Here is a 576,716-nt window from a genome sequence, read left to right as displayed (position 1 = left end):
AAATAATTTCCAGGTCCTTAAAATTTGACAGATTTTTGATATTAGATTTGTAGCTATTCCTTTATAGGCAACTGCTTACTGGGGCAGGGATGTTCAAAGAGAGCTGAAACAATAGAGATTATTAGGAAACACTACTTGGAGAATGACAGGCCCTGGAAAATATTTCCAAGTCCTTTAAAAATTCTGAATGATTTTCTCTATTGCGCTTTGCCAAGGGCTTAAGAACAGTGCTTTGCCCTCAGTAAACACTTAATAAATACAATTGATTGTTCTTGGAAATTGTTTCTTTTTTTCAGAGATTCTTAGGGCAGGAAGATATCTCCTGGATTAATTTGGGCCCCCCAACCCCCACTTCAGTCAGGATCATTCCTTTTTCAGGACACTGGTATGCTTCCTTTGTTAACCATCAGACACCTGATTAGAAATGGTCTTTGAGGAATTGACTAGTTAAATTACATGCGAATTCGAAGCAGGCAAACCATGCAATACAAATAGCTCAATTAGGGGCAAAGAATCCTTTGATAAAAGTCATTACAAAGGCGGCATTGAACTCATTTCACCATGCCCCCAGTAGTCTCCAGTGAATTTTTTTGAAGGTGAGATTTCTCAGGCTGCCAGGTTTCATTCCCCCACAGTTTGATCCCTTCAACTTCAAACCGTAACTTCTAATTTCCCAGTGGCTTTTGAGAGTCAAACCAGTGAGGGTGGTGATGTGGCTTTCAGGAATTTTTCCAACATGCCAGCGTTTTTTAAGAAAAATTTAAACATGCAAATAATAGTACTTACCAATTCCCAACAGGTAACAGTAATATTAATAATATAATAATGATATTTAAGCACTTACTATGTGTAAAGCACTGTACTAAATGCTAAGGTAGAGACAAGATAATCAGATCAGACACAGTCCCTGTCCCTCATGGGGCTCACAGTCCAAGTAGAGGGGAGAGGTGGTATATAATCCCCATTTTACAGATGAGGTAACTGAGGCATCAGTTACCTGAGGCCACACAGCAGGCATTTTAATGGATCTTTAGCTTCTTCCAGGTGAAGAGTTGGTTTGAGGGGAAAAATGACAAAAATGACAAAGACTCCGTTCAGGTAGCATCCCATGGTGATCAATAAATCACTTTCCCTAGTGATTAGGGAAATGGGCAGGATGACTTCCTACTAACAGCTTCCAAAAACAGAGAAAGGAAGGGAATGTGTTAAGCATAATCCCAGTGATCAGAAGAGGAGCTGTTAGGAGGTGGTAGGAAGCAGGAAAAATGGCCTCAACAGCAGAACACCTTCCCGGCTGTGGAAAGCTTGTTATATAGGTTTGGGTAGCTTCAAGGGGAAGGGAAAGAACCATAGTCTGGAAGTAAGGTTTTAAGAGTTCTTCTGAACCAATGGGCATTTCATTTAATAGACTTACTCCATTATGGAGTTTAGTAGGGTTGTAAACAAAGAATTATTATCTGTTATTTTTCTGTTAGTACCTAGTCTAAGTGAAACAAAAATCCTCACCAGAATTCTTCAGATAAAAAACCAGACATAGGGAGAGGAAAAATGGCATCATTGCTTATTATGCTTTGTATTATAAGTAATTCAATAAGCAAAATAAACTCCATGATGTCATCTTTATTGCAGAAGATCAGGTTTTTTAGCAATGCTTTTAATATGTAAATGTATCACTGTGACTATTTGGAGGAATCCTGATTGCCTTGGTTTCAGGTGATACAGCAAAAGGCTTGGGAAAGATAAGAGGTCTGATAGAGAATGGACTGTGATCTCTCTCTCTCTCTCTCTCTGATTTTCATTCAGTCGTATTTACTGAGCACTTACTGTGTGCAGAGCGCAGTACTAAGCGCTTGGGAGAGTACAAAACACCAATAAACAGACACATTCCCTGCCCACATGGATTAGGCGGTCTGTTGGCACCAGTATCTAAAGGCAGGGTAGGAATGTTCTCCTAGTTGCCTACATTGGTGGTTCTTATACATATGGGACATGGAAAAAATTTCCTAGGCTTTCAAAGATGCCACCATTTATGGCAATCTTCAAGAAGAAAGGGGTGCAAGCTCTGCCTCTAAACTGTAACTTCCTTGTGGGCAGGGATCAGTTTACTAACTTTATTGTCTAATACTTTATCTAACCGTTAGTATAGTACTATGTGCCAGATACTGGACAAAGCAGAAAATCCAAATGAAATAGAAAAGCATTCTGATCATTTGCTTTTCCCATAGTCCTAGACTGAATAAACACTACAGCACTCTACTTTTAGCTCATTCAAGCCCTGTATGGTTTGAACCGAGCCTGAACAGACACAGTCCAAATCCTAGTCAAACCTAATGGGAACTAAATGAAACATGCAAGTAGTTCATCTCCTTACTTATCTGTTCTTCTCTTTCCTCTCTATTCTCCCAGCCACTTCCCTAAGCCCTGTGGGAGCATTTTTTTGTATTTGATAGTGAAAATACAAACACTTCAGGATGGATATATATTAAGTCCCCGATTAGACTGTAAGCCCGTCAAACGGCAGGGACTGTCTCTATCTGTTGCCGACTTGTTCATCCCAAGCGCTTAGTACAGTGCTCTGCACATAGTAAGCGCTCAATAAATACTATTGAATGAATGAATGAATGAAGTCATTTGGCCTATGGCTGGTGGCGTTGTTGTGTTAGTAGTGAGCTTATAGGAGCGTGATGAGGGCTGGCAGAAGGTATTTTTTCTGGGGGAAAACTGGGGAGGAGGGGACATGATTGGTGAGAGACTGTCAGTTATTGCCACTGCTTCCTGAAGTCCTCTATTTTGAATAGTTTGAGATGATGATTCAGTATGCCCGTCTTGAAAATGCTTGCTCTGCACTCTGTGCTTCTGTAAGCCCCATTTCAGCTACCCACAAAGCAGCAAATAGGAGGTAGAGTATATTTTGCCTCCTTCTTCCAGATGCCTGGACCCATCCTTAAGCTTGGCATCAGAGAATAGGTTAAATGGGACCTAGTCTGGCTTTGCTCCATTAACGATGGGGAAAGGGTCAGGCAGGGCATCTTGATGCAGACTGAACTGGCCATACCATTATGCAGTAGTCTTATGCTCTTGGTAGCCTTCTTGGGGCAGCAAAATTAGCTAAATAACTTCCGAGAGTCTTGACTTGCCAGTGACACTGAACGCCTAAGGGCCATGACTCCAGTGATAAAGGGAAGCAGAATGACCTAATGGATGGGCCTGGAAGCCAGGAGACCTGGGTTCTAATCCCCACTCCACCACTTGTCTACTGTGTGGACCTGGGCAAATTTCTTAAACTTCTCTATGCTTCACTTTCTTCAGCTGCAAAATAGGGATTCAGTACCTGTTCTCCCTCAAACTTAGACTCTGAGTCCCATGTATCTAGGACCAGATACCACTTGTATCTATCCCAGCGCCAGAACAGTGTTTGACATGTAGTAAGTGCTTAACAAATACCATAAAAAATTTCATCAAGTTGTTCCCCACACTTTTACTTTCTCTGTCATGCAGCAAAGATACTGTCCTGTGTCTGGCTTCTAGCTGTATTGGGAGGACCAGATCCTGCAGTCTTTTGGATTAAAACCATTCATATCACCTTGATGATGGGCTGAAGAATGATGAACCCAAAACCATGTTTTCCTTTTCTTCTTTATATTCCTAACCCGTGTATTAATCATTAGTTTGTTTTTGCAATGATAACATAGCAACACACTCATTAGCAGTGGTAATAATTAGTCTAAACTTATACTCATCTTTTTTCCCCCCTCCTATCTTTATGGAATAACTCAAGAATCTCAGGATTGAAGTCCACAGTGTTATTACAGCCAACAAAAGCCCTATTACTTACCAATCTTTTATAGCATTTCTCTGACTTTTTAGAAAGAGACTTTTTCCAAGGCCACTCAGCAAACGAGAGCTGTTTTAGAGCTCAAGTTTTATAAGTCAAACCTTGGGGCTCTTTAGTGTAGTCGGTCAATCAAACAGCAATATTTAGTGAGGGCTTACTCTGGCAGAATGTGTTACTAAGCACTGGGGAAGAGTTCAATGCTGGTGAAAGCAGTGCCCACAATCTGATGGTCTTCTTGCTGCCCTATTTAGCTTTTCCAGAAAATCAAGAGGACAAAGTTCTTCCTCGTTACACATTTATATGGAATTGGGGAAGTAAAGGGGGAGCAGAGCCTGAGCAAGAGATAGGGGAGAGAGAGAGATGAGAAAGCCCCAGTGGCCTCTGGAAAATGTAGGCTCTTGCTTCCATGTAGATTTTTCTGTTTCATCCTTGCAACCTGTTTGCCAGCTTTCAACCAAACTGGTTTGCAGGGTTTGAAAGCACACTGCTCTTTCCTGAAAACCTGTCTGTGATCCAGCTGCCTAATTCTGTGCTCTCTCTCACCTCTTCTAATGGTTCCCCATGCATCCACAGCAGACCTTTTGCATCGATGATGTTTTTCTGTATTTGGGGGAAGGGCAGAGATATGATTGTGATCACTTTGATGAAGGTTTAGGAGTAATCCTGGAAGCATTTCCAGCTTTATGAGGATGTCAGGACTGCTCAAACAAGCACACCCTTCACCACATGAGTTGTTTTTGTCTTCAGTTCCCTCAGTCAAACAAATCCAGAGGTTGGGGATTTTAAGCAGATTGAGGAGAGGTTAGCTGAAAATACCTATTCCAGACCTCTGGTTTAAAGTTGATCATTAAAGTGATTGTTAATGACAAGTTCAAAGCTTTGAAACTAATCTATTAGTCTTGGGGCTTCCCTGGGAAGCTTTTTTCAGGGTTCATTCATCTTTAATTAGGGGTAGGTCCAGTAAGTGGAAATTGGCCCAATCAGCATCAGGCAGCATTTTAGGAAATTGAAATAATACAAATGTGTCTAGAAGGATGGGACTTACATGACTATACTCCACTGGACCTCTCGCCTTCCGGTGAATGCGGAGTGCCAAGGACAGGGCTCAAAGCAGCGGAGATTAAGGAAGATCTATGGGTGAATGGGAATGAAATGACACTACAGCCTGGAAGTCTGCCACAACCCATCCCTATGGTATTTCATTGCATAAGTGCCAGTGCTTTGTATGCACCCCAGCGCTAAGAACAGTGCCTGGCACATAGTAAGCACTTAACAAGTACCATTAAAAAAAAATCCATCAAGTCCAGGGAAACGGTATCCAAGAAACTCTGAATTAAGACCACATTATTCTAACCAAGCAGCAATCCAGCTACTTAGGCATTCACTGAAATGCTGTTTACTGCAACAGGGGACTATGCACTGCCAACATTTTAGCCACCTGGATGTACAGTTACAGAAATTCCACTCTCATTTGCATCATTTACCAATCTCAAACAGGGCTGTTTCGGCAGCGGATTGCACCTAATTGGTTCGTGCCTTTGCTGCTTTGGGGATGGATTACCCAAAGCCTTTTCTTCCTACTCTGTCAGGGTGTCTGCCAAACTGTCCACAGGTGGAAAAGCCCTGTTAACAGAACTTGATCTGCATATCATCCTCTTTCCATCTGCTACCCCTGGATCAGACAGCTTCGAATTGGGAGGATATTGGCTTCTCAAAATTCCCTTTTTAAGAGAAACACCAAATGCCTGCTTCTCTGTCATGAGACCATCTTTCTTCTGTTTAGGGGAGTCAGCAGGATGTAGGGAAAATCCATGAGATTGGGAATCAGAGGTTCTATTACCAGTTCTGTCAGGTGGCTGCTGTGGCCTCGAGCAAGTCACTTAACCTCTCTGGATCTCAGTTTCCTCCTCTGTAAAATGGACATGACAATACCTGATTCCCCCTACCTCATGGGAATATTGGGAGGACCAAAATGAAATAATGTGAAAGCACTCTGGAAAAATAAAAGTGCTACGTAAATGATTATTACTCCATGGGACAACCTGATTACCCTGTATCTACCCCAGCGCTTAGAACAGTGCTCTGCACATAGTAAGTGCTTAACATATACCAACATTATTAATACAGTTCTCAGCACATAAGTGCTCAATAAATACGATTGATTGACTGATTCCCTGGTAACTCAGCAGACTCCTACCGATCACTGAAACCACTGAAATTGTAAATCCCCAGACTGAGCGGTGTTTTTTTGCCAAGACTTTGATCATCCAAGTGGTGTTCAGTTAACCCAGAGGCAGCTCACGGCCCCCACAGTCATCTAGCAATGCCCCTTCCTCCATCTTGTCTCTACAGGATCCCTCATCCCCCACTACCTCAGGGATTCTCCACTGCCAATCGTCCGCCCTTGCAAACAGGAGAGGATCCGGGTCCTACAGCCAAGCTAAATGGGCAGACGGGGAGACAACAGTTAGACATAAGACAGATTGAATTGGTCCAAATAACGGAGAATGGGGTGGAAATATCCTGAGCAAGTGGCAGATTTACTGCCAAGAATTGTGATGGGGATGAAAAAAATAAAACCAATACTCGGGGCTAATACTCCAGATAAAAGGGAATAGCTCTTCTGGTTCATCTCTACAGTGCTGATTTGCATAGCAGGAAAACTAGGTTTCTGAGATTCAACCAAAGGCAAAGGCAAACACAAACACCTAAAATCTCTCAGTGGGTTGCCTTTTGTTGCTACCCTGTAAACAAAAAATTGCTTTTCTTGGAATTATCCCTCACTCTTCCCTCTCTCAACAGCTTCTTAGCTGCTAGATTGTTCCTACTGGAGATAGCAGGGAGTTGTTAAAGTTTCTCCCCACCAGAAGGCCAAAATCAATTATTTCAAATGACAGAGACCCCAGGACCCTCGTCACTCTCTCCCTCCTAAAGAATGGGAAATATGTAGTCCAAGCCCTGTTCAGTCACGGAGCCCTAGCTTTGGTCCAGGGGAAACACTACTCTGGGAATCGAGATACCGGTTTCTCATCCTGGCTCTGCTTGTGGTAATAATACACAGTAATAATAATCGTGGTAATTGTGAAGCATTCACTATGTGCCAAGAACTCTACCAAGTGCTGAGATAAATTCAAGGCAATCAAGTCAGACACAATTCCTGTCCCACATGAGGCTCACAGCAAAAGAGGGAGTCAGGTATTGAATCCTCATTTTACAGATGAGGAAACAGGCTGGGGCAGATATGGGATAATCGGATCACTGAGCCTAATAATGTTAATCGTGGTACTTGTTGAGTGCTTCCTATGTGCACTGTACTAGGTGTGGGGGTTTTCGGGCCCATGTCCCTATCCCAACCAGACTTTACATTCTAAATATGAGAGAGTAGGGACACTTCAACCCATTTTGCAGATGAGGAAACTGAAGCATAAAGATAAGTGACTTACCCAGGTTCACAAAGTAGAAACGTGGCAGAGCTGGGATTAGAATCCAGATCCTCCAACTCCCAGACCTGGGCTCTTTCCACAAGATCACACTGCTTCTCTAATGTGACCAATGACCGCACATGCATTTTACAATGTGCTGCCGCCTCCTCGCCTGCTCACTCACCGCTCTCAGTGTCCCGGTTGGCTCAGGACAAGCAAAGATAAAAATAATAATAATTATGGTTTATAAGTGCTTACTCTGTTTCAGATACCGTTCTAAGTGCTGGAGTAGATTCAAGCTCATCGTGGTGGACATGGTCCCTGTCCCACATAGGGCTCATAGTCTTACTCCCCATTTTACAGATTGGGGAACTGAGTCACTGAGAAGTTAAGTGACTAGCCCTAGGTCACCCAGCAGACAAGTGATGGAACAGGGATTAGAACCCAGGTTCTTCTGAGTCTCAGGCCCATGCTCTATCCACTAGGCCACATTGCTTCTCTGGATGAGAAGCTGCATTCTCATCCAGGGCTTAGAACAGTGCTTGGCACATAGTAAGTGCTTAAATACCACAACTATTATTATTATTTCTCTGGGTGCATTCATCTGGGTGGGATGAGAGGCCCAAGGCCTCAACCCTGAGGCTTGGATGTCATACCTGTTGGGAGATACCGACTGCTGTCCCACAGATGCGCCGAGGGATGTCAGGCAGTTCACTTAACCTCTTTGTGCTGGTTGTTTCTGTGAAGATGGATACTCTGAGTTAGGATCTGCAAAAGAAGTGAGATCTCTTTGGGACTCGTGCTAACCACAAATTCATCCATCAGTAACAACATACATTAAATGCTTATGCAGTAGGAAGCACTGGTAGAATTACCTGGACATTGATTTAGGCCCAGTCTCTGGCTCACAAGGGGCTGCCAATTAAGGCAATGGAAGCAGGGAGAAAGGGAAGTTAGCGGCTGGCATAGAGAGAGTGGGAGAAGAGAAAACACTCTAAAATGATAAGATTTCAAATGACAACAGTAAAAATAGCAATTTGGCAGTACGTGAAAGGGGTAGTCCTCCACATGTCTTAACTTTGCCAACAGCTTAGACACTGCACCGTAGCCTCTGTTCATCCTGAGCATCGGAGAGGATGGAGCTGAAAGAACTTGCTCCCCACCTAGGGTTTGCAGCCTTGGCATCAGTCCATTCCCTCCCCTTACAACTAAACAGTGTGGCCTGGGAGCCAGAGGACCTGGATTCTAATTCCAGCTCTGACACTTGCCTGCTGTGTGACCTTGGGTGAGTGACTAACCTTCTCTGTGCCCCACTTTCCTCAACAGCAAAATGGGGATTCAATACGTGTTCTCCTTCCTACTTGACTGTGAGCCCCAAGTGGTACAGGGACTGTATCTGTCCTGATTTGGGATTTTTTTTGTTCTTAAATAGTATTTTTGTTAAATGCTTACTGTGCCAGGCACTGTACTAAGCAGTGGGATAGATACGGCTGGACTCAGTCTATGTCCCACATGGGACTCTCTGCTTTAATCCCCATTTTACAGGTGAGGTAGCTGAGGCACAGAGAAACTAAGTGACTTGCCCAAGGTCACACAGCAGCGAGGAAACTGGGATTAGAACCAGGTCCTTCTAACTCCCAGGGCTGGGTGCTTTCCTTTAGGCCGCGCTGTTTCATACAATTAACTTGTATCCATCCCTGGATTTAGAACATTGCTTGACATATGGTAAAAACTTAGATACTATATTTAAAAAAAAACCAAAATATCTCTGGGAGCCCCAGGAGAGAGGAGGCCTGAGGTCCTGTTGCTCTCATTTGAGATTAAGATTTACTGACTTCTCCAATTAGAAGCTCAAATGCAGCCCCACAAGAAAGGCACCACAAGACACCAACTTCAGATTGGGCAGGGCAGGGAAGCAGCCTCCCACCTTGAGCACTAGTTCCCATTCCAAATACAGGACCTCTGACTTTCCCAGCCACTGGTTCAGGTGACCAAGCGGGAAGTGAAAGTGCATGTGGGCAACCATCCAGCTGGTTGCTCCCTGTAGATCTCCAATCTGTGTCATCCTGGACCTAAGGTCAATTTAGAGGGTGGGATGATTCTCCTGGGTTGCCCGCCTGGGGAGAATGCTGACAAATTTCCACTTTATTGTATCTGTGTGGACCTGGCAAATTATTCATATAGATTATTTATTACCTTATTTTGTTAATGAGGTGTACCTCCCCTTGGTTCTATTTATCTTGATGATGTTGTCTTGTTTTTGTTTTGTTCTGTTTTGCTTTGCCGTCTCCTCGGTTTAGACTGTGAGCTCGTCATTGGGCAGGGATTGTCTCTAATTGTTGCCCAATTGTACATTTCAAGAGCTTAGTACAGTGCTCTGCACATAGTAAGCGCTGAATAAATACTATTGAATGAATGAATGAGAGCTGTCTGCAAGGTGAGAGGAGGAGGGGAGGGAAGGGAAAGGCGCTATGGAGAGCTCATCTTGGCACCATTCAGACTTAAATAGCTGGGGTACTTGTGGAAACAAGAGCATGTATCCTCATATTTGGTCCGGTTAAGCATTTGCTTAAGTTTCTTCACCAATTTTCATCTGTTCTTTAAGATTACTTTTGACAGTAACACAAGCCTCTTTTAGTACTTGATCCCCTGGCTATTTATATGGGGCTGCAGCCTCCCGCTGGTAGACTCCCTCTCTGGCCGGGAGTCTGCCCGGATTGCTACGGAGACGGAGGCTGTGGTGGAAGTGGATTTGTTTGTAATGAAAAGATGAGACGGGATTCAGACGGAAGCTGTGGGAGAGAACACTGACTCTGGGGACTCGTGTGTGCTTTCAGAAGTTTGAGAATCCAAGAAATAGAAGGAAATGGCAATGTAAACAGAGAGTTTGTGTCAGCAGTAAGAGTCAGCTTTTGAGTCATTCAGTCAATTCTCTTCTCCCCTTATCGTCATTCCTCTGAGCCGGCTCATTTCTCTCCTCTAACTCCAACCTACTCGCTGTGTCTTTGTCCTCACCTCTCCATTAACAACCTCTTGCTCGCACCCTCCCTCCTGCCTGGAACGTATCCGACCGGTCAACACTCTCCCCGTCTTCAAAGCCCTAATTAAAACATACCTCCTCCAGGAAGCCTTCCTAGACTGTGCTTTCATCACCCCATCTTAATTTTCCTCCCTGCTGTACAGCTCATGCACTTCAGTCCATATCCTCTAAGTTACTTATCCCCATTTTCCATAGCGCTGTGGCTTCCCCTAACTGTAATTTATTTTCATGTTTGTCTCCCCTGCTGGATTTTAAGCTTTTGAGAGCAGGGATCATGTCTACTTATCTTATTGTACTCTTCAGGATTTGGTACAGTGCTCTGTACCCAGTAAGGGCTCCGTACCATTAACCGATGAATATTTATGTTATTAATGATGTGTATATAGCTATGATTCTATGTATCTATCTCGATGGTATCGACACCTGACTTCTTGTTTTGCTTTGTTGTCTGTCTCCCCCGTTTAGACTGTGAGTCAGTTGTTGGGCAGGAACTGTCTCTGTTGCCGAATTGTACATTCCAAGCCCTTAGTACAGTGTTCAGTAAACACGATTGAATGAAGGATTGAATGAATAAGTGAACCATCAGTCAGTTGTATCTACTGAGCGCTTACTGTGGGTGAGCACCGAATGCTTAGGAGAGGACAGTATGATCAAATTGGTAGACACGTTCCCTGCCCACAGCGAATTTACAGTCTAGAGGGGGAGATGGATATTAATATAAACAAACTATGGATATGTACAAAAGTGCTGTGGGACTGAGGGAGCAAATCCCCTCTGTGTCAGATATGTAGAGGGAGGGTGTTCCAGGCCAGAGGCAGGAGGTGGGCGAGAGGTCTGAGGTGAGAAAGATGAGATTGAGGTACAGGGAGTAGATTGGCATTAGGGGAGCTAAATGTGTGGGCTGGGTTGTAGTAGAAGTAGAGAAGCGGCGTGGCTCAGTGGCAAGAGCCCGGGCTTGGGAGTCAGAGGTCATGACTACGAATCCCGGCTCCGCCGCTTGCCAGCTGTGTGACTTTAGGCAAGTCGCTTAACTTCTCTGTGCCTCAGTTCCCTCATCTGTAAAATGGGGATTAAGACTGTGAGCCCCACGTGGGACGGCCTGATCACCTTGTATCCCCCAGCGCTTAGAGCCATGCTCTGCACATAGTAAGCGCTTAACCAATACCAACATTATTAGAAGAGTGAGGTAGGAGGGGGCAAGGGGAATGAGTAATTTAAAGCCGGTTCGGTGGGTGGCAGAAGAGGTAGGAAAGGACAGTTTACTTGCACCAGATGTAGAAGGGGTTGTGGACCATCAGAATGAGCTGCCGGGCTCAGGTGTTGCCGGGGGCTGCTTCAGAGTTCACGATGGTCTTCTGTATTTGCAGGTGATGTCACTGATGGTAAGGGCCAGCAGAGTTGGGAAGGGGAGGGGGGGTAGGTGGGGTGTGACTGCAAGGACCTCCGTGGGGCAGACAAAGCCACCCACCCACAAGAAATCAGAATGGGGACTTTGTCGGAAATGTGTGGGTGCCCTCTAGTGGCCCCCAAACCACTCTCCTGCTATCGACTCTTCAGTGAAAATGCTGCAAAACAGAAAGATTGAAATTGAGTGGCAAGAACTTTGCTCCAAGAGCTCCTTCTTGTCTTGTTTTTATGGGTATCTCAGTGCTTACTCTGTGCCAGGCACTATGTCAGGCACCTCCCGTGCAGGTAGTCCTTCGATACCACGGATGTGACCCACTGTGCCGGCTTTAAAGTAATAATAATGGTGGTATCTGTTAAGCGCTTACTATGTGCAGAGCACTGTTCTGAGCACTGGAGTAGATACAGGGGAATCAGGTTGTCCCACGTGAGGCTCACAGTTAATCCCCATTTTACAGATGAGGTAACTGAGGCACAGAGAAGTTAAGTGATTTGCCCACAGTCACACAGCCGACAAGTGGCAGTCGGGATTTTGCCCCCTCCCATCTCACCTCAACGTTCTCTGACCGCAGTCAGGTTGGACACAGTCCGTGTCCCACTTTGGACTCACAGCTTTAATCCCCATTTTACGGATGAGGTAACTGGGGCACAGAGAAGTTGTGACTTACCCAAGGTCCCACACAGTAGACGAGTGGCGGAGCCAGGATTAGAACACGGGTACTCTGACTCCCGGGCCTTTAAAAAAAAAACACAAGGTATTTAAGTGCTTATTATGTGCCAGGCACCGTACTAAGTGGTGGGGTAGATACAAGCTGATCAGGTTGGACACAATCCATATCCCACATGGAGCTCACAGTATTAATCCCCATTTTACAGACGAGCTAACTAAGGCGCAGGGAAGTTAAAGGAGTTGCTCAAGGTCACAATACAAACAAGTGGAGGATCAAGATCCTTCTGACTCCCAGGCCTGGGCACTTACCACTAGACCACACTGTTTCTGTCTTCAGATCAGAAAGTTCAAGCCTATAGAAGCAAGACCTCACTTAGTGACTCTGTCCTCCTCTTTCATGGTCACCTTCTTTCTACCTTTCTCCTTCTATTCAAAATGCTGCCGATACATTTTCAGTCCAGTCCAGTGAATGTGAGTACTACATGGAGAAGCCACATTGGGTCTGCTCACTTCCAAACCCTCACATGATTCACATTTCTGTCCAAATTCAATTTGGCCTTGTCACCTTGACCATCCTGGTCTCCACTCTGCTTTCCTCCTCCCCTCCTTTGGGAGAGGCAGCGCGACCAGGTGGAAAGAGCTGAGCGTCAAAGAGTCTCGAGGGTTCTAATCCTGGCTCTGCCAGTTATCTGCTGTGTGTCTTTGGACAAGTCACTTGCTTTTTCTGGTCCTCAGTTTCCTCATCTGTAAAGTGGGGATAAAATACCTGTCCTCCCTCCTACTTCGATTGAGAACCCCATGACTCACGGGGGCTGTGGCAAATCTGATTAACTTGTATCTGTCCCAGCACTTAGTACAGCGGTTGGCACATAGTATGTGCTGAAAAATATCACAATCATCACATATTGTTATTATTATCATCATCATCCCAGTAGCCATCTCAATTTGAGCCTAGCTGATCTACGATGATTTCGGATGGTGATAAATGAGATGGGGTAGGCGAGAAGGGTCCGGCAGGGCAGAGCAAGCAGTCTCCCAGTTTCTCTGAGTGTGTGGATGGGGAAAGAGAAGAATGTTTTAGAGAAGAGACAGATAAAAGCATCATAAGGTATTCTTTGGTCCTCGTCGAGATGCCCGTGGAAAAAGAAACCCCGTTTAAATCCATTCAGGTAACGCCGATTCCTCGAGAAAGGGCTGGGGAGATGGGCCGAATAGGGTGGAGAATTACCCCGGAATTTTCTGCCCTGCTAGAGACAATAATAAGGGTGGTATGTAATTACGTACTTTGTGCCACCACTCTACAAAACACGGGGATAGAGATTATTCCACAAGATGCATACCCCGACTCCCACTTGGTCCTCCCTGGGTTTAGGGCTGCCGCCTTCATAGTCCCACCGGTTCTCACCCTTCCCTCCTGAAAGCTGGGCATGGGGAGGACGGATTCCTGGGTTCTGGTGGATTGAAGAGGGGGTTGCTGTTAAAGGGAACGACGGTATGGGCAATCGAAAGGCTAAGGCATTCCCTGAGCCGAGGGATACCGTCGCAGGAGGCCAGGAAACCGTGCTGGGGTGGTAATCGTTCCAGTCAAGGCTCCTGCAGGCGGCCTGCTTTTCCTCACCCACCCGTGTCTCTTCAGTGGATGAAGCCGCAGCCCCATCTAGTGGCCCGTGGGCCCAGACCTAGGCCGCCCTGGGACTTAATAATGTCGGTATTTGTTAAGCGCTTACTATGTGCAGAGCACTGTTCTAAGCGCTGGGGTAGACACAGGGGAATCGGGTCGTCCCACGTGGGGCTCACAGTCTTAATCCCCATTTTACAGATGAGTTAACTGAGACATAGAAGTTAAGTGACTCGCCCACAGTCACACAGCTGACAAGTGGCAGAGTCGGGATTCAAACCCACGACCTCTGACTCCAAAGCCCTTGCCCTTTCCACCGAGCCACGCTGCTTCACCGTCCGGTGCGGGCGTGGGAGCGGAGGGAGTCAGACCTTCAGGACTGCCAATCCCATCCGAGCCCCTGTTCCACTGAAGGCACATTATAGACTTTTCTTATTTTGTTGTGTTTTTTTTTTTAATGTTATTTAAGCACTTACTTTGTGCCAGGCCCTGGGCACTTACCACTAGACCACACTGTTTCTGTCTTCAGGTCAGAAAGTTGGTATAGTGGTGAGCATAGCTGCCTTCCAAGCAGTTGACCAGGGTTCGATTGCCGGCCAATGCAGTGCACTAATTAGAGAAGCAGCGTGGCTCAGTGGAAAGAGCACGGACTTTGGAGTCAGAGGTCATGAGTTCGAATCCCAGCTCTGCCACTTGTCAGCTGTGTCACTGTGGGCAAGTCACTTCACTTCTCTGGGCCTCAGTTCCCTCATCTGTAAAATGGGGATTAAGACTGTGAGCCCCACGTGGGACAACCTGATGACCCTGTATCTCCCCCAGCGCTTAGAACAGTGCTCTGCACATAGTAAGCGCTTAACAAATACCAACATTATTAAAGTTCAAGCCTATAGAAGCAAGACCTCACTTAGTGACTCTGTCCTCCTCTTTCATGCTTACCTTCTTTCTCCCTTTCTCCTTCTATTCAAAATGCTGCCGATACATTTTCAGTCCAGTGAGCATGAGTACTAAATGGAGAAGGCATGTAAGATGAGCACTGAGCTAAGCACTGAGCTAAGATGAGCTATTCAGGTTCAGACACCGTCCGTGTACTCCACGGGGCTCCTAATAATAAAGTTAATAACAGTGACTGCAGTATTTGTTAAATGCTTACTGTGTGCCAGGCCCTGTACTAAGCACTGAGCTAATAATGATGATAGTGATATTTGTTAAATGCTTATTATGTGTCAGACATTGTACTAAGCACTGAGGTAGATACATGTTTATAAGGTTGGACACATTACCTGTCCCACATGGGGCTCACGGTCTCAAACCCCATTTTACAGAAGAGGTAACTGAGGCACAGAGAAGCAAAGTGACTTGACCGAGGTCACACAGCAGACAAGAGGCTGAACCGGGATTAGAACACGTGACCTTCTGACTCCCAGACCTGGGCTCTATCCGCTAAGCCATGCTGCCAGAGAATGGCTCGGGAGCTCTGGCCAAGTCCACGCTATCCACAGGCTAAGCGGAAAATTTCTGGGGGTATCCGGTCAGGAGCTGTAGTGATTCCGGTTTTCAAAGCATTGCTTTCTTGAAGTTATCAGCTCAATATTGAGGGCATTTGGAATGCATCTAGTCTTATCTTGGGCTTATGTCATTCAGAAGCTATTAAACTCTGTGTCTTCTAACCAGAGCTCCGAAATTTGGTTCTGTCCCAAATTCAGCAACACCGTTCATAACGGATTTCCCTTTATACATGCTTTAGCTTTTAGTGCTAAGACATTTTATTGGCAAATTGATTTCATTCTGCTTTGGTATTTATTTTCCCACCTATAATATTCATAATCATTTTGTACCTAATTTAGTTGGCTTAATGCAGGAACCAGAACTGACATTACCAGAGGGGAACAATGTTTTTAATTAGCTTTAAAAGAATTTAGAGTAACCAAAAGAACATTGGAATACCTAAAATGGGCTGTTGCGGGTGCTAAGTAGAATTAATAATAACTATGTTATTTTTTGCACGTCTTATGTCAAGCCCTGTTCTAAGCACTCGGGTAAATAAAAGTTAATCAGCTCCGATACAGTCCCTGTCCCTCATGGAGTTAACAGTCTAGGAGGGAGAGCAGGTGTTGAATCCCCATTTTATAGTTGAAGAAACTGAGGCACAGAAAAGTTCATTGACTTACCTTAGGTCACATAGCAGGCAAGTGGCGTAGCCAGGATTAGAACCAAGGTCCTTCCGATTCCCAGTCCCGAACTCTGTCCACTAAGCCATGCTACTTCTCATGTTTCAAAGCAAACGTACAAACATTGCCCACAAAACCCTCCTCAAGTCATTTTTCTCTGACCTGTTAACTCTCTTCTGGTGAACAAAAACCAGAGAGGACTTAGTGAAAGACTGAATGTGAGAGTTTGAAAGAGAATGAGGGGTTGAGATTGCCAAAGTTGCAGACTTCTGAGACAGGGTGGATGATGGTGTTGTCAGCTGCGCTGAGGAAGTTAAGTGGAGGAGAGGGGATTTGGGAGGGGTGATGAAGAGTTCCGTTTTCAACATGTTGAGCTTAAGTGCCAGCTGGACAATCATATGAAGATATTTTAGAGGTGAGAGAAAATACATCATTGCAGATGGAGAGTGAGAGGGAGGTCAGAGTTAGTGAGATCGATTTGGAAGCATCCTTGTAGAGATGTCATGGGGAAAGGATTTTGAAGTGGGAGAAATAGGAGAGGTGTCTAGAGTTAGGATGTGAGAGGTGGAAGAGGAGATTTACTTTGTGACTGTGAGCCCCATGTGGGACAAGTTCTGTGTCCAACTTGATTAACATGTATCTATCACAGTGCTTAGAATAGTGCTTGACACAGAGCAAGAGCTTAAGAAATACCATTGTTATTATTACTTATAATCATTACTACAATGTAGTATAATTGTATTGTATAATAATGCTTCAATAGTACATAATTAGTGCTACTAATAACGACCAGTGGGGTGACTTCAGTAGAACCAATCATATTGACATCTGTCAGTCTCTCTAAAGATTGTTCCAGGTTTTCTCCCTCAAATGCCATTATCCCATATCAATCTACTGGTACAACGTCAAAACAACAACTTTCTATGTTTAAAATATGTGGTTCACATGTTTATGCACTTGACCAAGCTGTTTCCTTTACATATTTCACTGGGCTGGCACCTTCTAGTTCCATTCCAAAGATCCCAAGCGTGTTTGTTCTATGCTAATTCTTCAGATAGAAAAATAATAAAAAGATGGGAAATCAGCAGTGGCAGCAAATACAATTTTAAACCTGCTACACAAATTAAGATGGAGCTATTATTCAGTAGTAATAATAATGGTACTTGTTAAACGCACTGTGTGTCAAGCACTATTCTAAGCCCTGGGGTAGGTACAAGTTAATCAGGTTGAACACAGTCCCTGTCTCACATGGGGCTCACACTTTTAATCCCCATTAGAACTTAGAACCCAGGATTAGAACCCAGATCCTTCTGACCCCCAGGCCCATGCTCTCTCCACTAGGCCATACTGCATCTAAGCATCGACTCAACTGTTGACTCTTGCCCCCTGTGAAGATGACGATGATAAAAAGATATTTGTTAAATATTTACAATGGACCAAGTGGTGTAGTGAGTGCTGGGGTAGATCAAAATGATCAAGGCCAACACAGTTCCTGATCTACATGGGGCTCCCAGTCTAAATAGGATGGAGGACAGATATTTACTTCCCATTTTACAGATGAGGAAACTTAAGGCACAGAGAAGTTGACTGACTTGCCCAAGGTCACACAACAGAGAAGTGACAGAGCTGGCATTCAAACCCAGATCCTTTGACTCCCAGGCCTGTGCTTTTACATTAAACCATGCTGCTTCCTATGAAGACTGAGTAAAATAATTGTACTACCTACCCCACTAGAAATTATTCAAGGAATTTGAGTAGGGGGGGGAAGCTGTCTAAAGGATTCTGCAATACTAGTTAAGAGAATCCCAACAATGGCTTTTCCTACCTAAATAGTTCACCTCCAACTGTTTCTTTTAAATTTGTTTCTAGACCTTGACAAAATCTTATTGTAAACAAAATTGAATTAAGCAATGACTACAGATAAGGCATTTAACCTGACACTATTGGTTTAATGGATTTAATGGATGCAATGGCTTTATGTAGAAAATAACCTAAGTGTTAGGTTATTGCCAATATAAATTAGGTTTTGCCCTATTGACAATAATTGCGTTTAGTTGCCTATCTTATCCTAGATCTCCAAATTAATTTGCTCCGCATCTTGCCTGCAGTGAGAAGGCCTTATGCAGTGGGGAATTAACAAAGCTGGAAGCCTCTTACAAAACCAATTTGGGGTAAAAGTTCAATCGTCCCCAATCCAGAGTGGGCAACAAATGTTCCATAAAAACTTGGTTTCTATTTAGAACATTAAAAGCCTGCTTGGGAATTTTGTGGAGGACTTGTAAACATGATGTAAACTTTTAAACTGGAAGCTCCATTCATCTGGTAGCTGGAACAGTGCTAATAAGACCCCCTTTGCCCCCCGCAGCAGGGATTGGGGCATTTAAGTCAGTAAAAAATTACTTCATCTGACATAGAGATGTTTTTCAACAAGGTAGAAACGTTGATAGACTTGAAAGGGAGCAGTGTTATGTACTTAATTTTGCTCACATGACATATGCCCATGACAATTACCTTATACATTTACATTTTGTTAGCAGCTTCTTCCCCGGGATTGGTAAATATTAGGAAAGATGAAACGTAAGGTGAGTCATTCACATTCCACTAGAAATCACAGATGGGTAGAATCAAAAGGGATAATATAAACACTATAATCATAATAAGTTACATAATCATTGTTATTATTTAGAATGGGGTGCATTGTGGCCTAATGGTAAGAGCAGGTGCCTGGGAAGCCAGAAGACCTGGGTTCTAATTCAGCTCTACCACTTACCTGCTGCGTGCTCTTGGGCAAGTCGTTTAACTTCTCTGTGCCTCAATTCCCTCCTCCGCAAAATGGGGATTCAATACCTTTTCTCCCTTCTACTTACTCTGAAGTGGGGCCTGATTACCCTGTTTCTACCCCAGTCTTAGTAGACTGCTTGATTTATAGTAAGGGCTTAACAAAATTATTAAGTTCTTACTATGTGCTAAGCCTTAGAGTAAATACCAGATAGAGAGATCATTCACAGCTCTTGTCCAGTCAGAGGGAGGGAGCACAGCCCCATTTTATCCCCATTTTACCGATGAGGAAATTGAAATACAGCCCATTGACTTGACCAAGGTCACAAATGTCAGAGCCTGGACTGGAACCCTGGTGTTCTGACATCTAGCTTCATGCTTTCCATTAGGCCATGCTGCCTCCTTTGAGAAATCCAGTTCCCACTGACTCCAGGCAAAGGACTAAGTTTATCTCAGTGCTCTCCAAGGATAGGGATACCACAACATCCTACAGTAACCCATTTCAATGGTCCAGCATCCTGTTGACCAAAGTGCTTCCTTTACTTCAAATTAACATTTCTCCTGATTTAAATCAAGCCTGTTTGTTTCTCTTGTTCAGTCCTTGGGGGACATGTAGTACCACTGGGTCATCGTCTCCCAATAAAACCCCATCATAGAGTTGAAGAAAGTAACTGTCATCCCTTATTCAGCTTTTCTTCTAGTCTAAACCATCCCAATTCCTTTAACTTCTTTTCACAAAATCCATTTGCAATCATTTGATCACTAGTCTTGTCAGTCTAGAATCCAGAGGGACTCTGCATGATGATAAATTCCATTATGTTGTTGTTTTTGAACTAACAGCAATCTGATGATTAATCTTCAGCTACCGGTTGAATATGATTCTCTGGTCTTTAACAAATCTATGCCTGGTCAAGTCTCTCCCCTTCTGCCCTGGTCCCTATCCCTAATCGTATTGTTCATTTTCATTCTGCATGACTTTCTCAAATATACAAAGCAGACTTGGAAGTCCTTGACCTCTATCGAGAAGCATTGCTCCTTTCCTATCCCAATTTCCTAATTCTCTGTTTCCAGTGCAAGTTGTTTTCAATACTGTTAACGATAAGAAGGTTGGCTCTGTTCATTTATCCCCAATCAGCAGTATTATCAATCACTATCCAAAAACTGCAAGTACTTAGGAATTTGCAGCAAATTCAACATTTTTAGAGAGAACTTCATTTACAGAAGTGGGACAGGTTCCACAGTCTGGTTATCTACTAAGATGGTCTCTCCATCACCTGGTGGCCCTTGCTCAGATTAAAGGTTCTTCACTGGAGGCAGGTGCCAGGCCAGATGGATGCAGGGACTTTTACGGGCTGCAGCCTAGGTCTTCCCTCAAAAACTAAACTTCAGGAACTGAGCTACTGCTCTTCTTCCCTGAGCCCAGAAGAAACTACTAGAGCAGCTCTAAAATATGCTGTATTCTACGTTTTAAAACTGAAGTGTAAACATGAGCAGCTTTGTGTTACTTAAAAAGCACGTTATATAGAGCATGAGTAGCCTCAATTGTGATATTTAAGAAAAAGACGTACATCAAATCAAATAGCCCCAGCACCACAGAGTGACTTGCCCACTAACCAGGACCGGAATGCACAAGATGGTCTGTAGATAGAAAGAAAACTAGAAGTCACAGTATATAAAAATAAACAAATGAAGGACAATCAAATGGGCAGTTTAACGATTTGTACTATTCACAGAGAAAAGGTGAAAAATAAGACTAGCTTGAGACATGAGAAGTAGATAGGAAAACCAAAAACAAAGGACAAACATTTCATGAATCACAATCATTTTTATTTTTTATTAAAATAAACTACATTTTTGTGCTTCTTACAGTACACTTAACAGGCATAGAAATTAGTTAATATTTTCAAACTGGTTTAGCAGACGAACACTCACACAGTGTTATTTTACAGCACACTTAGAACCGTTCTTTTTACAAAATGAATCCGTGATTTCTTTTTACAACAGGCAAATAGTTTCCAACTCTCCATCAAGTCATTTCAGAGCTCGAGATGTTCAGTCAAGTCTCTTAAATGCCATCATCAGTTCAGGTTAAACCTAGATGCCCGTCTTCAGGGGCCTAAAACAACATTTCTTACAACCCATCTTTTTCCCCAACTCAAGTCAGCAGATTTTCTTCCAAACTATTCTTGTCCTCAGACACCTACAGTTGGCTGGGCCACCCAGATCTCTCTGTCCTCTTAAGGCTCTCACTACTTATCCAGAGTGATAAAAGCTACAGTCCTGAACCCTTTGAGAAAAATGAAAAATTTTTGAGACAAACTGCCTCTAAAGGAAATCTTTCTCATCTTTGCTGCCTCATAACCCAGTAGACTCCTTGGTTCCTGAAGAAGCATGCAGGCCAAGTTCCACCAAAAACAGAAGTCTAGAGCACATCCAGACACTTTCCCTTTAGGTTACCTACACTGCATGGTCTCATTGTTGTTTCTCGGGAATACTATAAACACTCTCCTCACCCTCTCCAAAACACCTGAATCTTCATTCTCCAATCTTCAACGTACCTCCAGTTACCGCACTGATTATTTTCCTGATGGGTTTTACATAATGAACAGCTCCTCCTATACCCCATTTTTCTGGCCAATCTGAATTAGAAAGGATATAGTTATTAGAGAAGCTTTAGTTTCATATTGCTTGTTTCCTTTACATAGTCTTCCCCAAGAGAGGATGCACAGAAATGCAATACCGTAAACTGTAATCAATTATTTACAAGCACCTAGTTTGGTTAACCTTAAATGGAAGCCATCGAACCTTAACAATGCTAGGCTGAAAATGTTAACAGGGTACACTAAGACAAAATCGGATGGAGCTTGACCTGCTACTTCTGTTGTGATGATTGTAAGTGGGTATCAATAACTGAGGCATTGAAAGGATAGTGCACTTTTCCTCAAACTAATTCTCTGGTGAACCTCTCTGTATTAGCATAACTTTGGTTGAGATTTTTCTTTCTTAGAAAAGGTTTCAAAGCACCCATTGATAACAAAAAGCATGCAGACTTTTTCTCACAGTGAGCTAATAGTGCTGAGGAATCATTCGCTGTACTTTTCCAAGCAGGTAACTGGACTTGTAGAAAACTTTGATAAGAACGTAGGCTCAGGTTGTGGGCACCAGCTCGTGCTGAGTGATTGTGCCTTGACTGCCTTTGTGTCGTCGTGTTTTACATTTGCTTTTAGCCCCTGACAAAGAGGTTTGTGAATGCAGTGATTTATAGTTAGGAAGGACTTAAAAAATATTTGGGAAAGGGAAACTGTCTGTTTCTAAAGTCTTTCAAGATTATAAGATGTCAGATTCCCTCAGTAAGGCAGACCCTAAAAAAAAAGCCTAAAAAACCAAGCTTCCTTGAGAACTCAGTTACCCAAAATGTATTATTCTGGCTCCAAGCAAAACAGTTTTTCTATTTTACCAGATGACCACTCGAGATCCTTTCCAGCTCTATGATTCTAAGAACATCAAAACATCTACTAAAATACTGGCTTAACACAAACGATGTCTAGGATGAAACAACTTGAATTTCATTTTATGCAGTGATAAAAGAAAATAAGTTAAAAATGGAATACAGGTGCAATGGGGTAGTGACTTCAAGACTGTAAAATTAGGGCTAGAAGTTTCAATGAAATGCCGGTCAGTAGCATATACCCTGAAACTTTTCATTACCTGCTGTTTGAATAGTTAAAAACTAAACTTATGATATAAATTTAAGCCTAAATAACCGCATTAGAATCAAAATAAGGTCACTACTTTCATCAGGGAAAAGTCCTAATTCCATTATGCTACAGAAATAATGGGCAGCAGGCCATTAGAAAATGTGCTAATATCACATTATCACATGGGAACATCAACATTAGGGCAATGAGCTCATTATTATACTAACAAAAAAGGCACATGCCTCTTACGAGCAGACGACCATTCCATCACCTGTCCCTATATAGTTTAAAACAACCATTCGACATGCTAGATTTGGGCATGGCTTCTACTAAGGACGTTGTGGAACTATGGCTTTCTGCAAAAGCTAAATGTCTACAAATCTCTTCATAAACCATTTAACTTGTGGCTTAGCACCACAGCACCTGGGCTAAGCTCCCCATCAACCGAAGCTCCAAAAAGGCAGAAGATGGCCATGCGTGGGGTGGGAGACTTAGGGAAACAGCCCCGGATGATGTAGGAAGCAACAACAACAGCTAGGAAGGCAGTATTTCCCTGTCCCTGGCAGACGGACCCTGTGCTTCAGAGAACGTAGGGAGTACGATGCTAGAGCGACGCATCATTCACAGACATGAAACAGGAGCAGTGCCTGTGGCCGATATCCCGCTACCAGTTTTTACCCAAGTAGAGAATATCAGACAATTTGGTGACAATTTGAGTTTTAACTACATGATTTTCTTTGTGAGTGCTCTGCCCGGATCATTGTCAGACTGTTTATAGGTAGGTTTACTTCCTGACCTAAGCTTTTATTTAGTGTTTTTCTTGCAGCTGAGATCCCTGGGTAGAGTATGAGATCAGCCATGGCCCATTGCATTTTCAAAGCACTATGGGATGAAGGATTTTTTTTTTTTTACAAAATTAGATTGCTCACTACCAAAAAGACAAGTCATTGAACCAGAGGTGCAAAATAATCCATAAAAGGGAATATTAACTGGAGTCCATTTGCTGCAAGCAGCACAAAGTCTAAACATAAGCTCCAGGCTCTTGTTAATATCTATATTTTTGCATCTGTCACAGTAATTAGTCTTTAAAAGTAGTTATTTAAAATATAACCCTTTGATAAAAATTAAGAATATAATGTAATGAAATTTTTTTTAACCTGCAGATTGTTTTGCCAATAAGTCTGGAAGCCCTCCAAGTATTAGCCATTTGTTATTGTTTTGTCACAGAATTTGGATTATCACAAATTCATAGGTAAGAAGGCACTTGTCTTCCAGCGGATTAAGTCAGATAAGGCCCTAACATACAATGGCACCTTAAACGTGAGTCAGTGAAAGCCCTGAAAGTGACTGTTTTATGGTATTTGTTAAGCGCTTACTATGTGCCGGGTACTGTACTAAGCTCTGGGCACTGTACTAAGCGCTGGCTTCCACCTCACGGCCTGGGTTTTTTTCCTCTTTCACAACCAATGCAATCATCATCTACAAAACAACGAAGCTTAGAATATACTCCAGGAGTTTCTGCCTGTTGCACGGAGGTAGAAAAGTGTTGCTTAATTCCAAAATAGAAACTCTCTTTTGCTTTGTTGTCTTGAAAACCTAGAGGGGAAAAGGACATAATACATTGAGTTTAGCCTTTAACTGAATTTACAAACACATAAGGAGAGCAAAGGCAGATACATGCCAATGGCCTCTGGATTCCTTAAGGATATTTTTATTTGTCTTTTGTGACATTTATTGTCCTTTAACTCAGGCTGCTACCAGCCCCTTCCCCCTTTCCCAGAAGCACTTGATGAGGAAAAGGAAATGATATTTGACGATGCTCTTCATTTGTTTGCTGAAATGTATATTATAGTATCAACTTAAAATTGCTCTACTAAGAGAAACCATTTTAATTTCTTAAAGAGAGGCATATTTACCCCAATATCCTTAAAGATTTTCACCGCATTTTTCACAAGACAATAGGTAGCGCTCTCATCTAAGGAGGGAAATAAAACAATCTGGTTAACCGTGCAGAACTGATTATAGATTTCTACATTTTTTTTTTAAGAGTAGCAATATACTGCAACTCAAACAGCTCTTTCACAATGGCTTTCCTCCCCTTCACCTTGTATTTTCTGTGGTATCTGTTATGTGCTTATTGTGTGCCAGACACTGCACAGCTGGGTAGATACAAGCTCAGCAGGGTGGACACAGCCACTGTCCCACCTGGGCCTCACAGTCTTAATCCCCATTTTAGAGATGAGGTAACTGAGGCACAGAGTAGTTAAGTAACTTTACCAAGGTCCAACAGCAGACAAGCGGTGGAGTCAGGATTAGAACCCAGGTCCTTCTGACCCCCAGCCCTGTGCTCTATCTACTAGGCCAGGCTGCTTGGAATTATAACTCATTATCAACTTTAAGGTACTGAATCAGCTCTCTCCTTCTGTCTAACCTTGTTGTTTTCCTACCCAACCCACTCAATCCATTCCTTGATCTCATCTGTCCCACCGCAGCTTCCTTGCCCATGTCCTCCCACCCCCTTTATAGCTAACGGTCTACCATTCTCCTCCACAAGGCCTTCCTTAAGCCTTCAATTCCTCTCTTTGTCACCTATGCACTTGGCTTGGCTAGCCCAGCCCCGTGGCACTTATGTAAATATAATTATTCTCTGTTTCCCCTATCCATTATTTAACTTCTATCTCCTTGTAGACAGGGATCGCATCCACCAATTCTGTTGACTTGTACTTTCCCAAGAGCCTTGATTGCTTGATCCACCCTCCCTCAAAAGTGGTTTAGCTTACCGTACACTGCAACATTCCTTTCTGTCCTGGTTATTAAATATTTGTGTAACTTTTGTAGATACTCTGTTTCTGAGACCGGGCCAGTGAAGTTGTGAATGAAGATGGCAGTTGAGCTGTAGGCCTCCAGCAAAGGTCCCAGTAATCGCTGCAGAAAGGCGATATACTCCTGATGCTCTTTCGACTGGCTCACCTCAAAAAATACAAGGATATCAAATATTGTGAAATCTGACTACAGATGCTAAAAGGTGAACTGATACACGAACAATTTTTGAGAGGGCCATTCAAATGAGACGATATCCTAAGATACACTACTCAACTCTGATAACCAATCGAAAGAGAAGCCACATTACAATTATTTGAAAAACAACCAAAGAAACCTTTCCCTCAAGCAAGTGTTTTTAAAAACAAAAATTTTCAGGACCATCATAATAGTGGGTAAGATTTATTTTGCTGTTTTTGAATAAAAAGGCATTGAAGATGTAAAATACTTAATCCTATTTATTGAGTGCTTAGTATGTTCAGAGCCCTAGGAAGAATACAATACAATCAAATTAGCAGAAATGTTCCCTGACCATAATCGGCTTAGAATCAGGAAAATTCTCCTTCTTTCCCCCAGACCTTCGGCAGAATACATAAGCTAACTAGCTCTTTGGATTTACCGTCGGAAAACTCAAAATCCTCAAGATAGCTCACCTTCAGGTAACAATCTCTTTGTTCTTCGCCAAAATCACTGTCCTCATCTTCTTCATCACTTCTCCAAGACAAAGGCTCAGGAAGCTTCTTATCCCAGTGCTGTTCCGGAAGACCGGGGCTAATGTCTTCCTGATCATCTTGCTAAATGGGAGACCGAAAGGTCAGGACGACATGAGCAAGCTTTCCAAACAAACCAGAAGCTGTAATAGGTTGCTCCGAACTTTCGGTTCTTCCAGACTTCCCCACGCCCCAGAAAGGCTTCCCATTTGTCCAGCCACTCTGCATATCTTATTCAGAATTTCTCCTAAACGCCAATTGCTGGGGAAAGCCTACTGAGATTAGTGGGTCAAATCAGGATATTCCTTTTGGCGGTGGGCTGCAGAGAGGAGGGGAGGTGGTGTTGAGAAAATGTTCTCCACAACACCAATTGCCCTTTGTGCAGTTAAATCTTAAATTCTCCCAAAATTATTTTTCCCAAACTAAATTTTCCTTCAAAAGGCTACAAATTAAGGTGATAATGGAGAAGTTAAAATGGTAGTAACCGGACGAATACAGTGAAAAATGTTAAACTCAAGTCTTAACCTTACCTCTGCCACTACGAGAATGCCATATTGTATAAACCTTCCTACTGCTTCATGGCAAACTTGGTAAAATGTCTGACAGGGCTGAAAAGAAAAGCATTGAAGAGTAGATTTAAACACTGGCTAATTTACTTCCATGCTTCCTGTGTCTTCCTGAAAGGAAAGAACTCTACTTCTCTTGCAATCTAGGACTCCTTTCTCTCCCCATACTGCAGATATATACGTACAACGTGGAAGAAAAACGAGAGGTGGCAATCATCAACAACTGAGTGTTTACTATGTTGCCATACTTTTTCATTTATTTTATGGAGATGATTAAAAGAATAGCTTGGACGTGATGAATGTAATTATACTGCATTCTATAAAGTGAAACTACTGTGACTGAAAAATAAATTTTATTTCAGGAGCCCATTTAAATTCTACATTTATTGCAATCCAGGGAGGAACGCCAAAAATCTCAACAAATACTCTCATCTGTGTTTCCTAAAACTTAAATCAGCCCTTAGAAGCCTTAATTGTTGAAAAATATTTTAAGTGTCAAGCTAGGGCTGATCTATGCTGGCATTTTAAATGATTGGGCTGTTAATTGGAAATTGATTTCTTGAATTAGCACTGGCTTTGGTCTTATAATATTTATATATATTTTCATTTGCAGAACCTTCTTAAAATATGGAAAAGTGGACAAAAGCAGGGATGAACATTTCACTTACCAGAGAGATGGTGCCTTCATTAGAAAGCAGATAGCACAAGCCAGCAGCTTTACGGACCAGTTGTTCCTGACTAATCAGATTGGATGAAATACCATTGGCCCCATTTGGGCATCGCTTATTCAGGATGGCATAAAGGCTGCATGCTGAAGAAATAAAGAAATAATCAAGCCTACTGGCTATGATTTTTCATACTGATGACCTTAGAATAAAAATCCCTTGGGTCAGCTCCGTAAGATTAGCCAGTTGGCAATTCTACCAGTTTAGGCACACCATTTAAACCAAAACACGCACCTAAAATCAAACATCTGCAAGTGTTTGAAAGAAATAGTCTTGGCAGAATTTTCGGTGAAATTACCTGAAAATTACAAGATATGGGCACACCACGTTTCCATCAGGACTCTAAAAAGGTAGTACAGTAGAGTGCCGATTATCTGACCTTATTGGGACCAAGGCGAGTTGGTATAATTGAAGGGGCAAATTGGGTTTGGGCATTTTGAACAGTTGTGTCTGTTATGCAGACTTCATGGATTACCAAACTAGCCTTGCTTCAGATAACTGGTCAGAGTGGAAAAACCGACATTTGGATCATTAGTTTGGGCAGCCCTGGCTTGAGCGTGCATAGTTAATGGTGGCTACGAAGCTGCAACCAGGGAGCTGACAAATTCAAATAGTCTTTTCTCCACCTCATGTTACCATTTAATCTGGTTCTACATACCAATAATGGCCTCCATGATAAACACATGCAGCACCCCATTGCTGTAGAAATTGAGTTCAAAGACTGAAGGAATAGTTGTGCTCGGAGTAATAAAGAACTCATCGTTTCGGCTGGTGTTGGTGATTGTTACACAGTTTCCCAACAGGTGGATAGCGTGCATGACAACATCTTCAGAATTTCCTGAAAACCCCAAGTCAAAATCACGAGCCAGTACCTCTTCCTTCATAATGAAGAAGTCTTCCACCAATTTGGAAAGGTCAATTCCCTGAAGGCAAAGAGACCAATCTCAATCACTGGTATCTGAGTGCTTTCTGGGTGCAGAGCACTGGACTAAGTGATTGGAAGAGTACAATGCAACAGAACAAGTAGACAAGAAACCTCCATATATCCATCTGACAAAATATCAAGGAATATTTTAACTACCCAAACAAGTAACACAACTCACTTTACAGAATCCTAGAGACCACCAAATGTGCTGTTTGCTAACTGCTTCTCTTGTGTGCCCAGGTAACAAAATAATGGGCAGGGGACTCAATTCAATGAATCAATTTATTGAGCGTGTACAGCATGCAGAACGCTGTACTAAGTGCTTGGGAGAGACAATAAACACCAGAGTTGGTAAACACATTTCCTTCCCAAAAAAAGTATACAGACTAGAAAGGGGAAAACAGACATTTATATAAATAAATTATGGATATGTACATAAGTGCTGTGGGTTTGAGGATAAGGTGAATATTAAGTGCATTATGGGGAAAATACAAATCTCTCTCTCTCTCTCTCACACACACACACACAGGGTTTATATTTAGCTCTCAATCTCACTGAGGCCTTACCTGCCTATGTCTGTAGAGAAGCAGACAGGCAACAATGTGTGTTGACATCACAGCACACGACTTGTTAGCAGCTAAAAGAAAAAAGAAAGTTGGAGTAGCACTTCCTATGAAACCAAATGATTCAGAGTTCTTGAAAGCCTCATTAATTATTACGCACAGCCTCAGCACCCAAATTCCAATGATTCCCAAATGTGGCAAGTGCTTTTAGATAAAGGCAACTTTTTTGCAGAAGGTTCTGCCCTCCTTTGTGAAATCCTGCATACACTAAAACGAGAGATTTGGATTACCTACAAATTCATTTACCATGACCTTCACTCTAGAAGCAAAAGAGCTGCTCACTCTTCTCCCAAGAGTTGGCCCTTATGTCTCTAAAATAACAGTGGCAATTCTGGAAAAATGGAGCAAAAGTCATTTACAGCAACAAGTTCCTTCTGAGGATACAGGAATCTTTCTACTTAGTTCTCTTCTCCTCCTGAAGTATCGTATTTACTCACAATTGCTCCACTGCACACATAATCCATCCCCTGCACCCTAAATTGAAATGCCCAGAAGTATTGGCTAGATCCAGGTAAGGGGTGGAGAGATTCTTCTCTCAAAAGGGGATACACTGGCAGAGGAAAAGGAGAAAGGAGTGGAGGGGACCTTAATTCACTGGGGGCCTATTTTATGCAGCACTTTGGAGAGCATCAGATAAATTAGAGAGGCTGTAAGAACAGCCCCTAACTTTCTCTACCCTCTTGTCTCCTTCCTATTTTTAATTCAACAGCCCTTAATGGTAGAGCTTAATTCCCTACATTGCAGGCCCTTCCCTTTTGGGAGGCTGCAAAAATAATTCAAAAAATGAGGCATTATGTGAGGAAATATGATACAATCCAGTCTGGCCCCTAAACAAAAAGCACAGGGAAAAAACCTAAACAAGACTTTTAGCACTGATTGATGGCTCACAAGAAAATTCTGAAAAAAGAAATTTGGTCTGAAAGGTGACTGCCCGACCCCAATATTCAACAATCGATACAATTCCCATATCTCTCATCCCATTTTTGTTTGAGAACTTGACTCCACCTATTCTATGCACTGTATTTCCATTTTCTAAATCATTATGGCATGTTTGCACTCTTAGTGCAATACAAAGAGTTGCTTAGCAAAAACGTACCAAAAGATAAAAAGCAAACAAATCATTCGAAAATTGGAAACTATTGCTGGGAGGTCTGTTGTAAAATGATCAAAAATAAATGATTTCCAAGACTTAGTTACGGAATAAACAATTACAACTGTAAGCCAAGCCAAGAATACAACTGGTTTTCAAAGCACTTTTCAAAGTTTTCTGAACATATTAGCCCACCAACTTTTTCTATTAACCAATCCCAACTTTTGAATATTCCACCTAATGTATTTTGCTAAACCAAAAGCAATGAAATAAAAATATCTTCTTACACTAAGAACCTACCAAACAGCAGGCTGAATGTGGACAACTTACAGGAGCTTAGATTCTCCCTTTAAGTGGTTAACAAAGATAATACTTTAAGTCTACTGGTAGAAGAAAAAAATAAATCGGGGGGGGGGGGGAGGCGAGAAAATTGAAGTGTTTTGCATTCCCAGGAACATTATAAATAGCAAGTCAGGAACTAAATTTATCATGATATCAATTTCCACATATTACGGAAAATTACATTTCATGGTATCAGCAGCTGGAAAAGTTACAGAATAGCAAATCCATCCTCGAGCAAGCACACGATACTAGTTATAGTATGGCATGCTGGGAATTCTGTTATCATTCGTAACTTGGATTCATTTAAAAAGAAAGAGCACCTGACTAGGTGATTCAGTCCCCTGGATGGTAAACAACAAGTTGCAACATAGGTACATTCAAAAGTACAGTCCCAAATTTATCCAACTCCACCTAAAAGCATGATAAAATAGAAAGCATTAACATGTTTTGCTTATCTACTTACTGAACAGTACGTGCTCAGCAAGGTTGGCTATCAACTGCCTTCTTAGGGGCTCATCAGTCAAATTCCTGGCCTCCACGACAACACCCGCTGTACCTTCATCAGAAGCATCTTGTGGTCTGAAGAAAGGTTTTTGCAAATTATATTTAAATTTTTTTATGTTACATCCTCTCTGTCAACTAAATGGCAAAATGAGCCAAAAGGAATTTACTCTATTTTACCAAATGATCGGCAGATTACACGTAATTACGAAACTCTTTGAAATTCCCCAAAAGCCCTTATATTATGACATGGTATATCTCTCGTGGTATAGAACGCACTTTTGTAGCCAACGGTTTTGCATGCTAAATCAAGAATTTAATAAAAGGAAACATTTGACTAATAACAATTCACATTTCTCAGTCTTCAATGGCATCGAAACATCGGAATGCCGTTTAACCTACCAAACTTTAACATAACTTTAATATAACTAAGCATTTATTTATTCTATGACTCCTACCCAGAACAATTCCAACGATGCAACACTGGGTTAGCTCCTAAGCCCCCAAACAAATCAATACGAGAACAGGAGAGTGATAAAAATAAAAGGTCTAAAGTCAAGAGCGTTGTCAGAAAAATGGGAAAATTAATAACTGTATTTAAGTAATACTAATAATTGTGGTATTTAAGCATTTACTTTGTGCCAGGCACTGTACTAAGTGCTGGGTGGATAAAATCAAAATCAGGTTGGACACAGTCCCTGTCCCATGTGCCAAGCACTAAAGTAGGCACTGGGTAGACAAGATAATCAGGTTCCACATGGGGTTCATAGTCTAAGAAGGAATGAGATCAGGTATTGAATCCCCGTTTTGCAGATGAGGGAACTGGAGCACAGAGAAGTTAAGTGATGTGCCCACGGTCACATAGCAGGTACGTGGCGGAGTCGAGATTAGAAGCCAAGTCCTCTGACTTCCAGGCCCACACTCTTTCCACTAAGCCATGCTGCTTCTTTAAAATGTTGATTAAAAAAAAAAAGGAATTCTCTAAACTGATAGTTTCCTGAACAACGGAAGAAATATTAGGCATCACATTTAATCGCTTCATTAGGCATGAACCAAAGTCCTGTTTACCTTGAAGGAAGTATAGCTGGCAGCAGAGCTTGTTCCAGGGACAATGGGGCAAGCATGGGTTTTTGACTCTGACTCTCTAAATACTCCTGTAATAAAATGTTCGTGATAATTCTCATTTTCATTTTCACACCACAAAATATGATACTTCTTCAAAATCTATCCCCTTTGCAAAGCAATATTAAGCCTAATTTTCCCAGGGCCTAACATTTGAAGGACCACAAATTCTTCCAGATGCCTGGCAGATTGCTGAATGTATTGCAGCCCACATTAGACGTACGTTGCAACAGTGTGCTAAGCAGACAGAGATGAATGCTGGCTCAGATGGAGCACTGGTCTGATCCGAACTGGCGCTCTTATAACAACCAGACTGTTATTAAGTGCTTTTCATGTACCAAGCGCTGTGCTAAACATAGGGTAGGTTCAAGACAATCCGATCAAATAAAATTACTGTCCCACAAGCAGCATGGGGCTCCCTCCTCCCCGATGTCCTACGCAGGGATTCCTGCGCTACCAGGGAATCATTTAAAAATGATAGAATAAAACTGTACATTTCGATCAAGGTTTGGGACAGAAGGTTAGCCCTCCAAATCCACCCCCTACTTGAAAGAGGATGCTGTGACTTTCTACATCATCAACAATGGTATTTATTTATTTTAATGGTATTTAAGTGATACCTGTGGGCTAAGTGCTGGGATAGATACAAGCTAAACAGGTTGGACACAGTCCACTGTTCTACATGGGCTTACAATCTTACTCCTCATTTTACAGATGAGATCACTGAAGCACAGAGAAGTTACGTGACTTGCCCAAGGACACCCGGCAGACAAGTGGTGGAACCGGAATTAAAACCCAGGTCCTTCTGACTCCCAGGTCTGTGCTCTACCCACTAGGCCATGGTGCTTCTCAACTCAGTGCTCACTGTGTGCAGAGTACTGTATGAAGCACTTGGGAGTGGGCAATACCACTGATTTAGTAGTTTGGTTCCCCGCCCACAGTGAGCTTAGTGCAGAGGGGGCGACGGACATTAATATAATTTACAGATAGGTACCTAAGTGCTTTGGGGTTGAGGGTGGGGCAAATATTAGGAAGCTGTAAGAGCTTTAAATAGTTCCTGGAAATAAGTTTTTAAGAGTATAAAAAAATGTCAGTACCATTATCACTGGTCCCGTCAGGCCAGGATACTGCCTCCGGCAGGACCAATGGGATGGAGAAAGAATGGGGGCTGCCTTCTTTACTATTCTGCCCGAGGACTAGTTAGGGATTTACCATCAAGCTTTAAGCCTTTAAAGATTCTCTGGCAACTTCTATAATGAATCTAAAGGGCTGAGAGGCTTTGGAGACTTAAACAACTTTCCCCGGCCTAGTCCACGCTTCGGATGGTGGGGCTGGGATCAACCACTGCCTACCATGCTTAATGGGAAAGTAAGGGGAGCTGGGAGGAGGGGCAGGAAAGTGTAGCACCCTCTGCCTAAAACTGAACATCAAGTCCACTTGAAAGACGCTCAGGGAGCCTGAAACTCACCTTTAAGGAAAACGGTTGTGCAAAATCTACTCTGACACATCCGTAGTTTTTACGCAACATCCTGAAAACTCCTCTCGCTACACTCCAGAGGCTTTCGTTCTTCTTGGGCTTACCCTAAAATACAATGAAAAGTGACAGCGGAAAAACATTAATGGACACTCCAGATTATTTCCAACCAAAGCAGCATAAGGTTAGTTAAAAAGAAACAGAAGAAACAGCTATCCAAATACTTCACGTAAGGATCAGACAAAGAACCGACTACTATTCAGAATCGTTCCAGCTATAGGGTCCTCCTAGCAGGCGGCTTGAAGAGAATGGCCATCTTTGTAAGAAGAATGGCACACACTCAGAATTCTCAGTTTGCTCTTCAAGGGCCTACTTCAGATATTTGGCTGCCCTGATGCAAGAGTCCAACTGGCCACCCTCCACCTCAAGAGAACTGGGGAAATCACGCGGCAGGCACGTGACGTCATCACGTTGTCATCACGTCCACCTGGAAAGCAGGGAGCGGTCTCTGGAGTCTCGCGCTCTGTCCTGGGTAGCACCTGTCCACCACTGGTCCTCGAAGAACGGGTTAGGTGTCGGGGGGGCCGGAACGCTCCCTTCCCCAAACGGCACGACCCGGCCTCCCGGCTTAGTCCCCACTACGCCTGGCCAGAGGGGAGGGAGCGCTCAACCCCGGGGCTTGACGATGCCCAAACCTCCCCTTTCCCTACAGCACGGCTAAACGGCCCTGTTCGCTGGAGGCCCTTCTTGCAGCTCCCCCTGCCACCACCAAGCCAGCTGCAGGAGCTGCACGTTGGCACTGTCGTTCCCACAACACTCCTCTCCCCTCCCACCAGTCCCCACTTCATTCCAAGAAGGTGGCCGGGGAAGACGGGCTGTTCAGCGTTTGCACGGCACAGCGCTGAGACCTGCAGTGTCCTCCGGCCCCCAAGGAAGAGGTGGCCAGAGCAGGAGCTGTGGGTTCCCACGGGTGTGGCCGGGGGGCTGTCACAATAGCAAGTTCCCTCGCCTCTTGCTGCCTGCCTCATTATAAGTTCTCTTTTTTTAAAAAATGATATTTGTTAAGCAATTACTATGTGCCAGATACTATACTAAGTGCTGAGACAGATACAAGACAATCAGCTTGGACCCAATCTATGTCGCCCATGGGGCTCACAGTCTTAATCCTCATTTTACAGAGGAGGTAACTGAGGCATAGAGAAGTTAAGTGACTTGCCTAAGGTGTAGCCGGTAATAGGATCCAGTGCTTAGAACAGTGCCTGATGCCTGGTAAGTGCTTAACAAATATAATATTGGTGTTAATAACAACAACAACAAGTGTGGGATCTGAGCATCCTGGAAATGCCAAATCCCTTAGCACCACACGTGACATATAGAAAATGCTTAATAAATGCCATTACTAACTTGAGTGTTCACCCACAACATCTCTAAAATCTAGTACTGGATCTGGGGCCCCTTTACTATCAGAACAAATTATGTCTTGATTTCAGGGATATCTGCGATGCCATGGATCAGAAGACATGCCCCTGGGTTTGTGAGAGGAAGAAGCAGACAACTTAAATAACCTTTGTATGGTTATTAAGAAAGAGTAAGAATCTGTTTCTGAGCTTTCGGAAGGTTGCTTAACTCATACTGTTCCCTGTCCTTTTAGAACCTAATTCAGAGCCTTTATTTGCTCATGGTGAAAGGGAAACCATTCATAAGAAGCAAAGGGATGTGTACATGAGCTACTCACGCCACTAGCTAGCTAGGTCGCTCTCTCTCTCTCTCTCTCATTTGTTAAGCGCTTACTATGTGCCAGCATTGTACTAAAGACCTGGGTAGATACAAGCTAATCAGGTTGGACACGGGTCATGACCCACATGGGGCTCCCAGTCTTAATCCCCATTTAACACATGAGGTAACTGAGGCACAGAGAATGGAAACTGAGGCACAGCAGACGAGTGGTAAATTTGGGATTAGAACCCAAGTACTTCTGACTCCCCGGGCCTGTGCACTATAAACTAGGCCTCTAGCAGAGAAACTGCTTTTCTCTCTCATCTGTCTACATCCTCCTCAGAAAATTTCTTACCAGCTGTTCACCATTGTAGTGACCTTCAATGATGCGATCATAGGAGATTCCAACTGGTATTACCAAGACATCTGGGATGGCATTTGTGGAAAGAGTATCTACAACCACGGACAAGAGACCAGCTCGAGCACATGACGTCTTCCCACTCCGTGAGCGGGTGCCTTCCAGGAATATTTCCAAGAACTGTTTCTGTCGGAGGAGTTCCTCTATGTGCTAAGGGAATGAGGGAAAACCAAATCTTAGAGCCAGAACACATAACATCCCTAATTTACCCTGCAATTACGAAAATCAAATTAGATGAAAAAAAGAAAAGAACCTAAATTTTGTCAATATATTATCTCAGTGTAATTGAAAAACAACCTCTTTATAACTGCAAAAGCAATCCGCAGAAAAGAATGACCCCGGGCTAATGATAGCCTTCATATTACACTCAAAGAACAACACAAAGCTTAAATCAATCAGGCCCTTTATTTCCCTTCTTCTCATATGACTAACATTTTACTCTTAGAGATACATACCCCAAAGAGCAAAGCTCTGTAGAGAATATCTTTCTTTCCATCTGGCGTCTCATCCAACCTCCGACGTATGAAAAAGCCTCCAAGTTTGTGGATCAGTGTACTAAAAAATCCAAGAATGCCTATCTTATTTACACGGCTAAAATGTTAAACGGTGCCCACACAAGCCCCCAAAATTCTACTGTTTGATATTTCAGCCATTATTAGATAAGAACCATATGAAGCTTCGAAACCACTCTCCACCACTCAGGAAAATATGGAAGTATTCCAGTTTCCACATTATTGCCAAGTTTCTACAACTCATGTTACTGCTTTTCAGGCTTCTTAGGGTCAACTCACAGGATCTATTTCAATTCAAAGGGGGCTTATATGACCTCTGAAAGCTGATGGCAACAATTCTGTTTAAACAAACTTTACTACATCTCTGAATTTGAGACCATTGTTCAACTAGGCCAAATTCTGGCCCTGGGACATGGAGTTTGGAATGTTTGCCTACGGCCCAAACCAATGAAAAAATCATGAGGTTTATTGACCTTTCCAGAGAGCTAATCAGTTAATTTGCCTCAATAACATACTAATGTTAGTTTGAGAAAGTTCTCACAGTATCAGTCAATCAGTAGCATTTATGAGTGCTTAATATGCACACAGAACTGTACTAAGCACTTGGTTGAGTACAACAGAATTATTGGACATTCCCTGCCCATAATGAGCTTACAGTCTAGAGACGAGCTTACAGTGTGGAACAGTCTATGAACAACTATGTTCCTCAAATGAGCCATCCAAGTTCATGCTTCAGTATGAAAATAACAGTCCCGCTAATTTACAATAAAAGCGTAAATTCCAGATTTCACAAGCTTGCAGCTCTGCAGTTCTTATTCCTTGATATTATTTTTGAGGCATAGAAGGATTTCCTAATAAAAAAATACTCTCAACCTCACATCTTCATCTTATCCCGTTCACTCACTGTCCTTTTGTGCTAGATTTCTTCTCAATGCCCTCAAACTGATTCTATAACTGGGAGGAAAAAACTGAACTTACACAGATATCCTTATTGCTTTCGATTTTCACAATGAACTCTTCAAAACCACTTATGCTCTTGCCTTTTTCCCTATTTTTTCTCCACTCATCCTCCTTACCGAGTTTTTACACTACAAAGTTGAGCCTTAAAATCAAAGTGTAGCAAAAACCTGATAACTTGCTGTTTGACTTTTGAAGTTCCGACAAAACTAAACAAGCCGTTTAAACTTACCTGAAAATGGGGATGTTCAGGTTATTACCAGCAGCAATATACGGTGCTTTGATGTTATGACAGAAAAGAATGAATGTGAGTAATAGATAGTCGATATGGGATTTATGAACCGGAAGGAAGATAAGAGGCAAATTCATCTATTTGGGGGGAAAAAAAGAAATTTAAATGTCAATTGTGAATATAAATGGCATATTTTGAAAGAGCAGTCATTCAGTCTCCATTAAATTATTCTATAAACATTCATTAATTTGGAAATAATGTACAACATTCAAAAAACTGCTGATGGTGAATTTATAGCTAACAAGAAACTGGTTCATCAGGAGGTTGAAAGTATGCTCTCTAATGGGCAAACTACTGTAGGGACTTCAAATGGGACTAACTTCCACAACACACATATCGTTTTCAAAACTCATACTTTCTTAAAAAAGTAAAGCTAATTTAGAAAGATGGGGTACCACATTTCCCAAAATTCAGCCAAATGACCGAATTGAATGATCTTGCCTCAGCTGCTGCTTTAACCATCTCAAGTTGACCTTTGTGAATCTGAATGTTCCAAAAGAAACTGTTGAATAGTTTTAGCAGCACCCAACCAGTCAACCTGGAACAAAAGGCAGGTAGGGAGAAGAAGGAAGAAGATGAGATGAAGAACATCACTTTAATAGTACTGAGCTATGTTGATAATTATGTTACTAAAAAAGGATGGTGTTAGATAACTTTAGTTTCTATAGTCCTTTGCCCTTAAGCAAAATGCCACCCCTTCTTCCATACCTCTTATTTCTAAATAACACATATTCAGCATCCAAGAACACTATATCTGACTGCAATTCTAGGGCGCTGTTTAAGAAAATAATTTAATGCAACTAGAAGGCAGCCTGGGTTACAGCCTCCCCACAATATGCACAACCCAGGGATGAGCCCTACTCTGCTTGTTGATTTACCCCAGCGTGAGTCCCGCCTCCTGATGTCACGTTCAATCACTGTGGTTAAATCAATTTCTCTACCATCCAGTCCTCCCCTTCCCGGGCTCCTTCCTACCCTTCACCGGTTTCCAGCCCCCTTCCTACACCTTCCTCCTGTCTCCCAGATCTCACCCCAGTCCCATCTTCCATCATTTCCTTGAACTGTAAACACTGCCAGCATCATCGCACCACTCCCCCACTATCTCTTTCCCTTCCCAACTTTTAGCCCCAATTCCTTTACCTCAGTCCTGCCCAGGGAACAAGGGGTGTGGATTACAGCTGAGGCTGCCGGTATGGCCAGCAGGGTGACCCTCTCCCCTCTACCTTCCTGGTCTGTTATCGACTGCCGGGGCTGACATGAGGAGGTGGGGGCTAAAAGCCCAGGAGGAGGAAAAGCGAGGGGTGAAACGATGACTCTGGCCTATGATCAGGGACGTGGGGAAGATGGCACTGAGAAGACAGGGCAGTAGTGGCGACCAAGTTTCAGGGTCAGCAAGGGAGAAGAATCATGAGCAACAGGGGAGGAGAGGGCACAAAGGGATAGGGTGCTGGAGAGATATTCACAGTGTGATTTTAACTTACTATTAGGGTTCAGCTGGCATGTCAGGGCTAATTCTGGAACAGAATCTAACCACCTGCATGGAAGTTTGTGGATAAAACATACCCCACAATATAACCATTCACAATACAACCCGCTCTTCAAAGCCCAGCTCTATCAAGGGGAACACCTGTACTGTGAAATGATGCACCTCAGAGAAAACTAGTATCCTAATTCCTTTAGTTGATGACAAGTAAATTGTCTCCCTTTCTTTACCATGCATGATTGCAAATGTAAGTGGTCATAAAACAACTACTACTGTGCTTCAAAGCATATTAGTACCCATCAGTACTTCAATAACAAGATTAAATGTGTTTAGCCAACATTTCAAAGGATAATAAAAGAGGCTGTTAGACGCAATCCTAAACTACGGAGGCTGGACATACGGTACTCTCGGGTTCCCTGAAACTCAGCCTACCAAGCACTGAACATTTTTTCCTCTCAATTACCTGATCATTGCAGGTGAGACATTAGCAACCATTTCTTGCAGAATCCGTTTTGCTTTCTTTTTCACCTTACTGATGGCTTTTGATTCATGTGGAGGAGAAGTATCTAGGGAATTCCATTCTGAAGCTACTTCTTCAATTGCTTCCTGAACCCTGTTATGAAAAAGTCAATGTCAATCAACCAGTGCTCTTTATTGAGTGCTTACTCTGTTCAGAGCACTATACCGAGCTCTTGGGAGAGTACAATTCAATGTCGTCAGCTCACAATGATCTATGTCCCCTTTTTTTAAATGGTATTTGTTATGTGCTTACTATGTGCCAGCCACTACCCTAAGCACTGGGGTAGACACAAACTTATCAAGATGGACACAGTCCAATTCCCACATGGGGCTCATAGTCTTAATTCCCACTTTACAGGCGAAGTAACTGAGGCACAAGGAAGTGAAGTGACTTGCCCAAGGTCACACAAAAGGTGGTGGAGCAGAGATGAGAACCCAGGTGCTTCTAACTACCAGGCCTGTGGTCTAACAACTAGGCCACGCTGCTTCTCTTCTCATCTATGTTTCCTGTAGCAAAAAAGCAATCCATAAAAGTCAACAAATATACAGTATATCTTTTAATAAGTGGAGATGTCCTTTTGAAATTTAAAAGTAATGGATGAGAATGGACTTCTGGACAGAGTCCCTAGAATAGAAATCATCTCTATAAAGAAAAACTTCCAGGAAGAAAGAGATAATACTGAAAACTTGATAAGTAGCAATCATTTGGGAAGCAGTATGACCTTGTGGAAGGAGTCAGTTCTGCCAACTGTCTGCTGTATGACCCTGTGAAAGTCATTTCACTTCTGAGTGTCTCAGTTTCCTCATCTCTAAAATAGGGATAAAATACCTGCTCCTCCCTGCCTTTTAGGATGTGAGTCCTACATAGGACAGGGATCTTGTATTTACTCCAGAAATCACAGAGTGCTTAAAACACAGTAAGTACTTGATGAATACAATCACTACTGAAGGAAGGAAAGGAGAATAAAGAATATTTTGGGGGAGACTGGAGGAACTGTCACAAAGCTGTTTAGGAAATACGAGCTATTACTCCTTGGGTTTTGTGTGCTTCTCATCCATATTAATACTACACTGCACCACATCTAACTGGGAATGGCACTAACCAAGATGGCACTTAATAAGTGGCCACAATTTTAAAAGAAAAAAAAATTCCTTAAAATTGAAATTCCCATAAAGAGAATTATACAGAGGGAAATTTACCTCTTCATCCCCTCTTCCTTAATCCGGGGAATGATCTTAAAGTTCTCCTGGGTCCACTTTTGTTACTATTTGCAATTTTAAGATAAGAAATTGGAAAGCACTTAAAATTTTAAGATGACAATTTGGCAAAATTAATAGACTAATATAAACCCTGGAAGATCCAAGTTCAGGATCCTTATTTAAAATTCCTCAAGAGCACCAGACTTCAAGTACTTACAGAATGGTTAAAAATGAGAAATTCTTAAAGAAATGTGTCGGCAGAAGGAAGAATATATTAGAGTGCCTTTATTATGTAATACAAAGGTAATCTGCATAAATAAATCAACAAAATAGCATATCCCACAGTCTCCTAATTTTAAGCATTAACTGAGATATGCAATCCCTCTCTCCTCTAAAGTTTATAATAAAACCAACAAGTCTACAATGACACTCTACCGCAAAACCAGGGTGTCCCTATAGTTCACATCCCCTCTCCGCTGATCCTTCTCTCCATCTCCTAAAATTATGTACATTGAGAGTTGAGAGGCTCAACTTGATTTTCATAAGATTCCCCATCCTGCTGTCAAACTCATAATCCTCACACAAGGTGCTCGAGAGCATGTCTGTGACGCGCAGAACATCCGGAAGCAGCAGGGTGAGAGGACGAACCAATTCAACTCTCAACTCTACTGGCTGCTTAGCTCCTTGCTACTGCATCCGGACGTGAAAAAGACTGCCACTGCTCTCTGGGATTCCCATCGTCTGGGGGCCACCGTGCTCTTAGTCCCCCTGGCAAATATCCAGGAGAGGCAGCAGAAATGAGAGGCAGCATTTTCTTCAGCTCAGAGGAAGGAGTTAGGCTGCTGGCAGGGGAGGAGCAGACTTGGCTACAATCTCTCTCTAGAAGCGTGGCTTAGTCGATACAGCTCGGGCCTGGGAGTCAGGACTTAGGTTCTGATCCTGGCTCTGCCACTTGTGTGCAGTGTGTTACCTCTGGCAAGTCTCTTAACTTCTCTGTTTCAGTTACCTCATCTGTAAAATGGGGATGAAGACAGAGTCCTCTGTGGGACAGGGACTGTGTCCAACCTGATTAGCTTGTACCTACCCCTGTGCTTAGTACAGTGTCGGGCACACAGTAAGTGCTTAAATACCTTACAAAAATTACCTTCGGATGTGTGGGGGTGCTTTCATGCATGCGTACGTGAATGAGAGTGTATGTGAGAGATACCTGAATGTATGCAGTTGATGGGTTCCTCTCTCAGTCCCATCTCTGCCTCAGCCTCCACTCATCTCTGATAACCACCTTTGACTCTCTTTTCTCTCCTGTATCACTGTTCCCATTCCCAGAAAGCTCGCTAGCTTGCTAACACTTGTCAGTGCATGAGATTAAAGGGTTATTTTCATTAACCTCATTTTGTTTGATTTAATAATTATTATGTTTTAGTAGCTAATCATTTATAAATAATGTATTTGTAATTCAGTATTTGGGAGGGTTTTTAGTTGTTGTTTTTTGGTTTTTTGGTTTTTTTTAAACAGTATGACGCAGGTAGGAGTGCATGATCACAAACATTCCATCCTCAGGACAGGGTTTCATGCTGGCCGTAGCTACTCTGTAGATGGTGACATGGAAAAACAAGACAATACAAAACAAAACCCAAGAACCATAATAACTAGGATTTCTCTCTTACCTGGTACTATTGAATACATTTTCTGCCACATTACTGGCAAACATGCCTTTATGCACATCCCTTTCCTGCACAAAAAGCATGTAGCAGATCCTTCTTGCAAGCCATCCTCTGTGTCTACGACATGAATGAGATTAGGGGATTTAGCACATGCATCTCAACACTTCAAACAAACTGCTTAAGTACACTCATCCCCCTTGACCCATCACAATCAGGACTAGTTTTATTTGGGGGTTCTTCACCTTACTGCTACAGCATTTTAACAATTACCAAAGAAGTACAAAAAGCAGAATCTCTTTCCAGCGGAAGCCGGAACTTTGTAGTAGGCTGCAAATGTTTATGTTTCTGCCACCTACATTGATAATGTGCTTATTTCAGTCAGCCAAGTATTTACAGCAATCTTGTCTTCTACTTCCTTTGGAACTTCCCACGTTGTCTACTTCAGACTGCAAAATATGTTGCCGAACACCTCGCAAACATCTTGAATGGTCTTTTGGGACTCCCAGCTAAAATTCCACTTTGAAAGAATGTGCATATTTTTTTTTTCTCTAAATGCATGAAGAATCTAACTGATCTCAAATTTTCTTTGTATAACCCTACTGATGGCATTGATACAGTCACAATGCTGCACAAATGCACTACTGAGAGGGAGAACACCGGTTCCCTGCATCTCCTTCCTGTTTCTCAGATTGTGACATTCTGACAATTGATTTTCTTGGAGGATCACGGTGCTTAAGAGGTTTTAGGGCTGTATTCATATGGTCTCCTGGCCCACTAAATGAACCGGAAGGAGTCTCCAAGCCTCAGCTCAACCACCCCCAGAAGACCCTAGGAAAGCTGGACCCTTAGGGCGGCAGCTTCAGGCAGAGAGGCCAGGACCCTTCCAGGGTGGTTCAGACCCATTTCCAGTCTCCTTCAGTGTTCAAACACGGGCATCTACAGCCAGGACTGGTTTGACGGTACAGGCTTGACTTGCCCACTGTCACACGGCAGGCAAGTGGCGGAAACAGGATTAGAACTCAGATCCCCTAATTCCCAGGCCTGTGCTCTTTTCACTAAGTCACCTCGCTCCCTAAAGCACTGTTAGAAAGGGGCAGGACTGCTACAAAAATACAGGAATTACCCTGTCCCAAATCCTCCCCACTACAATTTAATGTACTTTGACACATCCTGCAGTATTTGTGTTTACAGTGAAAAGAACCAACAAAATATTCCCAATCATCCAAGTCCTCTGAGACTTAACATCTGGCAGTCTTACCATACCCCGCTCTCTCTTTTCACAGGAGGAAGAATGGGGATCACCAAGTCAAAAAGTCTAATAATATAATCATCAACTAGATTTCACCCTGAAATCTTTTTCTACCATGGAGGACTAGTTTTTAAGGCAGTTTATTCAGAGAGAGATACTTCGGCTTTTTATGACGACTTCAAAACCAGCTGGAATGACCTATCCAAGAGGATCAAAGATCATCTATGATCCTACCACAGCTTATACAACCTTAATTTTTGACTCAATTTGCAGTCTTTGCTGGAAACATGTATTAGCTTGTCTTTCCTGGACATTAATTCCTTGATATAAGGTTAACTTCTTATTTGTAGGTGACTCTACATGTACTAAAGTGCAGTGTGACCGAAAAGACCAGTGGAAGACTGGTACTCCAACAAAACCGCACTGCCCCCTCTCCAAGATTGCTATTTACACCTATTCTTCCCAGTGCAGTTTTCCTCTAAAACTCTTTAGCATCACAATCTTTCTTTTGATCCTTGAACCAAGTTGCACCAGCTAAAGCTGTTTGATCATCATCATCATCTTCGAATCGATTGCAAATCTGCTACACCATTTAAAGCTGTGCTTCAACCCCTTCAAAATCAGTTCTGTTCTCCAAGCTTTCTGCGACTCACTTCTGCTCACCATACAGCAGCTCTCATTTGGTGTTCTGCTGCAATCTATTTAAGGGTTTGCTTCACTTTGATAATTCCCTAAAGGACAAGCTGGCTTCTATGATTGGTTGTCTAGTGTTCTGTTTGTCCAGGCCCTGTGTGTCCACTGCTCTGCCTACATGGCAGAATTCTATATCAAACTCCAAATTCCAAAAGAGATCTTTCTTTGAATATGTATAGGATTCCTTAGTTTTGGCTAGCACATGTTACCCAGTTGTTTTTTGTTGTTGTTTTTTTCCCCCAGGACAATCACCAAACCACTGCAAGGTGCTGACTCTGAGAAATACTTTAAAATGATGTGCCTGTGATCTACTGCATGTGCCTCACCTACCTATAGAAACATCTGGATGACTGTCTCAAGGACCTTCGATAATGTCCATAACCTGATCAATGGAAGAGTTTCCTTAGGGGATCAGAACCATATCAAAATGTTCTGTATCAAAAACAACCTTTCCTCTACCTGCTCTCTCCCCCTCAACTCCACCTACTTCCAGCCCCCTCTTTGACTCTCCTATCCTTCCTAGGAGTATCTCAAGAGATCCTCTGCCTTCTCACAGGTGACACCACCCCCACCTAGGCTTCTAACCCCATCTATGCACCCTATCTCTCCCCTCTCCAGCCCATATTTTACTCTGCTGCCAGATCGTTTTTCTCAAAAATCATTCAATCCGTTATCTCCCACTCCTCAAAAACCTCCAGTGACTGCCCACCCAACCACCACATTAAGTACATAGTTCTCTAAATCAGCTTTAAGGCACTCAATCAGCTCTCTCCCTCTCACTGATTTCCTACTACAATCAAACTCACAATTCACTCCTCTAATGCCAACCTACTTACTGTTCCTCAGTCTCATCTATCCTACCACTGACCCCAGGCCTACATTCTCCCTAAGGCTTGGCAGCCCCTCCCTCTTCATATTCATGTCCACCACTCTCCACACCTTCAAAATTGTCTTGAAATTACCCCTACTCCAAGACGTTTTCCCAGTCTAAGCTCATTTCTCCTATTTGCCCTTTCTTCTATGTCAACTATGAACTTGGCTGGGTACTCCTTGGGCTTGAAACTCATCCCAGCCCCACAATACTTACGTAAATATTCTTGTATTCTACTCTATTTCCCCTAGCTATTATCAATTTCAATGTCTGTCTCCTCCTCTAGACTGTAAGCTCCTTGTGGGCGGGGATCACATCTACCAACTCTGTTGTACCACACTTTCCCAAGCACTTAGTACAGTGATCTCCAAACACAGTAAGCACTCAATAAATACCACTGACTGATTGATACCAGCTATTATCCAAAGACTGACTCACCCCTTCTAGACTGTAAGCTGTTGTGGGCAAGGAATGTGTCCATTTATTATTTTGTTCTCTCCAAAGCACTTAGTACAGTGCTCTGCACACAGGAAGTGCTCAATACAACTGAATGAATAAACCTACTTTTGGCGGAGTAAATTCTGCGAGAATTGGAACAGCTGTGGTCAAAAACTAAAAAAATCACTTTTAAAGAATTTACTGTATGGCTTACATTTTCCGGAACTCTCCTCTCTCTAGCTTTCAGCCTCCTCTGTTCAATTCACCTTTCATAATCATATCAAACCCTAAAAACTTCAAAATTTTTGAAGGGTTTGGGGGAGGGAGAAGAGTACTCTCCCAATCAAAATAGACTTCCTGAAAGATTTCTGGACTGCTTCTACAAAGATTGATGTCCAGGCATTCTCTGAAATTTCTAAGCAATCCCAGAGTTAGCATGCAAGAAGGCCAATCTAGATCACTGATGTGGAGACTTTATGATCTGATGGGAGATTTAACAAATTAAAAGAGCTATTTGCTATTGATAAATGCAAGATTTGGGCAGTGCATGTGAGAGGTTGCTATCCACTGGCAATTTTATACATTTCTTCATTCTTCTTGCCCATTTCTGTATTTTCTTTACAACTCATGCAGTATTTGATCACTACATAAAACTGACTTAGTATTATAGAAAATTCCTAATTACCAATCTCAGTTTTCAAAACGGGAATGGCCAACCTCTAAAGGACTTTCAAAGGACCTTTAATAAACTATCTGGATTACTATTTGGTGAGAGAACAAGGAACCAGTACCTAAAGGGCTGCAAAACATATGATTCCACCAATCGGTATTTTTTTCTTTTTCTGTATTTCAAGTTTTCCAGGTCTCTAGCCTATTAGTCCACCATCAGAATAATCCACTGTTACAATTAAAGTTGGGCCGCTGGCATTATCTGCTACTCTCTCTCTCATCCCATGGTCACCCACCCTCCCTTGTTTCTCCCACACACAATGCTCCCTTTCTTCCCTTCTGGAACTTGGACCACTTCCTGCTGCCTGCTAGCCTGTTCCCACTTGCCCTGAATCTACAAGCAATAACGCCAAGAAACATCTTATGCAAGAGATGGATTCAGTTGACAAAGGTGCACATTGGCTAACAAACAAATGAGGAAAATGCAGATAATCTACAAGTGAAAAATTTTCATCCTTGAATACAACATACTGAGACAAAGACCACGGCTCCTAACACATGTCTGAATCATATGTTGGGACAACTCATATGGGGAATTTGTTCAGATGAAACACAAATAGGATAATCATAAAGGCTCCAATAGCAACAAGCCCACTTTAGGGATTTGACAAACTATTACGGTAACAGCAGTAGGTTCTTTGGTGACTGTTATGCCTTAAAATTTCTCTTTCTGGAAACCCCCGTTCCAATACACTCAACTAAAATTACCTTTCAGTTGGGCAAAAAAATGATATATGAATTAAAAAGTTGGCAGCACGCTACCTTGTGTGTGTGTCATTAATATAGATGACGTTCCGCAGTCCCAAGGAAGGAATACTGGCATTGAACAGTTTATCCTACAACACAAAAGAGAAATCAAAAAAACGTTCAGACCACCACAATTCCGAAGCAAAAACTGTCATTTCTTCACCTCACTACTTCATCTTTTTCCCAATCAGTGTAAATACAAATTCAACGATGAGTCCAAGCTGTGAGGGGATGAAGAATACGGCTGGTAGTCTGATAAGCAGTTTCATCTTCAAAAAGCTGTGTAAGCCTAAACTAATCTTTAGTACACTTGAGAAGTTATAATGAAAACAAACAATAGCACATAGAAATCATCAAATTTGAGAAGATATACAGATCACAGCTTCTTAGCTAAACACATTCCTATATTTGGACAACCTTTAAAATGTAAGCCTAAAAAAAGATCTGCCTCTAAATCAGACTTTTCAACAAAATCCAAGTGATTTCTCTTCTGAGTGTAGGGGTGCCTGCAGATGTCCCCAGTGCTCTTCTCTGCCAATTGGGTCCAGGGAACCTGTCAAGTGAGGTGCGGTACGGGCTCGGATCGGCTCACTCACGGAGATCTCTTAGACCCATCTGGACCAAGTCAACATTGAACCCGGATCAGCTGGGTCAGGCTTGGATATAATTCTCCGTCCTCATGAATCTCCCCGTATAAAGGCCTGGTGTTGTAACACGGCAGTGAAGACACTGTCCGGGCTAGCTCGGAAATACTTCCCCAGGAATCCCCAGCTGAGAGGGGGTGGGTGCTTCGGTTGCACTGCTCTCCTTCTGGGCTTTGAGCATGTCCTGAGTTTCAACAGTGCAGCAAGGGTTAAGAAGCTTCGACCCAATACAGGTGACAGCTCACCAACATCAGCCCACCGGGGTCCCAACAGACCCAGGGCCCAGAGCGGTTATTCCGTTACCTCGAGCATGACCTGGCCTCATCTGAGGGACAACCACGTACATCTGAAAACTCCCCAGTAATGCCAGCAGCATCCCTCCAGAAGTGTCACGTGTGCCTTCTTCCTTCCCCATTTAGCCCTGGACCTGAACCCAGGGGATGCAGACCCCCAGCTTCCCTTGGCATGGAAAAAGGGTAGGGCGGGACTAACTTTCAGCCTGAGCAAAAGAGCTCTACAGTGTCTCTCAGCAGAGAACTAAAGGAAATGCCAAAGTGTTAAAAGAGAACAGGGAGAAGTAGAGAGTCCAAACATACTTTAAGTAGTATGCTGTTTCTCAGTTTCACACAAAATTTGGTTTAAGCAGTATTGCCATAAACGGGACAAAGGCTCCAGGCCGGAACATCCAATGGCTGTTCGTTCACAAGTTAAATGCAATACCCCGAACAGCAGTTTTGAAGTAAATCCAGCTAGAGAAGATTACTGTTTAAGGGCTGACAGCAAAAATCCAATACCCTCTTTGCCAGAACTGGATGTGATCCTCCCTCATTATTAGCTTAATTTTGTGCTTGCTACGATATATTTGGTATAATTTTAGCACCACAAATACATGCAAGGGTTAGTACTCTGGAGCTCCGGGCTTGCGAATGTCTTGAAAATTCCACACGCAAATTCTGACAGGAAATACCCTTAGCCTCTAGAAATGGACCTTCATTTTTTTTTCCCTTAAACATCTGCTTGGCGAGAAACAGGACACCTAATGGATGTCGTTAATAATAGAAAAAAATAATAATGATAATTATTATTATGATGGTATCTGTTAAGCACATAATAGGAGTCAACCATTGTGCTTAGCGCTGGGATAGATTCAAGTTAATCAGGTCAGACACAGTCCCTCTCCCACATGGAGCTCAGGGTTTAAGTAGGAAGGAGAACAGGTATTTAATCCCCATTTTACAGTTGCAGAAACTGAGGCACAGAGAAGCCAAGTGATTGGCCCAAGGTCACACAGCAGGCACTTGGTGGAGCAGGGATTAAATCCCAGATCCTCTGACTCCCAGGCCTATGCTCTTTCTGCTAAGCCATGCTGCTTTCCATTTATTAAATTAATGATCACGGGTCAAATGTTAACATTTTTTATATCACTATTAGCGTCTCTAAAGGCCTATCATGGGTATTATGACATCTGTGCTTTACTATTAAAAGGGGGGGGGGTCCCTCATCCTGGAGCCCAGCGAGAGCATTAGTTTACACAATCCACATCCTACTGCACTCCTCTCGGACTGCCATCATAAACCTTCTTCCAAGATGCTAAACACTGCTTTTGGCAGTTGTTCCATGCCCCTCCCTGCCTAAGGTTAAAGAGGAAATTTCATCTACAGTAATATTTTTCCCCATCCTTAATCTTCAACCTAATTAAAAAAAAACCCAACTCCCTCTTCCAATATTGATTCAGGACAGGCTAGGTTGAGGAGGCTTTACATACCACTTTTTCCCCACCCGCCTTCCCCACAGCAACCGCAACAGTTGCCACTCGGAGGCTTAGACCTCACAGGAGGCTCAACAAACTGTTACTCTACTAAGCACCTCCTACAAAAGCTCTGGAAAGTCACAATTTAGTCTGGACCTTCTGTTACCCGACAAGCAGGTGTAATTTTCTACTGCTTGCTCTCTTTACCCGTCTGACTTTCCCCTCATCAGTTAGTTAACTCACCACCTGGTTCGTTCAGCATTTGAGGGCTCAAGACTGATCACTGCCTAGAGGTTTCTTTGCACAGCCTGTTAAATTCCTTAAAAGAAAGACACGATGAATCCAAAATAAATACACTCTATTTCCAAAGGCACAATGACCATAAATGATAAAAATCGGATGTTACGAGAAGGGCCCGTCGACAACTCCGAAGATCTAAACTCTGGATTACAGACATAATTACCTGACGTCTGAAAATGAAGTGAATCCACAAAAATCCTGACATGTAAAAGGTACATTCTTTATTTCCCAAGAAACTTACCCGGCTCTGGGGAGTGCATACATAGCAACATCGTCCCACAAATGGCCTCTTCCTGCTCATGAAAGTTTCCTTCCATTTTAAAGATGCAGATCTGAAGACAGTGGGTCTAAAATCACACTCTCCCTGATATATATTAAGAGAAAACAGTGATTAGTCAGGAAAATATACAAAATATGCATAGAATGTGGGGGGTTTTTGAATTCTAATTGAGACAACACAGTCAATTGTCTTATAACACTGGTTTGCACTACTCATTTTAGAAGCTGGTTGGGGACTTACTGATCATTCTTCTCACTACTCACACCCCCCTGGATAGAAAACAACAGAATGACAGAAGTAACACTGGCATGTCTGCAAGAAGCGTTAATCAAGAGCTGCACACCACAGCATGAATTTTTCTTATCACAGGATTCACCAGGAACCTTAGCCCCCGCATTACTGGAGAACTCACTGAACAGGGAGGAAACTAACCAATAGACTCTTCTGCAACAAAAATCACATCCTATCACACAGTGCTTTTGCTTTCAATCTATGCCCAGGACCTTCCAAAATGCATTTTTGACTTGTCATTTAACACACAGTTGAGATGAGTAGATCATTCTGAAGTTGCTCAATTAATAGCAAGCAACCACTAGTAAAGATCACTGCACTTAATGAAGAATTATCACAATTTCACAGAAGGACCACACCAAATTAGTGGCAGAATTTATACTAGAATCTACAAATTCTGTCTTTCAGATCCCACCTCTTCCAGATCACCTCTCTCCCTTTCGTCTTACTTACGAATTTCTCCAAAAGTGAAATACCTATTACCATTACTTAGTTCCAAAATTTATCTTATAAAAGCTTACATTTAAGTCATTTCCTAGCATTCCCTATCAAATTCAGCATTTGCTGAGCATACAACACGGTACCTTCACTTTAGCTGCATACCATGCTTTCATCCTTCCTCCAGACACAATTAACATAGATGCTCATCAGTGGCATTTATTGAGCATCTATTGTGTGCAGAGCACTGTACTAAGCGCTTGGGAGAGTACCAAAAAAAAAAAAAAGTTCTCAGTTCACAAGGAACTCACAGTCCAGAGAGGGAGATAGACATTAAAATAAATTACAGATATGTATATAGGTGCTGTGGGGCTGAGGGAGGGTTGAATATCAAGCTTAAACTGCTTAAAAGTGCAGTTCCAATTTTAGTTTGAGTTACACTCCCCGGGCACTTAATCTGCAAAACGTCATCCTCCTGCTTTATTACTTATCCAATAATATAGTAAAAAAATCATCGCTCTTTTCTTTGGATCTTTGGATACTCTTTTGCTCAGTAGGAAAAACAATACACACTCAAGGACTTTTATTACTTTATAAACTTACCCATTCTTCATTCGAGTGCTTACATCTGCTCAAGCTGTATTCTGATGAATTTGACAAATAAGAAACATCTATCGTTCCAAGGGATAATGCAGAGTCATCCATGACACAAGGTTACAGTCATGAGCTGCAAAATAAGTTTCAGCGATACATTTTAGTGAGCCTTTTTGACAGAAGAAATGCAGTTCTCAATTAAAAGTCTGATTTCTGAACTGTTTGCTCTCTGTCAGGATGCCAGATGAACGGGGGCATCGGTGCCAGAAAGAGGTGAATATGGCAAAATGATGCCCGAAATCTGTTTTTAATCAATCCACATCCCTGACTCAGCAGAAAAAAAAATAATTTTAAATGAAGTAAGAAAAGTGCCACGTAAATCGTGAACACCAAAGCAATAACAATTTCAAACACTAGAAGCCTGTAAATCATGATTTATATCTGAAGCAGCATTCCCGAACAGGAGAATGTGGCATAATAAGAGAATTCAAGCTGATACAACGTCCAACCTTATTCGCAGGGTTACCGAACCGTCCGGTGAAAATCACACACTAAGGAACTGCTGATGTAATCCCGGCGGTCTAATTCCCCGGGTTTTAAAGTTACCCACTTGAATTGGTTTAAACCCCCATTTTTCTGTAACACATTAACTAACTAAAGAAATAGCTTTGAGTGTTTTTTGTCCTCTTGAATTTGCTCTTCCCCAAACCAAAAGAAGAGGGTCTTTAAACCCAGAGGTTTAACCTCACCTCCATCTTATTGAGAACGCGCCAATTCTATAACTACGAACGACGGTATCCGAATGCTTACTAAATGCAGGTCACCGTACTAAGCACTTGGGAGAAGAGTCGGAGACGCGTTCCCCGCACGTTCAGGCAACGGGATACGATCCCAAACGCGGTCAGGGTGCGCGAAGAGTGGGACTATCGCAAAGCTGCCCAGGCTGCCGAACCATCCTCCCTCTGGACGCTAAAAAGGCCTCGAATAACCAGCGGATCCTTGGCAGAGCTCCCCGGGACGGCTTCCACACCCCACGCCGTTCGGGCCGAGGCACCTACCTAACTGCCATCGTCGGCCCCCCGGCTCGACTACTTACAGTAGGCGCACGGAGCTCGTAGGAGAAGAGATCGAGGCCGGCGTGCATACGACGCCAGAGCCTGGCTGGAAATGAGAGCCTAGCACATGAGTATCGACGGCTGGTGCAGAATGTCCCCGAGGCTCTTTTAGGCCGGGGGTGGGTGGGGATCCCAAGGGCTCCACTGCGGGGGTGGCAAGGGGCAGGGCCGGGCAAGGAGCGAGCGCCGGGAAAAAAAAATCTTCCGCCCGGAGGAACGCGATGGGCGGCGATGGCGCGGTCACCCAAGGTCACCGGGGAAAGACACTGTGGAACAAGAGGGCGGGGACTGGGGAAAAGGGACTTTCCCATAACAGTAATAATCACGGTATCTGTCAGTGGCAAGAGCCAGGGCTTGGGAGTCAGAGGTCGTGGGTTCCAATCTCGCCTCCGCCGCCTGTCTGCTGTGTGACCCTGGGCAAGTCACTTCACTTCTCCGTGCCTCGGCTGCCTCGTCTGCAAAATGGAGACGAAGACTGGGAGCCCTAAGTGGGACAACCTGATGACCCCGTGTCTCCCCGGGCGCTCGGAACGGTGCTTGGCACACAGTAAGCGCTTAACCAACGCCATCGCCATCATCAGTCTCTGTGCCTCCGTTGTCTCATCCGTAAAATGGGGATGGAGCCCGGGAGCCTCACGTGGGGCCACCTGATTTCCCTCTATTTACCCCCGCGCTTAGGACGGCGCTTGGCAGAGAGTAAGCGCTTAACGAATGCCATCCTCATGGTCGTCAAGGGCTCCCTCTGTGCCAATCACCGTTCGAAGCGCCGTCCAGCTCCCCGCACCTCAACTTCATTCATCCCGTCGTATTTATTGAGCGCTCACGATGTGCCGAGCACCGGACTAAGCGCTTGGAGAGTGCCAATTAGCACCAGTGACCATCCCCGGGCCAGAGCGGGCTCCCGGGCGCGCAGTTCCCCGTCCAGCCCGCCCTGGGACAGGCCCGACAGCGCGCCGCCCGAATCCCCCCTCCCCCAAAGCGGCGTGGGATCGGTGGCAAGAGCCCGGGGTCGGGAGCCCGAGGTCCTGGGTTCGAATCGCGGCCCCTCCCGCGGGAGGGACGGACGCCTTAGCCGAGTGCCCGGCTTCCCTGCACCTCCGCCTGCCCATCTGTACGACGGGGGCTGAGAGAGGGCGTCGCCACGTGGGACGCGGGCTGAGTCCAACCCACCTGGAACCGAGCCCGGCGCTCAGCACAGTCCCCCGGCACGCGGTCAGCGCTCCGCCGACACCGGGGGGGGGGGGGAGGGGGCTCCCCGACCCGCCCGTGGCCACCCGCCGAGCCCTCCCGCCGTCCAGCCCCGGGGGAGAGGGGGGTTCTGACCGGGCCGGGCGGCGGGGTCCGGGTGCGGATCCGGCGCGGCGGAGGCGGCGGCGGGAGGCGGGTGGGCTGGCAGGGCGAAGGGGGCGGGGGCTGCGGCAGCGGCGCGCGACGATGGCGTAACAAGCGCGCGCCCGGCCCGGGGAAGGGGGGGGGGGCGGGCGGGCTCGGGGACGCGCGCCAGGCACGCGCGGGCGGCGGGCGAAAAAGGAGAGAGAGAGAGAGAGAGAGGGACGGAGAGGAGGGAGACAGAAAGAAGCAGGGAGAGGGAGAGGGAGAGAAGGGGAGAGAGGGAGAGAGATAGAAGGGGAGGGGACAGAGAGATAGAAGAGGAGGGAGAGAAAGGAGGAGGGGGAGGGAGAAAGAAGGGGAGAGAGGGAGAGAGATAGAAGGGGAGGGAGGGAGAGAAAGAAGAGGAGAGGGGGAGAGAGATGGAAGGGAAAGAGATAGAAGGGGAGGAGAGAGAGATAGAAGGGGAGAGAGGGAGAGAGATAGAAGAGGAGGGAGGGAGAGAGATAGAAGAGGAGGGAGGGAGAGAAAGAAGAGGAGAGGGGGAGAGAGATGGAAGGGAAAGAGATAGAAGGGGAGGGGAGAGAGAGATAGAAGAGGAGGGAGAGAAAGGGGGAGGGAGAAAGAAGGGGAGAGAGGGAGAGAGATGGAAGGGAAAGAGATAGAAGGGGAGGAGAGAGAGATAGAAGGGGAGAGAGGGAGAGAGATAGAAGGGAAAGAGATAGAAGGGGAGGAGAGAGAGATAGAAGGGGAGAGAGGGAGAGAGATAGAAGAGGAGGGAAGGAGAGAGATAGAAGAGGAGGGAGGGAGAGAAAGAAGAGGAGAGGGGGAGAGAGAAAGAAGGGGAGGGAGAGAAAGGAAGACGGGGAGGGAGAAAGAAGGGGAGAGAGGGAGAGAGATAGAAGGGGAGGGAGGGAGAGAAAGAAGGGGAGAGAGGGAGAGAAAGGAGGAGAGAGAGGAAGAGAAATAAGGGGAGAGCAGAAGGGAAAGAAGGAGAGAGGAAGAGCATGAAGGGGAGAGACGAAGGGAATGAAGGAGACAGACGAAGAGAACGAAGGAGACAGAGGGAGACAATGAAGGAGTCAGAGGAAGAGAATGAAGGAGAGACCCGCGCCCCCCCAATATTGCACCCCCGGCGCCGTAAAAACTAGCATCCGGATGAATAATAATAATAATGTTGGTATTTGTTAAGCGCTTACTAGGTGCCGAGCACTGTTCTAAGCGCTGGGGTAGACACAGGGGAATCAGGTTGTCCCACGTGCGGCTCAAAGTCTTCATCCCCATTTGACAGATGAGGGAACTGAGGCACAGAGAAGTTAAGTGACTTGCCCAAAGTCACACGGCTGACGAGTGGCCGGCCTTGATTCATTCAATCATATTTACTGAGCACTTACTGTGTGCAGAGCTCTGTACTAAGAGCTTAGGAGAGTACAATATTAAACAGACACATCCCCTGCCCACAAGAAGTTTATAGTCAGGAAAGACAAGCTTGCAGTCTTTGTGTGTATATATAAGAACGACTATGTAGATGATAATAATAACAGTGATATCTGTTAAACACTATGGACCAGGCACTATGCTCGCTGGCGTTGACCCAAGCAAATCAGGTTGGACACGATCCCTGTCCCACATGGAGCTCACAGTCTTAAACCCCATTTTACTGATGAGGGAACTGGGGCGCGGAGAAGTCAAGTGACTAGATGTCTGTGTAAAAGTGTGTTTGTGTCCAGATGGGATAAGAAGATTGTAAGCTCTTTTTTAATGCTACTTCTAAAGTGGTTACTATGTGCCAGGCCCTGTACTAAACACTGGGGTAAATGCACAACAATCAGGTTGGACCCGGCCCATGACCCACACGTGGCTCACAGTCTTAATCCCCGTTTTACAGATGGGGTAACAGGCCCGAAAAGTGACTTGCCTTAGGTCCTTATGGGCAGGGAGAATGTCTACCAACTCTGTTGTATCCTCCTGAATGTTTGGTACGCTGTTCTGCGTGCAGTAAGTGTTCAATACCATTGATTAATTCGCTGCAGGCAGGGAACATGTCTGCCAACTCTGTTACGTACCGTACCCGCCCAAGTGCTTAGTAAACACTCAGTGAATTCACTTGATTGATTGACTGGCCAAGCACCACCACACTTTTCATGTATATCTGTGTGACTAGAAAGTACTGCAACTGTCGGTCGTTTGCAAGTCAATAAATCGATTAATGGTATTCATTGGGTGCTTACTCTGGGCAGAGCATTGTGCTATTGGGAGAGTACAATAATGAGGAGACATCATCCTTACTCTCAAGGAGCTTAAAAAGTAGCAGGAGAGCTAGATACTAAATGTAATTGCCATAGGAGGGAACAGTAGAGTATTGAGATACACACAAAAATATTGGTGGGCAGGGGTAAGGAAAATACTGAAGTGGCAGTCCGGAGGGGTGGAGAGTGAGACAATGAGAGGTTAATCGGCGAAGGCCTCTTGCGGGAGATGTGATTTTAGAAGGGCCTTGAAAATGAAGAGAGTAGCAGGCTGTCAGATATAAAGCGGGAGTGAGTTCCAGAGGGAAGGGAGGGTGTGAGTAAGAGTTCAGGGTCAAGATAAGAACATGTGAAGCAGTGTAATCAGGTGGAAAGAGCAAGGGCCTGGAAGTAAGAGAACATGGATTTTAATCCCAGCTCCGCCACTTGTCTGCTCTGTGACCTGCATCTCTAAAATGGGGATTAAGACTATGAGCCCCAGATAGGTCATGGACTGTGTCCGTCCTGCTACCCCAGTGCTTAGTAAGGTGCCTTAAATACCATAAATTTCTTTGAAAAGTTAGCAACGTGGGATTGACTTGGGCATAGCGAAGCATGCAAGCTGGAGTTTAGGGGGAGAGGAGAAAATGTAAGAGGGGAAAGGGAGAGAGAGGGAGAGAGAAGGTTAAGCACACTTGTTGAACACCTTAAAGGCCAGTGATCTTCAGAAGTTTCTGCTTGAGGCAGGGATGGATGAACAACCATTGGTGACTCTTTAGGAGTACGGAGCCTGTTGCGACAGAGAAATATGAAATGGGGGAGAGGAAAGCCAAGGCAGGGAGATCTACAAGGAGGAGGTGTAGGCAGTATTTGGGTCAGGCTATAAGTGCTTGGGTTAGCGTGGAGTCAGTTGGATGATGATAATAATGATGATAACAACAATAACAATAATAGTATTTAAGCACTTCCTATGTTCCAAGCATTGTAATAAATGCTGGACTCGATACAAGATAATCAGGTCCCTCTCCCATACTGAAGAACAGGTTTTGTGCCCCCATTTTACAAATGAGAAAACTGAGGCACAAGGTCACAGCAGAATAGTGGTGGAGCCAGGATTAGAAGCCAGGTCCTCTGATTCCCAGGCCTCTGATCTTTCCACTAAACCATGGCTTTTCCTGATAGAAATGAAAAGGCAGATTCTGAAGTTGTTTTGAAGGAAGTCAGGATTTGGCAACTGACTAAATATGGAGGTTGAAAGACAGAGAGGAATCAAGAATAGTATCAAAGTTGCAGGGTTTGAAATACGGGGACGATGACGGTGCTGGCAACATAATGGGAAAGCAAGGAGGAGATTTGGAAAGAAAGATGGGGTGTAAGGAACCTGAGTGGAAAGAGCTCGGGCTTGGAAGTCAGAGGTCATGGGTTTGAATCGCTGCTATGCCACTTGGCAGCTGCGTGACTGTGGGCAAGTCACTTAACTTCTCTGTGCCTCAGTTCCCTCATCTGTAAAATGGGGATTAAGACTGTGCGCCCCACGTGGGACAACCTGATTACCTTGTATCTACCCTGGCACTTAGAACAGTGCTCTGCACATAGTAAGCGCTTAACAAATACCGACATTATTATATATCCAAAGAGAGATGCCCTGGAGGCAGAAAGGGAAGGGAAATTTCAGTGAAAGAGAGAGTCCTGTTTGGGAATAGGGGTTGTCGATATACTGGTGCTCTTGCATAAGTAAATTTGTATTTATGTCTGGCTGGGTGCATTTATATAGAGATGGGTACATACCTGTGACACCTATTTTATTATAAATCAAAGTAATATACTGAGGGTAGATGTTCGAAAGTCCTGGGTCTCCCCTTTCCAGGGCTGGCTTCAGAGGCATTTGGCTACCTTGAAACAGAAAAATTAGGCTCCCCTCCAGTACCTCACAACATTTTCCAGTTATGACATGTACAGAATCCTGTTTGAACCCCTAAACCTACAGTGATTCCCCGGGGGTGGGGGGGTGGGGTGCCCTGTCTCCCTCCTCCATGCACTAGAATCATTTTATTCCTCTCCCGTGTCTCTGTCAACACAGGCGCTGCTTCCGACCAGGCCGTGTGCTATTAAATTTGGAATCACCACTGCGCCCCGTGCCATGGGTTCTTCAGCTACTGGCATCTGTCCCCTTAACATCGCACACTCGGACGTTGCCCACCCTAGGTACCCCTTGGACCTGGCCCTGCACCTCTCTCATTCGGTCATTCACATGTACGGTATTCAGTGAAACCCTCATGTTTGCAAAACACTGCCCTAAGTCCTAGGGGAAAAAAAATACACAATTGAAAATTAGACAAGGTTTCTGGTCCCCAAAGAGCGCATAATCTAAGAATAAAGAGGGACGAGGGGGTTGGCAAAGACACGTAAGGAAAGGTGAAATCACAAGAAGCAGCTTGGCCTTCGTATAGAACACAGACCTGGAAGGCACAAGGACCTGGTTCTAATTCCACCTCTGCTGCTTTTTTGCTGTGTGAGCTAGAGCAAGTCGCTTACCTTCTCTGTACCTCAGTTCCTTAACCTGTAAAATGGGGACTGTGAGCCCCCTGTGGAACAAGAACTGTGTCCAACTTGATTACCTTACATCTACCTCAGCACTTAGTATAGTACTCTTCACACAGCAACAAATACAACTGACTGATTGTTGAAGACAAGCAGGGTAGAAAGATCCCAGGCCTGAGAGTCAGAAGATCAGGGTTCTAATCTCAGCTCCGCCACCTGTGTGACCTTGGGCAAACCACTTAGCTTCTCTGTGTCTCACTTAGCTTCCTCATCCATACAGTGGAAATTAAATAGCCATTCTCCCTCCTGTTTAGACTTTGGGACAGTGACTGCATCCAACCAGATTATCCTGTACCTATACCAGCACAAAAATACAGTGCTTGACATACAGTAATGCATAACGAAGACCACAATCATTATTATTACGAGAGCCCGGTTATAGGCTTCTTCCTGCTCAGGTAGAGCTGGTCAGAGGAACTCCCACAGTACCTTCAGTGTCCTAAAAGTGAAGGCCTCATACTCCCACCATATCCTTGGCTCTAGAATTGCCGCCCAACCCTTCCCATTCTCCCGGCCTCCCTCGACCTGGCCCATGGATCGTTTATATGTAACTGGTCAGAAGGTTTCTAACAAATAGGGATAAGCATTTAGCAGGAAAAGAGTCATTTGTTATTCACCTCACCTCTAACCCCTCAGCACTTATGTACATATCTTCATACATTATAAATTATTTATTCACTCAGATTAATGTCAGTCTCCCCCTTTCAACTGTTAGCTGATTATGGGCAGGAAACGTGTCTGCTAATACTGGTCTACTGTACTCTCCCAAGAACTTAGTACAGTGCTCTGTACATAGTAAGTGCTTATTAAATATGATTGATATATGAAAATTGATATATGACGGTAGAGACTAAAGGAGAGTACATCTTAATCTAGGAGAGTCAACTCTGGGTTTGACAATCCATTAATTGTGCTGGGAGATCCCATTTTGCAGAGTGAAAATTTAGCTAGACTTCCTGACCCACCAAAAGAGAAAGTACAGTTTAAATTTGGAGAAGCAGCGTGGCTTAGCGGAAAGAGCCTGGGCTTGGGAGTCAGACAATGTGGGTTCCAATCCCAGCTCCGCCACCTGACTTCTCTGTGCCTCAGTTACCCAATCTTTAAAATGGGGATTGAAATTGAGAGCCTTACATGGGACAACCTGATTACCCTGTATCGACTTCAGAGCTTAGAGCAGTGCTTGGCACATAGTAAGCGCTTAAATACCATAATAATAATAATAATAATAAAGGGGAGTATACTGTAAACTTTGTGGGCAGGGATTGCATCTACCAACTCTGTATTCTCCCAAGTGCTTAGTACAATGTTCTGCATACAGTAAATGCTTAATAAATACCACTGACTGGACTGTTCTATTTGATTATGCACAATTTCATCAATTTACAAGCATGACAACTTTCCCAGAAAAGAACCAGGGGTTGATTTACAGAAAAGAAAACTACAACTCTTCCATTTTCCAAGTGTCTCATGCACCTTACCTCCTCAGTGAATATACTGATTTGCGTAGTACTTGAGAAACAGCCTATATTTAGGCAGGAAATAACCCACATTCCACTTAAATTTGGAAGATAGAGGCAACAGAATTCCCCAAAATCAGAGTCAATAAAATCGGATGCTAAAATCAGGTGCCACCGTCTGAAAATAGTGTCTCGTGAGTCTCTCTTATCCCCACCCTACTTTCTTCCTGCTACCACTCCCACCCATCTATATCACCTAAACACTTTGGAGCTAAACCCCTACTGTTGTACTGACACACATATCTTTAAACTCTGTGGCTCCACTCTGTCATTTATATTAATATCTGTCTCCCTCCATTAATCTGTAAACTCCTTGAGATCAGAGACAACTTCTACTAATGTTATTGTGCTCTCCCAAGCACTTAGTACAGTGTTCTGCATGGTGTAAGCTTTAAATAGGCTTAAAGTAAAAAGTATATTAAATACTAAAATATTGAATACTCTGCTAAATACTAAAATGAATAAGCTTTAAATACTATTTATTAATTATTGGCTCACAGGTCCCTTCCAGCTATATCTGTACCACCGTGACTTTGCTGACTATGCATAATATTTTCCCCTTTCTCCCTATTTGCTTCAAATTTTGAAGGAAACTTAATTGAGGCTAAACCTTCATGGTTGAAATGTACTTACTATTTACTTTCCCTTTTTCCTTGGACTAAGTGAAGTGTTCAAAAATATCTTTCAGTGAAAAATAGTTCAGAGGACTAGAATTCACCTCAATAAATAGAGTTTCCACTGTCATACTGTAGCGAAGACGACTACTTCACATTTAAGCAAAACCATGTCTCCAACCAGGGTAAGAGTCTTAATAAACATCATTATTTAATTAAGATTTTGTAAAGTGTTTATTATGCGACCAAGCTCTCCGGGTGGCAGATAGAAGATAAGCAGATCAGACCATTCCTATCCCACATGGAATTTCATAATCTAAGAAGGAGAGAGAAGGCACATGTGAAACGGCTAACATGCATTAAAAGATGTTAACATCAATGATTTTTCTTTATCTTATCCAACTTAAGCTCTCCTTCAAGCCTCTTCCCCTCTCAATCCCTCCTTTTCAGGTCTATGCATGATGATTATTAAAAAATCTGCCAAATGAAATGAGAAGCTAATTTCAAAGTGGTGAAGTGGTATTTTGAGAATTTCAAAAAGAATTTGCTATCATAAATGGCAAAGGTGGAAGAAAAGCTTAATACAAGTTAGAGTAGCAGTAGGTAATGAAAACAAAACTGGTCAAATAAAAAGATAGACTGTACAACATTCAAGTAATCAAATGTTATTTGGGAAAATGTGAACTGGCTCCTGAATTCATATTGCAATTAGTTGTGAAAGAGTCATGGTTAATGTTATACAAGGTAGAGGATATTTCACATCACTGTATAGATTTTCAGTAAGGATTCAAAGTCAAGATTAATAGTTTGGTTCTTTCCCTTCTGAATGTCATGGATTAATAATTGTCATGACCTTAATAACAATAATAATACTAGTAATAATTGTGGTGTTTGTTAGACACTCACTATGTTCGACATGGGGTTCAGATAGTAAGCAGGAAGGAGAACAGGTATTAAATCCTCATTTTACAGATGAGGGAACTGTGGCCCAGAGAAGTGACTTGCCCTAGATAACACAGCAGGCAGGTGGCAGAGGTGAAATTAGAGCCCAGTTCCGCCTACTCACAGGCCCAGGTTCTTTGCACTAGGCCATGCTGTTTCTCGGATAAAGATGTTGGAAAACTACACTTTTCATGATGCTAAAGGGAGTTGTTTTGATAATGATTAAGATATACTCTATGAATGGTGTTGGTGGTGTCCTATGTCACAACACTCTTAAAAATGAACCTGAAAAACTTGCCACTCTCAGTTGGGGGTCATGTACTCAGCTCTAAAAAAAAAAAAAAAGAAAAGAAAGAGAGGCCTGCTTAGGTTACGTAGGTGTTCTGCAGTTTGGAATATGAATTTCCCTCGATGACTGAAGAGATAGATCCTAAATACCCCAGAAACCTGACCCCAAATCCAGAGAGGCAGAGGCCTGGGTAACCTGGAGTAGGAATCCCAGACTAATGCCTAGGCATTAAGTGAGTGTGAGAGGTCAAAACTGTAGCAGTTCCAACTGGAAACTTGAAAAACTGTTTCTCTTTGAGGGAACACGCAGAAGTCACTACTTCAAAAGAAGCAGCATGGTTTAGTGGATAGAGCATGGATCTGGGAGCTAGAAGGACCTGGGTTTTCATCCCAGCTCTGCCACTTGTCTGCTGGATGATCCTGGGTAAGTCATTTAACTTCTTTGTGCCTCAGTTACCTCATCTGTAATTGTGATTAAGATTGTGAGACTCTTGTGAGATAGAGACTGCATTCAACCTGATTAGCTTGTTTCTACCCCAGCACTTAGAACAGTGCCTAGCACGTAGTAAGTGCTTAACAAATATCATAAGCAAACAAAAAATTATTACTGGCAATAGCATCAATATTTTTCAAGTTCCCTATTACAGGGCCACTATACTTAGAGACATCAATCATTTTTTGTACCAGCAGCTATTGGGAGTTCAGCCCAGGAGGAAGTCAGTAAATCTTTCATGTTATTGATGTGGATCAAGGGCCTGAAGTCTCCAGGATGAAAATCCCATTATGCCCAGAATCCCAAAAGCTCTTTTCATCCTGGAATCGATCAAGGCTGTAAGATACCTAAGGTCAGAAAGCACAACAAGCTTGCTTTTTTCACTGCTATGCAGAGGCGCCCATTTCATTATTTGCTTTTTGATGATCAAGATGATTTACAACCCTGCAAATTCTAGTTCCATCAGTTAATGGTATTTGAGCACTTAATTTATGCGGGACACTGGACTAAGCATTGGGTGAGTACAGTACAATAAACTTGGTAGACATCATCCCTGCCCACAAGGAACTTACAGTCTACAGGGGAAGTACTGATCATGCATTGATCTTCTCAGATGTACCTGCATATATGGAGATAGTTATTCCTGTTAGAGATCAGCAGACACAAAGATCAGAGTATAAGGCTCAACTCTAAATTCAATCATAAAGTCCATCTCAATTCCCTCTTATGTATATCAAAGGTTAATTTAACAGGGCCCCTGGAAGTTTCACAGAAAGAAGCCTCGGAATCAAGACTGAAGGCTTGAGGCCCACTGTTCTTACAGTGTGATTATCTGTCCGCAGACCATGATAGGTATTCAAAGAGACAGAATTAATCTCGGATAGCAGGACACAATGTATTATCCCAAATTGCCCAGGTTTCAAGTTCTGCAAGCTTAAACATCTAAATAAAAAGCTTCCTAGTTTGATGTTTAGTCAAATAGAATATTTTTAGGAGTCAATATAAACAGTAAAGTGATTCTTCAGTCAATACCTATATCAGCAGCAATTTCTTTAAAGCAGGTGTTACCTAATGAAGAGGCAACTCTTTAGCCTAAATGATGAAATTGAAACTTCCCATGCATCAGGCATGTGAGAAGCAGCATGGCCTAGTGAATAGAGCATGGGCCTGGGAGTCAGAAGGACTTGGGTTCTAGTCCCGGCTCCACCACATGTCTGCTATGTGACTCGGGCAAGGCATTTAACTTCTCTGTGTCTCAGTTACTTCATCTGTAAAAGGGGGATTAAGACTGTGAGCCCCAGGTGGGTCATGGAGGTACAGTGAATAGGTCGGCATTGGAGGAGGAAGTGTGAGGGCTGGAAGTAGAAGGAAATCAAGAAGGTAAGATAGGAGGGGGCAAGCTGATTGAGTACTTTAAAGCCAATGGTAAGGAGATTCTGTGGATGTTGGACGGGCAACTACTGGAGGTTCTTGAGGAGTGGGGAAACATGGACTGTACATTTTTGTAGAAAAGCCATCATCTGGGCAGCTGAGTGAAGTATAGACAGCAACGGGGAGAGACAGGAGACAGGGATGTCAGCAAGGAGGCTGATGCTAGGTCAAGATGGGATAGGATGAGTGCTTGGATTAACATGGTAGTAGATTGGATGGAGAGGAAAGGGCAGTTTTTAGCAAGGATATGAAAGTTAAAGTAACAGGATTTGTTAATAGATTGAATATATGGGTTGAATGAGAGAGAAGAGTCAAGGATCATGGCAAGGTTATGGGCCTGTGAGACAGGGAGGATGGTGGTGCTGTCCGGGAATTGGGAAAGTCAAGGGAAGGATTAGTGGGGGAAGGCTTATTGGAGGAGAGAGGATTTTAAGAGGACTTTGACGTTGGGAGGACTGAAATCGGGCAGATTTAATCTCTCTAGTTTGTGCAGTCTGGGGAATCAGGTGATTGTGATCCCTGGCATTAATTTCAATGCTCATTGGGTAAATAATTTACTTATTGCTAAACCAGGATTCTTTGGAGATAAAGGTTACTATTGACCAACACTTAACAGTGACATTTAGTTAAACTGGTAATAGCTTGAATGACATTATAGGATCTTCATATGTGTAAATAAATCTACAATTTAATATTTATTATTCAACTTATATTCTTCCAAACATAAATTCAATACTAACCTAATTCCTTTGATTATCCAACCATAGCTTCAATTAACCGGAATTTAGTAAAGCTAATATTTAGAGACTCTCCCTTCTCAGACTGTGTTAGAAGTACAAGTCTTAGGATTCGGTTCCTAATTTGAAAAGGAGGCTCAGTTTTCCCTGTAACGGAAGACTCACTACTCACCCTGGCTCACAGTTGTTAATCAGTTAATTTATTGAGCCCTTACTGTGTGCAGGGTACTGTACTAAACTGGAGAGCTTCAGGGTGCTCAAGGAGAGTCTAGAAACAATTGGACCTCAGCCTAACTCAGCCAAGGAAAGGCTCTGAAGCTGAGGGACCAATGGAAGGTGACACAAAAGAAGGAGGTTATGGAGGGAGAGAACGGGAGAGCTATCGCATTTTTAAAATAATGTATTGTTAACATCAAGTATGAGTGTTCCCAGAGTTTCTGCCTTTCTCCCCAATTAGAGTGTAAGCTCCATGATAGGAGGGACGGGCTTCTACTTTCATCTTGTTTTCCCAAGTGCTCAGTATTCATTAATCAACCTAGTAAGTGCTTACTGTATGCAAAACACTGTACTAAGTGCTTGGGAAAGTACAATACAACAATAAACAGTGACATTCCCTGCCTACAATAAGCTCACAATATAGAAGGTGATCATTTCTCTGAAGTCAGTAGATAATAAATAGTATTGCTAATGACAAACTTTGGTAAAATGCTCAGTCATAGGCACGGGATAGAATTCTTATTTCTTTCCTGTTTTAGGAAATTTTTATAAGTAGCTAAAGAATATTAAATTTAACTCTTCACATGTTCTTTTCCAATTCGCGCCACTGTGTCGGAAAACTGGAAACACAAGTTACCTTACTTTCACCATTAAGAAAATTTACCAACTTGAAACTGCCAGATCCATAGAGCTCTAAGAAATTAGAAACATGATTTGGATTGAAAATATACACCCAGGCAACAGCAGAGCTCATGACGAATGAAAAGCTACTCTTCTTGTTGTGGGGGACATAACGCTATAATTTGATCAAGACTTTCTATGGAATAACACATTGATTTTACTATTTGTATCAAAACAATGGAAGCCCCTTACACTTTCTACTGTACTTGACAGAATACAAAATACAAATTGAGAAATCGATTACATTTAGCTTTAAGGACAAAGATCTTTTCTTCTCTTCAGAAGTCTGAGATGCAACTACGCAGAACAGAGGGTTCAGAGGGCACCCTTCCCAGCAACCAAAGTGGTAAGATTAAAGGAAAAACTCCTGGCAGGCTCAGTGGGAAGGAAACACAGTTTCTCTGGGACCAGTTCAGCCCCCAAATATCCAGACTTAGAAACTGCTGCTTTTTCTTCCTTCACACTCCAAATGAGCTCTGGCTGTCATATAAGAGGCTTAATCTCCTCATGTTAAAAGCAAACTGTTTTAATCTTCCTATTCTTTTACTTCATTTCTAAAGTGTGAAAGTATTGAGTCCTGCTCTCTCTGCTGGGCATCCAGATAAAGTTCCACCCCCACCATCAGATGCCCCCAGTGGAAAAGATAGAGCTGAAGAATTACCTGAAAATGTAGACGCAGTGGCCTCTGTTTCTGTTGGCAATCCGTTGGTTAGGGAACAAACCTCCTTGCACGGAAGAAAATGACAACCACTTCTTTCTCTATTTGGTGTATCTATTTGCCTATCTCAATGGACAGAGGATCATGGTCTGTCAATGATCTACGATAGCCCTGGGAAAAGTCCCTCCAGAATTTCAAGCTCACAGAGGCATAGGCACCCCAAATAACGCTAAGAAGGAAATAAATCAATCAACTGTACTTATAGAGCACTTACTGTGTTGAGAGGACTGTAGCAAGCACTTGGGAGACTACACTGTAACAGAGTTGGTAGAAACATTCCCTGCCCACAGTGCAGTGGAAGGAAGCCTCTTTTAATCAAATAGTAATCAGCCAGAGATAAGAAGTGGTAAGTCTCACTTAACTGTCCAATCACACACAGTTGTCCTAATTCTTTGTAATGGCAGCAACATATAAACTAACCAAACAAAAAAAAAAGAATGGCAGGACTTGTTATAATTTAATGATGTAGCAAGGAATGTCTTCTTTACTTTGGCCTGGCCAGGTTTTTCAACATGTCCAGGAGAAACTCCAACAGCTTACAGAACCCAAGGTTGCTCTTTGACTAAGCGCCAAGCTCCTCCCCATGTCATTACAGGTCATGTAGGTGACCAAATCTGGAAACTGAGAAAAATCCATTTTATAGAAGGAAGAGTTATAACGGTGCTTGACACATAATAATTACTTAATACCCTGAAAAAGGGTGGTGCCCAGGTCATTTCAATTCCAGACCTTAATAGCCTCATTAAAGTCAGGGCCCATGTCTTTGCTACTGTACTTGCCTAAGTGCTTAGTATAATGCTCTCCACACAGTAGGGGGTCAGTCATTGCTATTGATGAATTGATTAATGTTTCTTTGGCAACCCCCTCATCACAGTACTCTATCCAAAGTGCAGACTCAATAAATGTGATTGGTTAGTCATCAGATTTTTAAATCTGACCTTTTTTAGGTTAATTTCAGCCTTTTATTATTTCTATTTCAAATGGGTATACAAATTAAGCTGACCCGTTAGGGTAAAGAGGGACTTTAAAAGTTGGTTCTTTGAAACTCATGACCATGGGTCCGGTGTTTGTATCCAATCAGCATCCAACCGGCCAAAAAATGATCAGGGGAACCCAGAATTTGGGGTTCCCAATTCTCTTCATGATAATATCTCCCTGACTTTACTGCTTCTCCTGGGCCAGTTCACTCTGTCTAGATCTCCTGTTCCCCCTCTACTTCTTTGCCTCTCCATCTCATCTCACATGAAGCTCCTGTCATTTGACAGATCCCTTATGGTAGTAAATTCAATTCAATCACATTTATTGAGCGCTGTGTGCAGATCACTGTACTAGATGCTTAGAAAGTACAGTACAACAATAGAGAGACAATTCCTGCCCACAGTGGGCTCTGTAAAGGGTCATGAAAATTAAAGGTAATGAAGGTGCGCAAATAGTCCACATGTGCTAAAGATCAGGCTTCAGTCCCAAGACAAATAGAAATAGGACTGGGTGGCTCTAATCAAGTTGAAGGTTTCATTTTGTCCAGGAACATGAAGGTTTAGTTGTTGTGCTCTTTCCATCTACAGCCTAAATTTGGGCCATTTGTTTCCAACTTGAACTTCCAGTGAACCAGTCTTTGCTGCCTGGGGCACCCTAACCATCCAATACCTTTCTTTGAGTTTCAGAAATGGAAGCCAGTCACAGAGCAGGTAAAGGATAGGCCTGGGGGACAGTGAAGTTATTGCAGTGATTAGATCCAGGGGAGCTTTTTAATGGCCCCAAATTAGTTCATGGCTCTAAGTGAAACCCCCCTGTTTCATGTATTCTGCAGTGAGCATCTGGTATGAGGCATATAAAAGTAGAGGATCGATGCACAGACCATTGTAGAAAAAGGATAAAATAAAACAACTCGTCACTGAGGAGGGCAGACATGTTAACAACTCAGGATACTCAGCTGTTCTGTTGAAAGGGATTCATATTATTAGGAGCAAAATTCATTCAACACTTTCTCTTACTGTCTTCTGAACTCATATTGTCCACCTGCAATATGCTGTCCATATAAACCTTCACTTTTATTTGATTAAAAGTGCACCTATGCTGTCAAATATCTCCCAATAGCTGAGAATTTGCAGTATTGAGGCCTGACAAATATATGTGCTGATGAAGCTGCACAAGCTCATCATTTTTTTTACTTTCTAGTCTTATTCCATCTTCTATTCCTCTCCATTCTTTTTTCAGGAGCTTTTCTAGTAGTAGTAATAACATTTACTAAGTGCTTATTCTGCACAGAGCACTATACTAAGCACTGGGTAAGAATATGCAGGTGGGAATTTCTAACAATATCTAACTAATCATTTTTAATCTGTCCTCTTTCAGCAGCCTCCAGAGAGAGCTATTTGAGTTTGAATCATGTTTAAATGCATCTAGTTTGTACAGTTTATCTTTGGAAAACTGGTTAGCAACCTTGGAACAATGTGTTAGTTGGTTTCAGGTCCTGGGGGAGAAAACCTGGCTATTGTGACTAAGAGCAGTGACAAGAATGTGTCTTTGAGAGGATCTGTGACTTTGATAGTTCAATCAAACATCAAGGTGAAAATCTATAGAAACTTCTGTTTTCAATGGGGCCCAAAAGTGGAGAACAAAATGTAAGTCACAGAAATAAATAGGAGTACAGAATGTACTTCAGTCTTACCACAGAACCAATACCTGGCTCATTCTACTTGAAGTGGAGGAAAAACTGACCTTATGTGACCCACTGTGCTAAAAAAAAAACCAAAACCAAAAAACAGGAGCACATCCATATGGAGGACATTTTCAGCCCAGGTTTTTAATACATGACATGAAGCTACGGTTATTATTAATAAATAATAATAGTCAATCATCTATTCCAAGATTTGAATCTGATAGCTCAGGTTTCAGAGTCTGGGGAATAAAAATGTAGGTAAGACAGAAAGAAGAGAATCATGGGAACACTCAGGTGTTTCATAAACCATTTACAAAATTTAATTGCAGAGCAAGTTGGCAAGCCTATTACCGATTTACTTGTCAGTGGTCTAACTTCTTGGTTCAGACCTATCATTAGGAACTGGCCAGAGCAACTTCTCTGAATGCTCTGGTTTCTGGTTCTCCATGGTGTCCAAAGGAAGTTTCCAGGATGACTTATTTTCCACAATTATATTAGCTCTCTCTTTCTCTGTAGCTGAATTAGGGAAAGCATTAGGCATTTAGTAGCAGGTGCAAATCTTTGTTTGTGTATAGTAAGTTTTAGATGTGGATTAGTCCATAACCTAGATTTTCTTCAAAGTCATGGTTAGTCCAGATCATTGTCCTGCCCCTATGCTAATTAATAACCACCTGCATATCTCGTTTATGATCCTCAAGAGCACAGGTCATTAGCATTCATCAGTTCTTGGAAGACTGATTTAAAGGCTTCCAGTGATGATTGTAGTCTCATGAATTGGAAGGGGTTCTCAGTAGTTTGGAAGCATACTCTTCCAAGAGCATCCAGACCTTTGAAGACTTAATAAAGGTAGTGGCAAAGGGGAGCTACCAGATGGTCCTGCTTCTTCCCTGCTGATGGGGAAAGACACTAACAGAGCACCTTTGACTCTGGCTCAACTGACCATCAAAGTATAACCAGAGGATTTTGATGACTTCTTAACGCAACCAATTATGCTTAATAATTTCCAGAGCTCTGGCCTGTTGATAGAGTCAAACGATTTTGAAAGATCTATGAAAACAACATAGAGGTTTTCCTGTTTGCTCCTTGCATTTTTCTTGTATCTGTTGGACTGCAGAGACAATCTCTGCTGGACTGTACTTGGGTCTGAAATTACATGTACATATTATATATATCTATATATAGATATAGATATATATTTATATGCATGTGTGTCTGTGTGTGTGTGTGTCTGTGTGTGTGTGTAGAGAAAGGAAAAGACAGAGGGGAGAGCAATAGATATGGTATTTATTAAACACTATGTGTTAAGCACTAAGCATTCGGGTAGATACAAGATAATCACGTTGGACACAGTCCATATCTCACATTGGGAGCACAGTCTTAATACCCATTTTAATAATAATAATAACTGTGATATTTATAAAGCACTTACTATATGCCAGGCACTGTAATAAGTGTTGGAATGGATACTGGAAACAGTTTCTGTCCCTCATGGAGGTCAAAATCTTATTCCCCATTTTGCAGATGAGGCACAGAGAAGTTAAGTGACTTTCTCAAGGCCACACAGCAGACAAGTGGCAGCGTTGGGGTCAGAACCCAGGTCCTTTCAACTCCCAGATGAGGTATCCAAGCACAGGGAAGTTAAATGACTTGCCCAAGGTCCAATAGCAGAAGAGTGGTGGAGTCAGAGTTAGAACATAGGTTCCCCGCATCCCAAGCCCATGCTCTTTCCAGTAGTCCACACTGCTTCTTGACATTCAAAGAGTGTGTGGATCCTCGCTATTCTTCTGAAACCTGTCTAGAAGAATTCTGACTGAAATCTTCCGGGCACTGAGAAACAGTGAGATACCCCGGTAATTTACGGTTAGGTCACTTTTTGAGCGTCAGCTTTAACAACTTCTCTCCTTTATTTTGAACTTGGCGCAAATCAGAGAGGGGAAAAAGATGCTCATTTTCCAAATGGTTTATCAAAGGAAGACTGACTTCTTCGAACGGAGGCCAAACTGCAAAAAGAAAAGCTAGCTTATTGATTCCAATTGCTTTTTCATCCTTGCACTTTTAGAACCCTGAGTGAGTTGTGCATTTCAAACTGAAATGTTATTTTGACATCCACAGAAAAAATACTCCATGCCGATAATCAGATTGTTACGGTGTTTTATAGGAGGAACCGATTCCCCAGGGGTGAACCTGCACCGGGAGAAATAAGGTTATTGGGCATTGGTAGAGTTAGAAGTGTAAGCTAATAAGATTGCTTCTGAGCTGCCATCAATTTTCTAAAGCCAAAGATTTGAATGGGAATTTACTGTGACTTTTTAGTTGAGAATGCCTATGCCCGTCCTCCAATTAAAGTGACCAGTAAAATATACTGAAGCAGTAAAACATCAATACTCATGAACTGGAAAATAGCTGGGCAAGTTTCATAATTGCCGCAGATGAGGAGATCCTCAAGAGCCTTCTTTGTGCCAAAAAGGCTCATTGCCTGACTCTTAGGAAAACAACTGAGCTGTAGACTGTGAGATCCTTGTGGGCAGGGATCCAAACTACCAACTCTGTTGTATTGTACTCTCTTGAGCTCTCAGTACAGTGCACAGTAAGCACTTAATAAAAACCATGAATTGATTGACTGATTGCAGTGAATTTACAATGACTCTATTTCCCACTTTTACTCTTCAGAGCCACAGCCTGAAAAATTCTCCCTCCCGACCTAGTTTGCAGAAGATCCTCTTCATTGGTGAAACAGGCACAATTAAGTCCCTCATCTGTAAATTCTGGTTTAAAGCCCTCATAGTTTTGCTTTTCAAGAAAAAGAAGCGCTTTATGATCCGTAACCCAAAAACCAATTTCTCTCTGTTTTCACATACAAAGATGATTTTCCAAACCTGCACACTGTGTCGGTTAAGAGAAATAAGAACATTAAGAAACACCATTAATAATAATAATGTTGGCATTTGTTAAGCACTTACTATGTGCCGAGCACTAGTAATCAGGTTGTCCCAAGTGAGGTTTGCAGTCTTAACCCCCATTTTACAGATGAGGTAACTGAGGCACCGAGAAATTAAGCGAGTTGCCCAAAGTCAAACAGTTGACAGGTGGCAGAGCCAGGATTAGAACCCATGACCTCTGACTCCTAAGGCCGTGCTCTTTCTACTGAGCCATGCTGCTTCTCTACTCTGAGCAATGATTCCACCAGCTCAGTATTCTGCCTCTGACAGGGGTAACAAAGGCTGTTTAGAGGAATGGGATGGTCACCTTTCTTAAATCTATCTGTAATTCCTTCTTTCTTGGGAGGAAAATTCATTCTTGAACTTTCTTCATGAGTGTCATTAACTACTGAACTGGGACCAGATCCATTAAAAAATTTATTTGGAGCAAATGAATATGTCAAAAGTGGAGTTCTGAGAGGATGAAGGTACTTCAGTGAGGCATGGCATCACTTTCTTCTTGAGCCCGGATTATGGCATAATTCTGCAATCACTTGACTGATTCCAGAGGACCTGACCTGTGCCCCCTAGAAAAAGTTAATACTCCGCCCTCATAATTTACTCCACCCTTTAAGAACCTACTATTTACTTAGCAATGGTTTTCAGGATTATTCCTAAACTTCTCTAGGGCATCTGGGAGGAGTGCCTATCGTCAACGCTCAGTACAGTGCCCTGCACACAGTAAGCAGTTTAGATTGAGTGTAGGAGTGTCCTGCTTGTTTGGATTGTCTGGGGTGTGTGAATTTCAGAGCTGCATAAAGATATTAGAGTATCAGGAAGGTGTTTTCCTCCTCCTTCCCCATAACTCTAGCTTCAGCTTCTTCTCTTGCCACTGCTTTGATTGCAAGGTAGGACTGAAGGAAAGAGGTAAAACTGCAAGGGATGGAAGAATGCCCTCCTAGAAATGAGGCATTGGTGTCCTTTTCTTTTGGATCATACAGAAAAGGTCCTCAAACAATGGTAAGAAGATTCATTCATTCAATAGTATTTATTGGGCACTTACTATGTGCAGAGCACTGTACTAAGCGCTTGGAATGGACAAATCGGTAACAGATAGAAGCAGTCCCTGCCCTTTGACGGGCTGACAGTCTAATCGGGGGAGATGGAGAGACAAGAACAATAGCAGTAAATAGAATTAAGATCCTCTGCAGCCATTAAATTGTCCCACCAGACCCAGGCCCTCTAGGCACTGGAAGGCCCATCTGATCCTTAGAGGTCCTTTGTAGGACTCAGGTATTTGAGGGTTTTTTTCTGATGCCTTCCCAACCCGGAACTGACTGCAAGCGCCCCAAGTCTGACTCTCTGAGAAACCAAGGCCAATCCAGCCCCATACAAACTCTTGGGTTCATACTGATATTGGCACAATCCTGAACTCAGCTATAAGGACTGCTGTCATTAGGGGGCCCAGAACGGTCCCAGGAGAATAATAATAGTAATGATAATAATAATAGTTAAGCACTTACCACATTCCAAGCACATTGTAAACCCTGCTATAGATACAATATAATTAGGTCAGACAATTCCTGTCCCACATGGAGCTCAAAGTCAAAGTAGGAGGGAGACCGGGAAGCAGCACTGCCTGGTGGAAAGGGCTTGAGAGTCAGAAGATCTGGGTGCTAATCATAGCTATGCCACTTGCCTGCTGTTTGACCATGGGCCAGTCACTTAGGTTTTCACTGCTTCAGTTTCCTCAACTGTATAATAGGGATTCAATATCTGTTCTTCCTTCTACTTAAAAGTTGTGAGCCCCATGTGGGACAGGGATTGTGGCCAACTTGTAGCTAATGCGCTTGACACGTAGTAAACATTTAATACTATAATTAATTCATAGGTAATAATCACCATTTTATAGATAAGGAAACTGAAGTTACAGAGAAGCCGAGTGACTTGCCCAAGGCCACACAATAGGCAAGTGTTGGATCCGGGATTAAAAACACAGATCCTCTGATTTCCAGGCCTGTGCTCTTTCCACTAGATTATGTTGCTTCTCGAGGAGTCTAGGGAAACAGATCGGTTCTTAGGACCTTCTCTCCCTTTACACTCTCTGGAGGTGGTAGGCCTACTTCCTCAGAGGCCTGCAATGTCTGTCTTTGGACAGGATGGGACATCCCACCTCTGCAGAGTGATAAAACAATGATGCAATCCTGGCTCTTCGAAACCGGTCTGGTCCTGAACTGGTCTGAAGCTCGAAATCTGCCTCAGAGTCGCGACATCTCTGGGAGCCCCAGAACAACCCTGAATCAAACCTTCCTTGGAACTATGAGAGCTCAGAAGTGCTGTCTGACTCCCTGAGGTGGAGCCCGCTCTAGCCTAGCCATTCACGAAGGGTCTTTTCAGCTACAACTCCTACTCCCTTCTGTGGGCTCCATACAGAATAACCTGTGTGGCCCTTTCCCTCGTTTCACCCAAGAATACAGAGAGGATGATGCAACCTGATTCTTAGTCATTGGCTGCACCGCTCTTTCTAGGGTTCTGGTGACTTTAGACATTGACCCAAGAGGTCACTGGCACGATGCAGAGAAGAATCCAGAAGTTCTGACTTGTAGGCCATGGCTACAACCACTTAGCTTCCTCAGAAAAAAGGCAAAGGAAGTTGGTCTCCTCTACCGGGCTCGCTTCCCCGTTGATTGCTATCTAAGGTGTATGCAAACAGGAACTCCAATAGACACATCAAATTAACACTGAAATAGAATATCAATGTCTCCTGAGTTTCCCAATCTCTATCCCCGGGGCTTGCCCGACAGATACCCAGTGGCTTTTGGAATCTCAAACAGAAAAAATCAATTAGTTCCACGGCACCATCAGATAATAGATCTGATTTTTCAACCCAGCTGTCCACATGACCTCTGTAGCAGGCTCAGACTGGAAATGGGACCCACTGTTCAATTGAAACGCTCTGAAGAGCAAATAGCAGCTTCCTACTAAACTAAGGCATCATATTTGCAATTGCAGTGAGGGGGCAGGAAGAAAATACATTTCTCCTCAGCCATCTCTCTACTTCGTTCAACTGCCATCACCATGACTTGAAGGGTCCCCTCCGAGTAACAGAAGTTGCCCACAGCAACCCTCTAGTAGTTGATGATAGGAGCTCTAGAAATAGCCCTCGAACCAAAGGGACTCGGCTGCTGTCACGGAGAGAGCCAGGAGTACTTCCCAAAAATAGTGCCTGCAACTCTTGAATCTTAGGAACTGGAAACTGTAGTTTCGGTAGCATTAACAGGATCTCTGCTTCAGAAAGCTGGGATGCTCTTTCCATTCTATTTTTGAACTTGGGAGTAATAGTAACCTAGAAAGTTTGGTGCTGCAGGGAATCCTAGATTACTCAGTTCCTTTCCCCAGGTGAGTCCCCAGGTGAGTTCCTGTTATAGTCCCCACACTGACCAGGCAGTGCAGCACTGGACCTAAAGGCCACAGAGGCAGGAGGTCATAATTTATCAATTGGCCATGCAGCTCAGCGCTGCTTCGTCGGATTGTCAGAAAGCACCAGAAGTTCACTGAGTTCATAAACTTCACAGAGGTCTTTCCGGTCCTGTGTTCTGAAAGTCGTGACTCAGTTTAGATGCTAAGAAAAGGGATCCTGGGTTGATTGGCCCAAATTCTCCCCTTCTGGTTGGTCAGCTCCTTAAGGATGGGGACCATGTCTACCAACTCTACTGTACTGCACACTCCCAAGCTTTCAGTACAGTGCTCTGCACCCAGTAAGTGCTCACTAAATTCCACTGATTGACTGACTGAGGTAAGGGCTGGCGGAGGACTAGGACACATCATAAAAATTGTAGCATAGTAGACTGTAGACTCTAGACTATAAGCTTATGGGAAGGGAATGCGTCTTTTATATTGTGCTCTCCTAAGCGCTTAGTACAGTGCTCTGCACACAATAAGCACTCAATAAATATGTTTGATAATAGAATAGTTATTAGAGGCATACTATGAACCAATCATTGTATTAACCCCTGGGGTAGATGCAATACAATCAGATCAGTCATTATCCCTATTCCACATAGGGATCACAGTCCAAGAGAATATTACTACTACTAATAATAAAAATAGCAGTTAAGAGTTTACTATGTATCAAGCATTGTGTTCAGCACAGGAGTAATACAGAGTATAGGATAAACAAATAAGACATGGTCCCTTTCCCACACAGGGCTTTGAGCCAAACTAAGTGATTTGTCCAAGGTCATACAGCAAGTCTGTAGCAGAGTCGAGACTAGAACCAGATATCCCAAGTCCCCAAACCAGGGTTATTCCTACAGATATGCTGTGATTCTCCCCAACACAGATTTCTATTAGATTCCGGCCCACAATCTTGTTAGTATCGCAATCAATCAGTGAATGTATTGAATGCTTTCTCTAGGCAGAGCACTGTACTAAGCACATTGGAGAGTACAGTGAAGTAGGCACTATCTCAACCCCTAAGGAGCTCTCAGAAAAGCAGGAAAGAATGCTACAGTGCTCTGCACACAGTAAGCACTCAATAAATATGACCGATTGATTGGCATCTGCCTGGCAGTCAAAATAGCAGTATGCCAAGTGTCCCTAATTCAGCAGTCAGTTTTGTCACCGCCAGTGGCCCTAGGAATTGTCCTGATCCCATCTTTCTGCTTCAGGCTTTAGTAAAGTGTCTCAGTGCTTGAAACTTTAAAAATTAGTTTTAAGATTCAGTGATTTGTTTTTTTCAGGATAACCAGTCAGCCGGCAGTCCATCAGGAGAGAGGCAGGATATCATTTGCATATCTGCCAAAGCAATTTGCCACTAGAATCGTAGCCCAAGTAACATTCAACAAGAGAAAACAGTCCTAGTTTAAAACAAAATTGGTGCAGTAAGTACTCCTTTTTTCTTTCTTTCTCCAAAATCAGTTTCTACCAAGAAATGCTAAACCCCTTTAGCATTCTTCTGGGTATTCTTAATTCCAAAGCTATGCTTGAAAGCAAGATAAAGGGATATTTGTTACTTTCTTTGTGTCAGCTGTGGAACACAGCTCCTTGTTTCTGCAAATATGTCCATGAAAAATGGCTCTTTAATGATTTCCTTTATTTAGATAAGGGAAGCAATGGGGGAAAGGAAGACTGCCAGATTGTTTTACAGCCAGATCCCCTGCCTGGAATTTTGTCCTCTCCTATAAACACCCCACACTGCAAATGTGCTTTTTCTCATGGCAAAAAGGCACATCCACATCTTTCATTTCCCTAGATTTGCAAAATGTGAGGACATTTTTCCCAAGGCTTTTAATGTGTGAGAAGTATTCCCAGGCCCGGGAGAACAGTGATTATTAATCTGCATCGAGGCTTCTGGGACTCACACCAAATACAGTCATAAGCTCTCAGACTCTGCTCGATTCACACAAAGGCTGGAGAGAAAAAACAGTAAATTTCTCAACAGAACAGCCTTTCTCCCTCCTCCGCTCTTGCCTGCCTCTATGTTCCCGTGTGTCCTGTCTTTTCTAATCCGTAAGCACTTGATGTATTTGGATTTAATGTTAGAGTGCTTCTTACAGAAATACACAGAGGCATTTAATAAATATTTTTAGATGATGCAGCGATGAATGGTAACCAAGAGGCCTGCCAAAGATAGCCTGTCTGATTTGGATGTGAGTATCATTCTATCCTTTGAATCCAAGGCAGTTCAACCCTAAAGTTAAGCACTTTGACAGCCCTCCCAATGTTACCGTCCTCCAGAGATGATTGGGTCTGAGCGTTGTCATTTAGCAGGGGATGATCTGTTACTGTCCCAACAATGTCACTTCTCCAGTTAGGGGCAAAAACCAGGAGCATATTACCCTCAAGTAAAATTCCATAGTTTGGGAGCGGTATGAGGGCTGGGATCATAGCTGATAACTCTCTCAAATGCTCTCAAAACACTTAGTACAGTGCTCTGCACAAAAGTAGGCACCCAATAAATATTAGAGTTTGATTGATGGCTGTGTTCCAGACACAAATCCACAAGAAAATGTGCAGATGACTGAGCTGCTTCACAGAGATGTGGACTGGTGATCAAAGTGATGTGCCAATACTCTGCAATCAGTGGTATTTGTAAGTTCGCTGTAGGCAGGGAATAGGTCTGTTTATCGGTATATTGTACTCTCCCAAATGCTTAGTACAGTGCTCTGCACAGAGCAAACGCTCAGTAAATACTAATGAATGAATGAATGCTCTGCACACAGTAAGTGCAACTGACTGCTTACTGTGTGCAGAGTACTTTTTTATGGTATTTGTTAAGTGCTTACTAAGTGCCAGGTACTGTACTAAGCACTGGGGTAGATATAAGCTAATCAAGCTGGACACAGTCTCTGTCCCATTTTACAGATTTTCCCAGAAGTGATTTACCCAAGGTCACACAGCAGACAAGTGGTGATCTGGAATTAGAGCCCAGGTCTTTCAGACTCCCAGACCACTAAGCCACGCTGCTTCTCTAAGTACTGCACTAAACACTTGAGAGAGTACAGTAGAGTTGTTAAAAGTGTTCTCTGCTCTCAAAAAAATAGCCAAATGAATGATGGAAAAGTCCAACTAAATTTTTGTAGACCCATGAGTGACAGATGGTAGAATAAATGCATTTGTGTTGATGAAGCTGGCTATTGGGTTGAGCCAATGGAATGGTTCGGTTAATGTTTAATATGTACTCTTGATTGATCATTCTATAATAAAGATGGACACAAGATTTTCATTTCACCAAGGATTGCCAAATGTCTGAGAGGGTGAAGAAAGATTTTCCCAGGGATCTCTATCTTACCCTTAGTTCAATAAAGTGCTTATCCAATTTGTGGAATATCCCCCTTGTTTGTTTCTTCTTCTCCTTCCTTCTGATTGCCTTTGGCAATTTTCCTGCCCTAGACAGTACTTTTCCAGTAGGTTCACCGGGGAAGTAAAGGGGAGGAAACTCAAATCAATCCACTGAGCTCCATGTTAGATCACCAAGACAAGGTGAGAAAGGAGGTGAATCTCTTGAGTGACATGAGATTTGGAGATTCTATGAGGATTTCAGATTTCTTGCTCTACCCTCTGTTCCAGGAATACACATAATCAAGCACTGGCTAGAATTCTACCCACTTGGAGTTAGGCATTTCATGTTATTGTGAAATTATTTAACCTTTTATTTGTTTGGGAGTTTCAGAGTTCATTTAGGCATGGATGAGTGTGCAAGTGATTGAGCTCAGGGATAGCGTGGCCTAATGGCACAAACATGGATTTAGGAGTTATAGGACCTGGGTTCTAATCCCAGCTGTGCCACTTGTCTGCTGTGTGACCTTGGGCAAGTCACTTCACTTCTCTGTGCCTCAGTTACCTCATCTGTAAAATGGGGATTAAAAATAATAATGATGGTATTTGTTAAGCACTTACTGTGTGCCAAGCACTTTTCTAAGCATGGAGGGGAGATATAAGGTGATCAGATTATCCCAGGTGGGGCTCACAGTCAATTCCCATTTTTACAGATGAGGTAACTGAGGCACAGAGAAGTTAAGTAACTTGCCCAAAGTCACATAGCTGACAAGTGGTGGAGCCAGAATTAGAACCCACGACCTCTGACTCCCAACCCCATGCTCTTTCCACTAAGCCATGCTGCTTGAGGACCCCATGGGGGCAACCTGATTACCTTGTATCTACCGCAGTGCATAGAACAGTGCTTGGCACTTAGTAAGCGCTTAACAGATACCATTATTATTATTATTATTATTAGAAGGATGGGGAAAGCATGGACCATTGGACTGGGGAAGCAAAAGGGGAACCAGTTGGCTATGGTGTGATCATGGTTCTCTGCAGTTATGAGATGTTAAATGCACAGGAATTTTCATTTACTGAGTTTCTCATGCCACATGCCAACTTTACTCCAGGAACAATGTACAATTCAAAATACACTGAAAGAGCTTGGCATAAACAAATAAGAGGGGACTGTGTGATCATGCCAGTTTAAGAAAACAGCAATTCAATTCAATGAGCAAAGAATCGATTTGCACGTGATCTGAACACCTGGGACGATTAGCTGCTTTGATTACTCTTTTAGTCTAGAGAAGTTTGAAAATGACAGTAATATAGAGGGCCAGATGGAGTTTCCCGGACCAAAAAACCCCATATATTTGAGTCTATGCTTTCTGCTTTTAAAACTGAAACAATGCAGTATTAGTTCATGCCAGGCTCAATCTTGAGTTCTATCTGCCATTCTGGGCACTGAGTCTGAGGACCTGGGTTTTAATCCCAGCTCCATCACTTGTCTGCTGTGAGACTTTGGGCAAGTCACTTAGCTTCTTAGTGCCTCAGTTTCCTAATCAGCATAGGGAGATTCAATACCTGTTTTCCCACCTAAACTGTGAGTCTTATGTGGAACCTGATTATCTTGTATCTACCCCAGTGCTTAGCATTTGGTAAGCACTCAAATACCACATTATTACTATTATTTTTTATCACTACCACTATTGGAACACAGCCCCAAAGGCTGCAGTGCTCAGTGAGAAAGGGAGAGTTTCCAATCAGATGTGTCATGGTAGAGAACATATCAAGAATAGAGTTGTTGGTAAGGAGCTTGGCAAAAGAGTTTTTATTTCTCCACAAGCATTCAAGGAGGAGTTGGACACTGCACAGAATAAGAGCTTAGTAAATACTACTGATTAATTTACTTGGCCGTAACAATGATGTCTTCATCTAAATTATTACCACACCGATCCAAGCACATATCTCATCCCACCTCGAATACTGCATCAGACCCCTCACTGTCCTCCCTGCCTCCTGTCCTCACTCCAGGCCTTACTTCACTCCATTGCCTGGGTCATTTCTTTGAAAAACCATTCTGCACACGTCTCTCCACTCCTCTAAAACCTCCAGTGATTTCCCATCCATCTCCACAAAAAGCAGAAACTCCTTGCCCGTGGACTTAAGGCAATCAGCTCACCTTCTTACTTAGCTACGCTCACCCCTACTACAATCCCACCAGCGTATTTTACTCCTCTAGCACAAACCCGGGAGTCAGAGGACCTGGGTTCTAATCCCAATTTGTCTGCTGTGTGGCCTTGGTTAAGTCACTTAACTTCTCTGTGCCTCAGCTTCCTCAATTGCAAAATGGGATTCATTACCTGTTCTCCATCTTACTTGCACTTTGAGCTCCACATGGAACCAGATTATATTGTATCTAGCCCAGTGCTTAGTGCTGTGTTTCGCAAATAGTAAGTGCTTAACAGACAGCACAATTATTATTATGTATCCTTACACTCTGCTGCTTCCCCTGTGTACCTGGCACATAGTAAGTGATTAACCAATGCCATAATTGTTATTACCTCAATAATTACAGCAATTTTACCTTTCTTCTTGAAGAGGGTGATACTGTTGGCATTAGCGATCCTGTGGCATAGCCTTTTTTTTTTTTTTTGAGGTACTTTTTAAACACGTACTACATGCCAGGCACTGTTCTGAGCACTGGGGTAGACACAGCTAATCAAGTTGGACACTGTATCATATGGAGCTCACAGTCTTAATCACCATTACACAGGTGAAGTAACAGAGAAGTTAAGTAACTTGCACAGGGTCACACAGCAGGCACATGGTGGATCAAGGATTAAAACCCAGATCCTCTGACTCCCTAGTGTGCTCTCTCCACTAGGCCATCCTATTTCCCTCTCCACTGAGTACACTGAGGAAGAGTTTGTATCACTGTTCAAGCCTGTTCCTTCTATACTACTCATTTTTGCCCCCGAGCTGGATTCTGAGGTTAATATTTCTTTATGAAGCTCTGTGAGCTTAGTGAATGACCCCCTCAAGATCCACTCTCCAGTCCTGAAGATGGAGCCAGAGGGACCCTTAAAATGTGATTATTACAGCTTGTATTGCTGGATAAAATCCTGGTGTTTTCTTGGTTCTGTCAGCAGGAGATAACCTAATAACAAGCTGAACAGACTTTCACAAAGAAATTCTGTGTTTCAATTGCACTAATGGTAGAACATATCACTTCTTTATTCCATACTCCCCCAACAACTAGTACAGTGCTGTGACCCAAGTGGGTGTTTAATAAATAATTCTACTAACTCATCTGAGAGTTAACAGCTGGAGAAGGTGTAATTGTGTGTGTTATCCCAGTGCAGCATGGTAAGCCGGAAAAAGATGAGGTGGAACTGATGGAAAGAGCATTTTTAACCTGTTGAGTGTCTCGTGGTATGCACGAGTTCCTCATGAAAATCCAAACCTCTCTTCAATTCAAAGGTTTAACTTGAGCTTGGCCACCTGGCAGTTTTTTCCACTCCACTTTTCCCCAGCCCGGCCATATCATGGTAAGCTATTTTGTATTTAATGAGAACTGTAAGTCGCATGAAAGCACCCCTAGGCCAACGAAGGAGTTTACCCAGCCACCCCCTGATAAGATAGGAATAGATAAGTCCAGAAACCAGAGCTAATGCAGATGACAGCCAGTTCTGTGGGAGCAGTTATGGACAAACATTGCATCTGTTGGAGGAAAAAAGCCCCTAAGCACAGCCAGGCAAACCAACAGTGTCACCCTACATGAGCCTCCTTAGTTTACAGTCAAGGGGAACTTGCTGCCCTCAAAATACATTTCCCAAGTCAGACCCCATAGAACATTCTCGAGTTCCCCAAATAAAGGCAAATCCCTGCTCTCTCCATGTTTTCCTTTATTTCTCCATTTTGTCTCTCTACCTGCATCTAAGACTCTCTTCCTTTCCTCTCCCTATACCTTCACAATATCTTCTATCACCTAATCAGTCGATGCATTTTTTGAGTATTATATGCAGAACACCCTCCTAAGCACTTGGGAAACTACAACAGAGTTAGCAGAAAAGTTCTCTACCCACAGTGAGCTTACAGTCAAGGGTGGGAGACATACATTAATATAAATGAATAATTTGTAATGTAAAATTTAAAGATGTGTACATAAATGCTGTGGGGTTGAAATTGGGTCAAATATCAAATGCCCAAAAGTCACAGATCCGAGTGCTCAACACCTAATCCACATAGAATTTCCAGGTTTCCCCTCTTCCCCCCCATTTAAGGATGCCACTCTGGTTAGCTCAGTGAAACAGATAAAGTCTCTGGCCACTTGCTTGAAGTGATAGCTAGAGAATCCTGGCTGACTGCTTCCCTCATTTGCTGAAGTCCATGATGCTTATTTCTTTCCACAGGCACCCTTTTTTTTGAAGCTTGGATTGTTGGGTACACTCCCTAATATCCTTCCAACCACCATAATTTCTTTTCTAATCCCTATTTCCTTATCAAGAGTAGTCAGTGTTTGTTCCAGCAGCTCAATTCCTGGGAAGATAAGTCAGTACTACCCATGTTTTTATTCTAATCATACTGTTTCAAGGTCAGAACATCTTTAGCTGTGCAGCATGGCTCAGTGACAAGAGCACGGGCTTGGGAGTCCGAGGTCATGGGTTCAAATCCCAGCTCTGCCACTTGTCAGATGTGTGACTGTGGACAAGTCACTTAACTTCTCTGTGCCTCAGTTACCTCATCTGTAAAATGGGGATTATGACTGTGAGCCCTGACAAGCTGACAAGTGGCTGACATGTGGTAGGTAATTTGTACCTACCCTAGCACTTAGAACAGCGCTTGGCACATAATAAGCACTTCAAAAGAACCATTATTATTATTCCTAATTAAAAAAGATAACACTGGACTAGATTAATTGTGAGATAACATCTTGATGCTCTGAGCAATAGCCCTCAATACTAGGATAAGGACATTTCTCGAAGACAGGCAGAGAATATGGACATCTGAATTCCTTCTGAGTGGAAGTAGTTATGAATTCTCATTATACCTCAGCAACACAATGGCTATGAGTTGATTTCAGGATGGAGCTTGGCTCCTAAAACATTGGAGGCATTTTTACCTTCCCTTCTGCTCAGAGCTTTATGTACATATCTTTAAATTCTATATTATAAATTTCCTATTTATATTTAGAGAAGCAGCATGGCTTAGTGGAAAGAGCCCGGGCTTTGGAGTCAGAGGTCATGGGTTCGAATCCCTGTTCTGCCACTTGTCAGCTGTGTGACTGTGGGCAAGTCACTTCACTTCTCGGTGCCTCAGTTACCTCATCTGTATAATGGGGATTAACTGTAAGCCTCATGTAGGACAATCTGATTACCCTGTATCTACCCCAGCGCTTAGAACGGTGCTCTGCACATAGTAAGCGCTTAACAAATACCAACATCATTATTATTGTCAATCTCCCTCTCCAAACTGTAAGGTTACTGTGATGCAGGTAACATACCTGCCAACTGTATTGTACTGTACTCTTCCAAATGCTTAGTACAGTGCTCTGCACATAGAGTTTAATAAATACCATTGATTATAGTAGAACTCTGGGAATTGAGGAATACCAGGGGTCCATTTCTGAACCTGAGGGGGTGGGAAGAAGGAGAAGAGATTTGAAGGACCTTTTGAAAAAACACTATCTTTCTCAAAATAGTGAAGAGGCAATGAGTGTAGCTGAGCCCCATTTTCTGATCTATACACTCTTTGTATGTTAAGAAGCAGTGTGGCTTAGTGCATAGAGCATGGGCCTAGGAGTCAGAAGAACTTGGGTTCTAAACCCAGCTCTGCCGCTTGTCTGTTATGTGACCTTGGTCAAGTCACTTAACTTCTCTGGGCCTCAGTTATCTCATCTGTAAAATGGGGATCAAGACTATGAGTCCTGTGTGGGACAGAGACTATGTCCAAGCTGATTAAATTATGTTTACCCCAGTGCTTATCTAAGTACTTAACAAGTACCATCATTATTATTATTGCTTCTACACTTAGCTGTTTACCCACTAAACATTTTGATACTTACCCAGTCCCACAGCACTTATACATATACCCATCATTTATTTATATTAAATGTTTGTCTCCCCTTCTAGGTTGTAAACTTATTTTGGGCAGATAACACATCTACTAACAATGTTGCATTGTAGTCTCCCAAGTGTTTAGTACACTGCTCTGCACACAGTAAGCTTTCAACGAGTACAACTGATTGTCTCCTTTTGTAAACTATAAGCTCCTTGATAGCAAGCATTGTCTAACTCTTGTAATGTACCTTCCCAAGTGCTTAGTTCAATGGTCTGCACACAGTAAGCACTCAAATACCATTGATTGATTAAAGTAAGGCAAGACACTGAATATTGTAATTAGGTAGGATTGATCAGAGTATCCAGGAAATGCCTGACTAGGTCATCCATATATTTTTTTGAAATTACCTAAGATCATCCACAAAAATCTGGTATTTTTCTGGCTAAATTAGATCATATAATCAGTCTAGGACAAAGCAAAAATGGATTCAAAGGTGAAAATTTTTTAGAACTGTGGAGCAAGCCATACAGAATGTGTTACTTAGATATATTTCTCATTTGTTTTCTTGAAAGCAAAACACCTTCTAGGTAGAATCCAGTCAGGACCAGCTGAATAAACTGCCTTTGTCTACAGCTAACACATTCTGCTACATGAAATTGAATTAGAAAGATTTCATATATATAAGCTGAGAAGAACCAAGCAATTTAAAGACAGGTTTCTCTTTCCATCAGCTTTTCAAGGGAAATCAAACCCAGGATCCACCACACTAAGAAACTTAGCCAGAGTCCATAAAGAAGTCAAGCTGTTCTGCAGATGGTGTCTGTGAGCAGGACCACTTTGTTACTCACCCCAGCCCCACAGCACTTATGTAAATATGCTTCTACTCTTTCCCCCTTTCCATAAGTTATTTTAATGCCTGTCTCCCCCTGTAGACTATAAGCTCCTTGTGGGCTGGGATCACTTCTACCAACTTTATTATATTGTACTTTCCCAAGTGCTTAGTATAGAGCTCTGCACACAGTAAGCACTCAATAAATGCCATTATTAAATTAAAAAGAGTTTCATCCTCCTACCTTGCTGCTGACCTTTGAAGGAAGTGAACAGATTGGCCCACTGTGCCTGCCCCACGTATTCTTTTGAACTAAATTCCAGCTCTGCACCCTGTGAAGATAAGCTTGCTGAATTATTCCATTCTCAGTGGCAGCTGGGGGCAACTCTTGATGCTCATGGAGTCACATGATTACCAGGTGAAATGGAACTTGCAGAACCTCATCCATTATTCTGGTTATAATGTTTGTTTTTGTGGAGAGGTTTTTAATTTTTTTTTAATGTTACTTGGTAAGTGCTTATTATGTGCCAGACACTCTACTAAGCACTGGGGTAGATACAAGCAAATCAGGTAGGACACATGGGGCTCACAGTGTTAAGCTGTGAATGTTTCAGCAAAATTCTTTTGATTCTTCAGTGTTCCAAACCTCCTTTTGATGTGCAGGTGGCTCTCTGAGGGCAAAACTGTGCCTGTGCACCAAGCCGCTGCCTTGCATTCAGCTCCTATTACGTTCATCCAGTGCAGATAGTCCTAAAGGGCTGGGTAACCTTGGATACCTTCTAGCCGCCTTTCCAGGAAGCAGCTCATCCATAAGCTTCCTGATGACCCCGTTTTCCCCTTACACCTCCCTCCCCCGACCCCAACTTCAACTGCATCTCACTTCTCTTGACTACCAGTATTTCTTTCCCCCAGAAGTTGGTTATGTCTATGCTGACTTCACTCTGCTGATTTTCAGGGGTTTCAGAGTAGAATAAGTTTAATGGCATGTGTCATTACTGTCCTCTGAAATGAGGGGAAATCTACTTGCATGCAGACACACCCAAGTCTGTCAGTGCAGACCACAAAGTTTTTCTCTGAATCCCAATGGGGCTTATGCTAATAAAGAAAAGTGCAAAGGAAAGGGTACCCAAACTACTAAGTTACATCCATGTTTCTTATAAGATGCAGTGCAGAACATCAACAGATCTGGACTCTTAGCCAATTCAGCTGACTGAGTTCACTAAGATAATGTCTGTAAAAACAAGTTTTACAACAGTTCAAAGTTAGTTTAAAATGTACTTGGTCTGAGTAACACCAGATAGAATGAGACTTTTAGAAACCACCTTTTCAGTGTTGCCTTATCCCTTTAATAATTTTGGGATGGAGACCTGCAGAGAATAAAATGAAGTGTTCCTATGTGTTCTGTGTTCCCACACATAGAACTTACTGGATTAAAGAAAGAATTTTCATTTCAACAAATAAATGGCAACACATATTAATGTCCCACCACTTTCTGAAGCGAGAAAGCAAAATCCAAAGAAATTTCCAGCTTTATTTTAGGGCCTCTATCTTAATTTCCACTGTCAACCTACAATTTGGTAATTTTCCTTGGATATAGATATGAGAGAAAGGAACCTCACAGGGTTCTTAAAAATTTGGCATAAAAAAGCCAAAAGAATTATTGCCTATCTCATATCTGACAGGCATTAATTCTTTTGTTTTAAACTTCTTCTGGACTTGAGTATTAAATTTTCTTTGTGAAATTCAACTGAAATATTTGTTCAGTTTTATATTTCTCAGGCCATATTCCACCTATGGAAAAATTATCCCATTCATATCTTTAGGAGTACATGTATGATATCACTATATGAATATTTAACATAAGAAATCTCCATACCTTTAACCTTGGGGATCCAGTCAATTTCAATTAACTCATTCTTTAAGTTATCCCTAATTAGAACCTGACAAACTTCCATAAAAAAAAACTCTATTACATTTTTAACTCCAAACACAGAATTATAGGTTCCTAGAAAACAACATCTAGCTTAATCTTTGAAAAGAGACCGATTTTAAGTGGGTTACCTCTGAACTTGCTGTGAACACGCCTGTGGGTGAAGATTTGCAGGTGCAGGTAATTGCTTTCCCAGGGCAGTCTCATCTACCAAATGATTATTTCCAATCACCAATAATCTGCTTAGCCCACTGATGTCAAGACATTTCAGCTGGAATTACCTAGGACTTGACCTCACTCCCCCACTGATTCCCCCACCATGAGTTGCATCAGAAAAAGTAGAGATTTACCAGGTTTGATGTTTTCTACATTCTTTCATTAGAATGATCTCATTTTCTTAGAAAATAGTTTCAGCCATTTCCTATTTCTTTATGCTTCTTCTTATTTCTTCAGGGAGAATATTTGGAGTAGTTGAAAAGTCTTTAATTTAAACTAAATCCCAAATCGTTGCGTTGTAGAGGTTTTCTTCCCTCAGACAAAGTAGGGAAGGGATACAAGTAAAAACCATTGAAAGGAGAATTTTGACGCTCATCCCAAACCCCCTCTTTTGGTTGAATTTTATCACTAATTTTACGAGATGTTCTTCCCCTTGACGCTGTTTAGTGCCATTGTTCTTGTCTGTCCGTCTCCCCCGATTAGACTGTAAGCCCGTCAAACGGCAGGGACTGTCTCTATCTGTTGCCGACTTGTTCATCCCAAGCGCTTAGTACAGTGCTCTGCACATAGTAAGCGCTCAATAAATACTATTGAATGAATGAACTAATAATCAAAAATATTTGTTAAGAAGTTACTATGTGCAAAGCATAAAGCTGAGCACTCATAAAGATACAGGATCAGAAAGGGCTCAGTCCCTGACCACATGGGTACACAGTCATGACAGAAAATAAATATTTAATCTCCAATTTACAGATTTGGGGAAATTGAGGCAGAGAGAAGTTAGTGACTTGCCCAATTTTGCAGGCAATTAGTGGATCCAGGATTAGAACTCTGTTTTCCTGTTCCCAGTCCTCTGGTCTTCCTATGAGAAGCAGCTTGACCCAGTGGAAAGAGCATGGGCCTATGAATCAGAGGACACGGGTTCTAATTCTAGCTCCACCACCTGCCAGCTTTGTGACCTTGAGTACGTTACTTAATTGCTTTGTGCCTCAGTTTCCCCATCTGTAAAATGAAGATTAAATTCCCTTTCCCCTTCCTACTTTGACTGTGAGGCCCATGTTAGACAGGAACTTTGTCCCATATCATCTTGCCTAGCTTAGCACATAGCAAGAGACTAACCAATATCACTTGTATTACTGTTAGGACATTTATAAATTCTAGCCTTCCTGCCCTGTTTGACATGTTTCTTTATTAGACCACAGGCCTGGGAGTCAGAAGGACCTGGGTTCTAGCCCAGGTTCCGCCACTTGTCTGCTTTGTGACCTCAGACAAGTGACTTCACTTCACTGTGCCTCCGTTACCTCATCTGTAAAATGGGGATTAAAACCGTGAACCCCGGGTTTGGGAGTCAGAGGTCATGGGTTCTAATCCCGGCTCCACTGCGTGTCAGCTGTGTGACCTTGGGCAAGTCATTTCACTTCTCTGTACCTCAGTTCCCTCATCTGTAAAATGGGGAAGAAGACTGTGAGCCCTACGTGGGACAAGCTGATTACCTCGAATCTACCCCAGCGCTTAGAAAAGTGCTTGGCACATAATAAGTGCTTAACAAATACCAACCCCATGTGGGACAAGGACTGTGTCCAACCTGATTAGCTTGTCTCCACCTCAGTGCTTAGAGCAGTGCCTGGCGTATAGGAAGGGCTTAAAAAATAGCATAAAAAGAAAGGAGTGGCTGGAGTGGCAGGAAGGGCAGTAGCAGGGGGCAGGTAGTATTCCAGTGTGCATGGGGCCAGGGTCGGCGGGGGCGGGGAGGGGCTGCACAGTCCAGTCCTGCCCCAAGCCTCTGCTCTCTGCCAACAGCCGCAGTTTGACCTCTCCCATCTTGCTCCTCCCCGAGGCCCTGGGTTGCCTACCTAATGTAATAATAATAATAATAATGTTGGTATTTGTTAAGCACTTACTCAGTGCCAAACACTGTTCTAAGGTCTGGGGTAGAGACAAGGTAATCAGGTTGTCCCACATAGGGCTCACAGTCTTCATCCCCATTTTACAGAAGAGGTAATTGAGGCATAGAGAAGTTAAGTGACTTGCCCAAGGTCACATGGCTGACAAGCGGCAGAGTCAGGATTAGAACCCATGACCTCTGACTCCCAAGCCAGTGCTCTTTCCACTAAGCCTCATTGCTGCACCCTTCGGTTATAGCACAGCAACTCACCTGGTAGTTCCGTCCAAGCAAGTTGAGAAGCAGCATGGCAGAGTGGATAGAGCAAGGGCCTGGGAGTCATGAGGTTGTGGGTTCTAATCCCGGCTCCACCACTTCTCTGTTGTGTGACCTTGGTCAAGTCACTTCACCTCTCTGGGTCTCAGTGACCTCATCTGGAAAATGGGGATTGAAACTGGGACAGGGACAGTGTCCAACCCAATTTGCTTGTATCTATTCCAATGCTTACTACAGTGCCTGGCACACAGTAAGCACTTCACAAATACCATAATTATTATAATTACTGGAAGAGGACGAAGATGGAGAGGAAAGGGTGGATCCTGGTGGCAATGAGAAGCAATGTGGCTTAATGGAAAGAGCATGGGCCTAGGAGCCACAGGACCTTGGTTCTAATCCAGGACCCACCACTTGTCTGCTGTGTGACCTTGGAAAAGTCACTAAACTTCTCTGTGCTTCAGTTTCCTCATCTGTAAATTACCTGTTCTCCTTCTGCACCTACAGGTATTACTTGCCTTTTGACAATTTCACTACTCCTCAGGAGCAATTCAGTCGACACCGTTCCTCGAACGTTTTGAACTTTCTTCTCAGAGAGCTGAACCTCAGTTATGATTCCAGATGGAATACTATCATTTCTCATTTCTAATGTATTGGTCATTCTCTTATTTACATAGAATCTCCTTTGAAAGAGTGACCACAGGGCTATCTAATATCCCCTCATGAAATTCTTCAATCATGATGCTATCAGCCCACTTGAAATCATAAATTTCTGAAAAATAGAATAACAAAAGGACCATTGTTAAAGGATATTGAGGAAAGGAAGTCTAGGAATAAAGTAATAAGATTATGGAACGTGAGATAAAGAATTGTGATTGTAATCCACATAAGCTACCATATAAAGGAGAAGGTGAATGTTTACATTTTTCTAAGCAATCCTTTGATCCATAACCACTGTGGGCAATAAATGTGCTTTTTAAGGGGATGTTATGGAGGGCAGATTGAGCCTATTTACACTGAAAACCCTTTCATAAAATTGAAATAGCTGCTTAAAACTCTCCCAAGGGATGTGGTTTTACCTATAGATTAACCCTCCTTTCAAGTGAAAGACAGCCTTGTGAATTATTGTGTAGGCTCAAGAGGTTTAGAGCTGAAATAAGGCAAGCCCAAGTAGAATTATTCATTGTTGGGTTGCCAGAGTTAAACAGAGCAATTTCGTGGGAACTGATTGGGGTCTGGATGGCCTTTTAGGAAAAGGCCTCAAACAAAGTACGAATCCCCTGTCACATTTACTTGGGCAAGAGTGTATTCACTGACTAAATTTTTCAGGATGAAAGCCCACGCAGTCCAAATTCTGTGGGTGTTTGTAGGGGGTGGAGGCGGAGTTCCAAGGAAGCTATCCAGTTGCCCAGCACTGTCTCTATCACTTTTGGGGAATTTGGATTGTTAAATGTCCGCTTATAGGGCACACATCAGTGGGACCAATTCTCCAGGAATTGGCCGAGGAACCCTGGCAGCAGCATGGCATGATTTGCACACAGCCTCTTAGCCCTTTCCACCCTCCTGTGTCTAACTTCAAGGTCCAGTCAGGCCAATCAAATGGTGGGGGGGAAGTGAAGAAACTACCCCCAACCCTCAGTCATCAGCTGTCGATCAGAAGAACGGAATTCAGAAGGAGCTCTACACTCCTTCAGCCAACCTGGACACCCCACTGCATTTCAAAAAAATTCCCCAGTATTCATAGATCTCCCTTTTAAAAGGATTGCTTTACATGGTATTTGTTAAGCTCTTACTATGTGCCAGGCACTGAACCAACAGCTGGGGTAAATACAAGCAAATCAGTTGGAAGTCCATGTCCCACATGGGGCTAATGGTCTTAAGCCCAAATTTACAGATGAGGAAGCACAGAGAAGTCAAGCGACTTGCTCAAGGTCACACAGCAGATAAATGGTGGAACTGGGATTAGAGCTCTTGCTCTACCCACTAAGCCATGCTACCACTAGGTCATGACTACCCACTGTCAAGCTTATTAAGTAGCAGAAGGGCATCTTCTTAGATTTTTTTTGTTGTTTTTTTCCAACTGCCTTCAAATCAGCCTATTGTAGATATGACACGAGAGGCTCTTCCTCTAACAGCTGCCACACATCATGCCATCATACATCTGACAGCATGGCAGCCTGAATTTTAAGTAAATGCAGTTTGAGAGGGTAGTACACGAATCTTGTCAGCCACATCCGCATCCGTGAACAACAGTCACTGCCAGTCATGACATCCTTAGGCAAAGGGAGATGACAGCCAACTATTTCCTCTCTCTGCAAGGTTGCATTCAATTCTTGTGGAGATGTGCCTAAAAGAGTAAATAGGTCTTTCTTGTTAAGATAGAACGACTCCTCTGGCAGGCTTGGATAGCCTCTATTCAACTTCCCTTCAGAAATTAGAAAAGTTAGTTATAGTAAAGATTCAAAAAGAAAATGTAAATGCTCAGACAGAACTGAGAGGCCCATGTCAGACAGAATCAGATAGAACTGAGAGGTCCATGTCAGCCAGAATTCACAAGGAATCCAGAGTCGAACTGAGAGGTCGATGTCAGCCAGAATTCACAAGGAATCCAGAGCCAATTAATTTTTTTAATAGTAATGCTAAGTGCTTACTATGTGCCAGGCACTGTACTAAGCGCTGAAGTAGATACAAGTTAATCAGGTTGGACCCAATCCATGTCCCATATGGGGTTCACTGCCTTAATCACCATTTTTACAGATGAGGCAACAGAGGCACAGAGCAGTTAAGTGATTCGCCCAAAGTTTCACAGCAGACAAGTGTTGGAGTCAGAATTAGAACACAGATCTTTCTGACTCCCAGGCCCATCCACTAGGCAACACTCCTTCTTATTTTAACTGAACCTTCAGAAGTCAGTTTGCTAATGCTACCACTCAACTAAGTAAAAGAGCTTTCCCATCATCAAGGCGTGTGCCTACACATCGACGGACTGTGATGGAAAAATAAAAGAACATTTCCACAGTGATTTAGATCGCCTCATGGCAGGAGGACCAGCATCCCACATGCCGACTGCCCTGGAAGATTTCAACCCTCGAGTTGGTCGCGTTGCCCGAGCACGAGGGAGAAATCACTGGGCTGCATGGAATTGGTAAACTGCAATTGTTCACTCTTCCTCGGTGAATGTGCCATCTCATGATCACCAATCTACTTTCCACCTTTTAAAGAAAGACATCCTGGATTCAGCCACAAGCTAAACAATAAATTATATATCATAATGAAATGGAAGGACAGCAGAGGGACCTGAAGTCCCCTCTAAACTGTAAGCTCCTTTTTTTATGGTAATAATAGTGTTGGTATTTGTTAAGCACTTACTATGTGCAGAGCACTGTTCTAAGCACTGGGGTAGACACAGGGGAATCAGGCTGTCCCACGTGAGGCTCACAGTCTTAATCCCCATTTTACAGATGAGGTAACTGAGGCACAGAGAAGTTAAGTGACTTACCCACAGTCATACAGCTGACAAGTGGCAGAGCTGGGATTCAAACCCGTGACCTCTGACTCCAAAGCTCGTGCTCTTTCCATTGAGCCACGCTGCGTCTCTAAGCACATACTATGTACCAGGTACTCTACTAAGTGCTGGGGTAGACCCAGGATAATCAGGTTGAACACAGTTCTTGTCACACATGGGGCTCACAGTCTTAATCCCCTTTTTTACAGATGAGGTAACTGAGGCACAGAAATGTTAAGTGACTTTCCCAAGCTCACACAGCAGAAAGTAGCATAATCGGGATTAGAACCCAGATCCTTCTGAATCCCAGGCCCGATCTCTAGCCACTAGGCCATACTGCTTCTCCTTGTGGACAGGTAACGTCTACCAACTCTGTTGTACTATACTAAGTGCTTTGTACAGTGCTCTACACACAGTTATGTGTTCAATAAATATCACTGATTGATTGATTACCTTCTCTATTAGGCACTTGGGAAAGTATAAAGGAACATATGACATTCCCTATCCACATGAGCTTCCACTCTAATGGAAGAGACATTTATTTATTTATATTTATTGAGCTCTTCCCGTGTGCAAAGCACTGTACTAAGCACTTAGGAGAGTACAATTTCTAGACTGTGAGCTTGTTGTGGGCAGGGATCCTCTCTCTTTATTGCTGAATTTTACTTTCCAATTGCTTCAGGACAGTGCTCTGCATACAGTAAGCACTCAATAAATATGATTGAATCAATGGATATAATAATAGAGAGACATATTCCGGGCCCACAACAAGCTCACCGTCTAGAAGCCTTACAAGGTCCCCAGTCAATTAACCAGTCGTATTTATTAAGCGCTCGCTATGTGCAGATTAATTTCTGCATCTGAGTAACATACTCCAATTTCTATCATTTGAAAACTGTCAACCGAAAAGCAAAAACCTTTTAAAGATCTTTCCTTTCTTATGACTTGAGCCACGTATGCAAGGGAGGATTAGACTGTAAGCCCGTCAAACGGCAGGGACTGTATCTGTTGCCGACTTGTTCATCCCAAGCGCTTAGTACAGTGCTCTGCACATAGTAAGCGCTCAATAAATACTATTGAATGAATGAATGAGTATGAGAACCTAGTGTTTTAAGTTCCTGTACTTACATAAGTTAAGTTAAAACTTACAAGTTTTAAGTTCCTAAGTACAATAGAATCGTAGAAATCAAAATATTTTCGGTTTCCAACCAGGTGCTACTGTAAAGAAAGATAAGCGAGTCTGATGTAGGTCTTTGTTATTGACCGTGTTGCCATTTCAGTACTGGATCTATCCTGAGTAAACAGCTTAACTTAACTATGTTTTGTTTTGTGGTTAGAAATAGAAAGATATTCTGACCACTAATTAGAGAGCTAGACTGCCAGAGAGAAACATGGAATCAACAAGAGTTTCTTGAAAAAACTGATGCCTCCTGAACTCTTTTTTGCTTCAGGCAAGGAGGCAATCCTGCAAAGATGGCAATCGCACTTCATTGTTCTCTTGATAAGGACTGAAACTCTATCTTGCAGAAAGACAGGGCAGGGCTTAATTGGGAAAGTGCTTAACAAATACCATAAAAAACCAACCAAACAAACAAAGGAAACCGAACACTTGAGGAAGTCAGCAGGGCCAACAGGGCCATGAAAAATGGTAGAGCAACTAAAAGTTAGGCATAGAACCCTTTAGAACTAATAATAATAATAATGTTGGTATTTGTTAAGCGCTTACTAGGTGCCAAGCACTGTTCTAAGCGCTGGGGGAGATGCAGGGTAATCAGGTTGTCCCACGTGGGGCTCACACACTTTTAATCCTCATTTTACAGATGAGGGAACTGAGGCACAGAGAAGTTAAGTGACTTGCCCACAGTCACACAGCTGACGTGGCAGAGCCGGGAGTCGAACTCATGACCTCTGACTCCGAAGCCTGGGCTCTTTCCACTGAGCCCAGCTCCTCCAAGAGGTCACATTTCTCCAAAAGCCCGCTTTTCCCTGACTCCCTCTCCCTTCTGCATTGTCTATACACTTGAATCTGTACCCTTTGGACATCTGATATTCGCCCCACCCTCAGCTCCCCACCTCTTATGTACATATCCATAAATTGTCAATTTATATTAATATCCATTTTCCCCTTTAGACTGTAACCTCTCTGTGGAAAGGGAACGTGTCTAACGACTCTGTTGTACTGTTCTCTCCCAAGTGCTTAGTACGGGGCTCTCTACTCAGTAAGCACTCAATAAATATTATTGTTCGAATGAAGAGCTACAAGCACAGAGGAGGCAAGCTACTTAAACACTCGCACAAGCTGTTCCTCAACAAATGGACTGTCGAGGAGGGGACACCACTCCAACATCACCACCTGCAAGACAAAAGGACAAAGATTCTGGAAAGTCTCCTGGCATTTCACTGCTCTGCATTGCTAGCAAGACCCTATGCAGGATCTTTCAAAGACTGTTTCAGTTACCTATTTTCTTGTTCTTAATTGGTTCTGTCTGCTTTTATTTAAGACGCTCTTTCTATTGTCTGTTATTCATTTTCACCGTTCCCTAGATTGTAAATTCTGGTGGACGGGACCTTATCTTATTGATTTTCTTCTATCTACAGCAGCGTTTTCTATATGAGGTTTGCACATACTAGGAGCTCAACAAATATAATAAAAAAGACTAACAAGCAATCAGTCAATCAATCAATGGTATTTATTGTTATTGTGTGCAGAAAAATAGCAACGTGCATGCCACTACTCCCAGACTCATGTTTTCCCCAGCGCTGCTGCTGAGATTAATTTTAGGGCCAGAAGAGTGAGTTTGGGGGAGGCAAGAACAGAGGGACAGTTAAGGGCACTGTTGATATGACACTATCAGCCTCCCAAGACCTGTAGATCCTGGGCTGAAGCCTACTTAAAATAATTATTATTATCATTATAATATTAATAATAATTCCGAACATTTAGTATTTATTGGATCTACTGACTCTCTTGTATAGTACTCTCCCAAGCATTTAGTACAGTGCTCTGCACACAGTAAGTGCTCAGTAAATACCATCAATTGGTATTACTATGATATAAAGATTACTACGAGTCAAGCTTGGTCCTAAGCACTGGGAAAGTACAAGATGGTCGAATCACAGTCCTTGTCCCATTTTTATGAATAGGAAGAACAGCTATTAAATCTCCATTTAACAGACAACAAACTTGAAACACAAGGAATTGAAATGACTCATCCACGGTCATCCAGCAGATGAAACTAGATCCTCTGACTCCCAGGCCCAGCTCTTCCGCTAGGCCATGCTGCTTCTCAGATAATCTTAGATAATCTGGCCTTGACTCAAAGTCAAATATTCACACTGATTGTTGTCTAGATTTCTGGTGTACTCTCTCTACTTAGTACAGTGATCCAAGAATAGAAAGCGCTCAGTAGATGTCATTGACTGGCCAGTGGGAATAGATTTCAGGATCCACTGCCAGGTGTCAAATGATTTCCTTGCTTACAGATCTGAGAGATACAAAAGCTGGGTCCCGATTGCTCTTCCCACCCGTTGTTTTCCCCCAACCTCATTCCAATTGCATGTGATGCCCATCCCAGCCCAGAATCTGAAAGAGAGGGCACAAGAACGATCTGAGCCACCCCCACCACATTTTAGCCACTCTCCCTCCTCTATGCCTCTTCTCTTCATCCATGCCTCAATCTGAGAGGAATTTTTTCTCAGAATTAGAAGGAGTAGACATTCTAATGGACGTGACTTCTAACCCCTGCTCCGCTACTTGTCTGTTGTATGACCTTGGGCAAGCCAATAACTTCTCAGTGCTTCAGTTACCTCATCTGTAAAATGGGGTTAAGACTGTGAGCCCCATGAGGGACAATCTGATGACTTTGTATCTACCCCAGATCTTAGAACAGTGCCTGGCACATAGTAAGCACTTAACAAATACCATAATTATTATGTGGGAAGCAGCACGCTTAAATGGAAAGAGCACAGGTTTGGGAGTCAGAGGTTGTGGGTTCTAATTCTGACTCCACCACTGGTTTGCCATGTGACCATGGGCAAGCCAATTAAATTCTCAGTGCCTCAGTTACCTGATCTGTAAAATGGGGATTAAGACTGTGAGTCCCATGTGGGACAACCTGATTACCTCCTATAATAACAATAATAATAATAATAAATAATGGTGGTATTTGTTAAGCACTTACTATGTGCAAAACACTATTCTAAGTGCTAGAGGGATACAAGGTGATCAGGTTGTCCCATGTGGGGCTCACAGTTTTAATCCCTATTTTACAGATGAGGTAACTGAGGCACAGAGCAGTTAAGTGACTTGACCAAAGTCACCAGCGTCAGGTGGTGGAGCCAGGATTAGAACCTATGACCTCTGACTCCCAAGCCCAGACTTTTTCCACTAAGCCACACTGCTTCTCCTATCTACCTGAGCACTTACACCAGTGCTTGGCACATAGTAAGCACTTAACAAATACCATAATTATCATTATATTATTATTAAATCAGGCAGTTCTTCCAGCAACACTTTTCTATCGATTATCTTTGTACTGTGTCCTTGATGTTAGCAGATTGGGAGGTGTGGAGTCAATACCATTCCAGATCAGGAAAGGAAGAAGGGGAGATTATGCCCTTTTTGTCATTGTTTATTTATTTGGGGGGAGTTTTGATTTGGTTTTTTTTCCACACATTCATTGCCAAGATAGTAACCACAGCTCCTCTGGCATTTCAGTGCTGGATAGGTTTCCCAGGACATAGCAGCAGGCTTGGTAGTACACACAATTTTGCCCTTTTCACTCAGCCACCACAAACGTGACAGAACTAACAAGTGAAGAGAGACTGATGGAGGTTCTACAGAATAAAAAAGGGGAGAAAGCAGGACCAGACTTTCTGATCTCCCGTAGGCTCGGGAGAAAACTACTTTCATTTGACAAAATCCCTAGGGGAAGAGGCAAAATTTAAAATGAGTGTCACTTTGATCTGTGCCACTCATTTGTGACTAAATCCTACAAGTTGTAATATTAGTACTGTTATTTAATTTATTGAGCACACACTAAAGACAATACACTGTACTAAGTGCTGGAAAAAGTACTTAGCATGAGAATCTTAAAGCATATTCTCTGCCCACAAGTTGCTTACATTCTAACTGGGAAGAAAGCCATACAGATATTTACGAATAGAGAAAGCAGAATGAACGATTGACTGTATAATTGAATATTCATATATACACAAATGCTGAAGATGAGTATAAAAAAAACTAAGTGCTAGGGGTGGCATTCTGTTGATACAACTCATGAGGTTGTAAATTAATTGGGGAAGACTTGCTAGAAGAGATGGGATTTTAGGAGAGCTGTGAAAGTGCGAAGGGTTGGGATTTGGTGTGTTTGGTTGGAGGAGTTCTAGGCTAGAGGGATAACAGAAGCTAGGTGACAGAGGTGGGGGAGGTATATGAGTGTGTTTTCAATTAAGAGGTGAGTTTGGGTGCAGTGATGAGAGTGATCTGGGTGAAGAGAGCTGATATAAAAAATTGAGATTGGTGATGGAGATCCTTGAAACTAATGGTACTAAATTATTGTGATACAGGGGACGATGTGTAGCCATTGGAAGTTTGGGAGAGTCGAGAGAGGTGTGCTGAGTAAGTTTCTAAAAGGTGATCCAGGCAGTAGTATGGAGTATGGCTGGGTGGGAGAGAGGCTGGAGGGAGGTAAAGCGGTGAGGAGGCTGATAAGTTTCCCTCAGAACCAAACCTGGGTAAGAAAAAAGAAATCTAATCAGATTAGGTCAATAGCAGGTGACTTGGATTGTTACACAAATATAAAGGTATAACTATCACACTTAATCGATACAATAACAACTCCAGACTACAAATGGTTGACAGTAATAATAATAATAATAATGGTGGCACTTGTTAAGCGTTTACTATGTGCAAAGCACGGTTCTAAGCACTCAGGGGATATAAGATGATCAGGTTGTCCCACGTGGGGCTCACAGTCTTAATCTCCATTTTACAGAAGAGGTAACTCAGGCACAGTTAAGTGACTTGCCCAAAGTCACACAGCTGACAAGCAGCAGAGCCGGGATTAGAACCCATGACCTCTGATTCCCAAGCCCAGGCTCTTTCCACTGAGCCACATTGCTTCTTTTTATGGTATTTGTTAAAAGCTTACTATCTGTCAAGTAGAATAGTGCTCCGTGCTTAGAACAGTGCTTGGCACATAGTAAGCACTTAACAAATACTATAATAATTATTATTATTATTATTACTGGGGAAGGTACAAGTTAATTAGGTTGGACATAGTCCTTGTCCCTCATGGGGCTCAGAGTCCAAGTAGAACTGAGGCACAGAGAAGTTGAGTGACTTGTCTAAGGTCACACAGCAAGCAATTGGCAAAGACAGGATTAGAACCCAGGTTTTTTCAATTCCAGGCCCGAGCTCTTTCCACTAGGCCACCCTTTTTATCTTAATCATTGGTGTTTGAGCAATATTCAACTGAATGACAAAAGGGCAGAAAATTGTACTGCTGGATATTTTCAGGGTTGCAAATAAATAAAAAATCTAGTGGCAACCAAGTGTTCCGGTAGGGTGGTTGGTGGTTTTGTTGGGCAGGGTTCGCCACAGGCCAGATAGATATACCCAAGTATGCTCTGGGAGCTTTTGATAAGGAAAAGGACATTTGAGCTTTAGATGACTTATGCCTCATGACCTAAATGTAGTAAACACATAAATGGTAGTCAGAGAAAATTCAGATCCAATTTTTCAGGAGTTCCATGAAACTAAGGGCTTTCTTTCTAAGGTATCCCTCAGTCGGTAACAAATAGCCTGCGGGTGCAGCTTCACCTTGAAGTTGAGGAAATTTCTCATAACTAGCTTTCTACACGTATGTCTCCATTCCAACTCTGGCATTAAGTAGTAGACACAGTGGAAGGAGGGAAAGGGATGATGAGGCTTTTACTATATCCTAGTGGATGGGAGAGAATCAAGGGAGGGGCAGGAGAAGAATTTAGGAACAAGTCAGAAAGTGGGATCAGGAACACTTCACGTGTCCTAGGCTGTTACTGCTCAGTGATTCAACGTCCCACGAGCACCCGACTCAGATACTTTCCCTAGCCCGGATCAAATAAGAAGCAGCGTGGCCTAGCTGATTTGAGTTTTGTTTGGAACCTTTCTCTCCTGCTTCTCATCCATCTTCTGTGGGCTCCCGCTCCCAGGACTTTAAGTTCATTGTGGGCAGGGAATGCACCTACCAACTCTGTCGCACTGTATTCTCCCAAGCACTTAGTACAGTGCTCTGCACTTCATAAGCACTCAATCAATACCACTGATGAATGACAATAAAAATGCTTGTGATATTTGTTAAGGCCTTATTATGTGCCAGGCACCGGGGTGGATACAGACAAATTGGGTTGTATGCAGCCCCCTCTCCCAGTGGGATTCATAGTTTTAACCCCCATTTTACAGTTGAGGGAATTGAGGCCCAGAGAAGTGAAGTAACCTGCCCAAGGTCACACAGCAGATGAGTGACGGAGCTGGGATTAGAGTCCTTCTGAGTCCCAAGACCCAACCTCTAGGCCAATACTGCTTCAATATTAGGGGTAAGGCCAGGGAGACGCTTCCCCATAATAAGATCAAAAGGGCTGGTTGGTGGTCTTTCCTAAGAATCGGGCTAGAAGTGGCAGTAATGCCAAAAAGCCAAGAGATACCACCTCCCTCTGTCCAATGCTCATTGACAGCATGTTTCCCGGGTCCTTCCTCCTTCACTCTAAAAGTCATAGAATGCACATAATATTGTATAGGCTATGTGAAGTTTTAACATCAATTAATCCCTTCCATTTACTGAATGTTTACTCTGAGCAGAGCACCATGCTAAACACTTAGGAGACTATAGTAGAGCTAATAAATACAGTCCCTGTGCTCAAGGACCTTAGAGTCCAGCTGGATGGTAGAGGGAGTAGAAAGTCCTTAAAATAAACTACAGGGAGGGGAAAGTGACAGAACTTACTCTGTGCAGAGCAGTGTGCTAAGCGCTTGGGAGAGTACAGTAGAGTTAGTAAACATGACCCCTGCCACCGAGGGGTCTACAATCTAGTCAGAGGGTAGAGGAGGTGGAGAATCCCTATAATAAATTACAAGGAGGGAGAAGCTACAGAGCCTTTTCTCCAAAGTCATATGAATCCTTCATTTGGTCAGGTGGTCACAACTGAATTCTGTGGTGTAAACTCAGTTAAAAGCCATGGGTTTTTCTGATCATCCTGTGGTTGAGGCAGAAGAGCTAGAGAACCAGAAACAAGCTAGCTTCTCAGAGGCAAGGCCTGGAAGAGTGCCATCACCTATCTCTGTTTAGACCTTCAAAATACACAGATTGCTGAGGTTTTCCAATCAGGGTTTTAAGTGTGTTGTTTTTGGAGAAATAGGAGTTGATCTCAGTGGTGTACTTTGCTTTTTAATGAGCTTTTGTTAAAGGGAGTAATTACCAGTTGAAATCGGAACTACCACCAAGTCCTAACCTTTTATTAGAGCAGGTATCAAATACTGTTTGCCATTCCACTTATGCAAATCCCAACATCTAGAAAACAGACCGCAATGAAGTTACCTCTGCTTCGTAGGCTTCGTTCCCCTTTCATTTGAAAGGGATATCATGTACCTGATTGCCCAGTGGGACCTTCTTCCTGAAGGGAGTATAGGGGAGATCTTTCTCTTCTGTAGATTATTTAAGTGATCTGCCTTTTCCAAAAATCAAAAGTGTCTGCTATTGAGGCCTGATATGTTTTAAAGGGAGAGCTATTTCCATCTGCAGGACTGGGAAATAAGATGTTTCCTACAATTACATCCAGAAATATCCCCCACTGAACCTTGGTATCCCAACCCCAGGGGCCGAACCCAAATTATAGAATTTCTTGGCTGACTGCAATGGTCTTGGGATTCTTCTAATACCAAGGCCTTACAGAATTTCCTGCCCTCACAAAAGCATCAAAGCTTTCTCCTTGTATTTCAGTAGCCAAAAGTAATCGCACTTTTTCAATTGCATGATAAAGGGTTTAGTTCATGCTATGGGTTTCTGGTTGACTTCTTAATTTGCCCAAATCCATTTTTCTACGTTCTCTTTCTGATGAATGCTGTTCCTTTGAACTCAAGTGAAGTGATACTGAATCAAATTAAAGATATCAAATAGATCATCGTGACATACACCTAATACTGTTCTGTTTGAAGTTGAAAGTATTGAATCTCCATTCCCAATGCATCCCAGATAGAATAAAAGGTTTTTTAGGAACAGTTCTTTAGGCTTTGACCCCTTTTGTTGAAGAAGAAAGAATATAAATAAAATCACTGTCATATATTTAAAACCTCTATTGGAAAGATTTTAAGAAAATTGAAAAAATAACAGTAAGATGTTAAGCAACAGAGAAGTTAAGTAACTTGCCCAAGTTCTACTTCAAGGTAACTTCTGTGCAGCATTACGAAGTGTTTCAGAATAAATGGGACTGATTAGAAAAGGCAGAGAAAATGAACTAGATGGATCAATTAATTGACAGAACACCTTACCAAGTGGAAGTGAGCATACAGTAGAGTAGCTAACCATAGGAATTTACAATCTAGACAGAAACTAAAATAAATTACAGATAAGAGAAGAAACTTATCTGCAAACTACCTGGAAGTGTAAAGCTATGGAAGCAGCATGGCCTAGTGGAAAGATCATCAGCCTGGGAGTCAAAGGTCCTGGGTTCTAATTTTAGCTCCACCACTTGTTTGCTGTGTGACCTTGGGCAAGTTACTTAACTTCTCTGTTACTTAACATCTTACTGTGTGCAGAACACTTTGCTAAGCACTGAGGAAGGGATTAAGTCTTCCAACTGCATTGTACTCTCCCAAGTGCTTGGCATAGTATCCTGCACAAATCGAAGGCTAAATAAATAATTATTTGACTGACTGATTGATTGGGAAAAGTTGTGCAGGGGAGAGTTAGACATAGTCCTTGGCCGTTCAGGGGCTCACAATCTAAAAATAAGGTGGGGAAGGGTTTGGCAAGAGCCTCAATAAAGAAGATAAAATAATTTAAATACAGAACCACATCAAAGACAACAGAAAAGTTCAGAGTCCAATTAGTCTGGTGGTAAAGGGGACCCTTAGGAGGATCAGATACTACCACCCAGGTCATGGAGATTGCAGTTACAGTCAAAGTTTCCCAAGGTCCTAAATTCAACTTCAATAATTCAAGATGATGACAGCAACCAGAAGGCAGGGTTCATAGGAAAAGCCCACCCGATTCCAACATGGACGTCATCTCTGAGTATACAATTCTGATTAAACAGTTTCTCATCACCACTAAAATTACCCCCATTTTGAATTTTGATATCTAAGGGTCTTGGATATCTCAAGTTCACTGGTTAAGAAATTTTATCTTTTTGGGGATATATTGTGAAGAGGCAGGGCAATGGATAAGATGATATTTCAAGTTCCCTTCTAGCCCTATTATTCTACTGGCCTATAATACACTTTAAAAGCAAATAGGATCTAATGTCCAAAGCTAATTTACAGAAGTTAAAAAAAAATTAAAAAAGGCCTTGACAAAATGACAGATGTTCCTTTCTTTTGCATTTGGGGAGTTAAATGTAACCTTATCAAACTCACTAGAGCCTTTATCTAGCTGAAATTGTAGGTAGTAAACACCAAAGAGAAAAAAATACTCCATCCAATTGGTTCTGAAACATGGAGGCACAACTGTTTTGGAGGCAGATTTTTTTGCAGATATTGAATGAAAGAGGGTTTGCATTGTGAAAGAAAATCGAACAAAATCCTATCTCAAACAGTCACAGAAGACAAGAGATTGGACGGGAAGTAACTGAGCTCTCCCTTGCACTCTCCCTTACACAGCCCCCTTCTCCACATTGGTTAATGCCTGTGCTTTGTGATTTATCTGCAGGCAGGTTTCTTTCACAAAGAGGCCTATATAAAGTGGAGATAATGCTAGATAAGTTGGTTTGGGGAGAGGGCATCTTAGAAGGAGCACCACCTACCCAAGTAGAATGAATCTATGCGGAAAATGACTGACTAAATATTTATCTGACTGTCATAGGTATGAGTCCTCCAGCATCTCTTACTTTGCATAACCTGTTTAGGAGGATTCAGTCTTGTTAGAGCTGGTTAGGGGAAAGAGATGGTTGGCTCTGAAAATGTTGCTCTGGGTCTTTATTATTCAAAATCCTGCTTTCCTATTTCAAGCGAGATTGCCCATGTTCCAGGATCTAGCAGAGTTTTGAGTCTGTTTCTGTTTTCCTGCCGACAGTGTCTTTGCCCCTGAGGAGAAATGATGATAAGGGCTGTGATCTTGCTGGCCATCATTGCTGAAGTTTTTGCAGGAACATGCACACCAAATAAAGCAGGTAAATGTGGGAATTGGTTCATTTTCCTTGGGAAGAAATGCAGTCCCTTGTACTAAAGGTACACGGCTCTGCTGTTGATCTGGAATAAAACTGTAGCAAATTGGGAGATCTGTGGTCAAAGACATATGCTTTTGTGAGTTCTTGTTTAATGTTTTAAGTAGCAATTCAGGAGAGTTGGGTTTGATGTCTTATGCTTTTGTGAGTTCTCTTTCAATTTTTTAAACACAAAACAGAGTTTTTCTGTAAGATGTAAAGATATATTGAACAGAAGTCTTCTTCATTTCTTTTTTTCAGTTGGAAAAATATATTAAAAGTAGTAGGTTGTAAGCCCTTTGATTCCAGGGTACTCTCCCAAGTGTTTGGTCCAGTGCTCTGCACACAGTAGGCCTAGATCCCTTAATATACATTTTTTGATAGTACTCTTCAAGCTTTTCTCCAGTTATTGCTCAGCATCTCAATATTACATTGTAATTTACCCATGATTCCTTTATAATTCTTGATATGTTTTCATAGATTTTCATTAATCTTCTTTCATTCATCTCCTTACTCTTGTATTTGGCATTATTCTTATGCTTTTAGCTACCAAATTTTTCCTATCAACTCCATTCTTTGGTTCTTTTCTCCATTTCTCTCTTCTTCTGATCTCTTTCAAAAAGGAAAATAGCTTATGTCGTGCTTAATGCCATGCTCTGCATACAATAAGTACTCGACAAATACGACTGATTGATTATATCTCTTTGCTTAAGGACTTTTCTCCAGGGACAGTGAAAAAAAGGCTCATAGTTTCAAGGGTTTGAATGAAATATTTCCAAATAGAACTAATCCATGTGTCGGGTAATTATGAAAAAAAATCTCAGGTTTGTCTTATCCCAAGTGGTCTGTTGTGTTTTTTCCAGATGTCATTCTGGTGTTTTGCTATCCCAAGACGATTATCACCAAAATTCCAGAATGCCCCTATGGATGGGAAGTACACCAGCTGGCTCTGGGAGGAGTCTGCTATAATGGAATCCATGAGTCGGGTTACTACCAATTCATAATCCCAGATCTGTCTCCTAAAAACAAGTCCTACTGTGGAACTCAATCTGAGGTGAGCAGGTCCCACTCAAAGGAATAATTACTTTGGAACAAAAAGAGAATGGTGGAAAGCACACTTTGGCCCAAGAACCAAGGTTAAAGCTCACCTTATGCCTGCCAAGGTTGACTTCGCTGAACCCTTACCCTGGGCCCAGTGAAGTAAACTTCCCTCTAGACTGTAAGGTCCTTGTGGGCAGGGAGCGTGTCTATCAACTTTGTTACAGTGCACTTCCCCAAGGGGTTAATACAGTGCACTGCACACAATAAATTCTCAGTAACTACCATTGATTGACTGATTGACTGCTTAGGCTGGTCAAACTTTCTTTTTATTCTTGGTTCTAAGCAGGACCTTGGGATTTTCATTATCTGCATCAGAACCTAGCCAGAGCTCTGGGCCAGACTGACTCTTTCAAATCCTCATTCGTCCATTTCTCTTTCTTGGACTAGGGATTTGCTATCCGACTGTTGACTCCTGACTGAGCATCTAACCATAGTTTTTTCATCTCCCCCACTAAAAGAAGAATCAGAATGCTGTTCCTGTGCCTTCCTAAAGAACTAGCTTTTAGGTCATTATAATTTAAGCTGTCAATATCTTCACTGTGGGCAAGTCATTTAACTTCTCTGTGCCTCAGTTACCTCATGTGCAAAATGGGGTTTGAGAATATTTGCCCCACATGGGAAAGGTACTGTGTCCAACCTGATTTGCTTGTATCCACCCCAGTCCTTAGTATAGTGCCTTGCACAGAGTAAGCCCTTAACAAATACCAAAATTATTATTATTAATAATAATGGACTTTTTTGTGTTTGCTAATAGCACTTTGATTTATAAAAGTGTACCATCTGTAAATGAATCCAATATCAATGAAATGATATTAATGAAATAGTACTGATGAAACAATAATACTGTGATGAAGTTTGGCACTGCTGCGATTCTTACAAGGACCTTTCCCAATAGTTGGGAAATCAGCCGTTTGAAGACTGCTGGGTTGCTGGAAGATAGCTGGTATCTCAGGAGAAAGAATCCTACCTCCACTCCTGGAAAGATTCGTTCTGGGGACCGTTATGGGAACCGCTATAAAGTAGCTCTCCAAATCAAGGGCAGCAGCCAAACTGAATGGGTGGGTACAAGGAAAAAAGAGAGTAAAGACTGACTGTCATTTGCAATTGAGAGGGATAGTGGAACAAGAGAATGTTGGGAATATCAGCAGTTGGACACAGGTAAAGAGAAAACTTCAAGAAAATGTAAGAGAGATGTGGGAGGCTTTGTCACCCTCATCCGTATACCCAATAAGCCCTGGTTGAGGAACAAACAGGGAGCCGTTAATTTAGAACATCTAAGTTGGTAATTTCTGGGTAATGGCATGAAAGACTCTCAGGAAAACCAGAGCTCAAATTATCCAGCACTTTGTAGCTGAAAATCAATCATGAGAAACAGGGAGTCATCTTTATATTTTTTTCTGAAGCTGTTTTTTCACACTTAAGATGAAAATTTTACCAACTCCTTCTCCCCAACTCTAGTACAAGCCTCCCATCTACCACTTCTTCAGTTCCATAGTCTCCAATGACAGCACGGTGATCGTCAAGAGCCAACCTGTCAACTATTCTTTTTCCTGTACGTACCATTCCACCTACCTGGTGAACCAGGCAGCATTTGATCAGAGGTAAGTCTGCTCTGCAGGGTGGAAGTTAGGTAGCTTTTCTTGTACTTTGGAGCCACTTTCAATAATACATTTTTCAGTCCTTATGTGAAATTCTCTCCCCTTTTCAGAGTGGCCACTGTGCATGTGAAAAATGGGAGCACGGGGTCATTTGAAAGTCAGTTATCTCTGAACTTCTACACAGTGAGTGCTCTTGGTTTTCTATTTATTTTTAAATGATTATTTATTATCGCTGCTATTACTGTTATTCCCACTTCTAATTTCTAAAGCACTCTTCTTTTCCAAACAACTTCATCAACAAGTACCATGTTTGTCTGGACAATATCCCTATGAGGATGGGAGGGGTGGAAATTATTACCCCATTTTACAGATGTGGAAATTGAGATTAAGGGTCTTAAATCTGCTCTAAAACAATTTCTCCCGGTCTTTTCCATTTTCTCTTAGGCCATGCTGCATCAGCTATATTCTTGTTATTACTTACTAGTTGATTTTAAAATTCACTCCTCATCCAAACCATATTTGCCCCCACACTTCAACATTTTAGTTATTTTAACTAAAGTTTAGTAGCAAACTTCCATCCTGACTGCAAATTCCTCTTTCCACTGGTGAAAACTCTGAATTTTCAATAAGTTATATAGGTAGGTAGACAATGTTTCTGCTGGTCAGGGTATCAACACCACTTCTTTTCAGCTTGCCCCTGAGATGCCTTGAGGTGGCTTGGGCTCCAGTCTTTAATAATAATTGTGGTATTTGTTTAGTGTCTCCTAGAAGCAGCGTGGCTCAGTGGAAAGAGCCCGGGCTTGAGAGTCAGAGGTCATGGGTTCTAATCCCGGCTCCGCCATTTGTCCGCTGTGTGACCTTGGGCTTCTCTTAACTTCTCTGTGCCTCAGTGACCTCCTCTGTAAAAGTGGGGATTAAAAATGTGAGCCTCACGTGGGACAACCTGATTACCCTGTATCTACCCCAGCACTTAGAACAGTGCTCTGCACATAGTAAGCGCTTAACAAATACCATAATAATTATTATTATTATTGTGTGCCAAGCACTGTTTTAGGTGCTACGGAAGATACAAGAAAATCAAGTTGGACACAAGTCCCTGTCCCATCTGGGTCTTCCAGACTAAGTAGGAGGGAAAACAGGTATATAATCTCTATTTTATAGATGAAGAAACTGAGGTACAGAGAAGTTAAGTGACCTACCCAAAGTCACAGAATCAGGCCAGAGGCAGAGTCCAGTTTAGAACCCTCTGATTCTCAGGCCTCTGCTCATTCGGCTAGACATGCTGCTTCTCCAATAGGTGTTTGGTGAACTTAGCAAGGTGGAGCTCAGAAATGCACGCTGGGGTGGGCTGGAACTAGGGGGAGGAAGGGGAAGAGCTGATGTTTTCCTCTCCAACTCATTTCCCCTGCTACCTGGTTCCTCTTTAAATGCACATATAAACTCACCTGACTCAAAGACCGAACTGGCAGAGGACAAAATCAATGTTAGCTTGAAAAAAAAATCAAGGCATTCTTATCTGTGAAAACATTCCAACCTTGGTTTCAGTTAAGTGTTGAGGGTGTTTGGAACTGGAGAGTCGTGTAGTGATATGAATGGATCAGCTAGAAGATGTTTTGTTTGGAGTGAGAGAAACAGGCTTTTTTTTTTCCCTTGTGTGATTGGGCTCCTTCTGGCTTAGAAGTTTATCTGATCGACAGCCTCCTAGTTTTGGGGCCTGGGTGCTATTCTGATTATCCTATTACCGAATTCCACAGAATCTAGGGCTGATCCGAGGGCAGCGGCTACCATGCTGATCCAAGCACTTATCTTATCCTGCTTTGACTCCTGCATCAGCCTCCTTTCTGACCTCCTGGTCTCCTGTCTCTCCCCACTCCAGTCCTTACTTCACTCTGCTACCCAGATCAACTTCAAAAAAAAATGCTGTCATGTCTCTCCACTCCTCACAAACCTCTAACAAGTTTACAGTCTATCTTCCCCTCTAGTCTGTAAGCTCCTTGAGGGCAGGGATTGTGTCTATTATTTTGTATTTTCCCAAGCTTTTGATACAGTGCACTGCAGACAGTAAGTGCTAAATAAATACCACTGACTGATTAATTGAGGATAAGGGAAAGTCTCAAATGTATCTTTCAGTCAAATAAATAACCTGTCTCAGAGCAGGGGTGGGCTGGGTTATGAAGTGGATCAAGTGAAAGAGCACTCCACAAACATTACCTCTGTCTGCACACAATACTCCCTTCAGATGTTGTTTTCATCCTGAGGGTTAGATTGGCATGGGGCTGGTGCAGGGCAGTGATCAAGGTTAGAGAATTCTTGCTCAAATGTGTCCAGATCACTGGGAAAAACAGCCTCAGTTGTAAAAAGGAGTTTAGCTTTAGCCTTAGACCTTATCTTTCCATACCAGGTGTACAGCTGAAGAACAGCTCAGATGAGTTGTCTACACTCCACAATGCATATTCAGTAATCCTGCATCTGTCTTCTCCATTGAAGTGTAAAAATTATAAATAATAATTATGATACTTGTTAAGTGCTTACTAAGTGCCAAGCACTGGGGTGGATTCAAGATACTCAGGTTGGACACAGTCCGTGTCCCACCTGGGCTCCCAGTCTAAGTAGGAGGGAGCAGGATTTAATCCCCATTTTACACATGAAGAAACTGAGACCCGGAGAAGTAAAGTGACTCACCCGAGGTCACACGGTAGACCAGTGGCAGAGCTGGGATTAGAAGCCAGGTCCTCTCAGTCCCAGTCCCATACTCTTTCCATTAGGCTATAATTTTTGCCTTGTAAACTCCTTTTGGGCAAGGAGCATATTTTATCGTTGTTTTACTCCCAAGTGTTTAGTGTAGGACATTTCATTTAGTAGGTGGTCAAAAAATGTCATTACTATCAATCATTCAATGAGACTATGACTACTATTACTATTCCTGCTGCTATTACTACCAGATGGATTTGAAGCACCCAAAGGAAACAGAATGGAGTAACCAGGAATGGATTTGTTTCTCTACAGGCAACCCAGCTGGTATTCATCCCTAAAGTAGATTTTGGGGGGTCTAATAATCTGGTTGGGCTGTTCCATCCACATAAAGTAAATCAATCATATCCTGCCTCTAGTCTGATACGCCCTCCCTCTTCATAACCAACAGACAATTGCTCTCTGCCATTTCTAAACCTTATTGAAGGCACATCTCCTCCAAGAGGCCTTCCCTGACTAAGCCCTCTTTTCCTTTTCTTCCACTCCGGTCTGCATCCCCCTAACTTGCTCCCTTTATTCATCCCCCATCACCCCGGCCCCAAAGCCCCACAGCACTCATGTACATATTTGTAATTTTATTTATTTATATCATTGTCTGTCTTCCTTTCTAGACTGTAAACTCATTATGTGCAGGAAGCATGTCTGCTAATTGTATGCATTGTACTCTCCCAAATGCTTAATACAGTGCTCTGCACACAGTAAGCGCTCAATAAATACGAATGACTAGCTGACTAACCAGATATCACTCTGTCCTCCGCTTTACTTGGTTCTGAGAAGACCCAGCCACATAGTCTTGTTGGCACACGAAAGGCATCGGTAAATTAAAGCTAAGGTGATGTAACAATGTTGAAACAGGAGGTGGAGAGTCTCTGCAAGAGCCCAGTCTAAGGTTTCATGGATGCCCAGAGGAAAAAAGCTCCATGTAGAGATTGAACCATCCCCGCTCAGAATAATGTTGGTATTTGTTAAGTGCTTATTATGTGCAGAGCACTGTTCTAAGCGCTGGGGTAGATATAGGGTAATCAGGTTGTCCCACGTGAGGCTCACAGTTAATCTCCATTTTACAGATGAGGTCACTGAGGCACAGAGAAGTGAAGTGACTTGCCCACAGTCACACAGCTGCCAAGTGGCAGAGCCGGGAGTCGAACCCATGACCTATGACTCCGAAGCCCAGGCTCTTTCCACTGAGCCACGCTGCTTCCAGAATAGCACAGTGCATTAGATGCCAAAACTTTTTCAATAGTTACCTCAGAGTTCCTTTAAGAAGATGAAATAGGGTCAGTGTTGAGATTTTAAAGATTGTTTTTTATTGATTAGGCTTCACAATTACCCTTTGGCTGACTTGGCTTTCTCATTAAAAAAACAAAAGGCTTCTCTCTGTGCTGAACTGGCTGTCCAAGGCTCTGTTTGTGTTAATGTAATGGTTCCTTCAGTTGTCGCTGGAATTGTGACTCAGAGAGATCAGCTCCATCTTGCACAGAGGCACAAGTCTGGAAAAACTGTGTTCTGCTTCAGGCTACCTGAACATAAGGGGTCTTTCATGCCAGCAATTTGCTTTTTCGCTGCTCTGTTTCAGAGCTTGTTTAATATTCCCCGGAGAGCTTCTTCCTTTCCTTCTGGGGTTTGTTTTCCGTGTCTGACTCACACAAACACTCTCTCCCCACCCTCCCCAAGTTCTACCGCTTTCAGAACATTTTTGGGCAGCTCTGAAGCAACAACTGATCCCTGCATACATTTCCATCACATTATCCAGGAGAAAATAGTGTCCTAGATTTCTCATTGAAATTGAATGCTCTGCTAATTGCTGAGGATGAAACAAGCCTCCGAAGTTTAGGAAATGGATTTGATCAAGCCTCTCCCAAATTTCCATTGCAAGCAGAAGCATTTATACTGTCAGCAGCTAAGCATTCTGAGGGCAGCTTTGTTTGGGGGGCCTGATTTCACCGCATTTAAAATCCTGCCAAACTAGGTGGCTCTTCCACTGAGTGGCTGTTACAGAATCTGCCCTTTTCATTTAATGAAAAGTTAAAGATACCTAGGTAAAAACAAATTTTTAAAAGTCAGGAGAGCAGCTTAGCCTGATTGCAAGGGCAAGGTTGTTCAGATTTAACCCAAACATCCTAGCTAATCTTGGAGGAAAACTAGAGAGAGAGAGAATGGGGATAGGAAGGAGAAAAGAGACCTGCAAGTCATTTAGATAGTGAACACAGTGGAGGAAAAACAAAGAATTTGAAGACATAGAAAAGCTGAAAATAGGGATGTGTTGTAGAGCAAACCAAGCTGCATAAATTTGTGCAGAATGTCCCACCATCTCAGATCTTGGATCTGGGCCTGTGTTATTCCTGGGGGTAGGTGGATAAGGTTCTGATAAAAAACACCTTTGACTGGCTCAGGTGGGAGATGACACGGTCTTTAAATTATATCCTGGGGTCCAATTTCTATGTTTCAAACATGACTGCTAGTCTGTAAACTCCTCAAGGGCAAGGATTTTTTGTCTACTATTTTGCTCTCCCAAGTACGTAGTATAGTGCTCTGCACTGAGGGACTATTGGCATGTTGAAGAGTGGAAAGATATGGAAGTGCCCAGGGTTTTTCATATGACAGGATAATACCAGAAATAATGTATTTTTTGCAGGAAAAATGTCCTGCAAGTTGTTTGGGAGCAAAATCAAAATTTCACCTTTCCATTTTCACCATCTATAGGCAACTTTCTTGTATTTAAAAAAAAATTATCATTCAGTAAACAATTAAAACTACAGGAGACCCCAAATGATAGGCCTGCCCCTGTTGACTCTGCTGTGAGCCTGTGGAATGAAAAACTGAGAAATCTGGAATAGCTGTGGGAAGCACCATGGCCCAGTGGAAAAAATATGGGCCTAGAAGCCAGAGGATCTGGGTTCTAATCCTGGCTCCCACACTAGTATGCTGTGTGACCTAGGGCAAGTGAAGTAACTTCTCTGTTCCTCAGTTACCTCATCTGGAAAATGGGGATTAATACCTGTTCTCCCTTTGCTTAGACTGGGAGCCCCATGTAGGATGGGGAATTGTGATTATCTCATATCTACCCGGCACTTAGTACAGTGGCTGGTATATAAGAAGTTCTTGAAAGATACCATAAAAAACCCCACTTTCCACTGCTTTCCTGAGCCCCCGCTGGCAATGGTAGAGGATGGGTGGGAGGTCAATGCCATCTTACGCTCCCAAAAATTCAATCAATTGGTATTTATTGATCACTTAGAGTATGCAGAGCACCCTACTACACTCATGAGACACTACCACGCAACAGAGTTGGGAGACCTGTTCCCTGCTCAAAAGAAGCATATAGTCCACAGCGGACAGACACCATCCCACTTCCAGCAGCCACCGGGGGGGTGGGCGATATTGATGGCACGGGGGTCTTTTCTGCCCTTCATGATTCCCTCCCCACGGAACAACTGTGGTTTCCGGGGCAGTGAGCTCTACCGGCCACAATGTTCCCTCCCTCTAATCCTTGCGGCAGGGAGCGTTGGCTTTCTGATCAGGCAGTCGCGTTTTTAACCCTGAGTTTTCAGCTTCCCAACCCCTCTAGGGTTTCCCTGACTCCTAACGGGATGAGATACTGCCTGCATATCAGTGACTTACTTCACCATTTGGGCTGTCCTGACTGCTTCAACCAGCATGCAAACCAGACACTTTCCCAGCACGACTGTTGGCCGGGAGTCACCCTAATGGTCCTCCCTCCAACTTAGACAGTGAGCCCTATATGGGACGGGAACTGTGTCCATTCTGATTGACTTGTATCTACTCCAGTGCTTGGAACAGTGCTGGACACAGAGTAAGGGTTTACCAAATGCCATTTAAAAAAATGACCTTGTTCAGAGCTAAGATTGTGCATGCACTTGGGAAGGCAGAGATGGTACGGTTTGAGTTGGGAGTTCCTTGCTCTCCAGCTCCTCTAGCCCTCCGGTGCCTGAACCTGACTGGCTGTAGTAATGTCTTGTGTCACTCCTCTCCCCAAGAACGCCAAGTTCACCAACAAAAGAGAAGCTCCTTTCGTGGTGGAAACCTCAGAGATCGGTTCAGATTTGTTCTCTGGAGTGGAAGCAAAAGGGCTAAGTACCAGGTGGGTGAACCTCAGCCTTTCTCAACTCAGACAGACAGATGGCCAAGCAAGATCCAGGCCCAGGGCCAAGATCAGGCTCATAGAAATGGTACTTTGTTTTCCTTGTAGATTTAAAGTCGTTCTGAACAGCTGCTGGGCTACTCCATCAGCGGACTTCATGTACCCGATGCAGTGGCAGCTGATCAGTAAGGGGTAGGTACTCGGCCCCAGGGTTAAAATGGAAAATTGGTCGGGTGGTGGGTGGGGGTGGGGGTTCTCTTCCTAGAACAGGGCTCATGAGTTCGAATCCCAGCTCTGCCACTTGTCAGCTGTGTGACTGTGGGCAAGTCACTTAACTTCTCTGTGCCTCAGTTCCCTCGTCTGTAAAATGGGGATTAAGACTGTGAGCCCCACGTGGGACAACCTGATTCCCCTGTGTTTACCCCAGCGCTTAGAACAGTGCTCTGCACATAGTAAGCGCTTAACAAATACCAACATTATTATTATTATTATTATTATTAGAAATAGCCTGGAACCACTGAGGACTGGTTTGCTTTAACTCTCTGAACGATAAGAAATGCTGATTAACCAGAAAGAGGACGGGGGAGTTACTCTGATACAGAAACAGGGTGGCCTAGGGGAAAGAGCAAAGGCCTAGTAGTCAGTCATCTAATTAATCAATGGTATTTTTTGAGAGCTTACTTAGTGCAGAGCATTGGTACTAAACACTTGGGAGAGTACAATACAACAGGATTAGCAGAAACGGTCCCTGCCCATAACGGGTTTACAGCCTGAAGGGCGTCAGAGGACCTGGGTTCTAGCCAGAGTGAAAATTTGGGTCCTCCATTGCCTAGACAACTTGTAAATATATAAACACAGACTAAAATAAATCAAATATCGGAAGTACTCCTCTGTTAGGCATAGGAGTTTATTTTGAGTGCTTTCCCCCCCAGTCCTTTGGAAAGGTTACTATTTCTTCCCGAGTGCTTAACAACACCCAGTTTTTATCTGCTGCCGGACAGCGGGGACATATTACAGGAATAGTGCGAAAAGGATCACGTGACCGCGCCACACGACCTAGGGTTGTCGGGCTCTGGAGGGCTTTGTGCCATGAAATGGTGCCAAGGCCTAGGCATTCTAATTTTGCTCGTTAGGTGTTCCACTCCCTCCCTCAGTGAGGCCTGCTTACTTTATTTTCCATTAGTGGGTGCCATGGCTGGGGAAGGAACAGTCTATCTGTAACAAGCTATTTTAAGGATTCACTTCATAGGTCATGCAAGGACCTCTGGCATCCTCACCAACCCCATCCTGCTGGAGTTGAGTTTCAAAACTCTGCTAGCTCCGGCACCTAGCCCACTTGTCTAGGCTGGAAACAGAGGGATCCCCAGATCTGACTCCTTATAAGAGGCCCGGGAACCACACCGCCAAAGTTGGATCACCCCCAAAATCTGGCTTGATGGCTTGGAGAATCTCTCCGGCCCCACTTATCCACCACTTCAGCCTCGTCTGGCCCAGACACGACTTAGACATTCTACAGGAATGCCTCAACCCCATCCGAGAAGCAGCATGGCCTAGTAGCAAGAGCAGGGGCTTGGTAGTCAGGGGATGTGGGTTCTAATCCCAGCTCTGCCACTTGTCTGCTTTGTGACCTTGGGCAAATCACTTAACTTCTCTGTGCCTCCGTTACCTCATCTGAAAAATGGGGATTAAGACTGTGAACCCCCTGTGAGACAGGCCCTGTATCCAACCTTAGTACCTTGTATCTACCCCAGGGCTTAGAACAGTGTTTGGCACATAGTAAGTGCTTAACAAATATTATTATTATTATTACCTACCCTGCTTGGAGAGCCAACCCTGAGCTGGAAGAAGTAGAGGTCAGGGGAACTCAGGACCACAAGAATTGCATGTCCAGTTCCAGCCCAAAAGTGCAAGAGGGGGAAGAGGCCTGTGATAATACCTGGATAAAAATGGGGTTAATGGGAAATAGTGGTCTTTATTAACAATAATAATAACAATAATAATGTTTGTTAAGAGCTTACTAGGTGCCAACCACTGTTCTAAACAGTGGGTAAATACAAGATAATCAAGTTGGACCCAGTCCCTGTCCCATATGGGGCTCACAGTCTTCATCCCCATTTTACATTATAACTGAGGCACAGAGAAGTTAAGTGATTCGCCCAAGGTCACACAGCAGACATGTGGCAGAGCCAGGATTAAGACCCACTTCCTCTGACTCCAGGCCCGTGCTCATTCCACTACACCAAGTACTGTCCCCGAGTGAGAGTTTGGGTCCGCTTGGCTTCTATTTTGTTTTTCTCCTCACTGTGCCTTTCAGCTGCCCAACAGATGAGACGGTCATCGTGCATGAGAATGGGAAAGACCACCGGGCTACCTTCCAGTTCAATGCTTTCCGGTTCCAGAACATCCCTAAGCTGTCGAAAGTCTGGCTGCACTGCGAGACCTTCATCTGTGATAGTGAAAGATTCTCCTGCCCTGTGGTAAGACATTCTTTCCCGGAACTGTCTTTAGAGAGCACATGTCCAGGCCTGGAACTAGAATGGAAACTAGGGAGGGACCGAGGCCGGGGGGCAGAGGTGGAGCAGGGGGATAACAAAAATAACTCGAGAGCTTAATTTTAAAATAAGAGTAGAGTATGAAATGGAGATGCCGTGACTGAAGACTTTCTTGTCTAAAAAGCAGGCAATAAGTCATCCATGGATCTGTTTCCTGTATGATTTCAGTGTGCTAGTCTGTTTGCCCCATATCATAGTAGCGGTGGTAGAAGGAATAATAATGATTCAGCACTTACTGTGTGCAGAGCACTGATCCAAGCACTGGGCGAGAATTAGGGTCCCTAGCCCTCACAGGTAGTTCTCTCAATCTAAGCATTCTGGACTCTCAGCAATCGAGCAGGAGAGCAGACGGCGGCTGACACCTGGGACGGCTGCCTTGGCAGAAATGGCTGCTCAGAGGCGGCTTTGCTGCCGACTCCAGTGTGGTTGGCAGCCTCCTGCCAAGGAGCCAGGCTGTTTCTTCCTTCCCCTGAAAGCCATTCACCCAGATAACAACTGAGATGGCAGGCAGGGCTGCAGGAGGAGAGCTGGGACTATCTGAGTGGACCCTGACCCTGACCCAGGGAGAAGTCAGGTGGTCACGACCGAGTCTTTGCTCACATCGTCCCTTACACGTGAACAGCTTAACTGTCCCTGCCCGCCCTCTTTTTTTTCTCCCCTCTTCTAAATCACAACTCAAAGCCCACCTCCTCCAGGAAGCTTAGTGCAGTGTTGTGCACACAGTAAGCGCTCAATAAATACAATTGAATGAATGAGCAAAAAGCATGCCTCGCTCGGCCATCCTCTCCAACTTAAACTCCAAGAATGGCTCCTCCTACTCAACACGTGCTTTTAGTGACTTTAGAGAATCTACCTGTCTCTGTGTCTTGTCTCTCTGTTGATCCTGATGCTTTGTCCTGCATGGGGAAAAGCAGAGTGTCATAGTTCCTTGGAGATCTGGACTTATATATGGAAGATATGTGGGGACAATCCTTCCTCTTCTGCCCTTTGCACCGTGGGTGAGGATGCTGCAGGGGGGTTTGCCCTGGGGGTCCCCAGTGGCATGTAGAGTCATTTGGTTGTGCTAGTGGTCATAGGTGGAGACAGAATGGTAATACTAATAATTATGGTATTTATTAAGCGCTTACTATGTGCCAAGCACTGGGGTAGTGATTGTACTGCTCACTTAGAACACACCAACACGCTATCCTGCACATAATAATCATAATTGTGGTGTTTCTTAAGTGCTTACTGTGTGCCAGTCACTGTTCTAAGCTCTGGGTTAGAGACATGCAAATTGGGTTGGACTCAGTCCCTGTTCCACATGAAGCTCATAATCTTAATATCCATTGTCCAGATGATGAAACCGAGGCACAGAGACGTCAAGTGACTTACTGGGTCTCACAGCAGACATGTGAAAGAGTCAGGATTAGAACCCAAATCCCTCTCACTCCCAGGCCCCCACGTCTCAGGCAGATTCGGGCAACAGGTTCCCTTGCATCCAGGGCAGCTTTAAAGAGCTTCAAACCCTTGAAGAGGGTATGTGGCTTCCCCTCTCTAGGGTTCCAACTAAATTAAACTGAACATCTTCAGAAGATCCATGATAACTATGAGATGCCAAACAAATGCCAGAATTTGGAACCATTCCAACCTGGTTTGGCTCACCTCTGAGGGCCAAATTTCCCAAGGCCACCCTAACCTTTTGCTGTCAGGAAAACCTGGAGTGCACCAGCCTTACGAATGCTCAATTAGAATGACCAAAATTAGGAAAGATTTTCTTCCTTAGTTTTAGATAGGGAGGAAATTCCCTGCTGTTAAAAAGGTAATATTGTTATTACTTCTTACCAAGATTTGTACATCTGGGATATTCAGCGCTCTCTCTCTGTCTCTCTGTCTCTCTCTCCTTTTGTCAATTCCTTTCAGACGTGTGATAAAAGGAAACGTTTCCATGAACAGACTGGGGGAGTGTTAGTTGTGGAATTCTCCATCCGCAGTAAGCATTTATGTTTCCGAACAGTTTGGGTTTTTAAGTAGCTGCTCTCTTTCAGCCTCCACCAAATGATGGCCCAGTTTGCAAATGAAAGCCAAAAGTCTCTCTGCATCAGTGCATCTTCCTACATATATTGAAAAGCAAAGCACAGCAACATGTAATGGGCACCTCAGTCAACCTGGAGATTTGAAGTTGTTACTTGTTCCATTGCCCATCAAAATAGGGTGAAGAACAAATTTTGCCAAAAATTTAACAACTCTCAGAGACCTCTAGAAGAGAGACAGACCTTAGAAGAGCTGGGAAAAACATTTTTAGACTCACTGAAAAAAGTGGTGTTCCAAATTTATTGCTGGTTTTAATTGCTGTTGGGAGACTTTTTCAACACTTTCCCTTTCAATTTATCTAGGTAGGGGATATTCAAGTCACTACAGCTTCTCGGGTAAGAAAATGTTTTGAGTCTATTACCGTTTGCATGTGCTTCAGTCTCATCAACACAAATTCCCATTTAACCTTTTCCTTTGGAACCACAGGTGCTAGTTTACAAGATTTCCAACTGCACTGTCTGGGGAAAACCTCATCAGGCTGCTAAAATTGGATCAATCAGTCCATGGTGTTTATTGAGCGCTTGCCATCTGCAGACCACTGTACTAAGCTCTTGGGAGAGTATAAGACTGTGAGCCTGTTGTTGGGTAGGGATTTTCTCTATCTGTTTCCAATTTGTACTTTCCAAGCTCGTAGTACAGTGCTCTGCACACAGTAAGTGCTCAATAATTATGATTGAATGAATGAATACCAGAGTTGGTAGACATTTTTCCTGCCCACAAGGATCTTACAGTGTAGGGGGGAGACAGACATTAAAATAAACCATGGATATGTACATGAGTGGTTAGAGCGGAGTGTGGGGTGAATGTCAAGTGCTTGGAGAATGAGCATGGCCTAATGTATAGAACATGGACCTGGGATTTAGGTTATAATCCTAGCACTGCCACCTGACTGCTGTGTGACCTTGGAGAAGTCACTCAGTTTCTCTGTTCCTCAATCCCCTAATTTGCAAAATGGGGACAGAGACTGTGTCCATCCTGACCATCTTGTATCTATCTCAGCACTTAATATAGTGCACGGCACATAGTAAGCGCTTTACAAATAACATTATTATTATTAACAAACACCATAAAAAAATATGAAGGCGGAGGGAGTTACAGGCCGGAGGCAAGGTGTGGGGAAGGGGTCAGTAGTGAAATACGTGAGACTGATGAACGTGCACTAAAGGGGCGGAGTGAGGGTGCTGGGTTGTAGTAGGAAATCAGTAGTAGCAGTTTGAATGAGGGGAAAGGGCAGATGACTCCTTCCCCTTGAAAGTGCTGAAGGGTACTGCCTCCCTCACTAGATAACGTGATGTTTGTGCCTATGCTTCGTCAGTGAAAGCCAGTGTGGCCCGACAGAAACATTTAAGGTTGTGTTGGTGAAAAGGGGGTATTTATGCTGACTGACTGAGTCTTCTAATTGGGCAAGACACCAGAGATTCTAGGCCTCATCCTTCATAATAATAATTATGGTATTTGTTAAGCGCTTACTATGTGCCAAGCACTGTTCTAAGCACTGGGGGAGAGACAAGGTAATCAAGTTGTCCCACGTGGTGCTCACCGTCTTACTCTCCATTTTACAAATGAGGTAAGAGACACAGAGAAGTTAAGTGGCTTTCCCAAGGTCAAGGAGCAGACAAGTGGTGGAGCCAGGATTAGAACCCACGATCTCTGACTCCCAAGCCCATGCTCTTTCCACTAAGCCATGCTGCTTCTCTGCTTCATCTGCCTCCAGTCTGCAGTGGGGGAGCCTGTGAAGGAATTTAAAAGGGCAGAGACGGGGATGGGGAAGGAACAGAACCTGGAAAAAACTGAGACCATCCTGTCAATCATCTAGGCATGCAGAGTCAGGCTGACTTGAGAGCAGGGTTAATGACAGGTGGTGCCCGAATAGTTACTTTGATTGTGTGATCTCTGTAAGCATTAGCTCGGTGCCTGGCACCTCATATTGGCTATTGCCTTTGCATATTTTGAACCCCATACAGACTTTCGTCCTAAAAAACTCTTCAAAAAATACACTTGCCTCGTGTTGACGTGGTTGTGACTGCACTTCACTAATAAGACAGTGACAAAGCTAAGTGGCTTCATTCTATTTTTCCATTCAATTTCATAGGCATTACATGATCATTAATATCGATTAATAATAAATGTACATTTTGTCCTTCATAACAACAGTATCAGTACTAGAAGACAATTTTAAATCCAAAAGTTCAATGAAAGTCAATAGTTCTAAAAACACAACGGGAAATTAAAAGTTCCATTGCTTTTTATAGATTCTTGTAAAAATCACCTACAATACAGAACAGGCCGTCCATATCCCTTTTAAAGTAACATTTCTCATTCTCCTTTGTTTGCAGATATTTTCTACCATCTAATCTTCATGCTTGGTATCTGTGCTATGTTATAGAAGCTGACGTGGCTGCAGCAGGCCATTATCCTAAGGCATTACTTTCTGAGTTGATGGCAACTCATGTTTATTTTGCTGACAAAAACAGCTTAGGGGATGATTTTTAAGGGAAGGTAATCAAAACCTGACAAATTTGGGTTCCAGTGCTGCAATAAATGTGTTCCCTAGTTCCTGAAATTATTTCATCTTCATGACAAGGATGCTCAGATCATTGGGATCCTTCCTTTTTGCTGTGGGAGGGTTCTGGTTCCTTCCATTTTCAACAGCCGATTCCATAAATAAAGCCGAAACAAAGCCGATTCCAAAAAGAGTGAACAACCACCACCAGCTCCAATCAAGCCGATGAAACCGAAAGAGCCAAAGGAGAATGGAATGTCATAATCTTAGAGCTAGGTTGAATGCAGCATCAAGATCTCTGCTCTCGATTTGGCCCAATGTCTTTAATCAACAGGGAAAGAATCAACAGATTGTTGGGGCGCAAATTAATTACTTGCGAGGCAGCAGAGACTTGGATAGGGAGGTCTGAAAGGGAAACCCAGGATCAGAAGCAAAAACTCTATATTCAGCCCTGCCCTATCCTTAATTCTGTCACTAGGATTATCAGCGCATAACTGCATTGGCTAATTCATGAACTCTGAACCATGAGGATTTAAGTGTTGGCCAAATGTCTAAAAATCCTATCCACTCTTTCACCAACAACCAAGAATATTGAGACGTTACCACTCTTATCTCAAAGCTAAATGCCTAAAAAAAACTGTGATATTGTAATTCTCTTTGTAGTAAGACATAAAAATATTTTATTGGTTCGGATTTAAAAAAACACCTCTCCTAGTATGCTCTTAGTGAATGGCTTTTATGCATGGCTTCAAATAAATCAACACTCCCAGTAGGTTAGTATATTTTATTGAAAATCCTACAATCTTGTGAATTTAGACTCTAAATTAAGCTCTAAATCTCTAGACTGTAAAGTCCGCTCTAGTCTGTAAGCCCAACTCTGATGTATTCAAGCGCTAAGTACAGTTCTCTGCACACAATAAGTGCTAAATAAATATCTGGTGCTATAGATGAAATAAAATATCCTCAAATATTGTCCACGTAGGTCTACTGTGAGAAACTTATATCTACACTGTCACTTTCATTAACTGTTCCCATCCTGAGGAGAGAGATACATATTGGGTTGGTTAACAGGCTTTATTGACAACACACTGTATGTGGAGTCCTCAATTTGCAGAAGTACATATTTATTTGAATGGCCTATTGTAGTTGATTCCTCCATATGCCTTTGTGAACCCCAAGTCTGCTGGGACACAGATAAAGTCATGGTCTAGGTAAAAGCAGGGCAAAGCAGTACTGGGAGGAACAGGGGAGCAAGGGTTAGGAAGTTCTAATGGGGTGGTAGTGGGCTCCTGGATAATTGGGAGCAGGGTGGGGTGAGGGGGAGGTGGAGAAGGCTTCTGAAGATTCTGGTGTTGACAGAGGTAGGCTTAGCTGCCAAAATAAAGCAGCTCTGACCCCAACCTTCCCGAGTACTAAGGGAACACCGGACAACTTTTAGCTGGTTATCTCAACCTCAGGTTTCTTTCAACAAATCACGGAACCACAAAAGCATAGAACCTGATGAGATACGTGTCTTCTGTTCTTTCCCCCGACGCCCTCACGATCCAAGAAAGATAACCATTTCCATAGTGAAAATGGGCTGAAAGAATCAGGACCAAAAACTGTCTCAGGAGCTAACTGTAAATGGCAACAGTTACAGCTGCTTTTACATAGCTACGGTCCTAGCTAGCTACAGTCCTGCTTTTATGCTTTTACATGTGCCCAGTGAGAAGCAACTGTTGGTCAAACGTCCATCTTTTAGGCCACTTCCAAACACCCAGCTCAAAATTCATTAGCAGTGGGTACATCTCTGAAAATGAAATGTAAATATAGACCCAGATACATCATCAGAAGACTGGAAGGGCAGCAGATTTTGTTCCTTTGGTAGCCTAATCACATTTTGAAGTCTCTAACTATAGTACATTGCTGGACCCATGTCTTTCAGGACCTTGAGAAGCAGAAATGAGGAATGAGCAGCTAAGGAGGCCAGCTTGATTGCCATCTCTAAAGTGCACAAAATCAAAAATTCTTCCATCTTCTCTGAAATCTGGGCTTCCATCAAGTGGCTTTAGAAGCAGAGAGATGAGGCTCCTATGGTATAGATAAAGTTAGCGTTAATGCAGTCTGTGGATGAAGATTGGTATTAGTGTGGACTGTGAAGCACACCTGCGTTCTAATCCCAGCATGGCCACCTGCTTGCTGTGTGGCCAGGGGGAAGTCGCTTAAACTCTCCAGGCTCAGTTTCCTCATCTGTAAAATGGGGAAGACACCTGTTCTCCCTACTCTTAGATCATGTGTCCTGTGTGGGACAGCTCTGATTATACTGTATTTAGTCCAGTGCCTAGCATAGCATTTGCCATATAATAAGCATTTACCAAAACTGTTATTGTAATTATCAGTTGTCAGTGGTATTTAGCGAGCGTTAACTATGTGCAGAGTACTGTACTAATCACTTGGGAGAGTACAACAGAATTAGTGGACATGATCCCTGTCCATAATGACCTTACAGTCTGGAGGGAAGCATTCACTATAGCACATAAGGTATAATCACAGCATCACTCAACTAGAAGAAATCCAAAGCAAGCTGTGGGCCAATTGGGGTCACTCTGCTGCCTCTTTGAAATGAAATACCCCACCTCTTGGATGAGGTAGGGAGAGCTACTGGTTCCCAACACTCAGAAATTATACCCATCAGGAGAGTTCTTGTGGGGCAAGAGATCATGAGAGGACATCTAATCCAGTCTCTCACTTACAAACAGGAATACATCTTAATAATGTTGGTATTTATTAAGCGCTTACTATGTGCCGAGCACTGTTCTAAGCGCTGGGGTAGACACAGGGGAATCAGGTTGTCCCACGTGGGGCTCACAGTCTTAATCCCCATTTTACAGATGAGGGAACTGAGGCACCGAGAAGTTAAGTGACTTGCCCACAGTCACACAGCCGACAAGTGGCAGAGCTGGGATTCGAACTCATGAGCCCTGACTCCAAAGCCCGTGCTCTTTCCACTGAGCCACGCTGCTTCTCCATCTTCCTTGATGGCCACTCAGCATGTTCTGAAATTGCAATTTGGGCTCACTATAGTAGCATCCCTTCTCCAGTTGGTCTAGGGGCCAACACAGATCACCATTAGTCAGACTCACAGAAATTAAAAAAAAATCAATCTGGGAAGAATTCCATTAAGGCATTTAGAAAAATCTGTAATAGAGGCTAGGGTTACACCACAACTCTATCATTTATTCATTTGTTTTCCTCTGAATGATAGCCAAAAAGCAACTGATACCCCCAAAAGGAACAGACATTTAAGATCTCATTTGCTACCAATGGTTTAGTCATTTAGCTCAGAAGAAACTAAAGCCATTCTTCACTAGTTAGAACACTTCCTTTACATTGGTAGAGCACATGCGGTAGAGGTGAGATTCTGTAAAATGGCCAAGGGAGCATTTAAAAAGGAGGAAAGAGAAAATCAAAGCACCTATGCATTAAGAAGTCTATTATGAATGCTGCTAAATCAAAGAGGACAAGAAAGCCCATACTTCATTTAAGGAGAAAGGGACCAGGGTACCATCAGCCTGATCCATCTTTGTCGCTCTACCGCCTAAATAATGAGCGCTAAAAAAATTAGCTTCTTGCTTGGATTTTTAAGCACCAAGCATTAAGCTATAAATTAGTAGAACAGGGTTTCCATTCTGGAGGCCCAACCAGAGAGAGACGCAAAAAAGCAAACAGGGCTAAGCCTTATGATTTGGTGGGAAACATAACTGAGAACTTTATCCACTGATTAGTCAAGATTGTGTGTCCATAGGAACCAAAGCAGCTGGAATCTTCATTTCCTTGGGGGATGATTAACTGATAAGGGAAACAGACATAGGCTGTTTGGAGAAGCTGCCTATTGCCCACCCTAAAATGGGCTCAGAGCAAAAGGATAAGGAGAATTGGAATTCCTTCCTAGCAAGCAAACATCACAGTCTAGAGGGAGGTAGGGGGAAGAGTATAGAGATGTCAGAGGTGGAGCTGAGACTAGTCTGATTCTCTCTCAGTGCTCATGGGAAAGGTCTCTGTCATTAAGGGGCCAGTGGCAGTGTGCAGTTCAATTGACAGGTAAAGACTAACAAACAGCCCAATCTGTAAGCTACATCCCACCCCTTCTCCCCAGAGAAATACTAGTCGAATTGCACATGGCTGTGATTCTAAGCAGGGGTGGGACTGGACAGTGAAAGAGGTGAGTCCGTCTAGTGGAAAATGAAAACTCTCTCCTGTCCCATGTTTTTGGGGAACTGGGCCTGTAAAAGAGATGCACAAAGTTAAATATCTGGTGGAGATTTATCAGTGAATCAGTGGTATTTATTGAGCACTTACTCTGTGCAGAGCACTGTACTAAGGGCTTGGGAGAGTACAATAGAGTAAGTGGACATGATCTCTGCCTTCAAGAAGAATATACTCTAGAGGGAAAGACAGACATTACAATAAATAACAGGTCAGGGAAGCAACTTGGCCCAAAGTTGTGTCCTTTAAATGCTGTAGGGGTTGTCTCAAGTATATCAGTGATGCAGTATGGAGGGAAAATAAGGTGAGAAGATGAGAGGTTATTCAGGGACAGTTTCCTGTAGGACATTTAACTTCAGAAGGGTTTAGGAGATGGGGAGGCTAGTGGTCTGCTGGATGTGAAAGGGGATGGGGTTTCAGGCAGGAGAGAGGTCAGGAGCAAGGAGTTGACAGCACCGGAAACAAGAGGGAGGCACAGAGAATAGGTTGGTGTTACAGAAACCAAGTGTGGGAGCTGGGTAATAGTAGGAGAAGAGTGAGGATAAGTAATGGGGAGAAAGCAGTTTTGGCACCTGGGCACAATTGGGCCATATAGTCCTTGAAGAACTCACCTGAGCCTGCTGTTTGGAATAGTCCTCTCCCTCACTGGAGAACTCTGGAAGGGGGATGCTGAGCCCAGCTTTGCCTTTTAACCAAAATGTGGTTTGCTCTCCCTTGCCCTGTGGAGATAAAAGAAAAGAAAAGTGATTACCTCTTCTTCTGGAAGAACCCACAGAGAGCAATGAGTCTGCAGGACTTCAGAGCCCCAGTTGGTATCACCCAATCACACCAGGTCTCAGCCAAGTCTCCTGACTTGCAGCTCTGGGCTCTTTCCATTAAGCTTTGGTGATGAGTGCTCAGAACCACCTTCTGATGGGAAGCCAGTTTGTCAAATGCAGAGGCTTAAAATATGATGTAGTTCATGACAATAACAATAATAATGTTTTCTAAGTGCTTATTATGTAACAAGCACTGTACTAAGAGCTGGGGTAGATACAAGATAGTAGTATTTGTTTAGCGCTTTACTATGTGGCAAACACCGTATTAAGCTCTGGGGTAGATATATGAGAAAAAATGTGGCCTAGTGGAAGGACCACAGGCCTGGGAGTCAGAGGTCTTGGGTTCTAATCTTCACCTGCAGCATGACCATGGGCAAGTTACTTAACTTCCATGTCTCAGTTCCTCATCTGCAAAATGGGGTTTCAATACTTGTACTCCTTCCTATTTAGACTCTTAGTCCCCTATGGGAATTGATTATCTTGCCTCTACTCCAGTGCCTAGTGCAGTGCTTGGCACACAGTAAATCTTGACAAATACCATTATAATAATTATTATTAATAGTTTGAGCTTGGGTAGGGAGTGAGACATCCTTCAAGAGGCTTTTGACAGATAATTCACCTCAGTGAAACCATACATTCTTCTCTGAAGGAGTAAGCCATGCCTCCATGGGGCAGGGAGGAATTAGGTTCTTAAGGCCAATTGATATGGAATTAGAATGCCTTGGACAGTGTTTCTCATGAAGTGGATACAATCAGTACAGCTGACCAACTCACTGTGGGCTGTATTTGCCTCCTAGCTCTGATGCAGGGATCTATCCATCAGGTTTCCGACTCAATTATGGAGAGCCTACTGTGTGCAGAGCACTGTACTAAATGCTTCAGAGAGTACCACGTAACAATATAACAGACACATTCCCTGCCCACAAGCAGCCTACAGTCCAGAGGGGGAGATAGGCATTAATATAACTAAATTATATTAAATTTAATATAATTTAAATTTAATATAAATTAATATAAAATAAATTAAATATAATTAAATTATATTAAACTAAACTATAGAAGCAGTGTGGCGCAGTGGAAAGAGCATGGGCTTTGGAGTCAGGGCTCATGAGTTCGAATCCCAGTTCTGCCATTTGTCAGCTGTGTGACTGTGGGCAAGTCACTTCACTTCTCTGTGCCTCAGTTCCCTCATCTGTAAAATGGGGATTAAGACTGTGAGCCCCACGTGGGACAACCTGATTCCCCTGTGTCTACCCCAGCGAACAGTGCTCTGCACATAGTAAGCGCTTAACAAATACCAGCATTATTATTATTATTATTAAATTACGGATATATACTTAAGTACTGTGGGGCTGGGATGGAGGATGAATAAAAGGAACAAGTCAGGGTGACACAGAAGGGAGTGGAAGAAAAGGAAAACAGAGCTTATGCAGGGAAGGCCTCTTGGAGGAGATGTGTCTTTGGTAAGGCTACGAAGCTGAGGAGTGTACTGTCTGTTGGGTATCAAGATTTGCTTGTATCCACCCAGTGCATAGTACAGTGCTTGGCACATAGTGAGCTCCTAACAAATACCATCATCACTATTATTATTATTATTATTATGAAGAGGGAGAGCATTCCAGGCCAGAGGCAGGACGTGGGCAAAAGGTCAGTAGTGAGATAGATGAGATTAGAGGTAGAGCGATTAGGTTGGCATTAGAGGAGTGAAATGCAGAGCTGGGTTGTAGTAGGAGAGTAGCGTAGTGTGGTAGGAAGGGGCAAGGGGACTGAGTGCTTTAAAACACTCATAAAGCACATCATAAAGAATGCAGCTAAGTCCATCCTTCCACCTTACCTTCACGCTAATAGTTCCTCTTTCCTGTAGATTGTACCCCCCGATAGACTGCAGGGCCCTGGCAGTCGTCACTGAGACATGAATTCGGAGAGCTGGAGGAAATTGGGAACATAGTTACTGACCTGACAATTGCTTTTCTTGGAAAAAGATTTGTTAGAGAGGAGACAACCGACCCGCTTTGACTTCCAGATTTACACAGACTTTGAGAAAGAAAATCACTCTCAGTATTCCCTGTAGGATGGAATTTCAACCAGCAGTCATCTATAAAACTGACTGCCTATCTCTCGGTCACAACTCACTGAGGATAAAATCCTTACGGTCAACTTGACAATGTAAGGCAACATTCACCCCATTTACAGGTTGACTTATTGGCTAACTGGAAATTAAAACTGCCTCTTTGGATTTCAGAAGCATTAAAAATAGTAATGATTCCACTAGAGAGGCCATGTAATATTTAGAAACACTGAACATAACCAGTCTCACCTCTGAATTTTAAAGGGGGCCACACTCTGGCTTGAATAGAGTCACAATTAATTTGGCAAAATGTTTAATTCTACGCTATGGATTCTGATGAATAACTCAGCTTGCCAAAGAGATAATTGAGGCAAAAAAAGATGATTGTTTCTCTTTGATACATAAATGATTAGGGAGAATAAACAAACCAAAAAACTTCCTCAAGTTTCGAGACATACTATCTAAGCAAAACCCACCATGTAATCTCTATATTTTTTTCTCTCTATACTGTTTAGTAAAATGTATATGCATGTGTCCAAATCTCTGTGGGTCTATTTAGAACCTGGAGGGGAGAGTTTGCCTATTGAAATAGCTCAGGGCAGTGCTTCATCGGCTGTCTCAAGGCCCACATTTGATGATAGGTCCTGATCTATTAAATGACTTAAAAATCAAGATCCACAATTAGCACCATTTTATTTCAAATGACTCTTTCCACAGATGAAATTCCACTAGGTAAAATTAAACTGGTCAGTTCAAATAAGCTCCTTTGCCATTGAGTATCATGGAAAAAATCCTGCCCCATAAACTCAATTTCATCAGGAACATTTGTGCATAATTTTAATGTCAAAGTTCACTGACTTTGGGTAAACGCTACTTACGTAAACTGTTGCTTTCCATCCTTGATGCCATATTGACAGTATCTCCAAACAGGCAATACCTTGGCATTGTAATTCCTACCACACCAGCAACTACAGGTCCTGAAAAGGTAAGAACAAGAGGCTGCTCAAATCAATCAGTCAATAAGTGGCATTTTTTGAACACTTACTGTCTGCAGAGCACCGTACTCTGCCCTTGGGAGAGTTCAGTATAATGCAATAGGTAAAAATGATACCTGCCCACAAGGAATTTACAGACTAGAAAGGGAGACGGACATTAAATTAAATTACAGATGGGGGAAATGGGAGTATCAGAATATGTACAGAAGTGCTGTGAGACTGAGTGTGGGCTGAACAACAAAGTGCTTAAAGGAACAGACCCAAGCGCCTAATCAAAGGTTTAGCTGGCTTGGTTGGAACCAGACCAAGATTCTCCAACACCAGTGACGGAGGCCTTAACTTTCCATCTAAAGTGCAGAGGTGAAAATGGGGCAGGGATTTTATTGGCCGAGGTAGGGGGGTGGTGATGGTGGAGAGAGGATAGGCTTCAAAGAACTAACAGGAAGAAAGCTGACATTATGGGTCTTTCCACCCTGACTGGAAACTCCCAGAGACGAGGCATGAGGAAGTCTGGAAGCCCAGCTCAGAGAACTGTGGGAGTCATGACCTCACCCTCACCAGTACACTCACTGCTGTTAAGCTAATAATTTTGAAACATCTACAAAGCTTCCTTCAGCTGCTCCTACTGGAAGCACTCAGATGTTTTTGCCAGCAAAATATGATTTGTTGAAACGGAGACTTTTTACTAAAGGTCTATCTAGCTTTTATCCCCTCATACCTACCAATCAATAGAATTTATTGAGTGTTCTCTGTGTGCAGAACATAGTACTAAGCACTTAGGAAAGTACAATACAAGAGAATTGGTAGTAATGATCCCTGACCACAAGCAATTTAAAGTCTACAGGGAGAGACAGATATTAAAATACAGAACATATAGGGAAATGGTAGAGAATAAGGATATGTGTATGTGTTGCAGGCTCATTCCAAATGCAGAGATCCAAGCTTGTATAATTTACACCACCCATAAAGTTTATGCTCAGTCTTTAAAAACTACTTAAAATGTCCAATGTTACAATGTTTTAACTTCAGAAAAAGTAAACTTAAGCCAATCATGAGTCAGCTCCAAATACAGTAAAAAATAAATTCATAGACCTCAAGGCTTTAGGTTTTGTATTAATATGGATTTTTTTATATTGAAACCAACTCAGTTCAGCTACACCCACACAACCACACAAACATTCTCATTTTAAAAGTTCTGAAAACCCAAATGTGCCATATGGAAGCTAATGGATTAATTAGCATGCATTGCTAAAGTAATTAAGAGGACTAATGGTTTTCTTCTTGATCATTAAATTTAATCTCTCTTCAGGAATGGGAAAACACTAATTAAGACTACAGTATCTACATAATTTCTTGCAAAAATACTATGTCATACAGTCCTGGGATAGGGAAGCACATGGCATAGTGGATAGAGCACGGGCCTGGGAGTCAGAAGGTCATGGATTCTAATCCTCCATTTGTCTGCTGTGTGACCTTGAGCAAGTCACTTCCCTTCTCTGAGCTTCAGTCAATAGGGACCGAGACTGTGTCCAACCCAATTTTCTTGTAACCATCCCAGCACTTAGTACAGTGCCTGGCACATGCTAAATTCTTAACAAATGCTGTAATTATTATTATTATTATGGTCAGCAAGAATTTAAAGGGACTAGATGAAAATGCATTTTCTGAATGGTAATCACTCTTGCTTAACCGGGTGGCTAAGCTCCTTATTTTAGGAGGGATAAATTCTGAGCATGAGGAAAATGTAATGGGCCTTCTTGAACTGAGGAGCAGAAGTTACAAAACCATAAGCTTGGGAACCGCATTATAAAGACATGATCAGACCCTGCTGAAACCAGGCTGTAGAGTGACTGACTTCTGCAAAGTAAAGGAAGCTACAAATCCGTTAGTCATTAACAATCAGGGATGAGGTGACTTCTCCAGAATAATCATAATAATAGTGACATTTGTTAAGTGCTGATTGTGTGTCAGGTACTGTACTAAACGTCGGGGTGGATGCAAGCGAATCGGGTTGGACGCAGTTCCTGTCCCACTTGAGGTTTAAAGTTTCAATCCCCATTTAACAGATGAGGTCACAATCCCAGAGAAGCAAAGTGACTTGCCCAAGGTCATGCAGCAGACAAGTGGCAGAGCCAGGATTAGAACCCATTAAGGAAGTCACTGCCCACGGCTTAAAGTGAAAAGATAGAATGACCCATCAGGTAATCTGCCTTGCAAACGGAAGCCTCTGCCATTTCCCAGAAGTAAGAAGATATCATGGTTTCTACTCTGAGGGACTGTAAGCCTTTCCAACCCTCTTTGGCTCACAGGAGATGACAGCAGCTGTGAGATCAGGGGTCATACAGCTGTTCCTCAGGGATGAGACCAAAATAACCTACCACCCGACCTCCTCTAACACTTTTATACAAATCAATTTTAATACTCTTTTCTTTAATAATCACTGTGGCATTTGTTCAGCACTTTCTGTATGCTAAGCACCTCTAAGTGCTGCAGTAGATGATGGATAATCAGCTCGGACCTAGACGCTGTCCCTCGCAGTGCTCACGATCTAAGGGGGAGGAATCACAGATATCGAATTCCCATTTTACAGTTGAGGAAACTGAGGCACAGAGAAATTAAGTTACTTGCCCAAAGTGATGCAGCAGACAAGTGGAAGAGGCAGAATTAGAACCCAGGTCCTTCTGACTCCCAGGCTTGTACTCTATCCACAAGTCCACGCTGCTTTTCCCACTCCCTTCTACATCACCCTGATTTGAAACCTTCATTCATCCCTCCTTGGGGCTTTATGAACATATCCCTAATTCAGTTACAATATCTGTCTCCTTCTCTAGACTGTGAATTGGTTGTGGGCAGAGAATGTGTATACGAACTCCAAACTCCATTGCATTATACTCTCCCAAGCTTTTAGTACAGTGCTCTAGGGTGAGAGATGTGCCTGAATGATGCATCGCTCAGGAAGTCAGTCTGATGTTGGAGGCCTGGGGCTTGAATCTGAAGTCTGCATCTTCACATGCATTCTTTTTTTTGACAGGGGGTAATTTCTTCACATTTTGGCTGGTGCCAGAGATTTGTTGTGTTTCATGCACATTCTGGTCAAAAATGATTATTTACTCTGGAAAAACAATCTCCAGTTGTACTGAGTAGACTTAGTCATTTGATAAAAACATAGTTGATAGAAAAGGAAAATTTATCCTCTATTTAAATTATGTGGTTGGAAAATTTTGAACAATAATCAAATGCTTGGAATCAAGGTTCAGTCTAATCAGTGGACATATAGGGGAGCCTTAAATGTAAATGGTTATCTACAGTAAGCATTCAATAAATATGATTGATTGTGTGAATAAACGTGATTGATCGATTAATCCTTCTTCAGACCACATCACTTGAGTTGTTTACCTGTGTGAAGGCCAATCCGGAGTTTCAATTTCTCTTCTGGCATATGACCAATTTTGAAATGAATCATAGCACTGAGAAAATGCAGTGACATAGTGGCAATCTCCTCCACGTGCCTGATACCATTGCGGAGAGGGAGTCCACTGGCTACCATGTACGCATCTCCAATTGTTTCCACCTAAAGTGGGTAGAAAAAGACTCAGCAGCTAACTTTCCCAGAGTCCCACTGGGACACTCTTAAGTAATAATAATAATGTTGAGTTCCCTGTCCCACATGGGTGCTCACAGTCTCAATCTCCATTTTCCAGATGAGGTAACTGAGGCCCAGAGAAGTGAAGTGACTTGCCCAAGGTCAAACAGCAGACAAGTGACAGAACCGGGATTAGAACCCATGACCTTCTGACTCCCAGGCCGGTGCTGTATCGACTATGCCATAATAATAATAATAATGTTGGTATTTGTTAAGCGCTTACTATGTGCCGAGCACTGTTCTAAGCGCTGGGGTAGACACAGGGGAATCAGGTTATCCCACGTGGGGCTCACAGTCTTCATCCCCATTTTACATATGAGGGAACTGAGGCACAGAGAAGTTAAGTGACTTGCCCACAGTCACACAGCTGACAAGTGGCAGAGCTGGGATTCGAACTCATGACCTCTGACTCCAAAGCCCATGCTCTTTCCACTGAGCCATGCTGCTTCTCTGTTTCTATGCAGTTGCAGTTTACATGGATTGCTGTTTCTATGCAGTTGATTAGCATCTGGGCATCTACTGGTTTGTTCTATGTTTGTCCTGGGAGTTTGTCAGGGGTATTGGGTCTGGTTCTCCCCTGGGAGAGAATGCCCTGTGGGATGTGGGGTGAGGATGAGTGGGGGAGCCCACAGTGCTTGTTGTGTGTACACATGAGGTAACGCTAGGCAGCTGGGAACAGATGGAACACAACTGTTCCCTGCTAGAACTATAAAGATGAAGGTACACATCACTGACAGTACTCGCCTCTGGGCCACCCTCCAGCACAGTCAGCCTAGAAACAAACCAGAGATCACCCTACGACAGTTATAATACGGGGCCACTCTTCCCACACTCCCAGTGCCCCTTCCCTCACGACCCCTCCTACAGAGGTGGCTCATGCTGGGGAGAAGACCCATTTCTGAAGCTCCCACACTGCCATCGCTAAGTTCACTTCCGGGTCGGCCCTGCTGCCTGTAGCGCTAAGACCTGCACGAGAGAGACGGTAGTAAACTCTGCACCGACCTCTCCCACCCCAGCTCCAAAGCAAGAGTCAGGATCGGTTCCAGTTTCCCGATCAACTGGAAGTGGTAGCTGTGGATACGGTCTCACCCAGAACACCAAGCTGGTTTCCTGGACCTCAGAGTCAACTAGTCTTACGCTGTCGAGTCATTTCTGACCCCTGGCGACTCCCTGGACGCATCTCTCCCAGAACGCCCCACCTCCATCTGCAAGCGTTCTGGTAGTGTATCCGCAGTTTTCCTGGTAAAAATACGGAAGTGGTTTACCATTGTCTTCTTCCACGTAATAAACCCGAGTCTTTGCCCTCGACTCTCCCCCATGCCGCTATTGCCCAACACAGGTGAGATTGCCTTTCACTCACTAGCCATTACCCAAGCTAGGAATGGAATGGTTATGCCTCTGCTTGACTATCCCCCCCACAGCCAAGACTGGTAGAGTCACTGGAGACTCTCCAGGTGCGATCCTGAGAGGAGTCAGAGTTACCCAATCTATACAAAATACAAAGAAGTGAACTAATTGAAACCCCTCTCTGCTTGATTGAAAAGGAGGCTGACCCCATGAGGGCTGGTAAGAAACATGCGGGTGTGGAAATTTTTCTTTCAGGGAAGTGATATGGTCAAGAGGAAAGAGCATTGGCTTGGGAATCAGAGGACCTTGTTCTAATCCTGGCTCTCGCTTGCTGTGTGATTTTGCCCGAGTCACTTCTTGGTGTTTCAGTTCCTTCATCTGTAAAATGGGAATTCAATGCCTGTTCTCCATCCCACTTAGACTGTGAGTTCCATATGGGATGAGGACTGTGTCCACCCTGATTATCTTGTACTACCCCAGTGCTTAGTACAGTGCTTGGCACATAGAAAGTGCTTAACAAATACCATCATCATCATTTAATAAATGCTGGTTTGGCTCCTCATAGACTCAACCGGTTTCTTCCAGCAGATGTTGAAAACGATTTCCTCTTTTCTCTTTTCCAGCTCCTGTGAATTGAATTTTCTCTCTGTGGCATTTTCCCTGCAGCCCTAGAGGGGTGTAGAATAGTTTGTTCTTTTTTCTCATGGTGTTTGTTAAGCACTTTCTATGTGCCAGACACAGGACTAAGCACTGGGGTAGATACAAAATAATCAAATTGGACACAGTCCATGTCCCATATGAGGCTCACAGTCTCAACCCTTATTTTGCAGATGAAGGAACCAAGGAACAGAGAAGTTAAGTGACTTGCTCAAAGTCACTCAGCAGACAAGTGGCAGAGCGGTAACTAGAACCCAGGTCCTTCTGGCTGATTGTATTGTAAGGGTCACGATCCAATCCCCTCCTAGAAAAATTCATTCTTACACTCCAGAATCCAGAGTGGATTACAGTTTTGTTCTGTTTATGGCTCTCTTGAGTTGTCAGAAGGGTGATGAGAGAAAGCATAATGGTCGATGCAATTTTAAACATTTCCCCTTTTAAAGAGATAATGAGGGAAAAAACCATAGTGGTAACTTTGGTGATAAACCAAGAGGAATGAAGTAATGAGTTTAAGAATTGAGTTGAATTTCAGTTGATGGCCGGTGATGTTTTTACACTCATTCCCCCCACACCCCAAGGAAGCAATGGGAGCCCATAAGCCAGTAGTGTTCTCTTGTTCACCACCAGTTAGCAGTGGGAACCCCGAAGTTGGTGGTATTCTCTTACACTCCCTCCAGGTAGTAATGGTTCTTATTAAACACCCTGCACCGAGTACTGTACTGAGCTCTGGGAAAGAATACACAGACAGAATTAAACACGGCTCCTAGTCCTCGAAGCTGGTAGTGTTCTCTTACTCGGTCCCAGAGCTAGCAGTGGGAGCCCAAAATACAGTCGGGGACCCTTCAGAGCCGGAAGCCGGGACCCTTACCTTGTAGACGTCATATGTTTTAATGATGTTATCAAACAAGCTGTACAGGTCATTGAGAAGGTTAACGACTTGCAGCGGGGAGCTGAGGGAACACAGGTTTGTGAATCCAACGATGTCTGAGAAGAAGATAGTGACAGAATCGAAGTGCTCCGGCTCCACCGATCTTCCGGCTATCAGCTGTTCACCGATGAAACTGAAATGGAAGAAAATCAACAGAGATTTCGTAGTTTCTCTCCTGAACAACTCAATTCACTTTCAGACTCCAGCATTTTGAAGGGAGATATGATGGGAGTCAGAGGTCATGGGTTCAAATTCCGGCTCTGCCACTTGTCACCTGTGTGACTGTGGGCAAGTCACTTAACTTCTCGGTGCCTCAGTTACCTCATCTGTAAAATGGGGATTAACTGTGAGCCTCACGTGGGACATCCTGATTACCCTGTATCTACCCTAGCGCTTAGAACAGTGCTCTGCACATAGTAAGCGCTTAACAAATACCAACATTATTATTATCCAATCCCCCAAATTATAATTTTGTTTATGGGAGAGCAAAAATCCCCACTTTATTTCCCTTCCTTCCTGTTATGTCAGCCCGTCTGCAGTCAATTAATCCAAGAGTCTTATTAATTGGGCACTTACTGTATTCAGAACACTGAACTAAGCACTTGGGAGAGTACAATACAACAGAGTTGATAGATTCATTCCTTGCCCACAAGAGCTTCGGGGTTAACATTTAGGTAGCACCTACATCCTCATTGCACTTACTTGCTTATCTTTATACTCTATTGTTTCTCTCTTCCTGAATTATATTTCAGTGTCTGTCCCACCCATGCTAGACTTAAGGGCAGGGATCATGCGTACTAACTGGATTAATGTGTACAAATGGGCTTCAGAGTCGGGGGGACTGGGTTCTAATCCGGCTACTCTACTTCCCTGCACTTAACTTTTCTGTGCCTCAGTTTCCTCATCTGGGGATTCAAACCTGTTTTCCATCCTACTTAGACATGTAAGGCAGGGACTTTGCCTGACCTGATCATGGTGTATCTACCCCAGTGCTTAGCACAATGAGTAACAAATACCACAAGTCTTATTTTCCCAAGCACTTAATACAGTGCTCTGCACAGAGTAAGTGCTCAGTAAATACTGATTGAATAAAAGATTATCTCTGAGGAACTCTGCCATCGACAGGGAATCTGTACCCTCCAGGAAACCAGACTTTGGTTACAGAATTGACTAATAGGGCTTTAGCTATCAGGTGAATTCAACTTCTGTTGGTTAAAGGCATTTGTAAATAATGGCACAGTCTGTTGGAAATAAGTTAATGTGACCGAGGACTGTTTTTCACGCTGTATAAAGCTATAGAAATCCAGTCCTTCTGTTGGAAAATATAAAATAAGGTGAACAAGCCCGCATTTGTCGAGCTTTATTTTTTGAGAGGAACCTTCCATTGGAAGAGTTCACTTCTGATCTACATTTACCCCAATGAATCTAACCTTTGCCCCCAAACAAGTGTTTCCAGGATTGCAGGCAAGAGAAACACTGTTGCAGCTTCAGTCCTGCTTCACAAATCATCCTGCCTCTCAGACCACACCACTAACTTACGTAGCACGTCCGACCCATCACCAGACTGCACTGTAGGTTAAAGTCCTAGGAAATGCAGCCAAATCCAATTTGGCCAGGAAGCTCAAACCTGGGTGTTTTCTGAGGGAGAGACAGTAGCGTCTTTTAAAAGCCCCCCGATATCTGAGTGATGCTCACCCTTAACTGGCGAGGAACCAGAAAGGGTATCTGACTGTGTTTTCATGAGCACGGAGTGCAAGAGATTTCCTCTCACTGTCACTCCAACTCACTTTCACAATCTTGCCTTTGGAGAGGACATCTTTGAGTAGACAACAGCTCTACTTATCCCTCCCCCCGCCACACACACACAATAATAGTACTAGTAATAGTAATAATCGTGGTATTTTTTAAACACTTACTAAATGCCAGGCTAAGTGCTGGGGTGGATAAAAGCAAATCAGGTTGGACACAGTCCCCATCCCGAGTGGGGTTCAGTCTCAATCCCCATTTTACAGAGGAGGTAACTGAGGCATGGAGAAGTGAAGTGACTTGCCCAAGGTCATACAGCAGACAAGTGTGGAGCCATCCTGGTGGAGCCAGGATGAAAACCCAGGTCCTTCTGACTCCCAGGCCTGGGCTCTATCACTAGAACATCCTGCTTCTCACCCCACAGTCACCGGGACATAGAAATTGGCAGGTTAAGAACCTATCTGTTTTAGAAAATGAGTTCTGGCTGAAGAACGAGCCCAGTGAAACAAAATAATTTGTTTGAACTTCGCGTGAACCAGGGGGGAAAGAGTGGAGGGGGAGAAACCGAACAAGCCCTAAGTTAGATGAACATGTTTTTGCTCATAACCACTACAACAGGGGCCCATTTAAAAATAAGCTGTGAAAAGATGTAGATTTTCTATTATCAGGGAGTTTTCTTGGGGAGAAGAGACTTGGAAAGCAAACGTTTGCTGCTCAACGGGATAACTATTAAGGCAAGATTGCCACCTTGTGGTACAATCCCTGCCAGTTCATCCCACTACTACATCAGGGACCCTTTTCCATTGCTCCCTTCAAATTTTTTCATTCTAGAATTGTCTTGCCTTCTTTCTGAAGGTTCATACTTGCTTGGTTTGTACTTCCCAAGCTCTTAGAACAGGACAGAATCATCTAGTGGATCGAGCAAAGACCCGAGAGTCAGAGGACCTGGGTTCTAATCCTGTCTGCTGTGTGATCTGGGGCAAGTCACAACTTCTCTGCGCCTCAGTTTCCTCATGAATCAAATGGGGCTCAAGACTGTGAGCCCTATATGATGGGGCAGGGACTGTGTCCAACCTGATTAATCTATCCCAGCGCTTAGTAGCCTGCCTAGCACATACTGTTTAAATACTATAAAAAAAGAGCATTGAATCCAGTGGGCACTAAATAATGTTATTATTACTACAGCAAGACATAGCACTGCTCCATGGGGCTTGGTTTCAGGAAATCTATTAATGTTCTTATCTGTTTCTCTCCTAGATGAGTGAAGATACTTCTGTCATTTGTAAAAATCCTGTGGAAGGCAGCTCTTTACAGACACAGATTGGATGGATGGATGACAACATGTCATTTAATCATTTGGAAAAAAAAATGACTGGGTCTGCATAAGAAGGCGCTCACTTCCTCTAGAGCTTTTGCAAAAGTATACTTCACGTAGTCAATATCCATACACTGTGGATGGCTGTTTCTAACCAGGCTAGAGAGGATCCAGGTGACCACGAGCTGTTTATCTAGATGATTAAAAACATTTTTAATCCCATCTACCCATAAATTTTCGTGATGCATTTTTGGCAACATATGTTCAGGTAACTGAGGCCCAAGTGAATTTTAGGTCTGAATTATATGAATAATTTACTAGTGTAAGTCTGTCTAGCAAAAGTCTATCAACCAGAGAAATTTCTCATTGTCAGGACAATTACCTTCACCCAGACTAAAACAGATAAGATTGCTATGAGGGTATTTGAAAATGGATCTGAACAAGGTGGATTTCAGAGAGAGTTGTGGTGGAACTACTTAGTTTGAATCTATTCTCATGGCAGTATTTTCAATGGCAGGTACTACACAGTGGGAAAAGTCTAGGTATCCATAAGTGAGGTGAAAACTGAGTACTTGAGAATGAAGTTCGGAAAGATGATCCTAATCAATTGCATTTGGTTTCTGCTTCAGCTGTCTTGGCAGCTAACAAGAGTTACAGCTGGTCACTCTAAGAGCATGCTTTTCCCCTTTCCAGATCTGTGTGACAGTAAACTGGGAATGCCGATAATAGAAATTCCACAGTTCAAGGAAAAATGGATCTTAACAGTCCACTAGCTTTCATTTATACCAAATCACAGCCAAGGGGAAAGAACACGGGACTGTAAATCAGGAGACCTGGATTCTAGGCCTGGCTCCACCACTTCCCTGCTATATTTCCTAGGGCAAGCCATTCAATTGCTCTGTGCCTCAGTTTCCTCATCTGTAAAATGGGGATATAATGGGTATTTATTGCATGCTTACTGTGTGCAGAGCACTGTACTATGCACTTGGGAGAGTACAGTATAACAAGACACATTCTCTGCCCACAACGAGCTTAAGTCGAGGGGAGAAGTGGAAGAAGATGCTTAATCCCGGGGTGAAGGAATAAGACACTATTGCCCAGAAGTGAACTTTTATTCGCTAACCTAACCTTGAGTAGGTTATTATGATCTAAAATTAACCGACTGCAAAAATGCGTTGTCATCTCTAGCCTAAGGCAAACTGGAATGGATAAATTTTGTGGCTACCTGGGCAACATGGTGGACAAAAGCTTTTCTGTCTTTTTCTTCTCTGCCACAAGCTGAGTTGTCCGCTCTTCCACAACTTCTTCTAGGTGATTTGCATACACTTCCAGTTTGTTCACCATGTTGTCCAATATGCTCACGTGGCTTAAATGAAATCCAGACACAAAAGACATTTTCACTAAGTAACAGATTCCGGCCCACCCAGAACTAATTTTTCCTTTGGTCTTCTCATTAATGCCCAGACAGTTTTCTACTACGAAATGAAACCTGTACATGCTGCCTTCTCAGCACACTTCACAAGGATAGCCAGACACCAAGTATAATGAATAAAAAACGGGTTTTGAATGCCATTAAAGGTTGGATGTCAGGGCTAGATGAGAAACCTTCAGCTGCATAGAAAAAGGAAGTGTGTGTTTTTGTATCTGTTGTTATATTGCACTTTCCCAAGCGCTTAGTACAGTGCTTTGTACACAATAAGCGCTCAACGACTATGATTAAATGAATAAATGAAGTGCAGAGTAGAGTAAATTGGCCAATTAATGGTATTTACTGAGCGCTTGCTGTGTGTAGAGCACCATTCTAAGCATTTGGGAGAATACAACAGAGTTGATAGATACAACCCTTGCCCACAATAAGCTTACAGTATAGAGGAAGACCAGTGAATTTAGGCTAAAAATATTATTTTGAAGCAAAATAAAGTTTAGGGTCCCAGTGGCCCAGAATGACACTCCTCAGTTGCTCAAATTCTTGTTTAATTCTCCATTCACTTGGAGTTTTAGACCCAATGTCACCCTATGTTACTAAGCTAATACCATTAATATGCAATATAAAAGTGTTTCTCATTTGGGTTAACTCACCCTTCGGGGCTTGCTTCTCTTAATCTTCTCTTCACAGAGGAGAATGTCGGTCTTCTCTCTGGCAATTCGTTCCAACATGCTTTCAGCATTGTAACGATTCTTTCGCCGCATTTCTCCTCTGACAAGGAGGGTCTCAGGGGCACAAGAGCAGTGGGATCTTTGATTCTATTGATGATTTCTGTGTTGGAAAGCAATGGAGCTGGTCTGAATAGCTTTAAAAGGATGCAATATTTTTACAAAGACAATCCTCCCCTGCATTTTTTCCGGATCCATGAGCTTAGGCAGGGAGCTGGGGTTTTTTTAAGGGTATCTGTTTAGTGCTTACCATGTGCCAGGCTCTATACTAAACATTGGGGTAGGTAGAACATAATCAGGTTGGACACAGTCCATGTCCCACCATGGTGCTCACGGTATTTCCACTAGGCTACGCTGCTTCTCAAATGGGATCCATAAATGTTCCCATTCTGGTTAGCTCACCATTCACCTGCTCTATTTCTTGGTGAGTTAATGTTTTGCAAAAAGCATGAGAATTTGGCCACAAATTGCTGGCCCAATTTTATTTTTGATGATCCTATTCCCTGCACTTAAAGTTGGGTCAGAATCAGAATTTTTTTAATTAAATATATTACGATAGCAGGAATTTACATAAATATTCTTCTTTGGGGTCTGCTTTGAACAAAATCGTACTTCCACTGAGTAGCAAAATGGCCTAGTGGAAAGAGCACTGGTTTGGGAGTCAGGAGATCTGGGTTCTAATCCCAGCTCCATCACTTGCCTACTTTGTGGGCAACTTTTTTGTGCCTCAGTTTCCTCAAATATAAAATGGGGATTAAATACCTGTTCTCCCTCCTTCTCGGACTGTGAGCCCCATGTGAGACAAAGACTGTGTAAGATCTGATTATCTTGTATCTATCTCACCTTAGCACAGTGCTTGAGGTGCGGTAAACTCTTTGTTATTATTATTGCATTTATTGAACACTTACACTGTGTTAGGCACTGTTCTATGTTCTGGAGTAGATACAAATTAATCAGGCCCTTTCCCATATGGGGCTCAAAGTCTAAGGAAAAGGAAGGACACATATGACAATTATTATTCCATTGCTCCTTTAAGAAACAGACTACTTCTCACTTATTGGTATGAGATTCAAAAAGAAAAAGAACACCCTGAGATGAAAACACCAGCTACAGCAGTACCACAATTTACCTTCAGCTTCCTTATTCAGTTCTTCAAATGGGCCCTCTTCGTTACTGTAAATCAGCTCCCTCATAACGACAGCAAAACTGTAAACATCACCCTTCTGGGTGCCATGTAGCGGGTATTCCTCCAGTCGTAGCAGTTCCGGGGCGGTCCAGTAGAGTTCTGCAAGCCAAACCCAGAATAGATTTAGGAAGTGTAGATGGGATGATCTACTTTTGCAGCTTCAGAACTACTTGCCTGACCACAGGTGTTTTCATTTTTTAAGAGAATTGTTATTTGGGGAGACGAGAGGGTGCACAGCGTAAAAGAAGTCCGGTGAAGATCAATAAAAATGGGGCTGTAGGTTGGAAAAGATAAAAATGAAAAGTTTAGCCCACTTCCCACCAGTAGCGATGGCCAGGAATGGCAGGGTGGTTATGACATTGACAGGGGCTGATGGGAATTCTTGTGGACCAATGGATTTTTTTCTTTTGAAGCGATCTGCAAACAAATCTTGCCTCTGTAAGAGAGTTACTGAAGACTCACCCTGTCATTTAAAAAACCCAGTCTTGGGCTGCCAGGATGCAGGGCTATTCCTCATAGCCTGACAGAGAACTTTGTTGGTCTTTTTTCACCAAAAGGTGGGAGGTCTTTATGACTTCCTAAGCCATGAGAAGCATCTCCAGGGGCCTTCAGGCTACTGATACATTTTGAATCAGTCACTACGTAAGTGCAAGAGTAATAGAGTAACCGAAGACAAGGCTTTGATTATCATCATCATTAACCACAGCATTTATTGAATACCTACACGTACAGAGCAGTGGGCCTGGGAGTCAGAAGAATTGGGCTCAAGTCCCTGCCCTGCCACTTGTCTGCTGTGTGACCTTGGGAAAGTCACTTAGCTCTCAGTTCCTCAGTTACCTCATCTGTAAAATGGGGATTAAGACTGTGAGACCCCATGTAGCTCTATGTGGAACAGGGACTGTGCCCAAACTGATTATCTTGTATCTACTTTGTATAGTGCCTAGAACATAGTGTGTTTAACTAAAGTGCCATTAAAAAAAGGATTGTGGCACCCAAAGGAATGAAAGGAAACTGTGCTGTTAAAACTAGCAACCATACACACAGCAAGAGACAATTTTACAATCATTTGGTGAGGAAGGGATTGTCAGTCAATAGCCTTCTTATTAGGCATGTCTACATACTCCAAAAAAAAATCTCACCATCAGTAGTGTCACCTTGAAAGCCAAAGAACACTTTTATATATCCTAAATGACTGATTTCTATGAATTACTACATTGCATTATTATTTACAGTGAAGACCAGCCTGACCAATCAACTCTAGCGAAATTAAGAAAGTCGGGTGGTAAGGAAGGAGTTTATGGGTACCAGAACACGTTTTCTAAAAGAAAACCATCTCTTTAAAACTCCTCTGACATTTTGTTAACTCAGAATTCTTGGGCTGGTTACCTGAATAGTTCTTCATTTTCTTCAGACTGGCTCTGTATTTCCTTCCGTACTTGAATTCCCACAGCCCAAATCCCGACAGCTTCACTTGCATCCGACTGTCTACCAGGCAGTTTGAAGGTTTCAGGTTTCCGTGAGAGTTCAGAGGGCTGTTGTGGAGGAAGAGCATCCCCTGGAAGAACAGAACTCAGGGATGAAGTAGTGCCTCTTGGGAAAGTGACAGGAAATGTGGCAACAGAAAAAAGGACTGGCTGGGAGGACAGGGGTCTTAGGAGGTCTTAGTCCTGGCTCTGATCCTACACCTCCTCCCCTCATTTACCTTCCTCCTCAACTCACTTCTTCCATCTGGCACCAAGATTGGATGAATCTTTCACATAGGGTGGAGAAATTCACTGCTGGCCAATCTGGATGTGGATATGGGTGTGAACACTAGGACCCCAGGAGCCTCTTAAAGTTTAAATGCTACTTTCTCAAAAATGACAAACTGTGGCATAGAGTGGAGGAGAAATTCAAGATAAAATAGGTCTTGATGAGACCAATAGGACTCCAGTTTTCTTTTTTTTTAAAATGGCATTTGTTAAGCGCTTATTATGTGCCAAGCACCGTTCTAAATGCAGGGATATATACTAGATGATTAAGTTGGACACAGTCCATGTCCCACTGGGAGCTCACAGTCTTAATCCCCATTTTACAAATGAGGTAACTGAGGCACAGAGAAGTTAAACGACTCACCCAAGAACACCCAGGAGATAAGTGGCAGATCGGGCATTAGAACCCAGGTCCTTTAAACTCCCAAGCCTCTGCTCTATCCACTAGGCTATGCTGTTTTCTCCCCCCTTTAGGGTTGTACCCCAATTTTGTACAGGAAGTTAAAGCAGGGCTGCCATGCCCACAGGTCTCATCCTATTTGGTGGATCTTGGAGACACTAAACCATCCCAGGATACTTTTAGAATTTGAGCTATTTGTTAATGGTTAGATTTCTCACTATTGGCTTCAGAGCTCTCCATCACCTTGCCAACCTCCTACCCCACCTCCCTTCTCGCCTTCTACATCCCAGGCTTCATACTCCACTGCTCGAGTGCTAACCTTCTCACTGTGCCTCATTTTCACCTGTCCCACCCTCGACCCCTGGCCCAGGTCCTACCTCTGGCCCGGAATGCCCTCCCTCCTCAAATCCACCAAACTAGCACCCTTCCCCCCTTCAAAGACCTACTGAAGCTCACCTCCTCCAGAAGGCCTTCAGACTAAGCCCCCCCATTTCCTCTGCTCCCCCTCCCCATCGCCCTAACTCCCTTCTTCTACTCTATTCCTCTCTCCGCCCCATGGCACTTCTGAATATATGTACATATTTATTATTCTATTTATTTTATTAATGATGGATATACATCTATAATTCTATTTATTTATATTGATGTTACTGATGCCCATTTATTTGTTTTAATGTCTGTCTCCCCCCTTCTTGACTGTGAGACCGTTGTTGGACTGAGATTATCTCTAGTTGTTGCTGAACTGTGCTTTCCACATGTTTAGATGTTTAGTATAGTGCTGTGCCCACAGTAAACACTCAATAAATATGACTGAATGAATGAAAAGCAGCGTGGTTCAGTGGAAAAAGCACGGGCTTTGGAGTCAGAGGTCATGTGTTCGAATCCCAGCTCGGCCACTTTTCAGCTGTGTGACTGTGGGCAAGTCACTTAACTTCTCTGTGCCTCAGTTACCTCATCTGTAAAATGGGGATTCAGACTGTGAGCCCCACGTGGGGCAACCTGATTCCCCTGTGTCTATCCCAGGGCTTAGAACAGTGCTCTGCACATAGTAAGTGCTTAACAATTACCAACATTATTATTATTATTATGTTTTGTGCCCTTACCTTCTGTAAAAATGACTAAGCCTGGTGTCTCGTTCTGTGTATATGTGTGGGTGTGTGTATGTAGTTGGGAGACATGGAAGGAGTCACTTGCTCAGGCATCCTTTTCGGTCAGTGCTGGCAGTGGAAAAGTCTCCATCGCTTCCATCCCTTGTAGTCCCTGCTCCTTCATTTACCCAGGACTTTATGGAGATTTTCTGCTCCTTCCCCAAGCATACTGGGTGGAATCTGAGAAGGATTGTGTCTGGCTTATCTCGCATGTAACCCAGTGCTCAGTACAGTGCTTGGCACAAAGTAAGCACTTAACAAATACCATAATTATTGTACTCCATTCATTCATTCAGTAGTATTTACTACTGCACTGTACTAAGCACTTGGAATGTACAATTCGGCAAGAGAAAGAGACAATCCCTGCCCAATGACAGGCTTACAGTCTAATCAGGGGAGACACAGTGACAGGGAAGTCAGGGAGAGGAAAGGGCTTGGGAGGGAAGATAAGGAGCTCAGTTTTGGACATGTTGAGTTTTAGAAGAGATATTTTATCCCCAGACATGAAATTAATTAGGAGGAAGAACAGGTATTTAATCATCACAGAGACACAGAGAAGCTTAGTGGCTTTCTCCAGGAAAAGTAGCTTGGTGAAGCAGTCATCTCAGGAAAGATAAGAGTTAACAATTTGTTGTGTTTTCTGATCAAAGAAAGCGAGTGGTTTAAGTTTATAAATGTGGCTGGTGGACTGGTTAGCTTTGACTCCTTAGAATTTCCATTTCCCAAGAGTAGGGGAGTAGTATCCCGGGTGATCTATCCAGCATGTAGAGATCTCTAAGTAGAGGATAATGATAATAATAATAATAATAATAATGGCATTTGTTAAGCGCTTACTATGTGCCAAGCACTGCTCTAGGCGCTGGGGTAGATACGAGATAATCAGGTTGTCCCACGCGGGGCTCGCAGTCTTAATCCCCACTGTACAGTTAAGGTACCTGAAGCACAGAGAAGTTAAGTGACTTGCCCACAGTCACACAGCTGACAAGTGGTGGAGGTGGGATTAGAACCTACAACCTCTGACTCCCAAGCCCAGGCTCTTTCCACTAAGCCACGCTGCTTCTTTAAGATGGATATGTTATCTGATTCAGCAATGAAGCACATAGGCTTGAACGTCACGAAACCTGGTTTTTCATCCTGGTTCCATCATTTGCCTGCTGGGTGACCCTGGTCAAGTCACTTAAATTCTCTATGCCTCAGTTTCCTCACCTGTAAAATGGGGATTCAATACTGTTCTCCCTTCTTCTTAAACTGTGAGCCTCATGTGAGACTGGGACTGTGTCAGACGTGATTATCTGGTATCTACCCCAGGGCTTAGGACAGGGTTTGGAACATGGTAAGTGTTCAACCAGTGCCACAATATTCATTATTATTATTATTAATGCTATTATCAGGGCATGCAAAGAAACTGTGGGAGCTTATTAATCCTATAGTGTTAATCTTAATATTTAATAATAATGATAATAATAATCCCCCCTATTTCTTTGTGGCACACCCTTTTATTAATTCAGCTGATGTATCGTTTATGATGTTCCATTAAGGACACAGATTGCAGACCTATGACAAAACCCAAGTCTTGGGGGTGCAGAGCCTTGAGACGGAGAGTCTTACTGGGTGGGGAGGGGGGAATCCTTTTCATCGCCAATTAATGATCAAGCTCCATCCATGGGGCACATCCTATTCAGAACAAGTAGAAGACCCAGTCTTCATCTCTAGACTGGCTTCCTGCCTTTGGATAATTTCCTTCTAATCTGAGGACACCTAGGAGCCATCATTAGACTTGTTTCAGTCCTGAGAGAGGCAATTAACTTCCGCTGCTGAATAGATTAAGAACCCGGTGTCAACTAGGAGAAGCCTGCAGTGTCAATTTACCAAGAATAGCCCGGCCCCCAGCCCCCAGATGGTGAAAATGGAACTCTGTGAGCATGTTATCTGCTATCCCTGGCTCCTCTCTCTGGCTGCCCCCCCAAAAGTCTCTTTCCAACTCAGCAGCCGCTGGTGCTGCTGCCAATTCCCTCTGAAAGATTCATGCTGGGCTATCCGGTCCTCCCACCGAAAGGACAAATTCCCTTCTCATCATCCTACCTGGGTGAGGGGACACTGACTGAGAGGCTAGCCATTTGAATTACAGAGAGGAGGTAGACTGCATTTAGTGCTTATTTCCCCCTTTTTAAAATTTAAATAAATAATAATGTTGGTATTTGTTAAGCACTTACTATGTGCAGAGCACTGTTCTAAGCACTGGGGTAGATACAGGGTAATCAGGTTGTCCCACGTGAGGCTCACAGTCTTAATCCCCATTTCACAGATGAGGTAACTGCGGCACAGAGCAGTTAAATGACTTGCCCACAGTCACACAGCTGAAAAGTGGCAGAGCCGGCATTCGAACCCATGACCTCTGACTCCCAAGCCCAGGCTCTTTCCACTGAGCCACGTTGAACCCCTTGTTTATGCTTTCCTTTAACTCTGCTTTTCTATCAGTTTTACCCTACTGTTTCTACTCAAAAAGGAAGGAAATTTGAATAGTCCCAAGTCCTAGGTTCCTACCTGGAATCATTTACTTTCAAGTGCCTGTAATTTGCATTCAGTCACTAGGTGTCACCTCATACTACGTCCAGTTTTCCTTGCAACAATTCAGTTAATCTGATCTTGAACCTTGTTAAAAAGGTGCTATAGGTTCTTCCTATAAAGTTGTTCACCGAACACAGGAAGCTGTAACTAAGCCAAAAGTTTGAATCCACAGGATGAGTCTTTTAGGCACAAGACTAGTAATTGCAGTTCATTTCCTCCTCCTGATAATTTATCGTAAATGTTTGTTTCAAGTTATACTCACATTGACTATATCATATGCAAAAGAAAGCTTGAATATCCAATCCAATTCAATATCGGAATTTCTCATAACATCCTAAAAAACAGAATTTTTTAAAGTTGATTGTGGTTTAAAACTCAATTTAAAAAAAGTTGGCATTTGTTAAGGGCTTACTATGTGCCAAGCACTGTTCTAAGCACTGGGTAGACACAAGGTAATCAGGATGTCCCACTTGAGGCTCACAGTTTTAATCCCCATTTACCAGATGAGGGAACTGAGGCACAGAGAAGTGAAGTGACTTGCCCAAGGTCACAAAGCTGACAAGTGGCGGAGTTGGGATTAGAGCCCACGACCTCTGACTCCCAAGCCTGTGCTCTTTCCACTGAGCCATGCTGCTTCTCTAACTTCTCTAACTCTAAAAACTCAAAGTTTTATGAATAGGACATTTTAGAAATGATCCAACCTGCATGCATAATAATAATAACAATAACTTTTGTTACTATGTGCCAGGCACAGTTCTAAGCACAGGGGGCTGGGGAAGATACAGGATGACTAAGGCAGACATAGTCTGCCTCATGAGACTCATGAGGGAAAACATGAATTGAATCCAAATTTTCCAAAGAAGTAATCGGAGCACAGAGAAGTTAAATGACTTGTCAAAGGTCTCACAGCAAGCAAGTGGCAGAGCAGGGATCAGAACCTAGGGTTCTGGCTCTCAGGCCTAGGTTCATTCCAGTAGCACACACTGCTTATAAGGTGAAATCAGATAGCATAGCCAGAAGGATTTTAGTTATACTGTGAGGTTCAGTGACCTGGTTTGAAAGTCGGATTATCAAATTTAGTCATCCTATATTAGCTACAGGAAAGGGAAGGTAGTTGTCAATAATCCTATCAACCGACTGCCATTTTTTCCAATTAGTATATTTGGAAATGGGAGAAAGCCACGGTTCAAGTCTCAGGAATGGATGTCAGCTTCTTATGATCACAGGTACATACGGGCAGCTGTTCGAACATCTTAAAGATATGGCTTTCTCCCACTTCCAAATACAGTGATTGAAAAAAATGTGGAAGCTACAAACTTTTTTTTTTTTACTATTCATATGAGAATAACTGTATGGATGCATGTCAGCCGAGATCATCATCATCATTACGGTACTTAAGCACTTACAATGTGCCATGCACTAAACTAAGCACTCGGGGAAAAACAAGTTAAGCAGGTCAGACATAGACCCTGCCTCACATGGGGCTCACATTCTAAGTATTTAATCCCCATTTACAGATGAGGAAACAGAGGCATTGAGAAGTCAAACGACTTGCCCCTGGCCACATAGCAGGCCAATGGCAGGGCCAGAATTATAACCCGGAGCCTCTAAATCCCAGGGCTGGGTTCTTTCTATTATGCCCTACTACTTCCCATACTACTTGATGATGAAAAATAGTTTTAAAAAGGGGAACCATAATTCCCTGGCTCCCTTTGCTCACACACCAAAACAAGGCACTTGACCTGAACTCCGTTTAAGACAAGTCCTAACTTTAACTCCATATCCAAAGTCCCTAAAAAAGTCTCATAAACACCATAATTCAAAAAGAAGATTCTTAGAAGCTTTTAGTATAATGAAGACATACTGGCCACAAGATAACTAAAGCAAGAAGCCTTCCTCCAGAAAGTCCTGTCTTACATCAGCCAAGGAAAGCAATAAAAAAAAATGCACTAGACCAAAAAAAAAAAATGCCCTAAAATGACCTAGGTTAAAAATCAGAGGAGTTTCCTTGTAAACTATGCTAAATGCCTAGAGTTCATTTATTTATTTTTTAAAGTTGTTACCTTCAAACTTCCCTTCTTGCAATACTGGGTTACGATGCAGATGTTGGGTGGTTCAGTGCAAATACCAAAAAAGGGAACTAAATTTTCATGTCTTAACTCGCACATCTGCAAACCAAGAGAAATAGGTGTTAAACACATAGGATGAACATATTACATTATAAAGGGAATTAGGTACAAGAGCGAATTACTGAGAAAGGCTGTGAACTTTCCTTCACAAGGAACCTTGAATAAAGGATAGACTTTCATCTGTCTGGGATGGGGTAGGAATAGTTCTGCTCAGAGGCAGAGGGATGGGTTTGATGACCTTTAGATGCCTACCCTAGCCTCGTTAGTCCATGAAAACAACTAAAGCACTAATCGTATGCGGGCACATTTCCACATGCCTTTGATCTTTCCGAAGATCTTTGTTTTTTCCATTATGACTACAAAGAAAAAAATCCTGTGGAAAGTGGGCAGCAGCAACCAAAGCAGCATTTACTGAGAACCAACTGAGTGCAACGGCACTAAACAAGGTGTTCAGAAACATACAATAGAAGTTATCAATCAATAGCATTTGTTGAGTGTCTACTGTGTGCAGAACAATGTAAGAAGTACTTGGGAGGTTGATGGAGTCACTCCAGTAGCAACTGAGACTGAAAATCTGCATGGAGGAATTGATTGCAGTGCTAATGGCTTACTCAGGGATATCTCACACTTTCTAAACCCTGCCAGTCATGTTTCCACTGAGACAAAGAGGCAAAAAGCAGCAATAAGCAAGTAGACAGGCAGAGGTGCTGGACTCTATGAAGCAGCCTTGTGGTCTTCACCCACTTTAGCCAACTACAGGTAGAACCAGGATAAGAACCCAGGTGTCCTGATTCCCGCAGTACTCATCTTTCCACTGGATCAGTAGCAGGATTGCTTGGGAGAATACACGGTTCCTTCTGGCCTGGAATTCCCTCCCACTTTGTATACGCCAGACCATGACTCTCCCCACCTTCAAAGGCTTATTAAAGTCATATCTCCGGCAAGAGAGGTTTTCCCCAGTTCCCTCTCCCTTCCATGTCATTTTTGCACCTGGATGTACCCTTTGGACATTTGTTAATTCACCTTTCATTCAATAGTATTTATTGAGCGCTTACTATGTGCAGAGCACTGTACTAAGCGCTTGGGATGAACAAGTCGGCAACAGATAGAGACAGTCCCTGCCGTTTGACGGGCTTACAGTCTAATCGGGGGAGACGGACAGACAAGAACAATGGCACTAAACAGCGTCAAGGGGAAGAACATCTCGTAAAAACAATGGCAACTAAATAGAATCAAGGCGATGTACAATTCATTAACAAAATAAATAGGGTAACGAAAATATATACAGTTGAGCGGACGAGTACAGTGCTGTGGGGATGGGAAGGGAGAGGTGGAGGAGCAGAGGGAAAAGGGGAAAATGAGGGTTTAGCTGCGGAGAGGTAAAGGGGGGATGGCAGAGGGAGTAGAGGGAGAAGAGGAGCTCAGTCTGGGAAGGCCTCTTGGAGGAGGTGAGTTTTAAGTAGGGTTTTGAAGAGGGAAAGAGAATCAGTTTGGCGGAGGTGAGGAGGGAGGGCGTTCCAGGACCGCGGGAGGACGTGACCCAGGGGTCGACGGCGGGACGGGCGAGACCGAGGGACGGTGAGGAGGTGGGCGGCGGAGGAGCGGAGCGTGCGGGGTGGGCGGTAGAAAGAGAGAAGGGAGGAGAGGTAGGAAGGGGCAAGGTGATGGAGAGCCTCGAAGCCTAGAGTGAGGAGTTTTTGTTTGGAGCGGAGGTTGATAGGCAACCACTGGAGTTGTTTAAGAAGGGGAGTGACATGCCCAGATCGTTTCTGCGGGAAGATGAGCCGGGCAGCGGAGTGAAGAATAGACCGGAGCGGGGCGAGAGAGGAGGAAGGGAGGTCAGAGAGAAGGCTGACACAGTAGTCTAGCCGGGATATAACGAGAGCCCGTGACAGTAAGGTAGCCGTTTGGGTGGAGAGGAAAGGGCGGATCTTGGCGATATTGTAGAGGTGAAACCGGCAGGTCTTGGTAACGGATAGAATGTGTGGGGTGAACGAGAGAGACGAGTCAAGGATGACACCGAGATTGCGGGCCTGAGAGACGGGAAGGATGGTCGTGCCATCAATGGTGATAGAGAAGTCTGGGAGAGGACCGGGTTTGGGAGGGAAGATGAGGAGCTCAGTCTTGCTCATGTTGAGTTTTACCTCAGCCTCACAGCAGTTACATATATATCTATAAATTATTTATCTATATTAATGTCTAGCTCCCCCTCTAGACTGTAAGATCATTCCGGGGCAGGGAATGTGTCTACCAACTCTGTTGCATTGTACTCTCCCAAGTGCTAGTACAGTGCTCTACACAGTGTGTGCTCAATAGATAGATACCACTGATCTATCAGAAACAAAGAAAAATAAAGTAGATCGACATAATCAAGGGATAAATTAAGTGCAAAGGATAGGGGGAAGGGTGTTCCAGGTCAGAGGCAGGTCATGGGCAAAGGACAACAGTGAGATTGAGATACCGTGAGCTGTTTGACATTAAAAGAGTGAAGTATTCAGGCTGGGTTGTAGTAGGAGAGTAGCGAGATGAGGTAGAAAGGGGCAAGGTGATCGACTGCTTTAAAGAAATATGAAATATTTCATGAAATGTCACAGAGGGTGAACAAGCAGGATTTAGAGACTGCCTAAACATGGAAGACAAAAGAAAGAGAAGAGTCAAAGATGACACAAGCATCACTAGTTTCTAGGACAAAGGAGGAAGGCTAAATCGGGGAAATGATTGGGAGAGAAGATAAAGAATTTGTTTTTTTAACATCTTGAATTAAGGTGCCGGGGTATTACCCAGATGGACACTTCCTGGGAACAGGAAGAAAGATGAGATCATGAAACAGGTGTTTGTCTTTCCTGTTACAAGGTAAGTTCTTTGTAGGAAGGGAACATGTCACTGTTAGTCTGTATTTGTCCAAGTATTATTTGCATTTGTATATCTGTATTTCCCCTAGTACGGTGCACTGCACCGAGTGGGTGCTCGATAAATGCTCCCCCTGCTACTGCTGCTAATACTACTATAAGCTCCTTGAGGGAAGGAATCACATCTATCAAATCTATTATATTGTACTTTCCCAAGCACTTAATACAGACCTCTGCACACAGTAAGCACTCAGTAAATACCAATGATTGATTGATTGACTGGATGGCAAAGCGAGCCCTGTCCACACTGTCTTCATACACAGTGGCAGGAACCACATGAGAAGGGAGCTTCCACAGTAAATAAGTGGAGAGTGAGATGGGTAGATGGTCCAAAAAATTTCTCATCAGAAGCCCACAGTTCAAATTCAGCAAAATACCTGTTTTCCATTCTCAATCCAGAGTGATTATGGCAGTTTTGTTACCTACCACTTGAACTTCACGAAGTATGGATGGTCGCTTAACGCAAGCTTCCGTTTGATTATCAGTGTATCTGAGAGCAATGTGATTTCCCTAAAGTCAGGCAAAGATATAGTCATTTTAACACAGACTTATCTCAGAACTAGGTTGGGTGAAGAAGCAATAACAAATTAAGGTCTAGAATTTTACTATCAGTTTCACCAAACCAAATACCCGCAGCTATACAACTACAATTAATGGAACCCAAATCATTCCAATTACAGAACATTTCAACATTACCCGCTATACCAGTTTATTGAAGATTTGGTTCATACCCCTTCATTAATAATCATCAGACTCATGGAAACACGTTTTTCTTTGGCCTGGATTCCCTAACTGGAAATCCTTTTGGTTCCGATTCATAAAACATGTAAGAAATCTGTGCCAAGAACATTTCAATTATGTCTGAAGTGATTACAAGCCCCTGCTCCCTTCAGAAACAATTTCACCAGTTATAGTCCAATTATTAAAAGTTTGAGTGGGAGTGACATCATCAGTGTTTTTTGTAATGCCACGTCTTCTAGACTGTAAGCTAATTATGAGCAGGGAGCATGTCTGCTAATTCTATTGTATCGTTCTCTTTCAAGCGGTCTGCACATAGAACGTGCACATTAAATATCATTGATTGATTAAACTAATAATGATTAGTAGGAAGAGGCAAAAGCTGGACTGACCATGTTATGAGGATGTAAGGAATAAAACAAAGTTCATTTGATAGAGGAATATTTTTCACTTTACAAACTGCCTCGTCACAGTTCTTGACGTTTATAACAACCACTGATGAAAAGGAAATGTTACAGTTACTATGAAAGAAGAATGCTTTAGACCCAAACTCATCCATATTGGCCACTGGTGGTACCTGGTAGAGACCCACTGTAGTGTAAAAGAGTTCGTCCCCCTGCTTGTCGTTGAAACATGAGCTCAGATTCCTTGAAAAGACACTGGATCCATAGGTTTCATTTCTCTTAGACCCTGGTGTGCTGGGCTGAGACAGCTTTAAAATAAAATAATAGGTAGTTAGGTAACTTTAGAAGGGAAACAAGAGAGCTCATAATGCCCAGTACTGAGACAATAGGCCAATAAATGATTGATATTACACTGAATAACTCAAGGAGTATGAGGGAATAAAAAATGTCATACAATATTAATAGAAAAATCCCATTACCTTCCACTTCCATTGTTTGGTTGAATGATTTCAGTGAGTTATTTTTGCAGAAATGGGCCAGAGCTGATAGGTTACCTAGATATACTGAAGGTTTATACTGGGCCTTCTCCTGAACCATTAAAGTATCCTTTAAAACTAGGGAATATCATCTTAGTCCATTAACAACTACACTAATTGAATAGTCATCAATAATGAAGCATATTTATTGAATGCTTACTGTGTGCAGAACACAGTACTAAGCCCTTAGGAGAGTGCAAGTAAGCACTCAATAAATATGATTGAATAAATGAATTAACAGAGATGGCAGGCACGTTCTCACAGTCCAGAGGGAAGGTAGGCATTACTAAAATATAATTGGTATATAAGTGTATATATATTGTCTGTTAATATATATATATTGTATATATATTAACGTCTGTTTTCACACAGACATCAGACATGAGAAACAGCATGGCTTAGTGGAAAGAGCACAGGCTTGCAGGTCAGAGGTCATGGGTTCTAATCTCAGCTCCGCCACTTGTCAGCTGTGTGACTTTGGGTACTTCAGTTATCTCATCTCTAAAAAGGGGATTAAGACTGTGAGCCCCATGTGGAACAACCTATGTTGTATCTACCCCAGTGCTCAGAACAGTGCTTGGCACATACTAAGCACTTAACAAATATCATTGTTATTATTAATAATATAAACTACAGGTATATGCTGTGGGACTGAGGGAGGGAGGGTGCAAATCCAAGTGCAAGGGTGACACAGAAGGGACTGGGAGAAGAGGAAACGAGGGCTTAGTCGGGGTAGGCTTCTTGGAGGAGATGTACTTTTAATTGGGTTTTGAAGGCAGGGAGAGTGATTGTCTGTCAGATATGAAGATGAAGGATGTTCCAGGCAAGAGGCAGGACATGAACAAGATGTTGGCAGTGATATGAGAAGTAGTGTGGCTGAGTGGATGGAGCCCAGGCCAGGGAATCAGAAGGTTATGGGTTCTAATCCTGGCTCCACCATATAGCTGCTGTGTGACCTTGGGCAAGTCACTTCACTTCTCTGGGCCTCAGTTACCTCATCTGTAAAATGGCAGTTAAGACTGTGACAGGGACTGTGTCCAAACTGACCAACTTGTCAGCATTTAGAACAGTGCTTGGCACATAGTAAGTGCTTAATAGTAGCATAATTATTATTCCCCTCTAGACTGTGAGCCCACTGTGGGCAGGGATTGTCTCTCTACTATTGTATTGTACTTTCTAAGGCTTTAAGTACAGGGATGTGCACGCAGTAAGCGCTCGGTAATTTACGACTGAATGAATGATATAGATGAAATCAAGGTGAAAGAAAGCGTGATCTTTGCCTTTGAGGGTCTTACAAATCTCAAAGGAGAAGACCCACCAGACAAAAAGATACACACAGAAGATATGTGCAAAATAAGAGTGTTAACAATGCTCAGGATAGGAACACATGTAATAATAATGATGGTATTGGTTAAACGCTTACTATTTGCTAAGTACTGTTCTAAGCGCTGAGGTAGCTACAAGGTGCTCACAATTTTAATCCGCATTTTACAAATGAGGTAACTGAGACCCAGAGAAGTTATGTGACTTGCCCTTGAGACAAGATCTCATCTCAAAATATACATGACAGAAACAGGAATGCACTGCATAGTGGCTAAGGATAAAACAACAACTCCTGAAAGGCTAGAGGGTCCATGTGAATTTTTAGAAAAGGTTATCAGGACGGAAGGGGTGTGATTTAAGAAAGAAGATGGGACACTGCATTCCAAATGAAGGAAGCATCAGTGATCTACCCGAAAGCACCGACTAGTAAGTACCTTGAGGGAAGCTTTTCTCCATACAGATTTTGGCTCATGATGGAGGCCCATTATATTAAGGGTCCCTTTTACTTCCCTTTAAGGGCCAACCAGATAAACTGATGAATGAATAAATTTTTAGGACCTCTGGATAGAATTCTGGCAGTAACATAGAATGTTTTGGCCGGCTGAGTCCTTTTCCTTTGAATAATAAAAAAATTGTACTTCTTAAGCACTTACTATGTACCAAACACTATGCTGAGAACTGCAGATATGATAACTAGATCAGATCCAGTCTTGATCCCACGCAGGACTCACAGACAGAGAGGGAGGCAGAGCAGGGATCTTACTTCCATTTTACAGAAAAGGAAACAGATATGGTAGACCATTAATGGGGATAGGACTAGAACCCAGGTCTCCTAACACCCAGTCTGCGTTCTTTCCCCTTGGCCATGCTTTCTCCCATTAAATAGTGGTCCAGTAATCTTTCTAACATTACCTTATTATCTGACAGGATGACGATGTCGCTATAGTTTATTTTCCACCAGATGTCTTCAGCGGGCATTTGCAATTTCCCTTTTTGCATCTTTAGAAAAGCCATCACAGTGGCTGCCCCCAAGGCTGACACCAGAAGAATAACTATCAAAATAACAGTCATGCCTAAACATAAAAGACATCGAGATACACGTTATTCAGTGCCAAAAGATATCCATGTTCTGAGAGTGAACATGCTGCCAGTGATTACAGAAGCATATGAGGCAAGTGATGACACAGTTCTGGTTAAGTACCACTCACTGTTGTTCTCCAGGAGGAACTGGCCTCCAAGCTACCTGGAGCCCCTGGGAGAGGGAACACAGTTTTCAGAGAGGTTATAATATAGCTTGTATTGAGTTTTTCAAATTTCAGATTGTGTTCATTTCAGTTGGACAGGAAGGAAAATGTGGAAAAAGTAGATGAACTAGTAAATTAGGGGGCAATTGTCTGCCAATGTTGTCCAAACTGATATGACGACCTTCAGGTGGCTAAATAAATTCTGGTAAGCTACTGGCATATTCTGAAGTCATATGAATGAAGTTTGAGTTCATTGCCCTCACACTTGGTTTTACATACTTTATTCACCCCACCCTCAGTCCCACAGCACTTTTGCACATATCTGTATTTTATTTTCACATCTGTCTCCCCTTCTAGGTTGTAAATTCTATGTGGGAAAGGAACACATGGCTTAGTGGATAGAGCCTGGACCTGTGAGTCAGAAGATCCTGGGTTCTCATCCCAGCTCTGCCACTTGTCTGCTGTGTGACCTTGGGCAAGTCACTTCACTTCTCTGTACCTCAGCTAACTCGTCTGTAAAATGGGGATTAAGACTGTGACTCCCAAGTGGGACAGGGTCTGTGTCCGACCTAATTAGCTTGTATTTACCCCAGCACTTAGAACAGTGCCTGGCCTGTGTTAAGTGCTTAACAAATTACCATTCAAAACCAAAAATATGTCTACCAATTTTATATTGTACTCTCCCAAGTGCTTAGTATCGTATTTGGCACACAGTAAATACTCAATAAATTGATTAATTCCCTTATATAGATTCATTCAATAGTATTTATTGAGCACTTACTATGTGCAGAGCACTGTACTAAGCGCTTGGAATGTACAATTCAGCAACAGATAGAGACAATCCCTGCCCACACCGGGCTTACAGTCTAGAAGGAGGAGACAGACATCGAAACAAGTAAACAGGTATCAATTTAAATAGAATTATAGATATGTACATATACAGAAGTGCTAAGGGGTGGGGAGAGAGGGGTAGAGGAAAGAGAGCAAGTCTGGGCAATGTGGAGGGGTGGGGGAGCTGAGGAAAGTGGGGGCTTAGTCTGGGAAGGCCTCTTGGAGGAGATGAACCCTCAGTAGGGCTTTGAAGGGGGGAAGTGTGATTGTAACAATCAGCCAAGAAGCCATCCAAATTTATAAAACTCCAAAGTTTGGTTTTCTGATTCCTTTATTGCTCCTTCTCTCAAACAAAAACCAATAGCTTTATGAATAAAATATACTTACTTGTGAATGAAGTGTTACAAAGTTCATGAAAAAATCCACAGATTGGTCTGTCTGTGGGAAGAGAACCATCTGACCAACTGATGTTGAAGAAATATCTTGTGGGACTCCAGAGTGTATAGGGAATATAAAGAAAATTGTTAGCATCCAGTTTCTCTTTCAGTGTTAAGGCATAGTCTACTTTAAATGCAGCATTCTTGATCAAACACACCTGTGAGTTTCAAGTGATTTCCCAAGCTATAGGTCACTGCATCCGCTATATTCCTTAAAGTGAATATCAACTTCAGGAGCATCACATCAAGTAATTCATGCAAATATTGATTACAATCATGTCTCCAGTGAAAATTTGGTTCATTATTCTTTTTCCAGTCTCTAATTAGTTGTGGGAACAAAAGGATCTTCAAGGAAACCTGCTCTCTGAATTTGAATTGTTCTCAATCTTCCCTTCAAACTCTTATCCTGAAAGTTGAGAAGCTAATGAATCTTCCCACAAGACAGAAATGAGGACTGATGTTACCCTTCCCATAAAATATTAGTGGACTGAAAGGGGCCGGGCCCAACAAATACAATAAAATTTAGAAGCCCAGAATGGACTCAAAGCTATTTTATGACTTTTAAAAATAAAATAAAAAATGTTAGTACAAAATAAGAATTGTTTGCAAACACTAGAATGGGTGGAGTTGGTAGTGGTGGTGATGATGATGATGATGATAATAATAATGGGGGTCTCCCACTGAAAATGACTGATAAGCTGTGGACACTTCCAGTGAGTTATGAGGGTCATTATAAAAAGAGATGCAAATTAGCCAGCGGTCCTAGAACTGGTTCTTGTGTTTACGGGAATAATACAGAGAAGGAAGTTCCCAGAAAAGTGTACACTTCTTTGGCAAGGAGTGTGTCTTGGGCTCCTCTTTCACATTCTTAAGCACTGAGTACAGATAACTGTACCCTGTAGGTGCTCAATAAGTACCATTATTACTGTTACTGCCTGGTGAAAGGAAAGTCAGCTAACCTAATCATCCTGGGATTCTTTCGGTCAAGTACCTCATTATTTTCAGATGGCTGTCATAATTCAAAAGAGGAATAAAATGAGTTGAATTTCCAATATTCTGTAAAGCATAGACAGAATAATCCATTTGTCTGATTCCCAATTCATCAATATGAACCAGGCCAGTGATTCCTGAAAAGACAAATGATTGCATGAGAGGAAGAGAACAAAAAGAAACAGTTTAACTTAAAATATCCTCTCCGTGGCTCATAAGACTCCAGAGGAGAGGAGGGCTTAGTCAGGGAAGGCTTCTTGGAGGAGATGTGCCTTCGATAAGGCTTCCAAGTGGGGGAGAGCAATTATCTGTTTGATATGAGGAGGGAGGGTATACCAGGCCAGAGGTAGGATGTGGGCATGAAGTTGGCAGCGAGAAAGAGGTACAGTGAGAAGGTTAGCATCCTTATGAAGCAGCAGATTATCCTGTAAACTCCATGAGGGCAGAGGTCCTACCTGCCAACTCCATTACATCATACTCTTCCAAGAACTTGTGCAGCATATGTAGTGAGCACTCAAATTGACTGATTGATTGATGTATATTCATCTCTCCTGGCTTTGATACCTACTTAGGTAATGATTGCTCAAGCCAATGCAGTTAAAAAAGCAAAGCATCAATATTAACAGGTAGGGTGTATTCTATGGGAAAGCACTGGAAGAGTCCCCAAAGTGAGTTAGGTAGTTGCAATGGAATGTTATGCTCTGGTTCCCTAAAGGGAATCCCTCTTACCTTGGCATCTAAACAGCAGAGGGAAATTACTTAGGTACTTTTTTTTTGCTAATTGTTATCTTTGAGTAGAGAAAGAAATTTTGGAAAAAGCAGGGTGCAGATTCCACTTTGCCTGGCAATCCCCTTCATCTTTATTCCCAAGAACAAAGCAAAACTCTTCACTTCTCTAATGTATCTTGATGGATTCAAAACCATGGATATGTCAACAAAATGACAACTTTGCAGCAAAGCAGTCAGTCATGCTTCTGAGGAGAGAAGCTGGTGTTGGACAGAAACATTCTATTTTCGTTTTGTTTTTTACTTTTGGTTTTTATTTCTTTTGGTGACGCAGCATGGTCCCGTGGAAAGGTTATGGGACCGGAAGTCTGTCTGTTGTGTGATGTTGGGCATATCACCAAATTGCTCTATGCTTCAGTTTCCTTACTGGTAAAATGGGAGTAAGGTACTTGTTTTCCTTCTCTCTTGGGCCCTGCTCCACACAGGATTCCCAGTCTGCAGAACATCCAATTATCTTGGATCTACTCTAGCACTTAACACAGTGCATGTTTAATAAATAACATTATTTTTATCATTTATGGTATGTCGCAATATTTATTGTTTGTTACATGATTTACTTCAAGTGGAAGATAAAAATAAATTTCCTGGTACCTAATGCATGTTTGGTCTACAAGTTAGAACTTAAACAAAAGCAATACTATTGAATTAGTCACTTACCAAGCAGTTCTGTCTTATTATAACCTTTCAAGGTGTTGACAAGCTCCCTTCCATTATGAAAATCCTTTCCACTCTTTAACATTTCTCTCACAGCCAAAGCATAAAGTAGGACGGCATCGTGTAGATAAGCAGAGTAAGGGCTTACCTTAAGCAAGCAAGATAAGCAGAGTTTTAGAGAGAAAAGAAAAGTGCATTCCAAATGATGACTTACCCGGGTCATAATTTCACATTCGCGTTGGTATATCAAGTGACAAATCAATGAAGATAAGAGCTAAAGGTAAATTGAAATAGATCATTAAGCAATGTACATATCATGAGGAGGAGGGCTTTCATTTAATCAACCCATACGTCTAAACCGATAAAGTGCTCAGTGAATGCTGCTGAATGAATGATATGAAAAATGAAGTTCAACTGCAGACAAAAAAAAATCCTTAAAAAAAACAAACGCATCAGGCCTAGTATTAGAACAAGCGTCTGAATTCAGAATCAAGTTTGTGGTTAATAAAGAAGGGCTTAAAGTTCCATAGACCCTTGACATGTTGAATTAATGTTTGGTGGTTAGATGTGATGATGATTAAATCTATTGCCTGACTGTTGGTTATTTATAAGCCCACGCTTGGGAGTATTTATTATTTCCAGTGATCTTGCTATGTATCCCTTGTAATCTTTTCTCATCTCAGTGTCAATTTATGCATAACCTGCTTATGAGAGATTGGGGAAGAATTAGAAGGAATAACTATGTAAAAGGATAAAGCCAAACCTAAATATGCCATTTCAAAAGGGTGATAAAGAAAAAATGCATGATGGAGTTTATGAAGTGATCCTAAACATGGCAGAAACTCAGAGGGCTTAACTGGCTGCAAAATCCTTATCAGAAAGTCTGGGAAGATCAGGGGGGTGAGGGATTTTGAAGAAGATTCCTCTTCTTCTGATTCTTTATGCCACTCTCCTAATGTTAAAAAGAGCTACTTTGCCTAGATAAGGAGAGAGGTGTGCGTGGAAACCAGAAAGCCTCCATGAGTCTCAGAGCAGACGCACACCTGCCTATGTAGACACCAGTCTACTGCGCCTTTCTGGATATCTCTCTGCCTGGGAGACCTTGTAAAAGTGAAAGCATCATCCAACCTGCTCATATGAAGAAAGCAAACTGAAAAAGGGCTGATCCTTCAGTTTCTCATAGACTTGCTTCATGAATTCATAATGTCTGGAGTATTCACCATAAGAACTAAGGGCTACGAGAAATACAGATGCATAAGCTTCCAGCAGGTGGTCCTTTTGATTACTCAAAATCTCTTTCCAAAAATTGTCCTAAAAAAAAAAAAAGGAAAAGCAAGAACTGTTATGCACTACAGAACTTATTTTCAAATTAATGCCACCCTCGCCTGAGCAATTGAACTCAATTTAATACCACTATTGAGTTCTACTATTAAGGTTACCCAAGAAAACCATAAAATTCCAAAATTCTACAAGAACTGCAAAAAAGAATTTGTTTTCTATAATAAAGAGATCGCAAAGATCTTGAAACTTTATATTGCACAGATTTGAAAGACTGCCTTTTTATGTGAGAGCTGACCGATTCTTAAAAGTCTGGGGTTTCCACATTAGGAAGAATGAAATAATAATAACTGTCGTAATTGTTGAGCATTTACTGTGTGCCACTCCCTGTATCAAGGGGTAGAGACAAGATAATCGGGCCAGACGCAACAGACACAATCCCCGTCCTACATGGGGTTGAGTCTAAGGAAAAGCAAGAACCAGTTTCTAATCCTCATTTGAAAGATGAGGAAACAAGCACAGAGATGGTAAGTGATTTGCCCAAGGTCACACAGTAGGCACTCGCAGAGCCAGGATTAGAGCCCAGATCCTCTGACTTCCAGGCCTGTCTTCTTTCCACTAGACTAAGCCGCTTCACAACATGCTGGTAAAGCCATTAGGTGGCTGTCCCCAGTGTTAAATAATGACCGCACCAGAGCAACCTTGATACGCACCTCAAACTGCTGCAATATGAAGAAGACAAATTTCCCATCCGTCAGTCCTAGCTTCTCCACCGCCACCAGAATAGCCTTAGTATCGGCCGAGCTGCAGATCAAAATTATAACTGCAAGAGTAGAAGACAGAGTTAGCCACAGGACTGAAGCAACCCAGAGTTAGAGGTTTTGTGGTCTGTTTGCTTTAGCAAACGTTAAAAGCAGGGGTCCTGAAATACCCCTGATGGGCGGAATTCTTCTGCAAATCCAGCCATAATGATAATGTAATTAAGTGGTTTAGATTTTTAACAATATAATGTTCACTTTTGTGGCTTTCTTCCCCTATTGACAACAACTGGAATCAGTGACATAAGCCTCAGGAGAGAACTCAAACCCCTTTAAGTCAACTTCAGCATCTTATTCATTTGACTTGTGCCACACTTGAAACTCAGAAACCATTTGTACCTTCTGGTTTATCGTCACCTCTTTTGGAATACAGAACGTGCATCTGCATAGAAGACTCTTACCAAGCAGATATGGGGCAGGAGCAAATTCAGTTTCAGTTTCAAAAGTCATCACGCTGAAGCAGGAAAGGCTTATAAAATAGACTGAAACTGAGGCTCTTGAGCTGTTTGTAACTTCTAAAATTAAGGAGCATTTCCTCAAGAGAGACAGGTTTGCCGCTCTCAGCATTCCAGCTGATGGTTCCCATTTGAATTTTGCCCCACCTATCATCATAAATGGGTCCTGAGGTTAGGTGTGCCATCAAATTAGCATGGTTCTCACCCACCATTATAAAGTGTTACTGCATGCAAGATTCATAAGAAACGGCAGGAAGCTTTGGAGGTGGAAACCAGGAAAGGACATAAGGACATTCTCCATCGCTTGCCTTAAATTCATTGCTATAATTTGTTGTCTCCAAATTTCAGAAATTGATCTTTGGTGGCTTCCAAGGTCAGTGCTTTGGCCACCCCTTTACATGCTATTTTTCCAGACCAAGAAATTCTTCAGCAATAAGGTGAATAGAATGGGATTCTACTCTAATGTGCCTGCTTCCTGGGCACATAAGTCCTGACTGAGTTTATACTAAAATGTTCAATTGTCCCATTAGTGGGACTATTAAGATCCTCCTTTGGGCAGGGTTGAAGTAATGGGAGTTGCAACTACAGCTGCATCAGGAAGCATGATTCCTATTGTAACTAGTAGCCCAAACCAGCTGTAGCTGCAGCAGGGGAATGGAGAGTCAGGTTACAACCTTCCCACTCCTCATTCACACAAGCTGTGTTCATGAGAGCTGACCTCAACCTCCATTAAGTCCCTTAGTCTTTCCAAGTAGAGATTCCTCTGAAGAAAACTGATATTTTGTGGACAAGTGGAATATAGGGGAGGGGCTTTGTGCCTATGAGTTCCTCTCCCTCTTTCCTCCTCTCCCCTTCCCCACCTCTCTCCTCTATTTGTCTTTCCTGGCTCTAATCTCAGACATCTGGCCTCCACTCCAATGAAGCCCCTTTTTTCTCTTTGAAAATGTCACCTTTGTTCATACTTAGTAAGTAGATAGTTGATCATTTAAAATGACAATAGTAGAGCAAAATATACATGCGCTTGCATTTCCAATTGCAGTATGCATCACAAATCAACACAATCCCTGCCATATCCATGACTATCTTAACCAAAAAGGAGTCTCAGGTGGAGAAATGAAAACAGTATCAGAAGCTGTATGTAGCAAATGCTATAGGATGCCAAGTGACAGTCTGTACTTGGACACAGTAAGGATGGTATTGATGCTCACATCTTGATTCTCTCAAATACACTCACACACCATGATAAAAATGACATCACCTAAAATGTTCTCTCTATACCCCAGTGACAGCTAGTTCTACAGAAGTGTATATAGATCTATTCATTACTGAGAAATCCCTGGGCATTTTACAAGGTAAAGGTTCAGAATCTATTTTCTAGAGTGTTTTAAAGTAGGACTTCAATTATTGTGTACTTTAATCTGTTTTTATGGTGCTGACAAATAAATGGCACTCTGTGAACAGAAATGAAAGTTGGTTAGTCTGTGATATAGGTCAGTATGACTAGCTCCACTTGTCTGGCTATAAAACCACAGCACTGAGGTTAAGTAATTGACTCTTCATCACACAACAAGCCAGAGACAGGAGAACAGTTAGAACTCAGTTTGCCAAATCACAATGACTTGCTCTAAGGAAACTGAAATTAGCCTTCTAAAATATTGGGTAGCACTAAAATGAAGATGGGGAATCAACTGTTGTTACTTTAAATTGGGAGTTCACAAATATAATATAATAAGAGCATAAACTACTGGTACATAACCATAAACATAGCTGTATAATTACAAACTTAATACATTAGGGGATTTACCCATCTCTCTGGCAATGAAGAATTCCTCGTTTACTAAGTCTCCAGCATTCATATTACCAAACATTAGCAACGGATAACTCCCAAACTTACTTCTGGAAACCGATGACAAATACGTTAGCTTTTCTTGAAGGATGGCAGGATCCCTGGAAGAATATCTCACTTTAGCAGTAATGGTGAAATTGAACTTGAGCTGATTTTCAACAGCTGTCCACAGCTCGTCAGTTTGATCCCAGGAAGACCCCCTTACAGAGCTTCCAAATAACCCAATGTGTTTCCAGCCAAAATGCTGGAGGCTTTTCTGAAGCACGTGCCCTATTTTTTGAATAGGTGAAACTAGTTTTACATAAGTATCATATAAAAATGCATTATCCAGCTTTGCTGTTTGTCCCATAAATCCAAACATGGGAATGTTCCATTGAGAGGCCAACAAACCAGTAGCCTGGAAGAGGAAGGAAAGGATTGTTTTTCAGTGGAAGAATTAAGGGCGGTTTTACAAAACTGTGACTACAATAAAGACCAAAAGGGAAATGCATTGTGACTCCTCAATAACATTCAACACTGGTTTTCTAAACATCAGGTGTGCTGTGTGACTGACGCTTATAGCAGATGATTGGAGGCTGCCATTTCTCAGCCTCTCATTTCACTCTACGGTCTCTGTTTCTTTCAAATGCTAACTCTAAGCTTCTTGTGAACTTCTTGTGGATAGAGAATGTGTCTACCAACTCTGTTGTACTGTGCTCTCCTAAGCACTTAGTTCAGTGTTCTTCACACAGTGATTGTTTAAAAAATATCAATTGATTGCCAAGGAGATGAGTTCTCTGCTTCTTACGTAAGTAATATCTTTCAATATACTGCAACACCCAGATATAAGAATGACTTCCAAAGTAGGAATTCAATGCATGTTCCTAAGTTTTCCCTCTTTTAAGAGTTTTTATTGATTATATTTCAAAGATGCTGAGCAAACTATGCAGAGGGTTCAGTAGTAATAACCCACTCCTCCCTTTCCGGTGTAACATAGGAATGATAGCTGGTAGCTTATTTTCCCATCCTGTGGTGCCTAAAAAACCATAAATGATGATTATCTTAACATTAATTAGGGATTTTTTTATCATTATGAGAATAAGATGTTGAGGAGCTATGGGATTTTGGTTTGCAAGAGGTATGAGTTCTACTTTTTTGTATAGTTTCATGATAAGACTCTGAAACATCAGTAACACTGTCCGTTATCAGGACCCTCTGTTAGCATTGTGCATGAAGTTCAAAATTAGCATGTCTTGACTTTTCCACCTAAAAAATCTACAGAACTCAGTCTTCTGAGAAAGGATACAGATTGTCCCTGCTCCCCTTTGATGTCTCTTAGGTATCTACCCCATTGATTTTAGTCAGGAGGTACTGAAGGACACTAATAATAATCCCCCAAACCCTGTGAAGGTCAGAAAACTACATCCTGCTAAATTTTTTTCCAGGGGTGATTAATACATGAATAATTCTCTGCCATTTTACTAGATCATTGCAGACGCTCAAAAAATCTTGAACTAAATCATTTGAAAGCCTCCACTTGGCGTTGATATTTACGAGAAGCAGCTTGGCTTAGTGGAAAGAGCATAGGCTTGGGAGTCATAGATCATGGGTTCTAATCCCAGCTCCGCCACTTGTCAGCTGTGTGACTTCGGGCAAGTGACTTAAACTTCTCTGTGCCTCAATTACCTTTTCTGTAAAATGGGGATTAAGAGTGTGAGCCCCAAGTGGGACAAGCCTGATGACCTTGTATCTACCCCAGTGCTTAGAACAGTGCTTGGCACATAGTAAGTGCTTAACCATTACCATAATAATAATTTCCTTCACTAAAGTCTACATCTGTCTTTTTGGGAGAGTAACCTCTTCAGGACTGAGTCTAAGAGACAATATTGGCTTTTAAAAAAGGTAGGCAATGATTTACCAAATGCTTGGTCTGAGACAAATGAAAGCTTAGTCTGAGACAACCAAAATATACCAAATGCAGGGAATGCGTCTGGAGTAGTGTTGTGTTGTAATCTCCCAAGCGTTTAATACAGTGCTCTGCACACAGTAAGCATTCGATTAATTCAATGTATTGATCAATAAATGTAGAAAGAAAACTTTAAGGTTAACTGCATGGTTGTATTTCAAGGAAACCTCTTCCTTCTGTGATGTTTCTTGTCCATTCTTATCTTTAGTGATATCATTAAAACTACTCCTTCTAAAACAGAAACACACACATTGAAAATGGCAAGAAGTTGTACTTTACCTCTGCTGCTTCTGGGCATCCTGGTCCAAAGAGTGCAGCAATCTGGTGCGTCTGAACCTGGCTGATGAAACCATTAAGGGACTCCTTGGCATTGCAGCCAGAATCGGTATAAATGAAACCCATGGTGTAGTTACTCAAGTAAGACCGATCTTGGTTGACCTTATCAATGGCGATCTGCATGGCTGACCCTAATCTTTGAGCACTGAAAGGGTGAGAGAAGTTCCAGGGGGCTTGTAACCCCACCGTGAGTTTAGCAGTACCCAATCCAAACACTAATCCAGATAAATGAAATGCAAGAACAAGCCTTAGGATGCCCCCAAAATGCAGAACGTATCTACACAGGCAACTCTGGATTAAACTAAGATCCATGCCGAGTGTTAAAACTCCTACCGTCTCAGGGCTTTGAGTGATTCAGCCCCAGGATTACTTATGCCAGCTGTTTAAATGAGACTCCCAAGTCTCGGGAGACCACGGTTTGCTCTCAATTAGGCACTATTAATTAACTGAAGCCCTGACTCTCCAGGGTCCTCCCTAATTGAATTTTTTCACGAACATCTTACTTAGGGCTCAGGTTGGAAAGTTAGATTACTGCTATTAGTGTACACTCATTAAAAAACTCATTCACCCCTGCCCAGCTGCCTGGTTTGTAAGTACCCATTCGTGGGATCATTGGATCTGGCTTTTTGTGTTGTCTGTTATGATGGTGGGTGGCATCTCATTTGAAAGAAAGTCAAGATAATGGTCAGTACTGTGCTAATTCTGCCCATGAAAATTTAGTCTAGTGTTAGTGAGATGGTGACTAGAGGAGACTGCCAGCGATACGGTGGCAAATTCAAAAGGTTCAAGAAGAGGTTAAATTATGTACTGGATAGAGCACAGGTCTGGGAGTCAAAGGTCATAGATTCTAATCCCAGCTCTATCACTTCTCTGCGGGATGGCCTTGAGCAAGTCTCTTCATTTCTCTGTGCCTCTATTCCCTCATCTATAAAATAGGTATTAAGACTGTGAGCCCCATCTGGGACAGGGACTGTGTCCAACCGATTTGCTTGTATCCACCACAGTGCTTAGTACAGTGCCGGCACATAATAAGCACTTTAAAAATACTACAATCATTATTATTATAAAATTACACTCCCCTCCCCCAAGGCAATTTCAACCCATTTTCCCTTGTTGTACCTAAACAGACTGAGGAGGAAGGATGAATATTCAGTTTTTTTTCCTCCATACTTAATAAATCACCTGGTAGTGTGGGCTGAAGACGGATCAACATAGTCAAATATTTTGGGAAATGAAACAATATTGGCTTGATTCAATTTTATTGTTGCCCTAAATTTTGTTTCCATTATTCAAATCAGTCTCATCATAGGCAGGGGACGTGTCTGCTAATTCTGTTGTACTCTCCCAACTTCTTAGTACAGTGCTCTGCATATAAGTGCTCAATAAATACCACTGATTAATTAATTAGACTGCAAGGTCCTCAAAGGTAAGTGTTGGATCTTTATTGTACTTTCCCAAGTTCTTAGTCCATTGCTCTGCCCATAGTAAGTGTTCAATAAATACAACCAATTGACTGTGACTGGTCAGATTGGATAACAGTTTTGCACTTTTTAATTCTCTGGGGTTTAAAAAGGGTTAGCCAATCACCCTTTACAGTCCAACTGCTTCAATTCTTTTCCTTGGCAATGTTTAGATTGTTTCCTGTGGCTTCTCTTCAAGGGCCTATTGGTTTAGTCAGAACCAATTTGCAGGTCAGGAGCCAACTCTCTCAGAAAGCCCCAAGAGAGTCAAGTCTAAACTCATCCATCTCATCTTCTACACAGACAAAAGCATGAGAGAGGTTTTGAAATCACTCTGTCTTTATAGTGAAAAGAGCATCTAGAGGGAACAACAATAAACCATTTTGACTGATATGAATTGGTCTTCGTGAGTTCAAACAGTGCACTAGTGACAGTGAGATTTTTAATCCATGTTTGTGAAGGGACAACTCCTCTGTAATAAGCATTGTGAGACCAAATCCAGAATCCTGTGGGGAGTTTTGTCATCCTCATTGCACAACACCCTTAATATCACCCCACAAGTTGGCCCTCTCCAACATTAATGAAATCCTCCCAATTCCTCAGCCTGGCAAAAGACTCCATCTCCCACTTTTTTCTTTCTGTTTACTATTAGCACTGATATTACTTGTGACCACATGTGAATTTGCATGAGGTAAGAAAATCCATGAAATCTGAAACCAGGTCTAAACTTTGGCCTTCCTTCCAATTTCTGGGCACCTATTCCATTGTCAGCCTGAAAACATTGGTATATTGACAAAGTGCACGCCATTTATCTGTTTCTGACTCAGGAGTTGGTTTAGATTAGAGTAAAACCTTCTTTGGAGGAAAAGCCTGGTAACAACTAGTTGCTCTCTGTATGCAGTATGCACTTAATAAATACCAGTGATTGCTAATTCTGTTATATTAATCTCCCAAGCACATAATACAGTGATCTACACATAGTAAGTGTTCAATAAGTACCACTGATTGAATGCAGAAGAATCAAATATTTAAGGCTCTGAGAGTGAAAGCAAGGAGCTTACAAAACTGCAGTTCTGTTCATCTCTTCTGGGAACCCTGACTCTGTCTTATGTCCCACTCTTGTCACTGAGATTTGGCCAAGTTGTCCAGCCAATAAGGAACCCCACCCCCAAGAGAGTCCTAATTATACAACATCACCTGTAAGACAGGTAAGGGATGATTAGGGCTTGATTAGGGCTGCCTAAATTTGTTGAGTCTTGTGATTGGCTGGAAGGGGAAAGACAGGTTAAAATTTGGTAATGTGCATTTACTGAGGCAGAGGAGGTTAAGACTGGCCTTGTTCTCTTGGAAATACTTATTCCCCTCAGCTGTTCTAGGAACTAAATCTCTGCTGTTGTAAGTGGCCAGTGTTGTGCTATTGGGTGCTGTTACCTTCTCAAAAGGTGTAAACAGGAATAGAACAATACAGCTTTGTCATGGATTTAAAATCAATAAGTTGCTTAGCCACCTGGGTCTGGGATAGGATTTTGCCTTTAACAATACTTGCTCATTGTTCTTGGGGTTCCAAGATGCTTTTTTCTTGCTGCTGTTGAAGATAATAATAATAATGTGGGTATTTGTAAAGTGCTTACTATGTGCCAAGCACCGTTCTAAGCTCTGGGGTATATACAGGGTTGTCCCACGTGAGGCTCAGTCTTAATCCCCATTTTACAGATAAGGTAACTGAGGCACCGAGAAATTAAGTGACTTGCCCAAAGTCACACAGCTGACAGGTGGCGGGGCCAGGATTAGATCCCATGACCGCTAACTCCTATACCCGTGTTTTTTCCACTGAGCCACGCATTACCTCCTACCACCATGGAGGCTATCTGAGAGGAGGTCTTCCTGGACATATAGCTATTGGCTTCTTCCTTACCAGTGATGAGCCGCCTTGATCATGGTGATTAAAGGATGTGATTGAATCACAGGAACTTACAGCAACTTGTATGTATAATGGTATTGCTCATTTCTATTGGCAGAGTTTAATGGGAGCAATAGCACTGAATGGTAGACACTGAGTCTGTGATCTGATAAATATAGAAAATGAAGGAAACCTTAGTTTCACTCTCCATAGATTACTCCAATACCCCTATTGGCGTTTTGGGGGGGGGGGGGTGAATAGTAGAAATGTATACGTCTAGATAATTAAGAACAGTCACACTAGTTAAATAGACGTTTTTAAGGGTTACTGACATAGCCATAGTCTGAGAAAGCAAGTGGTGTAGCTTTGACTGGGAATAATACTTTTAAATAGGTAGTTGATTTACCAGGATTCTTAACTCAGTGATCCACACCCTTCAATAAAGTCAACATCTGCCTTATCTGATCCTTATAGTAAACGTGTATTCTTGGAATCACAGTAAGGTTCAAAGGCTGAAGGTTTTCCACAGTAAGGCCAAGGGTCCCTTGATTCATCCTATTGAAAAAGCCATTTTCCCCCCCTCAGTGAATGGGAAAGGAAAAATAATCTGTGTGCTTTGGGGTTTAGGGTGTTCCTGAAACCTGGTAACTTCACAAACTGAGACATACAATTCTACTCTATCAGTAAGGTGATGGCTCTGTTTACATATCCATCTCTCCCAAGTATAGCTGAGCTTGCAAAATTGGCTATTCAAGGAACACATGAGGGAAGGCAGAACAGCCAGGAAAGAATAAGAAGTGCCTCGTTGTTATCTGTTGGGTCTTGAGGTCACAAAGTCAGAGAGGTATAATGTAAGTAGTTTGGACTGTCATAGAGATTCAGCAATCTCTTGTGGAAAACCTGGTCCAAAGTCCATCAAGCTGGTGATGCCTAATCTCGGGAGAATTTAGATTTACATTTGGTTTTCCTATAACTTAGGGGTCGCCATGCATCTGGTAAGCACTCAGTAAATACCACTGATTGATTATTCCAGAACTCAGAGATAAGGAAAACCAGCATTGTTGAACTTACCTTATGTCTGACACGGTGACCCAATCGTTTCTTCCAAAACCATTCGCAGTGCAGTGCATACAGATTGATACACGCTGTTGGAACTGCCTTAATTCTGCCATTCTATTTTATCCTAAATATGAGCCAAACACGCTTGTTTTGGCAAAACTGAATGTGCTGCATTTACAAATGTTTATGTAGTTGCTCTCTGAATTGAACACTCCTTTTTACTTTTATGCCAAAATCACACATGTAAGAGTCTTTTCCCGAAAACCTTATTTGAGAATGGCATTTGCAAGTGTTTTGAGGTGGCTGGCCTTAGATATCACTTGTGGTCATTGTGCTTAATATTTAATAGTGGATAGCTAGTGAATGCCAAGGACACGTTCTTTAAGAAATACTGAATTTCCTGATATTTCATATCTGAGAAAATTCTCTGAATCACTTTCTAGAGAAAGATTTGATTCTATGAGCTAGAAGCTAGGGCTATTTATATTTCAGGTTTACAGACTAGATTTGGTTTGCAGGTAAACTGGGCTGAATTACTATTGGTGGAAGCTTTCTTTCCCACTGCCTGTTAAAAAAAATTTATAAACTGTTCTTTAGGATTCTATTACTACAATATTCATATTCAAAATATAGGTAAGAAGGCTGAGGAAAAGATTTGTAACCTTTAACTTTAGTCTAATCATTGTTGGTACCCAAAAAAGATATGTTCTGGTCTAAGAGAAGCAGAATACTAATTTTTACTATATTTTTTTAAAAAACTGACAACTACCCTGCAGTATATGATGAAAATAGGAGTTCGGCTATTTGTCCCATGGGTTTGTGTCATAAGGAGATCAAATCACATCCCCGAAATGGATCTGTATCTGTTACGGGGGGGTGGGGGGGGTAGGCTTAGCAGGCAAACCTAGAAAGGAAGTGATTGTCACTTGGTCATCACTAGTTGACCATCACTTCTTTCTTCACCCTCTTGTCTACTATCCTTCCTACTTAGTCAACTGGACCTGCAAGTCTGTTTACATGACCCTACCTCTAACTCTTATGCCTTCTTGGAGCTTGCTGTAGCACTCTTAGATGTTCCATGAATTCAGACTTACTTTTGGAAACATTCCAAGTGGCCTTCAAACTTTCCAGCTGATTCTGACATGAGTCAGTCTGGCCGTCTCAAAACTGCCCCTTTATCAATAAGTGACTTCAAAGTCCCCAAGATTGCCGGCTTGGCATAGTTTACAGCAGTACACCTGATGGTCTTGTCAAAATAAATGCCTTTTCTTACATCACCATGTAAGGTTTACTTCTCGACTTAGACAAGAAAATGAGGGACATGGCCAAATAAAAAGCTAAATGAGAAATAAATCACCTCTTCAGTGAAGTTGCTACTTGGACTTGCTATTCCTTTCACAGTTTATTTCTCAATCAAGTAAAGGTATTTATTGAGCACCTATGGTATGCAGAGCATTGTATTAAATTTTGGGAAAAGTACAATAAAGTTGGCAGATAAGAATCCAACCCACAAGGAGCTTACAATCCAGTGGAAAGATTCTTTTGTGTGGTGAGAAATGAAACTTTATATTTTGTTGTCATGTATCTTTAGACTATTTGAATACCCACTGTTGCCCAGGTTGGAGTTGGGTTAGGGAGAGATATGCACAAGAGAGACGATGAAGCAAGCTTTGTGGAATCTGTGTCACTTCTAAGCTTGCTAGGTCCTCTCCTCATCCCCAGTGTACCTTCTGTCAGCACATACCATGCCCCTGTGGAAGCAAAACTTCACAGACTCTGTGTTGAATTTGAGCGGATATGTCAGAGACAAGTTTATTAGTACTAGTACTAATTATTAGTACTATTTATTAGTACTCTTATTAGTTATTATTAGTAGTACTATTTATTAGTACTAGTGCTCCTTAGCATTAGTAGGGAGAAGTGGTAAATGGGCAGAGTTTCAAAGTCAATTCAACTCTGACTAATCCAGACCTTCTTACATAGACAGCAATAACTCCATGGGATAGGGTTTTCCCATCCAGCCCCTGCTTGTTCTCAAGGTGTTAAAACCCTATTCGACCCCACTAAAGGAGTAACTTCATCTTGTTTTTAGCTACTCCTTCAGAAGTCCTAGAGAACAAAGGGAAGATGTGTTGGGAAGTTGATTGCCTTTGCAACCAAGAGCACGCAGAGGCAATCAAGCAGGCCTAGAGCTGAAATGGCTCAGAGAGAAGGGGGGCAAATGCAGGACCTCGACCCTTGTGCTTCCACACCTCAACTATGAATTGTGTCCATCAATGCTTTTGCAGATGAGGAAAATAAATCAGTGGTATTTACTGAACATTTTTCTAGATGCAGAATACTGTAATAAACACTTGAAGAGTTCAGTAAAGAAAGTAATCATGTCCATTAATGATATTCAGTGAGTGCTTACTGTGTGCAGAGCAGTTATTACCTAGCGGGCAAGACAGACTTTTAAATTAATTACCAAAATTTATCTCCTCAGTTCTTTGACACCCCTGCTCTAGAGTAATCCACATGCTGGAGAAATGCAGTGAGCTAGCATGATGAGCCCATCCATCCATCCATCCATCCATCCATCCATCCATCCATCTATCCATCCATCCCTGCTGCCCGCGGAAGAGGTACATAGGACAGTCTAAAGTTTCATGGACCTGAAGTGTAGCACTGCAATTAATCTATCAATCAGTTTTATTTATTAAGCACTTTGTGCCAAGCTGTCCACTAAATGCTTGGAAAAGTTCAATAGTAGAGTTCACTACTGCAAATATTAGTATATGTTTACATCAATTAGATTACCACAGTGGCTATCTAAGGCCAATGGCCATCAGAGGATACTTTACAAGGCTAATAAAAAGGAGGAAGGTGAATGTACTTTAATACGACATAGGTAAAGAGCTACCCTTCACTTGTCACATATGCCATGTAGTAAGCTAAAGGTCAGTCAAGACAGAGCTGACTGTAGCTGAACCATTTAATATAGTCAATTAACTCATGCCAACCTGACTGGCAGCCATCTATGCTGACTACCTGAAAAAAATAAAACCTTTATTAACCTTTGATTCTTTCAGGCCTACGGTCTCTTGTCCTGGGTAGCGACAAGAATCAACCACAAGTGATTCTTAAAAGACGAGTCAATCCCTACTTCTTGAGCACAGTTCCAATCAATGCTAGCTCATTGATTGATTGCAGAACATAGTACCAAGCATCTAGGAGAGTTTAAAATAATTCTTCCCCTCGTTAAACTCATCTGAACAAATGTTTCAACTGGCCAAGGCAACACTTTCTCCCCACTGTTGTAATTTAAATCTTGGGGAGGAAAACACACCCGACCTATGTAGGATTAAATCTTCAGGTTTTTTGGAAAACAGAAATCTTATTAGAGGAAAAAATTATACTGGTTTGCTGTGAATGGAGTTAACGATAATAATAATAATACTATTTGTTAAGCACTTACAATGTGACAAGCACTGTACATTCTACACTGTACACCATACACTGGGAGAGTGGATTGCATAAATTAAACTTCTGTTCTGCTGTGGGCTACGCCATAATGAGACTAACCTTGTTTTTGCAGTGAAGCCATAATGTCTGTGATTCTTTTCAGCAGCTCTGCTGCTGCATACCAGAAGGCATTGAAGTTCTTTAAAATTTAGCTTTTAAAGACAATTCGAAGGCAAACATTAGCTTGCTCCTTGTGGCAAGGGAACATGTCTGTAGTCTTCCCACACGAAGATGCAGCAGGGATGTAGAAGCTGAGATATTCAGACTGGCAGCCCACGGGGCGGGGAGAAGGTTATCCAGAAAGCGGAAGTTCCATCTCGCTCCCTACCCATCTTCCATCTTCCCGTATATGCCGTTACTTCTGTGTTTCTCCTAGATGACTCCAGAAAGCCCCTGGTAATGCCCGCCCAAGGTCGGGGGGTAGCCCAGGGCCACTGTTCCCCTCAGAACCCAGGAATTTCAAGTATTCACTAACACAAGAAGACACACACAGGCACCACCTCTTTAAAAGCTCCCTCTAGTTGGATGCTGGCTTTAAGAGTACACTGTTCCTCTCAAGGTTGTTGCACAAGAATCTTCTGTCTAACCTTTTGCCAAATTTTTGCACTTCTAATTTGCTGAAGTTACTCTTAGTATTTGAACAGGTAACTTCTACCTTTGAACCTGTTGCAATAGGGTTCAAAGATTGCTGAGGTGCTGTTGTGTTGGCCATTATTAAGGGAGTGTAAGTTGACTTCAGGTGCAGATGTATCCCAGGAACTGATGTGAAAAGAGCTAATCTTGAATGAAGGAGAACCACATAAAGCAGGTGGGGCTTAATTTCTGGGCACAAGAAGTGTGACTCTTCCTGTAAGGTAAGTGCCAAAATATCATTTCTGGGTTTTGAAGTGTGTGTGTTTTCTATATATATATATACACATATATATATATATATATATATATATACATAAACTTCGGATTTAGTATTTCTCTTACTTCTCACGTAATTACCCTGAGTATTGATTTCCTGTAGAGTATTAAGGACAAGTTAAAAATTAGTATGTCTGAAGTGTTTAGGATTATTAGAAAAAAGGACCAGATTTGGGATTGTTACCACCCAACTTGAAAGAGCTATATAACAAGTTGTATTGTAGTCCACGTCAGGAATTAATCAACTTCTAGCTGCTCTGGAAAGGGGTGAAAGGCAAAATGTTTCAGGTCACTGCTCTTAACTACAAAAACAATTATCTGTATCAAGTACTGCAATCCACCAGCCTATTCCAATATAAACCACAGCAAATCCCCCAACTAATGCATTTTACATATAATGTAATCAGAAGTTACAAAACTAAACACCCAGGGAGGAAGGAAAAACTTTTCTAAGAGTCTAGTAGTATGCAAAATTTGCTTCAGAACTGGAAATCTGAAATCAAAGTAAATCTATGATTCGGTGAACTTGTAAATGGCTTTAGAGAATCCCTAAACATGATGTAGAGATCGGTCTAAATTTTATCTGCTCAAAGCATGTAAAGGTTCTTCCACTTCAAAGCCGGGTCAGTGGCTTACAAATGGTGAGACCAGAGTGTCACTAAGTAAAGCTAATATCTCGTTGCATCATTAATGTTTTATTTGGAAAAGGATGAATAGTGTGTTCTGTCAGGCTTCGCTCCAGGAATAGCAACTTTGCTATATCCCATAAGGTGTCTAAATACTCCAACTGCCTCTCTGGCTACTTGGCCAAGGTGAGTAGGTAACTAAGCTGAATGCTGGATACCAGAGTCCCTATGTTCTTTTTTCTTGATCTCCTAAAGCCCCTTGCCTCCTAGGGAAAGAATTATGAGGCAGGGAAGGGACTGGTTACAGACTCATAGGGCTAATTGGTCCACTCATAAGAAGAGCAGAGGTTGCTTAAAGTATCCTCAAATATTGGAGGGGATCAATGGTATTTGCAGTTTTCCACAAGTGGAAAATAAGGCAGAAATGAATGAGCTACCTCCCTGAAAAGTCTGTGACTGGGAGTCAGGAGACTTGGATTCCAATCCTATCTCTGCCACTTGCCCTTAGGTAAGGCATTTAACTGCTCTGGGTCTCAGTTTTCTCCTATGTGAAATACGGATTCAGTGCCTATTCCGGAGTACCAAGGGGGAGAGGAACTGTTTTTACCTAAGTATCTTGTCTCTAGCCCAGTGATTAGTACAGTGCTTAGTACTATTACTATTATTATTATTGTCTGTGCCTCAGTTTGCTTCTCTGTAACATGGAGGGGAAGGATTAAATACTTCTCTCTCGCCACATCCAGTGACTTCTACTCCACCCTAATTCTCCTCAACGGCTCAGCTGCCTTAGACACTGTGGACCACCTCCTTCTCCAGGAAACATTATCTAACCAAGGCTTATCTGACAAAGGCAAGGCTTATTTCCCTCAGTCTCTTTTACAGGCTCCTCTTCACCCTCTAACTGTGGGAGTCCCTCAGTGCTCAGTTCTGGGTTAATCAATCATTTGAGTGCTTACATGTGCAGAACACTGTACTAAATACGTTGAAGTACCACAGAGTTGGAAGACACCATCCCTGCCCACCATGGGCCCCGTTCTAGTCTCCATCTACACCCACTCCCTTGAACTCATTCACTCCAACTTCAACTATCATGTCTATGTAGATGATTCCCAAATCTACCACTCTCCTCTGCAGTCTCTTATTTCCTCCTGCCTTTAGGACATCTCTATTTGAATGTTCCATTGACACAAACTCAACCTGTCCAAAAAAGAACTCCTGGTTCTGCCACTTACCTGCTATGTGATTTGGGCAAGTCACTTAACTTTTGTGCCTCAGTTCTCTCACCTTCAAAATTGAGGATTAGGCACCTGTACTCTCTCTTACTTAATTCTGTGAGCCCCATGTGGGACCTGATTATCCTGTATCCATTCCAGTGCTTATGTGCTTACTTCAGGGCTTGGCATATAGTAAGCACTTAAAACCATACACACACACAAATCAACCAATTCAATAACAAACCCAAACTACATCATCCTCTCTAGTCTTTCCCATCACCGTAGGCAATACCACTACCCTCCACCTCACAAGCTCATTAGCTCTGTCATTCAACCCACATATTCAGTCTGTCACCAAATCCTGTCAGTTCGACCTTCACATCATTGCTAAAATCCACTCTTCCCTCTCCATCCACACTGCTGCTCTGCTGATCCAAGTACTTATTATATCCTGCCAAGACTACAGCATCAACCTCCTCACTGACACCCCCCGCTCCCCCCTACCCTTTTCTTGTAGTATTTTTTAAGCATTCACCATAAGCCAGGCACTGTTCTAAGCACTGGGGAAGATATAAACTAATCAGATTGGACACAGTCCACATCCCACATGGAGCTCAGAATATTAATCCTCATTTTACAGAAAAGTAAGTGACTAGCTCAAAGTCACCCAGCAGACAAGTGAGCTGGGATTAGAAGCCAGGTCCTTCTGGTTCCTGGGTCTGTGTTCTATCCACTAAACCACACTGCTTCTCTGGCCACCCTACCTCCTGTCTTTCACCACTCCAGTGCTTAATTCACTCTGCTGCTTGGATCATTATCCTTTAAAAAATTCAACTCACCTGTCCCCACTCCTCAAAAACTCCAGTGGCTCCACAGACAGAAACTTCTTACCATTAGCTATAAAGTCACTCCCTCCAATCTTGCCTTGCTGATTTACTACTATAATATAGCCCACATGCTTCACTCCTCCAATGCCAACCTATTCACTGTACCTCAATTTCATCTAACTGACGGTAGACATCTCGCCCACATACTCCCTCCCCCTTCAGATCCCACAGACCTCCACTCTCCCTACCTTCAAAGCCTTATTAAAATCACACCTCCTCCAAAAGGGCTTCACTTCCCCTACTTCTTCTCCTGAATCACCTGTGTACTTTTATCTGGTCGCTTTAAGCCTTTGATATTCAGCCTCACAACACTAAACTATATATCCATCATTTATTTTAGAGTCTGTTTCCTTCTCTGGACTGTAAGCTCCTTTGGGTGGGAAACATCTCTACCAACTCTTGCTATATTGTGCTCTGTACACAGTAAGTACTCAAATGCCGATGATTGATTTGACTGTGGGATAGAGTCTGGATCTGATCTGACTACACTACATCTATCTTGATTAATCATTTAAGTGTTTATGATGTGCTGAGCACTCTTCTAGGCACTTGAGAGAATACAACATAACAGAGTTGGTAAGTCTATTCCCTGCCCCAAATGAGCCTGTAAAAAGTTATTAGATAATTATTATTACAGACACTCTCAAAGGAAACGGAGTCTTCATTTTCATTTCCCTTCCTCTCTCTCCTCTGCTCTCCCATCCAGGTGATTTTGAGTAGCCTTCTAGATGCCCCTGGATGAATGCTAGTGATAGGACCCAGAGGTTATTCCTACAGCGTCCCACTGACTCATTGTTGAAGGCTGCATTAAAACCTGTGTATTGGTAGTTTGGGGTGAGATGGGGAGAATCTGTCAGGGGTTGTGTTTGATGATTAATCTGGCCGTTTGGAGGCTGTAGGATGTGGCTATCAAACTCCAGAGGCTGCTAGGAGTTGACGTGGTGGGAGGGGTCAATTAGCTTAAGGCTGTGAGCACTAAGTAGATGTAGTGAGGTCACTCACCTTTTGTGTGTCCCGATGCAAGCTGCTATTTGGCCCTTCAAAGCCGACCTTCTCTGCTGCATAATTACTGTTTCTCTGTAGTGGAAGGGCCTGGGAGTGTTGATCCCAAAAGGGGTTCATTCATTCGTTATTGAGCGCTTACTGTGTGCAGTACTAAGTGCTTTGGGAGAGTACAGTGCAACAATAAACCAGGGTGGTGCATTGAGGAGGGAGCCAGGAGTGGGTGAATCAGAGGCTTAGCTTAGTACTCCAGGCCCTAGCTTTTGGTTGGTGTTTTTTTCGTGGTTGTCTTTTATTTTTTAAAGAAGCCAATTTTGCTCTGACACGATTTTGCTCTTCGTTGTCAAAGTGCTTCCACTTTCATTTGTGACTGGAACCAGGAAGTGAAGTGTAAGCCCTGGAGGGGAAAGGGAAGTCGAATCAGGCCTGACCCCTGCACACCACACACGCGCTCACACACCCACACATAAGAATTCAGCTCCAGAGTAGTTGGAGGGAAGAGACTGGGGAGGTTGTGCTCGTTGAGTGGAATGGCTATTCTGAGGCTTGGTCATCACTGGTGAAAGACTGCAAGAGAAAGGCGAGTGTGGAACAGGAAGAACCACGAGGAAGGAAGCGAAAAGGCCAAGAAACAGCGCAATGTGACTCCCATAAAGGGTAAGGTTAATGACCTGGTATTCTAACTTTCAAGAGGCATTGGCAGAGTATGGGAAAGGTCAGATAGGTAATCCTGTGTTTCTTTCTCATCCTCTCCCCGGGAAGGTCCTTGATTCCCAGCCTGGTTGGGCAAACAAGATTATGCTGGAAAGGCACAGCTAGGATGTGCCCAAAGAAAGGGTTTGAGGGCTAGAAATAGACACGAGGCAAAGTCTTTGTCATCAGAATCTTTCTGTGTTGAGTAGATTTTTGTATACTAGTTTAATATTCCTGCTGAATAAGGTGCACTATTTCCACTATAAGAGACTCATTCATTCAATTGTATTTGAGTGCTTACTGTGTGCAGAGCACTGTACAAAGCACTTGGGAGAGTATAGTACAAAATAAAGACACATTCCCAGCCCACAACGAGATTACAGTTGAGAGGGGGAGACAGATGATTTTATATGTATATATAAACTACACATGTATACATAAGTACTGTGGGGCTGGGAGGGGGGAAAAAGAGGGAGCAAGTCAGGGTGATGGAGAAGAGAGTGAGAGAAGAGGAAAGGCGGGTGGGGAAGGCTTAATCAGGGAAGGCCTCCTGGAAGAGATGAACCTTCAATAAGGCCCTGAAGGGGGGGAAGAGTAACCAGTCTGTCGGATTTGAGGAGGGAGACATTCCAGGCCAGAGGAAGGACGTGGTCGAGGGGCTGGTGGTGAGATTGAGGCAGAGTGAGAAGACACGTGGGTTGCGGGAGAGGAGAGAGAAAAGGAGACATTTTCTCCAAGCACTATCTTTACCTTAACCATCTGGGGTAACTAGAGCTGAAATCTAGATTTAAACTTTGCTCTAGTGCTCACTTGATTGCCCAATATTTACTCATTTTGGACCCTCTGTGTACACTTGTTTCAGAAGTGAACTTTAGCCTTCACCAATCTGGACTAGGGTGGTAGTCATAGGAGGATGATTCATGAATGAAACCCAATTCACTTTTTGAAAGGAAGAACTCTAACTTGTGCTGAGTCGAAAGGCCAAGAATCTGAGAAGTAAGGAATCTTGAGGATACGTGTATTGAAGGCTGTGGGGCAGAGACTGAGAGGCAAGAGCTTAAAGACATTCTCAACTTTGCCTCAGCCTTCCAATCTTGTCTTTCAAACTTTTAATAATAATTGTGGATTTAAGCATTCACTATGTGCCAGGCCTGTACTAAGCGTTGGGCTGGATACAAGCAAATAAGGTTGGACACAGTACAGTCCCTATTCCAAATGGGGCTCACTGTCTCAATCCCCATTTTACAGATGAGGTAACTGAGGCACAGAGAAGTTAAGTGACTTGTCCAAGGTCATGATAGAGAAGTGACAGAGTTGAAATTAGAACCCATGACCCTTTGACTCCCGGGCCTGTGTTCTATCCACTGCCTGATGCTGCTTCTTACTGTCTTAGGAAATGGGAGGAGGGGAAAGAAAAGAACCCTGATATATGGAACTGATTCAGAAAGAACACTAAGACTAGAACATGTAGCAAATAGTCATTATCCAGTGTGAAAGAGAGGCAAAATAAAGAAAAATGCAATTTTTAAAGTTGGGGAGTCGTCCCATCAACCCTCTTTCAACAAATGGCCGAAATGACTCTCCAAAGTTGACTAATAATCTCTTGTCATGCACTTGGCCAATATTTCTTCACAGGCAATGTAGTAATATGTTTTGTCAACCACGCAGATTAATACAGCTACAAAACTGTGAGAAATCAAGTCGCAGCCTAAGGCTGCCTTTGCCCTTGAACTCCTGTTGTGAGGAAGCATTGGGAATCTCTTTACCAACGTTCTCCACTAAGTCTTAGAAGCGATTGGGCCCAGCTTTTCAGGCAGGAGAAAATTTTTCAGGCTTGAACCTTGCCCTATCTGCTGTTTAGTAGAATCTTCTCATCAGTAAACTCCTAGTTTAAACTGTGCTATCTCTCTTCTCATTGTGTGGAAATTGTACTGCTAAATAAGCAAAGAAAGGTTAGCGAGACAGTCTTGAAGGAAAGAGAGGTGGCAATAAAGCTGTTCATATGTTGTCTCTAGGCCCCTAACCTTTAACCCAAATAGAAGGGTAGCCAGAACATGGCATCAGTAATTACAAATTTCAGTGCTGAAAGACAGTCTGCAATGACACCTTAATTTCATCTGTACAAATCTTAGAAAATAGTGAATCTAAAATGAACTGGAAAGACCTTGGTGAACAAGGACTTTGGCTTAAAGTTTGGCCTTTGCACCTTGATTCTGGTGACATGATACCTGACCATTGATCAGCCTAGGTAGAATAGACTTTCCCAATCAATTGCATCATTAAGCTGTTAAAATTGGCCTGAGTAACAGCAAAGCTTAGGGTTTTGTCCAAAGTGCCTTTTTACGTGTTCCTGTATCAAATCAATGCACCTTCAGATAACAAGTGTACTTGGCTTCTGTCTGAATTCATTTTCTCAGCCACCTGGAATGAGGAAATCAGTGTGTGTGTGGAACTGAAGCAAAGATAATGTTACAATTAAACTCTAGTTTTTGTTTAAAAAAAAAAAGTGGTTTGACTGTTTTACACAGAAAATGACTTTAGAACTAGTCACTAACACTCCCACCCCAAAGAATCATTCAAGAATGTTTGCATGTGTTGGGATGTGGGTGGGGAATGGGGTAGAATGGCCTAGTGGATAAAGCATGAGCCTGGGAGTCAGAAGGTCATGGGTTCTAATCCAGGCTCTGCCACTTGACTGTTGTGACCTTCGGCTAGCCACTTCACTTCTCTGTGCCTCAGTTCCCTCATCTGTAAAATGAGGATTGAGACTGTGAGCCCCACGTGGGACAGGGGCTGTGTCCAACTCAATTTCCTTATATCCACCCCAGCGCTTAGTACAGTTAAGCACTTAACAAATATCATTTAAAAAAGGTAAAGGAGTGTTCTCTGAGAATGAGTTGAGTCTTCCAAGGACAGTTCAGAGAAAAAAGTTAAATTTGATCCCTGAGCTGGGTTGGGGAAGGGGCTTAGTGTTTTATATAAGTCGGGGAGAGAGAGTTAGTGGGTCTCTCTGCAGGTACCACCAGGCCTCCCTCTCTCTGCCTATTCTCCTTCTCCCAGCCATTTCTTCAACCTGTTGAAATTTCAGTTTGCCATTGACCCCGGCTGCAGCTGGATATAACATTCTGCATATTACCAGTTCCCCAGGTGATCATCTGGTGGGATAGTTAACAAAGGTGGGGAAATTCTCAAATTCATGTGCGATTTTATTGGGTATAAGGTTTTGAGACTTTCAGTGTGACATAGATGGTGTCTCTCTAACTGAGGCTGCTTCTTTAGACTTGAGAGAAAAAGCATGACCTAGTAGAAAATGCATGGTCTCGGAGTCAGAGGACCTGGGTTCTAATACGAGCTCTGCCACTTAATAATGATAATAATAATGTTGGTATTTGTTAAGCGCTTACTATGTGCCGAGCACTGTTCTAAGCGCTGGGGTAGACATAGGGGAATCAGGTTGTCCCACGTGGGGCTCACAGTCTTAATCCCCATTTTACAGATGAGGGAACTGAGGCACAGAGAAGTTAAGTGACTTGCCCACAGTCACACAGCCGACAAGTGGCAGAGCTGGGATTCAAACTCATGAGCCCTGTGTGACCTTGAGCAAGTCTCAACTTCTCTGGGCTTCAGTTTCCTCATCTCCAAAATAGGGATTCAATACCTGCTCTCCCTCCTACTTAGAATGTGAGCCCCATGTGGGATAGGGACTGTGATTGACCTGGCACACAGTAAGCACTTAAATACCACAATTATTATTTTGTCACCTCTCTGTAATCTTGATACCAATCTGGTTAGTGCTCTGAGCGATCTGATGTATAAAATTGTACAACTCTCCACTCCCTTTTTCAAGTTTCACTTGGGCCCATTTCCTTTGGTTAATTCAAACTCTTAGTTAAAACCATTTGCCTTCTGTTGAGTAAAATATCTGGCCTCTTCAAAGTGCTTTTTAAATTTCTGCCATTTCTGAGTTCAGCTCTGACGGCCCTCAACTTTGTGATATTTCACCAAACGTTGTGTGCATATTGGCTACCTTTTATTATTCCCCCTTTAAGTCCCTGTTCTATATAATGTTAGTAGTGCACAATCCAAGTCTGGCCCAGGTAAGTCATATTAATAGCGGTGCTTTTGGCCCTGAAAATTACTTGGGTTCAGAAGCTTGAACTTTGAAGCGGTTCTGAGCAGTTCGTCGTGCCTGGCGAATGGGAAAGTGGAATGGTATTCAAGAGTTTCCAGTGGGTAAAGAGTAGAGTGGCCTGAGAATAGGGAAGTGTTCTGTGATTGGGTTCTTAGAGCAATAATTCTTTCCCTGTGAATGGCCTTTGAAATGGTGAAGGAGAGAGAGGCCTTACAGAGCTGGGGAGGTTGAAGAGAGCTTAACAGATGGGAGAGAAGCTTAATAATAATAATAATAATAATAATTGTGGCATTTGTTAAGCTCTTACTGTGTGCCAGGCACTTTATTAAGCGCTGGGACAGATACAAGCAAATTGGGTTGGACACAGTCCCTCTCCTATGTGAGGCCAGTTTCAATCCCCATTTTACAAGGAGGTAACTGAGGCTCAGAGAATGCAGGTGACTTGCCCAAGGTCACACAACAGACAAGAGGTGGAGCTGGGAATAGAGCCCATGACTTTCTGACTCCTGAGAAAATATAACACTGGTTGGAGAAGGAACCATCCTCTCCTCTAGATAGCTACCCCTCTCTCCATCTTTACACAAAATTTTTGCAGGAACTGGAATACAAACAAAATGCAACAATAAAACTTTTTCTTCCAGATGCGAAAAAACACTTGTTAGGATCTCAGGACAGGCTACCATACAAGACAGCAACTACTTAGCTTTTTATTCCAAATACTAGATGAAATTTAACCTCACGATCTAAAACCCTTGGAGACTCCTAAGAGACTAAAAGTCCTATCGTTCAAATCCTGCTAAAGCACAGCTTGGGATGCTTTTTCTGCTGTCTCTGTCCAATTTAAGGTAGAATGCAGGGAGGAAATGGAGGTGGGAAGGAAGGAAGAAAGAATAATAATGATGGTAGTATTTAAGTACCAACCATGTGCAAACAAATGGCAAAACTGAGATTAGGACCCGTGTCCTCTGACTCCCAGAACTGTGCTGTTTCCACTATGCCCCGCTGCTTCTCTGCTGACAGATGGAGGGGAGGGAGTGAAGAGGGTCTGATAGAATGTGATTACATCCACCCTCAAGACTGCGAGCTTGTTGTGGGCAGGGAACGTGTCTGTTTATTGTCGTACTCTCCCAAGTGCTTAGTCCAGTGCTCTGCACACTGTAAGCACTCATGAATGCTGTGAGTTGAAGCTGGATCTTATGCAGGGAGAGTTTTCATTGAAGGATAATTCTTCCCACATTTGTCTATTACTCTTTCCAGAGAGCTAATTATTCTCCAGCCTAGGGCAAGCTATGTGTCAGTCTGTCTAGGCTGTCTCCGTCTGGTGGGATGTTGCTAATTGAACCATCAATTTCATTTTAATAAGAATACCTGTGGTATTAGATGCTTACTATGTGCCAAACACTGTGCTGAGAGCTGGATTAGGTACAGTACAATCCGATCGGACAGTCCCTGATCTATAAGGGGCTCATAATTGAGGGGGGGAAGGAGAACAAGTATTGAATCCCCCTTTTGCAGATGAGCAAACTGAGGCATAGAGCTGTTAAGTGACTTGTCCAAGGTCATTCAGCAGGTGAGTGGTGGAGCTGGGATTTGAACCAAAGTCTCACTTCGACTTTCCACTAGGCCTTGCTACTTCTTACTGCTTCTTACTTTGCACTCGAACACTCCTTTTTTTGTTTAGCTACAAATGCAAAATAATGGAGAGAAAATCAAATGTCAAAAAGTGTCATCCACCCACCCCTTTCCCTCCAAGCCTATATTAAGTAGCGATTATAAAAACTTCCCTACTCTCTGAAGTATTACTGAGTTTGGAAAGCCATGCAGAGGACTTTTTCTAGAAGATTTCTGTTGCTGAGGAGAACTTGTTATAGGAACTTGGTCACTCCGGTCTCCTTAATTAGCCACTGTCACCTGTGGATGAGTTTGAACTTGTAAGAAAATTGGAAAACCAATTAGACCTGAATGAGCACATAACACTTGCCAGACAACAGGGACCAAGATCTTTTGCTTTTTAAATTAAAATTCAAATCTCATTATTTTGTAGAAACTAATAAGACAGCACTGCTCAAAACAAAAATAACAATCCTGCTGTCCTTCAAAAATTGCAAACCCAGTTAAATTTTAAGGGTGACCCCTAGCTCTGTTCCTCTTCTCTCCATTCCAGGGCAAGTCTTTACCATTGTCATGGAAGCCTCCATTTAAGGAGCTCATTGCATCAACTTTCTTGTAACTTGAGTGCTTTATAATGTTGATTGTTTCCCTCCCCTCTTGATTTGCAAGTTCCTTGAGGGGCAAGTCAGTGCCAAGATTCTGTAGCCTAGTGCTGCGCACCCTGTAGGCGTTCAATGAAATATTTGTTAATGGTAAAGGTGGGCTTTTCTAAATCCGATTGACCGGGACTGTCACTTGAGTGTTGTGTGTGACACCTATGCAGAGCTTTCCATCCATCCATCCATCCATTCCATTCATAGAGAAGCAGCGTGGCTCAGTAGAAAGAGCACGGGCTTTGGAGTCAGATCATGGGTTCGAATCCTGGCTCTGCCACTTGTAAGCTGTGTGACTTTGGGCAAGTCACTTAACTTCTCTGTGCCTCAGTTCCCTCATCTGTAAAATGGGGATTAAGACTGTGAGCCCCATGTGGGACAACCTGATTCCCCTGTGTCTACCCCAGCGCTTAGAACAGTGCTCTGCACATAGTAAACACTTAACAAATGCCAACATTATTATTATTCATTCCTCCGCACTCTGCCCGTCCCCATGCTTTCCCAACAATGAATGGCAAAAGGATAGGACTGAATCTGGTGATCCTACCTCCTAGCCTCAGAACGATATCAATCAGTCATATTTATTGAGTGCTTACTGTGTGCCGAACACTGTACTAACCGCTTGGGAGATACAATACAGCAGAGTTGGAGAGCATGTTCCTTATATGCTGTCATTATTTTCCCCTCCCTTCCCCAAGGATGTATGACATTCTATGGAATTGGTTAAATCATCAAAGCATTTTAGTACTCAAGTTGGAAGCTTAACGAATAAGCACATGAAACCAATGACCAACTGTTTCCTAAGGGAAGCAGCCTGGAATAGTGGATAGAGCATGGGTCTGGGAGTCAGATGATCATGGGTTCTAATCTCAGCTCTGCCACTTGTCTGCTGTGTGATCTTGGACATGTCACTTCTCTGGGCAGCAGTTACCATATCTGTAAAATGGGGAATAAGACTATGAGCCCTATGCAGGATAAGGACTGTATCCAACCCGATTTGCTTGTAACCATCCCAGCGCTTAGTGCAGTGACCTGCACATAGTAAGCACTTAAATGCAATAATAATGATAAAGGACAGCTGGCCTTATCCTAGGAAATCAATCAAATGAGCAAACTACCTAAATTCAAACAAAAGTGCAATCTCAAATTTTGCAAGTGACTTTTGCTTCTACTTCTTCATTCAATCTCAGAGTACCTTATGATGTTGTAATGCTCATGATAACGATGCAGGAAGCTAATATTCAGCTTTTTGGCAAAAAAAAAAAAACTTTATTGGAAAGTATCCTAAAAACTAGGCCAATACCATTACTTGTTGCAAGATTATGGTGCTGTAGTAGTTTTCTCATGTAATTTAGAGTGCTGTGCATTTTACTAAACATACTCTTGTCACTTGGTTGTGAGTTTCAGTAATACATCTAATCATCCCTTGTCCTCTGTAAATGGGAAGTACCCTCTCTATCTTGGTCAGGTGACAAGTTAATGGTAAAGTCAGATCACAATTTCAGTCTTCAAACTACCTTCTGAAGAGTTCTGAAAAATTCCCCATTCTCCCCTTCTGGCTATAACTTTTCTTAGGTGGGTGAAGTACTCTTAAAGGAGAAAACTGAAAAGTACCCCAGAAGCTACTATGTATCAAAACTAAGGGACCGTGACTGTGTCCAACCCAATTTGCTTGTATCCAACTTTGCCTGGCACACAGTAAGAGATTAACAAATGTCACTATTATTATTATCGTTAATCATGAAAGTCAAATTGGTTTCCCAAAGCTTATTTCTCCAACCAAGCAGATCTTTGATATAATTCTTTCGCTCAATCATATTTATTGAGCGCTTTCTGTGTGTAGAGCACCGTACTATACTAAGTGCTTGGGAGAGTCCAATGTAACAGTAAACAGGCACATTCCCTGCCCTTCGTGAGTTCACAGTCTAGAGATTTAGCCTCCTGCTTGCCTCTAAGCTGTAGTTTAGCAAACTGCCCTCATAGGGTATATGTGACCAGTACAATGTGACCCAAAAATGGACAGCAATGTCTTATCTCTCATATGAAGTATTTGTATGTTCCCAGCAAATGCACTGCATGGAGAAAACCTTCAGTCCTTCAGCTCTGTCTCATTTTTCAATGTTGTGTGGCATGGAAGGGATTTCAAGAGGTTATCTGGACCATTATCTATTTAAAGCCTCCCTGCATTAATAGCATGTCTGGAATAGACAACCCTGCGGTGCATGAAATGCATAGGGCACTTAGCTCTTGGTAGGCAGAGTAAGCACATTCATAAACTGGGAGAAGACCCGGAAGGGCAGGTCAGTTCACTTGGCGGTACTACAAGTTTTTCATTATTCATTCATTATGTAAACCATACCATTTAAACCTGATTTCCTAACTGTCAGGTGAGCCCTCCTGCTCTTCAGTGACTTCTTTTGGCTGTGGTATATTTTAAAATCTCAGGAAGGAAGTTATGAGCCTTAAATCTGCTGTTTAATCTCCCTCCTTGCTTTCCCTCTTGCACGTGCCCTTTGCTGTTAACACCAAGTTGGTTAGCTGCTTCTAACTGGCCACTCCCCTTGAGAGCCACACAAAAGCCTTCCTCTCCAAATTGGCTGGAAAATGATTAACTTGTCTGTTTCCTTTTGATCCCTTGTGGAGATACTAGCAAGAGGTAGGAAGTGCCCTCCAACTTTTTTTTTTATAGTAAACAGTTAGGAAGAGAGTTTGGCCCCTGAACGGTCCAATCCAGAATTTTCTCTCTGCTGGAGATGTAAGGAAGCAAATGACTGTTTCCTCCAACTCTTTTCATTTCTTTGTTTAGGTCTGAATTTCCTGCTGCAGCTCCACGAAGATGATTTTTATCTTCAACTTCTTGTTTTCTCCACTTCCCACTCCGGCCCTGATTGGTCTCCTGACATTGGGAGCTACGGTTTTCCTGTGGCTGATTAACAAACCCAAAGGCGTCGTGCCTCCTGTTGACCTGAACAAGCAGTCAGTAGGAATTCAGGTAATTCTGCTGTGGCTTTTGACTAGGCCCCAGCTGGGTCTGGCAATGGAGCAGTACTAATTTGCAAAACTAAGAACTCACTTTGGGATGGCAGTTCTGAGGCCAAAGGTTATTAGCTTTTCAAAACAGCCAAATAATTGTTATCGGGAAGGGTTCAAGTTTCCTTCTAAAGGAAAGGGACACTCACAGACGGTTTGGAATGAATAACAGGGTCTAAGTGACTCTGGCATACCATAAAAGTCAGGTTGCTAGGTTAACTTAAATGTGTTCACGGGTGTCTCCAGGGGAGGGAGTTGGGAGAAGGTACTTTGAGCTCTCAAACGGAACACTTTTCCGGGGCTGCCATTTGGAATAAACTGTTCTGGGGGCTGAGGGGATGGGGAAGGGAGGAAGACAGGAAAGGGTGGCAATTTACCCAAAAGAGTTTGAAAACTATCTTGATAATTTGGTGAATCAGTCCCCTTTTGCCAGGTGGGAGGTAAACAAAGTTTCAGTAAACCTAAACCATACGATATTGAGGTTTTAAGGATGGAGAGAGGAGGCAGGGAGAGTCCGAGTAATGGTGTTTATTGAACACCAACGAGGGCTGTGTTTTTAGTGCCTGGAAGCACAACAGAAACACATGACATGTAGATTTTGCGAGTCACCCCCATAGAGATGTGAAGAGATGAGACTCCCAAAAGAATGGGTGTAGAGGGAGAAGGTCGAAGATCGAGGGACCCAGTACAGAGCCTGATGGGACACTAATGGTAAAAGGGTGATAGGTAGATTAGGAGCCAGCAAAGGAAACAGAGAAGGAGTGCTTGGAAAAGTAGGACTAGAACTAGAAAGTACCGGGCTGGCGAAACTACAATTAGAAAGTGTTCTCAGGAGAAGCTGACCAAGAGGTCAAAGAGGTGAAGACAAGAGTAGAGCCCACTTAATTTACCAGTGAAAAGGTCTGTGGGGACTTTGGAGAGTGTGGATTGGGAATGAAGAGGGTGAAACCACAGTGTAATACGTTAATAATGGTATTTAAGTGCTTACTCTGTCAGACATTGTACTAAGCGCTGGGTTAAGAGATTTGGGAAAAAGGAGTTAAGGACAGAAAATCTATACAACCATATCAAGGAGTTCAGGCAGGGAAATGAAGAGGGAGATAAGGAGGCTGAAAGATTCAGGGATTATTATTTTTTTCTTTAGTATAAGGGTAACTTGAGTGTGTGTTAAAAGCAGAGGGGAAGGAGCCATATGAGAGAGGTTGAAGACTGCTGTGGGATCAAGTGTTTTTAAAAGATGATTACGGTATTAAGCGCGTACTATGTGCCAAGTGCTGGGGTAGATACAAGGTAATCCAGTTGGATGATCTCTGTCCCACATGGGGCTCACAGTCTGAGAGGTGAGACGCAATGGGCTAAGAGGGGATAGAGTCAAAGAGCAGGCAGAAGGGCAGTGGTGGGGCACTGTGGATTTCAGGAGGAAGTTAAAGGTTCAGAATGGTGTGCTGTGGGAAGAAAGAGGGACCTGAAAAATGAATATCCATTTTTCTGTGTTTGCATAGCCTAAACTAGGTCTTTCAATCTAGGGAGGTGCCCGGAGAGGAGCCCTACAAAAAGAACCACAACTTCTCTCCTATTTCTATGACGATGCCCGAACGATATATGAGGTCTTCCAGAGAGGACTTCGTGTGTCTGGTGAGCTCCCGTTATCAACTTAATTTGTCTCTGATGCCCAAAACATGCCACTATTTTGCATGTTCTTGTACCACTTTGGCCTGTTCCTTTCTAACCCCTGCATTAACAAATCAAGAAAACTGACAGAAAAGAAGTGTTACATCTGAGGCTGTATTTACACTCTCATTTCGCAAACATCACTCAATGGGCACTTTCCCTCACTATTTCTGTCATCATTTTTCTAATTGCTCTTTCAGTGCTCGATAAATTAATCATGTGAGTGCCAGCTGTTCCCTCTACCCCTTTTTTCCCCCTCTATCCTTTTTTTCTTTTATTAGAGGTTCCCCCCCCACCCCACCCTTCCATCCATGATCTATTCTAAATATTTTACAATCAAATGACGGTATTTACTGAGAAGTGCAGAGCACTGTATCAGGCACTTGTGAGAATACAGTATAACAGACTAGACTTAATCCCTTCCCTGAAGATTCTTACAATTGAGCAAATAGCTATAATTACAGAAATGGCCCCTTCTAAGGATACCTTCAAGAATGCCTTATTGAGGAAAAAATATCTTCTCTCCTAAAATTAAATATCCCTTTTAGAATCATTCCAGTACTGAGATTAAACACATCAATAGCATTGGTATCCTCCCATCACTAAAAGCAACTCTGCTTCAAAAACAAAACAACAAACCTCAGCTTCCTACTTCTCTGATCAAAGTGGCATGTAGGACAAGATAAGTGAATATAATACTTCCTGTCCAGAAAAACTTATAAATAAACCTGATAGCTTAAATCTATATATTTTCCTCTCCTCCAGCTTTATTTCTGCCACTCATTTTCTTTTTCATGCATCTTTCTGTAGAATGTTGAGCAAGGAAGGACTGAGGCAAACATACTGTGAGATCTCCTCAGACTTTTCCCCCAGGCACCTATGCTAAAAAGATTGGTTATTCTCCTCATCCCTTCTTTCATTTAAGTATCAAAAGTTCACCTGCCAGCCTGTAACGCTTCTAGTAGTCATAGGCTGCCTTTTGATTGGCTTTCTTCCTTTCATTGCTTTCACTGTTTCTGTGAATAGTAGCTCCTGGATTTCTCTGGCTTTTTTTTTTCTGAGGTTTCTAGGCAGGTAATGAACTTCAATTTTTATGACATCTCTGCCTCAGCAATCAAACCTAGTGAGAATCAAAAGAAAGAATAGGATCACAGGAGAGATATTGACCTGTTTTTAGATAATGGTCCATCAAGGTTCATGATTCTAAATAATAGCATCAGTCTTTCTGTATCTTTTGAAATGGTGGATGAAGTAAAATCCATTCTACTAAAGCTGAAGCGAAGAGGCTTCATCCATTCTGCTCCCTCACACCCTTCTTTCCCCAAACCAAAGTCCAAGTAACTAAAACTGCTTTTTCCATTTGCTTTATTTTTAGATAATGGACCCTGCTTGGGATTCAGGAAACCCAAACAGTCATACAGATGGCTGTCTTACAAACAGGTAAACATTGTGTTATTGGATCCTGACAGGAGTTTGCTTTTCCTCTTAAAGGTATTGTTGGAGCGATGGCTTAACACATCTTTTGACTTCTCCCTTTGTAGGTAGCTGATCGAGCGGAATACTTGGGTTCATGTCTCTTGCACAAAGGCTACAAGCCGTCACCGGACCAGTTTGTTGGCATCTTTGCTCAGAACCGGCCAGAGGTAATGAGTGAGAGAGGAACAGGGAAAGTAATTTGGCATTGCTAAGTATAAATTCTACACTTGGTGTAGGTCAAAATACAAGGGTGATCTGAGATAATATCCTCAGAGAGAAACTAGTCTTGCATATAACCTTGGGACAGTAGAGAGTGTTTATGTGCTTCATGAATGATAGTCTGGACAAAGTATACAGAAAGGGAATAGCAAACTGGGTATGATTATCTGCAGGGCTTTGTTTAGGGGTCAGCATCAGTCAAAAACTGTGACTTTTATAAAACACGTAGGAAGAGAATGAAACTTCTAAGCAAAAAAACAAAACCCCAAAACTAACACCATTTTCTAGTATTTGTAGAAGGATTGCTGTGAGAATGCCTTTATCTCTGGAGAGAGGATTTTAAATTTAAAATCAAGACAGGGCCATCCAATAGCTGTCTGTAAGCAGAAGGCATTCACGGTGAGGAGAGAGAAGTCCTTCTTTCAGTATGCAGCACTCCTGAACACACTTAACCAGTCCTGACCTAGTTCTGTGCTACTCTGCTCTCTGTGGGCTGGGAACATGTCTACAGACTGTTATTTTGTACTCTCCCAAGTGCTAATACAGTGCTCTACACTTGGTAAATGCAATTGATTGATAAGCCCTCTTGTAAACTATACCCACCACTGAGAGAGGATCCAGGAGAAGCAGCGTGGACTGGTGGAAACAGCATGGGCCTGGAATACAGAGCACCTGGGTTCTAATCTCTGCTCTGCCACTTGGCTGCTGTGTGACTCTATCTCAGTTCCCTCATCTGTAAAATGGGCACTGCAAACCTGTTCTCCGTCCCGCTTAGACCGTGAGCTCCATGTGGGATGGGGACTATGTCTGACCTGTTCATCTTGTATCTACTCCAGGATTTAGTATAGTACTTGACACACAGAAAGTGCTTAAATGCAATTATTATTATTCCTCTGCTTCATTGTGTTCCGAAACTGTGGGTAAACTTCAAAGAGTTTGTCTTCCACACTGCCTTACCATGATGTTGCTTTACTTTGTGCAGTGGATCATTTCAGAGCTTGCCTGCTACACATACTCAATGGTTGCTGTTCCCCTGTATGACACGCTGGGACCTGAGGCCATCATTTACATTGTTAACAAAGGTAAAACTATCTCACAGAGCCTTGATTCTATTTAGGCAATATTGAATAGGTCCCAGACAAGAGCACAACACAAATTCATTAGCCTGTTTGTCGAAGCAGTGTGGCCTAATGGACAGAGCACGGGCCTGGGAGTCAGAAGGACCTGGGTTCTAATCCCGGCTCCTGCACTTATCTGCCATGTGACCTTGGGCTAATCACTGAAATTCTCTATGCCTCAGTTACCTCATCTGTAAAATGGGAATTAAGACTATGAGCCCCACATGGGACATGGACAGTGTCCAACCTGATTGCCTTGTATCTACCTCAGCACTGAGAATAATGCCTTGCACATAGTAAGCACTTAATAAATACTATAAAAAAAAAAAGAGAGCAACTACCTGCCTAGTATCACACTAACGTACTTACCAGGAAATCCCCAGGAGTTCAGTATTTACAGGAATGTTTGTTTCTAAGGCCTAAAATTTTAGCTATAAGACTTGTAGAGAAGGTGAATGATTAGAAAATTGTATGGAATGGGCTCAGTTCAAGAAATACTCAATTTTTCTGGAAACAGCTATGTAGCTCACTGCAAATTTTTCATCAGAAATGCTTGCATAATGGTTCTAGGCAGTTTTGTACTTAAAGCAGATCATCTACCTTATTCATAATCTTCACGAAGGAGACCCCTGCATCCCCTGAAATGAAAGGAAAAGCTGCTTACTTCAATTGGTGGTCTTATTTATGGAATCTTCCATGTCTCAGCCCGCTAATTTAGCCCTGTACTTCAGACGTGGTTTTTAGATAGATAGACTCTCCACCAATTCCCCTTCCAATTAGAGTCTTAACCTTAAGAATCTCACGAGATAGCCGCTGAAATGTGCCTTTCAGTAAAAAGTTCCGGTTCTATCCCACAGCTGATATTGCCACAGTGATCTGTGACAATTCTCAAAAGGCAACAATCCTGCTAGAGAACTTTGAGAAAGGACTGACCCCTGGACTGAAACTGATCATTCTGATGGATCCCTTTGACGAAGAACTGAAAGCAAGAGGGAAGAAGCTTGGAATTGAGCTCTTATCCCTGCCTGATGCAGAGGTAAAGTAGTCGGCGGGAAGACTTATCTATTTGCGGGAAGACTTATCTATTTGTCCGTTAAAACACAAATCCTTCTGCAATTCCGAAATTGTTGAGGGGGAAGAAAAGCATTAGGAGATAGGGCTGTAGCTACTCATTTGGATCCTTGGAACAATGTTACCTCCATCCCTGCTACCTTGTCATCTTTCTCCCCTGTTCCCTTCCTTCACCTTTACACACCATCACCATGCCACTTTGAAGGGAGGAAAGGTGGCTGCAGCTTTTCTCTGCCATAAACTTGTATTTGGGGGTGATGGTGGGTAGACGAGTAAACACATCTTAAAAGGCAAAATGGTGTTCCTCTTACCTAACAACCTTGTAATTTTTTTAAATCTTTTTTTTTTTTAACACAGCTTCTGGGCAAAGAGAACTTCAAAAAACCTGTGGTAAGTTGCTTTCTAAAACACCAATGTAATGTTCTATTCTCAAAATCCATAGCCTTCAACATTTATGTTTTTCTTTCCAGCCTCCCAAGCCTAAGGATCTTTGTCTTATCTGCTTCACCAGTGGAACGACAGGTTGGCCCAAAAGCGTTTTCAAAAATGAATATTATGCTTGAAAATAGAAGTACTTTATTTACTGACAATCTGCATCCAGCATTCTATTTGTGCTAACCAATGATGCAGTTCCGTTAGTTGGATGGAATCCTAATGTCTGAAAACTGCCATTATTGACTGTATTCACATCAATCAGTGAATGATATTTATTGGGCACTTACTGTGGACAGAGCACTGTACTAGTGCTTGAGAGAGCACAATACAATACTGTTGGTAGGAATGATTCCTTCCACAAGGAGCTTAGATTAGAGAGGGATATCATTCCACTGTGGCAATGACAAGAATACTTGGTGGGATTCTTCTGAATTTGGGGCAGGAAGAACAGCTGGGGTCTGCTGGTGCTGACATTATTTGTTTCTAGTCTTCACTGACTCTCCGTTCTTCTAGGGAACCCCAAGGGTGCCATGCTGACCCATGAAAACATCGTTGCCAATTCAGCTGCTTTTATCCACTGCGTTGAGGTCAGTGACATAGTGGTTGCATTTCCAACAGAGTCGGCGTGAACCCTGTCCCCATAGATGTGGTGATAAGGGTCTAGGCCTTCCCTCCCTACCACATCCTTCTGCTAGAATCACCCAGTGGGGAAGGGTATCACGGGGGAGGGAGAGAGTGAACCTTTAGCACAGGTACAGTGCAGGAAAGGTGAGTCTGAAGGCCGGTCAGTTATGTTCTGAACAATGAAAACACCTTCTGAGGAGCATCAGTGTAGCAACTGAGCACTGGAACAGAGTGAAATTCTTCTGCCCCTTCTCGCTGGATCCACCTGAGCACAGCAGGGCCCTTCCTTAAATGCTACTTGCTGGCAAATGAAGGCAATTTGAAGATAGTCACATTATTTAAATTACTTGTGAGAAGTGGAAATGGGAGGTGAAGTTTTTTTTTTTCCCCTTGCTTTGGCATCTAGCTAGCTAGCCTGGAGGAATTCATGTTGAATTGGGCCTAATGCAGACCCTCAGGGCCTGGAATAAATTAGTTTGTCTTAAAAAAAACGTTGTGGTCAAATAATTTTAAATAAATAGGACACATTTTAACTCATTCGTTCAATCATATTTGAGTGCTTACTGTGTGCAGAGAGCACTGTACTAAGTGCTTGGAAAGTACCTCTCACAGACTATTTCTCTAGATTACAATTCTTTGGTGCCATTGGAAGCATGATTGCTGCAGACCTGAGGGTGGAAGGAATTAGTAAACTGAAAGACAAGTAACTTTGGGTGGGAAATAGGGTAGGCAAAATTCATTGCAATTTAATCAATCAATAGCATTTGGGCACATACTATGTGCAAAGCATTTATTAAGGGCTTGGGAGAATACAATAGAATTGGTAGACAAGATACCCACCTTCTAAAGGGGAAAACTTCTAATGGGATAGATAGATGTTAGATTTAAATTACAGGTAGGAGGAAGCAATGGAGTAGAAAGATATTTATAGAAGTGCAAAATGCTTATATTTTTCTCCTTCATTTCTAGAACACATTTATACCCTCGCCTAATGATGTTTCAATTTCCTACCTTCCTCTGGCTCATATGTTTGAGAGAGTTGTGCAGGTAAGTTGGGGAGGTCCCTAGCCCATGGACCCCTGTCTATGAATCACAGTCCTAACTGCAACAGATTTGCCTTTCTTATAGGTTTAGCTGGCTGGCATCTCCCACTTCCCCGGGGACCCTGAGGAGACAAGGAGTGAAATTAGAGTAGGGAATTCACAACTGTGACTGAGAAAGGAGTAGAAAGGATTGCTGGGCCCTCGGACCCAACTATTTGAGAGAATCAAAGAGATGTTTTAGGTCGAGATGGTTTGGAGGTATGCATCTGGGCCTTGAAGGTGAGAAGCCTAAATGGTCCCGCTTTAGTTACTACTACTAAATAATCCTGGAATCCTCCTCCATATAGTATTCATTGGAGGCTTGGGATTTCACAATTAGTTTTTAGAAGAGTTAGTTATTAGGGAACAGCTCAGTGTACAGTTTTCCTAGTGGTAACCCAATGTTGTCCATCTTCTGCTAATTTCAGTCCTTGCAGTACTTATCTCTAACCTTTGAGGGAATTGGGGAAAGAAGTTACCAACCCTCAGTTCTTCCCAACTATTCAGACAGATGTTGTAAACCAGATGTGGCCTCTTATCCAGGCAAGCGTTGGGCATTCCCATCTGCTCTTCTGTCCTCTCCATTCAGAAAAATGGATGCCTTGTGGATAAGGCAGGTCCTAATTTTTTCCAAGCTCTCGTGCCACATACTTGGTGACTGTAGTCCTTTTGGCATACAGCACAGGGAGGATTAAAAGCTTGCTTCCTCTTTCTTTGTCTAGACGGTTGTATACTGCTGTGGGGCAAAGGTAGGGTTTTTCCAAGGTGATATTCGACTCCTCACAGAAGATATGAAAGCTCTGAAGCCAACAGTCTTTCCAGTGGTGCCTAGACTACTCAACAGAGTCTATGATAAGGTACAATTTCCTTCTTGAGTGAAGTCAAGGTTTCATAGCCCGAGGCGTGTCCCTTGGATAGGACAGAGTCCGTTTCTCACCCCACCCCCATTCCTTTTCCTCCACCTTCTCCCTCCTCTCTGTCCTTGAGCAAAGTTGAGTACTATAAGAAAGAAGAATGAGAGTCCCTGGACCTCTGCTAAATTCTCCTCACTTGTTGGTTATGTACTTTTTCCCCTAGTGTCTTTTGGGGTAAAGCTGATTGGCCCCTATTTAGTTCCTATCAAGCCCTGTTCCTTGGTTTTTTTTTTTTTTTGGTAACACTACTTCCCCTGGGGGTTTGGGGTTTTACCAGTTTTTCTTCGATTTATCCCAACTGGACACATTCTCCTTCAGGTTCAAAGTGAAGCAAAGACTCCCCTCAAGAAGTTCTTGTTGAACTTGGCCATTTCCAGGAAGTTTAGTGAAGTTAAACAGGGAATTCTCCGGCGTGACAGTATCTGGGACAAGCTCATCTTTAACAAAATCCAGGTATGCCTTGAACTTGTTTTTGTATCTGCCCTCGGTGGGCCTCAGATAATGCTAAGTATACAAGATTTCAGGAAGTGCCAGTTGTACTGTGAAGTCTATTCTGGCACAACCCAAAGGGACAGACACGGGGTGGGGTTAGGGATCAGGGAGAGACATAGGAGGGGGCAAGGTTATGAGTGCAAGGAACTGCAGACTTACTTGGCAGCAGTAGATAGCATTAACTAGGGTGACAAGAATGGTTAAGGGGGAATTGGTTGATGAAGAACCCTGAGGGCCGTGCAAAGAGTTTCAGGTTGATGTGTGTGGAAACAAGGTGCCATTGGAAGCTTTTGAGGAGGGAAAGAGACATGACCAGATAAACGTTAAAAGAAGATTCTTGCTGATGAATAGGAGGGGCTAAAGGCAGGATGACCAGGAGCAATTGAAATAATCTAGTCCTGTGAATATGAGAGTGAATGCAAAGGGGCATTTCTGTGAAATGTTCCTTCTTGGCACCCGTGTCAACTGCATCACATGCTTAGTTCGCTTCATTCTGGATCGACCTGCCGTGAAGTTGTGTGTGTGTGTGAGTCGTGTTTAAAGGAGATGAGGAATTGAATCCACTACTGTTTTGAGTGGCACTGTGTGCAGAGCATGCTGGGGGATACACACAGAGGCAGAAATGGGTCTCTAAGTAGTTCAGATCCCCGCCTCACTGTGAGGGAGGAATAAGGTGAAGGGAAGAGTGAGCTGCTTCCCCCTTCCCAGGACTGAGTGTTTGAGTAAGCTCTGTTCACCTGCATCTGCAAGAAAATGTCCAGGCCAGAAATAAATATCGAGTCTTGGTCCTAACCATTGTGCCCTACAGCTTTGAAATCCCCACCCAATTAGCCTGTCTTTCCCTCTCATAGGAAACCTTGGGTGGGAATGTCCGCATAATGGTAACAGGAGCCGCGCCGATATCCTCGCCTGTCTTGGTGTTCCTCAGAGCAGCATTGGGCTGCCCGGTAAGTTCACCCTACTAAAACCACTTAGCTTCCTAGATCCTCTCGCCTCCCTCAGGGGGACTGTTGAGAGAACTGTACTGGCCATTTCTTGGGGAGGAAAAATGGAAGGGATGGAGCAGCTTTCCTTCTCTCTCCCTTTCTCCAATGCGAAACATTTAAGGGGAACAGAAGATTAGCAATTAATGTTTTATCGGGGCAATGGAGGAAACCTTGGGCCTCTTGGTGGCTAACAGAAAAAATCAAATATTCAGCTTATTTATCCATGAGGAACTTCTAACGTACTCTTTTGGTTTTGAAGTGCGATGTTAGTCCTGAGAGACTTCTGCTCCTGCTCAGAATGTCATAAGATAATTTAGGAAGCCCACATTTCCTGTAAGAACCGGCTCTGGAATCTGCAAATGTGAAAGTCCTCTGTGCTTTTTCCAGGTATTTGAAGCTTATGGTCAGACTGAATGCACAGCTGGTTGCACTTTCTCATCACCTGGGGACTGGACAACAGGTATGGCCCCTCTAAATGATAATGATGGCATTTAATAAGTGCTTACTTTGTGCCGAGCACTGGGGCAGGACCAAGATAATCAGATTGGGCATAGTCCACATGGGGTTTATAGTCCAAGAAGGAGAGAGAACAGGTATCTTGTCCCCAGTTTATAGATGTGGAAACTGAAGCGCAGAGTGGTTAAGTGACTTACTCAATTCACACATTAGGTGAGTGGCAGAGCTAGGTCTGGAACTCAGGTCTCCCAACTCCCAGTGCTGTGGTCTTCTACTAGACCACACTGCCTCCCTCTTCCCTCAAGGGATGTAGGGTTCTTGGCATTATTGTTCCAGGAGGGTGCCAAACACACGATCGACCACAGCTGCTGCCAGCATTCCCACTGTCTCTTCTTTTCCACTTATTGGACAAGAAGATCGTCTGTGTGAATGGGGAGGGCCAGAATGGAGTTTTCTCAGTGTTTTCTTCTTCTCAGTCCTTCTCTGATCACTTCTGGATTTGTGTGTCTCATGAAAGAGCAGCAGGGATGAGGTGGGTTTCATCTTGGAGATTGTAAACTCCTTGAATGCAGAGACCATATCTCTTAATCTTTTTTTTTTTTAAATGGTATTTGTTAGGAGCTTACTATGTGCCAGGCACTGTTCTAAGCTCAGGGGTAGATACAAAGTAATCAGGTTGCATGCAGTCCATGTCTCCAAAAGATCTCTCTGTCTTCATTCCTATTTTACAGATGAGGTAACTGAGGCCCAGAGAAGTGAAGTGACTTACCCAAGATCACACAGTAAACAAGTGGCCCGGCCAGGATTAGAACCCAGGTCCTTCTGACTCCAGGCCTGTGCCCTGTACTCTTCTAGGCTGTAAGCTCCTTGTGGGCAGGGATCCCATCTACTAACTCTGTTGTACTATACTTTCCGAAGGACTTAGTACAGGGCCTTTCTCATGGTTAAGTGAGAAGACCACTGATTGTACTCTCCAACACCTCAGTTGGGTGTTCTGCACAGTAGTTGCTCAACTTCTTGATTGGTGTAAAGAGCAGAAGGTTGGGCCGGGAGGAGGTGGTAGACGACGTCTCCTAGCACTGAGCAACAGTAGCCATGGGATATCGATGTTCTAGTTCAGCTCGTGCCTGTCTTGCCCTTGTGGGTAACGAGCCATGGCAAGTTCCCAGGAAGGTTAAAAGTGGATCCTGGGTATTGGTCTCTTTTAAAGCAGTGCATGTGGACCCTAGTGTTCTCAAAGGACGGTTCCTTTGAGGTCACCATGCAGACAAGCCCCAGGGGAGCTTATACGGGGCAGTCTCGCAGGCCTGTAAGGAGGCACAGATGTATGGGTACCGGAGGCAGTCGGGCTGGGGATGTGCCGAATGCAGGCCTCCGTAGCCGCCGGTGTCACCACCTCTCCGCTATCTGTGTGGTGGAGGCCCAGGCTTGACCCTCTTCCTCTGGGAAGGAGTGGGTAACTGTAGTAAACCCACCCGGAACAATGTTTTCATTCTTCCATGGGTTGAATGATAGGCTATTTCTGCTTAAGAGCCCAGCCATCTGACCAGAAGATATTAACCACTGACCCAGCGGACAGCAATACACTAAGGAGGTGGGATTTGTACAGTCTTTTGCCATCAGGGCAAAGGGAGATGAATAAGAAAGACACAATCCACAGGAAATGTGCAGTTGTATTACACACTAGAGTTAGGGTTGAAGAGCTGCTTATTTCACATTGCTCCATTTATAATTTTTCCCCCTGCCCAGTTTTTTTATTTAATGGAGTTGAAGCACTTCCTATGTGTCAATCACCTTTTTAAATGCTAGGGTAGATAGAATTTAATCAGATTGGACAGTCCAACTTAGAGTTAACAGTCTAAGTAGGAGAGAGAGAGGACTGGTATTTAATTTCCAATTTACAGTTGAAGCACAGAGAAGTTAAGAGATTTGCCCGAGGTCACACAGCAGGCAGTTGGCAGAGCCAGGATTAGAACCCAGGTCCTCTGACTCCCAGGGTCTGTGCCCTTTTCACTAGTTCATGCTGCTTTTAATGGCATAGCCTGCGTTAATGATAGATCGTATCCGGACAGCCTGGTCTGCACTATGAAAGGAAGCAAATAATCTCCCAACTTCATCTCCTTCCAGATAGTGGAACAGATAATGTTTCTGGTCTATTTCAGGGCACGTTGGGGCTCCTCTTGGTTGCAATGATGTGAAGCTTGTAGACGTGGTAGACATGAACTACTTTTCAGTCAATGGTGAAGGCGAAGTAAGTTCATTCATTCAATCAATCGTATAAATCGAGCGCTTACTGTGTGTGCAGAGCACTGTACTAAGTGTCTGGGAGGGTACAATACAACAATTAATGGTCACATTACCTGCCCACAACGGGCTTACAGTCTAGAGTGGGGGAGACAAACATCAATACAAATAAATAAAATTACAGATATGTACGTAAGTATGGGGCTGGGAGTGGGGTAGAGCAAAGGGAACAAGTCAGAGCGACGCAGGAGGGAGTGGGAAATGAGGAAAAGTTGGCGATGGAGCAGGGGGGAAAAGGAAGAATAAATTGGTGGGGAATTTCTAACTTGTGTCATCTTGCATCCAGATCTGTATTAAAGGCACCAACGTCTTTAAAGGCTACCTGAAGGATCCTGAGAAGACTGCAGAAGCTCTAGATTCTGATGGCTGGCTTCACACTGGAGACATTGGGAGATGGTTGCCTGTGGGTATCTTGGGCTCCTCTTGGTTAAAGTGTCTTTTGGGGCCCAATGTGAGGGAAATTTAGTGTTTATACAGTGAAGGCAAATGTAAGAACTATTCAATCCTGACTTCTCTATACAGTCAAGAGATAAGTATTCGAGTAAGGTTGAGCAGAGTGTTCAAAGTTAAATTCAATCAGGTCCTAGAAACAGACAATTAAAGACTAGTAATACCCATGGAAAGCCATTACTGCAATGCTTCTCTCTTCCTAGTGGCTCACTCCTTCATTCGGTCATATTTATTGAGCACTTGCTGTGTGCAAAGCAATATACTAAGCGTTTGGGTGAGTATCGCTCCTAATTTCAAAGCACTAAGCAATCCCCTGAGGAGAACCAATTAGTTCGGGCAAGTACAGGCTAAAATTGACCCCTCAGTAGCAAAATTCCTGCCACAGCAAGCAAGTGCATGTCCACATCATGGTTGATTTTTTGGACTACAGAGAACAGGTGGAAAGAACCACTCAATTCTGTCCATAGTGTTAATTAGAGGGATAATTGAAGAGAGCCATCCAGAGAAACACCGGCAGTTACTTGACTTGAGCAAAGCGACTCAAACCTGATGCTCTGCCCTACTTATTTATTTGAAGAGAGCTGGAAGTGTGGCAATACCAGTTAACGAAAGTCAGGGTTGCAATGCAGTTCTTTTTTAAATGAGCCTGTCACTTGCACAATTGACTCTTTTTGTGAAACACCTTCCTCTTTTAATCTTAATGTTAAGCTTTTTCCATCATAGCTAAGATGCAGTCGATTTTTTGGCTATCCCCTCAAAAATAACAGTGCCCGTTGATCTAGCCTTCCCAGGTATCCTATGTATTTGGCGATGGTACATCCAAAGAGTGGAAAAATTCAACAAGTGAAAAGCCGTCAGTGGGGAGTGAAGACCTGTCCGTGTATGTAACTGAAAATCCTCCCACTTATATTGCTGCAGAATGGAACCCTGAAGATCATTGACCGAAAGAAGAACATTTTTAAGCTGGCTCAGGGCGAGTACATCGCCCCGGAGAAAATAGAAAATGTGTACATCAGGAGCGGTCCAGTGGCACAAGTCTTTGTACACGGGGAGAGCTTACGGGTAAGTTCTTGAGTACAGAGCGGGCTTGCTCTCATGTGCAAAGAGGTGGGGTGGCAGCAAGATTACCATGGAGCGACCAAAGAGTGAATTGAAGGGACCACAAGTGAGACGGGAGGGCCGAATTAATGATTTTAAAAACCTGATGTGGCCCAGTCTCCAACAGTGTGCTAGAGCAGTGAGCTGTTGGGTGATCAGGGCAGTAGACAGAGCAGCATGGTTTAGGGGATAGAGCACAGGCCTGGGAGTCAGAAGGTCATGGGTTCTATTCTTGCTCCGCCACATGTCTGCTTTGTGACCTTGGACAAGTTACTTCTCTGTGCCTCGGTTACCTCATCTGTAAAATGGGGATTGAGACAATGAACCCCATGGAGGACAGGAACTGTGTCCAAACCGAGAAGCAGCGTGGCTCAGTGGAAAGAGCCCGGGCTTGGGAGTCAGAGGTCATGGGTTCTAATCCTGATTCCACGCTGTGTGACTTTGGACAAGTCACTTAACTTCTCTGTGCCTCAGTTACCTCATCTGTAAAATGGGGATTAAAACTGTGAGCCCCACGTGGGACAACCCAATCACCTTGTATCCCCCCGGTGCTTAGAACAGTGCTTTGCACATAGTAAGCTCTTAACAAATACCAACATTAACTTGAATTCAGCTCACTGCTCAGTACAATGCTTGGCACGTAGAAAGCGCCTAACAAATGCCACACTTTTTATTATCAGTCTGATGGGCAGCAGTTGCTAGAGGGGTTGCTCTCCTTGAGGTAAGGTTATGTGGGGATCAGGTTGCCGAGAGGCAGGGATAAACTGACCAGCGTAGCAAGGATCTACCCTTGCGTGCAAACAGTGAGTTGCAGGCACTTATCAGTCACTTCAGACATACCCATGGAATAATAATTGGGGCATTTTTTGAAGCATTTACTATATGCAAGACATTGTTTAGCCTGTATCTCCCCCTAGGCTAATCAGTCCAGGCATCATTCCTGTCCCACCTGGGGCTCACAGACTAAGTAGGAGGGAGAGTGGATATTTTAATTCCCATTTTACAGATGAGGAAATTAAGGTACAGAGGAAGTGAAATGACTTGCCCAAGGTTATGCGACAGGCGAGTGACAGAGTCAGGATTAAAACCCAGCTCTTCTGGCTCCCAGGCCCGTGCTCTTTTCACTTTGCCATGATGCTTCTCTGCATGCATAGGTAGAATCTCAGGTGCATTAATATCATCCTTTACTCTGCGTGGTAGGGGGAAAACAAGAACTGAGCAACTAGCTGGTGGACTTACCCCATGTAGATATCCCCATAGGATAACATTCAGATGTCAGGAGAAGCAGCATGGCTTAGTGGATAGAGGACGGGCCTGGGAGTCAAGAGGACCTGGGTTCTAATTCCACCTCTGCCACATTTCTGCTGTGTTACCTTGGGTGAGATGCTTAACTTCTCTGGGACCCAGTTGCCTCATCTGTAAAATGGGGATTATGAATGTGGGCCCCATGTGGGACAGGGACCTGATTAACATGTATCTGCGCCACACTTAGACCAGTGCTTGGCACACAGTAAGCACTTAAGTGCCATAATTATTATTATTATTATGATAACATCCAAAAAAATCTACGTGGGACCAGAATGAACTAGTCAAACACAGCTTGTTACCTTTTGAAGCGGCTCTGACATTCATTATTTCTTTCCATGCAGTCAACCTTGGTGGGTGTGGTCGTGCCCGACGCAGATGTGTTCCCCGGATTTGCAGCAAAACTAGGGGTCAAAGGCTCCATGGAACAGCTCTGCCAGAATTCAGTGAGTAACAGTAATGCTTCACTGAATACTGTTCTTTCTTCAGACCTAGAGGGGAAGTTTTGGCAAGATGGTCAGCCCTTTAGAACAGTTGATGGAGTTCTAGTGGACCCTCAATTTTTTCCCCCTCTCCTCAATTCTTTATTCCCCTCTCTTCCCCAAACCAGATGGATAAGATTGAGGGAATAAACAGGCTCTTGATGTCTCTCTGCTATTTATTGTCCTGCTGCTGCAACTCAAGCCCTGTTCTGAAATAAACCTCCCTTATTTGGATTTCTTAGGTTGTGAAGAAAGCTATCTTAAATGACCTGCTGAAAGCTGGCAGAGAAGGAGGCCTGAAATCCTTTGAACAAGTAGGTACTCTCATAACTCGTGCAATGATCTAGGAGTATTCAGAAAGTGGTGGAGGTGACAGGTCCTTTTGGGGAATGAGTAGTGGGAAAACCAGCACAGGAAAGGAGCCGGATTGTGTCTTTTATTAACTTAATTGAAAATGTGTTTGTACATCCGAGACTTAATAAATAAGGGTAAATAGCCTTGCAGGGTGAGGAACCTGCTAGGTGCTATTGGATTCAGTCTGAGTATACCAATGGTCTGGCCATTCCTCTGGGAACATTTTTCCTCCATTTTCATCTTCCCTATCTCACTTTCTTAAGACATCTCTGATTTTCTGTGGAATCTGTCATCTAATAGCAGATGAGCCTGAGCAAGAGTCGACATAAGGAATTCATTTCTTCCTTCAGTTGTATTTATTGAGCTCTTACTCTGTGCAGAGCACTGTACCGAGCTCTTGGGAGAGTACAATGTAATGAAAAACAGACACATTCCCTGCCTACAGTTAGCTTACAGTCTAGTGGGGGAAAATCGATGGTAGCGCCAGCGTCGTCCACACTCGCTTGCCCCTGCTGGGTCCCGCTGCGGCGCGGAGTGTCCGAGCGAAAAGGCAAGTGGGGACGCAGCGTATTGCAAAGTGGTAACAAAGGGTTTTCTGGGCAAGATCGATTTGTGGCTTCAGAGGCCGCAGCACAGTACCGATGCTGTGCACTAGTGCCAGAACGCAGGAGGCGGTTACCTGAGTTAGCAGCTGTGGTCTTTGCCACCCATTTAGTCAGCTATATCCCAGGACTCCTGCTGAGCATCTCGAGGTACACCCTGAAGGACCCCCAAACCTCCACAGCTGATGACTCGGCTCCGGCAGGTGTTCCCCTTCCTGAGACGCTGGGATTACATTCCAGGCTTCCTGATTGCAAGAGTTTGGGCCTTCCCATTTTAGCTGGACTCAGAGATGGCCTTCCTTGTTGTTAGAGTTCAATGAATCTTGAGGGTTTTTTGTTTTTTTTGGAAAAAAATGTAGATCTATATTTAAGTGAAATGCCTTTCTCTTTTCTAACTAGGTCAAAAGCATCCATCTTCACCCAGAGGCATTTTCCATTGAAAATGGACTCTTGACACCGACGCTGAAGGCCAAGAGGACAGAACTTTCTAAATACTTTAAGAGCCAAATTGACGACCTATACTCAACGATCCCGGAGGTTTGAAGGATGAGACCATCTCTATCGGACATTCACTGGGCAGATGTGTGGGACTTAAATCTAAAAATTTTAGGTACCCTCTTTTACTTCCCCTTGTGTCAGCAAGTCACCAGTTGCAAGGGGGGAAGAAGAATCTCATACCTGGAATCTTGTCCCTAAAGCTAGTGAATTTCCCCTTTGCCTTTTTAAAAAATCCCTGGAGTAGTCATATAATGTGATTTTTTTTTTTAATTTTTTAAAGGAATATCTTTGCTCAACACCATAACGTGTTCCTTAAAGCTCAGTTTTGTGTTTAAATTCAGGCTCAGACTACCCCTGCTGTGTCATGAAAACTCTTCATTATCCACATCCAGGAGGCAGTCTGGCTAAAACAAGCTCATTTCAAGGCTTGGATCTTCCAGATGGGCAGCCGGAACCTAGCAAATTAACCAAAGTGGGAGACTGACAATTAGCTGGTTAATTAATCCTGATTAATTTTTTTTATCTCCCAGAGAAAGAATTTCCTTACGTTTTGGAGAGACAGAGGTTTTGTCCATGTCACCTCCAACAGAATCATCTTCTTGGATCTTTTTTCTTTTTCTTGGTCAATTAGAATTACCCAAAGCAAGGAAACCTAGAGATTTAACATTAGAAACTGCCTTTTTCCTGGAAGCGTTTGAGTCTTTAAACTAGGTGTGGTGATGATCAAATAAGGCCCTGTGAACTGCTGTAGTTTGAGGGTAACAAATCCCATTTCTTATTGACAGACTCTGGCAATTTAATTAAAAGGAGGCATGCTCTTGCTTATGGGTGTGCTCCATTTGTACTCAGCACCTGGACTGCATCCAACCCATTCTGAGGCCACAGGCACTTCACTTGGGATATTGATTTCCACACTAGGGCCATTCACATTTCCAAGGGTTGTTACCACCTGTCTTTCCCTCTTCTGGAAGCAAGTCTGAACCTTCTGAAGAGAAATTATACTTAGCTGCTAGCGGAGGACGACAACAACATGCTGAACTAGGGACAGATATTGCCGTGCGGAAGAAAAATGGTTCCCCGACCTGCCTCAAAGGTGTAATCTAATCTGGTTCTAGGTTGGAAGTGGTGCATCACTGAATGTCATCATCCTATCAATTAAACCCCTAGACTTGTGATTTTTTTACCATATGTTTGTAAAGGTAAAACCTTTACAATAAAATCTTGCAAATATTTAATTTGGGTATTTTAATTTGTCTCTTGGAGGGTCATGAGATTTAACCCAAGCCAACAACATCAAGAGTAAATAATGTTAGGGGGAGATAGATGGTCATATAAATAAATTATGGCTACGTATGTAAGTGCTGTGAGGTGAATATCAAGTGCCTAAAGGGTACAGATCCCAATGCATACGTGACACAGATGGGAAGAGGAGGGGGAGAAGCAGCATGGTCTAGTGGATAGAGCCTGGGCCTGGGAGTCAGAGGACCTGGGTTCCTATCCTCCCTCTGCCACTTAGTTGCTGAGAGAACTTCGGTAAGTCACTTAACTTCTCTGTAAAATGTGGATTAATACTGTGAGCCCCATGTGGGACATGGACCATGTCCAACCTGATTATCTTGAATATTTCCCAGTGCCTGGCACAAAAGAAGCGCTTAAGAAATACCATAAAAAGAAAAGAGGGCTTAATAGAGGAAGGGCTCTTTGAAGAAATGTGATTTTAACACGGCTCTGAAGGTAAGGAGAGTGGTGGAATGTCATACATGGAGAAGGAGACTATCTTGACTGAAATCATTATGGAGTTCACTGAGATGCCAGTCTGTTCTTTACAGGCTTTTCCCCAGACCTGTTATGTTATCTGCACTGGGGAAGGAAACTAGCTTTGTGTTCACCCTAAAGAGGAGAATTCCATTTTAGGATTTGCTATCTGAAGCCCTTCTACTCTTCATTCTTCCCATGGAAGCCTGATTTTCTACTTGTCAACTCTCTCACCTCAGACCAGTTCATTCCAAATGCACCATTCGCTTGTCTGACCATCATGGCCACCCTCCATGTAATCACCAGTCATGACTCGTTTCTCCTAAAGAGTCCCACTTCCTAAACCAGAATTAAGGCTTAGACTTGCTGAAGGTTTTTATTTGAAACTTCTTTCTTGTCCAAAGAATCCGGTCAATCAATGTGTTGTATTTACTGAGTGATTGATTACTGTGTACAAAGCACTGTATTAAGTGCTTGGGAGAATACAATATAAGAATATAACAGAGTTGGTAGACATGTTCCCGGCCCACAGTGTGCTTACAACCTAGAGGGAGAGGCAGAAACTGATAAAAAATAAATCGATTACGGCTATGATGTCATGTATCTTTTTCTAAGATCCTGTTGTCTGGAATCCCCTATCTTTCTGCTTTACTTGTGGACAAGATTCACACTTCCTGTCTATACCTTCTTGTACCCCTTTTTCCTACCTCCTCAGATGTTACCTGGGCCCTGGTTCCTTGATGATTTAAGCTTCATGTGTTTCCAGGAATTGGTGTTGGCTTTTTCATTTCAAATGAGGGAGGGAAAAACCATGGACTTTTAAGAGGATGAGCAAAAAAGCTGTGATTTTAGAGAGGTGGTGGGCTTCAGAGAACAAACAGGTCAAAAAGGGCCAATTTTGGATTTTGTAAGATTTGCTCTGAAGCTCTCAGATCTGATTGGAGGTGTGGGGTTAGTAGTTACCTAGTAGTAGTTACTAGTTACCTAGTATTGAAGGGTAGAATTAGGATTACTTTGGAAAAGAAAAGCAGTGTGGCCTAGTGGAAAGAGCACAGGTCTGGGAGTCAGGGGGACCTGGGTTCTAATCCCAGCTCTTCCACTGGCCTGCTGTGTGATCTTGGGCGAGTCCCTTAGCTTCTCTGTGCTTTTTTCCTCATCTGTAAAATGGGGGTAAAATACCTGTTCTCACTCTCTCAGACTGTGATTCCCATGTGGGACAGGGACTATGTTTGATCTGATTGTATTGAATCTACCCCGGTGCTTAATTCTGAGCTTGGCACATGGTCAGCACTTATTACAACTACTACTGATAAAAGTAAGTTTTAACATGACTTCAATAACTGCTCTTTAAAATTATGTAATATGCAGTATCCTGTTATCATTCAAGGGATCAGGGGAAAATAATAACCTCTGGATTTAATTTAGGAATAAGGACCATGTCAGGGATAAGTGGTTTCCTGAGATTGCTTCAGCAAACCCAGGCTGCACTGCCTTAAACAGGGTGACATTACTGAATTATAGGATTTCACTGCTGATGCTTCTGTTTGGCATTTGATGCTGAGAACAGCTTGTAAATTGGCTGATGAAACTGGAGGCACCTTAGGTCCAAGTATCTCGGTTGCATAAAAGCGACCACAACCGTAGTTTTGAAAATCTCCAATTTGGTAGGAAGTTTGGAACTCTGTTGGTAAACGCTGAATCTCCCAGACCAGTGCTTTGATTTCATGTTCTGTCTTTCCAGCATTATTGGTTGGTTGAAAACACATTGCGGTAATGCATTAAAGGATTATCTTTATCTGCACATTGTGAAATGGAATGTTGGTTGCACATTGATCTTTCAACTCCAACCACACACATGGATAAGATTACTGTCGATAATTTTATCATCAAACACAAGACAACCATATAAAGCCTTTACACATTCAGCTAAAATAGCTGATTGTAGAAGACGGCCCTCAGCAATTTTACATTTGCTGAGGCTAAACCTAAAGAACCAAACTGGAGCTACCAAATGATTTATATGGCTGTCATGTAAGGCTGTCTCGTATTTTAAGGGATTTTTTTAAAGTTTCACATACAGCTTCCAGAGAGCCCTACTCTCCCCACCGATACTGCTGTTCAGACAAAAAAGGCTGGAGTAGTGGAGCAGGAAAGTGACAAAATACTTTAGGTCGGGCATCAAAAGAAACTTGTCATAAATTAGGGAAGCAGTGTGACTTAGTGGCAAGAGTACAAGCCTAGGACCTCGGTTCAAATCCTAGCTCTGCTGCTTGTGTGTAGTGTAAAGTTGGGCAAGTCTCTTAACTTCCCTGTGACTCTCTTACCGCATCTGTAAAACGGGAATTGAGGATAAAAAATCCTATTCTGATTTAGACTGTAAGCCCCATGTGGGACAGGGACTGTATCCAAATTATCTTATACCTAGCCCAGTGCTTAGTACAGTGCCTGACACAGAGTAAGTGCTTAAGTACCACGGAAAAAAAAATATGATTCACCATTCTGTGAAGTAGTAGTGCTGGGATCCCTGCCGGTCTCTGTCCCCATCAGTCCCACCCTTCTAGCCTTCCCTTGGCTATCGTGACTGTCAAGTCTGCTAGCATTTTCGAGAAAAGGGGAAGAGACTCGGGTTTCTACAATGTAGGAAATGTTCACTCTTCAGGACTCCTTGCCCCATAGAGGGGAGAGATTCCAGAGCTACAGCTGGGGAGTTTCTATATTTGAAGGAGATGGGCAGGGGTAGTTGGTGTTCACTAGGAGCGTAACCAAAGCCCACAGAAGAGCTGTTAAAAGAAGTAGTGGGTTCAGAGTATGGGAGAGTTGTGTCCCCTAGATCCAGGAATAGCCCGTTATCCTTGATCTGGTATTTAGCCTTAAACTAGGAATAAATACCAGATCAAGGATAGCGGGCTATTCCTGGATCTATCTTAAGATTCTCTTATACTGTTATAAGTTGCTACTGTTAAAATCCTCAATTGGTTATTTATAAATGGACTGTAGCACAGTGATTTGTGTGTGGAAATTTGGAGACTCTCCCAAAAGGAGTTAGCCTCCATCCACATCTCAGCAATCAATCTTTAAGGCACAGACCTCACTAGTTAAATCCCAAACCCTTTCCGTATTCCGTAGGGGTTATCAACGCTGAGTCATAGGATAGAGCAGCAAACTATTGGGACAATCTTGGGGAGAACTAGTGCATAATCCCAGGAAAATATCTATCCTGGCTAGAAATTGCAAGGGGCACTAGGTGAAGCAGGATGGCCTCGTGGAGAGCAGCACAGGCCTGGGAGTCAAAGGACCTGGGTTCTAATCTCCGCTCTGCCACGTCTCCTGTGTAACCTTGGGGTTGTCACTTAACTTCTCTGGGCCTCAGTTACCTCATCCTTAAAATGGGGATTAAATGAGCTCCATGTGGGACATGGACTGTATCCAACCTGATGATTTTCTTTCTATCCCAGCACTCAGTACTGTGTCTGGCACTTAGTGCTTAACAAATACTATTAGAAAAAAAAACCCCAAACCAAACAAACTAGGCCGCTGCTGTTGGAAACTGGGTTACATGAAAATGTCACAGCTATGCCTGGTAGAAATGAAGTTTGCCTGCTGCTGGCAAGAGGCCAAGTTATATATGAAGATAATTCAGGTCCCTGCATTTCTCTTAGCTAAGTGAAAGAACCCCAGGGTCCAAGATATACTTGAGTGGAGTCAAATGCTGGCTGACAAAGAGAACATGCTCAAGATAAACAAAATAGGATGTATAAAGAACACTCATTGGTCTTTATTTGTGATCGACAGTTTGGATTCTTAAAAGACACAGGTAACAAAATTTAACTTGGTAAAATAACTTTCCAGGGAGGTACTTCATTAAGTAAAAAACTACAAACTAAAACGAGAACCAAATAAAGGAACGTCACATGCAGATGGCTCACCTGGGGGGAAAAAAATGCCCTCCGCAGGTAAGGTCCCTACTGTGCAATCCAATAAAAAAATTTTCTATAAGAAATGGAAAAACACTGGGTTAGAATCTTTGTTTTAGAGTGGGATGTTGAGAAAGGGAGGATTTCAAAGGCATATGTGGAATGGCTTCTCGGTTACAAAATGGTCATAAAAATATTTAAGTCATGGCACTGGGGCATTTTTGTGTGAGGAAAAAAACACAATCCATAGCAGGTCCATTGCATAATTCTGAAGTAGTATGTACAGTTTTCAAGTAAAGGGTGGTGTGGTCTTAAAGGACAACTTTTTAAATTAGAGTGGCTATCTATTTTTCTTCTCGCCCTCAATTTCTTGATCTGCTTCAACATCATACAGACACTTTTCCACACATTTTCGGGGAAACCATCCTCTCACTCTAGTGCCTGAAAAAGAAAGAGAAATACTCATAAGGCTAAACAATACAGCCAAACATTCTAGCTCGTCACCCTAAAATAAATTCACTGTTGATAAATTCCTTGCCCCTCCTTTCCCCCTTCTTCCTCACCTCCCAACACCGTAAGATAATCTTTGCTGTATTTCTCCTGAAAGGGGGATTGTTCTATATCAAGTGGATAACTTTCTGTGGAAAAAAAGGAAACTCCTTTGAAAAAAAATTACAGGAGTAAGAGCTTAAGAAAAAAAAAGTTCAAACATTTATCTGAATATTTTCCCCATTAGTGAGTCTGGGTTGACATCCTTTGGGAGACTACATAACTGGAAAAATCCTTATTTAACAGTTCAAAATTATGAACTAGCTACTTGAAGAAGAAAAGAAAAAAAAAGCAAAACACCAAAACGCAAATTTAGGGGGAAACCTATATTCCCTTTAGGATACAAGACTCCCAATTTTTCATTGTAGGTATAGCACACAAACATTTATATACCTTCTGCAGCTGAATTAAGAATTTTGTCTCCATACATCCAGTGCCTGTAATCATTAAAGTTGAAAAAGAAAATCATTTTAGAATGAATGTCATATTTCATTCTGAAAAAGTTCACTCACACTAAACTCACTTACTTTAAACCTCTGGTAACTAGTATCAGATCCCCTTTGTGAAGTTCAATTCGGGGCTCTTCAGTGCAGGGTGTGGTGAAGAAGGTTTTGATACCTTTATTCAGAGGGCAGCAGGCACCGCTATAATCTTCCATTGCTCTATACCGTACCTGTGGTTCCACAGAAGAAAAGCACATTATGGAAGATATGCTTGCCTTTAGGCTTTAGCACTTACTGCAGACTAAGGGGATTGACTTTCTGCAAATTAAGTAAATATGGCAGTTTGGAAGCTTCTAACAGTGCTTGGCACAAAGTAAGCACATAGTAAATACCACCACTATTATTAGTGTGGTTGAAATTAAATACGAAGCAGAAAGCTCAATTCCTGTGTGACAATAAAACATCCAGTCATTTTGATATGTTTCCTCATTGTAAACAGTCTAAATAGTTACTGGTTTCCTCAGGAAAAAAATGAATAGCATCAAATCCAATGCCCTCCTAAAGAAACACATTTATTAAATAAAAAAAGAATATTTTGCCACAGACTCCTTTTCCACAAGGTGTCAGTGGCAGGATTTTCCCCCATCTTTATACTAGAATGATAATCACATAATAGAGCAATCGTTAGAGCACTTACACTTCTGACTCTCTTGTCTGCTTTCTGTTTCAGTTGCTCTATCTGTTTACAAAATACAAAGATGTAAATGAGATGCATTTTCAGAGTTTTCTGGTATTTATAAAAAGTTGGGGGAGAGGGGAGGGACATGGCTTTCCACTATAAGGTGTCATAACTGAATCTTGGTTTTCCATCAGTACTAGAGTAGAGGGGAAATGGTTCTAAGTAATAGCCTTATCTTCTATTTTCAGCTTCTCAGCGAGATACTTTGAGCACGAGTCAGGGTAATGAAGATATACTTGGTAAAAGGCAAACTTTTACAACACCAATCTTTTTTGTGTGACACATCATGACTAATGTCCATGATGACCTATATTGAGTAGGCAGTATAGCCCTGTGGAAAGGGCCGGATCTGATTCATGAGTCAGGAAACCTGTGTTCTAGAGCCAAATCTACCACTGGCCTGCTGGGTGACCTTGGGCAAGTCACAACCTCTCATTATGCCTCTGTTTCCTCATCAATAAAATGAGAATAATAATAATATTTGCCTCTTCCTATTTGCCAGGGATGATATGAGGAACAAGAAATACCTGATGACAAAGAGCTATGGAAATTTTTTTTAAGTGCTCTACAAATTTGAGGTGTCATATTATTATGTATTTTTCCTACAGGATGTTTTGCGTGTATCTGAATTCTACTCTGAATGGAGTAATTTCTTACTACTTAATGGAATAACAAATTACGGGTCAGTAAGGAGCGTACTTACTGTTAAGCTGTACTGGTGACAGCCTTCCTTTATGGGCCATTCTAATCCATCTCCTTCTGGAACTCCAGACCACGTAAATACCTGCTTAAAATTCTTCCATCTACTTCCCATGTCATAGGGAAAAATAAAGACTTCACCAGTTTGATAATACTGAATTCGGTCTTTAGCCTGTGGGAAACAGAGGTACAAATGAAAGCTAGCAAAAATAGTAGTACTAAAATGAGGAGGAGGAGGAGGAGCATTTACTGAGTGCCCGCTGGGTGGAGTGCAATGTACTTAAGTGCCTGGGAAGTACCAAAAAAAACCAACTGAATCAACATGGCCTAGTGGAAACAGCCCGGGCCTGGAAGTCAGAGGACCTGAGTTTTAATCCTGGCTCTGCTACTTGCCAGCAGTGTGACCTTGGGCAAGTCGCTTCATTTCTCGGGGCCTCAGTTACCTCACCTGTAAAATGGGGATTAAATACCTGTTTCTCCACCCTCCTTTGATTGTGAGTTGCATTTAGGCCAAGGACATCCTCATCTGTCCGCATTGTTTCTACTTCAGTTTTTAGTACAGTACTTGGCACATAGTAAGCATGTAACCATTACCATTATTTTTATGATTATTATTTTTGCTATTTAGTGCCTGTTGCAATCAGGGCACTGTACTTGCTCTGAAGGGAAGAGGAGGGACTGGCACAAACCATTCACAATGCTATGGTTGCCGATAGGCTTTAGGATATACAAACATAAGCCCGAAGGCCTGTTAAGGTGGCACTTAATCTGGTAATGCCTCCTGGAGAGAGTAGGTTTTCTGGCGATCTTTGAAGATTGGGAACGGTGTGAATTGGCAGATTTAAGGGGGCAGAGTCCCACTAAGCATGAAGGGCATGAGCAAAAGGATGGAGGTGAGACATTCCAGAGAGAGGCACAGTGACCAGGTTATCTTGGGAGGAACAGAGAATGTACTGTGGGAGAAGAGTATGAAAAATAGGGGTAGGCCAGATATCACATTGACCTCATCTACCTCAAGTTTGTCCATGCATGCTTGAACTCTCTGCCCTCTCCTCTTTTTTCTCCATCTTTGTTGATTCCCATATGCCCATTTACCCTTGCCAATTGTTCCTGATATTTAACGCCCTCCTCAAACCCTCTGTTCCCCTGCCTCCCCGATCTCTTGCCCCTAATGACCTGGCCACCGACTTTATTGAGAAAATTGAAACCAATCAGGTGTGATCTCTCTAAAGTCTCCCTAATCCCTGATCCGCCACTAGTCTGCTGTGTGACCTGGGCAAGTCACTTCCCTTCTTTGTGCCTCAGTTACCTCATCTGTAAAATGGGGATTGAGACTGTGAGCCCCATTTGGGACAAGGACTGTGTCCAACCTGATTTCCTTTGTATCCAGCCCAGCACATAGTATACTGCCTGGCACGTAGTAAGCGCTTAACAAATATCATAATCAATATTATTATCTCTCCTGTTCCTCTTCAGTCCCTCCCTCCTCCTGCCCCTTCAACTCTCCCATCTTTCCCAACAGTATCTCAGGAGAACTCCTGCCTCCTCTCAAAATCTACCCCCTCCACCTGCACATCTGACTCATCCTTATCAACGGTCTTGCCCCCTCCTTTCTTCCCTCCCTGTCTGCCATCTTCAACTGTTCACTCTCCAATGGCTTCTTTCCCACTGCTTTCAAACATGCCCATGTCTCCACTATCCTAGAAAAACCCTCCCTTGACCCTGCAGCACCCTCCAGTTATGCCTCATCTCCCTCCCACCATTTGTCTCTAAACTCCTTCAGCGAGGTGTCAACATCCGCTGTCTCCAGTTCCTCTCTTCCAATTATCTCCTTGATTCCTCCAACCTGGCTTCCACCCCCTTCTACAGAAAGTGCCCAGTCAAAGGTCACAAATGATCATCTTCTTGCCAAATCCAAAGGCCTCTAATCCACCTTAATCCTCCTCGACCTCTCAGCTGCCTATGACATTGGTGACCACTCCCTTTTCCTGGAAACATTCATTCAATCGTATTTATTGGGCGCTTATTGTGTGCAGAGCACTGTACTAAGCGCTTGGAAAGTATAATTCAGCCACAAATACAGACAATCCCTGCTCACAACGGTTTCACTGACACTGTCCTCTCCTGGTTCTCCTCTTATCTCTCTGGCCACTCATTCTCAGTCTCTTTCATGGGTCTCTCCTCTGTCTCCCACCCCCTAACAGTAAGAGTCCCTCAAGGCTCAGTTCTGGGTCCCCTTCTATTCTCCATCTATACCCACTCCTGTGGAGAACTCATTCGCTCCCTTGGCTTCAACTACATCCACATCAAACAAAAACTCCTCACCATTGGCTTTAAAGCATTCCACCACCTCGCCCCCTCCTACCTCACCTCACTTCTCTCCTTCTACAACCCAGCCGCACACTTCACTCCTCTAGTGCTAACCTTCTCTCTGTGCCTCGATATCGCCTGTCTCCCCGCTAACATCTAGCCCTCGTCCTGCCTGTAGCCTGGAACGCCTTCCCTCCTCAAATGCGACAGGCAATTACTCCCCCAAGCTTCAAAGCCTTATTGAAGGCGCATTTCCTACAAGACACCTTCCCAGACTAAGCCCCACTTTTCCTCATGTCCCACTCCTTTCTGCGACAACCTGACTTGCTCCCTTTGCTCTTCCCCTCTCCCAGCCCCATTGCACTTATGTACATGTCTGTGATTTTATTTTATTTATTTGTATTGAGGTCTGTCTCCCCGCCTCTAGACTGTAAACTCGTTGTGGGCAGGGAACGTGATCATTTATTGTTGTAATGTACACTCCCAAGTGCTTAGTACAGTGAGAGCACTGAGTAAGTGCTCAATAACTAGGAAGGAATGAGTGAATGATTTCCAAATCCAGTCCTAATCTCTCTCTTTCTCTGCAGTCTCAGGTTGAGTTTCATGTCCTGCCTTCGGGACATCGCTCCTTGGATCTCCCGTCGACAACTCAAACTTAACATGACCAAAATGGGACTCCTTATCTCCCCACCCAAGCCCTGTCCTTCTCCTAACTTTTCCATCACCGCAGAAACCACCACCTTCCTTTCTGTCTCACAAACCTTGGCATTATCCTTGCCTCTTCTCTCTCCTTCCACCCACATATTCATTGTCACCAAATCCTATTGGTTCAACTTTCACAACATCACTAAAGTCTGCCCTTTCCTCTCCATCCAAACTACCATGTTAATCTGAGCACTTATCCTAGTTCACTTTTGATTAGAGTATCAGCCTCCTTGCTGACCTCCCTGCTTCCTGTCTCTCCCCACTCCAGTCCATACTTCACTCTGCTGCTTAGATCATTTTTCTTCAGAAACGTTCAGTCCACATGTCCCCACTCCTCAAGAACCGCCAGTGGTTTCCCATTCACCTCCGCACCCAACAGAAACTCCTTACCATCAACTTTAAAGTAGTCACCTTGCCACTTTCCTACTACAGCCCAGCCCACATATTTCGCTCTCTAGTGCCAACCTGCTCACTGGCCTTCGATCTCATCTATCTCACCGCTGACCTCTCGCCCACGTCCTATCTCTGGCCTGGATCGCACTCCCTCTTCATAGCTAACAATCACTCTCTGTACCTTCAAAGCCTTACTGAAAGCACATCTCTTCCAAGAGGCCTTCTCTGACTGAACCCTCATTTCCTCTTCTCCTTCTCCCTTCTGCATCACCCTTGCACTTGTATTTTCACCCTTGATTCACCCCTCCCTCAGCCCCACAGCATTTATGTACTTATATGTAATTTATTTATATTAATATCTGTCTCCCCCTCAAGACTGTAAGTTCACTGTGGGCGGGGAACACGTCTACTAACTCTGTTATACTGTAATAATGTTGGTATTTGTTGGTATTTGTTAAGCGCTTACTATGTGCCGAGCACTGTTTTAAGCGCTGGGGTAGACACAGGGGAATCAGGTTGTCCCACGTGGGGCTCACAGTCTTAATCCCCATTTTACAGACGAGGTAACTGAGGCACCGAGAAGTCAAGTGACTTGCCCAAAGTCACATAGCTGACAAGTGGCCGAGCTGGGACTGTACTGTACTCTGTACTGTACAGTACTGTACTTACTGTACAGTACTGTACTTACTGTACTCTCCCGAGCAGTTTAGAACAGTGCTCAGTATACAGTAAGTGCTTAATTAATAAGGTCGATCGACTGATTGATGGGAGTGTCTTAAAGGCAATGAACAGTAGTGTCTGTTTCATAAGGAGAATTAGGGGCAACTACCAGCAGTTTTTGAGGAGTGAATAACATTTTAGGAAAAAAGACCAAGGCAGCAGAGTTTAGTATGGACTAAAGAAGTGAGAGGTTGGTGACCGAGAGAGCAATGAGGAGGCTGATACAGTTGAAATCTAGTCAAGATATGACCAGTTCTTGGATTAAGGTGTGCTCATCTGGATGGAGTGAAAGGGGAAGATTTGGGAAATGTTTTGGAAGAACTAACACGAGGATACAGGCTTTTCTTATGGTATTTGTTAAGCGCTGTCTATGTGCCAGGCATTGTACTAAATGCTGAGATAGATACAAGGTTGGATACAGTCCATGTCCCATGCGGGGCTCACATTCTTAATTCCCATTTTATAGATGTGGTAACTGAGGCATAGAGAAGTGAAGTGACTTGTCCACGGTCATTCAGCAGACAAATGGCAGAACTCGGACTAGAACCCAGGTCCTTCTGACTCCCAGGCCTGAGAATTTTATCCTCGGTTGAAAGACGATTAAAAGTCAAGGACAATACAGGATTACAGGGTTCTGCGACAGGGAGGGGGGTGGTATTGACAGCGATGGGGAAGGTAGGTGGAGGGGTGGGTTTGGGAGGGAAGTTTCAGACATCTTGAGCTTGAGATGCCAGCAGATCACCATGCACAGATCGTCGTCATCAACAACGGTATTTATTAAGTGCTCGCTGTGTGCAGAGCACTGTTCTAAGTGCTTGGGAGAGATGGCCTGGTTGCAAGAGGAAATGTGCGAGACTGTATAGGAGTTGAGGGATTAGGGCTAGTGAGATAGATCTGGGAGTCATCTAGAAATCAATGGTACTTATTAAGCATGTATTGTTTGTAGAACACTGTGCTAAGCACTGTATAGAGATGATAGCTAAGCAACTAAGTGTATAACGAGCAGAGCAGAGAATGTGAGAAAGAGCCCCGAGGGACCCCCAGAGTTAGGAGATGAGAGGTATGGTATGAAGAACCGGTATGGTACGAAGACGAAGAACCAGTGAGAGGGACTGAGAGGAATGGTCAGAAAGGTAGGAGGAGAACCCGGAGAGAACTGTAACACCAAAATCAAGGATGAAAAATGCTTTTATGAGAAGAGAGTGGTCACTGGTGTTGAAGGGGGCTGAGTGGTCAAAAGGGGCAAGAGTAAAGCCCATGAGATTTGGCAAGGAATTGAATTTTTTCTAATTTTTACGAGGTTTAACGCAAAAATGTTTTGTTTCTTTTTCATTAAATATACATATATTCAATATATTTTATTATAATAATAGAATAGACTCTAAATTATAATTATAAATGTATATTTTATATTGTATATAATAGATTTATATGTGATATATACAATTATAAATATATTTTATATCGTATATATAATATATAGTATATGAAATATGTTATAAATTATTAAATAATATACGATAAATATATATATATTAATCACCATTAGAGCTTTGGGTAAAGCAAGAGAAAGCTGTTTAATATTTCAGGACCCCCAATTATATTCCACACTCTAAAATTGTTTATCAATAAATGAAATAAGCCACTTTTCATCCTTAGCCATTACTGACATCTAGTGGCATAAAAATGCAGTACTCCTATTATTGAAAATACAAAGAACCACCTAAAATAGGCCACCGAAATATCCAGTTCAATACGATTTAACTGCGAAAACAAGATGCTTGTGTCTTAACTGTCCTCTTTGGCATTCATCCTAATATTTAAAGGTGTTCCACTTAACATCCCCACATTCTCCTTCTACATCTCTAACCTTTCCTCGGGAAATCTACTCCACACCACTCGTCCGTGAATCGATCCAAAAATCTCTCTTAAATGCACTGGCCTTTTTGATCACATATCCTCTCATGACGACTAATCCCATATGGTTACCATTCTTTCCTTCAGTTGGTTTTGGAGTTCACTGCCTTCAAGCTTCAAAGGGTGTCCCTAATCTTCGCGGTGTGAGATTTCATGTTCTTCCTATACATGCCCTCCATGAAGTTGGTGACTTCAATCTCAGTGTGTGTCTTTTTAAACTGGACTCCTTGATTTTTCAGTCTTTTCTCCATTTCTCTTCTCTGCCCTTCCTCAGCTCTGCTACAGGTCCTTCCTCTGCTTTGGTGATTACAACGGCACCCAGTGTTCTACGTGTAGGTATATGTGGCTTTAAACGGCGACTGACAAGTGTGAGCTTTTGGTTTCGTTTTCTATGCCCTTTCTGATAGTGCCACTTGATTTTTCTAGCTGCTTTGGTACAAGATAACCAAGAAAAGAACTAGGGCTTCAAGATCTCTTACTCTGTGGTGACTGATAACTATAAGCCCACCATCATGTATCTGTACACTTGTACATTTTCTCTAAAACACACTAATGCTGAATCACCTCTGCCATTTTTCCATCACCCGCCCAGTTTTGAAGACTTTCTGGAGTTCCCAACTCTAAGAGCTTAGTGTTATCTGCAAATCTGGAGACTTCACTGCATAGTCCTACTTTTATTTCATCTACTACTCAAAATAGTTTGCATCGGGACTCTCAGTAACACTTTCTTCAGTAAAGGTCCAACTGAAGATTTTAGTGAATCTTTCACCTATCTCCTTTTCAACTCACAAAACCATTTCCCACAATCATCAAATTCCCCAGTTACTTCCTGGCCATCTTTTGCTAGCTCTACTAGAAAATCTTTTGCTATTAGCTATGGCTTCCCTTGCAAGGTTCTCTTCCAATTTTTTTTCTGTGCCTATTTTCTGCTTGCATCCAACCTGCCATTTGGAATGGACTTCCCTGTTCTCCTACCTTGGGTCAGCTTTCCACTTTTCAAAAAAATGGCTTTTTTGACCTCTTTGGTCCTGCCATTTAGCCATGGAGGATTTCTGTTCGGTTGCCTGTTCCTTATTCGGTTGCATGAGTTTTGGCTGGGGTTCTAAAAAGGTGTGTCTTAATAGCCTCCAGCCTTCTACTAAGTCACTTGGCTTTTTAGCAACTCCTCTGAACTCAGAACTCTTCTAACTTTAAGGTGGGGGAGCAGTTTGAAAATATCTCCCAATTCTATAACAATTTTTATAAAGCATTTTATCTAAAAAAAGTTCATCTTCTCAATAGACTATTCTGATAACCGCCACCCTCAGGCAAGTGACAATTTATGCCATAATATGCATGTTTAGACACCCACAGAAAAGGTAGATGGTACTTCTCATGGTTTAAAATACTGAATGCTCATAAATATAATTGGGGATATTTTTGAGTTTGTACCCCCAGAGAATAATAATGATGGTATTTGTTAAGTGCTTTCTATGTGCCAAGCACTAAGCGCTGGGGGAGATACAAGGTTGTCAGGTTGACCCAGGTGGGGCTCACAGTCTTAATCCCCATTTTACAGATGAGGTAACTGCTTAGTCCCCAAAGGTGCTACTAAATGGCACTTAGAATAGCGCTTAGCACAGTGCTTCGTACACAGTAAGCGCTTAACAAATACTACCATAATTATTATCTTGACACTGCTATATCTTTAGCCAAAACCCTACTATGGACTTGGCTGGCTGCCTCCTTCAACCTTGAGATTACAGCTGGAGGTAAGCAGGAAGGCAGCACACCACAACTAGAGACTGCCCGCATGACTCACCTGCCAACTGCAGGAAGCTGTAGCCTACAGCCCTGGGAGTCAGAAGGTCATGGGTTCTAATCCCGGCTCTGCCACTTGTCTGTTGTGCGACCTTGGGCAAGTCACTTTACTTCTATGTGCCTCAGTTACCTCATCTGTAAAATGGGGGTTGAGACTGTGAGCCCCATGTGGAACAGGGACTGTGTCCAACCCGATTTGGCTGGATCCACCCCAGTGCCTAGAACGGTGCCTGGCACATAGTAAGCGCACAACAAATATCGCAATTATTATTACTATCATTATGTGGAGCCCAAGTGAGAGGGAGGGTGGACTGCCATTCTCCAGATCCCAACCTCCTATCCTAACCCTCGAAAAATAATTTAGTGAAGGACCAAGGCTATTTATCTTTTAACCTAGAGAAGGGATGGGCTGCTTGGGTTTTTGTACACACGGTATTTAAAAGAAACCATTGAAGAAAACAAATCCCAACCCAAACAAAAGCACTGGCATTTCCTATGTGGGGCCTCGGTCGATCAAAAGCATTTATTGAGGGCCTACTGTGAGGAGAGCACCATACTAAAGACCTGGGAGAGTACAACCGAGTCAGTGGATGGGATCCTTCCAAACGGGCTACGTATTAACGGAGTCCGCCTCAACTGAGGGGGACCAAATGCACGTATCCAGTCTACGGATAGCGGGTAAGGGCCTTGACACTGCTCTGTGCATCTCTTCCTGCACGGATTATACTGCAAAGACCTGGAGTGCCGTGTGGCGCTGCGGTCTAGTGTCACACGATGGTTTAGACAGGTAACGATATTCAGTGGTTGTTTCAGAAGGGCCCTGGCTAGGATGTGTCGGTAATAACTACCTCACTTTATTAAAAAAAATGAAACAGGAACACAGAATAATTTGCACATCACCTCAGGAGGTTAGAATGGCTTTCTAAACTGACCATTCGCTTACAGAAAAAAATGGATTATCTGTTCTCTTGGATCTCATTCCGTAACAGACGCTCTTGTAGATAGTGACCCTTAAAATGGTGAGAGCTGAAATGTATCTCTAGCCTAATTTATTTTTCAAAATGAGGACAACAACTACAGAGACCAAATTAAGGTTTTAGGTTTAGATAAGCTTATGTCGTGTATACATTTTAAATTTTATTTCTCTACCGCTACTGAATGCCTATATTAAAAACCTACCTTCTCTTCAATCCATGATTCTATGGAGGTTTTGTTCCTTAGAATTACTTTCATCTAGAAATTAAATACAGAATTTAAAAAATGTGGCTAAGCCTCAAACTTATATATAATCTAACATTCCAATATAAGAACTGATTATCCTGTATCTACCCCGGCATCTAGCATAGTGCTTAGCACAAAATAAACACTTTATAACTGCTATCATCAAAATTAAAATATATGGGCAAACTTTTTTTTTTTTCAGAATTCTTAATGCTTCGACTGGAAACTGCCAATATTTTGGCAAATGATCTTGGAAATTCTTTTATTCTGACAATATCGTCAGCAGTACATGCGTAAAATTAATTATTGCTTTCTCTTCATAATTATCCTTTCAAGTTACAACAACTTCAATGTCAGGTGCTTGGTTTGGAAACGATCAAACCAAGGAACTCTTAACTACCTATCTGAACTTCTTGCCGGTGGTGTTCTGATAGATAGGTCAGTATCACCTGTTTGCATTTATATAGGCCTTCAAGCCAAGTACATTACCGGTATTCCTCACATGCCATGGTGAGAACGAAGTCAACAGAGCCATCGCTCTAAGCTCTCTCAACGAGGCAAAAATATAACCGAGAATCGTATTACCCAGTAGTAACCAAGCTCTCAAAGCATAATTGAGACATTCATATTCAATGGGGCCCTGGACTAAGCATTTTCAATGTTCTAAAGATTTTATCTATCTAAACCCCAAAAAGTTTTTCACCCCTAGTTCCTACAAACTCACCTGGATAAAAAACAACATACCAACGGCTACGGTCGTTCCTAAAGCCAATCCCAAGGCAAATAAGGAGGCAGCGAATGCAGATAATCCGAAGGGCACAACAGGTAGGGGATCTCTCCTGGCGGCGCTCATATCGATCTTTACAGTGCTCCACCCGAAGGAGATCTAGAAAGGCGAGACAGCGGTCATCTTCCCGGTTGCAGTCGTCCAACCAAAAGTCGTCCAATCTGGTCATCTTGTGTCCGACTCAGTACTTAGTACAGTCCTTGGCACTTCAATTTATAAGTACTTAATCCTACAATAAGTATCATCATCATCATCATCATAAAGGACACTCTCCACTATTAAATCAGAATTACTTTAATTTTTCCCAGTTTAGGAATTAACTTGGTTATCCGAGGCTTGGAAAAGGTAAGTAAAAATTATTTTTTCCCAACGTTGAGGCAACATGAAAGATGGACCCAGTTATCATTAATTTTGTTAACGAGATGTACATTACCTTGATTCTATTATTTTGTTAATGAGATGTACATCACCTTGATTCTATTTACTATTGTTTTAATGAGATGTTCTTCCCCTTGATTCTATTTATTGCTATTGTCTGTCTCCCCCAATTAGACTGTAAGCCCGTCAAAGGGCAGGGACTGTCTCTGTTACTGATTTGTACATTCCAAGCGCTTAGTGCAGTGCTCTGCACACAGTAAGCTTTCAATAAATACTATTGAATGAATGAATTAATTTCAATTATATCTGTTCAGCACAGTCTAAACAATTTTGCAGCAATGTTATTGCAATCACTCAATGTAGTCTCTTACCCTGTTATAAAGCTGTGTGTACATAGTCATAACAAAAATGAAAGCAGCATGAATGCATCCCAATGGGGCTAAAAGGAGAAACAGAATGAACGATGCATGATTCTGATAACCACAACAATTATTGATCCATGGGCAGTGATGATCCATCTTCATAACACATCTGCGGGGAAAAATGTACATAAAAAGAAAAATTACATTTCATAGAGAAGATAAAAATAGCTGCTTGTGCTGTCATCGACCTTGATCGGGGAAAAGGTGTAGTGAGTCATAAGCAACACATCTTACAGAACGCTGGGTGGAAAACAGTGTTCTTCTCTCTGCCCACTCACTTCTGGTTTGTACCCTCAACCCAAATGTGTTTCATTAGAGCAGAGAATTGCTCCTTGGTACTGGGGGAACCTGTGAGGCTGATGGAGATTTAGGTCTGTTTCCAAGACCACATAGTTTAGCAGAAGCTGCTGCACAACTTGCACCTCCCTCCGAACCGCCCGCCCCCCCACCTCCCGAAGAGGGATTTTATGTTCTGGGCTGAAGTCTGAGGCCTGAAGGCATCCTTGCCCCAGCCTCTGTCCTGACTGACCTGATCACCAGCAAAAACATAGGCAGCTCTGAAGTTCCTCTGATTTCCTGCCTCCCCGTATTTTGAGAGAAAAAAAATAAATACTGAAAGGAAATTGAGTACACTGAAGAAAAATCTACTACATCCATAAACTAAATTTGTGCAGAAACTATAGAAATCCTTCACTTATTTTCAAGAAATATGAATGGTGAACCTTGATGACTTCAACGCCAACCATGAAAAGCTTCAATGACAATTAAAGGAACGACGGCTGTGACACTCATGTAAAGGTTAGGAATTTCCGACTTCTTGAAGAATGCCACTGATGCTCGCTTCAGGCCCTGGACTGCGGGAAGGGACTTACTGTTCACGATCCAAGAGAGGAAGAAGAGTGACCCAAGCAGCCGCTGGGAGGGTGAAGAGAGGCTGATTGCAATGCTCTGGGATCGCTTGCCAGAGAGGGCCTTCTATCAAGCCCTGACAGGGTGGAAGACTTCCGCTGGTTCTGACTGCTTGAAATGATAGGTTGAACCAGGTGCTCTTCATTTCCATCTCGAAATTCTCAAAACATCTTTCAGATGTAGAATTTCTTAGCCAAGTATGACCACCATCAAGAGGTACAAATGACTAGAAGGATGGCTACGCTTCTGCTTCACGCCTAAGGTTGCTAGAATGAAGTTTTCCAACTCCAGAGGAAACGCTATAAGCCGGCAGGCCCAGAGGTAGATCTACACAGTAAGTACTTAACAGATGTCATCTTTGCTGACTAGCAGTGGATTGTTCCATACAAGTTTCTCTGGCATAATCAGATGAGGTTATCCTATATTACACAATTAACAATTTTCGGGCCATAACTAATGGGTCACAAACTTGCTTAAATAGCAAACTTGTTTTTAACCTCTCCACCTTTTCTGCTGTGCTGAAAAGGTTATATGGCCTGGAGATGTTCAAAAAGGCACAAAACTCAAAGTATTCTCAGAATGAAGTCAGAATGAGAAAGTTTCTAAAACAAGTAAAACAATGCTTTACTATGCTCACCATGCACACAAAGGAGGGGTGAAGGGTGGAGATGAAGGGTAGGTTTTCCACTCATGGGGAAAGTTAAGATGGAATATATACATTTCTACTTTATTCTGAAGAAAAATGTCAAAATCAACCCGCTTTATCCTGGTAATACCCTTTAATAGACTCAAAGAAAGGAAGCACCTTCTTTCTGTGGTTCTCTGATGGATCAACTTCTGATTTTACAAGGAAATGGGACATTTTAGTTTACGGATGCAGAATAATAGTTTTTAAAAGTAACAGTCTCGATTGACACTAACGGCTTGTAGCATATGGGATTCAAACTGGTATTTATGTGCTTAAGAGCCAGAAAACAGGAGCGTTAATTTTCGATGAAAAGTAAAGATCACACGCAAATCAGTACCTGTTACATTTTCGGCAGTGGTGTGAGCGAGGTGCCTTGTAAGCCTGACACACCTTACAATATTGGAGATACATGCTGTCCTGAGATTTTTCCTTAACGTATAAAAACAAACAAAAGAAAAAGCCATCAGAAATGTCTACTTACGACTACCAATGGTTAAAATTTACAGCTCACAATGCTTTTAACTCATCTGATTCTCCTTGGAGCTCGCCAAATTGAGTTTCTTCAAATCTCGATTTCATTATTTCACATATAAACAACTTTTCCAAAGAGGCTAAAATTCACCAAGTCACTCGGCTACCCTCCCCTGGATATACCAGTCCGATACCCTCCCCGCTCATCTTCTTCTTCTGCAAGGTCTATATTTTTCATCTGCATTTGTGGTTCTATTATGTAGTCGTTTCCCCGCTTTTCTCACTTCTGTATGTTTCCATGAATTTTCCTTACCCCTATATGTTGCTATCCCTTTTTTTATACCAATACGGTAAGGCAGTAAATAGAAGCAGAGTGATGGTATTTGTACATACTGTATTTGTGGTACCCTACTTTAGGGAGTTTTAAAGTCTTTAAAAAACTTTAAAATTATTCCTGGATGCATACGGTTCCACACTTTGCGCCACAATAGGGGTGATTGATGAAATAATTAAATATCAAACAATTTTAATTAATGCATGGCTCATCATTCACCCTACCACAAAATCTCTCAGATCTAGAGATCGAGCAGGTGATGAGTGACTGTAGTCACGTTCTAGTCTCTGCCAACCAGCCCCAAACCACTGTTATATTTCTGTAGGATGTGAATATTTATAACAATCAGATACAAGACTTCCATCAGGTGCCTTTTTCTTACCGGTTTCCAGTCTAAAGGTACGTATCCCGGGCCAATAAACATAGCATTGAAGTAATTGTAAAGAATCATGACAGTCCAATTTATCAACATGATAAAATTCACACTTCCTCCAGTTGTATGTAGGGGCCAATACCACAGTACGGAGTCTATCATTGCCATAGTAGAACATATTGCTATAACACCGAGGGCAATGATGGGACCCCAGTGACACAATCTCCTTAACTCATGAAGATTTTCAAACTTGATAACTGAACACAGTACACCCATCTTGGTGAAGAAGAGTTCCTCCTATTTCCAGAGATCTGTAACGGTCCTCTTTTTAATGGCGGATTTCCATTTGTCGTATATCCTGATGTCTTCATCAATGGTCATGCCTCCAAAGAGTGGGTTGTTAATTCTTCTTCAGGCATATCATTGGAAGAGTGGTTAGAATCCTTTCTCCTGACACAAAGGAACCATTTCCTGGTTTTAATCCAGCCTAAAGAAAACAAAATTTAAAGAGTCAGAAGAAAAATAAAGAACGGGCGACTGTAGCCAATACCAAGAAAAAGGCCAATGATGCCAAATGTTCACGTGCTGCCGAGAGGAACTTCAAGCCCAGGAAACAGTGTATCTGTTGCAGTCCTTCTATTGGCACTGCTCAGTACCTTCTAACTAAAGTGATCTACTTTAATAACTGATTTGGTAAAAAAAAAATCATCGTAAAAGACCTCTGTCGTCAGATTAGTCTCAAGCAAATGATAAAACTCTAAATTATGACGTATCTTGAGGACAGCTACACTTGTTTTCCAGAATGCTAACAATGCCAATATTCCAGTCTGAATGATAAGTGAACTAGATGCGGGATCTTGAAATGCAGTAGTTGATTTAACTCCTTCTTTCCTGTATAGTGCTCTGCACAAAGTAAGCACGCAATACACACCAACTGTGCTTGTTCCTGCTCTCACCAGAGCACAAAAACAGTATGCTCCACGAAGATGAGCTCCACACTGCCATGGCATCACGGGAGAGTCAAATACTTTTTAGTACTTTTATTGCCAAGGGACGTAGGGAGGGTCAGAAGGAAAGTAAGGAGCGGGAATATTCCCGAGGACAAGTCCAACTTTGGACCTATCCTTCAAAAACCCACCCTCGACCCCATGACTCCCCCCGCTTGCCACCCTATCTCTCTCCTACCATTCCTCTCCAATCTTCCGGAGCGAATTGTCTATATCTGTCGTCTCCAATTCTTCTCCCCCAATTCTCTCCTCGACCTCCCTCCAATCTGGCTCCCAACCCTTTCACCCCACAGGAACCGCCCTTTCAAAGATCCACCAGTGATCTCCTCCTGGCCAAATCCGATGGCCTCTACTCCATCCTCGTCCTCCTCGACCTCTCGGCTGCATCGGCCTCCTCGCCGACTTCCCGACCTCCTGTCTCTCCCCGCTCCAGTCCCTACTTCACTCTGCTGCCTGGATCACTTTTCGACAAAAACGTTCGGGCCACGTTTCCCCACTCCTTAAGAGACTCTCGGTGGCTGCCCTTGCATCTCCGCATCAAACAAAAACGACTCACCATTTGCTTTAGAGCAGCCCGCCACATTGCCCCCTCCTACCTCAGCTGGCTTCTCTCCTTCTCCATCCCAGCCCGCACACTTCATTCGTCTAATGCCAACCTTCACGCTGTACCTCGATCTCGCCAGCGACCCCTCTCCCACGTCCTGCCTCTGACCTGGAACACCATCCCTCCTCAACTCCCACCATGACTCTCCCCTCCATCAAAGCCTTATTGAAGGCGCATCTCCTCCAAGAGGTCTTCCCTGATTAAGCCCCCCATCCTCCCTTCTGCGTCACCCTGACTCGCTCTCTTTATTCACGCCCCACCCCAGCCCCACAGCACTTATGTACCTTTCTGTCATTTATTTATTTATATTAATGCCTTTCTCCCCCCACGCCCCCGACACCCCCTCTAGACCGTCAGCTCGTTGCGGGCTGGGACGGTGTCTGTTAACTGTTGCATCGCACTCTCCCATTCATTCAGCTATATTCGCTGAGCATCTGCTGTGTGCAGAACACTGTCCTAAGCACTTGGGAAGTCCGATTCAGCAACAGAGAAGCAGCTTAATGTGGCTTAATGGAAAAAGCCCGGGCTTGGGAGTCAGAGGTCGTGAGTTCTAAACCCGACTCCGCCACATCAGCTGTGTGTCTTTAGGTAAGTCACTTCGCTTCTCTGGGTCTCAGTTAGCGTGGCTCAGTGGAAAGAGCACGGCTTGGAAGTCAAAGGTCTTGGGTTCTAATCCCTGCTCTGCTATCAGCCGTGCGACTATGGGCAAGTCACAACTTCTCTGGGCCGCGGTTACCTCATCTGTAAAATGGGGATGAAGACTGTGAGCCCCCGTGGGACACCCTGATTACCTTGGCTCTCCCCCAGTGCTTAGAACAGTTCCCGGCACATAGTAAGCGCTTAACAAACACCATTATTATTATTATAATAAAGACAAGCCCTGCCCTCCACGGGTCACAGTCTGGAAGGGGTGGGGGAGAGAGAGAGAAGCGCTTAGGACAGGGCTCTGCACACAGTCAGCGGTCGATCGATACGACTGAATTCATTCGATCGTATTTACTGAGCGCTTAGTGTGTGCAGAGGACTGTGCTGAATGGAGGGATCAGGAAGGGCTCCATAAATACGACGGAATGAATGAATGGTCCCCACCAATCCCCACCCCGGAGGTGATGATGATGATGGCATGTGTTAAGCGCTCACTGTGTGTCAAGCACTGTTCTAAGCGCTAAAGGTGGGACTCCAGCAGGTGGACAGCTCATTCATTTATTCAATCGCATCAACTGAGCGCTTACTCTGTGCAGAGCACTGTACTAAGTGCTTGCAACGTACGACCCGGCAACAGAGAGAGACCATCCCTGCCCAACAGTGGGCTCGCAGTCTCAACTGGGGAGACAGACAGCAAAGCAAAACAGAACAAAACAAAACCAATCCGCTCAATCGTATCGACTGGGCGCTGACTCTGTGCCGAGCACTGTACTGAGCGCTTGGAACGTACGATCCGACAACAGGGAGAGACCGTCCCCGCCCAACCACGGGCTCGCAGTCGGGAGTCTGAGCTCCAGGCCGGGGCTCAGTTTCCCCAGCGGTGTCGTGACACCAGAGGACCTGGGCGATCGGGCCTCCCCCCCCTCGCACAGACAGACAGGATGGGGCCTCCCCCCTCACACAGACAGATGCCCACAGACAGACAGACACGACGGGGCCTCCCCCCTCACACAGAGAGATCCACAGACAGACAGGATGGGGCCTCCCTCCCCGCCCCAGACAGACAGACACGATGGGGACTCCCCCCTCACAAAGACAGATAGATACACACACAGACAGACTGACATATGGAGAGGATGGGGCCTCCCCCCCTCACACACATAGACGGACACGATGGGGCCTCTCCCCTCACACAGAAAGACACACAAACAGACACACGGACAGACACAATTGCCCCCCCACTACCCCAGACAGACAGACAGGATGGGGCCTCTCCCCTCACACACACACACACACACACACAACAGACAGACACACAGACAGGATGGGGCCTCCCCCCTACAGACACACAGACAGACAGGATGGGGCCTCCCCCCTCACACAGACAGACAGGATGGGGGCCTCCCCCCTCACAGAGACAGACAGACAGGATGGGGGCCTCCCCCCTCACAAAGACAGATACATAGACAGACAGACACACAGACAGGATGGGGCGTCCCCCCTCACAGAGACACACAGACACACACACGACAGACAGACAGGATGGGGCCTCCCCCCTCACACACACACACGACAGACACACAGACAGGATGGGGCCTCCCCCCCCCCCCCACACACACAGACAGATACACAGACACACACACACACACACAACAGACAGACACACAGACAGGATGGGGCCTCCCCCCTCACACTGACACAAAGACAGGGAGACACACACACAACAGACAGACACACAGATAGGATGGGGTCTCCCCCCTCACCCAGACAGACACGCACATAACAGACAGACACACAGACAGGATGGGGCCTCCCCCCTCACACAGACACAACAGACAGATACACAGACAGACAGGATGGGGCTTCCCCCCCAGACACACACAGACACAATCGCCCCCCCCCCCTCCCGACAGACAGACAGAAAGACAGACAGGCGGAGGGCCAGGCGGCCGGAGAGAGACACCCACCGTGGGGGGAGGAGGGAGGTTGGGGGCCGTCAGGGGCAAGGCTGGGGGGCGTCTCGGCCTCGAGTCCGGCCTGAGCGGGAATCCGATCCTCCGGGCCGGTTCCGCGTCCCTGCCCGAGGAACAGGGAACAGGGAGGGAAGGAGAAAGAAGGAGGAGGAGGCGGGCGGGCGTCGAGCCTCGGCCCTGGGGGCACCGGGCCCGTCCTCCGAAGCGTCCCGACGCACCCGACCCGGCCGCCCGACTCCTCCGCCGCCCTTTAAAGCCTTTAGGGCAAGGCGGCCCCGGGGTCGGGGTCGGGGCGGCGGGCGGCGGGCGGCGGGGCCGGAGAGGAGGGCGGAACGAGAGGCGCGGGGAACGGGGCGGGCGGGGCGGGCGTTTCCGGCGGGGCCGGACAGCGCCGCCGCACAACCCGGAAGGGAGCGCCGGGACCCGGTCGCTCGCCGCTTCTGCCCCCCGCCGCCGGTCCCCCGCCCCCCGCCGCCGGTCCCCCGCCCCCCGCCATGTCGTCCGACTTCGAAGGCTACGAGCAGGACTTCGCGGTGCTGACGGCCGAGATCATCGGCAAGATCGGCAGGGTCCCCAAGCTCCCGCCGGGTGAGAGGCGGGGGGGAGGGGGGATCGGGCCGGGGAAGCCCCCGACGCGACCCCGGAATCCAGGACCCCCCCCCCCATTCCCAGAAGCCCGGACCCCCCCGATTCCCAGATGCCCGGACTCCCCGGATTCCCAGATGCCCGGACCCCCCCATTCCCAGATGCCCGGACCCCCCCATTCCCAGACCCCCCGATTCCCTGATGCCCAGACCCCCCCGGTTCCCAGATGCCTGGACCCCCCCCCATTCCCAGGCCCCCCCCGGATTCCCAGATGCCCTGATCCCCTTCGTTCCCAGATGCCCGGACCCCCCCCATTCCCAGACTTCCCCGATTCCCGGATCCCCCCGATTCCCAGATGCCCTGACCCCCCCCATTCCCAGGCCCCCCACCGGATTCCCAGATGCCCTGATCCCCTTCGTTCCCAGATGCCCGGACCCCCCCCCCATTCCCAGACTTCCCCGATTCCCGGATCCCCCCGATTTCCAGATGCCCGGACCCCCCCCCGATTCCCAGATTCCCGGTCCGCTCGGCGGCGGTGGGCGGACCCCAGGGGCGGAGCCGTCCCTGGGAGCCTCCCCCAGCTGCCATCGGTGCTCCAGCGCTTAGAACAGTGCTTGGCACATAGTACGCGCCCAACAGACACCCTCATTATTAGGATCCCCCGGGGAGCGGAGGGGTGTCCGAGGCGGGACCCCTCTTCCCCCGCCCACCTTTCCCCTCCCCTCAGTACTGTGCTCATTTGGATATATTATTTATTACCCTATTCATTTTGTTAATGAGGCGCATATCTCCTTTATTCTATTTGTCTTGATGACGTTGTCTCGTTTCGTTGTGTTTTGCTCTGCTTTCCGTCTCCCCCCGTTTAGACTGCGAGCCCGTCGTAGGGCAGGGATGGTCTCTGTTGCCGAATTGTCCATTCCAAGCACTTAGTGCAGTGCTCTGCACAGAGTAAGCGCCCAGTAAATACTATTGGATGAATGAAAGTGGGATCCCCGGGCCCGGAGGGGTCTCATTCAGTCATCCAGTCGTATTTCTTGAACGCTTAGTGTGTGCAGAGCGCTAAGCGCATGGAAAGTACAATTCAGCAATAAAGAGTGAGGATCCCTGCCCACAACGGGCTCGCAGTCTAAAAAGGGGTTGGGGGGGAACATAGACATCAAAAAGTGAAGAGGCATCAATAGCATGAATATGAATAAATGCAATTAGAGATATATGTGCACTTAGGAACAAGTAAAACAGGCATTAATGTAAACAGATGGAATCATGCTGTGGGGCGGGAAGGGGGATAGAGCAGAGGGAGGGAATGGGGGCGATGGGAAAGGGGGCTTAGGCCGGGAAGGCCTCTGGACAGTTTCCCTGGGGGGGGGGATCAGTTTCCCGAGGGGGATCCTTCTGGAGAGGAAGGGTCTCGGGGGGACGGTGGGATCCCCGGGGGCAGAGGGGTCAGGCTGGGGTCAGTTGGGGTCAGGCTAAAGCGGCCCCTCTGGAGCTCAGGAGGGATCCAGTGAGGATGGAACGGAAAAGGAAATAACGATAATGCTAATAATGGTATTTGTTAAGCGCTTCCTATGTGCCAGACACTGTTCTAAGCACTGGGGAAGATACAAGCTAATCGGGTTGTACCCAGTTCCTGTTCCACATAGGGCTCACAGGCTCAAGCCTGGTTGATCCCGCCTGTCACTCTCCGGGGTCAGTCACCCCCACGACTTCGGTTGGCACAAAGTGTCTGCCGGTCCTCTTGCGTTGGACTCTCCCAAGCGCATTCTATAGTGCTCTGTGCAGAGTAGGTGCTCAATGCAACCCATCGATCGACGGACACCCTGAGACGAATGATCAGTGCTGGGGCCCTGAAAGGGAGCGGTGGCCAGCCAGGAGGACGAGGAGGGGAAAAAGACAAGACGACCGGCCTGGCTTGAGGTGGGAACACCGCAGACAAGAATGACACGGACTGTCTTGGGGTCTCGAGGAATTGAATCACGCAGACGGTTAACCGATGGATGGTGTCTATTGAGCACTTACTGTGTGTGAAGCACTCATTAAGCACTGGTGAGTACAGTGAAGTAGAGCTGGCAAATGTGCCCTGTCCACAAGGAGCTTACAAACCAGGGGGAGAGAGAGAGACATTCAAATAAAGTACAGGTAGGAGAAATGGAAGAGTATAAGGATATGAATGTAGGTCCCGCTCTGTCCTAAGCACTGGGGTGAATACAAGCAGATCAGGTTAGACCCAGCCTCTGTCCCGCAAGGGGCTCACGGTCTCAACCCCCATTTTACAGATGAGGTAACTGAGGCCCAGAGAAACGAAGTGACTGGCCCAAGGTATAGGCAGTGCAAAAGGGTGGGTGAAGAGGGGAAATGAGGGCTTAGTCAGGGAAGGCCTCTTGGAAGAGATGTGATTTTTTTTTTTTTTGGTAAGGCTTTGAAGGTGGGGAGAGTGGTGTTCTGTCAGCTGTGAAGGAGGGCGGGAGGGGTGGTTCCAAGCCAGAGGGAGGACGTGGGCGAGGGTTGGGCTGGCAAGATCGAGGCACCCTGAGAAGGTTGGCATTAGAGGAGTGAAGCGTGCATCTGGATTGTAGTAGGAGAGTAGCAGAGTAAGATAGGAGGGAGAGAGCCGCTGGAAAATCTTAAAGCCGACGGGAAGGAGTTTCAGTTTGCTGCCTTCTCGACCTGGTCTTGGTAAGGATGAGGGCTCTGTTGAAGCTTCGTAATTCATTCATCCATCAGTCAGTGGTATTTATTGAACGTGCACTGCGCTCGACTAAGTGCTTCGGTGTGAGCGTTCGATAGAATTGGTAAACACGATAGCTGCCTTTAAAGAGCTTGCCATCTAGAGGAGGGCAAGAACTTTGTCTCTCAACCTTGTTGTACTCTCTCAACGCCTACTCCATTACCCTGCTCTCAGTAGGTGCTCAATAAATTCTGAGGAGCCGTCAGCATATTTGTTCTGTAGATTATCAGAGAGCCGTAGTCCACTGATCTATCAATCCAGAGGTAGGTGCCGATACTAGTAATTTCATAATCCACAATGATTAGACACTAATGCGGGGGGAGAGAATGTCAAGAGTACTTTGGCTTATTCTTTACGCTATTTTGTTTTCTTCGCCTATTTTCTATCAGTAGGGCTATTTGCTTGAGGCCAGGTTCTTTGACCCTACTTTCCCCCCTGAAGTCCCAGTTAGTTCACATGGAGATGGCTGATACCCCGGAGGCTTATGCTTCCAAGTGAGGGAGCAAGAAGGAAGGAGGAGAGGTGGCAGGGGTTGCTAAGCAGAGGTGTTTATGGGGGAGGTGCCGGAGATCCTGAGCATTCCAAGGCAGATGAATTGTGATCCCATGGGACCAGGCCTGTTTTCTTCCATCGGCCGAGACGAGATCCCCCTCTTTTCTCTGGAATCCTCATTTTGCATCCTGGCCCAGAGTTTTCAAGATCGTGGATTTGCTCCGGTTGGATTTCGTTGAGGTCGTGCCTTTAACGTGTAAGGTTTTTGAGCGTTTGCTTGTGTTTAAGTCAAATGGCCCATTGCAAGAGGTTTGTTACAAACTAACAAGCTGTATTGATGGATTAACAAAGGCGCTGTTGTGGGTGGCTAGGTCCAGGCAGTAGACACAAGGGATAACAGAGATTTCACTTTCATCGCAACAAATGTAGTTATGCTGACAAAAATCTTCCCACTTCTATCTTGTCTAAATGTTAGAGGATATCTCTTTTCAAAAATATAGGGAGGTTTACCTCTTTTTGACATGAAAGTCTTCGAAGAATTCTTTTACTCACCTTTTTATGTTAAATTGGACAGAAATTCTGAATGTGCAAGTGTTTTGTAGTTAAAATGTGAGATATATCGACCCGTTTGAATTTAGTCCCCATGCAAAAAATCCATTCTTCACTTTTTGATACACATAAAATGCAGTTTGTTACCGGGGTAAGAATATCAGCCTTTTGGAAATACATTTAAAAAGTTAAGCAATCAATCGATAATTAGAAATAGCAGAATAATTAAAAGTGGATCTCGTGTAGCTGCCACATGTATCATTAGGGATGATGTGAAATTGAAATAGACCAAGAGGTCTTAAGCAGTGACAACATTGAAGGCTGGTATAATTAACTTGGAGGTTCTGGTTGATTTGCAAGGCTCTGAAATTGATTAGGAGATTGTTAGCCTTAGCAGTCAATTATTCCCTGCTCCTGGTGGGCTTGATATGCAGCATTTGACAGCACTGTAGAAGTGGTACTCAACACTGATGAGAAAGAAAAGCATATTAAAATTATAGATCCCTTGTTTCATGACTTTGTGGTATAGCAATCAGTCGTATTTATTGAGCACTTACTATGTGCAGAGAACTGTATTAAGTGCTTGGGAGAGTACAATATAGTTGTGTTGGTAGACACATTCCCTGCCCACAGAGACCTTTCAGTCTAGAGAGGAAGACAGACATTCCTCTGCAGGTGGAGAGGATGGAATTTGAGGGAAGGCAGGAGATTTCCTTTTGAGATCCTTCTGGGAAAGATGGGAGAGTTGAAGGAGGGACTGGAGAGGAGCAGGGGAGATTTGAGGGAGATCACACCTGACGGTTTCAACTTTCTCAGTGAAGAAATAAATCCATTAGCAAAATACAGGTAAGTGCCGGGGGTCTGAGGGAGGGGTGAATAAAGGGAGCAAATCCGGGCAGTGCGGAAAGTAGTGGGAAAAGAGGAAGAGGGCTTACTCAGGGAAGACCACCTGGAGCAGATGTGCCTTCAGTAAGGCTTTGAAGGTGGAGAGAGTAATGGTCTGTCAGATGTGAAGAGGGAGGGCCTTCCAAGCCAGAGGCAGGATGTGGGTGAGAGGTTGGCGGCGAGATAGATGAGATGGAGGTTTAGTGAGTAGGTTGGCATTAGAGGAGCGAAATGTACAGGCTGGGTTGTCAAAGGAGAGCAGTGAGGTGAAGTAGGAGAGGGTAAGGTGATTGAGTGCTTTAAAGCTGAGAGTAAGGAGTTTCTGTTTGGTGCGGAGGTGGATGGGCAACCACTGGCATTGCTTGAAGAGTGGGGAAACAGGTCCTGAATGTTTTTGTAGAAATATGATCCAGGCAGCAGAGTGAAGTGTGGACTGGAGAGGGGAGAGAAGGAGCCAGGGAGGTCAGCCAGGAAGCTGTTAGAGCAATCGAGGGGGGTAGGATAAGTGTTTGGATTAACAGTGGTAGCAGTTTGGATCGAGAGGAAGGGGTGGATTTTAGCAATGTTGTGAAGTTTGAACCGACAGGATTCGGTGACAGATTGAATGTGTGGATTGAATGAGAGAGATGAGTCCAGGTTAGCGCCAAGCTTATGGGCGTTGGAGACTGGAAGGATGGTGGTGCTATCTGAAGTGTTGGGAAAATTGGGGTGGGGGGGCAGGATTTAGGTAGGAAGATAAGGAGTTCTCTTTTGAATGTGTTAACTTGAAGTGTCTGCGGGACATCCAAGTAGATGTTTCTTGAAGGCAGGAGGAACTGTGAGACTGCAGAGAGGGAGAGAGAGAGAAAGAAGTACTGGAAATGTCGATTTGGGAATTATCTGCATGGAGGTGGTAGTTTAAAATCTTGGGAGCAAATGAGTTCTCCAAGGAAGTGAGTGTAGATGAGAATAATAATAATAATGTTGGTATTTTTTAAGCGCTTACTATGTACAGAGCACTGTTCTAAGCGCTGGGGTAGATACAGGGTAATCAGGTTGTTCCATGTGAGGTTCACAGTTAATCCCCATTTTACAGATGAGGTAACTGTGGCACAGAGCAGTTAAGTGACTTGCCCACAGTCACACAGCTGACAAGTGCCAGAGCCGGTATTCGAACCCATGACCTCTGGACTCCCAAGCCCAGGCTCTTTCCACTGAGCCACGCTCCTTTTCTAGAAGGCCACTCAGCACTGAGCCTTGAAGGACTCCCATAGTTGGGGTGGGAGACGACTAAGGAGCCTGCCAGAGAGATTGAGAATGAGCAGCCAGGGAAATAGAAGAGCCGGCCGAGGACAGTGTCAGTGAAACCAAGGTTGGATAATGTTTCCAGATGAAGGGTGTGGTCCAGAGTGTGAACGGCATTTGAGAGGCTGAGGAGGATTAGGATGGAGTAGAGACTGTTGGATTTGGCAAGGAGATCATTTTTTGACCTCTGAGAGGGCAGTTTCTCTGAAGTGCCTGGAGAGGAAGCCAGATGGATGGGGGTCAAGGTAAGAATTGGAATAGAGGACCTGGAGACAATGGGCACAGACAACTCGCTCCAGGAGTTTGGGAAAGGAATGGTAAGAGGGAGATGGGGCGATAACTGGGAAGGGAGCCATGGGGTCAGAGGAGGGTTTTTTTAGGTTAGGGAGATATAGCCATGTTTGAAAGCAGTGGGGAAGAAACCTTTAGAGAGCAAACCGCTGAAGATGGTGGTCAGGGAGGGAAGACGGAGGAGGCAAGTGCTTTAATAAGGGGCGAACAAATGGGGTTGGAGGTGCAGGGGGAGAGGATGGAGTTTGAGGGAAGGCAGGAGATCTCCTTTTGAGATCATTCTGGGAAAGATGGGAGAGTTGAAGGAGGGACTGGAGAGGAGCAGGGGAGATTTGAGGGAGATCACCCTGATGGTTTCAACTTTCTCAGTGAAGTAAGTTCACTGGGGGCAAGAGACGGGGAGGGCAAGGGGGCGGGGGGCTTGGGGATGGAGTTTAACCATTTGAAACAGCTGGCAAGGTCGATGGACATGGGTGTCAGTAAGGATGGAGAAATATTTCTGCTGGACAGAGGGGCGAGCAAGATTAAAGCATGGAAAGATAAACTTTAAGTGGACGAGGTCTGCTTGAGATCTAGAATTCCGCCAGCGGCGATCTGCGGCTCCTGCACGGGAACGAAGGAAGCGGATCTTGCATAGTTTAAACTTCAGTGAACTCACTTTTGCCTTAAATGTGTATGTATCTTAAATGGTTTGGGGGCATTTCCTGGGAGGGATGAAAGTCTTCCATTTATGTAAATACCAGTGGGACGTTATGAATGTAAACTTTGATTTAAAAAAATCTGCATCAACTTTCGGGCAGTTCATTCTCAGGAAAACAGAGGAAGAAACCTTATAATTCAGTCTACAGAAGTTTTTCCATCAGGTAAAAGAATGCAACAGGGAAAGCAGGATAAACTTTTTTTTGGAATTCCTTAAATTCAGAATTCAGGCCTTCCAAAGAGCTTTGATATCATCAAACCATGTAGAATAATTCAGGTATCATCAACCGGATTTTGGTGAAGTCTATATCAGTGAGTTTTAAGGAGTTGCTACCCTGGATCCCTTTTTGCCCCATGCTAAACTAACTCGTAAAGGAGGTATGTGCACATTTTGGATTCATTTTGAGTTGAGCTCTTGGGGAGGTGAAATCAAAGCGAAGGCCCCACTGCTTTCCTCTGAGTGGTGCTGCTTCTCCAAAGGCCTCCAAAGTATGAAATATACATATTGTATTCTGGTAACTGTCTCAACATTATTTAGCAATGGTATTTAGTGAGCCTTTACTGTGTGCTGAGACTTTACTGTTCTGAAAATTTAAAAGTATAACGCAGCAGCTTTCATAGACATGTTTTGTGCCCACAAGGAGTTTACAGTCTAAATGGGGACACAGACCATTAAATTAAAGATATGTACATAAGTCCTGTGGGGTGGATATCCAGTACTTACAGGGTACAAAGCTAATGGTTTTGATTTCTTAGGGTCTCAAGGAAGAACAGAGTTGAACCTGATTATGCTGGCCTGAAGAATAGTCTCCCTCAGGGCTTTGATATAGGCAGGATTTTATATCATAATCACACTGTAGTTTTCTAGCTACTTGGCCCATCTTTATTGATCTTCCCACTCGAAAGACCCAAAGTAATGGGGCTTGGGTAATGATGGTATTCGTTAAGCACTCTCTACGTGCCCATCAGAGCCTGGAGGAATTGCTTAAAGGAAGGAAGAGTAAGGACGAGACTTTTGAAGTTTCAAAAAAAAAAGCATCAGATCGTACCCTTCATTTGCCCAATTTAACTCCCATAATGAAAGAAGAAATAAAAGGTGCTGGATCAGTCATCTTAGGAGACTTTCCTTGATTTAAGAGAGACTGTGAGCTCCCCTAGGCTGTAAGCTTGTTGTGGGAAGGGGTGCACAATGAGCCATCCTTTCATGGTATGCACATGTAAAATTTGAGTTCCGGTTTGTGAGAGAAATTGCAGAATCTCACACTGTGACTTTTTTTTAAATGGTATTTGTTAAGCGCTTCCTATGTGCCAAGCACTGTTCTTAACACTTGGGTAGATACAAGGTTATCAGGTCAGACACAGACTATGTCCCGTTTTTACAAATGACGTAACTGAGGCCAGAGAATTGAAGTGACTTGCCCAAGGTCACACAGTAGACAGGTGGCGGAGCCAGGACTAGAACCCTGGTCATTCTGACTCCCAGGCCCGTGCTTTATCTACTAGGCCACGCTGCTTCACTGTGCTAAGTGCTGGAGTAGATACAAGATAATCCCATTGGAAACATTCCCTGTCTCACTTGGGGTTCACAATCTAAGAGGGAGGGTGAGAGAACGGATATTCAACCCCTACTTTACAGATAAGGAAATTGAAGCACAGAGACTAATAATAATAACAACAGTATTTGTTAAGTGCTTACTGTGTGCCAGGCACTGCCCCACCTGGGGCTCACAATCTCAATCCTGATTTTACAGATGAGGTATCTGAGGCTCAGAGAAGTGAAGTGACTTGGCCAAGGTCACACAGCGTGGCAGAGCTGGGATTAGGACCCATGACCTCTGACTCCCAGGCTCCATCCACCACGCCATGCTGCTTCAAGTTAAGTGACGTGATCCAAGTCACAGAGCAGGCACGTGGCTGAGCCGAGATTAGAAACCAGGTCTCCCGATCCAGTCCTGTAATCTTCCCACTAGGCCTCGCTTTATATTTATATAAATATAATATTTATATATTTACGTATGCCCAGCGTAGTGTAACTTTTGAGGGTATTGGTGCAGGGCTCTGCACAGAGAAAGTGCTCAATAAATATGGTTGCCAAATCTGGTGGTAATTCAGCGGGTGAACAGCAGAAGGCCTTGAGTGTGAGTGTGGCGATATACTGGCAGCATTAAAACACTGGAACCATCAAAGTAGGAAGAGAGAGAATGTGGTTACAGGGTTGTTGGGGGAAGACAAGATGGGAGAAGAGAAAGGAGAACGTGTGAGAGGGTGGAAACTTGTTTTTTGTCTCAATCTCATCCAGGCATCTGGCAATATGTTTCCTTTAGATAGGTTCATTCCCTAGTGAGTCTGCAGCTCTGCCATGTTACAATTCCAGCTCATAAAGCTTTGCTTCCTTAAGGTGTGAATTTTCATGTGTGGTCTTCGGTGGCTCATAGAATACTAAATGACTGGGAAAGCCGTTAAATAGATACTCCCCAAATCTAGCTTCATAAAATGTAGAGAAAATTGATTTTAAGCAAAATGTACCAAGGCCAAATTAATTACGTTTTCCTTAATATCGTTCTATATTGTTTTAGATGAGAAGAAACAAATGGTTACTAGTGTGGAAAAACAGCTAGAGGAGGCAAAGGAACTGGTAAGTGTGAATTTTACTAAAACTCGAGCAGGTCGTCAAAACTGGAGGTTTTATCACCTCATCTGCGTGTTTTATCTGCTGGCATTTTATCTAGGTAGAACATATTAAGTGGTATTTTATTCTATGTACAATAATTCCCCATTTTGGGAAGGGGAAAAAATATTTATTGTTTCATTAACCTTTTCCCTTTTGGTTATAATGAATTAACACATACCTTTGCTCTATTTTTTAATCTGCAAAGATTTTCCTATTAATTGGATTTTATTTTAATGAATTTCTTAGAGTAAGTATTGCTTTTTATTTTGGAATTTTCTTCTAGGTTTACTTTTGTATAAACACCAAGCACTCTGTTACTATTCAATTAACTGTCCGTGGGTGATTGTGATACTCATTGTAATTGTAGGAGAAACCTTTTAAAATAATGATTTGCTGTAGGAGCTAACTGTTGAATTGGTATTCTTTGTCTATGCTGAAGCTTGGAAATCAACTTAAATAGAGCACTGCTTAAAGCAGGAATGATTAAATTGTTTCTTTAATACTAAGACTTGGGCTGTAAAGCATAGACCTAAGGCACACCAATAATTACCTCAATTTTCCTGTTCCATTGTGCTATTGTTTAACACGGGACAAGTGCAATTTTTTTTTTAATTGTGAATGAGTCTGTATAATTTAGGAGAAAAATGTGCAAAGCCCTTTAAAAAGGAAATCAATGATGACCAAAATTCCTTGTGTACAATAAGTAAATTGCTTATGAGTACTAACCCTTTTATTCCCACAAATTAATGGTGAAACTCAATCGAGTCCCGATGCTTGATGACCTTCAGAAATTGCAATTGGCAGTCTTAAAGAAAATTAATTTTAATGAGATACCAAAGTCTATAAAAGAACGTATAAAAGAACATAAACGTATAAGCAGTATATAAATATAGGTTATCCGTATTTAAATTATGTGTAGTAATATGTGGTTCCATACTAATCAGTGAATCCATGACTAACATCTGTTAAGCCCTTACTCTGGGCAGAGCGATGTACTAAGCCCTCGGAATAGTACTCACCAGGGAAGGCAATTTGGAGAAGGCCTGGAAACACCTTAAAAGGCGAAGGAAAAAAACAAATCAAGATTCCAGCCATACCGACCAAAGTAAAGATTTTCATACAGCTAGATTGCATCATTGGTGATAATTACAAAATCTGACTTGTTGGCCAACTAATTTGGGGAACATAATACCAGTCCTTTTTAAAAATTGCAATTCAGACCAAAACAACTTAAAAGGGTCATTAAGGTATTACATTTATGCAGAGAAAATATTGTGCCTTGAGATTATATTCTCATCTGACTGACAAAAGGTTTGCCCCACTGGCCTCTGCCGCCCACACGTGCTGGTACCATCTTCACCTGCTGATAGCTCATCTATGCTCTAGAGACTGCCCCAGGTCCCTCTGACATTACATTAGGAAACCCTGAATGCCATCTTTTAGTCATTGGTCTTGGGGCACACCCGGCGTAGGGACTCTAGTGAAATGTGATTTCAGATACTTCATTTGTCCACCTGGTGCAGTTCCTAATTTGGGCCACGTTGAATTTTCAGTCAGAACATTTTCCTCAAGGATATGCCTGTCCCAGTTGAGATCTGTTTGTTTATTCTGGCGCTTGGCAGACTGTGATCATTGGACCCCTCTGCCCCACGCTCACAGTGATGTCTGGGAAAGCTTCATTGCTTTACCTCAGAGTGTATCTTGGTTAATGTGGAGAACAGTACCAAGAGCTCAGGTTTGTAGTTTGGACACTGAAATGCTCTCCAGTGAAAACCCTGAAAACTTTCCCTTCGAGCGAACAGCTGTAACAATTTCTTTTTAATTCTCCAATTCAAGGTAAAAGAGATTTTTACCTTGGAATGACTCTGCAGTATTCCAAAGCACTTTTAAAATCACTGTGACTTCACGTTTCTGGAGGAAAGATGCTGTTGAAATAGCACGTAGAAAATAATGAGGAAAGAGTTGAAGCCATTCCTTTTTTCTTTCTTTTTTTTTAAACTAGCTCGAACAGATGGACCTCGAAGTCCGAGAGATCCCTCCTCAAAGTCGAGGGATGTATGCCAGCAGAATGAGGAGCTACAAGCAAGAAATGACAAAGCTCGAGACAGATTTTGTGAGTCAGTTTCACCACATACTTTTTTTAGGTTTTCCATGTGACCAGATCATCGCTTCTTTTCCAGTTTTTTTCTTGACTGGAAACATGCATAGGTTTCAGTATATCCCCTACTTGCCTGAGAAGTATTCTTTTGAACTTTGAGTTGATGGTATTTCCCTTTTTATATGAAGAGCAAAGCAATTTAGCAAAAAAATCCAACCAGATTTCAACCACAATATTCAGGCCGTATGCTCCGTCTTAACCTAGTAATGTTTGAGTGCAATCTTGTTGTCACCCTTGGATCACACCAGTGAGAGACTGCTTGGTTTTTATCATTGCTTTGGTAAATATCTAGGGACTCAACCCTGAATCATCCTCCCCGTTTTTAGGGAAAAGTGTGCTTTGTGTTCAGTGTCCAAATTCAGGCATGAAATCAAACAGAGCAGGGACAAACTTCTATACAGTTTTGGAAAAGGTAAGCTTCCGGTGAGGAAAATAGTACAACACAGTTGTCGAAGTGGGAAGTTTTTGAAGAATCTGGGGACAGAAATTATACGGGGAAATACAGGGCTGGAAGAAAAATTCTTGGTTTTTAGTTTTAAAGATTTTTAGATTAGATTTAGATTAGATTTTTAGGCTGAAGCCATTTAAAAAGAATCACTGGGAAAAGCCCGATATTGTTAGTTCCTCCATTCATAGGACCCAAAGGACCAAGTTGGTTTTTCTTTCTGAGCCTGAAAAATGAACTACCATTCATTTTTGCCTTTCTGAGAGTCTTTTCTCAAATATAAGCATAGGCCATCAGTAGTTGATTAGTGGGGCCTGTTGTTTACCTCCAGAAGAGAGGAATGAGTACAAACCACTTCTTTTTTGGTGTAGTGAAGATTCCAGGTCATTCAACGTGACATGGGAGGTAACCTGGGAATGCATACTTAAGGAAGAATTTCAAAACAAAATCCTTGTTTTGTTTTCAGGAGTAATCAATCACCTTGTAAAATGGCAATTTCTCCTTGTATACCTAGTTTTTCCAGAGAGCCACAGGCACAAGCTATACTTTTCCAGCTTCCATTTTGAGAAAAAGTATGAAAGCATTGTTACTTTTTCAATATTTTAGTTGTCACAGCTGTCTTCTTTGTCAAAGATCAGTCTTTGGTAGCCACTCCAGTGGCCATAGGGCTCAGTGAGTTTGACTCCCAAGAGAAGCAATGTGTTGAGCAAGTCTTGGTGATTACCTGTACTGCTTAGAAGTTGGCCTCCCCTCCGACATTCTTTGCCATTGCACACACAGTACGATTTTCTCTTTCTTCTTCTCTTCCCTTCCCCCGTCCCCTTTCACTTCCCAATCCTGTTTAAGTCCTAATCTGCCAAGCCAAGATATTTGTTAAATGCTTAACTACGTGCCAAGCACCGTACTAAGTGCTGGGCTAGATACAGAAAAGTCAGGTCCCACATGGGGCTCATAGAGTAAGTATGAGGGAGAACTGGTTTTGAATCCTCATTTCTGCAGATGAGGGAACTGAGGCACAGAGAAGTCAAGTGGCTTGCCCAAGATCACACAACAGCCAAGTGGACTCCAGTATTAGGACTCCAGTCCTCTGACTCCCCGGCCTATGCTCTTTTCCCTAGGTCATGCTGCCTCTCTACTGGTCACATTGGTTCCCAATGGGTCACACTGATTCTCCCAGATCCCTCTGAATTTGGAATGGACAGAGGAATTCCCCAAGAAGTTTGCTCCAGCTTTGGATATGGTGCGATTAAACCGGTGCTTGGGAGACTAAGGGACTCTGTTAGCGGCTGGGCTGTCCACAGGTCTTTAGGAGGGAGAGGGTAAGTGACATGGGGAGGCTAGAGCCTGAAGCTCAGCACAAAATAAAAACCTCAGGAATAGTTATCTTCATTTTCTAGTTGAAGCGGTTGGGGTAAATAAGGGAGTAGTGTGACCTAGTGAAAAGAGCATGGGCCTGGGAGTCAGAGGTCGTGGGTTGTAATCCCAGCTCTGCCACTTACAGCTGTGTGACTTTGGGCAAATCACTTAACTTCTCAGGGCCTCAATTACCTCATCTGTAAAATGGGGATTAAGTCAGTGAGCTCCACGTGGGTTAACCTGATTACCTTGTATCTAACCCAGCACTTAGAACAGTGCTTGGCACATAGTAAGCACTTAACGAATGCTATCACTGTTGTTATTCTAGACTGTGAGCTCGTCTTGGGCAGAGAATGTGACTTATTGTTGTAATGTAGTCTCCGAGAGCTTAGTACAGTGTTCTGCACATGGTACGGGCTTAATAAATATGACTGAATAAATGAATTTTGTCATGCGATCCTTCTTTCTTAGGGCCGGGGGTGGAATTCTTATTTGAAATCAGCCGAGAGTGAGTCACTACACGAGTTTGCGTTGGGGAACCGACTGTTTCCCACAGTGTCTTAAGTATTATCATCTCTTCCTGAAACACTGAGGATTTTTGGTTGGGAAGGCGGAGGGGTCAGTACGTGTTGACTCAACTAACCGAAAGGAGGAATGAAATCTAGTGAGCAAAACCGCCGAAGCCAGGTTATTGATCTTGAGTAGAAGACTCTCAAAACATTAGCGTTATTGTCCCTTTTAAAAAGCTAGATATATTTTCACTGGACATTTAGCCTATCAAAGGTCAACGTATGCGGCCGAGCATATTTACAGTTCAGTGATTCCAAAGTTTAAGGTCCCGTGAAGTTAAAATACCTTGGTGGTGAATGGACCAGGTAATCTTATGGTTCTTTAGTACCAAGGTTTTGGCACCATCTTGTGGTCTTATGGGAAGATGCACACTCTTCCTGGACTGAAAGCGCCTTAGCCACCTTTTAAAAAGCAAGTTTTTTTCAGTTGAGATTTAATCCTACCGGATGTCTTTTTAGGGTGTTAGAAGGAGAGCGTTTTTTACTTAGAGCCTGTTTCTTTCCCCGTATTTGGCCCCTGAAAGCTATCATTTTTCTGCTCATCCTTGAAGGGATCTTGGTCTTACAGGGCAGTGTATAGTGGGTGATTCCCTAAGACTGGGAATTGGGCTTGGTTAAGTTGGATTCCGAGCTCAGAATTCAAATCATGGAAATGCTTGAAATTGGTCAGTGCTGCTTTCCGGAGCCTCTCTTCTGCCAGACGATTAGGCAGCTCGAGTGAGTCACAGGAATGAGCGTTGGCTTCTTGGGTGCCAAACATTGTGCCACACACTGGGGCAGAAAAAAGATAACCTGATCAGACATCGTTCTGTCCCCTATCGTGCCAGGGCCACAACCAACATTCTAGGGGGTCCCCACAAAGTTAACGCTCCTGAATGTTGAAAAGTAGAAAGGTGATGGCTTTTATTTTTTCCCGCAATTTCTCTGTCTTTCACTGGGCCGCTTCCTGGGATGCTAACTTAAATGCACCCTCAAATATGCAAGTAGCCATTTGGAGCAGCACCATGTAAGTGCCTTTTGACCCAAATAGCTAGTCTCAGTAGTAGCTATCCTACTGCTGTGGATCTTTTTGTGTGTGTGTGGTTGTGGTAGCAGTATGTGGTTTTATCCTTGTGGATTTTGGTGACTACAAGTAGATAAATTATTGAATGGGAACCTCTCAGTGGACAATATAATAATGTTGGTATAGGTTAAGCGCTTACTAGGTGCAAAGCATTCATTCATTCAATAGTATTTATTGAGCGCTTACTATGTGCAGAGCACTGTACTAAGCGCTTGGGATGAACAAGTCGGCAACAGATAGAGACAGTCCCTGCCGTTTGACGGGCTTACAGTCTAATCGGGGGAGAACAGTCTAATCGGGGGAGCACTGTTCTAAGCGCTGGGGTAGATACAGGGTAATCAAGTTGTCCCACGTGAGGCTCACAGTTAATCCCCATTTTACAGATGAAGTCACTGAGGCACAGAGAAGTGAAGTGACTCGCCCTCAGTCACACAGCTGACAAGTGGCAAAGCTGGGATTCGAGCCCACGACCTCTGACTCCCAAACCCTCTCCACTGAGCCACGCCGCTTCTCTGTGAACGAAAAAATACTCTCCCTGGAAACAGTTGAGGAAAAATTAATCATGAGCAAAGCTTTAGACCAGCCATCAGATTTGAAAGGACGCCGGGTGGTCTGTGGGCCAGACAGAGTCAGTGTTGCACCCGTTTCGGTGCTTCACCTTGACTTTTTTCCCCCCCAAGAATGATTCATAGGTTCATTGGGAAGATTAGTGCTCGAACTTCTTGGAAGATGCAAGCTTTATGAATACCATTTATGATGATCCTCTTTGGCAGTAATATAACAACATCATTTGGGGGTGACACACTCTTGTGAAACAGATGAATAAGGGGATTTTATTAGCTTCATCTGCCTAGGACTGGATTTTAATGGGTGCTTAGCCGGCTCCTTGACTGGTTTTCTCCTCGCTGTGTGTAAGAACCTTGTTCTGGAATGATAATTTTTAGGGGTTAAAGACTCCAGAAGTAATTCCGACTTGATTTCTTTCCGAGGTTTCCTCTGAGGTGCCTGTTGAGGTTTGGACGGATTGTGTAGATGTGTCTGCTAATGCTAGCTAAAACTGAGAACTCACTGCTACACACGTCCCCTTGTGTTTTTGATCAGCATCGAGCTGTGACTGAAACTGATCCCTCTCAACTGATTCTGATCTCAAGGTAAAAGACTGCATATGTACGGCCCATATTCCTCGGTTCTCAGCTTCGTGTCGCGGGCCCGTCTAAACCATTTTATCGGAGCGGGAGGTTCGCTAGATTTATCTATGTTGTCTTTTGTTTTCAGAGACTTCATCACTGACAGTGAATCAGTGGACTAATATGCCATTCATTCATAGCAGTTATTAGAAAATCAATGTGCGGTTGACATCCTACGGTCAAATTTTAGTTCTAGTCTTCACCTTGCATATCTCTTCCACTCACAAGACTTCCATTAACTTCAAAGGCAGGTACACAGGGAAGGAATCTGCAGGATGGGAAAGAGAATGAAAATCTATCTGCCCGGTTCCAGTTAATGCCTTCAGGGTGCTGATCTGTGCTTGTCTCTGTCGCTCTTGTCTCCTTATCCAGGATTCCGTAAAGGTGCACTGGTACTGACCCTATCTCCCCAACATGTATACTTGAATGTAACAGCAGTTTGTGTTAAATATTTCATCGTTGGCCTCACGCGCTGTGCTTGAGGTTGGCCGTAATAGATTTTCTTCACTTTGGAAGCTGTGGCGCTTGGGCCGGTGTTACTGTGTTTTCAGGATGGTGGCGCTTGGCTTGAGTTACTGCTATTACCATTTGTAAAACAGCCTCTGAAAGACACAGAAGGGTCCTTCATCTGAAAAAGTTGAAGGAGGCGAGGGGTGAATGTATCTTTTTGAATGAACTCCTTAGAACCCCACTGGGCCTTACTAAGCAGATCGATTTTTTTTGTGTGTGTGTCTCCCCCCACCCCCCAGTGCTGCCTGATTCATCAGTAAATTCTGAATTCTAATATTTGGGGAGACATTTTTGAGCAGTAGGGGGATGTATTTGCAAAGATGTTTATGTAAAAAAAATGACTGCAAAATGGAGTCTCTGGGCCTCTATGCCCATAGACTGACCGCTTTCAGAGGTGATTCATTGGTATATTTCTATTTGCTTCTGATTTGGGCCAGCTGCTTATGCTTCCTCCCCGGAAAGAGACTGGAGGATCTTTAGCTAAAGGAAAAGATAAGGACGGATCAGGTTTTGAAAGCTCGATTATGTATTTGGACTCTTCTGGGTTCTGTGATAGTCACTAGATGGCACTGTCTATTTGCAGAGTAGGATTTTTTTTCACTTTGAGAGTCTCTGAAATTACTGCCTCATGAATAAAATATTTCTGGAGGGATTTGCATTTCTATATTGGCTGAAGATACCGTGTTGAATGTTTTATTAACCAGCCCAGTGCAACTGTCAGCCTATTAAAGAGATCCAATGGACCCTGTTTAGATAAATAAACTAAATAAATCCAATTCGTCAAATTGTGTTCCTGGCTGTTTATTTTCCATTCTTTTGATGTACAGTTTATTTTAAGTTAAAGCCACATTGGTTTAAAAATTAATGGGGAAATGGAATTTGGTGTTCAGAACATGAAGAGGCTAATTGCTCTCATAAAAAAATATAGGCTTGCTTTTAAGGTTAAGTTGCTCGCTTGCAAATGGTGAACTTTTCATCAGTGAACTTTTATTCCCGTAGGTGAAAATACAGAATATAATGATCCAGCAAAAGCAGGGTTAAATAATTTTTAAATCCGATTGGTGGAATCCCTGATACAAGTCTGGTGGGAAAGTATTGCTTTAAAGATCAGTCCATTAGTATGCATTCAAATCAGATTAGGGCAACTGGAATTGTCCATGTAGTATTACTATTTTATTAGGAACAAAACTAGCTAATTCACGGTAAAATGAAACTACAGTCAGTAACTGGTGGGTTTCGGGTAAGAAAGCTGCATTCCCTCTTCCTCTCCAGCTCCTGACTGTGGGTAGGAGGTTGCTAAAATTTAGCCCCCTTCTGCCCAGAGGAAGAAAGGGGCTGCAGGGACAGAGATTCACTTTGGTCCTGATATCCTCTCAGGGTCAATCAATCAATCGATGTTATTTTCTGAGTGCTTACTGTATACAGAGTGCTGTGCTAAGCGTACTTAAAGTCGAGTTCAGGGGCACGCATTCCAGGCGTCTGTTCCTCTCACAGTCAAGATTCTGGGTGGATGGCAGGCTGGATGATATCAATCATCATTCGGCATCAGGGAGCTCATAATAAAAGTAGGGCATCAGTGGTTGGTTTCAATGTATTGTTTCAGTCCACTACTTATTTGAGTTCTAACAGGGTACTATACTCCTAACAGAATTAACATATCCTATGACACCAGATATCAGATCAGATCGATAGCGTTCAATTGTAAAAGTAGCGTTTTCCGAATACCACTGGGGCTCTGCAACCGTAATTCTCATAACATATCTGCGTATTAAGTCAAGATTGATCAGCCTAGGCTGTGAGTAACCAAAATTGTATATAAAGTGACTTACCATGAGTGATAGCAGAATTCAAAAGGCAGCACTGAGATCTTGACCCTGTGTTGTATATGATTATCACTTGATAAATTATAGAGAACATTGCAGTTCATTTTTATGACATTCTTATTATTTATTAAGCACCTACAGTATTCTAGGTATAGAACCAAACTTAAAGTAGGTTATGTATCAGATGTCTTTTGGAAGATTTCTGCTAGTTATTGTGAACATCAGTGCCAGGCTTGAGCTAAGATGACAGTTTTATAGTGTGAGCATAGCTGAAGATTTCAGGGGGTTGGGCATATTTAGGTTTTCTAGAACCAGAAGTCAAATGGTTATAAGGGGGAGGCAAAATAATTTATTTTCATTCCAGTCATTTCTAGAACTTATCTTTGAGAAGCTCCCTGTTAACTTTTTCCAGGCCCTCCAGGAAACAGAGCTTATATAGTCTCATTTATGGCTTGGTATTACAGACTCTCATTTGGGTTCATTTGTTACCATAAATGGAAATAAAGCCCTCTTCTTTTGTAACAGCAACAAGAATTGTAGTCAAATTGCTTTTTTGGCTTTCCTTTTAAGAAGTCCATCATTTAGTGGAGGGATTAAAAGCCTTTACTGGGATTGACATTGTAATGGTGTAAACTGTTGTGCATTGGAGGGATACCGAATGGTCAGTTTTTCTATTGTCTCCCAGTCTTCTTCACCTTTCCTTTGTACTGTAAAAGCTGTTTTTGTCTTTTGGAGAGAAAATATTATTTTATCTCTTGGATTCTTAAATTTTCTTACACCAGCATCATCATGGGAGATGATATACTTATAGAAATTTAGTAAGTTTCCTTCAAGCTCCTTTCTGTATTTCAAAACAGGAATTCCATTTTTGTTATTTAAACAGTTTTTGATGGTAAATTGCCACTTCCCAAATTAAAGGTTAATAACCCTTAAATTTTTGTTGTTGTTGTTCGTTATCCTGTTTCTTTCTGAGTCAGCTAGTACCAATTTATACATGGAATGGTAGGGTAGACTTCCCCATTCACATAGAGTTGTGATTTTCTTGGAGAGCCACGAATCTCAGGGTGGCTTCCATGTTTCTTAGTAGTTACGCTGATTTTTCTTTTCATTTTATTTAATTGTGAAACCTTGAAAAATCCACCTACTACTTTAGAAAAATATCAATTTCCAGGAACTTAGAATAATATAGATATTTTATTGGGCACCTGTTAGAAATGATTGATTTCCTTCTTTCCACAATAAGCAAGACTGTTTCTTCAGTAGTCGTGGACGGCTTGCCTTCTTTGAGTTTGAGTCTCACTGGCATTGCTGTGAATCTGAGCCTTGAAAATAAGGCACTAGGCAAACTATTTAGATCCGTGAGCTAAGCACATGACTGGGACGTGTCAGACCTGAGGGTTATTTTTGATTCTGCTGCTGATTACATGTATGTCTGCCTTACTTTATTTTTTAAAAAGTTGGAAAAAAACTTTTGGGCTGACCTCAGAATATCAAAGGTTATAGAGTTCTAGTGCTCTTGATTGTAATGGGAGTATGGGAGTATTTTTCCTTTTATAGGAAATTGGAAATTGTACTTTGTTGAATCTTTAAAAATATAAGGAAAGTCCCTTGTCCTTGAATAGTTGGTAATATACATATTTCACAACTTCAGCAGTCAGAGAAAGCTTAGTTTGTTCACTTTCCTTACTCTAACCTGATGGTTGGGATGGTAGGTAATTCTGCCAAAGGTTATTATTTCAGAACTACCTTATTTCAGAACCAGCTGTATAGGGAAAATTTTCATCTCTCTACTGTGAAATACACACTGAGGTATTTGGTGGTCAAACTTTATATCTGTATATTTCTTTTCTAGTTGCTTGCTCTTTGGTGATCCAAAGGAGAAAAGTGATAAACTTTTTCTCTTCTAAACTGTATTGTTATTTTTTTTCTCTTTACTTGTCAGTCAATCAATCAGTGGTATTTTTTGAGTACTTATTGTGTGTAGAATACTATCCTAACCACTTGGGAAAGTACAGTGTAATGGAGTTGGTAGATATGATCCTTTTCCCCAAGTACATTCTACATGGGGAAACAGACATTAAAATAAATTACATATAGGGGCAATAGAGCAGAAGGATATTTATGTAAGTTCTGGGGCCTAGGTGAGTATCAGTGTGCTTAAGGGGTAGACAGCCAAGTATATAGTTAACACAGAGGGGAGGGAGGATAGAAGAAATGAGAGCTAAGTCAGGGAAGACCTCTTGGAGGAGATGTTTTTTAACAGTCTCTAGAGTGTAAACTCATTTTGGGCAGGGAATGTGTATGTTATAATACAATAGTGCTCTTCCAAGTGCCAAGTGCTTAGTATAGTGCTCTGAACTCAGTATACACTCAAATATGATTGATTGAAGAGGGTTTTAGAGCAGAGAGAGTAGTGGACTTTCAGGTATTAACGGGGAGGGAGTTCCAGGCCCGAGGGAGGTTATGGGCAAGAGGTTGATAGCAAAATAGATGAGCTTGAAATACAGTAAGTAGTTCGGCGTCAGAGGATCTTAGTTTTATGGATCAGGTTATAGTAGGAGATCCACGAGTGAAGATAGGAGCTAGACAGCTGACGGAGCGCCTTAAAGCCGGTGGTAAGGAGTGCTTGTTTGTTGTGAAGGTGGATGTGTACTGAATGTTTTTTTAGAAACACGATCCGGTCAGCAAGGAGGCTGATGCCATAGTCATAGTCAAGGAGGGGTGGTAATAGGGAATGGATTGGGCAGCCACACCTGGCTCAGACCCGAACAGCCGTGTGGTCACAAAGAAGAATCAGAATCTTCACGAAGTTTTCACTGCAGCCAGATTTACTAAGCAAGGGGTCAGGTGTGTCTATCCAAGACCAGAAACTATAGCTGTTGGCTAATCTCTACAGTCATTGAAGCATTTGTTCTATTATTTTATTTAAAGAGATATAGAATAGTTTAAGAAATTTAGAAGTAGTATTATAAGTTGATAGAGTGTCACTAGTAAAACAAAATGAAAGGGGTTGCAGCTTCAAATGATTTCAAAGTTATAGAGCAAGTGTAGAGTCAGAAGATCAAAATTTAACCTATCCCTAATAGTATTTATTTAGTACTTACTTGGGGCACATCTTGGACTGGTGGAAGAACACGGGGCTGGGAGTCAGAGACTCTAATCCCGGTTCTGCCACGTGCCTGCTGTGTGACTCTGGACGAGTTACTGAACTTCTCTGTGCCTCAGTCCCCTCAACTGTAAAATGGCGATTCAATATCTGTTCTCTCTCCAACTTAAACCGTGAACCCTATGTGGGACAAGGACTGGGTCCGATGTGATTAACTTGCATCTACCCCAGCCCTCCAAACAGTGCTCGACACGTAGTAAGCACTTAACAGATACCATAATTATAACTTTCATTACTTACTGGGTGTAGAGCGCAGGAGTAAGTTCTGGGAGGAAATACATAGCTGGGGATTGGCACAGTTTCTGTCCCTCAGGAGGCTCAGGTCCTGAAGAGTTTCAGACTGGACCCACAGACTAGTCGATCATTTTTATTGATCATTTACCGCATGCAGAATGCTGTATTAAGCGCTTGGGAGCATACCCGGCCCACTGCGAGGTTGCAGTCTAGAAGAAATTCCCAGAAAGTCCCACGCCGAGATCCTCAGTTGCCCTCCAGACTCAAGACCTCATTTGAACTTTTAACTCTGGAGGAAGGTATTTCTGAAAGATCAACCTAGAAAGCTGTTCTGGGTCTTCCCAGTAGATGCTCTCCATCTGTGAACTGAGCAGCCAGCAGCAATATCTGAAGGCTTCTGCATCCCACCCACCCTTTAGAACGCTGGCTTCGACAACTAGGGCTTCTAGAGATTTCCTAGCAGAATCTGCCTGACCGCACAGGGGCTTGTCTTCCTTCTGTGACATCCTGAGGAGAAGGATTCCCTGGCTGTCCTTGATTTGGAATGGAGACTGCCAAACCAACTATAAATGCTAAGGCTCTGCTGGGCACCAGCCGGCATTGATTATTATAATTACTGTTAATAGTAATAATTTGTTTTAAGCACTTACTATGTGCCGAGTACTATATTAAGCGCTGGGGTGGGTTCAAATAATCGGACCCAGTGCCCGTCGCTCATTGAGTCCCTCATCGGTCCAAGTAGGAAAGAGAACAGGTATTTAATTCCTGTTCTACAGGTGAGGAAGCTGAGGCACAAGAGAAGCCAAGTGACCCGAACTAGGGTAACAATTGCCTTATTTTGATTGCTCAAATGTGAGAAAATTAGGGAAAACTCCCGAGAGGGAAGTTTTCATTGAAATGAGTTTATTTTCAGATATGTTTGGAGCAGCTTTATTTGGCACAGACTTTTGGAAAGCAACATTTCTTAATCAGTCCCATTGATTTTTTTTCACCATATTTGAAATTCAGTTTTGTTTCTGAACCAATTTCAAAAAGACGAGATTGCTGAAAGTACTTGGAAATATACATTCGTTTCCATTCAACATCTGGGTGCTCTTTCCTCGCGCTTAGTACTAGATAGCAGAGCAAGTATCGTTTCTCCCATTTTTACTGTTGAAACTTAGAGATGTCACACCAGAGCCCAGAATAAAACTGAGAGACTATTTTGATTGAATGAAAGGAGTATAGTCTTTATGAGATTTTTCTTCTCAGAGATGGGGTGCCTTCCTCCCTAGAAGCATACACACCAAGGCCCATAGTGCTAGTAAAAATTGCTTGTGTGTTAAATGATGAGCAAACTGCTATTTTGTGAACTCTTGCAAGGCTGTTTGTATCTTCTCGCCTTTTCTTGAACAGGAATTGTCAAGAAATCTCCAGTATAATCTCTAATAGAGGAGAGAAAAAGGCACTGCATGTGATAGATAAATGGGATTCTGTTATGGTCAACATCTTCATTGATCTCAACAGAAATTGCTCTTTGCCTCCCCTGTGTCAGTGCTTTCTCTTGGCAGTAAGCCTAGTGAATTTGGAGCAGAAAGAAAGAAAGAAAATCCACTTGGTTCCAAATGATGATAGCTGGTATTAGTGGGTGGGGTAGGGGGGAGAAAAATCTTACAACTTGATAGTAGAATTACTGAAGGATTTGTTTTTTCTGGTTTGAGAGGAAAAAAAAAATTATGGCCAAATGGAAAAACTTCTCCTCGGAGTAAGTTAAATCTTATGTACTGGTACAGTTGTCAAGTGGTCTGATTGGAAATTATTGCTTCATTATGGCCTGGAATAAAAGTCTATGAGGTTTCATTTTAAAGGCTCAAAAATTGTTGAGAATAAGTAATAAGGGCACCACCAAGGTAGAAACAAATGCAGATGGTGATATGGATAGATGTTAATCCTTTGTTTTGCAGTCAAATGCTTTTATAATAATAATGATGATGATGATGGCATTTAAGTGCTTACTATGTGTCAAACAGTGTTCTAAGCATTGGGATAGATACAAGTAAAGCAAGTTGGACACAGTCCCTTTCTTACACGGGGCTCTCGGTCTAAGTAGGTGGGAGAACAACTATTTCGACCCCATTTTACAGATGAGGCAACTGAGGCACAGAGCAGTTAAGAGACTTTCCCGAGGTTACACAGCAGTCAAGTGGTAAAGCTGGAATCAGAACTCACATCTTCTGACTCCCAGGCCCGTGCTCTTTCCCTTATGCCATGCTGCTCCTATACGGTATAAAAATTGTACACTCAGTCCTTCTATGACACAGTTGCGATCTCTCAGAACCCGGTGTTAAGGAAAACTTGTATTGTTGTGCACTCTCTCTGATACCATGGCCCCACATAACTGCTTCTTCCAACCCAGTGCCGCTCTATGTCCAGAAAGGCTTTCATTGTCAGAAGAATGGTCCCTAATTCTGCCGCCACATTTGAGCCAAAACACATAGTAAAAACAGGAATTATGGTAGATCTGAGGGTATTTTGGGATGTAGAATTCCTGTTTACGATAGTTTGCGTTAACTTTGTTCTTTAATGTTTTTAAAATGTAAGAGTTACTGTACTTTTGGGTGTATGACTACCACTTTGGGGTGAACAGTGCTCCAGCGCTTAGAACAGTGCTCGGCACATAGTAAGCGCTTAACAAATACCAACATTATTATTATTATTCATTAGAAAAATAGCCACGTGAAGAGATAAATGACCAATTCGTTGGCAGAGAAGAGCCAATAAAACATGATTTGATGTAGAATGCCAGGAAACACTTCAATAACTTTTTGACATTTTCCTGTACTCCTTATTTACCTTATCAATAGTTGTGGTGACATATGATTGTCAACTTTTTATATTAAAGCCAAACTAATAAATTAAACATGTTGTATTTATAGCTGATGAAAGCTGACGTTTTGGAAGGGTGTTAAAATATACTGACAGGTCCTGTTCATAAGCTCCTTTGGTATAAATATGTAGATGACATCTTTAGATATTATTTGTACATAGGCTGATAGGCAGGAAGCGTTGACAACGTAACAGATGCAAATGTCAACCCAACAATTTAACCTTTCTGTGTAGGAAAAGATGTTAGTTTTAAGTTACATGTATCTTTTAACTTTTATTTTCAAAGTTTTTTTGAGCCTGTTATCACCGCTGTTTCAAGTGCTGCTGAAAGCAACGCCATAATAAGAAAGATTTGCACTTAAGAGCTTTTCTCTGTAGTGTTCCTACTTAAATGATGACGGCTGAGTGTAGTTTTTTTTCTAGTTCTTTTTATTTCCTATGTTGTAGCATCCATGCACTCTTTTAGAGCTTTGCCTTCCTAGTTAACCACACAGAGTATTCAGTGCTTGGAAAGGTGTTCAAGGGCAGCGTTGCAAGATCTTGTCCTAGTGTTTGTCAGAGCAGTTTCTGGGCCCCCTTTTGCTCTTCTGCACTTATGTCTTGGCTTCCAAACAAGTATAGACGTGCTTAATGTGCCACCTATCATTGCTCAAGGTGGCCCAGTGAGGTAGAGTTAGAAGATTAGAACTCTTAACCGAGGCATTTCCAGTTTAGCGGTTTTTTAAATTTTTTAAAAAATGGTATTTGTTACATAATGCTCTTCTAAGCGCTGGGGTAGACAATTCCAGATTGCTTTAGGAAAGTTTTCAAAGTTGAAACCTGTGTATTACTATGTGGAGCAGAGATTTGAATAAGAAACCAGTAGCATTAGCACGATGTTGGTAAGAAGGCAAAGGTAAAAATATGGTATCGGGCCTCATCATGTGAAATAAACCCAACCTGGGTATTTCACTGGAATCCATTATTGTTAAGACCCAAGGAAATAGCAGGTTAGTTGTGTCCCGTAAACCTGAACTGTCTTTCCTGTGAATGTGAGAGATGCCATTCTGGGCCAGACCAGTATTCTGTTTTCAGCAGTACACTAGGGATCCTTGGAAGAACTGATAGATATTTCCCTCGACAACCGAACTTCCGGGTATGGAATTACCACCTAGCCACCTAACCTTTCCCTTTAATATTATCATTTCTCTCTGCCTCCCTTTCCTCTTTCAGCCATGAAGAATGAAGGGCATGTTCTGTTTGATCTTAATCTTGATGTCAGTCTAAACTGAGTCTCCTAACATTCATATTGTCTACCTTGATTCAATTTTAGACTTTCTCCTCCACCTTACATCGGTGGACATTGTGTTACTCAGGTAACATAATTCAGTGACAACATTCACATCCGTATTACTTGATGGAGGTTCTCGTTTGTGTTTTCGGTTTGCCAGATGCAGTCTGGTATGGAATATTGGTTGTCTTCAGCTTAATTGTCAATACATGGTTCTTTGCTGATTTCGAGAAGCAGTTCATAATCATCTGCATGTCTTCTTGTGTTTGCTTCCAGAGCAAGTCATCAGCATATAGGAGCTTCCGAATGCACATTCGAGAACTTTTGATGATGCCCTCAGCCTGTTGAGTTGGAGGAATTTGCCAGAGGATCAGAATAAGATTCCAGATTCCTGATGCATCCTTGAGCATGGCCACCTAGACTAGGTTAAATAGGGCTGGTCTTTATACACAGCCCTGCTTCACTCCTTTGGTGTTGGGGGACAGGATCTGACAGATGATCTCTAATTATGATGTGGCCAGCCGAGCTTTGCGATGTAGGATTCTGACGAACTTGGGGTAGCCAGACTTTTTCAGCACTTGCCTGAGCCAGGCCAAGTAATGATGATAAAGTCTATGAATGCTGTTTAGTGGTCTTGATGTTGGTTTCCTGCACTTCCCCTATATCTGATGTGTAATAGAGATCTTATCTGCCGAGTCCTGATGTGGTTTCAAGCAGCATCGTGATTCAGGGACTACAAGGTTTTAAATTTTCATCAGTAGTCAATCCAGGAAGACCCTTGACGAGAATCTTGCCAGCCACGGAGAAAAGTGAACGTCCACGAGTTTCCAGTCAATCCTTTCTACTTGACGAGCGTGGTATTGGTGGCGTGTTCGGAATGAATCAGGTGGCGTTTCCCCAGTGTTCCGTAGGTCGAGGAAGAGCTCATGTTTTCACCTAAGCAATACGTCACACTCCTGCCCGTAGGTCTCAGCTGGTAAAGCATTATGTCTGAGAGATTTGCCATTCTTCATGGCTCTGACTTCAGTGCAAATATCATTAAATTTGGGACCAAAAGCCATCTCATATGTTGGCAGTCCTCACGTTCTTTAAAAGCTGTCCTGCAGAGCATATCCCTAAGAGAGCCAACTGATGGTAGAGGCAGATGGCGTAGAACAGTGCTCAGTGCTTAGAACAGTGTTTGGCACATAGTAAGCACTTAACAAATACCATCATCATCATTTCTTGGCCTAATAGGGCCACTTGGATGCCATCATGTAGTTTCTCGCATAATTCTCATTATAGGCTTATCATCTTTCTTGAACTTATTGATATTTTCTGCCTGCCCAACTTGTGGTAGACAAAACTTCCATATGCTCCAGGTCCCTCGGGGGAATAATTGTTTCCTCTTGTTTATCCTCAGTCACCGGTCCAAGCCAGGATTCCCTAACGGTCCCTTACACACTCTTCCTGATTGTATAGATTTCAGTCATTTCTCTGCCAGCTTATGCTTGATCAGGTCCACATTTCACCAGTTTACCCTCCTCTGACTCTGGCTTCACTTCCCACTTGCAGATTCTCTGCTCCGTGTTTTTAGCGTCTCCCCACTCCGGTCTATACTTCGCTTTGCTGCCCGGATCATTTTTCTACAAAAGTGTTCAACACACGTCTCCCCACTCCTCAAGAATCTCCAACGGTTGCCCATCTACCTCCGCATTGAACAGAAACTCCTTACCATCAGCTTTAAAGCACTCACTCACCTCGCCATTCTCCTACTACGACCCAGCCTGCCCACTTTGCTACTCTAATGTCAACCTACTCACTGTACTTTGACTTCGTCTATCTCGCCTCTGACCTCTCGCTCACGTCTTGTCTCTGGCCTGAAACGTCCTGCCTCTTATATCTGACAGTTACTCTCCCGTCATTGGAAGCCTTACTGAAGGTACAGCTCCTCCAAGAGGCCTTCACTGACCCTTTCCCTTTTCTTCCACACCCTTCTGTGTCACCCTGACTTGCTCCCTTTATTCATCCCCCGTTCCAGCCCCAAATCACTTATGTACATATCTGTAATTCACTTATATTAATGTCTGTCTCCCTCCTCTAGACTGTAAACCCATTGTGGGCAGGGAATGTGTCTGTTAGATTGTTATATGGTACTCTCCCAAGCGCATAGTACAGTGCATAGCACACAGTAAGCACTCAATAATTATGATTGATGGATAGCTGGCATTTAGCTGAATATTGAAGAATGGAGTGTGGGCAGAGCCATATTAGTGCTAGTATTTTCATCTAAAGAAGAAGAGGAGAGTGGAGATATGAAGACCCCTTTATCTTTCTACTTTCGTGGCCCACAGTAGACACTGACCTATTCAGGAGCCCAGTGCTACCTGCAAACTGGTAAATTGCCTTTGTGATCACCCTGGTTGTCTCCAGAGTCAAAATCAACTGGATGATTATCCACCTATCAATTTCTGCCATGTACCCAAAACATTCAAAGTCTCTTGGTCATACCCTGAAATCAATCAATCAGTGGGATCTACTGAGCGCTTACTGTGTGCAGAGCACTATACCAAGCCCTGAAAATGCATTACTCTTCCTTTTTGTATCTTTTCTTCAGAACCTAGGGAAGGCATTCAGAGGAGCAGCATGGCCCAGTGGCAAGAGCAAGGGCTTGGGAGTCAGAGGTCACGGGTTCTAATTCTGACTACACCACTTGTCTGCTGCGTGACCTTGGGCAAGTCATGTAACTTCTCTGTGCCTCAGTTACCTCATATGTAAAATGGGGATTGAGACTGTGAGCTGCATGGGGGACAACCTGATTACCTTGTATTTATCCTGGGGCTTAGAACAGTGCTAGGCACATAGTAAGCACTTAAATACCATAATTATTATTATTACGGCATATGCATCAGCACTTGCTAAATTGTACTTAATATGTAATACTTGATGGAGTTCATGAGTAATAGCCTTAAATGTTTTTTGTCAAATAAGAAAGGAATAAATGTAGAAAAAGTTGTATATCGTTTTCATTGGCTTGATTGATGGGTTTATAGAATAAGAGGCTTTGATGTTAATCTTAAATATATAGGCCCTCCTTGCCCTCCTTTCAGTAAGCATGGACTTCCATGTTCAGTCTTGAGGCCCATACGTTCTGTGCATGTGATGAATGTAATTGGAAGTTCCCCGTTTAAACATTTACTCTCCGAATATGTTTTTCATCTAATTTCCTAGAGTGGCCTTCTTAGTCTTACCGTGGTTTCCTTTCCCCTAGATATCTTTTTCCTTTCTTGGTGTGCAACCAAACAGAATGTTTGTTCAACATTAGTGCAGTGCAGCTAATACAAGCTGTTCATTGGGGATATTGAAATGAAATTTTAAAGTATCATTAAGAATGCAAACAATAAATTCTTTCATTAGCTCTAGGCATCTTTAGGTTGGGATGACTAGCAAAGGTTCTGGTTAATTAGGAGTAATTTGTTAGAAACCTGAATACTCTTTTTTTCTTTCCTAGATTAAAACTCAGTTCCCAGCTGGATGCTTATAAGTGCAGGAAATGTAATTGTGAGATGATTAATTGCAAAAGAAGGATAATTGGAGTTCATATGATGTGTCAAATGTGGATAACCAAGAGGTTACCTACATCTTAAAAGAGAGTAGCTGCATTTTGGATTGTCGAGTATTGAGCAAGATGTGTGATTTCAGTCTAATACTCAGAGATCGTTGTCAGAAGAATGGGGCGATGCCTGCCTGAAACCGTACTCTTATTTTCTAGTGTCCTTAAGGGTGGTGATTCCTTCTCCTCATTGCTTGATGACATGAATTGGAAGCAGCGAGACACACACACATCCGGCCCGCCCTACTTAGGGAAATTGACTTCCTCCCCTGTGCTGAACTCTGTGGCCTCATGCGACCCAGAACCTGAATGTCTCTTGAGGCTTTGGCTCTCAGATCTCCTGCATTCTTCCAGACCCATTAGGAATCTGTAGATTCTGGCCCATAAAGTCTGTCCCCAACCCTTTTTCCCAGTGTTCATTTGTTTTTGTTTTTTAAATGACCACATCTTATTTTGTTTGATGTGCTTGTCTCTGGAGTCTTGCCATTAGTCCTTTTCATCATAACCTTTAAGTTTCAGAGATAGCACTGTTTTGTCTTTTTTTTTTAAAGTGCTGGTGGCATTTTTCTTTAATTATCAGTAGAAAATCAGTGGCAAGAGAACACAAAGAGCTTCCCCTGTTTACCTTATTATCGATTTTTAACAAGTTAGGAATAGTATATTTGTGTAACCTGGTTTTTGAAATCATAATTCGATTCCTCCAATCTTAGACTGTTTTTTACGGCTTACATTTAATAATCACAAATTGTTTTTCCTTTTCTGGGGGTTGCTTTTTTAAAAACTTCCCATCTTCAGGAAGAGTTTTCCACTCTTCGGAAATACTGTTTTACAAATTCAGCTAATGACCCCAATCTAGCTCATCTGTTGTGGAGGAGTGGTATGAAAATAACTCACTGTATGTGTATTGTCATTAATGATATGCTCATTTTGGTAATGGGGCTACAGTTTCTTAGTATATAGTCCTTGGGGAGATGCTGCATATTTTTTTTTTAACTAAGTATTGTTCTGGCTCTTTTCCTTGATTGGCCCAGAAATAGCAATCAGCTGGGGAGCAGGATGACATGCCTCTTAGCGATCCCTTTGATCTTTGAGATGAGTATCAACATTGTATGCTTCCTAATGGAAGTGTAATTTAATGAAATCTATTGGGTAAACATACTTCAGATGTTCAAAGGAGGTGACAAAATTTTTGCTGGCAGCCAGGACCTGGCTGCTTTCCAGCTTGCCTCTAGCTGCTATGCATAGAGCATTGAGAGAGGCACTTAAAATAGGAACACAAAGTATTATTTTCATTGTATTTCGCTTCCCCCTCCCCCATTTTTCCCCCCCTTAAGTTTATTTTTGTGGTATTTCTGCTTCTACCCTCTGACTTATAACCTCTTGGGGTGAAGTGGAATGTAAGATGCCATTTGTTTTTATTATTATTATTTTCTCATGTTACAGATATAGGTAATCAGGCACCCAGAGCCAAACTCAGGGGAGGTGGTGGGCGGAAGACAGGCTGAACATCACATCGCCTTTACTCTGATTCCATGTAAAGGAGAGCAGGTTTCTCTGTACACTAGTCACATTAAGCATCCTGTTTATGGAGCTGATGATAGGGTACTTCCATTTTAACAATACTTGCTGTTGCAGAACTCTTACTGCATGCTTAGCAGATGGCTGGAGTGGACGTAAGGGCTGTTAAACCTCCACCTCTTTCAACTAGAAGCAAAAACGCTAAAGAGAAGCAGTTATTTCTTTTGCCACTCTTTTCTCCTCTCTGTAGAGTCTCTCTATTATAGTGAAAAGTAGCACACAGGGTCTCATCGTCCAAATGTATGGTATGTTAAACTAAGTGGCTGATAGATTTTATTTCTCACATCATAGAGGGTGGATTCATAGAGATTGTCACTTTGATGTATTTTTAACCCCCAAAATGCAATTAGGTTCAGAATAAGGGATAACATTGACACTGGCCTACAACTACTTTACAGCTCAGAAATCGAGGCCATTTCCTTGGACAGTCAGTATTCTTTAATGATGCTATCTCAGATATTTTTCTATGAATGATCGTTGATTTTTCTTCTTATTCCAGTTTCTTTCTTGTTTGAATCTATGATTACTTACTATCTTGCTTCACTTAGCAAGACGTTTGTGGTCCAATTGTGTGAAAATAGGGTTAGCTGTAGTAGTCTCCTACTGTAGCCCAGCCCACACACTCCACTCATCTAGCTCCATCTTACTCACTGTGCCTGGATCTCATCTGTATTGCTGCTGACCCCTTTCCTTCATCCTCCCCAGGGACTGTAACTCCCTCCCCCTCCATATATACCAGACCACCACTCTCTCCACCTTCATTGTATTATTAAGGTCACATCTCCTCCAAGAGGCCTTCCCCCGTTTAAGCCCTCTATTCCCTGGCTCTCTCTCCCTTCTGCGTCGTCCACGCCCTTATATCCGTGACCTTTGGACGTTTGACATTCCGTCCACCCCAACCCCTCATATCTTTAAAATATATTATAAATTATTCATATCAATGTCTGTCTCCCTCTGTAGACTGTAAGCTTGTTATGGGCAGGGAACATGTCTGCTTACTCTGGTGTATATCTTTATATATTAGACAATGTTCATATCAGTGTCTGTCTCCCCCTCTAGACTGTGAGTTTGTTATGGGCAGGGAACACGTCTGCCAGTTCTGGTCTATTGTAGTCTCCTAGGCACTTAGTACAGTGCTCTGAACCTAGTAAGTGCTCAATAAATGCCATTGATTGGCTTGAATTCCCTCTGTGGCAATGGGTATTGTTTGAAAATGCTCTGCCTTCACCTTCTAGTCTGTGAAAAAGGATTATCGCATGAATAAAAGCACAGCCATCCCCCCATCATAACACTCTTATGTAGTGTTCTTTGGGTAACATTATTGAATTTTAGTGCCCATATTTCTTATAGTCTGCTCAGACTTTGAGATAATGCTGCAGAATTTGTTTTGACTTGAACACATCCCCCCTTTTTCAAATGGTACTTGCCAAGCATTGTACTGAGTGCTCTTTCTCCTCCTCAGCCTTTGAAGTACTTTGACCAAATAGATTAAGTGATGAAAACTCATTTCAGTTTAGCATTACAGCCCCAACTTTCCCTCTGCTCCTCTTCCCCTCCCCATTCCCCCTTCTCCCGCCCTCTACTCTTCCCCCTTCCCCTCAGCACTGTGCATATTTGTATATATTATTTATTACTCTATTTATTTTGTTAACGATGTGTATATATCTGTGATTCTATTTATCTTGATGCTATCTACGCCAGATTACTTGTTTTATTTTGTTCTGTTTTGCTTTGCTCTCTGTCTCCCCCGTTTAGACTGTGAGCCCGTTATTGGGCAGGGATGGTTTCTGTCTGTTGCCGAATTGTACATTCCAAGCTCTTAGTACAGTGCTCTGCACGTAGTAAGTGCTCAATAAATACTATTGAATGAATGGACAGATGTGTGATATTGATCGAGCTATAGCAATAGCTTAGAGCCCTGGTTGGACCAGGCACCAGCTGCAATCTGATTGTCTTGTGTCACCTCATATTAATATGCTATTATTAATATTGTGGGTAGTGACAGATCTCTAAATGGCTAGCACAAGGTGCCTATTTCCTGATGTGAAAAATAACTCTGTGAAAGATATTTATGTATATACTTGAGACCTTCTAATTTAAAATATTTTAACATATTTACATTGCTATTTGATCAGGTCAACCTATTGGATTTCATAACTGTTTTAAAATCATTTATGCTTTGGATCTTGGGAACACAACGCACAAATTATTTTGAATACTTTTTCCATTAACACTGGAGCCAATCAAAGGCGCTAACCTGGAGTTATCAGTAAAGAGCACTTAGAATAGGAGTATGATCCAGGTTCACTGCAGATGGAGTACACCACTGCAATAAAGATACAGGAAAATGTATTCTTTTTCAGAGGTGACTCAACCAGAAGGTGAAATTCTATACCTATGTTCAAGTGAGGTTGATACAATTCATTCTCGTTATTTATGGTATCGATTAAGCATTTCCCAAGGCCCATAGATATTACAATCAGGCACAGCCCTTGGGCTAAAGGGCCTCCCAATTATTTGCAGAAGTGATGCTACCGTTGGGTACCCTATCCTGGTGGATGAGGCTGTAAGATCTGATGCAGTGGTACTCTTCATTTCATGGAACTCATGTGAAAGTGGTTCATCCATTTGCTGGTGGGTGGGCTTGTCCCAAATAGAACCTATCTCAGTTTTCCAAACTGCCCTCTGGCATCCCAGTTTTTACAAAGCTCCCACTCAAGAAGAGCATTCCCTCTGGCAATTGTTGCCCACTAAGATAGTCTGCTGCAGTGGGCTACTGATGGACCACTGCTCTGTTGCACAGTTTGAGGCCACTTGACTTTTTGAAGCTTATCGATCTCTTGTTTTGCTTTCCTTGCATTTAGGCCACTAGTAAATTATCAGGATAATTCAGGCCCCAAATTACATTTTGGCCTCAATTATTCACATTCTCAGGCCAAAAATACCCCCAACCCCACCACACTTTAGCCTGAATAATTCAGATAATCAAGGCCAACCGAATCCCATCTGAGCCCAAAGCACACAGTCCTGTTCGTGATCCCAACAATTTAATGGCTGACCAAGTCTTACTCCAGGCAAATCTCATCAAAGTTACAATTGGCGTAAATCAGTAAGCTATAATAGAATTTATCCATTTACTCTACTTAATCTTTGACTAGCAGGTTTCCTACTCTTCTCTGGGATTAGATTAATGAAAGTGGACTAGCGTTCTGCTGTACAGTCACTTTTAAATAGTCACTGGCAGCAATTCAGCTAGTCCTCTTGGACGAGCCTCCAGGAACAGAACTTGAACAGATGATGGAAGAAGATATGAAAGAATTAAACAGATTGAATTGCAGACTTCCAAACTTCCAACACTAGAGTAGATTTTAGGATTTGATGGAAAATATTTTGGGACCTTGACAAAATGATTCCCAAAACTCTAAAATACTTTTGCGTCATCTTAATTAGCTGTACTTAGAATAAGCCTCCTGGGTAGGCTGATGATCTTATCCCATTTTACACAGGCTACAGAGCATATGAAACCTGCTTCAGGTCAGAGCGTGAGTTAAGAACAGGACTTCCTACTTCTCTATTTCCAATCTGTATTTTAGCCCCTGAATGAGCCTATTTTTTTCCCCTTTCCTGTAAAGGACCCATCTGTGAATAGGGCCCATCACTGTTAATAAGGCCATGTGACCAATCTCTTCAAGGAGGTGGAAAGGAAAGTATAGTCCGGTTTTCCTCCCTGGGTAAATCGCAGAAAAAACTTTAGTTGGCAGCAAAAGGCACGCCAGGATTATCTCAGGTCACTTTCCACGTAACTGAATTAGTGCGTGTGTTCGCTACTTGTATCAGCATGGAGTAGTAGAAGAGCAGCGTGGCATAGTAGCTAGAGCACGAACCTGGGATTTTGAAGGTCATGGGTTCTAATCCCGGTTCCACAATTTGTCTGCTGTGGGATCTTGGGCAAGTCACTTCACTTCTCTGGGCCTCAGTTACCTCATCTGTAAAATGAAGATCGAGACTGTGAGCCCCACTTGGGGCAGGGACTGTGTCCGACTCGATTTGCTTGTATCCATCCCAGCGCTTAGTACAGTGCCTGGCATATAGTAAGAGCTTAACAAATACCGTAATTATTATTAGCAACCACACTCTTACTCTTATAGCTAACGTGTGTTTTCAAAGTATGTCCCCTTGTTTCCCCATTAGATCGTAAGGCCCTCGAAGGCCAACTTTATGGTATGTTTCCAAGTGGCAGTACAGTGTGGAACATGCAGTAGATACCCAGTATATGTTGTTGATGATGGTGTTAGAGAACTACTTCCGATTATCTTCTATCTATGCCAGTGTTTAATTCAGTGCCTTGCATACAGTAAGCGCTTAACGCCTACCACAGTTTTTATCATTATTATTCCTTCTCAGTTATCTTATCTCAGTATGATCTAATGATGAATTGATCTTGCCAAGATTCAAGTCTTTGGTTTCAGAGAGTCAGGGGGTTCAATAAGTATTCCTTACTGTGACTAAATGACATTCTTGGCTATCATGCCTTACTATGTAAAGGCAAAACAATATAGCTGTTATTTTCAAATTATGAATATAAATTCAACAATACATTCCTAAGGCATCCAGTCACTGAAAAGGCCCAGTGCCTTTTTTAAAAGAAGATAAGTGATAATGTTGTGTTACTGAGTCTTAGCATGGAATACATTTTTTTTTAAATGAAAAGTATATCAGAACTATTGGGAAAAGTTCCAGGATCTCTTTTGGCTGGTCATTGAAATGTGGTAATTTATGATCATCATCTCAAGTTTATGTAGGTGAAATGCAAGTCAAGAAAAGACTGAGTCCACTTCCATTGCCTTAGTATTTTGTTTATGTCTCTGACCCGAGGAGGTCATTCTTTTTCTTTGAATGATTCAGAGATCAGATATAACTAAGAAATGACACTCATTTACATGCTGAGTTCTTGATTTAGATCTCCTGTTGATTTTACAAATGTTTCCCAATTTTCTCTACCTGAATGTTTCCCTTTTCCTTTTCACAAACGGATGCAAATGTTTATACTGTTGGGTTCCAAAGTAGAGAAGACAAACGCAATTAATCATGCATCTGCTAGGTGTCAGCAAAGATTCTCTCGAAAGTAAATATATAAATAAATGGAAGAGGTAAGTTTCAAAATGCACAACTCCTTGAATTTCCAAAATGCTCATCATGTTTAAAGAATGAGAAGAAACTTAGTAAGATTAGTGAGTTGGCAAGGAGTAAAACTAGGAGTTTTACTTTTTCTTATTATGCTTCTTTTTATTGGTCAACTATACCCTTATAGTGAGGCAACTCTCTTTAAAGAGGAAAAATACTGTGATGTATTTTCCCCTCCTGCAGGAAGGCACAAAACCAAGTACCTATATTGTTTGTCAGGGAGAATGAAAGTTGCATAACACTTGTTTAAGAAACAGCTAACAGTAACCCCAGCATAGCAAGTACATAGACTGAGAAAAGTTGATTAGAGAAAAAGATTTTAGAATGAGGTGCTCTTCCCTTGCCACCGTTTAAACAGCTGTTCCTTGTTCCTGAATTTTGGCCTTAGCTTCCAAAACTCATCATTTTGATAATTTTATGTTATCTCTTCCCTCCCCAACCCTGCCATGGGGTACATGCTGCTGCTGCAGACGTTCTGAGTGCCAATCCCCACTTCATCTCCCACATGGTGTAGTGGTTAGAGCACTGGCCTGGAAGTCAGGAGGCCATGAGTTCTAATCCTGGCTCTGCCACTTGTCTGCTGTGTGACCTTGGGCAAGTCACTTTACTTCTCTGTGCCTCAGTTTCTTCACCTGTAAAATGGGATTGAGGCTGTGAGCCCCACGTGGCACAGGGATTGGGTCCAACATGATTTTCTTGTTTCCACTGCAGTGCTCAGTACAGTGCCTAGCCCATAATAAGCCTTTAACAAATACCGCAATTATTGTAATTATCTCCCCTGGATCCCCAGGTGGGTAGGGAGAAATGAGGTGGGTGGACAGCTCTTCCTCCCCCCGGGGGCTTAGGGGCTGAGAGGAATCCTTCATGTTCAGGTTCAGAGCCTTTGGAGGTTCTTACTGAAAAAAGATGCTTGAGAGAGCACCATTTTGCCCATCAGATTACGTTCTCTTAAGACCTGCTGATGTCTTATGCACCATATGCAGCTTTGTCGTAAAGTCATCCAATTGGCCACTTTTTCAGTCCATTTTCCCTGATGTAGTTAGGCTGATACTAAAAATGGAGGAAATTAGTGTTTTTTCTTAATCATTCAGCACTCCATTTCTGTTCATGCTGACTGAACTGCAATTAGAATATTTGTAAGGCTGATTGGGTAACATTCTCAGTAACCGACTTAAAAAAGATTAATTTAAAGCTTCACAGAACTTATCAGTTATCAGTATCATAGAGCTATTAGTAGCCTCTGGGAGAACAAAGCCAAGATTCTAGGCGTGTTCTAGAGGGTGACACTGTTGTCACTGTTGTCATCCTTAAATTCACTTCCCATTCTGGGGAGTGTAAGATCCTTGTGGACAGAGTTCATATCTACCAACTCTATTGTACTTTCCCAAGCCCATAGAAACACAGAATACACTCATTAAATACCACTGATTGACTGACTGATGGCAGCACCAGATTAACTTCAAGAACCCCAGATCTAGGGATTTCCTCGATGTAACTGTGTATTCCCTCAATTTATTAACACTGGGAAGCTCTACTCTATATGGGTCTTTCCTTTGCAAGATGAGCTGCTATAGAATAAATCAAACACAGATGACCATTATTCAGTATCAATATGTTGACTAACTTCTGGTTCTTGTAATAATAATAATTAAGTTCTTTTGGAGGTGAAACTGCTTTGATTTGCTTTCTGTTACTACCATGAACTCATCTACTTTTTTATCAGTCTTCAATTTTCACATATTCATCCTAGAGACTGCATTATTAGATACCCAGAATATGTATTTTTTCTTGGTTTTACTAGGTTGTGCTTTTGTTTAATTTAATAAAATCTTTGTTAATAAAATACCCAATTTGTAATTGTTCATTAGTACAACTGAAGCAATAGAAAGTTTCCCGTCATAAATTATTTGCATTGAGATTAATGGAATTACAAAATGAAAACTGTGAAACTGTGTATAAATGCTGACAAAAAAACCCCTCATTTTCTCCACTCCTTTTCCCTAACAGCTGCTGAGACCCAGAGTGGGAAAGAGGGAAAAAAGCCCAGTATTTTCAAATTCCTGAGTCTTAGAAGAGACTTGACAGAAATCATCTTGTGTCAGTTAACTGCTAGGTTTGAAAAGTTTTATTGTGCAGTTATCTGAACTCAAATAGGATATTAAATTGATCATCTCCTAGGGATTTATTCACAATGAAGCAATTTCTGATTTCACCCATGCATACAAATCTGATGTCATAGATTTCCAGAAATTAGGAATGGAAAAGATCTATTAGATCATGTCTCTGCTCTCAGGGGGCACAACATGATTGCTCCCTGGGACATACCCTTCAATGCTATGTTCAATCCACTTTCAATTGATGAGTCAAATGAAGGGGCTCCAGGCTTTCCCTAGGGCAACGGCCTCACGGTCTCATCGATCTCATCGTGAAGGAATTTTTTCTTTTCTGTTGAAATTTCTCAACGCTTTAAGCCTCCTGGAAGGCCTCAGCGTGCAAGTGCTGAAAGTTGTACGCTAAAGAAAAGTCCCGATACTTCCCACTGCCCTTTGGAAATGGTGTCCGATGCCTGCCACAAATTCCAGCTTGGAAACCCGACTCAACAGAACAGCACAGTTCCAAAGCTGAAGGCGCATTTTTTTCAGACTCCACAGAGGTGCCCTTCAGACAGGGAGATCTAGGAGATTCCCCAGGGGCCAGACTCCCTCTCTGTCTATTGCACTGAAGAAACCAAAGCTTTTGCTGTTCTCCAGCGTCTTCAGCATCAGTCTTTGCTGAGTGTTTTCTGTATCAGGGAGTGGAGGCTATGGATGTTCTAAAGAGAGAACGAACTTTGACCTGGTATCCACTAGGCAAGGTATACCTATTTAAATCTGACTCCAGAGTGTGTTGATCATCCAAAATTGTGTGTTGCAGGAATGAAAGAAGTAGCCTTGGATCTGTATATAATCTGTATCTCCTTTTCCTTGTGTTTAAAACACTTCAGTGATGACCCAGATGCCAACTAAACTGTTGATTTAGAATTATTGCCGCCCCCCCCTCCCCCCAGTTTTTTGGAAAAGGAACAGAAATAGGACAGTAGTGGAAAGCTTATGAAGTTTCCAAGGTTAGTTGCAGTTTGCACAGAACTGATATAAGGCTAGAAATGCTGAGCAGTGAGAAATCTCTAATTATTTTTAGGTAGTATTTTTATGTTCCCACTGAAGTTTTTACAAAAGTGTGTTGGAGAAATTGGAATTTTATACTTCCCTTTTTAGCTGAGCAGGTAGTATACATAATAGGTAGGAAAATCTGCTGCAAAGCAAATACAATAGGTGCCTGGAACCATTTTATTAATGAATCTTGCTTGCTGTGTGGCCCGAGGCAAATCTTGAATCTGAGAGAGCCATCATCTGCATGGGCTAGCTAGTGAGACTCGGTCAAACACTTGGAAAATATGGCACCTGGGAAGTTCATGCTGAATTAAGCCTTAACACTGCTTTTGACCATCATGTTGAGGCTTAATTCAGCCATGAACTTCCCAGGTGCCACTGCTTTGACCTTCATGTTAAGAGTGCGATATATAACTTTGTATATATCCAATTGATGGTATTTATTGAGTGCTTACTGTGTGCAGAGGACTGTATTAAGTGCTTGGGAGAGCAAAAAACCACAGGGTTGGTAGACACGTTCCCTGCTCCCCAGTGTGTTTTCAGTCTGTGTATTGTTTTAATATAAATTTTGGCATTTTGCAGAGACAAAAATTTCCACTGAAAATGAAGTATAATGATCTTAATTGTAAAGGACTAGCATTATCTTACTTCTAAAAGGCTCTCAATACCAGAGTGCACCAAAATTCTCATTCTACCTGCCGTTTCGCTTTGTGGCCTAATTTAGTCCGGAAGAGGTGTTGCAACTGACATGTAATTTAGAGACTGAAACACCTCTGACCAACTTGGGGAAAGGAGGCTTTCGAGCACTGGGAGGGTAAAGAAACATTTTGAAGCCCTGGTGGTTGCATTATTTTCTTCCCTTCCTCTGACCCACCTCCCGCAGTAGTTAGTCCAAAGTGTCAACAGGGCTCTTTTCAGTGGAGGGACTCTGAACAGGTACTGGAATATAATCTCAGTACAAATTAAGGCCTGTCTAGAAGTTTGTGTTTCCTTCTTGCTCTTCCCACCCATCGCTCATTTCCTATTGCATGCTGCCTGCTAGTTTCACCCAAACTCACCCCTATTGATGAATGCCTTTTGTGACTTTGGCTATGACTTATATGCAATTGTGCTAATTAGCACTGCGAAGTTGGTGTGCTCTTCAATGTCACCGATGCTATGCAACCTACTTATTATCGCATATTAAATAGCTATGCGTCAAACTGGGGAAGACAAACTCAGAACTTAAATGGCGGTATTTTCATTATTTTATAATTAGATAAATGATGTGTTTGGTTGTGATTTTCTCTTTCACACTCCAGTTGCTTTTTTTTAATATTAATCCTTCAGTGAAGACATAATGCTGAATATACAGGCAATGACTGGGATTAAACAAAAGCAGGATTATGACTAAATATGATATCAACCGAAGGAGGGAGACTGTAGTCTGTAAGTCTGAGAGATGAAAACTGGCCTAAGGAGTAAGAATGTTTAAAGAAAATGATGGGCAGAGTAATGCTGATCTCCTCTTTCAAAGTTTGAAAGGCCCCTTGCTACCTTTTAAATGTTGAACTCTTAAGAAAATAAACCTGGTGTTTTTGCGTAATAACGACTGACGTTATCATCAGATCAAGCAGCTGAACTATTTCAAGGGCTTTCCTCAGGGTCAGGGAGATGGAATGGGTGCAGCCCCCGCCCTCCGCGGGCACCAAATATCTAAATAGCACATGATCCGAGCTCCAAAAGCAAAGTTGAGACAGTTCTATCTAGAGATGGTAGAGGTTGTCCAACCAAAATGTGCTCTCTCTGGGCAGTGACTATACGACTTCCATATTCGCTCATATTAAACACTTCACCCGCTTTCTTTCAAGTAGCCTGCAGGCCAAAGAACGCTACAGAATTAGTTCTAAGCTATTTTTTTTTCTTTCACCCTTTGCATAGGGCTCATACTCAAGATCTGTGATCTACAGTAAATCTTATTCATTTGGAATACAGTAATTTGTTCCTGTCTGCTCAGAGACTGGTTTGTTGTTTTTAAATTGCTGAGTTTTGTTTTTGTTGGCATGCTCTCCAATACAAATTGAATGGCTGACAAAAATCTATTTGTATGACAGTTCAATCTAGATAGGTGCTCTCTGTTGCCTAACGGTACAATTTGGGGTCCCTGAGATTAAAGCTGACTGAATGCCAGGATTGTAGCAGAGCTTGTTCGTGCAGATAACAGAAGTAATCCATATTTCGCAGGTCTACAAATCAAACAAACAAAGAAGAAATATGTATGCACAGCAGCCTTTTGGAGATGGCGGTCTAGTATCTTCATAATAACAAATGGGAATATCTAACCTATGAGAACAATAAGAAAGCTGATGTGAAAGATGTTTCTATTTGAAATTAAAGAGAAATGCTGTATTGACTTATAAAAGCAGAGAGAGGTGTCTTGCTTACCATTTTTCTCAGGGAATACTGGCTTTTGTTAAGTAATTTTCTTTCCATTCCATAGCTACACGGGAAAAGAATGTAGCAAGGGTAGTGTCTCTTTTCTGACTTTCAGGGTTTTTTTGAGATAAACTTTTTTTTAATGATATTTACTGAGCTCTTGCTATGTGCCCAGCACTGTACAGAGCACTGGAGTATCTATCTGCACGTTAATCAGGTCAGATATTGTCCCAGCCCCACATGGGTCTCACAGTCTAGAAAAAGGGAGAGGGGGTATTGAATCCCCATTTTACAGTGAGGAATCTGAGTCACAGAGAAGTTAAGTGACTTGCCCAAGATCCCACAGCAGGTAAGTGGTGGATCAGGAATTAGAACCCAGGTCCTTTGAATCCTCGGCCTTTACTTTTAGCAGTAGGTCATGCTGCTTCATAAACCTTTCTGTCTCAGTTTCCTCGGTTGTCTTTTGTGTAAATGAATGATATTGCATTTTTTGAGATGTTTGAATAAAAAGTGGCATATTGGGAGGAAAACATTTTAATAAGCTTTACTGTCCTGAGAGCAGAGCGAAGGGAAGCCTGGCAGTTGTGCTTCCTGTTGGCTGGGAGGAATCTACTGGTTTCTGAGACCTAGGAAGAAGAAGTCTTCATGTGGAAAATTTGTCTCTCTACCTAAGCTGTGCCTGGGGTAAAGAGGAAGCTTGAGTTGAGTTAATTTGGTCATTATTTTAATTAGGGATTATATTAGACTAAATCCTATTTCCCAGGCTTTTTCTCAGGCCTACCACATAGCTTGGCCCAGGACATTTGACTTTTTACTCCCATCTTGCCTCATTGCTCTCCTACTCCAACCCAACCCACACACTTTGCTCCTCTAATGCCAACGTACTCACCGTACCTCAATCTCGTCTGTCTTGCCGATGATCTCTCGCCCACATCGGCCTCTGGTCTAGCGCACTCTACCTTTTCACATTCAATAGTCGATCACTCACTCCATCTTCAAAGCCGTGTCGAAGGCACATCTCCTTCAAGAGGCCTTTCCTGATTAAGCCCCCGTTTCCTCTTCTCACTCCCTTCCGCACCACCCCTGCACTTGGATTTGCACCTTTTATTCACCCCGTCAACGGGCTCACAGTCTAGATATTGAACTCTCCCAAGTGCTTAGTAAGCGGTCAATAAACCTAATTGGTTGATTGCTAATTAAATCCTCAATTTAGCTCCCACAGTCTTAAACTTTATTGGCTGTAAATATTAGCTTCTACTCACTCAATCGAGTGAGTGATCCTTCCCCATTTGTTTTTCCCATTAAATGCAAATATTGAACATTATCTTGTTTGGGAGCCTCGTTCAGTCATGATCTTTGGGGCCTACTCAAAAGTCTCAGTTGGACCTTGGATGGAGTTCCTAATTCCATATCTTCCTTTAGCAGCCCTAAATGCAGTTTAACTGTTGTTGGATCTCATTTTCTGTTATACGGCAGTGCGGCCTCAATTTCTGTCTCCTGAGAAACAAGCCTCCCTGAAGTATACCCATATTATATAAAAGTATAAAAAACTATATTTTTTATAAAGTATATAAAAAGTATTTAAAAAGTACAGATGAAGTATAAAAGCAAATGGGGAACTTCAAGAGATGGAAACAGCATTTCCCATACCTTCTTATTACTGCATATGAAGCCCTTCAAAACAGAAAATCTTCCAATATGCAAAGAAACAGCGCTTGTCCCAACACAAGCCATGAAAAATGATACAACACCAAGACTTGATCTGAGGTCAGCAATCAGGGAGAAGTTATTTTGTTTACACACCAGGTTTTTCCCTACATATGGAACATTAAGGAGATGCCACAAGCTCTCAAAGATGCCACCAGATTCACTTTATTCAAGAAGAAAGGTGAAAGTATTGAAGCATCTCCTACTCAGTTACTGCCAAGATTAAAATTTGGTCACATTGGTAACCAAACACTCCCAGATTCACAAGCTGTCTTCAGATCACAGTGTGACCCATTGGGCAGAATCTTCACAGATTATGCCAGAAACAGGAAAAGAGCAGGTAGCAGCATTAAGGGCCTCTTATAAAGGGCATCTGGCACCAGCAGCAGATCTAGGCTCTGGAAATCGCTTGGGAAATTTGGCTGCTCTGAAAAGTTATTGGAGCTTTTGAAACTAGCTCATGGTGGCCATGATTATTATCTATTAGATCCATTCCCTCTTGCTCAGGGAAGCAGGGATGCCTAGTGGTCCTGGTCCAGTTCAATTGTTTCTATGCAGTCGTGTGAGAGGCTGCAACCAGAGATTTGGATGCAGGTCTCAGAGCACACTTTTACTGTCCCAGGAAACTTCCAGCTCCATAAGCTTCAAGTGTCGAAGGCCTGGAGACGGTCAAGATAGTAAAACATCATTCTAGGATTATGTTGTCTGTCAACCTGTCGTGCCACTTCACCATCACTGCTGCCTCTGCCTTCACTCCATTGCCCCGTGGCTACTTTGGTGGGGGTTCTTGCCTCTGTCTTGGGCCTAGGCAGCAGCCACAGTGATTTCCTTCTGATTTCCTTGAAGGTGGGTCTGTTGAGAGCCACCACTTTACCCGTTCCCTCTGGCTCTACAGATTCCCACTTGTGAAAGGAAATCTTCATTGGGGCTCAGAGCCCAGAGCTGTCTTGAAAGGACTGAGAAGCAGAAGTGGAGTCCAAGGGTTCTTTCAGGGCACATCTTCTTCCTGAACCTCCCTTCCACCACCCACCAGACCAGTGGGGTCCTGCACTGAGTTAGATGTTCTGGCCTTCCCACCTCTTTTGGGACAGTCCTGCAGGCCAGTTTACTTGGGGTTTAAGTGACTTAGGATGGCCCTAGCCACCATTCTTCTCTTAATACCTTTTAGGCCCGTGGCTCATTTCATTCATTCAGTCATATTTATTGAGCACTTAGAGTGTGCCGAGCACTGTACTAAGCACTTGGGAGAGTACATAATAACAATAGGCATACACACTCCCTGCCCACAACGGGCTTACACTTTCCAGCTCACTGGAAACTTCTGAATAAGGTCCTCCCCAGGATGGGACATTAAGGGATTTGAGCCTCCACCTTTTCTTTTACTTTCTCTTTTTTCTCCCTGTTGTTGAGCAGCCACCAGCTCTGATGATTATTAGATGAGGGATGATACTCTTACTGTTTGTTTGCAGCATTTAGTAGAGTGCTCTGCTCATAGAAGACACTCAATACCAATGACAAAATGAATGATTGTCACCTGCCACCTGGCTGAAATGGGTGCCTTAATGGGTCTTACCTGAAGCTATTCAAATGGTGAGGTAGGGGACCAGTCTACCAACTTCGTTGTATTGTCAAAGTGTACTCTCCCAAGTGCTTAATACAGTTCTCTGTACTCAATAAGCAGTCAATAAATATATTTGATTGAGGTGGAACCCCTAAAAGCATGGCCATCCTGCATGATATGTCTAGTTACAGTGTATGTGAGCCACCAGTGTCTTACAGGTATGCAATCATCTCTGTAGAGTTTGGCTCTTTTGGGGTGTGGTGTGTGGTTCTTTTGAAGTAATTTATTATCTTTTTTCCTTCTGATAGACATTTTGTAGATTTGAATTCAGATTAATCTAGAGTTCTTTCAGCGGCCTGGGGTTTACTATTTAAAAACCTTATTTGTGCCATAATTCAAAAATTATTTTGGGGTCGACTTTATTGCTGAAAGCACCTTAATGGGGAGAATCTCTCAAATATCAAAAATTTGAAGTCATAGAAATCCTCGTAGTATATGTCTATGTGTATGTGTGTGTTTGTGTTTGTGTGTGTGTTTCTCCTTGCTGGATCCAGAGATACTTTTATAATACTTATGTTAGTTTCAATTTAAGTGTCAGCACCACAAACACATTTGTGTTTTTAACCAGAAATGTGTTTGGAAAGAATGTGAAAATAGCACACAGTACTTCCTAAGACTTGGAAGAATAAAGAGAACCCTTGATTTCTGGCTTGGTTGAATTTTTCTTTTTAATCAGGGGTTGCTGTTCAAATTAGAAGTCTCATGAGAACAGATACAATAGCATACACTTTTCCCATTGATTATCTGTTTTTTGTTCCATAGTAAGGTAAAGTAGTAGGGTATTGATGTCAAACAATCAGTGGTATTTATTGAGTGCTTATTATATGCAAAACACTGTAGTAAGCACTTGGGAGAGTATAATACAGTAGAGTTGTGTATCAGCTATCTTAGTGACATGAACGTGGTACATTGATCAAAGGCTGAAAGAACTTGCTTTTTTATAATTAATTGCTTATTATTTAAAAACATATTATAGTATATGTAGCCTTTGGACAGTGATCTTAACCTTTCTCTCTAAATCCTCTCCCGAGGCAAAGCAAACCATATTGATGGGGTTGATTAGTTGGGAGAAGCTGTTCACTCTCATCACCTTTGCACTTGAGTCAGGACCCACTAACCAATTAGGTATTCACCCCTCAGCCCTCCAGCACTTACTTCACTCTGCTGCCCGGATCATTTTCCTGTACAGTGGTTTTAATCCATATCTCCCTATTCCTCAAAAACCTCCATTGGGTGCTTATTCACTTCCACATCAAACAGAAATTCCTTACCAGCGGCCCTAAGGCACTCAATCAGTTCTCTCCCTCCTACTTTACCTTGCTTATCTCTTACTACAACCCAGCCTTCACATATCGCTCTTCTAATGCCAACCTATTTTATGTACCTCAACCGAATCTATCCTGCCACCGGCCCTTGCCCACGTCCTCCCTCGGGCCTGTAAATGGTAGGCAAGGATCATATCTACCAATGCTAGTGTACTGTACTTTCCCAAGCACTAAGTACGGTGCTTTGCACCCAGTAAGCACTCGGTAAATACCATTGACAGATTGACTGATATATGTATGTATGTATCGTTACACTTCGTTGTTTCCCTTACCTGAAATTTGTTTAGATTTCTGCCTGCTCCTCTAGATTATGATTACCTTGAAGGCCCGTATCACGTCTTCCTACTCTCTGTTACTCTCCCAAGCGCTTAGTACAATGTACTGCACACAGTAAGCAGTCAGTAAGCCATTAGCATTTTCCAAGGAATTTTGACTGATGCCACTCTTCTTTTCAGCCAACCAAAGTTTATGGTATTTTAGAGTAAAACATCTCCTTGACTGTAATACATGCCCGTACTTAATTTGATTTATGATCATGTTTCTTGTTTATAGAGAAATAGGTATTAATAGTCTTTTGTCAAATATGGGCTATATCAAATTTTGATTTTTAAATTGGTTAAGTGATTTAATAGTTTCATGCCTATTCAGCTAAACTGAGAATTTACATAATTGGAGGGACTTCATGAAGCCTATTTACCACATTACATAACTGCCCCACATTTTTGCATAATTTTAGCAATAGGTAGGGAACTAAGTCTAGCAATTCATTCATTCATTCAGTCATACTGATTGAGTGCTTACTGTGTCCAGAGCACTGTACTAAGTGTTCGGAATGTACAATTCGGCAACACATAGACACAGTCCCTGCCCAACAACGGACTCACGGTCTAAAAGGGGGAGACAGACAGCAAAACGAAACAAGTAGTCAGGCATCAATACCATCAAAATAGAAGGGGTGCAGGGTAAAGAAAGGAGGGGGAAAAAAGGCAGAAGGAAGAGAGCACTTGAGACTGCATTTAATTTGTCACACACTCCCAAGTACTGCATGTAGTAGGGTCCCAATGTATTGAGAAGCAGTATGGCTTAGTGGAAGGAGCATAGGCTTGGGAGTCAGAGATTGTGGATTCTAATACCGGCTCTGCCACTTGTCAGATATGTGACTATGGGCAAGTCACTTAACTTCTCTGTGCCTCAGTTACCTCATCTGTAAAATGGGGACAAAGACTGTGAGCCTCATATGGGACAACCTGATTACCTTGTATCTACCCCAGAGCTTAGAACAGTGCTTGGCACATAGTGAGCACGTAACAGATACCAACATTATTATTATTATTATTGCAATAACCTTGTCCCACTTTCTCCTCTTCCTACCCTGAAGTTTCCTGATTCCCTGAACCTATATCTGGACTCTTTTCTTCCTACCCCAGAGTTTGCACATCTCTTACAGCCTGTACTGCGTATTTAGCACATTCTGACCCTTCTCTTCCTTCCATGGAGTTTGCACCGCCCCTCAAGCCTGTATTAACCACGTTCTGACTCAACTCTCCTCCTTGCCCAGCATGCACACCTAACACTGCTCACACATATTCTCTTTATTTTTCCAAAGCTGGAGTGTGTGGGTGTGGGAAATTATGCACTGGAAACATTTATGCAAGTGAAAATGCTATTTTCCCCTTTCATTATTTCTTGAAAAGATTTGCTGCTTTCATTATGGTAGATGCCCCCGTGCATATGCTTATATCACATTTTTATATTTTCAATAAAATAAGTTAATCCATTGAATGCCGAAATGCCTAGAAAGTTAGATCTGTGGATTAATCTTTTCTTTCTCTCTTTTTAAATTTTAATCAGGTTTCTTTTTGATATGTTTGAGGGCAAGCTGGGTAAAGCCAAAAAAATGCACGTTATCTTTAATGTAACTTTTGCTTCTTTAGAAAAACTTAGCAAGTGAAAGTCCACATACTTCACAAATTAGCAATAAAACATCCATCAGTGATCATTTTATGCTAATTTTAAATTCCTTATAAGCATACATTCACAGATGGTTTTGCAAACACTGGAATTCTACCTCGCTTCTCCCCAGTTTGAGCTCAAGGAGGTCATGTGAAGATAGGGCTAGAGAGAGATAAATATATAGACATACACTAATAAGAATTAATTGATCCCATTCTATTGTCAGAAGTAGATATTACTTATATTTAATTTTTAAAAATGTATGAAAGAGTCCCCTGCCCTTGTATATCTGTGACTGTACATTCAGTTCATTTATTTGGATTCCGCTCTTTGTAAATACTTTTATGTCTGCCTCCCATGGTAGAGTGGTTCTCTCCTTATGGGCAAGGAACATGTCTTATCTTCTACTGATGTACTTTACCAAACTCTTAGGGTCATACACTGCCCTCAGAGGTAGAAAAGTTTCGTTAATGTTGTTGCTTCTTAGAAACTTGGAAGCAATTGCTTGTTAAAATCACCAAACTTGGTGCATTTGAGAAAAGTCCTTCTAAGTAGTTCAGCCATCTGAGTGTACTTTTTCCAGGCAATATGAAGTTGGGAAATGAAGCTTCTGATGCAGTCCAGCTATCATGGTTGTGAAGCATTCTTCATTTATCAAAAAATTCTTATCATGACAAAAGTAGCAAAATTGATTAGCAAGAATGCTGAACTTTTTTTTTCCAGAATGCATAGTAATAGTTCACTTTGGACATTAAGTGGGAATTAGACCGAAGGGCACGGCAGGAGCAGTAGAAATCTGGGCCAGCTTCGGTCATTTGTTTTACACACTTGGAGAACTTTACCGGTCTTTTCTTCCAATAGACAAGAATGATTAGTTTTGGGGAAAGGACCTTTCTTTTGCTTGGTTATAACATGACATTTCATATCAATTACTTGGCTACTAAAAGTCAGTGGGAATGGAGGCCAATGTTAGTGTTTGTCAACATAGCCACATACCGATTTTATTTAGCCGAAATTGAATGGAAATGAACAGGAATGGCTTATATGACACAGATGTTAGACAAAGGTGTGGGGAATAAATTTCTCTATAGCTCTGATTTGTTAGGTTGAATTTTAACCATATCTTTTTGGATGCTACTTTTCCATTGCTGCTGTTCACTCGTGTGATGTAGCTGTATGGATATTAATTTAGCAAAATTTGCTGTCTTCCAGGTGTGGGAACTAGTTCGTTTTTATTATAATACCAGATCATTACTTAATTCATATGCCAATAGCCCAGCACATGGAAAGCATTATAAATCTATTTACAATGTGACTGGTCTGATGATAACATTGCATTAAATTCCCAGGTGAGGCAATTTAAGCAATTGCTCTGCCATGTGCAGGCCAGGGAAATGAACTTCTAGAATGCTTTAGTAATAAACTAACTTCATTGTTATGCTTACGTCGGATATAGTATAGTGTTCACGGTTTGGTTACCTGCTCTGTACTCCATATATAAAAACAGGCAGGGGCAGATCAGAATTCTTTATTTAAACCAGGTTAATTCATTCTGTTTTAAATTTACTGTTGTAGCCCATGAGCAAATTCTGGCATTCATGTTTTGGTTAAGTAGGCAGATTGTTTCAAGCTATCTAGATAGGCAACTGTTAGAACTTAGCTTTAAGAAAATTGATCTACCAGTGTGCAAATATCCTGTTTGTTTAGCAGGGAGAAGTTCCATGAATCAAGAATTTGTCCTTATGTGTACAAGAACCCACTGAAAAACAGCCATTGAATCTTTGGAGTCTCAATTTCTTAAAAACAAGTATTCCCTATTACAGCATCGTCACATTTCCCATTTGTGTGTATAGGCTTCAGACTTGGAGTGAATACAGATGAGTAAATTTGTAAATTTTTTTGCAGAACAGAAGCAAATGGGAAAATTCCTCTTGTACCGAAAAATCTTTGATTTGAAATATCGTCAATTAAAGCCTTCCATTCTACATTGAACAATCCAGCAATGATATTGAATTTATCTCTGAATATCTTCTTTCTCTTCTAGAGGCACGCATATAAAGCACCAGTAGACAATAGTAACTGACAACTAAGACTAAAAATGTTGACAATTTCTTGATTTGCCTGGTTAGCTTATGTATAGAAGTCATTAACTATTTATAAAATACATTATGAATTGGGTTGCTTCAAACTGTAGCTGTGTGACATTTCCAGCTCAAATTCTTCTGCTTGCATTTGGCCGAAGTGCAAATTTATATGTAGTTGATATTTTCAGTAGAAAAATGAGATTACAGTAAAAGCTTCTTGTTATTAATTATGATTTATTAAGTTGATGATACCTCAGATTACTGACTTTTTGGTAAGAAAACAAAATCAGTCGTTGAATTGGGAGAAAATATCCCAAGAAAACAAAGTGTCAAGGTTAAACAAAGGCAACTGCTTCTTTATTTTCATTTTATTTGGCAATATTGAATTTAGAAATAATACTGATTTTACACCAATAGCACACTTCAGTGTGACTCAACATTTTTATTTGGAACAAACAATTCAGCATTATGAGGGCCCGTCTTCTGACAAACAATATCTGACATTTCAAATTCATTATTTAGTTATTCAACATGAAAGAAAAAAGTTTCAGCAGCTAATCATGTGTATAATTTGCTAAATTGTACCCCAGGAAATAATCCAGTTAATGAGTTTTGTCATAAAATTGGAAGTATTGTACATTTACGGTAAATGATCAAAATTCATGAGGTTGAACTGTTGTTGAAGTTGAGCATTATAACTGTTGGTCCTTATAAGAAGGGATGTTTCCAAACCAATAAGAGATGGGTCATCTATTGGCATACATTTGGAATTTTTTAGAATCTTTTTTGGAATTCCATCAAATAAGAGAGAATAACATAATTGAATAATATATGCCAATTTTTTGGCTTTTTGGTTAAAAAAAAGAAAAAAGAAAAACAATCTCAATATGATATTCATGCATACTGAGGAATGTTTTAGTCCCCCACAGTGATGAAATGAATAATTAAAAAGTCAGCTCTGATACCAGCCTGTTTAAAGGTTCTTTTTTCTTTTAATGCTGTAGACTACTTTTGCTTGGCTAGTTTGAAACTGCTGTGGCAGAGATCTCCAAATGGGCAAAAGAAATACTTGGTACCATTTAAATTCTATAGTAGGCTTATTAAGAGGGAAAGCACAAACATGTGTTTTTTCCCCCTAGCTCACTAATGGTAATTGAATGATGCAGTACTAAAGTTTTATAAATGGAACAGAGCAAAATCATGCAGAGAATACAGAAAGAGAAGTGGGTCCGGTGTTATGTAATGATGACGTTGAAGAGATATGGTCTGTACATAAGGGAAAAAGAGATGAGCTGCTAGACACAGCTCTACTAGGGACATTGGGACCTGGGTTTACGAATTTAATTTCACTCCTCCAGTTGTTCTCTCATAAAATGGTAGCAATGTTTCTTGGTTTTATAAGATTTAGAGATTGTTACAAATCTTGCTGGGGCATGCCCATTTAAAAGTATATGCTGTAAAGACAGCATTTTCATATATGCCACAAAAGGAGTAAAATCCCTCACTGAGCACTTCCTTTAAAGCACTCAATCACCTCGCCCCCTTCTACCTTACCTCTCTGCTTTCCTACTATAGCCCAGCCCCACACTTGGCTCCTCTAGTGCCAACCTGTTCACTGGGCCTCCATCCCGTCTTTCTCGCCACCGACCTCTCACCCATGTCCTGCCTCTGGCCTGGACACCCTCCCTCTTCACATCTGACAGCTGATTGCTCTCCCCACCTTCAAAGCCTAACCGAAGGCAGTTCTCCTTCAAGAGACCTTCCCTGACTAAGCTGTCATTTCCTCTTCTCCCTCTCCCTTCTACACCACCCTTGCACCTGGATTTGCACTCTGTATTCACCCCTCCCTCAGCTCCACAGCACTTATGTACCTATCCAAAATGTATTCATTTGACTTAATGTCTGTCTTCCCCTCTAAACTGTAAGCCTGTTGTAGAATGGAACTTTTCTACCAACTCTGTTATGTTATACTCTCCAAAGCACTTAGTACAGTGCGCTAAACACAGTAAGCCCTCAATAAGTACGATTGATTGATCGATTAATGCTAGTTGAACCCAATATTTCCCATATATTTTTGAATCAGTATCATTCTGCGTGAGACAAGTCTTAAGAGTTTTTTACTTTTGTGTATCCAGTGGTTGCCCATCCATGTCTGCATCAAAACAGAACTCCTTACTGTAGACTTTAAAGCACTTAATCACTTTGCCCCCTCTTACTTTCCCTCCCTGACTTCCTACTAGAACCCAGTCTGCTCACTCTGCTCCTCTAATGCCAACCTTGATCTCCTCTTCCATGCCGCCAACCTCTCACTTTTTTTATACTGCCCTGGCCTGGAACGCCCTTCCTCTTCATTTCCGCCAGATGATTACGCTCCCCCTTCAAAGCTTTATTAAAAGCACACATCATCTAAGAGGCCTTCCTCAATCAACCCCAATCTTTCTATCTTCTCCAACTCCCTTCTGTGTTGTGCTTGTACTTGGTTTTGCACCCTTAATGCATCCCTCCATCAGCCTCCCAGCACTTATGTACTTATCCCTAATTTATTTATTTATATTACTGTCTGTATCCTCCTCTAAATTATAAGCTTATTGTGGTCAGGGAAGGAGTCTACCACCTCTTATGGTCCCCCAAGTGCTTAGTACAGTGCTCTGAACACATTAAGCTCTCAATAGATATGATTCATTGATTTGGTTTATCATTGGGAACCTGACTGAATTTGTACTCCTTTACTGACTGAATTTCAGTACTCCTGACTGAATTTGTACTCCATCTACAGGACCATTTTGACTGTGTTACCATATAGTGGAAATAGGACAGTCCATGCCCTCAAGGTGCTTAAAGTCCAGTGGGAGAGAGAAAGAATGTGCAAATGTACCCTAGATCAAAGATAATAATCATAATGATTTTGGTATACAAACACTTAGTATATACCAGGCACTGTGCTAAGCTCTGGAGTAGATTCAAGATAATCAGGTTGGACACAGTCCCTGTCCCACATAGGACTCACAATCTTAATCCCCATTTTACAGAGGAGGAAACAGAAGCCCAGAAAAGTTAAGTGACTTGCCCAAGGACACGCAGCAGATAAGCAGTCCAGGGCCTCTGACTCCCAGGCCCCTGCTCTTTCCACTAGGCCTGTAAAAACAAAATATGCCATTCAATAAACAAATATACATAACATGGCCAGGAAGGTGGCAATTAATCAGGGAATGCCCCCGGCGGGGGTCGCTCTGGAGAAGGCCTTGAGGGTGGGGAGGGACGTAATCCTGCAGATATTAGGGGAGCTCCATGCAGCAGAAAGGGGGTGAACTCATGAGAAGCAGAGTGGCCTAGTGGATAGAGCAGGGACCTGGAAGTCAGAAGGTCCTAGGAGCTAAAACTGACTCCGTCATTTGTCTTCTGTGTGACCTTGGGCAAATCACTTAACTTCTCTGTGTCTCGGTTACCCATCTGTAAAATGGGGAGTAAGACATTGAGCCCTGAGTGAGACAGGGACTGCGTCCAACCTGAGTAACTAGTATCTATCCCAGTACTTAGTACAGTGACTGGCACATAGTTAACACCTAACAAATATCATTAAAAAGAAAATAAGCTCACCAATTGAGTACCTTGGTTGATTACAGGCAGTCTTTAGTGATAGCCTGCAGGCTATCCACAGTGGTATCAGTCAGGAGCAGTGAATATCATAGAAATTATGTGAAGGAATTTCTGATATTTTAAATCATAGGCTTCTTACTCATCCACTGCTTAGTCACTTTAAATTTTGGTTACTGAGATCCAGAGGCGATTTCTTTCTTTTAAAAAAGACAGGAATTGATTGAGTCTGCTCACCTAGGGCTTTCTGTCAGGTCCCAGGTGGGCTGGTCTAGATCCGGAATGGTCCCAAAGTAAGAGTCGGAGCACAGCTGCTTGCTCAGGCTCAAAAAGTTCCATTTGGCAGGAGCGCTAAGTGGGAGTAGGAGGTGGAGAGCACAGGTCAGCCATGGAGAAGAAGCGGCACAGGCTCTTCAAAGAAGTCAGTGACCCAGTGTCACCCAGCAGTCTTCTACCTTGAAGGGTCAGTCACCAGTTATCGATCCTTGGGTCTGAAGAAGAGGTTAAACAGATGCTTTCAGTTTATCTGAAATTCATAGTGCTTACTAGCATTTCCAGATGCTCATCTATTTAAAACCAACATATTCATAAGCTCATTGTGGATGGGAATGTGTCTACCAACTTTGTTGTATTATACTCTCCCAAGCACTTCACGGGGCTCTGCACACAGTTAAGTGCTCAATAAATACCACTGATGGGAAACATTTCTGACTCTTCAAAGTTCACTGAATGCAGCCTGGGCCTTCTTGCCTTAACTTACCATGATTATTAAATTTAATTTATTTAATGTGCCTCATGAACTAAACTCTGATGACCTACTTCCATGTTCCCTAAACCCGCTCCATCCCACACTTTTATCAGTCTTTCCCCTTAGGCCACTGTAGGCAGGGGGGCTGGAGAGAGAGATGTATTATTCACTTTTCATGGCTCCATTTTAAAAGATTCTGTAAGACCTTGTTCTGAGTTGGGAAATTGAAATTTTCTCTTCTGATTAATAGTGTTGCCATTATGAAGGAAACAAAAGTGTGTTTTTCCATGGACTCCAGAGAGTAGACCATACTGTTTTAGCAGTTAGGGATCGAAAGAGCTTAGACTTGAACAGTAGAATTCCTGCCAGGATGTAAGAAAAGTCCCTCTAGAAGCCATAGCATTTAATCACGATCGGGAGGCTTTTCTAGAGGGATAGATAATACACATTCAACTTCTATTTAATGATTTCATTTGAATGACATGGTAATCAGTAATGTAACATGTATTTACAACTGGGCAGTTGTAACGAAATATGTCTCATTGACCCTAAAGCGTGTCATTTCGCTATTTCGTCCATTTGCTGTTGTCTTTTAGTGAAGCTTCGAGTTCAATAACTTTGGATAACTTGAATTTGACTTGCAGATTTCAGCAAAGAGTTTTCCATTAGGGGGCTCCCGAGATTTAGGATGATCAGTCTCAATACCGATCTGCTCCGAAGCTTTTCCTTCCTAATGTTTCTCTCTCTCTTTTTTCCAGAAAAGGTCACGGATCGCCTACAGTGACGAAGTGCGGAATGAGCTCCTGGGGGATGATGGGAATTCCTCGGAGAACCAGGTAGAATGCTAATCAAGAAACCCTAGTGGGTGGCTGGAGGGTGAAGGAGGTCACTGGCGCACTGGGCTTCTCAAGCTGCTCCCTAACAGCATTAGCGACAACTCATGTGGAAGTGATACTGTTTAATGCAAAGCTGGAGTCTTAATCAACTTCAAAATGTCTCTTGGAGATCTTACATTTAACCCTTTACCTTGTGATCGCCGTCTGCTAGCTTTAAAAAAATCTTTTCTTCTCTTTTCTGTATTATTTAGTACTTAAGGAATAACTTGAAACACACTGTTTGCAAACAAAGCCAAGGTCCTCACCTCAAACACATATAAAAGGAATTTTTAAAAAGGACATAATGCAGCTTTGATAATAATGCAGTATAATTAAATCAACAGTGGCAGGCAAAACAAATGGAAGTAAGCTTTCAGATTGCAACTGGGCCACTCAATATGTGGCTACTTAAAGAAAAATAATTACAGTGGACCAATACAGATTTATAAGAATAACACTATTTTAGAAGTTGGGATACTTACAGGTGTCTCTTTGTGAATACTTTTTGCAGGGCAAAAAAATCCCAATCTGGGATCATGTATGTACTTAACATTGCACACTAAAGATTGGAATTAATAATTATGAATATTCCACATTTTCATATTAGGGAAAAACGTCATATCTGTCAGTCTTCTCTTATGGGACTGAATTTTGTCATCAGAGAGTGTACTTTTCATCAGAAATTAAAGTGTAGTCTGTATTCAGGTAAAGAAATTTTAAACCCATTTGGATAATCTGAATTGGTATTAAGGAATTTGCTCTCTTAGCTATTTACAGAATGTCACAGTTTCAGTATATGGAGCTAATAGCCTTTCATATTTTAAAAGTAAATGAACTTCAGTTTAGATATTGAACTTGTATTCTAATGTGATTTTGGGCAACTAGATAACTGAAACTTGCACGGTGGATTTCAATGTGCCTATTGGATTAGCAAAAGTTGCAGACCATCTCCTATTACTGCATTTTAATAAGAGACCCCGTGTATTCAGTCATACAAAGTAGATAAGTAAATATACTTCTGGATATTTACATACACACACACACACACACACTCAGTGTAAAAATCTAACTATGCCAGTATTGATGTTAGAAACAGGGGTTTTGCCACAATGTGATATGACAAACTGTATGTTATTTTTTGGGGAAGGCCCTCTCTCCCTTCTTCCCCATGTTATTCAGGGGTGATCAGCCTGAGTTTAAACATGGAAACATGCTCTGTCATCACTTGATTTTCAGGCCCTTGACTGTAATGTGAGACAAGCAAAAAAATAAAAATGAGTTGGACATATCAGACAGAGTAGTTGTGACAGAATTTGTGTTCATAACAGGTTGGCTAATATATGAGGATTTGAGGATTCTTTGTATTTGAAGTATAATTCCCTGATTTGCTGCAACAGCAACATAATCATGCCTTTTAAAAGCTAAAATGATAGAGGGCTTTTATTTCCCATTCCAACTCTGTTAAAAATGAAAGATCTTTACTTGATTTGAATTGCTACATAATGTAGAGGAAATATAGAATGGGGAAATCCTGTCTTTCAGAGTTCTTGTTCATGTAACACATGTTAAAGTGCTCCTGACATTGATATCATTTTAAAATGCTCACATTTAAAGTGCCCAAAACATTTCCTGGATATGCCTTATAAATCTCATTCTTTAAAATTCCCAAAGTAAGAGAGTTTGCAAAAGTAGTGTGCAGTCATATACTCTGAATTTTTCAAATTATAATCTCTTCTGTCACTTTAAAACGATTAGGCAGAGTTTCTCTACTAGACTCAGAGACACCAAACTTAGAAACCTTGAAAGTACTTGGAGAGCCTGAAGTTTAGTTGTTAGGGGCTGTCACTTCAATAAATATAGTGTGAAAAGTTACAACTGTAACTACATGAAGCTGAAAGATTATTACAGGGTGAACTTTTCAGTCTGAAACTTGAATTAGGTGTGATATTTCAAATGGAAAACACATCCAATTTGGGAATTTTTTCATTACCATTTGAGTAATCACACGTGGAAGTTCCAAATAATGAAACATTCACTGGAACTTTACGTGTTTGGGTGCACATCTCCATCCTTGAGGTTCACAGCTGACATCTCTGATTGTAGAAGAGAAGCAACATGCTCTAGTGGATAGAGCATAGGTCTGGAAGTCAGAAGGTCATGGGTTCTAATCCCTGCTCCGCCACTTGTCTGCTGTGTGACCTTGGGCAAGTCACTTAACTTCTCTGGGCCTAAATGACCTCATCTGGAAAATGGGGATCGAGACTGTGAGCCCAACGTGGGACAGGGACTGTTTGTCCAATCTAATTTGCTTGTATTCACTCCAGCGCTTAATGCACATAGGAAGCACTTAACAAATATTATTATTATTATTATCTCATCAATTCGCAGAGGTATGGCTAACAGTCCAATGCAGGATTGACCAGCTCCTTCTGCCGTTTGTAAATGTAAAGTTCACTTCTTTCCCATATTACCTAGTGCTGAATTCTTTTCTTCTTCTTGTGTCAAAATCCTCCCAAAGCCTCTCAGGCCTGCTAGCTTTCTGTCCCATTTTCAGGAACGTATCTGCCGAGTCCGATGTATTCTCCCAAGTGCTTAATACAGTGCTCTGCTCAGTAGTAAGCACTCAATAAATACCATTGATGATGATTTCTGATTGCTCCATGCCAGGCTGACCTGTTTCCTGTGCCGGACTTCCAGGGGTCCAGTGTCGTGCCACCTAATCACTGCATAGAATTTCTTTCTTCCATTTTCCCTCCATAGTTGAACCCATCCATTTTATCACTTAGACCTAGAACTATACTTTTCGTGTGATGTGAGCATCATTCAAATCATAGAATGAGTAGAAGGACTGATTCCTGGGGCTAAGACCTCAAATTGGTTCTAACTGTGGTAAATTGTAAAGAATTAGTGAGTGGGGAAAGAAAGAACTGCTGCAATATAATTGCAAATTGGTGAAAAGGTTAACCATTTCATTGTCACAGAAATATTTAGCCCTAGAACCTGCTAAAGAACAACTCACAAATGATTTTTTCACATTTGCAATGCTTGCAATATCCCCTAGACTAGTAGTATTAGTAGCAATTAGTAGTAGTAATGGTATTTATTAAGTGCTTTTTGCATGCAAAGCATTGCTGTACGTGCTGGAAAAGAATGCACTGTGGGAATTAAACATGGTCTCTCCCTTGGGGGACTCACAGTCTAAGGTAAACCTTTAGACCATTTTGGTGGTGGGCAGGGTGAGGCAAAACTGAATAAAACAATTGGCATATTTTGACCGGTTTTTTTAATGATATTCATTAAGTGCCTTACATGTGTCCAGGCACTGTTCTAAGAGCTGGGATAGATACAAGCTAATCAGGTTGGACACAGTCCCCGTCCCATGTGGGGCTCACACTCTTAACCTCCATTTTCCAGATGAGGTAACTGAAGCACAGAGAAGTTGTGACTTACCCAAGGTCACACAGCAGACAAGTGGTGGAGCCGGAATTAGCACCCAGATCCTTCTGACTCCCAGACCTGTGCTCTATCTATGAGGCCACACTGTTTCCCAACTGCTGTAGTTGGCTGGCCCTTTAAGGTTTTGCAAACATTTGGGGCAAGGGGAAAAATATAAATTGGAAAATACTGTAATGCAACAGTTCATAAAGGGTCAAGAAAACAAAAGTGTAGCTACTACAGACCCAGACAGGGCTTTTGGCTTTGTTCTGTTTTACTGTGGGGCTCAATTTTGAAAGGGAATTCTTGGATGTGAAATCAGTGGGTATTCTTAACACCTAACACTAAATATTCTGTGTGCTAATACAGGCAACATTATGCTGTGTTATAATTAGCTAAGTCTCCTAAGTGAAAAGAGCATATTACTTTCCATTAGGTATATCTGGAATTTGCTTCCATTTTATTTATTGAGGTATAAACACATTTCATAACAATAATTTTCTAGAATACGATATCTTTGATGTCCTTCCACCATTACACTATTAAATTGGGTTCCATGCTGTTTTAATATAGTAATAGCTTTGCTTTGTTCACATTAATTCATTCCTGATTCAGATCTAGCGAGCACAATCAGATGTGACTTGTTCTGATGTACAAAGAAGGAGAAACCATCTATGTTACATGTCAGGAGAGTGTTTGGGTTATTGGTTGCCAAGGAATCTTATCTTAAACAGTACTATATCATTTCCCAATCATTTTTGTCATTCTGACTGGCAGAATGTATTAGTCCTCTAAAAGAGTTAAATATTTCAGTGAAGAAATGCTGTATTTTGAGTGCTATCTCTTTTTGCTGTTTTGGGTTAATGAGGGTTAAAGTTGGTCACAGAAAGGAATTAGATGGTTAAATCAGAATATAATGATGATTTATTTACTGCATTCCAAACTGTATTGTTTGAATCATATAATGTCTCTTCCAAAACCAAAATACGTAGATCAATAAATTTGAGTCCTTAATAGAAGGTTAAGAAAAGTTAAATGCACAATAACATATTTACTCACACACTCAGAAATATTTGTGGTAAACCATTATTTTGCAGAGATAGGATTACTTAATTTCTGACTACAAGGTTCTCTTAGGTCCTGATTTGGGCTTGCTGTGCATAAAGTGTGTCAAACTTCAGCTACAGACCAGGGGGTGAAGTCGGTCAATTTAATTCCCCAAGATCTAAAGAAGGTCGGTATCATTTCATATAGCCCTGGCAGAGCAGATCATTACCAGACACAAATCTGTTCGTTACGTGCTGAGGGTTTATAGCAAAATAAATAGACTGTCATCATAAGTTCAGAAAATTGTGTGTTCGACCCACGATAATGTGTAAAGGGCGTTTAATAGAGTTCAGCATTTATTCGTTATCTGTATGCGGACAGAGACGGCAGCCGTGTTATCAGCTTTAAAAAAAATTTGGTAGTTTGCTCCGTCACGTGATGTGCCTCATAGACCCACAGCATGCGCATGCGTGCACCTTCGCAGACACACTCTGCGGCGCGGTTTTGATTTTTTGTCACAGCAGAAGGCTTAGCCACAAGAGATTCCACTGGTTCAAACCAGCGTAAACCAGATTTTTTCAGCCTACAAAGGAACAGATTACCTCTTGTATAAAATTCTGCATTTAAAAAAAAGTAAAAAAAGAAATCTTTGTTTCAAAAAATGTTGATTATCATAATCTAAAATGGTGGCTGTGGATGCTTTAGTGCCGTTCACAAGTTAGCAAATGGTGAACTCAATAAAATGTACATTTGGTTCATTTTTGGCTGGGGGGAATCATTGTTAATTTGCAGATATACACCCATCTTTTGTTCGTTTCAATGAATAATTGTCAACCTAACTTTAAAACCAAACAAAACAAAAAAAAAACCCTCTTTTTCCTAGCTTAGCTGCAAATCCGGCGCAAGCTTAAACTCAGCCATGCAGCACAAACAAGATAGAACATTTTTTGTTTGGAACCTATTGAAAAAACAAATGTGGAGTATTTTTAAACGCTCATTGATTATGGCAGGGTGGCATGCCCAAATGGACTCTATTGCAGAAGAGTAGTTTTAAACTTTGGCCCTTTAAGCATCCTAGTCAACTGAAGAATGGTGACCCTGAAAAAACAGAGCTCTATGTGACCAACTCCCAGACCCTCTCTTTCTGAAAAAGAATTAATGTTTGCCTTTTTGAAAGCGAAAAAGAGAAACAGACACACACTCACATTTTCTATATATAGAGATACACACACCTATTAGTTTATGATAGGCTAGATAACTGTGTTTAGAGCCCGGCATAATAATTAAGGAGTAGCTTGCTTATATATTTCAGTACAGTTCTATCTTTAAATTTCTGATTTGGACAGTTTCAGCTAATTGAATTACATTTCAGCCTCCAGACTATTTTAGAGGAAGAATGGAAAGTTTCATTTTAAGCAAACGTACAATGCATCATGTGACAGAACGGTTAATGTGTTTCTTTTGGGAAGGAAACTCTTTTATAAAATCTCTCTGCCCCAAACTTGAAATTAGTCTTCTAAAATAATAAGTGAATAAGTGAAACAGAAATTGGAAGGTTTATGTGGCTTTTATCCTTTGGGGTAAAAACAATTGAGAAGCCCTTATCGCAGGAGGTCTTTAGTGGTCTTCTTTATAAGCAATTATGACAACTACAACTAGTTCCGCTTTTTTTCCAAAACAGTAAACATTTGTAGATGTTAATAGGTGAAGCCGATATAATTGTATCTTTAAAGTGGCAATTGTACAGTCCAGTTAGGAAAGGATCGAAAAATGCAAATATCAGTTAGCGCTATTGTGTCATCTGCAGTCTTGTCCAAAATCATTCTGTTTCTATTTTATTTTGGAAAATATTGTTAAAACAAGCTTATAAAAGTAGACACGTTGCATATTCTGGTAACCATTGAATAAAGTCAAGCAATTGGCCTGTTTTGTGTAAGATATTTAAATAGCAAAAGAAATCATTGGGTTTTGATATTTTGGTCTTTTGATTTCCATGCTCTTCATTCTTAAAATATAAAATATGCAGTTCCAAATTAAAAGGTGTCCTGGGATTTTTTAAAATAGTAGCCTTGTATTAAAAATACAGAAATAATCTCCAATATTCCTAATAATTTTGCAGGACATTATGCATACCTATATCTCTTTAAATGTGCCGTATCCTAAGTAAGCATTCTCCTTCATGCCTCCTTAATAATTGTCCGTGTATTAATAGCTAGTATGTAAATGTTTGAGGAATTGATTTCTAATTTAAAATAATATAAGATAATTCGTTGTGAGCTAAATAAGAAATAAGTTGTCAAGATTCAAAATTGGGATCTATCCATCAACTGGTGCATACAAAACCTCTTCAACTGTACATTCTTAGGAAAGTACAGTAAACTAGTTGTTTTTTTTCTTTATAATATAGACTTCTATGAAGTCATTCTCCTTTATTTCGTGATGGTGTCTTAGATGTGGTTTAAAAGAGAATTTCTCACTATTCTCTTTGTTTAATGTGACAGTGTGAGAAAGTGATCTTATTCGTTCAAAAAACTCTGCATGTAGTCTGTGTTTAGGTTCTTCTAATGCGTTTGTCTGTGATTTTTAAATGCTAAACATGTAAACAGATAAATTGTCAATGTTAATTCTGTATCCTGTCACACAACTGATCTTTCTTTCCTGGCATTTCTTTCCTTTTTATCTTTTTTTTTATGCGTTCATGTTGCAGTTGATAAAATTACGTGAAGAGGTGAGTGCTTTCTAGCTTTCTGTTGTCTAGCTTTCCCTTTAAAGCTGAGTTTTTAAATCTGAAGTAGATCTTTTTGTTCAGCATTACAGGGAAATCTACACAAAGCAAAAGTATTGATTATATTGCTCAAAAATGTTCTCTGCTATCTGCCTCGTCTTATAACTGCGTACATAAGAATACTGGGGGACGAGTGTTGGAGATTGTAACTATTATTTGATTGAAGAGGAGAAAGGAGATATTTTAAAGGCAAAGAAAAGGGAAGCATAGTAGTTAAAGTTTTCAGCTGTTGTCATTCAAAATTACATTTTGGTTTTGTATTGTGAAAGCAATTATTTTTATTTGTTTCTGAAAATATTCAGTGGGACAAATATTTGTATAGATTAGGATTTCTAATTTACCAAGTTCCACTTTCAACAAATTCCCCCTCTCAAAATGTGGTTGATTTTAATCTACTGAAACAATCACTTTTGGGGAAATACATTAATATTACAAATGAACTGGGAGTGAATGTTGCCCCGTAAGTGTCAATATGGTCTTATGCATTGGGCAGCGTTTTTGTTGTTGTTGAACATGGTACCTACATGATTCCTCATTTTATTAGGTTTTATAGTCTCTCCTGGTTTTACAACTGTCCACTGCTGTGCACTGTACAGTTGACCGAGTTCAGTAACCGTCTACTGCCTTGGATTTATTTGACACAGCACATATCTGCAGTTCTCTATCCTGTTTTATCCCAACATCAGTGAAAGATTTTGTGTAGTCTATATTTCCGTTAGGCTAAGTGTCTCAAGCGAGCCTTGTTGCCCTGTCAGGGGTACATGACAACAGTTATCACAATTTTGATGTAGCACGGTTGATCTTTGTTACCTTTATCTTTTTTGTTGAAACAACAGTGAATATTATTCTTTGAAAATTAAATTGCTTACAGTAACGAAAGAACATTAGAAACCATCTTGTGGACAGATTAATAGCAGTGATGGGGGGGAGGTGGTGTTTGATGGAATATTTCCTGTTTTGTAATAAGAATATTTCATTATTTGTTAAACCATGTTAAATGTTGATTTGGTGACTTTCAAAAAAACTTAACCCAATCAGGATGTATTTCTGGTACGTTTCCATTAATAAAAAAAATTTGAAACAAAATAAAATTAGCCAAAAGCTTAATGCTCCTGCCTACTTACTGCTCTAGAGCCTTTTTTTGAATCCCTACATGTGAACAGAAGAATGTGTTAGCAGAATTTGTGTAACCTGAATTCTGACAAGCTATCACTCACTGTTTTCTTTATACTTTATACTGTAATGTCAATCCACTCTTTACTCAAGGCTACAGATGTACACATATGTAAATATATTTAGTTCTAAGGGTAAGATGTGATTTGTGCTTCCTAGCCAACTACTACGGGTTATGTTTTATGAATGATGATAATTGGGATTGGAAAAGTCTGTGATAAAGAACCCGGATCAGACCGTTACCACCTGAAGTTGTTTACTGAATGTGATACATAAAATTAGATGTGGGTAATTTGCCCAAATCATTGTTTTGTGCAAAAGTTCTTTAAGCAAGGAAATAAGTGTAACATGTTTAAAAATATATTCTGTTCATCAAAAATAGTACATGCATCAAATACACATTTCTTTTAAAGATGCTTTTAATAGTGTGATTCCTTGTAATTTCTTCCTTTTGTACATGCAACACTAATTGTATAGATCAGTGATTCTCACTCTAATGTATGTTTTGAAAACTAGCATTACCATAATTGATCATGGAATTGTAATTAAAGGTAGACTTAGATCATTTAACTAATAGGATGATGTAATCTGAAATGTAATTTTAACTGCTTTTGTAGTATCATTTATGTAGTATATTTATGGAATAGATTACTCTGATGTACTCTGTGCTGTAACAAATAGTGTAAATGACCCAGGTAAGGTTCTAACACAAGTCACCTAGTGAAAACAACCTAATTTTAGCCATCTTAAGGAGACATGTCCTCTTCTTACAAGTAATTGTACTCTGCTCTATTTTGGGATAATAACATGTTCTCCTCATTATAATGCTGTATTTGTAGGAGGATATTTGTGGGAGGCTGGACCACAGTACAGATCAAGATAAACTGGCTTTAGCGTTTCTGAGCTCTCAGTTTGAGTCCTGCTCACACAGGATGACTAAATCTCCAGTGAAAGTATTCCACGCTACAAAAATTTCCTCACACAAGTTGAGCTCTGTCTGAAGCGCCTACACAGAATCACTCCCCACTTTGAAAAAGGCCATGCAGAGTGTGGGAGAATGGGTTTGGGTGGAGAGTAAGGGACAAGTTGAAAGCATCAGCTGCTTCTGTAGTCCATTTCCTTTCATTCCCCAATATTGGAGCAATGCAAAACTAAGCCAACGGAGTAAATAGAACAGCCGTTTCAAAAACTTGATTTTGTTTTGACTTAGGGAGGGAGCTTCTGAAAGACAAAGTAAGAACCAGCAGCGTGTAATATTACTGTTGAGATGACCATGCTCCTCTGTGCAAATTACTTCGGCAGAAAAATTTGCCCCAGAGTACGTTTAACTCCTTCAGATAGGTTTGTATGATAATGTGAACATATAAAATACAAATTCATGTGGCTAACCATACTGATGTAGCAGTAATGCTGTGCACAATCCGATTTTTCATAATTGCCTCAGATTAAAAAAAATAAATCCCAATTCAAATGTTCCACTCCCAGTAATGTATATGAAGAACCAGATGATTAAAATGTGCTATTTTAACATCTACAATAGGTACAGTATCTCACCTTAAATTTAGGAATTTTTCCACTTTTTGAATTCTTCTTCTGACTATTAAGTTTTGAAAGCTTAAAGAATGTGAAATGAGCATATTGGTATTAAGGTAAAAAAATACATTTTCCCAGCCAAATGGGGCCCACCAAGAGGGTTTTTTGATGGCTACTGTGTTCTTCCCACTGGAATTTAAGTAATGAATGTAGGTGAAGATGAATACAGTCCTGGATAGAGATCTTTTACGTACCTTCTTGAAAGTTTAAGTAATTTTTTGAATTGGTCATATATCCCCAGTCTCTTACAGCACCAGTTCCTTTGGTGGTTTCAATTAAGGCAGTGTATCTCTGGTTTTAAATTTCATTAAAAGTGATTTTGCTCCCTTTTTCAGGTAGCCTACCTCCAACGAATGTTAAAGACTTCTAGACTTTTTGTTTGCAATTTGCTCTTAACCTATCCACTGTGTATTAGATGACGCTATTAATTATTATAGACTGTTATTGCAGCTTTTCTGACCTTCACATTAGGTCCTATCTGTGCTGATCTAAATGCATTGTTTTAATGATTTCCTCTCTCCCCTCCCCAACACCCCCCCCCAACCAAAAAAAAATCAAGGAAAGCTTTGATGTGGCTTTAGCTGCCTCCATCGTCTGGCCGCATCTCAGATGTGTCACCTATGCCGGGAGGGAATAGGGAAATCACGTTTTGAATGGTAATGATAACATACTAATCACTTCCTTTCTTTGAAGATAGAAGCGAGATATTCTGTCAGCATCCCTGGTTGCTGGAGCTTGGAGGCACTGGTCTAGGTGTATTAGCTTAAGTGTGCATGTCAATACAGCTTCCATCTCTGAGATCCATAGGGGCTCATTAGAGCAAGGTAGATCGTTTCGCTAGACAGCCACTCAGATAATATGTATGGCAACTCCTTTTTCATTATTAGAAAGTATTTCTTCGATTTTAAATGACATCTGTCAACAAGACAAAGTTAGAGGAGGCATTTTCTGCCAGATCCCAAAACTGGTTTGGGGCACAGGGGTTTTTTGGGGGGTGGGGGGGTGAGGGGAGGTGGGAGAAAGGAGAGGCCAGAGACCCTTTATGTGCATATTAAATGTTTGCATCAGATATGATTGGTCTGTATCTCTTTTGATAGGCTGAATAAGACTAGTCCAAGATCATTATCCTTTAAAAAAGGAGAGTGAACAATTCATGTTTAGAGGAATGAAGTGATAAAAATAGCAACTTCGATTTCACTGTTTCTTTCGGGTTCAAAATGAAAGTCATTAAAATGTAGGCCATGTGGTTTTTGGAATCTGAATTTTCTTCCTGTATTTGTAAAAAAAAAAAAAAGAATTATCTATATGATTTACGGTTTTGTATATTAACATCAGTGAAGGCACGAGTGTGCCCCTTCTTTCTTGATATTTGCCTTTTATAGTTGCGTTTTAGTATTCCGTTTGGGGTTCAGAGTGTTGTTCTATGCACTCTGTCTTTCCCTACAACCAAATATAAGAGGATTCTCCTAAAAATTGTATCTTTGTTGAAAATCGCTACCCAGAGGTAATCGAGAAGGAAAATGTAATGTTAAATTGCTGGATTTTTTTCAAGCACAAAATATTGGATCAATTTTCCAGGAAAATAAAAATTGCTAGTATTGTTCATGCCTTTCCCATGCTTGAGAGTGATTGATTACTTGGGCCATTCATTGTAGTGACCTAGATCAAATATGAGTATTTTAGACAAAAATGATTGGTACACTTATATGGATTGACTGAAAATCCACTCCTTGCAATTTCAAAATGGACTGTTTTCTAAAAAATATCTGTTTATGGTTTTATATTGGAGCCTCAGAAAGCATAATTAAAAAAAGAGGGGGGGAGAAAAGGAACATTGTAGACAGCCGTCTGATTTTTTTTTTCCTTTTTCTTTTTCAGAGGGCACATCTGCTCGATAACACAGAGAGGCTGGAAAGGTCATCTCGGAGACTAGAGGCTGGATACCAAATAGCAGTGGAAACCGGTAAGAATTCTGAGAGTGAGCAAATTGTCTTGCTTATGCACAGCAGTCTTCACAACACATGACATTTCAGGAAAACTTCAAAGGAGAAGCAGAGACAGCAGCCCGAGATGTGGTTTACATATTGGGGAGACAATTGGGAGCTTATTTGCGCTTATCTTTTTTCAACTTAAAAGGCATGACATCTACTGAAAACAGTTCCTGAGGTTTAAAAGTATACGTTTGAAAAGAAATGGAATACTTTGTCTAAATTCTACATTTGTCTTAATATGCAGTTACATGTTGTCAGTTTACCCACCCACAATGATTGCAAGCACACAGCACAGTTTCCAGTTGTTTTTGCCTTTTGCTTTTATTAATATATGTAAAAATTAACATTTTAATCAATCTGATATATATGCGCCAAAGACAAGAGGTAATATACTTCCCCACTTGCTCATTTACCCTCCGGTTGAAAATGAGTCACCTAATGATTTGGCACTTTTTAAAAAGTAATGAACAGGGTGAACTATCAGAGATGGAAGAATTGAGTTAAATTAGGAGCAAGCAGTGCTAAATCTTATTAACTTAGTTGGTTCTGTCAAAATGTCTTGAGTGAATTACACCAATCGGAGACTTTTGAAAATCCAACAGTAATTAAGCTTCAAAGACTATATGCTGCTTAAATAAACTTGTGGAGAATTATGTAAAGTTACACGTCCTATAACTGTATGGTGGATTGCCAGTGATTACCCAAGAATTATTTATTTTTTTCAGAGCTTTTCTATGGGTTTTATGGTAAACTCTATTTTTGGTATCTTGTTAGAAATGTTAGATGTCATTCAGCATACTTAGGTTGCTAATGTCACTTTTCAGTTAAATTTAAAAAAATCTACTAGCCTATAACTCTTCACTGACCAGTTCCATATTGAATGATGTAATAGAGAAGAGTGTTAAAGAGGCATGCGTTGTTAGCAAAGTTGTTATTCATTGTCTGCTCTATCCCTCTTAGACTTTGACCTGGCACAGGGACTATTCCAATTTATTTTGTATCTACCACAATGCTTGGCATATAATAAACAGCACCCTCATTATTATATCCTGTATACTGTAGTAGGTGTTGATAGGTTAAGGACAAATTAACAAGAGGAGTACAGGACAATTTAATGGAGGGTTTTATTGCAAAATTGAAGTCAAGCCAGATTTTTATAATTTTTTTTTCTTGTCAGAATGGTTTCTTTTTGTCTGGTCTAATTTCTTTTGCATCCTGCTTGGACCCAGGACTAAGGTACTTGACTGACTGAAATGAACTTCTTTTAAGTGACTGTGACAACACTCATACTGTGACCTGTAATAACAACCTTCTATATGACCTTTATATTCCTGTTTTACTGGTAGTTGGGAAAGGGATTCATTCTTCACCAAGAAAGTCTACAGACATTTGTGATCCAACCTGGTTGGAGTGAGCCCGTTGTTGGGTAGAGACTGTCTCTATTTGTTGCTGAATTGTACTTTCCAAGCACTTAGTACAGTGCTCTGCACACAGTAAGTGCTCAATTAATACGATTGAACGAATGAATGCAGGGTTGGATCCTTTTTTTGTTCTTTTGACATTGTGAGTCCTCAAAAATGGACACCATGTATTGGTTTCTTAGAGGTTATCCTGCTATATTTCTCATGATATAAAAGGGAGGGTCTCGGAGAGTTGGAAGATGAAGGATAATAGTCCCCCTATAGAATAAGTGTTTCTCAAGCAAATAGTCTATTTCAGGAAAAGATTTGTCTAGTTGATTACGCATTCTTTTAACATTGCAGTGAAATCCTCTAATCACCGATCTTGATAGCAAAATCCAATATGGAAATTGACAAGGAAGAAGTGTTCTAATAGTAGCTTTAGTTGACCAACTTACATTCTTCTAAAGGGTGGAAGCACGAGAAGCAGCGTGGCTCAGTGGAAAAAGCCCGGGCTTTGGAGTCAGAGGTCATGAGTTCGAATCCCAGCTCTGCCACTTGTCAGCTGTGTGACTGTGGGCAAGTCACTTCACTTCTCGGGGCCTCAGTTACCTCATCTGTAAAATGGGGATTAAGACTGTGAGCCCCACGCGGAACATCCTGATTCCCCTGTGTCTACCCCAGCGCTTAGAACAGTGCTCGGCACATAGTAAGAGCTTAACAAATACCAACATTATTAAAGGGTTCAATCATGAAAAAAGCCATGTCTATATGAGACAAATGTGGTTTCTGTACTATTTGTGTATTTATTATGGAAACAAATTATTTTTGATTTATATTAAGTTCATAATATATGGTTATAATTTGGAGACGCAGAATTACTCAATATGTGAAAATCTACATTTCTCCCTGTTGGAACATGACTGGTGGGGAATGACAGAGTGTAAGGGGTATTGCACAAGCCAATAGCACTAATCAATCGATCAATCAATAATATTTACTGAGTGCTCACTGTGGGCAGAGCACTGTACTAAGCGTTTGGAAGAGTACAATATAAGACATGTTCCCTGCCCACAATGAGTCTGCAGTCTTGCACTATAATCGATTCCGCTTTGCGGACTGTTGGTCCTGAAGTCACGGAACTGAGATCTTTCCATATTTCTCTTTGGGAAATTCTATCACCATCATCCATCATTACCGTAAAGAATAATGAAGGGCATTTGAGAATGGGGAAAAAAAATGTGGGGTGGAAATCATTTCATAGATATAGTTTTAAGATATAGGGCAATAACACGTAGCAGAAATCTTCAAAGTTTGAGAAATTGGTAACCACTTGCAAAAACTCATAACATGCAAATACGTAATGATATGTTTAACTGCTGTAAATGGCTAGTGGTATTACACCATCTTTGATCAAAAGTAGAAAAATTCAGTCAAGTTCTTAACATACATTTTTTTAATATTTATCTGTTTGGAAACTTAACTCTCTCGTTGGTTCTTTGTGGTTGATTTTGACTTCTTTAGCTTGCTGACTTTCAGATTAATTATTAATGGTTTTTCCAATGAAAAGGAGACTCAGAATGTGGTTGGAAGCTACAGTTTGAATATTCAAAATCATATGCTTTTCTAAAAACAGTGAAGTTAAGAAAGCAGAAGAGCAAGCTACTCTGTGGTAGAATCTTTTGTGCACTGGGAGTTGTAAATTCTAATAAACTGTCCCATAGTTGGTTGGCATATTACTTCATGGTCTTCTTGATCCAATCACCAATGGACTATTACCAATTCTATTTGAATGAGTGCATTTCCTACTTAAAAGAGAGGTAGTCTATCCTAGATTTGTTTACCACCAAATTTAATAAAAAATACTTTTTTCAAGGGTTAGGTCTTTCACAAGAGGAAAGCATTTTTTTTAAAAAAATAATATTTATTTTTTAGACAGAATCTGGGCATAACAAATACAATACCTCCCTACATTAAAGGGGATTGCACTAGCGAGAGATTGAGCTGTCCATTTTGTTTTTGGACTGTGTGTCACTCACCCTGTTTCTGTGGCCACTGAGAAAACCTAAGGATCATTACCTCCACTCAACTAATGGAGTGGATATGTGAACCACCACACCTTCGGGGATGTTGTGGCACTTTGAAGTGAACAGTGTGGGGTTCGATTAGGTGGCATATAAAAATGGAATGTCCAGCCTAAATGTCCTGTACTGTACAGACAAATAGCAACATTTTTTTTTCAGTCTGATTTGGTTTATTGTGGCCAAAAGTCACTAATAACAAATGTCACACTTAAACCTGCTAACAAGTCACAGTTTGTTCTAAGGAAGATAAAACATTTAAATTTAAAAATCACCATTGGGTTTCCTCCACTCCAATAAATCGGTTGCATATTGATGATGAACTACCTTTCCAGTTGAGCTGTGCACTTGAATTTTTGCTTTTGTTAGTCTGAGTCATTTGCTTGTCAAAGGATTACATTTTAAGACTTTAAAGAGGATTTCTTTGTGCTCATGTGTTCTGAAGTTATTAATAGAGGAATTTGTCAAAAGGTAAACCCATTTTATAACTCACCTTGGCAACTATGAAAAACAAAGTATATAAAAGTCAAGGCATTTGTTTCAAAGGAAAAACAAGGCAGTTGTCTTTTAATAATATTCTGTGTAATTAGTTTTGTTTATACTTTGTCAAGTCATAAGCATTTGTTACCACTTTGTTGGCACCTGATTTATAGAAGTGACTCTTTTCCACTGAAAAATAAATTTCACTTAGGCTGAGAAAAATGCTTAGCATTTCTGAGCTAGTGAAACCTTTTGCTTCAGATCTGTCAAATGACATACACACAGGTGAATCAATCAATTGCATTTATTAACCACTTACTGTGAACAAGCGCTTGGGAGAGTACACTGTATCGAAAGTTGGTAGATATGTTCCCTGCCCACAATGACCTTACAGTCTAGAGGGGACCGTAGACATTAATATAGATACATAAATTACGGATATGTACATAAGTGCTGTCAGGCTGAGGGAGGGGCGAATAAAGGGTACAAATCCAAGAGCAAAGACAATTCAGAAGGGAGTAGGATAAGAGGAAATAAGGGGTTAGTCTAAGAAGGCCTCTTGGAGGAGATGTGCATTAATGAGGCTTCAATGGTGAGGAGAGTGATTGTGTGTCGGGTAGGAAGAGAGAGGGCAGGGGCAGGGCATGACAGAGGTCCACAGTGAGATAGATGCAATTGAGATTCAGTGAATAGGTTGGGATTAGAAGAGTGAAATGTGTAGGCTGGATCGTTGTAGGAAATCTGGATCGTTGTAGGAAATCAGGGAGGTGAGATAGGCTGAGACCAGGTAATTAAGTGGTAAGGAGTTTCTGTTTGATGCCGAGATGGTTGGGCAACTACTGGAGGTTCTCAAGGAGTGGGAAACTTGTACTGTAGAAAAATGATGCAGGTGGCAAAGTGAAATTTGGGCTAGAGTGGGAAAGATACAGGAGGCAGGGATGTCAGCAAAGGAGGCTGATACAGTAATCAAGACAAGATAGAATAAGTGCTTGGATTTACATAGTAATAGTTTGGATGGAGAGGGAAAGGTGGATTTCAGTGATGTTATGAAGGTTGAACCCAGAGGATTTGGTGACAGATTGAAAATGTGGGTTGATTGAGAGAGATGAGTTGAGGATAATGGCAAGATTACGGGTTTGGGAGCCAGGGAGGATAGTGATGCTATGTATAACGATGAGAAACTCATGGGGAGGGCAGGGTTTGGGTAGGAATATGCAGATTTCGGTTTTGTACATGTTAAATTTGAGGTGTTGGTGGGACATCCAAGTGGAGATGTCCTGAAGGCAGAAGAAAATATAAGATTTCAGAGGGCTGGAGATATAGATTTGGGAATCATCTACACAGAGATGATAGTTGAGGCCATGGGAGCGAATGAGTTCTCCAAGGGAGTGGATGTAGGCTAGAGAATAAATGGGGACCCAGAAATGAACCTTGAGATACTTCCACGGTAAGGGGGTGGGAGGCAGTGGAGGAGCCCGTGAAAGGAACTGCGAATGATCGGCCAGAGATAGAGGAGAACCAGGAGAGGACAGTGTCATTGAAGCCAATATTGGATAATGTTTCCAGGAGAAGGAGGTGGTTGACAATGTTGAAGTTAGCTGAGAGGTCGAGGAGATTTAAGATGGATGAGAGGCCTTTGGATTTGGCAAGAAAGAGATCTTTGTTGACCTTTGAGAGGGCAGTTTTAATGGAGTGAAGGTGGCGGAAGCCAGATTGCAGGGGGTCAAGGAGAGAGTTGGAGGAGAGGAAATGGAGGCAACGGATGTAGACAACTCACTTGGGGAGTTTGAGGAATAATAGGAGGGAGCTGTGGGTCAAGGGAGGCTTTTTTTAGGATAGACGACACATGAGCATGTTTGAAAGCAGTGGGGTAAGAAGCCACTGGAGAATGAACAGTTGAAGATGGCAGTCAGAGAGGGAAGAAGGAAGGGGGTAAGTGCTTTGATAAGGTATGAAGGGATGGGGCCGGGGCGCAGGTGGAGGGACAGGGAGCTTATATCTACCCTAGCACTTTGTACAATGCCTGGCACATAGTGTTTAACAAATACCCTTATTATTATTTTTATCATCATCATCATCATCATTATTATACCCAGGCATTTATACGTTGTTAATGCTTATTCAGTGAGTACTTAGGGATCACAATATTGGCCCAAGGGTAATGTGGATTGGTGAAAATGATGCCTACTGAAGTTTCAGCAGTTAGTATAGTTGCAGTTCTTTAAAGCAGGGGGAATTGAGAGATCATTGGACAGTTTTTTCCTTTCCTAATAATCTTGGATTCATTTTATTTGTGGTTTACATCTATAATAATCATGTTTATATGTGTGTTGTACAAAGAGATGATTTCCTTACATTTGGTATATTTCATTAATGGAAAAAAAATAAAAAAAATCTGATTGCTGGGTGCTTTACCCTAGAGCAGTTGTTTTCAACTACTTTTTAGAAACTAGCTTTACAATTTCATGGCTACTCCTAAAGAATTCAGCATCATGCTCTTCCCTTTTTATTCAGATCCTCTAACCATCTAGGTATTCCTCTACATACTCAACACCCTGTTGTCCCACCTCCCCCTTTCCTTACTCCATACACAGAAATACTCTGGAGCCAAGTGGAGAACAGAGCTGAAGACACAAGAAAACTCACATATCTCAATGTCTCCAGCACTTTCTTATCACCTGCACATGCAATTGGTGGTTATTCTTGCAGGACTTCCCCATCCCTCTCTGCTCACATCCCCAATTTCCGTGATCTCCCCACTGTCTCCTGTAATGGATGTACTAATAATCATTCTGTTTGTTACTATCAGTTTCTTCATTAGGAAAATACAAATATACATCTCCTCTGAGGAGATGCATAGCAATATGGCATAGTTAAGATTTCTTTTGTAAAAAGGAAATATTTTCTCTGTAAATCTCAATCAAACTGGAAAAAAATTCAGTTGTATATTTGCGTGGAAAAGGATTTCTTTTTCTTGGTTCATGTTTCATGTTTTCATTGTAGTGGAAATGACTTTCTTTTGAAATTCAGAAGGTGTTTGTAGTCATGTAATTTAAACATAAGATATAGAATAATATGTTTTATTTTAGTAGGTCTATTTTGCCAGAAAAAAAAACTCACAGGGAATTTTGGTTGTATTACCTCATCAGAATTGGCTTTCAATTAACCTCATATTATCTAGAGAAACAAGTGAAATGAGTATTCTTTTTCTTGCTAAAAATTTAATATTTTTTCAGAAAACTCCTGCTGGTAAGAGAAAGTATTATTTGTGTGAGGACTCATTAGGCATGGTTTGTTAGTTTTTTTGTGTTTTTTTAACTCAGTAAAATTGCATCTACCTGAATGCCTCAACAGAAAGTTGTATAATACCAAATCAAATTTTGAAATCAGAATTTGGGGAATTTTTCAAGTCAGTTTCTATGTGAGGGTATTATGATATTGGCAGTGTCCATAAATGTCTTCATTTACTTCTGAAGCAGCGTGGCTCAGTGGAAAGAGCATGGGCTTTGGAGTCAGGGCTCATGAGTTCGAATCCCAGCTCTGCCACTTGTCGGCTGTGTGACTGTGGGCAAGTCACTTAACTTCTCTGTGCCTCAGTTCCCTCATCTGTAAAATGGGGATTAAGACTGTGAGCCCCACGTGGGACAACCTAATTCCCCTGTGTCTACCCCAGCGCTTAGAACAGTGCTCGGCACATAGTAAGCGCTTAACAAATACCAACATTATTATTCTGATTGGTAAGTTTTGGTTGGGAAAAATATTTTTCCTGAGTCAGCCTTCTAAAGCCATCTGGAAACCTTAGAGGACACTAGCATGTAAACAACAATCACACCAAATGAAAGTAGGTGTTTCCATGTGGAGTGAAAATATTGTCTTATTTTGAATTACTGTCAAATGTATTTTGTGTACTTCATAAGAAGTTGGGGAAATTCAAAATGGAAAAATCAATCAATATTCTGAATTGGGTGTCTCAGTCCAGGGTTAACGTGGAAAGACTCAATTTAGCTAATGTCAAGTAGAAAATTTGACAGATTTATGCTTTAAAAATAGCTTGTGTTTTCTCCTGGTTTCATGAAATAAGAAAGTTAACATTGAAATACATATATTTATGTGCATATATATATATATATACACGCACACATACATGTAAATAAAATATAAGAACATATTTTCCCAAGTAAGATCAACTTCCAAGATTTGATAATAGGTCATTACTTGAGTACAACTTTGCCCTTTTGCTTCTCAAGAAATAAAACTCCAAGTCATAGGTTAACAAATATTTATTTTTAGAGAGAAACTGCTTTAGTGCCTGTGTAGATTTTTGAAGACCGCACTTCTTCAAGTGTATTTGATCAGGTTGGTTTGTAATTTAGCCTTTGCCAGTTCAGCCTTGGTAGATATTCAGTTGTTAGTAGGAGTGGCATAATTTAAAAGGGCATTTCTCTCACTGACTCTGGAAGTAATGCAGGATTCCTATATAGATTCAAGAGTACTGGTCTAGAAATGTCAGTTTCCTGCCCTGGGTTCCAGTTTTGGAATTTTCTCACTATTTAGCACTATGCTGACCTTGATTTCTCACATTTATCAGAAACAAAAACCAGTTTTTATTACATAAACCAGATATTTTTTGTCTTTCAAATTATTAAGCCTTGGATTTCTCATTGGCAAATGTATCTTAACCATGTTTCATTTACCATATACATAAATATTTGTCTATAAAGTTGAAATGTTATTTCCAATAATGATATGAGTATATTCCCAATACGAGCAGTTACCAATTAGACCAGGGAAATTTCATCATCTTACCAATAATGCAACCACATTGTCAATTAATAGAGTGATAAATCCCTGTAATTTCAAGTGGATTGGGACTAAATTGCATTTCTGAGAATCTGGACTCCTCTCCTCCCTCTTAAATTGTGAGCCCCATGTAAGGCGGCGACTGTGTCTGACCTGATTATCTTGTATCTACCCCAGTGCTTAGTAAAGTCCTTGGCACATAGTAAATGTTTAGCAAATACCACAATCATTATTATTACATTCCCAAGTGGAAGGGATACCTCTTTTGAGATACCTCATTGCCCACCTGGGAGTGATCCATCCATCTCATTCAACCGCCATGTTTGGTCTGTCACCAAAACCTGTTGGCTCTAACTTTCCATCTCCAGAAGTCAACCCTTCCTTCCCATCCAAACTGCAGCTACCTCGATCCAAGCTCTTAACATATTCCTCAACTACTGACTGTATCGTTCTCCTCGCTGACCTCTCCGTCCCCCTCTCTTCCGACTCCAGATCATTTTTCTCCAAAATCATTCAGTCCACACCTGCAGTGTAGTCCACATCTAACAGTGCTTTGCACACAGTTAGCACTCAATCAGTGTGATTGATCTGCCCACTCCTCAACAAACTCCAATGGTTGCCCATCTATCTCCGTATCGAGCAGAAACTCCTTAACATTGACTCTAAAGCACTCAGTCAGCTCTCGCCCTCCTACTATACCCAGCTAATCTGCATACTTCATTCCTCTATCTTTTCTTTATGGTGTTTGTTAAGGATTTACTATGTGCCAGGCACTGTATTAAATGCTGGGGCAGATACAAGATAATCGAGTCGGACAGAATTCCTGTTCCACATAAGGCTCACACCATTTTCTCGATGAGGCACAGAGAAATTAAGTGACTTGCCCAAGGGCACACAGGAGACAAGTGGAGGAGCCGGAATTAGAAGCCAGGTCCTCTGACTCCTAGGCCTCTGCCCTTTCCACTCGGTCATACTGCTACTCCAACATGCTCAGTGTACTTTAATCTCATCGGTCTCACCATCTACCCCTGGAGATTCCTCCCTCTTCATATCCAACAGATCACTACTCTTCTCACCTTCAACATCCTACTAAAGTCATATCTTGTCCAAGAGGCCTTCCCAGATTAAGCCCTCATTTTCTATCGTATTTGTCCTCCCTTCCATATCACCTATGCCCTTGGATGTGAACTGCTAAGCACTTTGATTCTCACTGCCGCCAGCCCACAACTTTTCTTCATTCAATCAATCGTATTCATTGAGCACTTACTCTGTGCAGAACACTGTACTAAGCGCTTGGAAAGTGCAGTTCAGCAACAAAGAGACAATCCCTGCTCAACAATGGGCTCACAGTCTAGAAGAATAATAATGATGGTATTTGTTAATCACTTACTATGTTCTAAGCACTCTTCTAAGCACTGGGGTAGATCCAAGATAATCAGATTGTCCCACATGGGGCTCACAGTCTTAATCCCCATTTTACAGATGAGGTAACTGAGGCACAGAGAAGTTAAGTGACTTGCCCAGAGTCACACAGCTGACAAGTGGCGGAGCGGGGATTAGAACCCACGACCTCTGACTCCCAAGTCTGTGCTCTTTTTACTAAGCCACACTGCTTCTCTACAATGTACATACGTATCTTTATTCTCTATTTCCCCTGTCTGAAATGTATTTTAAAGACTGTCTCCCCCTCCAGACTGTAGGCTCCCTGTGGGCAGGGATCATGTCTACCAACTCTATTGTATTGTTTACTCCCAAGTGCTTAATACAGTGTTCTCCACACAAGTTGCTCAATACATAACATTGATTGATTGGTTGATGGACTGATGTTGCAGGAGTGGGCAGGAAATGTGGTGGAAAGCACAGAGACTGTTTTACAAAGAAATTGGATTTCCTGAGAAAAGATGCTCTAGGAAAATGTGATTTAAAGTTATTTAGCTACAATGGGTTAAGGACTCTGCAGAACAGATGAAAGACATGATTGGAGCATGAGTTCTAAGGAGAAAATAACCTACAATGAAACTGGTTAGTTAGCAGATTAAGAATACTCATCTAAGAAGGTAGACTATACCATGTTTTTGTCCTTGTGGAAAGATGATTTTCCAGATGAGGTTATGTGACTTTAAATGGCAAATTTTCCTTGCTTAAGTGTTATATCCCTTCCAGCTGTGAATTTTTCTGACCATAATGCATCTTATCATTTTGTATTGCCATATGCAAGATACTGTGTTTAATTTTTCTCCTGGCTTGGACTGCCTGAAAACTGCACACCCCATATAGTTCTTTAAATTGAGCATCCTGAGAACAAGTAAGCCTTTCTGTTCTCTCCTTTGTTAACTGTAAATCTAGTGAGCAACAGTTCTATAATGCCCTTCATAAGTCACTAGACTCTGCTCACATTAAATACTGAGTTGATCAGCAGGGTAACACAGAAACGTATCTTTCTCTTCAATATTTTTCTGTAGCATTTGCCTTGATAGAGAATGCTAATGAATTTAGAGTAGCTAATTGTCATCACCACCCACCACTTGAAAACTTTGACCCAGTAGCCACCACACAGTATGGAGGGAGATACAAATGTAACCCCCCTGTGCAGTAAAGAGGGTGTGTGAGTTATATTGGGATTGTGATGTTTTCATTCAAGTGCGGAGCAGCTATACTTAACCTTACTGTCTTTGGTGCGGTTGAGGCTGCTGGATGCCTGTGGGGCTGTGAAGCAGGAGTGAACTTCTAAAATGAAATGTAATTGTCTCCGTTTATCCTTTTCCCTATCTCAGCTTATGAGCAAAGTTCCACTCCCAAATCATTTGTGTTTTCCCAGTTCTTTATTGTAATTTTATTTAACCCACAGATGTTTCTTTCCTACCCTAGTTCTCTCACATGACTGTCAATAGCACAGAGGCTATCAAGGGCCTACTATATTAAATTTGGGAAACTTGCAAAAGATAAAATGCAAGTTAAATACATTGTCCTTGCCCTGGAGGATTGTACCATCTACTGGAGGAGAGGATAGACATAATTTATTGAGCATACAATATTTTATGAGTGAGAGAATAGATATAAGTAGACATAGGTGAAAATATGTGTGTGTGTGTGTGTTCAAAGATTATTGGTAATTGAAATATAGAATTGCTGAAATAGTTGATAGAATGGCATAGCCATTGAATGAACGACTGAATGAATGGATGAATAACCCGAAACATCTCCTTTGTAAAATTGTAAGTTCCTAGAGGACAGAAGGCCATCTCCCTTGTTTTGAGTTCTCCCAAGTGTTGAGTACAATGCTTTGCACACAGTAGATGCCCAACAAATATTATGGATTGATTAACTGGATTTACAAAGTCATTTTTCAGTAAGGCTTTAAAGGAGGGAATATAGTCGGGTATTCCTAGCAAGGAGAAAGGTGGAAGCAGTGGGTTGGGATTTGGAAAATCTAATTAGGAGGAGAATTGGAGGAGGACAAAAGATAGAAGCACAAATGTATGATTCGTTTGTGGAGATATTAGGTACGTCCATGACTTTTTAAGGGAACATAATTGGAATAGTAGTCTTCTTGATCATTAGTCTTCTTGATCATTTGAGTGACCACCGTGTGCTAGTGTTACAGTTTCAAGAATACTCCAAGATGAATGACAGATTATCAAAGTTTTCATACTTGCTAATGAAATATCTGGTTACCGTAACTTCTTGCCTGCCCACTCCTTTATCCTTACCCAGGATTCCTTCTCCCTTCACACTGACCAAACCACAGCTCTCCCCATCGTAAAATCCCTCTCCGCTTAATTTCTGTTCTCCCCAAGTTATACCCCAACTACCACTTCAGTACGCAAATGCCACTTTTGTACTAGCCAACAGGTTACCTAGTACTGAAGCTCTAACTCATATGCGTTTCCACTTCTCCTTTTTCCTCTCATTATCTGCACCTCATTACTATTGACTTTCCCAAGCACTTAGTATGTGTTTTGTATGCAAACACACTTAACAGATGCTATTGATTGATTGATCTATCTAATGTTAGAACCCAAAATTAAAATAGATGAAATGGAATCAAACCCTTCTTCATGAAGCTGGTGGTAAACTACAGCTGGCTAAACTTGTTAACTGTTCAGTCTGAAAATATTGGCATTTCAACTTGATTTGGCTAAATTCAGGTGAGTAAAGCACTTTTCTAAGTGCTGGCATAGATACAGGATGATCAGATCATACCCTGTCTCTGTCTCACATGGGGCTCAAATCTTGGTGAGAGATAAGAGGTGTTTAATCCCTATTTTACAGATGAGGAAATAGGCTCAGGAAAGCTGTGACTTTGCCCAAAATCAAACAGCAGGCAAGTGGCAGAGCCATGTTTAGAATCCATGACTCTGTCTTGTGCTCTATCCACTAGGCAGCTCTGCTTCTAGAAAAGCATAAGGACATTAGATCACCCATCCATAATCAGGAGAATGGATGTCAAGAGCAGCAATTATTCCTGGTCCCTGTACACACCTTGTTTCCACCAACAGACAGGGAATACTGGCTGGATAGACAAATGGTCTGACCTAGTAACAGCAGTGAGTAATGTTTTAAGTAAACCAGTCGAATGCAAGACTTCAAGGAAATTTTAGGGTGGCAGTCAGGGAGAGAGGTGTTACCACGGGTGAGCAACTTCTTAAGATTTTTGTAATGTTGTTGAATGGATTCCATTCACTTCCAAATTACAAATTTAAATCACAGAAGTATTTTGCTAAGGCCATATGCTAGAACATCTTACCAGGGTGAGGAAAATGAGCACAAAATGTTAGATGACATTGAGGAAACTGCAGATTTAGTGTGGTTGTTATAGTGGCAAACTTCAGTTACCCTAACATAAATTCAGCAAGTGACTCATGAGGATGAGAAGTGAAACATTTAATCCTTGAACCCACATAGAAAAATAGTAATACTGATTTTAATTTTGAGGTGTAGGCAGATCTTGGTTCAGGAAGCATATATAGGAAAACCACCCTGCAATAATAAACTCTTTCCAATGAGGGAAGATCAAATGAAGGATATTCAATTGAGATAAAGGAACTTATGAAAAGTAAACCTTATTTTTTAATAAATGAGATAAGAACAAGTATCCAGCCAGCCACCTGCAGAATTTGAAAACATATTGGGTGACCTGAAAAAAAAAATATAGGGGTTTGTGTGTATATGTATTTCTATAAGAGATGCAGTATGGCATATTGGAAAGAGCACAGGTCTGGAAGTCGGAGGACCTGGACTCTAATCCTGGCTCCTAAACTTGTCTGCTGTGTGACTTTGGGCAAGTCACTTAACTTTTCTGTGCCTCCATTACCTCATCTGTAAAATGGGAATTGACTGAGAGCCCCATGTAGGCCATGGACAGTGTCCAACCTCATTATCTTGTATCTATCCCTGTGAATACTACAGTGTCTGGCACACAGTGCATGCTCAACAAATGCCATTAAAAAAATAGAACAACAAAGGCAATCTATCAGAAACTTCATATAACTGGCAAAATAAAGCAGCTCATCAGCAGAAAGGTAGCTATCTTGAAAAAATACGAGCACATGTCTGGTGCAAACAAGCAATTAGGTTTGCTTAAAAAGTATCTTGAAGGACACCCTGCAAAAGATACCAGGGTTAATAATAAAATATTCTTCGAATGTATCAAAAGCATGCAGTGTGAGGTTGGCAGACCACTTGGTGATTGTATTGTAAAAGGCTCACTCAGAGGTAGAAAAGAGATAACTTGAAAGTTCATTTAATTCTTTTAGCTCAATCTATGCTTAGAAAGATGTTGGGGAAGGTTCCGTCATTTAATTTGTTTTCGGTAGCAGAAAGGTCAGAGGAACTGGAAAGAAACATTATGGTCCCACAGAATGTTTTATAAACTAGATGTAAACAAACCATCTGAAATAACTAAGAGGGGGAAATAGTGGAAATGCTGACAGAAGTGTGTAACCTATAATGGCCACAATTCTGGAGGATTGATAGATTGCCAGTTTCACTCGCATCCATAAGAAGTGCTCCAGAGGTGACCTTGGGAAGGATAGACTGGTGAGTCTCACTTCCATTCATAGCAAACTGGTAGAATCTGTCGGATCTAGGTTCAGGAAGCATTTAAAAAAAGATCTGTTGTGGGAAAGGCAAAATGGTTTCTGTAAGGGGAAATCGTGCCTCACTAATCTGTTGGAGTTCTTTGAAAGGGTCAAGGAGCATGTGGGTAGACACAATATATTTAGATATTAAAAAGGACTTCACAGAGCTCCAAATCTGAAGCTTTTTAAAAAAGGCTAAATAACCGTGGGATTGGCAAGAATGTTCTGTCAAGGAGAGAAAACTGAAAAATAGGAAAAAAAGGGCAGGGATAAATGGCCTCATTTGGGGATGGGGAAAGGTAATGAGGTCCCATAAGGATGGTGCAGAATGGGAGGGGAGAGTGGGCAACCTGTCTCAGCGTACAGCCTTGAGTGCCCGGGCCACTAGGACCCTGGAGCCCTTGAGAGGTCTGTCTGGGGCTGAGAGCCACCGAAAATCATTGGAACTCAGAATATTGGGGAAGCTGTGGTGGTTTGAAATTATTGCCTGGCTTGTGAGGTGCCTGAGTACTGTCTCCCCGTTGCTCATTTTACTAGCTATTGTAACATCGTTATATGGTCAATTTTAATTTTAATGATTTTTTTTAATGATTCATTCTTAGTCTGCCCCTACTTGGTTTGTGAGCCTCAATATATGAATGGGGTTGCATCTCACTGATTTTTTTATGCACCCAGCTCTCTTACAATTCAGGGAATGTACTGTAGTAGAACCCCATTGGAAAATGCACAGTGGAGTTTCTTGGTCATTATCATGCACAACAGGAATGCTTACTTCAGCTTCACCATAGGCTCTATCCATCCAAACAGAAGTGCTCTATTGGGTCTCATCTTATGCTGTCAAGTCATCTCTGACCCATAGTGATGCCATGGGCACATCTCTTGCCATCTGCAATTGTTTTGGTACTGTATCCACAGAGCTTTCTTGGTAAAAATACAGAAGTGGTTTACCATTGCCTTCTTCCGTGTGGTCAACTTGAGTCTCTGCCCTTGACTCTCTCATGTGCCGCTGCTGCCCAGTACCGATGAATTTTGACTTGTTGCAAATTGCCTTCCACTTGATAGCCACTGCACAAACTAAGAATGGAATAGATATTCATTCATTCAATAGTATTTATTGAGCGCTTACTATGTGCAAAACACTGTACTAAGCACTTGGAATGTACAAATTGGCAACAGATAGAGACAGTCCCTGCCCATTGATGGGCTTACCGTCTAATCGGGGGAGACAGACAGACAAAACCATAGCAATAAATAGAATCAAGGAGATGTACATCTCATTAAAACGATAGCAATAAATAGAATCAAGGTGATGTACATCTCATTAACAAAATAAATAGGGTAATAAAAAATATATACAATTTAGCGGACGAGCACAGTGCTGAGGGGAGGGGACAGGAGAGGGGGAGGGGCAGAGGGAAAGGGGGGGAAAGGGGGCTTAGCAGAGAGGAGGTGAAAGGGGGGTAGAGGGGCAGCAGAGGGGTCAGAGGCAAAAGGGGCGTCTGTTTGACTCTCCCTCCCATAGTCGAGACTGATAGAGTACTGGAAACTCTCTAGGTGTGACCCTGAGAGGAGCTTGATTTGAAAATGGTTCCTGAATTTTGCCTTCACCTTCTATCCAAAATGTGTAATGTAATACAGATTCTGGCTTATCACACACTTAGCACAGTGCTTAAAACTGGGTAACAATGTGGATCCTGGGTTCTAATCCTGGATCCTCTACTTGTCTGCTGTGTGACCCTGGGCAAGTCACTTAACTTCTCTGTGCCTCAGTTACCTTATTTGTGAAGTGGGGATTAAGACTGTGAATCCAATGTGGGACATGGACTGTGTCCAACCTGATTGTCTTGTATCTACCCCAGTCCTGTGTGTGACATATAGTAAGTGCTTAACAAATACCATTAAAAAAAAAGCCTACGTGTTTGACAGGTACTACTGAAACCAATTAAATTTAACTGATTCATGAACAGTCTGGAAGAGTGAGTGCAGAGTGAAATCTCCAAGTCTGCAGTAATACTAAGCCGTTCCAGGTGGCGAAATGCCATTTCGATGGGGATAAACCACAGGGAAACTTCATAAAGCTGAGAGTGCCTTACACTTGTCCACCACTCTGGTTATGTACTTTCTTTGATCGGTCCCATTATATGTTTGATTGATGACTCTTCAGTTCAATAGGCCTGGCCACCCCAAGCAGAGGCATCGACCGTGTGGACGTAAGAGGAATGATTGCCCTTATGGAGTTGCTCAAAATGAAACACTGGCATCCCGTTGCCAGTGTGAAGCAATTCCTTTCTAAATGAAAAACTTGGAACTTCCCAAGAAAGTTAGTTGTATCATGATTTCACCCATAGATAGTATTCTGTATTACAGTATCATGAAGCAAAATAAAAGTTGGCTCATCAAATCAGTCCTCATCACTCCTCCCTGAATTATTGTGACTGGACTCTCATCAGTGCACATACTGACTTACTTGTCAGCAGAGCCTTACTGTAGATCTTTAAGGTTGTAGTTTTTCACCTGTTTTATAAGACTTAGAGGTATGTGAAAGCACATGTGGGATTTTTAGTTGATGGGAAAGCAAGTATTTCCTTAAAGCTCCCTTTTTAAAAATCTTGCCTGTTTTTTCTGAAATTGAAAAGCAATAGATTACCATTAGCTATGGGTTTTATATTATGTAATCTTGCTTTCGCAAAAAAATTGAATTGTAAACATATTTAAATTTGAAATTTTTATGGTGTCTTCTATTGGGTGCTAAAATCATGTAATCTTAGCTCATAGGTGTAAAAACAAGGCTTGTCTAAGTTATTAAAACTCAATTTTATCTGTATTTATAATTACCGTGAAGTGATAGAAAGAGGGCCAGAGTGCCATGTTCCAATTCTTAGATTTCTTCTTTCTCCTTTTTATTCCACCAAAATAATATTTTCCTGGTATCTCAAAAGATAAATCGTACCCATTTCAGCTATGTAATGTTTTTACATGATTAGGCAGTGGAAGGCAGCATCCAGATTTGTTGACCCTTGAGATCTAATATTGACCTCAGTGAGTATTAACTTTTCCAATCAATAAATGCTGTTATTGACCTCAAAGAAAAGTCAATACCTGCTTGTTAATTTGCATGCTATGACTGCAAGAAAATGCTGCACGTTTTGTTCTTCATTATCACCCTATTTATTTCCCTGTTTTTACCATCTGCAGTATTTCCACCTGGAGATCATCATGTCAAAACATCTTGGTCCTGTTTGTTATTAAGAGGTTTGGGAGATAAGTATTGTGGAGCAATTGATGAGTGTCTTATGTCCTAAATTCCTCATTAAGATTGTTCCAAGAAGTTATATGTTAACTATTATTTTCCTTTTTGTATGGGGAAATTCATTTGACATTACCTAAAAAAATCAAACACCCCGGAAAGCATTTAACTCACCCCCCAGAATGATTATTCATTGAGTAGTTGAGGGATAAAAGAATACCAGCAAATATGCAACCTGAAAAATTATTAATGATGGTTATTGTTCAGGAGTTAAATATCAAGACCAAACTGCACTGCTAATCATCCCTATTTGCATTACTCTGAAAGGATTTTAAGTAAAGATTTGTTATTTGATTTGAATTTAAACAAAAAATAGTTTTAGAATTTTTTGAATGACTAAGTACCAGTGGAGTCCTGTCTTTTCACATCATTGCTGTTTTGTATATGAACATCGAAATGTCAGGTTTTGCATAACTTGAAATGCCTGAAAACTGCCTATTACTGAAATTCAAATGTCAGAACAATACTTCTGCACATATATGACTTTGATATTTAAACTTTAAAATCTCATAAATGATTTAATATCACTTTGGCCTTGTTATGATCTAACTAGCAAAGGAAGCATTGAAGATGATTTTTATCTAGTCCAGAGAGCAGTGTTTTCCGTCATGCAAGACAAAGAACACAAATCTGTCAGCCTTTTATAGTCATTAATTCTGTCATCAAAATAAGTAACCAAGAACGTGGTATTTTAGGGCAATTATTTTAATGTTTAGCCATACTCAAAATAAAAACCTTTCCATTTTTTGAGTAATGGAATTGTGATGTTAAGTTTCACAATGATTCATTTGTTAACTGTTATGGAATCAGCAACCAAAAGAGAAATTAATTTGGCAAGAAGTGAGCTGTTCTCAGAATCCTCAATGGGGTACTGTGGCACTGTAATTTATGTACATATCTGTAATTTATTTATTCATATTAATGCCTTGTCTTCCCCTCTAGATTGTAAGCTCACTGTGGGCTGGGAATGTGTCAGTTTATTGTTATATTGTACTCTCCCAAGCATTTAGTACAGTGCTGTATTGCATGTTTGAATTAGCTTGGCTTTTTCTCTGCAATATTTATACTATTCATAATTTTTCCTATAGTTTCATCTTATTTCCTTAGTTCCTCCAGGATTCCCTTAAAAGTAAACTAGGATTTAATAATCTTAGCAAATATTCTTGCATCTATTTCGTCTGCATGGCAGTCGGTTGTGCTTTCTGTTTCGGGAAGCACAGTTGCAACACAAAAACGTAGCAAAGATTTCTGAGGGATAAAATTAATATATTTAAGGCTTGAGTATTCTAAAGTTAGTAATGCCATTAGGGTCATAGCTTATTGTGTGTGCCTTACCGATTTATTTTTCCTTATTAAAAGATTAGTGGAAAACAAGCTCTGTACATTAAATTTTATTGCAAAATTATCTTCAGAGCGACATCAGTGAAGATAATATTGAATTATAAAGCTAGATGGAGTTCATATAAAGTAATTATAGCATAAAATGATAATGTAAATAAAATAATCTGTAATATGGTACTTAATATAGAAATCTTATTTTGGAAATCACTTAATAAATTACCTCAGTTTAAGCATAGGATTATAAGCATTCATAGTGTATATGGTTGATTCAGAGCAACTTAATTGATCATTTTAGTGATTGCTGTGATGGAAGGTTCCATAAATGCAAGTAGTTCATTTATTTTCCCATAGGGGTGTGCTATATTCAATCATATTTATTGAGCACTTACTGTGTGCAGAGCACTGTACTAAGTGCTGTCAGCATTCTACCTTAGAGTCTTCTCTTCGAAACAGCTTTTTTCTAGATCTCTTCTAAGGTGAGATTTAAGGGAATTCTCAAAATCAGTGAGATCACAAAACAACCGGTTCCTTCACACTCACCCTAATAATGTAAATAAAAGGTGAATTCTGCTTCCTTATGGATTATAAAGCAGTTGCTGGAGCATATGTGCCTCGGGGACGTCAATCACACCTGTATTTTTTAATGCTTTTGGGTGAGGATATGCCTGCAGAGTAACTTGGAGGTTGAAACCTTTTGTTATATTTCAAATTCCAAGGATAGATTGTTTTAAAAGCCACAAACATACCTCCAAACAGAATTCTCCATTTCATCTCCTGTTCCACCATTCAAGACCATATAGACATTCAGTGATGTCCACTTTAAAAAAGCTATACATTCTTAAATTTCAAAAATCATGACACTTGGAACACTTTCAAGACATCTCTTCTCTCCACGTAGAGTGGAGTTTACAGCTTTTCACTTTATATAGTGAGGAGGGCATCCCTGAGGTAAATGTTGTTGGCAAAATAAAAAAACACCCTCAATTTCCAGTTTCAAATTCATATATCATTAATTTTCTTTTCGAAATCATCAGTGAGTTATTTGATTCATTAGAAATGTGATATCAGGTTATCCTTGTGGTCTTACTGTAAATAAATAGTCTTAGTCATGTATTCAGCTAAAGCTGCTGTGATGCCATCGTGAATGCAAAATTGAGTCCATTGGTTGTGGGTGTCCATCTTTTGAGTTGATCAAAATTGAAATAGTCCATTAGGAATTGATTTAAACCAGTTTGGATAAGCAGAGCCTTAGCCTTGGCCCTTAAGGCTTTGGCTACTAGAAGTTCCCTCAGTGCTGGGCATATACCAGCTCCACAGGCCATCAACTTTATTAGTGTGGAGATAAGCTGATTAGGTCTTGTCAATCAAAGGTGCCAATATCTCAATTGAGAGAGACTCTCAATTTTTTTTTTTTACGCATTGAAGCAGGCAACAAAGAGATAGATGTGTGGTATGCCTCCCCATGGTTGTTCCCAAGCAGGGTGCAAGGGTCCTGTGATGATGTGATGACTATATTAAAGAGTACATCAATTTGTTTTAAAGTGTTTTGATTTTTTATGGTGGCATTAAGAGAGAGAACATTGTGGTTGCAGCTTTACTAGAAAGCAAAGAATTTCTAGAAGAAAAAAAAAACGGTGTTTCTTTGAAGCCTACCAGGACTTTGAGGCTTGCTGTGCCAATGGGCGCTTAAGTGCTCCTGTAACTGGCACACTTTGTTGATCCTCCACCACCACCAGCTTAGGCACAATTCTCTTGTCAAAGTGATTCATTTGTATGATGAGAGAAGAAGGGTGCAATATTAAACTCTGCAGAAGTAATGTTTTTCTGACATCAGTATTTTAAAGACTAAAGGAACAGAGCCAAAGGGATGTGTGATGTAACAGTTGGCTTGGAAAATCCAGGATTAAAAAGAAAATAAAAATCAGCCTGAATTTTTTTTTGATCACCATTTAGCTCTCACTCTTCCAAACAACAGTTTAATAAACCCCTATGAGTGTCATATTCTATCCTTGGAGAAGCTAAACACGACAGATTAGCACCGCCTTTGCAATGTATTTTTCTACATATTTAGCCTCTGTATAGTTAATAGAGAAAATGGTCCAGGGATATTATAGAGGAAAAAAATAGTCAGGGCTTTTGTTCTTCACATCTGAAGTTTCCTCACACCAGGCCTCCTTCACACTTCAAATCAAACAACGGAAGCCCTTCCTTTTCTTCCATCACCCTCCACTCACCACCCAATGAAGGCTGGAGCTTTAGTGCTGTAGAACTACATTTCCACAGTGGATTATCTCTTTATCAGCTATTCTTCACTCCACTGTATCAATTTTCCACTCACCAATCAGGCACTCTCTTAGGAAAGTCTGTTTTACTACTGCTTCTAGATAAATATGATAAGCATATTTATAGTCACACACATTCACACGTGCAACTTCAGAAATCCCATGTCTTTGACACTTAAAGGCATGACCTAGAGTGTTATTAGGATGCCAAAATCTCTGAGTGGTTCCTTAAAGAAACAGACATCTTTTGGGGAAGGAAGCGGTCTCCATTTTATCATGGTGTGTACATTTTATGTATCAGAACAGGTGAACATATTTATTTTACTTTGAAGTTACCATTGAATGACTGGGGTAGCAGTGAGGGAGAATATGTCATAACGGTGCCAGAAGAAGGCAGTTGGAGAGAACCAGCCTGAGGAAGGGTGGTGAGAAGCAGCAGGAAGGCCCGTGAGGCCTATCCTCTCACCTCAGCTTTCCTTCCCTAGGGAGATACCGTCTCATGGCAAGCTGAGTGTCTCCTAGCCCCATTGTTGTTTCTCCAAAAGTTTCTTAGGCCTGCTCTCTTTACCTTGTGGAAGAAAGGCTTGACAGATATTGATTGGTGGGAAACTCAGCGTATTTACAGAAGTTTTTGGCAAACAACCAATGTCTTTACTGAGCTACTATAGTGCATAGCAGGCTGGGAAAGGAATATTCCCTTAAAGAAGACAGACTCAGACAATCCACTTGAGAAGGTGTTGGTAGACATTAATGTTTGAAGACCGTTATGTGTTTGTTTTCCCAGCAAAAGGTGATCCTCATTGATTCTCAAAAGTTAATCTTTGGGGTGTAGAAGAAAACTGCTAATTAAAAGATGATAATTTTCCTCAGGGTAGTTTGCATCTTCTTCTTATTGGATGCTTTTTAATAAACATTGGTAGGAAATCATAAGACCTCATATTTACTTAAAAATGTGTTTATTCTTCAGTGTCTCTGTTTCCTCTGCTAGTTTTGGCCATAATTCTATGTGATATTTTCCTTATTAGTGATCAAAATAAAGAGGGAGGAATAAGAAGTGATCATTACCTTCCTCTGAAGCCTGGTAGATGGCTTGTGTTTTCATTCTAATTTAATGTCAAGTCTTTCTTTTGCCTTCATCAAGACTCATTAAGTTTTGCACTAGGTACCACAAGGAGTAAGTGTATATTTGTCAATAATAGTATTTTATTTTGTTATGCAATATGGGGAATAAAAGTTCTGACATTTTCTGATTACCACATTACGCTTTAGTTATAATGGAATAAAAAGGTGACCTATTTGGTAATTTTAAAATATTTAACTTAAAAAAGTAAGCTGACTTCACTACTTAGAAAGTTGATGTGATTTAGCAAGTGTTATGTATTGTTTTAGAAAAATACCTGCTATTTTATTATAACTTGAGTGTTGACACTATCTCGGAACAGTACATCCCGAAAGGATGGTGACGTTCATTGAAATTGGCATTTTACAATAGCAATGTCTGGTTGCTTTGGAAGACTTGTAAATTAAGGCACTAGTTGCCCGTTGAAATTAGACATTCTTTCAGAAGTGAAGTACCCAGGAAAATGCACTTTAAAATACTTTTTGTTGGTGTGCATCAAGAAGACTTTCAGTTAAAGGAAAAATGTGTTCACTCCATAAACGTAGAATGCCTAGAAAATGCCAATGAATTTTCAGTAGAATAATTTAAAATTACCAAATACTTCTATCATCTAAAACATCTTTTTGTTGAGCTAATTTTTACAAATAGTATTGGACATTTGTATTCAATGGGAAATAGGCCTTTGTATGCCCAGTCAAATATGATTCTTTTCAATGAGTTGACCAATTCCTCTAGGAAAGTCTTTTAAGGAAACGGAGTAAAAAAAAAATACAGAGTTAAATCAAGTCCCCTCAGTTCTTTTATTTAACTGATTCTCCAAGTTGGGTTGTATTGTATTGTAGACATACTGGTCTAGGATCACAGATATTCCATGATTAAAGAAGAGGTATATCACTAGAGCTCAGGGAAAAGGGTTTTTTTAGTGAACAATTAAAACATAAAAGCAGCAGTGCTTTATTATAGATAATTGTTTATTTTTCCTTAGTGTATTAGAACATGTTCAAACATCAGAAGTCCCTAAGAATCGATTTGCACTTTTTATACCCTGCTGTTCCCATGACTAGTGCTCATTTTCTGAAGATGATCGGCAAGTGAGGACCTAGAAGTCGAGATTGAAATTAGTCAATATTTCCTCATCTTTGTCCCCAGAATCCCAGTCTTACAATTTGATAGACTGCTTTTTTAAAAGTTGAACATTTTTATCTTTTTTACCTGTTTTTTAACCACTGTAAAATTAATTATCTTGTGTCTTCTCATTCAAGGGTTGCTTGAATATGGATATTGAATATTGGATGGTTGCCATCCAATGGTTTGGGAATTTTAGGTACCCATTAACAATAACTGAAAAACGCCATCTCCTTGTACAGAAACAAGGAAAAGAAGAGAGTAATAAAGAAGAATTTTTTAAAAAAGGAAAAAAAAAATCTGTTCCTATTTCTCCCCGAGGCCGAACTGTTTATCACTCTATCCTCGTTCGATAAAAGTGAATTTTATAATAAAATTTTCCCTAATCGGACTCTGTCAGTGGAGGTGTCTTATCGTTGAGAGGAAAATGACACCGATCCTATCGAAAAACAGAAACGATGTCACCAAGTCCCCAATCACAGCTACTCAGCCTCCATATCTACCTTCTCCACAAACACCAAGCGGGGCTTTTTTATAGGAACATCAAAACCCAGCAAAGTCATTAAAATTGCACCCGCGTAGAGTTGCAGGGATCAGCCGCACTAGCGCAAAATGGGATGTGGGAAAACAGACTCTCTAAATGTGCTAATTCCATTGTCACGTGTTTACGGCTTAATTTTAATCAGTTAAAAAAGCCACACATTGCAATAAATTGGCATTATCTTCTGTGACACCAGAAGACACAGTTGGTTCAAGGATTTAGAGGGTCGCTGGCAACAGTATATAGTGTTAGAGACAAAGTATTTTTACGCTTGAACTACGGTAGCTAAGGTGCAATCCCCAGTTAAGACTGCAAACAAAGACTATAACCCACACAGTCCTAAGTTCAACATGCAGACCACCTTCAGCCTGAGACACGTTAGAATGCTAAGCCAAATATTGCTCGAGAACTTTTTTTAATTCAGTGGTTTAAGGCAATTCATTCGCCATTTAAATTTTTACGAGTAGCCATTCGGCAAAATAGTTTTCAATGCATATTTCACAATAAGAATGATAGAACTCCTCAGGAGGTCCTGTCAGTATTCAACCTCCAAAAATTAAATGGTAGAGTATATATTGAGCATTTGTCTTGAACACTTTAATTTTATATATTGCAATTGGTTTGATGAAATGCAAATATAAGGTGTCACCAAAATGTGTCAGAGCCCAGCAATGAAATATTTCTGGAGGTGGTTTTAGTTCAGCAATCTCACACTTAGACGTTGATGCTTCCGTGTAGCCGTGTAATCATAAAATCAAGAACAATGGCTGAAATTTCCCTTCCCTGGAATTTAAATATATCTGTTGCAAACTAAAGACATTTATTTCTCATATTGTTATATCATATAACAAAGCAAATATTCTAAGTTCTGATTACAAAAAAAAAAGATGTTTGGAGGACTTGATGCATTATTTGTCCAGAATTTTCAAATTTCACATTATGACTTTGTAAATTGATGATAATTTTAAAGTTATATTAAACCACAAGGACTTTCAACAAATAAACATCAAATGGACTCAAGTGCATACTAGAAGGGTGCATTTTAAATAACTCTGGCTCATAAAATAACAAGGATCTTCAAAGCCATGATAGCTTAAAAACAAATTTAAGGTCACTGTTGAAATTAGGTTGTTTTGGGTGTTGTTTTTTTTAACAAATCTGAATATAAAATTAAAAGCATTCCTCTATGGAATTAAAACAGTTTTAGAAATTGAATCATTTAATCAAGTATGGAAAGGTGACATATTGAGAGCTTGTTGGGAAGACAATTTTTGTGGTATTTAGTTCTGATTAGTTTTGTTTTATTTTACCAATAAAGTTCAGATGACAAAACAAAAATGAACCAAGTGATAGGGAAAATAGTCTTTTGAGCTACTCTACATTATGAATTTAGTTTTTGGAAGAAAAATTTGCATTGGTCATTTAAAATCTCATATTTATGAAATAAAGCAAAAAATTAAAATAAAGTTCCTCAAAGAGATTCCCTGCTTACTCTGTAGCATGGTGCAGACTATGTTTTACAAATTTTTTATATTTAAATAAACTCAAGTAAATTTATAGGGGTCATTTCTAAATAATAGAATCAACATTTGCTGCTAATTTTAAATACCATTCTCATCTGTATTGGGATTAACAGTTTTGTCTGTATGTCCCATTAAAGGACTTCACTGCATGAGTCAATTACAACTCTATTCCTTTCTTTCTTTCTTTCTCTCTCTCTCTCTCACACACCCCCCCCCCCCCATTATTTGTTTTATATATAACATGGACTTGGTTAAATACCTAAAAAAGTTTTCCTTTTTTTGGGTTCAGATTCCAGGTGTAGTAATGTGGTATTTTCAAAAATAATTTTTGCTGTGGAGAAGGGATATGAGTTAAAATTTTTTAATTTAAAATTTATTACATAGTGTACTATGAAAAACAGTTATATGTATACAGTCATTACATCGATATATGATACTTTGTGATATAAAACAAAAGTAGACTTTTGAGCTTTACTGGAAAAGCAAAATATTGTAAAAGAAACTCATTTATTAATTTTCTTGTAATGCATAGCAAAAATATTTTCTATTGTATCACCTGTTGCATAAATATTATACTTCTATTACATATAAGTAATGCACATGTAAAATAGGAACGTTGCCTATTTTTCAATTTCGTTCACAGGGAAATACCATATTTTACAGGATAAAATTGTATAACATAGTAGAAGCATGTAAACATGGAATAGAATTCATTAAAAAATATATTAACATTGTAAAACCCAAACCACCCATTCCAGTTGTTTTTGTAGCCAGAAATAAATTGTGGTTATTTGAAGGCAGTTTTATTTTTGAATGACAGGCTTTGATTATTCCTCCATTCACAACTGTACTTTTAATGTTTTCACTTCATTTTAAATAGTTCACAATAAAATTTTCATGTAACCAGAATGAGACATGTAAAGTCTTGGAAATTATTTCACTGGTCCCCTTTTTTGATATTCTGGAATTTTAATAATTCTAATTATATTTAATTTAGAAGATTGCTTGTAAAATAGGAAATTTGGTGTTATACTTTTCTACACCTAGGCTGCGCCATTGAGCCATTAGTCAAAAGTGAAATCGTTTCTCATATTTGAAAATGTGTAATGGGTGGAACAGAAGAATGCTGGTTGTCAGCATTTTTGTTACAATATTTAATTTGGAAAAATTCAATATAATTTAAGATTGAATTGTAGCTTGAAACTTTGGATTTGGGGGGTATGGTGTAGTTTTTAATGCGATACTGTAATACTCTGTTCCCCTGAATAAATAAATATGAATTGCCAATTAGATACCTTAGCTGCAAATAGTCTGGTCTTCATAAAAAAATATGAAATTATAAATACCATCTGAACCGGTGATACTTAAAATTTCTTCTGCAGAAAATTATTTAAAGTTGATCTCATTATAAAATGTACTTAGAAACTTAACTTCAAAATATCTTATAATCTTAAAATGAATGTCTTTTTAATTTTGGCATAGAATCTTATCCACAGAGTAACATAGGAGATCAACCAATTAACCTCCATATCTGTTGAAGGGATTTGTGAAGTTAAAGAGAATATTATTATTCATCTAATAAAAGATGTAAAACATTTTGCAAATCTAGGTGAACACTAGTTCTATTATGGTTTTATAATGCATATCAGTGTGATGTTTGTGCAAACACTGGGTTCATCTGATAGAGAAAGGTGTTTTTTTTTATATTGTGCTTTTTCTTTGGCTGCCGATGACAAATATTGGGAGTTTATACTTTGATTCATGTACGTATAGACTAGTGTCCATTTATACTCTGATGTGGAAAATAGAAAACTAAACAAAAATTTAAGTTGCCTAATTAATCAAAGCAGTGTGAATTTTACAGTGTTTTCAGTGTTAGAACAAAAATTGGCATTAATAGATTATCAGATGTTTAAATGCAGTTTAAATGCGTGGTATATCATTTTGTTTCTTTTTAAATTTTATAGAACCATGCATTGAGGATATGAACTTTAGGTGGAAAAATGATTGCATATACACGTTTGTTGCTTGCATTGTAAATGCTTTCTGATAAGTGAATTTACTAGTGGTTTTTTGGAGGGGAGGGGTGTGCTGGAAGAAAGGTTGGTATCAAATATTAATCCATAGATGTTTATATTTCAAATGATAGTAAATATTCTGCGTACATAGATGTTTGAGGTTGTGCGCCTACCAAAACAATTCTAAACTGAGTTTCTTATATGTGTGAAATACGTGTGTACGTGTGTGTGTATTGTGAGTGTGTGCCAATTCACAGTGTACACATCAGATATATCTACCTCACCTCTGTACTTTCAGGAAAGCCCTCGTAAAATAATGCTTATATGTCTGAGAAATCTTTCTGACTTCCTTTATTGTGGCTGACTTTTCTTTCATGTCCTTATGGTTGTGACATCCCCATTTACCAAAAAGAAAGCCTCATTTGGTGTTGATAAAAGCTGCTCTGCATGCAGTTCGTTTTTGTGAACAACTCTGTTCAGAAGTCATAATATTAATTTCAAATGTCCTAATGTAATTTACTTTTTTCAGTGCAATTCTCCAGGGTATCATTTAACATTTTTAGAATTCACATGCCTAAAAGTTGTATTTTTCATTACCCAAAGCATAGTAATAGGGCCTGAAAATGTGCTGTCACTTAAATCTGTATGTCCTTAATTTGGTTGGGAGACATGAGTCTGTGATCTCCAAGATGCATAATAGAATTGGTTATATAATTGTAAATAGAAAAGATTGAACCTAAGTGTACTTATCTTAGGTATAAAATAATTAAGGTGTAATCACAAACCATTTCTTTTTTCTTAGCTCACTGAATAATACTATGTCAAGGAAAACTATTTGGTCCTTGAGAACTTTGACCTAGAAATATAGAGTTTTTAAGGGGCTGCTGGAGTAGTGATTTTGTCAAACTTCTCTGATAATGACTGCAGATGTCACCCACTTATTATTGTTCTTACATTACTTAATCAAACAGTCAATCCATATTGTTTATTGAGTGCTTACTGTGTGCAGAATACTGTACTAAAGGCTTGAGAAGAGTACAGTGCAATGACTGTGAGGAGGTGATTATTGATTCCCTCTAGATGCCATGAGGAATGTTCTTGCCAAAGTGAATCATCGAACTGGGCACTCTATCAATCATGTAGGTTGTCTAAATCTCTAGGAGTTTTATTTTCATTGGCAATTTGGTGGCGAAGTAGGATGTGATTAGGATGTCTTCCTAAGGCCTTTATTCCCCAACAGCTAATTATCATAGGAATGAACAGAATCATTGTTATAATTGTAGTCCTAGGTGAAAAAAATGAGTACAGTCGATATTCAGTTATTTAGGGGCTGATTTTACCATTTGCAGATTATCTGGATCCTTTGTTGCTTTTCATTGATGGCGAAGGTGAAATGGGGCTTGGGCAGGTGGGACAGCACAGCTTGCTTAATGTGAAACTGATGAGGGATAGGGAACTAAGGCTATATTTATGTTAGTCAATGGTATTTATTGAGTGCTTACTGTGTGCAGAGCACTGTACTAAATGTTTGGGAGAGTACAATATAACAATAAACAGACATCCCCAGCCCACATCGAGCTTACAGTCTAGAGGGGAAGGCAGACATTAATATCTCGTTCTGACAAGAGACACCATCTCAGATTTCCAAGGTGTTCTGGAACTTTGTCTTGAAAACACTTTCTCGAATTCTGACAGGGATTGGTGGGGCCCATTTTGCCTCCAAAAAGACATTCTGGATTCTGCACCTTCTGCCACTTCCCAGAATACCTGTGTCCTAAATTCAGGCAATTTTTTCCTCATGCTATTTCCTCCCTTCTTTCTCCCTTCCAGTTCACCCTTTTTTCACTCCACATCCCCTTCTACCTGGTACACTCTCTCATAGAGAAGGGAACTTGTCTACCAACTCTATTATAGTGTACTCTCCCAAACGCTAAATACAGTGTTCTGCACACAGTTAGCACTTAAATATGATAGATTGATTGGTTCCTTCACCTCCTCCTTCCCTCTCTTTCTTTGCTTCTTTTTCTCTTCTCCATCATCTTCTCCCTTCGTTCATCTTTCCCGCCCCTCCCGTTGACCTTTTGATTCCTATTCTTAAATGTTAAGCGTTTATTATGTGCCAAACACTGAACTCTGAGGTAGTTACAAGATAATTAAGTTGGATACAGTCCCTGTCCCAAATGGAGCTCTCAGTCTAAATAAGACAGAGTTTAATCCCCATTTTACAGATGAGATAACTCAGGCATAGAGAAGTTAAGTGATTTGCCTAAGGTCACACACGGCAGTCAAGCGGCAGAGCTGGAAATAGTCACTCAATCATGTTTATTGAGCACTTAATGTGTGCAGGGCATTGTACTAAGCACTTGGAAGAGTACAGTACCACAATAAACAGACACATTCCCTGCCCACAAGGAGCTTACAGTCTAGAGAACCCAACTCATGGCTCGGCTTCCTTGCACAGAACTCCTCCAGCTCAACAATGTACTGCTCGTCTTTCTCCAGCTCCCATCATTCTGAGGGTAGTTGGGGACCTTCAGCACACTCAGGGAAGTGCAACTGGGATGAAAGACCGAGAGAAGAAGGGGAGGTGCTATGTATTGCCCACTTGGCCTTCCTTTGGGCCTGGCCCCTCAGCCTCTCTTCCCTTCCCGTAGCCATCTGCCCTCTCTCACAAGTGTGAGAGTGGGAAAGACATGTTCTCAATGTTTCTGAGACCAGAAATTCTAAGGAGCTCGTATCTACCTCCATGGGGAAACTGTTGGTGGTGTAGGAGAGTGGCTATGGCTAATCAACCAGTCATCAGTGGTACTTACTGAATGCTTACTTGGTGCAGAGCACTGTATTAGGTGCCTGGGAGTGGTCCAAAACCTTAACAAAGCTCAAAGCACACTTCTCTAGCCCAGCTTCTACTTTTGCAGCCTGTGTGTTCAACATTTTGACCATTTAGCTTTTTAGCCAATTAATTGTTTTCCACACATCGTATAGAACAGAGATAGGAAGATGAATTGAAAGTCGCATTAGTTCATTTTGCTACTTAGCAGCAGTTCTATAGAGACAGTCTTTTAAAGGAGAGAGTGTTGAATGCAGGGGTACAATTCCATCATTGGATTTTCTCATCAGTGGACCTCATTGGTCAGTGATTTCTCTGCAACCCATTACTACAGTTAATTGAGGCTTAGTCACAAGTAAAGTTTGCACATCACAAGGGGTTTTTAATTGAACTTTGTCCTCCTTTTAGCACCTTTCCTAAGAAACATAAACAGGGGCTGGAGAACGGGGTGGCGGGGAGATGGTTGGCTCCCAGCCAGAGTATCACATAACTTTGGGGAGAGTATAAAGAGAGGCAAATGGGATATCCACTGCAGGTTATAAAAAAAGTCTACATTATTATGTGATGTAAACAATGTATTTTCTTCACCCTTAGCGAATTCAAGCCTTTGTACCCTAAGGATCCCATCAGATGAAAGGGAAGATAATGTTTTCTTCTGTTTTTAAACTTTGTTCTGTAAAGAAGGGTCCTTATTGATTTTTCCAGTAACAAGTCATTTTGGTCCCAAATCATCCGGATGTGCTGCTAGTCACTGCTAGTAACATCATTTTGTTCCATTTTTGTGCTCACCAAAGAGTTGCATTCTTAAAGAATTAGCAGCGGCTAATACAAAATAAAGGTTTTTATTTTTATATAAAAAAAGTTTTTTTAGAACATTAAAGTACAAACTATAAAGTAGTAAAATGGAAACTAAGTTTCACTTCCAGCACTGTATGTAGTGAAATCTGCCCTTTCACTCTATTCTGAAACAGGACAGGGCCATTTTCAAATATAAGATAATCCTTCACAAAAATTGGAGCCAGAATGTACCTCTGGGTATTAAGCAAGCTCCAACTCGCCAACACAATTTTTTAAGTTTTGGAAAGTGATAGCTGCCTAGAGGTTGAATACTTAAGGTCAGTCAGTTTTCCTATTTCCTTCATTTTTCCCCTGTGGCAAAGAAAGAAAAATCTTCCTGTGAAAAAAGGAAACATATTATTGGCATTCCAGTCGAAAAAGAATGAAAAAAATTGAAGCTGGAAGTTTTCCTCTTTGAGGCCTTGAAGTATATCAGTTTCCAGCTATATGAATCAGGTTAAAAATACTGTCAAACCAGAAGCCTCTGGTACCATGAACAGTGTTCATGTTCATGGGAGCAGAGGCCTTAGCAACATAGGTACCTAACTTACAGGTAGGAAGAAGTACCTCCTAATGGTAATGATGGCTCTTTTAAAAGAACCTGTGCGGTTTAGTTACAACTAGAAATACATTTTCAAGTATTTTCTTCTCCTTACCCTCCTCTTTCCTCACGGCCCCCGTCACTTGGTCTCCAGACCTCGAAGCCTGCCTCCTTCTCTTCTTCCCCTGTTTTGGGCTCCCCTATTAACCAGGCAACTCCTGCCAATGGACTTCCCTTCTGTGTTTTCTGCCCTTGTATGTGTAGTCCTTGTGGGAACAGACACCCTCTGCTATTAGTGCAGTGGATTAACCTCACTGTAAATGTGTTTCTTTTAAGAAGGAGAAAGCTGTTTGACTACATTATTTCATTAACTTTCTCAGTGATTCAGTAAAGTAGATAATGAGCAAGTTTAATTATCTCTCTTTCAGATGGGGAAGTTGAGTCACAGCACAGTTAACCGACTTGCCTAAAATTACACAATTAGGCAGTAGCAGAGCCATTCAAGGAGCCCATGTCTCTTGACTCCAAATCCAGTGCTATACCAAACAAAACATGCTATCTTTGCAGGGTGAACTTTTTCTTAATCTTCATTCAATTCCATGTCTATTCCTATGCTCTGCATCTGCATCTGCACCAGATGTGTGTGTTGGGGATAGCGCAGGCTTATCAAGCCTTGGATTATATAGGAAAAAATAGGCTCATATCGTGACTGAAAGTTGCGTAGTAGGGAAATGAATAGTTAGTTGTTGACTGGCTTTGGGAGACATGTTGGTCCTTCAGCATGTCAAGTTGGAAGGAGGTGAGATTGGCCCGCCTCAGCGATGCATGTATAGATGCAATATAAAGTTCCAAAAATCTAAGTTGACCACCCAGCTAGATGCATTCAAATAATTCTGTTACCTAAGCAGCACACTGACCAATGATCCTTGACTCGTCCCTCTCGTTCACCCCACACATCCTATCCGTTACCAAGACCTGCCGGTTTCACCTCTACAATATCGCCAAGATCCGCCCTTTCCTCTCCACCCAAACGGCTACCTTACTATTACGGGCTCTCGTTATATCCCGGCTAGACTACTGTGTCAGCCTTCTCTCTGACCTCCCTTCCTCCTCTCTCGCCCCGCTCCGGTCTATTCTTCACTCCGCTGCCCGGCTCATCTTCCTGCAGAAACGATCTGGGCATGTCACTCCCCTTCTTAAACAACTCCAGTGGTTGCCTATCGACCTCCGCTCCAAACAAAAACTCCTCACTCTAGGCTTCAAGGCTCTCCATCACCTTGCCCCTTCCTACCTCTCCTCCCTTCTCTCTTTCTACCGCCCACCACGCACGCTCCGCTCCTCTGCCGCCCACCTCCTCGCCGTCCCTCGGTCTCGCCTATCCCGCCGTCGACCCCTGGGTCACGTCCTCCCGCGGTCCTGGAACGCCCTCCCTCCTCACCTCCGCCAAACTGATTCTCTTTCCCTCTTCAAAACCTTACTTAAAAATCACCTCCTCCAAGAGGCCTTCCCAGACTGAGCTCCTCTTCCCCCTCTACTCCCTCTGCCATCCCCCCTTTACCTCTCCGCAGCTAAAGCCTCATTTTCCCCTTTTCCCTCTGCTTCTCCACCTCTCCCTTCCCATCCCCACAGCACTGTACCCGTCCGCTCAACTGTATATATTTTCGTTACCCTATTTATTTTGTTAATGAATTGTACATCGCCTTGATTCTATTTAGTTGCCATTGTTTTTACGAGATGTTCTTCCCCTTGACGCTGTTTAGTGCCATTGTTCTTGTCTGTCCGTCTCCCCCGATTAGACTGTAAGCCCGTCAAACGGCAGGGACTGTCTCTATCTGTTGCCGACTTGTTCATCCCAAGCGCTTAGTACAGTGCTCTGCACATAGTAAGCGCTCAATAAATACTATTGAATGAATGAATGAAAGGAAATAGAAAAGTGAATCAAGATCGCATATCCTTTAGGACATAACAAATGATTGTGGTGGTGACCTGATATCAGGCTTAGGCCAAACTGAAACTTTATGGAGCTGCACTGCTACTTGCCTCTTTTTATGGCCATGAATGAGACCCAGATTCCCCACAGACACAGTATCCAACTCCTTGAGCAATTCCAACAACATCATGTACGGGTTGTATGCAAAATCACATGATAGAGCGGGATCACAACCAATGAGTTAGAAGAATCAAGTTAGTCTTGTAAGTGGAGTCATGCACTCACCTCATAATAGCTACCCTGGCTAGGACATTTGAGGAGAATAGACAACAGCAGGATACCTAAAGCAGCTGCTGTACTGTGACCCAGAATTGAAAAGTGGAAAGCAAGGAGAACAGAAGAAGCATTTTAAGGATATTGTAAAGCAAAGTCTCAGACAATTTTGCATCTCAGGTGAAAGCTGGGAGTCATTTGCTACTGGAAAACCAGCTTGGTGTATCACGATCTTTTCAAGCAGAAGCTTCATAAGTATTGTGAGATGAGGCAAAAAGTGAAAATAGCAGCAGGCACTGCAAGCAAAAAGCAGACAGCACAACCAAGAACATTCTACATGTGTGCACAGGGTTGTCAGGACTGAGAGTCCCACATTGGCCTCTTCAGCTCCACTACAACCCATAGGTGAATTGCACCATTGTCAGCGTCTTCTAGTATGGATGATCCATTTACTCTGTCTCAATCTCTTTTCTCTCTCTTTCCCCACTTTTCTCTACCTCCCTCTCCCCATTTTAGCTCTTTCTCTCCCTGCCTGTTACTTGTTTTATTACTGACAGTGGCTTGTTTTATTACTGATTGTACACTCTGTACATCAGAATTTTATGCTCAACACAATATACATTTTTAATGTTCCCTGTTTAGTGTCTTGCGCATCTGACTGTAGCACTCTCTATGTCCAAGACTTCATTTTAGGTTCCAAGAGTTAGTAAAATAGCCATATTCAGGTTCTGAAAAATGCAGACATAATTTTCAGATTTAAGGTGTTTCCTTTGATTCAGAAAAGCTGTAGAATTTGGACCTGGATTGCCTCAGACTGTTTTTCCTTTCTCTGTACAGCCCCACTTAAATTGAGATTGGGTGGAGCTTCTTTGCTAATGGCTACAAGATTTGTTTTTGAGATTAGGCCAGGGATGGAATATTTTCCTTGGATTCGCTGAGTTCTCCAATACTCTTCCTCTGATCTACGAACTCCAGTATAATACATGATGCATGGCAAGAAACAGATTTTTCAGTACTAGAACTAGAGGGAACTCAGTGAGTAAGATGGAATTATATGGCTACGTCTAACTTGTTTCCGTGCTTAGTGTTTTATGCTTTTATTATTCTTCCTAGAGGCTTTAGGAGATGGTTGTATTTTTACAAATCACCAAAGCAATTGATTAATATTTTATGTGTTTGTCACATCTTTCCTCTGAATGTGAGCCCTGCTTATTTGGCAGTACCCAAACGTGGATGCAATGAAATTTAGTCATTCCATTTTTTTATAGGTAAAAGGAGGAAGTGCACACACATTCTATAGCAAATTATTTGCTCCATTATGTCTAGTATCCTCCGCTCCAGACTCTCAATCCAGAGGTTGTTCTTGGCACGGCCTCTTTGGGTCAATCAATCCTTAAGTGGTATATATTGAGCACTTAATATGTGCAGAGCACCATACTAAGCAATTGGGAGAGTACAGTACTAGAGAATTAACTTCTCCAACTTCTCTAAGCTTCAGGTACCTCATCTGTGAAATGGGGATTAAAACTGTGAGCCCCACCTGGGACAACCTGATAACTTTGTATCTTCCCCAGTGCTTAGAACAGTGTTTGGCATATAGTAAGCCCTTAACAAATACCATTATTATTTTTATTTAGAAGATATGCTCCCTGCCCACAATGAGCTTACAATGGTGGGGAGGGTGGGGAGACAGGGGAAGATGGGCATTAATATAAATGAATAAGTAATTTATATTATATAAATTAAAGATATGTACATTTAAAGATAGCTGTACCAGTTAATTGAAAACATGTATCCAAAATGGAAAAAAAAGGATAATTGATTGTGCCAGATGTAAAACAAAAATAATTGTAGGAAAGACTAAAAAAAGTTTTTCATTAATGTAGATTTTTCAACATGCCTATCATTTTGGTCTATACTTTCCATACTGGAAAGTCAGTCACAAATGTGCATCCTCTGTCATATTTACGACTGCCTTTTTATACGGTTTTCAGCATTGCAGATTCTTTATTGTACACTTAATTGAGCCATCATGAGAATGGAGCAGAACAAACCTTCTCCCATTATTTATTTATGGTTTATACAAATAACACATCAGTACTTTTTTATGTCCATTTGAAATTGCATATAGTTTTTGGGCATTCCCTCAGAGAATGATCTAGTAGTTCTTTTTAAAAAAATTATAGTAGAAGTAGTAATGATCATTAAACACTTATTGTGTGCAGATCACTGTGCTAAGTGCATGCATGGGGGAATTGGATACAGACTCTGTCCCTCAAGAGGTTCACCATCTATGACTCTTAGGCACTTTAAGCCAGGTACTGTTCTAAACACTGGGGTAGATGCAAGATAACTATATCAGACACATTCCTTGTTCTAAATGAGGCTCACAATCTCAGGGTTGAGAGGACAGATATTTTATCCCCATTTAATCAAAGAGGAACCTGAGGTCCAGAGACTACAGAGTGATACAGTAGGCCAGTGGTATAGCCGAGACTAGAAACAGGTTTCCTCACTCAAACAGTCCCATAATCTTTCCATTAGAGCTTACTGTTTCCCTGAAGTCATGTGAAGATCATCAGTGTGATTTTTTGGATTGTAAGAATTAATGTGGTCAATTCTTATTTTACTAGATACCAAACTACAAACTTTCTGTTTTGAGAATGTTTTAAAAGCTGGATATTTATATCGGCATTCCTATAACACATTTTCAGATTAACACCCCAAAAAGGGTGGGGATCTATCCTCCAGTGCTAAAGAAAGAGGAGACCGAAAAAGATAATTAGGACCAGAGAGACAAGAGGGACATAGGCAAGAGTAAGAAGGAAGGAACAAAGGGAGAAAAGGAGCAACATATTAAATAATGGGAAGAGGGAAAAAAGAGTAATAATAATAATATTACAATTGTCATTCTAATGATACTGTTATTTGTTAAGCACTTACTATGTGCTCTTCTAAGCACTGGGGTAGATATAAAATATGCAGGTTGGACGCAGTCCCTTTCCCAGATGAGGCTCATAATCTAAAATAGGAAGGAGAACAGGTCTTGAATTTCCATTTTACAGATAAGGAAACTGAAGCACAGATAAAGTGTGTCTTTCTCAGAGTCATACAGCACACAGGTGGTGAATCCTGGATTAGAACCCAGGTCCTCTGACTCCTGTGCTCTTTCGAGTAGACTGCGTTGCTTCCTGGAAAAAGCATTAGAGGTGAATTGACCAGTTGTCCACTGTTGTCCTCCTCTCTTTTTACCACCTTTTTGGTGGAGGTGGAGGGCTGACATTCCTGCTACTAAAGAAGAGGAGGAAGCTTCTTAGTCTTCTCCTTCAGTCCTTCTTTGTCTTGTCACCTCCATTGCTACCGCCAGCAGCAGTGTTTTTTCCTACCACCTCTGCAGAGAACGGACTTTAATGGTGGGGGATCAGAACTCCAAAACAGATAACCATTTTGCCCAGATGGGGACCTGTTGTCACCTTATCTAAAATACTGAGGTTCATTAAATAGGTCACTGTAAATACAATTCATTTTAATTGGTTTCACCAATAATAGAAACTGCATTTGGATTTTCAAAATCACTGCTATACCTCTTGAGACATCATAGTGGGAAAACTATTTGCACTCGTTGACAGTCGAGTCCACCCCCAGACCTATGCGAGTTCGCAATTGTTTTTCCGTTTTGTTCCTGGAAATGTTCTTGATTATTAAAAGCCAATGAAGATATTTTCAGATGCTTGTGTTTTCCTCATACTCTACCTGTGGTTACTGATTAGGCCGAACTACTCTTTGCTTTGAAATCCTTTGATATCGGCTTTGTGTGAAGTTTCTGTCTTTATTAAATAAACTATGCTTTTTAATTTTCTTTTTTACATCTAATAGTCCAATCTAGTTTTTCACTGAACCAGTTTGAAAAGTGCATACTTCATTTCAGCTCTTAATCTGTGGGGCCCTTGAAAATTAATGCTGACTTTGTTTCACTGTCCAGTTGAATTCACACCAGCATGCATTTAAATGAATGTTTCATCAAGTAATTTCAATTCTAGATTACTTTTATAGTTTACTCCATTAATTAGTGTTTAGTACTCAGTTTATGGGTAGATTTCCGTTCTTTAATACCTAGACCAATTTGTTTCGGTTGAAGTGTGCAGCCATCTTCTTTAGAGCCATTGCTTTGCAACTTTTCCAGGCAGATTGTCAAGAAGACTTTTAAGTTCAAGGCATCTGATAAAATGATTATGCATTCCTTTCATATGTTTGGGCAATCCGATTGCTCAATTAAATAAACATTGTGCAATTTCCTTTGGAAGATGTCATCTTATGAAGGATAATACCTAATAATTCTTTTGAGTGATGACCGCAGGCCCATTTGATTGTACACAGAAGCTTATCATTCTTTGAATCCCTCTGGATTCAAAGGGATCCCTTTGGATCCCTCTGAATCCCAAGATTTTGTCTGCATTCTCCACTCTCTGTCCTATTTACCTGTCCTCAATTCTTTCTTCCATCCTGCATCATTTTCATATCAGTAATGCCTCCTTTTCTTCTTAAGGACCATTGACAGCGTGGCTCAGTGGAAAGAGCACAGGCTTGGGAGTCAGACGTAATGGGTTCTAATCCCGGCTCCACCACTTGTCAGCTGTGTGACTTTGGGCAAGTCACCTAACTTCTCTGTGCCTCAGTTCCCTCATCTGTAAAATGGGGATTAAGACTGTGAGCCCCACTTGGGACAACCTCATCATCTTGTATCCTCGCCCCCCAGTGCTTAGAATAGTGCTTTGCATGTAGTAAGTGCTTAACAAATTCCATCATTATTATTTTTATTAGCAAAACCCATTAAGCAATCACACCTACACACTCAAGGAATTTGCTGTATTCAGAAAAATATTGCCTATTCTCAGAATCTGATAAGATATGAAGTAGTAATTTTGGAAATCCTAAACCAGTCAATAAAATAGAAAAAAAATAGGTGTTTATAAATAATAGTAGAATTTATTAAGTACTTACTAAATGCCAAACACTGTTCTAAATGCTGGAGTAGATATAAATTAATCATGATGGACACAGTCCCTGTCCCACATGGGACTCCTGGTCTTAATGCCCATTTTACAGTATAGTCTGGTTAACCAATCAGTGGTATTTACTGAGCACCTACTTTACTCCCTCTGTCTTGGAAGCCAAGGCATTTATACTAGATCTTGGATAGAAGGCCGGAAATTTATTTTATGGTTCTCCAGGATTAGGATCTAAGACAAAACCTATAAACAGAACTTCAGGCAAAATGGTTTGGCTATGGATTGCTGGAAATCAGCAACAGCGGCAGCAGCAGCCATATCAGCTCAGTCAATGAACAGCAAGTAAGAATGGGGTGGTTGTAGAGCCAACGCTTTGGGAAGATAAAGGATTGCATAAAGCAGTGTTAATGATGTTCGCAACAGCTCGGACAAGGACGATTCTGTATACATAGTCACAGGAGAAGAGACTGGTTTGTTTTTGGTTGTTTTAATAGTATTTGTTAAGCGCTTATTATGTGCCGGGCACCGTATTAAGCGTTGGAGTAAATACAAACTCTTCAGGTTGGACACAGTCCCTGTCCCAAATGAGGCTAACCATCTTCATACCCAGTTCACAAACCATTGTTACTGAGAGAATGCTTTCTGTGTACCAAGCACTGTACTTTGTGCTTGGGAAAGTATCAGTCAATCAATCGATCAATCATTTGTATTTTTTGAACACTTACTCTGTGCAGAGCACTGCTCAAAGTGTGTGGAAGAGTACAATGCAACCGAATTAGCAGACACGTTCACTGCTCATAATGAATGTACAGTCTAGAGAGGGAAAGAGACAATCTGAGTAAATAAGTAATTTATGATAATTGGGGGTGGGGCGAATAACAAATGTCCAAAGAGTACAATACAACAGAGTTGGTAGACATGTTCCATGCCTACACTGAGTTTACAGTCTAGAGAGGGAGACAGACATTAATATAAATGCATACTTTATAATATGTAATTTATAGATATGTACATGAGTGCTGTGGGGTTGAGGGTGGAGCAAATATCAAATGCCCAAAGGTCATAGTTCCAAGTGCATAGATGACGCAGAAAGAGAGGGAGCAAGTGAAAAGAGGACTTAATTGGGGAAGGCCTCCTGGAGGAGAAGTGACCTTACTAAAGCTTTGAAAGAAGGGAAGAGTGATGGTCTGGCATATATGGAGTGGGGAGGATAGGAGGAGGAGGAGGTGGAAAAGGGGTCAACGGCAAGATGGATGAGATCAGGGCACAGTGAGTAAGCTGGTGCTAGAAGAGTGAAGTGTGTCGGCTGGGCTATAGATGATCAGTAGGGTAAGGTGGGAGGGGCAAGTTGTTTGAGTGCTTGAAAGCCATAGTAAGGAGTTTCTGTTCAATATGGAGGTTGATGGGCAACCACTGTAGGTTCTTGAGGAGTGGAGAGACATGAACTGAATTTGAAGCAAAGTGAAGTATGGACTGGAGTGGGGAGAGACAAGAGGCAGGGAATTCAACAAGGAGGCAGATGCAGTACTCAAGACAGATAGGATAAGTGCTTGGATCAGCATAGTAGCAGTTTCAATGGAGAGGAAAGGGCAAATTTTAGCGAGGTTATGAAGGTAGAACCAACAGGATTCTGTAACAGATTGAATGTGTGGACTGAATGAAAGAGATGAGTCAAGGACAATGCCAAGCTTAAGGGCTTGTGAGATAGGAAGGATAGTGGGAGGGACAGGACAAGGTTTAGGTGGGAAGATAAGTTTGAGGTGTCAGTGGGACATCCAAGTAGAGATGTCTGAAGGCATGTGGAAATGTATGACTGCAGAGAAGGAAAGAGGTCAAAGCTGGAGATGTAGATTTGAGAATCATCCACATAGAGATGGAAGTTGAAGCCATGGCAGAGAATGAGATCTCCAAGGGAGTGGGTGTATTTGAAGAATAAAAGGAGACCCAGACCTGAGCCTTGAGGGACAACCCCTGCCCGTCAGAGGGTGGGAGGCAGAGGAGGAGCTGGTACTATCCCAAACACTTAGAACAGTGCTGTGCGTACAGGAAATTTTCAATACCATTGATTGATTAATTGATGGATTCTTCTCCAGCAGTGTAAAGTGCTTAATGTCCCCCAACCTTGAATACACAAGGAGAAGCAGCGTGGCTCAATGGAAAGAGCCTGGGCTTCGGAGTCAGAGGTCATGAGTTCGACTCCCGGCTCTGCCACTTGTCAGCTGTGTGACTGTGGGCAAGTCACTTAACTTCTCTGTGCCTCAGTTCCCTCATCTGTAAAATAGGGATTAAAAGTGCGTGAGCCCCACGTGGGACAACCTGATTACCCTGTATCTCCCCCAGCACTTAGAACAGTGCTCGGCACCTAGTAAGCGCTTAACAAATACCAACATTATTACACAAGAGCCTCTAATATACAAACAAGGGCTAGGCACCTGGGATATTAGATAAGTAAAATATCTAAGTATAATAATCATCATATTTAAACCAGTATTATGCACCTCCAAAATTGCGGTATTTGTTAAGCCCTTACTATGTGCCTGAGCACTGTACTAAATGCTGATGGAGAAACAAGGTAATCAAGTCCCCATGTGGGACTCGAAGTCTAAGTAGGAGGAAGAACAGGTATCGAATCCCCATTTTGCAAATGAGAGAACTGAGACACATAGAAGTTAAGGGACTAGTCCAAGGTCACACAGCAGACAAGTGGTGGTGCCGTGGTTGGAGCGCAGGTCCTCTGACTCTCAGGCCCGTGCTCTTTCCTTTAGGCCACACCATTTCTCTAAGCACTGTACCAAGCAAGCGTTGGGCTAGATACAGGATTATCAGGTCCCACACGGGGCTCACAGAGTAAGTAGGAGGGAGAACGGATATTGCATCCCCATTTTGCAGGTGAGGGAACTGAGGCACAGAGAAAGTAAGTGACCTCACACTCCTAACGCTTCAGTTTATAGTTTCATGCTTATATTATCCTCACTGGTCTAGGATGTCGGAGTGGTCAGTCAGACTACAGTACAAACTCTTGCACGGCATTCGTGCGGAATCGCCTGTCTAGGCCGACTAGGATATTTTAATCGTGGAATAGGATCTCAATTTCCAATGGCTTATTTTACTCAATTTAAAACTATAAACTTGTTTTTTCCAAAATAGAGGATTTGGGGGGAGGGGTTTCGAATGGCTCATTTTACTCGATTTTAAACTATAATTTTGTTTTTTCCAAAATAGAGGATGGGGGGGGGGGGGTGTCTTGATTATATTTAGACACGTAATCGCTGCATGAGGAATGTAGTAGTGTTCAGTTCTGTTGCCCTAAACGCTTTTGTTCGATTCCACATTCCATGCAGTTCAGTCTTTCAGTCCCATGTATTTACTAACCATTCAAGCGCCTTGTGGTATTCACACACAGATTATGTTAAATAAAAAAATACATTATTAAGGCTGTGGAGGCTGTGAATGGATTATTACAATTTGCCTATCATGGTAATGGCACCTGTTAGAGGTGTGATACAAAAGGCAGTGACAGGCAGTGTAATTTAGTAATTGTAGCCATTGTGCTGTAGAGCTGGTCAGTTCACCAGGCAAGTACAAAGAAACCAGTGTTGAAGCAGAGCAGGGGTGGGTAAGCTTAATAGAGAGAGCTAGTTGCCTACTGAAAGAGACTTTTGGTGGAGGGATAACTCCCAGGGGGCAACTTAGAATGAGTTGAAAAGAATGAACAAAAGTACAAAAATGGTACAGGTTTTCCTCTTTCAGCTCTTAAAGTGACAGGCGAGTTCTATGGCTGCACATCGCCAGCATTTTTTCCGGTGGTTGAAATAGCATTTGAAAATAGATGGGCAGTTGTTTTTCAACCGGTTCGCATGTAGACTGCATCTCTTTCTTGTTCTATGTGGAAAACCTGCGAAGGCAAAGTTCAAATCAAACGGAAAAGGGAGAAAAATAAACAAAACTCGGAATGAGCCATTTTGACATCATTTCTTCCTTAGGCTCAAAAGTAGAAATATGTTTACAGTCAGAGAATGGTAAACAAACACAGGTTTTGGAGTGATGGAAACCTTCTCTTATTTTACTGTCTTTGTCTTGTCTCCTTTAGAATTCTTTGGATTCTGTGAATTTATGGTCCTGTCACCTCTTCATTTATTGTACAAGTGTTCTGGACACTCTAGAGGACGAAGGGTTAACGAGAGTAATGCCGTGTTTTAGCTCTTTGATGAGTAGCAGAAGTAAATGTTGAAAATTTATGAAGCTTGTCTTCACCGACCTCCCACATGGTTGCTTTATTGGCTACGGGTGGACCGTGTTCCCATCCCCCCACCCCACCCTGGCCTGACTCAGTGAGGCAGTGTGGTGCCCCGCCCTTGCCTCCTCACCCCCCACCCCCTCCCCAGAACCTTACTCAGAGAAGCAGTGTGATGCCATTGCCTAGAAATACACTTTTCCGTGCCTTCCCTGTACAACCCCACTCTTCTGCAGTGGTCCCCTCCACAAGAATTAGGTGATGGAGGGAAAACATTGAGGGATGGTACTTGATCGATTCCAAAATGTAGGATGAGTTTCAAAGGAAACCATACCACTGTTCTTCCAAGGAACCTGTTGCTACTTTCAAAGACAGCAAGGGGACAGATAGGTTTTTGGTCTATCAGCAGAGAAATGGAATTTTGTACTCCTTTATATTCCCCCTGGAAATTTAGTTTGCATCAGGTTAGGTCTCAAAATTTTGCCCCATGATGGGATTTAGAATGTCATAGGAGGTCCTCAGTGTTCCACACAGAGATCTTTTCGCTCCTAAAACTAAGGCAAAAATATTTTTATTCAAATACTAACACTCTGGTTTCCTCAGAAAATTCATTCATTCACTGTCGTATTTATTGAGCACTTACTATGTGCAGAGCACTGTACTGAGCATTTGGAAGGTACAATTCAGCAACAGATAGAGGCATTCCCTGCCCAACCGTGGACTCACGGTCTAATTGGGGTAGACATACAACAAACAAAAGAAGTAGTCAGGTGAATAATGTTGGTATTTGTTAAGCACTTACTATGTGCCAAGCACTATGCTAAGCACTGGGGTAGATACAAGGTAATCAGGTTGTCCCATGTGGGGCTCACAGTTTTCATCCCAAGTTTACAGATGAGGTCACTGAGGCACAGAGAAGTGAAGTGACTTGCCCAAGGTCACAGAGCTGACAAGTGGCAGAGCCGGGATTCAAACCCATGAACCCCACCTCCCAAGCCAGTGCTCTTTCCACTAAGCCATGCTGCTTCTCTGGTTCAGAGTCAGTCCATTGGTAGAGTTCAGGTTTGATTGCTTCCATCCACCCGCCAAGAGACTCACCAGGGCCATCTTTGGGTGGTGGAGGGTGGGGAGAGAAGTTCGCTATTACTGTCTTCCAACCCGCACTCATTGCTACCTCCACCTTTCTGCCTGCTCCATTTAAAGTAGTCTCACAAATGGCAGGAAAGAAAAGGCACGTGTTCCAAGAAGGGGGGCAAACTTTGGGTGGGGACCGCTTCCTCTCCACCACCTGGTCATGGCCTTAAGCTGGCCTTGGAGAAGCAGCGTGGCTTAGTGGAAAGAGCCCGGGCTTTGGAGTCAGAGGTCATGGGTTCGAATCCTGGCTCTGCGACTTGTCAGCTGTGTGACTGTGGGCAAGTCACTTAACTTCTCGGTGCCTCAGTTACCTCATCTGTAAAATGGGGTTTAACTGTGAGCCTCACGTGGGACAACCTGATTAGCCTGTATCTACCCCAGCGCTTAGAACAGTGCTCTGCACATAGTAAGCGCTTAACAAATACCAACATTATTATTATTAGTTGTCTTAGGAGCACAGATAACCTTCTCACTGTACCTCAGTCTTGTCTATCTCGCTGTCGACCTCTCGCCTGTGTCCTTCCTATGACATGGAATGCCCTCCCTCTTCATATCCTACAGACAATTACTCTCGTCACCTTCAATTAAAGGCACATCTCCTCCAACAGGCCTTCCACGACTAAGCCCTCCCACTCCCTTCTGAGCTGCCTTGGCATGCTTCCTTTATCTATCCCTCCTCCCAACCCCACAGAATTTATGTATGCAGGTGTAATGTTATTTATTCATATTAATGCCTGTCTCCCCCTTTAGACTTGAAGCTTGTTGTGGGCAGGGAATGTATCTGTTATATTGTTATAGTGTACTCTCCTTAGCACTTAGAGTGCTCTGAACTTATTGAGCACTCAGTAAATACGACTGACTGAGTAGCTGGCAGAAAACTCTCTTTAGGGACTGAGAAAATATTTGAAGTGTAATTGAGGAAGCCATATCTTCAGAGACTTGTGCTATGCGTAAAAGAAGATATAATGTTATTTGGGATCATGCTTGTGTGCCAAAGTAAAGCATTCCAGGTTTCCTAAGAGAGGAACAGAAATCAAGCATTGTTTTCTCTCTTCGTGGCCTCCATTCATTTCCGAAGCACGGTAGCTTTCCATTTGGCACAAGAGCCTGCTCTACCGGAAACCTTTGTCGATAGCTGCTAATGTATATATTACATCGAAATTTTTATCCAAGTTAAGGTACGTGCTAGGCCCTCTGTGGAATTCCTAAAACTGTGCACATTATCAGAGAAAAGGAGAAGAAATGGTTTAATCCCATGTGTTCTCTGATCGAGGTTAAGAAAAAAATGGGCAGTTTTATTCAGTTTTATGGTAGTCCATTTGGAGATCGGAGTCCTTAACATACCCCTAACCATGGGTTGTAGGAATGTATAATGACAGACTTTTTCTAATTAATTTCCATTTCTAATTGATCCAGAACCCCCTGTGTGTGGGCGGTTTGTGCTCATGGGTCTGGTGTGAGTGGTCTGCTTCCCAGGAGTGACTTAGTTTGTTTTGGGAGACAGACAATAAGGAATGAAGAGAAGGGAAAATGGGACAAAGAGATTCTAAGCTTCACTGGGTTTAGGAAAAAAAAAAGCAAAAAACCGCACTATATGGTAGGAGAACGTAACAATTAACAATTGTGTAAAACGTGGATGAGGAAATAACAATTTCTGCTACTGAGAAAGAAGCACAAAATATCTTGGGACACATCTATATGGACTCACACTGCCTCTAAGACTCTGGCCTGCTGTTTGCAGTGTTTGCTGGTGGCTAAAGAAGACTTTGGTCTCAATTAAATAAATAGGCATATGCAAGTGCTGCAAGTGTGTTATGCGATGACGTAGTTGTGGAAGTCGGGTTGGCCTTGGGAATGCCTCCTGGAGGAGGTGCCCTTTGGGAGAGTTTATCACGGTAGGGAAGGGCTTGTTTGTATTTGGTTGCTGTCTCTTGAGAGAACATAATAGAGCTGGAAAAGGTGCAGACAACCAACTAAGAAAGTAATAAAGAAGCTTCTGTTAGGTTAAAAGTTTTCCATCTGGAAAGTTGAAGATTGGTAAGGAATACAACTGTCGTCTACAAAATTGTGAAGGGTGTGGGTCGTTTCCATGTGACTTTGGGCAAATCACTTAACTTCTCCTTGCCTGAATTACCTCTTCTGTAAAATTCAGTCATATTTATTGACACTGCGTGGAAACCACTGTACTAAGCTCTTGGGAGAGTACAATAAAATGATGAACAGAAACATCCCCTGCCCACCAGGAGATTCAAATGGGAATTAAAGCTGCGAATCCCATGTAGGACAGAGACTGTGCCCAACCTGCTTATCTTATACCTACCCCAGTGCTTAGTACAGTGACTGGCACATACTACACACTTAAATCCCCGCCAAAAAAGTTTCACAACACCACGACGAGAAAGCATTCATTGAAGCTTGAAGGTAACAGAGTCAGAAGTGGAAAGGCTTCTTCATCCTTATAAAATGTAACTCAATGGGGGCAAGATGGTTCTCTTTTGGAAGAGAATTCTTCATCCAAATGTGCCTGGAACACATTTAATAGGAAGTATACATTTACAGCAAGAGGTATTGTAGCATGCGAGCGGATCATCATCCCATCAATTCTGCCTGCAAACCAGCCTTGGCAATTCTGCCTGCAAGGTCTACCGAGAAAATCTCGGGTTCCTCCACTCTCCACCTCAAGGCAGTCCCAAGAGCCTAAACAGTCTATAACTGATAAGAGCAATTATCCACAGCTTCTAGTACCCCGGGATACAGCTGTCAACTGGGTGGATACTGAGCCAGTTAGGAAGCAAGGATCAAGATGCAACTTAAGGATCATGCAGCTTCATGATCCCAGCCTCCCATTTTTTTGGTCTTTCCATGCTAACCTACAACAAAGTAGTGGTAAATAGTAGTCAGTTATCATTTAACTTTTAAGACACAATTCTGTGAAATTTTTTCAACCCGCTGTTAGATTTGCCATTATTAGCTCTGGGGCTACATTATCCACACAATTTTTTTTTTAATTGTAGGACCTATCTTGCCATTCTAACAGAAGTATTAAGGGCAGACAGCCCATTTAAGAACTGTAATGCAACAGAGCAGTAACCCCAGTTCAACAAAAGGCCACCCAGAAGGGAATTTATGCAACCAAATGCCGATTCACATCTGTTAACTAGTTTAAATAGTGTTGCAGACAACACTAGACATGTTATTTAAATGGGTGAGGTGTGCCATTTATCTGAATCACACAATCTGGTCCTTGGCATTCAGCCCAATTAGGTGGGTGTGCTACTTATGTAGGTGCCAAGAAAATGGGTGCAGTTGTACGTGACTTTCTACTTTGTATCTGAAATGAATGTTTCGGTCAAAGTCTCTCTCCGTAGTTTCTCCACCTGAATGTAGTTGACAAAATGATGAAAGAACACTTGATGGAATATATATCATTGTCCTTCACATTTGAAGATGACACTACCGGTATTGAAATAAATAAACCCGTGTGAGCTGGTGTGGCCGAAAAGACCAATTTGTAATCGGCAGTTCCTAATTCATCTGGCACATCCTTTTGTCCTGACGTTTTTGAGATGCCTGGCGCTGTTTTCGGTTCTGCCTCTATCTTATGATTCTCTCGACACTTCTGCTCTAAAAAAGCTTTCTAGATTGCAGCATGTCAGTCAGATCTGTTTGCCATAGTTGCTTTCCAACATTCAGTTGGTCTATGATATCATCTAATGCAAAACTGCACTGGCTTCTTAAAGAACTGCTTCTGTTTGCTGCTGCTTTCATCTGCTCCTTTTCAGCTCACCATCAACAACTATTTAAGCATCTTACTGTCATCATTCCCCACCTGTCTCACTCAGTGCCGAACTGCATATAGTTCTAATTCTTTCCGACAGACTTTGCCTGATCATTCCAGAATGGCATATTGGTTATACTGCTGGATCTGCTTAAGAAGCTTGATGTGTTGGTCCCCCGTCTCACAATCACCGGTGTCACATTCAGTTTCTTAGAACGTTGGACATCACTCCAGCTCAGCTTCTCCCACTCAAGTCTCTTGCCTCCTCCTTGCCAAGTCTAAAAGAGTGTACCCCAGCCATATCTCCCTTGACCTCTCCGCTGCTTTTAACCCTATGGACCACCCCCTTCCCATGATAACACTGCCTAACCTTGGCTTTTCTTACACTCTTGGTTTCTTCCTACCTCTCTGACTAATCCTTCTAATAGTAATAATGGTGACATTTGTTAAGTGCTTGTCGATACAGTATAAACATATCAGACAAAGTCCATGCCCCATACAGGTTTAACGGTCTAAGAGGAGAACAGGCATCTTATTCCCATTTTACAATGAGGTAGCTGAGGCACAGGGAAATTAAGTAACTTGCCCAGAGTCACATAGCAGGCAAGTGGCGGAGCCATGATTAGACCCCACGTCCTTCTGGCTCCCAGGGCCGTACTCTATCCACTAGACCACGCTGCTTCTCTTAATGCTCGGGGGAACGCAGTACAGCAGAGTTGATAGACACATTCCCAGCCCACAGTGAGTTTACAGCATAGAGGAGGGATATAGACATTAATATAAATAAATAATTTGTAATATATAGTTTATAGATACGTTACATAAACGCTGTGGGGTTGAGGGTGGGGCGAATATCAAATGCCCAAAGGTCACAGATCCCAGTGCATAGACAAATCCAGTACTTGCCTCTGTGACTTCCCTTTCATATTGAAATCCGACTTTACTCTTTCAGCAATATTAACTCCTTAACTGGCTAATTCATAGGCAACAACAACTTTCATCATCTCATAGCATGCTGTTGTCTCAGGATGTCATGGTTATTTTCTTTATATTTAATGGAGTAAATAGGTATCTTTGGCAGTATACTATTTAGTTAATTATGACTAGTCTGTAGATACAGAGTTTCTTCTTGGCCTCAAGAAAATATGCTTTAATTTGTAGAGTAAGCATTTTCTGAGTGGATGGCAATGGGTTTGATTTCCAAAATTAAATTAGAAGACAGCGCAGATGGAGAATCATTTTTAATGCATCAAGATAAATTCTTTGAGAAGAATTAGTTTGCTGAAGTATTGGGTGGAAACAAACAAAAAACCGTACATACATAGTTCCGACGTTGTACATCTTAATTTGTAATAAAACCATCCAAACGTACTTAGAGTTTGGAGGGAAAGGAAATGTCTGTAAAACCATATCTTCATCAGCCTGAACTGGAGTCAGAGTCTCTGTTTGTATACAGTGTATAAAGGGGAATAAGGCTAAACTCTGTCCTCACACACCGTGGTAATTACTTTTGCTGCTGAAAAAACCAGAACATGAACAAAAATATCACAGGGAAGCTATTTCTAACACTGCTATTGCTCTTTATGGCTAAGTGGCAACCATCATTTTTTTCCTAAATTATGTGTTCTTGTTTCAAGCATTTAGATGATGCAAAAGAGGCTTTTGTGGTGCATTATTTCTCGTGGCCAAAAAAGCATTCAAGGAAGCTCTGTACTTCTCCTAAATTGCTTTTTATTCTGCACTATTTTAGTTGTTTATCATTTCTCAGTCCCTCATTACAAAATCAAGAAAAAAGATGACTCAGGTTCTTATTAAAATTACCAACAATATCAATAAGATGTCAGATCCCTGTCAAGGGAAGTGGAAATTTTTAAATGATTTAACCTTGTTCATTAACAATTAATGGGTATCTGTAATTTATATGGATTTTTAACCTCTAGCCCCTTATCTACAAGGATGTAAAGTGTGGGTTTGTCAAGTTAAAGAAACATAATCATGGGATAATTTTTGTTTCATGTTTAAAATTTGGCTAAGAATCAGGTTTAAATTAAACACTGTATATTTTAAAAATTAAGGTTTATTTTAGCTTTGAAAGAAATGATCCCCTGTCCCAGGGATCTCTGCATTGGCGGCCCAGGGGAAGGAATATTGCAGATGCCATTTAGCCGAGGTGGGGGAAGTTCTGGTAAAATGCTTAACTAGAGGCTAGAGCTGTTTTGCCACTGGAACACTCCCTTAGACAAGCGAGGGGAGTGTGAAGACAGGTGCTGAATTTTTTGGTGCTGCTGTGGCCATCTCTTTGACTTTCCACTCCCAGGAACTCCTGTTGGCACGACCCCTGAAGGAGGAGGGACGACAGAGAGAAAGAAGAAGAAGAAAAGGATGGGCCAGGGTGCCCAGAGTGCAGGAAGGAGAAGCAGAAAAGGCGCTTTTAGAGAAGCACACTTGTCCCTGTTTAATCTGAAGTTTTAAACAATGAACCTAGGATGAAGTCAGGATAAAATCACCCCCTCTACCCTCCAGCAGATATAAGACCTATTATTTCATATAGAGAGTTTCACTGGGGTTTATTGAGTTTTCCTAGGTGAGAACAAATTTGTATTCCAATGTATTGAAGGGACATTCTTAAAATGTGCATTTTTAGAACTAATTTTGAATTAAAACTAGCATGGTAATTTAATATGTCTTATTGCTCCTGTTGCTCTTAGTCAGAAATAACTGTGGTAAACCAAGTGGGATATCAAAATACGTATTTTTATAACTGTAGTAAAAAAAACCTGAAGTAATTATAATTCTAATTTCTCTCTTCCAACATCTCAGTTGTCCTGTCCAACTTAGTTTTGGGGTAATCACTGGAATCTGGTTGCCAACTGGCTCATTTGTTTTTATCAACACTTGGTTAACACTTTCCCAGTCTTGAGACTTCTGATAATTCCATACTCATGATCATGCTTCTTTTTGCCATATAGACTTATGTCTATGCAGATATTTGTGACTCTTGGGAGAAGAGCTTTTTGGGTATTGTCAATTTGCTTCCATGACCCACTTTGTAGCTTTTACATTTTCATTATGTTTTTCACTTGTTCACATGTGCTTCGAAGATAACGGTAATGTCAACCACTTGAAATTGCGGGAATGAATTTACATGATAAAAATTATCTTGTGTCTTTTCCATTGCTAAGTACAGTACCCGGCACACAGTAAGCGCTTAATAATAATGTTGGTATTTGTTAAGCGCTTACTATGTGCGGAGCACTGTTCTAAGCACTGGGCTAGTTATAGGGTCATCAGGTTGTCCCACGTGAGGCTCACAGTTAATCCCCATTTTACAGATGAGGGAACTGAGGCACGGAGAAGTGAAGTGACTTGCCCACAGTCACACAGCTGACAAGTGGCAGAGCTGGGATTCGAACCCATGAACTCTGACTCCCAAGCCCTGGCTCTTTCCACTGAGCCACAAATACCATTTAAAAAAAATAGCTTAGAGCATAGGCCTGGAGTAAGGAGGCCTGATTCGTAATCCAGCTCCACCATTTGCCTTCTCTGGGCCTCAGTTTCCTCTTCTGAAAATTGGGAATTAAATACCTGTTCTCCCCTCTACCTGTTCCCTCTTCCTCCTTAGCCTGAGTCTCAGATGGGATAGGACTGTGTCTGACCTGATGGCTCGTGCCCAGTGCTTAGTGCAGTGCTTGGCTCATAGTAAGCACTTAAATTTTTTTAAAAAAATTGTGTTTATCTGCTGAAGTGGGGTGGGGGTTGAAATATATAATAGAGTTATGAGTAGGAAAGGGAAAGGATTACTCAGAGGTTAAAGGAGAAGATATGGCTAACCCCTTGGCAGTATAGAATTGGCCCTTTACAGTAGAAGAAAAGGAAGGGGTTAGGGACCTAAAGATATTGGGAGCAAAAAGGAAAATTTGTCTATCAGTGAAGGATTCAGCTCAACATTCGACTTGCGAATTTAGATACTAAAAGAGACCCTAGATAGGTAGAAAGGTGCTACCATTCAAGCATTTATTACAAGGAATTACATGGAATTCACCTTGACCTAATAATATATTTTGGAAGGTGCAATTGTTGGTAACCGTACCACCGCTGATTACTAAAGAACTCCAATATGCTATGTATGGAGAAAATAGTCCACCTTGTTTTTTTATGCCTTCAAGACCCTCCTCCTCACTTCAGGACCTCTGATATTTTATTTGCCCTCACATTTTTTTTTACTGCTTTTAGGCTTGCCGTGCTGTTTGTTTTTCTAAAGGAGAGTTTAAAACCCACTTCATTTCTCGTGAAGTGAAATTGTTAACCACTGCCGCTCTGGTGTCACGAATGAGAAATGAACTGGATTGGAACTGAAAAGTGTATTTAAAAACTTTGTAGAACATTTAAAGGGGCTTTACCTTTGACTTGTGTTATGTTTTCTAACTTGATCTAAGTTTGAATTGAGTGTTAAAAAGTCTCCCCATTTAGCTTTTTAAAAACATATAAACATCTAAAGCAACAGAAATACGTCTCAAGAGATATAAGAAGCTTGGAGCAAGCGCAATAAAATATACTTTAAGCTCATTCATCATCTCTAAAATGATTGTAATTTATGCATTTGCAGGCATGCTTTTCTGTTTCAAGTCACCTGCAAGTAGTGAAATTCTACATGAAGCATTATTAAATGTGTCAAATATAGAAAAGCACTCCCAGGTATTACAGTCTGAGAAAATACTACCTATGGAGTATTTTGAGTTACTCTTCATAGAGTTGAGGATATTTTAGTGAAATATTTTAAAGTAGTTTCAGAACGACTCCACCTTTTCTTCTTTGTAATTCTTGCTAGAACCCACCAAATGGAAATCTAGAAACTGAAGGAAGCATAAAATAGTTTCGCAGATCCCTCTGCCATCTCCACTTTCTCGTGATGACAGGTACCGGGAAGAGGGGAGTGGTAAATCCAAGGGAGAGAAAGATGATACCCTGTGCAGTTTTATTAGCTTTTGCATTTCTATATTCCTTCCATACACTGTCATTTTTAAAGCACGTTCAACACCTTCTCTTAGCTTACAGTATTACCTTCCAGTCACGTCAGCACTCTGCTCATTTAATCACACTGCACCTTCATTCGGTGCTTTACTTAGCTTTCTTACCTTTCATAACACCTTCAATTCCCCTACAGAACAGTTTCTGGCAATGATTAAAGAATTTAGTCCAGCCAAAAGCACCATTTCAAGCCTTCTATCAGCACTTCGCCTTCACTCCCTTGCCATCTCCTCTTCAACTTTGGGAATACTGTGGTGGAGGCCTGTAAATCATTTAAGACATAAAAAGGCAGTGACACTTTCGAATGTGGAATTTTTTTGCTTCGAAAGAACTTTATCTTGCAACAGGCGGGACCGCTCATAATTACTAACAGCTTCTTTCATGAAATAAAATTAGAGGAAGGAGCACATTTGTGGCCAGGGAATTGTCCACCAACTCTGTTATATTGTACTCTCCCAGTGCTCAGTACAGTGCTCTGAACACAGTAAGCACTCAATAAATATGACTGATTGACTGATTGATTTGTGGGCCTTCCAATTGGTCTTTGGAGTTGCCTGTATTAAGGTGTGTCTGATAGCTAATCTGCCATTACAGAAAGAAGACTAAATGGGAAAAACAACAAAAAGATAGCATAGATTGAATCTGATCGATCTACTGAAATTATTAAACTAGAAGAGGTCAGATTTGCCATTAGGAAAGTCTGAATTTTTGGTTCCACAGGAACTATCACATGTTCTTCCAAACATGATTTTTATTTTTCTTACTTTTTATAGACTTAATGTGTATAGGGATTTAAGGACAAAACCTTAATGTTAGGGTGCTATTTAAGTGAAGATTTCAAGCTTTTATGTATTTTTGTACACAGAATGTGAACTCAGGAACTGAACATAAATTAGTGTTCCACTGAGACACTTGTTCTAACACTCTATTAGCAATATCTTGATGAGCCGGTCAAGACCCGTCAAGCACAACAACTCAAGTTTAAGAACAATTCTAGGTTTATGTGGGGACCTAACAAGGAAATTCAGTCAAATATACTCAGCAAATACATAGAAAAAGGCACATGAAGATAGGCTCTTTTGGAGGAAAGTCACTGAATAGAAGCCATCTATTTTCTTGAGTCTTCTCTCATAAATTCAGGGTCAGGATTGCTCTTCAGGGCTAGTAAAACCTGAGTTCTAATCCGGTCCTCTCCCAGACTTCTCTATCACCGTGGATGGCACGACCATCCTTCCCGTCCCGCAGGCCCGCAATCTCGGTGTCATCCTTGACTCGTCCCTCTCGTTCACCCCACACATCCTATCCGTTACCGAGACCTGCCGGTTTCACCTCTACAATATCGCCAAGATCCGCCCTTTCCTCTCCACCCAAACGGCTACCTTACTGTTACGGGCTCCCATTATATCCCGGCTAGACTACTGTGTCAGCCTTCTCTCTGACCTCCCTTCCTCCTCTCTCGCCCCGCTCCGGTCTATTCTTCACTCCGCTGCCCGGCTCATCTTCCTGCAGAAACGATCTGGGCATGTCACTCCCCTTCTTAAACAACTCCAGTGGTTGCCTATCGACCTCCGCTCCAAACAAAAACTCCTCACTCTAGGCTTCAAGGCTCTCCATCACCTTGCCCCTTCCTACCTCTCCTCCCTTCTCTCTTTCTACCGCCCACCCCGCACACTTCGCTCCTCTACCGCTCACCTCCTCACCGTCCCTCGGTCTCGCCTATCCCGCCGTCGACCCCTGGGTCACGTCCTCCTGCGGTCCTGGAACACCCTCCCGCCTCACCTCCGCCAAACTGATTCTCTTTCCCTCTTCAAAACCCTACTTAAAAATCACCTCCTCCAAGAGGCCTTCCCAGACTGAGCTCCTCTTCCCCCTCTACTCCCTCTGCCATCCCCCCTTTACCTCTCCGCAGCTAAAGCCTCATTTTCCCCTTTTCCCTCTGCTCCTCCACCTCTCCCTTCCCATCCCCACAGCACTGTACTCGTCCGCTCAACTGTATATATTTTCGTTACCCTATTTATTTTGTTAATGAATTGTACATCGCCTTGATTCTATTTAGTTGCCATTGTTTTTACGAGATGTTCTTCCCCTTGACGCTGTTTAGTGCCATTGTTCTTGTCTGTCCGTCTCCCCCGATTAGACTGTAAGCCCGTCAAACGGCAGGGACTGTCTCTATCTGTTGCCGACTTGTTCATCCCAAGCGCTTAGTACAGTGCTCTGCACATAGTAAGCGCTCAATAAATACTATTGAATGAATGAACTTGTCCGCTTTGTGACCTTGGGCACGTCACGTAACTTCTCTGTGCCCTCAGTTACCTCATCTGTAAAATGGAGATTTAGACTGTGAGAGCCCCTTGTGGGGCATGGACCGTGTCCAACCTGATTAGCTTATATCTACCCCAGCTCTTAGAGTAGGGCCTAGCACATAGTGAGCACTTAATAAATGCCACTTAAAAACTGTGTTTTGTGCTGTTCACATTTTGGGTAGAATTCTAGGGAATTAAGTGTGGCCCAGTGAAAAGAGCATGGGCCTGGGAGTCAGAGGACCTGGGTTCTAATACCAGCTTTACTAGTTGCTACCTTTGTGACTTTGGGCATGTGACTTAACTTCTCTGTGCCTTGGTTTCCTCATTTGTAAAATGGGGATTCAATACCGGCTTTTTTGACTGTGAGCCCCATGTAGGACAGACACTATGTCTGACGTAATTATCTTTTACCTTCCATTATCTTGTACCTACCTTGTCACTTATTATAGTGCTTTTGCACACAATAAGCACCTAACAAATACTATGTGAAATGTGGTCTTGGAGAAGGCTTTTGAGAATACCATGGTCTGCCCGAAAGACAAACAAATGGATTTTAGAGCAAATTAAACCAAAGTGGTCTTTGGAAGACCAAATGACTCGACTTAGATTAGCATAGTTTGGACACATAGTCAGAAGGGCTAATTCTCTGGAGAAGGCACTAATGCTAGGAAAAATCCAGGGGAAACGTGGAAGAGGCCGACCGGCAGCTAGATGGATAGAGACCATAACAACGATAACAGAAGAACCATTAGAAAGGTTGCAGATTATGGCAGAGAACAGGACGCTCTGGAGAAAAAGTATATCCATAGACTCGCTCTGAATTGGAGACGACTCGACGGCACTTAATAATAATTATTATTATTTTTATCATTAATATTATCATTGTTGTTAATCATAATAATAAGCACTTAACAGATACCACAGTGTTCTTCAGACATTGGGTACCTTGCTGGATAGGACAAATGCATTTATAAGAAGAATGGTCAGTCCCATGTATGTGATGCCGATCAAGGCTCATTTATGTTGCGAGTTTTCCTTAATGCAGAGCTCATCAGGAAAGCAGTCCCCACGTCACAGGAGAACTGAGTGGACATTTAGGGGAAAAGAAAGCATTCCTCATTGTTCAGAATTGAACGTTTTGATGAAAATCCAGATGGTCAACCCTGTCTGGTTTCATTTATAATAAGCAAGTCTATATTATTGAACCAATCTGTCTGTCTCCCATCCACATCCCACCTCTTCCCATCCATCCGTCTACTTATTCTCTCATCTATCACTGTCATTCAGTTTCAACTAGCCCCACTCACCAACCCATACAGTGTTTTTTTTTTCCTTCTGTTTTCTCATTTTGCTCTTTTAGCCATTATTTCTCTCTAATTCTGTGCAGGGATATCTGTGCATGTGGGTCTACGAGTAGGCCTAAAAGCATGTCTTTGACTATGTAGGTGAGAGTACGTACGTATCCGTTTGTGTTAGAGTGTCTACTTCTGTTAGGGTGACCCCAGATCAAACTGAAAAACCAGGGCAGCCTAGCCCATGTCCCAGTTTCTTCTCTTGCATGTTCAGACGATTCTGATTTTGGTCCAGCTCTGTCCTGTAGAGCAATTACTCCACCATAAACACAGGCCTAGATTAGGAGATTAGCAAGTGATCTTCCCTCTTTGGCTCTGTGACAGCCTGGAGATCAGTCAGGTCAGGGAGGGGCCTTCACCCCTTTCCAGAGACTCCACTCTCTCCCTCTTCTCTCTCCGGGAGGGCTTATTCTTCTGGTCGGCCTGGGAACCTGCTGTAAACTCACTTCTTTGAAAGAAAGGCTATCCGCTTTCTCCCTATTGATACTCTAGAAGGTGAATTTGGATCTTTCTCTATTGCCCACTTGCAGGCAGAGGGGAGAAAGTCTCCTTCTCTCCTGAATGGACTGGTCAGCCTCTCTGTCTTTTTGCCAATGAGAGGAAGAAGGAGGAGAAATGGCACTTTGGGATTTTTCTCTCCTCCCTCTCATTAGGGGTCCTTTAATGGGAAGGAAATACTCTCATTGGTCTCTTCCCACTAAAGGTCCCCAAATTTCCTCTTCTTTCCTGAATTCTCCCTCCCCCTTACGGATGAAGTTGTGAGAAGCAGTGTGGCTTAGTAGACAAAACCTGGGTCTGGGAGTCAGAAGGATCTGGGTTCTAACCCCAACTCTGCCACATGTCTGCTGTGTGACCTTGAGCAAGTCACTTAACTTCTCTGGGCCTCAGTTACCTCATCTGGAAAATGGGGATTATGAGCCCCAGTTGGGAGAGGGATTGGGTCAAATCTGATGAATTTGTATATACCCCAGTGCTTAGAACAGTGCTTGGCACATAATAAGGACTTAACTCCCATCATCATTATTATTATTATTAAGTTTAGTTTGCCCCGATATTTCTGTGATGGATAGCTGCTAGAATAAATGGTTCAGGGGTATTCAGGTGTCTGCCAAATTACTTGACGAGGGAGCCTGGGTGCCACTGGTGAAGGGAGGAGGAAGGAGGGAGAAAGGAGAGATATATTGCAGCTTCGATTGAAATTTTGCAGAGAAGGGAGAAGGATAGTTAGATGAAAGGAGGAAGCTGTTCCCAGTATTAGGATCTGCCCAAGCTTAATTTCTGTTTTAGCCCTTTTTATAGAACTGTCTTTTCACTGTCCTGCCATCTCCCTTTTCCCTCAGCAAAGTTACAGGAAGCTATCCAGAAATTCAGGACATATATCTGCTTCTCCTCCTGTTTGCCCAAATGTGCCACCCATCCAGCCTTCTCTCCTAGATGCTGCCCAGAGATTCAGCAGAACCGACTAAGAAAGGGAAGGAAGAAGGGAATGAGCAACTGAAATGCTGAGTGTGCCTAAGGGTAGAAAGGTGCTAAAGGCAGTGGAGAATTTGAAGGACTTGTGCTGCCAACATTTCCAGAGCTAAATGGACAGTCTGAAGCTGGAACAATGGCAGGGGCCCAGACGACAAGGACTCTGTGGCTAACCATGCTGCCCATAGAAAGGAATAAACCCTGAGACACCCCCCCAACACACACACACACACCATCAGGAAGAAGAGCTGAGCAACGCAGGCCAAGGCCAGGACCTGGTGACCAGTGGATTGAACCAGGATCCGAGACCCAACACCCTAGGTTAGAGCTAGGAGACTCTTGTAAAACTTCACCCAAGAGGTCTTCCCTTTTTCCCTGCCAATTTGGTTGCTTGGTTATCCCCAAATTAGGATAGAGGGAAGGTTGGAATAGGATTGCGACCTCTTAAAGCCAAAATTTCCCTCCTTTAGTGTGATGCGTTGGCCCTCTAGGACCACCGGGGTTTATGGATGACACAGTTTACTCATACCCCTATAGCCTTGCTGGCTGCAAACTTAGTTACTTGACGTTCCAGGTTTCCCACGCCCTGACGTTTCTCTTTTACTCCCCCAGTGTGTCAGCTAGTAAGAAAAGCCTGTCATTCTGCCAGAATTGTCCAACACTGCTAAAAATTCTCCATTGGTATCATGGGTGAATGGTAATAAGACTGTTTTTGAAATAATGAATCATTTTGATTCTAAAACCCTTCTGCAATATTAGTTTTTCGAAAATGCAGAATTAAACGGAGTTTAGAGGCTTAATGTGACTCATCAGCATTGAGTCTGTGTTATCCAGTTTGAGTTTCACAAACCCTAATGTCATTCGTGTAGCAACCCAATTTGGCTCTGGGGAAGAACCAGTAATAGTAAGTATAACGTAACTTTATATGCAGATCATTTTACTATCATTCATTAAAACAGAGGTATTTCAAAGCAGCTTTGAAAATAGAAGGGCCCAACACAAATGAAACTATATGGGCCCATCCGGGCTTCATAGACTGTTGCAGAATGCAAATGGCTTGTCCACTCACTGCTGTCCACTATCGCCAAGATCATAGAATTTTTCAATCAGTCAATCAGTCCATCGTATCTGTTGAGAATTTACTACGTGCAGAGCACTTGCAATATAACAGAGTTAGCAGCCACGCTCTCTGCAGTCTAGAGGGACATGCTACTGAGGAATAGCTGGTGTGACCACCTGAATTGCAGTGTGGCTTCAGACTAATTGCAGCACATCAAGCACATAAAGGCAAAATGCTGGGAACACCACCAAGACATTTATATTGTATTCACAAAAGCCATTAATGTGCTAGCACCTTCACCAATCAATCAATTGATGGTATTTATTGAAGCCTTATTGTTCGTGGAACACTGTAGTAAGCACTTGGAGAATATAGTGCAATAGAGTAGAGAGACATGATCCTTGCCCACAGGGAGCATACAGACTGGAGAGGGAGGCAGACATTAAATTGAATTATAGATTCAAGTGCTGTGGGACTTGGGGAGGGGTGTCTATTAAAGTGCTTAAGGGGTACAGACCCAGGTGCGTAGGTGATGCAGAGGGTGGACAAATAGGGGAAATAAGGATTTAGTCAGTGAAGGTCTCTTGGAGGAGAAATTACCTCAGTAGAGTTTTGCAGAGGCAGAGAATGGTGGTCCGTTGCATATGAACAAGGAGGGAGTTCCTGAAATCCATATTTGAGACTTCAAGGCAAAACAGCTGGACAAATGACCTTAATGTTTAAATTTAATGCTTAAATTTCAGGTTCACAGAGCTTTAACCTAAAATATACACCCCTCCCCTGCAAAAAGCTCTACTGACAAGCATTTTGATGAGTGTCCTAAGCATGTACAAGCAGATTTGAGTAGCTGATTCCTCTGGGAAAAGGAATTTGCAATAATTTTGTGTTTGAGAACTTGCCTGTGGTGTTTGCATAAATTCTGTACTAATCTGATTAGTAAACAACTTCAAGTCACCATCATTTGGTGAGTTCCTTCTTCCCACTAATATCTGTTCTTCTGGCTTTAAGCTGTATGTGCTCTGATTTACTGTTTAGCTAATGCGATTAGCAAATAGTACTTCCTTCTGACAGCTTCAGCGGAGAGGTTTCTTATTCTAATACCTGAATATAAATAGCCAAGATTCACTGTGATGTTGCCTCATCACAGACAGTGCTCTGCAAACAGTAGGCACTTCATAAATACTTTTAATACTGCTATTACTAGAATTGTGATGACCCACATCAACCCAAGAGTTTTATGTGTCATGTAAAAACCCATGTAGCCACTTAGAATACTCTGGGGCTTCCTTTCTTCCTTCTTCCAGCACGGCAAGGTAAGGACATAATGGGCGCCTGGCTTCTCATCTCTAAGACTTTGGGGAGGCTGTGGTCTCTGGCTTTGGTGACTGTTGAACGATGAACAGCCCTTCCAGAATAGTGAGGAGCATTAAATAATAGTAACTGTGGTAGTCATTAAGCACTTACTTTGTACCAAGCACTGTAATAGGTGCTGGGGCAGATTCAAGATCTCAGGTTGCACCCGGTCCCGATCCGATATGGGGCTTGCGGTCTAGGTAGGTGGGAAAATAGTCCATTTTACAGATATGGAAACTGAGGCACAGAGATGTTAAGTGACTTACCTAAGATCATGCAGCAGGCAAGTGATGGACCCAGTATTGAAACACAATAATAATAATAATGATGGCATTTGTTAAGCGCTTACTATGTGCGAAGCACTGTTCTAAGTGCTGGGGGGGGGGATACAAGGTGATCAGGTTGTCCCACATGGGGCTCACAGTCTTAATCCCCATTTTACAGATGAGGTAACTGAGGCACAGAAAAGTTAAGTGATTTGCCCAAAGTCACACAGCTGACAGGCGGCAGAGCCAGAATTAGAACTCAAGTCCTCTGACTCCCAAGCTACTCTGTTTCTTTGCTCCTTTAGAAACAATGTTTTCCAGGTTTCACCATATTGATTGCTACCCTTGACTTTTTATGTCATCACATTTTTAATATTTTTGATATATGGATAACCGACCCTGCCCACCTTATTCTAAGATTGTGAGTCCCTTGGTGACGAGAGACCATGTCTAATTCTCGTCCTTGTAATGTCTCAATAAATACTATTGAATGAATTAAATGAAACATTACCATTGCATTGCTGAAGACTGCGGGTAGTTCATCCTCATCACAAATTAGAAGGGCAGCTTTAAAACACCCAATCAGCTCACCACTCTTACTTACCTCATTGATTTCCTACTACATCTCATCCCACATACTCCTCTCCTCTTCCTCAGTCTTGTCTATCTCCCCACCAAAACCGTACCCATGTCTGGCCTGGATCTCTTTCCCCTTCATAGGTGATTGACCACCACTCTATTTTTTTTCATGTTATACATTATGCACTTATTATGTGCCAGACACTGTACTAAGCACTGAGGTAGACACAAGACCATAAGGTTAGACAGAATTCACATCCCACGTAAAGCTCACAGGCTAATCAATCAGTGGCACTGATTGAGTGCTTAATGTGTGCAGAGCACTCTTGTAAGCACTTAGAGTATACTACAACAGAGTTGATAGACACATTTCCTGCTCACAAGGAGCTTTCAGTCTAGAGGAGACAGATATCTATATAAATAATTTACAGATATGTACATGCATTCTGTGGGGTTGAGAGTGGGGTGAAAATCAAGTGTTTAAATTGTACACATCTGGTCTAAATCAGAGGGAGGAGGATTTAATCCCGCCTTTAAAGATGAGGTAAGTGAGGCACAGAGAAATTAAGTGATTTATCCAGGGTCACACAGCAGACAAGAAGTGGAGTCGGACTTAGACACCAGGTCCTCCGACTCCGAGGCTGGTGCTCTTTTTCATAAGCCACACTGGTTCTCCACTCACCCCGCCTTCATAGTCTTATCAAAATCACATCCCCAAGAGGCCTTCCCTGAGTAAGGCCTCTTTTCTCTTACCCCTCTCCCTTCTGCGTTGCCTAGGCACTTGCATATGTGACTTTTTAGCACTTGATATTCACCCCATCCTCAGTACCACTGACCATATCTGTAATCCTTTTTAATGTCCTTCTCCCCACTTCTAGACATTCCTACCAACTCTGCTGTATTGTACCCCCCCTCAAGTGCTTAGTACAGTGGTTTGAGCATAGTAAGTGCTCAATAAATACCATTCATGGATTGATTATTAACATTTCAATCAACTTCTGAACCTGTCTTCTTTGGGGTCAGAGGCCCTGAAAACCACAGAAAACTGACACAATTGTGCAGACTTTGGTCTCAGCTCCAACTTTGGAGGTGGTGTCTACATTAGTCAAAATCTGGCTCCAAGGCCTCAAGATCTAATGGCTTTTATGTAGAAATCAACCTCTGACTTGCTCCTTAGCTGTTGAAGCTTTCTTCATGTACGGAACATGTGTAATGAGAGATGCTAAACGTTGGATTAGGTAACCAGGAACTTCTCTAAAAGTAGAATAGAATCTCAACTTTCCGGAATATTTTGGTGTAGTCTGACTAAATGTGGGAATAGACACAGCACCTCTGAAATTTCTCCCAAGCTTACAATTCCATGACCCGTATTTTAACATGAATATCAATGCAGTCAATGTTTTATGTGTTTTTTTGTCCTTGTGTTTTTTGAAGATCTATTAAAAGTAGATTTAAAATACTCTACTGGTCAGAATTTTTCCCCATTCTGTTTCTAGGCTGGGTTTTTGGTTTCTCTCTTTTTTATTGTCTTCTAATTCCCTTCATAATCATAAGATGTTTAGAGATTTTTTTTTTCCTGTGGGCATATATTTCTTGTATCTTCATTGAGAATTAATTTTCTTCGCTTCCAATTCATTGAATCACTTTCTTTTAATCTTTCCATGTTCCTTTCTATTCTCCTTAGCCTTTGACTGACATTTCTCAGAAGCATTTTTTGATTCAGAATTCTGTAAAAACAAACTATTGTATTATTTAAATATTTAGAGGCCTTTGTCACCTCTCAGGCTATTTTTAAAATGACCTTTAAAACTGGACAAAAGTAATGGGTGGAAAGCATAACCTTTTTATGTTCTCTTCATTAGCAACATTCCCTCCTTCATATGTATCACGTTACTTTGATATCTCATAATGTAGAGAACATCAAAGGCCTAAATAATGGAGTACAATGAAGGACTATGATTTTTAAAACTTTAAATTGTATTATTGCTGCTGCCTTGAGGTGTCAAGGATGGAAAAAAAATCTCTTTAATCCAAACAAACTAGGAGTGAAGCTGAATCTTAATTGATTTTCAAGGTATTAATACATGTCCATATCCATTCTATACAGCCCCCATTTCCCCATGTTCCAATTAGTTTTTTCTTTTCAAGGAAGCTCTTTTTAGTATTTCTGATTTTGTCTGCAGAAGACAAGAGTGTTTTGGGCATACAAATCCTCAACTCTTACATCCTCAGGTTAATGTTGGCCTCATGAAGAAAAAGGGTTTGGGGAATAACAGAGTCGGTCAGGCCAGCAGCTAATTCTTAACTTTTACTGCTTAGGGGAATATTTTTTCCTCCCTCTAAGCTTTACTTTTTCTAATACTCCATACATAGTGGAATGTACAAGAAGGATTTTTTTCCCTCTAGACTCTAACCTCTTTGTGGGCAGGGGACATGTCTATCATCTCTGTTGAATTGTACTCTCCCAAGCTCTGCACACTGTAAGCACCTAATAAGTACTATTGATTAAATAATTCAAATTCTTACATTTAGCCTCTAGCAAGAAAAAATAATGTAAAAGTATAACCTAGGTGTAAAAATAACTTTGTTTTCAAATTAGGACTCTTCCCTGGGGAGTAGGAGGAAGAGGAGACCAAGGAGGTATGACGTAAGGAGCCGAGTTTCACTTTCAGTTTTATGGGGAAAAACTTAACTGCATTTTAGGATTCCCAGAGAAAAATCATTGGTATGATGTATAACATATAATGACAGAGGTGATGTCTAAATTAAACATTCATGTTCCTTCACATGGCTATTTGCTGAAATATTAATGTTAGAATATATTTTATTCTTTTTTATGATTAAAGTTTGCACAAAGTATGCATGTTTATTTATGCCCCTGAGATTAGGGTCAGTGTTGGGATGTGAAAGGGAACAGATTTTATGTAACTTTGTTTTTTCAATTACCTAATTATTTAGTGGGTTTCTAAGAGTGTTTGAAAGTTCATTATTAAGTTTTCACTCTATAAGTTTCAAACCTCTAAATCACCAGCCTCTCTGAAGACTATGCTTGCGAATGAAGGAAAATAATACATAAGATGTGTTTGAAAGTGGATATTGCTACTCACTGGTTGAGTCTGGGTAGCGTGAATGGCCATGATTTGGGAGAAAAATCCCCATCCTCTGTTTCTTAAAGAAAATATTTGCAGCCTTTTATCAATTCATAAGAGGCCAATAATTGCCAGTAGATTTTTGTTGCAGTTTAGAGGGATTGGCTGAAAGCCATTCGTTGATGAGTGGTCACAAACCTACATATGGGGTAATTTAGGTGGTGAAATTACATGCTCAGGGAGAGCTCCTAATGGACCCTAGAGCCTGCCTGATTGACACTCCTTGTCTGTGTCTTTCAATGCTTCCCTCCTTCATTCTTTAGAAAAAAATTTGAAACGTTTGCTTTGTTCTTGAACATTCAGTTCAGTGTAGATATTTTGCTGCCCTGAGATGGGTATCCAGAGATCGCTTAAGATAAGTCTAGCTTGCATCCTACCAGCTACATGTGGCCCACTATTAAGTTGCAAGTGCGTCACAACAGAAATGCAACCCGACCCCACTGGCACCTCAGGATACCCCCACACCTCACCCTGGAGCCAGCCAGGTCAGGGCACATGGCTTCCCTTTGTTGATACCGAGGGTGCTCCCCCCATGCCTGGACTCTTCCATATCCTGGAAGAGTCCACTTCCCTGTCTCCCTAAGTGACTTCCCTCTCAGCTGCCTTTGACATTGTCAGCCACCCCTTTCTCCGGGAAACACTGTCAAAACTTGGCTTTCCTGACACTGTCCTCTCCTGGTTCTCCTGTATCTCTCTGGATGCTCATTCTCAGTCTCTTTCATGGGCTTCTCCTCTGCTTCCCTCCACCTAACTGAGGAATCCCTTAAGGTTCAGTTTGGGGTTCCCTTCTACTCTCCATCTAAACCCACAGTCCCTTGGAGAACTCATTCACTCCCCTAGCTTAAATAACCACCTCTATGCGACTGATTCCCAAATCTACATCTTCAGGCTTGATCTCTTCCCTTCTCTGCCTGTCTCATATTTTCTCCTACCTTCAGAGCATCTCAACTTGGATGTCCACCAAATTCATCATCTTCCCATCCAAACCGCGTCCTCTAGACCATAAGCCTATTGTGGGCAGGGAATGTGTCTACCCACTATGTTGTATGATACTCTCCCAATGCTTAGGACAGTGGTCTGCACATAGCAAACACTCAGTAAATATGCCTGATTGATCGACTCTGCGGAAAAGCCACTGCAGGCCTCGGGACTGGGTACCAATCACTCCCTTTTCCCTTCTTCCCTACTGGCATCCCAGTGCGAGCTGGTGTGTGAGCTTCTAACTCACCCTTTCCCACAATCATCCCCCCAGAGGCCATTACACCAATGATCTAGCCACCTTTTCTCCTGTGGATAAACCAGTAGCCCTAGGAATTCTTCCCAGAAGAGCTCTGCAAAGTAGGTCAGTTGGCAAATTCCCTTACAGCATTGTTTCAGGCTGAACAGTTTCCCCAATTAAAATGTTCATGCCGTAGCCGAGGCCCTAGATATTGTTGGGAGCCGCCCGTTGCTGTTGGTAAATATTATTTCTCTAACCCGCCACCAGCATGAAGCAGAAAGTGGATTTGCAGTGTTCTAGTTAACCCTAGCTGTAAGATGTTAATGAAGTGTATTTCCCTTTCTTCTATTCAATAATGTATTAGGTTGCTGTTGATTTTTACAGGAAATGTGTTAGTAGCTTGCAGCATCATAGGAACAGGTTTGACGTACCTCGACCAAGGTATTTAGGTAAAGCCCTGCAAACAGTACAATCCCGAACTGGCCAGAAATGTGTGGGTCTCTACCCAACCTGGCATTAGACCTCAATACCTATCATCAAACAGAATAAGTAGGGAGACTGAGCCAAACCAGGAAAAAAAAACCTCTTGGGGAAACTGCAGCACAAAGACACCTACGTTTCTGGATCCTCCTCTAGACTGTAAGCTCCTTAAGGGCAGAAATCATGACTACTAACTCTTTGGGTCAATCAATCAGTGGTATTTACTGAGCACCTAGTCTTGGCAGAACATTAAACTAAGCTATTGGGAGAGCAGCATGGCCTTAGTAGGGGCGGGGATTGTATCTACTAATTCCCTTGTACTGTCCCAAGCATTTAGTACAGTACTGGGCCACAGTAGGGGTCCAACAAATACTATTAATTGGCTAAATGATTATAGCTTTCCAGCAACCAACAGTGGCTGGCTGAACTGTGAGCCTGTTGTTGGGTAGGGATTCTGTTAGTTGCTGAATTGTACTTTCCAAGTGCTTAGTGCAGTGCTCTGCACACAGGAAGAGCTCAATAAATACGATTGAATGAATGAATCCTTGGTATCTGGCCTGCCGTTTGGCTATTCAGCCTTTTGAGGATGAACACGTTGCTGCAGCGAAGAAGAAACATGTTAGACTAAAGGCAGATTTCCAAGCTGCATAACAACCAGGGCTCAACCTTCCCGTGCGTGATCTGCAGTTGGCCACGCACCTCATATCTTGAACTTTGTGCACACCTCAAAACGCAACAGAAGTAAAGGGACCAAGCATCGTCCGATGTTTTCAGTGGGGGATTCCATTGTTGTTATTATTTGATCTTCAAATCCCTGAAACAAGCAAGTTTGGGATTGGAAAACTGGAAATCATGCAATCCCTATCCAGTTTCGCCAGCTCTGTGCCATTCCGATACTAACCTTCGACAGCCTGGAATCTGTTGGCTGAATGTCATCTGTTCTGGGCTTAATGGGTAGAGAAAAATTGGTATAATGTAGAAATTTGCATTTAAGAAAACTTCAGTTTTATGCTCAAAGTTTTTGTAGCATGCTGAATGCCAAAATGCTCACACTTTTTCCACCCTGCTAAATGTTCACACTTCATCTTCCACACCCTCAGCAGCATGGCCTAGTAGAAACAATACAGGTCTGGGAGTCGGGGGCCTGAGTTCTAATTCTGCCTCTGCCAATTGCCTGCAGTGTGACCTTGGGCAAGTCAAATAATTTATATGTACCTTAGTTTTCTCAACTGTAAAATGGGGATTCAATCCCTGTTTTCCTTCTGATTTAGACGGTGAACCCCAAGTGGGACAGGAACTGGTTCCAATCTGATTATCTTGTATGTATCCTAGTGCTTAGAATAGTGCTTAACATAGAGTAAGTGCTTAACAAATATAATGATGACAATAATAGCAGTAATCCCCAAGCAGGCAGTGACCTAGACTCTAGCAAGACACTCCCCAGATTTAGGAAAGTCTCCTGGACTCCCGGGGCCAGATCGGGCCAGTCCGATGTCCCCCCCGCCGGCCAGACTCAGGTAGGGCTGAGACAGCCTCTGACTCATAGTCTCACGTTTCAAGGTGGGGCCGTCAAGGCCCCGAGCTGTAACCCTCTTAGAAGAGAGATTCCAGGCACTAAAGATGGAGTGCTGTCATACCATTGCCTGGTACAGTGACAGCCCGGATTGGCACAAACTGGGCACCAACATTCTGACCCCGAAACACTTCAGATCCCAGGGGACAACTCTTCAAAGGCATTTCTATTATCCTCAGGGGGAAATTCTGGAAGAAGTCAGCCTGGTACTGGAGTGTAGTTTTATTCCACGTAGATTTAGCTCCTTGCCAAATAACTCTCTTGCCCCTCCAGACATAGCCAGTGGCTCCAAAATGAGATCTTACCCAAGAGGGCCCGGTTAATATTTAACTCCAGTGACAATAAATCTTGCTGTACTGAAGCAAGTCAACATATGTGAGGTTGATCACATGATTTTTGCTCACATTCAGAAAGCCAGAGGCTAGAATCTCATTCAAGTCATAAATTAATAACATATTCTTTCCTCTCTATACTTCCATTCTAAAGAAAAACTTAAAAGATTCAAAAAAAAAAAAGAGAAAACCTTAATGCCTGGCAGAAGATAAAGATTCTGATTGAACTCAACTTCAACACTTCTGTTACACTAATTTATTTAGAGCCTATACAGTGCCCCAAGCTCTTTAGACAATCTACTGTTTACCATTTGGGTAGCATTCAATCATTTTTCTTGCTTATCCCTGCCTATATGTAATACAGCTTCACTGTGCAGGATGTGCGAGAAGGAATGGTACCAGGATACCTACGAGCTGTGTAGGGGACTAAAGTGGTACTAAATTAAACTGGTAAGGAGGGCAGCCACTTTGAAGGCGTAGTGACCCACAGTCTCCAACAAGGATGTCTAACATCAGATAATCCAGTCTGGTGGATGGCAGTGGAAGTGGGAATGCCCTTCTTGAGTAGGAGAATCAGAAAGATTGAGTCAAGCAGAGCACATTAAAAAACAGTTTCAGATGCTACAGGTGAAAAGCAGCATAGCTTAGTGGATAGAGCACCGGAGAAAGAAGGATCTGGGTTCTAATCCGAGCTCCGTCGGTTGTTTGCTGTGTGACCTTGGGTAAGTCACTTTACTTCTCTGTGCCCCAGTTACCTCATCTGTAAAATGGGGATTAAGACCGTGAGCCCCGTGTGGGAGGTGGATTGTGTCTAACCTGATTAACTTGTGTCTTCCCCAGCGCTTGGTACGGTGCCCGGCAAATAATAAGCACTTAACAAATACCTTTTTTTTTAAGTGGCAAATTCATGGACTTGGTAAAGACTTTTAACTTGAAGTCAGTATGCAGTGGTGTATATGTCTGGTATAGGTCTTTTTGGTCACACCTATCTGCATGGAAATCATATCACCAGTAAGAGCATCATCTTCCAAAGGCAGTTGTGCATAGTAATAATCATAATGATGGCTTTTGTTAAGTGCTTACTATGTGCCAAACACTGTTCTAAGCATTGGGGTAGATAAAGGGTTATCAGGTGTCCCACGAGGGGCTCACCATCGTAATCCCCATTTTACAGATGAAGGAACTGAGGCACAGAGAAGTTAAGTGACTTACCCAAGGTTAAACAGCAGACAGGTGGCGGAGCTGGGATTAAAACCCATGACCTGTTACTCCCAAGCCCGTGCTCTTTCCACTAAACCACGCTGATTCTGTGCATTTTAGTGGCAAGAGCATGGTCTGGGGAGTCAGAGGTCGTGGGTTCTATTCCCGGCTCCGCCACTTGTTAGGTGTGTGACTTTGGGCAAGCCACTTCACTTCCCTGTGCCTCAGTTACCTCATCTGTAAAATGGGGATTAAGACTGTAAGCTCCACATGGGACCACCTGATGACCTTGTATCCCCCCAAGCGCTTAGAACAGTGCTTGGTACATACTAAGGGCTTAACAAATATTGAGAAGCAGCGTGGCATAGTGGGAGAAGCAACATGGCCTAGTGGCAAGAGCCTGGGCTTGGGAGTCAGAGGTTTTGGGTTCTAATCCCTGCTCCACCACTTGTCTTCTGTGTGACCTTGGGCAAGTCACTTAACTTCTCTGTGTCTCAGTTACCTCATCTGTAAATTGGGGCTTGAGATTGTGAGCCCCATGTGGGACAGGGACTGTGTCCAACTTGATTACCTTATATATATCCCAGTACTTAGAACAGTGCTTGGCACATAGTTAAGCACTTTCAAATAGCATAATTATGGTTATTATATTGTTAGGCAGGTCATTTTGCTCTGTGCTTCTAAGCATAACTGATGTGTATATTACCCTTGACCTTTGAGGAGACGAGCAAAGTAAAGTCAGTGACTCATCATTCTATTCGTTTTAATCAATGACGACAAAAACGTTCCTTCATGTGTGATGTTGTCAGTGAGGCAAAGAAGGATAATGAGGACAAAGACCGTAAATAGCCAGGCTTACTGAAAAACAATCTCTTTGTAAGGATGTTGTCCTCCAAGGAACTGCTTGGAAATTTTATGTTCTCCTGGAATGGAATTTGGAATATTTGGTTATTTTTACATTTGTGAATAGCAGATAAATGCTAGAGAGATGCATTTGGCCAAGTCCTCAAGAAAATATGTTGAGGGGTTCAGTGAACCAAAACTCTCAGGTTCTGGCATTTTTTAAAGCAGCATAAGACAAATGTATATCTTTATCTATCTATCTATCTATCTATCTATATGTCCATATATCTATTTGAAAGATATGTGGAAGCAGCATGGCCTAATGGAAAGTGCACAAGCCTGGGAGTCAGAGGAGCTAGGTTCTAATCTTGGCTCTGCTACCTTGAGCAAATCCTTTCTCTGTCCCCCAGTTTCCTCAATTGTAAAATAGAAACTCAATATCTGTTCTCCCTCCTGAGAAAACTGTCATCCCCATGTGGGGAAGGGACTGTGTCCAACCTGATTAACTTGTGTCTACCCCAGGGCTTGACACCTAGTAAGAGCTTAATAAATGTAATAAATACATTGATTATATATATTTATATAACATGTATATATGTGTGTATATATATAAGCATTCTGTTTAAATTTGTAATTCTGCTTTTTTTCTCAATCCCAGATAAGGGTTCATCCTCAAGTGCCCTAACTTTGGGGTCCACCTGACCTTCAAGTTAGCACTTTGAGCATCCAAATGTTTCCATCACCTACAGATGGCCCAGTTCCATTCTTATTCCCAGAACCGGGAATGTTCATATTCAGAACCTCTTGGACAGGGGAATCGCAGAATTGTCCTACTTTCCCAATTATCTACCAAAGAAGGAGCAGCTAAATTGATCATTAGGAGACTTCTGTGGGATAACTAAATGTCTCTTTATCAATCAATCAATTAATAGTATTTATTGAGTTCTTACTCTGTGCAGAGCACTGTACTAAGTGCTTGGGAGAGTACAATAAAGTAATTCTGACCTGATCCCTGCCTTCTAGGAGCTTAAAATCTAGTGAGAGGTTTTCCAGACTCTTCCTGAACTCTACCCGAGCCTTTGGGGTGCAGCTCAGGGGTTCATGTCAGGTTCCAGAAGATATCATTTAGTTGATGGTGACTTTGATTGACCTTTAGGAAGCAGAGATTGTATATTTCTCTGTGCAGCTAAGTGTGTTGAAAACCTTTTTCTGATCTTGATCCCTTCCTGGAAGAGAAGAGCAACAGATTCAATACCCAAGTAGAATAAACATAGAGCAAGTAATAATGCGTAGCCTTACCAAAGCTGCTTACAACTCTACTGGAGGGAATTTTCAACAAATCTGGTTAAGGAGAAGGAATCAGTGTTGATGACGGGCAGTGTCATACTTCTTTTCTGCCGATGAAGGCAAAGTCCTCTGGGATTTGCGGTCTGTGTTTTTCTGTTAACTGGTGGTGGAAATACATATCAATCAATAGAATTTATAGAGTGTCTACTGTGTGCTTAGTGGCACTTGGGAGAGGTCAGTCCAGCAGAGTTGGTAGTCACATTCCCTGTCCACAACAAGCTTATGGTCTAGAGGACTGCACACTGTCAGGTGAAAATTTTGAGAGGAATTTTCCTGTTTTCTATTGTTATATAATCCGAGGCCATTGTTGGGTTATTATCCATGAAACAGCTATATGTTTTGTAGTTACTTTGGAAGACCGCTGGCATGTTTCATAAGCTACAATACAGCAATCTATGGATTATTGAAAAAAAGTGTTTGACCTGCTGGTTTATTGGGGAAATAACTTGGAGACCCTCATCTGACAAATGAAAACTTAATTGCTTAGGAAGTGATTGAAGGTTGGGGCTGGTCCATGCTGGTTAAGGATGTAGCAAAACAATCAATCAATGTTATTTCTTGAGTACTATGTGCCAAGAAATGCAGTATATCATGACAAACTGTTCACCTTCATTAAGTGACCACAAAATCAGATAGAATGGAAAGGATGCCCATTTACTGATCTCTCTCTATCTATCTATCTCATTAATTCTCAAGAATCTTCTCCCTTAAGAGATTTGCTTTCGGGGAATTTTCTCCCTTAAGGAATTTGCATTTGGGGAATTTTCTCCAAAAAGTGGCGATGGCTCTCTGAGCAAAATCCCTGTTTAATTGACTCTGTTTTGAAAGAAAGAAAATAAAAACTTGAAAGTTATGTTGTGTTTCTTCTCCCCTAATTTAACCTCTAATTAAGGACTATAATATGCAGTCCATTTGTCCCAGCAGCGATTTTCCAGGTAGCAGTCAGATTTCTAGACTGATTTGCCCTTCTAGTTTGTAAGATCCTTATGGGCAGGGACCATGTCTACCAACTCTGCTGTATTGTACTCCCCCAAGCACTTAGTACAGTGCTCTGCACACATAAACACTCAATAAATTCCACTGATTGATTTTTTTTTAGAAAAAAAATCATTGGGTTTAATCCTTTGTAGTATTATCCAGGAACATTTGTTCTTGAAATAGTTTTCGAACCATTTGTTCATAACTTTAGCATAGGATGCATAAAATACTTATTGTCATTAGATTTTAAGCACCTCAAGGTCAGGGACTGTGTCCCTATTTTTACTGTGTGCTTCCAAACACCCAGTACAGTGCTCTGCACCCAGTAGGTACTCAATAAACACTTATGACAATAATGATAAAGTGATTTTAACTTATACTGCACCATGTCTTGAATGGATATCATATGCTTTACTGCCTGAAAAATATTTAAGACTAATAGGATCATCAGTTTATGTGACGATATGTTTTTATAAGTATGTATAACTAGTGAGAGTGCTAGAAAAGTGTGGTCCAACACAACCCTAAAGAGATCAAACTAAGTCACATCAATATTTATGTGATCTTTTAACATTACGTTTTCAAGAAGGTAATGACTCATATGTATATAAAATTGAAGCGTATTCAAAAATTATTTTAAAAATCATTCCCTCGCCTCTTTCGTTATTTCTCAAGTAATAATGTCATCAAACCACTAGTCTTACGTAAAAATGAACCTTGTGGTTGCTGTATTTTCATATTTAGCTTATATTTCTTTCCATGTTAATAGTTTATTTTTTTATTTGATTTTGAAGCCTATTAAAATAAACTGGAGACTCGTGGAAAAGGTTATCTTCAGGCCTTTACTAATTAATTATGATATATTTTGCCTTCTTGAGATTGCCATGCTAGTTCATAACTCAAACATACTAGGGGGAAAAATTACTTGTTTAAACTGATTTGGACCTTGTGGCATTTAATTGTAAACATAAGTATGATGGGCTAAAGCTAAATGAATTTGGACTTTGATTAACAAGGAGCTCCTTGACATTGTAATGAAATTAAAAGCTGGTTCCCTGATACTGCAAAAGCTTTTAATAACATTGTACCATTGAGTAGTTTTTGTCTTAAAGATTCAGACTGTTGTTCGGTATCTATGAAGATTAAGATATAGGTAAGAGGTTTTACTACTTTTTTACAAAGCGTTTTTAAAAACATGATTTTTTTTCCACTTACATTAAAAAATATATATATTTCCTGAGGGAAAAGGAGGTGAGGAGGAAGTGATTGAAAAGGAACTAGTAAGACTAGACAAAAACCAAGATCAGTGGGGTACTCTGCCTAGAGGAGCAGAGTTCCAGGCTCTTCCCAGAACCTGGAAAAGCTTTCTCTTCCCCTCCCATCATTCCCTGGTGTCTGACTTTCTGCAGGGGTCCATTTGCTTATTTGGTTGTTCTCAGAAAACGTTTTTAAGCTTTGGAGGGGCAACGCAGCCAGAGCTGTGTCCCCAGGTTGGGTGGGAAGAGGGAACACCAAGAAGATTCATTCATTCGGTCGTATTTATTGAGCACTTGCTGTGGACATAGCATTCATTCATTTATTCAATCGTATTTATTGAGCGCTTACTATGTGCAGAGGACTGTACTAAGCGCTTGGAATGTACAATTCGGCAACATATAGAGACAATCCCTGCCAACAATGGGCTCACAGTCTAAACGGGAAGTGCTTGGGAGAGTACAGTATAACAACAAACAGACACATTCCCTGCCCACATCGAGTTCAGATGGCCTGGAAGTAGGGCCCAGACTGTTTGGGGGGAAACCGGGTCCAGCACGGGGAGCTAAAGCCTAGCTAAAGATTGAGACTGGACTCAATCCATGACTTGTACAGTCACTAGGTGACCTGTCCAGGCCCTGGGCACGGGGAGGCAGGGCTCTCCATCTGGCCTGTCTGCCATTCAGAGAGGCTTCTCCCTGGCAAAGTAGTGGGGATCGGGCAGACTTCCTCGTTTGTCCAGAAATGTCTAATGGAGCCTCATGACTTCTTCCACCTCCCACCATTTATCTCTGCTGCTGGAGGCGGAGCCACTTCCAAGAGATCTGCGAAGACAATACAAGTTAGAACCCGGTGCACATGGACTCATGTTCTAAAGAACTGATCGAGGCATTTTGCAACAGTTCTTAAGTCTATGCCGTTCATCTGTTTACTGACAACAAATATCTAAAATATGTGTATATATGTGCACATATACATATACTATATTATTATTATTATTGCTCAGTCTTCATTTAAGTGCTGGAGAATCATGATTTTTAGCATAGCGTTTCCACTGATCAGTGGCAATACCAGCCCAGCTAACCTAAGGAATTTAAAGTGATTTCACTATTTTCAAACTCCTCAGAGACTGATGTGACAGAGGGAACCAAAAAAATTTTAAGTATTGCAAAGTAGACCTGAAGCCTTAGGTTGAAGACTTAAAAAATCGTAGCTGGGAACCAGAGAAGTTGATTAAATATACATATTTTTCCTTGAATGTATAAAACGAATATGGACTTAGAAAATTATATATGTATGTGCGAGAGGGGCTGTGTGTGTGAAAATAGTAGAAGCTTAAAAAATTTTCTGTGAAGTTATTCAAATCTGCTACTTTCCAAGTTGATACTTTATCTTTAATTGTGTTATTGTTGTCTAGCATGACAGCATAGATTTCTTAATGTTGATTGTTGCTAACAAACGGCAGGTCTGTGCAGATGTTTTTACCATTGAAACTCAGGATAGTTTAGAGGAGCATTAAATGAGGGTAACAGAATGTGTCAAACAATAAGACTAAGGTAAATTTAAAGAAGGGATATTATGGAGTAGATGTCAACAGTAGATTGAATGATGAGTGATTAGGTATGTCTTTTCCTACCCTCTACTGACATCAAATAACAGCATTCTGATGACACTTTTCTCCAACTCTTCTTCATGGTTAATAATTTACCTGGGAGTCAGAAAGACCTGGGTTCGAATCCTAACTCTGCCACTTGTCTGCCATGTGACCTTGGCAAGTTGCTTCATTTCTCTGTGCCTCCGTTATCTCATCTGTAAAATGGGGATTGAGACTAGAAGCCTTATGTGGGACAGGGATCAACCCTATTGTCTTGTATCTACCCCAGCGCGTAGTATAGTGCCTGGCAGATTGTAAGTGCTTACAAATACCACAGTTGTTATGATGATGATGATGATGATGATGATGATGATGATGATGATGATGATGATGATGATGAATGAATGAAATAAATAAAATGAAATATTGGCAGTAGTTGTCAGACCTTCTGAAACTTCCTTATCAAGATGGCAGACATCAGCATTCTTCTTAAACCTCCTTATGTTAAACGTTCTGAAACACAGCACTGCCTTAAGCCTAGCCATCCGTAGCAAGAAGGCCCAGTGCAGTGATATTTACAAGTCCAAATATCCGACAAGAAACAACGGGAGAAGAATGGTGCTTTGCATTGGCATCAGCTCAGCGATTCTAGGAATGGCTCACAAATAAGCTTCCTCCTTGTGTCAGACATTAGTAGATTGATATAAAATGTGTATTTGCTGAGCTTTATTGTCAACACCATTACTCTTCATTGTTTTCATTATTGTGTCATTGAGCAAGTAACTTGTTTAAGGATTAAAAGTTCCAATTGGCTGCTCATGCTTGCAGTATGTAAATGCCTTAAAAGCTTGACAGTAATTTACTCACCTGTTTTGATCATCTGTATGTGGTCTATTTGAGTATGATCTGTCTCGCATGGCTGAAGGATGAATAGCGAGGAGGTTTTCAGATGAACTTTTTTTAGCTATTTGATGATGCTCTGAAGATGATGTCATTATTAGAAAGGTATAATTTTAAAACTAGATCTCAGACATGTAGTTGATGGTTTATGACAGAGTAGAGTTACGTATACAGCAAAATATAAACATCATATGGCCATTTTTTAACCATAGGCTAAGGCCTATTACCATTAGTAGTAGTAGTATTTGTTAATAATAATAATAACAATGGTATTAGTTAAGCGCTTACTCTGTGTCAAGCACTGTTCTAAACACTGGGATAGTTGCAAACTAATCATGTTGGATACAGTTCCTGTCCCATATGGGGCTCACAGTCTTAATCTGCCTTTTTACAGATGAGGTAACAGGCCCAGGGAAGTTAAGTGACTTGCCCAAGGTCACACAGAAGAGAAGTGGTGGAGCTGGGATTAGAACCCAGGTCCTTCTGACTTTCAAGCCCATGCTCTATCCACTAGGCCATGCTGCATGCTTGTTAAACATTTAATTTGTTCCAGGCACTGTACTAAGTGGTGGGGTAGATACAAGACAGGTTGAACACAGTCACATCTCATGATACTCTGTTCCTCCTACCTGTAATTTATCATAGTATCTAACTTCCCCTCAAAATCGTCAGCTATTTGAGAGCAGTATTCAAATCTACTAATTGTTACTCTACTCCCCCGAGTGCTCTGCGGACAGTAAACATTAAAAATGCTATTTATTGATTGAATGACCATCTTTATTAAAATTTAGATTCATGTATTTTATGTGTATTTCAACTGCTAATTCAGTTTCTGAATACCTGTAAATAAAATTAAATGTCTTACAAAATACGTTCCAGCGTCGACAAAGTAGATATTTCACATGGACAGTGATGCATGGTTCCACTTTTGATATATTATTTCCAAACAATGTATCCTTTTGCCCAAATATTTCTGCCCAACACAGTCTTTTCTTGCAAGAGGGATTTACCCAGAGCTTGAAATGAGAAAAATAAGAAAGTGAGATGATACGTATGGTGTTTTAATTGGAAAAAATGAAGAGGGGTAGTATATTTCCAGCAACAGATTAAATCTCTCTTCCTCCCTTTGAACCCCTTTCCCCTTCTGACACTACCCCTCTCCACCCGGCATCCCATCTCCCCACCAGCTGTATCTCAGCCACTCGTAGGCTGCTATGCCAAGGGGTGGTACTAGGCATATGTGAAAAGATCAGGATGCTTTCAATTCCACTGCAGTGTAATGAGATGCTTTCATGCCCATCTCATTCCACTCGCCTTCAAGCGTGCATAATATCTTTATTTTTAATTATACCATTAAGAATAATTTTCCAATTTAATGCAATTGACTTTTTCTAGTAATTGGCATAACTATTTTCTTTTCTGCAGAGTAGAACAACACATATTTAGCCAGTGTATGGAAAATTAAGAATTTGACATTGAAGGAAATGTTTGGAATAAGGAAACAAATGATGAAAATGTAATACAATTTTAGAGTTTCAAAGCTATTTTTTTTTTAGCAGCCTGACATGTTGTCAATATTTTTCTTTCGAGATGCATCATCTCGTAGAGGTACAGTACTGCCCTCTTTGAAGTTGCCTAAATATGAGTTAAACATTTTTAAATAAAAAAAAGATTAATTATCTTAGGTATTTTGTGCTACTGAAATTGTGACTTCAAGTCAACCTTTTGTTCTTAACGTTATTTTTGATAGTGGAAGACTATAGAGAATAAAGAACATGTTTACAGTTTTATTTTCGTCTATTCTCTCTGCGTTGACACGATTTGAGTTCATTTGCAAATTTGTTGTGCCAGATCATGTTCTACTATCTCATTTTTTCCCCCAAAACCTCCTTCCAAACGTCTGCCACCCTTTCTTTTTGCCTTCCCTCTCTCGGAGGCTCTTCGTTGTCTAACTTTAAATTGATTAGAACGCATTAATTTTTAAATAAGTGTCACACATCCTTAACCGAGCACTAAAAGGTTGAGAAGGCTTCATGGTGTAGAGTCTGATCCAAAACTAAGTGAGAAGAATTTTAAAAACAAGGGCTGCCCTTCATTAGCCCTCTTGATATCTCCTGACAGGCAGGGTGAACTTGTGTTGCCATATGCCAGGCCAGGCCAGGACCTGCTGCCGTGCACCATTTACCCTCTGTCAGCAGCTTCAGTCAGAGCTTGGGCAACACTGTACACACGAGTCTGTCATGCGTCAGCCTCAATTAAGCTCAGTTTGCTGCGCTGGGGAAAGGCAACAGCCTCTTGTTAACCATTTTTGTTCTTTTTTTTTTTGTCATTGTACATCCAGTAATCTCTGGAAACTCTTGTTTGATTTGGTAAAAGTACACCTCCAGTTCCTTTTTTTTTTAGCTTTTTTCCAAGCGATATTATTTTGGAGAATGGTTCCGATGAATTTGACTCTCTTCATGGAAAACGGCTCGGATAATTCCCAGGTTTTGTTTAAAGGGGGAAATTGCAATCCACTTCCAATCTATGCCTTTAAGTCCCATGAGGTGTTTTTTTCTTTAGATAATGGGTCCTTTTCAAGGCCCAATTTTACTGAGCATCCAGCTAGCCCTCCTCTTCTTTCCATGCTATTGTTTACTTAAGTCCTTGTCAATTAAGTTGGTGGCGCTTTTCTTTTTTAAGACCAGGAGTAAACTTGGCTAAAGCTGAAGAAATAACATGTGTGGTCAGACTATATATTTGGCTCACCATTTTGTGGTACACCATGAGATACTGAAATGGAGGACCTCCTCCTCCCCCCGCTTCACTCCCCCACCACGGCCTTTCCCCCCAACTATGTTTTTGCCCAGTCAGGTGATATGGTGACCAAACAGGTCTCGTAGCCAAATTATCTTTGAGGAGATGGTCACTTTAAAGCAAGTTCTAAAAGAGGCCCGAGTTTGAAGGATTTTTTTGTTTGCATAAGTATAGAGCACCCATGATTTGGGGGTAACAAAATAGCTACTGTGTACTTCAATGGAAGTTTGGCATTGTCACAGCTAAGCATTTTGAGGGATTTATGGAGATTTTATGGGCCTGATGGGTTTGTAAAATCAGGATAACACAAGAGGCTGGTGTCAGATGGTGGTAACAAGACAGTATTTGAAAGAAACCAAAACAATTTAAATCCTGGGAGATCTGTGGCAGCAGGAGGAAAGCAAGGTCAACCTTCATATGAAAGAGTGAAGGAGAGAAAGTGAAAAAGTGCTTTCCTTCCCCACCGTCTCCTGCTTGGTAAGCACACCAGCAGAGGTAGGCGTGTTTGAGTAGTGTCTGTGGATCAATCCAAGGAAACAGATGGAGCATACAGATAATGCGATTTGTAGGAGCAAATAGATACTGGAATTGTTATCTGAAAAAGTTTTAAAAATCCATAATGATCCAGAATTGAAAATAGCAATAGGTTAATGATTGCCAATAGGGCTATATGGAGTTTCAGGGATATTGGTTTTCTGGAGGAAGTACTTTTGCTTTAAATATGATGTTAATGTCTTGAACGGAAAATTCTGGGTTTTGAGAATCAACCGTCATAGGGAAAAGCTTTTCCACAATGTACTGTAACTGGAGATATGTCCATTTTAAGAACAGATGGGGGAAACTGTGTGCAGTTTAAACTCACATATAAGTACTTTTTTGTGAGATCTCACCTCCTGATGGATATACAAAAGGCATGACCTACTTTTCATGGGACAAGATGGACTTTTTTGCAACTAATTCTCAATGTGGCAACAGTGGAGTTCTGTAAAACTACTGAGAAGGGTCACTTTCTGTGTAAATGTGCAACTGGACTTTATAGAGACAACCCAGCTGCTTTACAAGCAGTTCCATCAATGTCACCTGCAAAATGTACTTCACAAATCCTAACAAGAGGAGCACTGACATTGAGTTCCTGGAATGCAATTAGTGGATCATCATCAAGACAGTGTTCCCCGAAACACAGTTATATTTTGAGACACACAGAGGTGAATGGCAGTAGTGATAGGATATGCAAGCAAGGAGAGCAGATAGAAGGGGTTTTATAGTCAATGTAGCTTGACACTGGAATGTTAAAAGACAGCAACAAACAAAGCGGACTTCCTCAGCAATTAGAAAAGGTGTTTCTCTACTCCTTTAGGGAAGGGTAGAATCCCAAAAGGCAAATTAAAAAACAGGCCCTACTGATAGCAAGCATAGGTCTACAGGAGACTCTCTTTTTGGACACACAGTGTTTAATGAATTACCTTTATACTTTGGTCTTTTCACACACACATGTAGTTAGGTTCTAATCTAAGAAGTGTCATCTAATACAAAGGACTGCATTTGCTGGAAAAATATAACTTTGGTTTATAAGTGAGACGTAGCATGGTCTAATGGAAAGAGCACAGGTATGGGACTCAGAGGACCCAAGTTCTTATCCCTTGGATTAGTCACTTAACTTCTCTGTGCTTCAGTAATGGGGATTAAGACTCTAGGACCTACTTTAGACAGAGACTGTGTCCACTCGATTATGTTGTTTCTACTCCAGCACTTAGTACAATGCCTGACACGGTGCTTGACAAATACTGTTTTTAAAAAAACACAAAGTGTGGTGGAGTCTAGCCTTCACTCAATCGATCGTTTTTGTTTAGTACTTGCTGTATGCAGAGCACTGTACTCAGAGCTTGGGAGAGTACAATATAACAGATTTGGTAGGCATGTTCCCTGCCCACAAGGAGCTTAGCTGGACACCTGAATGTACAAAAGCAGACAACGTCCAAAGACATCAGAAATGGCAAAACAAGATCGCCAACAACGATGCCCTGGAATGGCATCTGCTCACCAGCAGTGAGGCACTGAACACTGCAACACGGTTTCTAAGGGTGAATCTGGGAGGGGAAAAGCAACTGTTTGGTAAGCTGCATATGCAAGCAGGGAGGGCTGAGCAAACATTTTAACATTTTAAAGATGCAGTGAAGCACAGTCCCAAGCAATGTGATACAGCAGGGAATTATTTTTGTGGTAGAGGATCCAATAGCAGGGTACATCCTCTCGGCAGATCCAGCAGCACATGGGATTAACTTGTTGTTTCTTACTGAGTACTGACCAGGCTTGAGTTTCCCTAGTTTTGAAACAAAGCTATGTTCATCGAGAGTAGGATTCAGGAAGTCCCTGAGTTCAAGAGGACAATAAAACTCTTTAGTTTTCAGATCTACAGAAACCCAAGTTCACATCTTAGTGATCGGTTCTAGTAAGATCATCATATAAGCATGGAATGTATTTATGAAAAATGTGCTCTGAACCATTTTTAAAGCAATCAGGAAATGAGAGTCCTTTCTACCGTAGCCATTTGAGTATTCAAATTAATTCGTGTTTGACTCAAGAACAAAACAAGCCATAGCTATTCTATATAGTTGTTCTGCTGACGAACTCTTGCGGCATGGCTAGAGGAAAGGGTACAGAGCTGGAAGTCAGAGAACCTGGGTTCTAATCTCAGCTCCACCACTTGCCTGCTGTATGACCTTGGGCAAGTCATTTAACTTCTCCTTGCCTCAGTTTCCTCAGGTGTAAAATGGGGATGCAGTGCTCATTCTCCCTCGTGCTTAGACTGTGGGAGTGTAAGATGGGGACTACATCTGACCTGATTTTCCAGTATTTACCCCAGCACTTCATATGGTGCTTGGCACAAAGTGAACGTGTAACATGTCACATCCAGAGGTCTAATCGGTTCTAAATCATGACCAAAGTGTGCATCCTTGTAGAAGTCATTTTCTATCCTTGGATTCTATAAATTCAATTGGAAACTGAAGTAGTAGAAACCAACCCGACTACAAACAAATACTCCCTTTTGGTTAGAAACAAATTGTGCTGCAAAAAATACTCCTTTTTGGTAAGGTAAATAAAATCACATTGATGAGCAGCATACAAAATATTTGAGAAGGAGGCGATTCCATATTTTTGAAATAGAAAATAACATTCAAGACTGTGCTAGTTTTCAATGAGTATTGAAAAAAATGTTTTGGAAGTTTTTAGTATATCATTGCCAATGGTAGAAGGGACCGAGGCATTGTTAATCGGTAATATCAAAATTGAAACTCGACATTTTGTTGACGCATAGGCTTTAATGTTGTTAGGGGCAAACATAGAAATCATGCTTGTTTCTTATTTTCAGAAAACAATTGAATTTATTCTGAGTTTTCCCCGTGTATGTCTTCCTTCCCTGATGCATGGAATTATGAGTTCATAACTAAATGTAACTGGGAGAAGAATGCCATTTGATGAGAGTTTAATTAGTTTCATTCCTATGAATAAGGTCTTGGATGAAATGTACAAGAGCCTCTCATTTCTTTTTGCCTGACAATGAAGGTGGTTTCTTTGGCAATTGAAGGAGTGATTGGGTAAAGATGGGAGGGAGAAAGAGTAGATGTTACCTAGAGGTAAAAGCTATTGAAAGGACATATTGCAAATGGAACCTGGACCAGGATTATTGAACTTTAGGTGGTTAGGGAAGGTCTTGACCCCACAGCTATATTTTGTCTTGAAAGTGGTCCAGTATAATCTTAAAAGTAATGATGCAGCCATTAAAAGACATTTTTTATTGCAGGATTGGTAGGCAATCCACAGATACTGTTGCATATGATGAGTCCGACATAAATAAAGCGCTCAGAGAACGTCTGAAAAACTGCGTGCATATTATTAGTGTCTCGCTTGCATTCTTTTTTCTTCACTACTGAACTTCAGATAGAATTTGCTTTAACCTTTTGGAGAATGGTTTTCTATTAGATTATTTTGTTTTCTGTTAAGTCAAGTACACTGCCACGTGGGCCTCCCCCTTTTGTGAATGAAAGAAGGTTCTATTGTCTACACTGCTTTAGGTAGGGCTTTTATTAGACTGCTGCTCTTAGGCAGGTTACCTCCTACCTTAAAGAGCAATTCCCAAATTCACTAGCAGGGTAATGAGGGAGAAGATATTATTAATTTAGTAGTAGGCCTAGGGTAATGTGAATATAAGCCTCAGACTGAAATTTGGAAAGCTGGTTGTGACAAACCAATGTCAGCTAAGAAACCTAGGCATCCATATATTCCTTTGCTTAGGGCAGCTTTACATTTGACTGAGATACACTATCTGATGGCCCATTCAAAACTTTCATACCTCAAAAGTTTGTGGACAAATACACAGCTATTTTGAAATGAAAGTAGAAGCTGTTTTTCAAATAAGCAGTACAAGGAAGAGTCTTTAAAAGGAAAAGTCAAAGGCTGAATATACCCTTTAGTAAGGAAGCCTCAGTAGTAATATTTGCATATCTGTAATTTATTAATTTACATTAATGTGTGTCTCCCCCTCTAAACTATACTTTTACTCATCATTGTTCTTAAGCATGCCATAAAAAAGTTCCAGATATTCTGTCCATTTGGTGGTGTGTGCAGCAAGGTGGAGAAGAAAAACGATTGGACAGGGAACACATAGCTCTTTTCATATTCTCAAAGGAAAAACAGCTTTAAAATACTAATTTAAAAATATTAAATGCAGGTTAGGAGGTTGGCAAGGAAGTTTAAGGTATGTAAATTCTAACCTATGGACTCTAAAATCCCAATTACAGTTGTTTAAGTGCATGTGGATATGCTGAGTTTGTTGTTCCTAGAGTTAATAAGCAATTTCACATTGTAATATATATCACTTTTAAAAGACATGATAAATGGCCTCTAATGGTAGTGTGTGTATAAACCGGAGCTGTTTTTGCCCTGAATGTAATTCTGGAATTGGGTGGTATACCTGCAATGGCTTGGATTTTAATGGGCTCCTTTTAGCACTTTTGCACCTCGTATGTTCTGGATTATGTATGATTGATGACCTTAAATGTCCTGGCATGAGAGATATGTAGATCTTAATGCTCTTAAACCATTTGTTTTGCCATCTCTATAAAAGAGCCCTCTGTTTGGGATAAGATTTTGCTCTTAAGTAAACAGAAATAGGTTTGGGGGATTTTGCCTTCTAACATTGTAAATCTAAAAGTAGAGAAAGAGATTTGGTGTTTTAAGAAAGGGGTGAAAACTTTGGGCCCTCATTTTAAGAAGAAGAACTTAAAAATTTTCGATTTCTTTTTCTAGGCAAGATGAAAATAAGACTTTCGCAAAAGACATCCCGACCTTTCCTCTCCTGTTTTTCCCATCCAATACCATAGACAGCACCAGCCGTCTGGCTAAGGAGAACTTTCTTTGAATCCCAGTGGCAGCTTAAATAGCTATAGGGTGGCTATTAAATGGTGTGAGGCTTGTTTTGTCCACTGGCCTTGGGAACAAGAGATCGGGCCTGGAAATCAAGGCTGGGGCCTTCAATACCGGTAGGCCTGCCCCGCAGGTGTGTTTTCTAATCCTCTCCTTAAGGATTCCTCGCACTTTGGATGAAGGCTTCGGTGCTGCAGGAATAAAGTGAGGATTCCTGGTTTCCTATTAACAATCTAGGCACTGTTAAGTCAGAAGCCGCAACTGCCGAAAGAACATATCATTTTTAAGATTTTAGAATTAAGCATAAATAGAGTTTCTAGGAAAGTGAACAATTGTCACGACCACAGCCGGGTGCGGACAGGCTCCTAATTGTGCTGCAAAAGCCTCCAATTTGTGAGCAGTTTTTGAACAGACCACCAGCGTGAGACCGATACATTTTTGCTTCAGTGTAGGGTACGATACTGGGTCTCTAGAGTAAAATACTAGTATGTTTATCCATATTTACAGTATGTTGCTAATTAGCAGCCAATGTCCTACTGATCTTCTCTATCATCCTCTGACTCGTTCCATTTTTGTTATTTCACCGCTTTCCACAATCGACCGCAATGCATATGCTGACAGTGTGGTAGCATTGATTAGTCTGAATAAAGGGATGTAATAATTATGAGAAATAAATTAACTCTTCTCTCCTTTCAGTGTTAGGGCTAAATTTTATTGAGAATTCATGTATTTGAAGAGCAGGAGTTGATTTGTGGTAATTTCATTACTTCTCATACCTCAGTGGAATATTGAGTCCATTTTCCCTTGCCCCAGTTTTCTATTTAATATTGGAATAAATGCTTGTGATTAATAGAGAAGCAGCGTGGCTCAGTGGAAAGAGCACGGGCTTTGAAGTCCGGGCTCATGAGTTCGAATCCCAGCTCTGCCACTTGTCGGCTGTGTGACTTTGGTCAAGTCACTTAACTTCTCTGTGCCTCAGTTCCCTCATCTGTAAAATGGGGATTAAGACTGTGAGCCCCACGTGGGACAAGCTGATTCCCCTATGTCTACCCCAGCGCTTAGAACAGTGCTCGGCACATAGTAAGCGCTTAACAAATACCAACATTATTATTATTATTATTATTAATTCAGTATTTTTTATAATGAATCCCAAAGGGGAAGTCTTAGGCATAGCCAAATCCACTTTTATATACAGTCAGTTTGCTCAAAACATGGAGATTTAGTTCCTGAAGAACCTCATATTACGGACAACTCAAGTGGTAGTATTTATGTCTTTGCCGACACTTTAGGCGTGTAAAAAACAGTTCTTCCAATACCGCATCTGTTTTATCCGGAGAGATGGGCATTGTTCGAATAAACATGTCCTAATTCCTTAAAGAAGCAGTATGGCTCAGTGGAAACAGCATGAGCTTGGGAGATAGAGGTCATGGGTTCTAATCCCAGGTGCGCCACTTGTCAACTGTGTGACTTTGGACACGTCACTTAACTTCTCTGTGCCTCAGTTGCCTCATCCGTAAAATGGGGATTAAGACTGTGAGCCCCACGTGGGACCTGATCACTTTGTATCCGTCCCAGTGCTTAGAACAGTGTTTCACACATACTAGGCGCTTAACAAATGCCATCATCATTATTATTGATGGCATTCTAGCCAAAGTACACATTAAAACTGAGTGGTAGGGAAATAACTGTTGTTATCATTATACTTGTTAAGCACTTACTCTGCTTCAAAGCACTGGTCTAAGTGCTGAGGTGGATAGGTTGGACACAGTCACTGTCCTCCATAAAGCTCACAGTCTAAGTAGAATTGATAGTCTTAATCTCCTCCCATCCTCCAACCTGTATTCATAAACAAATATATCTAACCAGAGACACACATACAAAAAAAAAACCCCACAAATACAAAAAGACATACACTTTCAAGTATAGAGACAAGAGCAGTAGGATTCTGAAAATAAAATGACTGGAAAAGTTTATACTATTTCAGAAACACCTTGACAGACTATGGCCTTTAGAATAGATTTGATGTCCCTTAAAAAACTGAGGCACTGAGAAGTTCAGTGACTTGACCAGGGTCACATAGCAGACAAGTGCTAGAGCTAGGATTAGAAACGAGGTCCTCTGACTCCCAGGTCCAAGCTCTTTCCACTAAGAAACCCTGCTTTTCCCACTGCTTCTAGGGCTTGTGGCCCTAGCCTGCCACAAACCTCAGACATTTCCACGCATTAAATTGCTCAAGTCATCATTGATTCCAGGAACATTAGTTCTTTCAGCTATGCTCCATTATTGTTCTCATATTTGTCTTTGACAAAGGGACGTGGTTTATGTTTTCTCTTTCTCCTTTGCATATTAAGATTTCTTAAGAAAAAGTGTAATATCCCATCCTATTGTATGCTCACGTTGCAGACATCATTTTGAGAGCCATCTAAATGATGCTAGATGAAACTGCTCGTATTGGCAAAACTCCACTTTCCACCTAAGTTCTTTGTGGCAGGCCAGATAACTTGCATATGTCCATTTTACTGACATTTTTTCTCCCCCTTCCCCCCAACACACATGTAAAAAGCAGGGTCTGATATTGAAATTTGGGTCCAATTCACCCCAGATCTCACAAGGCAGGATACGGGATCCATGACTTAAATTTGAGCCTCTGGAGAACTGTAGCACCACACTGTTGGACGGGTTCCTGAGACTCTTGCTTTGGGCTGATGGGTTGTTTAAGTTTGTACTGAAAACAATTTCAGCAGACTGGATTTGTTGGGTCTCTTCTCTTTTCACCTTCCCTGTCTTTTCTCAAGTGGTTCCCATCACCCAGCCTTTACCATGGTAATTGGTTTCAAACGGACTACCTCTTACAATGTTTCCTGAACACTTAACAATTTGGGAATGGCTAAAAGCAGATAAAGGTACCTTAAACAGAAAGAGCCAACTGACCTTCCCCAGAGTCAGACCTCTGGGAAGGAAGGACTTCTCCGCTCTCTGTTCGGCATTATTATAATGCTAGATTAGAGTGAAACACTTTGTGATCTCTGAATGGAAAATAGGTGTCAATGCAGTTTTTTTGCTATCTGAGAAGAATTCTTTGATGGCAGCAGTTTTGTCATGAAAATGCCTTCTAAAAGGACACCCCAGCTTTCAAGAGAGTAGTTTGAACAGTATTCAGTTAGATTTCCTGAGCTCTCACTTAGTTCACCAGTGATTGCAGCTAGGCACTTCACTTATCCTTTTTGCTTGCTGATCACTTCTTGATAATCAAATAAACTCACTGGGATATGTCCTTATTGAAGCTGAAGCAGCATAGCCTAGTGGACTGAGCACGGGCCGGGGAGTCAGAAGGACCTGGGTTCTAATCCCAGTTCTGCCACTTGCCTATGTGACCTTGGGCATGTCACTTAACTTCTCTGTGCCTCAATTCCCTCATCTGTAAAATGGGGATTAGGACTGTGAACCCCATGTTGGGACTGTGCCCAACCTGATTAACTCGTATCAACTCCAGTGGTTAGAAGAGTGCCTGGCACATAATAGGAGTTTAACAAATGCCGTGAGGAAAAGCAAATAATTTCCTAAATATACTATTTGAATATTTTGACTATATTTCACCTAGCCCTGTGTGTAAAGCAGAAAGGATCTCATTGTAGTAAACAGCTTTATTTCTGTGGAGAGGTTTAGTCAGCATGGTGGCTTAAAAGGGGGAAGATCTAAGGGTTAAACTAGATTTTTGCTTCTGATAGACTTTATTGTGTAAGCAGTGGAGGATTGCAGCGTGGTGTAGTGGATAGAGCGTGGGCCTGGGAGTCAGAAGGTCATGGATTCTAGTCCCGGCTCTGCCACTTGTCTACTGTGTGACCTTGGGCAAGTCACTTCACTTCTCCGGGCCTCATTACCTAATCTGTAAAATGGGGATTGAGACTGTGAGCCCCATGAAGGACAGGGACTGATTTGCTTGGATCCACTCCAGTGCTTAGTACACTGCCTGGCACATAGTAAGCACTTGAAAAATACCATAATAATAATAATAATAGTTTGAGTGAAAGAATAGATTTAATGTTAATTTTTAGAAGCTATTTAGAGAAGGAGTTAATGCCCCTTGGGGAGTGTAAGTTCCTTGAAGGAACTTGAAGGGCCATGTTTTTTAAGAGTTCTTTCTATTCCCCAGAGTTTAGAGGCTCAGTTAATATTCCATGATGATACATGGGTACATGATGTCACCCCCATTCTGTTGAAAGAACCTTGGGTCTCACAGTGGATTTCCTGTAGGTCATGAAGGAAACATGATACTTTGGAAAAAATGAAAAAACGGTTGTCCTCACACCTTCACTCAAGGATGCAGGGAGGACTCAGATACCTTGAATCATTTTCCATGGCCCTGTGCCCTCTTTCCCTCTCACCAGTATATCAGCATGTGACTCTGAAGTGGATCAGCAAAACATTTCACCACCTGCTAAGGAGGAAGAATTGTTTTGTCGAGTCCAAACAGAGAAAACTGACATGAGCAGAAGGGCGAGAGAGGCAGATGCACAGTAGGACAATGAAGAGCAATAAAAGGAAACATTCAATAGGAAAGAAAAGGGAAACCTAAGAAGCCAGAAGCCTCGAAACTCTGAGGAGAGGACCGGATGACTTGCCCAGACAAGATGCCACTGTCTAGAAAAGTCACTGTGATCACTGAAAGGTGGGAGAAGAGAGATAAAATGCCTTAATCCAGGGGTAAAGCTAAATTGGAAAGTTAAGTTTCATCAGAATTCCTCTTTAATTTTGAATCAGAATTCTTCCAGTTTGTATACACCTTTCAAAATTTGAAATCATTCTGATAGGAAAGAGAAACCTGATTCAGTTTTCACTTTCCATTTTGTACCGGCATCATACTGGAATCAGTTGCCTTCAGATAATTAAGCAGAGGGGAAAATGGTTGGACATCATTGCTACAGACAAGATACCATCAGTGAAATTATTGCTAGGTGTGAAGAGAGAGAATTCCTGGATCCCATGACTAAAATTTGGACTAAACAAAAAGAACATTTTGCTGTGTAAACTTGAATGTGTCCAATCTATACTGAATATGAGCTTTCATTTCCCAATATCCCTTAGTATTTTATACTTCTGGAATTTATATTGTGAAAGAACACAGTATGTGCTTGTCCATGGTAATATGGCCTCTGTTCAAAGCCAAGACAGACTGGCTTGATGGTAATCCTCATCATGACCCATCTTTTCACAGATACTAGTAAAATGTTTGTTTCTAGCAATGGAGCAAGTCTCTCTACAGTGGAATTGACTAGGCTGCCATGTGATTTACTCCTTTTTTAAAAATTACACCTCTCATTTTATTCTTCTTGAAAATGCACAACATACCTTTTTCTAAAGGTAATCAGTACCATAATCATCCCTTCTGATAGGTACAATTTCCTTAGTCTCTCTTCCCAGTTGAAGACTACTTACAATTTCTCCTTCTGTTCTTCAGACTATACCCCATTTTCACATATTCTGATGTATGTTTGCCGACTATTTATTTAATGCATGCCACCATTATACAGATATTTTGACCAGAATTTTCAAATAACTTCTCAAATGATCAGGCCTCCACTTTTTTCCTCTAACATATATTCCTTCTCCTGACCCTTTGTTCTCATCGTTCTTAACCTATACTGACCTGAATTGAATTGCATTTTCCAGAAAACTTGCCTTAATACTTAAACATTCACTGTCCTTTATATCTGACTACATTTGCCTGCATTGCGGTGTCAAGGAGCTGAGAGCTCATGATCATTCTTCCTAGCCACTGGGAACAGGGAACACTGCAGAGAAAAATGTGCTTTGGCCTGAGAAAAAGAAAGTTAACTTGTGCTGCTTTAGCGACAACACTTCTAGCCCCAGTGTCATATAGCATTCTTCAGGTAACTCCTACATCTAGTCCCCTTTAGCTAGAAGGGTTGTGTTGGGAAAAAAAAAAAAAGAAAAAAACTCAGAAGTTTCGTCTTTCCCTAAACGAAGTTAATGGGGGCAAAGCAGCATCGGATCATCCTGGCTCAACATATCTCCCTCTGTTCTAACTGTGAAATGAACATGAATGTACTCTAAAATAATGAAGGTATTTGTTAAGCACTTGCTATGTGCAAAGCACTGTTCTAAATGCTGACCAGTGGGACCACACATTTCCAAAATGCACAGTTGTCAAAGGCTGCCTCTAGCTCCTTCAATCATCCAGTCCACACAGATTTATTTATTTATTTTTATGGTACTTGTTAAGTGCTTACTATGTGTCAGACATTGTATTCACCCCAGGGTAGAAGCGAGATGCTCAGTTTGGACACGGACTAACCAGTTTTGTTTATTTAGCATCCGTTTTGCCCTAAAAATGTTTTATAAGGATTTCATTAAGGACACTAAGAATGGAGTCTGGCCTTTTCTAAAAATGACAAAACGGTTTATGCTCTTTACAAGATTTGTAGGTGCTTCCTATTTCAGAATTCTATTTACTTTAATTATGTTTATTCTTCACCCACCGAGGGTGTGAACATTATTGGTTTTATTAGGTGCAGCGTGGCTACCTAAAAAGCTATTTTTATATGTCCGCTTTGTACTGTTTTAGTAAGTATAATATTTTATTTTAAGGATCCCTTACAGCTGTGTGTTACTGAAGCAAAAATGAGATGTTTTAGAGAGCTATCTCTGCCTTCAAAGTTAAGCACTAAGAAAACAAACAGTACACCAAGCGCTTAGTACAATGCTCTGCACACAGTAAGCGCACAATAAATACGATTGAACCAACGAATGAATGAACTAACTGCAATGAAAAATTAAATAAATAGCCACTGTCTCTGCTTTTATTTCTACTTCGTGAATACATATGTAGATCTGTAATGAAGTTGACACTGTGGTTCTGACCTGGAGAAAATTGAGATCAGAAAGTTGTCAAACACTCAGCTGCTTCATAACCTTTTACAAAATTCTATATATCTGGATAAAAGATAGGGTTCGTTTTAACTGCCCTATAGTCTCAATTGTTAAATAAGAATAAAATGCTTTGCTTCGCTAAACATGAGCAGCCGTGCTTGAGTTTGCAGATTAACTTGCTCAGGGAAAGTTGTCAGTGTCTTCTGCTGTTTACCTAAGGGTTGTATTCAAGAAGCTCTCTGAACAGCTGGGCTGATTATTGAAAAATGCCTCATAGTTACTTCTAGCTTGAACTGATCGATATCGATGCAAAGCTTTACTTGGGAGGGAGCTATTTAAACATTGAGAGCCCCTGGGATAAAAGAGAATGAAAAAATAATGCTTGACAAATAAGCTGAAAGCTTGAAAGGCATGGAAGAGTATCTTGTCTCTATAGATTTAAAAATGTAAACTGAAAGTTCTCATAATTTTATGTTGCACTTATCACAGTCGTACCCTCCTCCCCTACCCTGACCACCCCCCACAAAAAAAGAAACAAGATGTGCCATTACCCAGGGAAAACACAACCTAATTGTCTCCCACTGTTTTAACGGGCACATTGACTCTATTAATCAATTAATCACTGGTATTTATTGACTGCTTACTGTGTACAGAGCACTGCACAAAACACTTGGGAGAGTAAAATAAAGTAGATAGATATGATCCTTGCCCTCAAAGAGGTTAAAATCTAGTGGGTCTCTAAGATTATTTTTTTAACACCATCGAAATCTATTTTTTTCCTTAACATTTTATTCCCAAATTTATTAAATGGCTTGGCTCCTCAATTCTGACTACTCTACTTTTCCTACTCTTCACTTCTCCCCTCCTCCCTTACTACCTCCTTCCCACTTTCTGCCTTCCTGACTCTCTTTTTCCTTCATTCTTCCTTTTCTGTCTCTCGCTTCCTCCTTACCCTTCTCCTCCTTCTTTTTCTCTTCTTTTCCCCACTCCCTCTCAGGCTTTCGTATATCTTCTAAGGATAGTGGGCAAGGAACTCTGTTGTATTGTGCTCTCCCAAGTGCTTAGTAATGCATTTTACACATAAAAAGCACTCAATAAATACCATTGATGAAGAGATGATGATGATGTTAGCTCTCCTTCATATCTGAAGGTATATAGAATTATCTTTTATCCAGTTATATAGAATTTTGTAAAAGGTTATGAAGCAGCTGAGTGTTTGACAACTTTCTGATCTCAGTTTTCTCCAGGTCAGAACCACGGTATCAACTTCATTACAGATCTACATATGCATTCACGAAGTAGAAATAAAAGCAGAGGCAATGGCTATTTATTTAATTTTTCATTGCAGTTAGTTCATTCATTCGTTCAATCGTATTTATTGCGAGCTTACTGTGTTTACCTAAGGGTTGTATTCAAGAAGCAATGGGTAAAGGGAGGTTCCCTCCCAGTTGGAGGCAACATAACCGAGCAGGAAGAGCATAAGGGATTTGAGAGATACACGTGGGACAACCTGATTCCCCTGTGTCTACCCCAGCGCTTAGAACAGTGCTCTGCACATAGTAAGCGCTTAACAAATACCAACATTATTAAAACCTAGCTTCTAGACCCAACTTTGCCACTGATGTCTGCTGCGTGACCTAAAATGAGATCATTTGATCCTGTGTACGTCACTTTTCTTTATATATAAAAAATACTGGATTCTCCCTACTCCGTAAGGTTAAAATGAGATATGTGATAAGAAAGCACTTTGGAAATTAAAGTGCTATCCAAAGCCAAGGTAATAATAATATCATTCTCAGTACCACCAATTTTTTCCCAAGGTATTTCAAGATGGAGAGATAGATAGCAATATTATTGTTTCTCAGAATCACCAATTTCTCCTCAAGATATTTCAGGATGGAAAGATAGCACCTTCTACTTATAGGCTCCATTAATGTTATTGATTGTGATGACAGTTCCTTAAAGGGAATATCTTTTCCCTCTTTTTTCCTTTAGACTGTAAAGTCTTTAGGGGCAGGGATTGTATCTATCCATTATATTGTACTGTACTCTCCTAAGTGCTTAGTACAGTGCTCTGCATAGAGTAAGTGTTCAGTAATTACTGCAGATTGATTCACTTGATGGCTGACAAATTAGATCTCAATACAGTATTTTCAACATAAAAAAATCGTTTAATAAGTCAGTAGTCCATTCTTTCAGAGATGGAAGGGTATTAGTGATGAAAGGCCTTGTTTACTGAACTTGAAATCTTGCATGGAGAAATTGCATCTCATCACATTCTGAACATACTGTGTCCAACTTGCTCTCTGCTTAAGATCTGCAGATAGAAAAGGTTTGAAACATAAAGCCAATCAATATGAAAACTGTGAAAATCTCTTAATTAATCAACTCCTACAAACTCTCCAACTAAGAGGATTTTTACAAGCTTTTCAATTAAGGCTTTCCTTTTTTATTACAAAATTTCATTGATAGTTAAACACTGCTTAATCAGAGTTGACATGGTTATAATATGCAAAATTTTATTGAAGTACTACACTATTAGAGTTATTGAAGGATGTTGTATTACAGACTTTCTCCCTCTTCGAAATCACAGTATTTACCATTGGAAAATATAACTGTTTTGTAACAGTGATCCAAAATAATGTTTAATTGGGTGGATCATCTCAATTGCATATTTGCATGTACATCCCATCCATGTTTATTTCTAGGTTTTACTCTGCCTTTGTACCTAGAAGCTAAGTGATTGAGTCCTGAGTCAAACAAATGAGAATCCTGACAGCCCTTGCTTATGAAAATATACCTACCTAAATGACATTACCACGGCATATTTACACCAGAGAGCAGCGTAACAGTCAAAACATCTTGGAAAAAATGCTGGCTTGGATCCAAGTAAGGATACAGTCACCCTATTTAGATTTAGATCCCACAGCATTGATGGCCATATCTGTAATTTATTTTAATCTCTATTTCCTCCTTTAAGCCATGAACTTGTGGGCAGGGAACCTGTCTACCCACTCTGTTTTATTGTCTCTCCCATGCACGCAGTATAGTGATTGTGGTATTTGCTAAATGCTTACGGGGTGCCACACACTGTTCTAAGCACTGTGGTAGATACAGGGTAATCAGGTCAGACACAGTCCCTGTCCCAGGTGGGGCGCACAGTCTCATTCCCATTTTCCAGATGAGGTAACTGAGGCCCAGAGAAGTGAAGTGACTTGCCCAAGGTCACACCGCAGACATGTGGTGGAGCCGGGATTAGAACCCATCTTCTGACTCCTAGGTCCGTGCTCTTTTCGCTAGGCCGCGCTAGTATAACGTTCTGCACACAGTAAGCATGTAATAAATAGACAAGCAGCGTGACCTAATGTCAAGAGCACGGGCTTGGGAGTCAGAGGTTGTGGGTTCTAATCCTGACTCCACGACTAGTCTGCTGTGTGACCTTGGGCAAGTCACTTCACTTCTCTGGGCCTCAGTTACCTCATCTGTGAAATGGGCATTGAGACTGTGAGCACCATGTGGGACAGGGACTGTGTCCAACCTGGTTACCTTGTATCCACCCCAGTGCATAGAACAGTGCTTGGCACATAGTAAGCACTTAACAAATACCACAGTCATTATTATTAGTAGTAGTAGTAAATACCTCTGATTGATCGATGGTGATTGATGCTGCTAAGTCCTAATCTTTGGTATAGCTTGGTTTGTATGTGATCTGGGCTTCTTGCTTTCTTGGGCACTTGATAAATTAGTTAGAGGTCCTGCTCAGGGCAGAAGCGCTCAACTTCCTTACTTCTTCTCCCTGCCTATGTATATACTTTTTCTAACCTGTGTCCTTCAAGAAAAGAACCTCCGGGACTTTCCTTTTAGAGAGATTATTGCTTCGCCCATGGGGGATATCAGAGTTAAGACATTTAGCATCTTGCCTCTCTTGCAGTAGCCCAGCTCTGCTTCGTGGCAACTGAAAGCAGGAGAAGAAGTATGGCATAATGGGGAGACCATGGGCCTGGGAGTCAGAATAAGAATAATAATAATAATGGTATTTAAGCACTTACTCTGTGCCAAGCACTGTTCTTAGCAGAAGGACGTGGGATCTTGTCCTGACTCTGCCACTGTGTGTCTGCTGTGTGACCTTGGGCAAGTCACTCAACCTCTCTGTGCCTTAGGACCCTCATCTGCAAAATGGGGATTTAATGCAGGAGGTTGGGATGAACAAAATACTCTGAAAGCAATAAGAGAAAGAAAAATGTGCTCTGCCCAAAGTAAGCGCTCAATAAATACAATTGAATGAATGAATGAAAAGAAACTTGCCTCATTCATTTGCACATTTAAATCCACACACTTTCCTCTGAGCTAACATGTTTCCCCAGTTCCCCATCCTACTTAGGCTGTGAGCCCCATGAGAGACCTAATTATTATTACTATTATTACTATTATGGTATGTTAAGCGCTTACCATGTGCCAGGCATTGGTCTAAGCACTGGGGTAGATACAAGGTAATCAGGTTGGACACAGTCCCTGTCCCACATGGGACTCACAGCCTTAATCTCCATTTTATAGATGTGGGAACTGAGGCCCAGAGAAGTTAAGTGACTTACCCAAGGTCACACAGCAGACAAATGCTGGAGCCGGGGCTACCCAGATCCTTCTGATTCCGGGACCCGTGCTCTTTCCACGATAATAATAATAATAATAATGTTGGTATTTGTTGAGCGCTTACTATGTGCAGAGCACTGTTCTAAGCGCTGGGGTAGACATAGGGGAATCAGGTTGTCCCACGTGGGGCTCACAGTCTTAATCCCCATTTTACAGATGAGGGAACTGAGGCACAGAGAAGTTAAGTGACTTGCCCACAGTCACACAGCTGACAAGTGGCAGAGCTGGGATTCGAACTCATGAGCCCTGACTCCAAAGCCCATGCTCTTTCCACTGCGCCACGCTGCTTCTCTAAGATCTGGGTAGATCTTCTCACGATCTACCCAGGCACTTAGTCCAGTTCTTGACACACAGTAAGCCCTTAACAAATACCACAGCCATTACAGTATCTCCAAGGCAGAAGCCTGCCTTAGAGCAGAACGGGGCTGAGAGAAACCTCAGAAGTCTTCTGGAGATAATAATAAGAACTGCTGTGTTTGTTAAGTGTGTACTATGTGCTGAGCACTGTAAAGAGCTCTGGGGTAGAGACAAGATAATCAGGTTAGACACAGTCCCAGTCACACATGGGGTGCACAGTCTAAGTGGAATAGAATCCACATTTTACAGATGGGGAAACTAAGGCCCAGAGTAATTATGCGATTTTCCCAAGGTCATATAGGAGGCAAGTGGTAGAGACGGGATTGGAACTCAGCTCCTCTGACTCCCAGCCGGTGCTGTTTCCACTAGACCAATTTGCTTCAGGGTCATTATCCAACTCCTCAATTGATCTGAGTGACTTCTTTTCTTGAGTGCAATAATGATTTCCCACTTGTCCGTCACCAAAGGGAGAGTGTCCAGGGTGAAATCCCTTCTGTGTGTGTCTTTGGGAGACATGACTCAGAGCCTCAGTTTAGCAGGCTCCGGGGAATCCTCCAGAAGCTTCTCTGCTGGGTGAAATCTGAGCTCAGGCTGACCAGCCACCCTTTGGTTCAGCATCTGGTTCAGCACTGTTCTCTTTGAACAGTAAAGCAGTTTGTGATTAATAATTTGGGAATTTACATGGTCTTTCATGGGATAACGGGTTATAATCAGGCAAAACGTAGTGTGGTCCATAACTTCTGAGAATAATAATAATTGTGGTATTTGTTAAGTGATTACTGTGTGCTGATCTAAACTGATATATCAGAATCAAAACAGCTGTTTCAGCATAAATAGCATATATTGCATATGAAATAATATATTGCTAACAGCATATGCTCTTTGTAGTGATAAGGTAGCTCTATTGTTTATTTATATCTTGTAACTTCAAAAAAATCCCACATTTATGCTACAACAGGCCATTCCTAAGAGGTTTTTTTTTTGAGAAGCTCTTTTTTAAACAGAAGAGCTCTCTTGCTTCTTTATTTTTATAATGTACAAAAGCAGTGGATTTAAAAATCACAATAAATGAATTATATATATAAAACACGTGATCCAGTAGTGGTGATCGGCTATGCCCTCAGGTTAGGATTAAGCTCCCTGGGCTAAGGACGAATATTTTGGATTGTAGTGATGGTAAAATATATCTTCGGGGCCTCTCTGCAGGCCTTGGTAGTTGGCTGGATCTTCATAGAGACTCCATGCAAAGAAAGAAAGATAGGTCATATGCAACCATAGCCAAAGGAAAGTAAGGAGTTATTGAATAAAGAAAATTTTGCTATACAACAGAATCAAGTGGATACCCCTTAAGCACTTTGATCATCACCCCAGCCCCACAGTACTCTTATACTCTACTATTCCCTTTACCCCTAATCTACTTCAATGTCTGTCTCTCCCTGTAGTCTGTAAACCTTTTATTCCCAGTGCTTAATACGGTGTTCTGTACACGGTAAGCGTTTAATAAAAAACATTGATTGACTGATTGAAATAGATAAAGCTTCCATCATGAATTAGAGAGGAATTATTTTTCTGTAAATCCCTGAATTTATATTCTGTAGATGTTGTATAAATGCAGTATCACAACCTCTCAGGAAACTCCCATGAAATATGGTACATTTTCCTTCTGTTGTGTTAAATTGTAGGCAATTGAAATTAGTGTATTTTGTTTTCTGAAAGCTTCACCTATTTAAAATTCATTTGCAAATCCCAGTTTCTCACAATAATCCAATTGATAAGATCATTTAAAATATCCATAGCACAAAGAGATTATTGCTCTCGAGATATTTGACTAAAGCAGTGAAGTTGTTTTAGATATATGGCAGAAAGCTCTTTGTTTCTTATTCTTATGATCCCATAAAAGAACTGGCCTTCCATGCTTCCCTGTTCTAAATATAATCTCAGATTTAACAAAGTAAGATTGTCTGCAACAATCTATTAGCAATCTAAACCCGAATTTTCTAATGCATTACTTGTGCTACTAAAATCTGAGTTAACAAGGAAAAGTATCATGACTAACTCTAATAATGATATAATAATAATAACAGTGGTATTTGTTAAGCGCTTACTGTGTGCCAAACTTTGTTCTAAACACTGGGGGAGATACAAGGTTATTAGGTTGTCCCCAGCTGGGGCTCACAATCTTTATCCCCATTTTCCAGATGAGGTAACTGAGGCACAGAGAGGTTAAGTGATTTGCCCAAAGTCTCACAGCTGACAAGTGGCGGAGTCAGGATTAGAACCCCCAACCTCTGACTCCCAAGCCCAGGCTCTATCCACTAAGCCATGCTGCTTCTCTAATATTAGGTAATCACTATGTGAGAAAGCCCTAGGCTAAATATTGGAGTAATAGAAGATAGTAAACATGCAATCCCTGTCCCATAAGAGGGCTCATTATTATAGAATGATTATCATAGAAAGATAAAACATCACCAAAAAAATAGTTAAAATTGTACAATCAAAACTAGATAAAAGTCGATACACACCTCATGGCTCCAGTCAAATAGTCCTCAGTTGTGAACTGCCTTCTTTCTCCAAACTTTTTAAAGGTTGATGAGACTATTTCTGGTTTTGTTAGAATGTAAGATCATTATGGAGAGGGACAAGTGCCACTTCTTCATTCTGTATTTACCAAGTTCTCAGTACAGTTTACTGCACCATTGCGGATGTTGAATAATTGCTGATGCTGAGACTAAATGTGTTTTTAAACTAATGACTTTTTAGATATCTCAAAAAATATTTTTTGCTAAATTTGGTGTATACTGTAAGCAGTCATCGTCAGTACAGACAACGATACAAGGCTAGCCTAATAATGGGCAGGGAATGTGTCCATTTACAATAATATTGTACTCTCTCAAGCGTTTAGTACAGTGCTGTACACATAGTAAGTGCTCAATAAATGCGATTGACTGACTTTTTCATTTGTCTTAAGGAAAAATGTACTCCTAATTTAAGAGAATGACTATAAGCTCCGTAATGTCCTGAAAATACGGTAGTGTAGTGGACTGGAGTAAAATGTCCTGTTCTTTCTAATAATAATAATGTTGGTATTTGTTAAGAGCTTACTATGTGCAGAGCACTGTTCTAAGCACTGGGTAGATACAGAGTAATCAGGTTGTCCCACGTGAGGCTCACAATCTTAATCCCCATTTTACAGATGAGGTAACCGAGGCACAGAGAAGTTAAGTGACTTGCCCAAAGTCACACAGCTGACAAGCGGCGGAGCCGGGATTCAAACCCATGACCTCTGACTCCAAAGCCCGTGCTCTTTCCACTGAGCCACGCAAGATGGTTCAGTGCAATTAAGTAATAGTGCATTCTGTTTGATGTCTTTGCTATTATCACACTCTCCAGTATATGTGTGCTGCCCTGTATAAAGTGAATCTGGAAAATTGTCATGGTATAGAGGTTGATATTTTACACTCCTCCCATATTCAAATAAGGTCATTTCAATTCTCTCGTTCAAATAGGGCAATTTTAATTTGTCATCTGAATTTGTGGTACATTCACCAAAAAGAAGGAAGCTAACATTCAGGTACAAAAGAAACTGCTTCGTATTTAAGGGAATTTGATAATTTTGTTGTAGTTCTTAGCTTGGCAGGTGGTAATAATGCCTATGCAGCACTGTCAAAATATGAAAATTAAAGTGACGATGGATTTTAATGAAATCCATTTGACAAATATAATTAAGGTGTTTTAATATGAAGTCCTGTAATAAAGACTACCGGTGGACTCCCTGAGGTCCTGACTAATTGTGTAGATTGCTTTTAAGCTTTGAATAGTTTTATTGGATAATGAACTGTTAAGAAGTGTTAGATCTTTCTTAAGCAGAATCTGGTTTGAAAAAGGAGAGGAGAGACAGGCCTGAGGTGTGGCATTTTAAACATAATTAGAAGAGAGATTTAAGTTAACATCTTTGATCTTGCTGTCAGTTTTTGATTAGAGCTGTAAATGCTTTAATCAAGTGTAGTGTAGTCATTACATTTCTAACTGTTTTTTAAACTGTGAAATTACCGAGACACTGACATCCGTTTTAACACATTCTGAAAATTTATATCAAAAATATGTTCCTATCCCAAGTGTTTGCATTAGAATGTCAGACAGCATCGATTTATCAATACGATATTTATTGCAAAATTATGTCAGCTCTATCCTGATGGAAAAATGAGAGCTATAAAAATACGCTCTCGTTTTATTTTTCTTTGATTTTTCTATAAGCTTTAAAGCACTCAGTAAATTCACTCTCTCTTTCCCCCCTCCTCCCCCCAGCCACACACTTCTACTTATCCACTCTTCTCTTCCCCTACACCCCAGCTCATTCCTCTCAAACTAACCTATTCACTGTGCCTCATTCTCATCTCTCCCACCCCAGCCTCTTGCTTACACCCTCACTCTCCAACTCCCTGCCCCTTCATATCTGACAGACAATCCTCCAAATCCTTTGGATGTCACATCTCTAGAAGGCCTTCTCCAAGTAATTTCTAGTCTTCCCACCCTGCATCTCCCAATTGCTTCCTCGGCCCGTCCTCATTACCTGAGTTTGGACTGGAGTAGGGAGAGACAGGGAGATCAGCAAGGAGGCTGATGCAGTCGTCCCAGTTGAATATGGTAAGTGAATGGTTCCAGATTAGTAACGGATCGCCACTCTCTTTCCCACTTCACCTCCTACTCGCTCCATTTTGTTCCGTCCAACTAACCTCCTCACTGTGTCTCATACTCCCTCTGCTGACTCTTGCTCACACCTTTCCTCCGCCTGAAACTCCCTCCTCCCTCACATCCACCAGGTGACTGCTCTCCCCATCTACAAAGCCCTTGTGAAATCCTATCTGTTCCAAGAAGCCTTCCCCAAGCCATCTCCAATCTTACCCTCTTCTCACACACCTTACTAGCACTTACATTCATATCTCTACGTCTATTAGTTCCTTCTCTCTGCAGTTTATTTTAGAGTCTGCCTCCCCTGCTTGATTGTAACTTCCTTGACGTTAGGGGATCATGTAGACAAATTATTTTGAACTCTCCCAAGTGCTTCTTACAGTGTTCCGAACCTCAGGAGGTTCTCAACAAATACGGTTGATTGATGTATTCACTTGAGAAGCAGCGCGCTGTAGTGCAGAGAGAACTGCCATGGGAGTCAGAAGGTCATGAGTTCTAATTCTGGCTCCCCCACGTATCTGCTGTATGACTTTGGAGAAATCACTTCACTTCTCTGTTCCTCAGTTATCTCATCTGTAAAATGGGGATTAAGACTGTGAGCCCGACATGGGACAGGAACTGTGTCCAACCTAATACGCTTGTATCTACCCCACCGCTTAGTACAGTGTTTGGCACATAGTAAACTTTTAACAAATACCACAATTAATACTATTATTATTAGTCTGGCATGAACAGAAAGGACTGCTTCAATTGACTATCACTGTGTTTTGGGTGGCATTTGGGTACAAATTGCATTATTTCCAGTCTGGCCTGCTCCCTGAGGGATGTAGAATATGGCTTTTCCATTTCTTTCAATGACCTACTTCTGTTCCCTCTCCTAGAAGTTAGTAAAAATGATTGTATTTGTTAAACATTTACTATGTGTCAGGCACTGTTCTAAGTGCTGGGCTGGATGCAAGCAAATTGGGTTGGATAGTATTTATCTTTTGTATGGTATTTGATAAGCACTTACTGGGAGCCAGGCACTTGATTGATAAGCGCTGGGGTAGATCCAAGCTAATCAAGTTGGACCCAGTCCCTGTCCCACATAGGACTCATAGTCTTAATCCCCATTTTACGAATGAAGTCACTGAGGCACAGAGAAGTTAAGTGACTTGCCCAAGGTCATGCAGCAGAGGAGTGGCGAATGCAAAGCACTTTACCGAGCACTTGGGAGAGTGTGATATAATAGAGTTTGTAGACCCGATCGCTGCCCACAAAGAGCTTACAGTCTGCAGAATCAATTCCTTCACGTAGATTCTTAGTCCCAGAGTCTCAGATCCAAGGTTCATCTGTCGAGCCTTGTCATCGTCACCATCGTGTGTTTTATGCCCCATCCCCTGAATTCTTGTGAGATCCTGTAAATATAATAATTTCACACAAATCACGTGCTCATCCTACAGATCAAGCACCCTTGAGTCCAGCTTTTACAATAATTTGTTCCTTGAAGGCAGGGAATGTGTCTATCAGCGCTGCTATATTGTACTCTCCCAAGCACTTAGTAGATGTGCTGCGCACAGTAAGCGCTTAACAAATGCGATTAACTGATTGACCGATCGACTGTTATTCCCTCTAGCCTTCTCCATTCAAAGAGGCTTGGATCATAACTTTATCTTTTACTCTTTTGAAGAGCAGCATGGCATGGTGGAAAGAGAGGACCTGATTTCTAATTCCAGCTCTGCCACATGCCCGCTGTGTGACCTCGGGCATGTCAATTAACTTCTCTGTGCTTCAGTTTCCTTATCTGTAAGATGGGGATTCAATTCCTGTTCTCCCTCTTACTTAGACTGTGCAGGAACTGTGTCCGACATGACTGTCTTGTGTCTACTTCACCGCTCAGAATGGTCCCTGACACACAGTTAGCCCTTAACAATAGCACAATTATTATTATTAATAAAAAGTTCAGTAATTGGCCTTGCCACAATGTGCCTTTTTTTTCTCTTTCAAGTAATGTCATAATCTGTGCCATAGCCAAAAAAGTCATTTAAAGCCAATTTTCTTAAGAACAGGAAGTTTCACTTTAGGGTAGTGGTTTGGTTCCAGATTTCATATCCGTGAAATTGGAGTGGCTTTGAAACTTACAAAAAGTATTCTTAATACACCCTCTTGCAAATATTCCTGGTGGGGCTAAATGATATTTAATTTACAGTTGAGCATTTCAACACTGTGGGAAGTTGCATCATTCTAATTTACCGAGCCTGGCCACTAATGGCTTTGGAGATCATAGGTGTTCCAGGAATAAGGACTGAAAAATATAGTTCTAAAATGGACATATGTTTTTCCAGTTTTAAATCACCTTCTGAGTAAACCAACGTTACAATGAAGTTAACAAAAAAAGCCATTTACTGGGAAAAAATAATACATTTTCATAAGAAGGTTCATGAATAATTTTGAATTCATTTTGCCTGCTTTTGTATTTTCACCTTTAAAAGGTTTTTCATTTTCGGTGGAAACCTTGAACAGCCTCTTTACTCAGCAGTCTTTTTTTTAAACTGCGGTATTTTGAATCTCCAACTTCGCAGTGCATGGGGGTTTTTTTCAACATTTGGCATTTGGTTTTCAAACAAGAGTTCAATAGGGGAAAATACCCTGAAAGGATCAATTAATTAACATTTTCTCAGCCTTGCTGAAGTACTCTATTGAGTTGGAGCTTTATACTGTTTATAATTTATACCTATTAAATCTTTGTTTTATCATCTCTTACTGACTTCTGGGCCTCTGTTTTTACTACTTATTGTCTATAACAACCATTTTTTTTTTAATGTTTCAGTCACTTCTCTTGAACCCAAAAAACGAGAATGGGTTTTGCAAATGATAAATGGGGAAGTTGACTAGTTAACTAATAAAGATTTGTCTTAATCAAGTATGATTTGTCAGAACAGGAGCGCTCTGGGGTCAGGGCACAGGCAATGAATTATACAGCATTCACAGGAGGAAAGGACTGGGCGAGAGGCCTCATAAATATGCTACCATTACCCACGGCTAATTCGTATTCAGAGAATGTGTTGTACTAAGCCGGTGTCTCTGTTGCTGAGCCATTCACCTGCTTTGTGAGCTTTACGACTCTTAAAAAGAAAAAAAAAGTTTCATTTCAGTCTTTGGTTATGAGATGTTCAGAGGCGTTTCCTTCACCTCTGATTCACAGCATCATCATTATTATTAGCCTCTTTGTGGGTGTTGATATATCAGTATTTTGGAACATGTCATCTTTAAATATAAATGTGGACATAACCCCAAAAGTCACATTATTTTCTGGATTGTCGTGAAGTAGGCTGGTGGTACAGATTCTCAACATTTACTAAAGAGTTAGTGATCGGGATACTTCTCTGTGTCTCTGGCAAATTTGTCTTTCTAACTGGCGAACTGCATTGTCTACCCTTTCGTTATATGTCAATAGCTGTATATTTGATTTGCATTAGGAAGCTTCCTTTCTGGGCCCCAAGCTTGTAAATTGCATCTTGTTCTTTTGTCGGTGTCTTTGCTTCTCCTCTTTAATAATGAATGTGATTTGGAGTTCTTAGTATACTGGGAGGCCAACTGATTCACCTGACTTGCCTATTTATTTCAGTCCTCTCTGCCCTTCTTGGAGTTGGTTGTATTATCCAGAAGGAAGTGTCAAAACAATCCAACATTGATAGATTATATTTGTTGAGCAATGATTATGTGCAAAGCATTATAGAAAGTGCTGGGGTTCAGCATGGGACTCCCAGTCTAAATAAGAGGGAGAACACGTTTTGAATCCCCATTTTACAGATGAGGAAACCGAAGCGCAGAGAGGTTAAGTGACTTGCCCAAGATCACATGGCAGGCAAGTGGCCGAGGCAGGATTAAAACCCAGGTCCTCCAACTCCCCGGCCCTTGCTGTATCCAATAGGCCACACTGCTTCTCCATCTGCTTCTGCTAGATGATTTAATAGGTCTTTTTCAAGTATAAAATTTCTAGTATGAACCCATAGTAATGACCGGTTAGTATTTTGGTTAAATCGAGAAAGGTATCATTTTATAGTAGTCTGGCTAGTAAGTGATCAGTAAATCAATTTTATTTATTGAGCACTTACTCTGTGCAGAGCACTGTACGAAACGCTTGGGAGAGTACAGTGCAACAGAGTTGGTGGACACATTCCCTGGTAAAGTAGATTGATCATTTCAATCCCTTTCCAACATCTGAAGAACCACGGAGGAGAATGGTAAAAAGCAAGTGTGTTCCCTCCCCCGTGGTCAAGTGGAGAACTAACTGTTCCATAGAAGCTTAGCTTCTGCTTCACCCAAGTGTCAAAATGGGTGTGCCTAGAAATTTACTGGGCTAGGAAAAACAATCACATCAGCTTCTGCTGGACTGTTGATCCATAGAAATGTTGAACTCTGAATGGCAATTCTGGAATTTTTTTTTCAAAATTCACTAAAAAACAAAGGCAGAAGTGGAGAAAATATTCTGAGAATTGATCTGTTACCAATTAGAATTTGCAGGGGATGAGTGATAGCCCTTGTTTACAGTGGGTCACAGCAGGGTGTTTAGAGGCATTCATTCAGTGATGGTTTTGATTATTTGAGGGGGGAGGGTGTTTGCTGGGGGGTTTAAGAGCAAATGCAGAATGGATTAAAAGAAATAGGTAAGGAGGATTTGGCAGGGTGACTGAAGAAAGGCTTAACTAAAACAATGATGGTCTTCATGTAGATGAACCTGTGGAATGAAAGTCCTGTGAACATTTTCACAGGAGGAAACCACCATCTCAGAGAGACTGGTGAAAGGAAAAGATGTAAAAGTAAACAGTGAGTGAAAATTGAGTGGTTTTAAGCAGAAAATTAGAATCTGGGTAAAAACAATAGAAAATACCTATAAACAGAGTAGGATTCTGGCCTTTGGGAATTTGGGAAACGTGAAGGCATTAATGCTGAACCTGGATAGTGGTTTGTAAGGGATGAGGTTAGTGGACTTCTAATAATTAAAATTCTCACTCTTTCTTTTTTTTAACCTTTGTTCCGGTGGCAGAAGCATTTGCTTCCATGGAAAACATTTCTTCCCTTGCCACTTCTTCCTAATATGGCTTTGCCCTTTTCTTTGTGTTTGCCCAGAGCAGTTAGATGAATCATTTCAGGGCCAAAACTGCAATTAAACGATGGGGTTTTGGCAGTGTACTGAAAGACAGACTAACTCCATTTTTAAACTGGAGTTTAAGCATCAAAAAAAAAAAAAGAAATTCGAGGAAATCTCATCACACCTTGTTAACTGACTTGCACTTAATCAAATTCTGTAAATCACCATTTGGTTCTCTTTTTGGACTCTCTCTCGAGATATAATTAAAGATTCTTACCATAATTATGTCCATCATTTCACTATAAAGTGCTGCTGATGAGGTCTAACAAATTCCCTATTGTATTCAGAAACAATAAGGGCTTTTTGTGTTTTGGGCACCACCCAAAGACATCCTGTTTGTCTTGCTAAATATACATTCTCAGTAAATTAGTTTTATTAGAAGTTCAATAGAATAATCATCTAAATTAATTCTTGCCTATTTTGCAGTATCCTTGTGAAATTGAAATGGATTCCTAGAAAGAGGAAGAGTTTTTCAAAAAATTGAGCCCAGTTTTAGTATCTCCCCTCTCAAACACTCATCTCTTAACTCCCCTATCATTGTCAGTAGTGCTGTTAATCCACCTTTCACACTGGAAACATCGGAATCATCTTTCACTCTTTTCTCTCTCTTTTACCCACTAATCTAATTTATTGCCAAGTGCTGCCAGCTTGTTCTCCCCAGTGTCTCTTGAGCTCTGAGAGAGTCTCCATTTCCCTAGGGTCTTTTTCAGTCCAACCCTAATCACTTTATATTTGGATTACAAAAACAGCCTCCTTGATGGTCTCCTATCTCTGGGCTCTAATGCCTATCTAACTTTGTCATTTTGTGCTCAGAAACCAACCTTGGCACAGCATTGTAAATGGGAAGAAATGAAAACTTCAACAGTAGTTTGCTGTGCCTATCTCTCACGCTTGCACAGGTTATCCAGTCTTACAAAATGAGATTGCTCAACAGCCCACATCCCACTCCCCATCCATTTTTTTCTTTTTCTTTTTTTTTGGTATTTGTTAAGTGCTTACTATGTGCCAGGCACCGTACTAAGAGCTGGAGTAGATAGAAGCTAATCAGGTTGGACACAGTCCATATCCCACTTAGGGTTTACAGTCTTAATCAAAAGGTCATGGGTTCTAATTCTGGCTCTGCTACTTGTCTGCTGTGAGACCTTGGGCAGATCACTTTCACTTCTCTGTGCATCAGTTCCCTCATCTGTAAAATGGGGATTGAGACTGTGAGCCCCATGTGGGACAAGGACTTTGTTCAACCCATTTGCTCGTACCCTAGCGCTTAGTACAGTGCCTGGCACAAAGTAAGCACTTAACAAATACCATTATTACTATTATTATTAATCCCCATTTTACAAATGAGGTAACTGAGGCCTAGAGAAGATAAGTGACTTGCCCAAGTCACATAGCAAAGCGCAGAGCTGGGATTAGAACCATGTCTTTCTGATTCCAGGTCCATGCTCTATCTATTAGACCACGATGCTTCTGTAACATTGCTCATGCTCATGTTAATGCCTCTGACGAGAATGTTCTCCTTCCTCTTCTCCTTCCCTTTCTCCGTCAATCCAAGGAATTCTGCAAAAGATCCTCTTTCTTATTGAAACCTTCCTAGACTAACCCTGCGTGACCCGGAGCATTCTGATTACTCAGGCTATCCTTCAGCACACACTCTGTGGGTGTTTTTTTATATTTAAACAAACGTATTTAAACTACCTGGGATTCTAGGGCACTGGAATCTTGGCTGCCTCGGTGCCGGTTTGTATGTGTGGGAGAGGAGATTCCATACCCATAGTAATTTTAACCACCCTTCTCTCCCCCCAACACAGGGCCAATTCCCTGCCTCTAATTTTATCCCCCTTATAGAGAGTAATAATAATAGTGTTGGTATTTGTTAAGCGCTTACTATGTGCAGAGCACTGTTCCAAGTGCTGGGTTAGATACAGGGTAATCAGGTTGTCCCAGGTGAGGCTCCCAGTCTTCATCCCCATTTTACAGATGAGATAACTGAGGCACCGAGAAGTGAAGTGACTTGCCCACAGTCACACAGCTGACAGGTGGCAGAGCCGGCATTCAAACCCATGACCTTTGACTCCCAAGCCCGGGCTCTTTCCACTGAGCCACGCTGCTTCTCAGTGTTGGAGACAGAACTTAAATTAGTTCCAATGAACTGAGAACTCTGAACAAACTAAGGGAGCGTGCAAAGAGCATAGTGGGAGTCAGTGCTGTTCAATCTCAGGATCAGAAGCAACCGCTTCATTGGAGCGATTCTGGGAGATTCACGCCTATAACTGTTTGGGCAGCGCTGGGACCCCTACCCCTTTAGAGTTGGAAAACAACCACAGGTGAAGCAGCGTGGCTTAGTGGAAAGATTACAGCCCTAGAAGTCAAGAGGTCTGGATTCTAATTCCCGGCTCTGCCACTTGCCTGATGTGTGATTCCGGACAAGTCCCTTAACTTCTCTGTACCTCAGTTTCCTCATCTGTAAAATGGGGATTAAATACTGTCCTCCCCACCCTCACCACTTTAGACCGTGAGCCCCATGTGAGGCAGGGAATGTCTGACCTGATTATCTTGTATTTCACTCGGTGGTTAGAACAAGTGCTAGACACTTCGTGAGCGCTTAACAAATACCACAATCATTATGATTGGTTGGAACCAAGATGACTGCTCCACCTTCTGCTCTGTACTGACTGGAGGCGGAAGTTAACAGGACAGTTGTGTTTCCGGTTCTGATGGGATTCCAGGGGCCGGGGGTCGGCAGGATTGATTGTTGCCTGTGGGGAGGCAGCAGCGTGTGCCCTGACATTTTGAATCGTATTTGTGAATATGCCACCTAATCTGCCCTTTATTTTGGCATGTAGTTTTAATTACTCTCTGATGTGGCATATTTCCATCCAAAGGGGCAAGTATTTCTAATGTACCTTGCCTGGAACTTGATAGTAGAATACTTGTATAGAGAGTGGATAGTAAAAGATGGAGAATGCTTCCTAATGAATTAAGGAAATTTGCCAACATCATTCTACTCCTTTCCTACCTCCCTTCTGTGGTCTTCTTTGCTCAGTAGTATTTATAAGCACCTACTGTTTGCAGAGCACAAAAGGTCCTTGTCCTCAAGGTGTTTATAATTGAAGGAAGAGACACACACTAGATATTAGCCACAATAAGAGATCTATAGAGTTTTTCCTAGAGGGGTTCTTTAAGTGTGCTGTTAATCCATTCAGACACCATATTCCCTCCACTGAGCACATTCCTCTGGAAGTATGAATCACTTCCCAGCAAACTACCACTTTTCAGAGACTCTAGTCTAGCAATTCTGAACCAGACCTATCTGGAAAGTTGTGATCGTAGCATCCTGGGGATTCCGCACTATAATTTGTGCCTCTGTTTTTTTATGGATCGATTCCCAATATTTACACTGATACAATGAGTCATGTTAGGCAGCAAAGGTTAGTACCACCTCCCGCCTCGGCTTTATTGGGAATATTCTGGGAGCCTCCAGAATTGTCTAGTGCATTCTGAGAGGAGACTGGCTTCTCTGCCAATTTAGCGGGAAAGCTCTGTCCCCCCAGGGGGTGGGACTAAGTCCTGAGGGCAGAGCCAGAGTAAGTCAGGCTGTTGGGAGCTAGCTTTTGGCCAGGAGAAATGCAGCTTGTCTGGTCCACTGAGACCAAGGCAGGTGAGATCTTCATACGATAAATGTATTGCTCTCTACCTAAGCTATATCTGGGGTTAAAAGGGAGATAGAGTGGATTAATTTGGTCATTATTTTAATTTGGGGGTTATTTTAGATTAAACCCTATTTCCCAGGCTTTTCCCCAAGCAGAGATCTCAGGCTAGCACTTGGCGTCTGACTTCTGTTAATCAAATCCTCAGCTTGACCCTGACAGTCTTAAACCTCAGTGGCTTTAAATATTACCTTGCAAATCTTGATTTTACTATTTTCAGAGGTGGTCTTTTCCAATTTGTATTACTAATTAAATCCCATCTTTGATCTTGTCTTATTTGGGAATCTGGTTCAGCCATGGTTGCTGGGGCCTGCACAGAACTCTCAACTGCATCCCGGTAGGAGTTTTTAATCCCATGTCTCCCTTGAGTACCACTAAATCCAGGATGGCTGATTTTGATCATCGTCTGTGGTTATACAGCAAAGCGGCCCCAATTTTGATCTCCCGAGGTAAAAGCCTTGATAGAGTCTAATAGAGTCAAGTCAGTAAAACCCTTTCCAACTCCGTTTTTTTCTCCTTAAAGTGTGTATTATTACGTTACATTACATATTCTTCATCTAGATCATTAACAACGGTACTTATTGAGTGATTATTTTAAGGACATAATGATAACAATAATAATAATATTTGTTAAGCGCTTACTATGTGCCATGCATTGTTCTAAGCAGTGGGGTAGATACAAGGTAATCAAGTTGTCCCACATGGGGCTCACAGTTTTAATCCCCATTTTCCAGATGAGGTAACTGAGGCACAGAGAAGTTAAGTGGCTTGTCCAAGGTCACACAGCAGACAAGTGGCAGAGCGGGGATTTGAATCCAGGTCCTCTGACTCCCAAGCCCGGGCTCTTTCCACTAAGCCACGCTGCTTCCCATAACTAGGGTGTGTATTACCACTAGAGAAAAAATGACTACAAAGTAAATGATACTTTTACAGCCCCTATTAAGGTCTTGTGATTTTCATAGCGGTCATCATCATCGTCATCATCATAATAGAAATAATAATTGGGGCATTTGTTAAATGTTTATAATGTAGCAAGCACTGTACTAAACAATGGGGCAAGATAATCAGCTTGGATACAGTTATTGTCCTATATGGTATCCCGAAATTCTGGAACATCTAGTTAGCCTAAACTAGAATGATCGGTTTATTATTTGAATATCTTTAAGGACAGTAAAATGGTCAGAAGGCTGTTTTTAAGGATAGTTAATTTCACAGTACTGTGAATTTCATGTCTCATTGAAGAATTCAAATTCTGATATAAACATGCTTTTTCAGGGCTGGTTTGTCCTCATTACCAAAATGCAGTCTTCCTTTTTTCACTTAATGATGTTTTTCATGTACCTAAAGTATTTATTTGGAAAAATGAATAACCTTTTCTTCTTGGAATTATGTCTGTTTAGAATATTTTTGTATTGTAGTGTGAGATGCAGCGTGGCGCAGTGGAAAGAGCATGGGCTTTGGAGTCAGGGCTCATGAGTTCGAATCCCAGCTCTGCCACTTGTCAGCTGTGTGACTGTGGGCAAGTCACTTAACTTCTCTGTGCCTCAGTTCCCTCATCTGTAAAATGGGGATGAAGACTGTGAGCCCCACGTGGGACAACCTGATTCCCCTATGTCTACCCCAGCGCTTAGAACAGTGCTCGGCACATAGTAAGCGCTTAACAAATACCAACATTATTATTATTATTAATATTGTAGTCTCTAACAGTGTTTCCATGAAGCTATTTTTAAGTTGGGCATTTCTAACAGAAGTCATGTCGAGGTAGTTTCTCTCACTGTATTATTATTTTTTTTTCATACAGAGCAGATTGGTCAGGAGATGTTGGAAAACCTCAATCATGACCGAGAAAAGATACAGCGAGCTCGTGATAGGGTAAGTTTGTTAATAGTAGCTTTTTCTCAGAACCTAATGGCGATTTAGCAGTGCCTGGGTGATGGAGAATCTCAGGATTCTGAAAAAACGGGGAAGTGTGCGGGGAGAATGAAGTAGTGGGGATTGTGGAACTAAAAAAGAACAAGAAGAAAGAGTTCAGAAAATGTAGTTGGAAGTGGGGAGGGGGCAAGAAGAACTGACATTAGACAAGTGGGAACCCCTGGACCTTCACTTTTAAGTTTGGATTGAGACCCATTTTCAACAAAAAAGAGAATATTTGTTGGCAATGTTCAGTGCCTAAAATTGCTCCAGCAAGGACCACAAATAGAGCCCCAAATCTGATTTTTGGAACCCATCTGTGGTCTGAGTTTTGGACAGTTGTCCTACCTGCCTCCCTCCTTATCTAACATCAGAACACCCAAGCTCTCCCTGTTCATTTGAGGAGAAAAAAAAACCCAATCACTCAGTGGTATTTATAGAGCCCTCCCTATAATAATAATAAGATAATAATTAAGGTATTTGTTAAGCACTTACTATGCGCCAAACACTGTTCTAAGCATTGGGGTAATTACAAGGTCCCTGTCCCCATCCCACCCGGGGTTTACAGGCTTAATCCCGTTTTACAGATGAGGTAATTGGGGCACGGAGAAGTGAAGTGACTTGGCCAAGGTCACACAGCAAACAAGTGGTAGAGCTGGGATTAGAGTCTAGGTCCTTCTGACTCCCAAGCCTGTGCTCTGTCCATTAGGCCACACTGCTTCTCATGTGCAGAGCCCTGTATTAAGCATTTAGGAGAATTCAACAACAGAATAAGAGTCAAATCATGAAAATAGCATCTGTTAGGCATTTACTACTTGCCAAGCGCTGCACTGGGCACCAGGTAGATCCAAGATAATTTGGTCAAAAAAAGACCGTCAGGATCTAGGAGTAGGTGCTTTAAATACAATACTCTGTTTAATGAAAGACCTGCTAGATTGTTGACATCTCTTCATCTTTTAGTTCATTTAACTTCCAATTTTATTTCTAAATCGGAGAATAAATGCCAGATGTACACTAAATTATTCTGTCCTGAAAGAGACTAGTTTTTTAACCAGTTCGACTAAATCAATTCCACCCTTAGATCCTCACGGGATCTTCTACTGCATATGATATTTTAAAATTTGCGGATTTTCAAGGTTCATTTAGGTTAATTTTTTTAAAAATAACTTAACAATTTACATGATTTGCATTCTTTGTTGAGGGAGAATGATGCAGTTTAGTAGTACAGTTTCTAAAAGAAAAATTTCCACTGAATTAAATGCCCATGATTTTGTTTTCAATGCACTCTTTCTCTTAGCTTCGAGAAACAGATGCCAATTTAGGGAGGAGTTCCAGGATTCTAACAGGATTGTTGAGAAGGTAAGAACAAGGTAGGGACCAGTCTCTTTTTTTCCCTTGGTATTTTTTTTTTTAATTGAAACTGAGGATTTGTAGGCATAAGTGTATCTCAGTCTTACCATAGCCTGACAAGAGTCTTTTGGGATGAGGGCTGATATTAACTTTTGTTTGGACCTAGGCTTATACTGAGAAAATCAAGTTTTCACTTGGGGGGTAACCTCAAGCTATGGGAAAAATTAGGGTCAGGCATGAAGTATTTCTTCATAGCCTGAGGTAGGCCCCATGGCAAAAACAATTTTATTTTATTTTCTATTTTCATGAATATGTGTGTGTATGTGTGTGTGTTTTGTAAGGTTGTTCTATTTCAGCCAGTCTCAGGTACAGAGATAGGCTTATGGGAACTTGGAAATAATTTCCTCATTCTGAAAAAGGTTTTCATTTTAATTGATTAAACTCCATCAACCTTAATCTTTCCTTTAAAATGTTTCTTATGAAATTACTAATGTTTAGAATCCATCAAGAAAAGTACCACGATATGACTACAGGACCGTTCTTCCATTTTCTCCAAACTTGGGAAAAAATGTTTTACTAGGTAGATTTGGTTGGTTTTGGGGAATGGATGAAGTTATAAGGGTTTGAAGGGGACTATTATAAATATGTGGTACCTCTGATGTGATCCTTTAAAATGCTGGGAGCCTCTTCTGAGCATACATTCATTTAACCTAATTAGTTAAAAATACTTTAGCTCATTTAAATCTGTATCGCTAGCTCTGGCTCTCTCAACAAACCAAATTCAGTAACTTAGTCTTCAGTGCAAGCTTCCTCCCCCAGTAAAAGCATAATCCACAACACTCTGTCAGTTCCCGATATACTCCGCTGGCGGGGTTGACCCAACTCCCCATTCAACCTCCATTTCACAGACTTCTCTCAATTCCAGCTTTGAACCACAACATATACAATTCTCTGATTAAGAGTAATATGTAAATGACACAGACTAAATTCAAAATCCACAGAGAAAGGAAATGGCAATTGAGAGAGATGCTTCAGTGCCTGTAGACAATAAAAAAAAAAGCAACTCTCCATAGCTTCCCCATGAAGGCCCCTGCGACATGAGCTGAAACGAATATTCTGCATATGTCTCCATTTTGTCAAATCTCATTAAAGGGGCCTCCTGCTTTATGTCAATTGAGCTGTCCAGAAATCATTCATCATTTTTAGTGTAAAAAAAATCATGCAGTTATTTAAATAATATCATATTAATGTTAAAGTTCAGCTGTCATTTAATAGTATGGCTTAATCAGACATAGCATTTAGGAAAAATAGTTTATTCAGGGTTTTCTTGGCTTTCAGGTTGGCAGATTCAAATAAGGATTTATGGGTTTTGAAATCAATGTATTTTTTTCCATGTTTCTGCTTGATGTACTGCAGCCTTTCTTGCAGGACACTGCAGATTGTTATTTTCAACAAAATAAAGCATCTTCTCATATTATGTTTGAATAAATTTGCAAGTAATTTAAAGAGGGCGAAACACAAACAAGTGTTGTAACCTTTGACTTCCTTTCTATTGGTAAAGCACACTTTTAAAAAAATTTAGGTCCCACAAACCATCACTGAGAAGTCCATTTTGTCAAAAGGGTAAAATTAAAATAAGTACATTCCTAGATGTGACTAGGTTAAGAAATTGTCTCGGGGCATATGATTTTCCATCTTGTGAAGCACGTTGGAACGTCTTGTGCGACTTCTATAACGTGTGTTTGTGCAATCTAGGTGTATAACAGATGATGTATCAGATTGACTAGGTTTCTTGGGGAATAACTCCTAAATGCTATTTTTTAATATAAAATGAAGTGACTTTTATTCATCTTCTATATAATAAATAATGTCACTCTTTTATGGTATTTGTTGAGCACTTACTATGTTCCAGGCACCATACTAAGTGCTGACTCACTGCATCTCTACCTTATGAAACATAAAAAGGACCACTACAATTGTCCTTAATAGCGGTCACCTGACTAATAATATTGTTGGTATTTGTTAAGTGCTTACTATGTGTAGAGCACTGTTCTAAGCGCTGGGCAGATACAGGGTAGTCAGGTTGTCCCACGTGAGGCTCTCAGTCTTAATCCCCATTTTACAGATGAGGTAACTGAGGCACAGAGAAGTTAAGTGACTTGCCCACGGTCACACAGCTGCCAAGTGGCAGAGCAGGGATTCGAACCCATGACCTCTGACTCCCAAGCCCGGGCTCTTTCCCCTGAACCACGCATATGAGGGCAGAAATAATTAAACCAGATCATTTTTCTCATGATTTCCCGGAATCTCTAAGATAAAGAGCCTGATTCTACCCCCTTCCAAGATTGAGTTGGGTTGGGTTGATTGGGTTGTATCTGGCGAGGTAAGGTAGGAGGGAGAGAGCTAATTGATTGTGAACAGGGAATATGTCTACTATACTGTTGTGCTGTACTCCCCCAAGCCCAGCACACAGTAAGTGCTCAATAAATATAATTGATTGATTGTTTAAGTGTCTTAAGTCTTCAACAGAGCAACCAACAGTGTCATTATGGTTCTTGTCTGTCCGTCTCCCCCGATTAGACTGTAAGCCCGTCAAACGGCAGGGACTGTCTCTATCTGTTGCCGACTTGTTCATCCCAAGCGCTTAGTACAGTGCTCTGCACATAGTAAGCGCTCAATAAATACTATTGAATGAATGAATGAATTATGGAGATGGAGCTGTACACCAAGCAGCAAGGAAGCTGCATCAAACTAAACTGGGTCCCAGCCATTGGAGACAAGACTCCAGGTCCCCCGTAGCATTTTCCTGACTCCCTTACCATTGGCGATATTGCACGGCTTAAGCAGGGACCCAAGGGAACAACTTTACAGTCTTTGGAGCCTGGATATGGAGCCCTGGAGGATAGAAATCAAAGTCAGACAGAGAAGAGTGAGGCAGGTGGGTCAGCTTAGAACCACCTGCCATTACTTGAAGCAAGGAGGTGGGACAGAACCCAGGTATCCAGGCACTGGGAAGGCATCCCTCTGAGCATTTTCTATCTGGCAGGGGTGGTGATGCGTGGTTTAAGTGGAGTGCCAAGTATGTCATTGCTTTACAAGCCAAAGGAAAAATATTATCGGGGTGTGAAGTGGGGCCAGGAAGATGGGCATGGAGAGGGCCAGTATTGAGGCACACAGGGTCAGGAATGTCCCAAGAAATATTGTTGGAGGGGAGGGAGAGGGGTTGAAGTGTAATTTTTACTTACCTATAGGGCTTGGCGGTCATATGCCAAGGTTAGTTCTGGAATGGAACCCAAATAATTGGATGTAAGTCTTTGGAAAATGGACTCCACAATACAGTCATTCATGACACAGTCATATTTTCAAGGAGCACATTACAGACGTATCCTGGCGTAGGCCTGTATTTGGATCATCATGTTTGTTATCCAATCTCCCGTTAGATTGGTAGCTTTCCAAAACTGTATTTTATTATTCTATCAGCCACTTAGCACATAATATTATGGGAAGCTGATAAAGAAAGCACTTAGTAAATTCTCTTGGCGATCTAGGGAATTGAATTATTTGGATAGCGGTTGAGAGGAAAAGTGATTTATTGTGAATCGTCAACTTGAACTCAATGTCTGCAATGTATACCTAAGCTCAGGTGCCTCTAAACATGCTATACATATAAATGCAAAATATTCATCATTCCATCTCCTCCATGAGTAATAATAATAACAGTGGTATCTGTTAAATGCTTACTATGTGCCAGGCACCCTACTACTCCTTGGGGTGGATACAAGCAAAAGTCCCTATCCCACATGGGGCTCACAGTCTTTATCCCCATTTTACAGATAATGAAATTGAAGCACAGAGAAGTTAAGTGACTTGCCAAGGTCACACTGAACAAGTGGTGGATCTGGGATTAGAACCCAGGTCCTTCTGACTCCCAGGCGTATACACTATCCACTAGGCCACACTGCTTGTAGGAATAATATTTACTCAGTGCTTACCAGGTGCAGAACACTGTACAAAGCTCTGGCAAAAAATATAAGACTCTAACTACCCCCCAGGGGCTGTAAGCGGGTTACCAGCCGGAAGCATTTCTGCTAATTCAGTTGTATTGTACTCTCCCAAGTGCTTAGTTCAGTGCTCGGCGCATAGTAAGCACTCAATAAATACCATTGATTAATTGGGGGAAGGGTTGATGGCAGGCACAATAAGAAAGGTAATGGAAATACCAAACAATTTAAAAGACAAAGTTCAGAGTCCAACGAGTCGGGTGGTAAAGGGGAACATTAGGGGCCTTAGAGTGCTTCCTCTCAGGTCATTATTAGTCCAGTCACCTCCAAAGCAGCGTGGCTTAGTGGAAAGAGCCCGGGCTTGGGAGTCAGAGGTCGTGAGTTCGAATGCCGACTCCGCCACTTGTCTGCTGTGTGACTTTGGGTAAGTCACTTAACTTCTCTGTGCCTCAGTTACCTAATCTGTAAAATGGGGATTAAGAATATGAGCCCCAAGTGGAACAACCTGATCACTTGTATCCCCCTCAGCGCTTAGAACAGTGCTTGGCACATAGTAAGCACTTAACAAATTCCATCATTATCACTATTATTATTACACAAAGCTTTCTAAGTTTCTAAAATGTGTAGAGACTGCATGATGCCCATCTTTAAATCCCTCCGTGATGCTGTTTATACAGGATATCTTGGGAACAGGGCTCCAGGTATTGAGATGGGATGTCGGCAGGGATTGCTAGTGGGTTCTCTAGGTGGTTTGCACCACAGTCCACTAGAAAGAGAGGCCGAGGTGCAAACTGCCGCAGCTTAAGTCTTCCGCGGCTCGACCTTCACAGAGCGTGTCAGGAGCAGAGGCCTTGGACGTCAGGGTGGCAAGGCAGCAGAGTTCCTGGTGTTTTTGCTCACAGTCAATTGAAAAGAGACAGTACATAGCATATTCCACACAAAGAATAAATGAGTGTGTGAAAATTGAGTAAATAAAGCCCACATTCTTAACTACCGGCCCACTGTAATTTGTTACTGAGTGGGCGTATGGACATGCTGCTAGGTGGAAGACTCACTTCCCCTCAGAGCATGAAGGGGAAATGTAAGGAACTCTGAACTAAATTTTAAAAAGTGGACAAGCCTCAAACTATTACATTGAAGCCTTGGAGTACTAATAACCAAACTTGGAACTTGATACAGTTTGCTTTGAAAGAAAAATTACTTTGGCTGGCCTTCTGTAATTCATAAGACCCCTGAAGAAACATTGGAAAAGTCCACAATTCAGATGAAGGATTCAGAGGAATCCTTGTTAACTAGTAAATGAAGATAAAGGCAAATAGGTCAAGTAAGGATTTGAAATACAGAGCGAGCAAAATACTTTAGCAAACAGACGAGGGAAATGGGAGATGATTTAGAGGATCATAAAATTAGAGAATTATAAAATGAACTGAAGTTAAAAGGGTAATTAGAGAAATAGCCAGTGTAGTAATATAGTAAACATTTCAACCCAATAATGAATGGTTCTTTATGTTACTGGCCTGTATTTCAAGAAAGAAAACAAAGGGGAAAATTGGTCCACTTAAAGTTATAATAGGATAACTTAAGATTGGAATAAAGATCTAGCTGATTTTTTAAAAGTAATCTTTTTTTTTTTTTCTGTCTTGACATAAGATGGAGGGCTGCCTGGGGACAAACAGTTCATTTCCTGACCAGTTAGGAGCTTTAAATAAAATGGTATTCTGATAATAATGAAAATGGTCATGAAACAAATGAGCATTCATGGAACACCAAGTACTGAGCCCAGAAAAATGTTTTCCATTGACTTTCAAAAAAACTGATAAAAGTAATTGGATGCCTTAAAGTGACCCTCTTGTAGCCGCTCAACCTAACAATAGTCTCCTCCTACGGTTGCCCAGATTCCAAGTACATTTTCTTTCTAGCTGTGCAGGCTGTAAGCTTGTTTTGGGCAGAGAACAGGTCTACCAATTGTGTTATATTGTACTGTTCCAAACCCTTAGTATAGCACTCTGCACACAGTAAGTGCTCAATAAATACAATTGATTGATTGCAGGTTTGTATGCCTTGTAGCAGATGAAAAGACTTTATATTTTCAGCATCTGTTGTTTGTCTGTGAGGTGTGGATGAAGGTATTTTTTTCAAATAAGTTTGCTATTCAAATGGTTAAGAGTGTTCCTCGATAGTCCCATGACATCGGATAGTATAATAGTAAAAACGCAGGGTCACTGCATTCCATATAAGGCTACGAGACAATAAGCCAGAGCGTATGTGTGATGGACCCTGCATTTTTCATTGGGAGATTATCTGAACATTAAATTACTTCTATTCTTATTTCCTCACCTATTTCTGCAAATAGGTTTTTTTTTTAAATTTCAGCAGATTTTGTGTGCTCTCCCATTTCCATCATAGAGTAGTTTGAGTTTTCATACCAGCTCCCAAGTTCATTGAGAGTCATCAATTTTATACATGAAAGAAGGGGTTGCAATGCAGTTCTTACACCTACAACCAGAGTCAGGAGTTATACCTTATATAACAAATGTATTTTTCCTGAGATTTACTTTTTGAGTCGAAGTCCAACAATCACTGCTCTCACTTTTCTGTTTTAAAAGGTAGTTTTTGGCTTTGCTCAAATGATGGGTAAAACATCTGGAAAATATATGGATTTTGTCAAAATAATCCCTCGGGGTAAATATACTTCATTACTAAGAATTCCAAACAGAAAACCTGTAAACCATGAAGACATTTAAGAAATGAGGTGAGGGTGGGGGAATGGAAATGCACATTTAGAGAACTGAAAAAAGTCTTTCTGTTGTACTTTTTTAGCATTTCACATATAAAGCATTTCTATATCTTTACTTGCTTTTATTGTCATTGATGAACATAAAACAATGTAGACTTATATGTCTTCCTGAAGAAATTTCTTGGAGAAATTTCTCTCCCTCTACTAACCCTGAATTTTCACAGTGATTTGTTATGGGTCAACACATGTGTAACTAGTTGGTAAATTGAGAGTGGAAATTGATCCTAAACTGAAATTAGAAACCATATAAAACACAGGTATGCTTCCGGTTCCAAAAGGTTGTACTACATAAAACTGAAATGTATGTCAGGCTCTAAATTGTAACGTAACCCAGAATCTGTAAGGCCCACTCTGTAAACCCAATCGTGGTAAGAAAGTCAGTTCTCTTCAGTGTACCTTTCTCCCTTCACCTCACTTCCACTCTGTCATTTTTCAGTTGATGTTGTGAAGTTCTGAGTTGCTGACCTTCTACCCTCCCTTTGCACCTGGGCGGAGATACCAGAAGCAGCTGAGCTCCTTTTGCAGGGAAACAAATTTGGGGAAAAGAGGCACAGAGGGAGGAGGCAAAGAATGTGAGCAATGATTCAGTCCAGACTGGCAGGAGCCCATCGTGTTTCTTTTTGGGGCTCCCACCAGTTTGGAATAAACCATCTCCCCCATTTTCTATTCTGCCTTGGGCTGAAGTGGAGAAACTGTTCCTCAACCAGCCCCCACTTCCACATCCTCTGCCCAGCACCAAATCATATCAGATCTGCCACATGCCTGCCCCAGCGCTGCCACGTATCTGCTGTGTGACCTCGGGCAGGTCACTTAATTTCTCTGGGCCTCAGTTATCTCATCTGTAAAAAGAGGATTCAGAATGTGAGCCCCATGGGGTCAGGGACCGTATCCAACCTGATTAACTTGTTTCTGCCCCAGCACTTAGAACAGTACTTGGCACATAGTAAGTGCTTAGCAAGTACCGTAATTATTATTATCATTATTATACCAGATCCAGGTAAAGTGCCAAGCTCCTCTCTCCCCAGTTGCATCCGATATGGCACATACTCCTAATTCCTGCTTAAAGCCCCACCTTCCTTTTTCAGCTCCATAGGTGGGAATGGAGCCAGAGATGCAGTGGGGCAGAATGGGGGCAACAGCTTTGATTGTGACCAGAGTTGGTAGTGCCCTCATCCTGCACCCCTTCTTCCCTCCCTCTTCCTCCTCCTAGCTGGGGTGGGGTAGAGACTGGGAGGTGAGATGGGATGGGATGGAATGGGTGAGATGGGAAGACAGGGGAAAGTGGTAGGTAGAATTTGGGGGACAGGGGAGCAGACAAGCCCTTGGAGAGTAGGAAGGGATTAAATGAGGGAGTGGGAGGGAAGGGGAGAGATAGTATAATTTTCACTTACCTGTAGGGCCTGGTCATCATGTCTGAACTGGTCCTGGAATGGAACCTAACAAACTGCATGTAAATCAAGGGAAACATGTACCCTATGATTCAGCCATTCATGATACAGCCTTATTTTCGAGGGAAGTATTTTTGATGGTATTGATGCCTGTCTACTTGTTTTGCTTTGCTGTCTGTCTCCCCCTTTCTAGACTGCCAGCCCGTTGTTGGGGAGGGATTGTCCCTATTTGTTGCTGAATTGTACTTGCCAAGGGCTTAATACAGTGCTCTGCACACAGTAAGTGCTCAATAAACACGACTGAATGAATGAAAGACTGTACAAAAGTATCATCATGGAGTACTAGTATACTAGTGTATGGTCTCTAAAAAGTATATTTTAAAGAACAAAAAAGTAAATATAGCCCCCTGTTCTATTAAACAGGGATTGTGTTCCCAAAGAACCCTGTGTTACCAGACATTTGCACTGGAATACTCAATCAATTGTATTTATTGAATGCTTACTATTTGCAGAGCACTATACTAAGCGCTTGGGAGAGTACAATGCAACAGAATTAGCAGACACCTTCTTTGCCCGTAATGAGCTTACAGTCTAGAGAGGGAGGCAAACAGTAATGGGAGTGAATAAGTAATTTATAATATATGTTAAAAATATGTACATACATGCCGTGGGGTTGGCAATGGGGAGAATACCAAGTGTCCAAAAGTCGCAGATTGAGGTGCGTGGACGACGCAGAAGGGAGAGCGAGCTGGGGAAAAGGGGGCTTAATCGGGGAAGGACTCTTGGAGGAGATGTGACCTCAGTAATGCTTTGAAGGTGTAGAAGTGGTGGTCTGGTGAATGTGGACGGGGAGGGAGTTCCAGGCTAGGGGGATGATGTGGGAAAGAGGTCGGCGGCAGGACATGCGAGATCAGAGCACAGTGAGGGAACTGGTGTTAGAGGAGTGGAGTGTGCATGAGTTTCTGTTTGATGCAGAGGTGGTTGGGCAGCTACTGGAGGTTCTTGAGGAGTGGGGAATCACAAACTGAACATTTTTGTTAAGAAATGATTCGTGCAGCAGAGTGAAACATAGATTGGGGTGGGGAGAGACAGGAGGCTGGGAGGTCGGCAAGGGGCAGGTGCAGTGGTCAAGGCAGGATAGGATAAGCGTTTGGATCAGTGTGATAGCAGTTTGGATAGAGAGGAAAGAGCAGATCTGAAGTAATGTTGTGACAATAGAACTGACAGGATTTGGTGATGTATTGAATATGTGGGTGGAATGAAAGAGATGAATGACATCACACAACGTGATAAACGTGATAAACTGTTGAATCCGCTGTATCCAGACACATGCGTTATGGGAATGTTCTAGCCAAATCATGAAATAAAAATATGTATTATGGCAAAACTGATTGTTGTTACAGTTACCTCAGATTTATGAAGGGAGTTAGAGGTTTCAGGATGGAATTTTTCATCGTCTTAACTTTTTTTTGTGAATTTTTGTTTTCCTTTTCCCCGGGGGTCATCCAAGGCTATTGTTCTCAGGTTTCTAACAGCTTTAGGCCAATTGTCCCTTCTCTATGGCCCTATATCCTATACGAGAAAAATTTAACTGAAATTACCTACTTTTTTATGAAGTTGGGAGTCCTGCAATCATTAGTGATAGGAGGATTCATTATTAGAGTTTTGGGGTGTAATTCAACATGGAAGGACTGCAAAGCTGGGGATTGGGCAGCAGGTTTGTTTGCCGAGGGAATAGGTCCTCAGGCAAACATTCCAGTTGCTCTAAGTGACCTTTCAAAGATGGCCACTCCCTTTTTGTTGGCAGGATTTGATGTCATTTAGTTCTCTCCTCGGCAATGGTAAACCACTGCCGTATTTTTACCAAGAAAACTCTGTGGTTACGCTACCAGAATGATCGCAGATGGAAGTGGGGCATTCTGGGAGAGATGTGTCTACGGTGTCGCTATGAGCCGGACACGACTCGAAAGCATAAGACAACAATAAGATCTCTCCTCAGCAGTTGACTCACAGTTTTCACCTGGGGTGCAGTGTTATCTGAGACTTTTGTTTTACCCTGTCCTTAAAATGTTTTCCTGCCCTCCTTGCGTTCAGTTTCCCAATACCGGTACTCCATTCAGTAGCTATTTGGATTCAGTTGCAGTTAACTGATCCAGCTTCAATTCACCTACACCAGTAGATCTTCTACTCTGTTAAAACCACATGTAAAGCACGCAAGGGAATTATAGAAGAAGTAACTGGAGGCTTTCAAACAGGACCATCCCTAAATTATCCAATACAGGTGGATAATTATTGTATTTTATGATTCCTGCTTTCTTTTGAAGGAAGTTCTCAAAGTCCCATTTTAATATGTTCCACTATTTTCAGGAAGTTGTTTTCTTTGAACTTTTGTCATTTATTAGCTTTCCATTTTCTGAGTCATTTAATTCTAATTCTTTAAAATAATCTAAATAAAACTATCTATTATTAAAACTTGGTCCATAAAGCGCCGAATCATATTTTTAAATTCACATTTAGGGGACATTTTAGACTTGTTTGCATCAAACCAGAAGAAAAGCAAACAAAGTCATGAAAATGTTGGGCATATTTGGTCCTGCAAGATCTACATCATCTTAACATATTTTAGGTTTTTTTGATGCAGACTAACCTAAACCATGAATTTCCTTCCTTTTACTGTTTTTCCATGACAGATAGCATTCCTTAAATTCATTTTGGGTATGAATGGTGCACTTTACCTTCACCATCAATTCAGCCTTTGAATACAGCCTTGAGCTATTTACTGGTAACAAGGAGCCTTAGGCCTTGCTTGTAAACAAGCAATGGAGTCTTTGGCCTTCCTTGTAAATGGCTATTTATAAATGTATACCGTCACTGAACAGCATTTTACAATTCCAGGCCACCACACTGCCTGCCTTATTGTAGGTAGAAAGAGACCTTCAGCCATCTGTTTTATTTAATGAGATAATCACTAAACAATATCGGCATTTGATAGATTGGGTTGTCAAGGCCGCCACCCCCAACAAATCTCCCTTCCTCCTCCTACCACCACCACCACCATTTTTTTTCACTTGAACATTCACTTTATAAATTAACGTATTCACATATCAGCCTGGTCCTGGTTTGAAAAGACTTGCTGTGTTATAAAATGGTACAAAGCCAGCTCAGTAACAGCTCATGCACAGTGCAGGTGGTCTAGCTAGTTGCTACCCAGATCAAAAGTCAAACAACTGTGAATCTTCTTTAGAAATTGCAGTTATGGAGACAAGGCGAGTCTTATCACCACCAACAAGAAAGAGTTATAGATATACATCACAAACTTATGAGGACAAAAAGGGGTTTCATAATCGCCCAGCCTAAGAAAGTCATGTTCTGCAGACATATTTCTGAAGGCATCTTTTCCATAAAATTAAATAGCTACAGTTAAGAATTCTTATTTATGTTTTGGTGGCTTTTTTCTCTTAAAGAACTTATAAAATTAAAAACCTGGAGGAAAGGAAATAGCCCTCTCTTGTAGTCACATTTCATTTTTCAGTCACATTTAAGAAAACCGTTTATACCACGCAAATCATTTTCAGTGGTGTAAGCAAAGTAAGTGGCCTGGGATTGTGGTTTCCCAGAACTTTTTCCAGTGATAGCCAGGATAAACAACTTCTGTGCCTGTATTAAAGTTTGCCATCTAGGAACCATTGAAGACATTTCGTTTTCCTGCATCAAAATTGAATTGAAGTGAAGATTCAGTATTAAAATTGTAATGAAAAGAATCGTTTTTACTCAGTTAAATAGATGATGCAGTGTACCTTCCCAGTGATAACTTAGCTTTAGCCGACCACGACATTGTATGTCTTCCATTAGATTCTAAGATCCTTGCAGACAGAGATTATGTCTACTTACTCTATCGTACTCTCCCTAACATTAGTACAGTGCTTCCTCACAGTAAGTGCTTAATAAATACCACTGGATTAATTGATTTATTCATAGGAATAGAAGATCGGAGGAGGAAGAAAGATTAGAAGTTTGTCAGGTGAAAGGAATTAGGAGACAGAATACAGTTTTAAGTCTTTAAAGAAATATTGGACTTAGAAAAAAATTGCAAGAAACAAAACTTCTCCTTAACCATCCAAGTAATATCACCTAATTTGAAGGATTTAGAATACAGCAGGATGTAGGAGTGGAAAAAGATTATATGAAAATATCAGAAAAAGAAGTTCCCCAAAATACATGAAAATTAACCAATAAAAAGAAAATGTAGTTATGACTTCTAAAATAAAATAGTAATGAAGTATTTCCCAAATTGCCCTATTGGCTCTATCGGTTAGACTCTAGGAAAGATGAATACAGATTTGATCATTTTCATTTATTATGGTGAAAACAATTCAAGATTTCTATTGAGAAGCAGCATGGCTCAGTGGAAAGAGCACGGGCTTTGGAGTCAGGGCTCATGAGTTCGAATCCCAGCTCTGCCACTTGTTGGCTGTGTGACTGTGGGCAAGTCACTTAACTTCTCTGTGCCTCAGTTCCCTCATCTGTAAAATGGGGATTAAGACTGTGAGCCCCACGTGGGACAACCTGATTCCCCTGTGTCTACCCCAGCGCTTAGAACAGTGCTCGGCACATAGTAAGCGCTTAACAAATACCAACATATTTAAGGTGACCAGGTGTCCCACTGTAGGTGGGACAGTCACAAATTTGGGGTCCCATTGCACCCATTGAAAAGCAAAAAGAAATTCACATAAGTGTCATTCTTTCAGCCAGGGGCAAGAAAGGAGCCAACTGCCATAATATTGCACCTAGGGGGAAAGCTGCTTTGCATCCTTAGTAATAATTGTGGCACTTGTTAAGTGCTTACTATGTGCCTAGCACTGTACTACACGTTGGGGTGGATGCAAAATAATCAGGTTGAACCCACGTGGAACTCGCCACCAAAGAGGAAGGGAGAACAGTTATTGAATCCCCATTTTACAGATGAGGAAACCGAGGCACAGAGACATTAAGTGAATTTCCCAAGATCATACAGGAGGCAAATGGTGGATCTGGGTTTGGAACCCACTACCCACTCTGCTTCTTCACCTTTCCCCATACCTTTTTGGGTATGGAAGTAGATGCATCTACCAACTCTGTTGTGTTATACCTTCCCAAGTGCTTAATACAGTGCTCTGCACACAGTAAATGAGCAATAAATATAACTGATCGATCAGTCGATTGAACTGATGACCCATCTCTCTCAACTTTCCTACTTTTACCTCATTGTGAGTTTATAATCCATAACCATCTCCAGACCCCTTTTGAGCTTCCTGGTGTTTCCAGCTTTCTTAGCTTTCTAAGATCATGAATTTTATACATTTACCACCCTCCATGTGAAGAAGTATTCCCTTTTGTTTGCTTTGAACTTACTATCTTCAAGCATCTGTGAGTGCCCACTGAGCAGGTTGTGAAATTTATGAACAAAAATTCCATGTTTTCCCTTCCTATATCCATTATGATTTAGTAACCTTCTAACTCATTTTCTCTTAGCCCTGATCTTCCCAGAATGAAGACTATATAATAATAATGTTGGTATTTATTAAGCGCTTACTATGTGCAGAGCACTGTTCTAAGCTCTTGGGTAGATACAGGGTAATCAGATTGTTCCACATGAGGCTCACAGTCTTAATTCCCATTTTACGGATGAGGTAACTGAGGCACAGAGAAGTGAAGTGACTTGCCCACAGTCACACAGCTGACAAATGGCAGAGCCGGGATTCAAACCCATGACCTCTGACTCCCAGGCCCGGGCTCTTTCCACTAAGCCACGCTGTTTCTATATATAATAAAGACATATTAAGTGAGAACTCTTACATCTAGCCACTTTCGCTACTCTGTGTAATTAAAAACTAATCTCAAATATTCAGATATTCACCATGTGCGGTGTTTTACAATACATGTATATTGATTCACTGTTAAATCCCTAAAATAGAATGGATAGAGGTTTAGGTTCTTGAGGGGTTTAGGTTCCTGGGAGAAGCAGCGTGGCTCAGTGGAAAGAGCCTGGGCTTCAGAGTCAGAGGTCATGGGTTCGACTCCCTGCTGTGCCACTTGTCAGCTGTGTGACTGTGTGGGCAAGTCACTTGATTTCTCTGTGCCTCAGTTACCTCATCTGTAAAATGGGGATTAACTGTGAGGCCTCACGTGGGACAACCTGATTACTCTGTATCTACCCCAGTGCTTAGACAGTGCTCTGCACATAGTAAGCACTTAACAAATACCAATATTATTATTCTTGAGATTTAAGACTTTTTGTATATACAGTTTAGGGCAGAACTTGAAATTTGTGCAGGCAGGTAGTGGTAGTATTCTATTGCCATCTGTATTTTCCGTCTCTGTTTCTTCCTGTTTCCCTCACCTCATAACTGCCACCCCAGTTTCCTTCCCCAGATACCTTGATTTTTGGTTTGGCCCCGTCAGTGCTAACTGTACCTAATGGAGTTACCACCACTGAGGCTATGTGGAAGCCGAGCTACCTGAGAAACCCATAGACCCTAGTTTCTTATACTCCTTTCGTGCGATGAACATATAGCACAGTGAATATGCCAAACGAGAAGTGGTATGGTTTAGTAGATAGAGCATGAGCCTGGGAGTCAGAAAGACCTGGGTTCTAATTTCGGCACTGTCATATGTCTGCTGTGTGACCTTGGGCAAGTCAGTTAATTTCTCTGGTCCTCGGTTGCCTCATCTGTAAAATGGGGATTAAGAGTGAGAGCCCCATGTGGGATGGGGACTCTGTCCAACCTGATTAACTTGTATCTACTCCAGCTCTTAGAACAGTGCTTGGCCCATAGTAAGCGCTTAACAAGTTCCAGTATTATTATTATTATTATTATTGTAATGTGATTATTTTTGAGGTGTATTAAAACTGAGGTATCTTTTAATTGAGAGAATGTTTTTAAAAGGACATTAATTTATAAAAATGACTACCAAAAACTATCGTTTTCTTTGAACTTATACCAACTGAGATTTATGGTATTTGGCCTTGACACACATAAAGAAGCTTTATGATGTAAAGATAAGTATTTCAAAGTAATTTAAGAATTTATAAAAACCAAAGCTCACCCCTACCTAAATAAGTGAATGGTTGTTGAAAAGTACATGTTTCTACTCTGCCTTGAACGTTAAAAAATTCAAAATTCGGCAAAAGTCTGTAAGTTTCTTTAGGGCATGGATCAGGTCTCTGAATTCTGTTATTTCTCCCAAGCACTTAGTACAGCACACTGCACACAGAGTTGCTTGATAAATTCTATTGAATGATTGATCAATGTCAAATCTCCAAGAAGAGAGTCCACCAAGCTTCCTCTTCCTTGATCCTGAAATTAGGAAAATAGTAAATGTGCTTAAATGGTAGCAACCTTTTCTGGGTTGGCAAATAGGGAGAGGAATTCTTGAAGAGACTAGGGACCCACCCCAACTAGTTCTTTCATTTTCACCTTGAAGCTAATGAATAAGTAGCACAAGGGAAAGAACATGGAATTCATCTTTCTAAAATGGATAAAATTGAGAACATATTTAGGTGAAATTAAAATTTTAGTCATACTAATAAAAATTATCGATTATATCCATTTTATTCATTTGAAAATCGGAGTCAACTTTTAATTCAATGCACATAGCTGTGTTTTAAGGCCGTATTTATCATGATCAGTTTCATCATCTCTGGTTTGATAGTGCATACCTTTGAATATTTGAGTTTAAATTTAATAGCTGCAAGTCTATGCCTTTAAGTAAACTACATGAAAGCAATATATATTGATTATGTTCTATCAGTGAATATCAAGGAAACGTAAGTAGTTTAATCAATTCAATATGCATTTAAATGTAAGTGAATATAAGCTTTAAGCATTTTAATTTATAATTTAAATATTCATTTATAATGCATTCCTCCTAATTATTCTAATTAATTAAGCTATGCAGGGAGTACTAAATACAGGTTTTATTTAGCTAAAACCTTACCTTAACTAGTAAAGGAAGCCTATTCATTTCTGTTCTGTATACATGATCTGAGGCTATAAGCTTTCTAGGTCTTTTAATCTGTTTGTTCAAGGCCAGGCTATTTATGTGAATATTTTTTTTGTGCATCCGTGTAAAGAAAAAAAGAACATTTTATTTATTCACTGTGGTTTTTATGTGGCTTCAAATTGCTTAAAGTATTTTCAAGCTCATGGATCTGGGGGAGATAAAAGGTCTCATTTTGTAAGCCTTTATGTAGGTTTTTCAAATATATGGTTTTTCTCATGGCTAGAATTTTTAAATAAAACATTACTTCACTTTTATAATTGGGGCTTAAGGTGGGCATCCCTTTTTCTTTTTCCCTATCAGATAGAAGTTAAATTGCATGTTTAAGATCCTTTTTGTCACATGCTACTTTACAAATGTTAATGATTTTCTTGGGCAATGGAAATCATTTTACGAACACTTGTTAATACCATGCAGTTGTGTTAGTCCATTTTTATCTTGGTGGAAAAACAGAATCAAGAAACTGGCTTGATGATTTCAGAATCAACCCTAAAATTGGAAAAGATTTATATATAGTATATATATGTATACTTTATACATATACTAATGAAAACCCTGTGGCTGTCGTGCATTATGGCCTTGTATTAAGCAGAGTGTAAGGGGACAAGATACATATTTGAAATCTGGAGAAGCAGGCGATCGTGTTCGCTGAGACTGTTAAATACTGTTTAGATTTGTGCAGTGACAGAGACATCCATGATCTCCCCGTGCTGGAGCTTTCCCAAGCTTGCACAGTCATCAGACAGGTGGGGAATAAATATTGTAAAATGGTCCGTCTGAAGGGCAGACTACAGATCCTCAGGACCCAATTTGGACTGGCTTCAGTTGGTGCTACCAGGTGTTCCTGGGAGAAACTGTCCTCAGATGGCTGTGGGGAGATGCCATTCTTCCTCATACATAAAAAGGCACCTTCTCTCTCTGCCCCGAGGAAAATTAGAATTCACTGTTCTTTTCCTTTATGAAATAGAGGGAAAAAAGCAGACACATAAGGCATCTACCTTAGGAAAATAGCTACTTTTAATGGAGCATCCCTCTTAAGATTAAGGGTAGTTCTCGAATCAGATAATCCTATGGTTTTAAACATTGAAAATCTTCATGACCCATTATTTTTTTTTTTCGGAGCATCTCCATTAAGATTAATGGTAGTTCTGGAATCAAATAATCCTATGGCTTTAAACGTTGAAAATCTTCACGACCCATCCTCGTCTGCTATAGCAATTTGGGAAGTGGAAGCGGGAAGAATCGTCATCACTCTTGAAAGGTTGTTGAAGGTGGGAGAAAGACCCTTAAATAGCTTGTTGGAATGAACCTAGTGATATTCCCGAGTGCCCCATATGTGTGATTCTGAATGAGAACATTGCGGCAGAAAACAGTACTGAAAGAGACAAAGATTTAGAAGTCATTCTCTTTTAAGATAGACTAGCTGTAGGAAAAGGGTTGAGAAGACTGTGCCAGGGGCTCAACTTTTGGGCTTTTGGGCTTGGGTGGTCTTGTTTTAACTGTTACTACTTAATTATTGATGATTTACTGAAGCTGTACAAGAAGCCTTAGGGAAAAGAAAATCCCACATGCCATTTCCGTAGATGAAGTCTCTTTGAGGCTTAAGTGTCCCTCTAAGTAAAAAAGTGAAGCAGAATTGAGGGGGGCATTCAGGAAACCTCATGGGAGAGCTAGTGGCAAGATATCTTTTCACTGATGGATTCTGTGAAAGTAATTGGAAGACAATGCATGTTTGCATATGGGTGTGTAACATGATAAAGCGAATAGGACTCCTCCCCTCTCCCTGAGCCAGTTCCAAATTAGACATATCCAAACTCAAACAAACTCCATAATCCCACCAATGTTTTCTTTTTTGAACCATTAGACATGTTTTCACAAGTTGATCCTTTGTCAGAGGGAATTAACTTCCCCTCCTCCTACCACCAGGAGGAAAGAATGTTCATTAATTTATTTGTATCCCCTGGGAGTTTGTAAACTTCCTGTGGGCAGGGATCATTTATACTGATTTGTATCTATTCTCCCAAGCATTTAGTCTAGTTCACTGCAGAAAATAGGCACTCAAGTGCTGTTTATTAATTGATTGGGAATCTGTGAATCATCATTCTGGCCATCTTTGGGTGTCTACTGTGCAATATAGTCATAGAGGAGTTCATTTTTATTGTTTAAAATGTAATTTTGTGGGGGCCTGTGTATTCATTAATCCTCAGTCTGAGTGTGATAGTTGCCACAAGAAAAAGATCTCAAGTGTTGTGATAGTGTGTTTCATTATTGTTTTTGTCATCATCCTCATCCAACATTTATTAAGCTTTCACGGGGTGCATCAAGTAATGGTTGCTTTCATGAGTTTCTGATCTTTCATGACACTTAATTTGTTTTGTAGTGTTTCTCATTCTGGGGTATTATTTTAACTCTTCCTTTTCATTAGCATTTTATTTTTACCTCTATATTTTTTCATGTATGAATTCATTTTCATGAATTTCATGAATTACCTTGTGCATCTTGTGTACTCATGTGCAGATATGTGTTCCTCAATATGACTATGAGTCCAGTTTAGGAATGAAAATAATTAGTAAAAAAGGAAACTCCATGCTACTCTGTCCCTTTGGGGATTTACTTTCTATTGTTGATCTGAAAATTTCTATTATATGAAATCCTGACAAATCAATGTCAAAACATTAATACCAAATGTGAAGCCCACTCCCTGCATCGAAAACTGTTTCTCGCATGGCAGAAATGTGATCCACATTGTTCTATCATGACAAGTTTTTTAAAATTGCCGGGCTTCGTAATTTTATTTTCAGTTTATAAAAACTCACCTGTCATGACAGCCCTCTGGGTACTTGAGCAATATGGCATATAAAAAAATTCACATTTCCTCTGTGAACAGCACCAAGTTCAAATCTGAAACAGGAGGTACAAAAAAACAGTGATCACATTTCATTTCCGCTGCTTTATTTTTGAAAGAGAACATATTCTTCAGCAGTACTGTATCACTGAGGAATATTCGCTTGGCTGGCATTAATCCAAGTTCATGCCTTCACGGAAAACTGTGATTAAACACATGCTTTGCCTAAAAGCTACATGTTGCATATCACTGGACTAGTCACGTAAGGAGAATGGATGACAGTAAGCTACCCATGCAGCTGCTGCATGATGAATTGACACAGGGCCTATGAAAGCAAGAAGAGCCAAACGAGCATTATCAAGGCATTGTGAAGCATTTTCTTGACCAGTGTGTTACATAGCAGCAGTCTTTTGGTAGGCAACTGCAGCAGACGGACCCGTGTGGTGTACCTTAGCCGGAAGAGGTGTCTTCGCCTGAGCAGAGCCTTTGGGAAGATCAGAATACCGGCCAGCAGATTTTTTTTTTATTGGTGGTTCTGCAATGTCAAGAGCATCGGTGTAGCTAAGGACTGTCTTTACATTTCACAGAGTGAAGGAGTTTGTTGAGCACATGTAGGTGTTGGCCACTATGCTTGTACACATGGATAAGATCACACCATTATTTGTGTAATCTTTGAAAACCAAGACTATATAGTCACAGGTTTGTTGACTGGCACCTTGCCGGCTGGAAAGCTCGACTAAGTGGCCAAACTGATGTTTTTCTTCTGGTTTCAAATCATATGTCCTCATGTTTGCCGTTCTGCTAATGTGATTAGTAAACAAAACTTTCAACTCGCTAAATGTGGAGGGTTTCTCCTGTTATGATAATCAAACAGTCCTGCTTTAATACTTCTAAGCAGCCGGGGTTCACTGTAATGTTGCCTCTTTTTCTACCTTCCTAGGACTTTGGAACCTTCTGAGGAATTTTGTAAACTCCCCTGAATCTTTTCAGGGTTGGCTACTGCAGATAAGATTAGCAAACAACCCCTTTTGTCCTCAAAGATTTTCCTGGGCTTTAGGAGGGACATTACTTAAATCCTGGATGTGATGACAGAAAACCCATCGCTGGGCGGACCTCTCAGATAGTATTTTTGACAGTCTGGCACCTTTTATATCCTAAACATATAATATAGTTTTAATACAGATGTTAAAATATACAGCCTATATTTATAATTCATTTAATCTCCAACGAGTGGTATTATTCATGTATTCTAGTCCCAGCGTTTTACCCACCCACTGAAATTTCCAATTTTTAGAAATACTGTATATTCTTAAACCAAATTCACCCACTCCTTTAGGACTTGCATTTGCATTTATTTAGACATTACAAGCATCTGTGAGGTCAGGGAGACCAAGGAAGGAACAAAAACTCTGCTTGTGCCTAATTGACATACACAAGAAAGGGTTTAACCAGACCAACCCCTTTCAGAGGGTTCTCAGCAGAAAGTGGGTTGTTGCCTCCACTCCCTTGGGGTGCTGCAAGGAGTAGGCATCCACAGAGAAGGTAACACATGAGGGAATGGAATTGGCTAGATGTAACATCGATATCGAGCAAAGCCCAACTATCTAATAAGGAACGACAGTTCTTCAGAGCAATATCATTCGTGTATTGGAAATTCAGTCAGAGACACTTCAGTCTTCCATATCTGCTTGTTGACATGAGGAATTAATTGAAAACACTGAAAAGTATTGTGGCTTAGTGGGAAAAGCATGAGCCTAGAGTCAGCGGGCCTGGGTTCTAATCCCGGCTCTGCCATCGGTCTGCTGTGTGACCTTGGGCATATCTATTCACATCTCTGTGCCGCAGTAACCTCATCTGTAAAATGGGGATTAAGACTGTGAGCCCCACATGGGATGTGGACTGTGTCCAACCTGATTAGCTTGTTCAGTGCCTGGCACCTAGAGCAAAAGCTCTTTGGCACCATAGTTAGCATAATCACCCCCACAGTGACAAAGTTCCATAAAGGGCTGGAGAGACGTGTTAAATTAATACCAAAATATGCAAGTTGATCATTATGGCAGATTTCAGTGGAGGTTGGGAAGGGATGCTGAAACACTGAAAAAACCCACAATCGATTGGAACATCAAGTAACAACGATCTACTTCTGCTCAGGGAATGTGCCACCTCAGGTAATAATCCCCAACACTGTCTTAAGCCATTCACTTGGGGGAGACAAATAATTGGTCTAAACAGTAGCCTCTTATTCGTGGCAGCGGGACATAGTGGAAAGAGGAGAACCTGGGAGTCAGGCAACCTGGGTCCTAATCCTGGGTTCTCCCCTGGCTTGCGGGGTGATCTTGGACAATTCACTTAACTTCTCTGTACCTTAGTTTTCTGCATAGTTCCTGCCCCAGGTGTAGGAAGGTGCTGGGTCTCAGCCTTCATGGCTCGGGATTTATAGCAGCAAAGAGATTCTCGAATCATGTGACTGGTTCCTTGGCTGTGAAGTCCAAGTGACAAAACCATATAAAAGTTCAGATCCTACTGAATTTATTTTAGCACTTAGAACTTTTAATGGTTTGCGGCCATTGTCAGTAACTTAAACCACATGCTGTCCATCTTGATCGGTTTTCTACTGCTTTATCCGTGCGTTGTTGGTTAGTGTGGAAGGAGGTCCAGACGGTCTATCCTCTGTTTCTCATGAATGTTTTGATGTGTTTTAAAATATATATTTTGTGCTGTACTTTTAAGGTATCGTACACTTCTGGAACCAGTCTGTGAGACTAATTTTTCTGTGGATAACCAGGTTGGGGTCCAGAGAACTTGCTTACCTAGTATTCACCACAGTTTGGAGATACAGGTCTGTGGGTGATCAAGGTTCTACTGAAAATACTGTTTCTAGAGAGCAAATATTTGCCGCATTTCAAATTACTGCATTGGAAGATATGTTTCAAGAATTTGAGGAAATCTATTGACATGGTTAAATTTAACTTTTTTGTGGCAGTAGAATGTGGTATGTAGTATATGAAAAGTCTTTGTTACTCTTTTAAATTATCTTTTTTCTCTTACTCTTGGGGCCAGTATAACCTCTTATATCTCTTCATTTTGGTAGTAGTTGTGAGCAAAAAATCCTTCAGAAGTATTTACGGTAGAATCCATTTAAGCTAGAGGTCAGGTCTGTGCTATCAAATCAGAAACTGTTCTTTTTATGTTATTGGTGGTATTTACTTTGGTATGCACTAAATAGCCACAACAAATCATTAAATAGCACAAGGGAACAAGAGATGGGAATTAGTGAAAATCTTCACAACATATACTCTGACCTGCTACTAATTTTTTTCTTCTTGACAGTTTTTTGTCCAAATGAGATGTGCAGTGTTCTTGGTTAGAGAGATAACCGTGAAGGAAGATTACTTATAAATAGTTGCTCCAAGGAATAATTTCTGTTGCACTGTCCAATTTCTTCTTTCTCTCAAAATGATCTTTTTTCAAAGTATAGCTTAATAATATTTATGAAGTGTATGAATGGGGTTGTGAATTTTGTATATGACAGGATGTTACATTTTCTTTTTTTTCTTATTCATTTATAGTCATAAAAAATTAAATGCAACTCGTAAATTAAAGTAAGTTGTTAGCATTTCTGTTGTCTTCAAGAAAGAATAACTTTATGCGTAAGTACTTACATGGTTTTTTGGAAATGTTTTCTGAAATAAACAGAGTTTTAAACTTTGGGAATTCAGTATAATCCTCATGTACCTTCAGTATTAGTGAATTGGTTTTGAAATTGGATTTGGTTTTATTTAATAGAAGCTTCTACAGTAGAGTTTAATTCTAAGCTAGCATATTCAACAAATGGAAATGAGAGGACAAAAATATTTTCATTTAGCTTCAGTTTCCGAAGTCATTATTAAAATCCTTTCTTATCTGTATATGCTCTGAAGAAATACTACCAAATGTGCAAGAACAATGGCAGTGTTAAAATTCCATTAGGGGATGGCTAAAGAGTATGTATAGCTTCTCTTATATTACCTGTATTATAGATTGACTCCAGATTTTTAATGACGTAATGTGTCCAAGACCTTATTTCAAAATCTAAGTACTGTGCAGAATTATGGATAAAGCTGAAGTTTGATAAAACACAATTTTTGTCTGATTATAGCTTAATTTTCCTATAAAACTATTGTTTAAACTATAATGAATCAGGCACAAAATGGTGCTCAAAAACTTCAAAAAGAAGTACATTTAATTGCATTAAGTTGGGACAACAGGAAGATATTGCTTAGCAACACTAAGCTTGACAGAAAATAACTTAAACAAAAAATGAGAAACATTTGTAATTGAATATGCTCTAACACTTGTTTTACCACATGGTTTCACACCCTTTTGCTCACACATGGTTAAACACATGTTTTAACACCCTGTCTTCACATGTTTTTGTACTCTTTGTTCACATATGCTTAAACACATGGTTCACTCCTGCATAAACCCGGGACTTGATATTGTCTGGGGTCCTATTTTCAAGGGCTTGAATTCACACCGAAAGATTCAGGTTGGTGACTAATAAAGTAACAGTTACTCATGATGAGATGATGTCCATATAGTCACTTCAGTTTCCACCATGGACTGGATTAGAGACCTCTGTTGACCTCGTCTATCTGAGAGAGTACACTGAACTCTGCAATTCTAAAACATCTATAACTGTAGTTCTTGGGTGGTAAAGTGCATCGGTGCAGATGGGAGTCTCATGTCACAAATGTTAATTCTCCACTAGCAATCTGGCAAACTCTAGCAACTAAATCTTTCCACTAAGCCTAATGGATTCTCCTAATGGAAGTGAATGTTCTCAGTTCTGGGTTTGGGATTTCCCCACTGGCCCAGTGTAATGATATTGTGTCAATTTTACCAAAAAGATGTAAAGCACTATAGAATATTTGGAGAGTTAACTGCTATGTCATCTCAATATGCCTGGTTTATAGTCACAGTCCCAGTTAGCCCTTTAATAATAATAATAATAATGTTGGTATTTGTTAAGCGCTTACTATGTGCCGAGCACTGTTCTAAGCGCTGGGGTAGACACAGGGGAATCAGGTTGTCCCACGTGGGGCTCACAGTCTTAATCCCCATTTTACAGATGAGGGAACTGAGGCACCGAGAAGTTAAGTGACTTGCCCAAAGTCACACAGCTGACAAGTGGCCGAGCCGGGATTCGAACCCATGACCTCTGACTTCAAAGCCCGGGGCTCTTTCCACTGAGCCACGGAGCCCTTTGGAATACCATAGTTACAATGACAAGTTCCTCAAATTGCTAGCCCTTTTGTCATGACTTCTCAAACAGAAGGTTGGAGTCTAAAAAATTTGTTAAAATTGAGATGAGGGCATGAGTCCAAGTTGTGCTGAAACTATGGTATTTATTGAGCTCTTACTGTGTACACAGAACTGTACTAAATTCTTGGGAGGGTACAGTAGAGAGAGAGTAGACAACATCTCTGTTCTCAAGGAATTTCCAGTTTAGAAGGGGAGACAAGCACTAAAATAAATTACAGGAAGAGGAAGAATCAATGGATATATACATAAAAGGTGAAGTTGAGTACCAAAGTGCTTAAGGGGTGGGACTTAAGTGAATAGTTGACACAGTAGGGAAGGAAAAGAGACTGAGGAGATGAGAGAATGGAAAACCTGTGAATTAAATGTGATTTTAGTAGAACTTTTAAGACTAGTGGTTTTTCAGATGTGAAGGGCAGTTAAAGCTGATATTGCCAAGCTTTATATTCCTTCTACATTTTAGAGATCATTGTGTATTTTCAAAAATAACAAATTTATTATTAAAACATTTTTAAAAACTTGCAACGCAAGTGAAGAATGAATATAGGCAAAAATTGAAAAATGAAAATTGCATCATCAGTATTAGGAAATTCTGCAATTTTCTGAAGTTAGCCAATCCCAAAAGTGAAATTGATGCACTGCAAATAAATCAAAATGTTTTCTCACAGCTGCTAAATCTGCACCTGTGTTTTCATTCAGAAAGCTAGTCCCTCCAAATAATCTGTAAATTAGCCTTATCTCCCAGGTATTTTCAGTTGTAGAAACTGAATAAGCATCAAGTAGGTGTTTATAATAAAAGGATGCACATTGAATCTGCCAAAGCAGTCATTTTTGAAGTCCAGTCAGGAAGAACTTGGCAAAAAATGATTTAAATTTTGTCCCTACTCCTCCCTGCCTCTTCCTTCCTTTTCCTTCCTTTTCCCTTTAAAAAAAAAAGGCCCAAAATTGAATGAGCAAATTGGAAATGCATGTAGAAACATTTTGATTCTTTTACTTTTCAAATGAAATTCACCATGTTAGGGCTGCAGATCAAATGCTTAAATTTGTAGACAACATCTGCCAAATTTCCAGATCCTTATATAAAAATCTCCATATTTTATTTCTTAGTTTGATTAGAAAAGGAGGTAGGGTTGAGCCAAGAGAAGAAAATATGAAGTGAGATTGTACTTGATTAGAAAAAAATCAGATGTCCAGAAATGCAGATGTGCACAGTAGTCCTAAGGGGATGTTGGTATTTGATCTTTAAGGCTTAAAGGTTCATGTTCCCAAGGTTAAGATATGCAGAAAGCCAAGTTTTATTTGCAAGTTATGTTGAAGTGGCTCTGGAGGTCCTACAAGTATTACATTACAAATCACACAGCTTTAAGAGCTATATGGTTAGTGATTTACAGATGAATCATACTGCACTAAATAAGAGTTTTAACTATAGGGCTCTTGGTCTTTAATTTTGCTTGTAAAATTCAATGTAAGATTATGGAGCTACAGTGTAAAAGAAACAAAAAGTAAGGGAAGGACACAAGGTGTGTATGTTAGGGAGCAATGGGGTGGGGCGAGGGAGAGTTCTCAATAACTGAGTCCCACAGAGAGAGCCCCATAGTCCCCACAGACCTCAGAGAGTCTCCAAGGTGACACACGTGCTCAGGCCTTATTGTCGTGAGTGTCAAGGCCATCCTCATCTGGGATACAGTTCTAGCTCAGAAATCGGTTTAGCTTGTGTCCGTGGGCAAATGACTTGTCTCGAGGTCTGGGTTTTGCTATCTATAAATTAAGGGTGCGGCTTGGCTCAGTGGAAAGAGCCCGGGCTTGGGAGTCAGAGGTCATGGGTTCGAATCCCAGCTCTGCCACTTGTCAGCTGTGTGACTGTGGGCAAGTCACTTAACTTCTCGGTGCCTCAGTTACCTCATCTGTAAAATGGGGATTAAGACTGTGAGCCCCACGTGGGACAACCTGATTCTCTTGTGTCTACCCCAGCACTTAGAACAGTGCTCTGCACATAGTAAGCGCTTAACAAATACCAACGTTATTAACATTATTATTATTTTTAGTAAAGGATAATATTTTTGGTAAACGTTGCAAAATTCACCCTTTCCTCTCCATCGAAACTGCAACTATGCTGATCCAAGCACTTACCATATCCTGCTTTGACTATTCCATAAGCCTCCTCCCCGACCTCTCTGACTCCTATCTCCCCAACTCCAGTCCTTACTACCTGGACCATTAAAACACACACACACACACACACACACACACACACACACACACATATTCAGTCCACATCTTCCTACTCCTCCAGAATCTCCAGTGGTTGCCCATCCTCCTCCACATCAAACAGAAACTCCTTTATCATCGGCTTTAAATCACTCGATCATCTCTCCCCTTTCTAATTTATCTAGCTCATCTCCTTCCTTCTACACTGCACACTTCACTTTTCTAACACCAATTTAGTACTCTATCTTTATCTCACATCTTGTCCACTTCCTCCATCTGGCCTGGAACACCTTCCCTCTTCATATATGACAGACTACGACTTTCCCCACCTTTCAAGCCTTTCTAATCACATCTCCTCCAAGAGGCCTTCCCTGATTAAGCCTTCTTTTCCCCTACTTTCTCTCCCTTCAGCGTCACCTATACACTTGAGCCTGCACTCTTTAATTTCTTGGTATTCTCTCACCCTCAGACTCGCAACAATTATGTACGTACCCGTAATTTACTTATTTATATCAATGTCTACCTCCCCCTCTAGACTCTAAGTTCTTTTTGGGCAGGGAACATATCTACTAATTCTGTTGTACTCTCTCAAGTGCTTTCTGTGTGCATAATTGATTGATTGATTGACTGATTAAGCATTTTTAGTAAAAGGTGCTAAATGCCAAATACCATGCCATACTATTCTAGAGAAATTTCCAGAATTATTTTATGATGATCCCCGGAAAGTGCACAAATATTACACAAATTCACCTCACATAGGCTTATAATTCTGTAGACTGAAAACTCCTTGGGCAGGGATCATACCTACCAACTCTATTGTATTGTAGTTTCCCAAGCCGTTAGCCCAGTGCTCTGAACACAGTAAGTACATTTAGTATTGTACTAAATGTCTGAAGTTAATTACCACTCTGTCCTTAGTAAATTGTGTTTTGGATGGGTCTTAGAATTGCTTCTTGTGGACTTGTATGAAACAATAGTTTCTTTTAAAAATCATTCCCAATACTATTATTACTAATGAATCACATGCAGGAAGATACTCTGTGCCTAGAGCAGTGCTCTGGATTCAGTGGGTGCTTATTAAAAAGAGTTAATCCTCCTCAAACACACGTTTTCACTATGAATTTTGGAGAGAACGCAGTAGTAGAATTGAAAAAGAGTCTTCATATAAAGTGTCTGGAAACAGTGTGATGTGGTATCACTAGAATCAGTTGTATTTCTGCATGAGGCATCAGATATTGTGAATGTCAAATCCCGAGTTTTCCTTTAAGTGACGTTCTTCAAGAATGTAACCTCCACAGTCTCAAAGAGCATATGTACTGCCAATGGACAGACATTCTCTAATTTTCAGAGAAAGATGAAATATAGCATTGAATAAAGAACAGTCATGACTAATTTCATACATAATATATTAACCTAACAGAACCTAGTCATTACATGAAAGTTTTATCATATATGATATGCAGTTATTTGATTATTGACAGCACAAGTAGCTGAAATAGATTTTAATGTTTTTCTTTTTCCTGTACAGATCTTTTGAAAGGCATCCCATTTTGTATACAATTCTTATTTCGTTTTCTACACATGGATTAAATATTAGACAAAGGGTCAAGCCACAACTTTAAATATTTAAACTGGTCAATGGCAGTCAAGTAGTTAGGAATTTCTCTAGTTTACTGTTAAATATGGATAGCCTTTGAGGTAACCTCAAGTACATGGTACAGCTTTCTAATGAGTTATTAGTTTTAAAACTATGAAATAATTCTGCATTTTAAGCAAGATTCAGCAGCAGACCTGAGTGTAACAAATTAAAAGAATAATAATTATGCAACATCATGAAATGTAACAGCTACTCCCAATATGCAAATATCAAAAGATACATTAACTAAATCTAGCATATTAATAAAATGCCAAGCCTAGCCCTCCAAGACCTCAACACTAATTGGAAAGGATTTAGACAGCACATTTTGAATAACTTTCATTATCAGTTTCGGCAAGACTTTTTTCAGCTACCGAAATAATAATTATTTCCTACACCCTTATCGGAATCAAAGATCTTAGAAACACCTTTTGTGGGTCTCTGTGATGGAACTGTTCTTCTCTTGAGTGTGAACTTATTTGACTAATTTAATCGATCATTTATAAAGTAACTTCTTCAATTTAAGAATTAAAATGATTCTAGGTTAAAAGTCATCAACACTGCGCATTGCAGACCTGTTCTAAAACTCATGACTTTAGGATCTTCGTTGATCTCCTCCTCTAGACTGTAAGCTCCTGGTTGGCAAGGAACATGTTTACCAACTCTATTACATTGTACTCTTCCAAGCACATAGTACAGTCAGTGCTTTGCGCCCCGTAAGCACTCGATAAATGCCATTGATTGTTTGATTCTTAATGGGAAAAAAGTAATTCCCAATTAAAGGGGGATTTTTTAAAAATCTCTACTGAGGAGCAGACAGTATTGGAAAAAGGGACATTTGATGTTATTTCAAAAACAATATCCAATTCTCTTATTTTTCTCTTTAGGCAATTCTAATTTAATTTCTGTCTTTTGAGAAATTAACATGAGTTGTTTTTTTTAAGTGAAACTGACAAATTTGGAGGTAATTTCAAAATATTAAAATATTAATGCTTTCATTAGTATCACTCAAAGAAAAATACTATATTTGTACACAAAACTTATAATTCAGAATTAGAAAAAGAACCCTTCATAATTACATTTGCCCTTTGTTCACTATGGCCCTGAAATACTGCAAATCCATTTGTACTTCTTTTTATGGCCCTGTGCCCAAAAACCCAATGGGAGGAGAGATGTTCTGAAGAATTGCTTATATCCTCAGTAACATACACAACAGTTATCTAATATTAGAGCATTGGACAGTTGTTATTTTTGTCACAATTGGGGAACTAAAGGCTGAAGAGTTATGGGTTGAAGCCTGTAATGGGTTTAAGTTTCTAATTTTCCCAAAAGGTTGATCTCATGCTGCCTTCTGATTGGCCAAGAGTCTATTTGATCAATCATTTATTTCTACGCGAGGCTGCTGCCAACTCTCAGGACTATTCTGAAGCTACCAAGAGCAGCAATAGAATTAGTGGGAACATAGCTGGGGAAAGGGAAAAAAAAATTCTGAAATGCTTTCTATTTATCTCTCAAGAATCATGTCGGTGTCAGATCCTCTAGGTTGGGGTCAGAGGTGATCTCTGTGGAATGTGGGCTCCAAAATATTGTTCCTCATGGCCCTGGGAGTCAGAAAGACCTGGGTTCTAATTCCAGCCCACCACTTGTCTGCTGTGTGTCCATGGGCAAGTCACTTTACTTCTCTGTTCCTCAGTTACCTGATCTGTAAAATGGGGATTAAGACTGTGAGCCCTATGTGGGACAGGCACCGTGTCCAACCTAAGTAACTTGTATTCACCCCAGAGTAAGCGTTTAACAAATGCCAGCATTATGTTGCCATTTATTATTTTTATTATTATTATAATGGGATTTGTTAAGTGCTTACTATGTGCCAAGTGCTGTTCTAAATGCCGGGGTAGATACGAGGTAACCAGGTTGTCCCACATGAGGCTCACAGTCTTAATCCCCATTTTACAGATGAGGTAACTGAGGCACAGAGAAGTAAAGTGGCTTGCCCAAGGTCACCCAGCAAACAAGTAGCGGGGCCGAGATTAGAACCCACAACCTATGACTCCGAAGTCCACGCTCTTGTCACTAAGCCATAATGCTTCCATTAGCATTCTAATGGCTCTGAAGTTTGGTCTGTCTTGGGACATAATAATTGTGGTATTTGTTAAGTGCTAGGAAACAAGCAGTCTACCGTTGACGACACTCAGTGAGAGTCCTTGCTGCTCTCTAGACTGTAAGCTCACTGTGGGCAGAGAATGTGTCTGTTTATGGTTATATTGTACTCTCTCAGGAACTTAGCACAGTGCTTCGCACACAGGAAGTGCTCAATGAAATACGATTGACTGCTAAGCACTAGGGGATAGGTTGGCCACAGTCCCTGTCCCACATGGGGGTCCACAGTCTAAGTGACCACTGAGGTACAACATTTTCCAATCAAAAATGGATAAAAAATATTCATCCCACACAACCACACCTTCTTTCAACTTTGTCAGGTATTTCTCCACGTTCTTTTTCTACCAATGCATCCATTATCTTTCAGCACATTAATGAGCTTTCTCTCTGCCTTTCATTAAAGAGTAGATCAGAGAGACCTGTGTTACATAAAATTTTATTGTGGAATATTTTTTTTAATTGGAAGTGGTTTTGAATAGAGTGTTTTGGGTTGATTTGTGTCTTCCAAAATCGGAATCCTATCACATATTCCACTGTCTTTTAGCCATACTAAAAACTAGAAGAAGGGAATTTGTGGTCAAATTTTCCCTACATAATATCAGTCACACTGTCTCCAAGTCGGAAGCTGTTAAATGAGATGCCTCAACTAGATGCCTTAAAAGCATTAGTCAAGCCTCCTGTGTAAAGAAAATGATACTCTCAGATACAAGAAACTTTCTTTTCCATTTTGGGAAAATTATTCTCTGTTAGAAAATATAGTCTCCCTTTGAAGCTCATCAGTTCATTCGAGCCCATATGGTCTGTTTTCAAGAATGATTATTGCTGGATGTGCATGAAAAGATTTACAATTCAGTTTTTCTTTCTTTTTGTAGCAATGTATCCATATCCGTTTTATGAATTCGGAACTTCTACCTCACCAGAACATTCAGATCTTCTATATAAAGAAGCTCAACCATCCACCCAAAACGTTAAGAAATTTAGGTGTAAGCTTGTTATGGGCAGGGAATGTGTCTGGTAATTCTGTTGCCTGCACTCTCTGCACATAGTAAGTGCTCAATAATTAAGTTAGGGGTCTCGCATCATTCACGTGACAGCCAAATTAGGGAACGTAATTATGACTACATGCATCTGCCTGAATTCAGCACCTAGGGGAAGTGGTATTGGGCACCTTGTGATTAGCAGAAGCCGAGTTTTCCTAAATGGAGGGTTCTGCAAGGGTTTTAATGCCCCTGTTACCGAAGAAGTAGGCATACTCTACTTGATTTTTTTCAAAATTCAAAAGCAAAGTTAACTGTAGTTGATGAGTGGTTACATGAAATAAAGTTAATCGAGAATGTGCTAATTAAGTATTATTACTATACCGTAAATATTTGTTTCAAAGGCTGACTACATCCTCCATTTTGTTGATTAACAGCATTTTTTTAATGGTACTTATTAAGTGCTTACTATGTGCTGGGCATTGTACTGGGGCACCGGGGTAGATACAAAATAATTACTGAATGTCGTCATCATTTGTCATTCTCAGTGCTTCACTTTACCAGACTAAATCAGAAAAAAAAATTAAATTAGGCAGGAGAAAATTCCGGTTCAGCTACCCTCAGGATTCTTGTCTGTTTTCAGATATCTGGGTCCTTGGGTTTTGTCTTAACTTAGTGAAATGTAATTTCTTCCTCTTCTTCTCCACAGACACTTTTTCTATAGTTGATATCATGAAACATAACCCTATTTGTCTTAGAAAATCTCATGTTTCTATTTAGTTGGCTATCACTATTGCTTGGGATAGCTATGTGTTGAAATTTTAACTGTGATTTACCAGTTTATTCATTCTCTCCCTTTAAGCACCATGTCCTAAGGGATAGCACATGGGCTGGTAGTCAGGGGACCTGACTTCTAATCCCTGCTCCTCCAAACGTTTGCTAAGTGACTTTGGGCAAGTCATTTAACTTTTCTGTGCTGCACCCTCATCTGTAAAATGGGAATAAAGACTGTGAGCTTTATGTGGGACATGGACTGTGTCCAATCTGATTAATTTGTATCTACCCCAGTGTTTCATACAGTGTCTGGCACATAGTAAACACTTATAAACACCATTCGAATATATACATATATATATATGTGTGTGTGTGTGTGTGAGTGTGTGTATATATATATATATATATATGTATGTATATATATGTATATGTGGATGATACTTATTGAGCACCTATTTTATGCAAATCACTGTACTAAGCAGTAACTCTGAAGTAAGTGCAAGAAGTTCAGTAAGATACAGTCCCTGTCTCTCAATGGCTTCATTACCTTACCTACCCATTTTTTATATTTACTAAGCTCATACTTTAGTATGTTAATCAAATAGAATCCATTAGGTTAACTCTGATGAGAACGGAGAACAGTAATTTAGAAATATTTATTTTGAATCTCAGAAGACTTTCTGTAGTTTGTAATTTGACTTATTCTTTAAGTAAATCTTTGGATGAACTACTAGGTTTTTGGTGGTTCTTTTATTTTTGCCATTGTTCAGTGTTGAAAAAGAATAATGGGAAACTTTTGTAGGCATAATGTGAGTCATAACTGAAGTAACTATACAAGTAAACGGTGTCTTGGAATGACAGAAATCTGACCCGTAATGTCGCACTGAACAGATTTTATGATGCTACTTCCCTATATGGGTAGACTGGGTATTTTAACATAAAGAATCTAGCCTCTGCCTAAATTGTTTATTTGAGTTTTGGCTTGTAAACTCTGAGAGTCTGTTTTGTCCATGGAATTGCCTTTTAGTGTCCTTTTACCATCAGCTGTAACATGTCAAACAAAATTTAGCAGCTGTGGTCAAGGTAGGGCTTTATAAGTGAGTGGCCAACTACCTCATCTCGATTTTCTGAGATGTTTATTTAGGTATAAAAGGTTGATACCATTCTTAATCATAAGGAAAGTAAGGTTGTCTTTTCTTTCTGTCAGGCGGTGCGACCCTGATAACATTCAGGATGTTCAGTGTGTAAAGATTTATTTCAAAATTTTCCCTTATGCACAGTACCATCTTGCAACTTTTATAAAATGAAAATAATGCGTATTCATATGCACCTCAAAGGAATAATTTGGGTTTTTTTCATAGACTTGGTTAATAGATTGCAAGGCAAGACTCTAATCTGGGGAAAAATTGGGCTGTTGCCAGACAGGAATGCACCCTTTTGATGGTGTATATGTAAGCATCTGTGTATAAATGAAGTAATTTATATTTGGGTAAACAAGTTCTATTGAATTCAACATCCAATGTAAACTCATGAATATCTGTTAAGTCTTAGATTTTACAATGACTGATTTGTTTGCTTTATAGATTAGAGTGTTTTGTTAGTAGTGTTAATGTGTAAACACTCATCTCTGATGTTTTGATGCTGTGTGTGCTCTATTGTTCAAAAGGTCTTCTACTGAAATAGTCCTCTCTTTCTAAAGACATTCCCAAGAATATACATTTCTTGTATTAATGCAAGCAAATTTATGAAATGGCTCAAGGGTGACCCCTCCCCCATTCAATGAATAAGCCAAATGGAACTGCATCACACTCTGTGTAAATATGGACACTTGGTTGGCAGGAAATTTGTCTGAAAATGTAATCATTTCTAAATATACCTCCTGGGAGAAAAACAATTATTTTTAGCGACTTCACACACAAATTCTTGGTCCCATTGGAATGCTCTGTTTTTTGTTGTTGTTTTTAGTCCAAGGCTAAATCTTCCTTCTCAACCTAAGAACACAGTTCCCCACTTGACCGTGAAGCGAGCAGATGTGTGGATCCTCTGTCTTTTCCCCCTTGATCTCCTGTTTCTCTTCTCCCCGAGGTGGCTTCATCTGTTCCACCCCACTTTTCCCCACCTAACCAAAATGAAGCCAAAATGTGTAAGCTTTCTCTCCACGAAAAAAAAATAAATCACAAAATCTCTCAATTTCTTTTTCAGAATACCTGACTAAGATCATGGTAGGTTTTCCCCATGAAACTCCTGAGAGCTTTTTTTTCTCCATAGGTTTAAACTATTTAGTGCTATGCAATGAGTGAAAGTGGTTACTGATACTGCCCATCTTGGCTTTATTTAAGAGTATTGCACTTAGGCTTAATCGGATTCCACATCATCATAAATAACTCTCTTTCCATTGGTCCATAGATTTGGGGGAGCTAATGAGAAAGATTTCTAAATTTATAGAACAACAACCCAAGAGAGTTTGAACAGCTCTGATTAGTGTCATTGTTTCTTTAGCTTCTAGCCTAATGAAATTAATACCTCCCTGATCTCATGATAATATGTGTTGGTCTTTTAAATAGTGTAGAGGCCCCTGTTCATATTGTTGTTCTTTTTGTAGAAATTACTGACAAAAATAGATTTGATTCCAAGTTGGGAAGCCTAGTGGGTAGAGCATGGGCCTGGGAGTCAGAAGGTCATATGTTCTAATCTCAACTCTGCCACTTGTCTGCTGTGTGGCCGTGGGGAAGTCACTTCACTTCTCTGTGCCTCCCGTCCCTCATCTGTAAAATGGGGATTAAGACTGTGAGCCCCAAGTGGGACAGGGACTGTGTCTAAACCAATTTGCTTGTTATCTACACCAGCATTTAGTACAGTGCCTGGCATATAGTAAGCATTTAACAGATGCCATAATTATTATAATTATTATTATTATTTATATCTAGACTGTAAACTCGTTGTGGGAAGGGAATGTATCTGTTTATTGTTGTATTGTACTCTTGCTTGGTACAGTGCCCTGCACACAATAAGCACTCAATAAATACAGTTGATTTTTTGATTACGTTTAGGTAAGGCACCGAAAGGCACCACATTTGCAGAATTTCTAAACACAGCCGCGTGATTTGTTTCAGGTATTTCTACTCTAAACTTTCTTCAAAGTCATTTGTTATTCAGTTATCATTATTGTTATTCTTTTTACTGTGATTATTACAATTCAATACAAATCATATTTTACTTAAAATAGTTTTGCTTCCTTATCCTCTACATTTTCTGAAACAGTAAATGTTACAAATCAGAGTGCCAAATATATTTTCACTGAATGGCCAATTTGAATGTACTAAGAGCTTGAATAGGAATATTTTAAACTAGTGCATGCTTTAAACATTTTAGTAACAAATTTTCAATCTTTAACTACACCTATAGTTGGGTGTGACGGGGGGGATTATGGCAGAGACAGGACATTCTGGAGAAAGTATATCCATGGAGTCGGTATGAATCGGAAACGACTCAAAGGCACTTAATAATAATAGTTGGGGGAGTAATGGAGAGCCTTATTTTAAAACCTTTAAAATGTTTCATTCTAATTATAAAGCACATCTACTGAGACTGAACTCCTGTGAACTCCCATATCATCAAATTCTGACAAATAGCCTAGTAAACCACTCAGTAACTCAAAAATTCCTTACCTTTGGTTTCAAGACTTTCCACCAGATCTTTCCATCTTAGGTATCAACTCTCTTCCCCAACAATCCCCAGGATACATTCTTCAGTTATCTTATTAAATTCAAAGCCTAACTGTACCCTGCTGTAGTCTCACTTGCCTTCAATACCTTTCTCATGCTATTCCATACTCCCCCACCCTCGTCCCGCTTAAAATCCAGCAGCTCTCAGTCTCTCTCCCGCAATCTTTAAAGACCTCCAATTTCTTATCCTCCTGCCTCTGTTTTGCTTTTCTCTACCTACCATCATCCTCGTGCCAAACTCACTATCGATTCCACTAATGACTTTGTTTTATACTTAAATATAGCTTGAGGAGTTCCAAACCCTTTACTGACTTTTGGTAATAGATTCTCACAACAGCTCAATAAGATAATTGCACAGTGGATGGAGACATTATACTACAGGGATATATCAGTCAATCAATCAATCAATGGTATTTATTGAGCAGTTGCCATAGGCAGAGCACTGTACTAAACGCTTAGAAGAATGCAACAGAGTTAGCAGACACATTCCCTGCCCACAGCAAATTTAGAGTCAAGCAGAATATAAAGAAATTATAAGTACAAAATAGTCCTTCCAACATCAGGTTTCAGAGTCAACAATAGAAACTGCATCTTCCTGTGAGTTGGTTGCTTCAACGTCTGTCTAAACTGTGTCGTATTCACTATGCTGTTTCCCATAGTCCCATTCAGATGACAGTTAAAAGTCCAGGGACAGCATTGTAAATAATTTAATAATCCTTGGCTTTTTCTTCATTCATTTTTTTAAAACCTACCTAACCTTTCCACTCCCTAAAAAAGGTGAAAAGTCACAATTTATTGTACTGAGAAAACGCTAAATGTTCCCATTTTTTAAATTTCCTTTTTTTGGGCCTAGAAAAAGATATATTGGAAGCAGGGAGATATTGTGTTCATTTGGAATACATTCATGAGTTCAGAGCTTCAGTAGATCAAAGAGGAACTGAAAATACAAGTGTAGGTGGCAATTTCTTTCCTTAATGGCTTTGTGTGGATTTGAATGAGGATCTGTCCATCAGCAGGGGAGGGAAGGGCACATGGGATGGGAGGAGAGGCAGGGATAGGGAAAGGAGTAGAATCTTAAACACAGTGTATGAGTGAAATAAACGTACAGATATGCATAATTTAGTGACTTTCTTTTCTTTATCAAGCTACGACTATATGCACCAAGTGCTATATTGTAAAATGTAGCACTTTAATGAATGCTAGTCTTCCCTTATTGACCTTGGATCAATAAGGGTACTTGGTGTCCACCCCACTCTCAGTCCCACAGCACTTTGGCAATTCATTTATTCATTTTTATTAATGTCAGTCTCCTCCTCTAGGCTATACGTCATTGTGGGCAGGGAATTTGTCTACCAACTCTGTTGTATCATACTCTCCAAAGTGCTTACTACAGTTCTCTGCACACAGGAGTGGTCAATAAATACTACTGATTGACTGATTGTTATAAATTATTTCCTAATTCTGTGTACTATAATTGTGACATAGAGTTATTATAAATACAGCATGCAATTATATAATTTGAGCAGGATGAAGAATTGTTTTTCTCAGATTAGTTACATCTTCTCAATTATTTCTTTTACAGCTACATCTAGAAGAAATAGCATTCAATCAAACAGTCAATGGAGTTTATTGTACTATGTGCAGAAAACTATACTAAGAACTTGGGAGAGTACAATGCAACAGAGTTGACAGACACATTCCCCATCTACAGTGAGCTTTCAGTCTAGTAGAGGGGGAGACATACATCAATATATATTAATAATTTATAATTTATATTTAATGTACAGTGCATAAATGCCGTGGAATATTGTTCAATTTTGGTTATAGGAATCAAGTGTTTCTTTAAATTGAGCCCGCAACCTAGGTATTCTGACAATTTATTGCAGAGCTGCTATATGACCCTGGGCAAGTAACTTCTTTGTACCTCAATCCTCATCTATAAAATGGGAATTAAGACTATGAGCCCAAGCTGGAACATGGACTGTTTCTGACCTGATTAACTTGTATCTACCCCAGAGCTTAGAACAATGTCTGGCACAGGGTAAGTGTTTAACAAACAACTTTAAAAAAACCAACCCAAAACAAAACCCCAAAACCCCTTATGAATATTTTGATGATTTACAACCATAAAAGAGGCGATTTCAGATGAACTGCCTTTCTTGTGAGCTTTGTCAATTATACATATGAAAATTTCAAAAACCTGAGTATGTAAGTGCTCTTTTAGGGCTTCAGGGGATTAGTGAAATCCAAGTCTAGAAGTCAGTGTATAAATCCAGCGCATAGAATGTCCAGTTAGCCACTTGAAACTGGGTTAAACCCACACACTTCCTTTTACACACTAGAGGTTTGCTCTTAGGTGGAAAAGACTCTTGGTAATATTTATTCTATAACATGTAGTTTCTGGGTAGATGGAAAGCTACTGCCCCTGGAAATAAGATGCTTCGAGAATACAGTCTTCTGCTGGGGGACCTTGACTCAATTTAAATGCATTTTCATATCACCATGTTGGATAAATCTGAAGCAAGTGTGTTTATGGGATACACTACAGGCAGGATTTAGCACTTTCACAAAGAGTAGGGACTCCCTTTCCAAAGAAAATATTGTTGAATCAGCTTATTCCTTCTCCAGCCACACCGAGGCACTCTGCTAAGTGAAAATGAATGAACCTGTGGGTGAAAACACCTAAATTCAAGAGCCTTATCAATTTGGACTCGAACTCTGTTGATTTTTCCTTTGCACCTCAGTGTACTTCTCTTTGCTCCTCTGATCCTCAGCTGGAGAACTGTCAACAATTAGTTGATTTTTCTTTCCATTTGTGAGTGCAAAGTCATAGAACTGTTGTACACACCTTTTAAAACTGGAGAGCATCAAGATCACTGTATGAATTATGAATAGAAGCAAAAAAAATACTTATTTTCTGACCTCTTCTCCCAGATACCTCCTACCATTCATTTCATTTTATTATTTCATTTTAGGATGTACAGAGGGTTTTTTTCCTCTCAAAGAATGTGATATGCACAAATAATTCTAAACACTGGATAAGATTTAAAATAAATTAACTCGTTGGACATAACACTGTAGGGATCCATGCCATGAAATAAAGCCCCAAGGAAATGCTACTTCAGTACAGAGCTTGCTAATATTCTTGGTGGTGGTGGTGATGATGAAGATGGTGATGATGATATTTATCTCCCCCATAAGGAGCCCTTTTTTGTTTATTGATTTTAAACACAGTAATCCTTTCAAAGAGATGAATTATTTCATGGTAGAAATGTGTGAAATGGATCCAATACTTTTAATTTTGTTACTGTAGCAATCCTATATGCTGGTGAGTTACAGAAATGTTTTTCCCAAGCTTCAAGTCTTTAAAGGATGCCGGTCAGTATTGTAGGCATATTTACTTTCCAGTGCCGCCTTCACCACTGATTTCAAGCATCCTAAATATCTGTCCTAATATCTCTCCTAAAATATCCCCCTTGACCCCATCACTCCCTCCTATTATTGCCCCTCCTTTCCTAATTACTTGAGTGAGTTGTCTGCCCTCGCTCCCTACACTTCCTCATCTCGAACTCTCTCCTTGATCCCTTCCAATCTGGCTTCCACACCGTTCACGCCATGGAAAGTGCCCATCTAAGATCAACCATGACTTCCTCCTTGACAGATCCAACAACCTCTACTCCATCCTGATCCTCCTTGACTTCTCAGCTGCCTTCAAAACTGTGGACCACCCCCTTCCCCTTGAAATATCATCTTACCTTGGCTTCACTGATACTGTCCTCTTCCAGTTGTCCTCCTATCTCTCTGGCCTCTCCTCTTTCACAGGCTCATCCTCTGCCTCCCACCATCTAACTATGGGATTTCCTCAGACTCAGTTCGGGATCCCCTTCTATTCTCCATCTACATCCTCTTATTGAGCGCTTACTGTGTGCCCAGCACTGTACTTAAGTGCTTGGGAGAGTACACTTTAACAATACAACAGACACATTCCCTGCCCACAACAAGATTACAATCAAGAGGGAGTTTAGAGTCTAGAGGGAGAAGGGTTAGCTGGAGAATGATATTTGACCAAAGATAAGGTTAGGCAGGTAGGTTAGGGGACATGTATGTGTATGTAAAGTTTCAGTTCCTTTCTGTAAGGTAACATCCTCACAAGCCAGCATCTCTACTGAGTTCTAATCTCAATATTCATCCTCAAATTGCTCCAATGAATTGGAATTTTAAAATACTATTTAAAATAAGCTACAGATATAAGGATTAGAAGAACATTAATAAATGGTTCAAGAAAATAATGCAGAGGTATTTTAAGTCAATCCCAGTTCAAAAGTTATCCAGGGAACTACTCTTCTCCAAGGTGTTTAGTAATAACGATGACAGTAATAATAAGAAAGTTATGTCCATAAAGCTGAATAATTCCAGAAATAAGACATTCATTTATTGACTCTATTTGGCATTGTTAGCGCTAATAATGTATTCTGACATTGTAAAATTGCTAGATAATTCTTTTGTGACTTTTATTTAAGGTTATTGTTATTTAAATGAGCAGTGAACTGCACTGTAATGAAGAAATATGTGTTTTTCCTAACTCAGTTATCAACCAGCATTCCAAGAAAATGAGAATTTTTTGCTTCTATTCATTCTCAGAGAAAACTGGAGGTCACTGTTTTCAATATGAACCTTTTTTAGCTTTTCAACAGTGAATAATTAGGAGCCTTGCTTCTGAAATTACCTGTATTCACTGTAGGAAAGGAAAGACTTTTATCTTTTATGCTGAAATACATTTAGTCATTCAAACTTTGCTATTCTTTCTTAAAATGACATTTTATACTACTTAGAAGAATAAAAGAACTATATTTTCAAGTATAGATACCCTTGTGTATTCTGTTTTACTTTTCTTGAATTTCAGTTCCTTCTTGAAAAGTGATGCATGTGCAAAATTTTGTAATAAGTAACCGGACAAAGAGGATTATTGGTATAAATAGATACTAAGACAAATTTTACTTAGTGACAGTTGCAAATTTATTTTGCACTTTTATTTGGAGCTTGAAACTGAATTGATCAGGCCAATTTAGTGCCAAATTTTCTATGTTGAGGTTTGGAAGAAGATATTTTAGCTGTCTTTAGTGGGTTTCTTAGGTCGTTGAAAATGTAAATGACAATTTTGTCCTAGAAGTGACATGCGTTTTGTTGTGTATTTAGCAGGAACAAAGTCCAAGCCATTTGCAATATTCACCATAATGAAGAAACGCAGGAGTCATTGTTTAGGTGTTTGAAGCAGCGTGGCTCAGTGGAAAGAGCACGGGCGTGGGAGTCGGAGGTCATGGGTTCGAATCCCGGATCTGCCACCCGTCAGCTATGTGACTGTGGGAAAGTCACTTCACTTCTCTGTGCCTCAGTTACCTCATCTGTAAAATGGGGATTAAGTCTGTGAGTCCCACGTGGGACAACCTGATTACCCTGTATCTACCCCAGCACTTAGAACAGTGTTCTGCACATAGTAAGTGCTTAACAAATGCCAACATTATTATTATTATTATCTTGATAAATGGGATGTGGGGAGGAAGAGGGATGATTTTAAATATACGCAGACACTTCTTAAAATCTGAAAAATTGAAATTTTCGAGCTGTTTCATTATAGAAATTCCATATCCCTGTTCATGAAACATTAGCCAGGATTCCTCTGTTTTGTGAATTCATACTTTTTTTCAATATATTTGAGCTTTTCAGGCCCAGGGATAACAAATGATATTTCATGCTGGCTATACGCAAAGCAGAATTGGGAAATTTATTTTTAACGTAAGAAATGTTGCATGAGGGATAAAGTTCTGCTTCAAGGACTATATTTCTTTTGCACCAAATCACTGGCGGCATAATGGAGGACTTGTTGTAGACCTGTTATTGTTGTGGTCTTGAGTAGCTTCATTTTGACTGATTTTAAAAGTAGCAGATCATTCCCTTCGAATGATCAAAGAAACACTCTTTTTAGTGCAAACTGTAAAATATGGAGTTGAAGTAAATATGTTGAAAATATGTACATAATTTCACTGGCCTTTAATCATTATTGAAATTGTCAGAATGAGGCTATCCTGTTTCCTTCTAATAATGAGAATGAGTAATGTAGAGGGAGATTACCACTTTCAATAGTATCTGTCAGATAAAATTGTATATGGACAATTTATCTATGAACACCCGAGGTCCTCGGGCAATCATTTGAAATCCTGCCTAGCAGAATCCTTGTTATGTGAGTTTCTGGGGACATGTCAAAGAAATTGAAGTTCTGTGAGAAGGTTCCAGTTCTGAGATTCCAAGTTCCTAACGTACATACTGTAATAGCAGCGTGTTACTCTTTTGTGTAGGAAACTCGAGCCTTAACACAATTTCAGCCTCAGGACTTGTAGCCAGTATGCTAGAGAAGATGGATGAGGGGCACTAGGCCACAGAGAAGTAGAAGCAAATCACTGCTTATCAAGGAGGAGCAGGGAGTATTTAACATCGCCTTTCCTCATGCTGTGCTCACCCTTCTTATTTCATGTAAGAAAAGTGCCTGTGAAAGCCATGGGAAAGATTGCTGTGGGAAATGATGAAGATGTATGCCCCTGAATGATAGGATTGTAAACAAAGTTTGATTATCTAGCCAGACCTCTTCATGGAAAAAGGAGAAATGAATGTATGCACTGTAATTAAGAACAGTCTATATTTGGTCTTCATAGAATGAAGGAATCCTGTAGAAAACTAAATGACCCACTAATTCTTCATCAGGTTAAGTCAAATGTGGAAATTTGCACTTGTGGAAGTTTGTGGATTATTCCTCTAAAGGCGCATGAAAAGAATTGTGAAGGCTGAATAACAGCTTTGTTTCATGATCCAATATGAGACCCTTTTTTTTTTCCCCCTCTTTCTCCTAAAAGTATTTTGTGGTTCACCAATGCAGACACTGCATATCTTTGTAGCCCACGCAGTCACCATGTTAAGAGTCGTTTGCTAGTTGTGGTCAGCTAATTGAAAAAAGCTGGCACAGATGTATTATAGATCCCAGTGGATCATTTTCGAATCAAACATAGTATTGTTGCTTCAGAGCAAAGCCCCACCATGACAGAATTCATTTTAACTCCATAATTCATAACAATGTATGAAAGGATGAGCTCAGGACTGCGTTAAGGGAAGTGTGTTGCTTTAGCTTTCCCAGGCTGAAGATCATCCTGTTCTTATTTTACATACCGTGATCAACATCTTCTTTCTGAAAGGACTCTTCTTTCAGAGGCGTTTCTCACATGACTGGAGATGTTAGTTTCCATGTATTACCTGGGGTTTTTTTGGTGTCTATTCATCTTAGCCCCGTAAGCACTAAGTAAGATCAAGCGGTCTTGGGAAATTTCCTTACTTACTTGCAGTAATCCCTATGTCTTTGGAGCTTCTTTCCAATCTCTGAAAGAACTGCTCGGGGATTGGTGGGTCAAGGTGGTTAGGGGTGGAGGCTGTGTCTAAGAGGAAGAGAAGCGGGGAGGACTCCAGGTAGCCCAAGAAGGCCGGAGTCAAGATCGGTAGGGACTTCAGCATTGCCTCTGTTCTCCAGGTGGCGGTTCTCAGTCTCCGGACTACCAGGCTAGTTAGAAGATATGGGTAAGCACACAGTCATGGGACAGCACTTTGGTGCCAGGATTCTCAGGGAGGTACTGTCTAATGATGGATTACCAATTAAATGGAAAGATCAGTTATGATCAACCTAACTCCAGACGACTCATCGGCTTGACCTTCACTTCACATTTGTCAACTTTGCTGGGCCGAATTACAACAGAAAGAATTTTAGCTAATCTCCCTCTCATTAGCTGCTTTATAGGTTTGATACCCATGTATTTTTTAACCTATATAGGGTAGCATCTGTTAGTAAAGGGGATTCTGTGAATTTTTTTTTTCACCCTTCTGCTAGTTTCTTCATGGGGAAATATCAATAGCCGTGAGACCCGTATTTCACACTGGCAAACGTCTACACACACATACATACATACACACTTCTCCCTGCCAGACCCTTCTCACAAAAAAACACTTTCCAATCTCTTTGCTCTACTTTCACCTAGATTTCAGTATTGCTATCACCTCATTATTCTCAGTAGTGCTTGGAAACACTTAAATAAAATGTATATAATAATGGTGCTTTTTCCAATTAGTGTGTATTTTTAAGTACCTCTACAATGTTTATGTGGCATTTTATGCCTCTATACAAGTCAAAGCTGCATTGGCCCAGAGCAACTTGAAAACGTCAAACTGAGTCAATTGAACTAGGGAGGATTCATGTTGATAGTACATAATTAATCAATCCATCAGTCAGTGGTATTTATTGAGCCCTTACTATGTGCAGAGGACTGTACTAATCCACTTGGGAGAGTAAAATACAACAGCATTAGCAGACACGTTCCTTGCCCATAATGAGTTGACAGTCTAAAATGGGAGACAGACATTAGTCCAAGGACTGACCTATGTTAGCATGGTTTAAGGAAACATGTTTTTTCACAGTTTGGGCCTCTTTATATGCACTGCCTATATAAGCCAAATTCGCCTAGAGTTTTGCCCCTTTTAATCCAGAATTTCAATACCTGTTAGCCTCCCAGTCGTAACTGTGAGTGAGTGAGTGGGGATTCCTCACCTTTCTAACCAAGAAAGAAAGCAGATTCTAACTGGAGCAACTTAAATGTTAAGTATGTTTCTGTGACCAGAGCAGAAAAGTCTAACCATTTGAAAACAAATGCCTACATGAAGAATTTACAATCAGAAAGATGCTGAGTTATAAGCAGTCATTAACATTTGTTGATAAGTCTACCTGTTATTGGTGTTTTGGATATTTCTGATTCAAACATTTCCAAGAAGAAAGTAGAATAAAATGGGATAACATTAAACAGATCATCCTCTATGAGGAATTTCTAAAGCTTCTTGTGTACTTTATAGTTAAGATTACAAATCATACGGGTCAACAACTGTCAGCTTGTGAGAAATGGTAATAGGTTTTAAGGGAAGAAGGGTCCTGACACAGTAGTTTATAAGAGTGGGGCAAAAGGCAGGGTGCTTTGGGGAAGATATAAAGGGAAATACATAAACCCCACTCCTCCTCTTGCTTTATTTTAAAAAATCTGGGGGAGACTTTGCTCCGTTAACTGATCATCCCCACACTTGATTAGAGGGGTGAATCCATTAGAGATTTGACTTGGGGGTGCTAGAGCGACAGAGTGTTAGTAATTTCAGTGCAAGAAGTAAACATGATTACAACTGTGCATTAAGGAACAGAAGGCACTGCTAGTCTCCTTTTATATTCAGCAGCTGAAAGCCATTATCAATAGACTCAGGATTTTTAGAAATTCATAACTTCACTTGAAATATTTCCTCCAAACTATTACATTCAAGCCATGATTTTATGTAGTCTAGAGTCCTGTAAATTTATGCCCAGAAGACTGGGAAGACAATATCATGCAGTTAGAGAGTCATTAATATTAATTGATGATGATGACTGCACCAGTAGGTTAAGACACAGTCTTTTTCGTTATAAGCTTCTCTTTTGTGTGTACTAATGGGTAGGTCACCAACCGTACCAAGTTGATAAAATGGGTGCATTTACTCTATGTAAATAATCTGGATAGTTCCCAAGTCTCCAGATTATTTAGGCATTACCACATGGTTCATCCAGCTTTGTTTAAAATGGATTTATTTTCTGCCTCAGATATGTTTGGATATTTAAAGGTTATAATGGATCGTTGGCAGTGGCCAATTCAGATGCAGTCTAAAGTCATTTCTTATGTCTTGATGATCGTCAGTATTATTTATTCCACTGGAGTTATTCCCTTGGATTGTAAACTCCAGGTAGGCAGTGGTCGTGTCTGCCAATTCTGTTGTGTAGTTCTTTCCCAAGCACTTAGTTAAGTGTTCAGCACACAGTAAGTGCTCTGTGAAAATTAATGATTGATTGATAGACTTTACACTCCCTACTACCTTGTAAAATGTCCAGCATGGCTTAGTCGAAAGAGTGCGGCCTTGGGAGTCAGAGGCCCTGGGTTCTAATCCCAATTCCGCCACTTGTCTGCTGTGTGACCTTGGACAAGCTGCCTAACTTCTCTGTGCCTAAATTATTTCATCTTGCAAAATGAGGATTGAAGCTGTTAGCCCCCCCCCGCCCCGTGGGACAACCTGATTACCTTGTATGTACCCCAGCGCTTAAAACAGTGTTCGGCACGTAGTAAGCGCTTAACAAATGCCATAATAATCATTATTATGACTAACAGTTTTATTGTACCCTCCCAAGTGTTTAGTACCGTGCTTTGCACACAGTAAGCTCTCAATATATGCTATTAAAAGAGTGGTGATTATTAAGCACCCAGTGGATGTTTATCCCTATACACTATTCTAAAGTGACCTAAAACAGTTAGATCTTAAGCAGACATTATACAGTTCCAAGTTTAGTGCTGTGGATCCTGTGGATGCTCAATTTTTTTTTTTTTTGTATATTTAGACTGTAAGCCCCTTCTGGGAAGGGTTTGCATCTACCAACTCTGTTGCAATAATACTTACAGTATTTGTTAAATGCTTACTATGTGCCAGGCACTGTTCTAAGCGCAGGGGAAGATACGAGCAAATTGGGTTGGACACAGTCCCTGTCTCACAGATCAGATCATTTTACAGATCAGATCAGGTAACTGAAGTCATTCATTCAGTAGTATTTATTGAGCGCTTACGATGTGCAGAGCACTGTCCTAAGCGCTTGAAATGTACAATTCGGCAACAGATAGAGACAATCCCTGCCCATTGATGGGCTCATAAATCCAGAGAAGTGAAGCGACTTGCTCAAGGTCACATAGTAGACAAGTGGCGGAGCTGGGATTAGAATCCATGATGTTCGGACTCCCAGGCCCGTGCTCTATCCACTATGGCATGCTGCTTCTCTAAGTGCTTTCCTAAACGCTTAGTACAGTGCTCCACACACAGTAAGCACTCAGGACATACCACTGATTGATTGATTGACGATGATGTGGTGTGCCTGGATATAGCTCTTTAAAGGCATTGTGAACTCAAACTTGCCTTGGAAAATACAATAAGCACTATAAAGTCATTTCACCTTGAAGACCAACAGTCCAAAGCAGTGGGTTCTTTAAAAAGCCTATTTGGGACTCCAAGCTGTTCCAGTTGAATTGCTCAACAGTTTTTATACCATTCTATATAATATCTGTGATATGAGCAAGCTGCTAAGGAAAGGACTGTGTGAACTTCAAGTCAACAGCTGCCTTACTTACCAGCTGTCTGTCTTATTCCTCTTCCCAGAGAGAAGAATTTCCCTTTGATTTCTCTTGGTACAAATTCTAAAAGGCAGTGAAAGTAGAGAAAGACTTTGGAATAGAAAGAAAGGAAAAGGTTTTTATTGGAATCCAAAACGTTAATTCCTAGAAATAAAGTATCAAGCCTGCAGAGAGAGGAGAAGAATCTCAGAAAGCATTTATTATGAATTGAAGAAATGTGTAATGGTCATTGAGTACCCACATGGCCTGTGTTATGGGGGAAGAACATTTCTTTGAACATTTGAATTGATACTATTTTTCCTAAAGGGAAAAAAGGATAACACATTTTTCCTATTCTGGCCTGCTAATTCAAGATGAAGGAAACTTGCTAGCAGTGTATGGCTGTCAATTAATGCGCAATGACCGAGGTCTGATATGGAATTTGTTTCCCTCCCCCAATTAAAAAACTATTAAGCTGTAGAGGTCAAATACAACCCTAAAAGACTATGGATAGTGGCTATCTGTAAATGAAAAAGAATTTCCTAAATACTACCCAGAAGTAAAAATAGAAAGTCCAGTATACTTTTTCCTTTTGAACTCCTATCGCTACTGATTGTCATAAAAAATTTTTGTTGGGTCAATGATCTTCATATGTTTTATGAAATTTTACTTTTTCCCAAAATTTAAAGGGGAAATCTTCCATCAGCATGTCTAGAAGTGTTTTGTGTTTGGAAAGGCCTTTAATTCAAAGAGCTTATGAAGCTTTGTCTGCGAGAATTGGCTTAAAGGACTTTAATTAAAAGGTAATAATTGATGAGAATGTGTCCAGCTGGTAGCTGCCCCCTGGAGGGTGTCATGAGATAGTGAATTCTGTTTGGGTTAGCTGTAGTAATGATCTCTAACAAAGGTGTTGCTAATACAAGTGAAGTCCCCCTCAAAAAAAATAGAAATGTATCACAGAGATAAAATGTACAGACAGAAACGATTAAACCAGCCCCATTTCTGTAGCTTGAAACATCTTGGTGTTAAATCTTTTCTTGCAGGACTCTAGCGATACCACAATTAGGAAGATGCAGCGAAGATTGAGGAGATAGAATGAAACAATTCAAAAAAAAAAAAAGGATAGCACCAATAACCTGAAAGAAGTTTGGTGGGGCCTGCATGTCACCGTCTTGCTTAAGTGATTTTGAATAGCATCGCAGTCATTGACCCCTCTAACTTTCTCAACATTGAATCCTCCTTCTCATTTACCCCACATCCTAAATGTCTCTAAATTTGCCAGCTCTTCCTCCTTGAGCTAAATCTCACGGCAACACCTTTGCTCTCCAGACCCAGAGTCCCTATCTTGGTTTGTCCCCCTGCTTTCAGGCTCTCCCAATCCCATTCTAATCTGTATTGTACAGCAAGAATGATCTCATTGAAGCTTTACTGTGATCCAGACAATTCCAAACTTAGAAAGCTACATTGTCCCAATTGCCTCTTTCTTGTCTAATTTCCACCTACTGGTTCTCTCTGTGACGTCCTCCTAACGAGTCTCATCTCACGCTACGTCCATCTCCACTGTCCGTGTAAGATATGCTGCATTCTGTTCTCCTACTCCTGGCCTATAAAACTTGAAAGTTCATGCTAGTCCCCCCTGTCTTTACTCCTCTCCCCTGTCCTCTTGGCTAAACTGTATTTTTCCTCCTTCAGAATTTCAGAGATTAGAAACACAGCCTCCATGAAGTTTTCCCAGATGAATCCCATCCTATTAAACAGCCTCTATTACCTCCAACCCTCCAGCTTCCCCTGATGCTAATGTCTGCCCCTGTATAGTGTGTAATTATGTTTCTGTTACTAAAATTCTTATGTATCTTTTTTGTTCAATCCTTCTGTCACTTGGTTATGCCTCATTATAGTCTCATGTAATTGTATTTTAAGGTTCTCTAATGGCAAGACATTCTAGAGTCATCCAAATCTTCAATTAACATTCTGCACAGAGCATGCCCCAGTGGGTGCTCAGTAAATACTATTTTAATAAATATATTGCTGCTGATGGGATTGAGCTGTATAGGTTCATTAAAAATTATGAAGGAAATTGATAATTAAGTTGCCCCAATTAGAATCTGCTTTCTTTCTTGGTTAGGAAGGTTTCTTGAGGAATCCCCACTCACTCACTCACAGTTATGACCGGGCAGCCTATGGGTATTGAAATTCTGTATTAAAAGGGGCAGAACTCCAGGCAAATTTGGTTCTATAAGTAGTACATATAGGCTTTGTGACCTTGGACAAATCATTTTACTTATATACCTCAATTACCTGGTATATAAAATGGGAATTGAGACTGTAAACCCCTTGCGGAACATGGGTTGTGTCCCACTTGATTACCTCATACAGTGCCTGGCACTTAAGATTACACAGCAAACAATTTGTGGAGCCGGGTTTAATAATAATATTGGTATTTGTTAAGTGCTTACTATATGCCGAGCACTGTTCTAAGCGTTGGGGGAGATACGGGGTAATCAGATTATCCCACGTGAGGCTTACGATCTTCATCCCCAGTTTACAGATAAGAGAACTGAGGCCCAGAGAAGTAAAGTGACTTGCCCACAGTCACACAGCTGACAAGTGGTAGGGTGGGGATTCAAACTCTTTGACCTCTGACTCCAAAACCCTTTTCCTTTCCACTGAGCCATGCTGCGCCAGGTCCTTCTGACTCTTAGGTCCATGCTCTTTCCACTAGGTTGTATAGCTTCTCATGGGAAATCTGCTGGTTTATGTGGAAAAGGCCCTAGGGTCACGGTCAGGATACCCAATTTAACCTCTGTTCACTATTCACCGTTCACTAGAAGAGAAAGATAAAAATAGAGCCAAAATATTACAATGGCAAGAATTTGCTGTTCATTGACCTTCTGAAAATTTTATTATGAAGAAGGAGAAGCAGTATGGCCTGGTGGAAAGAGCATGGGCCTGAAAGTGAGAGGATCTAGGTTCTAATGCCAGCTCTGTCACTTATCTGCCATGTGATCTAGAGCAAGTCACTTAACTTCTCTGTGCTTCAGTTGCCTCATCTGTAAATTAGAGATTAAGACTGTGAGTCCCAAGTGGGTCATGGACTGTGTCCAACCTGATTAGTTTGTATCTTACCCCAGCACTTAGTACAGTGCCTGGCACATAATAAGCGTGTAACAAGTACCATTTAAAAAGGAAACATTTGTTCTTTTTTACTATTTTCTGAGTAATTTATGCTTAGTGCCAAAAATTACATGTATTGTGGTAAAAATATAATTTGTATTGGATTTATGTATACGACATAGTTTTTACTAGTAAATGAATGCCTTTTTGATTCTGCTCTCATTCCATAATGACTGCATCCTGTCTAGGACTTATTCAAAGAAAAAAATATTTATGCAATCCATAAACTGATGTCCTTTGACTATCATATCAAACCACATGTTCTCAAATGATGAAAAAGCAGAAGAAATAATATGTAAATGAAAGTTTGGGGGTTTTTTTTGAGGAAAACCTATTTGGGAAGTAAAATTGAGAGTATTTTATAATGATAAATTTCAATATCTGTTAAAATGATTCAATTACTTTTCAGATATTGCCTCCACATATTCCTATGTCATATGTATTCAAGGAGAAGCTACATTTCAGTCTTTTAGACTGCAGGTAGCTGATCCAAGACAGTTTTATGTAAATGGATTAATTAGTACCCTTCAGTTGAAGCGGCAGTTTACAAAGAGAATAATCCTTTTCAGGAGGCATTAGCTGTGTTTTAAAAAGGCAACAAACATTGCTTTACTTAGGCATCTTGTCACCCAATTAGAAGTTATTTGGCAGCAAAAACCATAATAAAACACATTGTCCGTTCCCAAAGTATATATTTTCATGTAAGTTGTTTTAAGCCAATTTGAAGCCTGTACTGTAAATTCATTGAACCACATAAGGATCAGCATGGCCTAGTGGAAAGAGCATGGACCTGAGAGTCAGAAAACACGGGTTCTAATCCGGCTGTGCCACTTGCCTGGTATATGGCTTTGAGCAACTTCCTTAACTTCTCTCTGTGCCTCAATTTCCTCATCTTTAAAGTGAAGAGTCAATTCCTGTTCTCTCAGACTGTAAACCCCAGGTAGGACGAGGACCGTGTACAACTTGATTAACCTTTAACTATCCCTGTGCTTAGAATGGTGCTTGATACATAGTAAGCTCATATCAATTACCATAACAAAGCAAAGCATGGTATTTGGAGGCTTAATTAAACAGATATAAATTTCTCTAGATATTTACATCCAGAGAGTTGATAATGTTTCATTTTTGAGTCAGAGGGTGAAAAGGGGCCGGGATTTTAGGGAGGGGCTGGCTTGAGAAAGATAATGGGGCAGCCCTGATTAGAAACTCTCAGGTCTCATGAGAGGCCTGGTATGAACGAGGTTGGACTCCTACGGGTTTCAGTTCAAAGCGCCATGACGTAGGTCATCCCTATTAACCCATTGACATGGCGACTATATACACCTTGAGGTAGATGTAACGTTTGTGATTAGATGTAGTGAAAGCAACCTAACTTCTCTATGTGGGGAAAAGGGCAGCCATTTTTCTGCTCGTGAGACCTTGGGCAAGTCACTTCACTTCTCTGTGCCTCAGTTACCTCATCTGTAAAATGGAGATTCAGACTGTGAGCCCCAGGTGGAACAGGGATCGTGTCCAATCTGATTAGCTTGTAGCTACCCCAGCGCTTAGTACGGTGCCTGTCACGTAGTAAGCACTTAGCAGATACCATTTAAAAAAAAGAGAGAGAAGAGGTATTGAAGGCAAGACTTGCGTAAATTAAGGCCTTTCTAAAGGGGCATCCCCTCTTCCAAGATTGATCAGACCTCTTCCCTTCTAGTGCCTTCACTCTTCTCCTCTTTTGATGTGCAGTCTACATACCTGCAGATCTTTCTGAGCCTTCATTTTTTAAATACTAAAAAACAAGTCCATTGAAAGTATTCTTGTTCCAAAATATCTAGCTGTACACTGTCCTACATCCACCTCTGTCTCCTTCCCATGATGAACTACATTCTGGTAGTGTTTGCACAGAACTTAAAATGTGGGAATGGACCGTTCGATTGCCAACTCCCAGCTGGGGTGCTTCCAGGTAGAGCGTATCCCTGCGGGAATAACCGTATTCTTAGCATTTAAGAATTCCCATAGCTATCCAGCCATTTGAGAAAATGAGAGAGATTTTGACAAAGGGAAACAAGCAGCTTTTCCATTGGGAATTCGATAATTAAAATGCTCCTTTTGTGTTCATCGGAATACATCCTCATGTGATTATATTTGTTTTTGTCATTTTGAATTAGAGGGACCCTGCTGGAGTGTACCCCCCTCTATAAAAGGTTTGAAGCCAGGTAGAAGCCTCCACTGAATGCCACTACTCTTTCACCATGGTATTTCCTGTGTTAGGTTGTACCATTCTCTAAAAGTATAGAAAGTGCTTCCATTAGAAATCAAAAGCCACGTGAGGAAACATAGTGAAGTTTGGTAACTGTGACTGGCATTTAAAGTATTAATTTCTTTGATCAACTATTAAATTTAAAACAGCAGTTTACCAGTTTCACCTAGTTCAGAAACTAACTTTGCTTATTTTTTCAGATTATGTTCTTGATTAAGAATCTCTCAGAGGTGTGTTGGTGCCAAAAATCTTTTGACAAATTGCACAGGAGGCAGTTTCAGATTATGTGATTGAGTTGATTGAATTTCGGCCAACTCTCATTCCCTTTTATCATTTGGGATGAAAATACAGACATAGCATTGCTCAAAAATGTATTTAATTTAGCCTGGCTTTCCAGGTTTGTGTCATCATTTTAAAACAACCCATTTTAGTGCAATGTGAATTGAATAGCAAGTAAACAGTGCAAATACAATTATTGTGTTTGCCGAAAAGTATCAAAATGTGCAACTAATTTCCATTTGGCATACTGAAGGTCTACAAATAGCTGAAAGGCTGTGCTGATGCCTTATTTACTATAGGACTCCAAACTGGCCCGTCTGACACCACAGCAAGTCATACACATGTCATAAACAATATTTTGCCAAGTTCTATACCCCCAGTTTCCAAAAATTGTCATTAATGTTGAATTTTCAAAGTGGGCTTCATAAACAGTCGTTAAGATGAAGGGAAGATTTTGCAAAAGTCAATTTAAGTAAAATGCTATTCTTGGATTATTTGAATTTAGTTTCTCCTTTCAACATTCTGCCTCTTCTAGAGTGTCCAAGATCACCTTGCTTATTTGAAATTAATACCCTAGTTGGGCTGAACTGTGACCTTAAAAATGACCATATAAGGCTTTAAATAGAAGGAATTAAACTGTGAAAACTTTTTTTTTGAAAGAGACTCTCAAAGTGATAAATGGTCAACGTAGTAGATTTTACACTGCCAGTAGGAAGATAGATCAGCACTGAATGGAGGGGGAAAAGAATATTCTATGAGGAAACATTAAGGTGTTAAACTTCTAAGTTTAGGTAGGTGATCATCCAAGGTGGGAGACAGGATGAAGATGTTATAAGCATCTGAAAAGATAAAATAGTAGAGAAAGATTTAAGGATATAACTAAGAAAAGGAATATTTAGATTGGATGGTAGAAGTCCCAAGCAGAATTGGAAAATCACAGCAGCCATTACCAGTAGGTAATTTATATTGCAATGGCATTTGTTAAGCACTTACTATGTGCCAGGCACTGTACTAAGCACTGGGATAGATACAAGGGTTAGATACAAGATTCACCTTGCCCCTTCCTACCTCTCCTCCCTTCTCTCTTTCTACCGCCCACCCCGCACGCTCCGCTCCTCTGCCGCCCACCTCCTCACCGTCCCTCGGTCTCGCCTATCCCGCCGTCGACCCCTGGGTCACGTCCTCCCGCGGTCCTGGAACGCCCTCCCTCCTCACCTCCGCCAAACTGATTCTCTTTCCCTCTTCAAAACCTTACTTAAAAATCACCTCCTCCAAGAGGCGTTCCCAGACTGAGCTCCTCTTCCCCCTCTACTCCCTCTGCCATCCCCCCTTTACCTCTCCGCAGCTTAAGCCTCATTTTCCCCTTTTCCCTCTGCTCCTCCACCTCTCCCTTCCCATCCCCACAGCACTGTACTTGTCCGCTCAACTGTATATATTTTCGTTACCCTATTTATTTTGTTAATGAATTGTACATCGCCTTGATTCTATTTAGTTGCCATTGTTTTTACGAGATGTTCTTCCCCTTGACGCTGTTTAGTGCCATTGTTCTTGTCTGTCCGTCTCCCCCGATTAGACTGTAAGCCCGTCAAACGGCAGGGACTGTCTCTATCTGTTGCCGACTTGTTCATCCCAAGCGCTTAGTACAGTGCTCTGCACATAGTAAGCGCTCAATAAATACTATTGAATGAATACAAGGTAATCAGGTTGGACACAGTCATCCTCACAGTCATACAGTCTTAATCCTCATTTTGTAGATGAGGTAACTGAGGCACAAAGAAGTTGAAGTGATTTACCTAAGGTCACAGATAGCAGACAAGTGGCAGAGTCAGGATTAGAATCCAGGTCCTACTCACTCCCAGGCCCATTCTCTATCCACTACACTCCTAGAGTTGGGCAGGATAGCCCATTAGGTCTTTTCCATTTCTGTTAGGATAAAAAAAAAACTCTTTGTGGGCAATGCAGTAGCACAGCTGAAATAGAACAAGAGCACTTGAACTGTGTGAAAATGATTTTTAAGGTCATGGGGACCTGTGTAATTTGAAGTGAATGAGGCCTGTTCTAGTTTTTAAATTCACAAATTTCCCAAGTTCTAAAAATCATCAAGGAAAGCAACTTGCTACATTAGCTTTTCCATGTCCTTGCATTTTCCCACAATTTCCACCTATTCAGGATGAAGATACTAGGCACAGCATATCTGGTGGCTCTCGCACTGGGTGGATCAGGGTTTGGAATCTAGGAGAGATCTAGGGGTAGGATAAGCTTACAGTCCCACATCTATGGCACAGTAAACTCTTCCTGGAGACCGACTGTGATGAAAGGTTCACAAGGGCACGGAACTTTTGCCATCACTTTGGTACGTCTGACTTAGATCATTTACAGATCTTGAGCATATGCTTTGCAAATTAAAGACCCCTGCTTGCAACACAAAAAATACACCCTCTGATAACCATTCTAGCAAGAGATTTCAAAGCCCCAATCAAGTTCAAAAGAAGTGACTGTGGGCCCTATGTGAGGCTTATGTGGGACAGGGACTGCGTCCAACCCGATTTGCTTGTATCCATCTCAGCACTTAGAACAGTGCCTGGAACATAGTAAGCTCATAAAAAATACCGTAATTATTATCATTATTATTATTAAGTAGTCAAAACAACGAACGACCCATCAGAATATGATCACACGAAGGTGGACTGAGTGTTAGAGGAATGAGGAACAGTAGGGAAATTCCACCATTTAGAACAAGCTCCTCCCCAACTCCACCCAAATCTTTTCTCCTTTCTGGTGAATATTTCAATACTGACCTGTGATTATCCATGAAGGTCTGGCCAAGACAACTACAAGCAAATAGGCCTTCATGAATATACTTGACCAAAGAATGTATCTGCACAAGCAGGGTTTCAGATATCATGGTCCTTAAGGCATGTAAAGACTAACTTGGAAAACCCAAATAAAAATTCATTGTTATGAAAGTATCTTTTGGTCTCTGCAAAATATTGTCTCAGATCCATTCATTCATTCAATCGTATTTATTAAGCGATTACTGTGTGCAGAGCACTGTACTAACAGTATTGCTAAAATGATCCACAAGACCACAACATGTGGCAAAACCGTTGTATTCTCTCCGTGGACAACGCGTTCGCCACTTCCAGGACGGAGTACTCCAGTACATCTGCAGGAACCATGGACTTGTCCAAAATGAATAGAGCAGATGGTATTTGTTAGTTGTTTGCTACAGACACTGCATTTTTACAGCCCCTCTTTATCTAATGCTGATTGACGTGCTGTTTAGAGATTTTTCGGCCACCTTGTTGTACTTGCTCTGGTACTCATCAGCCCTGTGTGTTGAGAGTCCATCACAAAGTCTTCCTGCTTAGGACAGCCTCAACTTGAGATTCTCTTTTGTTATCGAACACTTGGTTTCAGAGACTGTCAATCAGCGTAATGGGGTTTGAATTTAACTCCTCCCATGCTAAATCCTGCAAACTTTAAGGTAATTGAAAAAGCATGTGAATACTATGCAGATATTCATTTTCATATTTCTCTTGGACTGTCAAAATGCAGAGGATTATGGTTGTAGGGAAGCTTATCAGCTGCATTTTGTATTTATGGAGGTATTTTCCGTCACCACCTCTTGGTAACTTAGATTAAAGGAGGAACACATGGCCCGATGTTTTTCAGGAATCCCGAAATAGTACTCCCTGACTTTAAAAGACTGAGTAGATAAAAAATGGTTTTCTAAACCTCTTTTCCACATACAATCAAGAAACAAGTAAAACAACAAGTAATGTGTTAAGTCTTTCAATAGAGACTCTTTTAAACTCAGTTGTTTAGAGAAGAATGTGTTATTGTTTTGCTGAACATTTTTACTTTATTCATACATTATGGGTACTGTATGCAATATAATAATGAAAAGCTATATGTTCTGGTTTGTTAGTTGACACACAGTCTGTGTGATTACAAATTGCTTAAATAACAGGGGACTATTGAAATGTCATCCAGATGTGTGTGGAGTTAACTGTGGGAAAGCCTACAAAGAAGGATTATCTCTTGTTGCTGTTTCCAAGGCCCTTATAAAAATGGAAGCAGGAAAACTAGATTATGGTAACACTGAATAATGCTACAGAAGATGAATTTCAGAAAGAAATCTGAGCAACTTTTAAAATTGCCTGATATACTATAGAAAATTATTTTTAAACAGGCTGTTCCAAAGTGAACCCGTCATATCACCTTGAATAGTTGCGGTTGAGCTGACTTATCCCCTGTTTTCAAGGAAATGAGTTCTGTGGTGTTGAGCTGCACAGAGCAAGGAAGTTGCAAACAACACGGTTACCATTTTAAATAATGGCATCTTTATTCCAGGCAACTCTTAAACTTACATATTCAACTCTGTTGTATGGTCCTAAACTCTGTTGTATTGTGTTCTCCCAAGCACTTAGTTTAGTGCTCTGCACACAGGAAGCACTCAATAAATACCATTTATTAATTGAGTCATCCTAAAATATTAGGGCACTCGAAGTTTATTAAGTATGGATTCTTTATGATGCTCCATTTGCAACATTTCAGTGTTTTGACCCATCTGCAAATTAAGACCGTTATGGTGTCGACCTCACACTCAAAAAATAATACAAGGCTAACCAACACCCTGGTTAAAATTGTTTTCTATCTCCAAAATCCATGGGAAGTTTTTTGCCTGTTTTCCCAGAATTCCTCAAGGGATTACCCCCATCTGATGTAGGATTTTTATGTTTATCATATAGACAAAGAAAACTTCCTTGATTTGATGCCATCTTTTAAAGGTTAGAAGAAAACAACCCCAGCACTTAGTATAGTGCCTGGCACATAGTAAACCCTTAATAAACACATTTAAATATCCTTAGTTTGAAACTCAAAAACTTTGGACAAAGAATCAAAACTCTGTGTTTACCAATGAGAAAAGAAAGGTTCATTATTTTGAATTTAATAGCTTATCTGAGATACACTTTTTAAGAAGGGTTTGTTAATCGGCCAGCAGAGCCCAAGGTTTTTGTTGTCAGCTGGATTCTACGGCCAATTGATGGTACTCAGCCATTTTAGTTCCTCCCGTGCTATAACAGGTGCTCTCTGGTTAATTTTCCTAAAAGATATATTTTAAATTTGGTAATGGGTTATTTATAACTTTTTATTATCAAGCATAAGCTTGGCTTTCCGGAAGAACAGAAATAGTTAAGGATCCTCTCTGATTTCCGATCTTTTAATTTATCAGGTGTTTATTATTTGCCAAGCACTTTGCCAGGGTAGATATAAGGGAGTCAGATCAGACATCCTCCCTGTCCTACCCAGGGCTCACAGTTTTAGGAGTTAGATGTTCTTATTCCATTTTCTACGGTTTAGTAGGAGTAGTAGTCATTATCATAATAGTATTTATTAAACACTGTGTGCAAAAGTGCTGGAAAAGAATAAGGGTGACAATTAAGCTTGGCCCTTGGGTCTCAAGGGGCTCACAATCCAAAAATGAAAGGGAGGAGAGGGGCTGGTGACAGACACATCAGGAGAGATGAAATGGTAAAAACACTACAGTAGTATTAATAGCAAGGACAATACCAAAAATAAAAGCAAATAGCAGCAGGGTACCGTAGCTGAGAAGCGTAATGGCTCAGTGGAAAGAGAGTGATGGGTTCTAATCCCTGCTCCTCCACTTGTCAGCTGTGTGACTTTGGGCAAGTCAGTTAACTTCTCAGTTCCCTCGTCTGTAAAATGGAGATTAAGACTGTGAGCCCCACGTGGGACAACCTGATTACCTTGTATCCCCCAAGTGCTTAGAACAGTGCTTGGAACATAGTAAGTGCTTATCAAATACCAACATTATTATTATTACAGATAGAAAAACAGTCTCAGGCTCTGCAGCTCTCGGAGGCCAACGGTCACAGTAACTGCCACAGCAGCAGCTGATACCACAACCTTCCCAGTGTGATATATTTTGCGTAGGCCACTCACTGCAACTCCTGTGTCCTTCACCTCATGGGGTTGCAAGGCAGGATGGGACCGAAGCCCACGAAAGAGCCTGTGACAGGTTACTAGCAGCAGAGCGCGGAGGTGGGGCCAAGGGTGCTGCAGCTGCTATTTAATTTAAAGGAAAATGTAGGTTTCTTCCTCAACGGTGAATGAGCAAGTAGTGGTATTATATAGGAGCCATAGGCTTGACCTTTCACATGAAGGCTGCCCGATATATTAAGTCGGTTACACACTTCTCCAAATAAGCGATGAGCAGTTTACACAGCTGCCATGATTTTCACTGTTAAAGATGCCCACATTTAAATCATTGCCTTTTTCATTCAAAGCTGTTCTCATTTGAGATGTCTAAGGAAATGCTCTGGCCTAGAGTCTAATCATCTAGCTTTGGTACTCTGTGCAAATTATTTAAAGTTGTGAGAAGACAATTATGCTGGGAATTTGAACCATGACAAAATCTTGTAGATAGAGTAATAGGAACACCAAACTAACCACTCTCCTTTGATTTAGTGAAGTAGATCACTCATTCCCTTGTACATAGAGTTCCCAGATTGGCATCAGAGAATACATTTTCTCCATTTAAAGCAGACATAAGTCCAGTCCAAAAAATGAATAGTTTGGGATAATAACAATGGTGTTTCTTAAACTCCTTACTCTGTGCCTAAGCACTGGGGTAGATATAAGGGCAGATCCAACACATTCCCACTGCCATGAAACTGACAGTCTAAGAAATATCTTGTCCCCCAATTTACAGATGTTAAATGACTTGCTGGGGTTAGAACCTATTCTCCAGATAAGTGTTCTTTCCACTTGGCCTCATCTGTCATCACAGGTTGACTTTTGGTGTGCTACACATGTTGCAGATTTCACATTCTCCACACCAGTATCATCTGTGTTCCTTCATATCCTTAAAAGGACTTTCCATGTTCCTGAGAATAAATGTAATGCTTGCCTGTTGTGGGGCAAAAATAAAGCTTATGTTCCAAATTAAAGTTTTTTGGGGAGGGTTTTTTTTTTTGGTAAAAGGCCGGATATATCTTGTAGTCAGATATCTGCCAATTATCTTCACCTACTAGCAGTTAAGTCAGGATAAGGCCACAGATTTATTGATTTTGATCTCTAAATAAGCTAAAGGAAGAGGGTTCTATTTATTCACATAATTGTCTCCACCTCAAGTTGCTGCACCCCAATTTTTGAGAAGGAAAAATTATATTTTGTACCACTTAAATTACAGTCAGTGATAGATGTGGGTCTGAAGAGGAGGATCTGAAAGATAGAATGTGAGGTTGTTAATTCACTGACTTCCTTTTATATGCAGAACTTTGTAGAGTGCAGTGGCAATCAGTAATAGTGCTCTCTTGTCATTCTCTTCTTTCTCTCTCTTCTCCCTTTTTGTTTCTCTATTTTCTCCTTCTCCCACTATTGGTGGACTTAATTCATATGTGACTTGTGTAATAGCTGCGACCCTGTTTTGATACTTCAAAAATTATGCAAAAATATGGGCAGTCATGCTAGTATATGTGTTGAATATCTAAGTATTTAGTGTTAAAAAATACAGTACGCTTACATAGCAGGTGGCATAAAGTATAGAGCATATAGTATATGCAGTAAATGTTTATTAGTACTACGGGGTTGTGGATGCTTAGGTAACATGGAATTCCCAAGATGGCAGTTGGGGAACACAGAGTGGGAAGCTAGAGATTAGTCAGGGAAGGCTTCCTTGAGAAAATATGATCTCAGAAGGGCTTAAAGATGGGGAAAATTGTGGTTTGTGGATATGAAGAGAAAGGGAATTCAAGACAAGGGGGAGGCATGCACAAGAAGTTGGCTGTGGGGTGAGACAAGACAAAGCCATGGTGAGTACTCTTTCTTCTCTCACATTGGATTTTAGTATCTTTAATATCTTTTACTGCATGCTCTCGACCCCCTCATTCCATGCCACCTCATAAGTGTCCAATAAATACGTTTGAATCAAAGAAAGAATAGCTTCAAGGAATTAGCAGTCCAACAAGTCACACCCCCACAGACTTAAAGTGGGTTGTTAATTTCTTAATTCTGTTCACTTGCTAAGAAGAGCAGCCCCAAAGAAATGCCAGTAGCTGGTGCACTTTGTCTATTGATATGTTCCACTGTTAAAAATCCTTGAAGGAAAGTATCTTGTCTTTATCACCTTTTGTACATTCCCTCAGTACCTGGTATTGTGTTTCTGAAGTAGGGGCCCAATAAGTATTTTTGGTGATGACGTGGAGGTGAGACAGGTGACAATAATGATAGGCAAGGAACCCGATGAAAGGAATGTCCAGACCCCTGTAATGGATAGAATAGGAGCCCTTTTTTGGTTTTGGCTTTTCCTTAAATACACTTGATTTTTTTCTTTCTACAAAGAAAGGATCTGGAACTATTGATTTATATTTCCATTTCTAATTGCACTTGAATCCGAACCCTTCGGGCACTTGATATTCGCCCCACCCTCAGCACTTATGTACATAATCCATAATTATCTTTTTTATATTAGGGTCTGCCTCCCTTGTAGATTATAGGCTCATTTTGGGCAGGGAAAGTGACTACTAACTCCGTTGTATTGTACTCTCCTATGTGCTTAGTACAGTGCTCTGCATACAGTAAATGCTCAATCAGTACCATCTATTGATTGATTGCTTAGTTGTCAGACCAGAGAGGAGTGGGATAAATCTTTTCAATAATTTTACTCCTAAAATGGGAGATGGAGAGCTATGTAGTGAAGGCAGGTGAAGCTTTAATAGTAATAATAATAATAATGGTATTTGTTAAGTGCTTACTAGGTGCCAGGCGGTGTACTAGGCGCTGAGTGGATACAAGCAAATAGGGTTGCACACAGTCCCTGTCCCACATGGGGCTCACAAGAAACCTACCTCTTTCTTTTCTAAAATTTTTCCAAGTTGCTTGTTGTCATTTGTGATGGTTCACATTTATTGTGCACCTACCGTTTTCATCACCTTTCACACCAGTGGAGGTGTGGGGAATTTGCTCCCCTGTGCTCCTTTAGGAGAAGACGTTCTGGATTCGTTGGGTTATGCTTTCTAAATGTGCAATTCAGAAGCTGTTTGTAATGTTCCAGGAAGGAGGCAGTCAAACAGCAATTCCTAGAATTGCAAAGCAGTGCCTGCAGAAAGATTTTCTGTGTGATGGGCACCACACTATACTACTGACATTTCCGCCATCAGAACACGGAACTCTCTTTAGGCAGAATGAGTGTGTTTGCTAAAACTGTGAGTGAAGGGCCCTGCAAGTCCACTTGTTCCAGGAGAAAGACAGGATAAGGAAAGTGGCCAAAGCAAAGATAGGAAAGGAGTTTTTCACACTAACAAGTGTGACCTGATTTGCCTGACCTGTGTGGGAAATGGAGAGTCTCAAGTGCACTTCTCAGGCCAAAATTAGCTGGGCAAATTTGGCTGTGCTTTCTTTTTATGGCAAACTCTGGCTGCCTCTCGCCTACTTTTTTTTTTTTCTAGAATTATCTCTAGTATTTTCTCTGAGAGGACTTCCTCCCAGGCCTGGATGCAGAAGCAGTCAATAAATAGGATTTGATGGAAATGATAGAGAAAGGATACCTAACTTGCCATCGATGCTTCCTGTTCTGCGTTTGTATGTGTGCCATTTTCCTAATATAGGAGGTCGGCATTTTAATGCTGAATGAATACTTCGAGGTTTCTGATCCATCAACTTCCAGGTCCATAGAGAACTGGTTTATTAGTCTGCAGAAATAAAAGGCTGGAGAGGCCCAAGTTATCTCTATGCCCCCTGTTCCTCCTCACCCAAGTTCCACAATAGTGCTATTGTAGCATTCATCGTATCCACTAAGACTCACTAAGGCTCCTGCATTGTCTCATGACTCTTCTCCTCTGAACAGTAATGATAATAATAATATTTGTTAAGCAGTTACTATGTGCCAAGTCCTGTACTGAGGTCTGGGGTAGACCATCAGATTGTGGTGCTCACAATCTAAGTAAAAGGGAGACTAGATATTGAATCCCTATTTTACAGATAGGGAAACTGAGGCACGGAGTAGAAAGAATTGCCAAGGGCACACAGCAGGTAGATAATAATAATAATAATAATAATAATAATGTTGGTATTTGTTAAGCGCTTACTATTTGCCAAGCACTGTTCTAAGCGCTGGGGTAGATACAAGGTAATCAGGTTGTCCTACGTAGGGCTCACAGTCTTCATCCCCATTTTACAGATGAGGTACCTGAGGCAAAGAGAAGTTAAGCGACTTGCCCAAGGTCACACAGCTGACAAACGGCAGAGCCGGAATTAGAACCCGTGACACCTGACTCCTAAGCCCAGGCTCTTTCCACTAAGCCACGCTGCTTCTCAGATGGCAGAACCAGGGTTAGAACACAGGTGTTGTGACTCCCAGGCTCTTCTTCTTTCTTCTAGGCCACATTACTTCTCCTCCACTTCCCCATACTCCTGTGCCACCACCCACCATCATATGATGAGGTCTTTGATCGCATGCTTTGAATGAAAGTGTTTTCAGAAGCTTAGATGAACTGTCTATACGTGAGAATGTCCTGGAGTGTATGTGAAGTCTTAGAAACCCACACTTGTTGGGATTAAATAGCAGACGTGCTTATTTAAAGGTAATGCTTTTTCATACACCAGTCATACAGATGCCCCTCAGAAATACCCTCTTCCATATTTATCTGCCCTGACTGGGCAAGGTGAACAATTTCTTAGACCTAAAAGGCTGGGGTGAAACTGAATTGGGAGGCAGAGAAGGCATGAGAAAGGTGGCTATGAACTTAAGGGCTGTGGTGCTGAGGATGGGATGAGTATAGGATGCAAATCAAAGTGCAGGGGTGACTACCACCATGATCAGAACTTCCGGCAGACACTTTTTGAGTCGCAGCCCAGATTTAAAGCAATTTCTTCTACTTCAGATCATTGGCAAGGATCACTAAATGGTTCTTCAGGTAGTTCTTCCAGGTGAGGGACTCCACACTTGAGAGCCTAGTACCGAAGCTCTAAAAGAGTTAGGATTGGGAGAGACATCCTGGCGAAGACTGGTAGTAAAAGTGAATTATCGTTACATTGCATTTCTTTGGTTGGCAGGGTCAGTTTCAGCCGTGGGAAAATCAGGCAGTGACATGACTTCCAATTTTAAGGGGTCACCAAATTTCACAATCGCGCACTCAGCTGTCACGGAAGCTAGGCCTTGCTGGACTGTTAACACCATCAGATAATTTGGGGCTAACACTTGCTTCCCTAGCACCAGGTTAGGGGAGAAAGGATTGAAAAGTCAGATGAGCCTCGGGAGGTACAGCGAGACAGGAGGGATTGTAATGGATAAACAGTGTTGCCTAGTGGAAAGAGCATAGGATTGGGAGTTCAGGAGACCCAAATTCTAATCCTGGCTCTGCCACTTAAATGACCTTGGGCAAGTCATTTAATTCTTCTGGGCCTCAATTTCTTCATCTGTAAAGTAGGGCTTAAATATCTGTTCTGCCTCCCCCTTAGACCGGGAGCCTCATGTGGGAAAGGGACTATGTCTGACCCGTTTGTACTGTATCTACTCCAGCCCCTAGCAAAGTGTTTGCCATATAATAGGCACTTATTTAACAAATACCACATTTTGAAAATTTAGCATTATTATCATTAATGTATGAACTTTGGGGAACGGGGGAGGTGACAGTTAAAGACCACCACCACACCCACTTTCCCTTGCCTCACCCAAGACTCCAAAATGGCGATTAGCCCAGAGCTGCCAGCTGATGGCTAGTGACTCAGCGGCCGTAAGCGCTCTCTGTGTGTGTCAGGAACAGGCAAGATTAAGATTAGTTCCCCAAACCCTACTTTCATAGTTCGTTGCCCAATAGATTTTTATATCGTTTGTAGTGAAGGCTGGGGAAAGCAATTAGAAAGCACATGGTGTCAGAGTGTAAATGCTCATATCCAAATATTACACACCCCGTCTTTTTTACACACATACGCACAGAGCCCTCAATAACAACTATACAATCTTTTCGAAAGAGCAGTTAAATCTCCTCGAGTATTTTATAGAGAATTTCACCCTCATTTATTTCAAGAGGAAACAAACGGGCCGTTTTTAAAGTGCGTGCTCCACAGTCCGATGGGTGAAAAGGCTTTATAGTCTCAACTTGGGCTTTTGTCAGAAAATAATTACATGAGCTGCAAACCTCTCCTGCCAGTCAGACTGCAGCTTTCATTTAAGTCATTTCATGAGCCTCAGCGAGACTTTTAAGAGCATTCCTTTATTAAAGGAGCTAGGCTAGGTGAGAGGAGAGCCACGGCGCTCTGCATCAGTGAGCAGTCGTATACAACCCTGTTTTTACTTAAAGTTTGAAAAAGTATGAAAATATAAGGCTCTCTAGAAATGGTCTTCATTTGCATTTAGGCACACAGAATTTTATCGGATCCCATGTAATTTGATATTGAACAAGAGGACACATAAAAGCAAATACTGTCCCCACCATGGTAACGACAGCATTTTCTCTGGCTGTCTTTTGGATAATAAACACTTCCATAAGGCCCACACACGCGCTCTGCTTTTTAGTTGGGGGGACGGGTTTTGCAATAGATTTTTCCCTGTTTGTAAGATCTCTTTTAAATTTTTCTTCCTGAATTTTCCCCTTTATCTTATCCAGATAAAATGTAAATACTGAATGAAGTCTCAGAGGAAAAGAAAATAATGAGTGGCTGGGGGTCGTCCTATTGGAAACAAGGAATCCTTATCTTTCTAACTTTCTATCTTTCTAACTTTGCTGAATAAGGGTGAGGAGAGAGTCAAACAAGGGTGTGAGCTTTCAGAAATGGGAAAACTGGTGATTAAATGAGCTCTGTTCTCCCAAGCCCATAAGCTTCTTCCTAAGAGTGTACTGTGTTGAGCAGTTAAGGACTGTGGGAACTCTTAGAAGCCATTAGGGGATCATCAATGCGTGGCGGCCACCTAACCAGAGCATGGAATCTGCTCCAGGGTTTTCATGGTGTTCCGAGCTTGTCAACTCTAGAATTTGTTGATGTGGCCATCTAGCTAGTCACCCCTCAGTGCAGTTAAGTCAATCAGAATGTTCACTCAACTCTCCCTATGAAATTGCGCAACCCTAATAAAATTGCACAGACTTGGCCTTAGCAGTTATAATCAGGTCATTATTTTTAATTGATATAAATGTGTAAAAATAAACAAACTAGCACTCTGTCATGGTATATGAATGAATGAATGAATGAATGAATGATTGGTAGTATCTTTGTTAACATTGTTATAAGTGCAAACTCTGTAGGGAGATAGCGTGGCCAAATGAAGGGCAAGATCAAGGACTTAAGGAGATGTCTGTTCTAAGGCCCAGTCCCTGGTCTACTATTGGAGAAGCAGCGTGGCTCAGTGGAAAGAGCATGGGCTTTGGAGTCAGGGCTCACGAGTTCGAATCCCAGATCTGCCACTTGTCGGTATTTGTTAAGCGCTTACTATGTGCCGAGCACTGTTCTAAGTGCTGGGGTAGACACAGGGGAATCAGGTTGTCCCACGGGGGGCTCACAGTCTTAATCCCCATTTTACAGATGAGGGAACTGAGGCCCAGAGAAGTTAAGTGACTCGCCCACAGTCACACAGCCGACAAGTGGCAGAGCTGGGATTCGAACTCATGAGCCCTGACTCCAAAGCCCATGCTCTTTCCACTGAGCCACGCTGCTTCTCAACCTCTCTGTGCCTCTCAGTCCTCTCAACTGAAAAACGGGAATGAGCATCCCTGCCTTTACCCTGTATCACAGTGATATTAAAAAGCTAAAATGAAATAATTGTTAGGTAAGTGCTTTGGAAAAATTAAAAGCACTCTACAAATTCAAAATATATTAGATTTGGGAAATGTATAGACAGTTGAGTCCATTATCATTTTATTATAGCATGTTAAAAGGTTCACATGCTAATAATTAGTGTTATTATTATTATTCATAATAATGATGGTTATTGATAATTATCATTGATAATTATATTGTAGGATAATTATATGATAAATAATGATAAGGACTGAACTGGGCCAAATCTTCATGCAATCATAACTTCTAGAAATTTTCATGTACAACTCATTAATACCTTATTTTCACAATGTAAGTGGCTCCATTGACAAGTATCTGGAATTGGCTAGTTCAAATAACTAAAAATATAAACCATTATATGTTTGATATATGTTCAAGTATAAATTCCCTTTAATTCATTTTACTATCTAGGAGTTGCTTTAGGGGAACATAAAAATAATAATAATCTATTGGATTCATTTGACACCATTATCCCTAAAATGCCTAATTCATCTTTCTACTCATCTCAAGGGGAATAGGAGGTTCAGGGTTTAAAAAAGGCAGAATGGTGAGATCATTATTATTATTATTACATTTGTTAAGCACTTATGAGTCAAGCACTGTTCTAAGTGCTGGGGTAGATACAAGTTAATCAGGATTGACACAGGCCCACTTGGGGGTTACAGTCCAAGTTGGAGGGAAGAGGATTGAAACTCCATTTTACAGTTGAAGAACCTGAGGAAACGAGAAGTTAAGCATCTTGCCCAAGGTCACACAGCAGACACGTGGCTGCGGAGCTAGGATTAGAACCCAGGTTCTCTGACTCCCAAGCCTGTGCTGTTTCTACTTGGCCATGCTGGCTTCTCAGGTGATTTGCCCTCAGGAGATTCACAGCCCTTCCTTTTAAACGTGTGTAAACATGTGTAATCTTTTACACTTGCTTGCTTTCTGGAAAAATGGCTTCGGGAATCATCATCAACCAGGCCACTGAATGGGATTTCACTTGGGAAGATACTGAATCAAAATACAAATTTACAAAATTCAGAAAATCCCACCTATCCATTCTCCCACCCACCAACCCATACTGCCTGTCACCTTTCCTCTACTTGCTTTGATCACCCAACCTATGCACTTTCTCTCCTTCATTCACTCTTTTCCCTGGCCCACCCACACTCTCCCTCACATCTTCTGGTTTTCATCTCACAGATATTTCTCCCTTGATGCCTCCTTTTTTCATCCTTTCTTTACTGTTCTTTTCCCTTTCCTTTTTCAGTTCCTATTATCTGTACATCCCTTTCTCCCATGTATTACTCTCCCATGCCATTTCTCTTGCCTTTTTGTTATTTTCTCCTCTTTTCCATCTATTCTGTTATTTTTCCTTTTTTTCCCCCTCGTTTTTCCTTAGGACTGCTGCCTTTCCCCTCCCCAACCTGACCCCTCTTTCAGGAACTCAATATACTCTATTGAAACAGAGAAGCCAGAACTTGTCCCTCACCTGAATTGCAGCTAAAGGAGGGAAATAAAATCCTGAGCCTCACTTTCCTCTTCCTCCTCCTCCTCCTCCTCCTTTTCCTCCCAACCCCTGCTAGGCACAGCACCATCCTCTAGCCTCACTGCTGACTCCTGTCCAACCAACCTGAGGGTAGGGACATCCTGGAGTTCTGAGGAGACAAATGCAGCTACATAAATCCACTTCTGGAGGACACAACTAATCGCCCTTCTCTGTGTACAGTGCTTTCCATCCCTCCTGGATTTTTGGAAGTACTGGCAAGTGCTTCTATTTTTAAGGCTTTTATTTTTAGAGAGGGCGGCACCATCTGAACTCTGACACCGACCTGCCCAGGATCTGTCATCATTTGCTGGGATGCATCGATGCAAAATGCGTGCCTGGCCTTTCCCCCAGCAAGAAGCAGTAGACCCCAGGAGGCTCTGGCATCAGGAAATAGTGTGTGGCTTTATTTTTCCCACTTCTCTACAGATGGTGGTGACATAATAATGATGGTATATGTTAAGTGCTTACTGTGTTTCAGGAAGTGTACTAAGCGCTGGGGTGGTTGCAAGCAAATCAAGTTGGGCACTGTCCCTGTCCCATGTGATGCTCACAATCACCATCCCCATTTTATAGATGAGGTGACTGAGACAAAGGGAAGTGAAGTGACTTGCCCAAGGTCACAAAGCAGAGAAGTGGTGGAGCTGGGATTAGAATCCATGACCTAATGTCTCCCAGGCCCGAGCTCTGTCCACTACGCCATGCTGCTGAAGAATCTCCAGATGCTTGTCTCTGTGATCCCAATACTGCAGAAGCAGCATGGCTTAATGGAAAGAGCACGGGCTTGGGAGTCACAGCTCGTGGGTTCTGATCCCGGCTCCGCCACTTATCAGCTGTGTGGCTTTGGACAAGTCACTTAACTTCTCTGTGCCTCAGTTGTGGCATCTGTAAAATGGGGATTAAGACTCTGAGCCCCACGTGGGACAACTGATTACCTTGTAATACCTTACAAGGTAGATTACCTGGTAGATACCCCAGCGCTTAGAACAGTGTTTGGCACACAGTAAACACTTAAAAAATACGATCATTACTATTCAGAAAGCCCATGATCTTTGGGGCACCATTACCAGGAACGATCTAATAGGTAGCTACGGGACATTGCCTAGGGAACCTCTAGACTGTAAGTTCAGTATGGGCAGGGAACGTGTCTACCAACTCCGTTATATTGTACTCTCCCGAGCTCTTACTACAGTGCACTCTACTGATTGATTGATCCTTGGTAGGATCCAAGGTAGGACAGCACAGTGCCCCGGGGCAGACCAATACCGGCAGCCCTCTGTTCCTCTTGGGACCTCGTCAGAATGAAAACATTTAAATAGGATGAGAAGCCCCTTTTCCCTACATTCCACCAGAAATTAGTCTTACCAGTAAATCGCTTCAGTGGCCCCATCTATGGCTTACCCTTTTAGAGTCACTGCCAAAATTCACTCCAGCCCCACAATGCACCCAAAAGTAGAAAGATGCAGAATTAAGGGACTCTTTTGTAAAAGCATCTCCAGACACTCTTCTTTCAGAATGTTAGTTGCTGTGGGGTGAAGGCAGATTCATGTGGTCCTTAAATTTTCTCATATTGATTTTATGTATTTTGTTTTCAAATCAGTGCCTTCAGATGGTCACAGTGTACAAAATATGTCTTCGTTTTGACCACTGTTATTCCAAAATGTCTTATGCAAAGCTTATTTCTATACACTTACTGTATAACTGTAAGCCCCTTGTGGACAGGGATTTTGCTGACCAGCTCTATAGTATTTTCCCAAGCACTTAGTACGGTGTTCTGCACACATTTAGAGTTCAATAAATACCACTGATTGATATATCTTCATTCAGGAGAGAGTCCAGGGACACCGTACTCTCTAGAAGAGAAGGAAGGAATAATTCCAGAAATCTGTTAGTACAGTGAAGTGACTCTCTGGGAGCATTCTGTTGTTAAAGGTCCATTTAGAATATTAATGTTATTAATTAAGCAGCATTATAACTCACAGAAAGGGTTATTCTGCCATGAAAAGTGAAAAGTCAACTCCCAAAGAAATCACTTGTGTGAAGCAAAGACAGAGTTCATAACTTCCGACTCCCTAACTTTTCTACAGCGTTATCTAAAGTCCTTGCATAAAGCTTTCCAAACTTTTTTTTTTATTTTTTTATTGGTAGCTTTTCCTTTTGGCATGATAAATCTGATCGCTGTCAAGATCATTAGGCTTCTTTCTCATTCAGGAGTGCTTTGAGAAAACTAAAAGTTTTCACTGTCAGGGAGCAAAAGAGAAGTTAAGCCTTAATTTGAATGTCTATGCTAAAAAGATTTGGGTGTGATGCTCCATTCATGGGTGGATGAAACTCGAACTCAACATGTAAGAATGAATTTGTGATGTATTGAAGAAACCAAGAACCTTTCCGGGCCGAATCTCCGGGTAAGAGCTGGAGACAGAAATGAGGAGAAGTTCCATGTTGCCTTCACAGGATAGTCAGCAGCTAGAAGCCACGTGGCAGACCATCGTGGAAAATGCTAGAAGTTGAACAAACAAGAGAATTTGATGTATTCACAAATCCTTTCAGCTGCTGCGTGCAGCACTGTCACTAAGATACATATATGTGTATGAATACACACACAGTGCACATATAATTTGTAATAATGACTGCAGAGAAAAAGATCCTAATAGTCTATTTTTATTTCCTTTTCAGTTTTTTAAGTGCAGAAAAAACACTGCAATATTCTGAACTGAAAGCGCAAAAGAAGATGACTAGATTAGTGTGAAGATGGGAGATGCTTACTTCCAAGAAAGTTATGAGCTTTCTTCTGTGAAACAACGATATTTTATTTTTAGTCACTGTCACACTAAGGGCACTCAGCTTTCCCTAGACATGTTTCTCTAACAGGCCTGCTCATTTAAATTCCACTGTTTGGTCTGAGCCCTTCACTGATGTAGTGCTCTATTGTTTTGCCCATTATCAGCAAGTTAATTCCAGAGGTAATGTCAGGAAATGCATTTCTGGCACTAACAAGGTGTTTTTAGAAGAAAAACAAAAGAAGCCAACTGTCACAGGGAGCAGAAGGAGATAATCAGAGGAGGACAGCAAACAGAGATGCCCAAAGATAAATCTGAGAATGTTGGGAGGGAGGGAGATAGAAGATTTAGAACTGGTCTGCAAAAAGAGAAGAGAAAGTATAATCCTATGAGATCATCCACTCTCCCCCTACCATGTCCTTTGCCCAACCAAATTTTAAGTAGAGATTACTTTAATATCATCCATGGCTATAGAGAGAGGAAGTGATCCAGGGATGCCAAAAATGTGTTTTATAAGATGATTCAATGTAGGAGAGGTGGGGAGACATTCCAGGGTTCTTCTTGAAAGATAACTTGATTTACAATGTTGTGGAAAATCCTCATCACATCTGCTTTTCACCTTTGGACTGAAGGTGCCCAACATGAAATTGAGTTGGTCCTCGGTAATGAGACTTCTATACCCTCTTCTGAAGCAAGATATAGGATATTTATCTTTGCAATTTGATTGGAAGTTAGGAATTCATAAGTAAGAGAGTGTGTTTTTGTGTGTGTGGGTGTGTGTGTTTTGGAAAGCTGGGGGAGGTTGGATTTTCTGGCTGGCGTTAGTGCATTCCACGTATTTCCAAATAGCTGTCTCTGACGGACAAAGTATCTCTGCACGGACTAGCTCGGTGTAAGCGGATTACACGGTACTATCATTTGTTAATAACAATGCAGTTTTCTGTCATATAATTAGAAAATGCATCTTGCTTTGCCTCCAGGCACTGTAGCCTTATTGCATTTGCACATATTTCAAAATGTTTCAAGTGTACTGACCAGATAACATTAATGAATATATTAGATAGGCAGGCACTTTTAAGGGAAAATAATAAACATACTTGTATATTAAAAAGTTAATTCAGTCTGGAGCCAAACAGGTAATTTTCCCTTCAGCATTTTTTCACTCAACTAAGACAGGTTGAACTAGGATTGCAGTCACCCTGTCTGCAGAGTCTGGCTTGACTTGCATACCAGGGGCAAATTTTCTTCAGAGACAGACAGCAAGATGATCTGATTGGCTTTGTTCCAGAGCATGCTCACAAAGGCTTCTTTGATGAAAGGTTTCTTGGTAAGCACTGTACCAAAAGCAGCCTGCCACCCTCCTTTCAAAGATACCCATTTACAGTAATTCCCAGAAAGGGAAAAAGAGTGAAATGGGGGTTTACCACAAGAATAATTATGCTGCCTGGCTTAGGGAAAGTGGGGAAAGTTATTATAAGTAAACTGCTGGATGTTGAAGTAGCTGGTTGGCAACTATGCAACAGCATAAGGAATGTGCAATTAAGCTCATTAAAACATCATCATTATGCTTATCAATCTTTTCGGAAACAGGGTGGAGCAAAATAGTACGTTAAATAAAGCATGACTGCTTTTGCAGATAAAGACCTAGGACTACCTGGTTAGCCTTCCTAGTGGCTAAATCGTTTGTGGAGCTAGTTAACGGCATTCACCGTCAGTTGGTTGAACACTCCCCGTTTCCGTAATCAGTGACTGACTTGAGCTGGTTACAGTGGCAGGGTGGGAAAGGGCAGAGAAGATGCATCCATAATTCAACTTTGCATCCAATCTTCCTGGTTTTAGCTCATTTGCTCTTCCCCGTTTGTGTATTCTGGTTAATCGTATTTTCCAAATCACGTATAGAGTCTTCGTTCTTGTGTTGGCCTCAGAACCGTATTCTTGTAATGGAGATAGCATGGCCCTATCAAATCGCCCTTTCCTCCGTATGATGGTAACTGGCATCAGTCTCCTTGAGAACAGCGCATCGCCATGCTGCCCCCGCAGACATTCTGATTCCTAGAATAATGAATTGGAGTGATGCAGACAGCGGTCTTGTCGCTCATTCTAATGTGAGTCTATGGTGTTCTTAAAATGGGAGAATAAACAAGTAAGTGGTGTGGTTAATTCACGGGCACAGATTCATCCCCTAAATAGGTAGAAGGATGGCTTCAGGCCCTCCTGAGACTAGTTACTCCACTTGAAGCATGAAGTCTGTGAGATTTTCCATAAGCACTCTCTTGTGTTTACACTCTTGAATATTCCCTTGGCTAGGACAAGGCAGGAAACACAATTGGCCAAAACATACCTTTGTTTTTAAGTAAATCAGATGCTTTCCACGGTAAACAAAGAAAGAGGGGGGAGGTTATGGGCATAATATAGTTGCCAACATTTCATTTTGAGCAGGGGTGAGGTTTCCAGGAAGAGGGGTTTACAGGGATATGACTTCCAGGGGGTGAGGCTTCCAGGAGCTAGGCAAAAAAAACCCCAAAAAACAAAAAAGAAAAAAAAAGTACGAAAGCCAGACACAAAGGTACACTCACGTGTCATCCGGACCCGAGAGGCACAGCCAGGAAAACACCCCAGAGCCGAGAGCCCTAACCAGAAGACACGGTTATCTGTCTCCCCCTGTGGACTGTAAGCTCCTTGTGGGCGAGGATCTCATCTCCCAACTCTGTTGTTTCACACTTTCTCAAGCATTCAATTCAATGCTCTGCACACAGTAAATGCCCAATATATCTTCTTAACTGATGGATTGATGAGAGAGATGGAAAAGTAGAACCACAGAGAAGAGAACAAAATGAAATGGAGAGGAGAGAGAGAGAGAGAGAAGCAGAGAAAGAAGAGAGAAGAAGAAATGACCTAGATTCAGGGGGAAGAGAGAATGGTAAGAGAAACTGAGCTAGAGAAAGATGCAGAGACTGGCTCCACTCTTCTTTTTCCTGTTCTGCCGCAAGTGGCCATGGGGAGTTTCAGCCAAAGGAGATGCCACGGGGAGGTGAAAGGGGTGTGGGGCGGAGCTGGTTCCTGAAGTACTGAGAGGGAGGAGGAACCTGGGTCTGAGTTCCGTGCACACATTTCCTCGCTTGCAGCCTGGACAAATGGACGAATCTCAGAGCACCTCTTGTCCTGCCCCAAAAGCTAGAGACACAAAATGAATCGCTACATCTCCACAACCCAAGCTCGCAGGTAGTGAACATCCTCAATCACTGTTTTCAGCGGCAGGATAGTTGAGCCGAAGATGCTCCCTGCAGAGAAACACCAGTAATAGAGCCTGAAGGTTGAGACTGGCCTTGCAGGGGATGTCAGTCTGACTTGATCCACGTCGTGTAAAAATGGACCCCAAAATCCTCAAGTAGAAAACCTAGTTTTAGGTTGCATATCTAGACTGTGGTAAAAGACAGAATGTTCTTTCCATTCAAACTGTGTGGGTGGACTACTTTCCTTCCAGTGTTGATGTATCACATTTTCAGCTGCTAATCATGGTGGTTTGTTAAGTGCTTACTATGTGTCAAGCACTGTACTGAGTGCTGGGGAAGATACAAGATCATCAGGTCCCCCAAGGGGCTCACAGTCTATGTAGGAGGGAGGAAAGGTATTGGATCCCCATTTTGTCGATGAGAGAACTGAGCTATAGAGAAATTAAGTGACTTGTCCAAGGTCACACAGCAGACATGTGGCACAGTTGGGATTAGAACCCAGGTCCTCTGAGTCTCAGGCCCATGCTCTTTCCCATAGGCCCCGCTGCTTCTCTAATACAGTTAGTAAAATTCATTTACTTCCTTTGGTGTATTCAATTAGTTCAGCACCATTGAGCCAACTCTTAGTGACTGTGGACTGGACAGTATTTTTGTTAGAAACAACATATAAAAGCCCAAATCCAAACCGTTATTTAAAATAGCTTATTTTTCTATATGTGTTTGAGTATTGTTGAGAAGCAGATGATTTCCAGAAAACATCCAACCCTAGTGTAACTTTCCCAACTGCAGAGTTATATCTGTTAAACAAAGTTACTAAGAGCCAGCGAGGAGCCCCAGGTGTAGCTTAGTAGATAAACCACAGGCCTCAGAGTCAAAAGGAACTGGATTCTAATTCTACCTCCACAACATGTCTGCTGTGTGACCTTGGGCAAGTAGCTTAACTTCTCTGGGCCTTATTTACCTCATCTGTAAAATGGGGACAGGAACTGTGTCCTACCTAATTAATTTGTTTCTACCCCAGCACTTAGAAAGCACATAGTTAATGCTTAACAAGTACCATCATCGTTATTAAGATTATTATTAACGGCCTGTGTCTTCCTGAGGGCCCACCTATTTGTCTTCACAGGTGATTTGAAACAGCTGGACTTGTTGTTCTCACTTCAGTATGTTGTTGTCTCCATGCATTTCAGTGTTTTCCCAGAAAAGAAGTTTTACAGAATGAATTTTGTAGCTTCTAACCCCAAATAAGCTGAAGAGACACAGATAGAAATTGACAGGCTGGGGTATGCTATAGTAGATGTATTTATTAAACACCTACAGTGTGCAAAACACCTACTAAACGCTGGGGAAAAAATACACATTTAAGGATTTGACACTGTCCCTGACCCCCAAGGGACTTAACGATCTAAGAAAAAATGAAGGGGTTGGCAACAGAAACATCAGGAGAGATGAAATAAAACCCAAAAACACACAACAAAAGGTCAAGAATAAATACCAAAAGAGCAGTAGGACTCTTTATTAGCCAGAGGAGCAGAGATTCAGGTATCCTGCAAGTACCACAGCCAGTAGAGTCACAGATGCTGCCACAGCCAGAGTGCCAACCTTCCCAAAGTTACAAAAGCTGAGAAACCTGTTGCCCCTACTCCCTCACCCTGGCTGACCAAAGAAGGGGCAGAATCACGCAATGGTATTTATTCACTCCGTCATATTTATTGAGCATTTACCGGATTCAAAGCATTCTAAGTGCTTGGGAAAGTATAGTACAACAAAATTGGTAAACATATTCCCTGCTCACAAGCAGTTTACAGCCTAGAAGGGGAGACAGGCATCATTGTCATTATTATTACTTGGCTTAGTGGAAGGAGCACGGGCTTGGGAGTCAGAGGTCATGGGTTCTAATGCCGACTCCGCTCCTTGTCTGCTGTGTGACCTGGCAAGTCACTTCACTTCTCTGTACCTCAGTTCCCTCATCTGTAAAATGGGGATTAAGACTGTGAGCCCCACGTGGGACAACCTGATTACCCAGCGCTTAGAACAGTGCTTGGAACATAGTAAGTGCTTAACAGATACCATCATTTCAGCACTTAGAACAGTGTTTGGCACATAGTAAGCATTTAACAAATACCATAATTATTAGTATTATTATGGTACTCATTATTGTGGAAGTTGTTAAGCGCTTACTAGGTGTCAAGCACCGTTCTGGGTGCTGGGGTAGATACGAGTTGAGAAAACTGAAGCACAGAGAGGTTAAGTTACTTGATCAAAAAAATCACAACAGGCTAGCAGCAGAGCTGGGACTAAACTTCTGGTATCCTGACTCAAGAGAAAAACTCGCTCTTCCCACTCACACCACATTGTGCAACCTCATTCCATCACAAATGAGAGTCAAACTCAATTTGCATTTGAAACAAGGGAATGTTTGCACTAATTGGGGATTTCCATATGCCGATAAAAGGATTGGGTGCTAAGTTTTATCTATATGTATATGTCATATGTATATAGTCATACATATGCCCAATATAAATTAATTTTTAAATTATGATGCCATCTTCCCTCCCTATGCTGGGCAATGACGTTACTAATAATAATATTATGGAAAGCAATCAGGTAATCAACAGTATTTATTGAGCCAGTACTCTGTGCGGCACACTGTACTGAGCACTTGGGAGAGTACAGGCAAATTAATGGACAGAGTCCCTGCTCTCCATCGGGGGAGACAGAGATTAAAATAAATTATAGACAGGGGAGGCCACAAAAGTGAAACATATGTTTAAGAGTTATGGAGAAGGTGTGAGTACTTGGTTAGTAGTACTTAGTAGTAGTACTTAGTGTTTATCTGGTTCAGAAGTAAAGCATCCAAAAAGAAGAAAATCCTTAAAATGGGTAATTTTCAGAAGTAGAAAAACCAAGGAATATAGAAATGTGTGTGAATACATTGCTAGAAGAAATAAGAGTATTAAATACAGGTGAAAAAATTTTTTTTCCTTTAGTAGACTGCAAATTCATCCAGTCCCCAAGTCCTAAAATATGCATTTCCAATCATTCTTGTGGTTTGGCAGCCAGAAGAAGAGACTAAGGAAAGGTGGTCCCACGGCTTCCCCAGCCCCCAAAGCAGAACTGACTCTATTTCTGCACCAAATGCCGCTTGGGGGACCACTGTGGCCTAATCTAAAATTCCCACTGGGAAGCATCGCTCTGGCTCTGAAGGAGGCATTCTGCATGTCCTGCACTCTGCCGCTTGGAACATCTTCCTGTTCAGAAACTCACAGTCCTCTCACATGCCCCTCCCTAGCAGCCTGTCACATAAGCCGTGTATGCTCCGGGTTCCATCTTTCTGGTGTACTTTTCCCAGCGCTCAGTGTAGTGCCTTGCAGCAAGAGGGCTTTCAAATGAAGACTACCAATATTTTCCCTAACCCCAAAATAGCATTACTTCCTCGGCCACAGTTCCCATTTCCTGGGCCACATTTTTCACCGTTCTTCCCGCACCCTTGGGGAACACAATCTTCAGTGATTTCCAGAGGAAGAAGTGGCGCGGAGCGGACAACGGAGCCTCTCAGGGATGGCAAGATGCCAACAAAGTCATAACGATTAGCCTCCCCAAAGAGGCCAGTACCAGTGCCTAGGCAGCTCTGACCTTTGCTTATGTGCGACATGTGACCTTTTTCCCCCCATCCAGAAGGAGTTAGGAAGTGTAGGGAAGGAATATTTGGTTGCCATTTTCAATCCTTTCATATTTGGAAAATAATCTTCATTTGTTCGTCTCCTTGATTGCTTTTGTGTTTGGGGTTAAGAACTGAGAGATTAAGGATACAGGATCCACGATCCACTCTGTGCCAGCAGGGGTCTTGTTTCAGTGTGGTGTAAATTGAAACTCTCTCACAGGCAAGTACTAATGTCAAAAAAAAAACAGCAGAAAGGGAAAATCAATCTCCTAAATGGGCCATTCATGGGAGGGTTTTTTTATGCTGGAGAATATACTGCCTGAAGTTTTGTTTCTCTTTCATGAAGTGTTTATAGGATCCATACCATCTTCATAATGAAAGACTAGAAAATTACCGTGCTTGCTTTATGTTTGCCAAAGTGATCAACCGTAGGTTGTAAACAGGTTTATCTCATCTTCTAATCGGCTAAGCCTTTTAAATTAAAGTTGCCTTAAAAATACAGCCCTGTTAGTGAGGTTCGTTTTAGTTCAGACTTTACTCACAGCTACAGTATCACCCTCGGGACTATCTTTTCAGTCAGTCAATCAATCGTATTTATTCATTGATTCATTTACTCTTATTTATTGAGCACTTACTGTGTGCAGAGCACTATACTAATCACTTGGGAAGTACAATACAGAAATAAACAGACACATTCCCTGCTCACAGCTAGTCTTCAGACCTTTTACTATGCAAGCAGCTTACACCAAACTCCCTTTATAATAGTTACTTGGGAAAAAAAATCTTTGTTTAATATATCGAGTTATGATTGGATAGGGAACAAATACAGTCCTTTTTTTCCCCTTAAACATAACAGTCGTGTCTTAACTCTGGCTAATAATACCACATTTTCTTAAAAAAATATTTACATAACCTGACATTATTCTTAATGTCAGTTCAATGTGTTACTTCTAGGTTGAAGTGCAGTTTTAATCCCGAAGGCCAAAAAAAATGCTATTCCATGCCATTGAGTTACAGAGCAGTTGCTATCACTATATCATCATTGCTAGTAGATGTAATCAATTTACTTCATGCTAAATGAACTGGCCTTCTACTTCCTTTTCTTAGTGTCTACTCAGTGGTCTCATTAAATTCTTTTCAGTATGCTGATTTATTGCCGTTCTGGCCAGAATTGTGCTCTCTACTGCTTTCCAAACCAAAGAAGTTAAATAGCTGTTCTTTGACATTTGTTTTACTGATCACATCAAGTTTTATTTACTATTTTAAGGTTTCTTGTAAATAAAATGGGATTTAAAAGTTCCAGAGCACAGTAGGTAACCCGAATTCAAATGAGGGGTGGCCAATCACCAGAGTTATGGATGCCATGGGTCTCGTTTCATAAAGCTTCAAGGTCAGCACAGGCACGTTGTATTGCATTGCAGTCGCAAGGGAGGAGGTACTGCAGTCACCCATATTGCAGTCACTTTGCAGATGCAGGGTTGCAGCTAGAAGATTTAGATTGCTGTGTGATTTTGGCAGGAAGAGAAGGGGGGGAGTCAGAGTGAACTCGGCGGGGAAATGGCATGACTTCTTTAATAAGAAGCAAATGGAAAGACTAAACAATGGGTTGCTTTCAAAATTGGAATATAACATTTGCATTAATCATAAATTTGAATTTCGACAGACTTTGGCCCCTCAAACCTACAACCTTCCAAATGTTCTGAATCCATCTATCATCGTACTTTTACCCCAGAAGTGAATTTTGCCCAGGTGTTTAAAATAATAATAATAATAATGTTGGTATTTGTTAAGCGCTTACTATGTGCCGAGAACTGTTCTAAGCGTTGGGGTAGATACGAGGTAATCAGGTGTCCCACGTGGGACTCACGGTCTTCATCCCCATTTTACAGATGAGGTAACTGAGGCACAGAGAAGTGAAGTGACTTGCCCACAGTCACACAGCTGACAAGGGGCAGAGCTGGGATTAGAACCCATGACTTCTGACTCCCAAGCCTGTGCTCTTTCCACTAAACCACGCTGCTTCAAAAATGCATGTCAATGAAGTCTTTGCACTTTTAAAAGAGTAGCAGTGGGGCCCAGGAGATCCTCAATTATGCATTTCGCAAATAACATTTAGGTTGAATTTGGTCATTGAATGTGATTTTAACCCTGTTGTATAAGTGCCTGAATTTCCCATTTCCTACAGAAAGATTTCACTTCCGAGCTCCACTGAAGAGGTCATTTCAACCTAGTGATGGGTTGGAAGCTTTCATTTCATGTCAGAATCCAGTGTCCTTTTCTGCCCTAGGTATAGGCAGATTGGATTGATCCAGTGGACCCTCGCGAAAACCTTTTAGAGCAATTCAAGAACTGCAGTCAGGGAAGAGGGAGCTTTCCCAGGCCCCGAATCCCCCTCAACTGGACACTGTTCAAACTAAATCAGAACAGATCTTATAACTTTACACTCACCTTTAAGAGCCCATTTGCTAGGCCAATTTTGAGACATGAATGAATCGCAGAAAACTCAGCCTTCTGTTAGACTGAAAATATAACATTTACCTTTGTTACAAGCCCTATTTACAAGCATAAGTTTATGTGCTACACCTGCACCAGTAGGGTGAGCTTGAAAAATGAGTTTCCTGCTTCCGTTTCTGGCTATTTATAACAAGATCATGCTGTCCGGCTGCTTTGCCTTAAAGAAGAAGTGAATTTTATGGTCAGCGAGCAGTTAATACACATTTATCTAAACTAGGAAGAGGATTATTTGATGTAGACACTCTCTTTAATGTCTACATTTTTAGATTTATGTACGGTTATATTTTTTAGAAAAACTAAAATCTGATATTTAGACTCTACTTTTCTGTGTTTGTTGATTGGGTTCTGAAATAGCCTCCTCACCCCCTCGCAATCTCACACACTTTATTGCTAGCACTTGCAGTGATGAAAACCAGAAAATTACTGAAATGACAGCGGTTTGGAAAACCTACACTGTTTTTTAAAAATTGCAGCTCACATTTTGTTTTTCATTTCTTTTTATTTCCTCCCTCCTTTTCCTCATCCCTTAGTTCAAAAGGTCCAGATCTTGTTGGTTTCAATGCTCGAGTGGCAGGTCCAGGCTCATAAACGGTCCGTGGTACAGCACGTGCGACCCCGTGGGATGCATGTCCGAAAGCATGGCATGATTCGGCCACTTATTTTGTCCAAGTGCTCGGTCATGGTTTTAGCGAGAGGCAGAAAGATCCCAGGCTTTGTCTGGACAGTTTGCGTTCCCCACTCAGGAGTGGCTTAGGAAAAAGGTGAAGGCCCAGAAGTATATGCCTCTGAGGAGGTCTCCCAGAGATTTGCTGTCACATGACCATAGACATGTGGCAGAGCTGGGATAAGAACTCAGGCCCATACTCTAGCTAGTTCAATAAATTTATGCTTCATGGCATATGACAGGGATTATAGCCCATTATAATAGTAATAATGATGTTTGTATTTGTTAAGCGTTTACTATGTGCAAAGCACTGTAATGACTAACCCTAGTTCTCTATCCTCTAGGCCATGCTGCTTCCCACTTGTGGCAGAGCACTGGACTGATAGAAATACTGCAACTGCAGTTCAGTGAGATTAGAGCCACACCAGAATGTCGATTCTCCGGGTTTGCTAGGTGAAAAAATTCAAAAATCCTGCTGCTCCACATTCTTCTCCAATTGTCTATCATTTGAGTAGTTTAGGCATGAACTCCAAAGGTGTTCATATTAGCTCACACGTGGCACTCCATGCAGGTTTTGCAGCTGAATTCAGGAAGTCCTGATCAAAGAATGCCAGGCGAATAGACCTGTCACAGCACCGGTCACTGCCTGACTTAAACTGTATTAGCTGCCGTCCCCAGGGGTTCAGCTGTTCCTCACAATCAGAAGGCGTTGATGCTGTTTATAAAGTGGGTGGGTCAAGTGGACCCGTCGGTGGGAGGGGCTCAAGGCTCATCTCCCTTCTCCATTGCAGGGGGCCAGAGGTTTGGCCTCTAGAACTGGCTAATCAATCAATCAATCAGTCAATCAATGGTATTTATCGAGTGTTTACTCTGTGCAGAGTACTGTTCTAAGTGTTTGGGAGAATGCAGTACAGCAGAGTTGTTAGACAAGTTCACTGCCCACGAGGAGTTTACAGTCCAGGCCAGGAGACAGACATTAAAATAAATTACAGATATGTAATAATTGCTGTGGGATAGGATGGAGTGACTAGCAAGTGCAGAGCCAAGTGCAGTGCAGAAGGGAGCGGGAGCAGTAGAAATGAGGGCTTAGTCAGGGCAGGCCTCTTGCAGGAGATGTGATTTTAGTAAGGCTTTGAAAGTGGGGAAAGTGGTGGTCTGTCATATATGGAGGGGGAGAAGGTGCTCCAGGCAGAAGGAGGACCTAATGGTGAGACAGACGAGATCAATGTACATTGAGAAGGTTGGCGTTAGGGGAGTGAAGTGTGCGGGGTTGATTGTAGTAGGAAATCAGTGAGGCAAGGTAAGCGGTGTTGAACTAATTGCATGTTGAAGAGGACGAGGGAGCCAGATGGTTGGCAGGGGAGATCTGGCCTAGAAGTTCAAGGCCCCATTCTCTGGTCTGCACTCAAACGTTTTTTACTTCAACCCACTCCACACAGTTAGTGTCTGTGGAGGAGTGTTCAGAGACTCCTTCACTCTTCTGACAGGAAAACCATCCTCATCATTACACTGTGACTACATCCCCATGTTATGGAAGTCATCTCCCATTACACGGTAGCTTCGGTCTCCCTCTTCTGGGTATCGTTTCGCTCACGTCTCGGATAGTCTTTCCGATTAGCCATCCACATTTTTCCCAAATAGGAAACCTCCCAGAGAATTCCAAGCTGCTCCCCCAAATCGCCTTTCTTAACCGAATCTGTCCCTCATTCCATTATGATCTCCCTTGGATTTCGGCTCACTGCAGACTTTAAAAACCGAGATCTGGTGCTTTAAATGATTAAAGTGAATTGTTGGAGCAGTGTACTAACCATTGTCTAATCTTAATTGAACACTTTTAGTGCTTCGTGAGGAATAAGGAGAAAGGGAGAGTGACTTCTGTCACCCTAGAAATGCAATTACTGCATAATAATGTCCGCACCGGAGAATCATATGGTAATTAGAATAGAGCCCAGTTAAGAGGTATAGATACATTCCTCGAGTAATGTTGTATTTTCCAGGGAAGTGGTTGAACAGTGAGCACAGATTCCCCAGTGATCAGTACACTGGTTTGCAAACCCTTTTTCCCAACCCCTCCGTCTAATCCTGTTTGTGACTACAAAAGCAGCTCCTTTTACTACATGAAGAGATATCTCCAGCAACGTCAAGACCAACGATGGTCATTTCATAAAGGAAAACTGTGAGTTCAGATCATTCCTAGATGAGGAAATTTACAATAATATTTCAATAAAATAGAACATTAAGTTCACCAACTTCTCCATTTAACCAGCATTTAAGCAGACTTACAGGTATGTGCCGGGATGTTTCATGTCACTTTAAGAGATTTGCCACAGATTTAATCCCAGACTTTTGGAGACGGCATCTTGCAGAGACAAAATGGGGTTAGCTGTTCCTGGGGTTTTTCCACTCTGAGCTGCTCTGGTGACAGTCAGCCAGTCAATCATATTTATTGAGTGCTTACTGTGTGCAGAGCACTGTACAAACACTTGGGAGAGTACAATATAACAGGCATTACATTCATTCATTCATTCAATTGTATTTACTGAGCACTTACTCTGTGCAGAGTACCGTACTAAGCACTTGGGAGAGTACAGTACAACAACACACAGGCACGGGTTCAGCAATCTGAAAACCAATTGACTCATCTTTCCTTCCCGAGAAATAGTGTGGTCTTCCCAAGGTAATACGGCCCTGCAAACAGACTTCACAGAAACCACTCTGTGAAGCTAGCAGTGAAAATATAATAACGTTGGTATTTGTTAAGCACTTCCTATGTGCAGAGCACTGTTCTAAGCGCTGGGGGAGATACAGGGTAATCAGGTTGCCCCACGTGAGGCTCACAATTAATCCCTATTTTACAAATGAGGTCACCGAGGCCCAGAGAAGTGAAGTGACTTACCCACAGTCACACAGCTGACAAGTGGCAGAGCCGGGATTTGAACCCTTGACCTCTGACTCCCAAGCCCGGGCTCTTTCCACTGAGCCACGCTGCGTACTATGTGAATCGAAATCAGAATCTTGATTTTCCTTAGCTATATGTAAGCTTATATAGTCACATTAATAGGCAGTAATGTTGGTATTTGTTAAGCGCTTACTATGTGCAGAGCACTGTTCTAAGCGCTGGGGTAGACACAGGGGAATCAGGTTGTCCCACGTGGGGCTCACAGTCTTAATCCCCATTTTACAGATGAGGTAACTGAGGCACCGAGAAGTTAAGTGACTTGCCCACAGTCACACAGCTGACAAGTGGCAGAGCCGGGAGTCGAACCCATGACCTCTGACTCCGAAGCCCAGGCTCTTTCCACTGAGCCACGTTACTTTAAACTTTAAACTTTAAAGTAGAAACTTTAAAACAAAATTCGGACTTAACCATTGACTGATCCTACTCTCATATTGATCCTTAACTGGGGCTACTCTAAAATAGCAACACCCACTTAATCATTTCTCCTCATGCAAGATCCTTCACATGGTTCCTTCTGTGTTCTGAAGACTATGGCGGCGAACTTCTTCAGTTTGAAACCAGAAAGCTGGATAGAGCTCCCCCCTCTGCGTGTTCTTAGTTAGCTCTTTTCCTGACCTGTCCTGGGTACTCCTCAAAGCGGTTGGGTTCCAGCAAATGTCACCAGATCAGCCAGCCATTCCAAGAGTGATTGACGAGGCATGAAAATGAATCTCTCCTCAGCAAGGTGTGCTGTATGGGGTAGAGTAGTTACAATTTCCTCTTCTTATGACCTGTGCTGCCTGGACAGACCATCACATGTGCCGTTGCCTCCAGCATATATTGGGGAAATGTCTCTCTTGGATTCTTGCAAGGGAGTAAGTTCACTTAAATCTTAAGCATCATCACGGTCTAAACGGTAGAGCATAGCCCTAGGAGTCACAAGGACCTGGGTTCTAATCCCAGCTCTGCCACTTGTCTGTTGCCATCCTGAGCAAGTCACTTGATTTTTCTGTGCCTCGCGGTTCCCTCATCTGTAAAATGGGGATTAAGACTGTGAGCCTCGTGTGGGACATGAACTGTGTCCAACCTGATTAGCTTGTATCTACCCCAGGGCTTAGAACAGTGCCGATTCTTAGCAGATGCCATTTTAAAAATAAGTTAACTGGAGAACCTACTTATCAGCAAGAGAAGGACTTGCTTTCCAATATGTGGCCATAAATATCAGATTTCTCAACTATGAGCTTCCTAGTTTGCAAGCTTTGGAAGCTAGAACTGTGTTACCCTTTGTAGGGCCAAAGTTGGTGATGTGGCTCGGCAAGATTAGTGAGCTAGGGTTGGAAGAAGATCGTCACATGCAGTAATATTTTTCTCAGTGTTTCAGATACATCTGGCTACTGATTTGTGATCTTAAACCTAAGAGAGTGAGTATTTTGGCTGAACCATTCAAACACTTTGACATCGGCACTGCCCTGCACTGTGCTATTATTTAGAAGCAAAGTACCGATATCCAAATTCTATAAGTTGAATTTTTTTTCCCTCATGTAATTTTGAAATCATGCTCCTTATTAATAGGTAGTTTGCATTAATATATGTAAGAACCAATACAGCAGAGTCTACTTTCCCCCCTTTCCCTCTGCTCCTCCCCCTCTCTCTTCCCCTCCCCTCAGCACTGTGCTCATTTGTATATATTTTTATTACCTGTTTACTTTGTTAATGAGGTGTACATCCCCTTGATTCTATTTTTTGCGTTTAAGTTGTCTTGTTTTTGTCCATCTGTCTCCCCCGATTAGACTGTAAGCCCGTCAATGGGCAGGAATTGTCTCTATCTGTTGCCGAATTGTACATTCCAGGTGCTTAGTACAGTGCTGTGCACATAGTAAGCGCTCCATAAATGCTATTGAACTATTGAATACTAATTTTGTGTGTTCTCAAGTTTATCGTATAACAAAATAAGCATGAGGAAATGTACTGGTAAACAGGCAAATTGAATTCAAAGTTTATTTAATTCTTGAGAAAATGCATTCAGTCGTTCAAATCCAAGATACTTTACTTCTGCTGCCTAATTTCCAAGTGGTATTCTCTTAAAGCATGCGTAAACTGAACCTTCAAAACTGTAATTAACTAAGCTCAGACATGTCACTGGTCTAATTGAAGTGTCTTCAAATGAGAGTCATCTTTAGGCATGGATAATGGAGAAATAACTCCACAAATTTTAAACTTAGTGATTTTCAAATCTTTATATAGAAATGAGAAAGAATGTTGAGTGTCGCCATGATCACCACAAAGCAAGCCCTGATCAGTTCACTTGTGGCCAAGGTGGTGATTGGGTAAGAGGATGGGGGGCCCAATCGGGGGCGGTCCACGTAGGAGGCCTCCAGAGCAGAGATATTCTCACCTCCTGTTCTCCCCCTTGGTCCCCATAGCATTTCTATCAGAGTGTATATGTATGCTAGCTTGATTAAAAATTAATATTCCCATATTCTCTAGAGGTGATAACCACACCAGATCATTACTAATGATTGCATCCAGGATCGCTCACTAGAGAGCATATTAGAGAGCAAAGAGCTGCTCAAGATAGCAGGCCCTCAGATTTCCTAGAATTCCTCCTGATTTCTTTCAACAGAAAAATAGATATTTGCATGAGCAGATACTCTGCCCCTCTCCTTTCTATCAGCCAGGAAACTGGTATTGGTAGAATGATGTTTGTAAAGGTGATTATCAGGAAATTGCACAAAATTATTGATGGAGTGAAGCAAAGGGTGGGAGGGAGAGAGAGAGACAGACAGACATAGAGAGAGAATGTATGTGTGTATTTAGTGAGTTAGGGAACTTGTCCACAAGATATCAACGCAGTGTAGCATAAGAAGAGAAGCAGCATGGCCTAACGCAAAGAGGACGGACCTGGGAGACCTAGAACCTGGCTTCTAAGCCCAGCTCTGCCACTTGTCTGCTGTGTGATCTTAGGCAAGTCATTTTACTTCTCTGGGCCTCAGTTCCCTCATCTGCCAAATGGGGATTCACTGTTGTCCCTCCTATTTAGACTTGAGCCCCATATAGGACCATGTGGGACCTTGTTATCTTGTGTTTGGCATATAGTGAGCACTTAATAAATACTATGATTTTTATTAATTATTATTGACAGCAAAAGAAGAAGAAACCTTTCAGATTTGCATGAAGAGATATGGCTTCCTACGGGTTCCTCCACCCAGATCACTAAGTCACATATTCTTAGAAATGGTCAGGCTTGGCGGCAATGACTTTTATGTTGCTGCCAGTCCATGTTGAACCACTGTATGGTGGAGACGGCCATATTTTCTCCTTTGGAGCACCTGACAGATAGCTGAGGAAGCAGACTCTGATTTAGACAGTACTCAGAATAACCAGTTGAGTTTCCATGTTCACAACAATCAGTATTAGTTGTTGTGTTCCCTTAGCTGAGTCTCTGGGCACAAGCCCAGAGAAAAGACAGAACTCAGACAGCTCACAATAACAAGTCATCCCCTCCCCAGGTTGATCCATTCAGATCCAGCTAAAGGTTAAACAGATGGGTCTTATTTGATGCCTGGAGGCCAATGGATATGGAACTCCCAGAGCAGAAAATGGGCACAAATTTCAGGCCTTCTCTGAGTAGCAGCCTATTTTGCCAGTTCCCCTACCACCTCTTAACATCAGCACTAGGGACTATTAGAAAGAACAATCAACTTTGGCTGACTTCAGCTCTCCGGAGTGACCATCTGTAAGGTCACCAGGACTGAAGACACCTGGGTTTTTATAAACTGACCACACTCCACTTGATCTCAGAAGCTTTTAAGACTCCATTGTGTCTTACAGCTGATTTATTTAGAGAAACTGCCTTTTAAGCATTACGATTGCTTCTCTGTAATTTGTAATTTTTTTCCAGAGGGAAAGTGGGGGAAACGTAGGGTAAGAAAAAAGTGAGGTTGGGGGTGGGGGGCGATGGGAGATGGAAGAGGTGGAGAGAGAGATAAAAGAGGAAAGGGGTGAAGGAAAGATAGATGAGAGGAGAAAGCCAGCAGAAGAAGTGAAGGGAAGGAGGGGCAGGAGATGGGGGAAAAGGAGAAGGAAGCAGGGACGGGAGGTGGATAGTGGGGTAGATGGGAATCCTGGCCGACCTTCAGGAAATGGAGGAGACTTGTTGGCCAACCAGACGCACATTGCGCTTGGATTGATACCCTTTATTCACACCTCCCTCAGTCCCACAGTAGGGAACGTGTCCACCACCTCTATTACATAGTTTTCTCCTCAGCGCATAGTACGGTACTCTGCACTCAGTAAGCGCTTGATAAATAAGATTGATTGATTGATGGTTCTGGCTGTGTGGCCTTGGATGAACCATTTCAGCCATGATGGCTGCTGCTACCGATGTAGAAAAGAAGGCTGTGACAAGTGCCGTCTCCTCTCTTTTGTGATGTCACTGCCACAACACTCCCACCACCCTGACCTAGAGCAGGACCTTAGAAGGGCCTGTCCTAGACCTCTAATTATTGGTTCGAATCCCAAATAGTGCAAACATCACACCCAAAGTGGAACAGCTGCTTTCCTAATTCGGGAGCAGTCCTAAGAATAGCATGTGGTTGTAAATTAAAGCTGAAGTCCAAAAATTAAGCCTCATATGAAAACTAATTTTTTTAAATCATTTGACGTGTAAGATATTTTTATTTTTCCATGAAGCTTCTTGAGTAATAATTTCTTATGGCAGACTAGTCAAATTAATGGAAGTCATGTAGGTCTAACATGTATGATTATGAAATAATTACGATTGATGAAAGTCTTTTGAGGCATTTAGGCCTTATTACATTGAAATTGTTCTGTAAGATGCAATAAATAATCAAGATAATGTGATTAGCAATACTCTAATAAGAGCATACATATATTCAAGTACATGTATTGAGGAGTAGGAGGCCAGTTTAAAACACTGTCAAGTTGAAATGTTAAAAGGGCTGATCTCAACTGCAGGTGTGGGTGTGGGTGTTTTTCATGGAGGAGATCGAGATACTTCATGTATAGTTTACTGGTAATAAACTACATTTTGGGACTTTGACATACTAACCCATACTTAACCCAGATATTCCAGGAAAATGATTTCCAACCTATCTATTGTTCCTAAATATGAAACAGTAATTTTTCAGAAAACGCTTTACTTGTCTTTTGATCCACATGTTGTATGCGTACCTTAACTGGCTGTCCTACCTACCTCACAGTTTTGATGTGAAGGCTGAAGTGAACTAATTAATGTGAGAGTGTTTGGCAATAAAAATGATGTAGAAAACCAAGTTCAGAGAAGCGCTGTGGCCTAGTGGAATGAGCTTAGCCCTGGGAGTCAGAGGACCCGGATTCTAATCCCAGTTCCACTACTTGTCTGCTGTAAAACCTTGGGCAAGTTGATTAACTTCTAAGTGCCTCATTACCTCATCTGTCAAATGAGAATTAAGACTGTGAGCCTATTTGGAACAAGGACTGTGTCCAACCTGATTATCTTGCATCTACCCCAGCGCTTAGTACTGTGTCTAGCCCTAGTAAGTGCTTAACGAATACCATAAAAAAAACCTAAAAAAACCCAAAACCCAAAAAGCTGTACCAGTAGAACAGAGAGCCCAAAGAACTGCTTGCTGTTTGTTTTCTGTTTATAAAAGCTAAGACCCTTTTTTATAGAAAGTGGAATGGTTCTAGAAAGTACCACTGGGGCAAAAATACCTTCTAAGAGTTCATTAATCTATTATTACATTTGTTTTCAACGTTCTAAAGAAGATGCTTTTGTTCCCTGGCTGGCATCAAGCCCTTGCTTCAGTCGGTTCAGTGTGTCAGGACAGTATGATCCTAGGACCCCAAAGAGCTGAGTCTGCAGAATATTTGCTTATTACCCAAAGAACTGAAATAACCTGGAATTCACTTGTGACTGACCTTTTACTTTGACTACTGGGTGTTTTTTGTTGGTTTTAGATCACTGCATGACAAGCAGGATTCAAATTCCGGCCACTGGAAAAAGGATTTTGCCGTACCTCATCGTTTAATAATCAAAGTTTTATTTTTATTGTGTAAAGACCGCAGAGAGTCCTAGCTTGAAAAAATCATCAGAGCCGACTGCATTGGTTCAAATAGAGCTTGAAATCATAGTCTGACAAGAACAGCACGGAGGAAGATTTATATACTGAATAATTGAAAATGTAATCAAGGGGGAAGCAACCTGCTCTGAAAAGTTTTGGGGGGCTAGGGGGACCAGGTCCTTGGTTTTAACGGTAACAAAGAGAATGTTTTCTGCCGGCCGATCTGGAGACCCAAACGATGCGGAATGTGCAGTCGGGCTCTTAAAAAGAAGGAGAAAATTCCTCGTTAATTAATTTATACAGCTGTCAGTACAGCTCTCTCTCGATATTCCGGCTCTAAGTGTTTGACTGCCATAGATTTTCTCGCAGTTTCTGGCAAAGCTCCAGCGAAAGCCTGGGATTTATTAGGCTGGCTTGGTGCAAAGTCTATTGATTGAGGCCTCGAGGGTAATAACTAAATAGAGCCGGAGCAACAAGTCAATAACACTATTGTTGCTACAGACTCCATTCACTCGAGGAGTTAGATTGTTTTACAGTGGCAAAGAGTAATCATGAGCAGATCAGTATGTTCAACATGCTCTGCACCATGTTAGCGCTATGGACTGTTTTAAAGCTTTCAGCGGGATCACTGGAGAGTCGGGGTGGGGTAGTGGGGATTATGAACCCTGTGAACTCCTTCATTGCGGCTTAAAGGTTTCGACTTTTGTTTTAACATCTAACGCAACCTCCGAGGGCTCTGAGTCAGAGTTGGTGCAGGCAGGCGCAGAAAGTGTCTCTTGGGCAATCTTCAGTGGTGAGATAGCATTAAGTGTTTCATTTTGGTCTAGGTCTTAGAAGCAACAGGCCTGTGGATGGAGGACATTCACATCACTGCCGTGAAACTCTTCCCTGAGTAGTTAACCCAGTCCTAACACCCCAGGGAAACAAGCATCCGGAAGGATTATTGGAAAGAAGGCTAATTTTAACTCAAATTGAACAAAACAATACCTTTTTGTATTGCTTTGAGTCACTCCCTGTATTTGTGTACTGGTAGCCAGTCCTTTGTCTGAGCCTTTTAATGATTAAGAAAAAAAACAAAAACCCCAACAGCTCCTCTTCCATCCCCTGTATGCTGACTAAAGGCTCATTTCCCTTCTTTCTCTACCTACCCAATAAAAATGTTGGGTTTTTTTAATTTTACGAGTCAGAAGATGTAAAATCTTGGCCTAATAAACCCTGCAATTTCTCTGAAGAGGCTAGTCACACCTTGTTGTAGGAAATCTATTTATGTGCAGAATAATACTTATCTCATAGGTTTTTACATAATGCTAAGGGACAAGCATGTTCATTGGCTAATTGGTGCAGAATTAAGTATAACCAAGTTATTAATTTTGTTTTAATGTATTTTCTTTTGTTTAGTGTTTACAACCGTATTTTTTAATATTTTTACGATTTCTCCTGTTCTTTAGTCATATCTGAATTTTTTGCAGCAACCCCATAATGATCAAAAACAGAAGGTCATTTCCTGAAGAATATAATACATGGAGTCTCTCCCTTAAATTGTGAGCCCCTTGTGGGACAAACTGTGTGAGACTGGATTATCTTGTATCCACTCCAGCTTTTAGTACACAGTAATCGCTTAACAAATACCACAATTTTTAGTATTGAGAAAAATCAAGAGATCTGAGTTCTAGTTCTGCCATTTTCTGATGCATCGCAGAATTCTCTAGCTAGGTTGATTCATCTGTCTCTTCCTGTTACTTAATTAGAAAACTAGTGTTAAACGGTTAGAAAATGGTGGCCATTCTAGGATCCCTAACTTTGCTCCCGAAAACCTATCAAGGACTTTTCATTCCTGAATTTCTACAGATCTTTCTGGTCCCTACTAGGCAGCTGTTGTCCATTTCACCCCCTCAGCACAACTCATTAAGTCACAATGAAGAGGTATCCTAGGGAGTGGAGCAGAGATGGCTCCTCTGATGGCAGAATTAGTAACCACTTGGGTCTGCTGCTGTGCCCCAAGGTTATCCTCTTAAGTGCAAGACACCCTTAGGTGTGTAGAGTATCGTGCTTGCACCATTCTCAGCATGGGGTAATAATAATGTTGGTATTTGTTAAGCGCTTACTATGTGCGGAGCACTGTTTTAAGCGCTGGGGTAGACACAAGGGAATCAAGTTGACCCACGTGGGGCTCACAGTCTTAATCCCATTTTACAGATGAGGTAACTGAGGCACAGAGAAGTTAAGTGACTTGCCCAAGGTCACACAACAGACAAGTGGCAGAGCCGGGATTAGAACTCGTGACCTCTGACTCCAAAGCCCGTGCTCTTTCCACTGAGCCACGCTGCTTCTCTACACACACACACAGATGAGTAGACATTCCTGGGTAGCGTCTGACTGTCCATTCTCCTGCCTTCAGGGGAGAATCAAATTAATTTGTTTTAGAGGTAGGGTAGAAATATTTACAACACAACTGAAATCCAGACCTTTTGGGGAACTATATTAGATTAGTTCCCTTACATTCGATACCCTTTCTGATTTTGCCATTAGGGGTGCATCATATAAGTATTTTTAACCTAAAAGCCAGACCAAATTTTCCTAGCATAATAGTCTATCTAAATGTTGAGACTCCAGAATCACTGGTACTGTAAGCATTGTTTTACTGGGACAATCCCAGCCATCACATCTTTTGATAATAAGCTACAGGTATTTTTGAACATGTCTAACTGTTGTCAGATTTATCTACTAGCAGTGACTAGTGCCAAATTCCATAGATAGCATGATCAGTAGTAAACTTAAATTTACCAAATTAGAAAAATCACTGTGAAGTCCATGAAAGTTGCTTTCTAAAAGGACAGACAAGAATATATTGTCCTATGAGTGACAACTTTCTCTGTCAAATCCCCATGTAAACGAAAAAGTCCTTGGCAAATCTGTAAATCTGACTCAGGAGAAACTTGAGTTTTAAAAATGCTATATTACTTGTCTACCTAGCCTCACTATGAACATTTCTGGAAGGTGAAAAACATTCAGTCATTCTTTTAGGAGGCTTTAAGAACAGTTTGGTCAGTGCCATATATTTAGAAACAAAAATGAGTAAAGTGAGGCTCATTCCATACTCCTTAAGTTTTTGAGTTACTGACTTGTCAGACCACTGTTTTAAAAAATGAAATTACTGTCTACTCCTGCTACAATTCAACTTTGTGATTTTTGACATAGAAAGGCAACCTAAAAGTTGATTAGCTTTGACACAAGGAAGTAAGTATAAAATAAAAGTCCAGGTGAAGGATATATTTTTTAAATTTTAAAATAATCAAAATTGATCCAGAAGCTACTGTTAGATTATTATTAAAGACATAAAAAGTTTACATTTGGCTGATCCTGGAAACCTCACATTTAATACTGGAGAGAGGTGAAAAAAATGGACAATTACCCAAATGTACCATTTCCTGATATGCAGTTTGGAGATTTAAAGGCATGAAGGTCAAAATATTTGAGTATTGTATGATTTTCTAAGTGTCTGAATCAGTCAAAATCATTTTGAATGAAAAGAACACATGAATTAAATAGCCCACAACAAAAAAACTGCAGAGTCTACAGAACTATGAGAACTAGTGTGGCCTAGTGAAAGGCTAGAGCACGGGCCTAGACGTCAGGAGGACCTGGGTTCTAATCCTGGCTCCACTACTTGTCTGCTGTGTGACCTTGGGCAAGTCACTCATTAGACTGTTAGCCTGTCATTGGGCAGGGATTGCCTCTGTTGCCGAATTGTACATTCCAAGCGCTTAGTACAGTGCTGTGCACATAGGAAGTGCTCAATGAATACTACTGAATGAACTTAACTTCTCCATGCCTCAGTTACGTCGTCTGCATATTGGGGATTAAGACTGTGAGCTCCGTATGGGATGTGGATTATGTCCAACCTGAGTAATTTGTATGTTCCCCAGCATTTAGTATAGTGTCTGGCACATAGTCAGTGCTTAACAAATACTATTTTTTAAAAAATGCAGAAGTTGAAGGAAGTGAAATATGACAGCATAAAAAAGAGGTATGCTTTTTTTAAGGACACAGCACTCTCTTGGTTCTCATCTTAGCTATCTAACCCCCTCTCAGGGTTCCTGTTTTGGCTCTCCTCACCCTTTAACTATGGGTGTCCCTTGAGGACAATCCTGGCCCAGGCCTTCTACTCATCTCACTTTCACACGCAGTGTTTCAACTCCCTAATCTATGTGGGTGAGTCTCACACTTACATATCTGTCTCTGACCTTTCATCTCTTTAGTTTCATAGTTGAACATCTCCACCTAAATATTTCAGTCAGTCTGTCTCTAGGTCTTTCTGAGTCCTCTTTGATAATAATTATGGTACTTGTTAAGTTCCTACTATGTGGCTAAGCACTGTTATAAGCACTGGGGTAGATTAAAGTTTATCAGGTTGGACACAGTCCCTGTCCCACTTTGGACTCACACTCTTAATCCCTATTTTTTCCAGATGAGGGAACTGAGGCACAGAAAAGTTAAGTGACCTGACCAGGGTCACACAGCAGACACGTGGTTGAGCTGGAATTAAAACCCAAGTCCTTCTGATTCCCAGGCCTGTGCTCTATCCACTAAGCCATGCTGTTTCATGGATCTACCCTTTCTCCTCCCCCTTACTACTACTAGACTATTTAAGGTCATAATTACCTCTTGGTTATATCAGTTTATCAGCCTACTTAGAAAACTTCCTGATTCAGACTCTCTCCTCTTCAGCCTCACCTACATGAGGTTTAATAAATCATCTTTCTGAAATGCCCATTGTACCATAATCCTCCCTTTAAGGTCTTTATGACTTCCTACTGCCTCTCAGATAAAAATAAAAGTTTCTGACCTTCAGTTTTAAAGCTCTCCACTAGCTGACTCCCTCTTCCCTGGCTGATCTCTGCTCCCACTAGCTAATTATCCCCCACACTCAATTCTTCCACCTCTGATTCATTGTTTTTGTCATTTCCCTTTCTGCAGTGCCTTCCTATTCAGTCAAACAAAACCTTAACTCTCCATTCCTTCAGAGCCCTTCTAAAAAACTCCTGCGTCCCTGGGATCTTCCCTCTTTCCTGAGTAACCTCCCAACTTTAGTCATGCTATCCTTGTCTGTCCTCATGTTACCCCATATTTGTTATTTTATGTATTTGTACACTTAGGTTTGTTTTTATTTATATTCGTGAGTTCTTAACTACCAGTGTGTGTGTGTCAGTTTATGTTTACTTGTCTCCAATATTAGATTACAGTTTCTTTCAGACAGAAACTAGAGTTTAGTAATCTATCACTCAAAGGTATTTATTGAGTGCTTACCGTGGGGAAGGCACTATACTAAATGCTTATGCTTCTACATATTTCCCAAGTGCCTTTTTGGACCTACCATTGATGATGATGACAAAATAAGTCAGTTTCTTCTGCTGTCAGGTTGTGGTGGTGAAGGAAGTACAGGAAAGAAGAATCTCAGAGAAACTGAAATAAATCCATTATAATGGCTTCCCAGTAATATATGTTCTCCAGGAAGCTGACTATATTACATTGGTTGAATATCACAATCTATTAGTGTAATCGATTCTCTTACGTGGGTTCTCAGTCTCGAAGCCCCAGGACTGAGGCTTATTCATCATTCTTGATGGGAAACAACATCATTATCAGCTCTAAATGTTAGTTATTTTAAAATACAGTCAGATATAGTGCTGCTAATGCTTCTTAAAACTGTGTGTACTTTTGAAAGGATAGCCTGTTTCATTTTGTCATGTCCTCCTCTTTCTTCTGATCTTTCTTTCACGTGGAGCTCACTGAGTCTTATTGCTGCCAGAATGCAACAATGCAAAGCCTCACTTGCACTTTGGTTATTAGCGTCTTAAAGCAAGTTTTCGATAAAGTGAAAAGTCCCATGGAATCCTGATACATCCCGGTTAGCCTTCTTAATTGGTTTCTTGAAAAGAGGGTGCTGCATGGAAGACTGTTAGACGAAACGTTTCCCATTTGAAATAATGTGAAGCACATTGATGCCTTCCCAAACTCCAAAAATTTGACCCAAACATTTAAATATATTCTAAACATATTACCAAAAAATCATAAATGTAGCTAAATGTAGTTTACCAGGTCAACTAGAAATGTAAATATCTACCAGTAGTTTTAATTGTGAATTTAAACAAATAAATGCTGTTGTTTTCCGCACTGTTGACTCCACCTAACCAGAATCTTTGCTTACGTTAATTTGACATTCACCTGAGTCCAAAGGCTTCAGCACATCTAATTTAATTGCCAGAGTTAAGGTCTTTTGATTTTTTTTTTCTTCACTGGCAAAAATAACTTCGGAGATGCACTTGAGTCATGATGCAGTTTAAATTTAATGAATTTTCTTGGGGAGTAACTTCAGTGAAAAACAGAGTCGGGGTGGGGGATGCCTGCACAAGGGGCTTATATATGTCCAATATGTAGAATGCAGCCCTGTTACACAGAGCACATGCATGACAAAACCGGAGTGTGATCACAAAGTGAGAAAGCACTGCAAAAAAAATCAATATTAAAATTAAATATCATTATAACAGATTCTTTTCATGATCATTTTAATGAGGGATGGTTGCACTATTATTTTACTGTTCATTTCTTTTGAATGTGTTTAGCTTCTGAAGGGCAGTAAACAGCTATATATTGAATGCAGAAACAGAACAGATATATTCATTTCTTCCGAACAATAGAAATATTACTTCACAGGTGTAAACGTTTTAAAACCTTTCTTTTCTCTGACTGTGGAATCTACTCATGGTGGTGGAAATGTGAGGATAGTTTACAAATCGTTAAAAGTTGGGTTGGTTATCTCATCTCTACTTCTTCAGCTTTTTCAGTGCTTCTAAAGTGAGATGCTGCCAAAATAAAAGCAGTGTAGGGACATTTCACTTCATATCCAAAAACCCATCTCCCCCCATAGATAGCTGATAAAGATGGGTGACTCTCCGTTTACCTGGAATATATGGTCATCTTACCTTCCGGATCTGTTAGCTTTCCCCAGGCTTGGAAGTTAGAATTCTCTTAATTGTGTTTTCCAGAAGTTGTCATGGAAAATTATGAACTAACAGTAGTTCTGCTGTCCGATCAACAGATCAGCCATTCCTTTTGTCAACAAGGACAGACAGTAATAATAATAAAAATGTTGATAATAATAATGCTATTTGTTAAGTGCTTACTATGTTCCAGGCACTGTACTGAGCCCTGGGGCGGATACAAGCAAATCAGGTCGGACATAGTCCCTGTCCTGCATAATAATAATTTGGTATCTTTTAAGTGCTTACTTTATGCCAAGAACTGTTCTAAGCACTGGGGTAGATACAAGGTAATCAGGTTGTCCCACGGGGGGGCTCACAGTTTTAATCTCAATTTTACAAAAGAGGTAACTGGGGCACAGAAAAGTTAAGCGGCTTACCCAAGGTCACACCGCAGACAAGTAGTGGAGCCGGGATTAGAACCTCTGTCCTCTGACTCCCAAGCCCGTGCTCTTTCCACTAAGCCATGCTGCATGGGGCTCACAATCTCAATCCCCGTTTTACAGATGAGGTAACTGAGACATAGAGAAGTGAAGTGTCTTACCCAAGGTCGCACAGCAGGCAAGTGGTAGAGCTGGGATTAAAACCCATGACCTTCTGACTCCCAGGCGCATTCTCTGTCCACTAATACATACATTTTCTATTTGGGGATAACATAGTCTTTAGAATTTTTCCTGGATTTGTGAGCAAAACAAACTAAACCTAATTTTTACAGTCTCATATTCTGCATGAGGCACAGTCAAGAGAGACCTAAGTTGAAAAGATTCTCTAGACTATATGCTCAGTGTGGGCAGGGAATATGTCTACCAACTCTTTTGTATTGGGCTCTCTGAAGTACTTAGTACAGTGCTCTGCATATAGTATATGCTCAATAAATATCATTGTTGATACAGATGCTCTTCAGAAAGCCTCAGTGCCATCAGCATAACATTAAGACTTATCATCGATGTCACAGCTAAATACCATGATAGAAAATGACATTCTGCATGTCTAAGTTCCCTCTGCAGTTTTATTCAATTAAAGTATTCCTCATTTTTGCCTTCAACTTTTGGTTAGTGTTTGCAGTGAACCCTCTCTGCTAATACAGAGCCTGGCACAAAGTAGGCGCACCGCAAACACTATTATTATTATTATTATTATCCTTGATGTTGAAATGGGGTATATAACAAAAATATCACTAACTTATGTACTCTCATTTTCCAAAATGCTTTCATATTAATCTCTTTTTTTGTTCTCAAGACACCCCCGTGAGATAAGAAGAGATGGGTATATTTATCTCCATTTCACGGATGAGCTAACTGAGACAAAATGACTTGTCTGAGGTCCCACAGCAGACCAATGGCAGAGTTGAGGCTAAACGGCATCCTCTGCCTCCCTAAAGTTTGCTGTTGCGACTTTGCCGTGCTACTTCCCCATAAAGATGTAAGAAACTGCTGATGAGGGAGCCAAGTTGATTAGGCAGGTAAAAAGATTGAATGGGTGGGCACACCTTGTTTATCCACATAGTTTAGAGACAGGAAAGACTGTCTGCTATGTATATTATATATGTACAGAATATATTCTGAAGTATGATTAGGAAGAAAACATCTTTATAGCTTAAAGATGCACTTGGCTCGGTACCTGCATTTGGATCTATACCCTTTGGGCACTTTGTATTCACCCCACCCCCACGATATTTATGTATATATCCATAATTTATTTATTTATTGTAATGGCTGTCTCTCCCTCTAGACCATAGTAATCTCCTTGCATGCAGGGAATGTTTCTACCTACTGTCTTGTTTGTACTCTCCCAAGCACCTAGAATACTGGTCTGCATATTAGTAAGCACTCAGTAAATACCACTGATGGATTGATTGATTCATGAATCAACATCAATGAAGTAATTTTGTTCCCATGATTCCAAGAGATTTAATGCCAGTGATTGGTGAGCAGAAGTTTAAAATAGTGATTGACTTCTTTTCTAAGAAAAGTGTGTCTTTGACTAGAATATGCCAAAGTAAAAGCAACTTTGGGACATTTCACTTCATATCTGAATATCCTGTAATTGGGAGACTCTTCAGTCACAGTTGCACAAGGGTTTAAAATGGGAGCTTCATGGGCACATTCACATTCTCCACTACAAACATAGCAAGTTAGCCAAAGGTGTACATTCTTTCTGAGTTCTCATGATCAGCAGATGTAAATGTTCACAGTGTGCAGATGAGTTATGGGTCCTAATGAGATTTCAATACTGAGCAAACAATAAAAATTTATGTATTGCATAGTTTTAGTGGCCTTTGGCTTCATGGTTAGTGTTACACCCTTTCAACAGTTTCAGTAATATAATATCCAGCTGGCTTTTGAGGTAAGGCAAAATTTAGAGGTGAATTGAAATTGTGAGAAATAATTTGATTGATTGCTTTGTCAAAATAATGCATTTTCATGGTATAATTACCATAGCAATCTTAACCCTGGGGTTAGAGTCTAGTGATGTTAAGACAAAAAGTCTGTGCAATTCAGGTGAAGGAAAGATTTCTAACACTTGTACCTTCCTCCACTCTATTTCCTGTAGTGTGCGGAGCTGCAGCTCTCACAGTGCCTAACAAGAACATTCCTGTCATAGTCCAGTAAATGAGAGAGTTGAAAAGCTGCATTTTCCACAAGAGCTGTCATGTGTCACAGTGAAAGGAGATAAACAAAAGCCAGACAGACATTGAAATAAAATGGAACCAATAACAGGAAATTAATGAATGATATATTCTTAAGTGTCTTGGTTTAAGTACAATCATGGATGTAAGCACCATAATACTTTCCTTTCTACTTTTTGTTTTATCAATTCAGACCTTGAATTTAGTGGTTGCCTGCCTGGCCCCCTATAATGTTAAAATCTTAGCACGTGATTAATAGCAGATTCCCTGCATACGTGTCACAACACACATCTGCAGCAAATCTGCCAGTCTGTTTCTTACGCTAGTTTTACTTTGGAGCCATAAAGTAAGTCTTGTTTTGTGAATGAGAATAAAGGTCTTTTGCACTAGCTTAGCTACACCCAGTTTTTACTTGTCTTAGGGAAAGAGCTGTTCATTTGATACAGCTTCTCAAATTTCAGTGTTCTGAAGTGATTTTAAGTTGGGGGCAGATTTGTTTGAGCATTTACCAACTGCATTTACTTTTCTTGGTTTTAGTGCCCTGCCAAAAATAGCTTTTCAGAATATTGACAGACTTATTTGTGGCCAAGTACTTTTAATTTTAACTTCTAATATTTTACTGCTATATTTGTCAGGTTACCCTTGAAATTTGATGTATTTAACACTGGTTACTCTAAAAATAGCATTAGATCCTTTTTTTTTTTAAAGTCAGTGGTGTCCTTTTGCTTTCCATAAATGCTCCTTTTCTTATTTCCAAATGAGGGCTCTTCTCTGGACCTCAAGGGTGTGTGTAACTAAGATTTCAGTTTTAGTTCATTCATGCTTCCCAATCCCAAACAAAATCAAAATATTTATGGTTTGATTTTACTTTCAACCTCTCCCACTTAAGGGATTTAAAGTGTATCTCTGTGATGGACATCTGAGGCAATTATGCTTATCAAATTAATAGTGAATTTTTACATTAAAGCAAACAATAAAATCTAAGGCATAGTTAGATCTGTGTTTCATACAGAATTTGGGGTGTTTATTTACCTTCCTAGACTTTAGGCTTTTCAAGTAGTTCCCTGGCCTTGAACTTAATTGGTGGCACTATTATTATTTTTTTATTTGCAGGCTTTTATTTTGCTGAATGACAGGGGCTGTTTTCACCATTACGAGGCCAATTTCAGAGTGAAAGTGATAAAATTATCGAAATGTTTTTTGAACTAATCAAACCACTGAACAGTTTTGGTTTTTTCAGAAGATAACGGGGATACTTTCCACTCTGTATTTCCTCCATTGGAAGAATCTCACCATTCCTCTTCTCCTTTGCTCAGCCTCGCTTAAAATCAGAGTAGAAGGTATTCCTTCTCTTCTCCCCATTAATGTCATTCTTTTTTATTCTTGGAGCTATCCTGAAAGCTCATTAATTTCTCTGAAGTGTTGAAGATGCATTCTGTAAAATGTTTCTGTGCTCTCTCCAGCTTCATTCCTAAAAGAGACTAGTATAGCCTTGGAAATACACCAGGTATCTGATTATCCTGGAAGGATGACACTATCCACAACCCTCTGGAGTGGTTTCTTTACTGATCTTTTACAAAATTAGGCTGGTGAGAGTACTGTTTTCTATGTCGTGATCAACTTTGCAATTTTGTTGATCTTATTGGGCCTGACTGCCTTAGTTATGAGCAACACCTGGAACACAGGTACCGGTCCTGACCCTCAAAGAAAAATGCAAATCATTGACACATGTTTCTCTTTCATTTATCTGTATCAGCTGAGAATATATGATCTACAGAGTATTGAGCCTAATGAAAGTAACGTACTGATATTATTTTCAGTTTTTGGTCGACAGAAAAGTGTAACCACTAGTATTTCTGGAACACATGCCTAAAATAGAGGGTGAGAGAGAGAGAGGAGGGAGAGGAGGAAAAAGGATGAGGGAGAAAGGATGAGGAGGTGGAGAGGTGGAAGGGAAAGTGGGGGAACATTCTTAGCTAAAGGCCGGGGGGTGGGGGTGTAGTAAGCTGTCTATATTTTTTTAAAAAAGTTGAAAACACCACCCACTCATCAGGTGATTGGAGACTTGAGTTGTAAAAATGTGCTTCAGGCAGAAGTTCTGAAAAATCCCAGAATGTGTTGAAAACATCTCTAAACAAGGTATTTTTCTCCTGCACCTTTCTTGCTAAAGGTCCCAATTGCTGCCAAGAAAACTAGTGAGAATGTTAGCTGCCAAATAAAAAATTTATGACAGTGTTTGGCAAAGACTGTATCGCTGGTTGTTTTATACATTTCCACGAGGCACTTGAAGGCTGCTTCTTTTTTCTTTCCTTTCTTTTCCTTTTTTTTTTTTCTGGACACATTCAGCTCACTGATCAGGGTGCTGCATGGGGTAATAAAAGAGCAAATACCACTAAAGTTGGATTAAACAATAGAACTTTTTCCTTCAGTCACTATCTACAAATATGAGAAAATCATTCCCAAACAGGGTTCTCTGTTTGGACAAAAGAAAATGCTCAATCTGAGAGACTTGCTCGTTTAGACCATCTCAGAAAAAAAATCGAAGACACTTTCAATTAAAAATGAGTTGCTTTTTGTCATGCAAAATGAACAAAATAGAAACTATACTAGCCATGAAAGCACTATTGGAAAATACAGTGAGGAGAGGAAATGTGGGGCCGAAATTTTCTGCATGTCAATTAAGTCTTCTAAGTGTGTCATTTAATGGGTTAAAATATAGTTGGTTATTTAGTGAAAATATTTTTAAACCAAGTTAGGATGTTGGCAAAAATAATTACAGTGACTGTGAAGTAACATCCTTAAATATTTTGCCTGTGTGAGGAAACAAAATTATCTGCCTCTCCTTGCAAAGTAGTTATCAGATTATGCTTTCAGCTGTTAATTAGTGCTGTTTAGCACATATTTCATCATTTTGACATATTCAAAGATAAACTGCATCTACTGTTCCCTGCCATGTGTTTGTGAAGGAATCTGCCAATAATGCCATGAACATGATGAGGTTTGAATAAGAGAAGAGCAGAGCCCCGAATGCTATCTTGTTTTCCTATCAGCCCAGCCTGTTTATAGTATTTGATACAAAGTTCTAGAGACAGAGCAACAGTAAGAGGATTATTTCAGACAGTATTAGGAGCTAATCAAAGGAAGTTTAGCCTTAAATCAGGCAGATAGCATATGCAAATTAGTAAACTTCCCCAATTAGTATTAATTCAGATACCCAACTCTGTGATCTGCTTGAAACGGTCCATGGTAAGAGTCCTATTCTTGCTTTGTTGAAATTTTGCAATATGCATTTTGCTTGCTACATGTAGCATATGCTCTTTCCTATAAGGCTATGTATTGGTGGTATAAATGAGGTAACTCCCTGTTCTCTTCATCTGCTGAGTATTATACATTCCAAGTTTCCATACATTGAGTAATGTTTTATTTGGCTTAGTAATGATCTCCAGGGTGCATTATAACATCTCTGTGGAGAGAATATGCAACATGTCTACCACGTACTTTAGTTAATCCCATGTTTTGTTTGTTTGCCTTGCTGAAATGACTAATATTGCAATTCCAAAATCATAAAAGCAGACAGTGAAAAAGCCAAAGAGTAGACGTGAGATTAGAATTTAAAAATAACTTTCTTCCTGGTAGATTGGAAATTTAAAAAGGGCTTTGGTTTTCTACCTAGACTGGTTGTTTTTCTGCTCTGATGCTATGTTTGCCCTTCAATAAGAGTTCCAGGGATACTTCTGAGACCTTAGTGCAAAGAGTCAGACCAGTCATAATTGTCTTTCATTTTCATACTTCACTGTGCTTTCATACACACACACACACACACACACACACACACACACACACAAGCACACACCCCTCCCCCCACCATCCTTATTGCTCTCTTCTTTCTATTCCTATTTGCAAGGAATTTACTTCCATTCTAGTTGGAGATGGATACAACAAATAATGTGGTGCTTATCTATAAGAAAGAAAATGCATATTTTCCTTAATTATAACCTTTCTTGTGCATCAAATTTTGGTGTGATGTCAAAGATTCTTAATGGCTGAATACATTCCAAGTTGAAATACATTCTTCTCTTTTTTTTGGATATGCAGAGGAGGCCATCAAAATGTAAAGAAACTCCTGCCTCTCCCACAGTTTCCCGAAAATGAGGCCAACATTAAATCCTGCTTCTGTTAAGGAAAGCTCAGGAAGTCAGGCCCTCTTCCCACTCCAGGAAATTTAAGTGACCAGTGACCCTTAATCTCAAACTCGGGACTCATCACATGAAGTCCCGATCCAAACACCAATTTACTGGTTCGACCTGAAGCCATTTTCCAAACCCAGTTTTTCCATCTCTAAAATAGGACTAATGAGATTAGTTCCCCCAGCAGAGTGTTGAGCTTCCTGTAGGAAAACCACCATTTGGGCCTAATTCTTCGAAGCACAGCAATGTGGCCTGCTTTCACTGAAAGTAAAGGTATCAGGGAGAATAATGGTTTTGGGGTATCTTCAATCATAGCAAAGAAAATATATTCCTAGTCCCTTAAAAGAAATACTATTCAAGCTGAAAAGAAAATAACGCACTACAGCCAAGGGTCTCCTGTCAGCTAATTTGATAGTTCTCTATCTGGTAAACCATTAGTGAATACATTGATCATTTTTCCTTTTTGCCGTTCTGCCTTGGCTATTCCCAGGATTTCTCTGAACCAGTTGGGCAAAAATTGATTTTTATTAGTTCCACTGGCCTTGTGGAAAATTATTTTACGAACTGGTTTTTAAAGGAAGCCTCAAAGCACAAACCAGGTTGAAAAATAAGCCTATAGCAGTCAAAACTGTTGTCTGAAATGTCTTCAGACTGGAAGGCTGAATTTATTGCCCAAAACAAGTGCTAGAGATGTGGAGGTGTGCATTCGGCTCATTATCACTGGAAAAGGGGGAACCAAAAAGCTGAGTAAAAAATTAAATTTTAATAATGCTAGTGATATTTTCTAAATCTTTCCTGACAGAAAGATTCTCATTATTTTTATCTGTCTCCGAGTAGGATCTTTTAGTGCATCTCACAAATGGCCTTAGCAGTGATTGTTTTCCTTTCAGTGGAGCATCTGAAAACCAAATATATACACACAAAATTGAGCTTCTCTATCATTCAAGAAGGGTCATAAAATATGGCAGAATTCAGGCTAACAATTTTAGGTACAATTGCTAATTGATGCATTAAGGTTTAAGCATAAAGGAGAAATGTTATAAGGACCATTGTAAACTTTCTGAATGAAAATATCATGATGCCAAAAATACAGTGCTGCTGTTTTCCACCCTCGGATTTATCTGGGTCCTATTGATTGCCATTCATTCTGCATAAAAATAGGTCTTAGACAAAATTGGCCTTAGACAAAATAGCCATAGCATTTACAGATATGTATTAAAACATTTTTGCCTCCCTCTGTTTTGTAGTTTGTTTAGAGTCTGCCTTCCACCCCCAACACCCCCCCCCGCCACACCCACACACACACACACACACACATACACACACACGGACACAGGCACCACCACCTACCACTAGGTTGTAAATTCCTGGAAGACAGGGACTGTATATCCCAACCCTCTTCCAAGCACTTAATGCATTGCTCTGCACAGAGTTAAGTGCTCAATAATTGCCATTGGTTAATTGATTGACAGACCATTTCCTTTCTCAATGTGATGTAATACAACATTAAACTACTTTGTAAAATCTCCAGGTATAATTTTCAGTTGTCCCCACAGCCCACTGTATAGAAACACTTCTATAAAAAGAAGTGCATTTCCAAAAATTGTTCCTTTTGGTTTCAAGATGTTTTACTTTAATGATATTTCGTAGATGATGTACTAAAGGAAACTCTCAATTTTTAATGATGAGATAATGGATGTTATTTCAGATTGCTCCCGATTCTTCCTCTTTGTGAAAATGTCCATTTTCAAGTCTTTTGGAGACTCTAAGAGGTCTGGTGACCTGGAAAAAGCCAGTGTCTAAAGGGCCAAACTTTGGACATTACCCATATTTCTCATGATTTTTTTGGGGGGGTGCCAGTTTGTAACGAACATCTTGATCAATCAGTCATATTTATTAAACACTTACTGAGTGCAGAACACTGTACTAATTGTTTGGGAGAGTATAGTATAACAGAGTTGGTTGACACATCCCTGCCCGAAATTGCCAGGGTGAATTAACATCTCCAGAGGATGAAGCTTCCTCCTAAAAATAGTCTTCCTGAACAGTTCTAAAACACTAGCATGCATAGCCCATTAGATCAAATTCTCCTTGAGGAATAGGTTAAACATTTTACCTGAAGTCCAGATTAAGTAAACACCTGTCAATAGTGGGCCATAAAAATTCATCTATCAGGGTGGTGGGGGAGGGGGTGGCAGAGGGGGTTTGTTTAGGGGGATGATAAGGAGTAGATTTCAGTATTTATGCTCTTAAAAATCACTTCCCCCAACCAGAACAAGTCCATGGATCCAACCACTCACCAGAAGTAATAATCCTGATGTCTGGCAGGCCAGAGTTGACTGCATGTTAACTATGCATTTATCTCATTGGTAATGCTAACAGCACCACCCTAAACTTTTGGCAAATTCAAAGAACTCAGAATTACATGTCTCTAACAAAATCCCTGCCCTCAATCAACTGCAATCAATCAACTATATATCAACAAGATAGTATCATGACAAAGGTTCAATCAATCAACCCATAAATGGTACTTATTGCAGACTTGCTGTGTGCAGAGCACTGTACTGAGCACTTGGGGAGTATAAAAGAGTTGACAGACAGAATCTGTGCCCTCATAGAGTTTATAGTCTGATGCCAGAAATCATGAAAAGCTCTAGCTGGCAAGTTCTCCTAGTCATACATCATGAAAACGGAAGACCAACTTCATTTTGAATCCTTGGCAAGAAATGTTCAGTGTGATTCTGTTAATATGTACTGAATGTCTACAGGGTGCATGGCATTATGTAGTGTGAGTGAAACAAGTCACTGATAGTCACTACTCAGTCTCAACCAGTCGACCCACTACTTTACCTAGTACATTTCTAAGTTAGTAAGTAGAGTCAGTTCTCTTGTAACATAGGGATTCTTGAAGAACTCTGTTGTTCACACCCTCGTTCTGAAGCCACCCTCAGACATACAACTGTTTCTTCTGTCCCAGCATCACATTCTCTCCAGACAGACATGGATTGTCAGAAGGATGTTCCCTGATTCTTGCATTCTGTGAAAAATACAGAGTGAAAGCATGTTTTATGGCAGAACTAATGGTGCGTTCTTCTCAGACTAATCCGAACTCCAGCCTACCTGGAGTTTCAAAATAGTTTTAAAATGCAATAAAGTTATGTGAAAATAAGGCTATAAATCACTCCACCAGACCAGTGTTCCAGAGCTCTTCTTAGGCAGGGCCCCTACTCCTCTCATCTCATTCAAATGATTCTGTCATGCCCAAGATTCTCCAGGGCTGCTGGGGCATACAGGTTGAGAAGCCTGCACCACTGGTTATCAACAATGAGGTTATCAACAATCTCTTACAAAGGCAAGTAAAATTCCATTAAAATCAGTCACTATGCCTGATGAATAGTCATTGCTGAACTGTGTAAGTAGATGAAAATGTAGATGATGATAATCATAATTATGGTGTCTGTTAAGCACTTTAGAGAAGCAGCGTGGCGCAGTGGAAAGAGCACGGGCTTTGGAGTCAGGGCTCATGAGTTCGAATCCCAGCTCTGCCACTTGTCAGCTGTGTGACTGTGGGCAAGTCACTTAACTTCTCTGTGCCTCAGTTCCCTCATCTGTAAAATGGGGTTTAAGACTGTGAGCCCCACGTGGGACAACCTGATTCCCCTGTGTTTACCCCAGCGCTTAGAACAGTGCTCTGCACATAGTAAGCGCTTAACAAATACCAACATAATATGTCAAGCACTGTTCTAAGTGCTGGGAAAGATACAGGATGATCAGATGAATCCATCTGAGTAATTCATAGATGAGTACATTTGCCTGTAAACTCCTCGAGGGTGGGGACTCGGTCTATTTGTGTTACTGTTGATGATGATAAAGTATCTTTAGCAGTTACTACATATAGTATGTCTTATAGTATGCATATTTGGCCAAAGGGTTTCTGAACGTGCTATCGGCTCACCCCAGTGCTAGAGACCGGAAGCATATGAAAGGCAATGTGAATAAGCAAATATTTATTCAGCGATGCTGAATAAAGAGATTTCAAAAATATTTGCCATTAGTGTTTATTAACTACCCACTGAACGCATAACACTTCCAGGTATTTATCTTTGAAGTGCATGCCCAGTCTTCCTAAAAAGTATTTGTTTGTGGTGTAACCAGTCCTGAAACACTTCTCTGTAGTTGACCTAAATTCTATTACCAAAGTAATTTACCAAGCTCACTGATGAGTTACCAAGAGAGACTGATACATCTTATCCTTTGGACATTTTAAAGAACAGGTAGGTGACATCTGAAACACTACTTTATCTGTTGCCGATTTGTACATTCCAAGCGCTTAGTTCAGTGCTCTGCACATAGCAAGCGCTCAATAAATACTATTGAATGAATACTTTATAGCTGACCTAAGTTCCCTTACTAAAGTAATTCACCAGGCCCATTGATGAATTACCAAGAGAGATTGTTTCATCTTATCTGTAGGACATTTTAAAGGACAGGGTAGGTGACATCTCTCTGGAATGGATTAGCTCAGTGTGTTCCCTTCATAAACTATGTGCAGCCTGCCAGATCACTTCTGACAGCCAGCAAATCCCCAAATTCTCTGTCTTCTCCCTAAGGGTATACCCCTCCCTCCCTGCAGTCAAGTTCCAGGAAATGAAGAAGTTCTGCTGGGAATGTGTCTGTTCATTGTTATTTGGAATGCTCCCAAGCACCTAGTACAGTACTCTGAGCACTGCAGTGATCAATAAATACCACATTGAATGAATGAATGAACTCTCCTTAGAAGTCCTTGGACCAGTTTTACACATAGCCTAGAGTTTGACAAGTGGCTGGGTGCTAGTGCAGAAGCTCCACAATATACAAGCAGAGAGCATGTATTTCTATGGCCAGATCTACCTCGTTCTCCCACAGTCAGGTGAAAGGCACTTCGAGTCACTTGGCCAAGGAAGTGACCAACAGTGAGCAGTTGGACCTCAGACAACCAGCTCCATGGCTCCCCTCTTGCTATAGGTAGCTGGAAGAGCCGGGAGCAAAGATGAGGGCCAAGAGCCAGAGAGCTCCCTAAAGCCAGGGAACGCCCTCAACCCGTGCCCTTCTATTGACCCCTGACCATCTGCCAACCATCCCCTTCCCATCTTCAGGACCACAATTTGAGGTCCCCTTCCCTTTCATCCGTGGCTTCCCAGACTGTGTACTTCCCTCGAACTATCCTCAAATCAGGAGCGGGCACCATCCCTACTTCCCGCACCTCTGTTTCCCCAGAGACAGGAAGCTGTGGAGCAGGTTTGATAAAGGGACCGACAGCTCCTGTCCCAGTCACTAATTGCCTGTGACTTTTTCCATCATGAGGTTATAGCTCTATGATTCTTCTATAGGAGATAGCCTTGGATGATATATTGAAATGTGATTTGCATAGTTGGAAGTTAAAAGCTAATTTGCATTCTAGAAACTTGAAAGCTAATTCAATTACATATTGGTGATCAAAACCCATCATATTTTCCTGTGCCTTTAAGATGAAGGTACCTGTTGACAGAATTCCCAGCATGTCCCTAAAATAATCAATTCTATCCCATTTTTGTCATTTTCTGATGTTATGTTCCCAACTGTTCCTGAAGGATCAATATTCCTTAGGTTTATCTAGCTACTCAAAAGACAGAGTCAATCTGAGGGGAAAAATATCCCCATATGGGGAAGCAGTGTGATCTAATGGTTAAAACATGGGCCTGGGAGCCGGAGGACCGGTGTTCTAATCCCAGCTCCACAGTTTGCCTGCTGTGAGAACTGGGCAAGTTGCATAAATTATCTGTGCCTCAGTTTCCTCAACTGCACATTGGGGATTCGATACCTGTTCTCCCTTCCTACTTAGACTGTGAGCCCCATATGTGACAGGGACTGATTTAACTTGATTGATTTAACCTGATTTACCCAAGCACTTAGAATAATATTTGACAAGTAAGCGCTTAGTAAGTACCATACTTTAAAAAGAAAAAAAATTTGGTTTTCCTTTATGAAAAACACTCTCCACCTACTGTTGGTCCATTAAAGGCATCCTGCTCCTTCTCAGCCATTTAAAGGCTGAGGCATTTGGGGTGTCTTACCTTTCTGAAATTGACATTTTGTTTTTGGTTCCCTTCAATAGTAGCATTAGCATTAAAGAGATTTTATGTTTTCAAAGCCTTTACAATCTTTAATTAGTTAATCCTCCTCCACCCCCTGGGGTAGGTGAGTAGTAACAGTCTCATTTTATTGAGGAGGAAACAGAAACAGCAGGAAGTCATGGAGCAACTTGCCTGAGGTCACCATGGCAAAGCCAGGATTATGGGTGCATAACAAATGATGGCTATTATCTTAGGTGTTATTACCGTTTTTGATTGTTGGGGCACTTTTCCATCTCAGAGTTCCTGATTCTTCATCATCCCAATGAAAACTCCTAGAGGGCAGGGTCTGTGGATTTTTCCCCAGTGCTGTGGTTGTTTTACATCCATGAGGGGCTTGTGTGCTGATTGATTGATTGACTGAAAACAGAAATGGGACAGGAATGAGGACTAAGTGTCAAAGCCTGAGGGGATAGAGTCATGCCAGAGAATCACCAAGTTCACTTGGCAGTTCATTTCCAATACAAATCCCCAGTTCAGGCCACACAGGGAGACAATGAAGTCCCACTGGTTTCATGGTTGCCTGGCAAGTGTTATGGACAAAATCATAGTCCACAGATACAGGGAAGCCAGTTTTCATGTTGAGCATAAAGATGACAAATGGTCAGAGCAAAGAGTGGGGTGTCTAGGGGTAAAGTCAATGATCTACAGAGAGAAAAGAGAGTCAGAAAGGTAGAGTGGCAAAGAGATCACGCACAGCAAGAGTCAGAGAAACAGACAGTCACTGAGGGCTGGATATTTAGAATCCTTTCCCTTTTCCTTCTCTCTCCCATCTTTTTCTTTTCCTCACCTGTCCGTCCCTCTACCTTGATCCCATCTTCAGCTTATCACCTCCTGGCCCCTGTTCACCTCCCATTTGCACAATTCAGGCCTTATCAAGTTCCACCACCAGAAGTTTCTCAACCCAGCATCCACCTTGGCCCCGCACCTGAAAGAACAGTTGTAGAGCCAGAGCTACTGCTGGGAGAGAGACACTCTGTGGCCACTATGTGGTCCTGGGGCCTACATCTCAACTGCTAGCCTGCCCTGCCTTTCGCTTTCATCCCTTCTCTCTCCTGCTGCCCACTCGAGGATGGGAAGAGCAAGGCCTCTCAAGCTTAACATGTCATCTTCCCACCCAAACCCTATCCTCCCCATGTCTTTCCCATCAGTCAGAAGACACTACGGTCCTCCCTGTCTCACAACCCCATAATCTTGGCATTATCCTCTACTCATCTCTCTTTCAACCCACATATTCAGTCTGTCACAAATACTATCGGTTCTATCTTCACAAAAATCTCTAGAATCCAACTTTTCCTCTCCCTCCAAATGGCTACTGCGCTGACCCAAGCTCTTATCATTTCTCACCTTGAATACTGCATCAGCCTCCTCTCTGACCCCCCTGCCTCTCTCCACTCCAGACCATACTTCACCCTTCTGCCTGGATCATATTCCTAAAAAAGGTTTAGTGCATGTCTCCCCACTCCTGAAACATCCAGTGGTTTCTCATTTACCTCTTCATCAAACAGAAACTCCTTGCCGTTGGCTTTAAGGCATTCAATCAGCTCTCTCCCTCCTACTTATCTTGCTCATCCCCTTTTACAACCCAGTCCTCCAACTCTGCTCCTCTAACACCAATCTACTCACTCTACCTCAATGTCATCTATCTCACTGTCTACCCATTGCCTATGTCTTCTCTCTGACCTGAAACTCTCTGCCCCTTCTTATCTGATGGACAGCACTCTCCTTTCTTCAAATCATTCTAAAATCACATTTTCTCCAAGATAAATACTCCAGCTATATCCTCATTTTCCCTACTCACTTTCCCTTTTGCCTCATCTATGCTCTTGGATCTGTGCCCTTCAATCACTTGATATTCACCCACCTTCAGCCTTCCAGTGTTTTTGTGCATATCCCTACACCATGCCATTGCTCCTACCTGTAATTGCTATTTCCCTTATGTGTTTCAGTGTCTCTCACCCCCCCGTAGACTGCAAACTGTTGGGAGAGAGGGCTTGTGTCTACCTCCTCTATTGATTTGTACTCTCACAAGTGCTCCCTACAGTGTTCTGCACATAGTAAGCACTCAGTGCCTTTGATTGGTTGATTGAAGGTGTCGCTTACAGTGCCCACATTAAAGGGCAGAGCGGATAGACCACCTTGTACTGCTAGCAGGGAAAATCTTACAATGATCCACACAATCTAGAGCCATAACTGTGAAAGGGAAAACAACCTCTTCGTCCCCAGACTTTTCAGTAATTGGAGTGATTGGGTTGGCATCTATACTAGTTCCAGTGTGCTCTGCAAACACCACAGGAGTTAGCCTCTACTGCTTCACTATATCAACCCAACGGCAGGTCTGAGGGTAGCTTAGTGTCTATACACCTTTGCAAAAAAAAAAAAAAAAGATTATTTAGTTATGCTAATAAAGTGAGGCCCATGGCACTTATTTGTGATTATTTATATAAGAACCAGGGTTGAGTTTATGTTGGAATATAAGTGATGTGTGTTTTGCGATGCTTGTTGTTTCAGGTGAGCATCCAGAAAGGTGTGTGCTTTGACACATTTGTGTCTCAAAGCTTATAATGTGTTACCCGATTGCTAATTTTCATGGCAATTTTTATGGTGCCTTCAAACCCTAATAGAAAGGCATCATTATTCACTGCTGGTCAGTCAAACAATAAGGCATGTACAAGACACCAGGGTGAACTGATATAGGTGTCACGCACTTCCCAACTAATGAATGCAATTTTTTGAAAATGGTTCAACACCACTGGCATGCTTAATGTACTATTGGTAATAGTGTATTCTGAAATTGTCTCACTTCTATATGTAGAATTGCTAAGTCAGAAGAGCTAATGCAGAGTTGTGTATGCAATACTGGGATGCGTGTTGAGATTGAAGAGACTCAATGAAAAACACAGTCGATCTATGGTATGCATTGAGCAGCTGTCATGATAGACAATCACATGATAGAAAAGAGAAACAGCGTGGCCTAGTGAATACATCATGGGCCTGGGAGTCAGAAGGATCTGGGTTCCAATTCCAGCTCTGCCACTTTGTCAGCTGTGTGACCCTGGGCAAGTCACTTAACTTCTCTGTGCTTCTGTTACCTCATCTGTAAAATGGGGATTAAGACTGTGAGCCCTATGTCGGACAGGAACTGTGTTGAACTCATTCAATTCATTCATTCCCTCATATTTATTGAGCTCTTATTGTGTCTAGATCACTGTACTAAGCGCTTGGGAGAGTACAATGCAACAATAAACAGACACATTCCCTGCCCACAACAAGCTTACAGTCTAAAGGGAGTTTACACTTCCTTGAATCCACCTCAGTGATTTGAACTGTGCCGGGAACATAGTAAGCACTTAACAAATAGCATTTAAAAAATTGCAAGGTCAACAAGACAAAGGGTTGAAGGAGGTAGGGGCAGTAAAAGTAGATGTAAACTTGTTCTTAGGCCATTGGATTTTGTATGCCCAGTTGGAGTGAATCACGTTGAGTACACGGCAGAAGTGTGGCCTTGTAGAAAGAACACAGGCCTGGGAGTCAGAATGACCCGAGTTCTAATTCCGCCTCTTAGAACTCTGCCTCTGCAACTTGTTGGCTGTGCGACCTGGGCAAGTCACTTAACTTTGCCATGCCTCAGTTCCCTCATTTGTAAAATAGGCCCATGTGTAGGCCCATTTGTAAAATAGGCCATGATTAGCTTGTATCTCCCCCAGTGCTTATTACAGTCCCTGACACAAAATAATAATAATAATAATGATGGCATTTGTTAAGCGCTACTATGTGCCAAGCACTGTTTTAAGCGCTGGGGGAGATACAAGGTAATCAGGTTGTCCACGTGGGGCTCACACTCTTAGTCTCCATTTTCCAGTTGAGGTAACTGAGGCCCAGAAAAGTTAAGTGACTTGCCCAAAGTCACACAGCTGACAAGTGGCGGAGCTGGGATTAGAACCCACGACCTCCGACTCCCAAGCCCGTGCTCTTTCCACTAAGCCACGCTGCTTCTCAAACACATAGTAAGTGCTTAACAAATACCATAAAAAAGGGAAGCATATTGAGTACTTAGTTATCTCAGTAGAGTTGAACTTGGCTCCAGCTGAGTGGGGAGCCCCTCCGATAGGTGTCAGAGATTAGGTGTTAAGGCTTTCACAACAAAGAAAAGAAACCCATGTTGGGGGGAGAGGGGGAGAGAGAAATCTGATGCAATTTGATGCAATAAACAAGAGCCACCTAGCTGACATCCCAAATCGTGTGGTAATATTTCCAAATCTCTGGTCAGTAGTAGCTAGTGATTGCTGCTGCACACTCTACTGCCCAGCATGGTACTAAACATTAGGAGAATACAAAGGAGGGAAAAAGGTTGGACCCTTGCCTCAAGTTGTTTGCTCGTTCAATGGATCTCTGCTAAAATTCTTGAAAGTGGTGCACTATTGTTATTTGTTGCCGCTTTTCCAAACCAGACAAATTTTCTCTCCCAGTAGGCATAACCTTGTTTATTTTGTTTCACGGAGGAGCAGGAGTCCGGGAGGGAATGAGCAATGGAAAAATTAGCAGCTCACTCATTTAATAGACCCATCCATATTTTCAGCAGTACTTTCTGAGCTCGGCCTTAAGCTTACATCAAGTAAATGGTTAATTCGTCTTGTATCAACAGCACTCTGATTCATAATGTAAACTTGGAGAATCCTTGATGTTTCAGTCACACATTCCTTTTAATTTGGCTATGCATTCTTTTAAAGCAACAGTGTGCTAAGTTAATAGAATGCAGCATGCAAATACCCAAGTTTTTGCCTTAAGGCATTTCAGCCAGGCTGTTTGAATGGGTGTTTTCTTTCAAGTGAATATTCTTTCTTAAATTATTTACCCTGTAAACACACTTTGCATATTTCAAAGAGGGATTTGGGTTCCTCTTTGGCATATTGTGTTGATTTTAAGGTAACAGGGAAAAGTTAGGATCTAATCCCACTCTGTGCCTCCCATTTTGACCTTATACTTTCTCAGGGGCTCACTGTCACCATGAACCCTCTTCCTCTCCTTGGTATCATTCTCTCCCCACTTGAAATTCCTTGCTGTTTTGCCTACAGCAAAGCCCACTGGCGGTGCCTGGCTGCGACAGGACTGTAGACTCTTCTACAGATGGGTCCTGCCAATGCCAACCATTGTTTTAGCTCTGTGAGCTCTCTTGACTGTTCTTTATCACTTAGGGGCCCTTTCCTCTCCACGATTCTTTAGTCCAGAGGAGCGGGCCCAGCCTAATGACTTTGGGGCTCTGAAATGGGCAGAAATTGGGATCTTGGTTTGGTCAGAAGAAAATAGGATCCAACGTGACCTGTATCACTCAGTCTTTCTGCCCACCCCAGTTTCTCAAGGGCCATCTTCATTCTTAGATTGCCTTTGACTTTCCAGTCTTCCAAATTGTTTACCATTGGTTCAGCTGTGCTGATTCTCCTGGTTCTCACCTCCGTGAGGCAGGGGTCGTGTATACTCACGCTATTGTACCATTCCAAGCTCTTAGTACAGTATCTATCTCTTGCCCAGGTCCTGCCTCTATCCTGGAATGCCCTCATATCCGACCGTTACCCTCCCCACCTTCGTTCATTCATTCAATAGTATTTATTGAGCGCTTACTGTTTGCAGAGCACTGTACTAAGCGCTTAGGAGAATACCATACAACAATTATCAGTACTATACCCTGCCCACAAAGCCTTATTGAAGGCTCTCCATCTCCTTCCAGGGACCTTCCCTGATGAAGCTCTCATTTCCTCTCCTCCCATTCCTTCTGCATCATCCTGATTTGCCCCTTTTATTCACCGCCCCCGCCCCCCACCCCCAGCTCCATAGCTCTTATGTACATATCTGTAATTTATTCATATTCATGTCTCCCACTCTAATAATAACGTTGGTATTTGTTAAGCGCTTACTATGTGCAGAGCACTGTTCTAAGCACTGGGGGAGATACAGGGTAATCAGGTTGTCCCACATGGGGCTCACAATTTTAATCCCCATTTTACAGATGAGGGAACTGAGGTACAGAGAAGTTAAGTGACTTGCCCAAAGTCACACAGCTGACAAGTGGCAGAGCCAGGATTAGAACCCATGAACTCTGACTCCCAAGCCCATGCTCTTTCCACTGAGCCATGCTGCTCCTCCTTACCACTCTAGATGGTAAGCTTGTTGTGGGCAGGGAATGTATCTATCAACTATGTTATATTATATTGTACTCTCCCAAGCACTTAGTACAATCCTCTCTGCACACAGGAAGTGCTCAATAAATATGATTGATTCTGCATGCAGTTAAGATCTCAGCTTCTTGTGGGCAAGGAATGGGTCTGTTTCTTGTTAAATTGTACTCTCCCAAGTACTTAGTACAGTCCTTTGCACACAGTAAGCATTCAGTAATTATGAAGAAATGAATGAACGAATAAGTAGTTTTGATTGATCCAGCTCGGTCTCCCATCCCCTAGTGCTGGGTGTCCCTCAAGACTCTGTTCTGGAGCTTCACATCTTGGGAACCTCATCCTCTTCTACAACTTCACCATCCTGAAGGCTGGAGCACTTGGCTTCTGGTCCAGTCCGTGACATCATCATGTTACTGTGCCAGCCCAGCTGAACCAGGGTGACACTGTGGGTGTTCTGGTTTGAATTTTGTTTTCGTTTCTGAACTACCATCTCAAAACTGCCTCACTAGCCTAAATCCTGCTCCTTAGCTATAATCTCCTATTTCCTCCTGCCTTCAGGAAATTTCTACATAGATATCCCATCAGTACCTCAACCTCAGAATGCTCCTAACTGAGCTCCTCTTCTTCCCTCCAAAATCCTTTTCTCCCTGATTTTCCCATCAGAGTTGACAGCACAGTACTCCCCCATCTGGGGATTATCCCTTACTTGTCTCTTCTTTTCCGCTAGCATATTTAATCTTTTGCCAAATCCTGTTAGTTTTCACCTCCCCACATTTCTGGAACCCACCCCTTCCTCTCCATTTAAACAGCCACCACTAGCCCAGGTGCTTGACCAAGCTTGACTGCTTGATTGCTGTATCAGCCTCCTCACTGGTCTTTCTGCCCCCAGTAACTCCTCTGTCCAATCCAATCCACTCTGCTGTCCAGGTCATTTTTCTGAAACGTTACGCTGCACACATCCCTCCACTCCTCAAAAATCCATTTCTTTCTGCATCAAGCAGAAAGCTTCTGACCATTGGCTTTTAGGTACTCAATCAGGTCTCTCCCTCCTACTTATCTACTTTCTTCTCTCACTAACATCAATCTATTAATCAGTGGTATTTAATGAGGGCCTACTGTGTGCAGAGCACTGTACTGAGTGCTTGGGTAATGTTGAAATTAGGTGTGCCTAATGGTTATGGTATTTATTAAGTGTTGATCATGAGTTAAGCTTTGCAGTAGAGTCAAGGTAGTCACACTGTCCCTATTCCACATGGGGTTCAGAATCTAAGGGAGAGAGTCAGAGTCATCCCCAAATTACATTTTATTACAGTTATTATTATTAGGGTATTTGTTAACTACTTGCTATGTGTCAAGCACTGTTCTAAGTACTGGGATAGATACAAGTTAATCAGGATGGAGCCAGTCTGTGTCCCAAATGGGGATCACAGTCTAAATAATATAGATAAGGAAACTGAGGTACAAGTAGGTTAAGTTACCCAGGATAACACAACAGGCCTTTTGACAGTCCTGGGATTAGAACCTAGGTTTTCTCTCAGTCTCATGTTCTTTCCACTAGGTCATGCTTTTGGAGAATTTAAAATATAATAATACTATAGGAAAGTTTATTTAATGGCGGTTCCTGTTTGTGCCGATGTCTAGGTGCTGACTCCATAGTTTTCAGCCACAGGAGTGGATGCCCTTGTTTTATCCCCACATCTTTTTGTGGTGGAGTCCTAACCGTCCTCGCCTCCAGCCAGGCCTGGGAGCTAGTGAGCAGGGATTCCAAGAGGGGCTGAAAAGACCCTAAATCAGTCCATCCCATTTGGTCTTCAAAGTCTTGCTTGCCACTCCCAAGCCCTATTCTACATGCTCCCTCCTTAAAGACATCCTCCATCCCTCCTCCCCTCCACTCCCTGCTTTCATGACCACCCCCCCCACCCCCCAGCTAATTAAAAGTTTTCTGAAATAGCAAGACCCTGCAGTAAGACCCAAAATGGTCTGATGGTTTAAGCACTCAGTCTGCTAGAATCGCAGCTTTCCTAAATATGCATTAATAAGTTTCACACACAGTTAATCCTTTGTAAATTAGCCATGGATGCCTTGGGGCCCTCAACCCACAACAAAATGATTGTCAACCAAGCTAGTCTAAAGGGGTATTACTCTATATTAAAGGCAGAATTTTTAAGCGTTTTCTTGCTTTTAATCTATTTACCACCGAGTTTCAATTTTGTTGATTTTCTCTTCATAGTTGATGAGGCTGACACCTTAGGCCAAGTTCTAGTTCTAGTTCCAGCATAGACTTAGGGAAATTGTTTGTGATCCAGTCTTGTTTTGAAGAGAGTTCTGCACCACCACAAAGGAGTAAAGAAAAACAATCAGTTGGGGTTTTCAATTGATGGGCCTTACAAGCCCAAACCAACCGACACTCATTTTTAGCTTCACTTCGCTTGGCTATTAAATATTTTCGAGAGAAGTGCAGTACCTCTGCAGAGTAAATATTGCCCGTTAGGTCTGAATTAGCTGTCATCACAAAAGAATTAATGTTATGGTGGAAGCTTTATAGTGAAGAAGGAAAAAATAAACGAGACAGATCTTAGCTGAGCCTTAAGTGATAAATGAGGACAAAGCAGGCCATTCATCTCCTGTTAGAAAAGTGGACACAAGCACTAAAGCAGTTTTGCGGAAGACATGTCAGCAAATGTGATCATTTTGTAACCTGTCAGGGGGATAGAGAGTTAGTCCTTTTAGAGTGTCACAAGGGAGTGTGTTTGTCTGATGTGCCAGTTTTCATCCATCCATTTACTTTTTTTTGGGGGGTGGGGGTGGGAAGTGGAGAGAGGAGAGACTAGAAGAATAGGGAGTGTGTGAGTGAAAAGGAGAAGTCAAAGTTAGAAAAAACTTTCTGTTTATATATTTGGACACCCCAAAATGAATTCATCCAGAATAAAAGACTCTGATAAGTAAAATACATAGAGAGGCAGAAGGGGACAGGAAGGGGGTTAAAACTCTTTTCCGAATCATTATTAAATTTGAGGAAGGAGCCCTCTGCTGAAGGACAGAGAGTGTTTGATATTTTCTTTCTGTTGCAATTAGAAATCTGTCTTCAATTGACCCCCATATGATCATTATAATTTTTAAAAAAGCAACAGTCACTTCTCCCTATTTGTATCAAGTTCTCAAGATTCAGCATGTGAAGGAATATTTCGCATAAGTTCCCTCTGAATGTTTCCAGGAAGTATAATTTTCTGAGGATGTGATGACAAATTGTGTAATAAGCATTAGAATCAGAAGCTTCCTTAAGTCATATATAAATTTGTGATTCTGTTTTTAGGCAGGATGTTTCACCCTCTCTAGACAGTAAGCTCGTTGCGGGCAGGGAACTTGTCTATCCACTCTTTTATAGTCGTACTCTCCCAAGTGCTTAGTACAGTGCTCTGACCACAGTAAGTGCTCAGTAAATATGATTGATTGATTGATTCTCTTGTCCTCTGCGCACAGTAAGCACTTAATGAATGGTATTACTCTTACATTTCCAGAAGAAGCAGGATAACTGCAGATTAGGAAAACTGAGAGTAAATATCTTTACTCCAGGTATTAGACATACTGTTAATACTTCTCAGCATATCTGTGCTATTGTGGATTTCCATTTTTACTTCCATCCCAACAGAATATTTCCTTAATACCCTTGAGTGGGTGCTAGGACAGAAGTGACTTTTGCAACATAAACTTCACAGTTAGACACTTGCTTCTTTGTATTATTATTTCCTTTATAACTTTCTTCTCTACTTTTTTCTTTGTGGTTTTTTGGGGGGGGGGGTTTGTTGTTTTTTTGGTTTTATTTGGAGGTGGGGAGGGTTTGAACAAGAAGAGTTCTACTGTCATCAGTGTCCTTAGAATTTTTTCTTACTAGGAAAATCCCTTGAATATGAGTAGCGGCTCACTCATAAAAAGAGATTTCCCAGGTTCCCTAATCACCCAGGAGAATGTCTTGTGGTCAGATTTCAGCAAACCCTTTTTGTTCCTTGGTTGTGCCTCCTTGTTTACAAGTGGTGTAAAGTGATTCATTTGTATATGTCGCATTGTAATGTCAATAGCCCAAGACAAGGCTATCCCACCAGATTGGCATGAAGCGGAAGGAAAAAAGCAGCAAAGCTTTTTCCCTTTTTGGATCTTTAGGGTTCCTGTTGCTTGTTTGATTAGACAAGTTCACCCTTTCTATTGTTCCCAAATGTGACTCCATGTTCTCTGTTTGAATTGTCTTCTCTTTTCCTTTGCTGTTTTCTAGGATCATCCAGAACCGGATTTTGATAGTTGTCCTGGCAATCATCATCGTCTTCACCATCCTGATGGCTATTTATTTGTCTGTCAGAGGACACTGATAGACCTGCTCTTCCCTGATAAACAGCAAGAAACTCCTTGTTCTAAGTAATTAAGACAAAGTGGTCACATGAATCATTCTCTTGCACTGACAAAGAGTGTTCCCCTTCCTTCTCCCCTCCCCACCTCCCTCCACCCTTTTGCTGCTGTTCAATTTAGGTGCAAGAAGGGTAAAAACATTTTCTAATGTTGATTGCATGTGGATTGAATTCCTTTCTTGTGTTTTCTTTACAAGAATGATTTTGGTAAGTTTAATATTTGTCTTTAAAGATACTAATGGGGTGGTGGGGGAGGGTAGCTATGTGGAAATGGGAATTTCTCCAGTTTCACCTGGCCTCTGAAAATGTAGATGATAAGTGGTTGGGAGCAGGGGAGATGAGGTTTTTTTTATGGTTCTGTTGGCTAGGTTGGATGTCGAACTATTTGTCAGATATCTCGTCATATATACCCTTCTTTGATGTCGAAGAATTCACTGAAAGAAGAAATGAGATGATGAAGAAAGTAAATCATTCTCTTATTGAGGAGGCTTGGTTCATGAAGGGCCATACTAAATGAAACAAATACTTCTAAATAGTTTGTTGATTTGAAAGGCAGATATTTAATGTCAGATGTGGAGTAAATTAACTTAACACTCTCCCTGTTTTTCTATTGAATATATTTTTTTACTGAAATTGACTGAGTAATATCTGTCTTAACTTGCTTTCCTGCCTGTTAGAAACGTTTCTTCACACTCTAGGAATTCAGAGAGACCAGTTATTTACTCGCTTGACAGTTCTTACACATTTAATTTTGACCAGGACATTCACAACCTAGTTAATCGTTGTTTCATTCCATTTTTAATATGTGTACTGCCCAAAGCAGTCCTGTATATGTAAAAGGTCTGACAAGATTATCTTCAGATCCATTTCAGCATGTAGAGAGAATATGAATATTTCAGCAAAAGAACAGGATTCCATTAGTGTTAAATTTCAAACATAACTGTAAATGTGACATCCTATGGGATGTGGGGCTTTAAATAAATGTTACCCAGATTTTCTATTGATTTTCTTTAAAATGGTTAGTGTAAAATACAAAAGGATAGTTAGAGTTTTGTGGCTAACAAGTGTATCACAGCTTTTCTGAACTGATTATTTGTTCATAACTATAATTGGTTTTATGCTTGTTTCCCAAGTAGTCATGAATTGTGATAGAACTTAGCTCACATGTAATCATGCTTAAAGTTGTTCTAGAAAAGGTCATTTTTCCAGCTGAGAAGCCAAAAGTGTTTCATTACAAGCTGGAAACTCATTGCAGGTACAGTAATCCCCTTTTCAATAGAATATGAATTTGGGAAGCTTCAGTTCACTGAAAACAAGTCCATTCCCTCCCTTCCATTGCTATGTATCCTATGACTTTTTTTATTTTATTTTTGTCAACTCAGAAGAAGGCTATCATAGTTTAAGATGAAATCCTTATGGGAAAATTCACCAAAGAAACAGAGTATCTGAACAGGTCTGAGCAGGCATTTTTTCAAATAAATATTTTGGAATGGGTAAATAAGGCCACAGCCTTTATTTTGTAATGATGGTATGAGACTAAGACGGGGGGAAAGGAGACTTGCTGAGGGAATATAGACCCGTATAGATTTGCCTGTAGGTTTATGAGATCCAGCACACCATCAGAATTTTTTTTTTTGAGTTTTAATGAAGACTCAAACCATTGAGAAAACCCATGACACCAATTCACGTCCTGGAAGCGTTAGCAGCAACCAACCGTATAATCTCACTCCCTGGTGGCTTCGTCAAATGGAACCTTCCTAGCCAAACCGTATGCGTGGTTGGGCCTTCCCCAAATAGTCATAGTTTATTGGATCCAAAATTTGTGAGCTGCAAAAGTGTGGCTAGAGCTTCTGTAACCCTTCTGTTCTCATTTGACTGGAATGAGGAGAAGTAGCATGGCTGCCAATATCACCCCATTAACGGCTTTTGCCTTTCACCTGTATCGACATAATCTTACTTTTTCCTTTTTCTCAGATGTAATTTAGGCACCAATGCTTGTTGGGACTGAGGTGCTATGAAAGTTAAGCAGACACCCCATTCCTGCCTATTCCATTTTGGGCCTCTCCTGTAATGAATCATTGATGCATGAAGGCAGATTGGTTTTCATGGAGGTGTGGAAAGATGAGACTTGAAGTGTCCTCTCAACCCTCTAGTGTGACAGTGGGTGAGCGCCCAAGGAAACAAGAAGCAAATGCCCTGAAGTAGGAATAATCAGTTCCTTTTGCCCTTCCCCAAAAGTCACTCCCAGGTTCTCCTGATCCAGCTTATCATATCTTAAGTTAGACGTAGGATCTGTTAAAAAAAAATATTCAAAATGCTCACGGAAAGTAAAACTGAAAGAATCAGATGCTTCTAATGTTGTGAGCCTTTGTTAAAAATCATGATTGCCATGTAAAAGATTGTCTGCTCAACGGTTTCACTGACAGAATAAATAAAACTATTGCCACCCTGAGCCAAAATCAAAAGCAATTTATTTAAAGACTCTTAAGTTTTAAAGAGTTTTAAATGTTATATACTGAGGGAAATTATCAGAAAATATTGTGTAACTGACGTCAGTTCTCATATCTTGGATGGAAGTCCATTTGCTATTCTGTTTAAGCCAGGCTGGATTGTCTTATTTTGGAACTAGCTTGGTGGGGGGTTTTCTTTGCTGCTGCTTCAGAGCACTGAGCTTCAAAGGCTGAAATTAATGGTGAACAAAATTGTGCAGCTTCGACCATCCCACGCGGGGCAAACCCATTGAGGGTTATCATTAAGTAAAGAAATAGAGGGGAAAAAAAACCCTTCCAGGTCCAAAAAAAAAAAAACCTCATCAGATAATGACCTCAGTGATTGGGTTTTCATTACCAAACAGCATCCAGAGATTGTCTGCCCCATAAAAAAGAAAAGAAAAAGCAACTGTCTTTCTCTTTCTCTTTCTCCTTTTTTTTTTTTGCACATCTTTTCTTTAAAACTGTCAGATCATCTCAGTATTTCAAATCCGAGGAAAACAGCCTGCCTGCTGCTGTATTTGAAGTTGTAATGGTGTCAAAAAGTCACGACTGACTGACAGCCGTCAGTCCCAAAGGACCTCATTAAATCATAAAAACTTGACAAGGAAATAATTGAGCATCACTGGCAACTTGGCGCCTGTTTAGACGTTTTTATTTTCTTTCATTATTAGTCCCCACCATTACGTTCATTAACAAATTGCATTAAACAACTGTTAAGGGCTAATGATTTGTTTATCGCTTTTTTATTATTATTATTTAAACATTAGCTGCATCATGTGGTACCTCAGTAGCCTCTTGCTATCATCTGACTGAATATTTTTTTTTTCCACTCAGAGCTCTGGGTACTGTTGGAATATGAAATAGATTATTCATTACCCTCCTCTTTGCCACTGATTTGGTTTCATGTAGCGTCTTCCACAGAGAAAGATGAAAACTTGTCAAAAAATAGGTTATATCTTATTCGAAGGGGCAACAATAGCAGCAGGTACAGGTACACTTTAATATTTAATTAAGGTTGATGTTAACCCCTTTAAATGACTTTAGCTGTAAGTTATATTCAAGTGCAGAAGAGAAAAATAATTGAACTTAATTTGCAACCTATACAGCAGACATTCTTCTTGGGGTTACCAGAAAAATTTAGAGCTTAATTTAAATAATGAAATTTCTGTTCATAAATATTTATACCTATTTTTATACATAGTCACAAATTAACTACTTTTATACACGCCCCTGATAAAAAAAATCCCTTTTCTTTTTGTTTTGAATTAGCAGAGAACAGGAATATAGTAAAATCATTCAGTCTGGATAAGACTTCATAGCTGTATGAGTTAGGCATAGAAGCCCTGAGAAAGTAATTTATTGAGGAAATTTATGTGATTAACATTTTCATGACTTAATAATCTGCTAATTTTCATGAATGCATATTTAGAGAACTATGAGCTGAACTTGAAAGTGTTAGATTTTTTTTTAAATCTGCTTTTTTCAATAACGTGTTGTGGGGATTGAGTGAATTGTAGCCGACTGTAGATATTTTCCAATAATTGGTAACAAGATGACCCCTAATTCTGCTTTGACTTTATGTGATTTTGGTATAAAAATTTCCCTAAATCAGTGCTCTATATGATTTCAATGGCCTAAAAATAAAAAGCTTCAAGTTCGTAGATCATAATGCACTTGACAGTTTGATGTGGTTTTACTTCAAATACTTGGAAGGGGGGGACCATTGTAGAGTAGGACTGGTGAATCAAAAGAACTCATTTACCTTAACTGGTCAACGTGATCAAGGTCTGGCCTCACATAAATAGCACGGAGGTAGTGACCGCAATTCTGAGACTGAACATATGGCACAGTGTATCTCCGTGAAGGACCGATAAGGACATTATGTAGATGGTGTAGATTCAGGCAAGAATGCTTTATGAAGTGGATGAACCAGAACAGAGAGGAACAGTCCTCCTTCCCTCTTCAATTAACATCTGACCCAATTAATTAATGGTATTTATTAAGCGCTATTATGCGCAGATCACAGTACTAAATTCTTGGGAGAGAACGATATGATAGAATTGATAGACATGATCCCTTCCCTCAAGGATCTTAAAGTCTAATGGGGACAACAGATGTGAAAATAGTTTTGTAAGTGATCACGTGCAAATGTGATATACTATGAAAGCTATTCCTACTATTGTTATTTTCTCTCTTATATACTTATTAAATGCCATGGCATGAAAAATGGGGCTCTTCCCCAAGCAGCTTATATGCAAAGGCAAGAGGAGGGAAATGGGGAGATTTGTCCCAAAGTGGATCATTTCTACACTGTGGTATTTATTGAGCACTTTCAGTATACAGAGCACTCTACTGAGCATTTGGCACTGTACTAAACATAATTCTAATGGTCCCGGAGAAACAACAAAATCTAAACAGGAGGAGGCTCAAATAATGTTAATAGATGCCAATTTTAATGCCCTACGGATGAAACAAAATGACAGAGAAAGGAGTGGGAATATAATTGCAAATAGGCCAACAGTACCGTCTGTCAGGAGTGGGGCAGGAAAGGGGATGGATATTAGTTATGATATTGATTGAGCATTTGCTTTTCCCTAAGTGCAAGGCTAAATAAATGGTAAACCCATTAGATACTTTCCCTGTCCCACAAAGAATCACAATCTAAATGTGAGGTGGAGAGACCCGTAGAACCATAACAATGGAATTCAAAACTACAACAAATTACAAATTCAACAATCCAAGCCAGTAATGATAAACTAAATAGCTACGAGAGGAAACACGGTATAGCAGCACATGTATCACCCCCATAATGTGAAACTTTCAACATTCCATCATATGAGAGTTTATATGAATGTGTAATCATGCAGAACCTCCACACGACCATTAATTGCTGAGCTTGGGAAAGACGATATACAAAGAGCAAACAACTTCATCCTGAACTGCGGTGTTTTGCTTGTCCCACATAAATAATGAAGGAATCGAGAGAAAGAAAGAAAAAAACACCAAAAAAAAGAGCTCTGTGCTGTGATACAGTGAACTGGTGCACTCAGTTCTTGCCTTCATCCAAACAACTGCCTTTGGCGTGAATAACAGCTTGGCTGATGTGAAGTATCGTATCGATCTGTTGCTCAGGAAAGTCCACTGATAGTTGCCTGGACTTTTCCTGAAGGTATGACCAGTATAGTTCAGCACAGTATTGGTTCTAACTCCGAATTGCCCTAGATGTGTTCAATCGGGGACAGATCCAGAGAGAAAACTATCCATCTGAATTTTGGGGCTTTTTTTGTTGTGGTATGTTTGTTTGGAAAACTGTTTAAGACTCAAGGAGGATAATTGTGCTGTGTGATAGAACCAAATGAAAAAAACAAATGCTCTGTGGGGAAGAGCTACCATGTTGGCTTGGTACAGCCTCTCAAACAGCTTTGTGCCCACACTATCAGGAACAGTAGCTTTCTGTTAGGGTGGAAGTAAAGAATATCGATATTAATCATGTCATAATAATGTCAGGAAAAGATGTTAACTGGAGTGAGGGCAGTGCAGGAAAACAAGGTAATGAATCACTGACTGGTAAAGGTTTGGAACAAACTGTAAGGATACATTAATTTTAGTCATCCATTCTGTTGACCTTGATTTTAGCTTGTCTTTTCTCTCTTTGGAAATTCAGTCCTTAAGCTAATGTCATCATCAGATCTGAAGTGACCAAGTCCTGGACTTTGGGCAAGTCACTTAGCTTCCCTGCACCTCAGTTACCTCAACTGTAAAATGGGGATTAAGACCATGAGCCCCCGTGAGACAACCTGCTAACCTTGTATCTTTCCCAGCGCTTAGAACAGTGCTTGGCACATATTAAGTGCTTAACAAATACCATTATCATTATTATTATTATGCCAATTTTTTGGTAGTGGGTGGACATTTTTCATGGGAATGTACCCTGATAGTCTATTTTGACAATGAGTTCGGCCTCATATAGATATATCCCTAGGGCCTGTCATTTCAAAGCAGTAGATCCATCCTATGAACCTTGATTTTATGTACACATACATACACATACATAAATACACAGGTACATATGCATGTGTGTAAATCTGTCACCCCTGAGCCTGATATTCTACCCCTGCATTTGGGTGTAACTAAAAATTCAGCTTTTTACTGACCCTGGAAATATGAAAAATTGTTCTCTGTTTTGATGATGTGTTTACCACTTGCAGTACCTGTCTCTCTTATGGAATCTGTATCTTATTATCCCAATCTTCTTGACTGCTCTGCTCACCTGTCGTGATTACTGCAAACAAGTTTGCTCTGTCTGCTGCTGTTGTCATCAAGCAGTCTGTTGCTATATCCAATTTGAAAGTATATCTTGAAAGTGCTTTATTTTATTCACCTCGTTTGAACGTACCCCGCTTTAGCAGCTATATAAGTATCCTCTTGTCGTCCAGTCTCCAGAAACTTATCTCATGTCTACCAACCCTCCTGTATTGCACTCTTCCAAGTCCTTAGTACAGTGCTCAGCACAGAGTAAGCGCTCAATACATACCGGTGATTGATTGATTGGATAGAATACTTCCAGAAAGACAAATTTGACAACAGCTCCATCTTGTTCTTTGAAATTTGTACTTGTGTGAGGATTTTCTTGGTGCCAGCAGGCATATGACTTTGTTTTTCTTCAAGTTTATTGTCAGTCCATAGAATTGTGTTGGCTCTAAGGGACCATTCATAATCATGTTTGTGACTTTTTACATTTGTGTCTCCAGAGCACAGGCATCAGTTTAGAGCAGTTTGAAGATGACTATCTCAAATAATGTTGATGCTAATTGAAGTCTGTGATATTAGAAGTTTCCCATTTGACTGGAAGCATATCCTGACACTAACTATTAGGTCTTTTGATGAGAAGCAGCATGGCCTAGTGGAACAAGAATGGGCCTGGGAGTCTGGGTTCTAATCCCAGATCCCCCACTTGCCTGCTTCTTGACCTTGGACAAGTCACTTAACTTCTCTGTGCCACAGTTTCCTAATCTATAAAATGGTATTCAATACCTATTCTCCCTCCTACTTAAACTGTGAGCTCCTGATGGGACAGGCACTATGTCCGACTTGATTAATCTGTATCTACATCCGTGCTTAGAAACATACTTGGTGTATAGTCATTGTTTAATAAATACCACAGTTATTGAGAGAGCATGGCATAGTGGATAGAGCACAGGCCTGAGAGTCAGAAGGTCATGAGTTCTAATCCCAGTCCACCACTTGCCTGCTGGGTGGTCTTGGGCAAGTCACTTCATTTCTCTGTGCCTCAGTTACCTCATCTGTAAAATGGGGATTGAGACTGTGAGGCCCACTTGGGACAGGGATTGTGTCCAATCTAATTTGCTCATATCCACCCCAGCGCTTAGTACAGTGCCTGCCACATAGCAAGCACTTAACAAATACCACAATTATTATCATTATTATTATTACCAATAATAATAATTCTTGTCACCCTCAGGCATTGCAGCATGGAATGGGTTGTACAAGACTGGACCTTCTAGAGCACCTACTTTATCCCATTGATGTTGGGCAAAAGTCAGACAAGGCACCTCCAACTCTGGAAATGAGTCAACCAACGTAGGATCCAGAAGTACTAATCTAGGCAGTCAGATATAATTAGTAATTGTGGATCTCAGTTTTACTAATGGCATCATATGTTTTTGTATGGTCAACTTATGTAGTATAGAAACCTTGGTATTTTTCCCTTGATGCATTGTGCCACAAAGCTCATTTTTGGTCTACTTTATTTTGGCCTAAAGCCATGTTGTGATTCTCAGAGTGCATGGTTAATGCTCTTCTTCAGGAGTCTATCTGGAAGGACTCTAACTACAATATTTCAGGCAAGAAAAAGTTCTTAGGTGCCCTGGTGGTTTCTACACAGTCAGCTCTCATCTTTCTTCTTGAATAGACTGATAATGGTGTTCCTCTTTGAAGCTGCATGACATTTCTTCAGCGTTCCTTACATTATAAGAAATCCCATGTAGATGTCTAAATAGTCAAACCCTTCTTTACTTGGATACTTCTTCATAAAGGCATTATGAGATTCTTTGCCATTTTTTAGAACTGATAGTAGTAATGATTTTCTCAAAAGTTAGAGCTAAGGCCATGCCTTAATACTGGGGAGGTTCCAGTTGCGTCTCACACTCCGTGGAGGAAAAGGCAGGTCAAATGACTGTTGGAATGTAGTTCCCATCTCCACAGGATTCCTTCCTTATCCAAGATGAGGGTGGAATCACCTGTGCTCTTTGGAGCAACTACAAATAGTGTGTATTTTTATTATTATTATTATTATATTAAGTGCTTACTGCATGTCAAGCACTGTTCTAAGCACTGGAGTAGATACTGGCGAGGTAGATACTAGTTAATCAGCTCAGACAAGGCCTGAACCACAAAGCTCTCACAGACTAAGTGTATAAGACCCCTCCAGCTTTTCAGTGGTGAGTAAAGCTCCTTTTCTGAAGGAGTTAGTATAGTGGCAGTCCGTATAGTCTTCACACTGCACTACTAGTTTCATATGTACCTTACTTTAATCAGCATCTCGGGCCCAGGCTTCGGTAGCTCTTCCTTTTGCTATGATCTTGAGTAGGTTGATGCGTTTCTGAAAGTACTGTTTTCATTGCTGTCATTTTCGGCAAACTGAGCTCAGTGGTGTCATCTTTACATATTCATAGCTCTAGTCCTTATTTGGGAGTCTGTTTCTCAAGTATGTATCGATTTGCAGTTCACTATCCTATCAAAGCTGGGACTCATTGCTCCCCAAGAGCTTCTCTTGAATATATTCATATATTTGTCATGATGGTTTAGATGTTCCCAGTGAATTTTACGAACTTCCTCACCACTGACCTCTGGGGTGGTTGAGACCATTGTCCCCATTTTATAGCTAAGAAAGCTGAGGCAGTTGATTATATTTATTGAGCACTTACTCTGTACTCGAGTACTGTACTCAGCACTTGGGAGAGTACCAAAGCTTTAGTAAACATGGAGACTAGTGAACTGATTCCAGCAGTAAAATCAGAATTAAGCATACCTTAAAGAAGGCACTTGTGTAGATTTTATATTTTCCTCACATATTCCTTTAAAAAAACAGTGAGAGTACCAGTGAAGGGTAAAGCCTTCCACAGAGTTCTGGGGTTATGCCTCTTTGAGCGTGAAAACCTAACCAAGGGACAGTTTTTCATCTGGATATGTCCCTAGGACATCTGGAAACCGATCACGGGTAACAAACATGTGCCCAGATTGGGGAAGGAAACAGGACAGGGTAAGCCGTGAGTCTAGAGCCGGACTTGTGCAAATCTGACCCTTGGAGACAAAAAAAAAAAAGCTTGTTAAATTAGAAACATTTAACTTGGCGGGCAATCTCACCAAAAATATCATAAAAGGGAAAAAGTTAACAAGTGGCTAAGAGGTGCACAACAGGAGGGTAAGATGGGCTCGCTGCAGTTGAATTTCTAAGCATCATAGGAGAGAAAGCGAGAAATGGATCAGGAGACTTTTTCAAAGGGTTTCTCTTTCCTTCTCCTCCTCTCTCTCTCTCCCCCATGCTGAAAGTGGAAAATAGAAGACAAAATCAAGAGTCAGGAAATTGGTTGATTTGGTAGGAAACCAGCTAGGTGATCAGCTTTGATGTCAGGTGGCTCGGATTTCAGGCAATTGGAAAGCAAAGCGGTGTGCACGAACGGCAGTAGCGGCAAGCAAAGTGAATTTAACACATTTAATTAAATTGGGATTTAGGGTGAGTCCTGAGCTCCTTAAAAATGAAATGTTAAGAATGTTTGGCTAAATTTGGAGCCAAGGGGAAGAGCTTGGCCAAATGAAGAACAAGGAATTAAACCCTGATTTATCAGGGTTGGCTCGTTGGCTTCAGGTTGCAAAAGACTTGGCCAAAGCCAATGTTGCTCGAAAAGCACATAGTTAACTTGGAGAGTGCTGGTCAGAGATGGAACTTTTTGCAGGCTCTGTGTCTTCTCCCCTCAGCCTGTCCTGAAGTGGCACTTTCATTTGATAAATGGGTATGTGAGTTCACTTAGGACCTGTGAATCCCTTTAATCTCTATCGATATGGTTTCCTCACCTCTCACGTTCCATTTTTCCATCCAGAATAGCCCAACCCTTCACCACCTACAGCATCCAAGGAAATTATCTCTCTCCTCACTTCGGTCATGGGATGAACCACGCAGCCAAGTGATAGAGCAATAATTGGCTGACATCGAAGTAACGGTATTCAGTGAGCACCTACTGAGAGTGAGGGCTTGTTCTGTGTGCTTAGGTAAGGAAAACAGGAGCGCAAGCACCAGGAGCTCTCCTTAAATAAATAGACTCCATATATATGCCAACAGAAGCAGCAAAGTCCAGGGGAAAGAGCATGGGCCCGGGAGTCAGAAGGACCTGGGTACTAATCCCAGTTCTGCCCCTTCTCTGCTGTGTGACCCTGGGCGGTCACTCAACTTCTCTGTGCTTCGGTTACCTTATCTGTAAAATGCAAGGCGGTGAGCCCCATGTGGGACGTGGACTGCATCCAATCTGATTAGCTTGTATCTACTCCAGCGCATAGTACAGCGCCTGGAATAGTAAGCCTTTAACAAAAGTCCTTCTGGGATCATTCGATCAACCATTCTCTTTATGCCGGGCTGCCGTGAATATCTGGGTTCCGATAGCCCTCCCCAGTCTGGAGGAACCCTTTAGGCTCCCACTTGACCGTGAGGAGATGGGAGAAGACTTGATGGTGGCAGCGGTGGTGGAAGAACAACAGCAGGCTGCCTACCCTCCACCCTTCGGCTGTAGCAGTAATCGCCACTACTACTGCCCCGCCGACATGCTCTTCCCAGCCTGTTCCCTGGAGGTTGCAGCCTAGCCAGCGGGAGGTGGAAACCTCCAGAAAATGGCCCAGTCAGCATCTGCGTTCGACACTGTCCCAAAACTAGAGCCCACGGTGCCAGCTCCACCGTTCGGTCCGAGTCGGCCAGTGCCACTGCCTTACACCAAGAAGCTGCAGTTTATACAACCTCAGTGGGGGTGGAGACGCTGCCAGCTGGGGTTCAGGTGACAGAAATGGTATTCGAGTTGAAGGTCTCTCCCTCTCTTTCCCTCTATCCTTTCTCTTCAATCTCCCTTCTCTGTGTGGGCAGAGAATGGGTCTACCTTATATTGTACTCTCCCAAGCACTTAATACAGGACTCTGCATACAGTAAGTGCTCAATGAATAGGACTGACTGATTGGTTCTAGGGCCCATTCCCTTATTCTCCTCCTATTTCTTTCTCTTCTGTGTCTGCCTTCCTTCCCCTCTCCCATCACTAGTCCCTCCCACCTTTTCTCTTTCTCCCTCTCAACTATGTCCTTCTCCATTTCCACCTTTTCAGTCCCAACCCCGGGTCTCCCTCCAGATAAGGTCATTTTATCCTAGATGGGAGTCAGGTTGGGCCCAGCCTCTGATTCTGGCTTCAGGTGATGCCACTTGGATATTCTCACTTTCCGTTTTGGTGATTCGAATCTTCGGTCTGTTGTTCCGATCAAATGACCTGAATGAAATTCAAGTATCACAAAGATCCCCGCAACCCCAGAAGCCAATCATTTTTCAGGACGATTAAGAAAAGAATGCTGCTTCCTTCCTTTCCTGACCTAAATACATGGAAACCAGCTAATTGTGTGTTCTTATTTTCGAGTCTGGTCTAATTATAGATGTTGGATTTTTTTTTTAGGAAAGTTTTCCCCATGCCGGTCCCATCATAGACCCATTCGATTGGAAAGCCCCGGAGGGCAGGGACCTTGCGTTCTTCTGTTGAACTCGCCCAAGTGCCTAGTACATTGTTCTACCCATAATAAATGCTCAATAAATACCATTGATTGATTGATTTGATTGATTGGAAACCTCTTGAGATCAGGGACTATGTCTCCTTCTATTGTATTCTCCCAAGTGCCTAGTACAGTGCCCTGCACTCAGTGACTGAGTCAGGATATGACTGTGATTAGCGCTGCTTCCTATGCTCTTCCTTCCAAGCCTGTGTTTCTGTCTCCGCTGCCCAGCTTGGTAGTCAAAGAGGTCTTGGTAGGGATGAGGTCCCCCCCGGAGCAGTGTCTTACTCTCCTCCAACATCCCTGGCTAGATTCCCCCTCCTTATGCTCTGCCTATTTCTGTGCCACACCACCCAAATGAACAGCAGTGATATCAGGAGAAAGGATCCTGCAGTGACTGGATTTGATCCCTTACTGCCTTCTACGCATCCTAGTGCCAGTTCTTTCATGGCAGCAGGGTCACTGGTTGCATGGGAAGGGGGAGAGAGGGAAGGAGGGAAGGAGCACCATCGCCTCTCACTTGCCATCCTTTGGCATGGCTTGGAGCGATTTGATCCGGTTCTTTAGAGGATAGATTATTTCCTACTAACGTCGCCACCTTCCTGAGGTGTTTTAAGCATAGTCCTAAGATTGGTCTAGAACAGCGTCTGGACTTTAAATGCCTACCTTAACTGTCATGATCACAGGACACAATGTAATTTAGAAAGATCATGATGCTTGGGATTTTAAAGCTTGCTCCAAGATCGTATCCCTGTCGGTTCTAAAGTTCATTTTAAATTGTATCTTCTTTTCCCAACAAACTTTTTCCAGATGATTTGTTATTGACAGCAACTGTACCTCAGCACGATTCTCATCAGTCAAATGCATTCGATGTTGTTAAACATTGAAAGATCTATTAATTAATTGTACTTTTGCATATAATATGGAGATAAGTACCCTTCCCCGAGGAATTGCAATTTCGTGGTTTCTAATGATGGTGAGATTACATTATCTGGATCACTTGGGCTGAGGGTGGCATTTAGAGTGTTCAGAGCCATTAAAGGACTTGTAAAGTAATCTTTTAACGAGTATGGATAGAAAGTGGGAGTTAGAATGTTGGTTTCTTATTTTTGCTAAATAAGTGACTGTTGCTTCTCTCTGATTCAGATGTCAGTTTCAAGTTCTGTTCTCTCAAAAATCACAAGCCTTCCACAGCATGAACATAATACCTTTTCGACTGTTCTTTCGGTTATTTAAATATAATGTATGTGGAATCCATTGGTTTGCTGAATTCGGATAAACTAATTTATTTTAAAATGTTCATTTTGGTTGTCTTTGACATAATTCTTTTATGTAGCTGAAATATAAGCCTGTCCCACAATTGTCATCTTCTGAGCTCACATGTTATTTAATGTTTTAAATAAAGCATCTCATTCCAAAGTGTGATATTGAAACATGTTGCCTTTGGGTGTTTGACCCAACCCTGCTCCTGTCCCTAACTGAGGCCCTTTCCAAAGTCTTTAGTTCCGAGGGGAAATCTATACACAGGTGCACACACACAGACACACATAGACACACACATGCACACCTGCTGCACTTTTCACTATACTTCTCTGGCAGTGTTCATCGCAATCATTTCTACTCAAGATGAATTTGATGTCGGATCACAGGTAAAATGCATTTCACTGGGAAGGATCATGTTGAAGGTTGTTTCTGAGCTTTACTGAGGCCCAGCAGAGGAGCAAGTATAAATCAGGTATAGGAGCAGAGCACTTCATGACTTGGGTTAGCCTGGAAATCAGGATGAACTTCTTGACTGGAATGTTGCTTGTTACCAAGAGACAAAATAAAATTTCCTTCATTGGAGGTCTGAGTAGGTTAGACAATCATCCTTAGATTCTGACCTGCGAGGTGGACTCTTGGGGTTCTTTTCACTCATCTCTTCTTTCACGACAATTTTATTTGTTTTCCTCACATTTGCCATTTGAAAAAGCTAAGAAGCAGATAGCTGCCTCTCCCAAGGCCCTACACTTGCATTAAAGAAAGAGTGAGCTAAAAGAGTGCTAGCTTCAAGCGGCCACCAACCTAATCATCACTACTGTTACCTAGACAAATGTTCATTATTTATTCTGATTCATTAGGATGAAGAAGTAGGGGTGAGCTCAAGGACTTACCCTGAGACTCCAATCCTGCTTCTGTCTTGTTCAAAAAGAGGAAGTGGCATAGAGAACGGAGAGGAAATGGTAATCAATAAGCTAAGACTGATTTAAAAGGAATTTTTGTTTTAGTTGCCTAAATTGGCCCCTAAAATTCCCTCCCATCTTAATAGGCAGCTCCAAAACTTCAGAAGGTTTTCCTCGTTTGAATTCATAACACAATGAATTTGTACCCACTGAGCCTTCAACGCTTATATTTCAAAACCTACAGCACACTAAACGTGAAACTTTTGTTCAAATTTCAAGGATTTTGATAGCCCAAGTGAATAGACACTGCCTATTGATTTTTCCCTTACAATGACTCTTGGATAACCTATTTTCTCATTTATTTTTAACGACAGCTCATGAGATTTTACAGCAATTCTGCCCAACCTCCTAATATCAAAATCCCTCCTTGACCCTGAAAATTGTAATTCTGCTATAGATCACAGCTGCTGAATATTACCTTTTACTAAGCTGGTTAAATAAAATATGTCCAAATCACTAGATCCCACAGGCTGTGGACTGAAATTCTAATGAAACAGGGTCTGTATTTTCCAGTGCAAGGAAAAGCACAGCGTCTCAGAGTCCGCACCAAAGTGTAGGAATCCAGGGCATTGGTTCGGGTTTGGAATTTAAGGAGGCGAAGGAAAAAAATAAAGGTAACCATGCTGCTCTTCAATGATTTTCTTGTAAAACTTTTACAAGGGTGTTGGGCTCTTTGATGTGTTCTACACAATAAAATACTGTGCAAGTCTGCAGTAAAGTGGCTAGGGTTTTGTGGGGAGTTATGGATTGGGAGCTTGATGTAGAGCAGGTTCAAAATAAAAAAAAAAGTTTTCCACCTCAGTTTCATCAGGCTATACCCCCAAGGTGTGGGAAATGGAGAAAACTGAATTTGGCTATTCAACAAACCAACACCTTACCCCAGGCACCCCTCTTCCTGGTTCAGCAGTGGATCAACAGCAAATGGGATTTAGAAACGGGGAGACCTGGTTCGTTTTAGTAGAGACTCAATTTTCTGGATTCATGGAATTTAATTAGTTTAGGAATAATTAATTGAACTTAATTGGGTTTGACTCTATCAAACAGTACTATCCCTAATTTAGTTAACCTGACCTCTTTCTAATTGCTCAAACTAGTTTCAGTTCTGATTGCTTGTTATTCAGATAACTAATTTAGTAGTTATTGAATGCCTACTATGTGCAGAACACTGTAATTGGCGGTTGGGAGCATACAGTAGAAGAAAAATACAAGGTTCCTGCCCTTGAGGACCCAAAAATCCTAAGAGGGAGAGAGACAGACATAAGTTGTATGTATACAGTAGAAGGAAGAATATTGTTACACAGATAGTGGCAAGAGTGTGAAAAAAGTTAAATATTCATTCATTCATTCAATTCAATAGTATTTATTGAGCGCTTACTATGTGCAGAGCACTGTACTAAGCGCTTGGGATGAACAAGTCGGCAACAGATAGAGACAGTCCCTGCCGTTTGACGGGCTTACAGTTTTAATTTTGTGGGCAAGGAGTATGCCAACTCTATTATATTGTATTCTCCCAAGTGCTTAGTACTGTGCCCTGCACACAATAAGGCCTCAACAAATACCTCTGATTGTTGATATATACACAAGTGCTAGGGTAGCTGTTGGGATCATGGGAATCGTTGTGGAATGCGCCCCCCCACCCCCCCGCCTCCCCAGAATAAATACATTTTCGGGAACACATGAAAGATAGGGAGATGTGATCTGATGTATTTTAAGGGGAAGAGAGTTCTGGGGAGGAGGGAGGATATGAATACTGGGTTCAGAGAGTCAGGATCGGAGCCTAAAAAAAATCCTGGCCTGGTTCATATAATCAGATCTCTTTTGGTCATTGACCTTAATGCCTAATTGGTTCCCTTTAGAGATCACCAAGTATCTCAGTTTCCCCTCGTCTCCAAATGAGCTACAGAAATTTTGGCCAAAGGAACAGAATTCCAGCAGAGTCAGGCCTCCAGTCAGCCTGCATTGACTATTCAGGAACCTTGATTTTTAGAACTCGTTTTATCTCACTAGAAAAGATAAAGGATTAAGTCGACCTTGCAAGTCTAAGTATATTTCAAAGCTGATGCTGACCATGCCCATTTTCAATATGGATTGTTTCTTGGATGATCTTATTCATTAGTGAACAGAATGTTTTGTGACTGATTTTGCAGAAATAAGAGCTCCTTGAGCAGAGCCATTGATACCCATTTGAAACCCAAGAGATGTAACCATCACCACCTTGAGCCTTTGGAACACGGCTGCTGAGTCTCCCCCTCTCCTTCTCCAGTGTGTGAGAGCTCCAGGCCCTCCCCCTTCAATAGCACTAGGAAAAAATTGGCAGTTTAACAAACTAGGGAATTTGAGTTTGTGTTGGAAATCTCACCTCAGAACATCGTAGAGTTGGATCATGAGTGGTTTCCAACCACCCAGGTTGAAGGCACCATTAAAGGATGCAACTTTCAAGAGGCCTACCTAGATCAAAGCTATGATTTTCACTTTCAGATAACTCTTAACGCCACCAAGAACTAACCTGAGTTCCAAGAACTCCAGTGGGGTGAATTTATACTCTTTCTAAATGGGAGTCCCTCAAATCTGCTGGCCGGAACCAATTTCCCAATCTTAAACTGAATTACTGGGTCCGGGGGAAGGAAGATCTGCAGTTAAATTGCACACATTTCGGGTCAAAAATGTTGTTGTGGTTGTACTGAACTAGTGCACACAGAGCCCAAACGAAGGCTGTCTTGTTTTTTCAAAGTGAAATGCTTCTTTTGGAATCAGGATTAAAGAGTAGATCACACATGGTTAATTACTCAGAGGAACAATGATGTGGCTTAACTGTCCATCCACCATTGAGAGCCAGGTAGGTAAGTACAGTGGTTGGTTGTGGGCAGGGAATGTGTCTGTTCATTATTATACTGTACTCTCCCAAGCGCTTAGAACAGTGCCCTGCCCACAGTAAGTGCCCAATACACGTGATTGACTGCCTGACAATAATTTGAACTTGGGTATGAGAGTGCCCCAGCTGCTCCATTACCATTAGACCCTCACCAATATGATTGCCCATCATTACCTGCCCCAGCCTGGGCAGGGTAACTAACCAGAAGCATCCTGAGAGCGTCTCAACTTTTAGAAAGAAAGATCACGGTTGGGGCCGGGGCTGAGATGTTGGGCTACTGGACTCTGATCCACGAAGAGCTAGAAACTCTGCTCCTCTAGCCAACAGTACCCAATTGCCCTTTTTGTCTTTGTCATCGTCCTTGTCTTTTATGTTGCTTTTGTGATTTTATTGTTTCATCTTTCCTTCTGCGTCTGTTGCCAACCTCCTCTCTCAACTTTATTTTTAGATTGTGAATCCCTCTTAGATTGTGGGACAAAAGGAAACATATACTTCTCACCCTTATATTTTTTCCTCAGTGTTTAGTACAGTGCTTTTCGCACAGGTTCTTACTACTACGAGCACTACAGTTATTACTTCAGAGCGGCAGCTCTGCCTTATCATGATATGGCTGTTCAGTGCCTCCAAACCCACTGAGCCCCGCTTCTGAAGCATGGAGCAGAGGTAGCAGGTTGCCCACAGATGAATAGCCTTAGCTCAGTTCCCTCACTCCATGCACTGATAGGTGAATAATGTCAAACGTGGGCAGATTCCCCTGGCTGCAGCCACATGGTCTAACAGAGCTCCCCAACATTGGGGTTCCAGGGACTGAGGGTCCGTGCTTAGGCCTCAGCGCCTCCTTCCTCCCTCCTCACCCCGCATCCCTTGGGAGGAGACCTGCCCGGTGAGATAGTTATGGACAGGAGCTCCTGAAACAACCATCTGGGTCCTGGGGAGATTTATCTGTTTTGACCAGAGTTGGCCCTAACTGAAGCAGTGAGAAGCCCAAGAATGTTTCCCTCCAGTAGTTATGGACACTGCTTTGTTGTTGCTGTTTTCACCGACTTTGTCCAGTTATTTTTCTCCCTAAGAGTCTGTCCTTTTTTTTTATGGTATTTATGAAGTGCTTACTAAGCACTGGGGTAGATACAAGATAATCAGGTTAGACACAGTCCCACAAGGGGCTTAAGGTCTTAGTAGGAGGGAGGACAGGTACTGAATCCCCATTTTTACAGATGAGGTAACTGAGGCACAGAGATGTGAAGAGATTTGCCAAGAGATTTGCAGCAGACAATCGGCAGAGCTGGGATTAAAACTCAAGTCCTCTGACTCCCAGGTCTGTGCTCTTTCCACTAGGTCACACTGTTTCTCCACTTACTCTATCTCCCAAATGGTTAGTCCAGTGTTCTGCACACAGAAAATGATCGATAAATTCTCGATAAACACCACTGATGGATGGATTGAATGGATTTCTCCTTAACCAGACCTGCCAGCAAGACATGCAGAATTAACTAAGATATGGACCATGGACATAGGAAGCAATTTAGGAAGATGTACATAGGACAAGTTTCACTGCACTCTCTTCCCATCAAATACATATATAAGTTTCTAAAAGGTTTCAATCGCTTTAAAATTGCACACGATTGCTTTCAGCTTCCACAACACTTTCATCTCTGGAAAAAAAAAAAAAGACCAAAAAACCAAGGCTTTCTCAAGTTTTGAAAACCCAGTGAAATCAATCTAATATAGAGTGGGCTTTAGGATCTCAGGGGAGAGCTGCAGACTGAGAGGTAACTGAGGGGTGACTCGTTGAAGGTGCATTTCTTGTAAATTTGCCACCCTATTAACTGCTAAATAAAGTTCTCCCACCAGCCAGTTTTGACAGCAAAATGTTCGATGATCGGGGATGGCTTGCCACTCCTGCAGACTGGTTTTTATTTTTAAACGGATGCTATAGTTGGAGAGGGGTAATCTTGGGAAGATGATACCAGGACTAATGGAGAACAGATTACCTTTCATGTGTTTTTTTTATGTTTAAGGTTTCTTTGTTATTATCTCTGGAGCAAGCCTCCGTACACTTTTGGGTTGAAAATCAAAATATGCCTTAAAGCAATACTATTTTAATAAGCATCAGATGTCTTCAATGAGATAAAAGTATTATACAGTGTTTTGATATTGGACTTTAGTTAAAACCTCATTAAAAAGGAGCATTTTCTCTGCAGTATTGTGGGGTGGGGGTGCCGTGGAATTTTTAATTCAGGTGGAAGAATACAAGTTTAGGTCAATTATGCTCATTAAATGCCACAAACGGGGAAATTGCTATTAAATGGGCCCTATTATTTGTTGCTCTCACTGCTCTCTATTGATCAGAAAGGGTAGCTAATGACCCGATTCTCTGAAGAAGGCTGAGAATCACAAATCTGAAGAAATATCTGAACATCTGGGCTCTTCTTAAGTCCTTGGAGGAGGTGGGCTGGCCTACTGTCTCTAAGTCATGCACTCTGATCAGAGTTCTCATACTCCCTCTTGGTTAGGCCCGCAAAACCAAAGGCAGAGTTGTTGGAAATACCCACCCTTTTCTGCCACCTTCACCCCAGACCATGAGGTGTCAAGGGGCCTGAGTTATAAAAGGAAAATCACTTCTAAAAAGAGAAATTGAAATTGGGTTTGGATGATTTAGGAGTCCAAGTCTTGGGCCTGTCGTTGGTTCTACCAGTTCCCATCCTGCTCCCGAGAGAAACGACGGCAGTTCCTGCAGCTGCCGCCCGACGTCATCCTTAGAAGCCCTCGGGCCGGGGGCAGCCGACCCCTGGGACTTATTCTTAGAATGAACGTCGTGGCCGACTAAATCCTCCTCCTCTCCCCAGCTCACCACCCTCACCCAGCCTGCAGCTCTCTTCCCAGACGGATAGTCCGTGGAATGAAGACTATTCCCAGGTCTGACCCTGGCGGAGCCATCAGTGATTGGCGTGCGAGCCTGCCCTGTGCTCCTTGGGGAGTGCAAGAGGGGTCTCCACTTTGAAGGAAGCTTATTTAGTTTTCTTCCCATTTTCAAGTGTTTAACTTGGCAAATTAGCCTGGAAAGCAGCGTGGCCTAGTGGAAACAGCAAGGACCTGGGAATGAGAGGACCTGGATTCTCATCCCGGCTCGGCCACTTGCCTGCTGTGTGACCTTGGGTAAGCCGATTCACTTCTCTGAGCCTCATGTTCCTCATCTGAAAAATGGGGATTAAATCCTACTCCCTCCAACTGAGAGCCCCATGTGGGAGAGGGACTCGATTCAATCTGATTATCTTATCTCTACCTCAGCGCTTGGCACTCCCTAAGAACTTAATAAGTACCATAATTATCAAATCATTTCTCAGTCTACTTTTATCTCAGCAGCCTCTCAGGATAGCAAAGCAATCCCAGCCACATCCTTGACATCTTGCCAAATTGTTACTTGCCATGGGCAAGCTGAGTGACCACTGGCAAGGTGGGTTTAGGGTCAGAACGCAAAGCGCTCTCAGTCCCGATGACCAGGGATTATGACAGGTGTCATGGAGCAGGGGGCAAGGTGTGTGACTTGGTGGGGGTCACCCGTGGCACCTCATCTTGTCAGCGGTGGCTCATCACTTCTAGTTCCTTAGTGCCTGGGGCCAAGTTGGTCATATAAGTAGGCACGGATAGAGAGACAGGAGATGGGAGAGGAGAAAGAACAAGGAGAAAGAGGAGAAATAGACCGCCCTCAGAGGAAGGACTGAAAGAGAAGGAAGGCAGGGGAAGGAGAAGGAAGGCTGGGAAAGGAAGTTCACCGAGTAGAGAAGCCGGGGGTGGGGAGGGTGTAGGGCGACTGTGAAGAGGGAAGTAGGGCAATGGGAGGAATCTGACCCCCGATGCTTTTATCTGCATCCCCCTTCCCCCTGCTCCAGCTATGTTCCTGTTTCGCCAATATCACGCAGCAAAGCAATGACACTTCCCTCTGATCAGCTCCTCTCTGATGAAACCCTCTCCCCAGCACCATTGGCTGCATTTCAGCAACTCAGTCTCCGTGTCTCTCTCTCTGCTATGCACACCAGATACAGCTCCGTGTACAGGCCACCCAGGTCAGCAGCCTTGCTGCCTACCCTGCATGTAGATGCAGGCCAACCTTCCCTTTGAATGTTTTGAATCCAAAGCATGAACTCAGTATGAAATATTAAAATGCCAGAGGTACCATCCACCTTTAGAAAAATGGCAGTGTTAGTGTGGTAGTTTTTGGTGAGGTGGGAGGGTTCCATTTGGTAGCCATTTCTGACTATACTAGATTAAGGGGTGGGGAAGAACATTATGTATTTTAAGAGAATGGCCTTTGGATATCTTTCTAAACCTCTATCTTTTTCTAATTTGCCCATATCCTGCCTTTCTGATCATTCCTTCTTTAGGTTCTGCTGCTGCCAAAGGAGTGGAAGGCTGAGAGAGACCTCTGAGTGAAGATTTAAAATGGAGGTGGGCACCGATTAATAACACAGACTCCTCTAGGGGCTCCTGGGGGGGCCCATGTCTGTGAGACATAGACCTCAGAGATGCAGCCTGAATCACGGTCTCTGAAGGGAGTAGGCTCCCGGGAAGGTCTTGTGCCCGGGATTTTGTTCTGCCCAAGACACCTGGGTCCTGAAGAGCCACCAAGGACCCCTGGTGAGACGATGATGAGTGCAGCCCTCCCAGGAACCCTTATCAGTCAATAATATGCACTGAGCACTTACTTTGTGCAAAGCACTGTATAGTTAATGCTATAGAGAGTACAAAAGAGTTAATATTGCCCTTACAGTCTAGTAGAGGATGCAGGCACTAAAATAAATTACACAGAGGGAGAAAGAGCAGAGTTTAAAGATAAGAACATACGTGAAAGCTGAGGCTCAGAGCAGTTAAGTGACTTCTCCAAGGTAATACAGAAGGCAAGTGGCAGAGCTGGGATCAGGACCTAGGTTCTCTGACTTCCAGATCTGTGCTTTTTTCCTAGAGGCCACGCTGCTTCTCAATCTCCGGCCCCTGCACATAGAGCATGCCAGGAATGGGGACTCTCAGCAGAGGCGATATGAAGAGACAGAGAGTGCCAGGCAGGAGAGAGATTGTGAGTAAGAGATCGGCAGGGAGAGAGACAGGAGTGAGGCCCAAGAGTAGATTGGCTTGATAGAGGAAGAGCCTTGATGCTGATATGTAGGTGAGGACTGCAAATAGAGAGCCTTTAAGCCAAAGGCTGGACACTTTGCTTGAGTGGGAGGGAGATGGTTAGCCCTTGGAGATCTTTGTGGAGTAGAGGGAGGTGTGCCAAACTAAACTCCTCTAAGATGTAAGCTCAATGTGGTTAGGGAACATATCTACCAACTCTATTATACTGCAGTCTCCAAGTGCTTAGTACAATGTTCTTAGTACAATGAAGCAGCATGGCTCAGTGGAAAAAGCACGGGCTTGGGAGTTAGAGGTCATGGGTTCGAATTCCAGCTCCATCACTTGTCAGTTGTGTGACTGTGGGCAAGTCACTTCACTTCTCTGTGCCTCAGTTACCTCATCTGTATAATGGGGATTAAAACTGTGAGCCCCACGTGGGACAACCTGCTCACCCTCTATCTACCCCAGTGCTTAGAACAGTGCGCTGCACATAGTAAGCGCTTAACAAATACCAACATGATTATTATTATTATTATGTTCTGCACACTGTAAGTGCTCAATAAATACCATTGATTGATGGATGGATGTTTCTGGAAGATGATCCAGTCAGCAGCGTGGAGTAGAGACTGGAGAGGGGTAAAAGCTGGAGGTCCAGAATCTAGTTAAGTATCTGATACAGTATTCTAGTCATAAAAATGGTAAAAAGATTGAAACGGTTGGGAGAAGAAGGTGTGTATTTGAGGAATATTTTGGAGGATTTAGCAGGTGTTTGAATGTGAGGGATGGTAAATGGTGAGGACACCAAGGTTATGGGCTTCTGGGACAGGAAGAAAGATGGTTTTTTCAGAAGTGGGAGAGTAAGAAGAGTGACTTTAGGAAGGAAGATGAGATGTTTTAAATACACTGAATTTAAGATGCCAGCAAGACAGCCAAGAAGTGGTATCTTGGAAGCAAAAGAAAATATTAGATTGAAAAACTGGAGGGAAGTGGAGCTAGAGATGGTTAGATTTAGAAGTCATCTGCCTATAGATGACACCTGGAGCCATCAGAGCAGATGAGAGTCCCAGGAGAGTGAATATAAAGTGAATATAAATATGGAGCATCCATTGTAAAGGGGTGAGAGGTGAAATTAGAACTAGTGAATGAAACTGAGAAAGGGAGACATAGTTGTCTTCTGTATTGACTTCTTAGTGTCCAGAGCAAAATACTAAAGACTGAGAAAGGGTGTAAAGGTGGGAATTAGACTAAGACCCTATTCTTTGAGGGATTCACAGTCCATGATGGTAAGAGAGGTAGGAGAACTGTGAGTTCCTTATCATCAAAACCAAGTTCTGATAGTGTTTTAAGGGTAAAGACTGGTTGACAGGGATGTCAGGAGGGAATTAAGACAGATTGAATCCACTGAACCTGGGAACCTGGCTGTGAAAAGGTGATTCTAGTGCAGTTACTGCAGAGTGAAAGGGGCAAGAGTCTCATTATCATAGGTCAGGAAGAATGTTGGTGTAGAGGAACTAAAGGCAGAAGGTGAACATAAGCTGTTCACGGAGTTTGGACAGGAACAGAAACAGGGAGGTGAGACAGTGCCCGCAAGCTGAAGTATCCAGAAAAGCCTAAGAAGACTAAGGTGACCCCAATACATTGCGAAACATTTTTAAAATAACGTTTGTTAAGCCGCTATGTGCCGGGCACTGTACGAAACCCTGGAGAAGGTACAAGCTGATCAGGTTGGACACAGTCCCTGTCTCACATGGGGCTCACAGTCTCACTCCCTAATCCCTATTTTACAGATGAGGTAACTGAGGCTAAGAAAATGAAGTGACTTGCTATAAGTCTTGGAAAGAGCAGCCCTTGGGGTCCTTTCCATTCTAGGCAACAGTCCTTGGTCACAAACTACTACAGTTTCAAACAAGCAATCAATCAATCAATAGTATGTACTGAGCATCTATCCTAAGCACTTGAAAGAGTATAATTAGAAGTCAAAGACAAAATCATACTCTTCAAAAGCACAGAATCTAATAGGAGGGACAGACATAAATTCATTTACAGATATGAGGAAGAAGAGACTGGGAGAAGGGTATGTGGAAATAGTACTTGAATAGAAGAATATGTTGAGTTGATATGTTGGGAGCAGCATGGCTTAGAGGAAAGAGCACATGCCTGGGAGTCAGAAGACTTGAGTTCTAATCCCAGCTCTGCCACTTGCCACATTGTGACTTTAAGCAAGTCACTTATCTTTTCAGTGCTTCAGTGTCCTCATTTGTAAAACAGAGATTAAATACCTCTTCCTCCCCTTTAGGGTGTGATCCCCATGTGAAACAGGGATTGTGTCTGAACTGATTATATTGTATTGATTCCATTGCTTGGCACGTAGTGAGAACTCAGCAAATACCACTAATAGTATAGAAGTTGGTTATGAATGTCTAAGTGCAAAAATGCTGTGGTGGTAAGTGGGAGGATATGGTTTGAAACAAAGAAAACTTAATCGGGTCAGATCTCCTGGAGAAGATGAGGTTTCAGAAGGATTTTGAACATGGGTAGAGCTGTGGTCTAGCAGACTTGGAGAGGGAGGGGATTCCTGGTGGGAGGAAGTGTGTACATAAGGGTCGAAGGAAGGAGAGAGTCAGGAACAGGGCACAGTAAGATGGTGTGCTTAAAAAGAACAGAGAATGAGAACTGAAATGAAGTGGGAGAGGAGAGTGGATGGATAAGATGGAGGGGGTTGATGTGCCTTTAAGTCAAAGGTGAGGAGTTTCAGCTTAGTGTGTGGAGGATTGGGGTACCAGTAAAGGATTTGGAGATTGAAGAGGCATGTGCAGAACCGTGCTTTAGAAAAATGATCTGGGCAGTAGCGTGAAATATGGACTGGGGAAAGAAGAGCCTGGATAGAGGGAGAACATGAAGCAGTTGATACAGTAGTAGTCTGGCCAGGATAGATCAAATGCCTGGACCAGAGTAATGGCTGTTTGGATGGGGAAAAGGGGTGGAATGCAGAAATGTTATGAAGGAAAACCCAACAGGATTTATCAACAGACCAAATGTGAGAATTGAAAGAGAGTGAGGCGCCAAGGATGACATTAAGGTTCTGTGGAAGACATAGAGAATGGTTGTTTTGTCAACTGTGATGGGAGACTTAGGAGGAAGGAAGGATTTGGGAGGGAAAATGAGGTGTTCAGTTTTAGACGTACTGAGTTTAGGGTGTCAGGGTGACATCCATGTATCACATGTTGTGGTGGCATCCGTGCCTCAGTTTTCTCTTCTGTAAAATAGAGATTCAATGCCTGTTCTTCCTCTTACTTAGAGTGTAAGCCCCAGGTGGGACAGAGATTTTGTCTAACCTGAATATCTTGTATCTACCCCACTGCTTAGTATAGTGTCTGGAACAGAAAGCACTTTATAAATAGCACAATTATAATTTTAAATTTTGTGGCGGTCTTGCGCTGCGGCTGCTTTTGTCCTTCCCGTCGGTGTGAGGTGATGGCGTCACCACATTGCCCAATAGGAGATGTTTGGCCGCAGGAGGCAAGGAGGCCAATGTGTCAGAGGACGGAGGTCGCTACACTGCAGCTACTGGGAGGAATCAATACTGAAGATCACAAAATAAAATAAACAGCATTTTCCCGTAAAATGAGCAAGAGATCTGGTGGAATGAGTATGTGCCAGTAGACAGAGAGTTGACAATGTTATCAGTAAGGTTATGATTAAACATTGATTGGATGACTAAACCCTCATTTCCCCTATTCCCGCTCCTTCTTCATCATGGATCTGTAGCTTTTATTCACCCCACCATCAGTCCCACAGTACTTACATATATTTAAGTATATTACATATACTTCCATAATTTATTTTAAAATGTGTCCCGCTGTAGACTAAGCTCACTGTGGGCAGGGAATATGTCTACTAACTCTGATATATAGATAAACAGCATGGCCTAATAAACAGTGTAGTCTAGTGGAAGGAACTCAGACCTTGGAGTCAGAGGACCTGGGTTCTAATCCTGGCTTCACCACTTACCTGCTGCGTGGCCTTAGGAAAGTGACTTAATTTCTCTGTGCCTCAGTTCCCTCATCTGCAAAATGGGGATACAATACCTGTTCTCCCTCTCTCTTAGACTGTGCGAGACCTAATTACCTTGTATCTCTATCCCATTGGTTAGTACAGTGCTTGACATATAGTAAGCACTTTACAGCTACCACAGGTATTAATATCATTATTGTACTCTCTCAAGCACTTTGTACAGTTCTCCGTACCCAATAAGTGTTCAATGAATACTATCCATTAATGGATTGACTTGGGCCCTCTCAGAAAATGATACAAATGAAAATGATGATGGTATTTGTTAAGCGCTAACAACTGGTAGAACTTACACAATAAAGACTATGATTGGTCACCAGCTGTGGGATCTTGGAAGTGTTACTGATTGCCCCACCTGTAAAAAAACCCCAAAAAACCCAGTTGCCCCACCCCTCTATCCCAAAGATGGAGATTATATCTGTGTGAAAGGAGGGGTGAGATGGGTGCTAGAGATTGGGGGTGCCTGGTGAAGGATTATGCAACTGGCCCCTATATTTAGGATTTATGGGCTTCTCGAAGCAGCGTGGCTTAGTAGAAAAATCACGGGCTTTGAAGTCAGAAGACATGGGTTCTAATTCTGCCTCTGCCATTTGCTGTGTGACCTTGGGCAGGCCACTTAACTTCTCTGTGCCTCAGTTACCTCATCTGAAAAATGGGAATTAACACTGTGAGCCCCACGTGGGACAACCTGATTACTTTGTATATACCCCAGTGCTTAGAACAGTGCTTGGCACATAGCAAGAACTTAACAAATGCCATTATTATCACTATAATTACTATTTATTCAGTTTTCCAAACTCTTGCTGCTACTAGGTGTACTTATATTTTTCCTCCAACACTCACAATGGGTGTACTGATTTCCCTGCCTGACTCCCCCTATTAGATGGTAAACTCTCTGAGGGTAAGGACCAGGCCTTTTTCTTTTCGCAGCTGCTACAAAGTACCTAGTCCATTGTGCTGCACATAGCAGGAGCCTAGTAAGTACTAATGAAAGAACGAATGAACGAATTAACGAATGAAGTGAGGTAGATGTTAGAAGTAAAAAAGGCAAAATCTGAACTAAATTAAGAAACTGGAAGTGTTATTACTGTATGTCTTTCATTTTGTATGATGCCACATTTTGTAATAAAAACCATGAGGATAAAGGAGATAATATTAGCAGAGGCTTTGAAATATTAGGAATAAGGTAGCAGTTCCTGGGTGCAATGCAATGCTGTATTTGATTTGATTTTAAAGAAGGAAACTGTTCACTGTGGCCTGAATTCCTGAAGTCGGCCAGCTGAAACAGGGAAGGATGGAGGGAAGTAAACCTTTACATTTTCCGCTGCAGGATTTTGCAGAGTTCACATTAGCACTGAGTTCCAGAAAAGATTCAGTGTCAGCTAGAAAACATGCCCATTTGGGAAAAACATTTGAGTTTTCCCTGCCCGAGGGAAAGGACATGAATTATTACAGTTACCCTGGGGCTGTTATTGAAATCAAATTGAGTTCGACCCGTGACTTCTTTAATGCTGCATTGGAAAGCTTTTTGGAAGCGAACTGAGTGCTGGGAGAGGTCAGGGGTAGGCCGGGGAGAGAGTGAGAGAGCAAGGGTCCCAAGATGGACTGCTCCCTGGTTTCCTGGACGGGAAATCACGGTGAGATCCTGACTGACTGAAACAGGAAAGGGAAATTCTCGACTGGGAGGGAAGCAGGACTTGGAGGGCACAGGCAGGCCTTAGGCCCTTCTTTCCTCCCTTCCTCCCTCTCTCCTTCCTTTCCCCTTTTTTTCCCTTCCCCTCTCCCTCCCTCCCTCTCTCCTTCTCTCCCTTCTTCCCTTGACTTCATGGGGCTGGACAGTGATCGAATGGTCGAGTAATGCTAACTCGCCCTCTTCTACCCAATCCCTCTTCTCAAATATTGGCTGGGCATCTCTAGCTGGCAGAGCCCCGTCAACCCAGCAGGCTGGTGCGGGTGTTAAACGCCTCTCAAGTTTATGTCTTCATTTTCTTCCGCCAGTCCCTTTGAGGACAGGCCAGCCATCTGCCCCATCAGCAGTCATGAGGAAGCAGGCCTAAGGCGGGACTGAGAGCACTCAGGCAGTATTCTCCATATTTTGCTCGTGAAGGGGCTTTCAGGGACTCAGAGAGGTTAGGAAATTTATCTAAGGTCACACAGCATCAGAGCTAGCCAGACCAAAACGCTGTCATCGATTGATCAGTCGGTCATATTAGTTGAACGCCTATTGTGAGCAGCATAGAGCAGAGGTGAAAGACATGGACTTTGTACTTAAAAAGTTTACAGTCTAACAGAGGAGACAGCAGAGCAAAAATTAGTTACCGATATTGGGAGCAGTGTGATGATGTAGATACAGCTGGTAAACCGGAGTCTGGAAGAGTGACTAATTGAATACATAAGCACATGAATCACTATGTACACGCATGTCATCAGGTTAGATGTTGGGGTAACACGACTTGGAGTGGTAAAAAATAAACTGGGGAAAGCTTCCTGAAAGAGGTGGGATTTCAGAAGGGCTTGGAAGCTGGGGAGTACAGAGGTCTGACAGATCTAAGTGGAAAGCCACAGGCAGAGGGCAGGGCAAAGGTTGTGAGTAGGGGATACTGAATGGACTGGGATTGTCATCAGGCTTTCCCATCTCAAATTAGAATGTCCCTTAGTCCCTCACTTCTGTGTTTGAACATGCCACAAATCCTGGAAAGCCCATTTAAGGCTGATTCCACTTAAAACATATCATGCATCCACTTCTCCTTAGTGACTTGTGCTGCCAACTGTCTTCAATTAATAATAATCGGGGTATTTGTTAACACTTACCATATGCTATGCACTGGGGTAGGTACACGATAATCGCTTTGGACATGGTCCCTGTCCACATAGGGCTCACAGTCTAAGTAGGAAGGAGAGCAGGTGTTGTTTTACAGATCAAGAACTCAAGGCCCGGAGAAATTAAATGACTTGGCCAAGGTCATACAGCAGGCAAGTGGCAGAGTCAAGATTAGAACCCAGATCCTCTTTCCATGAGGCCACATTGCTGCTTCTTTCAAGAATCCACCTTCCCTGCCTTGTCTATTTCCTTTCGTTTCTTGGAAGATATTACCGGCTCTCAGCTTCCACTCCCTGGAATGACTCTCAGGCCATTCCAGTCCTCTAGCCTGCCTGGATGTTTCTGGATAAGTGGTGTAATTGATTAGCTGTTAAAAATCCTCAGAGAGTTCTGCAGAAATGTCAGTGATTATACATTGTCATTTACTGACCATTAGAGGTTTCATCCACTATCAGTTACGAGATGGTGACCTGTCCACTGTATTTTCAGAGATAGCCAGTACCTGTTAGTCAGGACCCCAAGAAGAAAGTGGCCAAAATGGCAGTCCTTAATGACGTGACAGACAGCCTATGCTGATCTCTGCACAGTACAAGTGAAAGAACTGACCGATTAAAAAGCACTCCAGTTTCCTCAGCTTGTCAGTCCCTTCCTTACCCAAACTGAGGCTTTGATTGAAATACCGTTTCTGCACCTTCTCTCTCTCTCTTAACCCTAACCAGCACTGTCGTGTCAAAAGATCAGAGTCTAGAATCAGAAGACTCAAGTCTAGTCCCAATTCTTCAACCAGATTGCTGTGTGACCTTGACCAAGTCACCTAACCTCTCTGTTTACTCATCGGTATAATAGGAATAAATGCTTGCTTTTATCACACGGGGATGTTTTCAGGCTAAAATCAAATAATGGATGGGAAAGTCCTTTGGCTAAGTAAAGGATGTGAAACAAAATCAAGGTTTTATTGATGTTATTATTTTTGTGGCTAGGATCACTGGAACACTAGGAGAAATCGACATTAACAGGAGCGGGATCAGGGGAGATTTTTCATCCTTTACACCTCACACATCTCCCCCTATTCACTTGTTTTTCCTAGCCTCCATTGCCCGCAGCCTTGGACACCGGACTGCACCCTCAGGGGCCTAGTGAAAGAGGCAGGAATGTAAGTGCCACGGTGTTTCTCAGCTCATCTCCCGCTTAAGCTCTGCCATTTCCCCTACTGGGAATTTATGTCAATATGTGTCTTTCCCATTAGATTGTAAGCTACTCATGGGCAGGGATGGTATCTACCAACTCGAATGAATGAATGAATATTGTACTCTCCCAAGCCTTAAGTACAGTGCTCTGCACCCAGAAAGTGTTGTTTGTATATGGTATTTGTTAAGCCCTTATTGTGTTCCAGGCACTGTTCTAAGTGCTGGGGTAGATATAAGTTAATCAGGTTGGACACAATCCCTATTCCACATGGGGCTCGCAGTCTTAATTCCCATTTTACAGGTGAGGTAGCTGAGGCACAGAGAAGTGAAGTGACTTGCTCAAGGCCACACAGCAGACGAGTGGCAGAGCCAACATTAGAACCCAGGTCCTTCTGACTCCATGCTCAGACAGTTCCTTGACTGACCGATTGATTGAAGGACTGAAGAGTGCTAACCCTCCTCGGACCATCCTCTAGGGCCTCTAGCCAGGCTGCCTGATTGGACGGAGTGTTCGAACACCGGCTTGTTCAAATGGTGCTGTGGCTGCTGGGGCTGAGGCAGCCACAGAGGGGCAGCAAGCGAGGAGCGAGGGCTGACCAGAGGCCCTGCTTGGTGCCAAACAAACACGTATCTGCCCCATTCCAGCCCCACAGGGGGCGGCCGGCCCGTAGGGCAGCCGGGGAGGGGCTCCTCCGTCCCCATAATCAGCCTTTCGATAAATAAATACGGCCTGCCCTGGGAGCCAGCCCAAAAGCAGCAAAACCTTTGCCAAGAGTGCCTTGGGAGTGAGCTGCCTCATTCAGGGAATAAACACACGCTCGGCTCCATTGAAACCACATTGCAGAGGTTGTGTTTACCGCTTGGGCCTGAACAACAGCACCGGGAGTTGAGGGAGCGGAGGCGAGGAAGCACCCAGGAGCAAGCTGAGTCCTCTCCCCTGGCTCTGTGGAAGACTCGCTGAGGGACTTGGGGAGGTTACTCCTCCAGGCTGGGTCTCCATTTGCTCCTAGGAAAATGGGGCTCACATTGCCGGCCTCCTAGGGGAAGGTGGAGGTCTCCCCAAATGACGTAGAAGTCTACTGAGCTCTTCTGTAGGAGGAGGCGGGGCTAGAGAAGGATCTGATTAATTAAGATGAAGACCAAGTTTCCTTAAAAACCACCCTGCCATTGAGAGATTGCTGCTGTTTGGCCATTTAGAAGTCTGAATGGGTATCGATTGGAGGCGAGCATTCTAAAGTTTGCATTACCCTTTGAAAAGTGCTAATGTACTTCTTGTCACTTTAAATTAACTTTAGATAAGAGGGACTGACAGAAACACGGAGATGTGTGAACTATATTTGACTGATATTCTGTCAAATATTGCATGGGGTTATGATCCACAACTTTTCCCATCTGCTGCTCAAGTCTGAATCCCTGAATGCACAATGGATTAATTACCATATTTTGTTCTGATTTCACTTAATAGTATAAGAGACTGAATGTTAAATGTAACTTGAGAAAAGGAAGGCTGAATAAGGTGAGTCTGTAGGGATTTTTTCTTCATTTTTTTTCCTGGTAGCCAGCACAAACTGCTTTATTACTGCTTCCCACTGTAAAAAGATGGAACACAGTAGGAGAAGAGATTAAGTATAATGAAAGCAGCAAGAAGCAGCATAATCTAGTGGTCACAGCATGGGCCTGGAAGTCAGAAGAACCTGAGTTCTAATCCCAGTTTTGCCACTTGTCTGCTGTGTGACCTTGGGCAAGTCACTTAACTTCTCTGTGCCTCAGTTACCTCATCTGTAAAATAGGGATTAAGACCGTGAGCCCCATGTGAGACATGGATTGTGTCCAACTAAATTATCTTGTATCTACTCCAGCGCTTAGTACAGTACCTGGCACTTAGTAAGTGCTTAACAATTACCACTTTTTTTTAAAAAAAAGGAAAGGTACAAACAGACCTCATACCACTAGTATCGGGCCAAATGAAATCCATAAAAATGAGTTAGTAATGGCATTTATAAAGTGCTCACTATGTGCTTAAGCACTGGGAGAAATACTTGATCATCACATTAAACAAAGTCCGTGCCCCAAATCTAAGCAAAGGCAAGTGGATGGACAGGAAATTGAGGAGGTGCAGTGGTGGAACAGGAGAAGGGAGCAGGGAGCAGGGATTGATCAATCAGTTAATCAATTAATTGCACTTATTGAGTGCTTACTGGGTGCAGAGCGACTGTACTAAGCACTCGGGAGAATATAACACAGTTGGTAGACATGTTCCCTGCCCACAACGGACTTACAGCCTAGAGCAAACTGTAGATGGAAGGATAGATTTGGAAACAGGTGAGAGATATTTAGAGAGAAGGTCGAGAGAGAAAAGGAGATGGGAGTAGGGAGGAATGGTGAGGGGGTGGTTTTGGAGCGCTTACGCCTTTTGTTCTCGATTTTATCATCAGGATAGTTGAAAAGGTCAAAGATGGAATAGGGAGGTGGGGAGAGAACCCTGTGGGCTTCAGGAAGGAGTTAAAGGTCTGGAATCCCGGTAGGTGTAAAGAGCTTGGGAGTAGAATATGAATTCCTTGTAGGCAGGGACCAAGTCTGTTGCATAATACTTTCCCAAGTAAGCACTCAATAAATACCACTGCCTGATTGGTTGAGTTACTGATAGTTGCTGAGTGGAAGAGAGTAAAGAGTGGAAGTTATAACAGTTATTAAAGATGGATGTGAAATGGCTGAAGGCAGGCTGGTCCTTGAACTTCTGCCCATAGTGCTCCACATAATGAGCATTCACAAAGACACTGAAGTCCCCGAGGTGCAGTGATGGGGAGGAAAAGGAGAAAAGTGTGTTAGAATCACAAACAAGGAGCAGGGAGTGGGTCAGCAGGGTCCCAGAGCCTAGAGCCATCTGAACAGAAGAGAACAGCTCGGAAGGAAAGGGAGTAGGAGTACGGACAGGCACTTCTCAGGCAGAGAAGCACCGACTGACAGGGAGAGGGGCAGGTCCAGGAGGTCAATGCCCAAGTGAAGATGGGCATTGGCTAATATTTAACATCACCTCAGTGTTCTCCCAGAACTTCTCTTTTGCAGAGATCCAGGCTTTGTGGAATCCCTTGCACATGACTTCCCCTGCATTGGGCATTTTTCTCCACTCCTACAGAAAGCTTCCTTTTTCGGTTCTAGTACTTTCCCACATTAGGCAAGCCTCATTATTGCCTTCCAGCAGCTTCATCATCTTAAAATTGCTCAGAATCTGTGTCTCTTCAGTTTCTCCAAACCCTTCAAGCTTCACTCTACATTATTGCCTTTCCTTCTAGTCCTGTCATTGTGAGTTGAAGAAGTTCACTTCCCCTCTTTCTTTCTGCTAATAATGATAATGATGGTATATCTTAAGCAGCTCTTACTACGATGCAGGCACCGTTTCAAGCACTAGGGTAGATACAAGCAAATCAAGTTGGACAAAGTCAATGTCCTACACGGGCTCACGTTCTTAATCCCTATTTAACAGACAAGGCAACTGAAGTGCAGAGAAGATAAGTGACTTGCCCAAGGTCACACAGCAGACAAGGGACAGAGCAGGATTAGAACCCAGCTCCTTCTGCCTCCCAGACCCCTGCTTTATTCCCTAGGCTATGCCGCTTTTCTCTGCACATCTTTTGGGCATTAACTAATTTCTGAATCCTGTCCCTAACCAATTCTCTTTTTTTAATACACAGGCACATCCCCGTACAATTATAATAATAATAATTTTGGTATTTGTTAAGCACTTACTATGTGCCAAGCACTGTTCTAAGCGCTGGGTAGATATAAGGTAATCAGGTGGTCCCACATGGGGCTCACAGTCTTCATCCCCATTTTACCGATGAGGGAACTGAGGCACAGAGAAGGTAAGTGACTTGCCCAAAATCACACAGCTGATACAATTATGCCTGTGGTAGGTGCCTGTCAGTTCCATTTCACAGGTGGGAACACTCAGATCCAAAGACCTTTGAGAATTTTCCCAATCACATAGTAGATAGTGGCAAAAAAGCCATTTCCTGTTTCTAAGTTCTTTTTCACTAGGTTATTATGGATGTTTCCCCATGACTAGTCTTAAAGTAGGAGTAATTGTAGTAGAAGGCGGAGTTACAATGTGTAGTAGAATTTATAGAAATAGCAGTAGTATTTACTACTAGTACAATAGTAGTAGATCCATCGTATTTACTGAGCGCTTACTGTTTGCAGAACACAGTACTAAGCGCTTGGGAGAGTACAATATGACAGAGTCGGGAGACACATTCCCTGTCCACAACGAGCTTATAGTCTAGAGGACTACAGTCAACAGTCTAGTAGTAGTAGCATTAATTGAGTGCCCACATGACGTGCTTCACTGTAATAGACCTTTAGGAAGCAGAAAATAATGATGTGCCTCATTCTGTGGGGAGGATAAGACAGAAATATTTACAGCCCTGCCAAAATAAATCTATCGCAAAACAGCATGGCCTAATGGAAAGAGCAAAGGCCTGGGAGTCAAAAGGTCTGGGTTCTAATCCTGGCTCTGCCAATTGCTTGCTGTGTGACCGTGGGCACGTTCATTCGTTCGTTCATTCAGTCATGTTTATTGAACGCTTACTGTGTGCAGAGCATTTACTGAGCACTTGGAGGAGTACAGTACAACAATAAACAGGCACATTCCCGGCCCACAGCGAGCTTACAGTCTGGAGGGGAGAGACAGGCATCAGTACAAGTACAAGTAGAAGCAGCGTGGCTCAGTGGGAAAGAGCTTGGGCTTCAGAGTCAGAGGTCATGGGTTCGACTCCCTGCTCTGCCACTTGTCAGCTGTGTGACTGTGGGCAAGTCACTTAACTTCTCTGTGCCTCAGTTACCTCATCTGTAAAATGGGGATTAACTGTGAGCCTCACGTGGGACGACCTGATTACCCTGTATCTCTCCCAGCACTTAGAACAGTGCTCTGCACATGGTAAGTGCTTAACAAATACCAACATTATTATTACAGATAAAGAAATTACAGGTATGTACATAAGTGCTGAGGGGCTAGGAGGGGAGGAGAGCAAAGGGAGCAAGTCCGGGTGACAGAGAAGGGAGTGGGAGATAGGAAAGGTGGGGCTTAGTCTGAGAAGGCTTCAAGTCACTTAATGTCTCTGTGCCTCAGCTTTCTCAGTTGTAAAATGGGATTTTGATACCTGTTCTCCCTCTTAGTTAAGACGGTGAGCCCCATGCGGGACAGGGACTGTGTCCGACCAAATCAACTTGTACCTGCCCCAGTGCTTAGAACAGTGTTTGACACATAGTAAGCGCTTAACAAGTACTATGAAACAAACAGGCAAATGTATTAACATAAGTGCTAAGGTGAGGGTAAATTCATAAATGCTACAAAAGGATTATAGGTATTTAACAGAGGGATAAGCTGGTCCATCAACACAACTGGAAAAGGAATCCCAAACTCTAGACACCCAAAGTCCTGGGTCTAACCACTGGACCACATGGCTCACTAACCCTGTCATTTTGTGAAATAAATTGATCTCATTCTCCAACTCTGGCTAATTTCATTGTTCTCTGCTGAACACACCTGGTTACGCTGCTGGAATCAATCAATCAATTCTATTTATTGAGTGCTTATGCTTACCACATGTAGAACACTGTACTAAGTACTTGGAGGGAGTACAGTGCAACAGAGTTGGTAGATATTTTGGGGGTACAAGGAGCTTTCAGTCTAAATCTGTTTTTATAACAGACTCTCCATGGCTGTTAGGCATCATCTGGATCATCTGAGCCACCGGGAAGGGAATGATAGCACTTTTTTAAAAAAATGGTATTCATTAAGGGCTTTCTGTGTGCCAGGCACTGTACTAAATGCTGAAGTACATGCAAGCTAGTGAGGTTGGACATAGTTCCTGTCCTATATGTGGCTCCCAGTCTTAACCCCCATTTTACAGATGAGGTAACTGAAGCACAGAGAAGTGAATGACTTGCTCAAGATCACCCAGCAGACAAATGGCAGAGCTTAGATTAGAACCCAGGTCCTTCTGATTCCCAGGCCTATGCTCTTTCCACTAGACCACTCTGCTTCTCTGACCTTCTCGTGATAGTCATACAGCCAGGTCCAAAGTTCAGAAAGGCTGATGAGAATTATGTGTCCCGTATCATTTTCTTGAAGTAGTCCAGGATAAAGAGGCCCCATTTACTTTGCTGCTTTTACTCAACTTTACTGCATTACTCACAACACAAACGAGCGCTAGGCAAGCAAACAATGTAGACTTGTTCAAACTAGTTTACTCTAGTTTTGTCTCCTGCATACAGCTTCAGTGTTTTTATGAGCCACGTTGTGATGAAGAATGGAGCCTCTTGATCTTAGGCCTTTTTGAATGTAGTGAATCTCCTGACTGGTAATAATGACCTTCCCAGTCCTTCAGAACAGGCTACCCTGGCTCCAACCAATGAAAAGCCAATAGTAAATCCCAGGAACTAATGCTAATAGGATAAGTAATGATAAAACATTTGGGGGATTTTTATGATATCTTTCTTCAAAAGAGTTCAAGAGCCAGAATTTCCATTTTTTCTTGTTTTAGTTCCTTCTTGCTGCTTGGGCCAGCAAGACTGCAGACTCTTCTTCTGGTTACCTGAGGAGTTAATCCAAGAAGTTGTTCTTGCTTGGAAGCATAGTTCCAAGGTGCTGACTCACTTGTTTGCAATCATCAGAAATGATGGCTGAGATGTTCTCTCTTTCCAGGTTTTTCGTCAGGTTATGTGGTTGATTTCTCACCCCCACACACACCAAAACGCAGAACAAAGAAATCTGACCACATCCCTCCAGTCCAGAGAGGGTTCTTAATTGGCTTTCCATTAAAAAGAAAATAGGCTACTGTTTCCACCTCATTATTTATGAGCCCCTTTCTGAAACAGCTCTGCCATACAGCCAGGGATTACGGACTCCCGTTTTGCTTGACGATATTTTATGATCTGTTTTATTTATTCATTGCCTCTGCTGGGCACCTCACATATGAAACCAATTAAAACCAAGAAATAGGACAATCCTAATAAACACCCTGAGCTGGCCAGACATGGAACTTTTCTCAAATCACCTGGTGGCCCTACTGGCAGAGATATGCCAACCCAGTAGCACATGGGTTGCCAGTGCTAATGTGGAGCAGCATAACCCAGTGGATAGAGCATGGACCTGGGAATCAGAAGGACCTGGGCTCTAATCCTGGTTCTGCCACTTGTCCGCTATGTATCCTTGGGTAAGACACTTAACTTCTCCATGTTTCAGTAACCTCATCTGTGTAAAATGGGGATTAAAAGTGTGAGCCCCACATGGGACAACCTGATTACCCTGTATCTATCCCAGTGCTTAGAACAGTGCTTAGCACATAGTAAGCACTTAACAAATACCATAATAATATTTATTATTATTATAGATAAGGAATCCAAGAGCCTGGAGGGGTCCTGGTAGGCTGTGACTGATACTGAGTGTAGACAGCAGGTGCTGACAATCGCTGGTGCCTGAATTTATTCCCTTCCCACTTAGAGCTGTGACTGCTCCCAACCCAAGGGATGGTAAACTCACAGCCCACAGGAAAGCTCATGGGTCTTGGAACCAGAGGATTAGGTTCTAATCTCTGTCCTTCCACTTGCTTGCTTGTGACCTCAGCTAAGTCACTTATCCGTGCCTCTGTTTTCTTACCTGTAAAATGGGGATTTAAATTTAAAATGGGGACTTGTTCTCTCTCCTACCTCAACTGTGAGCCCATGTGGGATAGGGTTGGTGTCTGATCTGATTATCCTGTATCTACCCTGACTCTTAATGCAGTTCTTAATACCACAATAACGATAATAGTTAACTATTATTGTTATGGGAATCATTCCTGCTGTCCTGAGGTTATGGGATCTGAGGCTACATTACAATCCATAATGGCCCTATTCCCCAGCTGCAGACCCAAGGCACTTTACCTCCATGGCGATTGGCTGTTGTAGTCTAAATGCTTAGGAATTCCGACAGGAAGAGATTGTACTTAATCTTGCCTCCTCTCACTAGTAACCTTGAAGGCAAGGGACCCTAATGTACCGTGTTCTCCTGTCCCAGCCAGTGCTTGTCACCTATGGGGAAAGGAAGTAGAACATGATGCAGAGATTCCCTCACCAACCTAACAGGGATTCTAAACTCACCACTGCTAGAAAGAACTAAGATACCCAACAGAGGTCAGCCAAGATCGAGCTCCCCAAAGGGTAACTTTGTGAGGTTGAGGACACAAACCTACCCCTTTTTAATCTACCCCTACTCTGAATCCAGCCCCATATATCCCAGTTCCAATCAGCCCATCCAACAGTGGCTTTGGTTAAAAAAAAATAATCCCAATTTGGGCCCATTTCCACTAGTTTATATCACCACTGATTATTCACAGGTGACCTCAAGGCATGGCCTGGCTATCCAGAGTGAAAATAAATGAGTTATTTGACATGTGATGTTAATATTATTAGAGCGAAAGAGGAAAAACCTTTCAAAGAACCTCTCAGAGGGATGTGGGTAGCAGGCACTCACTGGTTTGGCCCGTGGATTTTAGAGGCTGTGGCTAGACGTCACACCCTTTACTCCTCTCTGCCTTCTTAGTTTTTCCACTCTGTCTTGACCATGCTGCTTCTCCTGTTTTCCTCCTAATTTCAGCCCTGATTCTCTTTTTTTCCATTCTTCTGAATGTTCAAGTCATGACCTTTGTGGTTTATAGGCCACCAGAGACTGAGTTAAATGTGTTAGCACAGAGTCAAAACAAGTAATAGCTGGCCAATTAAATTAATAATCCATATTGTTACAATGTTTAACCACGGCTGTTTCCTCAGTGGTCTGTTTAAATCACAGCCAAGCCCTGACCTATTAAAATGAATAAGTGGAATTATGAGAAACTCCATTTAATAAACACAGCAAGGAACGGCGCACAATTGAGCATGAAATATTTATTACCACTTTAAGCTGGAGCTGTTTGGGATTTGAAGATCGGATTAATGAATGCTCTTTAATTTCTGCCTTT

At 41.6% G+C, this 576,716-nt stretch overlaps 6 protein-coding genes across 13 annotated transcripts; 3 read left to right on the top strand and 3 right to left on the bottom strand.

Moving 5' to 3' along the window:
* Positions 1-20,740: 20,740 nt before the first annotated feature.
* On the bottom strand, positions 20,741-66,434 carry GPAM (glycerol-3-phosphate acyltransferase, mitochondrial). 3 transcript variants are annotated; one of them, XM_007667680.3, is made up of 21 exons: positions 66,170-66,434; positions 51,326-51,449; positions 49,955-50,077; positions 47,035-47,108; positions 42,296-42,409; positions 39,373-39,522; positions 37,868-37,964; positions 37,367-37,503; positions 36,121-36,220; positions 35,603-35,815; positions 33,526-33,639; positions 32,004-32,089; positions 30,898-31,013; positions 28,946-29,016; positions 28,113-28,377; positions 27,398-27,540; positions 26,694-26,771; positions 26,107-26,247; positions 25,414-25,603; positions 24,550-24,608; positions 20,741-24,229 (listed from the first exon to the last, which is right to left on the bottom strand). In XM_007667680.3, exons 2-21 carry the CDS (start codon positions 51,425-51,427, stop codon positions 24,113-24,115), a joined length of 2,490 nt encoding a protein of 829 aa, XP_007665870.2. In that variant the 5' UTR covers positions 51,428-51,449; positions 66,170-66,434; the 3' UTR covers positions 20,741-24,112. The 3 variants fall into 3 exon arrangements, with proteins under 3 accessions (XP_007665870.2, XP_001513362.2, XP_007665871.2); XM_001513312.5 differs by lacking the exon at positions 66,170-66,434 and adding an exon at positions 52,375-52,729; XM_007667681.3 differs by lacking the exon at positions 66,170-66,434 and adding an exon at positions 52,413-52,729.
* Positions 66,435-104,538: 38,104 nt separating this feature from the next.
* TECTB (tectorin beta) lies at positions 104,539-122,320 on the top strand. Its single transcript, XM_001513361.4, has 10 exons — positions 104,539-104,630; positions 105,527-105,717; positions 107,223-107,365; positions 107,473-107,545; positions 114,112-114,215; positions 114,324-114,407; positions 116,530-116,692; positions 118,670-118,739; positions 119,143-119,175; positions 121,177-122,320. Exons 1-10 carry the CDS (start codon positions 104,555-104,557, stop codon positions 121,224-121,226), a joined length of 987 nt encoding a protein of 328 aa, XP_001513411.1. The 5' UTR covers positions 104,539-104,554; the 3' UTR covers positions 121,227-122,320.
* Positions 120,890-168,283, bottom strand: LOC100082549 (guanylate cyclase 2G-like). The gene is made up of 22 exons (XM_029081564.2): positions 167,915-168,283; positions 165,739-166,087; positions 163,285-163,394; positions 162,422-162,604; positions 161,297-161,441; positions 159,855-159,990; positions 158,814-158,917; positions 157,264-157,424; positions 154,666-154,800; positions 153,777-153,860; positions 150,376-150,480; positions 148,575-148,646; positions 143,832-144,000; positions 142,389-142,544; positions 141,185-141,362; positions 140,331-140,471; positions 135,985-136,177; positions 132,866-133,040; positions 129,353-129,451; positions 128,241-128,332; positions 126,200-126,307; positions 120,890-123,413 (listed from the first exon to the last, which is right to left on the bottom strand). Exons 1-22 carry the CDS (start codon positions 168,281-168,283, stop codon positions 123,381-123,383), a joined length of 3,297 nt encoding a protein of 1,098 aa, XP_028937397.2. The 3' UTR covers positions 120,890-123,380.
* An 8,341-nt stretch (positions 168,284-176,624) lies between these two features.
* Positions 176,625-209,523, top strand: ACSL5 (acyl-CoA synthetase long chain family member 5). 2 transcript variants are annotated; one of them, XM_001513194.5, is made up of 21 exons: positions 176,625-176,748; positions 190,428-190,613; positions 192,178-192,286; positions 193,698-193,762; positions 193,864-193,965; positions 195,000-195,099; positions 195,993-196,171; positions 196,564-196,596; positions 196,677-196,728; positions 197,155-197,228; positions 198,235-198,312; positions 199,070-199,204; positions 199,580-199,714; positions 200,605-200,700; positions 201,127-201,199; positions 203,358-203,446; positions 203,786-203,902; positions 204,868-205,011; positions 206,697-206,798; positions 207,077-207,148; positions 208,190-209,523. In XM_001513194.5, the coding sequence occupies exons 2-21, from the start codon at positions 190,458-190,460 to the stop codon at positions 208,331-208,333; spliced, it is 2,055 nt and encodes a 684-aa protein (XP_001513244.1). In that variant the 5' UTR covers positions 176,625-176,748; positions 190,428-190,457; the 3' UTR covers positions 208,334-209,523. The 2 variants fall into 2 exon arrangements, with proteins under 2 accessions (XP_001513244.1, XP_028937027.1); XM_029081194.2 differs by lacking the exon at positions 176,625-176,748 and adding an exon at positions 180,950-181,189.
* A 4,266-nt stretch (positions 209,524-213,789) lies between these two features.
* On the bottom strand, positions 213,790-234,306 carry ZDHHC6 (zinc finger DHHC-type palmitoyltransferase 6). Of its 2 annotated transcripts, XM_029081196.2 has the most exons (12): positions 234,039-234,306; positions 229,825-230,302; positions 228,975-229,066; positions 226,990-227,149; positions 226,178-226,339; positions 225,412-225,465; positions 216,392-216,559; positions 215,647-215,688; positions 215,034-215,179; positions 214,900-214,943; positions 214,521-214,595; positions 213,790-214,398 (listed from the first exon to the last, which is right to left on the bottom strand). In XM_029081196.2, the coding sequence occupies exons 2-12, from the start codon at positions 230,089-230,091 to the stop codon at positions 214,298-214,300; spliced, it is 1,311 nt and encodes a 436-aa protein (XP_028937029.1). In that variant the 5' UTR covers positions 230,092-230,302; positions 234,039-234,306; the 3' UTR covers positions 213,790-214,297. The 2 variants fall into 2 exon arrangements, with proteins under 2 accessions (XP_028937029.1, XP_028937030.1); XM_029081197.2 differs by lacking the exon at positions 214,521-214,595 and having other exon boundaries at positions 234,039-234,297.
* Positions 234,307-234,522: 216 nt separating this feature from the next.
* On the top strand, positions 234,523-541,295 carry VTI1A (vesicle transport through interaction with t-SNAREs 1A). Of its 4 annotated transcripts, none has more exons than XM_029080490.2 (9): positions 234,523-234,632; positions 244,134-244,192; positions 246,231-246,341; positions 290,583-290,660; positions 297,889-297,909; positions 302,611-302,695; positions 415,117-415,187; positions 416,524-416,585; positions 537,001-541,295. In XM_029080490.2, the coding sequence occupies exons 1-9, from the start codon at positions 234,539-234,541 to the stop codon at positions 537,092-537,094; spliced, it is 675 nt and encodes a 224-aa protein (XP_028936323.1). In that variant the 5' UTR covers positions 234,523-234,538; the 3' UTR covers positions 537,095-541,295. The 4 variants fall into 4 exon arrangements, with proteins under 4 accessions (XP_028936323.1, XP_028936325.1, XP_028936324.1 ...); XM_029080492.1 differs by having other exon boundaries at positions 416,524-416,596; positions 537,001-537,066; XM_029080491.2 differs by lacking the exon at positions 297,889-297,909.
* The last annotated feature ends 35,421 nt before the right edge of the window (positions 541,296-576,716 follow it).

Source organism: Ornithorhynchus anatinus, chromosome 16, assembly GCF_004115215.2.
Source record: "Ornithorhynchus anatinus isolate Pmale09 chromosome 16, mOrnAna1.pri.v4, whole genome shotgun sequence".
NCBI classification, from domain to species: Eukaryota; Metazoa; Chordata; class Mammalia; order Monotremata; family Ornithorhynchidae; genus Ornithorhynchus; species Ornithorhynchus anatinus.
The sequence above is the reverse complement of the archived record's forward strand: the minus strand, read 5'-3'. Positions and strand labels throughout refer to the sequence as shown.

Excerpts from the sequence above, each read along its gene's own strand:
- TECTB (XM_001513361.4), top strand. The coding sequence starts at position 104,555 with ATGATGATAAGGGCTGTGATCTTGCTGGCCATCATTGCTGAAGTTTTT. Across the intron at positions 107,546-114,111 it reads TATCTCTGAACTTCTACACA|AACGCCAAGTTCACCAACAA; the intron begins GTGAGTGCTCTT and ends CCTCTCCCCAAG. Across the intron at positions 114,408-116,529 it reads TGGCAGCTGATCAGTAAGGG|CTGCCCAACAGATGAGACGG; the intron begins GTAGGTACTCGG and ends TGTGCCTTTCAG.
- ACSL5 (XM_001513194.5), top strand. The coding sequence starts at position 190,458 with ATGATTTTTATCTTCAACTTCTTGTTTTCTCCACTTCCCACTCCGGCC. Across the intron at positions 193,966-194,999 it reads TTGCTCAGAACCGGCCAGAG|TGGATCATTTCAGAGCTTGC; the intron begins GTAATGAGTGAG and ends TACTTTGTGCAG. Across the intron at positions 206,799-207,076 it reads AACAGCTCTGCCAGAATTCA|GTTGTGAAGAAAGCTATCTT; the intron begins GTGAGTAACAGT and ends TGGATTTCTTAG.
- ZDHHC6 (XM_029081196.2), bottom strand. The coding sequence starts at position 230,091 with ATGGGTGTACTGTGTTCAGTTATCAAGTTTGAAAATCTTCATGAGTTA. Across the intron at positions 215,689-216,391 it reads GTCACCAGTACAGCTTAACA|ATAGAGCAACTGAAACAGAA; the intron begins GTAAGTACGCTC and ends TTTTGTAAACAG. Across the intron at positions 214,399-214,520 it reads TTATCTTACGGTGTTGGGAG|GCACTAGAGTGAGAGGATGG; the intron begins GTGAGGAAGAAG and ends TTTCTTTTTCAG.
- LOC100082549 (XM_029081564.2), bottom strand. The coding sequence starts at position 168,283 with ATGGATCTTAGTTTAATCCAGAGTTGCCTGTGTAGATACGTTCTGCAT. Across the intron at positions 157,425-158,813 it reads TTGTAACACTTCATTCACAA|GCATGACTGTTATTTTGATA; the intron begins GTAAGTATATTT and ends TTTTATGTTTAG. Across the intron at positions 133,041-135,984 it reads AAACATATGACGTCTACAAG|GTGGAAACAATTGGAGATGC; the intron begins GTAAGGGTCCCG and ends TACCCACTTTAG.
- GPAM (XM_007667680.3), bottom strand. The coding sequence starts at position 51,427 with ATGGATGACTCTGCATTATCCCTTGGAACGATAGATGTTTCTTATTTG. Across the intron at positions 37,504-37,867 it reads TGGTTAAAGCAGCAGCTGAG|ATGAATTTGCCTCTTATCTT; the intron begins GCAAGATCATTC and ends CCCCCCAAATAG. Across the intron at positions 31,014-32,003 it reads CCAGCTATACTTCCTTCAAG|ACCACAAGATGCTTCTGATG; the intron begins GTAAACAGGACT and ends ACCTTTCTTCAG.
- VTI1A (XM_029080490.2), top strand. The coding sequence starts at position 234,539 with ATGTCGTCCGACTTCGAAGGCTACGAGCAGGACTTCGCGGTGCTGACG. Across the intron at positions 234,633-244,133 it reads GGTCCCCAAGCTCCCGCCGG|ATGAGAAGAAACAAATGGTT; the intron begins GTGAGAGGCGGG and ends ATATTGTTTTAG. Across the intron at positions 415,188-416,523 it reads TACAGCGAGCTCGTGATAGG|CTTCGAGAAACAGATGCCAA; the intron begins GTAAGTTTGTTA and ends TCTTTCTCTTAG.